This window comes from Schistocerca gregaria, chromosome 9, assembly GCF_023897955.1.
Source record: "Schistocerca gregaria isolate iqSchGreg1 chromosome 9, iqSchGreg1.2, whole genome shotgun sequence".
NCBI classification, from domain to species: domain Eukaryota; kingdom Metazoa; phylum Arthropoda; class Insecta; order Orthoptera; family Acrididae; genus Schistocerca; species Schistocerca gregaria.
This window is the reverse complement of record NC_064928.1, coordinates 256,590,911-257,146,065: the sequence shown is the minus strand read 5'-3', so window position 1 is coordinate 257,146,065 and position 555,155 is coordinate 256,590,911. Positions and strand designations below refer to the sequence as shown.

At 41.7% G+C, this 555,155-nt stretch overlaps 2 protein-coding genes across 4 annotated transcripts in view; one reads left to right on the top strand and one right to left on the bottom strand.

The window, feature by feature from the left end:
* The window catches only part of LOC126291821 (uncharacterized), a 146,333-nt gene extending 139,117 nt beyond the window's left edge, over nucleotides 1–7,216 (bottom strand). The window contains exon 1 of the mRNA XM_049985522.1: nucleotides 6,714–7,216. Coding sequence (XP_049841479.1) covers nucleotides 6,714–7,139 — 426 coding nt within the window. The 5' untranslated portion in view covers nucleotides 7,140–7,216. The remainder of the gene's footprint in view (nucleotides 1–6,713) is intronic.
* Nucleotides 7,217–78,119: 70,903 nt separating this feature from the next.
* LOC126291651 (endoribonuclease Dicer-like) lies at nucleotides 78,120–364,619 on the top strand. 3 transcript variants are annotated; one of them, XM_049985216.1, is made up of 27 exons: nucleotides 78,153–78,188; nucleotides 111,905–111,961; nucleotides 119,964–120,164; nucleotides 122,274–122,445; nucleotides 157,169–157,294; nucleotides 180,994–181,163; nucleotides 192,820–193,191; nucleotides 207,465–207,690; nucleotides 210,495–210,619; nucleotides 212,201–212,441; nucleotides 228,193–228,338; nucleotides 239,897–240,029; nucleotides 247,830–248,054; nucleotides 262,371–262,550; nucleotides 275,646–275,865; nucleotides 285,413–285,576; nucleotides 289,330–289,508; nucleotides 304,047–304,285; nucleotides 313,837–313,994; nucleotides 318,804–319,010; nucleotides 329,589–329,801; nucleotides 334,709–335,014; nucleotides 341,410–341,704; nucleotides 351,102–351,322; nucleotides 356,804–356,969; nucleotides 357,726–357,801; nucleotides 363,049–364,619. In XM_049985216.1, exons 2-27 carry the CDS (start codon nucleotides 111,924–111,926, stop codon nucleotides 363,215–363,217), a joined length of 4,968 nt encoding a protein of 1,655 aa, XP_049841173.1. In that variant the 5' UTR covers nucleotides 78,153–78,188; nucleotides 111,905–111,923; the 3' UTR covers nucleotides 363,218–364,619. The 3 variants fall into 3 exon arrangements, with proteins under 3 accessions (XP_049841175.1, XP_049841173.1, XP_049841174.1); XM_049985218.1 differs by lacking the exon at nucleotides 111,905–111,961 and having other exon boundaries at nucleotides 78,120–78,188; XM_049985217.1 differs by lacking the exons at nucleotides 78,153–78,188; nucleotides 111,905–111,961 and adding an exon at nucleotides 98,661–98,849.
* The last annotated feature ends 190,536 nt before the right edge of the window (nucleotides 364,620–555,155 follow it).

The window sequence follows — 555,155 nt, the reverse complement described above, 5'->3', positions numbered from 1 at the left end:
GAAAGCATTTGTGAAGAAGAGAAATGTGTTAACATCGAATATAGATTTAAGTGTCAGTATGTCGTTTCTGAAAGTATTTGTATGGAATGTAGCCATGTATGGAACTGAAACATGGACGATAACTTGTTTGGACAAGAAGGGAATAGAAGTTTTCGAAATGTGGTGCTACAGAAGAATGCTGAAGATTATATGGGTACATCATGTAAGTAATGAGGAGGTATTGAATAGAATTGGGGAGGAGTTTGTGGCACAACTTGACTAGAAGAAGGGACCGGTTGGTAGGACATGTTCTGAGGCATCAAGGGATCACCAATTTAGCATTGGAGGGCAGCGTGGACAGTAAAAATCGTAGAGTGAGACCAAGAGATGAATACACTAAGCAGATTCAGAAGGATGGAGGTTGCAGTAGGTACTGGGATATGAAGAAGCTTGCACAGGATAGAGTAGCATGGAGAGCTGCATCAAACCTGTCTCAGGACTGAAGACCACAACAAAAGCAACACGCCACATTTTAACGTCCTGTCCGAATTTTAATACACTGCGCGTAGATCTTGGCCTGCCGTGTACTCTGGCAGTCATTTTAGCGGATGACCCAGGTGCAGATGCTCGCGTTATTCGCTTTATCCACTTGACAGGCCTGTCTAAGGACATTTGATTATGCCGTTTTCTTTTAATCCCTTGCCTGTTAATGTGCCTTTTATAGTGTTGTCCTTTTTTGTTGCTGTTTTAACCTTGTGTCTCGCAGTGCATTCATAACTTAGACTGGGAGCTAATGACCACTCTAGCTGTGCCCCCTAAAACCACAAAAAAAAGATGGGTCAAATAGCTCCATACTTAGCAATCATATACCACTGCTCGCTCACCGATAGATCCGTATCAACAGATTGGGAAATTGCGCAGGTCGCACCAGTGTTTAAGAAGGTTAGTAGGAGTAATCCATCGAACTACAGACCCATATCACTGACGTCGCTTTACAGTAGGGTTTTGGAGCATATACTGTATTCAAACATTATGAACCACCTCGAAGGGAACGATCCATTGACACGTAATCAGCATGGTTTCAGAAAACATCGTTCTTGTGCAACACAGCTAGCTCTTTATTCGCACGAAGTAATGGCCGCTATCGACAGGGGATCTCAAGTTGATTCCGTATTTCTAAATTTCCAGATAGCTTTTGACACCGTTCCTCACAAGCGACTTCTAATCAAGCTGCGGAGCTATGGTGTATCGTCTCAGTTGTGCGACTGGATTCGTGATTTCCTGTCAGGAAGGTCGCAGTTCGTAGTAATAGACGGCAAATCATCGAGTAAAACTGAAGTGATAACAAGTGTTCCCCAGGGAAGCGTCCTGGGACCTCTGCTGTTCCTGATCTATATAAATGACCTGGGTAACAATCTGAGCAGTTCTCTTAGGTTGTTCGCAGATGATGCTGTAATTTACCGTCTAGTAAGGTCATCCGAAGACCAGTATCAGTTGCAAAGCGATTTAGAAAAGATTGCTGTATGGTGTGTCAGGTGGCAGTTGACGCTAAATAACGAAAAGTGTGAGGTGATCCACACGAGTTCCAAAAGAAATCCGTTGGAATTCGATTACTCGATAAATAGTACAATTCTCAAGGCTGTCAATTCAACTAAGTACCTGGGTGTTAAAATTACGAACAACTTCAGTTGGAAAGACCACTTTGAAAATGTTGTGGGGAAGACGAGCCAAAGGTTGCATTTCATTGGCAGGACACTTGGAAGATGCAACAAGTCCACTAAAGAGACAGCTTACACCACACTCGTTCGTCCTCTGTTAGAACATTGGTGCGCGGTGTGGGATCCTTAGCAGGTGGGACTTTGAATTTCGCCGCGCTACACTCGTTGCCTTAGATATAAATTATACCGTCGCAGCGGTATGAGCGCTCGACGGCAGAGAAAATTCTAAAATTGTAACTCTTTTTTTTCTATCCGTTTTTTTGTCTCTCGAGAGCGGAAGCTTAATGCACACGTAAAAAACTTATTAGCTAGTCTTGATCTGATTAAGACGACAAACCTTTTAATGTGTAGACATATTGTGGGAGTTGTTATAAAATTCGGAGGATGAAAGTAGCAACGTAAAATAAATTGCAATCAGTATCAAGATGATTTTGATTTGTATAAATTAGTGATTCCTGGACGGCTGCAAGATTTCGGAGCCGACTTTTCACGCAGAAATGAAGTAGGAGATTTTTGAAGACCTGGACGCCGCACGAAAGAAGACATGTTAACATGGTAAAGAATGAGCTCTTATCTACGCCATTTCCCCCTGTAAGTTACATTTTGTTATCCTCTGTTCTTTTTCAAATAATTGTTGTAGTGGAAATTGGTTTGACCTTTGCTCAGAAACGCCACAAGGACCATCCCAATAATAGCTTTTCGGAATCACGAAGTCCGATAACTTTCTGTAATGCGAAGTCCGATTTGCATTTCATTCTTTCCCTTTTTCACGGTCATTAACGATTCTTTAAAAAAAAAACCTTTTATTCACCATTTCTTCCGACATTTTCAACCTTTTCTTTTCTTCTCTTTTTCTTTTTTTTATTAACCACTATAGATCCTTACCAGGTGGGATTGACGGAGGAGATCGAAAGGGTGCAAAAAAGGGCAGCTAGTTTTGTATTATGACGTAATAGGGGAGAGAGTGTAGCAGATATGATACGGGAGTTGGGACGCAAGTCATTAGAGCAAAGACGTTTTTCGTCACGGCGAGATCTATTTACGAAATTTCAGTCACCAACTTTCTCTTTCGAATGTGAAAATATTTTGTTGAGCCCAACCTACACAGGTAGGAATGATCGTCAAAATAAAATAAATCAGAACTCGAACAGAAAGGTTTAGGTGTTCGTTTTTCCCGCGCGCTGTTCGGGAGTGGAATGGTAGGGAGATAGTATGATTGTGGGTTCGATGAACCGTCTGCCAAGCACTTGAATGTGAATTGCAGAGTAATCGTGTAGATGTAGATGATTGTGGCGGCGGCGTTGCAAGGCAACGGGGGTGGAAACAAGAAACATGTGGGAACCCAACTGCCAGACGATGGTTGTAGTGTTGGCAGAAGAGCCAACACCGTGTTACTAATGGAGGCCAAAATGCACGCGTTTTAGCTCACGCAGGCTGGCGTGAGGAGGGAAGAATTATACTGACGTGAGGTCTGGAACATGACAAGGAATGAGAATTCAGAAAGCGGACGTAATTAGTTTCATACTTTAATCCATTAATGATGAACGTCGCTCTCGATGGTACATGAGTCACAACATTATCTGTTCAGAAGACACAGTAACTGAATATGGCGCCTTGCTAGGTCGTAGCAAATGACGTAGCTGAAGGAAATGATAACTGTCGTTTCTGCAAATGAGAACGTTTGTATACAGTGAACCATCGCTAGCAAAGTCGGCTGTACAACTGGGGCGAGTGCTAGGGAGTCTCTCTAGACTAGACCTGCCGTGTGGCGGCGCTCGGTCTGCATTCACTGATAGTGGCGACACGCGGGTCCGAGTAATCATGTAGATGTAGAAGCAGACGGGTGGAATCGGACGGTTCCGCTGAGTCACAAATTCAGACATGACATCAAGATTAATCTTGATCAGTTGAATTGGATACTAAGAGTTTTAGCCGGGCAGGCTACAATTGTAGCTCTGGATGCCAATGCTAAGTCCCCACTCTGGCACCGTGATGTACGGGACGGTATGGGTGCGGAGCTTGTTGATTTGATGATGGAAATGCACATGCATGTGCTAAACTTGCCTGGGTACCCCCGCAACTTACTCAGGGAGGGTGGGAGCAACGTCAAATATTGATGTCACACTTGCAAGCGAGAGGGCAGCACCCCACGTCCATAACTGGCAAGTAAGAGAACACTTGACTGTCAGTGATCATAACTGCATAACATTTGAAATAGTGCCAACCATCGCGGATGTGCCAGGCGAGTGGGTGGAACGGTTTGGTTGTGCTCGGACAGACTGGGACGGACTCCTGCAGGTGTTCAGTCCTCCAGAGTTTGGAGAGGACATAGGAAACATTGATGAAGCTGTGGAGGAGCTAGTGAGCTCCGTGCAAACAGCTATCACACTGGCTGTACCTCGAATAACGAGATACACCCCGTGGACCCCTGAATTGACTGTGCTTAAATGGTCGGTCAGAAGGGCGCGAAGCAACTACCAAAGAATCTTTGCCCATGACGAACGGCAATACCACCTGCGTATTTATCGTCGTCTCAAGCAGAGGTACAAGGATCAGTTGGACGGTGTAAGGCGCCTGTCCTGGGAAAATTGTGAACGATCAGTTGGGAACAGACCGTTGGGGAGTTCCTTACAAAATCGTTCGAGAAAAAATTAGATCGCCCATGATGTTGTCTACACTACGTGCTGGGGACGGTGGCACGACCAAGAACTGGGAAGAAGCAGCAAGGCTGCTGTTGGACGCGCTACTGCCAGGTGACATCGAGGACCAGGATTCGCCAGAGCAGCGAGAAACACGTCAGGCGCTCCCGAATCCGTACGTTAACGATACAAACGTTAACCCCTTCTTTGCAGAAGAGGTAGAAGCGGCCATCTACACCTTTGCAAGGAAGAAGGCACCCAGTCCTGATGGGATCCCTGTGGAGGTCTTACAGGGACTCGCACACTTGGTCGCCCCAGCACTAAGTCGTATTTGCAACACCTGTTCACAAAAAAGCAATTACCCACTAAAGTGCAAAACTGCAGAAGTCGTAATTATCAGGAAAGGCCCTGATAAGGATCCAACGATGCCTAAATCCTATCGGCCTATCTGTCTGCTGGATGTAATGGGCAAGGCATTTGAGAAGTTGCTGGCTGACCGACTCTTGAGTCACAGAACTCTACACGGTATGAGTGATAGGCAGTTCGGATTCCGAAAGGGTCGCTCCACTCAGGATGCGATCAGTGAGGTTTGCCGGATTGTTCACTCTGCGACATCGAAGTACGTTCTTGGCATAATGATAGACATCTGAGGGGCCTTCGACAATCTGTGGTGGCCGGCACTCTTCTCTCGCCTAAGAGAGATTGGGTGGCCGCAGCTGCTGTATGGCTGTCTGGAGGCCTACTGTGATGGAAGAACTGTTAATATAACGGCTCCTGGAGCCGTCGTATCTAAAAGAGTATCCCGTGGTCGTCCCCAGGGATCGGTGTGTGGTCCCATTTTCTGGGATATCAACATGGAACCATTGTTGAACGTCCTGCAGGGAGAGGCTGCAGATCTGGGCGTCGTTGCTTATGCGGATGGTCTCGTAATTCTAGTGGAAGGTGACACTCGCAATGTGATCGAAGACCGATCACGACTGACTATTGTACTGTTAACCAACTGCTGTGAGAAGACTCAAATGTCTATTGCACCACAAAAATCGCTATATATGCTCTTAAAAGGCAAGTTAAATAGTGACCCAACAGTCAGAATTAATGGCCAGGCAGTGTCACGACAGACATATGCCCGTTACCTAGGGGTATATCTAGATGAGAATTGGAGTTTCATTCCGCGTATTGAACAAATAACGACAAAGTCCTTAGCTCTGTTCAATAAGGTAATATCAATTGGACAAAGAAGATTTCATCTGCCGTCAAAAGCAATAAAGATCTATCACAACAGTATATTGGCACCAATAGTAGGGCACACATCCAATGTGTGGGCCCACAGGTTAGCTCTGGTGCGGCCTGCTGCTGCTGTCAGGCGAATACAGAGGAACGTTCTGTTGAGATGCATTGGAGCATTGAACACAAGTCCAACAGATGCACGGTTGGTAATTATGGGTCTATGTCCACTAGACCTGATAATAAGCCCGCACGCAACCTTCTACTGGCTGCGCAAACAGAACATCGACATGGTGCAAAATATAATGGGCACTCCTCTGGTAAGCGTCAAATCGATCCGAGAAAAAATGCTCGACGTTTGGCAGGACGAATGGGATGGGTCCCGTACACGTCGTACAGTCCATAGGTTTCTACCCACAGTAAGAGACTAAAGAACAAGATAATGAAGCCCTCACAGGGCTTCGTTCACTTCCTTACAGGCCACGGTCCCTATCCCACGTACCTGCATAAAATAGGGAAAAGGCCAACACCGGAGTGTGACTGGGGTGCCCACGCAGGATCGCCAGAACACACAGTGTTTGAGTGTCCAATATATGAACGGGCTGTCTCAGTTGAGAGACAGCTTGTGCGGACAAGGGATATAAATGATATATTAACAAATGGCGAATTGTTTAGCAATTTCGCAAAATTAGTGAAAAAGTGAACCTACCTTGGGAGAGGGTAAATGCGCTTCAGATCTAATGCGCAATTGTAAATATGTAAATACTAAAGTTGTTTAAGTCTTTGAATTGTAGTAGCTAGTAGTTGTAGTTAGATCAGTATGGTGGGGGGGGATTAAAGAGTAGTATAAATGGAGTGGTTTCTTCTAGAAGTAGCGGCCCACCTCCACGTGGCTAGGGATGGGCAACTCTCTGGCAAGATTCCAGAGAGGCTAAGAGGCTGATCATTCGTATATAGCACAATGTTGCGTAATAAATAGACAGTGTGCATGCATTAATAAACCACTTTATGAAGTATTAGTAGCAGAGATAGTTAGTCTTAATACACCCACTCAAAAGTGTCAGAAAGTGCGTTAGGAATGTTTCACAAAATTGGTAAAAAAAATTGTGTCCCGTCGACGTTCGGTCTCTGAGCACTTCCGGTGGGAACTGACCTCCTTGGAGGCCGCGCTGGCCGCGGCGCCGCCCTCGTAGGCCGCCCAGAGGCAGTGCGGCGCGACGCTGGCGGCGGCCTGGAACAGCAGCACGTAGCACACCCAGCGGTAGTAGGCGTGGTGGCGCATCGGCTCGCCGGGCGCCTCGGGCCCCACCCCCGGGTGAGCCCGCTCCTCGTCCGGGTGTAGGCCGCGCGCCGACGTGAACGTCGACTGCACCCAGCAGTAGGCGTCCAGCGTCCGGTGCTCGCCGGCGCCGCGGAACAGGCAGTCGATGGGGTCGCCGGCGTACTGGCGCGCCGACACCACCACCGAGCACAGCAGCAGCGCCGCGAACGTCAGCCCGTGGTGCAGCCAGCACGCCCAGTTGTCGATGCGCGGGCCCGCCTCCAGCAGGCCCTTCAGCGACGACACCGAGCTCAGCATGACCGAAGAGGCGATACGCCGAGTCGCGACCGGCTGCGCGCTGCGGAGTGTTCGAACGCAACTGCTGCCCGCGACCGACTGCGCACGGAGCACGGCTGACAGCGCCCCTAGCGGCTACGAACGGCAGCGGGGCAGCCCAGCGTCACAGATATTATACCACACAGCTCCGTGTTCGCTAGCGATACCTAGACAAGAGATCGAAGTGTGGCTGCAATTATTTTTATTTTGCGCTCGATTATTTCAAATTTATCTGAACAAAACGTAAATCCATATTACCATACGCCAAACTTAGGAGATAACTGAAGAACCATTCACAGAGACAAAGTGAAAATTCATTTCTATGCACCACAGATGTTATACGACACAGCTCCGTGTTCGTTAGCGATCTCTAGGCGAGAGATCAAAGTGTGGCTGCAATTATTTTTATTTTGCGCTCGATTATTTCAAATTTATCTGAACAAAACGTAAATCCATATTACCATACGCCAAACTACGGAGATAACTGAAGAACCATTCACAGAGACAAAGTGAAAATTCATTTCTATGCACCACAGATGTTATACGACACAGCTCCGTGTTCGTTAGCGATCTCTAGGCGAGAGATCAAAGTGTGGCTGCAATTATTTTTATTTTGCGCTCGATTATTTCAAATTTATCTGAACAAAACGTAAATCCATATTAACATATGCCAAACTCCGGAGATAACTGAAAAACCATTCACAGAGACAAAGTGTAAAATTCATTTCTGTGCGTCACAGATGTTACACCACACAGCTCTGTGTTCGCTAGCGACCTCTAGGAGAGAGATGGAAGAGTCGCTGCAATTCTTTTTATTTTGCGCTTGATTGCAGAATTTTGGAACATGTATTATGTTTGAGTATAATAACTTTTCTGGAAACTAGAAATCTACTCTGTAGAAATCTGCGTAGGTTTCGAAAAAGACGATCGTGTGAAACCGAGCTCGCGCTGTTCGTCCACCAGATTCAGAGGGCCGTAGACACGGGTTCCCAGGTAGATGACGTGTTTCTTGACTTCCGCAAGGCGTTCGATTCAGTTCCCCACAGTCGTTTAATTAACAAAGTATGAGCATATGGACTATCAGACAAATTGTCTGATTGTATTGAAGAGTTCCTAGATAACAGAATGCAGCATGTCATTCTGAATGAAGTCTTCCGAAGTAAGAGTGATTTCTGGTGTGCCGCAGGGGAGTGTCGTAGGACCGTTGCTGTTCACAATATACATAAATGACCTTGTGGATGACATCGGAAGTTCACTGAGGCTTTTCGCAGATGATGCTGTCGTACATCGAGAGGCTGTAACAATGGAAAATTGTAGTGAAATGCAGGAAGATCTGCAGCGAAGGGAATGGCAATTGAATCTGAATGTAGGCAAGTGTAATGTGCTGCGAATACATAGAAAGAAAGATCCCTTATCATTTAGCTACAATATAGCAGGTCAGCAACTGGAAGCCGTTAATTCCATAAATTATATGGGAGTACGCATTAGGTGTGATTTAGAATGGAATGATCATATAAAGTTGATCGTCGGTAAAACAGATGCCAGACTGAGATTCATTGGAAGAATCCTAAGGAAATGCAATCGAAAAACAAAGGAAGTAGGTTACAGTATACTTGTTCGCCCACTGCTTGAATACTGCTCAGCAGTGTGGGATCTGTACCTGATAGAGTTGATACAAGAGATAGAGAAGATCCAACGGAAATCAGCGCGTTCGTTACAGGATCATTTAGTAATCACCTAAGCGTTACAGAGATGATGGATAAACTCCAGTGAAAGACTCTGCAGGAGAGACGCTCAGTAGCTCGGTACAGGCTTTTTTTGAAGTTTCGAGAACATACTTTCACCGAGGACTCAAGCAGTATATTGCTCCCTCCTATGTATATCTCGCAGCCGGACACGCTGGTCTAGCGGTTCTCGGGGCTCAATCCGGAGCCGCGCGACTGCTACGGTCGCAGGTTCGAATCCAGCCTCGGGCATGGATGTGTGTGATGTCCTTAGGTTAGTTAGGTTTAAGTAGTTCTAAGTTCTAGGGGACTGATGACCATAGATGTTAACTCCCATAGTGCTCAGTGCCATTTGAATCATTTTTTGTATATCTCGCGAAGAGACCATGAGGATGAAATCAGAGAGTTAAGAGCCCACACAGACGCATACCGGCAGTCCTTTCCGCGAACAATACGAGACTGGAATAGAAGGGAGAACCGATAGAGGTATTCAAGGTACCGTCAGACACACACCGTCAGGTGGCTTGCGGAGTATGAATGTAGATGTAGAAGTAGATTATTTCAAATTTATCTGAACAAAACGTAAATCCATATAACCGTTCGCCAAACTCCGGAGATAACTGAAGAACCATTCACAGAGACAAAGTGCAAAATTAATTTCTATCGAGCAATTTCAGAACCATTTGAAATAATAACTGGTGTGAGGCTAATTTTCGAAAGATGTAACCGTCATTTCGCCTTTTAGGTTAAGCCATCTTCTGTGTGTTTCATCTGGAAGAATACGGTTTTGTTTTTATACACGTTACTTATAGATAAGAAAACAGTTCACGTCATAATTTTTACATTAATAAATTACACCTTACAGTTATTCGTTTTTCAGACCCATATGTGGTCGTAATTTACACTTCGCGCTCTCAGTTCATTTATAAAACATGGACTCATTTTAACATCACGATCTCTTTGTTTTATAGTTTCCATATTTCATAAATTAACAGCTGTTGAAAACTACTGCTGGTCTGACAGTCATTGCTTCTATTTTTTATAAGTGAAGAGACAGTACTACATTTAACTTACGTCCAAGATGCAGGACAGACGGATTTCATACGGAAATACGTGTACCTGCGTAATTACTAATTATGTGTAAGTACTAATTATCGCGAGAACAGTTTTTTATCTATAAGTATCGTAAGTAAGAAGAAAACTGTCTTATTTCAGATTAAATCCACCGAAGAAGCCTTAATATAAAGGCGAAACGATCCTGGAACTTAAATAAATATGGATTGCAGCAAGAAAAGGAGTTTCAGTTTATAAAACTAATACTCATTTTCTTCGTTGAAGTTACAGCACGTTTTCCTCCATAACACTATTCGCACACACAAATAAACGCTTGAGGGCCTCAGCTGTCAGCTGTCAAACGAACGAAAACAGAATGTCATTATGTCGGCACCATGCAAGCAGCATCTTTAACCGATATTTGTGAGGCGATTATATTGGTAAAATGGATATGTTGTGCAGATATAATCGGATGTTATTATTTTTATCATCATGAAATGTAAATGTCGTGTGACTAGGGCCTCCCGTCGGGTAGACCGTTCGCCGGGTGCAAGTCTTTCGATTTGACACCACTTCGGCGACTTGCGGGTCGATGGGGATGGAAAATCTCCGACCCAGCCGCGAATCGAACCCTTAGGATTTACATTCCGTCGTGCTGACACTCAGCGACCAGGGGCGGACATTTTTATCATCATGCAACTTATAAAAGAGAAAACTCAACTCTGTTTGTTTTTATTGTTATTAATTTACATCGTAAGATAGGTACCTGCAGTTTTTCACTTTGAACCTCCTAGAGAAATTTTAGTTGTTGTCCAGTGCCCGTTTTCGTGACCACTAACTCGAACGTAATGTTGCTTGAAATGTTTGAAGTGTAATTCACGTCAACAATTTAAGGTTTTTAAGTTCTTTAAAAAATTAGTTATGGAACTCACAACATTTTTCATTTATATTATCTGTGTTTTGGGTGATTTTGGTTATACATTCTTTCCGTCTATTTCTTTAAATATTTTAGTATAGAGTTTTTAAATTTTTTCCACGATTTCTGTAGTTATATGTAAAAAACCGTATAATCACATTTGGTTTTTGTTAATTTTTATGAGTTCTTAAAACTCACTCTCACAGTTTTAAATAGCAATTACAATCATAAGTTATTAGCTACATTTTATAACCATATATTTGACACCGACGCATCTACGTATCGATATTTTTCATTTCATTACTTGCTGAAGACAATATATCGTAAGAGGACTTCGATTATGTCGAATATCGATATTCATCTTTCGATGTCGCGTTTCTGAAATGAGATAGGAGCTACCTGAATCTCTTGTATGGTGCTATGGGAAGGTTTATGAAGCCAGTAAGGGCCACACGTTCAATATTTATGGACGATAATAGTATGACTTTCAGCATAAGACGTCACCCCTCATTCTGCCAACGGCCTTGTCAAAGAGGGCGCAGGAGCAGACAGAGGTTCAGGGCACTCTCTTGTTCTAGAGAGGGGAAACTGCTACTAAAGGCGGAAGAATCAGCAATGATCAACGACATGAGGATGCAGAAGGCAATGGAAACCACTGCATTGAAGACACGTAACGTGTATCCACAGGACATGTGGCCTGTAGTTGAAGAAGTGTCATGATGATCTCTCCATTGGCAAAAGATTCCGGAATAGTCCCCCATTCGGATCTCCGGGAGGGGGCTGCCATGGGGGTGGTTACCATGAGAAAAAGATTTAATAATCAACGAAAGGATAACGTCGTACGAGTTGGGGTGTGGAATGTCAGAAGCTTCAACGTGACAGGCAAACTAGAAAATCTGGAAAGGGAAATACAAAGGCTCAATCTAGATGTGGTACAGGTCAGTGAAATGAAGTGGAAAGAAGACAAGGATTTCTGGTCAGATGAGTATAGGGTAGTGTCACCAGCAGCAGAAAGTGGTATAACGGGAGTAGGATTCGTTATGAATAGGAAGGTAGGGCATAGAATGTGTTACTGTGAACAGCCCAGTGACCGGGTTTGTTGTTATCAGAATCCAACCGACACCGACAAGGATAATTCAGGTATACATTCCGACGTCGCAAGCTGAAGATGAAGAGATAGATAAAGTGTATGGGGATTTTGAAAGTGTAGTACAGTTTGTAAAGGGATATGAAAGTAATAGTCATGGGAGACTGGAATGCAGTTGTAGAGGAAGGAGCAGAAGAAAAGGTTACAGGAGAATGTGGGCTTGGGACAAGGAATGAGAGAGAAGAAAGAAAAATTGAGTTCCGTAACAAGTGTCAGCTAGTAATAGCGAATACTCTGTTCAGGAATCACAAGAGGGGGTGGTATACGTGGAAAAGGCCGGGTGATACGGGAAGATTTCCGTTAGATTACATCATCCACACAATTCCGAAGTCGGCAAGAGCTGACAAGTGCGACAATTATCGCACAATCAGCTTAATAGATCATGCATCCAAGTTTCTTAGAAGAATGGAAAAGAAAATTGAGGATGCGCTAGATAGTTTGGAATTAGGAAAAGTAAAGGCACGAGAGAGGCAATTCAAACATTGCCGTTAATAATGGAAGCAAGACTAAAGAACAATCAAGACACGTTCATAGTATTTGTCGATACTGTTTGACAGTGTAAAATGGCGCAAGATGTTCAAAATTCCGTTAAAAGAACGGGTAAGCGGTAGGGAGAGACGGGTCTTATACAATATGTACAACTGCCAAGAGAGAATAATAAGAGTGGAGGACCAAGAACGAAATGTTCAATCTGTACATCGAGGAAGCACTGATGGATATAAATGAAAGGTTCAGGAGTGGAATTAAAGTATATCAATGATACGATTCGCTGTTGACATTACTATCGGGCCGGCCCCTTGTGACCGTGCGGTTCTAGGCGCTTCAATCTGGAATCGCGCGACTGCTACGATCGCAGGTTCGAATCCTGCCTCGGGCATGGATGTGTGTGATGTCCTTAGGTTAGTTAGATTTAAGTAATCCTAAGTTCTAGGGGACTGATGACCTCAGATTTTAAGTCCCATAGTGCTCCGAGCCATTTGAACCATTTGAGAGTAAATCGAAGAAAGACGAAGGTAATGAGAAGTAGTAGAAATGAGAAGTAGATGAAGCTAAGGAATTCAGTTACTTAGGCAGTAAAATAACAAACGACGGACGGAGCAAGGACATCAAAAGCAGACTACCAATGGCAAAAAGGGTATTCCTGGCCAAGAGGAGTCTACTAATATCAAATATCGGCCTTAACTTGAGGAAGAAATTTCTTAGAATGTACGTCTGGAATACAGCATTGTATGGTAGTGAAACACCTGCTGTGGGAAAACCGGAACAGAAGAGAATCGAAGCATTTGAGATGTTGTGCTACAGACGAATGTTGAAAATCAAGTGGACTGATAAGGTAAGGAATGAGGAGGTTCTGCGCAGGATCGGAGAGGAAAGTAATATGTGGAAAACTCTGATAAGGAGAAGGGACAGGATGATAGGACATCTGTTAATACATGAGGGAATGACTTCCATGGTACTAGAGGGAGCTGTACAGGGCAAAAACTGTAGGGGAAGACATAGGGAGGTAAACATCCAGCAAATAACTGAGGCGGTAGGTTGAAAGTGCTACTCTGAGATGAAGAGGTTGGCACAGGAGAGGAATTCGTGGTGGGCCACATCAAACCTGTCAGAAGACTGCTGACAAAAAAAAAAAAAGAAGAAAAATAGTGTTAAACCTTCGATATATTGATGTTTCCCACATTATTGGCAGATTAAGATGTTGAATACCCACAAGTAAGGGTGTACTGCTGTTATGTTGGCAGTAACAGTAATGGACGTCTGACGACGGTTTTTGAGTATATGTGCGCGCGGGAGCGTGTGTGTGTGTGTGTGTGTGTGTGTTGTTCCCTCCTCCTTCCCCAAATATTTTTTGATAAGTAATTTCAATTTTTTGAGTCTTAGCAGAACTGACGCCGTAGAACGAAAACGCCTGAGCTTAACTAGTTACGCGCAGCAAACGATATTCTTCAGTAAGGATTAACGGTCTGCAGGATTTCCTAATATCCCACTACATCGAATCCACTTATCTTATTCACTAAAAAGAGAATATTTCAAGTTTTAATGAATTGTGTTGGTACGGCTACTAATGATCTAGGAGAGGGGGGCGGGGGGGGGGGGGGGGGCGGTCGAATAAGCACCAAACTGTGTTGCGTAAACTCAAGTCATTGCATGTGTCAAGAGAAATTTCTATGAAGGGAGTTCGAGACAACTCATCAATATTGTCTTTTTTTTTTAAACAGGCAAAGGAGTGATGGTAGGTAAATATTTATTACTAAATGTATTCCAATTTACTCAATTTTAACACTGCAGTTTGGCAGATACGTAAATTATAGGTATTTACCAACTGTTTTCTAAACTGATCTAAATACCGCATATGACCTATTATATTCTACCAATTGACGTTTCTTTGATACTTCCCTACAAAAAGGTTTATAATAAATAAGCAATTAATCCGTCGCAACACCGTTAAAGAAAACTACCCAATGCGAAGTTTTGGCGTCCGGCCGTCCTGATTTAGGTTTTTCCGTGATTTTCCTAAATCGGTTCAGGCAAATTCCGGGATGGTTCCTTTGACAGAGCACAGCCGACTTCCTTCCCCATCCCTCTCTCCTACGATGAGACCGAAGACTTCGCAGTTTGGTGTCTTCCCCCCCCCCCCCCCCCCCCCCAAATCAATCCAATCCAAATCCAATAAAGTAAACAGAGTCATAGATATTCCGTTCAACATTCTGAAATGGTACGTACAATGATAACCCTTGGACAGGCGTATTACAACTGTTTTGTGTTAAAAAGAGACCCCGAAAAATTGCATCTGAGGTATGGTAACGCACAAAGACGAATTGAAAACATAAGCAGTGCACACAAACGCCGTGTGGCAAGTTCACGAAGCCCTGTCAAGGCGAATGTTCTCAAACCAACAATACTTTAATCCTGACCTTCAGTACGCATTTACAGTACTAAGATATTTTGAGAGCCGCTAATACTGTTCCTCAATACACTATTAGCCATTAAAATTGCTCCACCACGAAGATGATGTGCTACAGACGCGAAATTTGACCGACAGGAAGAAGATCCTGTGATATGCAAATGATTAGGTTTTCAGAGCATTCACACAAGGTTGGCGGCGGTGGCGACACCTACAACGTGCTGACATCAAGAAAGTTTCCAACCGATTTCTCATACACAAACAGCAGTTGGCCGGCGTTGCCTGGTGAAACGTTGTTGCGATGCCTCGTGTAAAGAGGAGAAATGCGTACCGTCACGTTTCCGACTTTATAAAGGTCGCGATTGCGGTTTATCGTATACCGACATTGCTGCCACCGTTGGTCGAGATCCAATGACTGTTGGCAGAATATGGAATCGGTGGGTTCAGGAGGGTAATACGGAACGCCGTGCTGGATCCCAACGGGCTCGTGTCACTAGCAGTCGAGATGACTGCATGACTGTAACGGATCGTGCAGCCACGTCTCGATCCCTGAGTCAACAGATGGGGATGTTTGCAAGACAACAACCATCTGCACGAACAGTTCAACGACGTTTGCAGCAGCATGGACTATCAGCTCGGAGACCATGGCTGCGGTTACCCCTGACGCTGCATCACAGACAGGAGCGCCTGCGATGGTGTACTCAAAGACGAACGAGGGTGCAAAACGTCATTTTTTCGGATGAATCCTGGTTCTGTTTACAGCATAATGAAGGTCGCATCCATGTTTGGCGACATCGCGTTGAACGCATATTGGAAGCGTGTATTCGTCAAAGCCATACTGGCGTATCACCTGGCGTGATGGTATGGGGTATGCGGTTACACGTCTCTGTCACCTCTTGTTCGCATTGACGGCACTTTGAACAATGGACGTTACATTTCAAATGTGTTGCGACCCGTGGCTCTACCCTTCATTCGATCCCGGCGAAACCCTACATTTCAGCAGGATAATTCACGACCGCATGTTGCAGGTCCTGTACGGGCCTTTCTGGATACAGGAAATGTTCGAATGCTGCCTTGGCCAGCATATTCTACAGATCCCTCACCAATTGAAAACGTCTGGTCAATGGAATGGTGGCCGAGTAACTGGCTCGTCACAATACGTCAGTCACTACTCTTGATGAACTGTGGTATCGTGTTGAAGTTGCATGGGCAGCTGTACCTGTACACGCCATCCAATCTCTGACTCAATGCCCAGGCGTATCAAGGCCGTGATTACGGCCAGAGGTGGTTGTTGTGGGTACTGATTTCTCAGGATCTATGCACCCAAATTGCGTGAAAATGTAATCACATGTCAGTTCAAATTGTCAAATGGCTCTGAGCACTATGGGACTTAACATCTATGGTCATCAGTCCCCTATAACGTAGAACTACTTAAACCTAACTAACCTAAGGACATCACACAACACCCAGCCATCACGAGGCAGAGAAAATCCCTGACCCCGCCGGGAATCGAACCCGGGAGTCAGTTCTAGTATAATATATTTGTCCAATGAATACCCGTTTGTCATCTGCATTTCTTCTTGGTGTAGCAAGTTTAATGTCCAGTAGTGTACTTCTCGTACTGCAAATACGTCAACATACGCGCTCAGGCGGTCAATATCTCGACGGTTTGACAATATTATTAAAGGTTGGAGGGGCTATTTCGTTAAAAGAACTACAACTTTTCTGATACTGACACTTCGACTTACATTATAAGACAAAAAAAAAAAAAAAATACGACGCACTATGAAGGAATTATACGAATGATGAGACGGAAAGCGGTAGATGTGATATACATGTACAGACAGAGAAATGATTAGAATTTCTGAAAATTGTATGATTTATTTAATGGAACGAGCTTGACAAACTGAGGACGTCAATAACGCATTGGTCCATCTCTGTCCCTTATGCAATCAATTGTTCTGATTGGCATTGATTGACAGCGTTGTTGGATGGCCTCTTGAGGGATATCGTGCCAAATTCTGTCCGACTGGCGCGTCAGAGCGTCATAATCCCGAGCTGGTTGGAGAGTCCTGTCCATAGCGCTGCAAAGGTTCTCAATTGAGGAGAGATCCGACTACCCTGCTGGCCAAGGCAAGGTTTGGCAAGCATGAAGGCAATCAGTAGGAGCTCCCTACGTGTGCAGGCGGCCATTATCTTGCTGAAATGTAAGTCCAGGATGGCTTGGCGCGAGGGGCAACGAAACACAGGGTAGAATATCGTCGACACTCTGTGCTGTAAATGTTCCACGGATTGCAACCAAAGCGGTCCTGCTACGGAATGAAATGGCACTCCACACCATCGCACCTGCTGGATGGGTCGCATGGCGAGTGGCAGTGAGGTTGGTGTCTCAGTGCTGTCCAGGGCGTCTCCAGACATGCGTGCCCTGGTCACCGGGGTCACTTCGGAGCGGCATTCTTCACTGAAGACCACTCTACTCGAGTCGATGAGATTCCGGCTGGGGAACGCCAACTTTGTAATCGTTTGTTTCTCTGCAGATTCACATCACTGAGCCAGGTCGCTGGTGGATCATCAGCGGTCGGCTTGTTATCTTTGGCGCGTCCTCGGGCACGGGCATCTTTGCGTTTTCGTCTGGGGCGCGCGGGACGGCCAGAGGCAGTCGGGTTGGGGGCGGCCGGTGAGACTGGTGGAGCTGTGGCTCGGGTGTTAGCGCACGTGTGATGTCTGTTACGCTGGGGCTGTTCGCTAATCGTGGAACTCCTGCGGCGGTTACCGGTTACCTGGGGGGCATTTCGTATAAACTGTGCCAAGCCTGGCAGTGAGAGGGGAGTCCGGAGCTGGTGTTGGCCTGGATGTTTGTACAAACTGAGGCGCCTGTGTGAGAAGCACGGCGTGCGCCTGTCGGTTGCTTCGTCCTTCTGGCAGCCACCGCAAGTGGATGTTCGGCCGGAATGTCTGCAGTTTGTGGTGAGCATAGTGTTCACAAGTCCCCATAGGATGTGCTCCCAGCCTGACTCTTAGCCTGCGTTATTTGTGGGTGCCGACCCCTCGTCTGTTACTGTTTCCGGGTGTCCTGTAAGATTTCACAGTAGAACTGTGTTTTTGTGGCATTCTGTGTTCTTGGCTCAGCCTCCGCCTGGAAAAGGGAAAGATTTCTAATTCTTTAATGCTGTAATTTAAACATATAAAAAATTGTTGTTTTTTTTATTCCTGTTTAATGTCTAACAGATTCAAATGTAACTCCATTTATGGTATTTGAAATAAATGTGTTGGATTGGCCTTAATGAATTATGTGCAATCGAAGTAAAGGACCCAGTGCTTCATTGGTGCTTAACAGTGGCGTGTGGGTCGGGTATCAGAACTGGTCAGAACACGGGGCTCACAATCCATACAGTAAAGCTACATGCCCTCGGGGAAAATGTAGTTAGCCTTAGCTTTCAGCCGTTCGCAGTACCAGCACAGCAAGTCCGTTTTGGTTGATGTTCCAAGGACAGGACAGTCAATCGTCCAAACTGTTGCTTGTGCAGTGTTGAAAAGAGAGCTGCCCCTCTTCAGGAACCGCACGTTTGTCTAGGCTCTCAACAGATACCCCTCTGTTGTGGTTGCACCTACGGTACGGCTATCTGTATCGCTGAGCCTTGCAAGCCTTCACACCAACGGCAAGGTCCATGGTTCATAGGGGTGGGGGATGGGGTCAAGCATCGCAGCATCTAGTACCTAGACCATATGAGTGTATTACATCCCGTAGCCGGCCGCGGTGCCCGAGTGGTTCTAGGCGCTACAGTCCGGAACCGCGCGACTGCTACGGTCGCAGGTTCCAATCCTGCCTCGCGCATGGAAGTGTGTGATGTCCTTAGGTTAGTTAGGTTTAAGTAGTTCTAAGTTCTAGGGGACTGGTGATCTCAGATGTTAAGTCCCATAGTGCTCAGAGCCATTTGAACCATTTATTTCCCGTAAATACTTAAATTAGTTCACTCTGTTGATTCTAGCATATCTGATACTTAGGAATTTTGGAGCATTTTTTATGTTCGTTGTGAATTTTTTCTTCTCAAAATAAATTTGTAATCCTGGTTTTCCCGCCATCTCATTCAGCAGGTTGATCTGCTCTGTTGTTTTATCAGTGATTTCGGAAAATATTGCTAAATCATCTGCAGATACTAGACACTTGGCTTTGACATTCGAGTTTTTATGTCCCAAACTGATTTGGCAGAGAGAAAAAAATGTCATGCAGTAGTTATTGAACGCCTCCGTTTTTTTAGGTTAGAGAATTCCCTCCCTAGGCCCGACAAGACGCCTCCTGAAACGCGGCGAGGTAGGGGTAGGCAAAATGCAACAGGGAATAACAATATTAATGTGCTAATAGTAAACTGCAGGAGTGTCTATAGAAAGATCCCAGAACTGCTGTCATTAATAAACGGTCACAATGCCCACATAGTACTAGGGACAGAAAGTTGGCTGAAATCAGATGTAAACAGCAACGAAATTCTAAACTCAGATTGGAATGTATACCGAAGAGACAGGCAGGACAGTGAAGGGGGATGTATGTTTATAGCGATAAGAAGTGCAATAGTATCGAAGGAAATTGACGGAGATCCGAAATGTGAAATAATTTGGGGTGAAGGTCACGGTTAAAGCAGGCTCAGAGCATCTGAAGGTTAATTTGGAAAATATTTCAAGTAGATTTCCCCACCATGTTATAGTTCTGGGTGGAGATTTTAATTTGCCGGATATAGACTGGGAGACTCAAAGGCTCATAACGGGTGGCAGGGACAAAGCATCCGGTGCAATTTTTTAAAGTGCTTTATCTCAAAAAATACCTTGAACAGTTAATCACAAAACTGACTCGTGGCGATAACATATTAGACCTTCTGGTGACAAACAGACCCGAACTATTTGAAACAGTTAACATAGAACAGGGAATCAGCGATCACAAAGCGGTTACTGCATCGATGATTTCAGCCTTAAATAGAAATATTAAAAAAGGTAGGAAGATTTTCTGTTTAGCAAAAGTGACAAAAAGCAGATTTCAGAGTATCTGACGGCTCAACAAAAAAGTTTTGGCTCGAGTACAGATAGCGTTGAGGATCAGTGGACAAAGTTCAAAACCATGGTACAATATGCGTTAGATGAGTATGTGCCAAGCAAGATCGTAAAAGATGGAAAAGAGCCACCGTGGTACAACAACCAAGTCAGAAAACTGCTGCGGAAGCAAAGGGAACTTCACAGCAAACATAAACATAGCCAAAGCCTTGCGGACAAACAAAAATTACGCGAAGCGAAATGTAGTGTGAGGAGGGCTATGCGAGAGGCGTTCAATGAATTCGAAAGTAAAGTTCTATGTACTGACTTGGCAGAAAATCCTAAGAAATTTTGGTTTTATGTCAACGCGGTGGGTGAATCAAAACAAAATGTCCAGACACTCTGTGACCAAAATGGTACTGAAACAGAGGATGATAGACTAAAGGCCGAAATACTAAATGTCTTTTCCCAAACCTGTTTCACAGAGGAAGACTGCACTGTAGTTCCTTCTCTAGATTGTCGCACAGATGACAAAATGGTAGATATCGAAATAGACGACAGAGGGATAGTGAAACAATTAAAATCGCTCAAAAGAGGAAAGGCCGCTGGACCTGATGGGATACCAGTTCGATTTTACACAGAGTACGCGAAGGAACATGCCCCCCTTATTGCAGCGGTGTACCGTAGGTCTCTAGAAGAGTGTAGCGTTCCAAAGGATTGGAAAAGGGCACAGGTCATCCCCGTTTTCAAGAAGGGACGTCGAAGAGATGTGCAGAACTATAGACCTATATCCCTAACGTTGATCAGTTGTAGAATTTTGGAACACGTATTATGTTCGAGTATAATGACTTTTCTGGACACTAGAAATCTACTCTGTAGGAATCAGCATGGGTTTCGAAAAAGACGATCGTGTGAAACCCAACTCGTGATGTTCGTCCACGAGACTCAGAGCGCCATAGACATGGGTTCCCAGGTAGATGCCCTGTTTCTTGGTTTCCGCAAGGCGTTCGATTCAGTTCCCCACAGTCGTTTAATGAACAAAGTAAGAGCATATGGACTATCAGACCAATTGTGTGATTGCATTGAGGAGTACATAGGTAACAGAACGCAGCATGTAATTCTCAATGGAGAGAAGTCTTCCGAAGTAAGAGTGATTTCAGGTGTGCCGCAGGGTAGTGTCATAGGACCGTTGCTATTCACAATATACATAAATGACCTTGTGGATGACATCGGAAGTTCACTGAGGCTTTTTGCAGATGGTGCTGTGGTATATCGAGAGGTTGTAACAATGGAAAATTGTACTGAAATGCAGGAGGATCAGCAGCGAATTGACGCATGGTGCAGGGAATGATAATTGAATCTCAATGTAGACAAGTGTAATGTGCTGCGAATACATAGAAAGATAGATGCCTTATCATTTAGCTACAATATAATAGGTCAGTAACTAGAAGGAGTTAATTCCACAAATTATCTGGGAGATTGGATTAGGAGTGATTCAAAATGGAATGATCATATAAAGTTGATCTTCGGTAAAGCAGATGCCAGACTGAGATTCATTGGAAGAATCCTAAGGAAATGCAATCCGACAACAAAGGAAGTAGGTTACAGTACGCTTGTTCGCCCACTGCTTGAATAGTGCTCACCGGTGTGGGATCCGTACCAGATAGGGTTGATAGAAGAGATAGAGAAGATCCAACTGAGAGCAGCGCGCTTCGTTACAGGATCATTTAGTAATCGCGAAAGCGTTACGGAGATGATAGATAAGCTCCAGTGGAAGACTCTGCAGGAGAGACGCTCAGTAGCTCGGTACAGGCTTTTTTTGTAGTTTCGTGAACATACCTTCACCGTGGAGTCAAGCAGTATATTGCTCCCTCCTACGTATATCTCGCGAAGAGGCCATGAGGATAAAATCAGAGAGATTAGAGCCCACACAGAGGCATACCGACAATCCTTCTTTCCACGAACAATACTAGACTGGAATAGAAGGGAGAAGCGATAGAGGTACTCAAGGTACCCTCCGTCACACACCGTGAGGTGGCTTGCGGAGTATGGATGTAGATGTAGAACTAAAACGAAGAGTTAATCTACGATTGGCTTTCTCGCCACTAGATGCGCCGGTGTGGATGCACCTGTCAGGTGGTAACAACTTTGCCAGCAGTGAGGGCCGCGACTGTATAGACCAGACTGTGGTCAAAGCCCGCTACTCTCCTGGCCGGCGCCCCTCGGCGAAAAGCCCCAGTGCTGTCGGGCGTGGGACAAAGCCGGCACGCGGCAGAGCGACCGTCTCCGCCGGACGCCTTCCGGGAAGTTGGTGTCTGTCTGCACCTCGCGGTGAACGGCAGAGCGCCCGCCGCCAGTCATCCGTGATGGCGAGGCGACGTCTCTGCCCCAGCAGCTGTCGCCACAAGCGGCGTGGGGCAGCTACACTGACGCGAAGCGGCGCAGGCGGCGCCGACCAGTGTGGAAGTTTCGCATTACGCAACACACACGCGCGCGCGCGTGAGACGGCCGTGCGAAGGAATAGCTGAGGAAGGGGGCGGGGGTGGCGTGGGAGGCGGGCTGCTGGAGGGAGGGCCACAAGAAGCACTTGCCCATTCTGCGATTTCAGATACAAATTCCTTGTAGAATTTCCAAGCTTGCTTAGACACGGTTTTCTACCACCGACCGCAGGTTCAGCAATCGTGGAGTTCCTGCTGCAAAACTGTAGGTGCCAACTGTGTGCCAACGTGCCTCAGCAATGCCTCTGCGACGTCTAGGCTACCGTCGTCACTGGCGGTGCAGTGTACCTGTGTATCGGAGCTTTAAAGCAATTGATATTGACTTGGCAGGACAGTTTAATAAAAATTGGAGGTCCCAATGTTTTTCGTGGACTGCATCTGAACTTCACATGTGATGTACAAGCTGTGTTTGGAGGCTCAACATGGCTTAGCTTAGCTGTTGTTTGGGGCAATCATGCAGACTATGGGGGCCTGGAAGCTTTTCCAGATGCCAATATTATTACTTGGAAGACTTGGAGTATTGCTGAGACTACAGGACTGTTGAAGAAGTTGAATGCTGATGAGTACCTGTTTATATGGGCCAAAGTCGGAAGTGGCAATTGTAAAATAAAGATCAATGGTGACTGTATGTTGTATTATAGACAATAAAGTTCCTTATCTCCGTTCCTTACCTCCCTTTTAAAAAAATATTTACAATTATCATACATGTAGTGTGGACTTGGGTTCGTGCTATGCAGTGTGTGACCTTGAACTGCACATAACATCTCTGACTTGAAGTATTTTATCTGTGGCGCTCAAGCTCTTTGGCCAGCATGGGATTTTAGGTACAAATTCCTTGTAGAATTTCCACGCTCGCTTAGTGTGGTGTCACCGCCAGACACCACACTTGCTAGGTGGTAGCCTTTAAATCGGCCGCGGTTCTGTAGTATACGTCGGACCCGCGTGTCGCCACTATCAGTGATTGCAGACCGAGCGCCGCCACACGGCATGTCTAGAGAGACTTCCTAGCACTCGCCCCAGTTGTACAGTCGACTTTGCTAGCGATGGTTCACTGACAAAATACACTCTCATTTGCCGAGACGATAGTTAGCATAGCCTTCAGCTACGTTAATTGCTACGACCTAGAAAGGCGCATTATCTGTTGCTATTGATGCTGTGAATCATGTACCATAAAGAGCGACGTTCTCCATTAATGGATTAAAGTTATTTTTCTCAATTATAATTCCCTTGTCATGTTCCAGACCTCACGCCAGCCTGCGTGAGCTAAAACGCGTGCATTTCGGCCCCCTTTAGCAATATGGTTGGCTCTCCTGCCAACCACAACATTGGCGACGAGAGTAAAAGTGTTCTTATCTAAATTTCCCTGATTTACTTGTGTAATGGCTTCGCCACAATCTCCAGATGTACTGTCCGAATTTTATCACTTACAGAATCAGCAGACGCAGGCCTTACTGGATGCCCTTGGACAGCTCGTCCAGGGTCAACGTGCGATGCAAAACGATGCGGCAGCAGCCGCTTCATCGCTAATGCAGCCACAACACGCTGTTGCACCCACTTTTCGACCTTTTGATGCTGCACTGGAAAGCTGGACGGAGTGGTCCCGCCAATTTGGATTCCATCTCGCCGCCTACAGAATTCAAGGTAACGGGCGGCAGCCTTATTTATTGTCTTCTGTCGGCGTGACCACGTACCGTGTGATAGTCAAATTATTTCCCCCGACGCGACGTAGCAACTCTGTCCTACGAAGAAATTTTGTCTGCATTATATGCATATTTCAAAGAATCAGTCAATGTAGTTGCAAAAAGGTATACCTTCTTTCGTACAAAACGTACGGCAGGTCAGACTTATCGTGAGTGGGTTGCAACCTTGCAAGGCCTTACTAGGGATTGTGCTTTTGAGTGTCAATGTGGACTCCCTTATTCAGATACTATGGTACGTGATGCAATTGCACAGACCGTTTCTGATGTTCGTATAAGGGAACAGATTTTGAAACTAGTCAATCCCTACCTTGAACAAGTAATGGACATATTGGATCGGCAGGACACACTTGACTTTGCTCAGGACTCATCTGAAACTTCGCCAGCAGTGTGTCAGGTTAACCGGCCCGCCGGGCGAGCTGCACGGAGCAGTAAACAGTCCTCGCGCCCGGCCGCGCCGCTGCCGCCAGGCTCTCAGCCACGTGTACCGCGACGGCAAGCTAACGCAGTGATCAAATCATTCCCGCGGTGTGCTACTAAACATTGGCGTGAGAATTGCCCGTCACGCCAAGCTATTTGCTTTTATTGTAATAAAAAAGGACATTTTCAGAGTGTTTGCCAGAAAAAGCTCAGATCGGAAGTTCAAAACCGTTCCAGTCCCTTTGCTTCGCGCCGGAATCGGAACCGAACCAGGGATACTCCGGCTCGCGAAACTTCTCCCATGGCAATTCATGTAGTTCATTCCACTCTGCGCAGTGCCACACTCACTAACAGTGACTGCGTACGTCCCAAAAATAGTGTGCGTCGACATCGCCGGAACTCCCGTAAAGTCGCAAGTGATTATGTACCAGTGTCAGTTCACGTTGCACGAGACAGTCGCTCTTGTTGTCAGCAGGACAATAAACTTTTTGTAGACTTGGACATTAACGGCAAAGTGATACCATTCCAGCTCGATACCGGAGCTGCAGTTTCACTGATCAATGAAGACACTTACAAACTGCTAGGCACACCTCCGTTGCGTGCCGCAAATGTTACGTTAAATAGCTACTCCGGTCAATTTATCCCTGTTAGAACAGTGCAGCCTTCTTGCAACATACAAAGGACATACAAAACTTGTGTCATTTTACGTCCTTCGTTCTTCTTCTGCAGTGAACTTGTTTGGTTTCGATTTATTTCAGTTGTTTATCTTATCTATAGTAAATAAGGTCATATCAGTGAACCAGACTGTGCCTTCAGACAGTGTTTCTCGTCTATGTGAAGAATTTGCAGACATTTTTGCACCGGGCCTCAGTTGCGCAAAGAACTATGAAGCACAATTGGAACTGAAAGTAAACGCGCAACCGAAATTTTTCAGAGCGCGCAATGTTCCCCACGCATTGCGTGATGAGGTCGCTAAAACATTACAAGATTTGGAATCACAAGGTGTAATTGAACGTGTGCAGGCTTCTCTCTGGGCATCACCCTTAGTAATTTTGCCAAAACCTTACGGAAAGTTGAGACTTTGTGTGGACTTTAAGGCAACAGTAAATCCGCAACTAGTGGTTGCAACTTTTCCTTTACCGCGCCCGGAAGATCTTTTTGACAAACAGTGCCCGGGTAAATATTTTTCGAAGTTGGACCTCGCAGATGCGTACTTGCAAATACCGGTGGACGAAGAATCCCAGCGCGTTTTGGAGGTTAACACGCATCTTGGTTTGTATCGATTCAAACGACTGCCATTCGGGTGTGCATCCGCCCCTGCATTGTTTCAGCAATATCTACAAACTGTTCGTGCGTCGGTCCCTACTGCAGCAAATTATCTGGACGATATTGTGATCTTCGGAATGACGGAAGAAGAACATTTACCAATCTCAGAACATTATTTCAGATCTTGCGACAAAATGGTCTTCGCTTGCGGACACTAACTACGTGTGTTTTTTGCTCGGGACTTGCCCAAGGCATACATCCCAGTCCCACGCACCTTCGTGCCATACACGACTTGCCTTCGCCGCAGAATTTGAAGCAGCTACAGAGTGTGTAAGTAGGCTGTTTAGGTTTTCTTATTGGTAACGCCGCTTAGCGCTCGGTATGAAAAATCACTGGCTGTGCTGTGCGCAGTCTGTGTTTAGTTTGCATTGTTGTCTGCCGTTGTAGTGTTGGGCGGCTGGATGCTAATAGCACGTAGCGTTGCGCAGTTGGAGGTGAGCCGACAGCAGTGGTAGACGTGGGGAGAGAGATGGCGGAGTTTTGAAATTTGTAAGAATGGGTGTCATGAACTGCTATATATATTGTGACTAGTGAGGTAAATACATTGTTTGTTCTCTATTAAAATCTTTCATTTGCTAACTATGCCTATCAGTAGTTAGTGCCTTCAGTAGTTTGAATCTTTTATTTAGCTGGCAGTAGTGGCGCTCGCTGTATTGCAGTAGCTTGAGTAACGAAGATTTTTGTGAGGTAAGTGATTTGTGAAACGTATAGGTTAATGTTAGTCAGGGCCATTCTTTCGTAGGGATTTTTGGAAGTCAGATTGCGTTGCGCCAAAAATATTGTGTTTCAGTTTAAGCACAGTCTTGTATAATTGTTCGAAGAGGACGTTTCATATGTCGACCCTTAGCCAAGGATACCTCACTGGAATCTTTTGATTTTTTCCTTGTAGTTTGTGTAATTAGTGTAGCTTTTGTTTATTGCTAGTGCGTAATCATAGAGAGAATTTCCTTTGTAGTTGCGGTCTTTCATTGTTGTACAGTAAAATAGTTGTGGCATGCATGTAGTTTTGCACGAAGTATTTCGCAGCTGCGCTTGCAATTAACTAGATATTAGTTTCAGTGCTACGTTAATGTGTTCTCTTATTTTGCTCTTCAAATTGTGCTTTTCTGTGTTGTCGTGTGAAATATTGTGACTGTAATGGCGTGTGAAAAACGTAATACTAGGCTCCAAAGTAAACTGAGAAATGACAGTGAAGACGAAAGCAGTGTGTTAGCGTCACCATGTAATTAATTCACTAACGTTCAAAGTAGTAATTTGGTAATAGCGCATAGGGAAATGGAGCGGGCTGCAAATAATGGTGTAGGCAGTGAAACAATTAGTGAACTGGGAAGCATTATCGATCGATCGGTCGGCAACAGCTCGCCTCAGGATTCCGAAATCACAGGACACAATCTTGCAAATACTGTAGATTCAGATTTTGCGTCCTCACCGTTTCCTCAAATAAATCAAAACACATTTTCTGCTTTTCAAAATGCGAATATTGCCGGTTCAAATGCACTGCCGAAAAGCACTGAGGAACATGTTTCAGACACCAGTGCACTGTTATTACAGTTAATGCAGCAAATGGGACAAAGGCTACAAAAGTTAGACACAACGCTTGAACAAAATCAGAAACAAATGGGACAAAATCTTCAAAAGTTAGACACAATGGAACAAAATCTTCGGAAGTTAGACAGCACACTTGAACAAACACATGACGATTTAACTACTGAGTTACATAACATTGAATCGAAATGCCAAAAAATCTGTAATGACGTAAAAACAAAAATTTGTGAGCATTTTCAACCTATTTTTTCTAGGCATGAAAATGCATTACAGAATCATGAAGCAGCCATAAAAGAACTGCAAACTATTGTTCGTGAAAGTCACGATACCTTGCAAGCTAAAATGGACTCAGTTGCATCCACCGATGCGGTTATGCAACTTGCAAGAACTCAGGAAAACTTAAATGTCACAGTCGATACGATTTCAACACAAATGGACACTCTGAAACTTGGTTCAGAAAAACACACTGAGGAAATGTGTTCACTATCGGAGAAAGTAGCCGAACTTTCAGATCAGTTCACTAACTTATCTACAAAAGTAGATGATGACCTGAATGATACAGAAGAGTGCGAACAAATTAGGAAATTCAAACAAAATCAGGAATCAAATTAATACACAACACCAAAGAGAAATCCGGGAAGTGCAAATCAGCTGACACAAGTAATACAAGAATTACATATTTCAGAGGACACTCGCGCTCCAACACGGGAAGAGGGACTTAGAAATACGGGAAATCCACAAAATAATAACACAGGGCATTTCGGAAATTGTGAAAGAAATTGGCAAGGTGCACCGAATTTTGAGATGGAACTGCCGACACGACGTAACAATGAACGATATGCTACCCGCCGACACGATGATTTTGACTATAAGCTGTTCATTACTGCACGTAAATTCAAAACATTTAAGAATTCTGGCAACGACATTCATCCACAAGCGTGGCTCCATCAATTCTCTCATTGTTTTCCTCCCAACTGGTCATTAGAGCACAGATTAGAATTTATGTGTGGCTACTTGGAAAATGAACCAGCTGTAAGAATGCGATCGGTCATTCACGATTGTCATAGTGAAGGAGAATTTTATCATGCCTTCCTCTCAGCATATTGGTCTCAAGCTACACAAGACCGAGTAAAACAAAGCATCATAATGATGAAAATTTCGAACAATCTGAATTTTCCAGTCTTGTCAAATATTTTGAAGACATGCTATGTAAGAATCAGTATCTTTCAAACCCATACAGCCCCTCAGAACTCATCCGCATTTGCTTAATCAAATTACCGGAACATTTACGGCATATTATTTTGGTAGGACGTTGCAAAGACGACACTGAAGCTTTTCAGCGACTCTTACAAGAACTGGAAATTGACACTGACAATTGCGGAACGCGAAAACAGAAGCACAACAATTACAGGTCATATCCGTCGCAATTCCACGATGAAAGACATAACTGGACATGACAAGGGTATTCTTACAACGTAAATCGTGACCAAAACAGACACCACCTGTATGACAACCGTTGGCAGAGTAGTAACAATTACAGGGAAAGGTCGTCTCTCCGCGGTAATGACTATCACAGAGACAATCAGAGACACAGACAATATGGGAACAAAATAATTATTATCAAGGGAGACAGAATAACTTTAGACGCAACGGTCCAGCGCGCAGTGACGATTCAGGGAGAAATTCACCACCACGTGACCGACAAGAAAGAAACTATGGAATCTACCGACATGATGACAGACGATATGATCGTAACGACAGACCTGAATTGCATCAGAACTGGCGGGATTCAAACAGGGCGGGGCCCTCTCGGCAAGGTGAATTTGTAGAAGTTAGGTCTCCTAATCCCAATAACGACGCGCGCCAACAAACAGACATTGACTCGCACCGCAGGCAGCCGCGTGCGCCGGCTGGCTCAGAGAAAAATAACATAAGTTAACCTTGAGCAGAATTCCAGTGTTCCTTACCGACTTAATCACATGATAATTGCTTTTCAGTTGACAGTCTGCGTACTAGGAAGAGTAAAGGTTTACACCACATTTCACATGTAAAACCGTTTATTGAAATATAATCTGCTTTTTAACTTTGTCTTTGCCATAAAGCTGTTCACATCACGTCACTAGTATACTTTGTCACACTAAGAATCTGTTAACATGCAACAATGTTTTGAAGTTAACTATCCAGTCTAGAACTTAGAGAACTTATTTAGACAGTATTTACAAGTGCATTGTTATAGTGAACAGACGTCACAGTGTTATTGTGTGTGTACATTCTTGCTTGTTAGTTGCACGATTACGTAACGACTATAAGGCTTACATACTTAGAACATTTACCAGTACTGCTAATGAGATTTTAATGCAACATTTTTGTTTACTTGAAAACACATTCTTTATTTGAAGTTCATTCGGTGAGATTAAAGATGAATTAGCATTTGGTTTCTCTAATAGCTACACGATTATATCACGACGCTACTAATATGTGACACAATTTACATTGTGCTTTTGCGTTGTATCTGTTTTATATCTGCACAGTTTTTTCTGAATTATTCTTGAAACTAAAACATATTTAACTTTTGTGGTATAGCTACAATGAGACAGCCTTTTCCATAGCACAACAATACGTTACAGGAAAGTACTTACTTCATCACAGCAATAAGCGTAGTAAATATGATATCTATACGCAAAGCATTTCACTTTTGTTTATCATGAGGTAAGTACATTGACGTCTGTAGAACTTAGCTTTCAGAGGACGATAACTACGACACTCCCACAGAGATTATCTTACAACAAGACGCACAGTTTAGCGCTACAGTACACGTATTTGAGTGATTAATTTTGTACTTAAAACATTTATTTTTAAAGATACGTGAAATACAATGATACAAAGGTTTTCCATGATACATTTCATTCCATTGCTGTAATCTGTAACACCTGAGGATATAATTACATTGATCCTCAGGGGGGTACACGCTTACTTTGTGTACCAAGTGTGTGGCAAGCACAAGGAGCCCTAGCTAATATGGTATTTGCTTATACAACTTTACACATCGGAACCATATTTCTGTAACACAGAATTACACAGCTGTCTGATCATTTAACTGAGAGAGACAAATAATTATTCTCCTACGTCAGTGACAGATGTTTACGTAATTACACGATTGGATAACTTCACACTTATGAAACTGTATTTTGTCTGTACTTGGTGAAATGTTCGTATTTTTTTTTATTTTTTTTTTTTTTTTTTTTGCGGAAGCATTGTGATACTATGAGAGCTTTGAATGATATATTTGGTATGAGATCATGATTTTTAAAGTACGTTTGAGGTAGATGACACTTTTGACATGAGCAGAGAATTTTTTTAGGTTTTGGAATTATTGGAAGAAGCTATGACGATTTTGAGATTTGGCTGAGGTTTTATGATGTTATGATGACGATGTGTATTATGCTGTTGAGGTATGTTTATGATCAATAAGATGATGCTACCGTATATGAGGTATTTGATTATGCTACTTATCCATTATGATGGAATATTGAAGAAGTGTCGGCGAATAAGGTAAGAAATAATGAGTAGAGGTCAGGGACTCTGGTTTGTGAAAAAGGTTGTTGGAAACCAAGAATCGTACTTTAAGAGTTATGAAATGTATGTAAATGCGTGAATGTATTACAATGCCGATGAAAATTTTTGGACACTGTTATATCAATAGGATTTTGTTTCTACTAATGTGTAACGCAAATTCTTGAACTGTGAATTTTTTATATGAGACTGCCACTGTAGCGGAAACTGGTGTCGTAAATATTTCGATAAGACAGTTAAGTAGCCACCTGCACGTAATGCGTCGTGGGCACCCAGCTGTGCGACAGTCGCCTGGGGAAAAAAGCCATTAGCATGTGCCTGTCAGAGGCACAGGTGGAGAAAAAAAAAGGGAAGCCATTATCCTCGCTATTGGCATTCCTTTGTAGAAAGCATCGCAAATACGACACCCTCAAACTTGAAAACATGATTACAGTGTAGAGTTATTAATTTATGATATTTACTGAAATGAAATGATGAGAAACGTTTCATGTCTATTGTCTTGCTAGTTGAAAGATTGTTTACTGCACTATGAAACGCCATACAGCTAGCGAATGACGTTTCACGCTTTGCTTTGCCTATTTTGTTTAATATCTAGTTTATAGCTGCACTGCAACATTGGTTACTATAAAATTTAATGGATGTACTAATATAAATATTTTATGCCTACAGATCCAGTAAATAATAACTTTATGATGCACTTAAAAAAAACGAAGAAGCTCAAAAAGACATTTCCCTTGATAGGAATTGCAAAAAATATTTTTTTTTACGATTTGGTAACTTATCTGCTAGCGTATGTTCTCGTGATGCATCACTCTAGTGTTAAGATGTGACATAGGTATTAAACATTTTTACTGTAATATTTTTTCTGCTTCAGCTTTGTCGTGTTTAGATATAAGATATTGCATTTGCTGCTGCTTGCTTTCACAATTTCCATTTTTGTCATTGTTGTTTGTGTTAATTGTTTTGTGCTGCTGCATTGCGTCGTCCCTTAGTTTAGCATCTGAGCTCAGTAGCTTTGAGTTAGCTTAAGAGGGGGTAGACTATATAAGAAACTAACTATGATGAATTGGAAGAAAAGCATTGAGAAGCTATAAGAAAATGGTTTGGCCAAAAAAGCAGTGTACAGTGGAGAAAACTATTTTTGAAAGAGGATGTGAACAGAATACAGAAAGCAGGTTTAGATAGGACTTTTTGGGAATAATGATGAACTAAGGGAGATCTCTATGCAAAATACTGCAGTAAAACAAACCCTGTCCTTTCCTTTCGTATTATCCCTCTATGTGTTTATGTACCCTTGTGTATTTGTCTTTTTCCTGTCTTTATGTGTTTAGCTAATAAGGTTTATGTTGTAGAATTTTTCAAATACTATGTTATTTTCTTTGTAAATATGTTCAGACATTATTTATTGTGTTTTGTTTTAATGCTCATGTGTGAAGTTGATGTTTCAAAAGTTATTCTGATCTTTTATGTATGTACTTATGTCGTAATTTTTGTAATACTGATGTATTTGCTATTTCGATTCTTTTGTAAAGCCTGTACTACTGCAAATGTTATCTGTATTGTTATGTTCTTTAAAGATGTATTTTGTACATTTGTTATTGCATTCTTATGTTATAAAATTGTAATTGACACCTGTTCATCAAATTAAGTAACTAGTAAATAACATTTCACTGCACACGTTTCTGTTGGTCATAGTATATGGACAATATGTGAGAAGTAGGGACTGATAGTGTTTGCACGTGTGTTAATAATTCAGTAAGGGACTGGATAACAGCATTGCTGGTTGTAAGGACATTTCAAAAACAATTTTTGTGAGTGCACAAGTGGTGGTTATGGACTTGCTATATTATCCGCAAGACTCTTCAATGGTGATTGTGCGCCTGCTCAGTCAAACAGATGGCTGCTGGCCATCTCTACAAGGACTACAGTGGGTCTACACCTTTGATGACACACCAATACCATTATTTCTACAAGGACTGCAGTGGGTCTGCACCTCTGGTGGCCCACCAATAGTAATCTCTACCAGGGCTAAAGTGGGTCTGCTCTGTGATGACCTACCTACCGATAGTCTTCAATGTCGACTGACTCTGCTGTGGCCCATTACCTGTCTGCATGTCAAGAGTCAGCACTGTCTATCCGTTAGAAGGACAACACTACTTCTTCAAGACTGCTTAGAAACCCACTACTTCCAAGTGCAATTTCTTTTATTGCTCAGACTTTGAGAAAAACACTGGAATTTTACTGTGATGAACGATCAGGACTGTCTTTATGGACTGTGAGAAAATTTTAGCTTTTGACCAACATTGTATCAATAAGTGTGTGCATTTGATATCTTTGTTATAGTAATTATGAAAAATTTTATCAAATCATTATTGGCCACTGCCCAAAACTATTTGTAAACATTTTTTGTGTGGAGCATGGGGGCTATGTAAGTAGGCTGTTTAGGTTTTCTTATTGGTAACGCAGCTTAGCACTCGGTATGAAAAATCACTGGTTGTGCTGTGCGCAGTCTGTGTTTAGTTTGCATTGTTGTCTGCCGTTGTAGTGTTGGGCGGCTGGATGCTAATAGCACGTAGCGTTGCGCAGTTGGAGGTGAGCCGACAGCAGTGGTAGACGTGGGGAGAGAGATGGCGGAGTTTTGAAATTTGTAAGAATGGGTGTCATGAACTGCTATATATATTGTGACTAGTGAGGTAAATACATTGTTTGTTCTCTATTAAAATCTTTCAATTGCTAACTATGCCTATCAGTAGTTAGTGCCTTCAGTAGTTTGAATCTTTTATTTAGCTGGCAGTAGTGGCGCTCGCTGTATTGCAGTAGCTTGAGTAACGAAGATTTTTGTGAGGTAAGTGATTTGTGAAACGTATAGGTTAATGTTAGTCAGGGCCATTCTTTCGTAGGGATTTTTGGAAGTCAGATTGCGTTGCGCCAAAAATATTGTGTTTCAGTTTAAGCACAGTCTTGTATAATTGTTCTAAGGGGACGTTTCAAGTGTGCTGGGAAAAATTAATTATTATCGACGTTATATACCACACGCCTCTTCCATTTCAGCTCCTCTTCATCGCCGTAAGTGTGTTCCGTTCGTCTGGACGACGGAATGCGAACGCGCCTTTCGCCAGTTGAAATCGGCGTTGCTTTCCAATACTTGCCTTACGCCATTCGATCCCCAGAAGCCCCTCTTGTTGATGGATGGATGCATCGGATTTTGGGATCGGTGCTGTACTTGCGCACAAAGATGGATCGCACGATCGCACTATTGCCTTTTCGTCCAAATTGCTCTCGTCTGAGCAAAGAAATTATTCACAGATCGAGAAATAAGCGTTGGCTCTCGTATTTGGTGTTACGAAGTTTCATGATTTCTTTTATAGTCGTCACTTTACCATAACCACAGACCACAAACCTTTGACATCGCTTTTTCATCCGACCAAGCCTGTACCTCCACGTACAGCGCAGAAATTCATTCACTGGTCTATTTTCCTCTCGCAGTACCGCTACGATATCTTGTATCGGTCCACTGCTAAGCACGGAAACGCCGATGCGTTGTCCAGCTTGCCTGTTGTTGAGGATAGGGCATACGATTCCTCCGAACTTACTTGCATGTTCATTGATGCGGAAACCGATGACGTGGTCGAATCGTTTCCGATTGATTTTCGTCGTGTAGCTACAGCCACAGCTGCCGACCCTGTCCTTGCTCCCGTTCTGCGTTTTGTTGCTACGCAATGGCCCTTGTCAAAGCCACATATCGGGGACCCGTTGGTTCGCCGATTTTTTGCTCACAAGGAGAGACTTTTTGTACGACGTGGTGTTTTGCTGTTGCGTTCTGATAATGATCAGTCCAGGGTCGTGGTGCCACGTTCGTTACAGTCCTCTGTCTTACAGCTTCTCCACAAAGGACATTGGGGTATAGTGACAACGAAACAACTTGCTCGTCAGCACTGTACTTGGTTCGGAATCGATGCCACGATTACGAAAATGTGCTCTTCTTGCATGGTGTGTGCCGAACAACAATCAGCACCATCGCGGAAATTCTTTGCATGGCCAAAACCCACTTCCCCTTGGCAACGCTTACACATCGATTTTACTGGTCCATTCTGGAATGCTCGATGGTTGGTTGTGGTAGATTCATTCAGTAATTTTCCTTTTGTTGTCCGGATCTCTTCCACGACGTCATCTGCCACCATCCAAGCGTTATCCGCTATCTTTTGCATTGAAGGTCTTTCACAGACTATTGTTTCCGACAATGGCCCACAATTCACGTCCGCAGAATTTCAGTCATTTTGCACGGCCAATGGTATTCAACATCTGACGTCCGCGCCGTTTTCGCCACAGTCAAACGGTGCCGCTGAACGGTTGGTCAGGACTTTCAAGTCACAGATGTTGAAGTTGAAAGAGTCCCATTCTCGGGAGGACGCGTTATTGCTCTTTTTGTCCTCGTATCGCTCTCAGCCCCGAGATGGTCGCTCGCCGGCTGAGTTGCTCCACGGTCGCCCTCATCGAACCTTGATGTCTTTGCTACATCCGCCGCATCAGGTTCCTGCGCAGCGGCAGACACCTGCTTTTGCTCCAGGCGACGTTGTCTACTATCGCCACTACCGAGGTTCACAGCGTTGGCTCGAAGGGCGCATTCTTTGCTGCCTCGGACGCGCTATGTATCGGGTTTTGGGGGTCTCTGGTGAGGTGCGGCGGCATCTCAATCAGCTGAACCTCTGTCGTCGCACAGGACCTGCCACTCCCCGTCTGCTTTCAGCGACGGTGCCGTCCGGTCATCGCCCTGGGGACCCATCTACTGGCTCGCCTCAGCCCCAGGTGTTACCGACGCTGCCTTCCATTTTGCCCCATGGCGACGCGCCGCCGCCACCGCCGCCGCCGCCTGTTCTCCCGCCGGCGACGCCCGCAGTGAACGCGCCGCTGCAGCCGTCGGGCGCCGCCCTGGGTCACGCGCCGTCGATCGCTTCCCGTCACCACTTGTCCTCCGACATGGAACTCTTGCCCGCTCCGGACCATGTGTCGTCTTCACCCGTCGGGTGCCCCGGCCCAATGGAGGTCGACCCTTCGGCCCCTCCTGTCTCTCTTCGGGCGCATACACCGCATGTTGGCGTGCATCCTGGAGCAGGTTTTCAGGCGTTTCCTCACTCCCCGCGGTCCGAATGGGAGGGTGCGGGTGGCACAGTCTCGCCTGTTGTTAGGCTCCCCACCTCGTCGCATTCGTCAACATGCGGTCCTCCCGACGGCGGGCGGAAGCCTTATGCCACAACCGTACGCCGATTTGCGGGGAAGGAATGTGGTGTCACCGCCAGACACCACACTTGATAGGTGGTAGCCTTTAAATCGGCCGCGGTCCGGTAGTATACGTCGGACCCGCGTGTCGCCACTATCAGTGATTGCAGACCGAGTGCCGCCACACAGCAGGTCTAGAGAGACTTCCTAGCACTCGCCCCAGTTGTACAGTCGACTTTGCTAGCGATGGTTCACTGACTTCTACGCTCTCATTTGCCGAGACGATAGTTAGCATAGCCTTCAGCTACGTTAATTGCTACGACCTAGCAAGGTGCCATTATCTATTGCTATTGATGCTGTGAATCATGTACCATAAAGATCGACGTTCTCCATTAATGGATTAAAGTTAAGTATTCCACCAGCTACGGCCGTTTTTCTCAATTCTAATTCCCTTGTCATGTTCCAGACCTCACGCCAGCCTGTGTGAGCTAAAACGCGTGCATTTCGGCCTCCTTTAAGGGACACGTTTGGCTCTCCTGTCAACCACAACACTTATACACGGTTTTCTACCACCCACCGCAGGTTCACCATTCGTGGAGTTTCTGCGGGAAAAATGTAGGTGCCAACTGGAAAGACCTGTCATTAGGAGTAATAAGTTTTTTCAGTGGGTCATCGGTATTCTGACTGGTTTGAAGCAGTCCGCAACAAATTCCTCTAAATATGCCAGCCTCTTCATGTCAGAGTAACACTTGCAACTGACGTCCTCAATTATTGGACGTATTCCAATCTCTGTGTTCTTCTACAATTTCTACTCTCTGCTGCTCCCTCTAGTAACATGGAAGCTATTCCCTAGTGCCTCAATCTACCATCCTGTCCCTTCTTCTTGTCTACATCTACATCTGCGTGATACTCTCCTATTCAAAGTAAAGTGCCTAGCGGAGGGTTCAGTGAACCACTTTAAAGCTGTCTGTCTACTGTTCCACTCTCGAACTGCACGTAGGAAAAACGAGCACTTAAATTTTTCTGTGTGAGCCCTGATTTCTCTTATTTTATCGTGATGATCATTTCTCCCTATGTAGGTGGATGCCAACAGAATGTTTTCGCAATCGGAGGAGAAAACTGGACCCGCCGCTGATGGCCGAGCGGTTCTAGGCGCTTTAGTCCGGAACCGCACTGCTGCTACGGTCGCAGGTTCGAACCCTGCCTCGGGCATGGATGTGTGTGATGTCCTTAGGTTAGATAGGTTTAAATAGTTCTAAGTCTAGGGGACTGATGACCTCACATGTGAAGTCCTATAGTCCTCAGAGCCATTTGAACCATTTTTGAGATAACTGGAGATTGAAATTTCACGAGAAGATCGCGTCGCAACGAAAAACGCCTTTGTTTTAATGATTGCCACTCCCAATTCACGTATCATGTCTGTGACACTATCTCCCCTATTTCGCGATAATACAAAACGAGCTGCCCTTCTTTGTACTTTTTCGATGTCATCCGTCAGTCCCACCTGATGCGGATCCCACACCGCACAGCAGTACTCCAGAATAGGTCAGACATGCGTAGTGTAAGCAATCTCTTTGGTAGACCTGTTGCATCTTCTAAGTCTCCTGCCAATGAATCGCTGTCTTTGGTTTGCTCTACCCACAATATTATCTATGTGATCGTTGCAATTTAGGTTATTCGTAATTGTAATCCCTAAGTATTTAGTTCAATTGACAGCCTTCAGATTTGTGTGACTTATTGCGTAATCGAAATTTAGCTGATTTCTTTTAGCACTCATGTGAATAACTTATTCAGGGTCAATTGGCACTTTTCGCACCATCTTATCTAAATCATTTTGCAAGTCGTTTTGATCATCTGATGACTTTAGAAGACGGTAAATGACAGCATCATCTGCAAACAATCTAAGACGGCTACTAAGATAGTCTCCTACGTCGTTAATATAGATGAGGAACAATAGAGGGCCTATAAAACTTCCTTGGGGAACGCCGGATATTACTTATGTTTTACTCGATGACTTTCCGTCTGTTACTACGAACTGTGACCTTTCTGACAGGAAATCACGAATTCAGTCGCACAACTGAGGCGATACTCTGTAGGCACGCAATCTGATTAGAAGATGCTTGCGAGACATGGTGTCGAAATCTAAAAATATGGAATCAATTTGACATCCCCTGTCGATAGCACTTATTACTTCATGAGTATAAAGAGCTAGTTGTGTTTCACAAGAACGATATTTTCTGAAACCGTGCTGACTATGAGTCAATAAATCGTTTTCTTCGAGGTACTTCATAATGTTCGAATACAGTACAAAACCTTACATCAAATCGACGTTAGTGCTATGGGCCTGTAATTCAGCGGATTACTCCTACTTCCCTTTTTGGGTATTGTTGTGACTTGAGAAATTTTCCAGTCTTTAGGTACGGATCTTTCTGTGAGCGAACGGTTGTATACAGTTGCTAAATATGGAGCTATTTTATCAGCATACTCTGAGAGGAACCTGACTGGTATACAATCTGGACCGGAGGCCCTGCCTTTATAAAGTGATTTAAGCTGCTTCGTTACTCCGGTGTTTTCCATAAATTTAATTCCTCAGCCATTCTGCTGGGCACCTCCTCATTGCTCGCCTTAGCAGTACACCTAATTTTGTACACCACTCTGTAGCACCACATCTCAAATGCTTCGATTCTCTTTTGTTCCGGTTTTCCCAGAGTCATGTTTCATTGACATACCATGGTGAGCTCCAAACATCAGAAACTTCTTCCTCAAATTAATACTAGTAGACTTATCTTGGCCAGGAACGCCCGTTTTGCCAGTGCTGGTCTGCTTTTTATCTCTTCCTTGCTCCGTTGTCACAGGTTATTTTGCTATCTAGGTAGCACGATGTCTTTAACTTCATCTACTTCGTGGTCAACAATGCTGATGTTAAGTGTACATGGTCAAGATAGTATCAGGAGCTCAGATGGGCATCCGGGGTGTTGTTGCTACTAGGAAATGCTGGTATTCGGAGAAAACTGGGTTTATTCCCAATAACTACCACTGATGGGTACAATACTCACGAAAACTGGCTACGGCCGCGGAGTGAACCGTACATGGTACGGAGAGAGCATTTCGCCCTCAGTTGGAAGTGCTGGTGGACGCGCTCAGAGGATAAAGACAGCTGGTATGCAAGAGAGCGACCCACTGCGGCGGCCGCTACCTAGCCGACCCTCTTGTGTACCTCACGTGATCGCACCCGGTCCTCTCATTGGTGGATTTGTGGCAAAAAGTTGGCATCTCTCACTCAGCAATACAGTGGTGGCGTCCCCAGAGCGTTGTAATATCGCGGTGAAGCAGCTCATAAGTACAGCGGACAACTTTCAAACAACTTCCTGGAATTCAGCCAGGTAACACTTTCAGCGACCGCCGGTATTTCGGCGGGAGAACACCCCGCCATTTTCAAGGCAAACTGCAACGGACAGGCGGCGTACAAGCAAATTTAAAACCTCGGTTCTCGGACTGAAGCAGCAAAGATAACACACACACTGAACACTAGTGCTACCAAAGATGACCAAAGTCAGAGCTAGAGATAATGAGACTATGAATTCGCAGGTGAGGTAGCATTGACTCTGTCCCTCTGTTTTTTGACAACGGAGAGAGCCCGATTCCAAACACAGTTTAAACAAAAATCTCCATCCCTGTTAACGGGGTTGCTCGCTAATTTAATCTCAACTGCCTCCCTAATAACACTGTCCCAATAGAATGACATGCATGCCAATATCCCGGTGTTATTATATAACATGGGGCGACCAGTATCCAAGCAATGTTCGGCAATAGCAAAGTTACTTGGCTGCTGTAATCGTGTGTCCCGTTTATGCTCAGTACATCGGTCCTCCACGGTCCCGATAGTTTGAACAATATATATGCCATGCCGCAGCTACAAGGAATACGCAGTCCAACATCATCCTTAACGGAACTAAAAAGTGCTCTAATTTTAGATGGAGGTCGGAAAACACATTTCACATCGTATTTCCGTAAAATACGAGCAATCTTGTTGGGCGTGTTTCCTACGTAAGGCAAAAAGGCAGTAGACTTAGGGGTTGATTCAGAATTATCATCAATCACCCGATGTACAGTTGGTCGATAGCGCAACGCACGTTCAATCTGTCTATCACTATAACCATTTTGACGAAACGTAACTTCAAGATGGGACAGCTCAGCTGGCAAAGTTTCAGCGTCAGAAAGGACATGTGCCCTGTGTACCAAGGTACGAATTACTTCTTCACGCTGAGCCGGATGGTGACAACTATTAGCCTGTAAGTACAAGTCAGCGTGAAGGGGTACTTCGTACCTTGGTTCACACGGCATATGTCGTTATTTGGAAGTTGTTTACGCCAGGAGAAACTCAGGTCTCACACTGCGAACAAGTTTACGTAACTGCTCACGCCATTGCTTGATGCTAAGTTAGATTGATGGAATCAGAGCACAATAAAATTCTTTACCATTATCACCCGTTAGCATCTACATAAGTTTCTCACCGTTCTCAATTCTGTTACTTCTCATCGCTATGAATAGAGGACCTTATCTTCACTGACTGAATTTTCTCATGCTCTTAAGGAGCGATCTGTTTCTACTCAGGTAATACATGGCACAAACTTTCAAAAGCCAAGACCGCATAAACATCTCATTATTTACAAACAACCTGTTGCAACAGACTTTGCTGTCATCGCCAGCTCGTCAAACATTTGTGTTATAAAATGTGTTCATTTTGAGTTGGACCTTGGCGTGAGGTCCAACTTAAAATAAACACACTTTATAACACAAATTTTTGAAGATCTGAAGATGACAGCAAAGTCTGTAGAAACCGGCTGTTTGCAAATAATGAAATTTTAATGCCATCTTGGCTTTAGAAAGTTTTTACCTTCACCAAGCCTGAAAAAGCTTTTGACACTGTGAATTGAGACCCGCTCTTCAAAAGTGCGAGAGAAATAGGACAGGACTAGAAGGAAAAAAACATGATTCATCAACTTCTACATCTACATCTATACTGGCAAATAACATTGAAGTGCCTTGCAGAGAGGGTTCATCGAACCACGTACACAATTCTCTATTATTCCAATCTCGTATAGCGTGCAAAAAGAATGAACACCTATATCCTTCCGTACGAGCTCTGATTTCCCTTATTTTATCGTGGTGATCGTTCCGCCAATGTAGGTCGGTGTCAACAAAATATTTTCGCATTCGGAGGAGAAAGTTGGTTATTCGAATTTCCTGAGAAGATTCCGTCGCAACGAAAAACGCCTTTCTTTTAATGATTTCCAGCCCAAATCCTGCATCATTTATGTAACACTCTCTCCCATATTTCACGATAATAGAAAACGTGCTGTCTTTCTTTGAACTTTTTCGATGTACTCCGTCAGTCCTATCTGGTAAGGATCCCACACTGCGCAACAGTATTCTAAAAGAGGACGGACAAGTGTAGTATAGGCAGTCTCCTTAATAGGTCTATTGCATTTTCTAAGCGTCCTGCCAATAAAACACAGTCTTTGGTTAGCCTTCCCCACAACATTTCCTACGTGTTCTTTCCAATTTAAGTTGTTCATAATTGTAACACCTAGATACTTAGTTGAATTCATGGCTTTTCGATTAGACTGATTTATCATGTAACCGAAGTTTAACAAGTTCCTTTTAGCACTCATGTGGATGTCACACTTTTGGTTATTTAGGGTCAACTGCCACTTTTCGCACCATTCCGATATTTCTTCTAAATCGTTTTGCACTTTGTTTTGATCTTCTGATTACTTTATTAGTCGATAAACGACATCGTCATCTGCAAACAACCGAAGACAGCAGCTCAGATTTCTTCTAAATCGTTTATATAAATAAGGAACAGCAAAGGGCCTATAACTCTACCTTGGTGAACGCCAGAAATGACTTCTGTTTTACTCGATGACTTTCCGTCAATTACTACGAACTGGTTCAAGATTCATAAAAGAAAGTTGAATACATGGAAGAAGCCTGGAGATACTGACAGGTTTAAGATAGATTATATAATGGTAAGACATAGATTTAGGAACAAGGTTTTAAATTGTAAGACATTTCCAGGGTTAGATGTGGACTCGCCCCACAATCTATTGATTATGAACTGTGGATTAAAACTGAAGAAACTGCAAAAAGGTCGGAATTTAAGGAGATGGGACCTGGATAAACTGGCTATATCAGAGGTTGTACAGAGTTTCAGGCAGAGCATAAGGGAACAACTGACAGGAATGGGGGAAAGAAATACAGTAGAAGAAGAATGGGTAGCTCTGATGGATGATGCAGTGAAGGCAGCAGAGAATCAAGTAGGTAAAAAGACGAGGGTTAGTAGAAATCCTTGTATGACAGAAGAAATATTGAATTTAATTGATGAAAGGAGAAAATATAAAAATGCAGTAAATGAAGCAGGCAAAAAGGAATACAAACGTCTCAAAAATGAGATCGACAGGAAGTGCAAAATGGCTAAGCAGGGATGGCTAGAGGACAAATGTAAGGATGTAGAGGCTTATCTCACTAGGGGTAAGATAGATACTGCCTATAGGAAAATTAAAGAGACCTTTGGAGAAAAGAGCCGCTTGTAGGAATATCAAGAGCTCAGGTGGAAACCCAGTTCTAAGCAAAGAAGGTGACGCAGAAAGGTGGATGGAGTATACAGACGGTCTATATAAGGGTGATGCACTTGAGGACAATATTATGGAAATGGAAGAGGATGTAGATGAAGATGAAATGGGAGATACGATACTGCGTGAATAGTTTGAAAGAGCTCTGAAAGACCAAAGTCGAAAAAAGGCCCCGGGAGTAGACAACATTGCATTAGATCTACTGACGGCCTTGGGAGAGCCAGTCCTGACAAAACTCTACCATCTGGTGAGTACGATGTATGACACAGGCGAAGAATATAAGATGTGGAATATATAAGAATTCAAGAAGAATATAATAATTTTAATCCCAAAGAAAGCAGGTGTTGACAGGTGTGAAAATTACCGAACTATCAGTTTAATAAGTCACAGCTGCAAAATACTAACGCGAATTCTTTACAGACGAATGGAAAAACTAGTAGAAGCCGACCTCAGGGAAGATCAGTTTGGATTCCGTAGAAATGTTGGAATATGTGAGGCAACACTGACCTTACGACTTATCTTAGAAGAAAGATTAAGGAAAGGCAAATCTACCTTTCTAGCATTTGTAGACTTAGAGATAGCTTTTGACAATGTTGACTGGAATATTCTCTTTCAAATTCTAAAGGTGGCAGGGATAAAATACAGGGAGCGAAAGGCTATTTACAATTTGCACAGAAACCAGATGGCAGTTATAAGAGTCAAGGGACATGAAAGGGAAGCAGTGGTTGGGAAGGGAGCGAGAAAGGGTTGTAGCCTCTCCCCGATGTTATTCAATCTGTTAATTGAACAAGCAGTAAAAGAAACAAAAGAAAAATTCGGAGTAGGTATTAAAATCCATGGAGAAGAAATAAAAACTTTGAGGTTCGCCGATGACATTGTAATTCTGTAAGAGACAGCAAAGGACTTGGAAGAGCAGTTGAACGGAATGGAAGGTGTCTTGAAAGGAGGATATAAGATGAACATCAACAAAAGCAAAACGAGGATAATGGAATGTAGTCGAATTAAGTCGGGTGAAGCTGAGGGAATTAGAGTAGGAAATGAGACACTTAAAGTAGTAAAGGAGTCTTGCTATTTGGGCAGCAAAAAAAATTAATGATGGTCGAAGTAGAGAAGATATAAAATGTAGACTGGCAATGGCAAGGAAAGCGTTTCTGAAGAAGAGAAATTTGTTAACATCGAGTATTGATTTAAGTGTCAGGAAGTCGTTTCTGAAAGTATTTGTATGGAGTGTAGCCATGTATGGAAGTGAAACATGGACGATAAATAGTTTGGACACGAATAGAATACAAGCCTTTGAAATGTGGTGCTACAGAAGAATGCTGAAGATTAGATGGTTATATCATAAAACTAATGAGGAAGTATTGAATAGAATTGGGGATAAGACGAGTTTGTTACACAACTTGACAAGAAGAAGGGACCGGTTGTCAGCACATGTTCTGAGGCATCAAGGGTTCACAAATTTAGTATTGGAGGGCAGCGTGGAGGGTAAAAGTCGCAGAGCGAGACTAAGAGATGAATACACCAAGTAGATTCAGAAGGATGTAGATTGCACTAAGTACTGGGAGATGAAGAAGCTTACACAGGATAGAGTAGCATGGAGAGCTGCATCAGACCAGTATCAGGACTGAAGACCACAACAACAACAACAACAACTATGAACTGTGACTTCTCTGACAGGAAATCACAAATCCAGTCACATAACCGAGACGATATTCCATGGTCACGCAATTTCCCTACGAGCCACATGTGCATCAGAACCAAAAGCGCAAAATCAAACATTAATAATGTAGAGGAAGAGGCCAGGATTGGAAGACAAGTTTGACAAGGATGTCCCCTACCCCCACATTTATTTAATGTGTTCAGTGAGGTACCGGACTGGAGAAGGTATGTGAAAATAAGACATGCATAAGTAGGGCACTGCCATTCACGGTACGTGATATTCAGACAATGATCCACATTGTGAGTGAGTGCCCTAACAGACGATTCCCCAGAGGTATCAAGGATCCACATCGACTATGCGACGATGAGGTTGCATGGGGGCTTAATTAAAAGAATAAGATGCAATAATTTTAGTAGCTGAGTGACCGGGTACGAAGTCTCGTTAAAGGAATCTGCAATACCTTTTTACCTTATTATATATTGACAAAAATTTTCCATTACATCAGCATCATAAATCAAAGCCCATCTCCTTTCTCAAATACACTGTGGTAATTACATCATCTTCCATCTATACATTACACCAACCGAACACCATCTACTCTCTCGCCCAACAGAACAACAACTGCACTCGACATCCTCTGAACTACTACTGCACCAGTGGAGGCGGCGGAGTAATAATCTTTGGCGCAATCTCTGGCACTGTGACTCAGTGTAGCCACCTTTCAAGGTGTACTGAATTGGCCCTTCTGACTTTTGTGTTTATAGTGGGCTGTTGACGAAAGTCATGGAATAGTGACATGCATGTATGCAGATGGCGGTAGTGTCGCGTACACAAGGTATAAAAGGGCGGTGCATTGTGGAAGCCGTCATTTGTACTCAGGTAATTCATGTGTAAAGGTGTCCCACGTGATTATGACTTCACGGCGGGAACAAACAGAGTTTCAATGCGGTATGGTAGTGGGAGCTAGACGGATAGGGTGTTACATTTCGGAAATCGTTAGAGAACTCAGTACTCCGAGATCCACAGTCGCGAGAGTATTCTGAGAATACCAAATTTCAGGCATTGCGTCTCACCACGGAACGTCCATGGCCTTCACTTGACGACCGAGAGCTGCGGCGTTTGCGTAGAGTTGTCAGTGCTAACAGACAAGCAACAATGCATGAAATAACCGCCGAAATCACTGTGCAACGTATCCGTTAGGACAGTATGGGAAAATCAGGCGTGAATGAGCTGTGGCAGCAGCCGACCGACGCAAGTGACTTTGTAAATTTTGTATCCCACCTGGAAGATGGCGCATGAGTGGGAGCAGGAAAAGGTGAAAATCTCTCGGTACTGCAGTGTGAATTAAAATCACCTTTACTTTAGCAACAAGACTAATACATAACTTTGCCCTGAGGTGCGAATCTGAAGCTAAGTGTTGCGGCTGTCTGCTCTTGATCAAATGGGCTGAGTCTACAGTGGTGCTCGTAGAGCTGAACAGCGCCTGTTAGAGGGCGCTGTCGTCGTTGTCTGTCGTAGTGCCAACTTAACTGGCAGCTACGCCATGGCATCCTATAGTTCAATTCTTTTATGTTGGCGGCTCGAGCATGCCCGCAGAGACGCGGGAGATTGCTGCGTTGGCAGTTGCACGTGCCAAGAGAAGCGGCGCCATAGCATAATATAGTATAGTTCGCAAACTTACGTTTAGGGGAGAGCGCGCAGTTTATGAAGCAAAGCCAGCACGGCCGCATTAACCCTTTTGCTGCTACAGAGACGTGCTCCCCGCATTCCGCGCTCTGCGCGATTTTGCCATCACTGCTCGCCTATGCAGGCACATGGTGTTCCGGCTGCTTTGACATGCTTATCATTCGATTTCACAAAAACTATTTGGCCCAAAAATTTGATTTTTACACATGTTCTTGACTGGTACCTTCCCCCCCATAAATGACTTAATTTTTGTTCCAATGTTGAACGCAGTTATTGTGCAAAAACTATTTGGCCCAAAAATTTGATTTTGTTCTTGACTGGTACCTTCCCCCCCATAAATGACTTAATTTTTGTTCCAATGTTGAACGCAGTTATTGTGCAGCATTAAATGTAGTAAACCATTGCACGAAATTTTGAAGAGTTTGCTGAGGTTAAAGTCCACAGCATATACTTTCCGTATGGTCGACTTTAGTTGCCACTAGAAATTTCAAAAAATTACATTCAAACGAATAAAATTCATGAAGTAAGACCCTTCGATATTGTTTTTAATTAAAGTAAATATTAAGCACCAAACAGGGTTTGAACTCAAAACCTTTTACTTCGCAGCCTAACATCTTAACCATCATTCTAATACAGCTCAGCATTTGATGGAGTTCCTGGAGGACTTTAAACAATCACGCAAAATACCGACAAACACTGTTTGTATGACTATAAATTACTCACGTTTCGTCGAAGTCCAATAGGACCTGAATTAGGAGGCTTATTGCTTGTTTGGTTTAATTAATCAATAGAATATGAAGCAATTGGTATAAAGAATGCTTTTTCCAAACTATCTTTTATAGAAAGTCTGCTATCAAGACATTGCTTTTGTTCAGTTACTTTATTTATGACTGAACGTTTCTAAAACTGAAGACGCTCGTCCATGCTCTGAACTGCAGTCAAGCTCTGACAATATCGTTCTCTGTTCATTGGCTGTCTGTGTTTTGTGACGTCAGATGCGCAGAACGAACCTAGACTCGGCCGTCGTCGTAAATGACGCGCACTTTAGCTATCGATACCACAGCTAACAGCGCGACATCGCCTGCGGCGCTTCTCCTGGGCTCGTGACCGAATCCGTTGGACTCTACACGACCGAAAAATCGTGGTCTCATCAGCTGAGTCCTGATTTCAGTTGGTAAGAGCTGACGGTAGGTTCAAGTGTGGTTCAGGCCCCAAGAAGCCCCTGACTCAAGTTGTCAACAAGGCACTGTGCAAAGCTGGTGGTGTGGGCTGTGTTTATATTGAATGGACTCGGTCCTCTGATTCAACAGAACCGATCATTGAATGGAAATTGTTATTTGCGGTTACTTGGAAACCCTCTGCAACCATTCATGTTCCCAACCGACTATGGAATTTTTGTGGATGGCAATGCGGCGTCTCACTCGGCCAGAATTGTTCGCGGTTGATTTGAAGGAACATTCTGGACAATTCAAGCGAATTATTTGGCCATACAGCGACATTTATGGGACACGATCGAGAGGTCAGTTCGTGCACAAAATCCTGCACCAACAACACTTCCGCAGTTATGGACGAATGTAGAGGCAGCATGACTCAGAACTTTTACAGGGGACTTGAGTCCATGCCATGTCGAGTTGTGGTGCTACGCTGGGCAAAAGGTCCAACACGATATTAGAAGGTATCCCATGGCTTCTGTCACTTCCGCCAATATAGTGTAAGTAATTGGACATATTTAGTTTTGTGGTTAAATATGTGGAACTGATGCATGCGATCGTAACAATAATCGGGTCATTTCCTTCTTTTCGTTATTTTTTGCCGTTTCATAACATCTACAGGCAACGTCAATGAGGCACACGATCTCCCAGATGGCGATATTGACAATATTGTTGATTGTGTGAGAGCCACTTCAGTGTATTGAAGTCTGACGAACTAACAATGTCATCAGATACTGAATATCTGCAGACAGGCCTCAGTAAATAACTAAATAGTGAGACTAGCACAACCAATAATAAATGTGCAGCGGAAACCACCGCACACTGAAGTTTCTCTTAGAGGCATAAGCAATATGGTATCATATACGTATCAACAAGTAGACACATCAAAAAAAGTTTTGCATCACCCCAGTTCACAGAACTCCTGAAGACAGACGTTGTTGTGGATACTGTATCACAGACACAGTCCCTTTGACTGTCCAGACACGTCACTAAACCCGCCAAAAGACGTAAGCAACCATGCATTAGCAGTGCCTATTAGACGGAGGGAGTCCGCCAGCCAGTCAGTTCCAGTCATTTCACCAGGAAGAAGGTACACGGCTCGTGTTGTCTGTAGTTCAACCATGCTTAGACTGTCAATACCGCTGCACGATCGCATCCGCATTGTTACTTTGTGCCAGGCGTCTCGGAGTGAACCAAAGCGATGTTGTTCGGACATGGAAGAGATACACAGAGACAGGAACTCTCGATGACATGCCTTCCTCAGGCCGCCCAAGGGCTACTGCTGCGGTGGATGACCACTACCTGCTGATTATGACCTGGAGGAACCCTGAGTGCAATGCCACCATGTTGAATAATGCTTTTAGTTAAGTCACAGGACGTCGTGTTACGACTCAAACTACGCGCAATAGGCCGCATGATGCGCAACTTCACTCCCGATGTCCGTGTCGAGGTCAGTCTATGCAACCACGACACCATGCAACGCGGTACAGACGGGCACAACACCATGCCGAATGGACCGTTCAGGATTGGCATCACCTTCACTTCACCGACGAGTGTCGCATATGCCTTCAACCAGACAATCGTCGGAGACGTGTTTAGAGGCAACCCGGTCAGGCTGAGCGCCTTGGGCACACTGTCAAGCGAGTGCGGCAAGGTGGAGGTTCCTTGCTGTTTTGGGGTGGCATTATGTGGGGCCGACGAACTTCACTGGTGGTCATGGAAGGCGCCGTAACGGCTGTTCGATACGTGAATGCCATCCTTCATCCGATAGTGCAACAATATCGTAAGCATATTGGCGAGGCATTCGTCTCCATGGACGACAATTCGCGCACCCATCGTGCACGTCTTGTGAGTGACTTCCTTCAGAATAACGACATCGCTCGACTACAGTGGCCAGCATGTTCTCCAGGCATGGACCCTATCGAACATGCCTGGGATAGATTGAAAAGGGCTGTTTATGGACGACGTGACCTACCAACCACTCTGATGGTTTCACGCCGAATCGCCTGTGAGAAGTGAGACAATCTGGACCAACAGTGCCTTGATGAAGTTGTGGATCGTATGCAACGACAAATACAGGCATGCATAAATGCAAGAGGACGTGCTACTGGGTGTTAGAGGTACTGGTGTGTACACCACCTCTGAAGGTCTCGCTGTATGGTGGTACAACATGCAATGTGTGCTTTTCAAGAGCAATAAAAAAGGATGGAAATGATGTTTATTTTGATCTCTGTTCCAATTTTCTGTACAGGTTCCGGAACTCTCAGAACCGAGGTGATGCAAAACTGTTCTTGATGTGTGTATTGATGTGTCTGCCTCTGTAGTTCACAATGGAACATACCGGGCAATCTGGTTTATAAATTTGGTTTAAGCAAGAAGTCTTGGAGCTGTGGTCTTCATAATAGTGCAGTCATGTATTCCAAACTTTGTGAGCAGAAAGCTACAAATGTTTTGTTTGTTGGATCAATTGTCTATTTCAGCAGTGTTGTTGTTGCTGAAAAACTGTAAAGTGTTGTCAATGTAGGTTTGTTCAGAAAGTACAATGATGAAATTGCCTTTATCTACTTTCACTGTGAGCGGCTTACTTTCTGATAGTTTAAGGTTTATTTCTTCGATGGTTTTAAGTTCATGGATGTTAAGTGGCTTCTTGTTAGCTAGATGACTGTGTGACATTATTAGCTGTAAGGCCTATTGAATTTCTTTCGTTTGAGCTCACTTTTACTACTTCACGTGCTGCTTTTGTGTATGCAGTTACGTTTTTTAGGTTCTCACTGTTTGGTTTAGGGGTAATGCGACATTTAAAACTTTTATTTGAGATCTATCATTCTTTATCACTAAAGGTGAAGCTAGTTGAATTGATGACTCTGCTGTACAATTTATACTGATACGCAACTGTTCTTTTAGAGCAATGATGGTACCGCTCCATTTTTAATGCTTTTTGCTTTGTGTTGCGTCTAAATGAAATACATTCCTGCTGTACGTCAACCAAGTCATCAAAATTTTTTGTGATGAGAGAAAAATGCAGCTCGGGATAAACTGTTTCCAAGACCAGAACTCAGGTAAGGTAGGTCTCTACGAGCAGCAAGGACACCTGATAATCCCTGCCGACACGCTTTGGTGTCTCAGCAAACCACATAACAAAGGTAAATGGAGTAATACAACAATAATTAAATCCAATTTTTAGAAGAGATAAATAGTAAGTTAGGACTGAGACTAGTGTGAATGAGACACGACAAACAGAATTTAAAACAACCTAAGAGTAAAAATTAGTAGCAAAGTGGGGGGATGCGCGCACCGGCATCCGCTGGTACTTCTTCGGAGGCGCTGACGTAGTAGACCGTGACGTAGAGCGAGGTGTGGTGGGCTTCGCGGGTAGCGGAGACGTGATGGTTTTCGGTACTCGTGTAGGCTCGGTGGTTTGGAGAGGGCACACTGATATGCGTCTTGATAGTTAGTAGTGGTGTTGCAACTAGTTTTTTCCACCAAAATGTAAGATACATTTATATTTCTGTTACAGCTGTTAGGCATTTATGGTGAGAATTAGTATGGGTCATGCAGAAGCAAAAGCAGAAATTTATTGGATGTGCTGACATATGCAACGATATGCTGACGTTTTTCTAAAGATGTCAGAGACGTACATGTAATTAAGTTTAAGGTATGTAAGCACAATTTTATTCGAGTGCTCACACTCCTGACGTCGCGACCACAATACGAATTTTAATGTAACTGTCATGTTCTTAGCCAACTTCCCTTCGTTGCGTATCGGCCTTTCAGTATCGGGGGCCAGCCTATACACGCTTAGATATAACAAGGGCTCCTCTCACCCAAGCCACACCTGTTTATAATACTCGTACTGGACAGTTAGGAACTTCCTTCTCTCTTTTTAAGGGTGAACAACACAGAGTGGTGTTGTGTCTCTGTGGTGTGCGTACTGTAAGACCTTCGGTAGACACACCATCAGATTATTTGACTTGTCGCTCTAACGAAGTAGGCGAGTGGCAGCAATATGTATCGTGGTCTTATCGTGGCTTGTTTATCTTCTGCCGTTAGGTCAGACGATAGAAATGCCACTTGCATACATAGAGTAGCAGATTGACGGTGACCAACTTTAAACTGAACTTGATTAATTTTCACACACATTTATTAAAATAATAAAAAACATAGATATTACCTAACTTCATTCTGGATGCTGTTTACAATTGACAATCTGAAGTTCCCTTGGTCTTGGTACGTTAATCTTATTCTCACATATCTCTGATACTTGACAAAGTGTCTATACATTTCTCTTCATGGCTATGTACTGGAATATGATAATCTTGACTATAGACTGGTACAGACAAATGCAGACTGATGCAGACTGACTAATCGGAGGTCTGTACAGTCGTTATAATACCTCAAGCGTTCAGGTATCACTTCGCGAGTGTGATCCGCGAGGAGAAAAGGTTCTACGTTAGCAGCAATCTCATTGGCTGCGAGACATATTAATACGCGGATCGGCGGAAGCAGAATTTGGTCCATCTCTAAGACAGCGCCATCTCGTAGTACGGAGACGGACGAGCGCTGTGCCTGCGCTGTTGTGCTTAGCGGAGCGCGCTCAAGTGGGAAAGTTGTGTACGCGCTGACTACGCGGAACTATGTACACGACAGTCTCACTGTTTAGAGGCACAAAACGCGTGGGTGTTTTCAGCTCGTTACTACATGTAAATAAGTAGGATGCCGAGTAGATAGGAGCTGAAGGAGTCCAGGTTGCAATAATATGCAGTATGGCACATTGTTAGAGAGAAGGATTATTATTCAAGAAACACATAGTGAATGAAAATTACTTATCTTCAGTAGTTTATAGGATTGCAGCTACGGCTATAACTAACACAACATATTCTGAGGGACTAAGTCTGATGGGCCCTCGTCAGAGAATCAATGCAAACAGAAGTGGCTGAGGGCCGATTATGAAAGTGCGTCTGCGTAGGTTGAAATCTAGCTAAGGAGTGAATGAGACCCACTCCAGTTCTGTCGAGCTGCACAGCCCGCAAGAGTGCGCTGTGCTCGGCAGACGACGGGCTGCCAACCTTGTGTGGGCGCGGCGTTGTAGTAGTATATGTGGCAATGATGCTACAAGTGACTAAGTAATTAAAAACGATGACCACAGGAATCGTCTGATCGAGCTTGTGGTGGATACCAATGGCCCCATTTCAGAAGCCGTCAGTTATAATGCGGAGTGTTACAATCTGCACAGGAAGGACTTCAGCCTGCATAAAATCGTGAGGTCTGGAAGTAGCTAGATTGTTACGTCATGTAACTTCGCAAATACACTCCTGGAAATGGAAAAAAGAACACATTGACACCGGTGTGTGAGACCCACCATACTTGCTCCGAACACTGCGAGAGGGCTGTACAAGCAATGATCACACGCACGGCACAGCGGACATACCAGGAACCGCGGTGTTGGCCGTCGAATGGCGCTAGCTGCGCAGCATTTGTGCACCGCCGCCGTCAGTGTCAGCCAGTTTGCCGTGGCATACGGAGCTCGATCGCAGTCTTTAACACTGGTAGCATGCCGCGACAGCGTGGACGTGAACCGTATGTGCAGTTGACGGACTTTGAGCGAGGGCGTATAGTGGGCATGCGGGAGGCCGGGTGGACGTACCGCCGAATTGCTCAACACGTGGGGCTTGAGGTCTCCACAGTACATCGATGTTGTCGCCAGTGGCCGGCGGAAGGTGCACGTGCCCGTCGACCTGGGACCGGACCGCAGCGACGTACGGATGCACGCCAAGACCGTAGGATCCTACGCAGTGCCGTAGGGGACCGTACCACCACTTCCCAGCAAATTAGGGACACTGTTGCTCCTGGGGTATCGGCGAGGACCATTCACAACCGTCTCCATGAAGCTGGGCTACGGTCCCGCACACCGTTAGGCCGTCTTCCGCTCACGCCCCAACATCGTGCAGCCCGCCTCCAGTGGTGTCGCGACAGGCGTGAATGGAGGGACGAATGGAGACGTGTCGTCTTCAGCGACGAGAGTCGCTTCTACTTTGGTGCCAATGATGGTCGTATGCGTGTTTGGCGCCGTGCAGGTGAGCGCCACAATCAGGACTGCATACGACCGAGGCACACAGGGCCAACACCCGGCATCATGGTGTGGGGAGCGATCTCCTACACTGGCCGTACACCTCTGGTGATCGTCGAGGGGACACTGAATAGTGCATGGTACATCCAAACCGTCATCGAACCCATCGTTCTACCATTCCTAGACCGGCAAGGGAACTTGCTGTTCCAACAGGACAATGCACGTCCGCATGTGTCCCGTGCCACCCAACGTGCTCTAGAAGGTGTAAGTCAACTACCCTGGCCAGCAAGATCTCCGGATCTGCCCCTCATTGAGCATGTTTGGGACTGGATGAAGCGTCGTCTCACGCGGTCTGCACGTCCAGCCCGAACGCTGGTCCAACTGAGGCGCCAGGTGGAAATGGCATGGCAAGCCGTTCCACAGGACTACATCCAGCATCTCTACGATCGTCTCCATGGGAGAATAGCAGCCTGCATTGCTGCGAAAGGTGGATATACACTGTACTAGTGCCGACATTGTGCATGCTCTGTTGCCTGTGTCTATGTGCCTGTGGTTCTGTCAGTGTGATCATGTGATGTATCTGACCCCAGGAATGTGTCAATAAAGTTTCCCCTTCCTGGGACAATGAATTCACGGTGTTCTTATTTCAATTTCCAGGAGTGTATGTACCTTGGTGGATTACTAGTTAAGTAACCGGAGCTATTGTGAATGCAAAGGTTGCTATGAACACCACAGTACTTTACTAGGTGTAGTGTTGGCAGAAGAGCCAACATCATGTTACTAGAGGATGCCGAAAGGCAGCGCGTTTTAGCTCACGCAGGCTGGTGTGAGGAGGGAAGGATTCTACTGACATGAGGACTGGAACATGACAAGAAATTAGAATTCAGAAAGGGGACGTAATTAGTTTGATACTTAACTTTAATCCATTAATGATGAACGTCGCTCTTGACGGTACATGAGCCACAATATTATCTGTTCAGAACACATAGTAACTGAATATGGCGCCTTGCTAGGTCGTAGCAAATGACGTAACTGAAGGCCATGCTAAACTGTCGTCTCTGCAAATGAGAGCGTATGTAGACAGTGAAACATCGCTAGCAAAGTCGACTGACTGTGCAACTGCGGCGAGTGCTAGGGAGTCTAGAGTAGACCTGCCGTGTGGCGGCGCTCGGTCTGCAATCACTGATAGTGGCGACACTCGGGTCCGACGTATACTAACGGACCACGGCCGATTTAAAGGCTACCACCTATCAAGTGTGATGTCGGGCGATGACACCACACTAGCCGTGACCTATTGGTGTTGGTACGTCCTCGAATTTCTCCAAACACTGGACTGAAGGGGAGTCTGCTGCCTAATCGCCTCTGTCCGTTACCCAAGAGGTTGCTGCGGGCTTACCGGTCCTTCTTTTCCTCCGCCTCGCCTGCTTGGCGTCCTCGCCTGCTTGGCGTCCTCGCCTGCTGCTCCTTCTTCCTCGTCTTCCGTTGCTTCATGCAAGCACTACTGCGGCCTGAGAAGGGCTGACAGCTTCGCCAGTTGGCGATATGCGGCCGACCGCAGCGAGCGCACGTCGGGTTCCTTCATCACTGCTGCCACAGTTGCGGCTAGGTGTTGTACTGTTTGCCATTGCCATAAATCCAATTATGGATTGTCTCCTTCCCGATGTCTCGGACTCCCTCTTTGTGGACGATTTTGCGATCTATAACAGCTCTCAACGGACCAGCGTTCTTGAACGACGTCTTCGAGGATGTCTCGATCGCCTCCACTCTTGGAGCATCGAAACAGGCTTCCGCTTTGGCGTCGTAAGGAGTTTCTTCCACCTTCCTTACATCTAGGCCCTGTCAACCTTCCGTTCGCCGACATCACTAAATTCTTGGTTCTTATGTTTGACAGAAAACTGTGCTGGTCCTCCCACGTTTCCTATCTTTCGACCCGCTGTCTACGCTCTCTCGACTGTTGTATCCACGGACCCAACCAACCAACTGGCGCACGCGCGCCCTGACCGTGACATCGCCGGCCACAGATCCTGCCGCGGCCGTCGGCTCCTCAGGGCGCTACCGCCGACGGAAGAGGTCGCGCCATGGCTCAGCTCGGGTCCGCAGCGCCCTCTGAATTTTGCGTATGAGGAAGAGCGCTGGCCCCGAGACGGACGGTCTGTTGTTGACTGTCTATTGCTAGCCTTTGGTGGAGTTTATAGCGGAGCCATTGCAGTGTGATATTTGCTATTGTATTCGAATAGGCTCAGTACACGGATTACTCTCGGATATTACCCGGACTTGTATTGCTGGGTCACGTTTCGTCATTCTAACTGGCGCAATTCTTGTCATTAATTATTTTTCGGCCAACAGACATAGCCACATCCTGGTCACTACCCACGCTTTATACAATTTGTGGTGGTTGCCCCAAAATTACCGCTGAGGAACTTGGGTTTGGGAGCCGTCACAAAATCAACACCCTCCGTGTCCTGAATGGTACCTCATGGGGAGCGGACCGAGTGGTCCTCTCCGCCTCTACCGCCCCTTACTGCGCTCGAAATTGGACTATGGAAGCATAGTTTACTCCTCTGCTCGGCCGTCTATTCTTCGGCGTCTCGACTCTGTCCACCACCGTGAATTATGTTTAGCGTCTGAAGCTTTTTACACCAGCCCTGTGGAAAGCCTTTATGCCGAGACTCCTGAACCTCCGCTGTCCAATCGGCGAGCTGTCGTGGGTCGTTATGCTAGCCATCTGTCTTCCGTGCCTGCTAATCCGGCCCATGACAGTTTTTTTCGACGCATCCTCGGATTTAGGGTATGCAGGCCGCCCTTCCTCTCTACTACCATCGAGAGTCCGCTTCCATCAACTGAAACGTTCTCTTTCCTTCCACTTTCCTAAAACTTTCTTGACAACTTGAGGTGCAGCACCGCCTTGGCTCCGACCCCGGAGCTGCCTGCTCTGTGACCTTTGTCAGTTTCCCAAGGATGGTACCCCTTCTCTCGTTTATCGTTGGGCATTTGCTGCTCTATGCAAAATGAAGGATGCCACATTTATTTACACTGATGGCCCAAAAACATCATTTGGTGTTGGGAGTGCCTATATTGTTGGCAACATTCTTAATCGATTTTGGCTTCCTGACCAGTGTTCGGTTTTTACTGCGGAGCTTTACGCTGTTCTTCAGGCTGTCCAATATATCCGTCGCCATCAGGGGAGACAGTATATTATCTGCCCAGATTCGCTAAGCTCTCTCCTCAGTCTCCAAGCTCTCTACCCTGTCCACCCTCTGGTCCACCGGGGCGGCCGAAGTGGCCGAGCGGTTCTAGGCGCTACAATCTGGAACCACGAGACCGCTACAGTCGCAGGTTCGAATCCTGCCTCGGGCATGGATGTGTGTGATGTCCTTAGGGTAGTTAGGTTTAAGTACTTCTAAGTTCTAGGGGACTGATGACCCTTGAAGTTAAGTCCCATAGTGCTCAGAGCCATTTTAACCATTTTGTTCCGCCGGATTCAGAACTGCCTTCACTTGGGGGGCGTCTCTGTGGAATTCCTCTGGATGATGATGATGACGATGCTTGGATTGTGGGGCGCTCAACTACGCGGTTATCAGCGCCCGTACAGATTCCCAACTTTTCTCAGTCCAGTTTTGCCACTTGCATGAATGATGATGAAATGGTGAGGACAACACAAACACCCAGTCACCTCGAGGCAGGTGAAAATCCCTGACCCCGTCGAGAATCGAACCCGGGACCCCGTGCTCGGGAAGCGAGACGACCGCTAGACCACGAGCTGCGGACCGTTCCTCTGGATCCCAGGATCTGTTGGTATATGTGGAAACGAGGCGGCCGATATAGCGGCCAAGGCTGCAGTCTCTCTTATTCAGCCTACTGTTCGCATGGTTCCCTTCGCCGATCTACAGAGTGTTTTATGTCGTCGTGTAGCTCTTTTATGGCACACACATTGGTCGACACTTCCCAATGACAAATTGCGGGATGTCAAAGCTATTCCCTGTCCTTGAACCTCTTCCTCCCGAACTCGTCGTCGGGAGGAGGTAATTTTAAATAGACTCCGGATAGGGCACTGTCTTTTTAACCATCGACATCTTTTAAGTGGCGATTTGTCCCCACTGCGCTCAACTGTGGACGGTGAGACACCTTTTACTTGAGTGCCCCTATTCCGTTACGCGCTCGTCTACAGCTGTCGCCTGATATATCATCCATTTTAGCAGATGACACGCGCTGAACCTATCGCGTTCTCGAGTTCATTGGTGTCAGTGAGATGACGTCAGTCATTTGTAGCTCTTTTTGGGAACAAACAACCCCCCCCCCTATAGTAGTTTTTTAAGCTTTCCTTCTCTTTATAGATTTCCCACTTTTTTGGTTTCACTCCCATTGCTGCTGGTTTCCAGTTTGGAATTTTTACCTTTTCCTGCATCACAGACCGGGCGCTAATGACCGTAGTAGTTTTGCGTCCTAAAACCATAACGCAAAAACAAAAGAAAAACAAGAAGCAGTGGCGGCTGCCGTGCTCGACTGAGCGCCTTGCGGCAACATTTTGCAACCCGGCCCTTTCCCTGTAGCACTGGGGCTTCGGCATCAGACATGACGCTCTCCGGCAACTCATATACCCTACCAGGCCTGGTAACAGGGCCGATCTAAAGCGCAAGCTACGCAAGCCGCCTCTCGGACCGTCAAGCTAAAAGGTGCGCTAGATTCGCCACAACTGTGATTTCTACGCAGGATTTATCACGATCAGCCGGAGATGCTTGGGGCGCCAAGCTGACAGGGGCGTCCCAGTACAAGATTTGTATCTACATCTACACTACTGACCATTAAAATTGCTTCACCAATAAGAAATGCAGATAATAAACGGGTATTCATTGCACATATATCATACTAGAACTGACACGTGATTACATTTCCACGCAATTTGGGTGCATAGATCCTGAGAAATCAGTACCCAGAAGAACCACCTCTGGCCGTAATAACGGTCTTGACACGCCTGGGCATTGACTCAAACAGAGCTTGGATGGCGTGTACAGGTACAGCTGCCCATGCAGCTTCAACGCGATACCACAGTTCATCAAGAGTAGTGACTGGCGTATTATTACGAACCAGTTGCTCCGCCACCATTGACCAGACGTTTTCAATTGCTGAGAGATCTGGAGAATGTGCTGGCCAGGGCAGCAGTCGAACATTTTCTGTATCCAGAAAAGCCCGTACGGGACCTGCAATATAAGGTCGTGCATTATCCTGCTGAAATGTAGGGTTTCCCAGGGATCGAGTGAAGGGTAGAGCCACGGGTCGTAAACATCTGAAATGTAACGTGCACTGTTCAAAGTGCCGTCAATGCGCACAAGAGGTGACCGAGACGTGTAACCAATGGCACCCTATACCATCACGGCGGGTGATACGCCAGCATGGCGATGACGAATACACGCTTCCAATGTGCGTTCACCGCGATGTCGCCAAACACGGATCAGACCATCATGATGCTGTAAACAGAACCTGGATTCATCCGAAAAAATGACGTTTTGCCATTCGTGCACCCAGGTTTGTCGTTGAGTACACCATCGCAGGCGCTCCTGTCTCTGATGCAGCGTCAAGGGTAACAGCAGCCGTGGTCACTGAGCTGATAGTCCATGCTGCTGCAAACGTCGTCAAACTGTTCGTGCAGATGGTTGTTGTCTTGCAAAAGTCCCCATCTGTTGACTCAGGGATCGAGACGTGGATGCACGATCCGTTTCAGCCATGCGGATAAGATGCCTGTCATCTCGACTGCTAGTGATACGTGGCCGTTGGGATCCAGCACGGCATTCCGTATTACCCTCCTGAACCCACCGATTCCATATTCTGCCAACAGTCATTGGGTCTCGACCAACGCGAGCAGCAACGTCGTGATACGATAAACCGCAATCGCGATAGGCTACAATCCGACCTTTATCAAAGTTGGAAACGTGATGGTACGCAATTCTCCTGTTTACACGAGGCATCGCAACAACGTTTCACCAGGCAACGCCGGCCAACTGCTGTTTGTGTATGAGAATTCGGTTGAAAACTTTCCTCATGTCAGCACGTTGTAGGTGTCGCCACAGCCGCCAACCTTGTGTGAACGCTCTGAAAAGCTTATCATTTGCATATCACAGCACCTTCTTCCTGTCGGTTAAATTTTGCGTCTGTAGCACGTCATCTTCGTGGTGTAGCAATTTTAATGGCCAGTAGTGTACATCTATACTCTGCAAACCATTGTGAAGTGCATGGTAGAGGTTGTGATCTATTGTGCGAGTTATTAGGGTTTCCTCGCTTTCCATTCACATGTGCTGAACGAGGAGAATGATTGTTTCAATGCCTCTCTGCTTGCTGTAATTATTCTAGTGTTCTTCTAATGATCCCTATGTGGCATATACCTAGAGTCATCAGTTCTTGAAACTCCGTAAGTCGGTTTTCTATGAATGGTTCACATTCGTCAGCATCACTGTAACACTTTCTCGTGCCTCAAACAAACCTGTGACAGTTCGTCTTGCCATTCTCTGTACACGTTCAATATCCCCTGTTGGCCCCATATGGCACAGGCGCATACATTTGGACGATGTTCTAGAATGAATCACACATGGGATTTGTAAGCCACCTGTTTTGTAGACTGATTGTACTTCTCCGATATTCTACAAATAAACCGAAGTCTACTACCAGCTTTACCCACGACTGAATCTATGTGACAATTCCATTTCATATCCATACAAAATGTTACATACAGATGTTTGTATGAGTTGGCTGATTCCAACGGTGACTCACTGATGTTAACGTCATAGGATGCCACTTTCTTTCGTTTCGTGAACTGCAAAATTTTACATTTCTGAACATTTAGAGCAAGTTTGAAATGTTATCAAGATCTGACTGAATATTTATGCAGCTTCTTTCAGATAGTACTTCATTATAGATAACCGTATCATCTGCAATAATACTGTTTTACTATTAATACTGTCTGCAAGGTCGTTAATATACAACATGGTCAGCAAGGGTTCCAAAACACTTCCCTGGGGCACATACAAAGTTACTTCTACATCTGGCAATGACTTTCCATCCGAAATGACTCTCTGTCCTCACTATCCAAAAATTCTCAATCCAATCACAAATGTCGTTTGATACACCTTATGATCATACACTAAGCGTAGATGTGGCACTGAGTCAAATACCATTCGGAAATCAGGATTTGTATACAGCGTGTATCACAGTTAGTAGCGAGAACTGACAAGGGTGCACATGTACAAGGGAAAAAGGGAAGGGGGGCAACAAATTATAAGTTTCTTGTTTAGAAGAACGTTCTCGAACTGCTAAGAACACCGAACATAAAAAAAACACTAGTGCATCTCGTGGGCGTCCTATCAACCGCATAAAATTGCTCCTCTAACCATTTACAAGCTCTCTGATGGCGTGTACATGTATGAAGTTCCACTGACATCTGAGGTGTGTATGAAAACACATTGAACACAGACAATGTGTATGAAGTCAATCTGTCATCCGATCACATGTATGAAGTTACACTCACATCTGACCATGTGTATGAAGACACATTGATATTAATTCATGTGTATGAAGTTACACTGACATCTGACCACATGTATGAAATCGCACTGACATCTGGCCATGTGTATGAAGTCAAACTGACATCTGACCATGTGTGTCAAGTCAAACTGACATCCAACCGTGTGTATGAAGTTACACTGACATCTGACTGTGTGTATGAGGTCACTCTGACATCCAACCATATGAATGAAGTTACACTTACATCCATCCATGTGTATGAAGTCTCACTGACATCCAATTGTATGTATGAAGTTATACTGACATCCATCCATGTGTATGCAGTTACACTGACGTCTGACCATTTGTATAAAACTATACTGACATCTGACAATGTGTATGCACTTAACTGACATCCAAAAATGTATATGAAGGTACACTGACATCTGACTATGTGTATGGGGTCGCACTGACATCCAACCACGTGTATGAAATCAGTCTGACATGCAAACATTTGTAGGAAGTTACACTGACATCCGACCACATGTATGAAGTCACACTGACATCTGACCATGTGTATGGTGTTACACTGACATCCAACTGTGTGTACCAAGTTACACTGACAGCTGACCATTTGTATGAAATTATATTGACATCTGACCATGTGTATGAAATCAAACTGACATCCAACCGTGTGTATGAAGTTACACTGACATCCAACTATGTGTATGAAGTCACACTGACACCCAACCATGTTTATGAAGTCAGTCTGACATGCAGCCATTTGTAGGAATTTACAATGACATCCGATCACGTGTATGAAGTTACACTGATATCTGGCCACATATACGATGTCAATCTGCCATATGTATGAAGTCACAATGAAATCTGAGCATGTGTATGAAGTTATACTGACATCCAATCATGTGTGTGAAGGTATACTTACATCTAACCATGTGTATGAAGTCATGCTAACATCCAACTGTGTGTATGAAGTTGCACTAACATCTGACCATGTATGTAAAGGTACAATGAAGTCTGAACATGTCTTCTGGGTGCTTCACTTTTTGTTTCAGGTAATCTGTTTACTTGATGACAATGTGCACTGCCGTGTAAGTGAGAAAAATTGATCTGTATTTCTAGACTTAGTAAATACTGTAGTTTTGTTTGACGTCTTTTTTAATCTTCTTTAATAGTAGGTAATGACTCAGTTACAAAATTTCACACTTCATTGTGCTGTGAGTGGCCATCTTCATTCTAATGCTCATGTTAAGTGTAGGATTGCTAATAGTTGTCAACATTATTTTTCAATTAGTTCTCAGACATTGTATCCCTGTTTTCGTGAATCAACCAGGAGTAACAAGGTAATCTGGAATTCGCACTGACTAACGCCTGTGTGCACTTGGTACAGACTATATCATGGGCGTGTCTCATTTACTTGCGTAAGTTTTGCTGTTGTTACCAGCATTCTTTTTAGGAAATACTTAAAACAAAGCTCTTTTGATGAAGCCTATGTAACATCAACGAGATAAATTTTAGCTACAGTGCGACGAGGGGAAATTATGCCTCTAACAGTTATAAACATTATCTATCCAACATATGAAAAAACATTGTTAATGATGATAAATATTTATTATTTATATAATAATTTATATAATATTTTATGATGTATTGTATCATACAAAGACAATGATAATTGTAAATTCCTTTTATGATCTGCGTTTTGTCTTCCTTTGTTTTTACATTTTGTTGGTTGGCTTTTGTACGTTGCAGACGCAAGACGTGTATCAAACTGAGGTTTGTTAAGAAATTGTAATTATTTTTTAATTATTACTTAAGAATAGAGCTCATTATTATTATAAATATGAGTGGATAATTATTTGTAACTTTAATTCCTCTTTTAGTAAGCATTATCTGTGTTAATTATTTCTTTCCGCTCCAAGGAGCGCAGCCATTGATGATAGCGATTTGTATTGCGTTTTTGTCTGAGTTTTCCTTAGAAAAAAAATCAAATGTTTGCTTGATGAAGTCTAAATAGTGCACAATACGAAAGTAAAGTGTAATAAGCATTTCAAATACTTATCCTATTTGCTCTAACAATAGAAAGTCTCTCTGAATTGTCTGCCGCCATTTTAACAATTATCTCAGCGGCAAATTCAAATTACGCAACTCTGCAGACATAAATGCCGTAGGTAATAAAATTGTGTAAAAATAAATATGCACCGGTGGTCCCAAACTCATTTTAATGAAAATAATGTGAATCAGATTGGTTCTTTAAAAACAGTGCTCATAGCACGATACATATAACAAATTTTTTCTTGCTGATGTATGGAGCCGGAACTAATTACGCACGAGTTGCGAAGAATATTGTTTCAGGTAACATACGTCAGTGTTGTGCGCGACTGATATTCGGTGGTTTCGATGATCATTTTGCTGAAGATAACTGTTTCCATAATAATCAATAGTTGTATAGAATCTTTTGTACGAACTGTGATTTAGTGACACTTACACAACTTACAGACAACACTTTAACACAACGTTAACTTGGAGTTTTTTTAGCAGCTTGACCAAATCTTTAGCTGGGAGAAAAATTATTTAGTGATTACTCAATGTAATAAAATAAGATTATCATTTTCATTTCCAAATTAGTTAAATACGAAACCACTGAATGACACAGCGAACGCCACACCTACCTGAAATATCTGGTCCCTGCTGTTTCCATTCCCTTCTACGCAGTCCGGTTACATCAATGTGACCAACTCCTCTGTTCGACGTCAATGAACAATAACCACTCACAGACAGCAGGTTCCAGCACTAGCACCAGACTGTATATAGAGCGAATGGGAGGGACTCATGAAACAGTGCAGTCGTTGTCGTAATGTGGAATCAGAGCAATTTATCTGACTTCCAAAAGGGCATAAACAAATGCTTTCAGCCCAAGAGTGGAAGCATTTCCGAAACGGCCAAGTTTATAAACTGTTGGCGGTCTGCTGTAGTTAAAGCATTATGTGCGTGGCAAAATGGCTGTATCGAATGCTAGTCCTGAGGCAACTGTGGTACACCGCAGGCCATAGACGACAGGGGTGAACGAAGCCTGTGGAGATGTGTACAGGAGGATGGACGACGAAGTGTTGAGCAAATGACCACCCAGATGAATCGAGGGGCTATCTCCAGTGTCTCCTCAACTGGAAAGCTGGAGTTTGCACGCCAATAGCGCGACTGGAGCTCAATTGAGTGGCGGCAGGTGACCTTCTCAGGTGAACCACGTTCTATGCTCCATCTGACAGACAGCTGTTAGATCGTCGGAAGGATACAGTCCAGAGGATGGAGCTTTATGGTCTGGAGGATGTTTTCGTGGCACTCCCTACGTGATCTCGTCATTCTAGAAGGCACAATGAAACAACACAAGTATGCATCTACAGGGTGTTACAAAAAGGTACGGCCAAACTTTCAGGAAACATTCCTCACACACGAAGAAAGAAAATACGTTATGTGGACATGTGTCCGGAAACGCTTACTTGACATGTTAGAGCTCATTTTATTACTTCCCTTCAAATCACATTAATCATGGAATGGAAACACACAGCAACAGAACGTACCAGCGTAACTTCAAACACTTTGTTACAGGAAATATTCAAAATGTCCTCCTTTAGCGAGGATACATGCATCCACCCTCCATCGCATGGAACCCCATATGCGCTGATGCAGCCCTGGAGAATGGAGTGTTGTATCACAGCCGTCCACTATACGAGCACGAAGAGTCTCTATATTTCGTACCGGGGTTGCGTAGACCAGAGCTTTCGAATGCCCCCGTGAATGAAAGTCAAGAGGGTTGAGGTCAGGAGAGCGTGGAGGCCACGGAATTGGTCAGCCTCTACCAATCCATCAGTCACCGAATCTGTTGTTGAGAAGCGTACGAACACTTCGACTGAAATGTGCAGAAGCTCCATCGTACATGAACCACATGTCGTGTCGTACTTGTAAAGGTACATGTTCCAGCAGCACAGGTAGAGTATCCCGTATGAAATCATGATAACGTGCTCCATTGAGCGTAAGTGGAAGAACATGCCTGCCCAAACGTTCACAGACAATCTGTGTTGATGACATGATTGCACAATTGCGTGAGGATTTTCGTCAGCCCACACATGTTGTTGTTCTTGTGGTCTTCAGTCCTGATACTGGTTTGATGCAGCTCTCCATGCTACTCTATCCTGTGCAAGCTTCTTCATCTCCCAGTACTTAGTGCAACCTACATCCTTCTGAATCTGCTTAGTGTATTCATCTCTTGGTCTTCCTCTGCAATTTTTACCCTCCACACTGCCCTCCAATGCTAAATTTGTGATTCCTTGATGCCTCTAAACGTGTCCTACCAACCGGTCCCTTCTTTTTGTCAAGTTGTACCACAAACTCCTCTTCTCCCCAATTCTATTCAATACCTCCTCATTAGTTATGTGATCTACCCATCTAATCTTCAGCATTCTTCTGTAGCACCACATTTCGAAAGCTTCTATTCTCTTCTTGTCCAAACTATTTATCGTCTACTTTTCACGTCCATACATGGCTACACTGCATACTGCACTGCATACAAATGCTTTCAGAAACGACTTCCTGACACTTAAATCTATTCTCGATGTTAACAAATTTCTCTTCTTCAGAAACGATTTCTTTGCCATTGCCTGTCTACATTTTATGTCCTCTCTACTTCGACCATCATCAGTTATTTTACTTCCTAAATAGCAAAACTCCTTTACTACTTTACCCACACTTGTTGATTGTGAAAATTTACAATTTGATCACATTGGTATGTAGCCTCATCCGTAAAGAGATCATTTGCACTGAAACGAGGATTGACACATTGTTGGATGAACCATTCGCAGAAGTGTACCTGTGGAGGCCAATCAGCTGCTCAGCTGCTGATAGTGCCTGCACACGCTGCATATGGTACAGAAACAACTGGTTCTCCCGTAGCACTCTCCATACAGTGACGTGGTCAACGTTACCTTGTACAGCAGCAACTTCTCTGACGCTGGCATTAGGGTTATCGTCAACTGCACGAAAAATTACCTCGTCCATTGCAGGTGTCCTCGTCGTTCTAGGTCTTCCCCAGTCGCGAGTCATAGGCTGGAATGTTCCGTGCTCCCTAAGACGCCGATCAATTGCTTCGAACGTCTTCCTGTAGGGACACCTTCGTTCTGGAAATCTGTGTCGATACAAACGTACCGCGTCACGGCTATTGTCCCGTGCTAATCCATACATCAAATGGGCATCTGCCAACTCCGCATTTGTAAACATTGCACTGACTGCAAAACCACGTTCTTGTAGAACACTAACCTGTTGATGCTACATACTGATGTGCTTGATGCTAGTACTTTAGAGCAATGAGTCGCATGTCATCACAAGCATCGAAGTCAACATTACCTTCCTTCAACTGGGCCAACTGGCGGTGAATCGAGGAAGTACAGTACATACTGACGAAACTAAAATGAGCTCTAACATGGAAATTAAGCGTTTCCAGACACATGTCCACATAACATCTTTTCTTTATTTGTATGTGAGGAATGTTTCCTGAATGTTTGGTTGTATCTTTTTGTAACACCCTGTATACTTGGAGACCAACTCCAACATGCACTTTACTTTCCCTCGACGTGATGGCATCTACCAGCAGGGCAATGCGAGTGTCACACTGTGGTTTCAAGAGTACTGGGATGAGTGTTCCCATGGTCGCCAAACATCCAATCGAGAAAACGTGGCACGAGCTAGATAGGTTGTTCAAGTCATGGACCCTCAACCGAGAAACCCAGCACAGCTGGGCACAGCACTGGAGTTGGTTTGGTTTCTCACCTCAGTCGGTGCCAACCAGAATATCACTCTGGTACCGTGTGCCTCGGAATTTGAATCCCCGCCAGGGGACGTCGAAGACCCCTAGAGGTCTCTGCACCATCGCGCCTTAAGCTGTGGCGACGCGCGCCTCCCGGCCCGCTATTAGTGGGAGGGCGCCACAGTGGAACACGTGGTCCCAGCGGCCAATAGCGGCGCCCCTGATAGAGTACTTAAGCGCCTGCCTCTCGCTCGGCCAGCCAGTCTAACATTGTGTACGTCTCTGGACACACCGCCTCGCCTTAGACAGGTTATTACTTTTTATTTATTTATTTATTTATTGTTCCCTGGGACCAAATTAAGGAGAAGTCTCCATGGTCATGGAGCGAGTCAATACATAAAATTATAACACGATAGTAGAAACAGATAAAATGAAATATAAGAAACGCATTCAGGCGACTATTCGTAAGTTTAAATAAAGAAAATCAACTATGTAACACTGGAATTTGCTTAATTTTTCAGCTCTTCCAGGAGCTCCTCGACAGAATAGAAGGAGTGAGCCATGAAAACTCTTCAGTATGGACTTAAAAGTGTTTGGGCTACTGCTAAGATTTTTGAGTTCTTGTAGCTAACACTTGGTTTAAGAATCACGAAAGAAGGTTGTATACGTGGAAGAACCCTGGAGATACTAAAAGGTATCAAATAGATTATATAATGGTAAGACAGAGATTTAGGAACCAGGTTTTAAGTTGTAAGACATTTCCAGGGGCAGATGTGGACTCGGACCACAATCTATTGGTTATGACCTGTAGATTAAAACTGAAGAAACTGCATAAATGTGGGAAATTAAGGAGATGGGACCTGGATAAACTGAAAGAACCAGAGGTTGTACAGAGTTTCAGGGAGAGCATAAGGGAACAATTGACAGGAATAGGGGAAAGAAATACAGTAGAAGAAGAATGGGTAGCTTTGAGGGATGAAGTAGTGAAGGCAGCAGAGGATAAAGTAGGTAAAAAGATGAGGGCTGCTAGAAATCCTTGGGTAACAGAAGAAATATTGAATTTAATTGATGAAAGGAGAAAATATAAAAATGCAGTAAATGAAGCAGGCAAAAAGGAATACAAACGTCTAAAAAATGAGATCAACAGGAAGTGCAAAATGGCTAAACAGGGATGGCTAGAGGACAAATGTAAGGATGTAGAAGCTTATCTCACTAGGGGTAAGATAGATACTGCCTACAGGAAAATTAAAGAGACCTTTGGAGAGAAGAGAACCACGTGTATGATTATCAAGAGCTCAGATGGCAACCCAGTTCTAAGCAAAGAAGGGAAGGCAGAAAGGTGGAAGGAGTATATAGAAGGTTTATACAAGGGTGATGTACTTGAGGACAATATTATGGAAATGGAAGAGGATGTAGATGAAGACGAAATGGGAGATACGATACTGCATGAAGAGTTTGACAGAGCACTGAAAGACCTGAGTCGAAAGAAGGCCCCCGGAGTAGACAACATTCCATTAGAACTACTGACGGCCTTGGGAGAACCAGTCATGACAAAACTCTACCAGCTGGTGAGCAAGATGTATGAGACAGGCGAAATACTCTCAGACTTCAAGAAGAATATAATAATTCCAATCCCAAAGAAGGCAGGTTCTGACAGATGTGAAAATTACCGAACTATCAGTTTAATAAGTCACAGCTGCAAAATACTAACGCGAATTCTTTACAGACGAATGGAAAAACTGGTAGATGCGGACCTCGGGGAGGATCAGTTTGGATTCCGTCGAAATCTTGGAACACGTGAGGCAATACTAACCTTACGACTTATCTTAGAAGAAAGATTAAGAAAAGGCAAACCTACGTTTCTAGCATTTGTAGACTTAGAGAAAGCTTTTGACAATGTTGACTGGAATACTCTTTTTCAAATTCTAAAGGTGGCAGGGGTAAAATACAGGGAGCGAAAGGCTATTTACAATTTGTACAGAAACCAGATGGCAGTCATAAGAGTCGAGGGGCATGAAAGGGAAGCAGTGGTTGGGAAAGGAGTGAGACAGGGTTGTAGCCTCTCCCCGATGTTATTCAATCTGTATATTGAGCAAGCAGTAAAGGAAACAAAAGAAAAATTTGGAGTAGGTATTAAAATTCATGGAGACGAAGTAAAAACTTTGTGGTTCGCCGATGACATTGTAATTCTGTCAGAGACGGCAAAGGACTTGGAAGAGCAGTTGAATGGAATGGACAGTGTCTTGAAAGGAGGATATAAGATGAACATCAACAGAAGCAAAACGAGGATAATGGAATGTAGTCAAATTAAATCGGGTGATGCTGAGGGAATTAGATTAGGAAATAAGACACTTAAAGTAGTAAAGGAGTTTTGCTATTTAGGAAGTAAAATAACTGATGATGGTCGAAGTAGAGAGGATATAAAATGCACACTGGCAATGGGAAGGAAAGCGTTTCTGAAGAAGAGAAATTTGTTAACATCGAATATAGATTTAAGTGTCAGGAAGTCATTTCTGAAAGTATTTGTTTGGAGTGTAGCCATGTATGGAAGTGAAACATGGACGATAACTAGTTTGGGCAAGAAGAGAATAGAAGCTTTCGAAATGTGGTGCTACAGAAGAATACTGAAGATAAGGTGGATAGATCACGTAACTAATGAGGAGGTATTGAATAGGATTGGGGAGAAGAGAAGTTTGTGGCACAACTTGTCTAGAAGAAGGGATCGGTTGGTAGGACATGTTTTAAGGCATCAAGGGATCACAAATTTAGCGTTGGAGGGCAGCGTGGAGGGTAAAAATCGTAGAGGGCGACCGAGAGATGGGTACACTAAGCAGATTCAGAAGGATGTAGGTTGCAGTAGGTACTGGGAGATGAAGCAGCTTGCAAAGGATAGAGTAGCATGGAGAGCTGCATCAAACCAGTCTCAGGACTGAAGACAACAACAACAACAACGTGGTAGCTTATTGAAAATGGATGAAGCAAAATAGTGCACTCCTTTCTGCACAAGAGTCAAGGAAGTACATTCCACATGCAGATTTCATTTCTCCCTAGTATTAACTGAATGAAAGCTGCTAACTCTTGGCAGTAAGCTAATATTGCCAACAACAAACGATGTTAAAGAAAATATATACTGTGAGGGCAATGTCAGAACTCCCAGACTATTGAATAGGGGTCGACAAGAGGTTGTCGTACTTACACCACACATAGCTCGAACAGCCCATTTTTGAGCCAAAAATACCCTTTTTGAATAAGAAGAATTGCCCCAAAAAATAATACCATATTACATAAGCGTATGAAAATATGCGAAGTAGACTACTTTTCGTGTTGAACTGTCACTTATTTCAGATACTGTTCTAATGGTAAATAAAGCAGCATTTAGTTTCTGAACAAGATCCTGAACATGAGCTTTCCACAACAGCTATCTATCCGAACGCCTAGGAACTTGAACTGTTCCGTCTCGTTTGTAATATGCCCATTGTGTCTGATCAAAATATCTGTTCTTGTTGACTTGTGAGTTAGAAACTGCAAAAACTGAGTCTTACTGTGATTTAGCATCAAATTATTTTCCACAAGTCACCAACTTATTTCATGAACTACATTATTTGATACTGTTTCAATATTACACACACGATCCTTCACTACCAAGCTGGTGTCATCAGCTAACAGAAATATTTTTAAATTACCTGTAATACTAATTTATAAAAATAAGAAACGGCAGTGGCTCCAGCACCGACCCTTGGGGAACACCCCACTTAACAGTGCCCCATTGGGACTGAACATCACTACCTCTCTCAATATTGCGGAGTATTACCTTCTTGTTCTGTGTATGAGTGGACTGGTAGTTAGGCTTCCTTGAGACTCTGTTGTTCTTGTTGTTCGTTCTGTCCTTTGTTGGTCACGTCCATCCTCTCCCGTTCTGTTGTCCCACCGTGCTTTCTGTCACTTCAACCCCACAACCGTTCCAGTCGCAGTTACAACAATCACTGACTCTGACTCAGTCTGACAAGTGTGACTGGACAGTGTATATTACTAAGTGAATAAGTTCTAGTTGATGGCTGCCTGTCTTACTGCTCCCAGGGGCAACAACAATCTCGTTTTCAGTATTTCATGCAAGTATTTATCGAACTCAAAAATTTAAAGCTCTATCTTGATCTGCTCATTAAGAGGTGTAATCTTAGGTAACAGGTTCAGTTCACAAAGGGAGGCCACAACGTTGGGGTTACAGGTTTACTTCAAAGTGCACCTTCAGTAGGCCATTAAAACGACGTAATGTGCAAGTAGGAAGGTGTACTGCTCTGGTAATTACGAGAAAATCGCAAGTGAATCTTACACTTCTATTATGTAATTGATGTACCTGTGGCCAGGTGCCAGACGTTATTACATGTTGGTGAAGTGCCTAGTGTTCGAGATTCGTAAAGCAAACCCGTATCAGATGATGGTTTGACTCCTACTCAAACTTAATTGTTAACCTACATTTTCTTCATCACTAGTCATACTTTTTAAAATTTATACCACATTTTAGAGGTAATATTATTAAAAAAAGTCTATTTGCACGAAGTTTTAGTGAATTTCATGTTATTTGACTACTTGCTATTTGTGGCTATCGACAAGTAAACGAAGAAACGCATAGAAGCCGGCCACTGTGACCGAGCCGCTACAGTCTGGAACCGAGCGACCGCTACGGCCGCAGGTTCGAATCCTGCCTTGGGCATGGATGTGTGTGATGTCCTTAGGTTAGTTAGGTTTAAGTAGTTCTAAGTCTAGGGGACTGATGACCTCAGATGTTAAGTCCCATAGTGCTCAGAGCCATTTGAAACACATAGAGTTTTCCTGACAATGTATGCCTGCCGTGATTTGCGAAATCCCTTATACATGCAATCTCGTAAGGTACCCAGAACTACTTTACACATCAACACTTGAACAGCAGACTCAAAGGAAGACCTGTATGGCAATGAGATGTTGCTGATATAGAAACACCTAATTGTGTAGGTGCAAATTTTTTTTAATATCACAAAGCTTACAGTTGTGCTATAGACATGAGGGTTTGAGCGGTAGTCGAACGGTTTGTCTTTCTAAGTTCTATCGCTAACCACTTCACCACCATGAACTCTAACATTGCAACCTATGCACAGATACATAACAGATGCATAAGATTTCTCTTGCTATTTTCTCGGAATTGCCACAGTAGTACACATTACTACTTGTACATTATGCTGTTCTAATGGTCTACTAAAGTTGTACAAAGTTTGAAGTAAATCCGTGATCCCAACGTCGTCGCCACTCCTTGTCAGTAAGACAAGCGTTACAGTTAGAAACCGTGCAGATACGAGGGCTATTCAGAAAGTAGGGAACGTTTCCTTCTGACGCCGCTAGGCGCGCCCCGATCGCGTGTATTTTGGTACGTGTGTGCTCGGCAACTCGGTCGGCATCCATCCGTGACGGCGCGAACGTCTCTGCGCGTCTGGCTTTTTTTGATATTCGAATGTGAAATGTGCGCTGCGATAGAAAATCCCGCCAGTTGTGAGGTGCGGTCTGTGATACGGTTTTTGTTGGCAAAAAACCTAAAACCTATAGAAATTTATCGTTAACTGTGCGCAGTGTACGGAAACAACGTAAAATGTGAATTTTCCGTCCGGAAAGGTGCATTCGGTTTAAAAATGGCCGAACCAACGTTCATGATGAAGAGAAGAGTGGACGCCCGAGCATGTGACTGATGATCTTGTCGCTGTAGTTGATGTAACGACTCGTGAAAACTGTCACATCACAATAACAGAGCTTTCACTTTCTTTTCCACAAGTTTCATGGACTTTGTTATTTGAAATTGTCACTCAAAAGTTTCGCTACCACAAATTTTGTGCACGATTGGTGCCCAAAATACTTACAGAGCACCATAAAGAACAGAGAATGTGGGCCCAAAAACATGTGATTCATTACTGCATCGAATCATAACCGATGACGAAACTTGGGTGAAACAAGTCAACTGCCAAACAAAACTACAGTCCATGCAGTGGGTGCACACATAGTCCACCACCCACCTTAAAAAACCAAGAAAATGTTTGCAAACCTTGTCAGCAAGGAAGCTGATGGCGACAGTGTTTTGGATTGGGCAAGGTGTGCCTCTTATTGATTTTCTCGAACGTGAAGCAACCATAAATTCTGTCCAGTATTGTCAAACTTTGCACAGCCTTAGAACAGCAGTTCAAAACTAACGTCGGGGAAAGCTGACGTCCAAAATTTTCTTTGTGCACGGCAGTGCCCTACTTCACATGGCAAACCACACTAAAGAAATCCTTAATTCATTCAGATGGGAAACTTTCCCTCATGCGCCCTACAGCCCCGATCCTTCACCAAGCGACTTCCACTTGTTTCCCGAAATTAAGAACTGGCTAGCAACGCGGCGCTTTGATGACCACTCGGAGCTCCAGGCTGGCGTGAGTCACTGGCTGAAGTCTCAGGCGGCAGAATTTTACGATGAAGGTCTTACAAAGATTCTCCACCACTATGATAATTGCCTCAATGTGTTTGGTGACTATGTGGAAAAATTAGTATGTCAGTCGCTCTTTCAGACGTATATAACAAAGTGTATTTCTTGTACTTAGTTTTTTTTTCCATGCCAAAACGTTCCCTACTTTTTGAACAGCCCTCGTATATATATAAACGCTTTGCATCACCCCTGTTCCCAGAACTTGTGAATATAGACATTGACTGTGGATATTGTATCACAGGCACAGTCCCTTTGACTCAGAGACGTCACTAAACCCGCCCAAAGATGTAAGCAACCATGCATGAACAGCGCCTATTATACGGAGGTAGTCCGACAGCCAATCAGTTCCAGTTACCAGAAAAGAGGTACATGGTTCGTGTTGTCTGTAGTTCAACCATGCCTAGACTGTCAATACCGCGATCCGATTGCGTCTGCATTGTTACTTTGTGCCAGGAAGGGCTTTCAGCAAGGAAAGTGTCCAGGCGTCTCGGAGTGAACCAAAGCGATGTTGTTCCGACATGGAGGAGATACAGAGAGACAGAACTCTCGATGACATGCCTCGCTCAGGCCGCCCAAGGGCTACTACTGCAGTGGATGACCGCTACCTACGGATTATGGCTCGGAGGAACACTGACAGCAACGCCACCGTGTTTAATAATGCTTTCGTACAACCACAGGACGTCGTGTTACAACTCAAAATGTGCGCAATAGGGTGCACGATACGCAACTTCACGTACGTGGTGAGATCCATATTTGCAACCACTACATCGTGCAGCGCGGCACAGATAGGCCCAACAACAAACCGAATGAACCGCTCAGGATTAGCCTCAGGTTCTCTTCTCCGATTAGTGTCACATGTGCCTTCAACCATACAATCGTCGGAGACGTGTTTGGAGGCAACCCGTTTAGGCTGAAAGCCTTGGACACACTGTCGAGCGAGTGCAGTAATGTGGAGGTTCCCTGCTGTTTTGGGGTGGCATTATGTGGGCCGACGTACGCCGCTGGTGGTCACGGAAGGCGACATAATGGCTGTGCGATACGTGAATGCCATTCTTCCGACCAATAGTGCAACCAAATCGGCAGCATATTGGCGAGCCATTCGTCTTCATGGACGAAAATTCGCGTCGCCACCGTGCATTTCTTGTGAATAACGACATCGCTCGACTAGACTGGCCAGAATATTCTCCAGACATGAACCCTATCGACATACCTGGGATGGATTGAAAATGGCTGTTTATGGACGACGTGACCACCAACCATTCTGAGGGATCTACGCCGAATCGCCGTTGAGGAGTGGGACGATCTGCACCAACAGTGCCTTGAAGAACTTGTGGATCGTATGCCACGACGAATACAGCCTGCATCAACGCAAGAGGACGTACTACTGGGTGTTAGAAATACCGGTGTGTACGGCAATCTGGATCACCACCTCTGAAGGTCTTGTTGTATGGTGATACAACATTCAATGTGTAGTTTTCTCAACCTGTAAAAAGGGTGGAAATGATGTTCATGTTGATCTCTATTCCACTTTTCTGTACAAGTTCCGGAACTCTCGCAACCGCAGTAATGCAAAACTTTTTTTGCTATATAAATCGAGGCATCGAATTCACTTCGTGCAAATACCCGACCTACATCCATCCAGTGATTGAAAATCAGACCTCTTATAGACTTACAGGAAACCTTATACACGTTTTCAAGCCTTATCTTAACTTTTACATGGTTAAAGTAAATACCTAACACGTTCACTCATTTGCAAAATAAACAGAATTTTTTTATACATGTGAGTTCAATTCTTTAAAGAATTATTTATTGATGACATTACATAACGCTAATTAAGAAGCTCAAATGCTTAACATTAGTTTCAAACGTTTCTTTACAAACGAAAGTCTAGGAGAATTGGCCCAATTTAATCCTTGTGCCGCTGGAAAGATGAATGAAATAAGTATTAGTGTCAGTGGTCTTGAGAAACAGCTGAAATCGTTACAATTGAAGAAAGCTGCTGGCCTTGATGGAATCCCTGTCAGCTTCTATACTGAATTTACTTAGCCCATCTTCTTACTATAATCTGTCACAAAGCCCTCAAACAAAAAACCATGCCCAGTTCTTGGAAAAAGGCACAGGTCACATGCGTCTACAAGAGGGGAAGTAGAAATTATTACCGTTCAATATCTGTGACATTGTTTTGTTGTAGAATCATAGAACATATTCTGAGGTCATACATAATCAGCCATCTTGAGCAGAATGAATTAGCATGTTATCTTGCATGGAAAGTCATCGTTAAATGTAGAAGTAGCTTCGGTGTGCCGCAAGGAAGCGTGTTGGGGCCTTGCTGTCTTGCTGTTCATATTGCATATTAATGATCTTGCAGACAATATTAATAGTAAAATAAAGCTTTTTGCAGATGATGCAGTTATCTGTAATGAGGTACTATCTGAAAGAAGCTGCATAAATATTCAGTTAGATCTTGATAAGATTACAATCTGGTGTAGAGATTGGGAACTTGATCTAAATGTTGAGAAATGTAAAATTTTGCACTTCACAAATCGAAAAACGTATATTCTATAACTATAATGTCGATGAGTTACTGTTGGAATCGGTCAACTCATCAAATACCAGGGTATAACACTTTGCAGGAATATGAAATGGAATGGTTATGTAGGTTCAGTCGTGGCTAAAGCAGATGGTAAACTTCAGTTTATTGGTAGAGTACTGGGGAAGTACAATCAGTCTACAAGGGAGACTGCTTACAAATCACTCGGATGATAAGTTCTAGAATATTGCTCAGGTGGTGAGACCTGTACCAAATAGGACTGGCAGGGAATATTGAATGAACACAGAGAAGGGCAGCACGAATGGTCACAGGTTTGTTTAATCTGTGGGAGCGTGTCACAGAGATACTGAAGGAACTGAACTGAACTCTTGAAGATAGGCGTAAACTGTCCTGAGAAAGTCTACCAACCAAGTTCCAAGAACTGACTTAAAATGATTAGTCTAAGTATATACTACAACCCCCTACACATCGCTCACTTAGGGATTGTGAGGATAAGATTGGAATAATTACTGCGTGCACAGAGGCAGTCAGTGAGTCATTCTTCCTGCACTCCACACGTAAATGGAGTACGAAGAAACTCAAATAACTGGTACAGTGGAAAGTACCCTCTGCCATGCTTCTCACGGTAGTTTGCAGAGTATAGATGTAGATTTAGAAGATGTATACTAGTCATCTGAAATCTAACAAGAAAAACAGTTGTCAGTTTGCAAAATCATTAACACATACTAATAACCGTTTTTTCGTCTCCAAGTCATTTTTACGGTCAGAGTAGGAATGGCAAAATCCGTCGAAAAACGATTGAACCCACAGCTGGTATACAAAACAATGTAAAGAAAAGCTGTCCTCATCTTGAAGGTTGGTTTGAGTCACACAGTGCATTACTAGGTATTGTCGATTAGAGGTGATACACCCTTGACTTAATTCAATTTTGGACTACAAGATATGTTTTGGAGGAGAGACGTAAATGTTAAAGTTAATTCCTAGTCCCTTCGCAACTCGCCATTTGCTGCATTAACAAACCACTCTAAGAGGGGATAAAAATCCAACGACCGACGCGATACCGACCTAAACCTTTGTATTCGTAGTCAGGCACTTCTCCACGACTTTTTTCTCTTTTTCTTCCTTTTCTGAAAACTCAGTTTCCTAAATTAGTATGTTTCCTGACTAGTAATTTTCTCCTCCAGCAACTAAAATTTTCTTCTAGAATAGATGCAGTTCTGTATTAAATATTCTGGATGAAGTTTATGTTAAATTACTAGAATTAGTATGTAACTCATTGTTAAAAATCTATATTCAGCAGTTAAAATTTTTGGGAACAAAGTAATAATTTAAGTAGAAAATTGTAACAATAAAAGGAAACTTTCATAGGCGTTAATTTTTTTAGCTTTAATACTTAACTTTCTTCTTTTCAAGTAAAGCATTTTTCTGTCTGTCTTGCTTCAGTCCTCCTGTGAGTGATCCTATTCCATTTCTTTCGTGTATTATTTCCTGGATGATACTGAATACTTTTTTAAGTTACCGACCATTTTGTTTTCCAGACACTTTCCCATGTATTTAATTCAGCTGGTAAATATAACGTCCTAGTTTATATTAACTGCCGATCTGTAACAGCATAATTACCCTGTAACCATATTACAGTGTTATTTTTGTGGTATGGTAAATGTGGTGTCTGGCCTAAGTAGACTATATGTCATGTAGTTGGTTTCGAAAATTTAAGCCATAGATGGTTTCAAACCCGGGACCCAAGACATTTGGGGGCCACGACTGCTATAGATATTAAAATATGGGCACATTTTTTTACACCTTGCGGTATCAGAAGCGACCATGAAATCCTGTGCAGAATTGGAAAAGAAGTTGCTTTCTTAATATAAGTCACATGCGGAGCAACGTGCGGTGGATTAATTTGTTGTTTGATAATACGGCGCAAAAATGACTGATCACTGCGCCGTCGGTTATCGCTTCCTTACTGAGAATGATATATGTCGATCAGAACTCGATAAGTGGAAGAAGGGGAATCACCAGCTGATTTGCCATACTGTTACGAAAGAGCACAAACCTGTACCAAGAAGTGCGAATTCATGACTCACCTATAAAATTAGCGCCTACAGGTGTAGTAATGCAGAAACAACATCCGCTACTACCTCTAAGATCGAAACAGAGTTTCGTGGCCATAATTCGCATTCTGTTCACAGTGTCTTTACGCTTGCTGTAGTTAATCATCAATCATATTTGGAATAAGCCCGATAAAATGTTTTTATTGACGTCCAGGTACAATGCAATCATTTGTCAGAGTGGCTAACTTGCTCGTTGGCACGGTGGTGTTTTCATAGGTTGCACACGTGTAGTCATATCTTTGGAGTCGCGGTATGGTGAAGATAGAACCCGGAGGTGGGTAGAAAATTGTTGATTGTAGATGATAAATGTTAACGGAACATGCACTGCTTCCCCCAAGAACGAGACTTTCCATGTTATGAAGAGTTTCATTTGGTTGTGTTTCGAAATTTGCGTATATCTGTTCCAATCCATAGATGCGTGTCCCGGTGGATTGTTTATGTTGTTCATTAAGTGATGGAAGAGTGTAACTTCGAGCGTAAAAATTATGACAATTCCAATTTAAATAATATATGTCGCTATTGAAATTGCGTTTTGATTTTGATGTGTTACGGCACCTGAGAATACGTTAACAACTTTGTTGTTGACATATACATGTCATCTCATTACCGGAACTGTCGACCGATTTGTATATGTGGGTGGGAAATCCCCGTCGTGTCGACATTTCCAGAATAGAAGTCATTTGGAGGTCTCCATAATTTTTAGCGAGTTTCAAAGAAGAAGAAGAAGAAAATGCCTTGCGGCCTCCTGTTTATCAGTAGCGCTAGTAACTCTGTTTAATAACATCCCGTTTCGTGTTGCATTTTGCAACATTACTAATTTCGATAGGAAATTGAACTGCAGATAATTGCAGCACGTGCTAGCGCTGATGTGTGTTTCACAAGTGTGGAAATTTGTAAATGCATACAACGAAGGCTTCTGTTCCTATATAACATATTGAGCCCATTTGTAGCAGATTGGATTCGGTAGTGCATTATTTAGATAGTTATCTAGAGAGAGATTTTTTTGGGGGCGGGGAGGAAGCAGACACGCACGATAAACACGTAATTCACTTGGCGAGCAGATAAATCTTACGTCATACTACCAGCAGAATAATTAACTGGGATCCGATAGCATGGAGATCTACTGTTTTAATAAATAGCATTGTAGATCTAAATGTAGACATAGCCATTTCATCATAAGTGACGTTATGAATGAACAGTATTTCTGTGATGCCACGAATTAGGTGTATTTTGTTGTTCTGTCATTATGACTAATTACTTTAATTCTTCGTATTCAGTTTTTTTTAACCATAATCTTGCTGTGGGTAGGTGCCAGCCAGTAAATTCATACGTCAAAAGTGCAGTCATCAATCAGTCTTAGGATTCTTTTCAGTCACATGTAATTCTGTCACCTCTGGCAGTGACTTGTATAGGACTATGTAACATATTCAGAATTGCACTTTGCCTCATAGTCCATGCTAAACTGCAGGGCCACATATTATTGAATTGGTAAATCTGGTCAAAGGTAGGAAGAAGGCAAAGGCATACCACATTGAATAGGATTGTGACCAGTCAGGCACTGCAGCATTCAGATCAGCCTACAGGTTGAGATCTGATTTACCTTAAACAGAAATTAGCGGACAGACCACTACTTTCATTACATTCCGTATTAATTAAAAAATGCAAAAAATGGGCAGTCAGTATACTTCATGATGACCTGTTTCAGTGCTGGTTGGCCTACTTTTTTTTTTGTTGATAGTTATGGAGGTAACTTGTTTAAAAAAAAATGTGGAGAGCCTTCTTTTATGTTCTGTCATTTGTCTGAACTGCTTTAGGCCTACTTTCAACCAACCATGTGAATTGTGTGAAACAAATATAATGTCTTAAAAGTGACCAGTTTGAAAATCTTTTATATGCAACAGTTTTAACTGCAACTTAATGGCTGGGAATGGTACTGTTCATGGAAAAACTAGTTTTCTTTCCACGAAGCTGTAGTTCTGATACAGCAAATTAGAGATGTCCATTACAACACATGATGTGTCTTTACCTTGTAGCAGTGGATGCTATTATGTTTGTTTGCATGAAAACAGCTTGCATAACAGACCAAGCGTGTGCTTTCAAGGGCATAGTGGATTTTACAATTACTGAAAGTGGAGGGTGCATATTGGTTTTAATTCCCCATAGTATTAGGTCCTGTCTTTAAACTGTATAGTAACATTAATTATAAATTATTTTCCAATTGTAATGTGGCTTTATTTATTTATAGATCCATTTTTCAGAAGCACAATGTTTTGATGTTTGTGTTGTATGATTATATATGTTACAAACATTGCAGTATTACTTAACAATAATTACTTTGATAGAACAATACACAGCCTCTGATACGTCAGAAAATAGTAATTTTGTCATAAAGAATGGTTCTGATATGCTTAGCTGGAACTCGGCACACAGATCGTACCTACCTTTCTTGACCAGCAGTAAATTTTGTGCCAACCTTAGGTTATTTTCCAAAAGTATTTATTCCTGTGTTTTCCCTCTGATCGTTTTGTGTTACATGCATAAAGTTGGGATGCAATATGAACCTTCTGTCATATGAGAGCCCTGTGCCCTACCTCCCTTGGCATTTTGTTGGTTTACAGAAGTCTTAGACGCCGTACAACTAGAGACAGGCATTACACCACCTCTGTAAAAGTACACTTGTGTTGGCGGTTGTTCTGTTATATCCCAAAATTGGAAGTAAGATATACAAGTACACTTGCATTGGCAAATGTGTATCTCGGGCTACACTACACTTTAATTTATGACGCCAATGTTATTTTAGTGTTGAGATTCATTGGCTTTGCTAGCTCTCAACCAAACTGTCACTTTCCAATGTAACCTAGTATTCAGACTTCGCTGCAGGTCAATAAATTTAGTTTTCTAAGCGAATACTGTCACCCAGTTGGCTATGAACAAAGGAAACAAATTGCCAGCAACTGCACTTGACCGAGGAGTGTGGTACACTGAAAATGCAATTTAGTTGAAGCAGTCACACATGCCATACTGTAACTAGATGACATACATTGTGTGCAAATTATATACATGATTACATTGAATTACACTCCCTCCAGCAACAGCAGGCTATTTCATTTGCATATGTTTCTTTTATCAGACTCACTTTGTCAAGTTACTAAATATAGTAGCCTACATGTTTATTTGGAACAGTGATAGTAGGAAAATGTCAGTGGAAATATTTTGTTAGCAACCAGTCAAGGTGAACAAAAGAAAGAAAATTGTGTTCTCCCATGCCCTCGGTGTGTAATGGCAGCACATTAAAAAAAAGTAACTTTCCAATGTGATTTATGTGTCTTTGAGTAGCTCTTTTTTTTACTAATGTTACATGAAAGGATGCTGCGAGGGTTAGTCATATAGTTGTGATAACTATGTTGAGAGAAAAGAAAAGATACATAATAATTAATGTGCAGTTTGTTTGCAGGTACACTCCTACATTCTGGTACACATTTAAATCCTCTGGCCACACTACTGCAGCATTATGCTAGGAGAGTTAGGACAAAGAAGTGCAGCCCATCTCCAGTTTTTTTCTTTTTATTTTATCAGGCTACTATAACAGCATGCTACGGTAGTGTGGCAAGTGAATTTCACTGTTTAACAGCACTGAAGACATGCTGGCAAACACACAAAAAATAATTTTTACTTTATTTTTTTGAGGTGACAGTTAACTATGCATTTGCACATTGTAGCCATGAAAGTTGGTGTTCTATTGATGATTTTCGAGATTAGCTCTAGAAATTAAAAACTTCAAATTTTCCAATGTGTGTAGGAAGGCTTCCTTGTCACTCTTGTACAGGAGCTCCTTGCAGTATTTGAGAACTTTCCCTATAATTTGGCGTCCATATGCAAATTATATGAGAAATCTTCATTCCTGTGGGCAATATACCTGTAACTGTTCATGTAGGGATTCTTCCCACGAGTTTTGGCTCAGACTGTCTCACAGAATCTGAGACAATAAGTAAAAATAGAAAAATGTGTGTCCTCACTTGCCGGGTCAGTTGTTGAGCATTTCACAGGTACATAAGCAAGATAGAAAATGTTAGTGTGAAAAACATGTGGAAGTTACTTCATTGTGGTTGCATGTACATCAAAAATGAAACAAATTTTGCTGATATGTGTTTTGGTGCATATTTGTACACACACACACACACACACACACACACACACACACACACACACACACACACACACACACACACCTAGACTGGTAGGACTATAGGTCATCCAGATTGTGGAAACTCCGGCAGAATAGCCATCCCGTTGTAGGTCGGTCTTCAAGTTCTTGCACAGTGGTTGGCCTCTGACTAAACAGGGATCACATTGTTAGTTCCACAACTGAAAGCTCCCCATGTATGCCAAGGAGTATTTGCCATTCATCACTGGGGTGCAGGGACTCGAGCAACAGACCACTGGCCAGGTATCCATTGCTGAGGCTGGGTGGTGCTCATGGAGAGAGCCCTTGTCCGGTGTGGGTGGCACCAAGGCAGATGAGGCCCAAATGAAGCAGATGAAGTTATTTCCCGCTAGTGGCCATACGCCCCCATCAGTGTCTGTGGAAGGAAAGTTCTATTTTAATGCAGAGAGATACAACCCTGCAATGTTCCTTTGTGGGGGCAATGCCATGGGAAGAACGTAGGGCTAAATGGCATGCAGAAGAATATTCTCCCCTTTACTTAGTTTGCACTTAGTTTTTTTAAATTAGGTGACTGTCCATCCAGTCCAGATAGAGATAGCTGTAGGAAACCGAGAAGTATCAGCGCAAGACTGAAAGAAATGCCTCCTGCAGGTGAGAGTATTAAATTCCTAATGGTAACTTTCTGAAGCATTCACAACAAATTGCCAGAGTTTGGAGTGCTCTTGGAAAGCAGTCAAGCTCACATAATACTAGGTACAGAAAGCTGATTGAAACCTCAAATTGAGAGCAATGAGATTTCTGGGGATAATTTAAGTTGATATCCAAAGATTATATTAGTTGCAGTAGACAAGAAACTCAAATCTACTGAGATAGAAACTGAAGCAGCATGTGAGACTTTGGGTAAGGCTCAGTATCAGGGGTGGCCATAAAATGATAATTGTATCCTTCTGTCACCCACCAGACTCATCTCCTGATGTAACTGAAAACATTAGAGAAAATCTCAGTTCACATGCATGTAAGTTTTCCAATCATACTGTAACTGTCAGTGGAGACTAAACATCCAACAATTAATTGGGAAAATTGCAGCTCTGTTATTCATAGTGGATGTGGTAAGACAACCCCTGAGATTGTACTATATGCTTTCTCTAAAAACTACCTAGAACAGATAGATAGAAACCCCACTAATTGTGGAAATATATTGGATCTAATGGCAACAAATAGACCTGACCTCTTTGAGGATGTCCACATTGAAAATGGTGTCACTGACCATGACGCGGTTGTGGCAACAATGATTACCAGAGTACAAAGGACAACTAAAGCAAGCAGAAGGATATATATGTTCATTACACTAGATAAAAAGTTAGTAGTGTCATATCTTAGTGAGGAATTTGAAACTATCAGCACAGGTCAGGAGCATGCAGAGAAACACTGGCTCAGGTTTAAAAGAATAGTTGACCACACACTCAATAGATATGCGCACAGTAGAACAGTTCATAATGGGAGGGAACGTCCATGGTATACAGTGTGTACGAAAACTTCTAAAGAAACAGATTACTGCATAATAGGTGTAAAACAAAGTCTGGGCTATAGATAGATGCCGAATGCAACTCATTTGGCTGTAAAGAGAGCAATGCATGATGCCTTCAGTGACTACCGTAGCAAAATATTGTGAAATGACATTTCACGAAGTCCAAAGAAATTGTCCCTGGCGAAAGAGGGAGGAACTGAAATTGAGGGTAGCCAAGCAAAAACTGAAATGCTTAAATCCGTTTCCAAATGTTCTTTTATAAAGGAAAATCCAGGAGAAATGCCCCAATTTAATCCTCATACCACTGAAAAGATGAATGAAATAAGTATTAGTGCCAGTGTGGTGTTGAGAAACAGCTGAAATTGTTAAAACTGAACAAAGCTCCAGGCCTATCAGATTCTATACTGAATTTGCCTGAGTTAGCCTATCTTCTGATTGTAATCTATCGCAGATCCCTTAAACAAAAAACCATGTCCAGTTCTTGAAAAAGGCACAAGTTACACCTCTCTACAAGAAGGGTTTGTGGCGTCATCCACAAAACTGTCCAATATCCTTGACATTTATTTGTTGTAGAATCTTATAACATATTTGGAGGTCAAACATAGTGAGGTATCATGAAGAGAATGACCTCCTCAGTGCCAACCAGCATGGATTTCGAAAACACCTATCATGTCAAACCCATCTTTTTCTCGTTACGTACTGAAAGCTTTGGATCAAGGCAACCGGGTAGATGCAGTGTGTTTCTTGATTTCTGAAAAGCATTTGACTCAGTACAGCACCTACACTTATTGTCAAAAGCATGATCATATGGGCTATCAAGTGAAATTTGTGTTGAGATTGAGGACTTTTTGGTAGAGAGAATACAGTATGTTATCTTTGGTGGAGAGTCATCATTAGATGTAAAAGCAACTTCGGGTGTGCCCCAGGCAAGTGTGTAGTAACCCTTACCATTCATGTTGTACGTTAATGGTCTTGCAGACAATATTAATGGTAAAATTAGGCTTTTTGCAGGTGGTGCAATTATCTATAAGGAAGTACTGTCAGAAAGAAGCAGCATAAATATTCAGTCAGATCTTGGTGAGATTTCAGCATGGTGCAGAGACTGGCAACATGCTCTAAATGCTCAGAAATGTAAAATTTTGCAATCACAAAGTGAAAAAAACATAGTATCCTATGACTATAATATCAGTGAGTCACTGTTGGAATCGGCCAACATCTACAAATGCCAGAGTGTAATACTTTGTAGGGGTATGAAATGGAATGATCTCACAGCTTCAGTCTTGGGTAAAGCAGATGGGAGACTTCGGTTTATTAGTAGAATACAGGGGAAGTGCAATCAGTCCACAGAAGAGATTGCTTACAGATCGCTCGTGTGATTTGTCCTAGAAAATTGCTCAAGTGTGTGAGTCCTGTACCAGATAGGTCTAACTGGGTATATTGAACGCATACAGAGAAGGGCAGCACAAATAGTCACAGGTTTGTTTAATCGACAGGAGAGTGTCACAGAGATACTGATGTCTGAACTTACATTTGGTAGCAGGCATAAACTATCCAGAGAAAGTCTGTTAGCAAAGTTTTAAGATTCGATTTTAATTTATTACTCTAGGGATATATTACAACTCCATATGTATTTCTCTCAAAGGGACTGCAGCAATAAGATTAGAATAATTACTGCATGCATAGAGGCATTCAAACAATTATTCTTGCTACACACATACATGAATGGAACAGGAAGAAACCCTAATAACTGCCACATTGTGATGTAGCCTCTGCCATGCATCCCCCAGTGTTTGCAGAATACTGATGTAGATAGAGATGCAGATGTAGAAAGACTGAACATGAAAAGTGGGTCAGTTTTGATCAAAACGTCATCCTTTGCCCAGTCACATGTGCTGCTTGCTTGTAACAAGCTGTGTGACACACTGGTAACTTATTACTCCCCATAATAGTTTAAATATGGTTCAGGGCATCGTTTTCCACTGAGACCTGCTCTTGCCATCTAATAATGTGCTACACACCAACTTGATGCTGCTGGGTGTATATTTCGTCGTGTACATAGGAGGCCAAAGGATAGTAGGTCTTGATGGTATACTGATGTGGCGTGATACCATATGTTACCCCCATCCCCACACAAGCAGTGCTTCCAGTGTTTGAAATTTGGGCACAAGTCTTCACATAACAAAGCTATCCCCATCTGTAGAGGCTGTGGAAGAGTGCTGCATGCAAATGTTCCTTGTGCCTCTCTCCCCAGCTGTGTCAACTGTGGAAAACACCAGCCTCCCTGCTCACCAAACTGCTTTGTTTTCCAGAGAGAGAAGAAAATACAAGAATCCAAGATTCTGGGAAAACTAACTTAACCAAGAGGCCAAGAAAATGTGCAAACAGTTGCATTCAGCATGTAAAACAATGTCATATGCCACAGCTATGACGAGATTGCCCCCTTTGGCGATGGCACTCCCGCCTGTTAAGACTGTGTACAGTGGGCCATGATGGCCACTTGACCATGCCTCCTCGTGATGCTTGGAGGCTCTCCTCCTACTGCTTCCCCCATGCCTATTTTGGGATCGTTGGCTTCCCACCCACTGGGGACATTGGTCTCCATCTCACAGATGGAGACAACCATCTTCCTCCGGCTTCTCTCGCCGTGGAGGAGGTCCCTTGTGATTCTTCCTTCCAAGGTTTCTGCTAGTCTACAACCAGATGCCAGCGAGTGGCTGAAGGAGCTGAAGGCTGATAGTCGTATGGCTTTTTAATCATCATCATTATTTGAAACTGACCCAGTGAAACCCTCACAATCATCCAAATCCTCTAAGGAAAGGAAGAGAAGAAGTAGTCCTCCAAGAATAAAGACCCTACAGTGCCCCCCACAACACCAGACCCCACCTGTTTCATTCCTGTGGCAGAGGCAGGGAGTCCAGCGGCCCATGCGACCCCAGGTCACACCATACAATGGAGCCCAGAACCTATGTGTATTAATGCCGTAACCCCTCTACCAGTGACAGCATGTGACCCTAGGGCATAACCTGCCTCCTTGGCTCCTTTGTGGTCTCACCGTACATTGACAACATTGTTCTCCAGTGCAATTTTAATGGTTTTTTCCACCATCTGGCTGAACTACAGCATCTTTTAAGCACTTCCCCTGCCTTCTGCATTGCCCTTCAGGCGACTTGGTTTCCAGCAACGTTACCCCAACCCTTTGTGGATACCTGGGATATTACAAGTATTGTGGTGTTGGGCAGAGTTTGCACATATGTTCTGGACACACTATATAGTGAACTTGAACCTCTTAATGCAGCTTGAGAGGCTGTGACTGTTTGGATAAGGGCATTTTGGTATATTACAATCCTCAATATTTACCTCCCTTCTGATGGCGAAATGTCTCAGAACATATTGTTTGCATTGGTTTCTCAGCTCCCCTCACAATTCATGGTCCTAGGTCTTCAATTTCCATAACCCTTTCTGGGGTGGAACCATGATGACTGGCTGCAGTAAAGACCTTGAAAACTTACTGGCACAACCTGACATCTGCCTCTTGAATATTGGTGCCCCCCCACACACTTCGGTGTGGGGCACTGAATTTTCTTGACCATTTACCTTTCCATTTGCAGCCCTTGTCTTCTCTCGCTCTTCCACTGGAGATTCCGCGATGACCTGTGTGGTTGTGACAACTTACCGACCTTCCTGTCCCTCACTTAGTGTGACTCCCATGGACAAGTGCCCAGATAGCTCTCAACTGTGTTGACTGGGGTGCTTTGGCCTCTCGTCGCCCTTTGCTCTCTGCTGCATAAAGGTATCAATGAGATAGTCCAGAATATAAATACAGCCATTCTTTCAGAAGCTGATTTGGCGATCCTCTGTTCCTTAGGTCTGCACCGACTGAAGACAGTGCCTCGGCAGTGTCATAAGTCGTAGAGACCATTAGAGATTGAAGGTAGGCTCTCCGATGCTATAAGTGACACCCGTCATTGGAGCACCTCATTTGCCTTTAAGCAGCTTCTTGGCAGAGTCTGACACCTAATAAAATGATGGAAGCGATAATGTTGGGAACAGTATGTTTCAACCTGTAAACCATGTATCTCCCCTTTGCAAGTTTGGGCAGAGGTCAGATGTCCCTATGGATACCACACACCTGCAGGTGTACCTGGTATTACTTTGAGTGGCACTGTCTACACTTCCCGAGACGCCATCGCTGATCATTTTGCTCTTCATTACGCTCGAGCCTCTACGTCTGAGACTTATCAACCTGTCTTTTGTGTCCTAAAACAGTGGGTGGAGTGAAAGCTACTATCTGTTACTATACATCACCTGGAGCCATATAATGCTGCCTTCAGCAAATGGGAATTCATCAGTGTCCTAGCCCACTGCCCTGATACAGCGCTAGGGTCCGACAGCATTCAAACCCCAATGTTCAAACACCTATCTGTGGATTGTCAATGTCATATCCTTGCCATTTTAACTGCATCTGAAGTGAGAGCAAGTTACCATTGCAAATGGCGATGACTCGTCATCATCACAGTACTGGGACTGGTTAAGCACCTTTTAGAACAGGACATTTATCGCCCAGTAAGTCTCAGCACTGTTCTCAGTAAGTTGCTTGTACACGTGGTAAGCCGGTGGCTCTGTTGGTTCCTTGAGTCTCGGGGTCAACTGGCTTCATCCCAGGGTGGTTTTCGTCAAGGCCATTCCACTACTGATAACGTGTTTTACCGGCCGCAGCTTGTGGTCGTGCGGTAGTGTTCTCGCTTCCAACGCCCGGGTTCGATTCCTGGCGGGGTCAGGGATTTTCTCTGTCTCGTGATGACTGGGTGTTGTGTGCTGTCCTTAGGTTAGTTAGGTTTAAATAGTTCTAAGCTCTAGGGGACTGATGACCATAGATGTTAAGTCCCATAGTGCTCAGAGCAATTTTTTAACGCATTTTACCAGAGGTCTGCCATCTGAACTGCTTTTACACAATGTCAACACCTTACAGCCATCTTCTTCAACCTGCAAAAGGCTTATGACACAACATGTTGATGCCACTTCCTTGCTACCTAACACGAGGGGCCGGGGGAGGGGGGGGGGGGGGGTGTTCAGGTGTCACTCCCAATATTCAATCAGAACTCCTGTCACACCATATGTTCCGTGTTTGAGTTGTGACCTTTTGTAGACCTTGGTGTCTTCTTCCCTTGGGTTCAGTATGGTCTAGTGTGTCGCTGATCTACAGACATGTGAACCTAACTGTTTGAGGAAAATGGGACTGATGACATAGTAGTTTGATTTTGGACAGCTGACGTACACCGAGTTGATCGTTCCAGAGTTTAACCAACCTTGATGGACTGTGAAGCTACAATCAAAATTATAAAGCTTCTTGTTTGTATTAGGTTTTTCCCTGCAATATCGGGCCTGAAATTGGAATGCCACTTTCCTTCTTTTCTGCTAAACCATGTAAATAGTTCATCATCTTTGCCTTTTCCTGTCCCTGATTCTCTAAACTACTCTTTGTCACTTTCGAAACAAAAGTTTTATTTCTGGTTATTCTTCCAATCTGACACTGTTAAAGTTGTAAGACCAAATTCAGTGGCAACATTTTTCATCAGTTCTCTTTTATCCACCATATGCAGTGCATCTGGTATTTTTTATACTCTCAGCATAAGAGGACAGTATAATTACTGTACTTCTGTATATGTGAATATTTCATCCGTAAGAGGCAGCATTATGAGGTCTGTGATTACTGTACAACTAAATGTGAACTTGTTAACTGACACCATGGTGTGATTTATGCAAGTGTCTATTACTTTCAGATTTCTGTATCAAAATATCAAAAACTGTACAGCTGCCTCTGGCCATCCAGATTTAGATTCCTTGTAATATCCCTAGAGTGCTTCCCCCAGGGGTCCCACAGTCCTTTTTGTGGGTACATGTGTGGCGCGCATGGGGCCCCGAGCAATTGCAGTCTCCTTCCTTTTTCCAGACGGGATTACCATCCCTGTTCCTCTCCTTCCCTGTCCGTGCTCCTTTCTCCCTGCCCACTCCTTTCCCTTTTGGTGGACTTCTTTGTATCAACCTGGCTACCCTCCCGGCTTTGTTTTCGCCTGTGCTATTGTTTAGTTTGCTGTTTCCATCTCCTTTTCGGCAATTTTGGTCCCCTTGGGGTTTGACCTCCATTTCCAACGTTTTCAGTACAGTGTGAGCCATTTGGGGATGAACTCCCAACCTAGTTTCCATGGTGCAGTCTCCTCTCCCCCTCCCCTCCTTTTCCCCTTGCACCCTGGCCCCCTTCTTGCTAGGTCACCAGCACAGTAGCCAGTCCGTGTGGTGGGGCTGTTAAGTACCCACTTGGCTGAGCTGCCTGACAATACAGGGATCACACAGCTAGTACCTGAGCTGTTAACGCCTCGTGTATGCCAAGGAGTTGATGCTCATCACGTTGGGGCATCAGAACTCCCAGCAGTGGCCGCCGTGCCAGACGGCCCTTGCTGTGGCTGAGTGGTGCCCACGGAGTGAGCCCCTGGTCAGAGTGGGTGGTACTAGGGCATGAAGTAACAAAAGCTTCAACATCCTGGCCATTCTGTGGTCATCTCTAAGAGTGATAGAAGACAATCATGTAGATTAATCAATACTACTGTGTGGTAGTACAGGAGGGATGGTAGCAGAGGAGAAATCACCCCAATCAGCCTTAGAGAAGGCCCAACTGGGAGGGTGACGGAGCGAGACATACTGAAGGAAGGTCAAAACAATCGGGTAATGATCGCTGTCACCGTGGACACGCCACTGAATGGAGGGAAGAAGGCCGGGACTCCAGATGGAGAGGTCAATGGCAGAGAAAGTGCCGTGTGCCACACTAAAGTGTGTGGGAGTGCCGGTCTTTAGAAGACAGAGGTCAAGCCCTGCCAGAAAACCTTCTGATCCTTCGGCCTTCTCCTCCCTGGCCACCCCCTGAGAAGAGGGTCAAGCTCACCGGCTTGGGTTGATACCTTTCCCTTGGTATCTGGTTTGTACCAGGACAGGTGGCGAAAGTTTTGCCACGACCAAGCCTTTGTTTTTCGTGGAGACAATTGAAGATAAGTATGGTGAAGTGGACTCCACGAGTAAAATGCGGGATGCTTCTTTGCTCATGAAGACACCTTCTACTGCCCAATCTGAACCCCTACATGCTTGTGACCATCTTGATGACATCCCTGTCTCTGTCGCACCCCACCAATCTTTGAGCTCGGTACAGGGCATCATTTTCCTACGGGATTTTCTTCTCCAAACTGACGAGGAGCTCAATGCGAAACTCGAGCTGTGGGGAGTCTGATTTATCCGACGTGTACAGCGAGTCCCTAAAAACAATCGCACCAATAGAGGCACCTTTATCCTGTCCTTTGAGGGGGATACCCTCCCAGAGAAGGTAAAGGTGATGGTGTATTGGTGTGATGTAAAACCTTACATTCCACCACCGATGAGATGCTTTAAATGCTTACGGTTTGGACACGTCTTCCCGCTGCACCAATGATCCCCTCTGCGGTGACTTTCATGAGGGGAGTGCCTGTGCTCCCCCGCCAGTGTGCGTAAATTGTAATGTGCAGCATCCTCCACATTCACCGGCATGCCTGGTGTATGTGAAAGAGTGACAGATTCAAGAGTGCAAGATGGAAATCCATGGATTGGGTAGAATGGCAGGATATTGTGATGCAGGCCAAGGCCCTTCAAGGGCTGTAGAGCCGAGTAATAGTAGTATTCAAAAGTACAAGATCTTAGATTGACTTACTACGTACACCGAGGCTTGTTGAAAGTATGATTGGCTCCATCCCATGCCTACTACTTTTGCTTCAGTTCTCCCCATTCCTCCTCTTACCCCCTTGTCTTCCCAGGCCCGCCCCATTCGCCCCACACCTTCCGCCTCTCTCTCCCATTCCCCTCCCCCCTCCTCATCAGTACCCATACCCACCCCATCGGGTGCTGCTCCCCCTCCCCCACCAGAGGAGCGCTCCCCTTTTTCGGCAGCTGTCAGTACTGGAGCTCCCTCCCAGGACTCCCCTTCCTGGCACCCGTCTGAAAGGTGATCTGCAGCTCCACAGCAGCCAAGCAATCTGTGGCCAGTGGGCGCCAAGATTGCCAGGTGTAATTCCGTGCGCGACCTTGCTGCAGTCTGCCTATCTCTTCCTTCACAAGAGAAAAAGCAGAAGTACAAGAACAAGGGCAAGGGCCCTTCGGTACCCCCTGAGGTGCCTTCTTCCCCTCCTCCAGCCAATGAACCAACAGTCTGACCCCACCTATATGGACATTACCCCATCCTTATCGGTGATGGATGGCGACTCGGCGGCATGACCAGCTCCAGTTCGTCTGCTTCCCTTTTGGACTCCAGCTTGAGAATCCTCCAGTGGAATTGTAATAGCTATTTACGTCACCTCCCGGAGTTGCAGCCCCTTCTTTCCTCCTACTCTGCTGCTTGCATTGCTTTCCAGCAGATCCTTTTTGTCAATTCTTACTCACCCACCCTTTGTGGGTTCCATGCTTTCTGTCAACTGAAATGGCTGCTTGCAGGCTTCTGGTGGTGTTTGCGTCTTGGTCTGCAAGGACATTGTTGGTAAATGGGTTCCCCTTCATACTACTCTACAAGCAATTGCTTTCAGGCTCCATCTGCCCACTCCAATCACAATCTGCAATCTCTACCTCCTGCCTGACAGGCCACCCACCTTCCTTGCCCTAACCATTCTTCAAAAACTCCCTTCTTCCTTCCTGCTCTCTTTGGGGTAGTCACATGACTACTGCCCTCGGCAGGACAGTTGAAGGTTTTCTGGCAGGGCTTGACCTCTGTCTTCTAAAGACCGGCACTCCCGCACACTTTAGTGTGGCACACGGCACTTTCTCTGCCATTGACCTCTCCATCTGCAGTCCTGGCCTTCTTCCCTCCATTCAGTGTCGTGTCCACGGTGACAGCGATCATTACCCGATTTTTTTGACCTTCCTTCAGTATGTCTCGCTCCGTCACCCTCCCAGTTGGGCCTTCTCTAAAGCTGATTGGGGTGATTTCTCCTCTGCTACCATCCCTCCTGTACTACCACACAGTAGTATTGATGAATCTACACAGACTTAGACTGCCGCGATTCTTTCAGCCATCCCTTCTTCCTCGGGTTCCCCCCGTTGGAAGATGGTCCCTTGGTGGACTCTGGAAATTGCTGTGGCCATAAAAGACCACCACCATGCTCTTCAATGCTTAAAGCGGCACCCTTCTACTGCTCTCCTGGTCTTTAAACGATTCCACACCCGGGCCTGTTACCTAATCAAATTTCAGAAACAGATTTATTGGGAACGATATGTGGCTGCCATAGGACCGCACACCCCCTCTTCGCAAGTCTGGGCAAAACTCGGGTGAATTTTTGGCCAACGTCTTCCCACCGGCATTGCAGGAATTTCTGTGCATGGTGTTGTCCTTACCCATCCGGACTTTGTTGCAGAGCTTTTCGCTCAACACTTTGCCTAAGCCTCTGCATTGATTCAGTATCTGTCCACATTCCTCCTCCTGAAAGAGCACTCGGAACGACTGCCTTTGTCTTTCATTTCTCGCTGCTTGGAGCATTACACTGCCCCATTTAGCGAATGGGAATTTGCCAGCGCCCTCACCCTTTGTCCCGACACGGCTCCCGGATCGGATACATAACCAAATGCCATCGTTGTATATTGACCCTTGTCAACCAGCTATGGAGTGAGAGGGTATTTCCTACCCAGTGGCAGGAAAGCATTGTTATTCCAGTGTTGAATCCTGGGAGTCCACCTCTTCAGTTGGATAGCTACCATCCAATTAGCCTTACAAATACCCTCTGCAAGTTCCTTGAACACCTGGTGAGTTAGAATGAAATTTTCACTCTGCAGCGGAGTGTGCGCTGATATGAAACTTCCTGGCAGATTAAAACTGTGTGCCGGACTGAGACTTGAACTCGGGACCTTTGCCTATCGCGGGCAAGTGCTCTACTGACTGAGCTACCCAGGCACGACTCACGCCCCGTCCTCACAGCTTTACTTCTGCCAGTACCTCGTCTCCTACCTTCCAAACTTCACAGAAGCTCTCCTGCAAGCATACATACTCACAAATTTCTTTCAAAAATTATGACCTTTGTTTGATGCTAGAAGAATGTTTCCTGTACCAGAGCGTTCCTGTACTCTACTTGGTTCACCTGTCTTGCTTTAATTTGGATCTAAGGCAGTAGAATTCCTGTACCACTACTTGGACTTGGTCCTCAGTTTTGATAAGTTTGTAGTTAATCTTATCTCTGCTGCTCCTCAAGGACTTTTGGATTGCTTTGGTTTGCCTTTAATCCATTTTCTCTGCTCAGTAGACTGTTCATTCCATTCAATGAACTGTTTCCAGAGGAACCCACAGCCATCAGTGAACCTAGTCACTGATGTTCTTTTACTCTGAATTTTAACCCAACTTATGCATGTTTCTTTTATTTCCAACAATATAAGGAAAAGGGTTGCAGTACCCCCCAATACCCTGTTCTTTAAGAAAAATCACTAAATTAAGACTTCCAAACTAATTGTCTAGAGTAAAAATTATGAAAGTGCTCTCATTCGTCCTTAGCATTACTTTTATGTAAATGCAGTGCATGTGCCTGTGATAGAACTAATTTTGCATAAATTCCAATAATTGCATGTCAGAAATACCAAATATTGAGGTTGTATGCTTGAATGAACACTAGCTTACAAAGGACAGTATCAGAGTCTTAAATAACCTTGACAATTTTTATGTTGCCAGCAGGTTTTGTAGGAGTAATTTGACGATATAAAGGATCCATATACATCTATGAGCTGATTATCTTATTACATAGTAGCCTTGATTGATTTATAACAAATCATTTTCAACATGAAAACAAGAAATCAAAATAATTTTATTGCTGTGCACCCACCATTTAAAACTTAATGCTCAAACTCCGCAATATATGGCTGTGAAAATTTATAACAAAGTGAAAATAAGAAAATTCAAAAAGAATGTAGGAAAAAAAGAGAAACTAGTGCAGCAATGTTACTATTCAGTAGAAGAATTCATGAATGACAACCTGAAAAATTGAGCCCGAGAGACAAGTATTTATGACTGTTAATTTTTAAATTTTGTTACTTTCTAATAAAAATTATTAATTAATTAATAATATCGTACAGTATATTATATTAATGATATTATAAGAAAAATTGTAAATCAGTTTTTGTGTTTTGACGAGTCTTGTGTACATTAAGTCAATGACTTGAAATTGTGTGTTATGAGACAATAAATTTCTACTCTTTTCTGTTCTGTTGTTGGTTGATTAAAGAACTATTTATAATTTTTGAACCTAAAAGATAAAACTTTTATTTCTTATAATTCCTTTAAATTCATGATGTGATGAAGTTTTGGGTGTAGTCACCAGGTGTCCCCAGGAGTGGACTGTTTCTCAGAACTACTAACACAAGGCTGAAGGAAATGATGTTCAAAAATCCTTAAACAATCACAAGAAGATTATAGTAGTTCACTGTTGGCACAAAAAAATAAAAAAAAACAGCAAAAATCCAATCCTGTCATTTGTAGCATTAGTGTAACACTGGGCACTAATAAGTTAAGACAAACAATTGCCACTTTCCGTGTCTTCTGGAAATCTTCCTGTCTACAAAATAGAGAAATATATAGAAACACCCAAGCTATCCTGGTATTTGATTAAATGTATACATTTAATACTAGATGAAAGTTGTCCTATTTGGACTTTCAAACAATGGAAAATCCAGTATAGAATAATGACAATATTATGAAAAGGATAGATTGCTACTGTGGTGTGCATATTGTAAGACCTTCAGTACACACACCATCAGATTATTCGATTTGTCACTAACGAAGTAGGTGAGTGTCAGCAATATGTCTCGTGGTCTTATCGTGGCATGTTTATCTTCTGCCGTTAGGTCAGATGATAGAAATGCCACTTGCACGCTTAGAGTAGCTGATTGACAGTGACCAACTTTAAACAGAAGTTGATTAATTTTCACACACATTTATTAACATAATCACAAGCATAAAAATTACTTAATTTGGTTCTGGATGCTGTTTACAGTTGACAATCTGAAGTTCCTTTGGTATTGGTACGTTAATCTTAATCTCACATATATCTCTGATACTTGACAAAAGTGTCTATACATTTATCTTCATGGCTATGTACAGGAATATGGTAATCTTATTAGGTGCAGACTGAAACTTGACTATAGACTGGTACAGACAAATGTAGAACTTGTGCAGACTGGTGCAGATGCATGCAGACTGACTAATCTGAGGTCTGTATACTCATTATAATACCTTGCGCATTCATGTACCACTGCCCGAGTGTGATCCACGAGGAGAAAAGGTTCTACGTTAGCAGCAATCTCATTGGCTGCGTTACATATTAATACGCGGATCGTCGGAAGCAGAATTTGGTTTGTCTCTACGGCAGCGCCATCTCGTAGTGCGGAAACAGACGAGCAATGCGCCTGCGCTGTTGTGCTTAGCGGGGTGCGCTCAAGTGGGAAAGTTGTGTATGCGCTGACTATGCAGAACTGTGTACACGACAGCTACTCACTATATAGCTGAGATGTTGAGTCGCACAGAGGCACAAGAAAAAAACTACTAAACACACAAACTTTTGCCCAGAAGGTCACCTCCTGAAGTAAACCCCCCCCCCCCCCCCCCCACACACACACACACACACACACACACACACACACACACACACACACCACTGTGTGAACGTCACACGTTGTCTTCGTTACACATATCTGAACAGTGGATGTTTTTCCTCAATGAGCTGTTGCCGTAGAATAACATAATGTAAAACATTGACGGAATAAGTGTGTAAACTGTTTAATTTTGTTAAAAAGTTTTGGTTGAATGTAAGTACTTTTGGATTCAAGGAGATGACTCACCGAAAAGCAGGAGCTTTGAGTTTTCTGTAGGCTCTCACAAAAAGAAATAAAACTTGCTGGCTTTCAGAGTAACTGTTTCTTTGAGCTACAGTACAATGCACACAGATAAACAGACGCACAGGGGACTGTGTTGTGTGGAGAGGGGAGAGGCATTAGGCAGGGAGGAGAAGGTGGTTTGCAGCTATGAGGGAGGCAGCTGGTTTGTTGGCTAGGATTGTGGAAGGGTGGGGTGGAGGTGTCCAGGATTGGCACGTGATGCACAATTGTCAGAACTGCTGGGGAGCGGCTCACACTGAGGGTGACGTGGGGACGTGAATTGGCAGGCGGTGACAGGACAGAGGAAGGAGAAACTGTTGGGTGGTGGATGTGGGGACAGTGGGTTACTGGAGTTTGAAGCCAGGACCGTTGTGGTAGTGAAGGATGTGTTACAAAGATAACTATCCTCCGTGTAGTTCAGAGAAGCTGCCTTTCCTCATTAATATCTGTGGAAATATGTTTGTCAGACAGTGGCTTTTAATTTGATAAAGCGTGGGGCACAATAATTACTTTAATATCTTCAGGGAGACAAAAATTTATGCCCAGTGACCTGTCTAGTGAAAATTAACAACTGTATTTTAACTCCGTGGATCAGGAATTCAACAGATGGTGAGCAAGTAATATTGCACACGCACATACATGTGCCCACCTCAGAAGGATCAGTGTTAGACAGAAGGCACTAAAAGTGAAAGAGTGCTTTCGTGCAACCAAAAATATATGTGCATGCACTACCGCAACATTTTTTTGGGCATAAAGTCAGCGATGTGCACCAGCAGTCTCCATTGTAAAATCCTGTTGAAGATGGCTGAAAGATTGTCAGTCTAAATATCATGTCATTTTGCCAGTGTCATCACGTTGCAAGTCCAGAATCTCGTGGAATAATATACAACCACATGACATGTACCTCACAAGCGATCACCTTGCTGTTGAAGACACATTCAGCATGCCTCTGGGAGATTGAGTGGTTGTATGTACAAAATAAACAACAGGTTATCCAAATTTGATTCCATAAGGAACCAATGTGCACGGCAGCTGTATATTAATTAAGGAAGGATAGGAACACAGCAGTCAGTCACAATCTGATATCATTCCTTCTGCCTGTCCAATGGTAAATTCATATGACGACATGTACTGCTGAGTCTGCTGGATGCTACCTCACTCACATGCTCTGAAGATGGCTATTTGCAGATGAAATCTGGAAATGCAAGAATAATAAAAAACCAGTGAGATTGCGGCTGGTTGGCGTGTTTCTATCCTTCCTTAACAGGTTACTCCTTTAACAGACAAATGTTTTTTTTTCCCCCAACATAACAAAGAAATAAGTGTCAGCATGTACCCTTTGGAAATAGTGATGAATAAAACTGCTATATCACACACACTAGTTTGCAGTGATTGTGGTTTGTTATATATGTTACACCATTTTTATCCAGTTTTTTGAATTGAGGTGAGAAGGTAGTCTTTGGCTTAGCTGCCAACTGGGCTTCTGTTTCAGGCAACACAGTGATGTAGCTGTGATAAGGTGTTAGTTTTATGTTTCATCTTACCTTGTGAAATTAGTTGCGAAAATATTTTTGCTTGTTCCGAAAGAGAGCATGTCCATCGATTGATTGTGAGTGATCTACACAGTTCAGACTGATAAGCTTAGTATTTTATTTACTCATTCTTCTCCTTTTAATGCAAGTATTATAGAACAATTAATGTTTTCTTTTATTTCCTCTGTCATAATGTCATGCCTGCATTACATATTATCCCATTGAGCTTTTGAAACAGTGAATAAAATAGTTAACAGGTAATAGACTGCGTATCATTTGTGCAAAAATTATTTCAATGGGTGTGAAAATCTTATGGTTTTTAAATCCCACTTTAAAATAAACCTGTTAAATGAGTTGTTCATGAGAAAAAGTGAATTATGACCTCGGGCATTTTCAGTCATAGGAAGTACGTTGCAGAAAATTCATTCTATTAGTGCAGCTGTGTTTTTGCAGAAGGTGATGGGTTCAGAATGAAAAACTTTGTTTACACTGATAAGTTTATGTAACATTTGATAACACTGCCAATGAAAGTAGGAAGTCCCCACAAGGCAAATATTAGTTTGGAGGTCTGTGGCTGATAACCTGTGTCTTGCAGTGTGCCGGCTGAAGTTCCTTGCCACAAGGTATTCATTTACAAAACCAGAGAACTGTCAGTGCTACATCTGCTGTGCAAATAATGTATTTTTTCGTGTGTAGCCAGCTAGTGTGGCTGACATAGGAAACAGTTTAAATATTTTTCTTGCATATCAAAGTACTTGTGATTCTGGTGCTCTGCATGTCACAAGCCTTGACAAGGTACATATTCTGTAGCACATTGTTGGGCAATTTTAATTTGTATGTGTTGGATGATGGTCATTTGCTGCAGTTAAATGGTTTCCAACATTAACTGAGTTTTCCATCAGTTCTTAGCATAACTTAAGAATATTAAAAAGAAAAAAAAATCCAAATGTTCTGCAAAATCATATTTATTTAGCTGCAAAGTGGCTTTCGGCTTGTTAGACCATAGTCATTTGACAACTGAATGTTGCAAACACAGATAAAGTGATGTGTGACTTACAAGATATAATTTATACAGAAGCTATATAAATGGTGACATTTGGGTGTTCATTTGGGAAAGTAAATTACTTTTTTGTCTCACGGAAATAGACACATTACTTAATAAAGGAAACAAAAATTTTTATGTGGAGACTTATTTAATATCTGAGGAAAAATAGTTGATTTTATGATTTTAATCATAATACTTGTAACTAAAACATAGGCCTAAGTTAACAAAGGAGAAAAAGGATTTGTAGTTATTTAATATTAAGCTGCCATTCTGATTCATATGTCCACTGAAATCCAATATGGCCATATTTCTGCTTTTCATAGCAAAATGTAAAACTTCACATTGTACATCATATGAGTGGTTCTCACATCCTCAGATAACCCAATTACCACAGCTCTGCCTAACGTATACTTTTACACAGTTATTGCATATGCATTTATACACCACACTCTGTGCCAAATGCTGCAGTTTGTCTTTGCTGTTGAATAAAACATGCAGTATGTTGTTGGTATTATAAAATGTAGGTGTGTTGTTGCGGGGCTTTTAACATTTTTGCAAGGTCATCTGAAATTTTGCTAATATATGGGATGATGCAACCTATTTTGTTGCTACTGACTGGGTCCTGTTCGTCATGTGTAAAGTATGGCATTACTAGAAGCGATATGGTTGACAGTGTGGTTCTGTTCAAAAGGCAGATCCAGATAATGGAACAGATATGAGGCAATGCGCCATCAATTGGATAGCTATACATTTGTGGTTGTGTGGCTGCCGGGAGCTTGCAGGGATTACCATCTCTGTAGCTATAATTTTTTTAAGTCCTGGATATCGTCTCTTTGTGCTAATGTCTATATTAAGGTCTAAGTAATTTGTATAAGATCTCCCAGCTTCATTGTGAAGTGAATTTTCTTATTTTTAGGTGTTTAAATGTTGCAACCTGGGTCATCTTCAGTGGCCTATGGGTCATTCCATGTCACTTCAACCAGGGGCTCCAGCTCATAGTCTCAGATTTGACTGAAATTCAGTACACTAATTCCACAATGTGTGGAACACTTGTGTACAAAGCATTAGTTTCCCCTGCCAATTAGTTCCAGAATTATGACTTGTGAAATAAGGTAGCGTGACCCGAAAATTGCAACCCGCATTTGGCAATCTATCTTCAGACCCAACTTCAGGTCTTAATAACCTTGGAACTATTCCACACAGTCCAGTGAAATTTCTACAACCCAGTAACGTCAATTTAGAGAACACACTCCATGAATCAAAATACCAACAACATATTTCTGAGGGAAAGTTAAAAATTTCAAAATGTGATTAAAAAAATGTAATACGTTAAAAGGTACATATTTTAGGTGCCCTCTATGCCAAATATAATTCACTCAAAAAGGGTATAAATTTTTTTGTGATAAGCTTAATGTGGCCTAAACACACACAGGACTCTTCACGCCCATATCAGTCACAAAAAGTGAGTTACATGCACATGAAAATACAAAAATTTGAAAAATTACTTGAAAAACATGGATTTTTGAAGTGTGGTTGCACAAAAGAGACAAGTGGTATTCAAGCCAAATTTCACACACTGCATAAGTAGACCATAATGATATATATCTCAAAATTTCAGCATGTTATTGCAAGACATTTGTTTACAATGGAAGTTGACGGATGTATTTGGTGTGTGGCCATTGTTCCACAACACAATTTTTAAAAACATATCATAAACTGTGCTGCCTCTTCTTATCCTCTTCCACAACTGTTTAATCACTAAGCAACAACATATAGACAGATTAACACAACGTATCATTAATGTTTACTGCACACTAAAAACCAGTCGATTGTGCTTCGAACAGAAGTTCTCCCACACTTTAGCTACTGTACTCTGTACGTTGAGTGGCAAATTGTACTGTCTTCCTGACACTGTGGTAGGAACTGGAACTGTCATAAGAATATGTTCAAAAGGAATCCTGTCTACCAAACGTGGCCAATGAAATGATCTTGCTGGTTCTGCTGGTGCCATGAAGTTCACAAACACATCACCTTCTGCTTCACAGCGCTTTGCAACACATCCTAAGTACCATTTGTCATCATAAACAGCAACAGCATAGCAACCTGGTTGTATGTTGCTGCTTTTGCTTCTGAATCCTGAGTCAGGCACAATATGAAGATACATGTTGTGCATGAACCTATAGTTATAACCAGACAGTTTGCTCATCTGCACATTGTCAGAGCCCACTGGAGAGAAGTGATGATGGCTCCTAGTGTCTGCAACAGTTTTAATGTGTTCTAGCCTGCTTTTTAGCAACTCTTCGAAACACAGGATGTTTGTATGTCACAGATATTTTTCTGTACTTAGGTAAATAATTGAAGAGGTGTTAGAATGTGACCTTCTATAGAGTGCTGCAGACTAGCTCGTGGTGTCATGCGCTTAATGGTACGACCAATACCATAACATACATTTTTACCATGACTTGTTGCGCAAAAATTCCATTCTGCGTGAATCTGAAAATCGTGGTAATGCATGCATAAATTTTTGAGATTTTTACAGTTTTTGTGCCGACTAGCTGCCCCATCACTGAAGTATTCTGCAAAATGTATGTGAGGCAGCTTGCTTTTCATATATGCCATGACAGTGTGAATGTGGGCATGAACTGCAATGGCATCATGAATTAAACAGTCACTAAAAATGCACAGGTTGATGACATACACATCACTGGATTCACCTCTATAGTAAAATGCATATGACTGGAGAGTTGCTTGACTGTTGTCCCAATGATATCCTTGGATGGCATCTTGAACTATGAATGCATAATTTTCAGAAAAAGTCTAGTATTACTATAATTTCATCTTGTTTCAAATTCTCCTTACAAAACTGGAGATAAGCCGATTGTGCTGTTGCTGTGAAGCTGTGTGTGGTCAGTTTGTCCATTTTTTGACAACACATTTCAACAAAATCTTCCACTGTACTTTGCTTTGTTTCAAGACTTGTGCGATCCATGTGTGTCCATTATTTATAAGAAACAAGATCACCGTCACCCATAAGGAGTTCACCATACAGTTTGTTATTCATATGTTCGGCAAGATTTGCCTTACCAGGACACTTTTCACACCTGTGTATCATGCACTGGTAGGAACTGATGTCACACACTAGCAGCTTCATTGCACCTTTGTGATCCAGACCAGAATCCTTTATAGCAGCAAACATAAGCTTAGCATTTTGATGGGTCTCACATAAACAAATGTTGTGTGTGCCCCTTGCACTTACTGGCACAACCCATTTTGGCCGAAGATTGAAAAAAGATGATAAATCTACTTTGGTATTGGGATACTTTTCCTTGAATTCTACATGTTGTTGTTGTCTTCAGTCCTGAGACTGGTTTGATGCAGCTCTCCATGCTACTCTATCCTGTGCAAGCCTCTTCATCTCCCAGTACCCACTGCAACCTACATTCTTCTGAATCTGCTTAGTGTATTCATCTCTTGGTCGCCCTCTACGAGTTTTACCCTCCACACTGTCCTCCAATACTAAATTGGTGATCCCTTGATGCCTCGGAACATGTCCTACCAACCAATCCCTTCTTCTGGTCAAGTTGTGCCACAAACTTCTCTTCTCCCCAATCCTATTCAAAACTTCCTCATTAGTTATGTGGTCTACCCATCTTATCTTCAGCATTCTTCTGTAGCACCAAATTTCGAAAGCTTCTATTCTCTTCTTGTCCAACCTAGTTATCGTCCATGTTTCACTTCCATCACTTCCATACATGGCTACACTCCATACAAATACTTTCAGAAATGACTTCCTGACACTTGAATCTATACTCGATGTTAACAAATTTCTCTTCTTCAGAAACTCTTTCCTTGCCATTGCCAGTCTACATTTTATATCCTCTCTACTTCGACCATCGTCAGTTATTTTGCTCCCCAAATAACAAAACTCCTTTACCACTTTAAGTGTCTCATTTCCTACTCTAATTCCCTCAGCATCACCCGACTTAATTTGACTACATTCCATTATCCTCGTTTTGCTTTTGTTGATGTTCATCTTATATCCTCCCTTCAAGACACTGTCAATTCCATTCAACTGCTCTTCCAAGTCCTTTGCTGTCTCTGACAGAATTACAATGTCATCGGCGAACCGCAATATTTTTATTTCTTCTCCATGGATTTTAATACCTACGCCAAATTTTTCTTTTGTTTCGTTTACTTCTTGCTCAATATACAGATTGAATAACATCGGGGAGAGGCTACAACCCTGTCTTACTCCCTTCCCAACCACTGTTTCCCTTTCGTGTCCCTCGACTCCTATAACTACCATCTGGTTTCTGTACAAATTGTAAATAGCCTTTCGCTCCCTGTATTTTACCCCTGCCACTTTCAGAATTTGAAAGAGTGTATTCCAATTAACATTGTCAAAAGCCTTCTCTAAGTCTACAAAAGCTAGAAGCGTAGGTTTCCCTTTCCTTAATCTATTTTCTAAGATAAGTCGTAAGGTCAGTATTGCCTTACGTGTTCCAACATTTCTACAGAATCAAAACTGATCTTCCCTGAGGTCGGCTTCTATCTGTTTTTCCATTCGTCTGTAAAGAACTCGCATTAGTATTTTGCAGCTGTGACTTATTAAACTGATAGTTCGGTAATTTTCACACCTGTCAACACCTGCTTTCTTTGGGATTGGAATTATTATATTCTTCTTGAAGTCTGAGGGTATTTCACCTGTCTCATACATCTTGCTCATCAGGTGGTAGAGTTTTGTCAGGACAGGCTCTCCCAAGGCCGTCAGTAGTTCCAATGGAATGTTGTCTACTCCGGGGGCCTTGTTTCAACTCGGGTCTTTCAGTGCTCTGTCAAACTCTTCACGCAGTATCGTATCTCCCATTTCATCTTCATCTACATCCTCTTCCATTTCTATAATATTGTCCTCTAGTACCTCACCCATGTATAGACCCTCTATATACTCCTTCCACCTTTCTGCTTTCCCTTCTTTGCTTAGAACTGGGTTTCCATCTGAGCTCTTGATATTCATGCAAGTGGCTCTCTTTTTTCCAAAGGTCTCTTTAATTTTCCTGTAGGCAGTATCTATCTTACCCCTAGTGAGATAAGCCTCTACATCCTTACATTTATCCTCTAGCCATCCCTGCTTAGCCATTTTGCACTTCCTGTCAATCTAATTTTTGAGATGTTTGTATTCCTTTTTGCCTGCTTCATTTACTGCATTTTTATATTTTCTCCTTTCATCAGTTAAATTCAATAATTCTTCTGTTACCCAAGGATTTCTACTAGCCCTTGTCTTTTTACCTACTTGATCCTCTGCTGCCTTAACTACTTCATCCATCAAAGCTACCCATTCTTCTTCTACAGTATTTCTTTCCCCCATTCCTGTCAATTGTTCCCTTATGCTCTGCCTGAAACTCTGTACAGCCTCTGGTATAGTCAGTTTATCCAGGACCCATCTCTTTAAATTCCCACCTTTTTGCAGTTTCTTCAGTTTTAATCTTCAGGTCATAACCAATAGATTGTGGTCAGAGTCCACATCCGCCCCTGGAAATGTCTTACAATTTAAAACCTGGTTCCTAAATCTCTGTCTTACCATTATATAGTCTATCTGATATCTTTTAGCATCTCCATGGTTCTTCCATGTATACAACCTTCTTTCATGATTCTTAAACCAATTGTTAGCTATGATTAAGTTATGCTCTGTGCAAAATTTTACCAGGCAGCTTCCTCTTTCATTTCTTAGCCCCAATCCATATTCACCTACTACGTTTCCTTCTCTCCCTTTTCCTACACTCGAATTCCAGTCACCCATGACTATTAAATTTTCATCTCCCTTCACCATCTGAATAATTTCTTTTATTTCATTATATATTTCTTCAATTTCTTCATCATCTGCAGAGCTAGTTGGCATATAAACGTGTACTACTGTAGTAGGTGTGGTCTTCGTATCTATCTTGGCCACAATAATGTGTTCACTATGCTGTTTGTAGTAGCTTACACGCACTCCTATTTTCCTATTCATTATTAAACCTACTCCTGCATTACCCCTATTTGATTTTGTGTTTATAACCCTGTAGTCACCTGACCAGAAGTCTTGTTCCTCCTGCCACCGAACTTCACTAATTCTCACTATATCTAACTTTAACCTATCCATTTCCTTTTTAAATTTTCTAACCTACCTGTCCGATTAAGGGATCTGACATTCCACGCTCCGATCTGTAGAACGCCAGTTTTGTTTCTCCTGATAACGGCATCCTCTTGAGTAGTCCCCGCCCAAAGATCCGAATGGGGGACTATTTTACCTCCGGAATATTTTACGCAAGAGGACGCCATCATCATTTAATCTTACAGTAAAGCTGCATGCCCTCGGGAAAAATTACAGCCGTAGTTTCCCCATGCTTTCAGCCGTTCGCAGTACCAGCACAGCAAGGCGGTTTTGGTTATTGTTACAAGGCCAGATCAGTCAATCATCCAGACTGTTGCCCGTGCAACTACTGAAAAGGCTGCTGCCCCTCTTCAGGAACCACACGTTTGTCTGGCCTCTCAACAGATACCCCTCTGTTGTGGTTGTACCTACGGTACGGCTAACAGTATCACGGAGGCACGCAAGCCTCCCCACCAACGGCAAGGTCCATGGTTCATGGGGGGGGGGGAGGGGAGGGGGGAATTATACATATAGTTCCAATATGCTGCATAGCTACAGTCTTTTTTGCATTTGTACACACACATTTCCAATTTTCACCGTTACATTCTCTTTTTTTTCCAGGCGTTATGTGGCTGTAGTCATTATTTTCATAAAACTCCGACACTAGCACCTTTATTTCTGACCTCAGTTGGTTCAAATGGCTCTGAGCACTATGTGACTTAACTTCTGAGGTCATCAGTCGCCTAGGACTTAGAACTAATTAAACCTAACTAACCTAAGGACATCACACACGTCAATGCCCAAAGCAGGATTCGAACCTGCAACCGTAGCAGTCGCTCGGTTCCAGACTGTAGCGCCTAGAACCACACGGCCACTCCGGCCGGCTCTGAACTCAGTTGCTTACCCTGAGCCTGCTGAAGTTGTGGAAGCATTCCTTGGGTTGCTTTTATTTTCCTAGCTTGCTTTACCATATATGTAGACACATTGAATTCCTTTGCAGTGTCGTCAATAGACCAGCTGGAAGGTGCAAGGGTAAGAATAACTACTTTTTTCTGGCATGTGGATATGGCACATTTTTCTTCCAAATCATGCACCATTTTGTCCAAATCAGAGCATTTCTGGCATGATTTCTGTTCCTTTGGAGCAGATAGTTCTTCCTCCTCCACCATTAGTGTGTCAGCTATTTTGTGTTTTAATTCCATTTGAGCTTCTTGTAGTTTTCTTCTACCATAACTGGGCCTGTCTCTTTTCCCAACTTTGTGTGTCTTCATGGGAGACAAACCAAGAGTAGTCACTGAAGTATTTAAATGCTCATCCACTGTGGTTGTAGGTGGCTGATACTCTTCGTCACTGTCATGTAAATTATGAGAATATTCTTCATTTTTTAGCAATTTAACACACCTGGAACATAACTTTTGTCCTGGTTTCATGTTAAGTCCCATGCACTGATTCACTTTCAATACTGATTTTATATCAGTTTCTCTGAGGCTACACTCCACTGTCTTCTTATGAATTGGAAATGCATCAAAACAACTTTTTTGTAGGAAAGAATACTTATCCAGAAACACTTTCATATGTGGATAACAAACACTAAAGTTTCCTGGAAATGTACTTCTTGTGCCCACAGGGTGTATTCCGGATCTCCATAGCAACAAATCTTGGTCCTATTCATCCAGATCATACAGTACAAAGCAAATGCCACATTTTGTTCCATCCATATGTTGTTTTATGACATTCAGATGCTTGTGCTCTACCAATACTGCAACTTGTTTGAACAAAAGCACCACTAGTTCACTCCTCTGCTTCCGTACTGACTTTCCACAACAGTACTGACAAGTCTGAACTAGAATCTTAATACATGAGTAACCTGTAATTATTGCGTGTTTCTTTTCTTTTTCCTGCCTAACAATGACTCATTCAGTCCCTGAAAACTACCATTGTTTAACTTTCTGTCACCTAATGGTTCCCAATTGCTGCAGCTTTATCTGAAACAAGCTGTCTGCATCATCACTATTACTTGCCAAAACAAATCATGTTAAAAGAAATGTAACCAAATACATCGCTGTCAACTTTTATTGTACACAAATGCCTTGCAGTAACAACTTGAAATTTTGCCACATATTGTATTATTGTCTACTTATGCAGTGTTTGAAATTTGGCTTGGATATCACTTGTCCCTTTTGTGCTACCACACTTAGAAAATCCATGTTTCTCAGGTAATTTTTCAAATTTTTATATTTTCGTGTGCATGTAACTCTGTTTGTATGACTGATATGGGCAAGATGAGCTCTGTGTGTTTAGGCCACATTAAGCTTACAAAAAATAAAATGTATACCCTTTTTGAGTGAATTATATTTGACATAGAGGCACCTATAATATGTACCATTTAACGTATTACATTTTTTAAAATCACACTTTGGAATTTTTTATTTTCCCACAGAAATATGTTGTTGGTGTTTTGATTCATGGAGTGTGTTCTCTACATGGATGTTACTGGGTTGTAAAAATTTCACTGTACTGTGTGGAATAGTTCCAAAACCTGAAGTTGGGTCTGAAGATAGATTGCCAGATGCGAGTTGCAATTTTCGGGTCACACCACCTTCTTTCGCAAGTCATAATTCTGGAACTAATTGGCCGGGGAAATTAATACTTTGTACATGAGTGTTCACACTTGGTAGCATTGGTGTCCTAAATTTAAGCCAAATCTGAGACTATCTGCTGGAACATTTTCTCAAATTGGTTCAACAGGCATGGAATGACCCATATGCATATTGTGATACTACAAATCGTTTATGTCACATCTAATGTTGCTGTGTGCCTTTTTGTATTACGAAGATGAGAAATAAGAATGTATTTATAAGAAAAGCATACTTTAAGTGCCATGTGATACGCAGAACGTAGTAGTGTGGTAGTGGGTTATGTTCATTCCGCTCTAGTATTTGACAAACTGCGTTGAACGCAATTATAAAACAGTAGATGTAAAATCGCAAATAGTACGGTGTGGTTTTGTTCAGTGATTGATTATGCAGTTTGTTTTACGAATGATAATTATTCAAACAGATAGTATGTGGGCAGTTTTGAATTATAGAAGTGAACATTGGAGTAGGTTTACTGCTGTTTTCCATTGAAGAAACCTCCCGAAAATGATTTAGAACACACAAGATTATTTTACATTAAGATAAAGCAGTTTGTTTTCAGAATTCATTCTACTGATGCCCTCTACTTTTCCTTTGTGCTACGAATTTTATTTTATCTACTCACAAGGACAAAAATCAAATAGAATAGAGTCCAGTGACTTTGGTTGCCAATAAATATGACCAATGTAATGAGTCCTTCACTCTGGGTATGTTTAATGTAGTTGTTACACCTGCCAGGTAGGCTGTCAGGCTGAACTGCTGTCGCAAGTCTTTTAGTAAAGTTAGCCAAGTAACAAGAACAACATATTTTGTTTCATTCAAAGTCTCCAAGACAATTTTGTAACAGGTCCAGGTAACCAATTGGGTATTACTCTGCACCATATATTCGCTGAGAAACTCTGTAGAATATGTGAATTCGTAGTGCTATGTGTGTTTTAGTCACAGCAGTTACTAATGCTGTCATGTCAGATTAGCTTCATCAACACAACAGAAGCAATTGATGGACAATTTGCAGTTATTCAGTGACAAAATTCCATTTTTCAAGTCTCATCATTTACATGAAGGTGTTAAGGTCTCTAGAGATGGAAGGAATAAGTTGTTCTGACATAGAAATAGCTATATTTTGTGGAATACCTATGGGCATTTACATTCATTTGATAAAGGCTATTTTATACTGGCAGAAAAATGACTTCCTTTACATTGAAATTATATTTTGATGCATATACAGATCAAGTGTGTACTGGAAACTGCTACTTTGTTTGCTGAATACATATCTTAACAGTTTTTGTGTCACATGATGCTCCTAGGGAACTGTCTGTGGACACCTCTATTTACTGGCCACAAAAGCATTTTGTTTCATCTACAAAGACTGCATATGTAAATATGGGCTGCATCATTTTAAATCCTATTGTTATCTCAGGCATTATGCTTGAAACTAGTCTCGAGTGATTCGTACTGCGCACACCCACTGACAACACACACACACACACACACACACACACACACACACACACACACACACACACACACACACACACACACACACACACACACACATTATTACTATAAAATTGTCCATATAACCCTCTCTTGAAATATCTGGCTTATCTCCGGAAATATCCCATATGCATTGTGCCTTTAATGGTTGAGCTGTGCAGCTATTTCAACCAATTCCAGTGTAACTGTATTCTAGTATGACTGTTATAGGTTAAGAAAATAGCAGGCTTTGCTTCATTGACAAACTGGAGTATGTATATGAAAGAAACCATTTGTGGAGCAATTGTAAACCCGTTCTGGAGTATTGCTCGTGTTCTTCATGAGCCATATTAAGATAGATTAACAGAGAACATACAGCATTTGTGCAGAAAGTCTAAGTGAAATACTTAACTACATCTACACACATACTCCACAAGTCGCCACATGCTGCACAGTGGAGGATACCTTGTACCACTGCAAATCATTTCCTTTACTGTTCCATTTGAAGGTAGAGCTGTGGAAAACAGTTGTCTACAGGTTGAGTCACTAACTATTGCCACCAAGACTAGCTCCAAAAGTATGATAGGAGCTGAAAAGTTTGTGGGACAAATATTGCGTGGGACAATGGGGGCCATAATATGAAGTTGGTTTTTTGTTGCTAGGTGGTGTCGCTTCAGAGATATGAAGGTAAACATTGTTTTCTTAAAATGCTATAGTTTGGTACTTATTTTCTGATAGCAGCTGTCAAGACCAATCCAATGATATGTAACAGTAAGGTGTTTGAAGGTCAACCGTGATCAAAAAGGTGGCATGTACGTCCATTTACAGAAGGTGTTTGGAATGATGACCATTGATATAAATGCAATAAGAGCATGTGCTTTGATAAGCACCAGAGTGATAAGGAATACCACTCAATCCATGATAAGAAGATTGCAGCACTGTATTGATACCATTGGTCATCACTTCGAACACCTTCTGTAAATCGATGTTCATGCCATCTTTCTGACCTTCAAAGATCTTGCTGTTACACATCATTGGATTGGTCTCAATAGCTGCTATCAGAAAATAAGTACCAAACTATAGCATCCCATTTACAAGAAAACAAAGTTGACCTTCATATCTCTGAAGCGACCCCACCTAGCAACAAAAAACCAACGTCATATTATGGCCCCCGTTGTCCCATGCAATATTTGTCCCACAAACTTTTGAGATCCTATCATATTTTTGGAGTTATTCTGGGTGGCAATAATTAGTGACTCTGTATGATCCCTAATTTGTCTTATCTTGCCTTTGTGGTCCTTACATGAAACGTACATTGGCAGCAATAGGATCGTTCTGCGCTCAGCTGCAAATGCCGGTTCTCTAAATTTTTTCTGTATTGTTTAGTGAAAAGAACATTATCTTCCTTGCAGGGAGTCCCATTTCAGTTCATGCAGCATCTCTGTAATAATTGCGTGTTGATTGAACCCACCAGTAACAAATGTAGTGGCTGACCTCTGAATTGCTTCTGTGTTTTCATTTAATTCAACGTGGTGGGGATCCCAAACACTTGAGGAGTACTCAAGAATGTATCATACTAGTGTTTGATGTCCAGCTTCCTTCATAAATGACCTACGCTTTCCTCAAATTCTCCCAAAAAACCAAAGTTGACCATTCACCTTCCCTACTACTGTCCTTACATGCTCAATCCATTTCAAATCACTTGTGCAGTGTTACAGTAGATATTTAATCGATATGACTGTCAAGCAGCACGCTAACAATGCTGTATTTGAACATTACAAAATTGTTTTTCCAACTCATCTGCATTAACATACAAGTTTCTCCATTTAGAACAAGCTGTCATTTGTCACATCAACTAGAAATTTAGTCTAAGCCCCTTGTATTCTCCTACAGTTACTCAGCGATGACTTTTCATACACCACAGCATTGTCAGCAAACAACTGCGGACTGCTGCTCACCCCATTCGTCAGATGCTTTTTGTATATAGATAATATAAGTGCTCCTGTCACATTTTCCTGGGGAACTCCTGGCGATACCCTTGTCTCCACTGAACATCTGTGAGCCATTCACAGACTTGGGAATCTGTTCCATATGCTCAGACATTCGTTAACAGCCTGCTATGGGGCACCTTGCCAAACACTTTTTGGAAACCTAGAAATATGGAATTGCTGGTTGGCCTTCAACAATGGTTTGCAGGATGTCATCTGAGGAAAGAGCAAGGTGTGTTTTGCATCAGCGATGCTTTCTAAATCTTTGCTGATTTGTGGACAGAAGCTTTTCTGACTCAAAGAAATTTATTGTATTTGAAGTCAGAATATGTTCAACAATTCTGCAGCAAAATAGATGTTCAGGATATATGTTTGTAATATTGTGGGTCTGTTCTTTTACCTTCCCTTCATATAGGAGACAGCTGCACTTCTTTTGGTCATGTGGGACTTTGCACTGAGTGAGAGATTCACAAAGAATGCAAGCAAAGTAAGGGACCAGTGTCATAGAGTACTCTGTATAACTGAATTGGGATTCCATCTGGATCTGGCGACTTACTTGTTTTCAACTCTTTCAGTTGCTTCTCTACGACAAGGATGTCTATTACGAGAGACCGTGCTGCCGTCAAACAATGGTATGTTTGTACAATCCTTCTGTGTGTATGATTCCTTAAATGCAAAATTTAAAACTTCAGCTTTCCTTCAGCCAATTTCTCTTGTCACAACAGACTGCTCAGTGTGTGACTGGATGTAAGTGTTCAACCCACTTAGTTATCTTATGTAGGGTCGGAATTTTCTAGATTTCTTGGAAATACCTTTTGCGAAGGGACAATGGGGGAGGTGGTACAGATATCTCAAAACCCGTGTATTAAATTTCAAAATCAGATTTCCAGGTAAAAACTACATTATTATTCTTATTTTATTTATCTTTGATGTTTGGTTTACATATCAAGTGCGCAGGATGCAGAAGCATTACATATGGTAATTTAAAGGAAAAATATCTAAGAACATATAGAGCACATAGAATCTGATGTTGCCTTAACAACACATTGTGCTAATTGGCAGTGAATGTGATTCTTTTCAGTTACTGAAGGAAAAAGGTAGTTGATAGTAATTTACTCTGAAGTGGTACCACAACAATCTGGATCTCCTGCTTACCAGGCAAATGACCACTGCACCATCCAGACACAGTGGCTACCACAACCATATTGACTACCCTAGCAAGCCTCCCTTCAGACCCAAATTCTCATCTTATACCACACACACTGCTGATGTCTACTGTAACCTGATAGTTTACAGTGCAGTACAGAAGCCACACAGAGTACGCGAAAGAACTTGCCCCCCTTCTAATAGCCGTGTACCGCAAGTCTGTAGAGGAACGGAAGGTTCCAAATGATTGGAAAAGAGCACAGGTAGTCCCAGTCTTCAAGAAGTGTCATTGAGCAGATGCGCAAAACTATAGACCTATATCTCTGACGTCGATCTGTTGTAGAATTTTAGAACATGTTTTTTGCTCGAGTATCATGTTGTTTTTGGAAACCCAGAATCTACTCTGTAGGAATCAACATGGATTCTGGAAACAGCGATCGTGTGAGACCCAACTCGCTTTATTTGTTCAGGAGACCCAGAAAATATTAGATACAGGCTCCCAGGTAGATGCCATTTTCCTTGACTTCCAGAAGGCGTTCGATACAGTTCTGCACTGTCGCCTGATAAACAAAGTAAGAGCCTATGGAATATCAGACCAGCTGTGTGGCTGGATTGAAGAGTTTTTAGCAAACAGAACACAGCATGTTGTTATGAATGGAGAGACGTCTACAGACGTTAAAGTAACCTCTGGCGTGCCACAGGGGAGTGTTATGGGGCCATTGCTTTTCACAATATATATAAATGACCTAATAGATAGTGTCGGAAGTTCCATGTGGCTTTTCGTGGATGGTGCTGTAGTATACAGAGAATTTGCAACATTAGAAAATTGTAGCGAAATGCAGGAAGATCTGCAGCGGATAGGCACTTGGTTCAGGGAGTGGCAACTGAGCCTTAACACAGACAAATGTAATGTATTGCGAATACATAGAAAGAAGGATCCTTTACTGTATGATTATGTGATAGCGGAACAAACACTCGTAGCAGTTACTTCTGTAAAATATCTGGGAGTATGCATGCGGAACAATTTGAAGTGGAATGATCATATACAATTAATTGTTGGTAAGGCGGGTTCCAAGTTGAGATTCGTTGGGAGAGACCAAAGAAAATGTAGTCCATCAACAAAGGAGGTGGCTTACAAAACGCTCATTCGACCTATACTCGAGTATTGCTCATCAGTGTGGGTTCCGTACCAGGTCGGGTTGACAGATGAGATAGAGAAGATCCACAGAAGGGCGGCGCGTTTCGTCACAGGGTTATTTGGTAAACGTGATAGCGTTACTGATATGGTTAGCAAACTGAAGTGGCATCGAAGTGTAACTTGTTGTCCAGGTTTCTAGAGGGTTTCTGGATGAGGTATAGAATATATTGCTTCCCGCTACTTATATCTCTCTCCCGAGGAGATCACGAATGTAAAATTGGAGAGATTTGAGCTTGCACGGAGGCTTTCCGGCAGTCGTTCTTCCTGCGAACCATACGCTACTGGAACAGAAAAGGGATGTATTGACAGTGGCACGTAAAGTGCCCTCCGCCACACACCGTTGGGTGGCTTGCGGAGTATAAATGTAGATGTAGAAGCTTCCCACAGATAAACTCTGTTGTTGTTGTTGTTGGTGGTGGTGGTGGTGGTGGTGTTGTTGTTGTTGTTGTTGGTGGTGGTGGTGGTGGTGCTGGTGGTGCTGCTGCTGATCAGCAGTCTGAAGTCTGAAGACAGGTTTGATGTAGCTTTGGCTGCTAGTCCACACTACGCGAGCCACTTCATCCCTGTCTTACTACTCCAAGCAGCCTCCATTTGATCCCATTTATACTATTCGAGCCGTGTTCCCACTCTTCAGTTCTTATCCGTCACACCTTCCTCCAGCACCTAAACTGACAATTCATTGATGCCTCAGAATGTATCTCATCATTCGATCCCTTTGTGGAGTCAAGTTGTACTATCCATTTTTTCTTGTTTCAGTACTTAGTAAGAATGTAACTAGGTGGCAGCTTTCGGCGAACAGTCGATAAATTACGTACAGTCTATAACAGCTGCACATGCAATTTATTTATCGCAGTTTTTTTGTTACGCTAGTGCTTTTTCAAACACTTTCGATATAAAAATGTACTTAAAGTCGAAATAATTGCGAGACTAACAATATTGAATTCATGATGTTCATCAATCGTATTGCTTGTGAAATAATACCCCTGCAGTGCTGTGCTGTGTATTTTTATGAATGTTGCAACAGTTATTCCAAGACAAGACTGTCAGAATTGTGATATTTGATATTAATAGGACAGAGATAATGACAAAAACGGTTATCACTCATTTTATATCACTGAACCAACACGATTGAAAATCACATCGGAAACCGAGGGAAAACCCCGTGTGGTATTCCTTTCAAAGAAGTCAGATGATCTGGGGTAGTGTTCAGATAAGTCAAATTCTTCAAACTTCATCCATCAAGTCCCAGTTACTACTTTTGACAACAAACAAAATTCTTTTAACATTTGGGCAACAATGGGAAAAATAAATCTCAACAATGGGTATTTAATTATTTGATAATAAGTTTATTTAAAACCATTATTCAGTGACACGAGTATCTGTTTGACTAAATTTGGTACTTCATCGAGATACATCTGAAACAGCAGGTACGTTGTGATGTGAAATCCATATTGTGTTCATTACAACCATAATTACATATTTTTGCCTTCCATTTCAATCAGATCACAAAAATCTTGTTTAGCTTCCTTGTAGGAAAAAAAATGTATTTTGCGGTTCTACATTTATATCCCGTAATGATTTATTAAAAATTTGACAATTACCGTTAAACCGAAATAGAGCCTATGTAGTGACGTGGCTGCAAAAATAAAATATAATTTTTATGTGTTACATCTGCTGTTAGACTTTGAGAGGTGTTCAGTTCTCTTAAATTTGTGCAAATGATTTCAGAGTTCTGATATCTTCTTTAGTGATATATTTATTGGCTTCAGTGAAGGAGCCTACCAGACCACACATACTTAAATGTATTTGCAGAAAATTGAATGTTTTACTATGCATTATATACACCTTGCATTAATAAAATAACGAAATAAGAAATCAGTGCACGTAAACCCAAGAACAATAGTAGTAAAGTCAAGGGATGGCAGTCCACTTTCCTGTGTTATGACTGGAGACCAAGTTTTTAATGCCTACATTTACTGCTTCATTTGAAGGAGGAGGGTAATGGTTCTGTCCCAGCCAATGGCCGATTTAGCCATATAGCCAAAGGAGGACTTATGTCCTTCTTCCACAAATGAAGCACTGTGTGGGTGCTACATTTATGATCTTCAGCTAAAATTGTGGATACTGGACACAGGTTCTCGTATCTCCTAGGTACAGATACTGGAGTAACATTATCCTGTGAATCCCCTATTTTATGTTCTTGTACAGTCCAGACTTTAAAAACACAAAATTGAAGAAAATGCAGAATTGAGGAACATCTTAAAAACCTCCAAAACACAAGCAAAAACACATGTAATTCACATATATGACTCAAAATCGCAGTCCTCTACAATACTTTGTATAAAATCTAAGTAAAGGAAATTAAATGTACAATACAATGTTTATACAGTAATTTGTGGTAATGTATACAGTAATTTGTGGTAATGAATTTCATCAGTTCTTAAAAATATCACAGATGTGTAACAGAAACTAAAACCTCATCAAAAAAATTGAAATTGGTGTCTGGGTACAAGGTAATTGTGCATGTTTTCCGACATGCTAAAACTACAAATTATACGTACAAGACATGTGTTTTTGAGTGATCACCCTTTGTGCTCACTCAGAAAAAATTAAAATTAATGAACATTTTGAATTCAGCCAAAAACATCACAGAAGCGAAGTGGTTCAACCATAATCGTAAATGTGGGCATCTGCTTAATGACATACTTTGTCCCCATTTTTGGTTTTGTTTATGCTTCCCTTATGAGCGCATTTCATTGGCTCACCACTGTTAAAGTGTTTATTTTAGGCCTGAAAGGAGCAGAGATGCAAAAAAAGGAGTGTACTTCCACAACTGATGGTACAAGTTTATTGGAGTCTGCTCAGTGAGTTTCTGTACACTGTGTAAAATGTAAATTTGAAAGAAAGAAGGCTCAGTTGTTATAGTTTTGATTCATGCCGTCTACCGCTGCTGCTAATCTTTACGAACTACAGTTTGTGGTGGAAAGCAGATAAATGTGTAGTAGTACGTAGTTGTTGCAGCTGTATCGTGTGTGTCGTGAAAGTCTTTTTGCGTGTGTGGTGCAAAGTATATACAAGAGTACTGTATGTATTATTTGCAATTGTATCACGTTAGATTTGAAGACAAAAGACTTTAAAATGTGCTATCGCAAAACCCTAGTTCCATTTTCGTGTGACATATATGTCGTAGGCATGTCGTCTGCACTAAAAGTATATTTTCAGCACTTCATAAAATGCATTCACCCCTGCCTGCACTCCCATCGCTGATCGGTCACTCCCCCTCTCTGCACGTCCAGTAGGTGAGATCATTTTACATGTGTCAGTGTGGTGTGGTGGCTGTGCTGGCTGTTGTCAACCAGTAAGAGTTCACTGGCCAGACACAGGTGACGTTTCCTCGATTATGACTGAGTGTAGTCTTTGAGCCTCTGTGTGTTTGAATTTAAAAGGGTCATGATTTATATTGTTGCTGAATACAGTACTTTGGAAATACGTGCAAAAATATGAGACTGAGTTATAAATGGCTCAAGAAAAGGTGGTGGCTGGGTCCCTTCATCAGGTATTGGCTCAGTCCAGAACACTTTGAATTTACTGTCTTGTTTTTCCATTACCCTGCAGCCTAGCAGTAGTTGTATCACAATTGTGTGGTGAAGCCAAATGTCACAAGTTGAGTTGGCAACACCAGCTGTAGATTATGTCAGATTTTCCTCTCTAACATCTCCCCTGTCCACAACGGCCTAAAATATTCTCCGAATTCTACCACCGTGGTGTGGAACATCAGTCTTTTGAGCCACTTAAAACTCCTTCGGTCACATCAAACATCAATAGGAAGAGAACAAGACGAAATCAAGCGAGAAGTCTAGTAAGAACTTACAATCAAGCTAAATGTTACTAGGAAGAAAGGTAAAACCGGAGGACGTTTTAGCATTTATCTTATGGGTTTTTCACATGGGCTATGAATTTATGATGTAAAAGTAAAGTTTCACTGTATTAGTGTAGCTGTTCCTTCATACTAATTATCACTAATTTACATTGTATCTGTGTTGAAATTTGAGATATTTTGAGTAAAAAGCAAACAAAATAATAGGATACTTAAAGATTGGCAAATGGTAGTGGAAGTTAGCTGTGAAAGTTCAATGTATAACTGAAGTGGGCAGTGGTGCAGGGTGTTTATGGGAGGTTGCAAAAATCAATTGAATTTTGGGGCTTGTTCTTCAGTGTAAGTGAAAATGAAATACTCTAAAGGGAGAAATCTGATATAGCAAAGTACAAAATTTTCATACTTGGGTCATGAGGGGCAAGAGCCATTGAAATCGAACAGTTAGATGGGGTGGACTAAATTCAAGTTCCCACATAGAGCAGGAAAACACACAAGGCAAAGGTTCTAAAGAATCATTTAACAGAGTAGATGAGCCCACACACACAAATTCTGTCAACTTTTATATTCTTTGGATTTTGGCTAAGTGATCAATGATTTTTGAGGCCGAATACATCACTCCTTTCTGTGCCATACTACCTTTTTGAGTGAGGGTGACTTTAAATCAGTTCTCATTCCAGTGTTATGTGTATGAATATTACTGTTGCTTTCAAACTGTGGTGGACAGCAACAAGCTGCATAAGGGAGTAAGTGTACAATGGAGCTGTTGTCAGTACGCTCAACTGTGTCATCCTTTTTACTCATTTGTGTGGTGGACATATTCTTTTTCAGTGCAAAATTGCCCCAAAATTTAATAAAATAAGACATTAGTGAATGTATGCGGCAAGAAGATTCAACTTTTTAATCCCCAGTATCTGCTATTTATTATCTTCAAGCAAAAGCTGCAGATCTTAGGTGCTGAAGACTGTCTAAAATTTGTGATTACCATATTAAGTTGTTATTAATATAAGTACCTCATGATTTACAGTATTCTACTTTATTTATTGAATTTACTCTCTTCTTTATCCCTAAAGGTGTAGTCTATCCCAAGTAGTACAAATATGTATGTATTGTATTTTCCCGATGTCTAATGTTAGCCAGTTTGCAGAGACCCAGTTCACAATTTTCAAGAAAACTTTATCAAAATTTTCAAAGTGTTCAAATGTGTGTGAAATCTTATGGGATTTAACTGCTAAAGTCATCAGTCCCTAAACTTACACACTATGTAACCTAAATTATCTTAAGGACAAACACACACACCCGTGCCCGAGGGAGGACTCGAACCTCCACGGGGACCGACCGCACAAAATTTTCAAGTTATTAAAGTTTCTTCTTTGGGCTTCATTACTATAATAGTCCCATCATCAAAGAAAGCTGTTTCACTGGCTTCTCAGATTTATGTGTAACAGGAACAAGAATGGATTCAGTGGTTTATCCATGTAGTATGAGTGTAGTGAAGATTTCTACATCTTGAATATCCATTCTCATTTCACACAATCATTGGAATTCTGAATGTGGTACACTGCATTCTGGTAGTCACATAGGATGAAGCCCAGTTACTTGCAAGACCTCTGATACCATAACATTTGGGGTTCACTATGAAGTGCACAATCAAATGCTGACAAATGTAGAAAATTTTTAGAGGCTGCTCATGCAATTTTAAATAAAGACAATAAGTCATCAGACTGAATTATTAGATGCTTGTAGCAGTGTACGTGACATGAGAAGAGGTTATTAAAAATGAGTAGAAATATTTTTGTTAATATTTGCCCAAACACAAGTCAGAAGCTGTGATGCGAAGACAACCAGATGTTTTTTGTTGATATTCACCAATTTTTGACAGGTGAGGGAATGCCTGTTCACCTACTTAGCACTTACCTAGTGGTCACTCGTCTTGTAGATCAGGCACTGTGTTCATTGGTGTTTATATGCTTTTGTTAGTTCCAGTGTAAACCAAACTTCAATGGTGCATAAATTATGGAAGAGACAGGTTTCATCTATCATCGGGTTTCCTATTCTGAAATGAGAAAGATTGTACACTTAGTAATTATTGATCAGTTTACTTCAGTGACTTCATTGCACTGGTCAGAAATGTAGAGCTTTTTAGAGAAGTAAATGAAACAAGCCACTAAAATGAAACACAGTAATCCATTAAATATGTAAGGAAGTACATTTGATGACTATAAAGTTAAGAAATAAATTAAAATCTCACCGATGAATTTCTCTAACAACCATAGATCAAAAATTCACCATTGTGAACCCTTTTTCGACTTCCTGTCCCAGAGCATTTTGTTATCTGTGCATATTATGATCTATTGTATTAATTTATATAACCAAATCCTATTACAATACCTAAAGTGCTGTGTTTTCTTTACAGTGCACAAGGAGAACAGGATTGGGAAGTTAACAAGCGAGCCAAGATGAGTGAAGAAGGTCAATGGTTCAATCCAAGGAAATATCAAGAGTCACTTCTCGAATTATGTATAAAGCAGAACACAATCCTGTACCTGCCAACCGGTGCAGGGAAAACTTTCATCGCAGTTATGCTTCTAAGGAAACTGATGGACCAATGTGCCAGGTAAGTGTGCTATATTTTGTTTTTTCTTCATACCATCAGTCACCCGAGTTGTTTGCTGCAGCCTCCCTCCCTCCCTCCCTCCCTCCCTCCCTCCCTCCCTCCCTTCGACGCTCTATCCATTTGAGCCACTGAGGACACAGATGAATAGCGCGACTGCAGGGACATATCCCTTGCACGCTTCCCGTGAGACTCACATTCCCAACTGTCCACAATTCTACATATGGATTGTACCTTATAGTCATCATTTATTCAAGTGTGTTATGTTCAGCTGCATGATATGCCACAATGTGGTCTGCTATGCTCTTGACCATAGTATGGCTGTGGCTGTTCATCATGATGGACAGCTGGTTGGTAGTCATACTGTATAAAAAAACCTGTGCAATGATTGCAGCAGAGCTGCTAAATGACACGGCTGCTTTCGCAGGTGGCCTGGACCTGATGGGGCACGATAAACCTGTGATGGGACTGGAATAGGAAGTGCTGGGTGGGTGGATTGGACAGGTTTTGCACTTGGGTCTGTCACAGAGAAATGATCCTTGTGGCAAGGGGTTGGGATCGGGAGTAGCATACGGATGGACTAAGATGTTGTGGAGGATGTGTGGGCAATGGAACACCACAAAGGAGGGGTGGGAAATGTCTCAGACAGGATGTTGCTCACTTTAGGGCATGATGATAGGTTATTGAAGACCTGGCAAAGGATATGGTTCAGTTGTTCCAGTTCAGAGTGGTACTGGGTGATGAAGGAGACATTCCTTGGTGGCTGGTTCTTGGGGGTGGTGGGGGTATAGGGAGTGTGAGGGGAAATGGCACAGGAGATCTGTTTGCGGACTAGGTCTGATGGAAATTACTCTTACAACAAGTTCTTCACTCTTGTAATTATCCCGACCTCAACCTACAGTAAAATACTGGGCAGTTTCCACCCCTTCTGACCTATCATCCCCTCCCCATTCTCATCTCTCTGCCAATGCATCTTCCCATCTTTCCCCACTCCTCTCCTTTTCTGCTCCTTTCTTTTCCCACCTCCCTGCCCCCCCCCCCCCCCCCCCAACCTCCTGACACTGTGCCTTTTGGCAGTCTGGTTACTGCACACTCTACGCTACTATTGCTTCCCCTTCTCCTTCCCCATCCTTTCCAGATCACTGCTTGCATCCCACGTGAAGTTTTATTCCAGCCCAAGATTTCAGAGTTGGCGATCGTTTGTGCATGAAGTGTGTGTGTGTGTGTGTGTGTGTGTGTGTGTGTGTGTGTGTGTGTGTGTGGTTGTTTTTACAGATGGAGGCTGTGGCCGAAGTGTATGTGAGTGTCTTTTTTGATTGTTGCTGTCTGCAACTGGACGTGTATTATTTACAGTAAGTAGGATTCTGTCTTTTCCTACATTGTTGTTACTCCTACCCGGAGTTTCCATTGTTTGATATATGCCAAATCACCATTTTTTCCCTTATATCGATATAGTAACTTCTTGAAGTCGAAAGACTTCTTTGTCACATGATTGTACTCAGAGTGCATTGTGATATCTATTTCTGCAAAAAATATGTATGAATTTTGGTTTCAATCCATTGTGCCTGTATAAATAAGTTGCTGCATGTGTTCACATTTGATATGTAAAAATGTGTTATTAATTTAGCAGGTCATCTGATGATTGGCCACACCTGAAATAGTTTTGAAAATAAAGAAGTTCCATTAACATTTATTTGGTGTCTACTACTTGTGACACTTCAACAATTTTAAAGGAAAAAGGGGGGAGGGGGGGGGGGGTGATTACAGCTCACAGAAAGGTGTACCGGTAATCCCTTTTCAGAACTTGTGGATCACAGAATTTGCCCTTTTTAACAACTGGTTTCAATCTGTTACATCATCATCAGATGCGTCTATCTTTCTAAACTTTCCTGACTTTGCTCAGTTTGTGAAGGTAATAGGAAAGTGAATGACTAGCGATGGTCTATGAACTGTACATTGGATTATGTAATATGAATGTTGATATAGATTTAAAAAACTGTTTAATGACAGCAGTGTAATTCTATAAAACAATGAAGATCACGAATAAATTTTTTTCCCCTACATCAGTTATTTGAAGATGTGGCTAACAGTGACTACTTTTTCTTTGTGCAGTGACCGAGACAGGAAAGTTGCTGTATTTGCTGCCAATACTGTGGCCTTGGTGGGACAACAGGCAGAGTATATACGACGTCACACGGATCTGTCTGTAGGAATCTACACTGGTCTTCAAAATGTCGATTTCTGGAAACTGGACAGGTGGCAGAAGGAATTTGCAACTCATGACGTATGCCCTCATATTGCATTTTAATATCTATTTCTGTAAAAATATGTATGAATTTTGGTTTCAAATGACTGATGTATGTACCATTTTTATGCTAAGCAATCACAACTGCATTTTTTAAACAAATTTTATTATTAAATGAAACTTTATACTTTAATCTGCTCTTCAATGTAGTGTCTAGATTTTCATAAAGCATTTGACCTAGTGCCAACTGTTAGCAAAGGTCTCAGCTTACAGAAAAGCTTTCCAGACATGTGAGTGACTCAAAACTCCTTAAATAACAGAACCCAACATGTTGCCCTCAACGGCGAGCGTTTGTCAGAGACGAGGATATCATCAGCAGTGTCTTAGGGAAGAGAGACAGGGCCGCAGCTATTTTCTGTATACATAAATGATCTGGCTGTTACAACCGCCTGAGCTCAGGGATTGAAATCTGTTAGAATGTCAGGGAGATACGGTTTGGGAGAGAGGGGTAACTGGTGCCGAAGCATGCAGAGAGACACCAGCGAGTGTGTCACCGACTTTATTGCATCAGGGGTACACGGCAGGCCTTCTGCTGATAACGGTGCCGGTGCTGCGTGGCTTGCGTGTGTGGTTCGGTGCCAGTGCCAGTGCTGGAATCGGCTGCTTCGGCATCCGACTGCCCAGCCTTCTACTCACGCCATGGCTAAGTGACTGCTGTGAAGTCTGGCTGCGTCAGTAGCCTGGGACGTGTCTGGCTGTTCCCTTGAGCTCAGCTCGTGGACCCCATGTAGAGCACTGAAGGGAAACAACCGAACACCGTCATTGTAGTGAGCCAAATGGAACAGGAAAGGAAACGGCACGTAGTGGTGCAATGTCGGTCCGCCACACACCGCACAGTGACTTGTGGAGTATGTGTGTAGACTTACCAGTATTAAGGCATTTATAATGATAACCAGCTTTGAATCCATTTCCCATAAAAATATGCTGTCTAATTAGCCAAGCACTGCCAGAGTACTGCTCTGAAATCGTCACCATCATCATGGTCGTTATGCTTGTGGGAGATATTTAGGCAATCAGCCAATGTGTAGTAGTCAAGGAGCTTTTAATTGTGACTGTGGAAGGTGGGAGCGGGGGTGGGGGGGGGGGGGGGAGGTTGTGGAAGGGCTAAATAATAATAATAACAATAATTATAATAATTATTTTTTTTAATTTTTTTTTATTCTTGCAACTTCTTCAAATCTACGTGCCACAATACTGTAGAAGCCGCATGAGGAGCCATAATAAATCAGTTGAATAATGCATTGAGAGGTGTGCTTGTGAGAATTTGTGTGCATTTTTCCTTTTCTGAAGAATGATTTGGCTGGAAACTTATATGTAACAGTCTTTTTGTCATGCCTGTCTCGAACTCAATTTGTCATCTTTACGGAGAATAGCAATCTCTCCTTTTCATAATATTGTTGATATTGCAATCTATGCTTTCCATTATTTAATATACAGTCTCTGAAACTCAAACACCATTTCTGAACTGTCAAAAAGTAATACATTTTCCAGTACAAAAGAAACTACAAAATTCATAATGATGCATTTTACCAGACAGAAAACTCCCTCCAAGATGCATTGTGGATGTCATTCCACCTAGATGTTAGTGTAATATAATGTAATGTTGTACAGAAAATATATAAACATAAGCATACTACAACAATGATAACATCTCAACAGGATCACTGGAAAATGACCATTGCTCTGAAACAAACTTGTTGTGAGTGAATGTAATCAACACAACTCAAATAAAACGATTTTTGCAGGTAACCTTATACCTTTTGAAAGAAAATGTCATTTTTGCTTTGTTTCGTGATACTGAGTGTCTCTGTTCCACATATTGTTTTTTTTTAGATTCTGGTATGACATGAGCAGCTAGTAACAATTTCCCCTAAAAATTCATCTTCTTTATTGCTGAACATCGTGTGAAACGTAGCACTCAACATCCCTGCAGTTTTGTAACTCAGTAAGATGTAATTATCAATGAGTGACTGCAACTGGATACAGCATATGCAAAGAAACTTGAGAACACTCTTCCTTGCCAAATTCGGGCCATTATCATGACTAGCCGTCTTTAAACATTCCATTCCATTTTCTTGTTGCAGTGCCCGTGTTGTTTTCTCCAAAAGATTAAGGATGGCATAATTGTATCTGATGGGAAGTGTGGCATATGCCGAAGGCATTTTGGAGATGCGAATTGGGAGGGGTGACAGGACAAAGCAAGGGGATACCATTGGGTATAGGACATGGGGACGATGGGTTACCTGGGATTGAGGCCAGGACGATTACAGAAATGGAAGGATAACTCCCATTTGCATAGTTCAGAGAATTTGGTGATGGAGGGGAGGATCCATACGGTTTGAGTTGTGAAGCAGCTATTGAAATTTAGTATTTTGTGCCGCTGGGAGGTCCACTACACTCTTGACAACAGTCTAGCAGTGTCCACTCATCCTGGTGGAGAGCTGGTTGGTAGTCGTACCAACATAAAAAACTAGTTTTTGCAGTAGAGTTGGTGTGTGACATGGCTGCTTTCACAGGTGGCCCAGCATCTAATGGGGTAGGAAATGACTGTGACAGGACTGGAGTAGGAGGTGTGGTCTGCCACAGGGATATGATGCCTGTGGCAAGGGGTTGGGAGTGGGAGTGGTGTAGTGTAGTGTAGTGATAGACTAGGATGTGGTGTAGATTGGGTAGGTGATGGAACACCATTCTATGAGTGATGGGAAGGATCATGTTAGGATGTAGTGGTGATGGGAGACATCAGGGTGTTTAAGGATATGGCATGGGATATTTCTTTCTGGACTATGTTTCGGGGGGGGGGGGGGGGTGCATTGTCTGTTTGTGATACCTCCAACATAGTGGGCAAGGGAGTTCTCATCACTATCATTGCAGACACATTATCTGTGAATGACTAGGCTGTATGAGAGAGATTTTTTGGGATGGCAGCTGTCAAAATATAGGTGATGTTGGTGGGTAGTGTGTTTAACGTGGACAAAGGTGCAGATGGACCCATCGGAGAGGTGTAGACCGACGTCCAGGAAGGTGATGCCTTGTGTAGAAGAGGATGAGGTGAAGTGGATGGGAGAAAGGTGTTGAAGTTGTGAGAGAATGAGGATGAGGTGTCAAAAGCCCTGAATCCATATCATGATGATATCACCAATGAGCCTGAACCAGATTGGGGGTTTGGGAGATGTTGAAGGTTGGGAAGGTTTCCTCTAGATAAGCCATAAACTGGTTGGCATAGGAGGATGGCTTGTGAGTGCCCATGCATATGCCGTGGTATTGTTTGTGAACCTTCTCCTCAAAGGAAAAGTAGTTGTGGGTCAGGAAATGATTGGTAAAATGATTAAGGAATGTGGTAGTGTCTTTGGAGTCTGAAGGGGATGATAGATGTTGCGGTGTAGGGAGGTAACTTCAACAGTGATGAATAGGAATCCGGGAGATAAAGGGGTGGAGATGGTGGGAAGTCGGTGAAGGAAGTGATTAGTTTCTTTGATGTTGAAAGCTAGGTTTTGAGCACTTGATGGGAGGTGTTGGTCGAGAATGGAAGTTCTTTCAGTGGAAGTACAACAGCCAGCTACACTGGGGCAACCAGGTGGGTTTTATGGATGTTGGGGAGCACATAGAAAGTAGGAGTGCTGCAGGATGTTGTTGGGATGAGGAGGAAGGCGGACCCAGGTGACAGATTCTGGGAAGGACTTATGGATTTCAGTAAGTATTAGAGGTTGTGTTGGACTTCCGGGATGGAATCACTCTGGCAGAGCTTGTAGGTGGAGGAATCAGACAGTTGGCAGAGGCGTTCCATCTGGTAGCCAATACAACCCATTATGATAATGGCAAAGCCTTTCTCCTCAGTGAGGATCATTGATTAGGTCTGGATCTGTTTTCAGATTGTGTATGGCTGTCTTTTGTGGGGAGTTTCAGAGGATGTGGTAAATTGAAGAACTCTAGTTAGGCAGGATCTGGGTACCATGAGGGGTTGACATGGGGGCACTGTAAGTTGGATGAATGTTGATGGATAGTGGTTCCCCAAGGTGGGGTAGGATGTCGGTACTTTGGGCAATTTATGAAAGTTGTAGTGGAAGGGTTCCTATTTCAGAGATGTGTATGCTTTGAGGATTATACAGTAACAGTGTCTTTTGGAGTGAATAGAGATGGTTCTGGAGTGCCTGTGCCATGGAGAGGTGTTTTTACAGTACCATATTCATGAGGGATAGGGACTGGTGGGATCTGAAAAGGTGAAGATCTTTGTGAAAGGAGGGGTGGAATCCAGAGAAGGGGATTTTTACGGTTAGGGTGTTGGGGAGGGATACCAGTTTTAGACAGCAATTAAGGAACAAGGTATAGACTCGCCAGGGTAGCCGAGAGCACTAATGCACTGTTTCCTGGACTCAGCTAGGCGCGCCGGCCCCAGTTCGAATGTGCCCTGCGGATTAGTGACGAGGGCCAGTATTCCGGCTAGCCTGGATGTGGCTTTTAGGCAGTTTTCCACATCTCGCTAGGTGAATACCGGGCTGGACCCCACGTTTGGCCTCAGTTACATGACTCTCTGACATTTGAAAACATTCACACTATTCCACGGCCTACACTAGACGCGGACAGCTGGGGTATACTACTTATGTTCTGGGGGGTTCGGGGTGGTGGCAGGAAGGACATCCCGCCACCCTCTGCAACTAACACTGCCAAATCCGTAATAACACGGCCAACCCCGCATGAGGTGGGGCAAGAAAGAATGAATTAAGGAATGAGGTATTTTTGCCACTAATCCCTCCAACCAAAGTCAACCAAGTCCCAGCATTGAACCTTGCCCCTCCCAGTTCATACCACTATCCTACCATGACCCTCACAAAGGAATTCACAGAAGGCGATACCCCAAACCTAGTCCAGAAACAGATTACCCATACTGTATCCTCACACACCTTCAATCCTGTCGCCACCCTAAGAATTAGGCACGAAGGGGTGCACCCATACCCTTTGCCAGAGCTTAGATTATCTCTTTCTGCTCTGAAATGCAGGATGTACTATCCAGCATCCTTCCGTAGTAAACTGGTGTTCTGTCGCCCACCCAACCTATGTACCATCCTTGTCGATTGCTATGCCGAGCCTACTCCTAGCCCCTTTTGACAGGGATCACATCAAGCCAATGTGCAAGATCTGTCCTATCCACCCACCCGGCGCCTCCTACATCATTCCTGTTACAGGATTTTTCTACCCCATCAGAGACCAGGCCACCTGTGAAAGCAGTCATGAAAACAGCCATTTCATGTACCAACTCTGCTGCAAACACTGCACAGCATTTTACGTTGGTATGTCCACCAGGACGAATGGCCACCATGAGACTGTTGTCAAGAACACAGTTCATCACCCAGTGTCACAACATCTGGTGGAGCACAACATGCTCAATTTCAATGGCTGCATCACAACCTGAGCCATCTGGATCTTCTTCTTCTTCTTCTTCTTCTTCTTCTTCTTCTTCTTCTGAAGTACTCTACACTACACTACAACACATGCCCCACTTCTGTATTTGTACCGGCCTCAGTCTCAGGTAGCCCAATGTCCCTGCACCCTCCACGTCAGTTTCCCCTTCCTCTGTCCTGTTACCCTCTCCCAATATATCACATGCTGACGTACTTGCATGTGCTACAGCTTGAGCTTCAAATGACATTGTTTATATCAGAGTTGGACTGCTTTGCGGTAGACTTGGACCACTTCGCAGTTCGATCAGTGTCCACTCAATGACCGAGTTTGAGTGTAGTGTTTGCAGCAATTTATTAAAAGTGGAACAATAATATAATGCAGGCCTTCAGAACTAGTATTTTTGTCCTTTGTGATTTTATTTTTATCAGCATTAGGTCATGTGTAATGCAGGCCTGTTCACCAATCTGATCATGTAAGCCAGCTCACACTCGTGCTGTGTCAGTGAGCAACTGAACATCTCTCTGCGGCTACTGCTGCAAAGTAATAATCGGAACACGGTAGCTGCACATGATAAACTGTTGTCAGCGAGTCTGTTCTGTGGCCACTAACATTAGTTCTACAGGAATGTATTGCTTCACAATGGCTGATTAATACTTTTCCTGGCAACTTTATTTTCTAAGACAGTTCCATCGATGAGAAATGACAATGCAGTAAAACTTGCATTTATTTTAGTTGGTGAAGCAAATCACGGTGGCTGTATAAATACAAAATGTGATTTTCCTTAAGATTGGTGCAGTCTTATGATGAATGTTATTTTCAGATCGAGTTTAAATTGGCATCAGCTGGTATTTCATTACTATTTTGTTCACACATTAACAACATTGGTTATCAATAAATACTACTTATTTTGCTTTTTGCTAAAGCATTAATGTCTGCTGTAACTTTCTGAGCACTACTGATTCGAAAATAAGCTTTTGAGCTGAAGTTTATTAGTGAGTTTCAGTGATCAGATTTTATGCTCTTTGTTGTGAAAAAAAGTTGCATGCAGAAGTATGTAGGTCTAAACGTGGACATAGCCGTAGCTGTAAACTTGAAAAGACTTGGAAATTTATCTTAAGCAATTTTTTTGTAAAAAGCTAAGAGGCATATTTTATTATGAAACTTACCGCACAACTGCCCGAAACATTGTAGGCCTATAAATTCTAAATGTAGCTAGGCATCTTTCATTGACGTGTTGTAAATGCATGTCGGTGTGTCCGATCTTTGAAGTTCCTAACCTGTCCTTCATGCCACTTTACATTGGTTTTAAATGAGCTGTTACCTTTAAGCTGTGTGCCATAACTATACAGGATGTTACAAAAAGGTACGGCCAAACTTTCAGAAAACACTCCTCACACACAAAGAAAGAAAATATGTTATGTGGACATGTGTCCGGAAACACTTACTTTCCATGTTAGAGCTCATTTTATTACTTCTCTTCAAATCACATTATCATGGAATGGAAACACAGAGCAACAGAACGTACCAGTGTGACTTCAAACACTTTGTTACAGAAAATGTTCAAAATGTCCTCCATTAGCGAGGATACATGCATCCACCCTCCGTCGCATGGAATCTCTGATGCGTTGACGCAGCCCTGGCGAATGGTGTATTGTATCACAGCCGTCCACAATACGAGCACGAAGAGTCTCTAAATTTGGTACCGGGGTTGCATAGACAAGAGCTTTCAAATTCCTCCATAAATGAAAGTCAAGAGGGTTGAGGTCAGGAGAGCGTGGAGGCCATGGAATTGGTCCACCTCTACCAATCCATCGGTCACTGAATCTGTTGTTGAGAAGCGTACAAACACTTCGACTGAAATGTGAAGGAGCTCCATCGTGCATGAACCACATGTTGTGTCGTACTTGTAAAGGCACATGTTCTAGCAGCACAGGTAGAGTATCCCGTATGAAATCATGATAACGTGCTCCATTGAGCGTAGGTGTAAGAGCATGGGACCCAATCAAGACAACACCATCAATGCCTGGTGAAATGACCACAGAAAATCTGTGCTGATGACGTGATTGCACAATGGCGTGCGGATTCTCGTCAGCCCACACATGTTGATTGTGAAAATTTACAATTTGATCACATTGGAATGAAGCCTGATCTGTAAAGACAACATTTGCACTGAAATGAGGATTGACACATTGTTGGATGAACCATTCGCAGAAGTGTACCCGTGGAGGCCAATCAGCTGCTGATAGTGCCTGCACACACTCTACATGGTATGGAAACAACTGGTTCTCCCGTAGCACTCTCCATACAATGACGTGGTCAGCATTACCTTGTACAGCAGCAACGTCTCTGACACTGATATTAGGGTTATCGTCAACTGCACGAAGAATTGCCTCATCCATTGCAGGTGTTCTTGTCATTCCAGGTCTTCCCCAGTCGCGAGTCATAGGCTGGAATGTTCTGTGCTGCCTAAGATGCCAATCAGTTGCTTCGAACCTCTTCCTGTCGGGACACCTTTGTTCTGGAAATCTGTCTCGATACAAACGTACTGCACCACGACTATTGCCCGCTTCTAATCCATACATCAAATGGGCATCTGCCACCTCCGCACTTGTAAACATTGCACTGACTGCAAAACCACGTTCGTGATGAACACTAACCTGTTGAAGCTACGTACTGATGTGCTTGATGCTAGTACTGTAGAGCAATGAGTCGCATGTCAACATAAGCACCGAAGTCAACATTACATTCCTTCAATTGGGCCAACTGGCGTTGAATCGAGGAAGTACAGTACATGCTGACGCAACTAAAATGAGCTCTAACATGGAAATTAAGCGTTTCCAGACACGTCCACATAACATCTTTTCTTTATTTGTGTGTGAGGAATGTTTGCTGAAAGTTTGGCCGTACCTTTTTGTAACACCCTGTATGTGCTTGCGTCCAAGGCTATTTAAGACCTAATCCTTGGTCATTTCCCTGAAGACAGTGCACATTGCTCATTCCCCGCATTACATGTTGACGTCTGAGTGCCATATTTTACCACAGGCACCCACTTCTCAAGCAGTGAGCAAGTGCGGGCGCTCATCGTCACCTGGTAAAAAGGCGCTACCTAAAATTTTATCTCCTGATACTGTAGACATCATCAGCTGCTGTGTTAGCAGGTACACTCCTGGAAATGGAAAAAAGAACACATTGACACCGGTGTGTCAGACCCACCATACTTGCTCCGGACACTGCGAGAGGGCTGTACAAGCAATGATCACACGCACGGCACAGCGGACACACCAGGAACCGCGGTGTTGGCCGTCGAATGGCGCTAGCTGCGCAGCATTTGTGCACCGCCGCCGTCAGTGTCAGCCAGTTTGCCGCGGCATACGGAGCTCCATCGCAGTCTTTAACACTGGTAGCATGCCGCGACAGCGTGGACGTGAACCATATGTGCAGTTGACGGACTTTGAGCGAGGGCGTATAGTGGGCATGCGGGAGGCCGGGTGGACGTACCGCCGATTTGCTCAACACTTTGGGGCGTGAGGTCTCCACAGTACATCGATATTGTCGCCAGCGGTCGGCGGAAGGTGCACGTGCCCGTCGACCTGGGACCAGACCGCAGCGACGCACGGATGCACGCCAAGACCGTAGGATCCAACGCAGTGCCGTAGGGGACCGTACCGCCACTTCCCAGCAAATTAGGGACACTGTTGCTCCTGGGGTATCGGCGAGGACCATTCGCAACCGTCTCCATGAAGCTGGGCTACGGTCCCGCACACCGTTAGGCCGTCTTTTGCTCACGCCCCAACATCGTGCAGCCCGCCTCCAGTGGTGTCGCGACAGGCGTGAATGGAGGGACGAATGGAGACGTGTCGTCTTCAGCGACGAGAGTCGCTTCTACCTTGGTGCCAGTGATGGTCGTATGCGTGTTTGGCGCCGTGCAGGTGAGCGCCACAATCAGGACTGCATACGACCGAGGCACACAGGGCCAACACCCGGCATCTTGGTGTGGGGAGCGATCTCCTACACTGGCCGTACACCTCTGGTGATCGTCGAGGGGACACTGAATAGTGCATGGTACATCCAAACCGTCATCGAACCCATCGTTCTACCATTCCTAGACCGGCAAGGGAACTTGCTGTTCCAACAGGACAATGCACGTCCGCATGTATCCCGTGCCACCCAACGTGCTCTAGAAGGTGTAAGTCAACTACCCTGGCCAGCAAGATCTCCGGATCTGTCCCCCATTGAGCATGTTTGGGACTGGATGAAGCGTCGTCTCACGCGGTCTGCACGTCCAGCCCGAACGCTGGTCCAACTGAGGCGCCAGGTGGAAATGGCATGGCAAGCCGTTCCACAGGACTACATCCAGCATCTCTACGGTCGTCTCCATGGGAGAATAGCAGCCTGCATTGCTGCGAAAGGTGTATATACACTGTACTAGTGCCGACATTGTGCATGCTCTGTTGCCTGTGGTTCTGTCGGTGTGATCATGTGAAGTATCTGACCCCAGGAATGTGTCAATAAAGTTTCCCCTTTCTGGGACAATGAATTCACGGTGTTCTTATTTCAATTTCCAGGAGTGTACATATAATATGGAAATTCTAAAGCACAAAAACAACTTTAGCACAACAAAGAGGACTGATTTGAGACACATTGCCAACTTTTTTGCAGTAACATATGTTGGAGCACGTCTGCGGTCTTAGGATGCAGTTTGACAATGTCGTGGTCCGACCTTTTACGGGCACGAAAATAGTTTGATACGAAACAATAATATTGCTTACATTTGGGATTAACTGTTGTGTAGGAGGTAAAACTGGTTAGTGTTTTGACTGTTAGTGTTTCACGTAGATAGTGATTATTACACAATAAAACGGGCAACCTAAAAGTACCTGACAGAATTCCATGGGGATAAGTACAACACCCTAAGACTTCAAGAAGACTGAGATAATCCCAGTACCAATAATAGCCACACACTGACTGGTGTTAGCGTTAACAGAAGTGCCAGTTTAATAAATCTGATATGAATTGTCAACAGAAAAATGGGATGGCTAGTACAAATCAATATGGGGGAGGGTCAGTTTGACTTCAGGAGTAGTGGAGGAATATGGGAGGTAATACTAACTCCATGAAAATAGACTGAAGAAAGTCATATTCAAATTTGTAGCATTTGTAGATTTGTGAAACACTTTTGATCTTATTGGTGGTATAAACTCTTCGAAACTGTTAAGTTATCAGGGAACAAATACAGTGAGTGAAAATTAATCACAGTTTGTGCAGAAACCAGACTGCAATTATATTATTTGAAGGACATGAAAGGGAACCAGCAAGTGAGAATGGAATCGCAGGGGTCTATTCTGCCCTCAATGCCATTCAGTCTGCATACAAGGCAATCAGTAGTGGAATCTACTAAGGAGAAATTTTGGAAACAGAATTTTAGTTGAAAAGATTTTTTTTTTTGGGGGGGGGGGGGGGGGGGTGGGGCACCGTATGTTTTTTTAGATTTTTGCCTGAGATTGGAAAGGACTTAAAAAGAAGCATCCACTGAAGTGGATATGCTATTGGGGATAGGTCTTACAGTGAATATCAAGAAAAGGAACAAAAAAAATAAGTGTTATCAGATCAGATAATAATGAAGAATTTAGATTAAGAAATAAGTCACTGGACCTGTTAGATGAGTCGTACTATGTTGGCAGCAAAATAAATGATGAAAGAATTAAAGAGAATATAAATGTAGATTCACGGTATCAGGGAAACATTACTGAAAAAGAGAAATATGGTACTGAATACAAGGTGTCCCAGGAGAAATGGACAGTGTTGAGGGATGTGACAGGAACAATCATTTGAAGCAAAACAATTTCACATAGACATTTCTGAGATTGAACACATGTAATGTACATTGTTATTTATTTTCTGTGTTATTCAGTACATTTGTTAGGTTTACATATACACATGTGCACAACAGTTACCAACTGCAAAATTCATTTTACAAAGTCCCAATTGAAAAATTCAATTATTGATAAAATTATTTTTGAAAAATTCAATTATTGATAAAATTATTTAATTGGGTAGATAAAAAATCTACTCACCAAGTGGCGACAGAACGCACACATGAAAGACTGTTGTGATTGGCAAGCTTTCGGAGCCAGTGGCTCCTCCTTCAGGCAGAAGGGTTGAAGGGGAAGGAAGAAGGGTGAAGGAAAAGGACTGGGGAGGTCTAGGAAAAGGGGTAGATTTAGGGAAACTCACACAGAACCGCGGGTCAGGGGAGATTTACTGTACAGAATGAGAAAGAAAGATATTCACCTTTCGTTTATACATCTCGTACTTCATGCAGCCCAGTAGACCAAAGTGAATGGGGTAAAGTGTGACGATCTTAGTGGCCAGTTAATTGTGCTATCACAACCAATCCAACAATTAGGGTAAGTGTAGTTGTGTTGTTCCCTCAAATGTCTGATAAAATGTGGAGGGGCTTCATTATACTGGAAGTAGATTGCAATCTGCATGGCCAAAGGAATGTCCTCAAGGTGTTCAGCAAACGCATTTCCCAAAAAATGCGAGTATCATGTCACACCATTCGCTCTTCTGAAATGACTGTACCTTTCAACATGTTACCAGTCGTGCTGAGCTAACACTGATTGAAAAACAAACTTGCAAATTGTTTTCCAGTATAGAATGTGGAGTTCCCTGCAGCTATCAATGTTTTTTAACGTGTTTTGTTGACTCCATTCCACGTTAATATGGCTACATCAGTCACTAGTATTAATGGAAGCAACTGGCATTTAACCAGTGACAGAATTCAAGTCATGTGGCATTGTCATCACTATGAAGTTTGGAACATGCTGTGTGTGAAATGGCTACGAGTTTTCTGTACATAATGTTCGCCATACACACATTCATGGGAAATTGATGTGGGCAGAAATTCGCCTTTGATGGTAATAGTACTATCTTGTGCCATTTCAATAGCGTGTTGCTGTTTCTGTACAGGTTGTTGAACTACATGTTCAGAAAAAAATAGGAACTTGGAAGAATATCTGTTTTATGCAGTGTGCCGACGGCACTGGTAAACACTCTGTGATCAGGAATTCGATATTTCAAAAAGTGCTGATGGTATACTTTGATACCAAGAAGAGCACTGCCATTACAAAAGCTGTAGACATACACCGTATCTGCATTTTCTTCATTAGTGTCGGTGTGTGGCATTTTAACCAGCGTGTGTACGAAGGCCTTTGATTGTGTAAATCATGGAATTCTTTTAGATAAGCTAAATCATTATGGTTTGAGGGGGGCAGTGCACAAATGGTTTAATTCATACTTAACTGGAAGAATGCAGAAAGTTGAAATAAGTGGTTCATGTAATGTTAAAACAACAGCTGATTCCTCAAACTGGGGGGCTATCAAATACGGGATCCCACAGGGTTCGGTCTTAGGTCCATTACTGTTCTTGATATACATTAATGACTTACCATTCCATATTGATGAAGATGCAAAGTTAGTTCTTTTTGCTGATGATACAAGTATAGTAATAACATCCAAAAACCAAGAACTAAGTGATGTAATTGTAAATGATGTTTTTCACAAAATTATTAAGTGGTTCTCAGCAAACAGACTCTCTTTAAATTTTGATAAAACACAGTATATACAGTTCCGTACAGTAAATGGCACAACTCCAGTAATAAATATATACTTTGAACAAAAGTAAAAGTCTGCAGCTAAGTTAGAATTTTCAAAATTTTTAGGTGTGTCCATTGATGAGAGGTTAAACTGGAAGCAACACATTGATGATCTGCTGAAATGTCTGAGTTCAGCTATGTATGCTATTAGGGTTATTGCAAATTTTGGTGATAATCTCAGTAAATTAGCTTACTATGCCTACTTTCATTCAATGCTTTCGTATGGCATCATATTCTGGGGTAATTCATCGTTGAGTAGAAAAGTATTCATTGCTCAAAAACATGTAATCAGAATAATTGCTGGAGCCCACCCACGGTCATCCTGCAGACATCTATTTAAGGATCTAGGGATCCTCACAGTAACCTCACAGTATATATATTCACTTATGAAATTTGTTGTTAATCATCCAACCCAGTTCAAAAGTAATAGCAGTGTGCATAGCTATAACACCAGGAGAAAGGATGATCTTCACTATGCAGGGTTAAATCTGACTTTGGCACAGAAAGGGGTAAATTATGCTGCCACAAAAGTCTTTGGTCACCTACCAAACAGCATCGAAAGCCTGACAGATAGTCAACCAACATTTAAAAATAAATTAAAAGAATTTCTAGATGACAACTCCTTCTACTCATTGGCTGCCTTTTTAGATATAAATTAACGGAGGGAAAAAAAAAAAACTAACTTAAACATTAGTGTCATGCAATATTTTGTGTAATGTAATATTGTGTACAGACATCTTTCATTAACCTGACACGTTCCACATCATTACGAAGTGTCGTATTCATGATCTAGGGAACAAGTATTAACCTAACCTAGTCTGACATACACATTTAACCGATGCTTGTCTTTGATACACTTTCAGGCACTCGGAATACTTCACTTGCAACACACTGTGGACATTTGCATGTTTCAGTGGGCTAACTTAATGGCAGAAAGGCACCCTGAATAAAGAGGCTGAAGTCAATGCAGTATGGTGGGTCAGAATAAAACTTCGAAGAGGTTGGGTGGGTAAGACACGTGTGCCACTAGGCCAAAAATAAAATCTATATAAAAGGTAATGTTCTGACTGACTGACACGTCACTACCCACTTGGAACCACTGGGGATAGAAACTTGAAATTTGAATAGGGTGTTGATATTATACTATGGGTATTGTTTAAGAAGGAATTTTTTGAAATTACGCCGCTAAGGGAGTGAAATAGAGGATGAAAGATTTTTGAAAATACATTGCTACTAACCCAAATGAGGCTGAATTATTTTTTTGTGTTGCATTTTAGTAAATTCTTTATTTAATCGCTTGATTATGTGTAATAAAACTTACATGTATGTACGTAATAGTTTTACAATTTTTATTTGCATGGATTTTGAAAAGCCGCCCATCATTCTGGAAGGACTTCAGCTGAATATACATCCACTGAACACAATGTCACTAAGCATTCAAACAATACCACCTTACTATTTTGTGTGGAACAGTATGATACATGAAGTAGTGCACTGCATTTGATTTGATTTGATTTTGACAGGGAAGCTAAAGCAGCTTAGGTCTAACCCGCCACTGCCCACACTGAAACTGAGTTGATTGTGCGGTATTGCTCCCTGTGTATCTAGTAAAGCCAACCAGTGCCCTTAAATAGTGCAAGGAGTCTCTTTACCAGTTTATTATAGACACAATTTCTTCAGGTCTAGTTGTCCCGAAGATTCTGTATCTTTTGCTCTCCAATGCCATGCATTCAAAGATTAGGTGTAATGCAGTTTCTTCACCCTCATCACAGATCCTACATTTAGGGTCTTCTTGAATTATACCCATTGTGTGTAGATTTTGAAATTCCCATGGCCCAAGATTACAGCACTTCTTTTAAAACATGGCGTGGGCGTCATTACCGTACCGTGGGTTTGTTCATGGACCTCGGTCCAATATTCTATGTGCTGTTTCCTGAGCTAGTTCCATAGTTCGGGTTTGATCATAACCTTGGTGATTGTCAGGACAGATTCCGGTCCAATAAATGGAGTCGTTGCCCCCATCCTGGCCAGTCTGTCGACTTGTTCATTGCTACGGATCCTCGAGTGGCCAGTGACCCACACTAGGTTTACCCTATTGTTTCTCATTAGCTCGACCAGAGCCCTGTGGCATTCTGCAACAATCTTAGATCTTGTTGCAGGACCTTCCAGTGATTTCAGGGCTGCCTGGCTGTCTGAATAGATGCAGATGTAGCAACTACGCATGTTCTCCTCCACACATGCCCTGAGTGCAGTAATTTCAGCTTGGAATACAGAGGCCACTTTTACTAGAGAGATGATGCCCTCCAGTCTTGGCTGAACTCTGTACACCCCTGCCCCAATGCCTTGGTCTGATTTTTGCCTTAGAGCAGATACTCTTAATGTGAGGGGTCCATGTTAGTTTCTCATCTGAGGTTACCCCTAGATATTTCACTATCCCCTTCACAGGTAGTTTCATCAAAGAGCTTTAGATTCCAACTTGACTGTTGGATATGCCTCTTCGTAAATGGCACAACAGTCTTCTTAGACTTAACCCTCAGATCCTGTTGAATGCACCAATTTTGCACAATCTCCTCCTTGTGCATATTTCTGACTGTGTCAGTAAATTTGCTAAGTATTATTATGACAAGGTCATCTGCGTATCCTTGGCAGAATCATTGTCTGGAATTTAGTTTCTCAATGAGTTTGTTCACCACAAGATTCGAAGATAACAGGGACAGAACTCCTCTTTGTGGGCACCCTCTAGTGGTGTTAATTACCATCTTTTCAGTCATCATGGAAGCCTCTACCTTCCTTCCACTAAGCATGGCCCTGGTCCACCTACATACAGTGGTTCCTAGGTCATACATCTCTGCTGCCATAATATTATCTTGGAACTCTTCCATTTGGTCCATGTTTGCACAGAAAAACAGTAATATCACAAATTGAGTCTTAAGCAACCCTTGATAATCCTGTAAGACTCATTTAGAGCCAAATCCTGGCATGACTGGACTTGAACCTTACCAAACATGCATATTCAGCAGTGGAATAGCATAGAGCAAGTGCACTTGAGCACACAGTGCATGAATTAGCACCCCATTATGTACATGTCAATTTTTGCAGTATGTTATTTCTGGCTGCCACTTTCTGTTTGGTGTTTAGGTAATGCTTTTTATATGTTAGTGCACTCTCCAGAGTTATTCCAAGATATTTGGGAGTAGGATTATGTTAGAGTACAATGCCTCCTCAGGATATATTTAAGGATCTATGTGCCTGTTTATTCTTCAAGTGGAAAGCACAGGTCTGAGTCTTGGCAGGATTAGGTTTCAAGTAATTCTCATGATAGTAAACAGTGAATTCTTCCAAAGATTTTGATAGTGTATCTTCTACAGTCTCAATACATTCAGCCTGAGTAGTGATAGTACACTCATCAGCATAAATGAAGCTTAGAGTTCCTTATCTGGTTGATATGCGTGTTGGTTTGAATGTAAAGGGGCCCTACTTAGCCTCCTCTCCCCATCGTATACATTTACCTATTTTTCCAATGTTTTAAAAATAGAGGAGGACAGACTGATTGGTCTCATATCCTTGGCCTTGGTATGATCAATTATCCCTGGCTTTGGAATGAAGACAATCTTCAGTGCCCTTCAAACATTGGGAATGATTCCTACTGCTAGGCTAACCCTGAATAACCTGCACAACACTCTTATGAGTTTCTCTCCTGGCTGTTGCAGGAGAGCTGGAAAATTCCATCTGGGCCAGGTGACTTGAACGGTTGGAATGTTTTCACCGCCCATTGGATTTTAATGAAGTCCACACACTTCTTGGCTGATTCCCAGTGCTCTCTTCAAGTGCCTGAGAACCATTGTCTCTCCGGAATCACATTCTGGTCTGTGTTGTCCGGTAGAGGAAAGTGAGTTTTGAAGAGCAGTTCCAGCATCTCATGTGCTGTCTTTGTTTATTCCCCATCCTCCTTCCTCAACGCACCTCCTGGATTGATTGGTACTCTAGTGAGGATTCTGTGAAGTCTGGCTTGAGCAGCCATGCTCTCCACTTCCTCTCAGAATGCCTTCCAAGATATCTTCTTTGCTTGTCTGATTGCATGGTTGTAGTTGACAAGGGCCTCGCGATACTTAGCCCATTGTCCTTTATGTCTTGCAATGTTAAACAATCTTTGTACCTGTTTTCTTTGAATTTCTAAATTATTATTCTACCAAGGCACACTCCTATTTGTGCGCTTCTTGGTGATTGCGCAGTTGTCCTGATGTGAGGTCGCTATGGCAGAGGTAACAGCCTCTGCTACTTCCTCAAGCTCTACTGGATTCCTTACCGAGGTTTTAATTTCCGATAAGCCTAAGTCAATGTCCCTCCCATATTTCTCCCAGTCTGTTTTCCAGGGATTCGTATAGGTCATGGTCTGTCTGATTCCCATTTCAACCTTGAATTTAATGTACATGTGGTCCGATGAGGATGGCTCTATCACCACATGCCATTGTTTGACATAGCTACCCATCCTCAGGGAACCAAATGTTATGTCAATTACTTCTTCCCTCCTGCTATTCTTGAATGTAGATTCATTGCCCTATTCAGGACCTCCAAGTTGTTAGCTAAAAGAAATTCAAGAAGGTACTCACCTCTACTGTTGGTGTCCTTGCTTCCCCGCACTAGGTTGTGGGCATTGGCTTCGCACCCCACCAGCAGTTGGTCATATTACTGATGGCAAGTCCCTAACAGTCTCCTCACCTCCAAGGGAGGAGGAGAGCTGTCTTCGTAAGGAAGGTATGCCATGGCCAGAATAATTGCCCTTGTGATACCTTCCTCACATTGCTGCATTTTAATGGTCACAAGGTCCGTGGAGCAGAAATCATTGATGTGAAAGAAATTCCATTTATTACACAGATGCATGTTCTGGAGTTTCTTAAGATTTCTAGGATAAATCATCTTACCTTCAGTGCCATCGAGGCCCGATACGCCTTCTTTATATAAGAGAGGTTCTTGTATCGGGGCCACATCCACTTCTTGCCTCCCCAAACAGCAGCTCATGGCAGCAGAGGCCCCTTTACTGTGCTGCAGATTAATCTACAGCACCTCCAGTCTCCATCTTCTGCCATCATTGCCTTTGAGAACCCTGACAGTGACCTGCGGGAACCTTAAAAACAATTTCGGGTCCTGCTCTCGCATCGCCTTCAGGGACTTCTCTCTGACCTCCACCACCAGGGTTCATCCTTCTGGTACAACCTTCAGGTTGATGTCTCTCCAGTCTTCTGTCGAGACTTTTGGGTTCTGCGCCCCTATTTTCTCGAACACAGTCTTAGGAGAGACATCCTTAAGGATGTTTGGTACCCGTATTGATACCTTTGCGGTCTTAAGAAGTTCCACTGCCGTCTTGACCATTAGCTTCTCATCTTCCCACGGGAATATCATGGGCACCTTGCCCTTAAGTCATTCCACTGTGTGCATCCCTTCACAGACAAAAATGAGGGCACAAAGATCTAGGTAGACCCTCTTGAAGTTGGGTCCTGAACCAGCATATCCCCCCCCCCCCCCCCCCAAGTCTTTTCAGAGGGCCATCTGTACAGATTCCTCCTGCTGTGAGGTGATGACCACCAGTGGATAGCCTTCCTGGATAACTGTCATCTTAAAAATCGAGACTGCAGTACTATAGGTCTGTTTCCCTATGCCTTGCCTCATTTTTTTCTGGGCTCACTTATCCAGGGAGGAGGGGGTCCTCGATTCCTCCCTTATCCTCTTTCTGCCTGTCTTCAATGTTGTGTGGGTCTGCATATCCACATGAACCCCTTTTTGGGGGGTCTTAGGTTCAAGTCCCTTTAATTCCCTCCACTTGTTTTTAGGAAGCCATTCTTTCCCTTCCTTTTTTCTCTGTTCCCTGAGTAGTTTCCTCCTCTGGGCTCCAGACAAGGCTTTAATTTTGATGTCCAACTTCTCGGTTACAGTTCCCACTTCTGGCTCAGGTCCAGACCCTGATTCAGTAGTGGGAATGCCTTCCATCAGTCCACACCACGAATTCCCCGCGTGGTGTAAGGCTACTTACTCAGGGAGGTCGCCCAGTACCTTTGAGGCTCCGTTTGCGACACATCTTCCCATGTGCCATGCACCCCTCAGCACGGATCGCATCACACCTTGGGTTGGGAATGGGAATTGGGTAGGACTAGGAGTGGATAGGGCAGGTGGGACATTGTGGGACACTCTTAATCTGATCCGTTGGCTGAGGCCTTTCCGGCAGTAGGTCTTCTACCTTCGGCATAGCCCTCAGCTTCACACGGATACGCAAGCCTCTCCAGCCACACGGACAGTGGTTCGTCAAGGTGGTGTCCCCTGGAGAGGACACTACATTTAATGCACTGCGATGTAGAATTTTTTACATTGGCAACTGTGAAGTTTCTTCTTTCCTGTAACAGGTTCTAGTGGCAAATCTGCATCATAATGTTCCAGCTTGTCATATCTAGAATCAATTTTTGCCATTTTAGATGGTCTTCCTCTTTTTGTAGCTACACAGCAGTTTGATTCCAGAATTGCAGTGATGATTCTTCGATGAAATGCCATGTGATGCAATTTACCACTATCCTCCCTGTTGTCAACAAAATGTGCAGTTATGGGGAAGTACCATTTCTTACCCTTGATAGATACTCTTCAGAGTGAAATATTTTGGTCAGCTCTGTCAGTTCAACCCATAAACGTATTGTAGTGATAAATGACTCTTGGTTGTTGAATTACTATCCCTCTTTTTTCCGGATGTGCACATTAGTGGATGAGTTGGATACATAGTGTCAAAGTTTGTTGCTATTGTCACCACACTGTTGTCATTCCATGAAGCCACTAACATATTAGCTGAACTGTCCGATCTGAAGTCCAATGTCCCTTTTGGTTTCCTTTCAAATCTTCTCCCTTCTGTAGATGACAGTCTTTACCAATTCTGTTGGTTCTTATAGTACCTGCAGCCGGGATGTTTCGTAGATGCAACTCGAGCAGAAGGTGAAATGAAGTAAATAAATTGTCAAAATACAGTCTATCTGGTATGTCTTCCAACTGGTCAACGTAAGTCATACTACTCCATAACCAAGATTATTGTGAACATACTTTGCTTGCAGTATGCCAGCTCCTTGGTATGGTTCAAGCCACGTCAGAAATCTATTACTTGGCCCTCCACACCAGAACTTAAACCCATATCTTATAGGTTTGCCTCGAATAAATTGTTTCGCTCCATGCCACCCAAAATAAGGCACCATGCTTCCGTCGACTGGATGATTTTGCATATGAGGCATATGTTCTGTGCATTTTTCATTTATCGCGTTTGTAAGGGCGTGAACCTTAGAAAATATGTCAGTACCATCAAGTTCATCGTTGCCGCAAATGTGAGTATTTGACATAATGATCTTGAAGGGGGCCCTTGATATTGTATGAGAAGCTAAAATGTTGTGTATATCTATCGACATCTGCCAATACATGTCTTTCCTTGGCAGAACAATGTAACCACTAAGAAACAAAAGAGCTGAAAAACATTTCATTTCCTCTTCAGAGCAATCTCCAAGTCGGTTCCTCTTCGCTGCACATTGGTTGGTGTATTTCACCATCATTCTTACATCATCGTTGTCAAAAAATAGTTCAAAATATTCTAATAGTGACCTCAGTGAATGTTTTGCAATACTCATTTGTGGCCAGACTATGGTTGTAGGTGAAAGTGTCTGTTTTACCCAGTTGTACCTACGAGATGGTTTAGTCGATTTTTTTGTTTTAGTGCAGTGTATTTTTTGGTGTTGCATAGGATACTGCAGAAGTGGATATGGAAGGCAGACAATCTCTACTTGTTGAAATATCAGTATCTGCATCATTGGTATAGATAGAGGGAATTTCTATGTTTTTAGACATAGCCATACTGCACAGACGTTCTCAGTTCTGATATAAAAACAACAGAAATTAAAAACAAACCTATGTGACGTTGAACATGTTTAAGAACAGAATGAGATTTTCACTCTGCAACGGAGTGTGCGCTGATATGAAACTTCCTGGCAGATTAAAACTGTGTGCCAGACTGAGACTCGAACTCGGGACCTTTGCCTTTCGTGGGCAAGCGCTCTACCAACTGAGCTACCCAAACACGACTCACGCCCCATCCTCACAGCTTTACTTTTGCCAGTACCTCGTCTCCTACCTTCCAAACTTTACAGAAGCTCTCCTGCTAACCTTGCAGGACTAGCACTCCTGAAAGTAAGGATACGTGGAGATATGGCAAAGGTCCTGAGTTCGAGTCTCGGTCCGGCACACAGTTTCAATCTGCCAGGAACTTTCATGTTCAAGAACATATTTTATAAATTTTAGTGATTAAAATGACAACCTTTGTCGCGAAAATTTTGTATAAGCACACGTAATTACGTCCCAGCGAAATGGGAATCTCAGCAAACATTGTGTCTCATTTTTGTATGTAATAAGCCAATTTACCTCTAGAAGGATGTGCTTAAATAAATGGTCATGGAAATAATATTCAGCAAGAAAACATCTATATTACCCTTTAGTATGCTAATACAACCTTCGGAGATAATATGTGAATAGTTTTGTTGTTGTCGTCTTCAGTCCTGAGACTGGTTTGATGCAGCTCTCCATACTATCTATCCTGTGCAAGCTCCTTCATCTCCCAGTACCTACTGCAACCTACATCCTTCTGAATCTGCTTAGTGTATTCATCTCTTGGTCTCCCTCTACGATTTTTACCCTCCACGCTACCCTCCAATGCTAAATTTGTGATCCCTTGATGCCTCAGGACATGTCCTACCAGCCGATCCCTTCTTCTAATCAAGTTGTGCCACAAACTTCTCCCCAATCCTATTCAATACATCCTCCATTAGTTATGTGATCTACCCATCTAATCTTAAACATTCTACTGTAGCACCACATTTCGAAAGCTTCTATTCTCTTCTTGTCCAAACTATTTATTGTCTATGTTTCACTTCCATACATGGCTACACTCCATACAAATACTTTCAGAAACGACTTCCTGACACTTAAATCTATACTCGATATTACCAAATTTCTCTTCTTCAGAAAAGCTTTCCTTGCCATTGCCAGTCTACATTTTATATCCTCTCTACTTTGACCATCATCAGTTATTTTGCTCCCCAAATAGCAAAACTCCTTTACTACTTCGAGTGTCTCATTCCCTAATCTAATACCCTCAGCATCACCCGACTTAATTCGACTACATTCCATTATCCTTGTTTTGCTTTTGTAGGTGTTCATCTTATATCCTCCTTTCAAGACACTGTCCATTCCATTCAACTGCTCTTCCAAGTCCTTTGCTGTCTCTGACAGAATTATAATGTCATCGGCGAACCTCAAAGTTTTTATTTCTTCTCCATGGATTTTAATACCTATTCCGAATTTTTCTTTTGTTTCCTTTACTGCTTGCTCAGTATACAGATTGAATAACATCGGGGAGAGGCTACAACCCTGTCTCACTCCCTTCCCAACCACTGCTTCCCTTTCATGCCCCTCGACTCTTATAACTGCCATCTGGTTTCTGTACAAATTGTAAATAGCCTTTCGCTCCCTGTATTTTACACCTGATGTGAATAGTTATATCTCTAATAAATATACGCACATAGAAGCTATACTTACCTGTCGACGAGAAGGTCAGGCAGATAATCCATTTTCAGTACACCAAGTTTTCACATAAGTGTGACTTAACAATGGAAGCTAAATCATGTCTGAAGCGATGGAAAGGGTCTATTAGATGAAGTATGCTGGGTGAACCGAAATTCGCGCACTCGGTCTTCACAGTGTGATTCCCACAGGCAAGCGACAAGAAAAATGTCTTTCACAAAATTTCGTCCTGCGAGTACATCCGACAGAAAAAGGACATTAAAGGGTAGCAGTTTGGCAACACTGTAACCACATGTATGGTAACTACCTCTGCTAGCTCATATTGATTGTGCTGTACAGTTGGTGCAGTGGATAGAGTTTTGGGTTAGCACGTGGGAGGTCGAGGGTTCGATCCTGGGTTGAGGTATGTGTTTTTTATTTGGTAAATGTAGTCCAGGTGTTACGGTATCTGGCGTCTAAATCATCAACAGCGTTTGCAGCACGTCCTCTAGAAAACATTTGCACTTACATACTACAATCATAGAAATGGAAGATTGTTCAGCTTTGAAAGAAGCCCTTTCCGCATCGTGGACGTGAATTTATTCGCACCACTTCATCTTCTAGATACAAAACATGTTTTCTTTGTACCCTTCTCCAGTGGTCCCATGCATTAGTACAAACTATTATTCTTGCCTCCTTGAGGTCCATTACATTTCGTTAGGGCCAGTAGCATTAGCAACATGCTTTGAAAATAATGTCCAAACTCTGTTACTATTTGTATGTGTTATCACCATGGTCCCATTAATCACGCCTTTCAACATTGAGTCTGGTAACTGCATGCTGTTCAGTACATACGTTAATGCATTATTATTATTATTATTGATGGGATTGTGGAAACATCATGTGTATTACTGTTACAGAAACAGTGTAATTCGAAACTGAACATTTAACAATTATTGGTGTCAGGATGAATCGTGCAGAACCATATCTGTCAGAGGGGTAATGCATGTTAGGTGCAACAGCATGCAGGACTGACGACATGTTTATACTGCATGCACTGTCCAGCAGATAGGGAGTAGTTGCGAGTGGAGTACCGCGCCTGTGACAGACTCCAATGTATGTGTGTACACATATCGAATTTTCTCATTGTAAACCTCTAAACCAGTGTGGCAGACATATGGCATGCACAAATGGTGAATATGTGGATATGTCTCTGTTCCTTGGTGCATCTGATAACCAGGCTGGTGTTCCAACTCTTGAATATGCCGCTAGACATCCTCGTCGACACCATCCAGATAAATGTGTGTTCTGTCATCTGGAGCTGCACCGTCGGGAGTCAGGTTCTCTTCTTCCCCAATCTTGTGACGGAGGCCTTCCACAGACTCGCCGTACTCCAGCTACTGAAGAAGTTGTTCTGGAGGTCATACACCAAGAACCTCAGTGAAGTACACGTAGTGTAGCAACGCAAGGTCATTAATGTGCTGCGCTACCATGGGTGTTATGCTTTGAAGGAACACTAGCATTCTGCAGATTGCCATCATTGGATGCCATTCTGTGAATGGTTCCAACAACAACGGGAAGCCAACGATGACTTCGTGAACACTGTAAAATGGTCGGATGAAGCAGTGAGGGTGTCTTTAATATGCACAATGTCTGCCGTTGGTGTAAGCTTAACCCGCACGTCACCCACTACTGTCGCTATCGAGTTTGCTTTGGTATCAATGCCTGGGCCGGAATATTGGGCAAACAGGTGTTTATGACCCTACATGTTGCATGACCGGTTGACTGCACGAAAGTATCATGCATTTCTCGCAAACTATTTGCTCGATGTGGGGGAAGATGTTCCACTATGTGTTCGGCTGAGGATATGGTTCCGACATGATGGTGCACCTCCACACTCTGGGATTAACGTGTGACAATATTTGGACACAACATTTCTAGAGAAATGGCTCGGATGTGGAGGTCCAATTGTAAGGCTACCTCTTTCACCTGACCTAAATCCCCTGGATTTTTTTCCTGTGGGGACACCCGAAGGAGCATGTGTACTCTACACCGCTGATGAATATGGGAGAATTGGTAGCACATGTTCATGCTGCCCTTGTTACTGTGGATGCAGATTTGCTGCGAAGGGACCAGAGCTGTGTGATCTGGCAGGTTGCACAATGTTTTGCCATAAAGGGAGGTCACTTTTAGCATCGGTTGTTCTGACGACAACGTATTCTGTTGTGTACTTCTACATCTACGTCCATACTCTGCAAGCCACCTGACGGTGTGTGACGGAGGGTACCTTGAGTACCTCTATCGGTTCTCCCTTCTATTGCACTCTCTTATTGTTCGTGCAAAGAAGGATTGTCGGTATGCTTCTGTGTGGGCTCTAATCTCTCTGATTTTATCCTCATGGTCTCTTCGCGAGATATACGTAGGAGGGAGCAATATACTGCTTGACTCTTGGGTGAAGGTATGTTCTCAAAACTTTAACAAAAGCCTGTACCGAGCTACTGAGCGTCTCTCCTGCAGAGTCTTCCACTGGAGTTTATCTATCATCTCCGTAATGCTTTCGCGATTACTAAATGATCCTGTAACAAAGCGCGCTGCTCTCCGTTGGATCTTCTCTATCTCTTCTATCAACCCTATCTGGTACGGATCCCACACTGCTGAGCAGTATTCAAGCAGTGGGCGAACAAGCGTACTGTAACATACTTCCTTTGTTTTCGGATTGCATTTCCTTAGGATTCTTCCAATGAATCTCAGTCTGGCATCTGCTTTACCGACGATCAACTTTATATGATCATTCCATTTTAAATCACTCCTAATGCATAGTCCCAGATAATTTATGGAATTAACTGCTTCCAGTTGCTGACCTGCTATATTGTAGCTAAATGATAAGGGATCTTTCTTTCTATGTATTTGCAGCACATTATACTTGTCTACATTGAGATTCAATTGCCACTCCCTGCACTATGTGTCAATTCGCTGCAGATCCTCCTGCATTTCAGTACAATTTTCCATTGTTACAACCTCTCGATACACCACAGCATCATCTGCAAAAAGCCTCAGTGAACTTCCGATGTCATCCACCAGGTCATTTATGTATATTGTGAATAGCAACGGTCCTATGACACTCCCTTGCGGCGCACCTGAAATCACTCTTACTTCGGAAGACTTCTCGCCATTGAGAATGACATGCTACGTTCTGTTATCTAGGAACTTTTCAATCCAATCACACAATTGGTCTGATAGTCCATCTGCTCTTACTTTGTTCATTAAACGACTGTGGGGAACTGTATCGAATGCCTTGCGGAAGTCAAGAAACACGGCATCTACCTGGGAACCCGTGTCAATGGCCCTCTGAGTCTCATGGACGAATTACGTGAGCTGGGTTTCACATGACTGTCTTTTTCGAAACCCATGCTGATTCTTACAGACTAGATTTCTAGCCTCCAGAAAAGACATATAAGCTGATTTACGAAAGTCTTTACTAGCAAGTTCTGCCATATGATAAGTACGATAAGCAATAATGTCTCTGTCAACAAAACTTTCAAGTCCACCAACACTAGGTACTCCTGTACCTCCACGTACAATAGCTACAGTAAACCATTCATTACCATATCCAAAAGAATCATTAATATCTAAACTAAAATTAAGACGACAACCACAAAACACAGACGGTCCATCCAGCAAAGCTTGAGCAGCAACAGACTTGACTGGTATACGATTCTTCTTGTCTCCAGATGTTGCAGAAAATTCGATGTTCTCGATGGTTTTGTAGACTGTCTGTTTAGAACGGCGACGATATCTCCTGTAAGGCATCTTGGCAGCGTTCAATGCAGTTGCCTGTGCAGCAGCAGTGTGACTGAGCCGCTGCGAGGCGCTCACTCGCTTATATACAGGTCCGTTTTAAACAGACAGTCTACAAAACCATCGAGAACATCGAATTTGCTACAATATCTGGAGACAAGAAGAATCGTATATCAGTCAAGTCTGTTGCTGCTCAAGCTTTGCTGGACGGACCGTCTGTGTTTTGTAGTAGTCGTCTTAATTTTAGTTTAGATATTAATGATTCTGTTGGACATGGTAACGGATGGTTTACTGTAGCTTAATTTTAGTTTAGATATTAATGATTCTTTTGGACATGGTAATGGATTGTTTACTGTAGCTATTGTACGTGGAGGTACAGGAGTACCTAGTGTTGGTGCACTTGAAAGTTTTGTTGACAGAGACATTATTGCTTATCGTACCTATCATATGGCAGTACTTGCTAGTAAAGACTTTCGTAACTCAGCTTATATGTAGGTCATGCAGTCATTAGTATGGACATTATTATTGTCTCTATTTGCTGAAATGCGACATCTAAGCACTCCTATTATGTGTAGTAGAAAATGGCAAGCAGTTGTGTTATTGCACTGTGCTATCATCTTTAGAATCTCGAAACTGATAATGTTTTTGTAGTTATTCTGTCCTATGACAGGTCATTTGTTTCAACTGTCTGTTTATTATCTGTCTAACCACATATTTCTAATGTTCAGCATCACAAAATGTTGTATATTTAGGATACATGTGAACTAAGAAACGGTGTTTATTACAGTACGAAACGTCAGAATGAAATTAGCAAATAAAAAAAAGTGTGTCCCAACCCAGGATCGAACCCTTGACCTCCTGCATGCTAACCCATAACTCTTATCTACTGCACCAACTGTACAGTAGAACTGGTATGATGTGACAGGGGCAGTTACTATACGTGTGGTTACAGTGTTGCCAGATTGCCACTCTTCAATGTCCTTTTTCTGCCGGTTGTATTCGTCAGACGAAATTTTGTTACATACATTTTTTTATCGCTAGCATGTGAGTGGTTGCGCTGCGAAGCCCGAGTGTGCGAATTTCGCCTCACCGTGTATACTAATGCCATCTGTTGGCAAGCAGAAAAACTAAATGCTATAAGCAGTTATAAGCGTCCCTAAAAAATCCTTCCAGAAGGACAACAGCTGTACCTGGGTTAAGGCAATTTCAAAGCTAGACCTATTTGTTTTTTCGTTAGAAGTAAAGAAGTACATGTTTCAGCAGTTTTGGAAATTTAACTTCTAAGAGCATGACATAGTGGCTGATTTTTTAACTAAATTATTTAAAAAAAAGAACAACTGAAATAGGGCCAGAATGATTCTCTGGTTCATCATTGCCAAGCCCAACCCTCTAAGAGTAGAAAATTGAATATGGAGAGGATGTGGATCTTACACTGTAGGCATTGTTTAAGAAGAGATTGTTTGAAATTCCACTCTTGAGGAGGTTAAATATGGGATGAAAGGTTTTTGAAAAATATATCGCTGTTAAGACCAATTTGGAAGTTAGAGAGATAAAAATCGGTATTTGGTTTTTCAGCCAGAATGTGTCAGCACTTTTGGAAATTCGACCCCTAAGATGTAAAATGATGGTCAAAAGTTTTTGAAAATAAATCATTATTAAAGAATTGTTAGAGCATTTTTAAAACTATATCCATGAAAACTGATGTTTGACTTCTTGGTTAGAAAAAAATAAAAAAAAAGTTTTTCATTGTTCTTGGAAATTCAGCCCCATAAGAGAGTGAAATAAGGGCTGAAACGCAATACAAAATTATTTCATTATGAAAGCATTTTCAAAACTAAATCTATGAGGACTTGTATTTGGCTTCTCTGTTAGAAATTAAAAAAAAAATGTGTTTCACCGTTTGGACATCAACACCCTAATGGGATGAAATGGGGAGAATTTTTTTTAAGGAAATATGTCATTATATTAAAAAAAATTTGAAGGTAAATCTGTAAAAATAGGTACTCTGCTTCTCAATTGAGTGTAAAGAAACGTGTGTTACGGGATGAATGTTTGTATTGAAATATCATCACAAGAATACAAAAGACATGACCAACAAAAACCTTGGACTCCAGCCACCGGAAACACTTTTTGGTCAGCAACATGTTCGGAAAAGAATATCCTTCTATGGCCTTCTAAGTGTGAAAAGTTTAGAAAGGGTTGCAAATTGTGAACTGCATAAAAATGTGATTAAAGAAAAAGAAATTTTATGCATATCAGACAGTCTACAAGGGTGAAGCAGCGGGCACTAATGTCGTGTACATTAGCACTGTTAGCTGCAACAGGCAGAGGACGTGTTTTGTTGGTGCTGCACATTTTAGTGATTTAACTGAGATAAACTCATGCTGCAGTGTTCTTCTTCAGCACAGCAGTGTAGATGTGTGCACAGAAACACCTAAGTGAAACACCCCTGCAGTATGCATTGTTATTTATATATAAAAACTGACTTTGGAATTCTTCTTTGTGTGAGAAAGTGTGCACGAGATTTGTCTGATGATTTGAAGTTCTAAATTCACATATTTTACTCTTTATGTTGAGTCTGCATAGTCTTTCATTGATTGTATCAATAAGATTCATGAGGCTGCAGTAAACGAGTACTGTTATCATCAATTGTAGGCTTAAACTAATTAGTGCTCTTTAAAAAAATTTTGAGAACAGTAGGCCTGTCTTCGTTCAAAACAGTTGTTGTCTAATTTCATTGTACCGTTGCATGAGAAATAGGCTATTTTTGAGAATTTTCTGACATTTACTAAACTATATTTTTGTGATTTACCAGTACAAGTGTTTTAGATCCGTAACTTACTTCTTGAAAATCAGTACTTGTGGTTCACAGTTCTGCCAAAGAATACATCACCCCTGAATTTCATTGTACATCAATGCAAATAAAACATGCACTTTTGAGAATTTTCAGGAGCTACCATTGTCCTTTGCATAATCTATGAGATATTTGTAGTGTTTAGTTACTAGCAGATATTCTATCTAACATATTGTGCTACATCTAGTTTTCCTTTAAAGAGGTGTAGCCCTATATATTATCTGCATTTATTGTCAGTTAACTCTGTTTTCGAGTTTGCAAACAACTGTAATTAACCCTAAAACATATTAGGAAATTAATAGTTTTTACCTCAGATTTTTGTGTTGCTTTATAGAAGTCTTGTTTTGTGTATTTGCTTCAATTCTTATAAGGAATTAGCAAGTTTTTAGCTCAGTGGATTAAAAGATAATCAAAAGTTTTTGAGAACATTTCTCATAGAGAACAGCAGTTTTCTTAGTACTTTAAAATGAACATAAACAGTCTAAACCACAAAAAACTTTTATTTTGTTGTTATCGGTTTTGGTCAGTTTTTGACCATGATAAGACCTCATATATGATGGTAGGTGGTGGCAGTGAATGGAACAAGTGTTGCGACTCCTCTAACGTCAACAGTTGACATTAGTAGAAGAGTTGTAACACTTGCTCCATTTTACCACCACAGCCTACCAACGTGGTAGGAGATCTGAAGAAGGAAAAAAATTGACAAAACTGGTAACCACAAAATAAAAGTTTTTGTGGTGTCAGTGTTCATTCTAAAAGATAATCAACAGGCTTAATTTAAATTGCTTGTTCACTGCCTTGTAACACATCGCACCTGTCAAAATGCAGCCCCACTGTGAATGTTGTTCTTGAGCACGGGATGAGTCGGCTGATATTTGTAAGCAGCCGGAAGTCACCCCGACTGCTGTCAAACGGTTGGCAGCTGCTGCAAATCAGTGTGTCTGAAGAGTTCCCGAGAGTCGTGTATGTGTGATACCTGCACCAGAGGTACCTCAAGTACTATCCTCTCCTGTAGATTCTGTCTCCTCTGCAGAAAATACAGGATCTGTCATTACCAGTTCAAGTGACTTCAAGTGGCACGTCAATGGTAGATCTGGGTGTTGTGTACAGGGTGCACAGGGGGCAGGGCCAGGGAGGACTTGGGTGTTGTACCAGTCCCTCAGACCAGCAGCTTTGAGGTGCTGTCTTTCACTGAAACTGGAACTGAGCCAATGGGACTCACTTCACATGTTTTGGGGAAACCTGTTTTGTCCAGTGTCAGGAGGAGGCAAAAGCAAAAGGGTAGAGGTCTTTTAATCGCCTCTAGTTCAAACTTATGACAAATGATGGTATGCCTTAGGGAAATGGCAGCAAGGCACAGGAAAAGACACCAGGTGCACTCACTGTGTATGCCTGGGGGCATCATTCAAACATGTTGAAGAGGATGTTCCAGCACCTATTGAGGGAATAGGGTGCAACCAACTGCAGATTGTGCTGCACGTTGGAACAGATTATGCCTGTTAACTGGGCTCTGAAGTCATTCTTGGGTCATTCCAGTGACTAGAAGAAAAGGTTGAGATCAGCCTTGGCGTGGAGTTTCAACAGAGCTCACAGTTTGCAGCATTGTCCCCAGAACTGATCATGGCCCTTTGGTTCTGAGTCAAGTGGAAGGACTGAACCAGAGACCTTGAAGGTTCTGTGACAATCTAGGCAGCGACTTCCTGATCTTGTGCCACAGGATTGAGAACCTTAGCATCCCCCTAAATGGGTCAGTCGTGCACTACACATCAGAGGCTGCCACTTGGGCAGCTGACTGTGTGTGTTTGCGCGCGCGCGTGCGTGCGTGCATACGAGGGCTTTTTAGATTGGGTGACTCTCCATCCAAACCAGATAACAATAGCTGTGGTTAATTCAGAAATATCAGTGTAAGATCGAATGAAATGCCTCCCACAGGTGAGAATATTAAAATCCTTGTGGTAAACTGCAAAAACATTCGCAACATGTTGCTGGAGTTTGAAGTGCTTGTGAAATTATTTGTCGCAGTTGACAAGTAAAACAAATCCACTGCTTGTAAGTGTTTGGTCAAGACTATGTATTGGGGGTGGGCTTAAAGTGATAATTGGACCCTTCTATTGCCCACCAGACTAATCCCCTGATGTATCTGAAAACTTTAGAGAAACCTCAGTTCATTTGTAAGTAAGTTCCTCAGTCATGCTGTAATCATTGGTGGAGATGTTAATCATTCAACAATTAATTCGGAAAATTACAGTTTTGTTAATGGTGTGCGCTATGAGATATCCTGTGCATTACAAAATGTGCCCTCTGAAAACTATCTAGAACAGATAACTAGGAACCCCATCCATGATGGAAATATATTGGATCTATGGCAACAAATAGACCTGACCTTTTTAAGGAGGTCTCCATCGAAAATGGTATCAGTGGCCATAATACAGTTGTGGCAACAATGATTATCAAAATACAATAGACAACTAAAACAAGCAGAAATATATGTTTTCAGTAAACTAGATAAAAAAAATCATTAGTGTCATATCTCACTGAGGAACTTGAAACTTTCACCACAGGTGCGGAGCAGCTAAAGGACCTATGGTTCAACGTAATAGTTGACCATGCATTGGATAGATATATATCCAGTAGAGGAGTCCATAATGAGATGGCACCTCCACTGCATACAGTCACTGTAATGAAAGTTCTAAAGAAAAGGAGATTACTGCATAATTGGTGTAAAACTAAGCACAGAGCTATAGATAGGGAGATGCTGAATGAAGCATGTTTGGCTATTGGGAGAGCAATGTGTGATGCCTTGATGACTACCGTAGCTTAATATTGTCAAATTACAGAACGTAAAGAAATTCAGAATGTATGTAAAGGCTGTTAGTGGCACCAAAGTTAGTGTCCAGCTCCTATATAATGAAATAAGGACTGAAATTGAGGGTAGCAGAGCAAAAGTTGAAGTGCTTAGCTCTGTTTTCAAATCTTCCTTTACAAAGGAAAATCCAGGAGAATTGCCCCAATTTAATCCTTGTACCAATGAAAAGATAAATAAAATAAGTATTGGTGTCAGTGGCATTGAGAAACAGTTGTAATTGAACAGAGCTGCAGGGCCTGATAGAATCCCTGTCAGATTTCAAACTGAATTTGCGGCTGACGTAGCCCCTCTGATAAGTATTATCTATCGCAGAACCCTTGACTGAAAAACCGTGCCCAGTTCTTGGAAAAAAGCACATCACATGCGTCTTCAAGAAGGGTGGTGGAAGTGATCCGCAAAACTACTATGCAGTATCCTTGACACTGATTTGTTGTAGAATCTTAGAACATATTCTAAGCCAAACTGAATGAAGTATCTTGACCAGAATGACCGCCTCAGTGCCAACCGGCATGGATTTCGAGAACATTGATCATGTGAAACCCAACTCTCACTTTTTCCACATGATGTTCTGAAAGGTTTGGATCGTGGCAGTAAGGTAGATGCAGTCTTTCTTAATTTGTGAAAAGAATTTGGTTTGGTACATCTATGATTATTGTCAAAAGTAAGATCACATGGGTCAGCAAGTGAAATTTGTGACTGGATTGAGCACTTTCTGGTAGGGAAGATGCAGCATGTTACGTCAAATGGAGAGTCATCGTCAGATGTAGAAGTGACTCAGGTGTGCCCCATGGAATGATCACGTAAGTTCAGTCATGGGTAAAGCAAGATGTCTACTTATGTTTATTGGTAGAAGACGGGGTAAGTCCAATCAGTCCACACTTGCTTACAAATCCCTCGTGTGGCCAGTTCTAGAATACTGTTGAAGTGTGTGGTACCGGTACCAAATAGACCTAATGGGGGATATTGAATGCATATGGAAAAGGGTAGCACAAATGGTCATAGGTTTGTTTGACTTGTGGGAGAGTCTCACAGAGATACTTAAGGAACTGAACATAAACTATCCTGAGAAAGTCTATTAACAGAGTTTCAAGAACTGGCTTTAAATCCTGACTCTAGGAATACGCTACAATCCCGTACTTATCTCTCACATAGGGATTGGGAGGAAAAGATTGGAATAACTAGTGCACACATAGAGGCATTCAAACAGTCATTCTTCCAGCGCTCCATATGTGAATGGAACGGGGAGAAACCCTAATAACTGGTGGAGTGGGTCATACACTCTTCCATGCACCTCATGATGGTTTGCAGAGTATAAATGTAGAGGTAGACTTACATTAAATCTGTTCTGCCTCAGAAACCATTTAGAATAGGGCATATGTCCATATGAAAGTTTTTCTCCAAATTAGTGTTAATATCATATCCCTGAATATGGTCCATTTTCCTGTGGCAGGCTGTATATGTCTTAAGTGTTTAGGAAGCCTCTTCCTATTTTTTATTCCTTGGGTATTAGTTAACATCGATTAGAGTGTGGCCACAGTTGTTACAGGCACTGTGTCCGCTCTGGGATAAGTAGTGATCTGAGCTGCGGTGGATACTGGGGGTGCAGAAGAGGAATGGGGCAGGTGGGGGGGGGGGGGGGGGGACGGTAGCAGGATAGTGTTGGGTGAAGATGCTGTAGTGCTACCTGTGGGAGCATGCCAGGATGTGGTGGTAGCAAGATGCTCGTTTGCTAGATACAACATCAATAGGCTTACGCCTGAGGGGCTGCTGCGCCCAGATTAAACTGTGTGTGTGTGTGTGTGTGTGTGTGAGAGAGAGAGAGAGAGAGAGAGAGAGAGAGAGAGAGAGAGAGAGAGAGAGAGATCACCATCAACATAATATCATCATCTGACAAGGGAGTTTGTCCGAACACTAACATTCAAAGGCCTACTTTTAAATGCGCTTGTTCACTGCTCAATGCGTCCCTTATGGAGTGAGAATTATGTTACTGCATCCTGATTTTTCTGTTGTGTGATTTAGTCTGGACTATAGCTTTATACAGGAGTGATATGGGGACAAAAGTTAATGCAGACAAGTTGGTAAGCTTATGTGGGACCAAGAATTCATACTAGAAGACAGGAGAATAGAAACTATTGAAATGCTGTGCTAGAATAAGACACTGAAGAAAAATGTATCACTAATGAAGGGGTGCTGAAATAAATGGTTGAAAAGAGAAATTTGCAACACATCTTGAGCAAAAGAAGGGGACAGTTGACAGGTGACATGTCTCCAGACTGAAGACTACAACAGCAGCACTATGTTACACCTGGATGCCTGCCATTCCCAGACAGTGTGCTAAGCTGTACACATATGCCTTTATGGATGGACCTGAAGCTTTAACTTGTCGGTTATTTGGTCAATCAGGCAGGTGGTTGGTCAATTATTTGATGTGGAAAATACACACACACACACACACACACACACACACACACACACACAAACTCCAAACCATTTATGCTTTGGAATATAGTATGTGATAATTGATGAAACATGTAAAATTACAGTGGTCTTTTGTTGCAGGTGCTGGTCATGTCATCGCAAGTGGTCCTCAACGTGTTGCAGCATGGCTACCTTGATGCCAAAAAGTTGCAAGTAATTGTTTTCGATGAGTGTCATCGTGCTGTGAATGATCATTCTATGAAGAAGGTAAATTTTTACATCGTGCAGTACACGTTTTCGTGGCTGGTGTTTACATCCTTCGTAACATTGGGTCTCTGGGTACTGAACTGTGGTCTAACTAGGAAACATCACCTACTTGACTTCATGCCCTGCACAAAAATTTGGGTTGTAATTGTGCCACACAGAGGCCAAACTGATTAACTCCATTTTTTAAATAATTTTTCTACCTTTTGGTTACAAAAACCTCACAAACGTATATTCCAGTGGCCAAAATGTTTAACTCCATTAATTAATTCTTACTCCAGTGGATGACAGTACTTTCCTTGGCAACTAAGTATTTCATTACAGCTTTCGTATGTAATGTAAGTATTCCATTTGCCTTTCTTAATAGGGATTTTACTTGATTGTCCCATTTCATATTGCTCTTATTTTTACCTCTAAATACTCACATGTAAGGCTAACAATGTCAAATGCATAATATGTACAAAACTTCACGATTTCTATAACATCGGGAAGTGTATGTATTTATGGCCAGAAACAGAAGATTCTCGGGGGTACGAGAAGAAGCTACATGCCTGAAAAAGCATATAACTAACAACACAAAAGACCACAAGCATATTCTGACGTACTCAGATTCATGAATGGGTCAGAATTGGAACATAAAAGGCGTGTACAATTATGAAGCTCTACAAATCTCTGCAGCCAAAGCATATATTACTGACTCAAAATGTGCTTTTTCTAATACAGCCAACTGGTTGCAACAAGACTTGACTTTAATCTGGTTTTGACACTAACTATGGGTGTCTTCATCGGAAAATACAAACAGTAACATGTAGTAAGAGACGAGCAGACTTACGAGTCTTATGATTTACAGTTAGTCTGATGCCACCTCCAGTGGCTTTTTTTCTCTTACAGGAGCAGTAATTTTACTGACAATTACCAATTTTATGGCAATTCCAATGTCTATAACTGTTTCATGGCTTAAATATTACCTTCTTGTGTAGCATTTTATATAAGAAAGGCATTTTGCTTGTAAATCTGTTTATCTATATCTAAACGTAATTGTTTGGATTTTCCCATGAACACACCCATTGTTGTTGTTGTTGTTGTCTTCAGTCCTGAGACTGGTTTGATGCAGCTCTCCATGCTACTCTATCCTGTGCAAGCTCCTTCATCTCCCAGTACTTACTGCAACCTACATCCTTCTGAATCTGCTTAGTGTATTTATCTCTTGGTCTTCCTCTATGATTTTTACCCTCCATGCTGCCCTCCAATGCTAAATTTGTGATCCCTTGATGCCTCAGGACATGTCCTACCAACCGGTCACTTCTTTTTGTCAAGTTGTGCCACAAACTTCTCTTCTCCCCAAATCCTATTCAATACCTCCTCATTAGTTATGTGATCTACCCATCTAATCTTCAGCATTCTTCTGTAGCACACATTTCGAAAGCTTCTATTCGCTTCTTGTCCAAACTATTTATCGTCCATTGTTTCACTTCCATACATGGCTACACTCCATACAATATACTTTCAGAAACAACTTCCTGACACTTAAATCTATACTCGATATTACCAAATTTCTCTTCTTCAGAAAAGCTTTCCTTGCCATTGCCAGTCTACATTTTATATCTTCTCTACTTTGACCATCATCAGTTACTTTGCTCCCCAAATAGCAAAACTCCTTTACTACTTCGAGTGTCTCATTCCCTAATCTAATTCCCTCAGCATCACCCGACTTAATTAGACTACATTCCATTATCCTCTTTTTGCTTTTGTTGATGTTCATCTTATACCCTCCTTTCAAGACACTGTCCATTCTGTTCAACTGCTCTTCCCAGTCCTTTGCTGTCTCTGACAGAATTACAATGTCATCGGCGAACCTCAAAGTTTTTATGTCTTCTCCATGGACTTTAATACCCACTGCGAATTTTTCTTTTGTTTCCTTTACTGCTTGCTCAACATACAGATTAAATAACATCGGGGACAGGCTACAACCCTGTCTCGCTCCCTTCCCAACTGCTGCTTCCCTTTCATGCCCCTCGACTCTTATAACTACCATCTGGTTTCTGTACAAATTGTAAATAGCCTTTCGCTCCCGGTATTTTACCCTGCCACCTTCAGAATTTGAAAGAGAGTATTCCAGTCAACATTGTCAAAATCTTCTCTAAGTCTACAAATGCTAGAAATGTAAGTTTGCCTTTCCTTAACCTATTTTCTAAGATAAGTCGTAGGGTCAGTATTGCCTCACGTGTTCCAACATTTCTACGGAATCCAAACTGATCATCGCCATTTTTTCCATTCGCCTGTAAAGAATTCGCATTAGTATTTTGCAGCTGTGACTTATTACACAGATAGTTTGGTAATTTTCACATCTGTCAACACCTGCTTTCTTTGGGATAGGGATTATTATATTCTTCTTGAAGTCTGAGGGTATTTCGCCTGTCTCATACATCTTGCTCATCAGATGGTAGAGTTTTGTCAGGACTGGCTCTCCCAAGGCCGTCAGTAGTTCCAGTGGAAAGTTGTCTACTCCGGGGGCCTTGTTTCAACTCATGTCTTTCACTCCTCTGTCAAACTCTTCACGCAGTATTGTTTATCCCATTTCATCTTCATGTACATCCTCATCCATTTCCATAATATTGTCCTCAAGTACATCACCCTTGTATAGACCCTCTATATACTCCTTCCACCTTTCTGCTTTCCCTTCTTTGCTTAGAACTGGGTTTTCATCTGAGCTCTTGATATTCATGCAAGTGGCTCTCTTTTTTCCAAAGGTCTCTTTAATTTTCCTGTAGGCAGTATCTATCTTACCCCTAGTGAGATAAGCCTCTACATCCTTACATTTGTCCTTTAGCCATCCCTGCTTAGCCATTTTGCGCTCCCTGTCGATCTCATTTTTGAGACATTTGTATTCCTTTTTGCCTGCTTCATTTACTGCATTTTTGTATTTTCTCCTTTCATCAATTAAATTCAATATTTCGCTGTTACCCAAGGATTTCTACTAGGCCTCGTCTTTTTACCTACTTGATCCTCTGCTGCCTTCACTACTTCATCCCTCAGAGCTACCCAATCTTCTTCTACTGTATTTCTTTCCCCCATTCCTGTCAATTGTTTCCTTGTGCTTTCCCTGAAACTCTGTACAACCTCTGGTTTAGTCAGTTTATCCAGGTCCCATCTCCTTAAATTCCCACCTTTTTGCAGTTTCTTTAGTTTTAATCTACAGTTCATAACCAATAGACTGTGGTCAGAGTCCACATCTGCCCCTGGAATTGTCTTACAATTTAAAACCTGGTCCCTAAATCTCTGTCTTACCATTATATAATCTATCTGATACCTTCTAGTATCTCCAGGATTCTTCCATGTATACAGCCTTCTTTTATGATTCTTGAACCAAGTGTTAGCTATGATTAAGTTATGCTCTGTGCAAAATTCTACCAGACGGCTTCCTCTTTCATTTCTCTCCCCCTATCCATATTCACCCACTATGTTTCCTTATCTCCCTTTTCCTACTCTCGAATTCCAGTCACCCATGACTATTAAATTTTCATCTCCCTTCACTACCTGAATAATTTCTTTTATCTCATCATACATTTCATTAATTTCTTCATCATCTGCAGTGCTATTTGGCATATAAACTTTTACTACTGTAGTAGGCATGGTCTTCGTGTCTATCTTGGCCACAATAATGCGTTCACTGTGCTGTTGGTAGTAGCTTACCCATACTCCTATTTTTTTTATTCATTATTAAACTTACTCCTGCACTACCCCTATCTGATTTTGTATGTATTACCCTGTATTTGCCTGACCAAAAGTCTTGTTCCTCCTGCCACCGAACTTCACTAATTTCTACTATATCTAACTTTAACCTATCCATTTCCCTTTTTAAATTTCTAACCTACCTGCCCGATTAAGGGATCCGACATTCCACACTCCGATCCGTAGAACACCAGTTTTCTTTCCCCTGATAACGACGTCCTCCTGAGTAGTCCTCGCCCGGAGATCCTAATGGGGGACTATTTTACCTCTGGAATATTTTACCCAAGAGGATGCCATCATCATTTAACCATAAAGTAAAGCTACATGCCCTCGGGAAAAATTACGGCTGTAGTTTCCCTTTGCTTTCAGCCGTTTGCAGTACCAGCACAGCAAGGCCGTTTTGCTTATTGTTGCAATGCCAGATCAGTCAATCATCCAGACTGTTGCCCCTGCAACTACTAAAAAGGCTGCTGCCCCTCTTCAGGAACCACACTTTTGTCTGGCCTCTCAACAGATAACCCTCTGTTGTGGTTGCACCTACGGTATGGCCATCTGTATCACTGAGGTACGCAAGCCTCCCCACCAATGGCAAGGTCCATGGTTCATGGGGGAGTCTGAGTCAAAACCAGGTTAAACTAAAATCTCTTTGCAAGTGATTGGCTGTATTACATAAATCATATTCTTGTATGGTTACCCTCTCACAGCTGCATTTAAAATTATAAGATTTAAAATATTTAATACATGGACACAGCTCTCTGCCATATGACTCCGTCTGCAGTGTAATTGAATGTAAAGCGAGGAGGACACAAAACATCATCTTACCAGAAAACTAGAGTACATTTAAATTCATTGCTCTTTAGTAGGTGAAATGAATCATAACGATTTTTGTGTGCAGAGACTATTAAGATGCCACAACAAACTCCAAGAAGATAGCCGATGGCGTAGCAGCAAATAGGTTTGATTTATGATCGGTTGGATTGGAGTGCTTACCGTCGTATGCTGTACTGTACAAGACCACTTTTTGTGAATATTTTGTATTCCTTATGGTGAATTTAAAGAAATGTGCAGCAAGTCACCAACCTGAATTTGTCAATGTAATCCAAGATACCCTATACTTAAGCATTTGTCCCATCGGCAATGTCGCAATTCACGAATGCCGTGTCGGTGATTGAGTCGCTAAAGAAGTAGCATAGTGATATTTAATTATTAACGTTGCTGTTGTTTGTTATTTCCTTTGCATTTTAAAGGTCACACTGTTGAACTGAGGTACATCTTGCAGGGGATGCGCTATTCTTCAACGTGATGGATGTGCTTAAATTGTAAATCGGAAATCATTAATTTCATCTCATAATAATTCTTTAGTTGCTTAGATTTATTCATTTTGAGGCTTATACAGGGTGGTCAGAAACAGTATGAAAAGCTTGTAAAGGTGATACGGGTAGGTAGTGTTTAGAAAAAAAATATGGATGTGTTGCACTGTTTCTGAGTTAATTAGGTTTGAAGTTAGCCAGTTAGTCCATTGTGCACACAAAACTGAGCGGCCTGCCAGAGACAGTGACACCGAATGTGTACTTCGTTCAGTTTCCAAAAACCTAACAAGAGAATGATACAAAAATTGGTTGTTGGATGGTGGTAAGGTTCAAATTGAGCTCTAGGTGGAGCAGTCTTGTATGCTGTCATCCACACTGTGAGAACAACTCGTACTAATTGTATCTGGCATGCCGCTTGATTTGCATATGCCGTGGCCTGATTGGCCAACTGCTATGCTAATTATCTCTGAAATGGCTCAATGTTGCAAAATTTTTTCCAAGTAATCATTCCTCTCTACAACCCATCCTACAGCACCTTTACAAGCATTTCATACTGTTTGTGACACCGTTTATATAGCTACAGAATATTAGTACAAGACTACTGTTAAAATAATATTGAATGTGTATGTGCAAGTGGTTGGTGTAGGACATACTCCGAGTAATATTTTTCATCTAGAATGTGTTCTCAAACAAGATTTCAAAACATGTGGCGTTGGTGGATATTTACACCTCCACCTGGTGGGTAGATATTCTCACCTCCGTCTCCATGCTTTTACCTCTTCGATATCCCACAACTAGTAAGCGTGTGGTTTTCACTCTGCTGTACCATACATCACACTCCAGAATGAGGCAGCTGCAGTGTGAGTGGTAAACAGTCAGTGTGCATGGAAGTTTAAAGAATATCATAACTGTGCACTGCGAGAATTGTGCCCAAATTTCCAGTTGAGGGAGCTGATACTTGCAAATGTGCTTTTTTTCCCCTCCTCCATAAAATATGAAGTAAAGATGGTGGAGATTCCTTGGCAGGTACATTTTTGTGCATAATGTTGCATATCTTACTGTGGGAGACTCAATCTTATGATATGGGGATCTGTTTAGTTGATGCCCCAATATAAACATGATCAGGTTGCTGAAATTGCTAAACAATTCAACAGTTTCTGCATCCCAAAACTTAAGTCACCAATTTTTTATACTGGTTTATTGAAGCCGACAAATACATACGTTGTTCCCACAAAGACCTGGGGCTAGGGGGCATAAAAATGACTGATATACAATTTTTGAAAAACTTTCATGAAGATAGAGCACTTAAAACTGCCAAAAATGTTTGGTATGTGTAAGAATAAAGTACTGTTCACCTTTAACCATCAATAAATAAAAATAAATGTTTATTTTTTCACACACATTGTGCCAAAATTTACACCAGCTAATCTCTTATCGACTTAAGTATGGCTGGCAGCAGTAGAGAGCTTGCCTCTCTTTGCATGTACTCAGTAAAACATCCACCGTGGGACATTACGTTTCTCTCTTTTTCACTTAATTTAAGTTATCAGAAACTGAAGCGGTGGCGGAGATAAAATTGCTCAAGTGTGCATCTAAATGGCAATAAAGGATACATTACAACAAAAATAAAGATGGAGGTGTTACATAAAATCATGGAAGTGAATGGAAAGAGTTACGTTGCAGTCAGGGGAGGTGTGATATATTACCCTATGAAATATAAAACTGCTAACACACACATTGACTATATTAATAAGGCTGGTATTATACTATCATATTTCTTTGTCAAAGCTGATATGTCAAATATTTATGTTAAAGAAATTTGATGATGTAATAGGGAACTTTGTCAAATCTCGCCTGTCGTCAAATAATAAGATCAAATCTAGGCCTCGCCGTAGATTTTATCACAGAAGTTGTTCGTCATTTGTTCACATCAATGTGAAATGTAACCATTTTGAGTGCTGGCATCGCTACAGCTATTTGAAATCTCTGTAGTGTGTTTGTAAACATGGCTTCAAAGTTGGTTTGTTACTTTGACATTTTTTTTAATAATCTGGCTTCTACTAGAGTGTGTGTGTATGTGTGTGTGTGTGTGGGGGGGGGGGGGGGGTGAGCAAGGGGCATAGTGCATGCTATTAATTGTGTGTTGATGGACAGGGGGAATATGCTGCAGGTGACTTCATATTCACAGTCACAGCTACAGCCATCCACCTCTACATCTGGAAACATCCATGCAGCTTTTCAGCAAGCCAGAATAGAGGATGTGGTCACACTCTACACTAAAAATTCTTTCATAACTTTCCAACCTACTTTGTGTATTTTTGAGATCTGGATGCCACAAGTTAAAAAAGACTTCATCTGTTTCATACTTTTTATTAATTTTGTAGTTGTTGAAACACTAATTCTATTAATTAAATTATTCAAAATTAAAAATAGTTCTTTTTGCCCATATAGTGTACTAAACACTTATTTATATCTAAAAATTCTTTGCCTTTACATATGTCTGCTTGTGTCTGTATATGTGCGGATGGATATGTGTGTGTGCGCGCGAGTGTATGTATACCTGTCCTTTTTTCCCCCTAAGGTAAGTCTTTTCACTCCCGGGATTGGAATTACTCCTTACCCTCTCCCTTAAAACCCACATCCTTTCGTCTTTCCCTCTCCTTCCCTCTTTCCTGATGAAGCAACCTTGGGTTGCGAAAGCATGAAATTTGTGTGTGTGTGTGTGTGTGTGTCTGTGTGTGTGTTTTTTCTGTTTGTTTGTGTGTCTATCAACATACCAACGCTTTCATTTCTTGTTTTTAGATATATTTTTCCCACGTGGAATTTTTCCCATGTGGAATGTTTCCCTCTATTATGTTTATCAACATTTATTTACCATAATATATTTCCTCTTCAGTGCTTTATAAATCACTTCACGTGTTTTTGGACTTATTTTGGTTAATGTGATATTCAAACAGTGTGTTATAAACTAAAGTAGACCTCTCGTGTATCAACAAATTGCTGTGTCACAGTTTGCCTGTCTTCTGCACATAAAGCAGTTCTCAACAGAGTATTCTTTTTTGTAATATGAGAAGCTACTTCACTGAGCAAATACTGAAATACACTCTCACCTCTCTAAGTTACGTATATATTAAGACTTGACTTCCTCCACTTGCAGCTCTTGTAACAAATTTTACCAAATGCTTTTATTACATCAACTTAATACCTTGGGCTTCATCAAAGTATATTTCCTTCTTTTTCCGCCGCCTTTCTTCCAAATACACGCAAAATGCAATTGTGGTACTAGCAACTGCAGCGTATAACAAGAAGTTGTCGTCCACCATCTTTAAATTTGACAAAACGTATGAAAACAGTGTAATGCACCTTTTTAGTGCCATATCAAAGATCTTCATCAAAGAAATTTGATGAATATTTGATCGTATTTCTTTTTCAAAGAAATGTGATGGTGTAATACCAGCCTAACCAAAAATATAGACACTGCGTAACAATACAAACACAGATTACGATACATTTAAAGAAATTAACCATATGATATAAAATAAGATAGAAATGTGTAAGTAGATAAATACATGACATTGTACAATGTAATGTATACATCCACGTATTTGCTCACTGAGTAGATACAGTGATACATTAAACATGTCTGTTGGAATTGTTTAAAGGACTTTGTCTTCTGAATAGCTTTTTCTTTCACATGGAGTTTATTAAAGCTCCAGCTTTTGTGTAATGGACTCTTCTTACAGGTTACGGTATTTCTTTTGGTTGTGTGAAATTTTTTGTTGAGTCTAGTGTTGTGGTCACTTACTTAATGGTTCTTCTGCAGAATTTTGTAGTTATATGTTACATTTCTTTCGAAAAATAGAATGGTTTTTCTTAAATAAATGTGTGGTAGTGGAAGCCAGCCATATGCATTAAGCAATTTTCACATTTTTCAATCCATTCCTGAAGAGAAAATGCCTTTAAATATGTGGTCAGCTGGGTATCTATGTGTGAATGGTGTTGTCACATTTATTACTTGGATAGGAGTAATTTGTATGTGTGTGACTAATTGGTCATGTGCTGGAAATGAGTGGCACAATAGGGTTTTCTGTTGTGAAAAATGCGCCTAGGCGCCTGCAGTGTGTAATTCAAGGCTGCTATAAATGATTCATTCATTTTCAAAGCTCTATATTTTAGAAAGTATTGCATGTGCAAATATGATCAACACGCCAGTTTTGCATTTTTCACTCTACAGATGTTCTATGATGCCCTTCTGGTCACTGTACAAATGTACAGGTGACAATCAAGTTTGTTCCGTATGTTATGCAGCAGGTTGTGGGGAAAGACCCACATCCCATTCATTACTGCACTCAGTCTAGTGCCGCAGAAGTTCATTGTTTAGGTAGGGATGAACATCAGTGCTCCAGTGAGGCGATACCCCATCGAAAGGTGAAATTCTCAAAATCGCAGTCATTGTGGAAACAACCACAGCTATAACATATCGAGGTAAGAGGTACCCGTCACAGTTTTCTCACAGAAGAGAAACCACCCGTACAGCTCTGCCTGCGACATTACACTGTAATCGTTAACCTTCGGCAAATCTCATTTGCACACCATAACTGCACGAGGCTTTTCAGTGCTCCACACACTCATATTGGGGCAAATGATCTCACTGAATGTCACCTTGGAGGTGAAACGTTCATGCTGGAATGCTTCCTGCATGGTGACGCAAAATTGAAGGTGCGAGCTGTACTCTTTTGGTTGTTACTGTTGCAAAAGCTGCAGACGATACAGTTTGAACTGTAACTACCGTCGCAAAATCTCCCACAGAGTTTGCTGCAATATTCCAAGTTTGCGGCTTGTGCAGACCATTGATGTTTTTTGGAGTGCATGTGAAACTTTCCGCCACCCACTACTAGGTTGTATCTGGCACACTTGGATGATTGATTTCTTTCCTCCCTGAATTGTTGGTACCAACATTTACATGAGTTTTTTCCCTTATTCCTTCTCACACTTTCTTCTCACACTTTGTTGCCATTATGTCAAAGCACTGCATTCATAAAGCCAGCTGATGCACATGATGCAAACTTGATGAGTCTGCAGTTTTATTCATACATCAATAATTTTTGTACGTGTAATACTTTGAAAAATGTAGAACTTTGAAAACAAGTGAAACACCATAGATCATGTAAAACATAAATGTGAATTTGAAACTATCATCCTGCACCCACATCTGCTATTACACATGACATTCAAATCCAACCTGATTAAATGTTTTCCACAGTATTTCAAAATTGATAACGTTGAATGCTGGATGGTTTCTTTGGAAAACACCATAGGCAACGTCCTTTATCATCATCCTGTGTGAATCTGTGTTCTGTCTCTAAAGGAATCGTATCAGTGAGATGTTCAACCATTCTCCCACAGCCCCTTCTCTTTTTATTTTTTCTAGAGTAAAAAAAAAGAAGAAGAAGAAGAAGAAGAGCACCTTCTGGAAGGGAGTACCACTCTTCATTATCATACACCAATTGAATCCTGAATATGTACCTGAATTCTTTGTATTGCAAATGCAGTGGCTCAGGAAGTATAGATTTTGTGTTGCTTCCCAGATTTAATACATAATCATCCTACGGCAAATAGAAGATGCAGTGTAGAAGGAGTGGTCATACAGTTTTGTCTCCTTGACAAAATCCAAACTGCAACTGTGCAAAGGAGCAATGAAAACAATAGTTCTTTACATATTCATCATTCCATGCGGCACGTGACAAATGACTTGATGGAGACCTTGGTTGTAGAAGTCTGCCTTTTGATTGTTAAAAAAAAAATTTTTTTGCCTTAAAAGTCACTTCATTCTATACATTCCTTCCACACCCATTTCTTTAGCAATGTTAAGATGAATGAGTCACAAACATAAAGCTTTCAGCTACAACCTTCACAATGTGTTTCTTCTGTTACCCAAGGTTTCTTCACAGTCATTTTTCTTTTGCCTATGTTTGTCTGTCCACTTTCTGTGTTTGCCCTTTTTAGAACTGGCTGCTATGATATTTAATCAACCTCTCCCTGCAGTCCATCTCTCTCCTCACCCCTACCACTCCCCGCACTCTTCCCTTCTACATTCTTCCTAAAGTCCATGAACCTAACCACCCAGGATGCCCCATTGTGACCAGTTACTGTGCTTCCACTGAGAGAATCTCTGCTCTCGTAGTAACCTATTACCCGGACTCCACCCTCCTGAATAAAAGATATCAATCATTTCCTCCAATAACTCTCCACAGTTCCTACTTCTTTACCACACGGTGCCCTGCTTGTCACTATTAATGCCACCTCCCTGTACACTAACATTACTAATGCCCATAGCCTTGCCACTATTGAACACTACCTTTCTCAATACCTGATTGATTCCAAACTAACCACCTCCTTCCTAGTCGCCATGGCCATCTATAACCTCATCCACAATTACTTCTTCTTTGAAGGTATTACCGATAAACAAATCCGGGATACAGCTATGGGCACTCGCTTGGCACCACACTATGCCAACCTATTCATGAGCAATCTACAGGAATCCTTCCTAAAAACCCAGAATCCTAAAGCTCTCATCTGGTTAAGATTCATTGATGACATCTTTGCTATCTGGTTCGAAGGTGAGGACATCTTATCCACATTCCTCCAGAACCTCAACAACTTCTCTCCCATATGCTTCACCTAGTCCTACTTGACCCAACAAGCCACTTTCCTAGATGTTGACCTCCACCTCAAAGATGGCTACCTCTGTCCATATCAACCACCAGCAATACCTCAACTTCGACAGCTGCCACATGTTCCATACTAAGAAGTCCTTTCCGTATAGCCTAGCCACTCGTGGTCGTCGCATCTGCAGTGACAAGCAGTCCCTCTTGAAATATAGTGAGGGTCTCACTGAAGCCTTCACTGACCATAATTATCCTCCCAAGCTTGTTCAAAAACAAATCTCCTATGCCTTATCTTTCCAGTCTTCCGCCACATTCCAAGTCCTAGCATTTGGACACAGAGGTGCATTTCCCTCGTAACTCAGTACCACATAGGACTGGAGCAACTGAATTACATTCTCTGCCAGGGTTTTGATTACCTCTCTCTGTGGCCTGAAATGAGATATGTTCTGCCCACTATCTGTCCCACACATCCCATAATGGTATTATGCTGTCCACCAAACCTACACAATATACTCATCCATCCTTGCACAACCCGTGCTCCCAATCCCTTACCTCATGACTCATACCCCTGTAATAGACCTAAATGCGAGACCTGTCCCATACATCCACCCACCACCACCACCACCACCACCACCACCACCACCACCTCCACCACCACCACCTACTACTCCCGTCCTGTCTACATCTACATCCATACTCCGCAAGCCACCTGACGGTGTGTGGCAGAGGGTACCCGAGTACCTCTATCGGTTCTCCCTTCTATTCCAGCCTCGTATTGTTCATGGAAAGAAGGATTGTTGGTATGCTTCTGTGTGGGCTCTAATCTCTCTGATTTTATCCTCATGGTCTCTTCGCAAGATATACGTAGGAGGTAGCAATATACTGCTTGACTCTTCGGTGAAGGTATGTTCTCAAAACTTTAACAAAAGCCCGTACCGAGCTACTGAGCGTCTCTCCTGCAGAGTCTTCCACTGGACTTTATCTATCATCACCTGTCCCACCAAAGGCAGGGCTACCTGTGAAACCAGTCATGTGATCTACAAACTAAGCTGCAACCATTGTACTGCATTCTGTGTAAGCATGACAACCAACAAGTTGCCTGCCCGCATAATGGCCACTGACAAACTTTGGCCAAGAAACAAGTGGACCACCCTGTTGCTGAACATGCTGCCACACATGATGTTCTTCATTTCAGTGACTGCTTCACAGCCTGTGCCTCTGGATCCTTCCCACCAACACCAGCTCTTCTGAATTGTGCAGGTGGGAACTCTCCCTGCAATACATCCTATGTTCCCATAACCCACCTGGCATCAATCTTTATTAGTCACTTCCTCACCCATCCAGCCCCTTCCCTGTTCCCATTTCAGCACTACACAGCCGTCATTCCACCACCCTGTCTTTTCATTTCTCTCCTTTTCTGCTACTTGCTCCCTTCGCCCTCCCCACGTCTCCACTGCCCTCTGTCTAACTTGCTGCACTTCACTGTCTGCTACCCCCACCATACTATCCCTATCCCTCCCCACCCCAGCCTCCTCCTTATCTCTACCCAGTCACCACTCCCATCATGCACTGGTGCTGCTGCTCACAGTGTGGTTTCAGTTGCCTGAGACTGCAGTCGTGTGTGAGTTGCATGAGCGTGTGTGTGTGTGTGTGTGTGTGTGTGTGTGTGTGGGCGCGCGGCGCATGCGCTCGCGCGTATGTGTGTCTATTGTGATGAAGGCCAGTGGCCGAAAGCTTTAATTGTGAGAGTGTTTTTGTTGTGCCTATCTGCGACTCAGCATCTCTGCTAAATGGTGAGCAGCAACTTTCCTTCTCATAATATTGTTACTCTGATATTTCTAATCACATCTCAAAAGCAGGCTGTTCCAACACTATCCCATATAGTGCGGGCACTACCGAGCACCCATCAGCTAGGTTGTGGGCAGGTGCAGCTGGTATAGCCCACCAGGAGGCCGTGTTATTTGCATCTTGTGCGTGCACGAACCACTTGTCGACCGTGCCGGCATGCACTTGGCCAGTGTAGAACTGTCACATAGGCTACTGCTCATGTGTTAGCTGTTTGCCCATCCCTATCTGCTGGCAGATGCGCAAGTTGAAACAGTCCAATCTGCTGCCTGAGAGAACTTAAGATGCATCTCATCATTCCTCAGTATGTGGGTATCTCACTTCTTTTTCTACTGTTTGTTCCACGTGATTTGGTCAAACTTCAGTCTACTCTTCAACACTACTAAATTTGTGAACCTTGCGTATATCTGTTCCTGCATATGCCTTATAATTAATTATCTGATTTCGTAAGCTATGTCGGACCGTGTGTAGTTTAGCTGGAATCTTCCCAAGTGTCTGGGCCTTCTCCAAGTATACCAGTGGCTCTTGTTATTTTTGAACATTGTAATCACAAGCAGAATCTGAAATGTTTTACAGAACTCATTCTTTCTCCATTCTCACTCCAATTTCTAAGCATATATTCTCCCATAACTATATTTTCTTCGCATTCCTCTAATACTGTGTTCCAGTCTACCATAATTATTACATTATAGTCCCCTTTTATGTCCTCACATACTTTCTCTCTGTTTCTTCATCTTCTGCTTGTTATGTCAGCATGTATACCTCAACTGTTGTTGTTCACATTGGCTTGCTGTCAATTCTGATGAGAAAAAACATATTACTGAACTCTTTGTAGTAATTCACCAGATGTACTGTGGGTTCACATCATCAACCTTTAATGTAGTGGTTTCCATTGCCTTGTGTGTCCTCACATAATCAGTAATTGCTTATTCTTGTGCCTTTTATGGGCAGTTTCCCACCTGGAGGTCAGTAAGTTATGGTAAAACTCATATGCTCCTCCACTCATTTAACAGGGTCGTTGGCAAAACAAGTGTGACATCTTACGATGTAAGTCTTTGGCCGCCATTACTGGTAATTTTTATTCAAAATTTAAGCAACGGATGGTATCGAATATGGGACCCAGGTTATTTTGATTACTAGGAAGAAATTCTACCATTAGATCACCTGCAAACAAACGGCAAATCAATTATATAGCTTTATTTTTTCAAAGTGATAATCAAATCTTTATAGCTACAAGATCCATTATAAGTACCAGAGTTTAACATACCTTTGAAAGACTTGCGATCAAATAAGGTTTAAGGCTTAGATGAAATTCCTTCGGACTTGGTAAAATCATTGGGGAAGTGACAACCAAATGACTATTCACATTGGCTTCATTATATCCATTGTGGATGGTGAATTGCAACTCTGATTTAAATTGCCGATTTATGTGAGTGTAGTATGCAGCCAGTTACTTTCTTTTATTTTGATGCTTTTTTATTTGCTGTACCACCAACCAGTTTTCAAGCCACTGTAGGCTAATCGTAAGGTGGTGTTACAGGAACATTGTTTCGTTGACCACTTGCCGAGTCATTGTGGTTGCAATGCTTCCTGGTATCGGTGAAAATTCATTCTGATAATGTACATTTTACTGGTTGTACCATGTACACAGTATTTAGCTGCACTTGGTTTCACACTCGTTCATAGTAAGTTGCATAAGTGTAAAATAAAGTGGAACTAAATACTTACTGTGTATATGTGTGCATAAGCTGCAAAATGTATATTATCAGAATGAATTTAGTATGAATGTGATGAGGTATTGCAATCATCACAACGATAGCTTCTAGCAGCTGAAGGTCCAGATAATGTTCCTATAACACCTTCACCTGATGAGCCTTCAATAGCTAGAAAACTAGTCACTACTACAGAAGATAAATCATATCAAAAGACCTGTTGGTTGCATATTACCAATGTGTGGCCAATTTTATTCACATTGGTTTGTAGAATCTACCAGATGTAGTTGAAAGTAGATTGAAGCAGAATATTATCTTAAAGAAAAAAGACAGGTCGGGACAGACCAGAATAAGAAAAGAAGAATTCTGCTTATATACAGCAGTCATGAGAGGGGTGTGGGCCAGCAGCTTCAGGAGAAATCAGGTGCAGGAACCAGGTCACAAGTTTTGTGAAACCAAGTGCTAGCCTTATCCAGGTGACAGAAAACTTAGGTCAGCTATGCAGGGACTTTGAGAAGGAAGATCAGGTAATTATAGTTGGGGAGCAGGAAATAGCCTGGCCATGCATCCAAGATACAGTACTAGGAGTGACCTGGATAAAATAGAAGCAGAAACTGAGCACACGAATGTGGGGTTTCTGGAGGTCTTACAGTGCCATGATCGGCTCTGGGTAGGGGATGGTCCGGACACCGGCGAAATTTCATAAGTGTTGTTCCAGTAAATGTTATTGGTAGGTGGGGATACACTACACATGGCCTGCACCTGAATAGGATGGGAAAAAATAAGTTAGAGCTTCTCTATTACCAGAAAATGTATGGCGGTCCACAGTCACACAAGGGGTGATCCATGTGGTTAATGGGTCCAGGCAGACGGATTTCTTAGGTTAAACCCAAGGTCCAGACAGATGACAATCAAGATAAATAGAATAAAAGAAACTTAATGTACTGTAAATAGGGGTAAAGCTAAGGGCAGTATCAACTTACTTCATCAAAGTATTAGGGGAATAAAAAATAAAGTAGATGAGCTATTACTGTGTTTAGATGATCTCAAAAATAAGAATGAGATTGATATACTCTGCCTGTCTGAACACCATGTAACCGTGTGTATGGATAGTGTCAGTATAAGTGGGTATAATTTAGCGTCTTACACTTGTAGATCTAGGATGGATAAAGGACGAGTTGCCATTTTCATAAAACAAGGGTATAAATGTAAAACTATAGAAGTAAGCAAATTTTGTGTTGATCAGCACTTTGAGGTTTGTGCATGTGAACTTCAACTAGATAATGTAGTATTGATATTAGCAACAGTGTACAGGTCCCCATTAGGAGACTGGGAGCTATTCATAAAAAAGTTTGACCCCCTACTATGCTGTCTGTCAGACAAAAAGAAGAAGTTATTAATCTGTGGTAATTTCAATGTAAACTTTCTAAATAATTCTGAGAGGAAAAGTGAACTAGAAGTGTTATTAACACCATATAACTTAGAATCAATGATCAGTTTCCCTACACGTATAGCTCAAGATAGTAGCACGCTAATAGATAATGTATTTGTACAGAAAGAGGATGTAAAACAAACACACGGATTCCCTGTGGTAAACGGATTGTCAGACCATGATTCACATCTGATTAACTTACAAAACCTGACAGGGTGCACAGTTCAGAAACCATTAAGTAAAAGTGTAAGGTCACTCAACCCAGTTTCTATAGAGCATTTCAAAGAAAGCTTAAGAAATGTTAATTAGGGAGATGTATATAATGAGCCAAATGCTAATGATAAATGCAACATATTCCTTGATAAATTTATATCCCTTTTTGAACGTAGTTTCCCAAAGAAAATTACTAAATGTAACACCAAACACTTTTCAAGGAAATCTTGGATTACTACAGGGATTAAAGTGTCTTCAGAAAGAAAAAGAAAACTTTATGAGACAGCAAAACTAGTAAAGATCCAGAAGTAGTTTGACACTATAAAAATTACTGTAACATACTGAGAAAAGTTGTAAGGAAATCAAGAAACATGTATGTTAGAGAAGAAATTTACAATTCCAGCAATAAAATAAAATCAGTATGGAATGTTGTTAGAAGGGAGGCAGGAAAAGTTACCACTGGGGTAGGTGGTATTACTATTAAGGGGAATGAGACCATCTTAACCAACAGTACACAGGTAGGTAATATATTTAACAACCATTTCTTAAGTGTAGAAGAAAAAATTGGTGAGAACAGTTTTTAAAAAATCCAGGCAGTACATGGAAGAGTCTGTTTTGAAAAAATTTAGTCAGATTAAGTGTCACCTAACAACCTCTTGTGAAATAAGTAAAATTATTTAATCTTTGAAAAATAATTTTCTGTTGGAGTAGATGACACTCTAATAAGGTATTAAAGCAATGTGGAGCAATTACAGCTGATGTTTTGAGTCACATATGTAATGCATCCCCCCCCCATGAACCATGGACCTTGCCGTTGGTGGGGAGGCTTGCGTGCCTCAGCGATACAGATGGCCGTACCGTAGGTGCAACCACAACGGAGGGGTATCTGTTGAGAGGCCAGACAAACGTGTGGTTCCTGAAGAGGGGCAGCAGCCTTTTTAGTAGTTGCAGGGGCAACAGTCTGGATGATTGACTGATCTGGCCTTGCAACATTAACCAAAACGGCCTTGCTGTGCTGGTACTGCGAACGGCTGAAAGCAAGGGGAAACTACAGCCGTAATTTCTCCCGAGGACATGCAGCTTTACTGTATGATTAAATGATGATGGCATCCTCTTGGGTAAAATATTCCGGAGGTAAAATAGTCCCCCATTCGGATCTCCGGGCGGGGACTACTCAGGAGGATGTCGTTATCAGGAGAAAGAAAACTGGCGTTCTACAGATCGGAGCGTGGAATGTCAGATCCCTTAATCGGGCAGGTAGGTTAGAAAATTTAAAAAGGGAAATGGATAGGTTAAAGTTAGATATAGTGGGAATTAGTGAAGTTCGGTGGCAGGAGGAACAAGACTTCTGGTCAGGTGACTACAGGGTTATAAACACAAAATCAAATAGGGGTAATGCAGGAGTAGGTTTAATAATGAATAGGAAAATAGGAATGCGGGTAAGCTACTACAAACAGCATAGTGAACGCATTATTGTGGCCAAGATAGATACGAAGCCCACACCTACTACAGTAGTACAAGTTTATATGCCAACTAGCTCTGCAGATGATGAAGAAATTGAAGAAATGTACAATGAAATAAAAGAAATTGTTCAGATAGTGAAGGGAGACGAAAATTTAATAGTAATGGGTGACTGGAATTCGGCAGTAGGAAAAGGGAGAGAAGGAAACATAGTAGGTGAATATGGATTGGGGCTAAGAAATGAAAGAGGAAGCCGCCTAGTAGAATTTTGCACAGAGCACAACTTAATCATAGCTAACACTTGGTTTAAGAATCATGAAAGAAGGTTGTATACGTGGAAGAACACTGGAGATACTAAAAGGTATCAAATAGATTATATAATGGTAAGACAGAGATTTAGGAACCAGGTTTTAAGTTGTAAGACATTTCCAGGGGCAGATGTGGACTCGGACCACAATCTATTGGTTATGACCTGTAGATTAAAACTGAAGAAACTGCAAAAAGGTGGGAATTTAAGGAGATGGGACCTGGATAAACTGAAAGAACCAGAGGTTGTACAGAGTTTCAGGGAGAGCATAAGGGGTCAATTGACAGGAATAGGGGAAAGAAATACCGTAGAAGAAGAATGGGTAGCTCTGAGGGATGAAGTAGTGAAGGCAGCAGAGGATAAAGTAGGTCAAAAGACGAGGGCTGTTAGTAATCCTTGGGTAACAGAAGAAATATTGAATTTAATTGATGAAAGGAGAAAATATAAAAATGCAGTAAATGAAGCAGGCAAAAAGGAATACAGACGTCTCAAAAATGAGATCAACAGGAAGTGCAAAATGGCTAAACAGGGATGGCTAGAGGACAAATGTAAGGATGTAGACGCTTATCTCACTAGGGGTAAGATAGATACTGCCTACAGGAAAATTAAAGAGACCTTTGGAGAGAAGAGAACCACGTGTATGAATATCAAGAGCTCAGATGGCAATCCATTTCTAAGCAAAGAAGGGAAGGCAGAAAGGTGGAAGGAGTATATAGAAGGTTTATACAAGGGTGATGTACTTGAGGACAATATTATGGAAATGGATGAGGATGTAGATGAAGATGAAATGGGAGGTAAGATACTGCGTGAAGAGTTTGACAGAGCACTGAAAGTCCTGAGTCGAAACAAGGCCCCCGGAGTAGACAACATTCCATTAGAACTACTGACGGCCTTGGGAGAGCCAGTCATGACAAAACTCTACCAGCTGGTGAGCAAGATGTATGAGACAGGCGAAATACCCTCAGACTTCAAGAAGAATATAATAATTCCAATCCCAAAGAAAGCAGGTGCTGACAGATGTGAAAATTACCGAACTATCAGTTTAATAAGTTGCAAAATACTAACACGTGTTCTTTACAGACTAATTGAAAAACTGGTAGAAGCCAACCTCAGGGAAGATCAGTTTGGATTCTGTAGAAATACTGGAACACGTGAGGCAATGCTGACCTTACGACTTATCTTAGAAGAAAGATTAAGGAAAGGCAAACCTACGTTTCTAGCATTTGTAGACTTAGAGAAAGCTTTTGACAATGTTGACTGGAATACTCTTTTTCAAATTCTAAAGGTGGCAGGGGTAAAATACAGGGAGCGAAAGGCTATTTACAATTTGTACAGAAACCAGATGGCAGTCATAAAAGTCGAGGGGCATGAAAGGGAAGCAGTGGTTGGGAAAGGAGTGAGACAGGGTTGTAGCCTCTCCCCGATGTTATTCAGTCTGTATATTGAGCAAGCAGTAAAGGAAACAAAAGAAAAATTTGGAGTAGGTATTAAAATTCATGGAGACGAAGTAAAAACTTTGAGGTTCGCCGATGACATTGTAATTCTGTCAGAGACGGCAAAGGACTTGGAAGAGCAGTTGAACGGAATGGACAGTGTCTTGAAAGGAGGATATAAGATGAACATCAACAAAAGCAAAACGAGGATAATGGAATGTAGTCAAATTAAATCGGGTGATGCTGAGGGAATTAGATTAGGAAATGAGACACTTAAAGTAGTAAAGGAGTTTTGCTATTTAGGAAGTAAAATAACTGATGATGGTCGAAGTAGAGAGGATATAAAATGTAGACTGGCAATGGCAAGGAAAGCGTTTCTGAAGAAGAGAAAGTTGTTAACATCGAATATAGATTTATGTATCAGGAAGTCGTTTCTGAAAGTATTTGTTTGGAGTGTAGCCATGTATGGAAGTGAAACATGGACAATAACTAGTTTGGACAAGAAGAGAATAGAAGCTTTCGAAATGTGGTGCTACAGAAGAATACTGAAGATAAGGTGGATAGATCACGTAACTAATGAGAAGGTATTGAATAGGATTGGGGAGAAGAGAAGTTTGTGGCACAACTTGACTAGAAGAAGAGATCGGTTGGTAGGACATGTTTTGAGGCATCAAGGGATCACAAATTTAGCGTTGGAGGGCAGCGTGGAGGGTAAAAATCGTAGAGGGAGACCGAGAGATAAGTACACTAAGCAGATTCAGAAGGATGTAGGTTGCAGTAGTTACTGGGAGATGAAGCAGCTTGCACAGGATAGAGTAGCATGGAGAGCTGTATCAAACCAGTCTCAGGACTGAAGACAACAACAACAATGTAATGCATCATTAACTCACGGTATTTTCCGAGACAGGTTAAAATATGCCCTTGTCAGGCCACCCTACAAAAAGGGGGCCACCACAGATGTCAATAATTATTGGCCAGTATCCTTGCTTACATCATTTTCAAAAATCTTCGAGAAAGTAATGTACTCAAGAGTCGTTAGCCATCTCAACAGTAATGGGATACTTAGTAAATCACAGTTCGGACTTCAAAATGCTGTTCCACTGAGACAGCAATATACAATTTCAGTTTCCACATAATGGAGTCTTTAAATAGTAAAATATCACCAATAGTTTTTTTTTTACTTATCCAAAGCATTTAATTGTGAGAACCATGACATTATGTTACAGAAATTACAGTTCTATGGTATAAATGGAATAGCATATGAGTGGTTTAAAGGTGTACCTACAGAACAGGAAGCAAAAATTTTCCTTATATGGGTCAAGTGATTTAAATAAGTTTGCCACCTCATCTAACTGGGGTGAAATTACATTAGGTGTTCCACAGGGTTCAATCATGAGTCCCCTTCTGTTCTTGATATATGTGAATGACCTCTCTTCCTATCTGAAACAGGAAGCTGAAATGACACTGTTTGCTGATGATACAAGCATCATTATTAATCCAGTAAAAGAAACTCCAGTTGAAAATGATACAAATAAGGTTGTTGTTTTGGGGGAAGAGACCAAACAGCGAGGTCATCGGTCTCATCGGATTAGGGAAGGATGGGGAAGGAAGTCGGCCATGCCCTTTGAAAGGAACCATCCCGGCATTTGCCTGGAGCGATTTAGGGAAATCACGGAAAACCTAAATCAGGATGGCCGTCATCCTACCGAATGCGAGTCCAGTGTCCTAACCACTGTGCCACCTAACTCGGTGATACAAATAAGGTCTTTGGAAAAGTCATTAATTGGTGTTCTGCAAATGTTCTTTCTCTAAACTTTGAAAAAAAAAAAAACACAGTACATCCAATTTTCTGCTGAAAAAAGTACAGTTCCTTCAATAAATTTAACGTATCAACAGAAATTAGAAGACAGGGTAGAGCATACTAAGCTTCTGGGTGTACACATAGATGAGAATCTTAAATGGAAAATTCATATTTTGGATCCTCTAAAGGGACTAGGTTCAGCAACTTTTACAATCAGAATAATTCTCAAATTTGAGGATATAGAAATTAGTAAGCTAACATACTTTGAATACTTTCACTCTCCGATGTAATATGGAATAATATTTTGGGGTAACTCAACATTTAGATAAAAAGTATTCCCTGCTCAAAAGAAAGTGTTAGAATAATGTGTGGGGTTCATACTCACATATATTGTAGGCATCTTTTTAAAAGATTGGGAATTCGTACAACAGCCTCACAGTACATTTACTCCCTAATGAAATTTGTTCTCAACAACGTGGACCAGTTTAAAAACAACAGTGACATTCATGATTATAATACCAGAAAAAAGAAAGACTTACACTATCCTTTACTCAACCTATCTTTGGCACAGAAAGGGGTAAAATATGCTGGTTAAAAATTTTCGACAAATTACCAGATGAATTAAAATGTCTGACAGACAGCAGTAATAGCTTCAAAAATAACTTGAAATCATATCTCCTTGATGACTCCTTCTACACCATAGATGAATTCTTCAATAGTAATAAATAAATCTATAAATATAGTATAATAAAATAGAAAGAAACTTCCACATGGGAAAAATATATTAAAAACAAAGATTCCAAGACTTACCAAGCGGGAAAGCGCCGGCAGACAGGCACAATGAACAAAACACACAAACACACACACACAGAATTACTAGCTTTCGCAACCGATGGTTGCTTCTTCAGGAAGGAGAGGGAAAGACGAAAGGATGTGGGTTTTAAGGGAGAGGGTAAGGAGTCATTCCAATCCCGGGAGCGGAAAGACTTCCCTTAGGGGGAAAAAAGGACAGGTGTACACTCGCACACACACATACGCACACATATCCATCCGCACATACACAGACACAAGCAGACATATATGTCTGCTTGTGTCTGTGTATATGTCTGCTTGTGTCTGTGTATATGTCTGCTTGTGTCTGTGTATATGCGGATGGATATGTGTGCGTGTGTGTGTGTGTGCGAGTGTACACCTGTCCTTTTTTTTCCCCCTAAGGGAAGTCTTTCCGCTCCCGGGATTGGAATGACTCCTTACCCTCTCCCTTAAAACCCACATCCTTTCACCTTTCCCTCTCCTTCCTGAAGAAGCAACCATCGGTTGCGAAAGATAGTAATTCTGTGTGTGTGTTTGTGTGTTTTGTTCATTGTGCCTGTCTGCCGGCGCTTTCCCGCTTGGTAAGTCTTGGAATCTTTGTTTTTAATATATAAATATAGTATATTCATTTTGTGCTATTTAAGGGATTGGGGTAGATAACAGAAATATTAATCCTTAACTCTGTATTGTAACATATATATGTTATTTCATATGTGCATTTCTTGTGCACTTGACACATTCCATATCATAACAGCTACTTTACTGTGTGATTGATCAGTGGAACACGCAACCAACTATCTGAGATTGGGGACATACTACCAAATTTTCAAAAAATATCACCCATACAAGGTTGAAAATGCTAGTTACATTTCATTCATTTTCTGCATTGTTATTTTATTTTTAATTTGCTTTATCTCAGAATTGTCCAGCATATTATTTAAAACAGTCTTGTTCATTTGTATGCTTTCTCATCAGGTGATGGATGCCCTCATCTGTAAAGAGGCCACACCTAGAGTACTCGGGCTGACGGGGACCCTGCTAAATTGCAACTGTAAGCCGTCGGAAGTACCTCGTTTGTTAAAGGAGCTGGAAACAACATTTAGAAGTAAAATTGCAACAATATTGAATTCGGAAGAAATTCGAAGGTAACTGCTCGTAAGTTCTGTGTGATTATTGACTTAATTCATTGGAGGAAGATTTCATTTGTGAAAACTAATAAATTATGGCACAGGAGGAGAAATGTTTAATACTGACAGTAGACATATATAAAAGTGTGACACCTTCATAGCTTTAGGACTATTCAATCATCCCTTCTCCACAGGATGAGAACAATTCCTCTCTAGTGAGAATGAGCGTAGACCAAGGCTAAGGGGATGGTGTCAGACAGTAGGTTACAGGTAAGTGCTGTATCATATTCAGTCCAGAGGTGATGACAGCAGAGTAGAAGCAAAGATAGATTGGGAGAAAGAGAAATCAAGGGTTTAATCAAGAATTAAGACAGAAACCATATGGAGAGCTTCTTGGACATCTATTCAGCTTTCTCAGATAGTACTGCATACTGCCTCACAAAGAAAGTGAAAACCCAAAAAGGGAAGAGGAAATGAAATGTAGGTAGATAGAGGAGATATGTGATGTTATCTCAGCGATTAAAAAAATCTTGTGAAATTTACAAAGAATTGGCAGTATGAGCCCTCTCATCACTATGAAATTGCGCCCACTCTGGTCTGAATGTGTTCATTGATTTGCTTTGGAAGGGTGTCGTGAAGCTGAGGCAAACTGGCCCACAGCTGTTGTAACTGGTCCTTGATATTCTGGATACTGGCACTGTCACAGATGTGATACCTTAGCTCTACCTGCACACGTTTTACTGGTGACAGACCTGGGGATCTCGCTGGCTGTGGAAGTACCTCAGCATCGTGAAGACAGTTCACAGAAACACATGCATTTCACGGATGACCGCTGTTCTGTTGAAAAATGGCACCACCATACCTGTCACACAAGAGGTAACACATGAAGAGAGTAGGCTGTGCCTGACGTATCGTTCTTCCATCGAGGTTCTATCAGTCGTTATGAGCCATGACCGATGGCTCTCCGAACTGTAGTGCCAGGAGTAACGCCACTTTGCTTCACCAAAATGTTGTAAGAATCGGACGTTTCTCTGGCTTGCCTCCACACTCACAGATGGTGGTCCTCCAGGGTAATGCAGAACTGCAATTCATCGCGAAACACAAAATGACACGACACAGTCGATTCCATTTGTGAGCAATCCATACTTAACGATTGTGATGCCACTCCAGATGGAGCCATTTCTGTTGTGGAGGTAACAGTAGCCTACACACAGGATGATAATTCCTCAGTCAGATTGCTGTGCAAGTCTGCAGCCATTGGAGCAGGATGATACAGATCGTTGAAGGGAATCAGTTACTTATTCTGGGATGGCAGACGTGGATTTGAAGGGATTACAATGTGCTCGGTACACAGTATGGCGATCAAATGTAATCGACGGGAGCCTCGACTGTGATGTGCCTGTCCTCACGTTCCTGTGCAGTACAACAATGGGTCACTATCACATCCAAATGCTCCACAAATCCGGATATTGCACAGTTTGACCATCCAGCCAAATGGAGACTCACAATTGAGACACTTATGACTGTGTCCTCCAGTTATTTATTTAATCATATGGCTAGGGCCCCCCCGCCGGACAAGCTGTTCGCTGGGTGCCGGTCTTTCAATTTGATGCCATGTCTGTGACCTGCAGTCGATGAGGATGATGATGATGATGATGATATCACAACACCCAGTCCCTGGGTGGAGATAATTTCCTGACCCAGCCGGGAATCGAACCCAGGTGCAGAGGATTGACAATCCGTCACGATGACCATTCAGCTACCGGGAGTGGACTGTCGTCCAGCAATCAATCGAGATGAAGTTGTTGGTGCCCGTTATATGTATACCCCTTACATATCAGGCCTGATTACAGCACTAAACTTCACCAATATCAATGCTTTTTGGTGGCTGTTCTGTCTTTAGCAGAGAATTGTAACTTCAGTCATACTTACCCACTTATGGTGTACCCATGTACAAAGCTACAGTGACATCTGACACTACCCTTTAGGTGTTTCACTTCTTTTGTCAGGTATTGTAGGTAACAGCGTCATGTGAAAAAAGTCGTCAGTTAATCTAGTTGAGCCGTGCAAACACTCTATCGTGATCAGTCACTGGTAGGTAACATAGTAATGGAAAAATAAATAAATGCAAGTATTTATTAATAAAAGATATTATATTTTGAGCATTACTACTAAATGTCTGTCTCATTGTAAAAAAACTGATACCATTATATACAATATAGTTAATTGTAAAACGTATAATTAGTAGACATTCACTTCAACAACTTAATTTTATTCTTTAAAACTTCTTTATTTTTGCAAAACTTTTTTTGAAAACAATATTTGCAGTTATAATGTGATCATCAGCTACTTTTTGGATTCTGCGTCTTTAGCACAAACATAATGTGGTAAATACAGTCCTGCCCTTTGAAGCGTCTGACCTTGAGCTTTATTAATTGTCGTAACAAAGGCTACCTTCTCTGCAGGGGGCTCACCACTCTTTGCTGGGTTCGTGCTTGGCTACCGTGGGGTCCCAGCCTTTGCAGCATTTTTCCCATCCCGTGCTGCAAGTCTATCTTCTTGCTATTCTTTTTCCCCTCACTTGCAGAACATGTCGGCAGTGTTATTGCGAATATTCTGCATTATCTGAACAATCTCACCTTTGTTTTTCACTCTCTTTTCCTTTCTTTGTGTCCCTTCTCCTCTCTTTCCTCTGCTTTGGTGTTTGTGTGCTCCCGAAGGCCGGCCCACACGTCTGACGCATAACAGGTATAACAGGTGACTGGGTACCACGTAATTCCCGTCCCCGTGTCAACAGGTGGGGTTCGTATGTACCCCCTGGTATAGGCCAGGCACTGGGAGGGGTGATTGCCTGACATGCAACCTTCCCAAATTGCCAATTGGTCCCTGTGAACAGTCACCAAGGGTGGTGCGCCCCCTTGTGAAGGGAGACCCCAGTTGGGAGGAGTGTGCTGTCGGAGAGGCTGGCAATCATGGGGGATTTTCTCGAAATGAGTCAATCATCTACACATTCAACGTGTACGAAACATAAACGTAATGAGGTTAATGATTCAAAAGACCCTTCCCGCTATGCACCACGGATCCTTGTGGTCTGATGTACTGAAGTCGGTCAGTCCTTTGCCGCGGTAAATCAGATTATTATTGAGAAAGGTGGTGATGCAATTGCTGGACCCGTGAAATCTTGCTCTCATTTACGGATTGGCACTTTGCTTTAGGAGACTTCTTCTGATTCTCAAGATCAACAGCTGCTTTCTGCCTCACTTCTCCATGGCTACCCTGAGGCCCATAGAACTTACAGCTACTTTTAGCATCACAGCATCCCTTTGTACTCTGCCTTCAGGACACAAAATTGCACCCTCACGACTGCTTTGAGCTTTCACATTTCTTACTGGTTCATTTTGACCTTGCCCCTGACGCCAGCATTCCATCTCATGAGGGCGTTCTGCTGCTCATACGGAATGACATTCATAGTCAACTCATATCCCTGGCTACCCATCTTAAAACTGTTGTAGTTCGCCTTTTCCTTCCCCACCTGACTTTCTCCCTCTTTACCGTTTATGTCCCTCCATCATTTGAGGTCACCAGGGCAGACTTCCTTCAGCTCATTGGGCAATTTCCTGCCCCATTTTTGCTACTCAGTGACTTTAGTGCGCATCATCTCCTTTGGGGTTCTCCCAGGACCTGTCAGAGAGGTGCCATCTTGGCTGACCTCCTTAACCTCTTTCGCCTTAACACTGGAGCATCCACTTTCCTTTCCGACTCCTCGCACACCTATTCTCGCTTGGACCTATCCTTCTGCACTGTTCAGTTTGCCCCTCATCTTGAATGGTCCGTTCTTTCTGACACCTACTCGAGCGACCATTTCCCGTGTGCTACCCATTTACTTACTCCTACCTCATCTGCGTGTATATCCAAATGGCAGCTTAGTAAGGCTGACTGGCAGCTTTACTCGTCCCTGGCGACCTTCGAAGACCAAAATTTCCCCAGTTGTGATGACCAGGTGCAATATCTCACCAACATTATCCTTACTGCTGCAGAAGTCTCCATTCCTTGCCTTTCCTCTTTACCATGTCGTGTCCCAGTCCCTTGGTGGACTGAAGCATGTCGCGACGCAATAAACATACGGAGATGTGCTCTCTGCATTTTTAAGCACCCTTAAAAGTTGGTCGACAATGCTTAGCGCATCTTTGGGAACCATTGAAATCTCACCTTGAATGACATCAGAGTCCCAGAGAAGTTGTGCATCCTCAGTGTGATACGAAACGATGAGACAGATGTGTTAAAGATGGGTACAGGTAGTTTCGAAATCAAATTTGATGTATGGTGAAGGAACATGAACTGTGGAGAGTTGGTGCAGGAAATTGTTGGTACCTTTTATATAGGAGGGGCAAGTTGTGGGTAATAGGTTGGTTCAGGGTTGAACCCTGCCTAACTCAGTTCACTCCTTCATCCAGTTGTAATCCACTCCTGCTGCTCCAAAATCACCCCCAGTTAACATTCCAGAAAATCTTGATCTCAAACCTTGCCCCACCATCATTCCCAAAATCCCTCAACATACAGGCTAAACTCATGTCCCCAGAAAGAACTGCAATCCACCATCTAAAAACTGATCCTGACATTATAATCCTACTTGCTGATAAAGACTCCACCACTGTTGTTTTGAACTGCAAGTATTACCTGGCAGAAAGACTCCACCAGCTGTCAGATTCATTCACCTACAAACAATGCCGCAGAGACCACATTCCAGAAATCCTGCAGGATCTCCAGTCTGTTCCAGATCCTTAGGTCCAGCCCAGAACCTCTCCTGGAGTCTCTCTCTCTCCTCACCACTACCAGTCCCCAACACTCCTACCTTCTACATACTTCCTAAAGTAGGAAGTGGCCAGTTACTGTGCCCTGTCAGAGGACCTAAGCTCTCGTATAACAACACTTTCAGCCTATTACCTGCAGCCTACTCTTCTATATAAAATATGCTAACCATTTTCTCCATCAACTCCCCATAGTTCATGTTCATTTACCACAGGGTGCCCTGCTTGTCACTATTGATGCCACCTCCTTTTACGCTAACATTCGTACTTCCCATGGCCATACCACTATTCAATACTACCTTTTCATTTGCTTGAAGTGTTCCAAACCTCCAATTTCTTTCCTAGTTGCCATGACCAGCTGTATCCTCACCCAAAGTTACTTCTCCTTTGAAGGCATTACCTACAAACAAATCTGGGGTTTGGCTATGGGAACCAATGTTGTACCATCCTGTGTCAACCTATTCGTGGGCTGTCTAGAGGAGTCCTTTCTACATCTACATCTACATGACTACTCTGCAATTCACATTTAAGTGCTTGGCAGAGGGTTCATCGAACCACAATCATACTATCTCTCTACTATTCCACTCCCAAACAGCGAGCGGGAAAAACGAACACCTAAACCTTTCTGTTGGAGCTCTGATTTCTCTTATTTTATTTTGATGATCATTCCTACCTATGTAGGTTGGGCTCAACAAAATATTTTCGCATTCGGAAGAGAAAGTTGGTGACTGAAATTTCGTAAAAAGGTCTCGCCGCGACGAAAAACGTCTATGCTGTAATGACTTCCATCCCAACTTGTGTATCATATCTGTCACACTCTCTCCCCTATAACGTGATAATACAAAACGAGCTGCCCTTTTTTGCACCCTTTCGAAGTCCTCTGTCAATCCCACCTGGTAAGGATCCCACACCGCGCAGCACTATTCTAACAGAGGACGAACGAATGTAGTGTAAGCTGTCTCTTTAGTGGACTTGTTGCATCTTCTAAGTGTCCTGCCAATGAAACGCAACCTTTGGCTCGCCTTCCCGACAATATTATCTGTGTGGTCCTTCCAACTGAAGTTGTTCGTAATTTTAACACCCAGGTACTTAGTTGAATTGACAGCCTTGAGAATTGTACTATTTATCGAGTAATCGAATTCCAACAGATTTCTTTTGGAACTCACGTGGATCATCTCACACTTTTCGTTATTTAGTGTCAACTGCCACCTGCCACACCATACAGCAATCTTTTCTAAATCGCATTGCAACTGATACTGGTCTTCGGATGACCTTACTAGACGGTAAATTACATCATCATCTGCGAACAATCTAAGAGAACTGCTCAGATTGTCACCCAGGTCATTTATATAGATCAGGAACAGCAGAGGTCCCAGGACGCTTCCCTGGGGAACACCTGATATCACTTCAGTTTTACTCGATAATTTGCTGTCTATTACTACGAACTGCGACCTTCCTGACAGGAAATCACGAATCCAGTCGCACAACTGAGACGATACCCCATAGCTCCGCAGCTTGATTAGAAGTCGCTTGTGAGGAACGGTGTCAAAAGCTTTCCGGAAATCTAGAAATACGGAATCAACTTGAGATCCCCTGTCGATAGCGGCCATTACTTCCTGCGAATAAAGAGCTAGCTGCGTTGCACAAGAGCGATGTTTTCTGAAGCCATGCTGATTACGTGTCAATAGATCGTTCCCTTCGAGGTGATTCATAATGTTTGAATACAGTATATGCTCCAAAACCCTACTGCAAACCGACGTCAATGATATGGGTCTGTAGTTAAATGGATTACTCCTACTACCCTTCTTGAACACTGGTGCGACCTGCGCAATTTTCCAATCTGTAGGTACAGATCTACCGGTGAGCGAGCAGTTGTATATGAGTGCTAAGTAGGGAGCTATAGTATCAGCGTAATCTGAAAGGAACCTAATCGGTATACAATCTGGACCTGAAGACTTGCCCGTCTCAAGCAATTTGAGTTGCTTCTCAACCCCTAAGGTATCTACTTCTAAGAAACTCATGCTAGTAGATGTTCGTGTTTCAAATTCTGGAATATTCCATTCGTCTTCCCTGGTGAAGGAATTTCGGAAAACTGCGTTCAATAACTCCTCTTTAGCGGCACAGTCGTCGATAACAGTACCATTGGCACTGCGCAGCGAAGGTATTGACTGCGTCTTGCCGCTTGTGTACTTTACATACGACCAGAATTTCTTCGGATTTTCTACCAAATTTCGAGACAATGTTTCGTTGTGGAACCTATTAAAGGCATCTCGCATCGAAGTACGTGCCAAATTTTGCGCGTCTGTAAATTTTAGCCCATCTTCGGGATTTCGCGTTCTTCTGAACTTCGCATGCTTTTTCCGTTGCCTCTGCAACAGCATTCGGATCTTTTTTGTGTACCACGGGGGATCCGTTCCATCTCTTACCAATTTATGAGGTATGAATATCTCCATTGCTGTTGCTACTATATCTTTGGATTTGAGCCACATCTCGTCTACATTCGCATAGTCAGTTCGGAAGGAATGGAAATTGTCTTTTAGGAAGGCTTCTAGTGACACTTTATCCGCTTTTTTAAATAAAATTATTTTGCGTTTGTTTCTGATGGATTTGGAAGAAATGGTATTGAGCCTAGCTACAACGACCTTGTGATCACTGATCCCTGTATCAGTCATGATGCTCTCTATCAGCTCTGGATTGTTTGTGGCTAAGAGATCAAGTGTGTTTTCGCAACCATTTACAATTCGCGTGGGTTCGTGGACTAACTGCTCGAAATAATTTTCGGAGAAAGCATTTAGGACAATCTCGGAAGACGTTTTCTGCCTACCACCGGTTTTGAACAAGTATTTTTGCCAACATACCAAGGGTAGGTTGAAGTCCCCACCAACTATAACCGTATGAGTGGGGTATTTATTTGTTATGAGACTCAAACTTTCTCTGAACTGTTCCGCAACTGTATCATCGGAGTCTGGGGGTCAGTAGAAGGAGCCAATTATTAACTTAATTCGGCTGTTAAGTATAACTCCACCCATACCAATTCGCACGGAGTATCTACTTCGACTTCACTACAAGATAAACCACTACTGACAGACACAAACACTCCACCACCAATTCTGCCTAATCTCTCTTTCCTGAACACCGTCTGAGACTTCGTAAAAAATTCTGCAGAACTTATTTCAGGCTTTAGCCAGCTTTCTGTACCTATAACGATATCAGCTTCTGTGCTTTCTATTAGCGCTTGAAGCTCAGGGACTTTTCCAGCGCAACTACAACAATTTACAACTATAATTCCGACTTTTCCTTGATCCAAGCACGTCCTGTAATTGCCAAGCACCCTTTGACATTGCAGCCCATACCGCACTTTCCCGAGGCCTTCTAACCTAAAAAACCGCCCAGTCCACGCCACACAGCCTCCGCTACCCGTGTAGCCGCCAGCTGAGTGTAGTGAACTCCTGACCTATTCAGCGGAACCCGAAACCCCACCACCCTATGGCGCAAGTCAAGGAATCTGCAGCCAATACGGTCGCAAAACTGTCTAAGTCTCTGATTCAGACCCTCCACCCGGCCCTGCACCAAAGGTCCGCAGTCGGTTCTGTCAGTGATGCTGCAGATGGTGAGCTCTGCCTTCATCTCGTAAGCAAGACCAGCAGCCTTCACCAAATCAGATAGCCGCTGGAATCCAGAGAGAATTTCCTCAGATCCAAAGCGACACACGTCATTAGTGCCGACATGTGCCACCACCTGCAGCTGGCTGCACCCTGTGCTCTTCATGGCATCCGGAAGGACCCTTTCCACATCAGGAATGACTCCTCCCGGAATGCACACGGAGTGCACACTGGATTTCTTCCCTTCCTTAGCCGCCATATCCCTAAGGGGCCCCATTATGCGCCTAACATTGGAGCTCCCAACTGCCAGTAAGCCCACCCTCTGCGATTGCCCGGACCTTGAAGGCTGAGAATGATCCTCTGAAACAGGGCAGGCAGCTGCATCTGGCTCAGCCAGAGACAGTGCCTGAAACCGGTTTGTCAGATGCACCGGGGAGGCTTTCTGATCAGCCTCCGGGGACGCCTTTCGCTACCTGCCACGCCTTGGAACGACCTCCCAATCAACCACAGGCGAGGGCTCAGCCCCACTGCGGGCAGCAACCGGGGCAACCACAGCGGCAAACCGATCTGGGGACAGACGGAACGAGGTTGACATCCCCGTGATACCCAAGTCCGGCTCCCCACAGTGGTGCCCATTGGCAACAGCCTCAAGCTGCGCGACCGAAGTCAGCGCTGATTGCAGCTGTGAGCGAAGGGATGCCAAGTCAGCCCTCATCCGAACACAGCAATCACAGTCCCTGTCCATTCTAATCTATGTTGAACAACAGTTACTGAAACACGAGTCCGTGCCTAGATAATGCAAGCGAAACACGCAAAGAATGTATCAACTAACCTGTACAAATGCCTAACGACTGCGCTACAATCTGCTGAATTTACGATTACAGTAACTAAAACTCGAAATTGCACCTCCTATACGAAACTTACACGCAATTTAAATAAGAATCTACCAAGTAAACACTAAAGCGCGATGCTACAACTGTCAAATACTATAATACGCCCGAAATATATGAATTAAACAATGCAAGTACCCAAAAACACGCAAAGAAATTAATTAAACTATCTAACAAATAAGTAAGCTAGGGTTATACGACTTGCTGCTGCAGCTGCTTATCCAACGGCGGCAGGGAGCACAATGGCTGTGACCAACCGACACTGGCTGTTCAAAAGAAAAACAGAAGACAGATGACTACGCGAATTTACACTATTCAGGTACTAAGGCGCGATGCTACAACCCTCAAATACTATAATACGCCCGAAATATATGAATTAAACAATGCAAGTACCCAAAAACACGTAAAGAAATTAATTAAACTATCTAACAAATAAGTAAGCTAGGATTATACGACTTGCTGCTGCAGCTGCTTATCCAACGGCGGCAGGGAGCACTATTGCTGACTAAAGGGACTCTCTCTGACTGTATTCAAAACAAACACGAAATCTATGGAACACTATTACTAGCACTCGACAATTAAAGCTTCCTAAAAGCAAAAACACACCGAAGAAGAAGTGACAAGTGAGAAAAATACAGTTAATACTTAAATTGAGGTAGCTCGCTGCACAGCAGACGTGAAGCAGATGGCGGTTAGGGCGACACTTTCTAACTGCCCAGAATCTCATGCCTCTCAGCTGGTTCAGATTCATTGATGACATCTTCTTGATGTGGATCGAGGATGAGGACACCCTATCTACATTCCTTCAGAACCTCAACACCTTCTCCCCATTCGCTTCACCTGGTCCTCCTCAACCCAACAAGCCATCTTCCTCGACCTCCACCTCAGAGACGGCTACATCAGTACTGCCGCCCACATAAAACCTACCAACCACCAGCAATAACTCCACTTCAACAGCTGCCACCCATTCCATACCAAGAAGTATCTTCCTTACAGCCTAGTCACAGGTCCCTCTTGCAGTATGACAACAAAGACCATAATTACCGTCCCAACCATGTACAAAAACAGACCTCCCATGCCTTATCTCTCCAGCCACAACTACCTCCCAAAGTACCACTGTCTGGCCACAGAGGACCATTCTCTTCATAGCTCAGTACCACCAAGTACGGGAGCAATTGAATCGCATTCACCACCGGGGTTTCGACTACCTCTCGTTGTGCCCTGAAATGAGGAATGTCCTACCCACTATCCTTTCCACCCCTTCCACAGTGGTATTTTGCCACCCACCGAACCTACGCAATGTCCTTGTCCACCCTTACACAACCCCTGCTCCCGAGCTGTTGCCACATGGCTCATATCCCTGTAATAGTCCTAGAAGCAAGACCTGTCTCTTACATCCTACCACCACCACCACCCAGTCCAGTCTGGTCACAAACATAATCTATCCCATCAAAGGCAGAGCTACCTGTGAAACCATTTATGTGACCTACAAGTTAAGCTGCAACCATTGTACTGCATTCTACATAGGTATGACAGACAACAAGCTGTCTGTCTGCTTGAAAGGCCATTGACAAAATGCATCAAGAAACAGCTGAATCACCCAGTTACTCAGCATACCACCCAACATGACATTCTTCATTTCAACTACTGCTTCTAAACCTGTGCCATCTGGATCCATCCCACCAACACCAGCTCTTCTGAATTGTGTCGGAGCAAACTCTCCCTGCAGTATATAGCATGTTTCCATAACCCTCCTGCCCTAAAACTTGTCATTGTCCTTAACCCTCCTATCCCCTTCCCTGTTTCCATTCCAACAGCACTCAGCTCTCTACTCTATCAATGCCTCCACAGTCTTTTACTTCTCTCCCTTTCTCCCCCCCCCCCCCCCCCCCCTCCCTCCCTCTCCCGCCCACTATCTAACATCCCGACTGCATGTAGCTGTCGTACCCTCTCACCACCTTGTCCCTGTATGTTCCCACAGACAGCGTTTTATTGTACTCCAGCCTTACACTGCTATCCCAACCCCTCCCCACCCGAGCCTTTTCGTTACCCCCCACTACCCAGATTACTTCGCAATCAAGCACCGCTACTCACACTTTAGCCTCTTGGTGTGTGTGTGTGTGTGTGTGTGTGTGTGTGTGTGTGTGTGTGTGTGTGTGTGTGTGTGTGTGTGTGTGTTTTGTCTAGTTCCGCTGAAGGCCTTTTTGGCCGAAAGCTTACTGCTTTAAAAGTCTTTTTGCTGTGCCTATCTACGACTCAGTGTCTTCACTGTAAGGTGGATAGTAACTATCCAAATCTTTAAGGTACTTCAGTATTTTTCATCATTAGTGGTGAACAAAATTTTGAAAGTGGCACGTTACCTTTTTTCTGCCAGTTTCTCAACCAACCCGGAAGAAATGTTAATGAATTTTGATAAATCGGAGGAAGTAGAAGCCCTGCAGAAAGCCAGACACATGCTGGAAGACTGTGAAGACTTCATCCTTTCAGTGGACTTCATGGAGGACTCAACTTTAGAGATCGACGGACCTGATCACTCGCACTTGATGATTGACAAAAAGAAAATCAACAAGAAGTTGAGGAATGTGTTGGGTGACGTCAGGTACCAGCTCGGTGAGGTTGGTGTGTATGGCGGTTACCTGGCCACACTGTTGCACAAGGTGGAGCTGATCCGATGGCAACAGCACGCAGAGAACAGTACTATCTCAGTGCTGCTGGAGACGATGGTAACGACTCTCCACTGTGTCGGGTGAGTGCTGACGACGTTGAATGGTTTAATCGTGTTTTATGGTTTATGTAGTAAATGCAGTTGCTGTAGTTCGTAGCACCCATAAGGGATGTTTCTTTAACTATATTTTAGATTTAAAAAAATTTTCTCACTTTCTTTAATATTCATTTCACTAAATAAGTTGGATGACACATTTTGGTAGCATTTTGCCAATTTCAGGTGGCCAAATGTTGCTATTTCATAAAAGAAATTCAGTCTTCCACCCAGGGTGCATTATTATCAGTCTTTTTATTTCACAGTATTAACTGATAGAGATGATGTAAATTTTTCAAGTTGTTTCTGTGAAGCCAGTGTATAACATGTATCACATACTTCATAGGACAGGTTGCTGCTCACTGCATAAAGGAGCCATTGAGTCGCAGACAGGCACAGTGAAAAATAATGCTGGTAATATTTCAGTTTCTGGATGAAGTCATACTTCAGAAGTAAAAAACTTGCATGTATTTGCGCAACTTGTACACACGTGGCGCAGAGACTGGCCATGTGTGTGGGAGGTGTTCTTTTGTGTGTGTGTGTGTGTGTGTGTTTTCAACTTCTGAAAAAGTCTTTGAAATCTGAAATATTTCTAGCATTATTTTTCATTGTGCGTGCCTGCAATTCAATGCCTGCTGTATGTGGTGAGTAGTAGTTTATCCTCTCCATATTGTTGTTACACATCGTATGATGTCACATGCTTACAAATTTGTATAACTGGTCCATACTACATACATGAATGTACCATGTGATTTGCATTGTGTGTTACCATATCCTCATATTTTACATAGTCACTGTGTGTATATGTACAGTGTGTGTTATGTAAAATGTACATTGTCTTGTTGATATGTAAATGTGTGTCGTATATAAATGCTGGCATTCTAATCTTGAATGAGAACAATGTTCCACACCTTCAAGCATTTGAATAACACTACTATCATAAAGACATTTGTAAATGAATTTAAAACTCGAGACACGTTTCACAGAGAACACTGTTCTCGGCAAAACAGTGTGACACTATCCAGCTTGCAATAAACGACAGTTAAGATTTACCACAAACAGTCATCACCTAGGAGGTCAGTCCTCTCAGAGTGTAGTGGGGATGTGTTGCCTAACTATTGCATATATTTAGTGGGCAAGTTTAACCTTATCATCATATCATTATATAATGAGATATAGTACTCTATTATGAAAAGAAAAGTTGCCACTCACCATGTAGTGGAGAAGCTGAGTCGCTGATAGGCACAACAAAAAGGCTCTCTCTCTCTCTCTCTCTCTCTCTCTCTCTCTCACTCACACACACACACACACACACACACACACACACACACAGACACACACACACACACACACACACACACACACACACACACACACACACACATGACTGCAGAATCAGGCAACTGTAACTGTGGCCACAGTTGCCTGCAGACGAAGGCTTTACGGGCTGAAAGCTTTAATTGGGACATTCTTTTTGTTGTGCCTATCTGCGACTCAGCATCTTCGCTATATGGTGAGTCGCAACTTTCCTTTTTCATAATATTGATATTGTGCTCTATTTTAAAATTTCATCAAAGTGTTGTTGTTGTTGTGGTCTTCAGTCCTGAGACTGGTTTGATGCAGCTCTCCATGCTACTCTGTCCTGTGCAAGCTTCTTCATCTCCCAGTACCTACTGCAACCTACATCCTTCTGAATCTGCTTAGTGTATTCATCTCTTGCTCTCCCTCTACGATTTTTACCCTCCACGCTGCCCTCCAATACTAAATTGGTGATCCCTTGATGCCTCAGAACATGTCCTACCAACCGATCCCTACTTCTGGTCAAGTTGTGCCACAAACTTCTCTTCTCCCCAATCCTATTCAATACTTCCTCATTAGTTATGCGATCTACCCATCTAATCCTCAGCATTCTTCTGTAGCACCACATTTCGAAAGCTTCTATTCTCTTCTTGTCCAAACTATTTATCGTCCATGTATCACTTCCATACAAATACTTTCAGAAATGACTTCCTGACACTTAAATCTATACTCGATGTTAACAAATTTCTCTTCTTCAGAAACGGTTTCCTTGCCATTGTCAGTCTACATTTGATATCCTCTCTACTTCGACCATCGTCAGTTATTTTGCTCCCCAAATAGCAAAACTCCTTTACTACTCTAAGTGTCTCACTTCCTAATCTAATTCCCTCAGCATCACCCGACTTAATTCGACTACATTCCATTATCCTCGTTTTGCTTTTGTTGATGTTCATCTTATATCCTCCTTTCAAGACACTATCCATTCCATTCAACTGCTCTTCCAAGTCCTTTGCTGTCTCTGACAGAATTACGATGTCATCGGCGAACCTCAAAGTTTTTATTTCTTCTCCATGGATGTTAATACCTACTCCAAATGTATCTTTTGTTTCCTTTACTGCTTGCTCAATATACAGATTGAATAACATCGGGGAGAGGCTACAACCCTGTCTACTCCCTTCCCAACCACTGCTTCCCTTTCATGTCCCTCGACTCTTATAACTGCCATCTGGTTTCTGAACAAACTGTAAATAGCCTTTCGCTCCCTATATTTTACCCTGCCACCTTCAGAATTTGAAAGAGAGTATTCAAGTCAACATTGTCAAAAGCTTTCTCTAAATTTACAAATGCTAGACATGTAGGTTTTCCCTTCCTTAATCTAGCTTCTAATATAAGTCGTAGGGTCAGTATTGCCTCACGTGTTCCAACATTTCTACGGAATCCAAACTGATCTTCCCCGAGGTCGGCTTCTACTAGTTTTTCCATTCGTCTGTAAAGAATTCGCGTTAGTATTTTGCTGCTGTGACTTATTAAACTGATAGTTCGGTAATTTTCACATCTGTCAACACCTACTTTCTTTTGGATTGGGATTATTATATTCTTCTTGAAGTCTGAGGGTATTTCACCTGTCTTACATCTTGCTCACCAGATAGTAGAGTTTTGTCAGGACTGGCTCTCCCAAGACCGTCAGTAGTTCCAATGGAATGTTGTCTACTCCGGGGGCCTTGTTTCGACTCATGTCTTTCAGTGCTCTGTCAAACTCTACACGCAGTATCGTATCTCCCATTTCATCTTCATCTACATCCTCTTCCAATTCCATAATATTGTCCTCAAGTACATCGCCCTTGTATAGACCCTCTATATACTCCTTCCACCTTCCTGCTTTCTCTTCTTTGCTTAGAACTGGGTTTCCATCTGAGCTCTTGATGTTCATACAAGTGGTTCTCTTATCTCCAAAGGTCTCTTTAATTTTCCTGTAGGCAGTATCTATCTTACCCCTAGTGAGATAAGCCTCTATATCCTTACATTTGTCCTCTAGCCATCCCTGCTTAGCCATTTTGCACATCCTGTCGGTCTCATTCTTGAGACGTCTGTATTCCTTTTTTCCTGCTTCATTTACTGCATTTTTATATTTTCTCCTTTCATCAATTAAATTCAATATTTCTTCTGTTACCCAAGGATTTCTACTAGCCCTTGTCTTTTTACCTACTTGATCCTCTGCTGCCTTCACTACTTCATCCCTCAAAGCTACCCATTCTTCTTCTGCTGTATTTCTTTCCCCCATTCCTATCAATTGCCCCCTTATGCTTTCCCTGAAACTGTGTACAACCTCTGGTTCTTTCAGTTTATCCACGTCCCATCTCCTTAAATTTCCACCTTTTTGCAGTTTCTTCAGTTTTAATCTACAGGTCATAACCAATAGATTGTGGTCAGAGTCCACATATGCCTCTGGAAATGTCTTACAATTTAAAACCTGGTTCCTAAATCTCTGTCTTACCATTATATAATCTATCTGTTACCTTTTAGTATCTCCAGGCTTCTTCCATGTATACAGCCTTCTTTTATGATTCTTGAACCATCAAAGGGTATGGAGTACGATATCTCACTCTTTTTTGGGACTGTACGTTAACCTAACACATTCCATTTGTATTAGGCGTATATATGTCGTACATCTTGCACACGCAAATACAGGGATTGGACAAAAATGTGGACGCACTGTGAGGAATGCCTGCTTGAACATAAAAACATGTTGCTTGCACTGTTTTATTTGACCATGAACATCACCTGTGTAATGTCCTTAGTAAGTTGTATGTCTCTTTCATGGTCAAATCAGTGCTCTGTGTAGTTGTGTGTTAATTATGTCGGAGGTAAGTGAATTTGAATGTAGGCAAAATGGTTGTGTTTCTGTGGTGGTTGCTTCCTTAAGAAAGGTAAAATGCTCATTGTTTTCAAGAGGAATCGTGTTGAAGATTACACGGCATGCAAGGGAAGTGAAGAGCATCGTTCACTGAGTCACAACGTAACCAAAAGTGTGTGTTGAAGGACTGTGACAGAGGGTCATTGAAGAGGACTTTAACAAAAAAAAAAAAGCAAAAAAATACCGTATTTACTCGAATGTAAGTCACACTTTTTTTCCGGTTTTTGTAATCCAAAAAACCGCCTGCGGCTTGGAATTGAGTGCAAAGCAAGTGGAAGTTCTGAAAAATGTTGGTAGGTGCCGCCACAACCAACTTCTGCCATAAAATATATGTAGCGCTACACAGGCATGCTTTGTAGGCGCAAAGATAAATACTGGCGCCAAACCCTCTGCGTCAGTAAATAAATTTTAAAAAAAGGTGGAAGACGAGCTGCTTTTCTCCACCCCGAGTTTCGACCACTACATTTTCATACATTATCCAACGAAATAAATACAAATTCCATGTTGTTCATCTTCGAATGTAGCAGGATTTCAAAATGTACTACGAAAATCCGACTGGCAATACTGTTTGGGATGTTTGTCAATATGGCCAACTCTACGTTCTGAATTTTTTCCCACCTGTGAGAAGAGATGGTTGCTAATAGGAACCTGATGAAATGTGAATCACATGCAGTATTCTCTTCACCATAAGAATAATACGAATATAAACATTTTGTCATATATTCTTTCGTGTTTGCTGCTATCTCATTTAAATCCTGTCTGCCTAATAAACTACGAAACCAGAGTGAGACAACAGCAAATGCAGAAGAATATACATATCGTGTCGTGTTTATATTCGAATTATTCTTATGCCTAATAATGGTACAGTCATAAATGAAGCACGACAACTGACTAGATTTTTAAATCTAAGGCGACTCTAATTTCTGCGCAGAATTTGGTGTACTAAAGAAGTGGCCGCAAAGATTTTCAAACGGAGAAAAATTTTCGCCTAACTCTCGTTTAGTGTTTTCACATCAGGAGCAGTTCATGGAAATAAAAGCTTGTAAGACTCTTGATATTATGTTGTGCCTATATGCGATTTCACAGGGTTGGCACCGGTTCTGGAAATCAGGGACTATCAGGGAATTCCAAACACACCAGGGAAACCACTGGAAAAATATCGTTTTTGTCTCGGTAGATGAAACAATTTTTTTACTGAGGTGTCGTGCATTGTCGCCGGCTGTGTGCAGCTGAGTACGTGTACCGCTTCCCCACTCTTGCATTACTACTGCTTCTCTGTTTCCTGTCATTCCCCTCAGATTGCAGTCAGTGCTGTCACCTCTTGTCGCTGCTGGCCTAGCAGCTGCCAACGCGAGGCGGGGAGGTGTGAGGAGTGATTTGTTCAGATCTGATTCTCAGAGACTGTAGACGCAGTGGCCGGTGCCATGGCGGTCGTGGGTGCTTGAGTCGTGACTAAGTGATTGTGTGAATGTGTGTGTGCTCTCATTTTCTGACAAGGGCTATGGCTGAAAATTTCATTGAGAAAGAGTGATTGCCTTCTCTACATGCCTGCCTGCGGCTCAGCGATCATCTTTATGGTGAGTTGCTTCTCTGAGTATTTGCGTAAGTTATCTGTTGCACGGGTCGATCACCACACTCTAATGTTATCAACACCGTGTTTGTGACATGTGAATACTTGGCTACACGAGTGGATTTCCGCGTTGGGCCAAAACTACAGGCGATTTCTGCAGGTAGCTCTAACGGATCAGGCCCTCCGATCTGAAGCCCATCATTTCCCACTAATGTGCATGCCCTGCCCGTCGAATGTAGTCTCACTGATCCACCGCAGGCCACGTCTGTGTGTGTGTGTGGCGTAATGCGGTGGATTTTCGTGGTTTACCCATCGACCCAGGACTGCGGTGCGCCTTGGCAGGCCAGAGGCCATGGGCAAAGGATTTCAGGAATTGCAACTATCTCACCGCTAGTACGTTGTACAGTATGGTGCTTTATACACATTTTATTTGTTCTAGTACATTTCAGAACTTCAAAAGTAGTGTATATATTAGAAGATATGGGCGATAAGAATAAGAAAATTGTCAAGTCACTGACGGTTTGTACACTGTGTAATCATATATTTCTTGAAAGAAGAACCGTGCTGTACCTGTAAAATAATAGAAATCACACAGTGGGTAACAAACGTCAATAACAAACACAATAGAACTGACATTTAGTTGGCAGTCACCTACAGTGTTCGTTTACACAATTCTTCCCTGCCTTATACACTTCTTTCACAAGGCCTACTTTTTTCTGAGGTTATTTCTGAAGTCAGTGAAGGTATTTTATAGCCGTTTCGCGACTCATAGGAAATTCATATTTTTGTTACCAAATGTGTTTCGTTTAATTGAAACAAAATAACATAAGTGGTGCTAATGGATCACACATACCATTTGCCTTGATTTCTTCCATCTAAAAACAGTTCGTTACAGAAGACGTTGGTGTTAGTACTTACGATTTTTGCTCACATCAGAAAACACCATATGCTTGCAAGTTTCTTTTAGATATTTCCTTGTCTGCAGTACTGTTTCTTGTACCATAACTGCAAACACAGATTGTCAACTTACATCTTAACTTACCCTAGAGACCTCAAAATTTGTCAGGGGAAAATGCTAAAACTTATCTGAAAATCAGGGAAATATCAGGGAATTTCATTTGGGGAATCTTGTGGCAACCCTGTTTCAAAATTTCTGAGGGTTCAACATCCTCAAAGCGAAAAAAACTGATTTAAATGAACAGCTGGCACAACCTTATGTGCAACAGTGCTTCAGTTTTGTTCCATTCATTATTTTTCCATCTGCTGTTGATTACATAGGGTTACCAACTGTAATAACCAAGTGAACATTCTTTTATTTGAAGGACTGTGCAGTTAAGATTCCTTTGTTGATGCCATTAATCGGTTTTCTACGTATGTCCACCTGCTTCAAAGTGAAAGGTCTGCCGAATACAAGAATGCATTTGACTGAAGGCCATTTTCTTGGTGCCTTAGTCCCTGTACTTAATGATGCCTGGAACTACAACAGAGCAACGCAATACAACCGTGTGTGGCATTGCATCAAGTAAGCATCACGCAGTAACAGTCCCTTGTTTGAAGTTGATTTGTGCAGGTGTTTGATTGGAAAACTCCCGGTCCACTCATATCTACAACTCTATCTGTGATAGGTGAAGTGAAAAAAATTATTATAAATTTTGTGTAGTGCTGCGAACAGAAGAAAATGAGGACAGGCGAGTACCTTAGTACGGTTAATAATTAGTTAATACTGATAACTGTATTAATGCCACAAAATGAGACATAATCATAAATGATTAAAGTGGCATTTATCTCCTCCTGTTTGAATAATTGTGTCGTAACTATCTCAGTTGAATTTTATTATTAAATATAAGCACCGCATGTAATGTGAATGTCGCTATATACCGCACTCGAATCTAAGCCGCACCTGAAAAATGAGACTCGAAATAAAGGAAAAAAAAAAAAAATTCCCGAATCTAAGTCGCACCTGAAATTTGAGACTCAAAATTCAAAGGGAGAGAAACGTTTTAGGCTGCACCTCCAAATCAAAACAAAGTTGGTTCCATTGTAATATGGGACACAATTTAGGTCGAACGAATGGCGATACAGCTACAGTAGTTTGGTTCGAGTCGTAAGCTTAGCCGTTGAGCTTTACCAGGTAGCCATTGCCATTCGTCAGGTGCTCCGTCCATATTTATACAGGTACCCTTCCTTTTCACGTGCTTCGCCTGGTTTGAATCGATTGCTTATCTTGCTTTGACCTGATAAGTGCTGTTTTCTTTGTTGTAGGTGTTTACGTCACTCTAAGCTGAAAATACATTACTGTACTGTGTCACGCATTGTTTGTCGCATTCTGATAGTGTGTGTTTACGGCCTGTCGCCGCTCGCGGCATGGCTTGCTTTTGTGCGCACTACTGCTGCTTACACACAGAGAGAGAGAGAGAGAGAAGAGGAATCGTCTCATTAGCGAAACAAAGGCAAGAGACTGCTATTTGTTGTTACTTACACTGCTACTTTCTATGATAATGATCAACAAGAATGAAATAATAGACTGCATAAGATAGAACATGTTCTGAACAAGAGTTAGGCGAAAATTTTTCTCCATTTGGAAATCTTTGCGGCCGCTTCTTTAGTACATCAAATTCTGCACAGAAATTAGAGTCGCCTTAGATTTAAAAATCTAGCCAGTTGCCGTACTTCATTTCTGACTGTATCACTATTCAGCATAAGAATAATACGAATATAAACATGACATGATATGTATATTCTTCCGCGTTTGCTGTTGTCTCACTCTAGTTTCGTAGTTTATTAGGCAGACATGATTTAAATGAGATAGCAGCAAACACGGAAGAATACATGGCAAAATGTTTATATTCATATTATTCTTATGGTGAAGAGAATACTGCATGTGATTCACATTTCATCAGGTTCCTATTAGCAACCATCTCTTCTCACAGGTAGGAAAAAATTCAGAATGTAGAGTTGACCATATTGACAAACATCCCAAACAGTATTGCCAGTCGGATTTTCGTAGTACATTGAAATTCTGCTACATTCGAAGATGAACAATACGGAATTTGTATTTACTTCATTGGATAATGTATGAAACTGCAGTGGTCGAAACTCAGGGCAGAGAAAAAAAGCTCGTCTTCCACCTTTGTTTTAATTTATTTACTGACGCAGAGGTTTTGGCAACAGTATTTATCTTTGCGCCTACAAAGCATGCCTGTGTAGCGCTACATATATTTGACGGCAGAAGTTAGTTGTGGCGGCACCTACCAACATTTTTCAGAACTTCCGCGTGCTTTGCACTCGATTCTAAACCTCAGGTGGTTTTTTGAATTACATAAACCGGAAGAAAAGTGTGGCTTAGATTCGAGCAAATACGGTACACGCATTCACAAAAGCTCGTTATTCCTGTGCATCATTTTTAGCGTAGCAGGTGACTGGTATGAAGCACACTGCTGCCAGTACTGCTTTCTCACACCTCTCCTCACCCCACAGCCACCAAAGTGTCCATTCCACCACTCCCGAGGCTGTTACCATTCCACTCGGCGAAATGGCTGAGCAGAAAGAATGAACACCTATATCTTTCCGTACGAGCTCTGATTTCCCTTATTTTATCACAGTGATCATTTCTCCCTATGTATGTCGGTGTCAGCAAGGTATTTTCACATTTGGAGGAAAAGTTGGTGATTGGAATTTCGTGAGAAGATTCCGCTGCAGCAAAAAAACCCTTTGTTTTAATCATGTCCACACCAAAACCTGTATCAGTTCAGTGACACACTCGCCCCTATTTCACGATAATACAAAATGAGCCGGGCTCTGTGGCTGTATGGTTCAAGGTGCTTCAGTCTGGAACTGCTACGGTCGCAGGTTCAAATCCTGCCTCGGGCATGGATGTGTGTGATGACCTTAGGGTTGAGTAGTTCTAAGTTTTAGGGGACTGATGACCTCCAATTTTAAGTTCCATAGTGCTCAGAGCCATTTGAACCATTTTGAATACAAAATGTGGTGCCCTTCTTTGAACTTTTTCGATATACTCCGTCAATCCTATCTGGTAAGGATCCCACGCGCCGCAGCAATATTCTAAAAGAGGACAGACAATTGTAGTGTAGACAGTTTTCTTAGTAGGTTTGTTAGATTTTCTAAGTGTTCTGGCAATAAAACACAGTCTTTGATTACCCTTCCCCACAACATTTTCTGTGTGTTCTCTCCAATTTAAGTTGTACATAATTGTAATTCCTAGGTATTTAGTTGAATTTACAGCCTTTGGATTTGACTGATTTATCGTGTAACTGAAGTTTAATGGGTTCCCTTCAGCACTAATGTGGATGACCTTGCACATTTCTTTATTTAGGGTCAGCTACCAATTTTTGCACCATACAGATATCTATTATAAATCATTTCGCAATTTGTTTTGATCTTCTGATGACATTATTAGTCGATAAATGACAGCGTCATCTGCAAACTACTTAAGACAGTTGCTCAGATTGTCTCCCAAATCATTTTTGTAGATAAGGAACAGCAAAGGGCCTGGATCCCTACCTCAGGGAATGCCAGAAAACACTTCTGTTTTACACAAATGACTTCCAATCACTGAGACAATATTGTGGAAGCACGCAATTTCACTACAAGCCACTTGTGTGGCACAGTGTCAAAAGCCTTCCAGAAATCCAGAATCAATCTGAAATCCCTTGTCAGTACCACTTAACACTTCATAGAAGTAAAGAGCTAGTTGTGTTTCACAAGAATGTTGTTTTCTAAACTCTTGTTGACTGTGTGTCAACAGCCCGTTCTCTTCAAGGTAATTCATAATGATCGAACACAATATATGTTCCTAAATCCTGCTGCATATCGACGTTAAGATGTGGGCCTGTAATTTAGTGAATTACTCCTACTGCCTTTCTCGAATATTGGTGTGACTTGTATGACTTTCCAGTCTTTGGGTACAGATCTTTTGTCGAACGAATGATTGTATATGATTGTTAGGTATGGAGCTATTACATCAGCATACTGTGAAAGGAACCTAATTGGTAAGTAGTCTGGGTCAGAAGATTTGCTTTTATTACGTGATTTAACATTAACTGATTTAATGTTATTTGGATTTCATTTTTCTGAATGATACAAAGAGCAAATTATTTGCTCAAAAATGTAAAAAAATCTTTGGGTTTGGAAAACAAAACTTTTGAATCTTATCTGTAGCTGGGCAAAACAAAAATTTAAAACTTCTGGACAACTTTAACAAGGAACCAAAAGAATCCTCCTTTGGTGGTCTATAACTGCTGGAAATTGATACCTGAAGTTTGCTCATATTACATGGTCCTTTCGAAACAGGCATATCTGAAACTAACTGGGAAACTGTCATTTTTGAGACTGTTTTATTATTTATTTCATGGCTCTTCTCCACGGAGGACACAGTAAACTGAAATACCCGCATCTTCATCCCATCCTATGTCACTTTGAGGAACAGGATGTACTAAAAATGCTAATGCAGCTGAAAAAGCTGTGCAAGTTCTCTAATATATTTGAACTTATGTTACTGAGATACCGAAATCGAAAGTCATTCCTGAGTCATCAAGTTTGAGAATTGTTTCTGAAGCTGTTAACAAAAAACTGATAGCTGAAAACTGACATTCCTCAGTTCAACAGCATATTAACATGCCTACTGAAACATATGACTGTAAAATAAGTAGAATGCCTGGTTAGATGTAAGAGAGGGCCTGATGGCCCTAATCTTGCCAGGTTAAATAAATAAATAAATAATTTGTTGGAAACATTTTTACTCATTTTTCAGAGCACTGTTGTGATGGCTCCATTTCTGTATGATGAACCGCATAATCATATGAATGTTTCAATGCAGTGAATTTTGAAACTAGACATCTTAAAAAGCAAAAATTCTTATTCAATGAAAATTGACTTGAAGGATACCATTTGGAAGCTAGTGTTGGTCCAGGAAGTGTGCATGGCTCAGTGAAGTTATTCCACTCATGATAACTGGGAAATAGGGGATTGAGTCCCGTTCTGGCACAGATTTTCACTTGTCAATGTTTTGTAGCTGATGAGAAGGAATTCACAGTCAGTAAATAAATTTCGAAGTGAAGAATTCAATTATGGCAAGACAGTTCAATTAGGATTTTGCTACAAGAAATGCACTAAAAACTTTTACGAATGTATCTGAAGAAGAAGTAACATTTCTAAAGAAAAATATTCAAAGATGCATTATGGCATACTAAGGACTGATGGGCTGAGATGTTAAGTCCCATAGTGCTTACTGTTTTCAGTTAAATGATACCAGTGGATTTTCCACAACCAGGTTTTAACACACTTTTTTTGTATACAATTATAAGTTGCAACAGGTTGCCCAACTGCTGTGCAAGAAAAGTAGTATATGTGGTGCCATTTATCATATACTGATTTAACTTTGCCACCAAACAGTATATGTTAAACACCCAAGTGAGGGCCAGTAGAGAGCTATAAAACTCTCGGTGTATGTGTGGTCGAAGTAACCACGGCAGTCGAAGTTCTAATGGTGTTGACAATTTCAACATCGACCAAAGTCTTGTACACTTTTTTCGCAATGCACATTCTTTGTGCAGGGTCCGTATGACAAATAAGGAGAAGAAAGGCGAAACAGAAAAGGAGAAACAATTATTGAACAAACGAAAGCAAGCTGAAATCAAAGACTTGGAAACAAAGAGAGCAAACACATCAAGTGACGCAAGATTTTGGTAGAGATTTAAATAAATGTGTCCCCTGAACTGTGGTTCTGGATGATTTTTCTCAACTCTACCCCCTTTCCTAAACGTCACTAGGCCTTTTCCTTCACACCTCTTCCTTCCCCCTTCTATGCTCTTTCCAGGAGAAGAGCCACTGGCACCAAAAGCTTGCAAACTGTATGACCTTCTATGTGTGTGTTCTGCTGCTGCATGGTGAGAGGATTTTTTGTGTGTCCAACTAGATAATATTTTCAAAAACTGATTGTTTTCAAAGATACAGTATTTAATATATTATAATTATTTTAATTTGTACCTATAATTTAGATCACTAAAGAAATATGTTACTATTTATTATGGATATTTTAATAATTATCAATATAATTTTTTTAAAAAAAGATGGTGTTTTAGTGTCAAATTTAATGAAAAAGTAAACTGGAAAAAAATTTCCTTGGAAAAACCTGGAAAATACCTTCAATTCGAAAATGACCAATTGCAGGACACTGTGACAGTATTCTGTGCTCCCTCCACAGATATTCCTGTTCTGTGTTGGTACTCAGTACTGTCATTTATTTACTGTATGTATTCCAGTTTCTGTCATCCTGGGCAATTTTTACCCACTACAACTCCCTGTTCTCCAGGGGTTGTCAGTCTCTTTCATCTTAACACTTAGCCTGTACACATGTGCATTTTCTTACTGATTCTTTGTAGAACCTCCCCACTTCATATCTCATCAGTCCACTTGATTTTCAGCATTCTGCCCGAAATACTTTGCCCCCCCCCCCCCCCCTCCACTGTTAATGATTCACTTCTGTTCAATGATTTGCTCAAGATGCGTGACCTCAGAAATTTGTCTCAAGTTAATGCCTGTGTTTGGTACTAGTGGACCTAATTTCTGGAATAATGCCCTCTTTGCATGCGACATGGGGTAGTCTGCTTTTCATGACCTCCTTGCTTTGTCTTTAATGTCATTTGGCTCCCAAGATAACAGAATTCCTTTCCTGCAAAGTCCCCAGTTTTGATGGTAAATATATCACTTACTTTATTTCTACTACTACTACTCATTACACTTATCGTTCTTCTGTTTCCTCACAATCCGTATTCTGTGCTCTTTAAACTGTTCTTTGCAGTCGACAGATCCTATAATTATCCATTGCCTTCACTGAGGAATGCTGTGTCACCAGGGAATCTTATCGATCGTATTGTTTCACTCTGAAGTATGATCCCACTCCTTACTCTTTCTTTTGTTTCCACCACTGTTTCTTCAATGTACAAATTAAACAGTAAGGGCTTAAACCCTTTACAATCTGAGTGTTTTGTTCGTAGTTTTCTGTTTCCTTTTGGTTGTTGTACTTATTTTGTATTACCTGTCTTTCCTTACAGTGTATACCTATTGTATTTGAATTTCAAACATCTTGCACCACTTTCAGTTGTCTAATGCTTTTTACAGGTCAACAGGTCTTGAGAAATGTCTCGAATTTTCTGAGTGTGGTTCATGTCACAACAGTCTCTTTGGCACCTTTACTTTTGCTAAAGCCAAACAATTTATCAAGTCAAAGACATATTGTTTTATGGAATTTTGAAATTTATCGAAGCAAAGGTTCGTCTCCAGCTAAGATAGTGCCGTGTTACAAACTATTTACGCTACTCAGTCGTGACTAACCGTAGAGTACATTGTGTGGCACGGACAGGAATACTAGTTTAGATCAGAGAATTGTGATAGCTTCTTCTCGTGCTTTCCCCATTAGTGTTGTTTTTGTGCAATATGATATTTTTTGTTTTGTTTTAGAAAGCTCTTATATGATGAAATGGAATGCACTCCAGAAAAGGAGCATGTGTTCCAATTTTCCAGCAAGAAGCTATTGGCGTTAGTGTCATTTATTCAGAAACTGTTTGCTGAGGAAATGAAAATAATGGAGGCTGAAAAAGACGATGGAAAAAGAAGACGGAAGTTTACAGTACTTGTCTTTGTAGAGAGAAGGTCTTCTGCCAAGTTATTGTATCAAATTTTTAAGGTAACTAAGACAGATTATGTACTTTTTTGGATAGATGGTATAGCAAGTTGCATAAAGATATTTAATTGTAATAAAACAGTGCCAAAAGGTTACCTTTGTGGTTGTGTTCGCTCTATTTGGTTTCATGTGTTGGATGAAATGTGCACTTACGCTCGTTCAAATTTCCTAGAGGGCATTTTCAGTAATTCTGGTTATTTTTCATAGCGCATAAGTGATTCTGAACATCTATATGTATAGGCTGAAAGCCACGTTATTTTGTGTTGTGAGCGATGTATAGTGTACCAGCTCAGCATATTTTCCCTTCCAACTGCTACCTTTCCTAATGGTACAGGGATAGAACATTCATCTGTCATTCTCTATACGAACTAAACATATTGTCCAATTCACCAGTTATTTCACAATATGCACATGGGAAGAGTGATACGAAGTGGGACCCAAAAACTGCAAGTTTCTTAAGAAAAGCATATCCTTTTTTAAAAATAAAACATTAATCTCCTTAAATGTACTCTTCATTAGTACTAATGCACTTATCAAAATGTTTGGTCCAGTCTAGGAAAAACATTTTAAATTCATACTCTTTCATGCCCGGTAGCACCTTCTTGACATTGTGTTTTATGTTCCTTTCGAGTCCCTTTTCATCGTAGGGAATGGGAAGAAATCAGAGGGAGATAGATCTGGTGAAAAGTGCACTTACATCAAGGTAATCATCTTTGTTGAGGCCAAAAAGTTTTGAACACACTCAGCTGTGTGCGCAGGGGCCTTGTCACGTTGCAAAACCAACTTGAGAGAATTCCACAAAACCAGATATATTCTTGCCAAATTTCTGCTCTGCCTTTTCACAACCTTGAAATAGAGCTGTTGATTTGCTGTTTGCTTTTGTGGGTTGAATTGTGATTGTATGATCTTTTTATGTCAGAAAAACTGAAGAGCATCATATTCACATTCAAATTCACTTGACAAGCTCTTTTTGGATGGGGTGAGCCAGATGACTTCTTTTGATTTGGCTGTTGTTTACTTTAAGGATTTTACCCGGAGCACTGCAACTCACCCCTATTGACAGCTTTGTTGAAAAAATCAGCGTCATCCTTGAATGCATTCTTCATTTCACGAAAGTCTGGAACGTGCCTATTTCTTTGATATTCGTTTATAAGTCTGGCCACAAACGTTGCAACCACTGTTTATGTTGCCAAATAGACATTCAAAATGCTCTTAATTATGCTGAGAACCACCCAAGTAAGTCTTGAAGCACATTGATTGTCCTATGTTGATTTGTACTGATGAGATTATGGATTTTGCTGATGTGTTCCTCGGCTTGAATGAAGCTGATCTTCAGTTGCCATTTCCCTCATTTTAAATTGAGAAAACTGTTTGTACACTTCTATGTTACTAAGAATGTGCTCCTTATACAATGTTCTCACCGCCACAGCCGTTTCAGCTACATTTGAGCGAAACAATAATCAAAACTTCACAGCTGGACATTGTTTATGAGAATCATCCATTTCTTTGTGCCACAAGTGTGCTACAGGCACGTGTGAAGAAGTGCCACACAAGAGGTACCGTCATTTTAGGATGGTGAGTGATGCCGCTTGGCAGCAGACTGACCCAAGAGAGATCTCCCTAGCAGCTCAACCTGGTACTAAAAGTACACGGTGCACAGAATTATATGATTCTGGCTTCTTTTGGATCTTCCTTCATACATTCATTGACTCTTCTTCGAATGTGCATCATTGAAATTTTAAGAGAGCTACTTCGTGATGTGCTCTGCTGCCTCTTGTAGTCTTTGCCACTGTATCTGAGTGTGCTCCTACATGACACTCACACACTGATAAAATGGGTCTGTATGAACATGTTATCCCTCAGATCCATTTTATCCAATGAGGGAAGGCCAGAAAGTTACACGGGACCAAATTTGGGGGAATAGGCTGATGGGGAAATTGTTTCTCAATTACTAGAGTGTTAGTGAACATAATTTCCTGGTGCAGGGGCATTTCCAAGCCTTTGAATTCTTCTTGTGAGGCATCTGTGTACTTCTGAAGATGTGGAATGTGTGCATTACACATCATGAGGTCTACATCATAAAATGATGTATCTGTAATATTTATGTATTATCTTATTTGCATAATAATAGATAATTGAGGTTTTCAAGTGAATTGCTGTTGTGTTATTACTATTGTTGTTGTTGTTACTGTTGTCCCTATTAATATTGCTCTTTTTATTATTTATTGCTGTTACAAACTACATTAAAGGCAGTTAAAATTATCATAATACTTTCAATTACACAGATCATTACGTGACTGGCAACAGTGTAAAGAGGTTGACATAAATCTTAACCTTTCAGAATCAGCATATGGAACCTGTGAAGTAAAGTCTGTAAAGGAGGAGGTATAGAGAGGTGGAAAATTTACCCCAAACAGGCCGTTAAGCTGTGCTTCAGAATGGAACTTGTGCAATACATACTGTTGAAAGTCCAGTTTATTAATGTTCGGAGGGTCAGAAATCAAATGTAAATGAATGCTGAACAGTAAAGAAGTAAGATGAGAGAAGTAGTTTTGTCTTTAATGTAGTTTGGAACTATAAGTGCACACTGATATGTTGCTACTAGTTTCGACTTAGAGATAAGTTTTATCATGTATTCTGTTCATATAACAATGAAATTTCTGATTTCTGTTATTATTTTACACTGATGTGACTTGGTAAGTGGCTAACATAATCATTTGGTAACACTGTGAAAAACAATGTTGATCTTAGATAAATAGATAAAAAGTTCTAAATCTTTGCAAAGGTATTTTTCAATTATTTTTCAGTTCTTGTCATTGAGTGATCCTAAATATGAAGGCTTGCATCCTGATTTTGTTGTGGGCTTTGCTGCACAGCAGTATACGAAGGAAAACGATCTTGAGAAAAAGAGAAATCAGGAGGCTTTAGATAAGTAAGTCCAAAAATTCTTGCAATTTTATTAACTCCATAAATAGCAAAGTAACATGATGTAGCAGAATCTCTCTCTCTCTCTCTCTCTCTCTCTCTCTCTCTCTCTCTCTCTCTCTCTCTCTGTCATAGACTTTATCATTACAGTTAATAGTTGCTCTGCCATTATTATGGACCTGAAAAGTTACCTAGCAAGTGGAACTTTGTATCAAATTGCATCCAAATGAACTATTTTATCAATTACAGTTTCAATAACTTTATTTTTAGTAAATGTTCTGTTTTTGGTGTTACAATATCCGGTGAAGCCCAATTTGGACAGGGAATGTGTATAAAGAGAATGTGTTTGCAAGATATAACGAGTGCCTGTGCTGTAATGCAGTAACAATTATGTGCTGGTTCGTTATAACCTGGTCCATGTTAGTTGTTGGGTGGATGAAGGGTCTCTACAAGATTCACCATAAGACATTGTATGACTCAGCAGAGGGACCTGCCATACTAGAGCAATGAAATGGGTGTACACAGCAGTCAACGAGGAGCTGATGGGTTGAATTCGTGTGAACTGAAATACGTTGTTGTTGGGCTTTCTGGTTTCTTCCTGTTACAGACAAGAGGTCCAATCTTAAAGAACAAAATTTTGAGATTTGTGCGCCCCTTGCTAGCAGTAAAATATATGTTTAAGAAAACCACTAGTGAAATACCCATTTTGATTCTTTCCTCAAAGGGCTTGATTAACACCAGTAGTTAATGAAGCAGTTGTCAGTTACGAGATGTAACGTACACTAGTAACAGGGAGAAGTAAGATGATATGTTTATACATCCAATCATTTCCAAACAAATAAGTCACCAAAAATAGATTTTGGCTGAGAATAAATACATTTTCACATCTCTAGTAATTAGATCACATGTTGTGCCTTTGTGGTAGTTAAGCAAATCACCCTGATAGATGCGTAAGGGGGGGGGGGGGGGGGTGTTTTTCTTGTTCCAGCATTGCTCTGGAACATCTGCTGCAATTATTGAGCATTGTTTCATAGACACTTTACTATCGGAAAGAATACAGATGGAGAAAAACAACCTGACTATAAGGTTGTAGTGGGGTAGGGTATGTCCGCGTCCAGCCCCCGCCTCCCCACCCGGCCCCCGACCCCCTCACCACCTAAATACCCCCACTTTCTCCCCTGAAAACCTTCCCATTCCAGCCCCCAACTCCTCTCTCTGCCTCTCTCATTTGCTTCCACCTTCCCATTCCCCCTTGCCACCTTACCTTCTATCCCCCACTCCACCTCCCCCCTTCTGTCTTCCCAAACTCCCCATCCGCCTCTGGTGTCCTCTCACCCACACAACCTCAACACTCCACATACCACCACACATTTGTAGATGGTGATCCTGTGCTCATTATTAAATTTGTAGAATTGCTTAACACATTTATGTAAGTATGTATACATATCACCCTCTTGCTTTAGAAATATGAGTTGTTATTTTTCATCAATTGTGTCCCCTCACATCCTTCAAGAGTTTTTATTGTGCTGCATACACAGAACTGATTCTGATATCCTTGAAAATGACAGATATGTGGTTATGGTTTCAGGTTCAAGGCCGGTGAAACAAATATACTTGTTTCTTCAGATGTTCTCGAAGAAGGTGTGGATATACCTATGTGTAACACTGTGATTAGATTCGATCCCCCAAAAACATTCCGTTCGTACGTTCAGTCAAAAGGCCGTGCACGACATAAAACAAGCACCTTCCATATACTGACAGAGAGAGGGGACTCAAAATTCTACAAGGCAATGCAACAATTTAAAGAAATTGAACTTGAGTTGTATAAGGTATGTCATTTCTATTCTGCCAAACATTAAATAATTTTTTGTGTATTTTTTGCATGTGTGTGACAACTTTTCTTCTCCTGTAATGTGAAAGTGAAATAATTTAGCTGTTAGAATTCTCAATAAGAATCCGCAATTTAAATGTAAGCCACTTTGTTTCGAATGATTGACAACAGCTTGCTATTACTGAATTTTCTTCTAGAGACATTGCAGTTAGTGAAAATAAATTTTCTGTCAAACAACACAGTCATTGTCAACAGTTGTATGGCAAAGGTTTTTTTAAACACACTTCACAAATTGCATACAACTTTTGTTCAGCAGAACATACCCAATTCATTGGCAGTCCAGTGAGCAATTGAATCCCATTGATTCCATTGCAGATGTTAAGACACAAAGCAACATTCTATAGTCTACTGAAATTATGCTTCAATAAATAAGTGCGTAGCCCAAAGTCCTTTAATCTTGATTTGCCATCAGTCACAAGAATGAGAGGTTTGAAATGAAGTCCGACAAAGGACCTTAATCTACACACTTACAAGGCTCAAAAGAAGGAACTACTACTGCCAGTTGACCATTTGTAACACCGTGAACTCACTAATGACATGTCATCTGTAGTGATAGGTGCATTTCCATTTGGACAGCTTCATCAGTAAGTTCAGCTGTAGAATTTGGGGCACTGAGAATCAACTTCAGTGTCATTGCATGCACATTGAGCCACTGTTTCATGTGGAATTTGGGCAGGTGGGTGATTGGATTTTAATTTTTCAATAGTGGTGTAGGTAATGCAGTGGATGGGAATGGCCTACATTATAGCAACTTTGTGTGTGAGTTTCTCTGGGCCCGATTGAAGGGGACAGATTTGAAATAAAAGTGGTTGCAGCAAGTTAGCACATACCGTGCATGGGTACTGTTGCAGTAAAAATTTTCCAAGTTGTATTGAATCACACCTTTTCTATAGAGATCTTGTGACAGTGTGTTGTGTGACTGTTTCCTGTTGGCTTGCATGAACTAATATATTAAATACATGAACAAACCTAAAACAATTTCTTAGTTGACAGATCAAATGGGGTGCATCATTGTGAAAATCACTACAGAAATATGCAATGATATCATTAAAAATGATATGACAGAAGTAAGAGTTTGTCAACAATGTCTGGCGAACATCTGCCAGAAATGGTTCTCCACATGTAACCACACTGTGTACTGATTAATTTAAACTAAACATATTACACATTGCTAAGTAACTAATGAGTTTTCTTCAAAAATTAAATTGTCCATTCTAATTCGGTCACCCTTTATGATTGTTATGACTTCTGTAAGAGAGAGGTTTGAAGATTTTACACCAACCTTGAGGTACATTTGCATATTGCCAACAATATATCCTGTTTGGCAACATTGCGGCCACGTGAATTGCAGCTACAGTGGTCTACCAACTGAGCTACCCAAGCACAACTCACGCTCTGTCCTCACAGTTTTACTTCTGCCAGTACCTCGTCTCCTACCTTCCAAACTTTACAGAAGCTCTCCTGCACCATTCTGGAAACATTCCCCAGGCTGTGGCTAAGCCATGTCTCCTCAATATCCTTTCTTTCAGGAGTGTTAGTTCTGCAAGGTGGTGCAGGAGAGCTTCTGTAAAGTTTGGAAGGTAGGAGACAAGGTACTGGCAGAAGTAAAGCTATGAGGACGGGGTATGAGTCGTGGTTTGGTAGCTCAGTCGGTAGAGCACTTGCCCGCAAAAGGCAAAGGTCCCGAGTTCGAGTCTCGGTCCGGCACACAGTTTTAATCTGCCAGGAAGTTTCATATCAGCGCCCACCCTGCTGCAGAGTGAAAATCTCATTCTGCCTCATTAAAAGAAGCTTGAAATAAGATAAAAACTTAATTTTAGTTTTGTTTGCCAACAAGTACCTCTGTTTATACTACCATTTCCTGCTTACTTACAGTGAGAACATACTTAATTCATTAGATAACAAATTAGAGGCTACTGGCATTTTCTGCAACCTGTTAAAAGCCTTTGACCGTTACCTGTTAAAAGCCTTTGACTGTGGATCACACCATTTTCCTAAGGAAAGTAGAGTTTTATGGTGGCACTGGCAATGTTGCAAAATGGCGTGATTCGTATCTAACTAACAGGAAACAGAGGGTGTTGTTGCAAAATACCTACGCAGTAAGCAGCCAGTCTTCATCTAATTGGGAATTAGTTTCATGTGGTGTTCCACAAGATTTCGCCTTGGGTCTGTTGCTTTTTGTGGGTACATTAATGATCTCTTCTATTACGTTGCTAGATGCTAAGTTTGTTCTGTTTGCAGAGGATACAAACATTGCAATAAGTACCAAGTCAAATACAGATTTAGAAATGGCTGCTAATCAAATTTTGACTGACATTAATAAATGATTTAAAGCTAATTCACTGTCATTAAACTTTGAGAAGACCCACTATTTGCAATTCAGAACCTGTAAGAGATTTCCATCCAGCATGTGTATAGCATATGAAGACATGCAGATCAAAGAGGTTGACAGTGTTAAATTTCTTGGATTACAACTCAATAATAAATTCAGTTGAGGAGGGGCATAACACAGAATTGCTGAAGCAAATAAGCAAACCTGTATTTGGAATGAGAATGATGTCAGATGTAGGAGATATAAACATAAATATAAAGAAACTTGCATACTTTCCTCTTATTCATTCTAATACATCATATGGGATCATATTCTGGGGTTACTCATCAAACCAAGCAAAAGTTTTTAGGGTGCAAAAGAGTGTAATAATGCTCGTTTATTTTGTAAATTCAAGAACATGTGTGGAAACTGGGTATTCTTCAAAATTGGGTATTTTGTGTACGATAAATTTATTAAAAGTGTATAACAATGTTTCATTCTGACAGTGTATTAAATCTGTTAATATTAGCAGTTCCAGTTTACTGTAGTGTATTCACCTATTTTGACAGTCTCCTGACAAATGGTCAGGGTAGTAAGTATTATATTCAGATATTTTATGTCTTTTATGCTATACTTTCTGACGTGTTCCACACCCATGAGAATCATCTCATCTTAAGGTCTATGGGACAAAAACTGAATGTGATCTAATCGTAAAGTGTCTCAGTGTAGTATGAAACTCATTGCGTAAAATGCAAACGATAGGAATGAAGGCATCAAATGCAAACAATAGGGATGAAGAACCAAGTGCACTTCCACCCTTCCCATACAACTTTTTCGCCTCATATTTCGCATAGATCAGAAGACTTCAGAAATTTTTGTATGCGTCAAGTACAATTCAAAGCTTATCAACAACAGGCAGTGAACTGTTTTCTCAGTTTCTGTTCCTCGTATACTTCACTGTCTATGTCCCATGACTGGTTGTAGATGAATCGCATTAATAAAATTACTAGGCCTCTTGTCTGTCCACTTTTCCATTGCTGTACACAACAAACAACAACGAAACATCTCACTATATTTATATGCACAAACTTTCAAACAGAAGTAAATGATATTGTTTTTAGTCAGACACACAACTGCAGTACTGTCAGTGAAAGAATTGGGAAACAAAGGTGAGAGCAAGAGGGAGGCATTTACAGTCAAGGACAGAGATAGATATTGCCCTGCAATATGAAATATTTTCCACCCTTGGTGAACAACACCGGCAACCCCTCTTCAATATGTTGGCAGCTACTTGCAACATTGCCAAGCCATACTGCAGAATTGCTGCCTATGGCAGCAGTGTTGGCGATAATCCTATTGCTGCCATATGTTGCCATAAAATATGGACCACCTGAACACCTTTACAGGCACTCGATGTAAGACCTGTGTGTAATATGACATTAATAGTATTCAGTGACTAATCTCTCCATCAATTGCTGTCTTATCTTACACTATCAAGAAAATGGATTACTCTGAGCTGCTTGCAAACACTATTGTCAGAGATGCTATTATTGCTTACATGTCACACATCAACCTTAAGGTCGATCAGATGCAGTTGTCCATTGCTTTCACTTGTCAACTATTCAACATAATTGCTACAGCTGATATCACTGGGAAACTGCCTTAAGATGCTTTCACACAGGCTGAAGAAATTATATTCTGCCAATAGTATATCCCGGCAGTATTGCTCGGCAACATGAATTGCAGTCACATGTCAGTAATATTCTCAGCTACTATTGGCCAGCAGTTTTTGCAGCAGTTCATTTCCAGAACAGATGTGTTTGCATTTACCACCGAATTGCCACTAGATATATGAAAATGAGGTGCTGGAAGTGAGTGCAGCTCTCCTGCTTTTTGCGTTCCATAAGGAAAAATCCTTGACAAGAAATTTTTTATTTTAGTATAGTATATAAGTTTATTTCTGCTTTACTGTCATCATCAACACATCTGCAAACAACCGCATTTATTTATAATTTGTAAAGGTTTTTTGCATTTGATGTTGATGTGTTGTACTCACATCCTTACATAGATGGATGTACACTGAAGAGCCAAATAAACTGGTACACCTGCCTAATATCGTGTAGGACCCCACAAGCATGCAGAAGTGCTGCAAAATGACATGGCATGGACTTGACTAATGACTGAAGTAATGCTGGAGGGAATTGACACTATGAATCCTGCAGAGCTGTCCATAAATCCACAAGAGTGTGAGGGGGTGGAAATTCTTCTGAACAGCACATTGCAAGGCATCCCAGATATGATCAGTAATGTATGTCTGGGGAGTTTGGTGGGCAGCAGAAGTGTGTTTCTGGAACCACTCTGTAGCAATTCTGGATGTGTGTGGTGTCGCATTGTCCTGCTGGAATTGCCCAAGTCCATCAGAATGCACAGTGGACCTGAATGGATGCAAGTGATCAACAGGATCACGTATATCTCGCGAAGAGACCATGAGGATAAAATCAGAGAGATTAGAGCCCACACAGAAGCATACCGACAATCCTTCTTTCCACGTGCAATACAAGACTGGAATAGAAGGGAGAACCGATAGAGGTACTCAGGGTACCCTCCGCCACACACTGTCAGGTGGCTTGCGGAGTATGGATGTAGATGTAGATGTAGATGTGTACCGGGGGGGGGGGGGGGGTTTGAGTAGTTGAATCACTCTTGTCATCAATGGTGCTTACATAGTTTTCATGTGTTGCAGAAGGGCGTTTGTCACCTGTCAGTCGTATCTAGATGTAACAGGGGTCCCATATCATTCCAGCTGTGCATGCCCCACACCATTACAGAGCCTGTACCAGCTTGGAACATTTCCCTGCTGACATGCAGGGTCCATGGATTCATGAGGTTATTTCCATCCCCGTACACATCCATCTGCTTAATACAATTTGAAATAAGACTTGTCCAACCAGACACGTTTCCAGTCACCAGCAGTCCAGTGTCGGTGTTGACAGGCCCAGGCAAGGCATAAAGCTTTGTGTCATACAGTCATCAAGGGTACACAAGTGGGTGTTCGGCTCCAGAAGCCAATATCAATGATGTTTCCTTGAATGGTACACACACTGACAGTTGTTGATGGCCCGGCGTTGGATTCTGCAGCATTTTGTGTAAGGCTTGCACTTCTGTGACACTGAACGATTCTCTTCAGTCATCATGGATCCTGTTCTTCAGGATCTTTTTCTGACCGTAGTAAAGTCGGAGATTTGATGTTTACGGGCTTCCTGATATTCACGGTACATTCGCGAAATGGTCGTACGGGAAAATCCCTACTTCATCGCTGCCTCTGAGATCCTGTATCCCATCGCTTGTGCACCGACTATAACATCACTATCAAACTTGCTTAAGTCTTAATAATCTGCCATTGTAGCAGCAGTAAGCTATGTAAGAACTGCGCCAGAAGCTTGTCTTACATAGGCATTGCCGACCTCAGTGTTGTATTCTGCCTGTTCAACATATCTCTGCATTTGAATACTCATGCCTATACCGGTTTCTTTGGTGCTTCAGTGTGTATCAGCTTTGAGTAAACCATTATTGTTCTGTGTAATTGTTGGTTGTAATATTTTGGTTATGATAAATTCAAGGTTGACAGCTAGTTGTGTACTCAAAAATATTTATGCTGTTTTGGTTCGTGTATCATGGCACTGTTACTGAAGTGTTTGTGTTCTCTGGAGTTTTGGTTATCGGCTATCCCTATTTAAAATCTCAATAAAATTTTTTGAAAGCTTTGTGTGCTAGAAATCGGTTTCTTCGTGTATTATACATAGGGATAAACTTGGTGTGTATGTATATTTATTTCAAATTCCTCCATACATATTCATGCTTGGATCTGTTGGGATTTTAAGCAGGATTTGCAGTGCATTTTCAGTGTTGTCAACTTTGGTTTTTCATTTTTTAGGTTTGTCTCTGTTGTGTTGTGTTTAGTAGGGCATTTAGTTTATTGGATAATTTTCGGATGTAGTTTGTTGGTATGTATATGGTCTTCCTTTTTATTGCAGTTTCTGTCATTGGTGTTATTTTATGATTTATTGGGGTCTTTTTCAGGGTGTTTTCGTGTAGCTGTACAACCACATTATAGTCATAATTGTTCTTGTATGTGATGTATTGTAGTGTAGTTATTTCTTTATGTATGGCCTCCTGTTGCAGTGGCAGATTTAGGATTCTGTTAATCATAGAATGAAAGAATGCTTATTTGTGAGATTTTGGATGTGAAGAGGTACAGTTAATTATTCAAACTGTAGTGGTTAATTTTCTGTATATCTCAAAAGTCTGTTTGTAGTTGTTGTTGGTTATTGTGAGGTCCAGAAAGTGAATTCATTTTATGATGCATAGTACTGAATTCCTGAAGTATTCTCTGTTTTTCATAATGATTCCCTTGTAAAGTAGCAGTGTGTCATTGACAAAGCGATAGTGGTATATTATGTATTTTTAGAAAGGATTCTTGTTAACTGCAGAATCTTGTTTCTATTTTATTAAGGAACACAACTGCTATCATTCCAGCAATATATTCCCCATAGCACATATGGGAAAAACTACACCATAAAAAATTCCAGAATACTTTCAAGTACAATATACAACATTCAAATTCTACACATTGCAGACTCGTTGCACTGGACATACAAAGCACTACACTAACATATCTGTACCAGAAACAATAGATATAACAGAACATTATCTCATAACTCATAAAGAAGGCATATGTGAAATTATACAATTTCACAAAACTGTTTCTAACATAACAAAAAAATTTACACACACCCAGATGGTGAGTGTATGGGCAGTAATATTGCTGGAACCATAGCAGATACAAGGGTTTGAATGAAAAGTAATTCCTCCACCTCAGTTAATTGGGTTTGGATGGGAATATTTCAATAAATCAAACACAGAGATAATCCACATAAATGCCAGCCAATTGGATATATTTCTGCCAACGATGAACAAGTTTTCTGAATTCGTCACGGAGGAAATCGACACACTGTCTTTGTAACCACAGTCTCACAGTTCTGTAAACATCTTCATCAGAAGCATGATGATGTACCTGCAGATCGTGTTTCATTATTGGGAAAGGCGTCACCTTTATTCTCGTAACATGAGAAGAGTCACTGTCAAATTTCAAGTCTGTGCGCTTTCATTTCAGGAGTCAGCATCCGGGGTACCCATCATGCACAGATTTTCTGATAGCCAAGCAAAGCGTTGTAAATGAGCATTTGGCGTCATTGGCCGGGAGGCCCCTTACAGGGCAGGTCCGGCTGCCTTGGTGCAGGTCTTATTACATTCGACGCCACATTGGGTGACCTGTGCACTGGATGGGGATGAAATGATGATGAAGACAACACAACACCCAGTCCCTGAGCGAAGAAAATGCCCGACCCATATGGGAATCGAACCTGGCCCCCTTAGGATGGTAGTCCGTCACGCTTGACCATTCAGGTATTGGGGTGGACAGCAAAGCAATAATGTGACTCACAGGTTCTTGTGAAATGTCGATTGTGCTTGCAATTTTTCTCTTAGTGATACGACAGTTGTTCTGAATCAATCTGTCAACATTTTGCTTGTGAAACTCGATGGTTGCTGTCACAGGACGTCCGACTCTTTGTTTGTCACACAGGTCAGATTTTCCCACCTTAACGTCTTTAAACTTACTCGTCCAACAATGCACAGTACTCACATCAACACAATCACCATAAACTGCTTTCATTCTCTGATGAATCTCTTTTGGAGTGACACCTTCTGCTGTCAAGAATTCAGTGACTGCACATTACTTAAATCGCAGTGACCGACTGTCTGCACAAGTTTCCATACTTTTCACTGTAACAACACAACTGTTCAGTGTTAAGGCATCCTGCCAACTGGAGCTGTAGTGAAGAGGCTACAGAACAAGCCAGTACCTGCCACATACCAGTGCTGCCAAAAGTTGAAGAGTTAGAGGTGGAGGCATTACTTTTTAGTCAACCCTTGTATATTCCTTAATGAACTTTAAACAAAATTCTTCAACTCCCAACAACCCTTTCTAAAAAACTAAGATACCAATGACACATTGTTGCTCATACAAGGAAATGATAACGACATACAAACATTACTACAGGGTACCCATCATTTTGATTTGCAGCTCCTTGTATTGGCCGTGTTTGCAGTTAAAATTGTATACTACAGGAATTCAGTAATTTGCATCCTGAAATAAAATTCACTTCAGAACATTCAATAAATTTTCTGGATCTCACAACAACTAGAGACACACTTTTGATATCTACAGAAAACCAGCCACTGCAGATGGAATAATTAACCATACATCTTCACATCCAAAATCTCACAAATGTGCATTCTTCCATTCCTTTATTAACAGAATCCAAAATCTGTCACTGCAACAGGAGACTGTATACTACAATACGAACAATTATGACCCTAGTGTGGTTCTGCTGCTGTACAACAACAAAAAACACCTTAAAAAGACCCTATAAAGCATAAAATAACACTAGTGACAGAAACTGTAATGAAAAAAGACCATCAACAAACTATATAGGAAAACTATTCAATAACATAAACACCCTTCTAAAAACTTCAAACATCACATTAGACATCAGAATGACAAATAATATTAGCATAAAACTATTTTAAGGAAAAGCCATACTCCCAACCAACTAAAACCCTTGGAATTACAATTACTGCATTTAATGCACAAAATTCATATAGGAAGAAACGAAGAAATTTTATCGTTAGATTTAGAGAAGACACAACAAACATATAACAACTAATCCACCTTTTTTACACACCTCAGAAATGAAAGATATGAAGTTAACAACATTGTAAACGCACTACAAATCGTGCACAAAATCCCACCAGGGGCAATCATAAAATATTTTGGAGGAGTTTCAAATATACCTACACACAAATGATTATCCCCACAATATACTGAATGAGCAAACTTATTTCACACACTTACACAGTTTTTAAAATGTTTTATTGAAATTTTGTATGTAGATAAAGGATAACCAAAACACCAGACGCACGAACACATCAATAACAGTTCCATATGTATATGACCCACAACATTAATATCTTTGAGTAAACAATTAGCAGTCAACCTTGAAATTCTCACAACTGTCAGGTAGTAAAAAGTGTATTATAATATACTTGCAACAACAAGTTATCAAACAACTTTAAAATGTTGCTGAAAATAATAGTACAGCCAGCAATTACAGGCAGCTTTGATGGTTTACTCGAAGTTGTCATATGTCCATCTACAATATCAGGATGTGAGTACATCATCAAATGTAAAACACTTTATAAATTATTTATTATGTAAATTACAAATAAATGTGATTGTTTGGAGATGTTCTGATGAAGGCAATAAAGCTGAAATAAGCTTATATATGAAAATACAATAAAATATCAAGCAGCATACTGTTCTCCAATGCTCCACATAATGCTGTACTGGGCATAATAAATGCTGCAGGTCCCGCAATTAAGAAAGAATTTGATTTACCTCTTCAAAACACATTTCTCATCAGTATGCATCATGATACTAGAGATATGCACCACTTTGGTGGAAGGACTCTCAAAAATTCATTAAAGTAGTTTGAAATAACAAACAAAGCTTATGTTAATATTTAATTTTGGTTCACCAGCACATAGACAGAAATCTGAATTTCATAAATATGATACATCTAAGACAGTATTTATGGGATGTGAAAAGTTGTGTATAACAAAGACTGTAATAAAAAAAAGACATTTGGCAAGTTGCTGTTCACAAAAACACACATACATGATGCTTCAAAAATGTTAAGAGCAGATCTATTATGATTCAATACTCCAAATTTTTGTGACGGTTGCAGCCAGGTCTCCCAACGCTGATTATACATATAAGGTGTGCCCAAATGAAAAGGAGATTACTGTTATATGTATAAAAATTTTAATAACATCTTTGTTCATGTGCAACTGTACTGCAATATATCATTGACAGTGAATGATCCAAGTGCATAGGAAAGGAGAGGATGGCTTCAGTGTAGAAACTCCTGGCCCGCTGACAGATTCAGTTTTTCATGGTGTCTTGCATTTCCTTGGCAGGATTGGGCCTCTCACCTTCAAAGAATGTTTTAAGGGCTCATAAGTCGCATGTGGAGGTATCGGAGCTGTAAGGAAAATGTTCCAGAACCTCCCGTCAAACTGTTTGAAGGAGCTGGAAGATCTCTGTCGTGAGTTTCACAGCACTGTCCTGGAAAAGCACTCTCTCTTTCGAGAGCTTGCCCTGTGCTTGTTATTAGTGCCATATTTGAGCCTGAGTGACATGTCACAATACTGCTCAGTGTTAACTGTTATGCCCCGTGGTAGCCAGTCGATGAGTAGAGGTCCGTTTTTGTCGAGAAAGAAATTGAGCATCGCTTTTCCGACATTCAGGGCTTTTAGGCCTTCAGGGCTTTTATCACGAGAGCTAGGATGCTGCCATTCCGTGCTCTTCCATTTGGACGCAGGGTCAAAGTGCTGACACCAAGTCTCAACACATGCCACAATCTCAGCAGTGAAATCAGTTCCTTGTTTCGCATATTCCCACAGTTGCCTCAGGGAAGCACTCATTCTCACTGTCTTTGTACTCTCTGAAAGATGCTCGGGCATGCGCTGCGCACAAGTTTTACCGTAACGAAGCTTCTCGTAGACTACATGATGCACCACTCTTTTGCTTATTGGCAGTTCGACAGCAGCGTTGTGTGGTGATACGACCAACAATTCCTTTGTTAGAGTTCTCCTCAGCCATAATCATAGCACTGGTGTTACAATGTGCATCCACCCGTGGCGTGACGTGTCGTCGGTGTTCACTCATCCTGCGTCATAAAACTCCATCGAAGAATTGTGCACTGTGTGACACACTGTTCTCTGTATACACTTTTCGCCCTGTAGTATATCTGTGCAGCATGCTCCTCTTCTGCACAAAGAAACTGGACGACCGCTCTTTGCACTGATTGGGAGGAATCCGTCATGCAACAAACTGCAGAAACTGCCCTCCAGAATCGAGGAAATTGCTGCGAAGCTGTTAACTCTGCTTCTGTAATTAGGAATACCATCACACCATCTCTCAGCAAACACATTCACCCACAGGGATCTTGTACAATGCAGCTATAGTTGAAGTTTCCTTTTCAGTTAGGCATATCTTATATTACTTTCTGTGTACCATTGCTCTGGCCTTAGACGTACCCATCACATTTGTGGAATTCGTGACTGTCTCATTTGCAGACTCCTGCATTCCTGTTGATAAAAAACAATTCTAGTACTTAAGCATAAACATTGTCTTTCAGGTTGAAGTGAAACATCATCACTCTCCAGTCAGATTATGTGACTTGGCACTGCAGCAATGTCATTGTGGGATTGAGAAATCTAGGCTGAAAGAGGGGGAGAAGCATTTACATGCGACTTGGCCATATGAAATACCCTGTCGGGGAACAAAATTAGTTCAGCTGTTTAGAGGTTCCCAGTTCACTCGAGATTTAGTGCATATGGAGTACATGAGATGATGACATTTATATATCAATAGCACAAGGTACCAAGTATCGGCACATGCTAAAACACTCATATTAGTACTTGGTGTAGCATCCATATGCAGCAATACAGGCACTTACTCGTTCTGTTTCTTTACGGAGAAGAGGAGCATGCTGCACAGATATACTACAGGACGAAAAGTGTACACAGAGAGCAGTGTGTCACATAGTGCACAGTTCTTCGATGGAGTGTTATGACGCAGGATGTGTGTTACAATTTCTAACTCACAATTCAACAAGAACCGATATTTTGATCAGACAGAATGGGCACATTATAAGCGAGACGGAACAGTTCAAGTTTCTAGGCGTTCGGATAGATAGTAAGCTGTTGTGGAAAGCCCATGTCCAGGATCTTTTTCAGAAACTAAATGCTGCTTTATTTACCATTAGAACAGTATCTGAAATAAGTGACAGTTCAACACGAAAAGTAGTCTACTTTGCATATTTTCATACGCTTATGTCATATGGTATTATTTTTTGGGGTAATTCTTCTGATTCAAGAAGGGTATTTTTGGCTCAAAAACAGGCTGTTCGAGCTATATGTGGTGTAAGTTTGAGAACCTCTTGTCAACCCCTATTCAATAGTCTGGGAATTCTGACATTGCCCTCACAGCATATATTTTCTTTAATGTCATTTGTTGTTAGCAATATTAGTCTGTTCCCAAGAGTTAGCAGCTTTCACTCAGTTAATACTGAGCAGCAATCAAATCTGTATGTGGAATGCACTTCCTTGACTCTTGTGCAGAAAGGAGTGCAGTATTCTGCTGCATCCATTTTCAATAAGCTACCTCAAGAACTCAAAAATCTTACCAGTGGCCCAAACGCTCTTAAGTCCAAACTGAAGAGTTTCTTCATGGCTCACTCCTTCTATTCTGTCGAGGAGCTCTTGGAAGAGCTGAAAAATTAAGCAAATTCCAGTGTTAGATTGTTGATTTTCTTTATTTAAACTTACGAATTGTCGCCTGAATACGTTTTTTATCTTTCATTTTATCTGTTTCTACCGTCGTGTTATAATTTCATGTATTGACTCGTTCCATGACCATGGAGATTTCTGCTTAATTTGGTCCCACGGAACAATAAATAAATAAATAAATAAAATAAATAATGCCACATTTGCCCAACCTGATCACATAGTTATATGAGTTGTTAGTTGAGATTGCACAAGTTGCTTCGCGTGCCATTGAATGCCACACTTCCTCAATTGGAGATAAGTCTGGGTATCGTGCTGGCCAAGGAAGTTGCTGCGCGTCTTGCAGAGCACATTGAGTTTCACAGTCAATATGTGGGTGAGCATTATCCAGTTGGAACAACACATCACCATCCATTTGCAAGAACTGCAAAAGCACAGGTCTAACAACATTCTGCATGTACTGAGTGCCGGTTAGCATCCCCTCCAGGAACACCAAAGATGAGAGAGATTTGCAGCTTATCATACCCCAGACTATAAGGCCTGTGATGGAACCAGAGTGTCTCGGATGAATGCATTCTGTGAGAGAGCGCACACCAGGTATATGTCATATGCAAAAACGACTATCACTTGTGTGCGGGCAGAATCTGCTTCCATCCCTGAAGACCACAGTGCGTCATTCCATCTTCCATGTCATGTGATGGCATCAGTCGAACCGTGTGCACAACGGCTGAGGTCTGAGTGAAAGCTGGGCTAGAGGTGTGCTTGCCCGTAGTCCTGCTGATAGTAACCAGTTCGCAGCAATTCGTGTTGACACGTCTGGGCTCACATCTGTGCTGTGGTGTCTGTGTACGATCTGCCACTGCTGCCCTTATGGTACAACAGTTCTGGCAGGCATCTTTGCTACGTGGATGTCCAGAACGTCGTCCACAGGTACGAGAATTTTCTCATAACTACTCAAACAAACATTGTTGCACAACTGATGCAGCACGTCTTACTTGTGTGGTAGGATACCGCCCCTCAGAAGACCACAATTTGATTTTTTTTTAAACTCGCACAGTTGGCTGTAGGAAGCACGATTGCATCTCCATCGTGTGGTTGCTCACTTGCTTCACACGTCTGCACTACGTGGAGCCAGACACCATCGAAGTAATTATGCCACTAAGCTGTCTGTTGGTGGGTGACATTGAAGCCGTTATCAGAAACTTACTGTCCCCTAGGTGGCATATGCTGTCGTCAAATCAAAATTGATGATGACGTTCGAGGTGTAGTAATATTTTTTTCCGGCAGTACATTCTCCACCGTCGGTGGACAGTGCCCTGTCAATGCATTGTAAACTACTTGAAATAACTTGCTCTGTCAGCAACGTTGCCCAGCTTTACTGGAATAGTACCTTGTATTGCAACAACATTGCAACAATTTTGATGACAATATTGTTGCACCCATATATTGCTAATAAATGTGGTCCATGTAAAGGCATCTTCAGTTGATCAGTCCACGCAATCTTCAACAGTCTCGGAACTGTGCCCATATAATATATTCCAGCTACAGTTTTCACTTCTGATTAAACAGAAATAAGCACTGTTAAAACATACTGGATCATCAGATTTTAAAATTCAAGCAGCTTAGCTGTGTTAACATTTTTTACTTACTTATTTACCTACATTGGACCACTTCCACCAATTTTATACAAAGGGGTTTTCAGTTTCCTGTTGGCCCAGTGGTTCTTCGTACTCTCTGATCTGAGCTTGCTTTCTTGTTATGAAATTACCCTTCCCATTATTTCTTGATTTATGCTTACAATCAGATTTGTTTATCTTGGAGTTCCATGGTTTTTGTGTGTTGTTTTTTAAGTCATCTTTTGGGGTTTGTTATTTCCATATATCTTTCCATCACTCCATCTGATGTTGTTGTTACTGTTTCCTACCTTCTCTGTTAGACTCCTGATGATTGTCTTTTCAGATGGCTTGATTAGATGTCCAAAAGAATGAAATATGTTTCATCCTGATTGAGATCTTTAACTGTTCCATTTCGTGTAGACTGTTTTATTATCACCTAGTCTTCAGCACCCATTTTCTTGTCTGTCTTTGCACGTTCTGATTATTCTTCATTCTATCATCAACATTCTGTCTGTTTCTGTAGTTCTAGTTGTTTTGAAATTGGTTTCATATGTGCATGTAATTTCTGGTTGTGTAACTGTTTGTAGGTTGTAGTTTTGTGACTTTTACATTAACAGATTATTAGATGGGTAATCAAATTTAACAGGAGGGGATGGTTGAAAAGGAAGGACAGTTCACTCATATCAGAGCGTAAGAGTGGAGAGGGACCCAGCTATATGAAGGACAAGACTATACAAAAATTTTCTCATTTGCAGACACATTTTCCTTGCTGTTACGCTTTACATTGTTTCTACTTTCACAGTCATCAGTTATTTTTCTGCTTTTGGTGCTTGGCTTTGTTCCAATTCCTTTGTTGATATCTTTTCAAGATGCTAATCATTTCTTATTTTGTCCAAAGTTTTTCTTTGGAGACTGAGTGCACCTGCCTTTACTGCACTCGTTAGCTGTTCTTCTTACGTCACTCTTCCTGTAAGTATTTGGTTTTATAACCAGACTGTCAAATAGAGAGTCAACTACTTGAAAATGGATCTGAATGCTCACTACCTCACGGTAATCCATACGTCACAGACTGATAACAAGGCTCTCTACAATCGACTATTGACCGTCTCAGTAAGACACGTCTGTAAAAAAAAAAAAAAAAAAAAAAAAAAAAAAAAAAAAAAAAAAAAAAAAAACTACTACTCGTCAGTTGGTTCCAAATATTTAGAAGTAGTTGTGTTATTCTTTTATCGACTAATGTTCATATTATAACTTGTCATCACAAAAAAATCCTCATTTATATTTCTCAGATTCTGAACTACATGGCATCAATTGTTAATGATCCATATGAAGAGGATGATGTGCCAATGGATGATGATGTTGAAGATGAAGTTTGGTACGTTCCTGGAGGTGAGGCATATGCTGCAGTTTCAACAGCTGTTGTCACGATTTCCATGTAAGTTGCTCGTCTGCGCTATGGTATTGACCTCAAAGGTTCGATTCTCATAGAAATAAACTATACATTTTCAGTTGATTATAATTTTTCTAGAGAGATTACACTTGTAGACGAAGCTTAATATTTACTTGTACTTCAAGGTGCATCAAAATTGTTTTTCCGGGTACAGAGCTGATGGCTAAAGTTGAACTATTGTGAGTATGATCTCTGTATGTGAGGTTAAGTTGTATTCGTGTTATTGCCTCACTCATTGTTTAAAAATGTGAAAAAAGTGTCCGTTTCAGAAATGAAGTTATGTCTTTTGTTTCCTAAATTGTAGTAGTGATAAACTATGATAACCTGCATTAGTAGTCTCCTCACCCATCCAGCCCCTTACCAGTTCCCATTCCAGCATCACAACCTGTCTTTTTACTTCCCTCCTTTTCTGCTAACCCCCGTCATCTCTCCCCTCCCTCCCTCCCCTGCTCACCGTCTAACTTCCCAAATGCACATAACTACCCTACCCTCTGTTCACCTCGTCCATGTGCTCTCCCCAGTACCTCCTCTACCCTACTACCCTTCCCCCCTCCCCACCCCACCCTCCTCCTTACCCTCACCAAGTCGTCACACCCATCGTGCACTGGTGCTACTGCTCACAGTGTGGCTTCAGTTGCCTGAGACTGCAGTTGTGTGTGTGAGCTGCATTTGCACGCGTGCGCACGCATTACTGGCCGGAAGCTTTGGGACAGTCTTTTTGTTGTTCCTATCTATTACTTTTAATATTCAATTTCAAACACTGAAAATTTATCAGTCTATCACAAATATTTCACTGTCATCATTACAAATGTCAGTTGGTAATGCATCAATGATACAAGCCGTCAAGGAATACTATGATAACCAAAACAGGAGACATGACGTTGTGCTAGGGTAATGGTTAATGTTGTGGTTTGTGGAGCCAAAGTTCACATCCTGCTGCATGCAAATTTTCATTTTTTCTTATTTATTCGTTTGTTTATTTTTTCAGAGTAGTGTCGTTAACACATTCTGGGACTTTATTACGAATGTAATACAAGTACAATTTCTGATATTCGATGCTAGTTAAATTTCCATCTGATTAGAGAATGAAGGACGAAATAAATATTTTGGCAATTTCCGAGTATGTAGTTAGGCAGGAATGTAAGAAGACAGCTTTAATTGCTGTGACTGAAATAAGCAGCAAAAAAATCATATTCTTCCTTTTCACAAATATTTTATTTATTTATTTCCAAATTGTGGAAATTCTCAAGTGTGTGATTAGGCAAGAACCTAAGAGAATAGCTGACATTGCTGTGAGCGAACCAAGGAACAATAACATTCATATTCTTCCTCTTCACAAAGTCGATAGCAGTTCCTGTAGGTGCCGATGTTGCATGTGACGTCGTGTCACATTTGCTGATAGTCCTGTGAAATGAGTGTTACCTGGGAGCGAGCCCTCAAAACGACAGACTTAGCAAAGAAGCTGCTGAAACAATTGGTCACCTACTGAGCTGTTACAGAGAGGTCATACGGACTGATTTCAAGAAGAGACACAGTGTCGTGGCACAAATAATACGCTGGAACTTATGTCTGAAGTTAATCTGCCAGAACCAAAGAAGTAGCGGAGTCAGAAGCCCTAAAAGGTAGCCAAAAATGAACAAACCAAATTATCGTATGAATTTTGTTTACAGTGTGTAGGTACTGCACACAGTACACTGTACATCATGATTGTGTAGAAAAAGAATGTGTGATTTATCGACAGTGTTAAACAGTAAAATTAACAAAAAAACTTTTGTGGAAAAGCTTACGAGATATGGAAACTTGAAAAAACTTCAGTAGCACTGGCATAAACTAGTAAAAGTGGTTCCACTGGTCTGTGGCACACAAGATGCAAATACAAAACAACGTTAAGCATGTCAGAACCATTGCAGTCAATAAAATATGCTTCTGTCAATTGCTAAAAGCTATTGTACTGGTATCTGCAGACATTATCCACAAATATATTGTGCAATCTTAGATACTTGAGAAGTGTATGAAAAGTCCCGTATAATAAAAACGACATTATCAATAAGAACAATAATAATGTGTGTGCTCATTGAACGATAAGTGAAAATGTAATGTACCGTATTTACTCGAATCTAAGCTGCACTTTTTTTGGTTTTTGTAATCCAAAAAACCGCCTGCGGCTTAGAATCGAGTGAAAAGTAAGCGGAAGTCTGAAAAATGTTGGTAGGTGCCACCACAACTAACTTCTGTCATCGAACAAATGTAGCGCTACACTGGCATGCTTTGCAGGCACACAGATAAATACTGGCACCAAAACCTCTGCGTCAGTAAATAAATTTAAGAAAAGGTGGAAGACAAGCTTCTTTCCCCGCCCCGAGTTTCGACCACTGCATTTTTATACATTATCCAACGAAGTAAATACAAATTTAGTATTGTTCATCTTCGAACGCAGCAGCATTTCAATGTACTACGAAAATCCAACTGGCAAGACTGTTTGGGTTGTTTGTCAATTTGGCCAACTCTGCATTCTGAATTTTTTCCTACCTGTGAGAAAAGATGGTTGCTAATAGGAACTTTTATGAATTGTGAATCACATGTAGTATTCTCTTCACCATAAGAATAATGCAAATGTAAACATTTTGCCATGTATTCTTTCATGTTTGCTGCTATCTCATTTAAATCCTGTCTGCCTAATAAAGTACGAAACTAGAGTGAGACAACAGCAAACGCGGAATAATGTACATATCATTTCGTGTTTATATTTCTATTATTCTTATGCCTAATAGTGATACAGTCAGAAATGAAGCACGGCAATTGACTAGATTTTTAAATCTAAGATGACTCTAATTTCTGTTCAGAATGTAATATACTAAAGAGACGTCCAAAGATTTTCAAACGGAGAAAATTTTTCGCTAAACTCTCGTTCAGAACATCTTCTATCATATGCAGTCTATTATTTGGTTCTTGTTGATCATTATCAAAGAAAGCAGCAGTGTAAGTAACAACAAATAGCAGTCTCTTGCCATTGTTTTGCTAATGAGACGATTCCCCCCCCCCCCCTTTTTTGTGTGTGTGTGTGTGTGTGTGTGTGTGTGTGTGTGTGTGTGTGTGTGTGTGTGTGGTACCGAGCACAAAAGCGAGCCGTGCCACGAGCGGCGACATGCCGTAAACACTCACTATCAGAATGCGACAAACAATGCGTGACACAGTACAGTAATGCATTTTCAGCTTAGAGTGACATAAACACCTATAACAAAGAGAATGGCACTTATCTGACCAAAGAAAAATAATAATAATTCAAACCAGACGAAGCATGTGAAAAAGGAAGGATGTCCGTATAAATACGGACGGAGTGCCTGACGCATAGCAATGGCTACCTGGTAAAGCTTAGGTGCTAAGCTTACGACTCGAACCAAACTACTGTAGCCGTATTGTCATTCATTCGACCTAAACTGTGTCTCATATTACAATGGACCAACTTTGTTTCGATTTGTAGGTGCAACCTAAAACATTTTTCTCCCGTCGAATTTCGAGTCTCAAATTTCAGGTGTGGCTTAGATTCGGGAAAATTATTATCTCGATTTTGAGTCCCATTTTTCAGGTGCGGCTTACAATCGAGTGCGGCTTAAATTCGAGTAAATACGGTATATTTGACCTCTGATAGTTGTGCCCCTTTTCTTCATATCCATAGTTACGCTGTAGCTGTGAAATGTTTTATCAATTTTTGCCTATAAAAATAATTCCCAAGCATCTGGGAACTTTGTAAGTTCATGGATAAAAGTAGGAAACAAAAAATTCTACATACATACTAAACTTTTATTGCATTTGAAAGTGAGCAAATAAGTGATAGATCTGGAATAGGTGATTAGTTTTACTACTACGCCTCTGAAGTAATACGGATGGCAGGAGTAATGCCATATAATGAAAATTCTTGCCCGTGTGTGGTGTGCGTGACTGACAGAAGGTCAGGATACATCTTAGTATTTCACTTTAGGCTGTACATTCTACATGACACTATAACATTTTATCAAGTGGTGTGGTATAGTGGTTAGCACACTGGACTCTCATTCAGGAGGATGACTGTTCAAACCCATGTCTGGTCATCCTAATTTAGGTTTTCTGTGATTTCCCTAAATCACTTCCGGAAAATACCAGGATGGTTTCTATGAAAGGGCACGGCTGATTTCCTTCCCCATCCTTGCCTAATCCGATAGGACTGGTGACCTCACTGTTTGGTCCCCTCCCCAAGACCAACAAACCAACATTATTTTATTTCTTGCATAGAGCCTGATGATCTTTCTGGAATTAGAGTAGTTCTACTACAAATATTTTTATATGAATACAGTAGAGCGTTGATTATCCAAAGTAATTGAGGGACATGGGTGTTCGGAAAACTGGTTTGTTCGGATAATCGAACTGTACATGTTTACATGCCAAAAAGAAGTACTGCACTGTAAACAGGTTTACGTTTAAGCATTTTGTATCCTCAAGTTCACTTCTTCAAGCAGCAGCACACAAGTGGTGGTAACAGAGAACAGAAGGTGACTGTTTGCACCGTGAGAAGCTCTTCTTGGGGATGCGCAATTCTTCAAACTGCGCGAAACGGCACGCCTCAACTCTAGGCTGGCGCAGCTGTTGCTGTGAACAGCTTTGATACTGCCGCTACTTCTACTGCCAGTGCCAATCCGACAGAAGTGTGCTGATTATTGAAACACAGCGACTGGCGACTTGCCCGGTCAGCAGCGCCTCATGAAGGCTCCATCAGAAGCAATGTTCCGCCATCGATGTCCCAGTGCGGCGACTACTGTGGGAAACTTGGTTTGGGAGTGAGGGAGATGATGAACAGTAGGGTGGGAGAGTAACAGGTGCGGGCAAGTACACAGTGTGGTTAAGCGGTCGTTCGGTTGACCGACATTCGGATAATCGACGCTCTACTGTATATGCTTCACTGGTCTGCTAACTGATCTCATTGCACAAAATCATCAACATTTCCTCAAGACAATAGCATATCCACAGGTGTTTACAGCATTGCTTTTAGGAAACATTGCGACATCTACAAAACGTGAGGCAATGGCAGAACTTGAACTGCACATTGCACAGGTCTGACAGGAAGGGCTGAGGAGTAGCATTTGAATTCTCTTTATGGGAAACCTCTTTCTCAGTACTGTTTTTGCCATAGTAAATCTGTGCTTACTGCTACCCGTGTTATGGAGGTAGAAGTAAACCTCCACTCTCAAAGTAGTTCAGTAAAAAACTGAGTGAGTCTCTGCTGATGGACTGACTGTTACTGTAGACAGTACACACAATTCTCTATTGCTCAGGGTGTGTCACATCATTAAATATAATTCATGAGGGTAAATCAATAAATCAAACAGAATATTCTGAATTCTTAGGTGTTCATGTTGATAAAACCTGCACTAGAGGTCACATGTGGTTCGTGCCACGCGCCTGGGCTAACTTTACGTTAATTTGTATGGTCGGAGTATTTCTCTTCCGCAATTAGTCCTTTTCATTGCTCCTTTTCACCTATCCTTTTTCATTGCTCTTTTTCGCCTATCCTTTTTCATTGCTCTTTTTCACTTATCCTTTTTCATTGCTCCTATTCACCTATCCTTTTTCATTGCTCTTTTTCACCTATCCTCTTTCCTTGCCGTTTTTCACCTATCCTTTTTTTAAATTTCTTATTTGTCGGTACCTCCCTCCTTCACTCGCCTGTCTGATATTTATAATTCATTTAGCTTTCCTGTCTTCTGATTCCTTCACAATGTTTTTTCATTAGTTTCTGTCTTGCTTATTACCCTATCTTCCACCTTTACATTCTTTGGTTTTCAAATCATGTTTGGTGCAAGTACCAACAGTGACAGCACATAAGTCTTCCCTGACCCAGGTTTCTAAGGGACTTTCTCTTCAACCCTTCTGCTGGGAGAAGGAGCCACTGGCTCTGGAAGCTCATATGTTCCACAACTTTTTACACATTTTCTCTTGCTGCCTCATGGTGACTGATTTTTAACCAGTAATATATTTTCAGGCACAAATTACTTTCGTTAATTTAGAAAAAGTCCCTGGATAGAGGGAGAGCACACACACTTATAGATACACAACATTTGTGCACATGTTGCCACTGTCTGACTTGGCCTCAGTGCCTGGAGACGACAGTGACTGTGTGTGTGTGTGTGTGTGTGTGTGTGTGTGTGTGTGTGTGTGTGGGTTTGGGTGTGGGTGTGGGTGGGTGCACGCGCGCACTAAGGAAGAACTTTTGCCCCTTAGTGCCTCCTCTATGCCGTTAAGAATAGCAGTCTGTGTTGCTAATACTGCTCTCATGGAACCTAGTACCATTGGTAAGTTGCCTATCTTACGACTTCTTGGGGCAACAAAAATTTGATGTTCAGTTACTGGGCAATTTAAAAAACTGAAAACACTTTCATAATGTACTCATTAATAGTATGAATAATTTTAACACAGTAAGATGAATATTACAGTTACAAACTGTGTATTGTTTGGAGGCCGTGTTAACTTATGGTGTGTGAATACTAAGACCACATTCATCCCATATTTGAGGACAAGAGCACTTAGTGACTTCTACAAAAAAAATTCTCGTGGGCATCTCCAGAAAACTATGGAAACAATAACGTTTGTTGCTTACTGCATCTTAGCTGTTCATACAGTCAGACTTTGGCATCAGGTATGATGTTCTAAGCTGTTGCTACTTTACTACTGACTCTATTTGCAGCACACTTTGCAGTCAATATCTATTAACATCACTAAATATACCTTCAGAATTTTCATCGTACAATACATGAGATGCATGAAAAATCTTTTGCTTAAAATGGAGCAAAAAATACCCTGGCTATTTTCACTCATTGTTTCTTAAGCTTTATGCGAGCATAATTTCAAACCTTTCCTAAATTTTTCATTGTTACAAGCTTCTAGTAGAACATTTAACACATTAATTCATTTGTAAAATAATTATACACTCGTAGCCGTTTTGTGGATTCTTTAAATTGGAGGTTTACTGCTCTACCATAGTTTGTATTGTGGTTACAAAAAGAAGCAAGATGTTTAGGCATAAAAATCTTTTGGCTTCCTACACAGTGATATAAAGATATATAACTATAGTATAAGTCATAATATGAATGGAGGAAAATTGAGGAAACCATATAAGCGGTCAGTGTTTTGGCATTTGTACACTATCCAATCACATTATTGTTACCACCTGTCAAAAGCCTGAATAACCACGTTTTGCAGTGCAAATCGTGTAGGAAGAGTGTCAGTGAGGTTTTGGAAGGTACCCACAGGTATGTGGAGCTGTGACATCTCTGCTGTCACGGTCATCTACACTGCTAGGTGTTTGCCGTGGTGCAAACAGCCCAATTGAGGTGGTCCCACAGATTCTTGTCCGAGTTTAAATCCGGGGAGTTAGGTGGCCAAGGAAGCACGATAAACTCATCCTGGTGCTCTTCAAACCACACTCATACACTGTGAGCTGTGAGATACATTGCAATTTCCTGTTAGTAGGTGCCATCGTGCCGAGGAAAAAGAAACTGTATTTCGGGGTGATCACGGTTCCAGAGCATAGATGCACACTTTTGTTGATCCATTGTGCTTTCCAGAATCACAGGATCATCTGTGGAATCCCACAAAAATGTCCCTCAGACCATAATACTTCTTGCCAGATGCAGGGTGTTTGCTTTCAGACGTGCCGCACTGTACACGCCAGTTATTTGTGTGATGGAACATAAAATGTGCTTTATCTGAAAAGGCCACCTCCCATTCGAGCCTCTGCTATTGATGAAGAGCAATCGGCACGTGTGATGAACTGGGCTTCCGCTGCAGAGGCCCGTGAGCAACAATGTTCGCTTGACGGTTGTTGAGGAGACAGTGTCGGTAGCCCCTTGGCTCATCTGGGTCAGTTGCTCAACAGTTGCGTGCCTATTCGCCTGTACATATCTCCGCAGCAATTGGCCACCTGTTGCCTATGACCTGTGGTGCAGTGGTTTTGGATAGTGACATTTTGTGATGTGCAGTATACTTTAATCATGACAGCATGTGAACAGTTTACAAACTTAGCCATTTCAGAAACACTTCCACCATTGCCTCGAATGCTAATGAACATGCCTATTTGGACGTCAGATAACCTGCTCTGTTTTGGATTGTGACACAGTGACTGTACTGTTTTCCGTGTGTGTGTGTGTGTGTGTGTGTGTGTGTGTGTGTGTGTGTGTGTTTTGTGACACCCCTCCCCCCCCCCCCCCCCCCCCTGCCCTCACCCCCCTCGCTTTATATATCTTCCACTTCTAGTGCTGCAGTTTGTAAATATTATTGCACATTGACATCAAGCATAGGCAGTGGTCACATTAATGGGACTTGACTATATAGTAAGGTGTGTGTGTGGGGGGGGGGGGGGGGGGGGGGGCGGTTATGAGGAAAAGGGGGGGGGGGGGGTAGGGGAGAGAGAGAGAGAATACAGTTACAGTTTAATGTAAGTCACTGTATGAATGAGTAGGGGTTAAGAAACCATGTAAACAGTCAGCACGTTGGCATATTTTTCGCTGATAATCTCTGCTGCGATTGTAAAACTAATTTGTTCCATATCGCAGTGAGATGTTAAGATTATGATGTGTGGAACGTCTCCACAAATGTCTGTGTAATTGTGAAAGGGACCATATGGTTCATGCATGCTGTTTGAGCTTACACTGTGCTCAAGGTGTCACTGTATGGCAAACAAAAAAATTGATACAAGGCTTTTCACAGTTAGTTGGCATACTATATTGTGACATTATTCATCCTAACATTGATCCCCTATGTGAGGCACAAAACAGCCAATTGACGACTGATACCCACATTTTGTGGCTTGTAGATACCACAAAGAGCATGCATTTGGATCACGTTCTCCAAAAACTTTAATAGATAACAAAGTAACAAAGTCAATAAACTTAGATCTTCACTTACTTTTCTAAATAGTCTCCATTGTTCTCACACATTTCTCCCATTGTCGTTCCATTTTCAAGATGCTCGTACACGGAAGTCCCTTTGGTCGGAGTGTAGCCATCTGCATTTGGTCGGAATGTAGCCATCTGCTGAATGCTGATTACACTTCCACATATTTTGCAAACTGTTGGTCAACCGGGCATTTCTTCAAGGGACCAAACAGATGAAAGTCCAACGGTGCGAGATCTGGACTGTGTGGTCGATATTGAAGCACCTGCCATCCAAATTTGACAGTTTTCTCACAAACAGGAGCAGCAACATGAGGAGAGGGATGTGGGGGAGCATTGTCATGAAGTTGGACACCATCAGCATTAATTAATGTTGTGTTTGTCATAAAGGGCGCAACACAACTTAACCAAAGTTTTAATGCAGGCTTCAGCAATCGTAGTGGTCGTGTGTTCAGCAAAGTCCACCATTAACATGCCGTGGCATGTCCCAGAACACTGTCATAAGCACTTTCCGAGCAGACTGAGTCACTTTGAATATTTTTCATAATGGAGAACCAGCACGTTTCCAATTGATAGAGGCCTACTAGGTTTCGGGCATATAATGGTATGCCTGTGACTCATCACCCGTGACGACTCATATCGGAAAGTCGTGCCTTTCTGTGGTGTAATGCATTAAAAGATCTGAGCTTGTCATCATTTGCTGGTCCATGTGGGTGCCTCTCATGCACCCAGTGAGCACCAATTTTATGAAAATTTAATGGGTAATCAACATTATTGTACATCAGGCCACAGGAAATGTCAAACTGCTGCGATAAGGTTCACATGCTGGTCCTTCAAAACTGCCGTCTCAATATCTCTGACATTCTGCAGTGTTGCAGCTATTACGAGCCGCCCGGAGCGTAGCGAATTGTTGATGTTCACACGGCCCCCTCGAAAGAATTCACATTGCCCAGAGACATTGTTATGGGCGGTACAGTCGTCCCCTACGTGGCATGTGTGTGTCTGTGAATTTCACTCAGTTTATGTCCTGTGGCCCACAAAAATCAAACTACACTTCATTGCTCTTTACAAGTTGAGACAGTAACACGCATGCTATGTGTGCTTCGCAGTTCAGTCTTCTCCCGCTAAAGGTGCATGTTAAAACAAAGTACCCTCTGTTGTGCAAACTCTAGCATCGTGAAATTTCAGCATTCCAGCTGTGGTAAAAGGGGAGAAAAAAATTATTGTTCATTACTTTCTAATCCTCCCTCGTAGTATGTAGCCCCACTCTCAGATTGTACTCTTTCAAAATTTCTACAGTAAACCTGTGGTTGATGTCTGGTGGGTGGGTTTTTTTTTTTTTTTTTTTTTTTGTTTTTTTTTTTTTTTTTTTTTTATAGTGCCTGTCACTCGACTTTGTTGAGCATTTATGAGGGTGACTCAGATATAAAATGGAGTTTTTGTTTTATGCACATTTTTGTGAACTGTGAGTAACGTGATCTTTGTTTCTTATCGCTTTCATGTCCAGTGAATGTTCTCCACAACAATAAGATTATTGTACCATTTCTGTACTCAGAATCACAGTGTCAGATCAAGAGGTACCATCATCTATTGCACGACACATTAGAATTAAGTTTCTGACAACAGACGGCACAAAACATTCCAAAATTTTGAAAAGAACTGTGGTACAGTTGAAGGTAGACACCCTGAGAAATAACTAGAATATATACACAACACAGACAGGTTTTAAAAGGATGAGAAAAGTCGAGATTCCTGCTCACTGACGTCCTACTATTTGTTTTACGTGGTGATTCCACTTTAGGTTGCTCCATTCACTCTTAGGTATTTTACAGTAGTTACTGTTTCCAGTGATTGATCACCAATAGTGTAATTGGACATTATTGGATCTCTTCGCTTATTTATGTGGAGTACGTTACATTATTTACATTTGGGATCAAGCGCACTAGTTTTCGATCACCTTCAGGTCTTCCTGCATTTCATTAGTCTTCTGGCATTGAAAATTTGCCTCATTGCTATCGAGGGTAATTTAAAGGCTTTTGTTCTGCCTTACACTCAACATCTCGGAATTGTGTTAGTCATTAGAGACAGTAATCCACAGCGCACTGCATCTGTCTCATTAACTGCTTCCACCAGTTTACATCAACGTGATTGAGTGGCCTTGTGACAGTTAATACTTGGATTGTATTATTGCGGAAACCTTCCTTAAACATTGGGTAACTTCAGGATGATCAGTGTCAGTGAACAGGACCGGCTCGAGCAACAACATTTCGATTACCTTTGGAGCAGGCACGACTAAGATTTAAACATTTTACCATGCACATGGTAGACTAACATCATATTGAATGTTACCCAGCAACGTATACCGGTTCCTTAGGCTGCCTTTATTTTGCATATCGTTTAGTTTTTATTTCACAGGGTTTTTTCCCCCTCCCCCCAATAAGACATATTCTTTCATTCCCTGATACCCCTGAATTAAAGCTCGCATAACTTGTTCACAGATGCAAAACTTTTTTTTGTAATGTGCTAACATATTTATTAATTGTTTGGCTTTTTAATTAGTGTATTTCTTGTATTCAAAACGTATTTCATAACATGTTAAGTGTGTGTAATTTTGTGTTTTAGTTATTGCAGCAGGTTGCCACAGGACAAGTTTACAGACCTTTCACCATTATGGTACATTCAAAACAACAGAGATGGGACTGTTACATGTTACTTGAAACTGCCCATGAATTCAAGACTAAGGGAACCCATAAAGGTAAAGTGTGTTGGCTACACTTTTATTTTTTAAGTAATGCCTTTCAGTGGTACAGCTTCTTGAGTCAAATAAATGGTATTATAAGTACATATGTATTTGTCAGTTATATAAGTATTATAATCAAGCTTAATAGAGTAACTTCAATACATGAAAATGTAGATAAAATTTACTTGAAAAATTATTCATTTCTTCTCTGTAGATGGACTAGCAGTGAACTTAAGGCCGCTGATAATGATGGAACTTATTGTTCAAATCCACCTTTTCATATTCACTGGCTCATCAAGTACATAATAATGTGAATCTAGGATGAAATAGCAACCATATGAATTAGGATAGATTGCTTCTCACCACACAGAAGACCCATGGCAGACAGGCACATTTACAAGTAAACTAAGCTACTGGGCAAAGCCCTCCTTTAGATTTGGAGCGACACACACACACACACACACACACACACACACACACACACACACACACACACCCACACCGGTCCCTGATGGACCGCAGCATGTAGAGACGCTATACGTGCTCGTCGACATGCTTTACGCACCTTTAAACGCCACCCCACAATGGCGAATTATATTAATTATAAACAATTACATGCGCAGTGTCGTCGTGTTACTAAAGAAAACAAGAAAGCCAGCTGAGCTGCTTTCACAAGCACCTTCAACAGTTTTACTCCTTCTGTTGTCTGGGGTAGCCTGCGCCGGCTACCTGGCACTAAGGTCCACTCACCAGTTTCTGGCTTGACGGTTGCGAATGACGTCCTTGTGGCCCCTGAGGATGTCTCCAATGCCTTCGGCCAATTTTTTGCAGTGGTTTCGAGCTCCGCTCATTACCACCCTGCCTTCCTCCCCCGAAAACGAGCAGCAGAGGCAAGGCCACCTAACCTCCGCTCCTCAAATCGTGAAAGTTATAATGCCCCATTCACCATGCGGGAACTCGAAAGTGCACTTGCCCGGTCACGGTCCTCCGCTCCAGGGCCTGATTCTATTCATATTCAAATGCTGAAGAACCTTTCTCCTGCGGGTAAAGGTTTCCTTCTTCCTACTTACAATCGCATCTGAATTGAGGGACATGTTCCCGCTTGCTGGCGCGAGTCTATTGTTGTACCAATTCCTAAGCCGGGGAATGACAAGCACTTGCCTTCCAGTTATCAACCCATATCGCTTACCAGCTGTGTCTGTAAGGAGCGAATGGTTAACTCTCGTTTGGTTTGGCTGCTCGAATCTCAACCCCTACTTACCAATGTACAGTGTGGATTTCGTAGGCGCCGCTCTGCTGTTGACCATCTGGTTACCTTGTCGATCTTCATTATGAATAACTTCATGCGGAAGCACCAGACAGTGGCTGTGTTCTTTGATTTGGAGAAGGCTTACGACACCTGTTGGAGGGTGGGCATTCTCCGCACGATACATACATGGGGTCTTTGCAATGGCCTCCCTCTTTTTATTTGTGCATTTTTAATGTATCAAAAGTTTAGGATACATGTGGGTTCTGTCCTGTCCAATGCCTTTAGCCAGGAGAACTGGGTGCCACAGGGTTCAGTTTCGAGGGTCGCTCTCTTCGCTATAGCGATCAATCCAATAATGGATTGCCTCGCAGCTGATGTATCAGGCTCCCTTGGCTCCCTTTTCGTGGCCGATTTTACCATCTAGTGTAATGCGCAGTGTACATGTTTCCTGGAGCACTGTCTTTAGCATTATCTTGACCGTCTTTACTCCTGGAGTGTCGCCAATGGCTTCAGTTTTTCTTCCGAGAAGACGGTCTGTATTAACTTCTGGTGCTACAAAGAGTTTCTCCCACCGTCCTTACATCTTGGTCCCGTTGCTCTCCCATTCGTGGAGACAACAAAATTTTTAGGTCTTAATGTTTGACAGGAAACTTAGCTGGTCTTCACATGCGTCATATTTGGCTGCCCTTTGTACCTGTTCCCTAAATGTCCTCCGTGTTCTCAGCGGTACATCTTGGGGAGCAAATCGAACCATCCTACTTCCCCTATATCAGTCGATCGTCCGCTCAAAACTGGATTATGGGAGCTTTGAATACTCCTTTGCACGGCCGTCCATCTTACACCACCTCAACTCTATACCACATCGGGGTTTACGTCTTGTGATCGGAGCGTTCTATACTAGTCCCGTTGAGAGTCTTCATGCTGAAGCCGGTGAATTGCCATTCACCAACCGGTACTATATACTGCTTTGTCGGTATGCCTGTCGGCTATTATCAATGACCGACCACCCGTCTTGTCCTTCCTTTTTTGACTACTCTCTCTACCGTCAATACAGGTTGTATGTATCTGCCCTGCTACCTTCTGGAGTTCGCTTTCGTTGCCTCCTTCAGCAACTTGATTTTCCGCTCCCTGCAACCTTTAGAGTGGGAGAGAGCCAAATGCCACCTTGGCTCCAGGCTCAGGTTCGCGTTCACCTTGACCGCAGCTCGCTTAGGAGGTTACCCCAGCTTCGGTATACCGCTTGTGGTTTTTTGAACTTCGTTCAAAGTTCATTAATACGATCTTCATTTATACAGATGGCTCTAAGACCAATTATGGTGTCGGGTGTTCTTTTATTGTCGGGGTACACAGTTTTAAAAACCGGCTCCATGGCCATTGTTCGGTCTTCACAGCTGAGCTATTTGTCCTCTACCAGGCTGTTCTTTACATCCGCCGCCACCGACATTCTGCTTATGTCATCTGCTCTGATTCCCTGAGTGCCATCCAGAGCCTCGGTGATCCGTATCCGGTTCACCCTTTCGTGCACTGGATCCGACGCTCTCTTCAGCAGCTGGCGGACGATGGTTCTCCAGTTAGCTTTATGTGGGTTCCTGGCCATGTCGGTATCCCTGGGAACGAAGCTGCTGATGCCGCGGCCAAGGATGCGGTTCTCCAGCCTCGGACAGCTTCTTGTTGTGTGCCTTCATCTGATTTTAGCATGGTCATTTGTCAGCACATTTTATTGCTGTGGCATGCCGATTGCTCTCCACTTACAGAAAACAAATTTTGGGCCTCGAAACCTCTCCCCACGGCTTGGACGACCTCTTCACGCCCTTCTCGGCGGGAGGAGGTTGTTTTGGCCTGGTTACAGATTTGACACTGATGGTTCAGCCAGCGCTATCTTCTGACAGCTGCGCTGGTGCCGTTCTGCCCGTGTGGACAATTGCTGATGGTATGTCACATTTTAACGTCCTGTCTGAATTTTAATACACTGCGCATTGATCTTGGCCTACCATGTACTCTGGATGACATTTTAGCAGATGACCCAGGAGCAGCTGCTCGCGTCCTTCGTTTTATCCACTTGACAAACCTGTCTAAGGACATTTGATTATGCTGTTTTCTTTTAATCCCTTGCCTGTTAATGTGACTTTATGGTGTTCTACTTCCTTTCATTCTCTTTTTGCCTCCTGACTAACTTCTCAACCACCCTGTAGCAACAGTCTCGTCCACACACAATGCACAGCAACGTGCCCACGCAGACCCTGGCTGCAGCAATGTGTGTCCCACATTCTCCCCTCTTATTAAATTATTCGTGGACATTCATCCAACCACCTTCCTTCACTCAAGTGTGGTTTTGGTAGTCCTGACTACACCACATTCACACACACATCATTTTGACATAACCCAATCTGTTCACACCTGCTGCTCCCTCTCTTTTCTTTCCTGCTAACCAGCACCACTCACAATTATCATCTTTTAATTTACTTTTATTTCTGTGCTGACTTCTATTTCATCCTGTTTTCACATGGTCTCATTTCATTTTCATCTTCTCTTTCTTTCCTTTTTTTACTTCATCTGGTGTGGACTTTTGTTACTGTATTTCATCTGGTTTTGCCTTTTATGAGTTTTAAGAAATTCTTGCATAATTTCATGTATATATTTTGTTTTTTATGCTCCACTGTGGATCCTTGCTCCTTTCAACTGCACCAATAAAGAAAAGTTTCCTGTCCCTAGCCAGAACCCAGTCCTGCATAGTATCCATGTGTAGTTACCTGGCTCGTGGAATCCCCCTAAATTACCCACCTCCAGCTGCAACCCATCCTTTCACAATGACCTCTGTCTGTTAATATTCTGTTGGTCCATAGCCCACACCAACCCATCAAAAATAAGATGTACCTCAGTGCATGGAGACATCAGAGGCTGTGTATGTGTGCTGTGTGCATGTGTGTGTTTTTCTGAAGCCGGGGGACTTTTTTGCCCGATAACTTAGTCTACTTTTAAATGAGCCTGTGTGCCACTCGTGCCACCTGATGTGCCGAGTTCCAATCTGTCCTAATTTGTGTTGTACATAATAATGTATTATACAATAAAAGAGTTGAGGGGCATGAAAGGGAAGCAGAGATTGAGAAGGGAGCGAGTCAAGGTTGTAGCCTGGCTCCAATGTTATTCAACAGTAAAGGAAACCAAAGAAAAATTTGGAGTAGGAATTAAAGTTCAGGGAGAAAGAAAGAAAGAAGCTTTGAGGCCTGCCAATGACATTGTAATTCTGTAAGGCAGCAAAGAACATGGAAGAGCAGATGAACGGAATGGACAATGTCTTGAAAGGAGGATGTAAGATGAATATCGACAAAAGCATAATAAAGACAGTGGAATGTAGTCAAATTAAATCAGCTGATGCTGAGGAGTCAGATTAGAGAATAAGACACTTAAAGTAGTAGGTGTTGGCAATGTCAAGAAAAGTTTTTCTAAAGATGATAAATTTTTTAACATCAAATATAGATTTAAGTATTGGGATGTCTACTGTGAAAATATTTGTTTGGAGTGTTGCCATGTATGTATATGAAATGTGGACAATAGACAAGAAGAGAACATAAGTCTTTGAAATGTGCTGCTGCAGAAGAGTGCTGAACATTAGATGGATAGATCACATAACTAATGAGGAGAAGGTAGTAGTAGAATTGGGGAGAAAAATTTGTGGCACAGCCTCACTAGAAGAAGGAATCGGTTGACAGGATACATTCAGACACATCAATGGAGCAAGAATTTAGTATTGGAGGGAAGTGTTGAGGGTGAAAATAGTAGAGGGAGGCGCAAGACATCAATACAATAAGTATATTCAGAACGTTTAAGTTGCAGTAGTTGTTTAAAAATATGAATAGGCTTGCACAGGATAGAGTAGCATGGAGAGCTGCATCAAACCAGTCTTCAGACTGAAAACCAAACAGTAGTGTAGCATAGGAAAACTCTTAACTTGTTAGCAGCCGGGGTCACCTTTAATACAGTACCTAATAATATAGCGGGCAAGCAGAGTGGAACGTTATCATTTATTGTAAGAACGGGAAGGTCTTAAGCTTTCTGACAGCTTTGATGTGGCCCCAAACTCTTCATGTCAGAGTAGATATTACACACAATGTCCTCATCTGCTTTTGGGCATATTGCAGCCTCTGTAATTCCCTATAGTTTTGCTCATTACAGCTCCTCCTAGTACCACGAAAATCATTCCAAGATGTCTTAACACATGTCCTGCCATCCTATCCTACTTTCAGTCAGTATTCTATGTTTCGTTTTCCTCACAAATTCTCTGGAGAACTTCCTTGTTTATCAATCCACCCTTGTTTTTTACCTTATCAATCCACCTAATTTTCAGCATTGCTCTGCAACACCGCATCCCAAATTCTTCAGATCTTGATATAGTATAATGGAATATTTGTAAGAGCTAATGCCGCTATCTATGATACTAAAGAAGTCTTTTAAATGATTAAATATCTTTGCTTATGGCCAGTTGTACTAATTACTACCTTAAAAAAATTACAGCCAGAGACTGAACAGTGTGTGGCAATTTGTTGAAGATTCTGATTACTGATTCCCTGCAAATCTGTTGCTATACCCACAGTAACAATTAACTTTGTGGATAAAAGCCCAGACCAATGAAGGTATCTATAGGGATGCCTGCATATACCCGCAATAATAATAACTTAAGGTTAAAAGTTAAAAGATAATGTCAGTATTCACATGCAATTAATAATAATAATTGTTATTGTTTTAAGTCACTATTATCACCCTTTCGTGATGGCTTGCCACCATGTTGCTCGGAGTGCATAGTGTCCGGGAGGGGTTAGGTTCATTGATGGTTGATATCTGCCCTTTTTCGTGCTTTTCCTTCTAATTACACTTACTTTCTATTTCTGTTTTCTGCCCGAGTCATTCCTGGCCAGACAAACAAAACAATTTAAACGTTAACTTTATGCTGTTATAAGTCAGAAAATTCTGAGGTAAAATTTATACCGACATCAGTTTTACAATATGTAAGTGCACAACCAAACTGATGATGTAATAATAGCCAAGAAAATGATGGAAAAAATAAAATAAAATATGGGAAATAGTAAATGTGTTATTGTACTGTGGTAGTAGGGAATGCCATGAACAACTTATTAAAAAATCCCGACAACTGGTGGGGGTAGGGCTAGGGCTGAATTTGAATACCTCTTCTGTGTGTTTTTCTTTAACTCGAAGACCCTGGCCTCTAGTGAAAATCTGTCACAGTAAAAAATTAAACTACATTAAATTTCCTACAAAAAAGGTTCTCAATAGTTTTCACGTACAAAAAAGAGAAGTATTTAAAATATTGCACATCGCACAAGCAATGTAACACTGTTGTAGTAAACAATTATCATTTACAGCATGATAAAATTGTTAGCGAATTAACCATTTCTCAAGATGCCATAAGCTGATACATGGAATGTGAACATTATAATTATTAGGCAGTCCTGACAAAATGAATAGTAATTAAATTAAGAGTGAAATTTTCACTCTGCAGCAATGTCTGACTGGTATGAAACCTAAGAGGACAGGCCGCGAGTCGTGCTCCAAATGCATCGCCACACTTTTAACGTGACAGTTTTTTAACCGATCAGTTTGAACTATGATTCCCTGCTTGTTGCCAGTAACAGTATTTTGTTTTGAGAAGTCATCCCTCCCCCTCGTATCAGGGCTTAAATATTTACCGATGTACGAACACCTGAAGATGTGATTTGAAATCGCAAAACCGATCGTGTTTCTGTAAAAGTTCATATACAGTTGAAAGCAGTTCATTTCAGAAACATTGATTACTTCAGCAGTGGTTGTCAGAAACAGAAAAGTATTTGTACTGAATAGAAATTTGTGTCGCAACCTGACTAGAAGAAGGGATCAGTTAACAGGACAAATTCTGAGATATTAAGGGATAATCGATTTAGTATTAGAGGGAATAGTGGGGGGATAAAAGGAGTAGAGGGAGACAAAGAGATGAATACAATAAGCAGATTCTGAAGGGTGTAAGTTGCAGTAGTTATTCGGAGATGAAGAGGCTTGCACGAGATCGAGTAGCATGGAGAGCTCATCAAACCAGTGTTCAAACTGAAGACAACAGCAGTATCTGTTGTTGCAGATGAAAGTTTTTGTCGATGCAGGTAAGAATCTTGTGGATGTGGGTAACAGTCCTCTTACTTGCACCAACCTCTGTACATAGATTTGGTTTATCTCTGAGTTACATTTGTAAGCCAACTGACATGCCCTGCATCATAATGAGATATAGCAATTCTGATTCACGGGAGATGTACTAATGAAGTATTGTGTTCCCCCGAAAACTTTTATTCAAAAAGAGCAGTTTGTCTTTATATTCGTGGCCACATAATATGTACCCACAACATTTGATAACATTTTTGTGACTAGGTTGTTGTAAATCCAGAGTAGCTCCTGTTAGCAACATTTGTAATTCCCTCCAATGTTACTCAGTTTCTAAATTTTTAAATATTTTTTATTTGTTGGGGTAAGTGATGCACCATAAGAAAATCTACCACAAACCGGTATTTATAGAGAACTTATTTCAGGGTAGACCACAGAGCAATCGGAAGATGGCAAAACGGTATGCAGCATTTGAGGCAGTTAAACAACTCTACCAATGTGGTGAGCTAGATGATCATCTGTGTGCTGTATCATATGAAAAAGATGTTATGTCATATCTAACATTTTTCCCATTCATAAAGAGGGAAGCAGTGCCAAAGGGGAAGCCTGAAGCAGGCACAAAGAAGCGCAAGCAGCTCTATACCCGGAAGGTACCCATTTAATTTTTATTCTCTTTTACATATTTTGTGTAAAAACTTCAAGTGGCTGCAAAGCTTCAGCAGTGGAGTCTCTCAATAAAAAGTTTTTTTTATTAACTTTAACACAGCAAGTTAACTGAGATTTTTTTTTCACAAAAACATTAAGTGTTCATTTCTAATCCATAGAGATAATTTAGAAGATTGATGTTGGTTTTCATGTGCCTATGCTCTTTTGATTGAACAGAATCCATTCATAGTTATTATCTCAAGTGTGGACTGAGTGAAATAAATTAAGTGTTAACCTCAGATTTTCAAATCTGTAAGCCTTGCTTGTGACATGTTCTTTTATTCAGTACAGGAGTTCCTCTTAGTAATTTAGAACTGTTTGCTATTGTAAGTTGTTTATTGTGTACAATATCAATAATCTTTCTGTTTGTGTATGTTAAGGATTTAGGTTCACTAGTTTTACAGGGAAAAAAGTAACATTTTACATGTATTATGTAATTGCTCGTACCTCAACTGGATGGTTATGGATCATGTGCTTGCTTGGATTGTGAAAAACATTAAATAAATAAATTAACAGATTTATTTTATCAAGCATACTAACCTACATTCTATGTCTACATACATAATCTACAAGCCACCATATGGTGCATGGCAGAGGGTACCACATACCACTACTAGTCGTTTCATGTACTGTTCCACTCGTAAATAGAGTGAGGAAAGAACGACTGTCAAAAAGCCTCCATATGACCCCTAATTTCTCTCATGTTTTCGTCGTGGTCCATATGCAAAATGTACATTAAGTGCAGTCGAATCAGTCAGCAACTGGCGTCAGGTGTGGGTTCTGTAAATTCCTGCAATAGTGCCTCATAAAAAGAGCATTGTACTACCTCCAGGTATTGCCATATGAGTTCATGAACCATCTCTCTGTTATTCCTGTGCTGATTACACCTACTGGCAACAAATCTTGCAGTATGCCTCTGAATTGCTTCAATGTCTTCCTTTAATCCGAGCTAGTGAGAATCTCAAGCACTAAAGGAGTACTCAAGAATCGGTTGCACCAGCATCCAGCCGGCCGGAGTGGCCGTGAGGTTCTAGGCGCTACAGTCTGGAACCGAGCGATTGCTACGGTCGCAGGTTCGAATCCTGCCTCGGCCATGGATGTGTGTGATGTCCTTAGGTTAGTTAGGTTTAATTAGTTCTAAGTTCTAGACGACTGATGACCACAGAAGTTAAGTCTCATAGTGCTCAGAGCCATTTTCAGAGCCACCAGCATCCTATATGCTGTTTCCTGTGTGGATGAAATACACTTTTCTAAAATTCTCCCAATAAACTGAAATCATTACCAGATGTTATGCCTCAATATTTAATCAGTGTGATTGTGTTCAGCAGCACCCTACAAATGCCCTATTCAAATGTTACAGGATTGTTTTTCCTACTCATTCGCATTAGCTTACACTTTTCTCCATGTAGAGCAATATGCCATTCATTGTCCCGACTAGAAATCTAGTCTGACCCTTCTTGTATTCTTCTACAGACATTCAATGACGACACCTTCCCATACACCACAGCGACATCAGGAAATAGCCGTAAACTACTGCTCACAATGTCCATCAGATCATTTATGTATACAGAAAGCAGCAATGATCTTATCACTCTTCCCTGGGGCACTCCTGACGATACCCATATGTCTGATGAACACTCACCATCGAGAAGAATATACTGGGTTCTATTACTTAAAAGGTCTTCAAACTACTGGCATTTCCGGGAGCCTTCATCAACAGTCTGCCCTGAGGCACCGGGTGAAATGCTTTCAAGAAAGTTAGGAATATGGAATCTGGCTGTTTTCCTCCCTCCATACTTTATAGGATATCGTGTGAGAAAGGAGAAGCCGAGTTTCACACAAATGATGCTTCCTAAATCTGTGCTGCTTTGTGGACTGAAACTTATCTGTATAAAGGAAATTTATCATATTCAAATTCAGAATGTGTACAAAATTCTGCTGCAAACAGACCTCAAGGATATTGGTATGTAATTATGTCAGTCCGTTCTTTTCCCTTTATATAATGTTCACCTGTGATTTTCTCCAGTCCCTTGGGACTTTGTGCTGGGTGAGAGATTCGTGATAAATGCAAGCTAATTAAGGGGCCAATACCACAATGTTCTCTCTGTAAAACTGAATTGGGATTCCATCTGGACCTGGTGAGTTATCTGTCTTCAGCTCTTTCAGTTGCTTCTTTATGCCATGGATGCCTAATTGTATGTCTTCCATGTGGGTCTCTGTATGACAGTTGAGCAGTGGTGTGTTTCTGCGATCCTCCTGCATGAATGATTTCTTAAACGTGAAATTTAAAAGTTCAGCGTTTCTTTTGCTGTCATCTATTGCAATCCCAGACTGACTGACAAGTGGCTGGTAGAAGTCTTCGACCTACTTAGCGATTTTATGTATGACCAGAGTTTTCTCACGTTGTCATCGACATCTTTTGCTAAAGTATGAAAGTGAAAGTTGTCACAAGCTGCGAAATTGTCGGGAATAAAACAGTGACCCATATATATAATAAATTTCATTTATTTCATGTCTACGGTCACAAACTTTTTGTTAAGAGATTACTGGTTCGGTCTATTATGACCATCTTCAGATCTGCAGCAAAATATGGGAAAACATAATTACATTAGCAGATTGTCTAGAGCTTAAAACAATAAATGGACCATGATGAAAAGTACTGCTGACACATATATGCAATTTGTGCACTTAAAGTATGAAGAGACATACCTGTTTTATAATAACAATGTCCTAATGTAATGCAACCATAGTGGTGTCATCAAATATTACATGTAAAATCAGCACCAGCATTGTCATATATATATAATGATGATGATGTAAATAAAATAGAAACTAACTTCCACATGGGAAAAATATATTAAAAACAAAGATTCCAAGACTTACCAAGCGGGAAAGCGCCGGCAGACAGGCACAATGAACAAAACACACAAACACACACACAGAATTACTAGCTTTCGCAACCGATGGTTGCTTCTTCAGGAAGGAGAGGGAAAGACGAAAGGATGTGGGTTTTAAGGGAGAGGGTAAGGAGTCATTCCAATCCCGGGAGCGGAAAGACTTACCTTAGTGGGAAAAAAGGACAGGTGTACACTCGCACACACACACACATATCCATCCGTACATACACATACACAGACACATGGCTTGTGGAGGCAAAGATGATGTTGAATGACAGGTGAGGTATGAGTGGTGACAACTTGAAATTAGCGAAGATTGAGGCCTGGTGGATAACGAGAAGAGAGGATATATTGAAGGGCGAGTTCCCATCTCCGGAGTTCGGATAGATTGGTGTTGGTGGGAAGTATCCAGATAACCCGGACGGTGTAACACTGTGCCAAGATGTGCTGGCCATGCACCAAGGCATGTTTAGCCACAGGGTGGTCCTCATTACCAACAAACACTGTCTGCCTGTGTCCATTCATGTGAATGGACAGTTTGTTGCTGGTCATTCCCACATAGAAAGCGTCATAGTGTAGGCAGGTCAGTTGGTAAATCATGTGGGTGCTTTCACATGTGGCTCTGCCTTTGATCGCGTACACCTTCCGGGTTATAGGACTGGAGTAGGTGGTGGTGGGAGGGTGCATAGGACAGGTTTTACACCGGGGGCAGTTACAAGTGTAGGAGCCAGAGGGTAGGGAAGGTGGTTTGGGGATTTCATAGGGATGAACCAAGAGGTTACGAAGGTTAGGTGGACGGCGAAAAGACACTCTTGGTGGAGTGGGGAGGATTTCATGAAGGATGGATCTCATTTCGGGGCAGGATTTTAGGAAGTCGTATCCCTGCTGGAGAGCCACATTCAGAGTCTAATCCAGTCCCGGGAAGTATCCTGTCACAAGTGGAGCACTTTTGCGGTTCTTCTGTGAGAGGTTCTGGGTTTGAGGGGATGAGCAAGTGGCTCTGGTTATTTGCTTCTGTACCAGGTCGGGAGGGTAGTTGCGGGATGCAAAAGCTGTTTTCAGGTTGTTGGTGTAATGGTCCAGGGATTCAGGACTGGAGCATATTCGTTTGCCACGAAGGCCTAGGCTGTAGGAAAGGGACCGTTTGATATAGAATGGGTGGCAGCTGTCATAATGGAGGTACTGTTGCTTGTTGGTGGGTTTGATGTGGCATGGGATTTGGAGTAGGACCAGGTGAATCTGATGGAACCAAAGGAGTTGAGGTTGGAGAGGAAATTCTGAAGTTGTTCTTCACTGTGAGTCCAGATCATGAAGATGTCATCAATAAATCTGTACCAAACTTTGGGTTGGCAGGCTTGCCTTAGAGGAAGCCTTGGTTACCACAAGATGTGTGTGTTGCAAGTTCACCAGATGTGGCTACTGTAGGCATATACAAATCTTCAATGATTAATTGAACAGTGTAAAATAAAGGGGGGCTACAATGAGGAAAGTCTGTAATGGGCTTATAAGATATAAGAAGCATTACAGTTATAAACAGCGATGAAATAGAACACGACAAAAGTTAGTTTGTTAAAAAGAGGAAGGGTTAAAAGACAATAATTGACACATGCTCAAGTACTAATATTCTAGATGATGACATAGGTGATAAAAAGCTCTCATAGTGCACAGAATAATATAAAAACTATAAAACCAATAATTAAAAAAAGCCACAATGAAAGAAAACATACTGCCGCACAGAATCAGCGCCCTTTGTTAGCGTTAATGGCAGAATTACGCATAGGTGGGAAGTGGTTAAAGGAACGTGACCACCAGAGGGCCCCACATACCCGCGGCACCCCATTGCAAGAAAAAAAAAATTAGTGCAATTCCATACGTACATCTACATCTACATTTATACTCGCAAGCCACCCAATGGTGTGTGGCGGAGGGCACTTTGCATGCCACTGTCATTACCTCCCTTTCCTGTTCCAGTCGCATATGGTTTGCAGGAAGAACGACTGTCTGAAAGCCTCCGTGCATGCCCGAATCCCTCTAATTTTACATTCATGATCTCCTCGGGAAGTATAAGTAGGGGGAAGCAATATATTCGATACCTCATCCAGAAACGCAAGCTACACCGCCATGCAGAGTGCCTCTCTTGCAGAGTCTGCCACTTGGGTTTGCTAAACATCTCCGTAACGCTATCACGGTTACCAAATAACCCTGTGACGAAACACGCCGCTCTTTTTTGGATCTTCTCTATCTCCTCCGTCAACCCGATTTGGTACGGATCCCACACTCATGGGCAATACTCAAGTATAGGTCGAATGAGTGTTTTGTAAGCCACCCCCTTTGTCAGTGGACTACATTTTCTCTCCCAATGACTCTCAAGCTGGTACCTGCCTTACCAACAATTAATTTTATATGATCATTCCACTTCAGATCGCTCCGCATACATACTACCAGATATTTTACAGAAGTAACTGCTACCAGTGTTTGTTCCAATGTGTGAACAACATTATCTAGTTAATGCAATATATTAAATGAACAGAGAAGGAACAAGAAAAAATACTAGAGTTATGCATACAACATAAAAAAAAGTAAATATCTAAGGCACTCGATTTTAGGTGAATTATCAACAAACTATATATAACAGAGGTGTTCAGTGATTAAAGTAAAACATTGTCAAACAAAGCAAAGTAGTCATTGGGCACGAAGTCGCTCTGCGAGTTAAGCAGTTTTGTTGGTTCTTTTGTTTTTGCCTTATAAGTTTCAAGCTCCATAACTAGAGCCACTTCCTCATCCCCTCAAACCCAGAACCTCTCACAGAAGAACCCCAAAAGTGCCCCATTTGTGACAGGATACTTCCCGGGACTGGATCAGACCTTGAATGTGGCTCTCCAGCAGGGATACGACTTCATAAAATCTTGCCCCGAAATGAGATCCATCCTTCATGAAATCCTCCCCACTCCACCAAGAGTGTCTTTCCGCCGTCCACCTAACCTTCGCAACCTCTTGGTTCATCCCTATGATATCCCCAAACCACCTTCCCTACCCTCTGGCTCCTACCCTTGCAACCGCCCCCGGTGTAAAACCTGTCCTATGCACCCTCCCACCACCACCTACTCCAGTCCTGTAACCCGGAAGGTGTACACGATCAAAGGGAGAGCCACATGTGAAAGCACCCACGTGATTTACCAACTGACCTGCCTGCACTGTTACGCTTTCTATGTGGGAATGGCCAGCAACAAACTGTCCATTCGCATGAATCAACACAGGCAGACAGTGTTTGTTGGTAATGAGGATCACCCTGTGGCTAAACATGCCTTGGTGCATGGACAGCACATCTTGGCACAGTGTTACACCGTCCGGGTTATCTGGATACTTCCCACCAACACCAACCTATCCGAACTCCGGAGATGGGAACTTGCCCTTGAGTATATCCTCTCTTCTCGATATCTGCCAGGTCTCAACCTCCGCTAATTTCAAGTTGCCGCCGCTCATACCTCACCTGTCTTTCAACAACTTCTTTGCCTCTGTACTTCTGCCTCGACTGACATCTCTGCCCTCACTCTTTGCCTTTAAATATGTCTGCTTGTGTCTGTGTATGTGCGGATGGATGTGTGTGTGTGTGTGTGTGTGTGTGTGTGCGCGCGAGTGTACACCTGTCCTTTTTTTCCTCTAAGGGAAGTCTTTCCGCTCCCGGGATTGGAATGACTCCTTACCCTCTCCCTTAAAACCCACATCCTTTCGTCTTTCCCTCTCCTTCCTGAAGAAGCAACCATCGGTTGCGAAAGCTAGTAATTCTGTGCGTGTGTTTGTGTGTTTTGTTCATGTGCCTGTCTGCCGGCGCTTTCCCGCTTGGTAAGTCTTGGAATCTTTGTTTTTAATATATATTTGACAATGCTGGTGCTGGTTTTACATTTAATATTTGATGACACCACTATGGCTGCAGTACATTAGGACATTGTTTTTATAAAATAGGTATGTCTCTTCATACTTTAAGCGCACAAATTGCATATAATGTCAGTAGTACTTTTCATTGTGTTTTATTTATTGTTTTAAGCTGTACACAATCTGCTAATGTAATTATGTTTTCCCATATTTTGCTGCAGATCCGAAGATAGTCATTATAGACCGAAACCTGTAATCTGATAACAAAAATTTTGTGATCGTAGACGTAAAGTAAATGAAATTTATTACTAAAAGATGTAGTATACTATGCCCATGGATCTTATGGATGCACAAATTTCTAATAAGTTTAGCCTGACACCGTTTGTGCATTATTTATTGAACCTCAATAGAAACAAGATCGAAGACCCCTAGAGGTCTCTGCACCATCACACTGTAAGCTGTGGCGGCGCATGCCTCCTGGCCTGCATTTAGTGTGAGGGCACCACAGTGGAACACATGGTTCCAGCAGCCAATAGCGGCGCCCCTAATAGAGTACTTAAGCGCCTGCCTCTCGCCCAGCCAGCCATTCTAACCTTGTGTACGTCTCTAGATACATCGCCTTGCCTTAGACAGCTTATTTACTTTCTTGTTCTGTGTACGAGTGGATGTGGTTGTTAGGTTTTCTTGTGAGATCCGTTGTTTCGATCTCGTTGTTGTTCGTTCTGTCCTTCGTTGGTCGTGTCTGTCCTCTCCTGTTGTGTTGCTGTTCGCGGGCCGCTCCGCGGGTCCCGCCAAGCTTTCCGTCACTTCAACTCCGCCACCATTCCGGACTCCGTTACAACAGCAACAATGAACACGTACCCTGCTGTGGCATCGAATCTATCTTTTTGACACACATTCCATGCATTGTTAAATATTTCAAAGCCTTATAGTTCAGGTTTCAGCCAGCTCTCAGTTCCAAGAATAATTCGAGTGTGACAACTTTCTGGAGGGCAGTAAGTTCAGAAAATATTTTACGTGTACTTCATCAATTTACTTTCAAAATTTTGACAGTCGAAGAGCGTACTTTGCATATGACCTGATTTCACTCTCTGCTTATCGACTGGTAAGGGTTCATCAGTGGACCGCAAACTATCGCCAGCCTTTCTGTACGTATTCTGCTACCCGAGTAGGTGCTTCCTTCATGTAGTGCATTCCTGACCTATCAAGGAGAAGGAAGGAATCCTATAACCCTGCGCCCCATAATGTGGGTCCATAAAATTGCAGCTGTGATAATGACAGAATTGGAGCCTCTTTTTTTGAGACCCTCCACTCGCACCCAAACCAAGAAACACGATTGACTCTGGTCTCGATACTGCAAATACAAGCTCTGCTTGGAACCTGTGAGCGAGACCAGGAGGTCTTCATCACTTTCAACAGCCACCCTTAGGAACTTAGTGTGTCCTCAGAACACAAGCATCAGGCATCACTGGTACCCACTTGGGCAATAGCTTGCAGCCTACAGCACCCTGCACCTCGAGAGCTGCAGGCAGACCCTCCCCGCAACTTGTATGAGCCCGCCTCGCCCTGTGTACCCCTCCTTCCCCCCCCACCCCCCCACCCCTCCACCTCCCCCCCCCACCATGCCCCCCACCCCCACCTCCACTCCTCGGTCCCGCTGGTAGATACATAGAGTGCACATTTGATTTCTTTCCGAACCTGGACTCTCTTTCTCTTAGGGCATCCATAAAATGCCTAACAGTGGGACACCTGAGAACGAAGTCTTTCGCGACGGCACTTTTGAATAAAATATTCTCGGACTTCTTGCCGCGTCAAATCTTGGTAAAACCTTGAGCTTTTGACGATATTCACCACCATCGTCATCGTCAGGAAACTGACTGGCTAAACAGCAGCTGTGGTGGACCTTATGTAATCCCGGGATGGCTTGTGATTGGACGGCTGCTGATTGGATGGCGAATATGTCACGGTGTTGCAGATGTTGTCGACGCCTGCACTGGTGGCGCCATCGCAACCGGAGTATCGAAGACCCGCGGCGAGTCTCTCTGACGCTTCTCCATATCGAGCGCTCGCTTCCATGCACCACTAAGATTGTAACCATTGTCATGATTAAAATTGTTATCGCACATTCTAATTTCTATCGCCTCTTTAATTACCGAGTTCCAGTATGTGGAGACCTGAGACAGAACTTTTGTTTCACCGAACAAAATTTTATGTTTCCTAGTGAGGCTATGCTCCGCAATTGCCGATTTTTCCAGCTCCCTATTGTTAATGTGACGTTGATGTTCTGTACAGAGATCACAAATGGTCCGGACTGACTGACCAATGTAACTACTTCCACATTCACAAGGAATTTTGTAAATACCATGAATCCTGAGACCGAGGCAGTCCTTCACAGGACGCAACATCCCCTTGATTTTCCTTGGAGGTCGAAAGATCGGTCTTAAACCTCGTCTACGCAGGATTCTGCCTATTTTACTGGAAATAGAACCGAAGAAAGGAAGAAACATGCTAGGTTGTTCATCATGCGAATAATCATTATTTTCACGTTTCTTTCTCTTGCAGAACGCTGACTTTATATCTCGTGAACCATAGCCGTTCCTACGAAACACGTATTTAAGGTGATTAATTTCAGAATGTAAATGGTCTTTGTCAGACACAGTTCTTGCTCTATATATCAATGTAGTTAGAACGGCTTTCTTCTGAGCTGGATGATGGAAACTCTTTGCATCGAGATATAGATCTGTGTGCGTTGGTTTGCGGTGCACAGAGTGGCCAAGCCGCCCATGTGCTTTTCTTTGCACCAGTACATCTAGAAACGGCAGTTTTCCCTCTCTCTCTATCTCGGCAGTGAACTGAATATTCCGGTGCACACTATTCATATGTTCCAGAAAATTCTTGAGGGCTCCTGCGCCATGCAGCCAAACCAAAAATGTATCATCCACATAACGATAAAAAATAGATGGACGGAGTGGAGCCGAATTTAATGCACGTTCCTCAAATTGTTCCATGAAATAGTTAGCCAATACAGGGGATAATGGAGAACCCATGGCTATTCCATCCCTCATTTCATAAAATTTCCTGCCATACAGAAAGTAGGTGGTCGTCATGACATGTCGAAACAACTGTACAGTTTCCGGAGGAAAGTGTTCTGTCACAAATTGCAATGTGTCCTCAATGGGAACCTTGGTAAAAAGTGAGACCACATCTAGGCTAACTAAAATATCATTTGGACCAACTCTAATCTGTTTGATTTTCTCAATAAACATTTGAGAGTTTTTGATGTGGTGTTCACAATGGCCAACTATGGGAGTCATTAAATTAGCGAAGAATTTCGCTAGCCTGTATGTAGAAGATCCAATGGCACTAATGATGGGTCTTAAAGGGACATTATCTTTATGGATCTTAGGTAATCTGTAAAGCCTTGGAGGCCTAGGGGCTCGAACTTTTAGATTTTTTATGACATCTTCTGGAAGACCAGAATTTTCAAGAGCTCTGTTGTTTTTCTGCTATATGACAGAGTTGGGTCCCGTTTCAAACATTTATAAGTGCTATCCTCCAATAAAGTTACTATTTTGCTATGATAATCTTTAGCATCAAGAACCACTGTGGTCTCACCCTTATCTGCTGGCAGAACAACAAGATCTTCATCCCTCTGTAATGCACGGAGACCCTCTCTTTCTTCTCTACAAATATTAGATTTGGGAGGCTTGGCTGAGGCTAAAATGCGACTGGTGGTAAGTCTTACCTCGTCGGCGTCGTCCTGTGAAAGATATTGAACAGCCTGTTCCACTCCACTAATGAAATCCACGATAGGAACAGTGCATGGTGTAGGAACAAAATTCAGTCCTTTATTAAGGGCCGAAATAGTTCCTTCGTCCAAATTCTTGCTTGACAAGTTGACGACAGTGCATGCTGGTTCATGAGATGAACCCAATCTTTCCATGCCTGCAAGCCGCTCAAATTTGTTATTTTGTTTAGCCGTTGTATTGCTATAATGAGCTCTTTGATGAGCTGCCGTCGACATATCGACCCACTCCCAATCTAAAGCTGAGAGGACTGCAGACAAATGGAGATGGCAGTTATACAAACAGCGAGCATTAGTATCTAGTAGTGGGACACCTGATAACTGGTAAACCTCTCCTCTGGTGTGCATACTCTGATAGTGGCGGAGGAGCAGCCACTTGTCCACTTGTCCACACAGTGAATGGAAAGGCCAGATGGCCAGCCTCCACATGACTCTCCACCACAAGCAGTGTGACCGTACGATGACCCGCCACTCACCCTGCAGTGGGCATGGATCGTTCTTGTCCATTATGCCGGAAGATGCCTCAACAGCAGTGGCCAAGGCTGAATCAAGTGTCACGTGAGGTGTCCCGTGCCACATTCCACTTTCCCTACTGCCACCACGCCCCGAGGCAGCAGCCTGCAGATGGTTGACTGAAACCATAAACATCTTTAGCTGTTCACAATCTGCAACCAGCTCGTGCATCCGTATACAGTATTCACACACCCTATCCTTGCAGTTACTTGTAACTTGTGAATTAAACTTCAAAAACAAACAGAAAAAAATGAGACTCGAAACCAAGGAAAAAAGAATTCCCAAATCTAAGCCACACCTGAAATTTGAGACTCGAAATTCAAGGGAAGATAAAAGTTTTAGGCCGCACTTCCAATTCGAAACAAAGTTGGTCCATTGTAATATGAGAGACAATTTAGGTCGAATGAATGACGATACAGCTACAGTAGTTTGGTTCGAGTCATAAGCTTAGCACTTAAGCTTAACCAGGTAGCCATTGCTATGCGTCAGGCGCTCCATCCGTATTTATACGGATATCCTTCCTTTTTCACATGCTTCGTCTGGTTTGAATTATTATTATTTTTCTTTGGTCAGATAAGTGCCGTTATTTTTGTTATAGGTGCTTATGTCATCCTAAGCTGAAAATGCATTACTGTACTGTGTCATGCATTGTTTGTTGCATTCTGATAATGAATGTTTACGGCCTATCACCGCTTGCGGCATGGTTGGCTTTGGTGCACGCTGCCGCTGCTTACAAATTAAAAAAAAAAAAAAAAAAAAAAAAAAAAAAAAAAAAAAAAAAAAGAGAGAGAGAGAGAGAGAGAGAGAGAGAGTGAGAGAGAGAGAGAGAGAGAGAGAGGAATCGGCTCATTAGCGAGACAGTGGCAAGCGACTGCTATTTGTTGTTAGTTACGCTGCTGCTTTCTTAGATAATGATCAACAAGAACCAAATAATAGACTGCGTATGATAGAAGATGTTCTGAACAAGAGTTTTGCGAAAATTTTTCTCCGTTTGAAAATCTTTGCAGGCGCCTCTTTAGTACTTTACATTCTGCACAGAAATTAGTCATCTTAGATTTAAAAATCTTGTCAATTGCCATGCTTCATTTCTGACTGTATCGTTATTAGCCATAAGAATAATACGAATATAAACATGACATAATATTATATTCTTCCGAGTGCGCTGTTGCCTCACTCTAGTTTCGTAGTTTATTAGACAGACAGGATTTAAATGAGATAGCAGCAAACCCGAAAGAATACGTGGCAAAATGTTTACATTTGTATTATTCTTATGGCGCAGAGAAAACTGCATGTGATTCACAATTCATAAAAGTTCCTATTAGCAACCATCTTTTGTCACAGGTAGGAAAAAATTCAGAATGTAGAGTTGGCCCTATTGACAAACATCCCAAACAGTCTTGCCAGTCGGATTTTCATAGTACATTGAAATGCTGCTACATTTGAAGATAAACAATACGGAATTTGTATTTACTTCTTTGGATAATGTATAAAATGTAGTGGTCGAAACTCGGGGCAGAGAAAAAAGCTCGTCTTCCACCTTATTTATTTATTTATTTACTGACGCAGAGGTTTTGGCGCCAGGATTTATCTTTGTGCTGCAAAGCATGCCTGTGTAGCGCTACATATATTCGACGGCGGAAGTAGAGAGTCTGTATCCCTATACAGGCCCTCTAGGCAGAAGTTAGTTGTGGCGGCACCTACCAACATTTTTCAGAACTTCCGCTTACTTTGCACTCGATTCTAAGCCGCAGGCAGTTTTTTGGATTACAAAAACAGGAAAAAGGTGTGGCTTAGATTCGAGTAAATACGGTACTTACAAATAACTTACACGTCCCGTCTTCCTGTGACCACCTAAGTGCCCGGCGATGAAACCTTAAAAGACTTTGAAACTGATTGAAAATTAAGTAAACAATAATTGGAGAGAGCTCACATGCTTCAAAACCAAACAGTTTACAGCTTTGTCCTCATTATCCAGCACCATGGAAGTAAAAACATTAGCCTAGTGCTGTACATTTCACATGGTAGGATTTTCCTGTTGTCATGAGAACAGTTTTTAGCTTTGTTCCCATTAGTTTATAGACTAACTCAGTTCATTCCATTTGTTTCCAATGTATTTATTGTACAGAAGTGTGCAATAAATATGTTATAACCGAATATCTTCCCAAAGTTTCTTCAGGGACTGTTATTATTAAGGCTAATTCACACTGACATTTACTTCACGTTAAAAAATTCCACAGTGCATTTCAAATTGCGGCACCCATTCAGGCCGTCAGCAGGACAGTATGTCACATGACGGTCCAACGTTTCTTGGGAAGAAACTTTTGACAGTGACATTGGTGGGGGGTAAACAATGTTGTAATCCATTAACTTAGGAATTTAACCAATTTTTGTTGTGGTCACTCGTATTATAAACTTTGTTTTATTTTTGTGGCAAGTTGCTGATGTTTCATGACAACTTTGATATTTTTTCCCCTTTCATAAACTTTTATCATTGTTAGTTCCTCAGTTCAAATACTATACTCTGACTTTTTGTATCACTGATGGTATCCCATAACCTAACTTCCACCATTTGATACTGGGCTAAGCGAATTGATGTTACGTGACAGTCCGTTAATGTCTAGCATGATTTGGCCTTTACACTTACATGCTAGTACATGCACTCTCTTAAAAGTATTTGTAGTTAATAACAAAAGTAAATTTAGGGTGAACTTGTGAAATTCGCAACCATGCGATTAGAGGAGTATTAATAACCTCTTTACAGACCGCATTGCATTTTTTGGTTCAATGATCTAGCACAAGTTGCTAGTAGACACCAGACAGAAACTGAAAATCACTGAATGTTTAAAATCAAAGAATTCCTTCACGTTTGCCTTTCCACCTTCATGTTATCGTGATATTGGAACCAGGACAGATGCAACTTCCTCATAATTCCAATGTTTGTTTTAAACAGATATTGACATTGTTGGTGTATACAAACAGATGCTACTGGTCTCTGTAAAGGTACATAAAAAGGGTTGTATGAAGTGTTTGATAATTAAAAAAAAAAAGTGGCCAGCAGTGGTTGCTTCTGTCTGTTAATGTTTAACTTGACATATTGCACATTATGATGTATTTGGATTGTGTCGTATTTTTATAATGCACTGAATTTAACAACATTGTGTATTCATTTTTAGTATCCAGAGCTACTGTGTAGCTGTCAGCCGCAACCAGATCGACCAGCATACATGCATCTCATACGAGTGACACCTGTGTATCCATCTCCGCCTCCTGATAAATCGAGAAAGATTGCTTTTTACAACATTTTCAAGGAACTCAATGGATATGCTATTCTTTCAGCAAAGAAAATTCCAACGGTAAGATTTGTGCGGGTATTTGATTTTGATTTGGATGGAGTGAAATGGGAGAAGCATGTATGTAAAGCAGTTTATTAAACCAGCTAGAATTAACTGTTATGTGATAAAAATTGTACAGTTAAGTATGACATGACTGACAGTATCCACCAAACCCAAATTCCACAGTAGAGTAATTTGCTGTACTTATAATTATGTATTACATTAAACACAAAGAGTTTATCATAAAAAATGATGTTGACATTGGTGATTATGGATGACAATTTTAGTGTTTGTGCTGGACCAAGGTAACAAACATTAACAGGCTGTATATTTCCAGTTACTCTACTACTACACTACTATGTGATCAGGCCCAGTGGATCTCATGCATCTACAAGTTTCTTCCTCCACTGTATTCTGTCCATTGCTGCTATCTGCCACTGTTGGCACTTGGTTTAAATCTTCATGGAGTCCATCCGTCCAACGCTTCTTGGGTCTCCCCAGCGGTCTCTTTCCTGTAGGTGTGAAATCCAGGAGCTTCTGAGGCCATCTGTGATCCCCCATCCGGACCACATGGCCGGCCCACTGCATTTGTTTGGCTTTGACAGTTCCTGCTATGTTGGGCTGCTGGTATAGTTCCTCAAGCTCTTGGTTGTATGTGATCCTCCGTTCCCCTGTATCTGCATTCAGAACTGGACCAAAGATCTTCTTAAGCACTTCTCTCTCAAAAACAAGGAGCTTATGGAAGCCCTGTTTCCGGATACTCCATATCTCACAGCCATATAGAACAACAAGCTGGATCAGGGTTTTGTACAGTCAAATCTTGAACTGTCTGGAGAGATATCTGGACCAAAGCAATTGTGCTAGGCTGTGGTAAGATCGGTTGCCTGCTTGTATTCTAGTGTTGATCTCTGCTTCACATGAAGAGTTCTCAGTGAAAAGTGCCCCTTAGGTATTTGAATTCTTCCACTCTCTTGTAGGACTGGTCCCCAACCTGCAGTGATTGTAGATGATCAGCAGTCTGACAATGACCATGCGTCATAACGAGATACTCTGTCTTGGCTTTGTTTATGTTTAGCCCAAATTTGCTGGCAGCCTCCTTTAGTGCTTTGGTCATTTGCTCCAACTCCTCTTCCGACCTAGAGAGTAAAGAGACGTCGTCTGCATAGGCTAAGTATGCCAGTCTCTTTCCTTCGATTTCAATCCCTTCGTTCTCTTGGAAGGACTCGCGTACGATCTTTTCGAGGGCAAAGTTGAACAGGATAGGGGACAATCCATCTCCTTGCCTGAATCCTGTCACAATTTTAAACTCCTCAGTTACGCAATTTCCCATCTTCACCTTTGCACATGTTTCGTTCAGACAGATCTTTATCAGATTGATTAGTTTCTCTGCTATGCTAAACTCCCTTAAACAGTTGAGCAGGCTCTTGCGATGTATGCAATAATAGTCCTTCTTAAAATCAACGAATAAAATATGCAAGTCTTTACCATATTCACCCAGTTTCTCAGTGAGCTGCCGGAGACTGAAGATGTGACCGTCCTGGCCGGAAACCTCTCTGGTACTCCCCAGTCACCGATTCTGCCGCTGGCTGAATTCTGTGTATGAGGCAATTGGACAGGATCTTATAGCAGATGTTAAGCAGGGCAATTCCTCGATAGTTGTCACATTTCAGTTTGTCACCATTCTTATGTATTGGACAAATCAGAGCTGTTTTCCATTCTCCTGGTAGTTCTTCTTTGGTCCATATTGCCTGTATCAGTCAGTGTATTTTTTCTGCACGTTTCTCTCCTCCTGCCACGATCATTTCAGCCCTGTATTCCATCTTCACCTGGACTCTTATTCTGTTTAAGGTGTCTAATTCTGGTTTTTATCTCATCCAGGGTAGGTGGGGGATGAACTGCATCAGCTGTAATTTGGTACTGGAAATCAAACTGCAGTTCGGATTCATCACAATTTAGCAGCTGTCGAAAGTACTCTTTCCATCTCTCAGCTATATCTCTATCATTCGTCAGGATCTTATCACGTGAATCTTTGACAAATTTCTGCTTGGCCTGCTGACTTTTGCAGAGGTACTTTACCTTCAGAAACATTTCCCTAGTCTTTTGTCCTCTAAAGTCTGTTTCTTCTTCAAAGATGACATCCCTTATGTATTTCCAGTTACTCTACCAATTCAAAATTTCAACTTGCCAAATAAGTCTTTTTTATTCTTCCGTACTAGCCATTTTAAACCACATGAATACTTAAAGGGAAAAGAATAGTGGAAAGCAGGGTGCTGTTTATTTGTTTATTTATTTAGTATATAGTGTGGCAAATCCATTATGGTCATATATGTACATTGCGATGTGCCCACAAGGTGGAGGGTAAAAGGGGGCACTCTGAATCCCCTTCCCCCCTACCATCTTTCTATTGGGACTACAGAGATTTCATTCAGATATTAAGTGAATAACCATCAGTTCTGGAGGATATAATAAGTTTCTTGTGTCACCTATGAAAAATAGGTCTTCAGACATGACATATCTGACCAACTCATTTATATAAAAAATGAAAATTTTAAGCTTCCCTCAAAACTGAATCCCAGAAGGGTAAAACAGATGTAAAAATCTGGACATTCTTGTTGACTTTAGCTTGGCTGATCAGTGTGTAGTGCTTGGCCATGGCAGATTTAGCAGGCTAGTATAGTGTCGATGTCCCGTCCTATTTGCTCTAACTGTACGTAAAGTAGGTCTGATACACGACAAACCACACAGGTAGGGAATCTTATACATGCCTGCTTTCTATGGAATCACATCATTTTTACACAGCCAATGAGTGTGGCTATCTTTGTTGTTGGCAGGAAAATAACGTTGACTTTATGTTTAGAGAGTTTACAGCCTATTTTAGAGAAAAGATTCCCTGCAGACGGTAGGAGAGGCAATAAACTCCAACCTTATCTCTTCAGCATCTTAAAGTGATACTCACCTTTAGTTTGAATTGGAAACCCTTGCACATCATCTGTGTGTATAGCCACAAAACTTTTTTTAGGATGTTGGGGTTCTTCCTGTAGATGGTTCTTACCCACAGTCCTATATGCCCTATATACAGGTCTGTTCAGGACACCATCAGTTTGCACTGGATGATGATACCTGCCCGTTCGCAGGTTCAGATTTGTATGTGTCCTGGGGTTTTAATCTGCTCCGAAGTTTTAATCTGCTCACTCACTTTGGTAATTGTTGGATACCACATTTTATTAATATTGTTAATGTTTAGATTCCGGGCATTTAACAACGGACAGGCTGTGCGTTAGTGTCTGTCATGTCTACACTTTTGGTCAGTTGGTGAATTAAGAGCAGACGATCACTTTCAGTTTTAGTACATTCTCTGATGAGAACGTGGTCCTGCGGTATTTGGAGAGAGAGAGAGTGTGTGTGTTTTGGAGGTGGGGGGAGGTACAAATCTTATGTTTTCTGATGTTATCCACATGATGCAATTTACTTCTCTGTTAGCTTTCATTGCTTGGGCAGTTTAGACATGATAGAGCACTATGTTCTGTAGCGCAGTATACCAGATTCAGCCAAAATTGCGAGAGGAGAGACCGAGGGTTTCCATGTTGCAGATGGCTATAATTAGTTCAGAGTTTTTCGGCCATCTTCATTGGATGTGAAATGAAACTTGAGATTAATAAATATAAAAAGGAAAGGCAACCATTCACTTGTAGGTGATTGAAGTATGGCTTGTAGAGACAGTAAGTGTGTAGCTGCCACTGGTTTTCTAGGCTTAATGAGAGGGCCCTATGATTTGCCCCTCTTTGATTTTCATACACAGGTCAGTGCCCTGACAATTTTCTACACCAGTATGACACCCTTCTCAAACTAGAAAAAAACAGTCTTGATAATTTGGAGAGCATTGTTAAGTACAAAACACTGTGTGTGGCATATGTTACCTGTAATCACAAAAACATTGTGAGCTAAGTGTGTAGCATATATAACCTATAATAAGTCAGTTCATTATCAACTGGAAGTGTTGTATCACAACTTTTTAATAAAAGAAACATTTTTTTTTTGTTTTCATTTACTAAGTGCATGAAAATGTGAATATTCACAATAACAATAGCCTAGCGACTTGGTGCAGAGGTTAGTACACGGGACTCTCATTAGGCATGACAATGGTTCAGATCCATATCCAGCCATCCTAATTTAGGATTTTTGTTATTTCCCAAAAAGTTTCAGGCAAAGGCTGGGATGATTCTTTAAAAAGACATGGCAGATTTATATCCCCAAGCTCCCGTGATCCGATCTCGTGCTCCATCTCTGATGGGCTCGATCTCGACAGAACTTTAAACTCTAATCTTCCTTTTCTTTTTATTCATAATAAATTAAAATTTGATTCAAAAATGTGAAACGCCAACAGTTAAAATAAATGTTATTTGTTTTAAAGTTTTGATTTAGTATTTGTTAATAAATAAAGAATTCAGATAAAAGTTTTTAAAACAGTAGATACTTACTGGAAAATTTGGAAGTACAAGACATATAAATTACACTCTCTGCTACTGGCATCCCTTTTAAAATACTGAGATGTTGTGTACTTAACAGCAGTTGGAAATATATATTGGGTTTCATAGGTTACTTTTGAGTTTCAAAAGCCCATCCATGGCAACTATCATTTTCAGAATTCATTGCATCTTTTTTGTAGGAGACCGTCCTCTATAAGGTGAAAAAGTCTTTATATAGTTTGTCAGTGGTAGCTGGGGCCTAAAATGGAAGTTTGTTTATTAAATTATTTCTGTTGCTCTATAATTGCCTTTAAATGAACCTGACAATGTTCATGGGGTTGAACTTCCTGTGGAGGTATTTTTATAGAGAAAGTGTCCCTCTTCGTTTTCTTTTTCATGGTGAATATTACGTTGACTCGTTGAAATCCAGAAACCTGTGGATCATTTCTTTTTAATTAGATAGCATGGCAAGAGCAGACGACCTTTCTTCATCAGTAGTACTTCTAACAAGGGAAACTTCCCATTGCACACCCCTCAGATTTAGTGGTCAGATGCCCCAGTGGATAGCCTGTCAAAAACTGAACAAAGATCAAGCATGAAAACAGGAAGAAGGTGTACTGAACTTGGAAAAAAAAAGGAAAACAGAAACAGTGAATGGTCCATATCTAATCTGTGCAGTATCAAGTAACGTTAACAACCGTCTTGTCGTGCTTATGTGGTCATGGTGTTAGACTGCGAAAGAGGAGATCCGGATTCAAATTGCATATGATCCATCCCCTCCTCCCCTCCACCCCACCCCACCCCGCCCCTCACACACACACAAAACTACGAACATCCTGTATAGTCAGTCACATGTCTGTTCACTGTATTCAAATTTGTGTATATGTCGTGGTGTAATGTCAGTTTGCAACAGCAATGTGTAACGAAGGGACCTCCAGACATACGTACCTGCGATTTTTTCTAAACGGATGCCACATGTTATGCCTCTTGGATTCCACTTTGGAAGTTTTGGTTCTTGAATTCCTTCATTGTAACGTAGTTCACGCCCATTTATTTGTTGTTTTCACTTCTGTGAGAAGTCCATGCGGCACATCGCCTGTTCTCAATATTCATTACAGAAGTAAGAATAGATTACATCACAAGTAACTGTGGTTAATAGTGATAGCAGGTGAGGTGTCACATAGACCTCTCACAGAAATGAAAACAACAAATAAATGGGTGTTAACTGTGTTACAATGAGGGAATTCAAGGGTCAAAACTTCCAAAACGGAACGCAAGAGGCATAACATGTGGTATCTGTATAGAACAAATAGGCGGTACACACTTATGGAGGTCCCTTCATTACACATTGGTATTACAAACTAACATTACGCCTAAACCGTATACAAATTTGAATAAAGCGAGCAGACATGTCAATGATCAGATGGAAATTTCGTAATTTTGTGTGTGTGTTTGTGTGTGTGTGTGTGTGTGTGTGTGTGTGTGTGTGTGTGTGTGTGTGTGTGTGATATTGGATCAAGTGCGAATTGATCCCATGTCTCTCCTTTCGCACTCTAACACCATGACCACACAACTACGATACAACGATCATTAACATTACTTGATATTGCACAGGTTAAATTTGAACCATTCATTGTTTGTGTTTTCTTTTTTTCACTGTTCAGTACACCTCCTTCTCGTTTTCATGCTGTATCTGTGTTCAGTTTTTGACGGGCTATCCAATAGGCCAGCTTACCACTAACTCCAAGTGTGGTGTGTTGTGGAGTTTCCCTTGTAAGGAACATTTTGATTCACAACAAAAAGGAGAAACATCTCGCTGCTTCACACGTTGTCACTGCGATGGTAGCAACTAATTTCAATAATTTCATAACATCACCAACTGGTTTTTGCAGGTTACCTTCAGGCAAAAACTTCAGAAGGACTGTTGCACTTTCCATTTTTTGAAAAGTGTTCTGAGAAAAAATGGCTTGTAGTTCTGCTTTTAACTTAACTGTGTTTAAAAATGGACAGGGTTGTACAACAGTAGAAAGATTTGTTTCAGTGAAAGAAAGAAGTGCTGGACATGTACGATAGAGGCCTGTAAGTGCTGGAGAATTCAAACCAGTTTTTGCTCTACTGAATTACAGTCTCACATACTTCCACTGCTGAAATATTCTTTGCTGTACACATGTTCTCACACCTTCTTCTTGTTACATTTGGTTCTTCCTCGATTATGATATCAACATCGTCTCTAATTTTCAGAATTTCGTTTTCAGATTACGCTGCTGCTTTCTTTATTGAGACAGGACCAGTGGTGCACTTTTGTAATTGGCTGTACAAGATATCCATATGGGGCATTATTTTATAAAATAAGTCTAACCAGAAGGAAAATTTTGGCTGTTGCAGTTTCAACCATAGACCATATGCTCGATTTTCAGTTGCCGTCTGTTTTGTTGGTAGCTTCTGTGTGTTGAAGACATTGTAGAATGGCCTCTTTATTTATGTAATCTATAAGGACTGTTCCTGATTTAAAGCTCCATCTTGTAACTGATCCATAAGGGACTCTTTGTTTCACAATTGAGTCTAGAACAGCCACTTTTTGAGGTGAATGAAAGAATAATATTGACACCTCTGCGGTAGTAATGGAAAACAATTTTACTTATTTTGATTTGTAGCTTGGACAAGAATTAAGTTCAGTTCATTGCATAACAATGCACATAATACACAAAATAACACACTTCTCCAACAGTCATTCAGATCGCTGCACGTTAACTGTGCACAACCCAAGTATCATCATAACTTTGAGATGTTACTTTTTCTTTCTATTTGTAGACACCATCAGTGAGGGCATTTTAAATTCAAACTGCTAAGGAGGAAGCATCACTATCAGATGAATATAAAAATGTCTAAAATCTTTTAACATTTTATCCAGTACATAATAGATAATGGAATACCACAACTAAGAGAAATTGAAATACCGCAACCAACAGAAATTTAGAAGATACATCAGAAGTTTCACATTTTATCACAGACGGAAAATCTGACTCCACTCCTTCTGCATTAATTTCTTCATGGTCCTTCTGCATTAATTTCCTCATGGCATAAATGTAACATACACTCCAGTAAATCATTTTGATACCCTGGGATGTGCTCTTAAAGACTGTAGCATTGTACATGTGCTCTTTTACAACTGTGTCTAAAGCTGAAGTGAAATTTATTAGCCCTCTGAATATTCCAGAATTGTTAGATTCTCCTGTCCACTTAAGGCAAGTTCACATTCACTGCAGAACGTAATACAGTCAGTTACTTTGGAGAGAACAAAGCGATTTTTCCTTAAGTTGTTATTATAGCTTTGTACATTTTGTCTAAAAGCTGAGCCAATCTGTTGCCTAATTTCTGCTTTCCCAAGGACTGTTAAATCTAAATAATCATTCTTATGTCAATAATGTAGGAAAAGAGAAATTGCTACTTACCATAGAGACGACACTCTAAACTGCAGACAGGCACAGTTAAAAGGCACGTACACAGAGCTTTCAGCCACAGCCTTCATCAGTAAAAGAGAAACACATTTCATTCACACACACAGGCGAGCACATCTCATGCACACATTACCGCTACCTCCAGCATCCCGGGCCAGAATGCAACTAGCACATGGGATGCGAGCAGCAATCATTCTTACGTGCAATAGATTCCCCACACTTCTTAACCTTCTCTGTTAGATGAGTCGGATATGACATGCCAGCTAACAAACAGCAAACACAGAAGACAAAATTGTTTATTTGTAGAAATGCAGGTGCAAATCCAACTATTTCTGTTATATGTATTTACACTAAAACACCTGCAAAATGTTTTACCTCAGCTTGTTTGTACTAGTTTCAATGTGAGCTGAGGCATCAGCCGACTGAGCTTCTTCATTTCCCTCTTCTCTTCCAAGCTTAAAGCTGAATCGAACTATAAAAAATCCAGGCTGGAATAACAATAATATTAGAAAAAGATGGATTGCTACTTACCATATAGCGGAGATGTCGAGTTGCAGACAGGCACCACAAAAATACTACTAAATGCATAAGCTTTCAGCCAGAAGGCATTCTTCTGAAATGGACAAAACACCCACCCACTCACCCACACCAACACACACACACACACACACACACACACACACACACACACACACACACACACACACTTTCATGAAAAAGCAGCCCACACGCATGTGACTACAGTCTCTGGCTGTTGAGGCTGGACTGTGAACAACTCTGCATGATAGGAAAGGGATAGGTGGGAGAAGGACAGTGACTGACTATCCCGTTACCTGTTCCCACTCCAGCACTACACAAATTTATATTCAATAAGTCCATACACAGTCTTTTTACTTGTCTCCTTTTCTGCCCTACTCTCCCCCTCTGCCCTCCGTCTGACTGCACCCAGCTGCCCTATCCTCTCTCTACCTTGTCTCGGTGTGCTACCACAAGCAGTACTTTGTCTTCTGCTCCTACCCTGCTATTTCTCCCCCTCCCAGCGTCCTCTTTACCTGCACTACCCACAATGGCTTACCCATCATGCGCTGCTGCTTGCAGTGTGGCCTTGGCAGCCAGAGACTGTAGTTGTGTGTGTGTGTGTGTGTGTGTGTGTTTTTTTATCTCTTTCAGAAGAAGGCCATCCAGTCAAAAGTTTAAATATTTAGTAGTCTTTCTGTTGTGCCTGTCTTCAATTCAATATTTCCTCTAAACAGTGAGTAGCAATGTATCCTTTTCTAATATTGTCAATGTTTGAGCTTAAAGCGGAGAAATGTATTTCTAAAAGATACTGAACACTCTCACTCTTTGTTGTGAAAACGAACTCCAAGAACAGAGGAATATGCACACAAATACTATGTTGTTGTTGTTGTTGTCTTCAGTCCTGAGACTGGTTTGATGCAGCTCTCCATGCTACTCTATCCTGTGCAAGCTGCTTCATCTCCCAGTACCTACTGCAACCTACATCCTTCTGAATCTGCTTAGTGTACTCATCTCTCGGTCTCCCTCTACGATTTTTACCCTCCACGCTGCCCCCCAATGCTAAATTTGTGATCCCTTGATGCCTCAAAACATGTCCTACCAACCGATCCCTTCTTCTAGTCAAGTTGTGCCACAAACTTCTCTTCTCCCCAATCCTATTAAATACCTCCTCATTAGTTACGTGATCTATCCACCTTATCTTCAGTATTCTTCTATAGCACCACATTTCGAAAGCTTCTATTCTCTTCTTGTCCAAACTAGTTATCGTCCATGTTTCACTTCCATACATGGCTACACTCCAAACAAATACTTTCAGAAACGACTTCCTGATACATAAATCTATATTCGATGTTAACAAATTTCTCTTCTTCAGAAACGCTTTCCTTGCCATTGCCAGTCTACATTTTATATCCTCTCTACTTCGACCATCATCAGTTATTTTACTTCCTAAATAGCAAAACTCCTTTACTACTTTAAGTGTCTCATTTCCTAATCTAATTCCCTCAGCATCACCCAATTTAATTTGACTACATTCCATTATCCTCGTTTTGCTTTTGTTAATGTTCATCTTATATCCTCCTTTCAAGACACTGTCCATTCCATTCAACTGCTCTTCCAAGTCCTTTGCCGTCTCTGACAGAATTACAATGTCATCGGCGAACCTCAAAGTTTTTACTTCGTCTCCATGAATTTTAATACATACTCCAAATTTTTCTTTTGTTTCCTTTACTGCTTGCTCAATATACAGATTGAATAACATCGGGGAGAGGCTACAACCCTGTCTCACTCCTTTCCCAACCACTGCTTCCCTTTCATGCCCCTCAACTCTTATTACTGCCATCTGGTTTCTGTACAAATTATAAATAGCCTTTCGCTCCCTGTATTTTACCCCTGCCACCTTTAGAATTTGAAAAAGAGTATTCCAGTCAACATTGTCAAAAGCTTTCTCTAAGTCTACAAATGCTAGAAACGTAGGTTTGCCTTTTCTTAATCTTTCTTCTAAGATAAGTCGTAAGGTCAGTATTGCCTCACGTGTTCCAACATTTCGACGGAATCCAAACTGATCCTCCCCGAGGTCTGCATCTACCAGTTTTTCCATTCGTCTGTAAAGAATTCGCGTTAGTATTTTGCAGCCGTGGCTTATTAAACTGATAGTTCGGTAATTTTCACATCTGTCAGCACCTGCTTTCTTTGGGATTGGAATTATTATATTCTTCTTGAAGTCTGAGGGTATTTCGCCTGTCTCATACATCTTGCTCACCAGCTGGTAGAGTTTTGTCATGACTGGCTCTCCCAAGGCCGTCAGTAGTTCTAATGGAATGTGGTCTACTCCGGGGGCCTTGTTTCGACTCAGGTCTTTCAGTGCTCTGTCAAACTCTTCACGCAGTATCGTATCTCCCATTTCGTCTTCATCTACATCCTCTTCTATTTCCATAATATTGTCCTCAAGTACATCGCCCTTGTATAAGCCTTCTATATACTCCTTCCACCTTTCTGCCTTCCCTTCTTTGCTTAGAACTGGGCTGCCATCTGAGCTCTTGATATTCATACACGTGGTTCTCTTCTCTCCAAAGGTCCCTTTAATTTTCCTGTAGGCAGTATCTATCTTACCCCTAGTGAGATAAGCTTCTACATCCTTACATTTGTCCTCTAGCCATCCCTGTTTAGCCATTTTGCACTTCCTGTCGATCTCATTTTTGAGACGTTTGTATTCTTTTTTGCTTGCTTCATTTACTGCATTTTTATATTTTCTCCTTTCATCAATTAAATTCAATATTTCTTCTGTTACCCAAGGATTTCTAGCAGCCCTTGTCTTTGTCCCTACTTTATCCTCTGCTGCCTTCACTACTACATCCCTCAGAGCTACCCATTCTTCTTCTACTGTATTTCTTTCCCCTATTCCTGTCAATTGTTCCCTTATGCTCTCTCTGAAACTCTGTACAACCTCTGGTTCTTTCAGTTTATCCAGGTCCCATCTCCTTAATTTCTCACATTTTTGCAGTTTCTTCAGTTTTAATCTACAGGTCATAACCAATAGATTGTGGTCAGAGTCCACATCTGCCCCTGGAAATGTCTTACGACTTAAAACCTGGTTCCTAAATCTCTGTCTTACCATTATATAATCTATCTGATACCTTTTAGTATCTCCAGGGTTCTTCCACGTATACAACCTTCTTTCATGATTCTTAAACCAAGTGTTAGCTATGATTAAGTTGTGCTCTGTGCAAAATTCTACTAGGCGGCTTCCTCTTTCATTTCTTAGCCCCAATCCATATTCACCTACTATGTTTCCTTCTCTCCCTTTTCTACACTCGAATTCCAGTCACCCATTACTATTAAATTTTCGTCTCCCTTCACTATCTGAATAATTTCTTTTATTTCATCGTACATTTCTTCAATTTCTTCATCATCTGCAGAGCTAGTTGGCATATAAACTTGTACTACTGTAGTAGGTGTGGGCTTCGTATCTATCTTGGCCACAATAATGCGTTCACTATGCTGTTTGTAGTAGCTTACCCGCATTCCTATTTTCCTATTCATTATTAAACCTACTCCTGCATTACCCCTATTTGATTTTGTGTTTATAACCCTGTAGTCACCTGACCAGAAGTCTTGTTCCTCCTGCCACCGAACCTCACTAATTCCCACTATATCTAACTTTAACCTATCCATTTCCCTTTTTAAATTTTCTAACCTACCTGCCCGATTAAGGGATCTGACATTCCACGCTCCGATCCGTAGAATGCCAGTTTTCTTTCTCCTGATAACGACATCCTCCTGAGTAGTCCCCGCCCGGAGATCCGAATGGGGGACTATTTTACCTCCGGAATATTTTACCCAAGAGGATGCCATCATCATTTAATCATACAGTAAAGCTGCATGTCCTCGGGAAAAATTACGGCTGTAGTTTCCCCTTGCTTTCAGCCGTTCGCAGTACCAGCACAGCAAGGCCGTTTTGGTTAATGTTGCAAAGCCAGATCAGTCAATCATCCAGACTGTTGCCCCTGCAACTACTGAAAAGGCTGCTGCCCCTCTTCAGGAACCACACGTTTGTCTGGCCTCTCAACAGATACCCCTCCGTTGTGGTTGCACCTACGGTACGGCCATCTGTATCGCTGAGGCACGCAAGCCTCCCCACCAACGGCAAGGTCCATCATACTATGTTATGATAAATAAATAACTAAATGCGTTGTTGAGCAACTGTAAGAAAATTATTCCATTACAGTGAAGACACACATGGTAACTGCTTTGGTTATCAGTTGCAACCATTCAGTCTGGGTCAACTTGTGTGTTTCCACAGAATCTGACTTGCATTTGAGTTGGTCCTTCAACCAGTTCAAATGAGCATATTACTAGGGACATCCGTTCTTGCCCTCACTGCCAAAGGAACATCTGTGGGCTTACAGAGGTTGAAAAGAGAAATTGAACCTCAGCAATGCCTGAGCTATGCTGTGGCACATATGTCTGTTACCTGAAAGACTTTAATGTTTTTCATGTAGTAATAATAGTTTGGAAATGCAGATAACATGACCTAATATGAGAAAGAAACACTTAGGAGCATGTGCCACCATTGACAGTAGTTATTTTCTTACATAATTTTATGCTTTTAGATTCATGTGTGTAATTACGCTATTTACAAGTGTAAAGTCTAACACACTTTTGTATTTCCACAGCTTTGTGATTTTCCTATATTTACAAATGAAGGACAAATGGACGTCACAATTAGTAGTAACTACAAGGAATATGTTCTCTCAGAGGAAAAGGTCAACCTCTGTATGGGTTTCCGAAAGTTGCTGTTTGGTTATGTTTTGGACCTGTTGAAGGTTTTCATGGCCTTTGATGACAGAAATGAAGGCAATTCTTACTTTGTGGTTCCAGTGACCTACAGGAATGGTAAGATTTGTATTGCCTTTCTACTGTACAGATATGCCTAAAAAGCTAATTGTTAAAATTGCTAAAAAGCTAATTGTTAAAATATATTTTGTGTAATGTAATATCTTGTACAGACGTCTTTTATTGACCTGACATGTTCCACATCATTACGAAGTGTCGTATTCATGATCTATGGAACAACTATTAATCTAATCTAATCTATGGATGGCTATGTTAAGAAAAAATTGAAATAATACATCATAGTAAGTTTGACCTGTTTGAGGACATTGGTGTATCATTACATTTAGTGTACACTTTCTCTAAAGCACACAAGTGGGCATGTATAGTTGCAAAAACCACCCAAAACAAAAGATTAAAAATGAAACAATGGAATATCCAGGATGGAATGTAACAGTATAATGAAAAAGAAAGTTGCTACTCACCATATAATGAAGATGCTGATTCACAGATAGGCACAACAATAAGACTGTCACAAATAAAGCTTTCAGCCATTAAGGCCTTTGTCAACAATAGATGTGATTATCTGTGACTCAGCATCTCTAGTATATGGTGAGTAGCAACTGTCCTTTTCATATTGTTGAAAAAGTAAAAATATCTTCGTATGCAAGACGTCTGATCATATTTTTCATAAAAATAAGGACACTACTTGACAAAAAATAATAATAATAATAAAGCACCTGGAAGTGGAGGAGGCAACGAAATAAACTTCACTGATTGTGAGAGGGTTTATGATGTTATCTCAGTGATTACAAAATCAAGTTACATTTACAAGGAACTTGGCAGTGTGATCCAACTTATCAGTATAATGTTGCACCCTCTCTGTGCTAGATGTGTGCACTGATTCTCTTGGGTTGGGTGTCATAAAGACATTGTTTTCTCTCCTGAGACAATTGGGCCCACAACTGTTGTAAGGGGTCTCAGTACCCTGGTGCCAGAGTGAAGTTGACATTTGAGATGGTCTCAAACCTTTTCCATAGGGGACAGGTCTCAGAATACCTCCTCAACATCACACAGCCAGCACGTGCATTGTCCTGTCACATTGTGGCACCACTATACTTTTGCACGAGATCTCTAAAACAGTGGGGATGCGGGATGCCCGTGACGTACCATTTTGCCGTCAGAGTTGCCTCGATAACCACCGACTGTCACCCAAACATATCGTCAGTGACTCCCTGCTCCGTTATGCCGAGAGTAACTCCTATGCACCTCTCGGAACATTGAAAGAATTGGACCTCTCCCCCCGGTCACCAACTTACTAGCTGACAACGGTTATCTGGTGGCGGTAATTCATTACCGAACACGGCACGACAGCATTTGTTGGCTGTCCTTAGTTCTCAGGCGAGGCACCTCTTGAAATGCAGCGCCTGGGCACAGGACAGTAATTTCGTAGTCTTTCTGCTGCTGGCCTCCAACCGATGGTGTGGGATGACACAGAATGTTACAGGAAGTCCATTACTTGTTCTCAGACGGCAGGTGTAGATGTAGAATTGTGGTGCGCTCGGTGCACAATACAGTGATCCTCACTTTAGGTGGTCGTACACGGTCAATTGGAACTTCGGTGACGAGTGTGGCTGCCTTCACATTCCTGTGACATTTCAGGTCACTGTTACATCCAAATGTCCACAAATCTGGGTGTCCCACGATTTGACCAGCTGGCCAAATGGTAACCCACAATTGAGGCCCCCTTCAAATTTTCAGGCACCAATAGTGCAGTCTCGCAAGAGTAAGAGTCATTTTCGTGTCCTTCACTGCGATCGCTCAACATCTGATACTCCTCACACATTACTAGGTCCAGCGACAACCCTAATGGGGTCTTGTGACCATTTTACCGATCACAGAGAACTGCAACTCAATCATTTACATTGTGCAATCACTTGTTTACCTGCTGACAACTAAATATGTCTTCCGGGTGCTTCACCCTTGTTACTCATGACCTTGACATGTACGGTAATTAAATGTTTAATGAATAAATTATTTTGGCCCCATAATACTTTGATCTTTGCATTTTCTTTCACTCTTGCTTACAAATGTGTAATATCAGAATATAGCTACACTTTTATTTGAAGAGCATGGCAAAATTTGTGCCTGCTCTAGTCACATACTATTCATTAAGCTTATTGTGACTGTTCAGTGGAAGCAATTAACATTCTTCAAGAAGTGACACGTGAGTAATGCTTCACATCACTCTCCTTGACACTGAATGACACACAGGACTTACAGTCATGCTTCCAGCAACTATCTAAAATTAAAAATGGTCTTAATAAACATTTGACAGTATTGTGAAAAGAAGGTTCACTGCTACTCACCACTTAACGGAGATGCTGAATCACTAACCCTCATGGCCTCAACCTCCATTAGTCATTGTTCTTCACCCACCTATCCCCTTTCCTGTTTCCATTCTAGCACTATGCAGCCCTCTATTCCACCAATGCACCCACAGTCTTTCCACTTTTTTTTCCATTGCCCCCACCCCCTCCACTCTTTGCCTAACCTCCCAGTTGCACCTAGCTGTCCTGCCCTGTCTCCACATCATCCCTGTATGCTCCTGCAAACTGCACTGTACCGTCTCCACCACTTTGCTGCCATCCCTTCCGCTCCCCACCTCCCTGATTGCTTCTCCCATCGTGTGTTGCTGCTCCACAGTCTGGCCTTGGTAGCCGGAGACTATGGTTGTGGTTTTTTCTTTTTTTTATTATTTATTTTTGTTGTGTTTGTGTGTGTGTGTGTGTGTGTGTGTGTGTGTGTGTGTGTGTGTGTTGTTGTTGTTGTTGTTGTTGAATTGTCGAATTCAGATGAAGGCTTTTTTCGCTGAAAGCTAACTTGTTACAGTCCTTTTGTTGTGCCTATCTGCAACTCAGCATCTCCACTGTAAGATGAGTAGTAATCTATCTTTAAATAATATTGTCGTTATTCCATCCTAGATTACTATTGCTTAATAAACATTTTTTCTGTTGTGTAGAGCTCCCTATCTCATTCTCTTACCACTTCAAAATAATAAAGCAAATATTTGAAAACTAGAGGGCAAAGATGAAAATATTTTGGGAACTATTCCCATAATGACTCAATGCTGAAACTAGGCAATTCCTTCAGCAAATAAGAAATATTTTTCTAAGTTTTTTCTGAAATCAGGAATCAAAGGAAAGCTTTCTTTTAATTAATCTGTTATCAAAATTTGTTTTACATTTCAAGTTGTGCTTTTACTTTTAAAGCAGGATCTGGTGATATTTACAAACCTTCATCCATAATTGAGCTTTTTAGCTTTATATGGGACAGAATAATGTGGACAAGATGATGATTGAAAGAAATGTACCAATTTTTACAATTTTAGTACGTGACTGTTGGAAACTGTAGCAAGTGGTTGTTAGAGTGCAGTAGGAAAGCTTAAGAAAAATCTTATTACATTGGCTTGGGAACCTTGCTCACGTTACTAATTCCAGATAATTAAACAACTAATAGCTTGAAATTACCCTAGCAGGTACTCCCCAGCTTATTCCTGGTCCATCTAGTAGAAATCACATCTCACCTGTTAAATTATGTAGAATCCACCTTCATCACCATAGCACTGCAGTAAACAACACTCCATTGTCAGCAAGCCCGATGAGCACAGCAGGAACTCAGACTTGCTGCACCATATGTCTTCCGCCAGCTCTTGTCGCATTGCACCTTGTGGCTGGGAGAATGTGACACCGTTGTGATGAGCTTATGAACGAGTCTGAAGACTGAGATGAGTGGGTCTACAGAGCAGTCCTTGGCTGTAAAATAAACTGGTTTCTACGAATTGAGCAAAAGCTAGAACAATAATATTAACTCAGAATTTGTTTGAGATTTGATTAAACTCCATTATATGGAATGTGATGAAAATCTAAAGAGGTGATTTCCATCGGGGATAATACTGGCCACAAGTGGGTGTTGAAGGAATGCGAGGGAGCTATTTTAGTGAAGGCAAACATAGTGGGCGCAATTAGTTGCAAACCCTCTGGGCAATACTCACACAAAGTTTGAGTTATCAGATACCAGATTCACAGACTAGTTTTAAATATAAAAATCAGGCTCCATCCATTTTGAAATTAGGTTGTGGTACAACATGTTTGTGGCTCCGTGGTTTAAAAAGTGACAAGGATAGCAGAAAGAAGCCAGGTAAGAAAGTAAAGAGCTGAATAATTTCTGGCAGTCACCTCACACGATGAAGAGATTTTGATTTAGTTCATCCATTTTGATGCAGTTGGTGTCCTTTGGGTAACAAGTATTCGTATCACAGGTGAACATGTTACACAAAAAGCATCACACAACTCAGGAGAAAGAAAAGTGGCTACATTTCATTTATGCCCAACAATAACATCTGTGTCCACATTACTGTTTCTGTTGTCCTTGTTTACAAGTACTGAAGTCTCCATAAAGGTTGAATATCACTTTTATATTTGTAACTGAAACATTTTCTGTGAGTATGGTCATACACATACTCTGACCAGCTAGACATTATGACCACCTACGTAATAGCCGATATGTCCACCTTTAACACGGATAACAGTGGCAACGCATTGTGTCTTTGAAGCAATGAGACCTCGGTAGGTCGCACACACAAGTCACTTAATTCCCATAAATCGTGGAGAGGGGAGCCACAAGCTCTGATGCCACATTGTCACATCCCAGATGTATTCTATAGGGTTCAGATCTGGTGAATTGGCTGGCCATCACATTAATTGGAACTCAGCATTGTGTTCCTCAAACCAGTCCACCACACTATTGGCCTTATGACACGGCACATCATCTTGTTGAAAACTGACACTGCCGTCGGGAAAGGTGATAGTCGCGAAGATGTGTACACTGTCTGCGACCAGTGTACGACTCTTGGCTGTCGTAATGCCTTGCACAAAATCCACTGGACCCGTGGAGGCCCACGTGACTGTTCCCCATAGCATAATGGAGCCACCACCAGCTTGTCTCCGCGTCCTGCAGTACAGTATTCAAGGACCAGTTCCCCTGGAAGACAACAGATCCACACCCTTCCATTGACATCATGAAGATCATATCAGGATTAATCAGACTGTGCAGTGCTCTGCCACTGTGCCAACATCCATTGTCGGTGGTGAAGTGCCCATTTCAGTCATAGTTGCATATGACCGATATGTGATTTGTGCTTGGCATATCCTTTCCTGTTTCTACTCGAGACTGCTTTGAATATATTAAATGTGTGTACATACTGTCATTTCCACAGCAAGACTATTTATCCATGGCCATGAGAGTGTGAGTTTATGTGTGTGTGTGTGTGTGTGTGTGTGTGTGTGTGTGTGAGAGAGAGAGAGAGAGAGAGAGAGAGAGAGAGAGAGAGTGAACTTTTACTACAAACAGAGCAAGGGCTAGTGTGAATATTGTTTTCTTTTGCTTGTTTCTATGCTCTACATGTCCGTCCACTGCAGGTGAGTGGTTGCCTTTCCCTTATTTTATATATTGTTCCGTCCAGGAATTTCCACTATTGTTCTTACATGTATGTACGTAGTACTTTCTATCATAATAATAATAATAATAATAATAATAATAATAATAATAGAATTGTAAAAATGTTCTGTCTGTCTGTTTAAACAGACTAATCTCCAAACCTACCAGACAAATTTTCATGGGGTTTTCACAAGTAACTTTAGCATAGCTTGGGCCAACGTGTAGGCTTCATTTTGTCAAAGTCATATCATGGAAAAAGTAATTTGAAGTTTCATCTAAAACCTTCTACTGAGCTTAATAGTTTGGGTGTTTAATCATGACTGTGTAATACACCAAAGAACCAGCAGATGGCACTGTTAATTGTTTTTAACTCAGTGACAGATGTATTTTTGGAAGTTTAAGTCACAGACAGAATTAAGCAGGATAGTATTTATTAAACCAAACTAACAGAGCATTTGGCTAGGAAATGTGGATTTACTGATTTTGCTTCATGTTAAAAACTTAATTATATTTTTATTTGCTCTTTCTACAGAAAAGTTTTATTTATATTCGTTCATAGGAAAAATAAGTTTATTAAGTTTGCTTCATGATTGTAGAGCCTACTCATTTCATTTTGTTTTGTATATGAATAAAAATGTCTATAAAACTGTTCAGTTTTCTGAATACACCAGAACATGAAGATGATGAGGTGAGACTTGCTGCGGCTCGAGAACAGTGGCTTTACTTTGCTCACGAAAAGTCCTTCTGAAAGAAAGGCACACTGTAACTCTGACCTCAAGCTTCATGCATTATCTAACATCACAGAACCCTTCACTCACAGAGGCTTACTGTTAGTTCTTTCGAACATAACAACGTGAAAGTGGAAATTTTGACAGCAAGAGGTTCAGACGAATGAGTTTTTATACCCCTAATCCCACTTATTCCTAACAGCTTACCATTTTGCTCTAAATGTGTACAATTCCTAGTTATCTTACTTTATGCCATGATCGTAAACAAAATCACAAAGCCAGCTGCTGCATGTTGTGGGCATGGACCTTAGTGTCAGTAGCTTTTCGCACGGCCACCTCTATATGATTAAGCTTTGTAAATAAATTTCACATGCAGGAAGCCTTTGACACAGCGGTAAATAAATACCTAGGGAGTGCCATTTCACAGCTATTCATTGACAAAGCCTGTTCATAGTGTTTCCATATCTCATCAGGTACGGATATTGTGATGAAGTAGTTAAACTTCACCATCACAATGCATGCTGATATTTGTGAAATTATCATCTGATACTTTGAATTCTTTTGTTTCCATGTAATTCTCTCAGACTTCGGCATCAGTGCCCAAAGCATGTGCTATTTCCTCTGACAGGAGCAGCACCAGTCACAGCAACAACAAAACTAACAGTAACAATAATGGTACAATATTCATGTACAAAAATAATCGTGACAAATGGTACACACACATGCATTAGACTACTGGCAGCCCTGTGGTGTCATTCAGTTGTCAGGTCTTATAACTGCACACGAACACGAAGCAAGCTTACTATTCATTAATTTCTGCACAAACATGGCCCAGGTGAGGCATTTTCATTGCACAGTGGAGAAGTTATTGAGGAATTGCAGTATGATTGTAAAGTCAGCAGGAAGTATATGGTGTAGTGTGCAATGAAGGGACTAGCGTGTAATTATTTTCCATTTTGATAAGTTTACTTGCTCCAGTGACATACAAATATAAAAGAACTTACATTATGTACAACCAACTGAGGTGATGCATTTGTAAAAACACAAAGCTGAATTTTATTATTTATTTATTTATACATCCATCCAGCAATCATCTCATAGTCATATAGGATTTATGTCTATCATGAAAAGGATGGATTGCTACTCATCACATTGTGGAGACGCTGAGTCGCAGATAGGCACAACAAAAAGACTGTCGAACAAGTAAGCTTTCAGCCGAAAAGGCCTTCATCCAAATTAGACAGCATACACAAATTAATTTATTCATGCAAACACAACCCGCACGCACATGACAATTGTCTCTGTCTGCCGAAACACACCTCAGCAGCTAGAGACAGTGGTTTTGTGTGTGTGTGTTTTGGGTAATTTGGATGAAGACGTTTTTGGCTGGAATCTCACTTGTGTGACTGTCTTTTTGTTGTGCCTGTCTGTGACTCAGTGCCTTCACTAGGTGTTGAGTAACAATCTATCCTTTTCATAGTATTAATACAAGTTTTGTCATAATAATAAAAATAATAATAATGTGAAAATAAATTGCTCAAAATATACATACACTATGTGATCAAAAGTATCCGAACACCTGGCTGAAAATGACTTAAAAGTTCGTGACGCCCTCCATTAGTAATGCTGGAATTCAGTATGGTGTTGGCCCACCCTTAGTCTTGATGACAGCTTCTACTCTTACACGCATACGTTCAGTCAAGTGCTGGAATGTATCTTGGGGAATGGCAGCCCATTCTTCATGGAGTGCTGCAAAGAGAAGAGGTATCGATGTCGATCGATGAGGCCTGGTGCGAAATCAGTGTTCCAAAACATGCCAAAGATGTTCTATACATTTCAGATCAGGACTCTGTGCAGGTCAGTCCATTACAGCGATGTTATTGTCACGTAACCACTCTGCCACAGGCCATGGATTATGATCTGATGCTTGACCATGTTGAAAGATGCTATCACCATCCCCAAACTGCTCTTCAACAGTGGGAAGCAAGAAGGTGCTTAAAACATCAATGTAGGCCTGTGCTGTGATAGCGCCATGCGAAACAACAAGGACTGCAAGCCCCCTCCATGAAAAACACAACCATACCATAAGACCACCGCCTCCGAATTTTACTGTTGGCACTACACACGCTGGCAGATGATGTTCACCGGGCATTCACCATACCCACACCCTGCCATTGGATCGCCACATTGTGTCTGTGATTCGTCACTCCACACAACATTTTTCCACTGTTCAATTGTCCAATGTTTATGCTCCTTACACCAAGTGAGGCATTGTTTGGCATTTATCAGCATGAAGTGTGGCTTATGAGCAGCCACTCGGCCATGAAATCAAAATTTCTTCACCCCCCTCCGCCTAACCGTCATAGTACATGCTGTGGAACCTCATGAAGTTTGGAATTACTGTGGGATGGTCTGGATAGATGTCTGCCTATTACACAATACGACCCTCTTCAGCTGTCGGCGGTCTCTGTCAGTCAACAGACGAGGTTGGCATTTACACTTTTGTGCTGTATGTGTCCCTTCACATTTCCACTTCACTATCACATTGGAAACAGTGGACCTAGGGATGTTTAGGAGTGTGGAAATCTCGCGTACAGACGTATGACACAAGTGACACCCATTCACCTGACCACGTTCGAAGTTTGTGAGTTCTGACTACTGAGGTCGCATGTCTAATGACTACTGAGGTCGCTGATATGGAAATTACCTGGCAGTAGGTAGCAGCACAATGCACCTAATATGAAAAACGTATGTTTTAGGGGGTGTTCGGATACTTTTGATCGCATAGTGTACGTACACACAGAATACGCAAGTATGGAATATATAAGTATGCTCTTATGAGGATAGGACAGGTGGTTGGCCATAGATTTGATGGAGCTAGCTTCCCAGCATTTGCTTGAAATTATTTAAGAAAACCTAAGTGAGGATGACCAGACAGAGGAAAGCCATCCTCCCGAATATGAGATCTTAACAACAGCTCTACCTTGTTCAGGTGGTCCCAGTTGTACAATGTTCTTTGATATACACACAGTTTGTTCCAGATTTGGGACAATGGAGGTTCATTCTCTGTCCAGACATCATGATTTAGGTTTTCTGTGGTTTTCTTAAACCACTTCATGCAGATTTCAAGATGGTTCCTACAACAATACTACGTCAACCGCCTGTCTTGTCCCCTCCTCATTAAACATGTGTACGTTCATACACCTGTATGTATGACTGAAATTTTCCTTGTATTAAGCTGATGTGTCATATATAATTGTAAAATGATCCTTTGAAAAATGAATTACTGATGTTTATGAATCATGCACTTCAGTAGCTTGCATTAAGGCTACTCTGTCTTAAAATTAAGGTGTAATCTTAAATTTATTTTTCTGCTTTCTCAGATCAAATAGCATATGATATAGACTGGAATGTGATGGAAACTTACAAGAAGATTGAGCCTATTGCTCGCAGATCTCTGGAGCAGCGATCTGTCCCTATTGAAGACTATAGTATCTATCACCATGCTGTTGTTGCACCGTGGTATCGTGGGCTGCCACCAACACCGGTAATACTTCCATGACAATCTGATACATAAAATTTACTTTCAATTGAGACTGCAGAATGACATATGATGATGGTACATGCTATTTCACAAGATTATCTCTAGTTAGTTATCTTGTTTTACACTAATATTCACACTTATTAATAAAGGAAATAAATGTCTGAAAGGAATCTGTATTTATTGTGGATATTGTGTACACGAAGTCATCTAGATTGCTTATTATATTTTTTTCTTTATAACAGAGTTTTGGCTATTGCCATCACTAGATCGTAACTTAGAACTTGTGAAACAATGTTGAGTGTCTCTATCAATAAAACCTATGCTTATTACTCGGGCCTAGATCTTTTGATATCTAGCTCTGAACACTGTTTCAGAAGCTACATGTTTTGACTTGCTGATGGCAGTAACTAAAGCACTATTATATGCCAGTAACCAAAACACCATTATAAATAAAAGAAATACATTAAGTGATCTAGATAGCTTTATTGACCAGGTATTCACACTTTTTGTGGCCTGCCGAAGAGCCAGTCAGCATTCATCATAAGTTTAGCAGCTCAGAACATCAGTGCTTATTTGCTGTTCTTTTATAGTTAACATTCAGCTGTGAATCCCCTGTTTATTGCACTGCATTGAAGATGGTGCAACCTTCACACAAACTGATGGTGTAGCTTTATAAACAACAAAAAAGGTATTGATTCTTTCTGTGAGAAGTTGATTGTTGGAATGATGAGTAGTTGTGAATGTCATATTACTGCACTGATTGGACTCTTAACAGCTAAGTGATTGACCGTTGTGAAGTGCATGACATTTATGCTAATCTGAAGACTTTGCTAGTATTGAATTTTACTGTTTTCATCTTTTTGAAATTTTAAAGGTCCCTAAACATACACAGGCTTAACAGCCGATAGACACCGGCCGCTGTGGCCGAGCGGTTCTAGGCACTTCAGACCAGAACTTCGCTGCTACTGCGGTTGCAGGTTCGAATCCAGCCTCGGGCATGGATGTGTGTGCTGTCCTTAGGTTAGATAGGTTCAAGTAGTTCTAAGTTCTAAGGGACCGATGAACTCAGACGTTAAGTTCAATAGTGCTCAGAGCCATTTGAAGGAACAGGGTGATGCTATGGTCAGTCAGCCAATAAATTTGTGTGAAAAGCTTCAAGTTGTAGTTTGCCATTTACAGTTATCAAAAATTGAGTTATTGGTGTGGGAACACGGTCCTCTAGTGATGCAAAAGAGGATAGCTATTCATGTATGTAGTTTCAGAACGACGCATATCTTTTGGAAGGAATTGGGACATAAATTTTATGCTCATAAGGAAGCAAACAAATAGTGACAAGAACTGAATGCAGCAGTAAAGTCCCTGGCAATAATTTTACATAAATCCTTGGCAGCGTTTGTGAATTTGGAACACACAATAGCAAATAGTTCAGTATAGGTGTATTGTCCTTGTCAACCCAGTTGAGTTGATGAAACCACAACGAAGTCAATATCTGTCATACTGTAAACAGCTTGCAGTGTCTACTAACTTACTATAATGCTATTTAATGTTAAATGTACGTAATTAGTAATACCTGTCAGTATCAAGAAATGGGAAAAGTTATCTTAGTATTTTCCAAATGAGAGAAGCAGCAGAAACAGAAAATTGCTTTAGGTAAAATTTATGTAAATAGCCTTTTGGAATTACCTTCTTGGAGGGGGAGGGAAGGGGATAATGGAAAAAAAGAAAGAAAGGATTGGCATGCAGTTACTTTTTGCATGTTACTTTACATTGGGATATGAATGTCCTCGAAAACTATTTAATCAATTTTACCTGAAGCAATTTTCTGTTTCTACCTGTTCTTTCACATCGGAGGATTGTGTGAACAACCAAAATTAGTTACCAAATTTTGTGTTGTACATTGTTTGCAATCTTGACAATTAAAAGATTTTGTATAGAAAATTTCTAAAAATTATTGAAAATGTATATGAGCTGTACACTGAGGTGACAAAAGTCATGGGATAGTGATACGTACATATACAGATGACGGTAGTATCGCATATGCAAGGTATAAAAGGGCATTGCATCAATGGCATTTTCATTTATACTTAGGTGATTCACGTGAAACAGTTTCCGAAGTGATTGTGTCCCCATGACAGGAATTAACATACTTTGAATGCGAAATGGTGGTTGAAGATAGATCCGTGGGACATTCCATTTCAGAAACTGTTAGGGAATTAAATATTCAGTATCAAGAGTGTGCTGAGAGTACCAAATTTCAGGCATTACCGCTCACCACAGGCAACGCAGTGGCTGATGGCCTTCACTTAGTGACCGAGAACTGTGTCATTTGTGTAGAGTTGTCAGAGCTAACAGGGAAGCAACACTGGATGGAATAACCAAAGTAATCAATCTGGGATGTACAAAGAACGTATCCGTCAGGACAGTGTGGTGAAATTTGGTGACAATGGGCTACGGCAGTAGACAACCGATGTGAGTGCCTTTGCTAACAGCACGACATCGCCTGCAGCTCCTCTCTGGGGTGACTGTATTGGTTGAATCCTAGATGACTGGAAAACCGTGGCCTGGTCAGATCAGACCCAACTTCAATTGATAAGAGCTGGTAGTAGGGTTAGTGTGTGGTGCAGACCCTATGGAGCCATGGACACAAGTTGTCAACAAGACACTGTGCAAGCTGGTGGTGGCTCCATAATGGTGTGGGCTGTGTTTACATGGAATGGTCTGGGTCCTCTCATTCAACTAAATTGTTCGTTGACTGGAAATGGTTATGTTCAGCTACTTAGAGACCATTTACAGTCATTTATGGACTTCATGATGAAATTTTTATGTATGACAGTGTGTCAAGTCATTGGGCCACAATCACTCGCAATCGGTTTGAAGAACATTCTGGCTAATTTGAGTGAATGATTTGGCCACCCAGCTTGTGCGACATGAATCCAGTCAAACGTTTTGGGACACAATTGATAGGTCAGTTTGTGGACAAAACTCTGCACCGGCAATATTCTTAATTATGGATGGCTATAGAGGCAACATGGCTCAGTATTTCTTCATGGGACTTCCAACGACTAGTTGAGTCGTTGCCATGTCAAGTTGCTGCACTGTGCCGGGCAGGAGGTGGTCTGATATGATATTAGGAGGTTTCCCATGACTTTTGTCACCTCAGTGTACAAATATTGCCTTAAACAGTTCTAGATGGAATTTTTACATGTAATACCTCATTTAAAATGTCTGCACTATGCTTCTTTGTATAGTCACTTCTCATGGATCTTTGAAGAATGCGGAACTACCATTGTTTCATCAATAATTCTTGAATGGGAGAAACTTGTCCATAGGTAGCTTCATTGTGCATGACTACCAGTGTAACTTATTTGCAGCTTGTTTATTTTTTTTTTTTCTTCTGCCACTTAATCGCAAGTTTATTGATGACTAATCTGGCACCAGATGGCAGCTGTAGTTGTACATACGTTTTCCTTGTCACAGTAAATATTTCTTGCCTCAATCAGTAACTGTGTGGACAGCATGGAGAACTGTCTACTTGATCTGCATTGGGAAATATTGTTTCGTAAATGAGATATGGTTACCAGTTGAGTTTGCAGTATTAGATTGTAGCAGTCACAGGGTATGATTTGTATGAGAAAGTATCTACACATTGATTCCCTTGTGCAGTCTTTTACGTATATATCAAAGCAGAGAAGCTGTTATGTTTAGATATTTTCATATAATGGTTTTATTTATGCACATTTTTTTTCTATTTTGCAGTTGTATATTGTAACAAAAGTGTGTGAGGACATGTCACCTCAAACACCATTTCCCTCTCCAGATGTCTCATCCTATGAAGATTATTTTGTTTCAAAATACAATTTGACCATTGTACAGAAAGAACAACCGCTCCTTGAAGTGAAGTCAATCCCGAAAACCTTAAACTGGCTGAGGCCGCGGTAAGTATAGCTGTTTCATATATTATAAAAAATGTGCATGGAGAGTGGATGCCTTCATATAAAAAAACTTGGGAACTTATATTTTATCTCCCTCCCTACTCCCCTCCCCCCCCCCCCCCTTTCTTTTACTTTCTGTTAACTCAAATATCATTTTAGAAATTGAATTCTTCATGCTTGCCTTAAGGCCCTTGCTTGTTATGACTCAAAGTAGTGGGATCGTATGGCCCGAGATGGCTCTTGCATGCACTTCAGTGAATATTGCAACCACACAATTTTTTTCTTTGCTGTTTTTCCCTTTGCGTGTTGTCCCTTGTTGTGGTTGGCAGGAAAGCCAACACAGGGTTACTAAAGGAGGCCGAAATGCACGCGTTTTAGCTCACGCAGGCTAGCGTGAGGTCTGGAACATGACAAGGGGTTTAGAATTGAGAAAAACGGACGTAGCTGGTGGAATACTTAACTTTAATCCATTAATGACGAACGTTGCTCTGGACGGTACGTCAGTCTACTAATTGGAAAGATGCGGCCCACCACGAATTCCTTTCCTGTGCCCACCTCTTCATCTCAGAGTAGCACTTGCAACCTATGTCCTCAATTATTTGCTTGGCGTATTCCAATCTCTGTCTTCCTCTACAGTTTTTGCCCTCTACAGCTCCCTCAAGAACCATGGAAGTCATTCCCTCATGTCTTAGCAGATGTCCTATCATCCTGTTCCTTCTCCTTATCAGTGTTTTCCACATATTCCTTTCCTCTCCGATTCTGCGTAGAACCTCCTCATTCCTTACCTTATCAGTCCACCTAATTTTCAACATTCGTCTATAGCACCACATCTCAAATGCTTTGATTCTCTTCTGTTCCGGTTTTCCCACAGTCCATGTTTCACTACCATACTTTGCTGTACTCCAGACGTACATCCTCAGAAATTTCTTCCTCAAATTAAGGCTGGTATTTTATATTAGTAGACTTCTCTTGGCCAGAAATGCCTTTTTTGCCATAGCGAGTCTGCTTTTGATGTCCTCCGTCCGTCATTGGTTATTTTACTGCTTAGGTAGCAGAATTCCTTAACTTCATTGTCTTCGTGACCATCAATCCTGATGTTAAGTTTCTCACTGTTCTCATTTGTACTACTTATCATTACCTTCGTCTTTCTCCAATTTACTCTCAAACCATACTGTGTACTCATTAGACTGTTAATTGCGTTCAGCAGATCATTTAATTCTTCTTCACTTTCACTCAGGATAGCAATGTCATCAGCGAATCGTATCATTGGTATCCTTTCACCTTGTATTTTAATTCCACTCCTGAACCTCTCTTTTATTTCCATCATTGCTTCTTTGATGTACAGATTGAAGAGTAGGGGCGAAAGGCTACAGCCTTGTCTTACTCCCGAGCACCTCGTTCTTGATCGTCCACTCTTATTATTCCCTCTTGGTTGTTGTACATATTGTATATGACCCATCTCTCCCTATAGCTTACCCCTACATTTTTCAGAATCTTGAACAGCTTGCACCATTTTATATTGTCGAACGCTTTTTCCAGGTCGACAAATCCTATGAACGTGTCTTGATTTTTCTTTAGCCTTGCTTCCATTATTAGCCGTAACGTCAGAATTGCCTCTCTCGTGCCTTTACTTTTCCTAAAGCCAAACTGATCGTCACCTAGCGTATTCTCAATTTTCTTTTCCATTCTTCTGTATATTATTCTAGTAAGCAGCTTCGATGCATGAGCTATTAAGCTGATTGTGCAATAATTCTCGCACTTGTCAGCTCTTGCCGTCTTCGGAATTGTGTGGATGATGCTTTTCCGAAAGTCAGATGGTATGTTGCCGACTCATGTATTCTACACACCAACGTGAATAGTCGTTTTGTTGCCACTTCCCCTAATGATTTTAGAAATTCTGATGGAATGTTATCTATCCCTTCTGCCTTATTTGACCGTAAGTCCTCCAAAGCTCTTTTAAATTCCAATTCTAATACTGGATCCCCTATCTCTTCTAAATCGACTCCTGTTTCTTCTTCTATCACATCAGACAAATCTTCACCCTCATAGAGGCTTTCAATGTATTCTTCCCACCTATCTGATCTCTCCTCTGCATTTAACAGTGGAATTCACGTTGCACTCTTAATGTTACCACCGTTGCTTTTAATGTCACCAAAGGTTGTTTTGACTTTCCTGTATGCTGAGTCTGTCCTTCCGACAATCATATCTTTTTCGATGTCTTCACATTTTTCCTGCAGCCATTTCATCTTAGCTTCCCTGCACTTCCTATTTATTTCATTCCTCAGCGACTTGTGTTTCTGTATTCCTGATTTTCCCGGAACATCTTTGTACTTCGTCCTTTCATCAATCAACTGAAGTATTTCTTCTGTTACCCATGGTTTCTTCGCAGCTTCCTTCTTTGTACCTATATTTTCCTTCCCAACTTCTGTGATGGCCCTTTTTAGAGACATCCATTCCTCTTCAACTGTGTTGCCTACTGCGCTCTTCCTTATTGCTGTACCTATAGTGTTACAGAACTTCAAACGTATCTCGTCATTTCTTAGAACTTCCGTATCCCACTTCTTAGCGTATTGCTTCTTCCTGACTAATGTCTTGAACCTCAGCCTACTCTTCATCACCACTATATTGTGATCTGAGTCTATATCTGCTCCTGGGTACGCCTTACAATCCAGTATCTGATTTTGGAATCTCTGTCTGACCATGATGTAATCTAATTGAAATCTTCCCGTATCTCCCGGCCTTTTCCAGGTATACCTCCTCCTCTTGTGATTCTTGAACAGGGTATTCGCTATTACTAGCTGAAACTTGTTACAGATCTCAATTAGTCTTTCTCCTCTTTCATTCCTTGCCCCAAGCCCATATTCTCCTGTAACCTTTTCTTCTACTCCTTCCCCTACAACTGCATTCCAGTCACCCATGACTATTAGATTTTCGTCCCCCTTTACATACTGCATACCCTTTCCATATCCTCATACAGTTTCTCTATCTGTTCATCTTCAGCTTGCGACGTCGGCATGTATACCTGAACTATCGTTGTCGGTGTTGGTTTGCTGTCGATTCTGATTAGAACAACCCGGTCACTGAACTGTTCACAGTAACACACCCTCTGCCCTACCTTCCTATTCATAACGAATCCTACACCTGTTATACCATTTTTTTGCTGCTATTGATATTACCTGATACTCATCTGACCAGAAATCCTTGTGTTCCTTCCACTTCACTTCACTGACCCCTACTATATCTAGATTGAGCCTTTGCATTTCCCTACCACGTTCAAGCTTCTGACATTCCACGCCCCAACTCGTAGAACATTATCCTTTTGTTGATTATTCAATAGTAGCTGAATATGGCGCCTTGCTAGGTCGTAGCAAATGACGTAGCTGAAGGCTATGCTAAACTATCTTCTCGGCAAATGAGAACGTAAGTAGGCAGTGAATCATCACTAGCAAAGTCGGCTGTACAACTGGTGCGAGTGCTAGGGAGTCTCTCTAGACTAGACCTGCCATGCGGCGGCGCTCGGTCTGCAAACACTGATAGTGGCGACACTCGGGTCCGACGTATACTAATGGACCGCGGCCGATTTTAAGGGTACCACCTAGCAAGTGTGGTGTCTGGCGGTGACACCACATCCCTCTTGTGTGATATGTGAGGGGTAGTTTTAAAGTTTTGAGACTGACCTCGAAAAATTAAACTATGATCACAAAACTTTAACACGGCACATTTTTCCCAACAATGGATCATTTCTTTTATTGAAAACCAGTTTATTTGCCAAGATTGCTGTGTTAACATGATTACTGGATTACTAGTTTTGGCAGTGTGTATTGCCATCCTCAGACCCATAAAATCAGGCTGTGGTAGTTACATCACACAATGCTACAAAGCAGCCAGATGTGGTATGTGTCTCTCATTCATGCCATGCATACTCAGAAGTTGCACACACTTTATGATAGAACGTCTGGTATGTAGTAGTAATGCTTCACCTTTTTTATACATATTGTATAGTCGTCATGTGGCAGAGTGGTGAGGTAATACCACTGCCCACTTGCATAGATCTGAGGATGGCAATACATTTCTTGTCAGAAAATTTCATTAATATGCTCTCGTGACAGTTTGTCGGTTACAAGCATAAACTGTTAGCACTACGTAGCGGCAGTCAGCAGTTCGTGGTCTTGCCATCTCTCGGTCTCAGTGGCTGAGATTCAATTCCTGGCTGGGTCAAGGATTTTCTTTGCTCTGGATCAAGGATTTTCTTTGCTTTGGACTGAGTGTGTTTGTTTTGGTGGGGGAGGGGAGTGAGTCCTCCCCATGATTGACACGCAAGTTACTGAAGTGGTGTCAAATAAAAACATTTGTACACGCCAGCCGGTCAGAACTGCCATACACACATTTCACTTTGCTACACCATGACAGACCAAAAACACAGTCTGCTTCACTTTGATAGATGGTGGTCAGGTCTTCGTCCTTCACCTTTTATGGTGCTGGTGAATCTTAGATATTGGATTGGTGCATAAGGTCTTAGAAGGTCTTAGTGTTTTTCCACCAATTTCATAAACACAACTATACATAACATAGACTTTAGTTGTCAGTGGTATATTCTCCTTCACTATTTAAACATTCCACCAACGTTGGAGTAACTTTTCGATTCCATGACTGTAGAAATCGTGTGGATTTTAAACGAAGAACTAGTCGAACCGTGTTCAGAGTGCATTTTCATCTGGAAGGGAAGTTCCATGAAGGTTCTTCATCAGAGAGTGGAAAAGGTGAAAACCTTGTCACTCCTGTACTGTTTTCTTTTTTTGCACCCCCCTTCCCCCAGTCTAGCAGCATGCAGGCGGACATTACCTTGAAGTAGCCTCACTTAATGTACACTACACCGTCACTGTTCCCCCAGGGACATAACATTACCTTCAGTGGATGCTTGCAGGTCTTTGCATGGGAAGTTGCTGCTTTGTTTGGACTCAACCATTCCTTTCTCCTCCTTACATTAGCATAAGGACACAATTTCTTGTGACAAGCATTGATACAGGGTAGGAATGGTCAGGGTTGTTCACGGGCCAATTAATGACAAGCAAGTAGAGTTGCATATATGCCCACCCACTGAATTTTGGCTTAGAGCATGTGACACTCATACACCCGATTTTTGAACCATCCCCATTGCATGCAGATGATGGTATAATGATCACAGTTCATTATGTTTGCAACTTCTCGAGTACACTGAAGTGGACCATTGAGGATTAATGCAGTAAAACGATCTTCATCAAACCCCGAAGGCCTTTCTGAAAGTAGAGAGTCACTAATGTAAAAACAGCCCTCCCTAAAACGGGAAAACAATTTTCTTACTGTTCTCTGGCACAGGTATTTCAACCTTACTTCACAGCTGTCACCCTTCTATCGAATTCAGACAGAAGAGTATGTCGAAAATGTTCCAACCTCTTCACCTGGCACTCCATTTACTAGTGTCTACAGCTCCACTCACTACCTCCAAATGACAGAATGACAATATGTAAACTCAAACAGTAGTTGGGAACTACAAATTACAATCTTTAAATAATTAAACCCACAGCAACTGCCATGCCAACATGCAAAACAAAAATGCTACAAACTTATGCACCAATCTAATATTTCCACCACTTGCTGCACTCCTTTATCTTGGAATCACAGTGGTGCACATACCACTCATCTATGGTACTTCAGTGGCTAAGGAACTCGTCTGGATTAGCCTGACATCTGCGACTTTCTGTTGCTGCCTCACATTGGTCGGCTTTTTGAACAGGGGAGAAAAGCAGAAGGAACCAGTGGGTGGTGACCCTTTTCGAGTGTGAAATGTCGTGCGTAACATTGAAAACTACTCATTGGCTGGTTTTCAGTTTTTCCTGTACTGCCTCGATTGTGGTTCACCTGTCTTTGGGCACCAGGGCCTTCACTTCTTTTGCGACTCCCAGTTCTTCACAGAGAGAAGGTCTGTCAGTTCATTCTTCGTCATTCACAATTCTTTGACCACACCAAAAGCTTCTGCACCATCTAACCACTGTGCCATATGCCAGTGCTTTGTTGATTAACAGTTCCAGCTACTCAGTACTGAAGTGTTGTACATCTTCAGCCAGTAATTGTTGCGAAGATAGGTGCAAAGCCCGCGCTCACCACAGTAGTACAAGTTTATATGCCAACTAACTTTGCAGGTGATGAAGAGATTCGAGAAATATATGATGAGATAAAAGAAATTATGCAAATGGTTAAGGGATATGAAAATTTAATAGTCACTGGAATTTAGTATTGGTGGGAAGTGTGGGGAAATAAAAATCGTAGAGAAAGACCAGGAGGTGAATAAATACAGCAAGCAGATTCGGAATAATGTAAGTTTCATACTTATTCAGAGGTGAAAAGGTTTGCACAGGAAAGAGTAGCGTGGAGAGCTGCATCAAACCAGTCTTCGGACTGAAGATCACAAAACAACAACAGGTTTTAAGGACTTTTGTTATTATGCTTCATTGTCTGTACAGTCAGCTGTGGTGTACCTTGATATACAGTACATGTATACTTCTTTTTATTGTCTAAATAAAATAACTTCCTGAAAGGAATGGTTGTTTGGCAATTTTCCTTGGTAAATATTTGAGTGGCTGCTGTCTCAAATCCACATTGGATCAACAGATGTTTCACTGTTGTGTTTACATGTTAAGGACTGAAGCAGTTTTGATACACTGGTCAAATATTGCATCTGGAAATCAGCAGTTCCAGTTTACGATGTAATCGGCACAATGGCTGATTTTCTTCAATTAATTTTAGTTGTAGACAGCTTTGCACTCAGTCTAACACTCTGCCTTTCTTTCAGTCTACAAAAAGTCACTCTGTCCTTAATAGCTGAAATTTTTTAGCAGCAAGATAAAGATGTAACATGACAACCCAAGCATGTTTCAAAATGGTTGTGCATTTATGTGCAAACGAACATTGGTTGTGAAAGTTGAAACCTGGCAGCGGTATCTGTTAGCGAATAATTTGTGTTGTGCAGTATTCATTATTTTCTTTTATTTTGAAATGAGTGGAAAAGAGAAATCCTGCCATCACATGGTATAACATTTGCAACCAACTTCTTCCATTATTTGCTGTACATATTCCAATATCTGTCTCCCTCTACAGTTTTTACCTCTATAGCTCCCTCTAGTTGCATGGAAGTTATTTCTCAACATTTTAATAGGTGTCCTATCTACTCATCCCTTCTTGTCAGTGTTTTTCAAGTATCCTTTGCTCACCAACCCTACGGAGAACCTCCTCTTTATTTACCCTACCAGTCCAACTAATTTTCAACATTCTTCTGTAGCACCACATCTCAAATTGTTTGATTGTCTTCTGTTCCAGTTTTTCCATAGTCCATGTTTCACTACAATGCAATGCTGTGCTCCAGTTGTACATTCTCTGAAATTTCTTCCAGAAATTAAGACTTCGTTTGATACTAGTAGACTTCTCATGGCCAGGACTTCCCTCTTTGCCAACTGGGAGGCAGGGCGGGAGGGGGGGGGGGGGGACTATCAATTTATTTTGACCACGCCGAAAGTCTTCCCGTGACCTGCAAATAAAGTTATTTTCAGCTCTACTTCTGCGCTGAGTACTTTGTTGATTCTATGTGTACTGGTGTCAAGCATGGGTAAGAAGGCTATGAATGGCCATGAAATGTCACATTGATATTCTGGAGGTTTTTAAATTATTAAATGGGATGGGAAAAATAGAATGTCAGGAAACGCCTTGAGGTAGAGACATACTGTGTTCACGCGTGTGAAAACAATTATTTGTTTGAAGCTTTAATAGAGCCAAAAGAAGAAAACAAAGAAGTGCCATTTCAGAAAAGAACTATTGAAGTTTTTTCAAAAGTAAATGTTCCAGTCAACAGGCTCCCTAATCACCACTTATTATTTTAAACAATCCATTTCAACTCACCAAGGCTTTGTCTTTCAGGCATGTAACATGAAAACCTTTAAAACTGTGTAACTAATCGTGTGAGGGTGGGGAGATAGATGGGAATTTCACCAGAACCGGATGCAATATTCTCAGGTCCATCTGTGGCAGACTTGCTGGCCAGTTGATGTGGGTCGTATTGTTGTAACTCTCCTAGCTTAGAGGGGGTTAGGAACTGTAAGAGAGCAAGGTACTGTGTCACTTTCATATTTCTATATGTCTGTCAGAAGTCCTATGCATTCCACAACATGAATGTAGTAGTGGCCCATATTTATGTCTTGAATTTGTTAATTGACGTTTTTTCTTTGACACGTAAAAATGTTGTAGACAAGATAGTATTGAGAAATTGTTGGGGGCTACTGTCACTGTTCATAACATTGATAATAAAGCAGTAGCCAAGTATAGTATAACAATTTTCATAACACTTTGAGGTCCAGCCACTTAGAAAAATATCTAGCCCAGAAAACCAGCAATTTATGCCATTATTTAAGATGTTACTCGCACATCTTTGAGATATTTTAAAGGACAATGTACACTAAAAAAGACCAAAAAATAACAGAAAGTGTGACTGCTTCAGAGGAAAATTGTGTTCTTAAGTAATTTCATGTGTAATTGTCTTTTCTGTGAAAAAGCCTGAAACACTCTGGCATGCAGAGAAATGTTGTAATTGTAGTAGTGCCAGCTTTTCTTGCTTGCTTTAACAGTAGATTGTTTCATCTTCTCCGAACAAATCTTGCAAACCGGTGTTTGATGCTGCTTCGTTTCAGTTGCTGGAATTCTGTCAGGGAAGTGTCACCGTGTGAGCCAATTGCTGATATTGCCCCTAGGCACAATTCCTTTTCGTGAGCCAGTGTTGCTGTGTGCTGCAAGAGCCCTTCAACAAATTATTCAGACTGTTCCTACTTCTATATTTCTCCCTCCAATCCAGAATCATTCAGTTCTTCCTTTAGAGTTTCCAACTAACTTGGGGCACGTCTTCAACTCCATCTCAACCCTGGTCATCCTCTTGCTCTTCTTCCTCCAGGTCCACTGCAGCAGGCTTTCCTTGCAGGATCTGTCTCATCGAGTTGTATTACATGTCCAGCCCTTCTCAACGTGCACAACTTTATGAACTTGTCCTCCTTATAACAGTCGTGAAGCTCATCATTCCTTTGCCTTCTCCATTTCTGATTTTCATGTACAGGTCCAAAGATTCTCCTCAGTATGTGTCTTTCATATGATCTCTGTCTGCTTGCTTTCACCCTGCTTTGCAATCATCTCATGTTTCTGAGCCATATGTAAGTACTGGATGTATCAGCATTTTATGGAATCTGCACTTAGTCTCTCTTGCATTTAAAATGTCACAGCATTCCAAAATAAAATTGTTTAGAAGCACTTATGTGGGCCATAATTTCAGTCGGATTGCTGCCATTTGCTTCTGTCTTTGACCCAGATAAATGAAACGTTCCACTCACGCTAAAGTCATTCTATCAAGTGCTACTGTTGGCTGTAAGGGTTCATTTGTACCATTATACATATAATTGCTCTTTCCTCCATTAATTTTCAATTACATCTCCTCTGCTCTCATATCTCCTCTGCACTCAGTTTTTGAGGTGAGAATGCACTTTGTAGATCTCTAAATGTTATACTCGTTAGGTCCAATACATCTGCATATGCCAACAGTTGTACGAGCTTATAGTACATAGTACCTCTTGTCTGGATGTGCAATTCACCCACAACAATTTTGAATGCCAAATTGAAGAGTAGGTAGGAAAGTCTATCCCCTTGCCTCAACCCAGTTTGTGCGGGAAGCTGGGGTGATAGCTTAGACTGCAGTCACACGGTACACTTGGGGTGCCTTGAGATTACCTCCAACTTTCGGTGCATCCAAAATTCCCACATTGTCTCATAAAGCTTTTCCAATTTACTGTGTCATATGCAGAGTTGAAATCGATGAAAAGGTTGTGCACACTAACATTAAATTTGTTGCTCTCTTCTACTATTTGCTGGAGAGTAAATATCAGGTTCAAACTTTCCTGATCTGAATCCCTATTGATAACTTCCAATAATGTTTTCTGCTACAAATGAGAATCTACTAAAGAGGATATTTGACAATACTTTGTATGCAATGTTTAGGCATGTTATTCCTCTATTGTTCCTGCATTTCAATATATCTCCTTTCTTGTGTATCAAACACACTTATCCCTACATTCCATTTGTGTGGGAACTCATCCTTTTCCCAGATGAGGCACAAAATCTTGTATACCCTGCAATTTAACTCAATTTTGCCGTTTTTAATTAGTTCAGTAGTTCTGTCGAGCAGTTGCTTTGTCTGCTTCTCCTTGGAGGGGAGGGACTATGGTCTCCTCATCTTTTTCTGGGTGGATTAGAATCTCTTCAACAGGGTTCTGTGGAGCATCCAACGGTTCACCAAAATACTTTACCAAATGTTCCAATATCTTTTGGTCATCAGTAATTCCTCATTTTTACTTTTATATATATTAATACATGGTATAAATGTTGTTCTTTCAATGTCAGTTTTGTGATAGGTTTTTCTGACATCATTTGTTTTTCTGGTTGTCTCCAATTTTTCAATCTGCTTTCCTTCCCATTCCCTTTTCTTCTTCCGAACCAGTTTCTTCCCTTTTTTCCTTTAATCTTGATAATTTCTTACCACTAAATATGTCCAAGCATTTTCCTATAAACCATGTTTTTTTTCACAACTTATTCTCTCACAGTTTTCATCAATCCAGGAATTCCTTGGTTGTTTTCCTTCTTTCCCTAGTGCTTCTTCTGCTGGCTTATTGACTGTGTCCCTGCAAGCCTCCATTGCTAATCCAAAGTACCACTTACACTAGGCGTGTACAATACAAGACTCTAAGTAACCTTCTCACAGTATGTTTTAACAGTCTCTTAATTTTTTAGCTATGATACCATATACTTTCTTTGAGATGTTCCTTCTCTTGTGTAAGATATTCAAGCTCTTAGTTTTGCAATTACAAGTTGGTGGTCTGAAATCACATTAACTCCTCTGTAGGTACGTACATCGAGTCACTTTGAGAAATGCCTGCTGTCAATAACTACATCATCATTTTGGTTGGAGACGGGCTGATCAGGGCTACACCATGTTGGTTTGTGGATCCTTTTGTGTGAGAGCATAGTGCTACCAATAGCAGCCGTGTTACGTCCTAATGCAAACTGGACATAATGCAAACTGGACAACTGTGTTCATTACTATATTTTTTTATTTTATTTTATTTTTTTTATTTTATTTTTTTTTATTTTTATTTTTATTTTTTTTCTTCATGGAGGCTGTGTTTTCCTGTTGCAGGATGGTAATGATCTTTAGCAGTCTGTGCATTGAGGTCTCTAATAATTATTTTAAGATCATGCACAGGAAATCCGTCAAGGCTCTTTCGAGGTTCTTATAAAAGGCACCTTTATCTTTGTCATCTGCTACTTCTGTGGGTGTGTGTGCATTGATCAACCAATAGTTTCTGAATTGGGCCTTCAATTTCATTTGTGGGATTCTAAATGTTTTTCTCCTTCTAAAGTCCCATTGTCAATTTTCAGTTGTTTTATGTAAACTTTAAATAACTGTTCAGAACATCACCAGAATAGGTTTTTAAGTCAGTCCTTTTGGTTGATGATGTTCGGTTGTTATAGAGCAAGCTTCATACTTGTACCGCAATAGCCAAGAAAGCTTCATAGACTTAAATGAATCTTAAAACTACATGTTTAACAAGTGGCAATAATACATTGTTCATGCACAATAGCTGTTCAACACAAGTGAATGAATAGTACAGTAACTCATTGCAGATTGGATTTATACTGCCGACAATAGTTAGTAAAATAAGTGTGATAGGTACCACACACAGATACGCTGAGAGTGCTGCCGTCATCACTGATCCTGTTGCCTCCCCACACAACATAGGAACTTGTAGTCTCATTGTGCATATGCTTAACTCAGTCACAGTTGTGTGTACAATCAAAATTTTTCATTTTAAATTGCATTGCTATTGTTAACTTGTTTATTAGTAAATAAGCAAATAAATTTGCCTTTATTTTAAAAAATTTCTCTGTATAAAACTTTAAGAAAAATTTAAAAGACTGGTTGTTTTTTTAAATTTGAAGTTCAGCTTGCTTAATTCTTTTGTGAACTATTTTCTAGACATAAGTGGATAAGCTTCGTCAGTCAGATGGTTCCTTAACAGCTGTAAAGCATGGAGCACATCACAAAAATCTGCATTATTCTATTGTGATCTGATGGATTTTCAAATCCTGAGCCATAAAATGTATGCATTAGATTTCCTTCAAGTTTTCTATTTGTAGGCCCTGCAATACACACAAATGCCCTCACTTCAGGTCCAAAATTTTCCATGACTTGAATCATTTTAGCCAACTGCCGTGTCAAAGTTAACAATGACTAGGGTGCATCCATTTTCATACTAACCTTCTGATAATCATAAGTTGAGCATTGTTGTCAGAACTTAATCTCTCCTGTATGGCCAAAACATAAATCACTGTTAACTTTCATCTCATCAAAGCTGAGTATCAAGTCTTTTTCACACTTCATTATTAGCTTTGCTTTGGTTTTCATGATATTAAGGCTTAAACTGATAAAAACTAGTGGAATGCTACTCACCCTGATTCTTCATTTAATAGTGGCTGCACTGAGGAGAGCATATTTCAGTGAATCCCTGACAAAACATAGCATTTTATAAAGTATACAGTGTAAAGTCCCAGCTCTTGCAATATCTTCAAATGACCAATTAGCATAGCATGAAACACACAAACAAATGTTGTTGGCAGGAAAAGACTCCTCATCAATGACTTTTTGAAAATGTTTTTGCTTTAAGTAACTCAGCATTACACCAAGAGAGAATCCTGTAAATCTGTATCCTTTTGCCAAAAATCTTTTATTCCTCCTTCCATAATTCCTGATTGTGGGCAAAAATGCACATCTGAAGCATTATAGTATTTACGTATATAGTCTGCTAGTAGTTTCTTCATTATCTGGAAATTTATTTACCTGTAAAATATCTCTTACTTATTTACATTAATTTTGGTTGTGTGCCTGGATTTTTCTTTCATTATTAGACTTATTACTATTCCCTAAGTCAACGGCGCAGAATGGAAGATACAGAGTTGGAGCAGCATCAGGGTTCAACATAGATTTCAGAGAAAGATTCAACACTTCACATTTCAAATTCCTTTCATAAACCAAATCACCAAAATGTATTAAGCTCATATGAACATTAGTATCAGAAAACTTACATGCACTTTTATAATAATTTATCCATTTTTGTTTAGACTAATTGTTATGAGGAAGTACAGAAAACTTCATTGCTAACTTTTTTTCATTGTCTGCTGTGTGTGGTACAACTCCTAATTGCACAGCAAACCATTACTTTTCACTGAAACCAATTCGAAACACATTCTCAGACTCTTTCAATCCACTGATAAGTGTAGCATAGCTCTGCATTTAATTGTCCATCAAATGTAAGAACTCACACTCATGTAAACATTTCAATGACGATGACTGGCTGCAAACCGGAAGTCTTTTTGAACTGTTGATCTGCCGGGAAAATTTCAAATTTGTGACATAACAGGTTCCATCTTTGACAGGCTACTGTACAGTGGGAGGGTCAACTGTACCGTAAACATCACAGCCAGCTGCTCCGTGCACACCCCGTGACCCCTGCCGTGTTTTCTAGTAATCATGCTATCAACTGTACATAGTGCTGACAGTAAATTTTACGTGACTTAAGTTCTGCTGTGACTGATTGTATAAGTATTACTCTGTTAAGACAACCTTGACTGACTGTCATGGAACTTTACAAGATGAATGCTGGGCACCAACTGGCTGTGGCCTAGTGCACAGTACCTGTTTAAAGATGCGCCTAATACTGTTTCTACAAAATGATAAAATACATAGTTATAACAGTTAAAATAAGATCATAAAATATGTGAAAAGTTGAGGACATGTATGCCCATTGGGCAGTGAAGTTATTTCAATTAACAGTTGGTTATGAATTCTTAAATTGGTAGAAATGAAAAGTTTTATTTCATGCGACATAAGTTTTTTTGTGCTCTGGTATTCCAGGATTTAGAAAACCCCTCTGAGAATTTCCTGGAAACTGAAAAGTTTGAATTGAAATGTTATTCTGGGAAAATAGTATTTTTTGTATAAAAAAATCAGGAATAAAATATGATGACACTGGATTTTTGAAAGAATTTCAGTCCAAGATTCAAACAAGCTGGAAAATAATGTTGAACAAAGATAGCAAAATGGGAAGGATAGATTACTTCTGACCACATAGCGGAGGCCACGTATCGCAGGCAGACACAGTGAAAAGGACGGCTAAAATATTTAGACTTCTGGGCAGAGTTCTTCTTATGACGTAGAAAGCGCACATGCGCCCAAACACACACACACACACACACACACACACACACACACACACACACACACACACCATCTCACACACCACTCAACCATACATAGCTATTGTCTCTGGCTCCGGTATTTTAGCAAGTGCAGCCATTCCATTTTGCTGCTTTCGAACTATTTCCCTCTTAACAATTACCTTATATGAGAACTGTTGTCTGCAGGTCTTCCCCAGAATCTCAGCAACATTTGAGTAAACGGAAGCGCCTCGAACAGCAGAAAGATTTTGAAGAGCACCTTGTGCCGGAGCTGTGTGGTTCTCATAGTTTTCCAGGAGGACTCTGGCTAAAGGCTATCTACTTACCCACAGTCCTGCATCGTGTGACGCAGATGCTGCACGCAGAGGAATTTAGGAGCACAGTCGCTAGAGAGACTGGGCTGGGCCCAGTCGATCACCCACAAGGCAAGTGAAATCTAGAGTGCTTTATTTTGTGTGTGTGTGTGTGTGTGTGTGTGTGTGTGTGTGTGTTTAATTATGCATATTCTGTATTTACGTACCTTCACTCCAATTCAGTAGATGTTCATTTACTGTATATTGGACAACAGAACACCGGACTATTACACTAACTGATAAATGACATGGAATTTCTATATTTTTAGTCGAGCTTTAAATTCGTTTATTATTGTATGTACATCTATATTATTCCCATGTTTATTTGCTTTATGTTTCACATTTTTTGCTACATATCAAGGAGGGAAACTTGTTTTAATTTCCATTCAAAATTGTTTTTTCTAGGACATTTTTTGCACCATACAATAGTTTTAACAAGTTGGGGAATTTGTGTGTGCTGCGAATTGCATAATGTCGTTTATGCATGCAATGTTTCGCATTTTCATTAATTCAATGATTGCTGCTGCATTTTCTTGAACTTTGATGGCCACCTAAGTGTCTTGTTCTTGACCCCCAAACCCTGCTTTGTTGAAGCACTTGGTGACAGTTTCAGGTTTTATTTCCTTTACTGCCAAGCCAATCCAATTTACTGCATCCAGGACAGAAACTGACAGTGCAAGAGCAAATGCACTTTTAGCATCTTCAATACTAAGAATAAGAGATTCCATCAATAACTGCGTATAATGACATTTGAATATGTGAATAACCCCCTGGTCCATGTGTAGTGTAAGGCTGGTTGAACATGGAGGAAACCAAGCCAATTTCACATTTGATAACATTACTATAGGGTGGCAGGGTGTCTAGCAAAAGGAGAGCTTGGCAATTTCCTTTTTTTCATTTTGGCAGTGAAAGAGCCCAGCCATTCTTCCATAAGACCACTCACAATCCATGCCTCTTCATTGCTTCGCCATGTGACTGGAATCTTACTGACGTCTAAGTTTTTAAAAAACAATACAGTTTTGCTGCCTTTACAATCACCAGTGGCTCTCCATATCAGCTAACGTTCTTCCACATAGCAATACAGTGAGTCTTTCCTTGGACATTTTTCCGTCGCTGCAGTTTTCACCTCGAATTGCTAGCGGTTTTGAAGGTGATAAAACAGTCCCATTTCATCGGCATTGAACACATCTTTCGGGTCATAATTCACAATTAAGTTGGGCAGTATTGCCTTTCATTCTTTTGTTATACTTTCCTGCACATCCTTAGCTTCCCCATACACTTCAGTCCATACAATGTTGTGCCTAGCTTTGAAATTGTCCAGTCACCCTGTGGATGCATTAAACTCGGTAATTCTTAGCTCTTCAGCGACTTTCAGAGCCTCACTCTGCAACATGGCTCCAGATAATGGTAAGTTTTTTGCCCACACACTTACGAAACATTCCCACACTATTTCGTTAATTTCTTCATTTCCAGTCTTCTTTGCCTTTCTTTTATTCTGCCCATTCCCTTTCATCCATTCATCCTGAATCTTATCCTTGTTTCCTAAAGTCTCGTAAATTTGTGTTTTACCACATTTGAAACACAACATAATTTCACGCAGAGAGAGTTTGTCTTTCTGACTCGACTCGATTACTGTACATTAATCTTTTCGTTAAGTGTTAATGACACATACCGCTTGTTCGACATCATATTAGTGTATCTCTTAAAGAGCTACTAGTCAACTGAAACTGGCAGAAAATAATGAATTTGCCGGGTAAAACTATTGTTTAACGGAACAATACCCACCTCTTCCACTGCGCACATTGGAGCATAGTGTTGGTAGATTTGCAACAATGTTCCTGCATGCACCAGTGTGCATCAGTAACGAGGAAAACGAGAAAGCCGAAAACAGTGTGCTAATGAACAAACTGTTTCCTTTGTTATACTGTACTGACACTGAGTGTATCTCATTTGTTGTTGCACAGAGCTGCCTGGTTTTAAGTCCACACCAAAAGCACCACACTGGACCTCTTGGTACTGCGCCGCTTAACAGAGGTGTTAAAAGTAACATACTTATAGAGTCATGAATAACTAATGATCTGTAATACAGTATATTATGTAATACAGTATATTTCCTGGACATTGGAAGATGGAGGATAATGATGGCATTTCCTGGAGTAAAATATTCCAGAGATAAACTATTCCCCCATTCTGATCTCCAGGTGGGGAGTATTTCAGGTGGTGTCATCAAAAGAGATGAACATTTTAATTTCAAGATTGGGACATGGAACATGAGAACACTTCAAAGGGCAGGAAAACTGGAAAATCTGAAGAGAGAAATGGACAAATGTGAAGTGAACATAATGGGTTTAAGTGAAGTGAGGTGGACAGATAGTGGTGAAATAGTACCAGGTAATTACACAATGTTTTATTTCGGTGGTAGCAATAGTGATGGGAAATGAATTAGTGCAAAGTGTTAATAAAGTTGTGTGTCATAGTGAACGTTTAATGTTTGTGAAAATAAATGCAAAACCAGTAGACATTCTAATAGTCCAAGTGTACATGCCAACATCAGATCACGATGACGAAGAAGCGGAGAAAATGTATGATGAAATAGAAGACATCATTCAGTCTGAAGGAACAGGAAAAGTAAATACTGTAATCGTGGGTGACTGGAATAGTGTGGTTGGACAAGGAAATGAAGCAAACATTGTTGGACAATATGGATTAGGGAAAAGAAACAACAGAGGAGGAATGCTAGTGGAATTCTGTCACCGAAATAATTTGGTGGTGATGAACGCTTGGTTTAAGAAAAGCAAGAGTGAACTGCACACATGGAAAAGCGCAGGAGATATGAACAGATATCAGATAGACTACATACTCATCAAACAGAGATTTAGGGGCAGTGTGAAGGACGCCGAGACTATGCCGGCTGCCGACATCGACTCGGATCACAACCTTTTGGTTGCAGATATCAGCACAAGGCTGAAGAAGATCCGACAGCATGGAAGGAGAAAACAGAGATGGGAATTGGAAAAGCTAAGAGAGAATAACATGGCAGTAAGAGAATCGTTAGAGAAAAAATTTAACGAAGTGAGACACAAAACTACAAGTGCAAGTGCAGAAGATCAGTGGCAAAATGTTAAAATGGTTTTGTTAAATACACAGAAGAGTGAAGTTGGGAGGGAAACAAAGAGAGCGAGAAAACCCTGGATCACCAATGAGATTATGGAGAAGATGGAGGAAAGGAGGAAGTGTAAAAATGTTAATGAAGAAGAGTACAGAAGACTTAACAACGCCCTCATGAGGTAAACAGACAAAGCAAAGGAAAAGTACTTTGAAGAAATGTGTGACAAAATAGAACAACTACAAAGAAGAGGATGGTATGACCTCATGTACCAGAAAACAAAGGAACTGTGAGAAGGAGAGAAAAAAATGTAAGGACATTCGGAATAGAAGATCCTAGAGGACAAGTGGATACTGAACAAGTGGAAGTGCTGAAAACATGGGAAGAATAAATAAGGAAACTACATGATACAGAACATCGCCCAGATGACATCGACATAGAGCCAGAGAAAGCTATCGACAAAGATGAAATAGGGCCCAGTATACTGACAAGGGGAGTAGAGAAGGCGATAAAGAATATGAAGAGTAGGAAAGCTACAGGGGATGACGACATACCAGTGGAATTGCTTAAAGAAATCAGAAATGAAAGTTTGAAAGTTCTGACACAACTCGTAAACAAAATCTATGAAACTGTAGAATGGCCTGAAGACTTTTTGGACATCACAGTGGTTACTCTTGAGAAGAAAAAGCAAGCCAGGAAGTGTAGTGATTATAGAACTATTAGTCTGATATCCCATGTGGCAAAGATCATTGCAAAAATACTAAATTGACGGTTGGAAAACAAAATTGAAGAAGTGATGGGAGAAGACCAGTTTGGCTTCAGGAAAAGGAAAAGCGACCTGAAACGCCATTGGCATGATGAGGATATTGTCAGAGTTTTGACCGTTAACGAGGAAGTTTGCGCTCATTTTATAGACCGGCAGAAGGCCTTCGGCAGAGTCAATTGGAATATAAGTCTCCGATCGGAGACTTATAAGGAACTTGTACCTGGGACAAAGGGTAAAGGTACGACCGAACTATGGAGAAATGAACAGTGTGGAAATAGGAAGGGGAGTGAGACGAGGATGTTGTCTATCACCAAGTCTCTTCAACCTGTACGGAGAAATGCGGTGAGAGAAGTGCTGAAAGGATGCGGAAACTTCAAAGTAGGAGGTCGTCTCATCAGCGCCATCAAGTATGCAGACGACCTGGTAGTGCTTACCAAAAATCAGAGACAGCCGCAACACATTGTGAACAGTTTGGTGGAAACGGGAAGAAAATACAGCATGGAAATCAAAATCGAAAAATCAAAAGTGATGTGCATATCAAAACGTGAGGAACACTTGAAGATAACTGTTGACACTCGGGAACTGGAAAATGTGAATCAGTTCAAGTACCTGGGAAGTTTTATCACAAAGGATGGCCACTGCACCGACGAAATCCGAGCAAGAATCGCCATGGCCAAAGGTGCTTTCGACAAGATGAGGACTCTGCTGGCCGGCAAGTTGAGTTTGGGATTGAGGAAAAAACTGATAAAATGCTACATTTGGAGCATTGCACTGTATGGAACAGAGACATGAGCCATGAGAAAGAAGGAGAAAAAATACTTAGAGAGCTTTGAAATGTGGTGCTGGAGGAGAATGGAAAATATCAAGTGGAGAAATCACATAAAAAATCATGTACTGCAAAGAGTAGGAGAGAAGAGAAGTATTCTGCTTACAATTCTTGAGAGAAAGGTCAACTGGATTGGACATGTACTTACACATGAGGGACTCATACATGACGTCATCGAAGGGAAACTCAGAGGACACGCAGGGCAAGGAAGAAGAAGAATTCAACATCTGGAGACATGAAAGATGGAAGGAGATACAACAGACTGAGGAAGAAGCCGAAGACAGGGAACAGTGGAATCAAAAATTCTCCGTACGAAGACATGGACCTGCCACCAGGCAGAATACGACATAATAATAATAATACAGTAGTACTGTATAGGCTCTTTTCCGCATTATACAATGAATTATTAAGTATGTTCTAAGATTTTCTTTCCATTTTCGCATTAGGCACGTTCTGTTTTATACGAAAAAAATCAGCGTATAAAAGTGCACTGAATGCGTCAGAACTCAAATACTTATACGGTTTGGGCAGATTTCCAAATTGTACATTTGCTGATTTGAGCAAGTTTTACTGCATAATATATTATGAGTTATCTGGTGCAAATAGTGTTAAATCATTTCAGACAGATGCTGTGATGGTTCTTTCAGCAATGCCATGGAAGACCCACCTGCCCTGTACGTGTAAAAACATACTTAAAATAGAAAGTTCCACATGATAAAAATATATTAAAAACAAAGATTCCAAGACTTACCAAGCGGGAAAGCGCCGGTAGACAGGCACAATAAAATAACACACAAACACACACACACAAAATTACGAGCTTTCGCAACCGGCGGTTGCTTCGTCAGGAAAGAGGGATGCAGAAGGAAAGATGAAAGGATGTGGATTTTAAGGGAGAGGGTAAGGAGTCATTCCAATCCCGGGAGCGGAAAGACTTACCTTAGGGGGAAAAAAGGGTAGGTATATACTCGCGCGCCCACACACACACACACACACACACACACACACACACACAAATCCGTCCATACATATACAGACACATAAAACATACATACATGTTCTATGTGTATTGTGTATTTGAGCTACCTATTTTTGTTGTACTATGACGACAGGTCCTGTATCATTATGATATGATCACTGGGTGAACAAATACATAAATAATTAAAATCTTGCACAGTACCTTATCAAGCATGTAAATCAACATGATGCCTGTACGGTTTACTTCTGTCTGCCAATCACAGCACACGATATGTGATGTCATGGAAACATGTTTCTGGGTAAGTAAAAAAGAACACAGACTGTTTATTTCAATATTGCCTTTTATCATTTAAAAGGTTCCAAGATGATTATTTGATTTGAATTGGTGAAGCCAGTGAGTGTAACTAAGTAAAAAGCTATTACATTAATCACCCAGCACAATTTAAATCCTTCATCGAACGTATGTGACTACAGTGATGTTTTCATTACGTGTTCTGTGCTGTGACAAAGCAAACCAAGCAGTTCTTTGCATTTTTATAAGGGAATGGTGAAAATGCCAAATTTAGCGATATTTCCAAAATTTGCCACTATCCCCCAGAAACTATGTAACAATGAAAGTTACTTCAGATGAATCACACCGTCCATCCAAAAACTGCTAGAGACGAACAAGCATTCGTTGACGGCAACAGTTCCTGTCAGGTTTGAAACCGATTTTCGTCGGCAAAATGTGACGCTCCCCGCCAGCCACAGTCAGTCAGGATCGTTCTACGACCACTGGTCTCTACCGTATGACGTGGCGCTCCTTGTGCAGTCCACATTAATATACTGAAAAATAGGGTGACTTAATTAGTGATGTGATCATAGTTACAGCTATATACAATGGATCCTCTCTGCATTTTGTCACATCTTCAATTGTCCTTACTGCACTGATTCCGTACATCTGTCTAGTGCATGTGCACCATCTCACTGCTATGGCTTACCGTATTTACTCGAATCTAAGCCGCACATGAAAAATTAGACTCGAAATCAAGGGGAAAAAAAATTTCCTGAATCTAAGCCGCACCTGAAATTTGAGACTCGAAAGTTTTAGGCCGCACCTCCAAATCGAAACAAAGTTGGTCCATTGTAATATGAGACACAGTTTAGGTTGAACGAATGGCGATACAGCTACAGTAGTTTGGTTCATCGTAAGCTTAGCAGTTAAGCTTTACCAGGTAGCCATTGCTATGTGTCAGGCACTCCGTCCGTATTTATACGGGTACCTTTCCTTATTCACGTGCTTCGTCTGGTTTGAATTGATTGCTCATTTTTCTTTGATCTGATAAGTGCCTTTCTTTTTGTTATAGGTGTTTATGTGACTCTAAGCTGAAAATGCATTATTGTACTGTGTCGTGTATTGTTTGTCACATTCTGTTAATGAATGCTTATGGCCTGTCGCCGCTCGCGGCACGGCTTGCTTTTGTGCACGCTAGTGCCGCTTACAATTAAAAAAAAAAAGAGAGAGGAATCGTCTCACTAGCGAAACAATGGCAAGAGAATGCTATTTGTTATTACTTACACTGCTGCTTTCTTTGATAATGATCAGCAAGAACTATATAATAGACTGTGTATGATAGAAGATGTTCTTAACAAGAGTTAGGCGAAATTTTTTCTCCGTTTGAAAATCTTTGCAGACACCTCTTTAGTACATTACATTCTGCACAGAAGTTAGGGTCATCTTAGATTAAAAAATCTAGTCAGTTGCCGTGCTCCGTGCTTCATTTCTGATTGTATCACTACTCAGCATAAGAATAATACGAATATAAACATGACACAATATGTATATTCTTCCGCGTTTGCTGTTGTCTCTCTCTAGTTTCGTAGTTTATTAGGCAGACAGGATTTAAATGAGATAGCAACAAACACGAAAGAATACATGGCAAAATGTTTATATTCGTATTATTCTTATGGTGAAGAGAATACTGCGTGTGATTCACAATTCAAAAGGTCCTATTAGCAACCATCTCTTCTGACAGGTAGGAAAAAATTGAGAAGGTAGAGTTGGCCATGTTGACAAACATCCCAAACAGTCTTGCCAGTCGGATTTTCATAGTACATTGAAATGCTGCTACATTCGAAGATGAACAACATGGAATTTGTATTTACTTCGTTGGATAACGTATGAAAAGGCAGTGGTCGAAACTTGGGGCGGAGAAAAAAGCTCGTCTTCCACCTTTTTTTTATTTATTTACTGTCTCAGAGGTTTTGGTGCCAGTATTTATCATTGTGCCTGCAAAACATGCCTGTGTAGGGCTACATATATTCGACGGCAGAAGTTAGTTGTGGTGGCACCTACCAACATTTTTCAGATCTTACGCTTGCTTTGCACTCGATTCTAAGCCGCAGGCTGCTTTTTGGATTACAAAAACCGAAAAAAAAGTGCGGCTTAGTTTCAAGTAAATACGGTAACTCAGCATTGGAAGGTCATAACTGCCTAATACCTGTTCTAGAGCACTTCAAAGTGACCAGTGTGCTATTTTAATGGGGTGACTAATATTTTTCCCAGTGAGCTTACAAAATAAGGAAACAGTGTCATTGTAGTTTATGATCATCATCATAATCATAATCATTATTATTATTATTATTATTATTGTTATTATATAGGATGATTCAGAAAGAAAGAGGAGATTTCAGTTGTTTATTACAGACAAACTATGAAAGCTGGAAGCAGATTGCGCATGTCACTGGATGGAGGAATTTTCATGGTTCCATGTTTGCAGAGAGGCTATAGCAGACACTCGACACGAGCATCGTGCGTTGTTCGGGAAACATAGAAATAGTAGTCCATTTCATTCCACAAACTAATCAACTGGTCCCTGTTTATTGAATCGGCAGCTTCAACAATTCAGTTTCTCAGCTCTTGAAGAGTAGCTGTCGTACATGGAACAAAAGACTATCTTTTATGTGCAGCCACAGAAGAAAGTTGCAAGGTGTGAGGTCAGGGGACATGGGAGGGCAAAAGCAAACAATGAGATCTTGTCCACTTCTTCCAATCCAACATTCTGGGACGGTGTTGTTAAGAAACTGCCACACCTAAAGGTGAAAGTGAAGCAGGGTGCCAACGTGCATGAAAATGCAATCGTGGGAATCTTCATGAAGTTGAGAAAACAACTAAGTTTTGCAGCATGTCCAATGACATTCCTGTCACAGTTTCCTCTGCAAAAAAAAGGTCCACAATCTTTGTGAAAATGAACAGTACAAAACACATTCTGCTTCAGTGAGTCTCTTTCGTGTTTGATAACAATGCCCAGTTGAATGACAAGGGCAGGGTTTGCGACTCCTCAAATTCTTACATGATGGCAGTTTACTTTACCCAATAGATGAAATGTCAGTTCGTGTGAAAAGATGAGTCGTGAGGAAAAAATGCCTTCTGCCATACCCTGGAGAACTGAAATGCAAGATTCGTATCTTCCGTTATAGTCGCTGGACTGTTGTTTCAGGAAGCTTAAATTCCTGACCTGCCCATCTTGTGGACTTAAGAGAGCTCCATGTGAACGCACCTCGGATATGCTCGACATTTTCCTCAGATATGTGTGGCTGACCAGTGCTTCTCCTTTTGCATATGCAACCAACTTTCAAGAATTTTGTATGCCGGTCACAAATCTGCTTCTGTAAAGGTGGCTTCTTGTTGAACCAATGGCGGAATGCACATTGCACTTGAATTGTTAGATTTTGCACAAATTCCACAAACAAGATGATTTGTCTTTTGATGTAGTCACCATGTTGCTAGGAACAAAGAACAGTGCAGCTGTGTCAAAACTTCAAACCTTCCTCTGTCTAGTGAGATGTGCAGTGTGTTTCCATCTTTTATAGTTTGTCTTACAGACAGTTGAAATCTGTTCTTTGTTTTTGAGTCACCCGGTATTATTGTTGTGCAGCGATTCAATAACATATTCTGTTGTTCTTAGATTTCAGGTGGAGACCACTTAAAGATGAATCATTCCCTGAGGAAATAATTGAACCAGATTTCATACCAGTACAGTCAGGAATGGACAATGCTGTGGTTTCTGAAGATTATCCAATAGATCTTGACCGTGCCTTAGTTAGTGACATAGCAGGAATTGATGTGAGTTTCAATGTTGTATGTGTTCTTTGACATGCATGTGTGAAAAATCTGCTTTTCACACTTTTGGATCCACTATCGGACTACATCTGACATTACAGTTTTCTGGTACAGTTCCAAAGTCAGACAGTGTCTGACACGTTTCCATCACTGCAAAATAAATGAGAATTGGAAAGAATGCAATGAATAGAAAAATTGAATTGGAAAGGTTTAATGATGTGGATGCCTGTGAAGTACCTGTGGCATCAGTTGATTCTTATGGACAACTGCCTGTATTGCACTTCGTCTTAGTTATGTACGTAGAAAATTTTCGAGATGTATTTATAATTTTAATTCTTCTTGGATGTTCTGAAAAGAGAGTCATTTATTTTTTAAAAAGAAATTAGTAACAAGAGGACACCAGCATAAATGTGACTATAAACACGAATATATTAAAATAGAAAGAAACTTCCACATGGGAAAAATATATTAAATGAAAATGGGAAAGATACATTAAAATGAATATATTAAAATGTCTGTATCATTCAGCAAATGAAAAGTACTCCCAACAACCTGTGCACAAACAATGGAATGAATAATGGTTACAAGACAGTGGCATACTCATTGCATGCAGCAAATGTGGGGAAACAAGATTATCAGAATCTTGAGGTGTAAAATCAAATGGTGTTCAGTGGTCACCACCCAAAACTTGGACTTTGTTAGGACCTGTGAAAGAGAGTCTATACCTCTTCTAGTCAGTACCCTCTACCATTATGGCAAAATATACATATGTTGATGAGATGGTACGCATCATTGAGAAAGCTTCTGTCCTGAAACTGTGCCAGTGTTTTTTAATAATTATTCAGTTAATATGGGACATCATCTAAACTTGTGACTGAATTGAGGGTTTCTTGGTACGAGGACCTAGTATGTTATTTATACGGAACATTGTTTACAATAGTAGAAGTAACTTCAGGTGTGCCACAGGAAGCTGTGTTGAAATCCTTGCTGTTCATGTTGGATGTTAGTGACATGGCTAACAATGCTAATGGTAACCTCAGACTTTTCACAGAGGGTGCAGTTAGCTGTAATGAAATATTAGCTGATGAAGTCTGTAAAAACTTCCATTTAGATTTTGATGTGATTTAAAACTGGTCCAAAGATGGAAATGTTTTTGATATGTTCAGAAATGTAAAATTGTGCACTTGACAAGAGGAAAAACATAGTATCCTATGACTATAACGTCAGTGAGTCATAGTTGGAATCAGTCATTTAATATTAATACCTGAGTGTAACACTTTGTAGTGATATGAAATGGAATGTTCACATAGGCTCTGGTGTAGGTAAAGCAGGTGGAAGACTTCAATTCATTGGCAAAATACTGAGAAAATACAATCAGTCTACAAAACAGACTGATACAAATCTCTTGTTTGTCCCACCTTAGAATAATGTTCATATGTGGGACCCATACCAAATAATACCAAAATGGGATACTAACAGTATTATGAAAAGGATAGCTGCTACTCACTATACAGGGTGAGTCACATAACGTTACCGCTGGATATATTTCATAAACCATGTAAAATACTGACGAATCGATTCCAAAGACCGAACATGAGGAGAGGGGCTAGTGTAATTGGTTAATACAAGCCATAAAAAAATGCACGGAAGTATGTTTAACACAAATCTACGTTGTTTCCCCCCCCCCCCCCCCCCTTTAGTTTTGTTAGCACATCTGAACATATAAACAAATATGTAATCAGTGCCGTTTGTTGCTTTGTAAAATGTTAATTACATCCAGAGATATTGTAACCTAAAGTTGACGCTTGAAACCTCCGACGTTCAGTTGCGTCTTGTAACAAACACGGGCCACGGTCGGCAAGCAGCATCTGCAGGGACATGTTTACGATGACGACCATGTTTACGAGTGTGGCCGTAGTGCACTGTTGTGGTTTGGTCTAGCTGTCGCAGTGTTCGCATGTAGCGCTTGCTGCTATTGTTATTCTGCATTCGTCTCCGCACGCAGACCATCTGTAGTACACCGTGTTACCAGACGTCTGTGATACTGTAGTGTTGTAGGAACTGTGACCATGGTGTATCCGAACTCAGAAAAGGCAGAGATGATACTCATCTATGGCGAGTATCGACGAAATGCAGCTGAAGCCTGCAGGGTGTATGCAGAACAGTACCCGGACAGAGAGCATCCAACGGGCCACACATTGCAAAACATCTACCGCCAACTGTATGCAACAAGTGTGGTCATAGCACGCTAACGGGTCCGTAACAGGCCTGTCACAGGAGAAGTGGGTGCAGTTGGTGTGTTAACTGCTGTTGCCATGAACCCTCACATGAGTACATGGGACATTGCGAGAGCCGGTGAACTGAGTCAAAGTAGTGTCATGCGCATACTGCATCGTCACCTCTTTCACCCGTTTCATGTGTCGCTACAACAGCAATTACATGGTGATGACTTTAATCATCGAGTGCAATTCTGTCAATGGGCATTAACAGAGAATGCGTTGCAGTTCTACCTGTTTACCGATGAAGCGCGTTTCACAAACCACGGGGCAGTGAATCTACGGAACATGCATTACTGGCCCATGGACAATCCTCGCTGGCTCAGACAGGTAGAGCGACAGCGACCGTGGACTGTAAATGTATGGTGCGGAATCATTGGCGACCACCTCATTGGTCCTCTTGCTTTATTGCAGGGGCCCAAACAGCTGCAACAAACATCGCGTTTCTACAGAATGATCTGCCAACGTCGCTTGAAAATGTCCCACTGGAAATGCATCGACATATGTGGTATCAGCATGATGGTGCACCTGCACATTCCGCAATTAACACTAGGCTGACCCTTGACAGGATGTTCGACGGGCATTTCATAGGACGTGGAGCACGCATGTATTGGCCAGCCCGCTCTCCTGATCTTACACCTCTGGACTTCTTTCTGGGGGTTACGTTAAAGGAGAATGTGTACTGTGATGTGTCTACAACGCCAGAGGATATGAAACAACGTATTGTGGCAGTCTGCGGCGACATTACACCAGATGCACTGCGGCGTGTACGACATTCATTACGCCAGAGATTGCAATTGTGTGCAGCAAGTGATGGCCACTACATTGAACGTCTATTGGCCTGACATGTCGAGACACACTCTATTCCACTCCATAATTGAAAACAGAAACCATGTGTGTACGTGTACCTCACCCCTCATGGTAATGTACGTGTGCATCAGTGAAAAAGACCAATAAAAAGGTGTTAGCATGTGGACGTAATGTGCTGTTCCAATCTCTTCTGTACCTAAGGTCCATCATCATTCCCTTTGGATCCCTACGTAATTCGGTGCTCCCCGATACACACGATCGAACAGCGGAGGAGTGGTACTCAAGCGTCAACTTTAGGTTACAATATCTCCGGATGTAATTAACATTTTACAATGCAACAAACGGAACTGATTACGTATTTGTTTATATGTTCAGATGTGCTAACAAAACTAATGGGGTTCCATTTTTAAAAAAACGTAGGTTTGTGTTAAAAAACATACTTCTGTGCATTTTTTTTTGGTTTGTATTAACCAATTACACTAGCGCCTCTCCTCACGTTCGATCTGTGGAATCAATTCGTCAGTATTTGATGTGGTTTACGAAATATATCCAGCGGTAATGTTAGGTGACTCTCACTGTATAGTAGAGATGCTGAGTCGCAGATAGACAAAAAAACTGTCGAAACATGGCCAACAAGGCCTTTATCGAAAATAGACAGCATACACACTCACACGAACACAACTCGCACACACATTACCACAGTCTGTGGCAGCTGAAGCCATACTACGAGCAACAACGAATGATGGGAGTGGCAGTCGGGTGGAGGTGGAGGGTAAAGAGGTGGCTGGGGCAGGAATAGCAGGGTAGGGATGGGGGACGGTAAAGTGCTGCTTGGGGGAGCATGCAGGGACGAGGAGGAGAGATGGTAGGGCAGCTGGGTGCTGTCAGGAGATTGGACAGTGGTCAGAGGAGGGGGGAAGGGCATCCATTAGTGGAATAGGGGGCTGTGTAGTGCTGGAATGGGAACAGGGAAGGAGCGAGATGGATGACAACAATGACTAAAGTAGGTTGAGGCCATGAGGGTTACAGGAACATAGGATATATTGCAGGGAAAATTTCAACCTACACAATTCAGAAAAGCTGGTGTTGGTGAGAAGAATCCGTATGGGGATGCTAATAAACACAGAGAGAGGAAGTTGGAAATGCTTTTTAGTTGACTACAGATGTGTAACATAAGAAATCTGTCTTTTCTCACGCAAAGTTACAGCTCTGTGTTACATTAATAAAACCAAAATGTTTATTTACAACTGAATGCCTACATTTCACTAATACATGAGAAATGGAAAACTGAGCAAAAAATGAAGTAACAATCTTAAGAAATATATTCAGACTAATAAAACACAATGGTGAATACGGGAATGGGAGTAATGGAGATACGTGCCAAAAGCTGAACAACAAAATATAACAATGAGAAAGCATATAATGATATTTCACAGCCATCTAATTCAGATTAATGAAACAGGATATGCAAGATAATGATACATTTCAAAAGAAGATTTTAGATTGTCATCTCCAGAGAAAACTGGAACAAAGTAGTCAGAAGTTAGGGAACATAAGCACTCTGATTAAATGAAAAATGGGAAGTTGTATCAGTAGTGGTTATTTATGTAGTCCATAGGAGGTCCAAATTGGGTATAATAATAACAATAATAATAAAACACATGAAACTCAAAACAAAATGCTTTGTTATACTTTTCTGTCTGTTAACAAACTTTGCTTGTTTCAGATTCTTCTTTATGATAAATATTGTAATGGAGGTATTGATACAGAAGATCAGGAGAGGAAAAATACTTATGATGGGGACACACTAATGGAAAATGGCTTAGGAGATGGAAATGAGGAGTCATTTACTGTAGATATCGCAGTTCCCAGTATAAAGCTATTGGACGTCCATGGCGGAGTCGTGGGACCTCAACTGGCAGAAGTTCTCAAGGTCCATATGGAGAGATCAGGCATCTGGTCCTCTGGCCGTGCTGTTGTAGTTGTTTAAGTCTGTTGATGTAATTGAGAACCCAGTGCACTGTTCCTAGCATAAAATTTATTTTATTGTAGAGTTCATTACGAAGGCTTAACTGTTGCTCCCGCATGGATGACAGTTGGTCAGATGAGTCAGAACAGTATGTACGAGGGCTATTCATAAATTAAGTTCTGAAGTCTGCATTTTTTGTTTTAAAAAAAAGTAGATAAAAATTTTTTGTATGCAATCTTGTACTTACAGTCTGATTTTACTTCTCCACAGCCATCACACAAATTAAAACATTTGTTGTACCATGACACAAGCCTCTTTATCCCTTCATCAAAGAGTGGTACTACAGTGTGCTTTAGCCTGTTGTTAACAGAATCCTTGAGTTCATCATTGGTCATAAAGCGCTGGGTAACCAGTGAGGCCTTCATCTTGGGGAAGAAATGAAAATCTCTTGCTACCAAGTCCAGACTATAGGGAGAATTTAGAAAAATCTCTTTGAGTTTTTCCTTCGTTCCATCCACACTATGGGGTAACACATTGCCGTGGAGTAGAATGATTTCTTAGGTAATCATCCTGTGCCATTTGGTTTGCACAGACCTTCAGAGTTATAAGTTACATTATAAACCTATGATGCCACTGTATTCTCGCTCGTTACTTGCATGAATCTCTTGTCAAAATTCCTTTGCAATCACAAAAAACTATAACCGTAGTGTTATTGTTTGACATTGCTTCAGTTTTTAGCCTTACCGAGAAAATGAGTGTGCATCCACTTTTGCCTTGTTCCTTAGTTTGAGTTCATATACTGCACCCATGTCTTATCCTCCAGCATGATAATGTTCACAAATCCCTTCCTGCTTCATGGTAGCACTGAAGAAATGTCATGGCTAAGCCATTATTTCAGTTTTGGTTATACATTTTGGTACCTTCCATGCACAAAACTTAATCTCTCTATAAGAGTCTTAAAAAAGATTGAACTGATATCATCTCATGAGCCAATTCTATCAACATTTTCCATAAGTTTATGAGGTACATCTGAATGTCCCATCAACATGTTTTGTTGTGCACATCTATGAGGCCTTCCCGGAATTTTTTTCACCAATACTTCACACACCATCACACTTAACCGCTGTTGTTGCTAAATCCTGATGGAATTGACTCCTGCTTGCAGGAAGTGACAGAATTTGGGTCCTATGGTCAGTTTTAAGGGAAAGATAAGATAATGCTCATTAAACCATGTTGATTCAGTGTTTAATGCATTGTTCAAGTCCTTTCGATGGCAACATTGTCCCGACTCATGTACCTGCAACTGTTAAAAATAATTTTGATGAATATAAGAATGAAATAGTACATTGTTTGTGGCCTTCAGAATAGTCAGATTTGAAGTTTATTGGACTGTCACAGCCTCTGCTAGTAAGACAGTGAATGACCCATTACCTTTTCCCAGTAACTGTCAAGGAATCTGAGGAGTTTCTTTGCAAAGTATGGCACAAAAATCTCAAAAGACCTGCATTCAGGATTTACATATTTTGAATGCCTGTAATGTCCCTCATTTACATTAGACAAGTTTTCATATTATTTTGTCCACATTACACCTTTAATATTGAAATGAATATTGCAGGCATCATTACAAGCAGGGTGTTAGGTAAGAATGTCATTCAGTTGATGTGTGCCTTCTTGTAGATAAGTACTGCTCTTCATAATAAATGGTAGTCTGGGTACTTTTCAAAAACCTAGGCATCTGTTGTTTCAGCTGTTTTTTAGATTCCTTGACTGTTTGCAGAACCCTCCCCCCCTCCAGCCACAGACTGTGATCTGTGATCATGGCACAGCCACTTGTCTGCTTTAGCTGGTAATCAAGCGCACACAATCTGCCGCATCCTTGGCAGACTCTGCAAATTAAAACTTGAAAAGTGTAAATATGTTACAGTGGCAACTCAAGAAACCTGATGCAACAACCAGTCTAACTCATTTATAAAGTTGATATTTAACTATTATTACTGTCACAGCTCCACGAAATTGATCTGCACTTATGGAACACACTCTTTTTTGTCAGACACTCTGCTCCTTTCATCACTTTTGATCCCCCAGGGGCCTACAGTTCCTTTGTGGGTACGTATGTGGTGCACACAGGTCCCTGAGCTATTGCTGTCTTTGTTCTTTTCCTTGCTCCTTTATCTTCCCCTTCCTTCTCCCAACCGATCCTTATTCCTTTCTCTTTGCCCCTTCCTTTCACTCTTTCGGTGTTCTCATTTATGTCGGCTCTTGTATCCATTTTACTTAGTGTCATCTTGTGGTTCTGGTCTGTTTGCTTTTCCTCCCCTTTTTGGCTTTTCTTTTTTGGTCCCCCTTAGGGGTTTGACCTCCATCTCTAAATTTGAAATCTGTAATGTGCCAGATGGGGACGAACTCCCTCCATAGCATCTTATGTGTGGATTCCTCTCCCCTTCCTCGTCCTCTCCCTCTACGACATAGCCTTTTCACTACCTTGCTAGGTCACCAGTTCGATTGCCAGTCTGTGTGGTGGGGCTGTTATGTACTGGCTGAGCCACCTGACATCACAGGGACCACACTGCTGGTACCTGCACTGTGAACACCTTGTGAAAACCTAGGAGTGGTTGCCTGTCATTGTCGGGCATTGGAACTCGTACTGTGCCAGGCAGCCATTGCTGTGATGGGTGACGTCCACGAGGTGGGCCCCTGATTGGATTGGGCGGTACCGTGCCAGGCATTTGACACACAAAACGCGTTAAACTCTCTGACCACTCCTCTACGGCCATGACTCTTCCTAGAAATTGTTCTGTCTCAGTTCTCGGTGAAGTTGAGATCTGGCTTATGCCTGCCAGTCAGCCACCCTCCGTGCCTGCAACCACGTAGGTGACATCCCGGTGATTATCACTCCTCACAAGTCTCAGTATGGCACAGGGTGTAATTTTCCATAGGGACCTTCTCCTCCAGTCCAATGATGAACTTAGGGCTAATCTGGAACAACATGGCATTCATTTCATCTGGTGTGTCACTTAGACATTGGCACTTTCATCCTGGCCCTGAGAAGGTCAGGGTGATAATATACAGATACGATGTCAAACCATTCATTCCACGTCCCACGTGTTGCTTCCATTACCTCAAGTTCGGCCACATATCCTTCAGATGTGATGCCATTCCCATCTGTGGTGACTGTGGCCGCCCTCATCATGTTGGTGGCCCTCGCATCCCACTGCCTAATTGTGTACACTGCTCTGGTGTACATTTTCCTGGCTCACTAGAGTCTCCAGTGTATAAAAGGGAAAAAGAATCCAGGAAATAAATATCCTTGATTGTCTCGGCTACTTTGAGACCCAGAAGAAGGTTGACAAACTTCAGCCTGTGAATCTCCCATCTACCTTGGCCTCAGTTACATTTTCCCTCCTCCTCCTCCTCCTCCTCCTCCTCCTCCTCCTCCTCACCCCCATCCTGCCCCCTTTCCTCACCCCCCACCCCCATCCTGCCGCCTTTCCTCACCCCCCACCCCCATCCTGCCCCCTTTTCTCTCCGTCCCCCCCTCTCCCGCCCTAGTCTCTCCCGTCCCTGCCCCTCAAGGAATCGCTCCTCCTCCTTGGCCAAAGAGGAAATCCTCTTCTCTGGCTCCTGCTAGGGGTGGGGCTCCCTCTCGGAACACTCCAACCCAGTGTTCTCTAGATAGGAAGCCTACAGCCTCGGGTCGGACGACGGACCCATACTCAAAGGTGCTCGCTCTCTGTCAGATCCGCACATCGCTGCCACCTATCCCCTTACTGATAACACCTCCTCTCTCCCTCCAAGGAGGAGGAGGAGAAGAAGAAGAAGAAGAAGAAGAAGAAGCAATGCAAGTCCAAGGATGAGTCTTCCCTGGCATCCCAACGACTCCCAATCCTCATTGGTGATGACCACGACATGACCTATGTCAAATCTGGACCCTCACCACACGATAGTCAAGTGAAACTGCAACGGATGTTACTGTCATCTACCAGAAATACAAAAACTTGTTTCCTCCTGTTCTGTATTCTGTTTGGCTCTTCAAGAAATGCACTTCTGTGATGACCACTTTCAAACATTTCACGTTTTTCAGGCATTCTGTCAGAACCGTGCCCACCTCGAGATAGCGTGTGGAGGGGTCTGCACTTCGATTCGTACTGATGTCACTAGTGACTGGATTCTCTTCCGTACAAAGCTGGAAGCACTGAAGCGATAGTGGCACAATTGTGAACTACCCCAACCGTCACCATTTGCAGTGTCTACCTCCATCCAATTAAGCCACTTCCTTATGTTGGACTGCCTACTTTAATACAGCAGCTCCCTCCCCCATATCTCCTCCTCGAAGACTTCAGTGCACACCACTGCCTGTAGGGGAGTGTCGCTTAGACCAGTAGGGGTCTTCTAATTGGCTAACTTATTACAGACTTTGATTTATGTCTCCTCAGTCACAGTTCCCCTACCCTCTTCCGTGCTGCTCGTGGCACTTTTTCTGCTATCGAACTCAGGATCCCTTCCCCTTCTCTCATGATTTCCTTACACTTGTCATCCCACGATAATATTAGTAACCACTTTCTGTCGATTTGTCGTTCCCCTGCTTCCACCAGACAGACGGCACTCCATATTGGGCATTCTACAGAGCCCATTGGTCTTTATATGTCTGCTTCTCACTTCGACACCTCTCTTTCAGATTGCATTGATGCAGTCATGCAAGACATCTTCGACACTATTCTTCATGCCGCTGGCACTATCCCCCTATCCACAGATTCCCCTCATCTTCGACTGCTACCGTGGTGGACCAAGGACGTAGCGGTCGCTATCCAGGACTGCCACTCGGAACTGCAACAATTTAAACACCACCCCTTAAATACCAGCCTTATTGCTTTGAAGTGTCCCTGTGCTAAGGCTTGCTACTTTATTAACCAGAGTGAAAAGGAATTATGTATTTTTTCCCTGGGGACATATGCCCCATCATCTCAGGTTTGGCCCAAACTCCGTAGCCTTGTGAGCCACCAGTGACAAACAACTGCCCAGGTTCTTATCCTGCAGGATGCTCAGTGTATTGATCCATCAGTCCTTGCAGAACACCTCACAACACACTTTATGATAGCATCAGTGTCCTCTTCCTATCCTGCTACCTTTCTCCGACAGAAATGATGAGTTGAAGAAGCCCCCCCTCTGTTTCAAACTGCACCTAGCTGAAGCCTATAATGAAGCCTTCACTGAATGTGAATTTTTGCTGGCTCTTACCTCTTCACATGAAACTGCCCCAGGCCCGGATTCCATCTACAACCAGAAGATCAAACATTTGAACATTACCGAGAGACAGTGTCTTCAGCTGCATTTGGCTCATGGGTGTCTTCCCCTCGCATTGGTGAGACAGCATAGTTATCCCCATACTTTAAGCCCGGGAAGAACCCGATGTCTCTCGACAGCTACTGACCCATTAGCCTGACCAGCGTCCTTCAGAAACTTCTCGAGATGATGGTTAGCTTCAGATTATTTTGGGTACTCAAATCTCATGGCCTTTTGTCCGTGTATCAGTGTGGCTCCCGGGAAGGATTAAACAACTAACAATTTACTCAGTTTGGAAACAGCAGTCTGACAAGCTTCTACTAAGCGCCGACACCTTGCCACAGTCTTCTTTGACCTACGTAAGGCATGCAACACCACTTGGCACCGTCACGTTTTAGATACCGTCCGTGACTTGGGCCTTCACGGTCGCCTTGCGATTGTTATCCACACGCTTTTATCCCACTGGCTGTTCCAGGTTAGAGTAGGTGCTTCACTGAGCACCCCTCGGATCAGGAGAACAGTGTTCCATAGGGTTCTGTGTTAAGTGTCACACTCTTCCTCATCACCATCAGTGGGCTTGTAACCTCTGTTGGGCCTCTGGTTGCCCTGCCATTCTATTTTGACGATTTTTGCATCTGATGTAGCTCCCACTCAGTAGCATCTGCTGAACACCAGCTGTTGCTAGGTGACATCTGATAGGCCTCTGCATGGTCCTTCTACCACGTCTTCCAGTTTTCTCCCTCCAAAATGTGGGTTATGCAGTTTTGACGTTGAGCCACAGTACGTGCAACCCCAGAACTTTACTTGAGCAACCTAGACGCTGTAGCATAGTCCTGTTTCGTGGCCTCCTTTCTCATAAAGAGCTAATGTTGCCGATGTCACTGCCCCATATTTGCCACCAGAAGATTACCTGCATGCGGAAGCATAATGCTCTCCGCCTACTGGCTTGCACTTCTTGGGCTGCAGACCGTGTTAATCTTCTCCATACTTTCCGTGCTCTGGTTTTGTCCACACTAGATTATGGTTGGCAGGTTTATGGCTCTGTGACTCCTTCCAATCTGAAACTATTTGACCCTGTTCATCATTATAGGGTGCGTCTGACTGTCTGTGCCTGTCACACTAGTCCCGTTGACAGTCTCCTTGCAGAAGTGGGGATTTCCCCTTTACAAATATGATGGAGCCAACTCAGGGTTTCTTATGCAATTGCCATTTGACGATTCCCTGACCGTCCCGTGTACCCCGTCGTCTTTGTAGGTGAGGGATGTCTGCTTAAAAAATTTTTCTTTCTTTCGTGCATGCCTAGTGAAAAATCAGTGCTTCTGCTTTTTGGTGTGTGGTCTCCAATTGTCCAAAAGTACATTCTGCAGGAAATTTCCTACAAATTTAAACAATAGTTAATGAAAATATCTGAATTTTTGTTATCGTATTTTACGCACTATAAGGTGAACCTTAATTTGCAAGCAATTTAAAAAAAATATGTAAGTTTTACCGTTTTTATTATTAGATTGCAGAGCAAGACAAAAAAATCTCAGTTTATAAAACCAAACTGACCTTTAAAATCCCTGAAAATAGTCATCTGTACTTTCTTCTTCTTTCTCTTTGTCATAAGTCATTGTCCTCTTCCTGTATAATATGGTCTTCACCCCCATCAAGTGCCACACTTCTTGAAAGTTTTAACAATAATGTCCTCTCTCACACTAGACCACGACTGTTTATGAAACGACACACTTGTTTGATTGTAAGTTGTGTTAAAGCTCCATTCAGAGTGAATTCATGTTGGGTTTTGTCCATTTGATCCATTCCTCTCTCGTGCACACTTTACATGTTTTATTTATCAGTAGATCAAGTGTTTGTAGTTGTGAAGTCAGTCCTCCTGAAATAAGAGCAAACTCTGAATTTCGTATCAGTCCTCTGCTGCTGCCAGTTAAATCCGGTGTTGCAAGTTAGAGATAGATTTCTCATGACATTGAATATATGGCCATTTTTAAGACTAGCAGTAGTTTTAAATCAAACACTGGACATTTTTATATTAATTTCGAGTATAACCTGAATTTCGGAGGCAGTTTTCTGAAGAAGAAATGCATCTTATATTCTGTAAAATACGCTATATTGTATTACTGACAGTAACCAGTTGTGCTTCTTTATATTATCACTAAAAAAATATCATAGTAATGTGATTCTTTGTAATTTTTTCAAAATATTCCATTTTAAACTTCACGTATAGTACACATTGGAGAGAAAATTTTTGAATAATTGTAAAACTTAAAATACAAGATATTGATCATGTGTGGTATTGAAAAATTATGATTATTAGTTTATTAGCAGGATCTGAAAAATTTGTGTTTGCGATAAATGTGAACATAGATGTGAATTCTGCCTCAAAATGCAAAAATGGTCAATTGCCTAATAAATATAAGAAAAAGTTTGAAATAGCTTTGTTTTATGAATTTAGATACTGAAATTGTAACCAGTTTTCAGTTATTGGTATTGTACATCATTTGGCAAAGTCCAGTGTGCAAAATAATGCAATAATTTCTTAGTGTGCTCAGTGCTCCGTACTATACCAGTTGTGGATGTGTGAATAGTGTGTATAAGATACGTGCTGTGTCGTGCAGCATTAGACTCAACTGTGGGACCTAGCATCTTTGAACAAGGAATCGTGTACTTTTAACTAGCAGACAAGTGAGGAAGTTCATGTAAATGTGGACACTTTAATGTGGCAGCTTTAAGTGGCAAGTGTTTTGAACTGTGGTTGCATCAAGTACTGGTAGAGGCGTGAACTGTCTCGTTTATGACGCTGCGAACTTACTGTACAGTAGCCATTACCAAATGCTCTGTTGTGCCTTGCTTGTTGTTTCCTTTTTGTGTATTGAAATGAGTGAGGAGATCTTCACCGTCATGAAATTGGAATATGATCGTACAACACCAGAAAGAATTGCCTATGACCCATGTGTCACTTGTGCTTTTGCAGAAATCCAGAACACTGGTGTAAGGTGCTGCCCTGCAAGAGGGAGGCGAGGCCTGTTTCCCCTCCGCCGGTAGTAATTCTACTTTGTTTCTGCCCACGGACAGGTGCCGCCTCATATTCTATGCACTCTGCACTGTAGTGACCTGAAAACAACCAATCAACATATTTTGATCACACTGAAAGTCTTGCACTAATGTGCTATCTGTAGTGTTGTCAACTATGGGTCACACAGCTATGAAGACCTACGAAAGGTTGAAATCAGTATTTCGCAGATTTTTCAAATATTGAATTGGTTGGGAAAAGAAAAATAATATCGAAAGAAACCTTAAATTAGAGAAGCACTCTCTTCACCAACAGGAAAATGTTGCTGGTTCTAAACAAAGACAATCATTTGTAGAAACCTTGAAATGACCTCAAAAGAGAAAACGAACAGAAAGAAAGCAAACATTCTAGTCAAAAAGCCGCTCCACCACCACTATTTTTAACAGTTAGTTTCAAAGCATGTCATCAGGCACATCGTGTGGAAACCTCTTAAATTTATATGTCTAATTATTAGCAGAAACTAAATTTACCTTGGAATTTCACCAAAAGTATGTGCTACAATGTCAGGTCCTTACTTCTCAGAGTGTAAGTGCCATCCAGTTATTTATTTTTCTAGTTAGTACATATGAAAATACTGTGAAAAACATGTTATGGATTCGCATCTTGCAAATACTTTTTGTTGTCACTGTTGGTGACATGAAAATTTGTGTCGGCCCATGACTCGAAACCTGATTTTCCATTTATCGCTAGAGGTCACCTTAAGCCCTTGGGCTATCAGTGCATGACTCCCAGACCAACCCAAACCTATATATGCTACGTTGTCTGTGTTCCTTATGCTTGCTTTTTGTGATTGCTCTAGAGGTAGAGACAAATATTTTTATTGTCATTTTAGCCCACTGAAGAATATAAAAAATTGATTATTACAATATTCGGAACAAATTTTCATGTTCAACAAACAGCTGATGTGAAAACGTGTTCGCAAGATGTGAATGTATTTCGTAATATTTACAACAGCTGTAGTCGTCAAAACAGTGTGTGTTCCTTCAGACAAGCATGCATTTCTGAAGGACATTGTAGTGTAAGATACAGACACTGTAAAAACACAGATATTATATATGCATTGTAATAAAGCTGGTAACAGTTTTTGTGAGTTAATAGTATACAAAATACAGGTTAAGTCAAAAAGGACTTTACAACTTTGGGGTGATATAGAAATTTATTGAGATACTCATAGAATTGGTAGATATATCATTTTGTAGCAAATGACCTCAAGTTTGATTCACTTATTGTGTCAGTACCCCATACCACCACCAGGAATTCCAGCAAGCGTTCAGTTAGAATGCTTAATTTCACTGTGTGGAGCTCACTCGCTGTGTGTTTTGGTTTTGTGAAATGAACCGTGTAACAACTGTTCGGTATAAGTTTCACACTGAATACACTAAAGAAACTCCGAGCAGGGCTACCAATTTACTCTCAGCACAAAAAGTCAAGGAAGTTTGACTTTTCCTGGACAATTATTTCCCAGGCTGGTGGATTGGCCGTGAAGGGCTAATAGTGTGGCCACCTCACTTGCCAGACTCGACACCATTAGATTTCTTTCTTTATTGCTTCATTAATGACCGAGTGTTTGTTCCTCCCTTTAAAAATCGAATCTACACAGCCATTGCACGGACTACACCTGATTTACTGTCATGAGAGTTGGAAGAAGTTGATTGTCGACAGAGTGTTTGCCACGTCACAAAGTGAATTCACATTTAATGAAAATGACACTTCACACTTTTATGTGATAGTCGATGTTTTTTGCTACAAATTGATACACTTGCTTATACTGTAAGTTATCCCAATAAATTTCGACACCATTCCAAAATTGTAAAGTCCTTTCTGACTGTATCCTGTATAAGTAGGTAGTGTGAAAGTACTCAGGAAACGAAATACAGCAACATATTAAAAGTAACCTGCTGTTACTTGTATGAAAAATCTCTCTTGAGATGAGCCTTCCCAGTTTCATTACACTGACTTTCTGTTAATTCCAATGAAGAACTTCCTATAAGTTCCAAATGTGCTAATTGTCATCTGTGCTTCAGATGTTTCTCTTTCAGAAATGAGTATGTTTATGTCGTGCCTCACTCTTTTTCTGGCCTATCAAAGAATTGAATACTTAACATTTTGGTGTACTTGTATCTTTCTTGTTTTTGTGCCTTATTCAGTTTTTTTTAATTTTTTTGTGCCTTATTTTTCTCTAATTCCTACAGGCACTAACAGCAGCCTCAAGTCATGACGTATTCAACTCTGAACGCTTGGAGACTTTGGGAGACTCATTTCTGAAGTTCTCTGTCAGCCTCTTCCTGTTCATCCATTTTCATCACCTTAGTGAGGGCGCCCTCACGGTATTCAAGAACTATATAGTCGGGAACTCACATTTTTATAACATAGCGAAACATAAACAGCTCGGAGGCATTCTTCAGGTAAGAAATAAGACAGCGAGCAGCAGATTTCATTTTTTTTATTGTGTCTCGAAGATATTCACTTCATATAGCAATGCGCAATGAATGTCACAATTTTTTGTTAGACTACATAATTTGAATAACAGTCATCAGGTAGTGATACCATTTGTTTACTGTTTTTACGGCCTCGGGACACACAAGTGGTGTCATAACCAGTTTCAACTTAGCACGAAGACATAATCGGATTATCTGTTTTAAAAGAAAGAAACGTGGAAATGTTAAATTCTGGTAAACTAAATTACAAATCAAATTAACTCCTACACACAACATACCTCAATATATTACATGGCAGCTCATCAGGCCAGGAGAGATGCTCACAATATATTTGTACACTCATGGAAGAAAAAAAAAAAAAAATACCGGCACTAAGAAGCAGTCGTGCAGAATAAACAAAAGTAGGTAGGCGTGTTTTTATATCTGAAAGATGACCACTGTTCGAACTTCGTGCCAGTCGCGAGAGGCTGGTGCTAGTAGCCTCACTGTGAGCATGTTAATCAGGTTTGCTTTAAATACCCCCTGTAACAGCCACGAGCATAAGTTACCTTCGAGACGGGGCGTAGTGAGTCGATGTCGGCAAAGAATGCTTTTAACACCACGACGATGCCATTGTCGACAGCTCACCGAGCCTGAACGAGGTTGTGTAATACCGCAACGAGAAGCTGGATGCCCCTTCTACAGTATTGCAGAAAGACTCGGCAGGAATGTGGCTGCTGTACACGTTTGCCGGCAGGCATGCTCGCGGGAAGGTACGGGCACGAGAAGACCACACTGAGGGCAGCCACGCGGGACTACTGACAGGGGACACCTTCCTGTTTGCTGTAAGGTACTGCGTCCGCAGCAGCAATTTGAGCAGCTGTTGACACCACAGTGACACAAGAAACTTAAAGGACAGCACAAGCTAGACGCTCTGAAATGTGTATTCCACTGACCTCAGACTGCCGCCTTTTGTGACTTTGATAGTATCGAGTGAGAGCTCAGTGGAGGATGGAGTTTTCTGATGAAAGCCGGTTCTGCCTCAGTGCCAGTGACGGCCGTATGTTGGTTTATATGCCAGTGGAGAGCCCGCAGCCACCCTATCTGCAGTCCTACCTGGAGGTATGGTACACAGTGTGATTTTGTATGACGGCGTTTTGTGGTTATCTCACATAAACTGATTATAAATTTGTACGTCAGGCTGTGGATCTGACCAGGTAAGCTGCCATTAATGATAACATTCCAGGTGGTGTTTTCGAAAAGGATAACACTCGCCCACGTACCACTGTTGTAACACAAAATGCTCTACTGAGTGTCAACGTGCTGTCTCGGTCTGCTCGATCACCTGATCTGTCTCCAATCGAGTACATACGGGACACAATCAGATGAGAAATCCAGTGTCATCCACAACCAGCATTAACCGTCCCTGTATTGACAGATCAAATGCAACAGTCACGAAACTCCAGCCCGCAAACAGACATCTGGCACCTGTGTGACAGTGCGTGCACATTTTCGTGCTGCCGTTCAACATTGTGGCGGTTACATTGCTTATTAATGTACCGGCATTTCACATTCGTTAAGGCTTTCCTCACTCTCACATTAACCTGTGATTTAGCAACATTAATCAGTTAAATATGTTACCTAGACACGTGTATTTCCAAACTTTCATTACCCCACACAGATTTTCTTTCCCGTCAGCGTAAATAACTGCAAACCCTTAATTTTTATGAAAGTCCATCTCAAAATAATGTGCCACATTACATGCGTGTAACCGTTAGCAACATGTGCAATGGGTCTTATGTTCCAATTGCTCACAACCCCTGGAATAGTTGCTCACAACCCCCAGTATGTGCAGTGATGGAGTTTGCAATAAATGTGAAATGAACATTCTAAACGAAAGCCAGAGCCTCGAAGGACGTGAACTGTGTTTAAATACATTTGCCAAAACATGTGTATCCCAACAGTAAATGTTAGGACAATACGTAGAGTGCACCACTCGCCAGAAATACTTCCAGATCTAGACAGAAAACATTTAATATATCTGACGTGCATTGCGAGGTCATGCGAGAGGGTGCGTCCGTGGAAGGTGGTGTGCGTGTCATACGAAAGTGAATTTTCTCACGGAGGGTGTTAGTGGTGCATAGCAAGTCAGGGCACAGGCCTGTTCGACCGTTCAGTACTGGTGTTTCGAAAACAACATTTGGTTGTGAGATTATCGACGAAATGCCATGTAATCCCCATGCTGTGGTACAAATACTGGTGACGGAGGTGACATACAGGTATCCACCAGACAACACAGCTCCAACCTACATTGACAGGTGTATTCTGTGGAACTTGTCGAACTGATTGAAGCAATGTGTTGTAGGAGGTGCTGTCATTTTAGAAGGACAGACATTATGGTGTGATAGTGATTATCGTACAACTAATGGGATGACAAGGGCATCATGCGATAGTGGTACCTCTCAGTCACCAAAGCAAAATTTGGCAACCAGTTCCACTTCTTATGAATTGTCCCCCCCCCCCCCCCCCCCTCCCCTGTCCCCCAGTGCACAACATACAAACAGTTCACACCCAGAACTATGCAGAGGATTATGACAAAAAACACAAATCTGTAGCAGCAACTGCATACAAACGCAAGACAAAACTGGAGAAGGTGTGGCAAATTGTTGCAGCCCTTGAATCTGGTGATACCGTGTAACATAAGGCGGCAAGAATTCGCCAGCAGATGAATACCAAATTCCTGGAGGCATGTCACATGGTACTCACTATTGACATTTAAAGGTGTGGGCGAAGCAAGCAGATATCACTGAAGCCATCCCTAATTTCATGGCCAACACGTATTTTCTTCATCACTTCACACACTGCTAGAAATAGCATCACGTAAGATCACATGGTTTGTTACAAGATGGGATATTACTATGGACACTGCTGTGAGAATGAGAACATTGAAGTTTGTGCAGTAGGTGATAGGCTATATTAATGTCAGTGACATTCACACCAAATTGGTGTTTAATACTGACCAGAGACAATTTGAGTACAAACTCACAGCTAACTGGACACTATCAGTGACTAGAGAGAAGACAACTGAAGCCATTGGACAATCTGTTGCACGTACTCCATGCTTTTATACAATTTAAGAGCTTTTGTACATGTCCGGACACCTTGCAAAGAAATTTTATCTCTGCTTTCAGGAACTGAGAGGGAAGTTTGACAAAGGAGTGCCCCAAATGCTATAATGCGTTCAACCACTGAACATAGAATATGACCGCAATGCTAATGAGAAGGTGTGTACAACGCTTGTTTTATCTTGGATGTGAAAGGTATTGGAACTGGAAATAATGGGTCCTGCCATTTTATTGTTAGATTCGTGGTCATGTTAAATCGACACGAGTTTGCCAACCAAAGCCTTCAGCAGCAGGGACTTAAAAGTTGAAGACTGTGATCATACCACCAAAAGTTGCAAAGTACTGCCAGCCTCTGAACATACAATTCTTTCACCAATATAAGGCTCCTCCCATGGAGGAGTACATACTTTGTGATCAGAATCGTGCCATCAGTCTGCATCACAGACTTTTCATTTTCAGGTTGCATTGCTTCACATATTATCAGTTCTGTGGACCACAATATCAACCTGAGCTTCACTGTGTGTGAGAAGTGTCTGGATACCTGGCACAGAATATGCCTCTGCCATTCTGTAATGTATTGGACATAAACTTTGCCGCAGTTGACACGTGCAATGTTTCTGACTGTCAGTAGAGTGCCTTTGTGACCTGCTCCTGGTATACACAGCCACTTTGCATGGTCTGTTATACCCAAAAACACATCCAGGGATCCTTTGTTTCAGTGCCGAGGCATGTAGCAAAGGTTGTAGCTAGCAATGGCGGCAGCGCTCAACACTTAGTCATATTCCTCACTATAGTTCAATTCTTTTATCTTGGCGGTTCGCGCATGCCTGCCCAGACGCGGGAGATTGCTGCGTTGCCAGTTGTACACGCCAAGAGAAGCAGCAAATTAGTATAGTTCGCAAACTTAGGTTTGGAGGGAGCGCGCAGTTTATGAAGTAAAGCCACCACGGCCGCATTAACCCTTTCGCTGCTACAGAGACGTGCTCCCCACATTCCGCGATGTACGCAATTTTGTCATCATTGCACTGTTCGCCTGTGCAGACACGTGATGTTTCGACTGCTTTGACACACTTTATCATTCAATTTCACAAAAACTATTTCTTGACTGATACCTTCCATAAATGACTTAATTTTGTTTTGATGTTCAACACAGTTATTTTGCAGCGTTAGATGTAGTAAACCATTGCATGAAATTTTGAAGAGTTTGCAGAGGTAAAAGTCCATAGCATATACTTTCTGTATGGTCGATTATAGTTGCCACTACAAATTTCAAAAAATTACATTCAAACAAATAAAATTCATGAAGTAAGACCCTTTGATATTGTTTTTAAAATAAAGAAAATATTGAGTACCAATCAAGGTTTGAACCCATAATCTTTCGCTTTGCAGCCACACACTTTTACTGTTATGCTAACGCAGCTCGTCATTCAATAAGGATCTCCTTGATGACTTTAAATATCACGCAAAATACCAACAAACACTGTTGGTATGATAATGAATTACTCACGTTTTGTCGAAGTACAATAGGAAATAAACAATTGCTTCCTCTAGCAGTGTGCCACGCTAGGATTTCATTTTGTACCATTACTACTTACATGTACTCGTATCTATAAAAAAAAAAAAAATAAATAAATAAAATAAAATAAAAAGACATTAATTATGGAATGTTATTTTTTGAGGTGATAATTTGCACTTTATGAGTAACAGTTTTGTAGTGTGCATCCAGCATTGAGATTTCAGATCTGTTTGTCTTTGGCCTCCAAATTTCAGGTACACGACTTTACTCCTAAGGACGGTTGGCTCCCACCGGGCATCACTGTGCCTAAAAAGGTGCGCAATTTAATGTTGGAGCAGAATGTGTCACCAAACTTCTTGTATCGCCTAGAGTTGTCAGAGGAGGAGCAGCAGACAGGTGTGGTGGCCGACGAGACGATCGCCGACGTGAAGGAGCAGCTGGGGGAGTGGGATCAGGACCCCAGCGTGCACTCCTCCATGGAGGACTACCTCGGGGTGCAGACGGTCAACGACAAGGCGATGGCAGACTCTGTGGAAGCCCTCATAGGCGTCTACCTCAATGTAATTATTTACAGAGTAACGCCTTATATTTTAACTATGTATATTACAGGTCCACAGCCTCTATAAATTCTTTAAATAATTTCAGTTTTCTCTTCTGGCTGTAACTGTTTTTGTTGCACTATTACAGTTTCATCTTAGGTATCATTGTTGAGCATAAAATTTGGTATCGTATTACTGCATAGAAATGATTATGTTCTTGTAGGGGTGTGTCGCACTTGATGGTAAAAATCTGTGGCCGTTGCAAGTGACACGAGTAACGTGATACAGAGATTTTTGTTATTTACTGGTTGGGACTGACAACAACCTGCATGTAAATAACGCAAATATACTTATCATGGTACTTGTGTTATTCATAACAGACAATGATACTCTGTCAAGTGTGAAACAGTCCTACAACAGCATTGTTACTTTCGATGTATTTCTCTGCCATAGTTTGACATCAAATCTTGCACTTTGCAATGACACACAACACAGTAGTACACTAAAAACAATTGCAGCTAAATATGGAAAATTATGTAATTTAAATTCTTTATATTTTTATTTTTAAAATTGATACACAGAAAGGTCACAAATACTCAGGTTAATTCACACTCTCTAATTTCTCTCTTATACACGGGTTGTTTGAGTGTTACAGGTGCAATCGAAAGGGATGGACAGAGGATAGTGAAGCAGACAAATAACCTGATAAATGTAGGTTTGGGAATCAGTGGTTTACCCACAATGATGTACGCACAAGTACAGTTGCACCAATGTCACAACAGTGTTAATGTGTAAGAGTGCGTTTGGATACTTTTGTGGGGGGATGTTCAAAAGCTTTGGTGTATTCCTTCCTTGTTGATAGTGCTGAAGAACTCGGAGAAAGCATTGTGGATGGTTGTCAGTGTGTTTAGTACATGCCTCTCGTTTTTGGACAAGTACAGAAATTGATGAGGAGCCGTGCAGTAAACTGCCTTTACATGGAGGGTGGCTGTCAGGGACACTTACTGTAATGTGTTTGCCCTCAGGTACATATCTGATGCTACATTTCAGTTATGACGTGTTCATGTACTCAGTTGTAATATATCGTATCAGAGAAATTGTTTGCTTCTAGACCTAAGTTTTAGGATTATTTGATTGTTCCAGTGTGCTATACTCACCCCTTTTGTTTGTACCTACAATAGTCAAACACCCTGTATTATTACACTCAAAAAATCTTGATTTGAAATAACAAGAAAATTTAAATTATCTTTCTTTGGAAACTGAAGTTACAATAAATAAATACTACTTCTAGTTATCTTGTGTTGATTGTCCGTAAGTGATCGTATTGTTCTTGGTGCAGTACGTAATTTGATGATTCCAATAAGCAAAAAGGATTACAGGGTTCCAATCAGTGTCATGTTATTGTGGTCTTCAGTCCTGAGACTGGTTTGATGCAGCTGTCCATGCTACTCTATCCTGTCCAAGCTTCTTCATCTCCCAGTACCTACTGCAACCTACATCCTTCTGAATCTGCTTGGTGTAGTCATCTCTTGGTCTCCTTCTATGATTTTTACCCTCCACGCTGTCCTCCAATACTAAATTGGTGATCCCTCGATGCCTCAGAACATGTCCTACCAACTGATCCCTTCTTCTGGTCAAGTTGTGCCACAAACTTCTCTTCTCCCCAATCCGATTCAATACTTCCTCATTAGTTATGTGATCTACCCATCTAATCTTCAGCATTCTTCTGTAGCACCACATTTCAAAAGCTTCTATTCTCTTCTTGTCCAAACTATTTATCGTCCATATTTCACTGCCATACATGGCTACACTCCATACAAATACTTTCAGAAACGACTTCCTGACACTTAAATCTATACTCAATTTTAACAAAATTTTCTTCTTCAGAAACGCTTTCCTTGCCATTGCCAGTCTACATTTGATACCTTCTCTACTTCGACCATCATCAGTTATTTTGCTCCCCAAATAGCAAAACTCCTTCACTACTTTAAGTATCTCATTTCCTAATCTAATTCCCTCGGCATCACCTGACTTAATTCTACTACATTCCATTATCCTCGTTTTGCTTTTGTTGATGTTCATCTTATATCCTCCTCTCAAGACACTGTCCATTCCATTCAGCTGCTCTTCCAAGTCCATTGCTGTCTCTGACAGAATTACAATGTCATCGGCGAACCTCAAAGTTTTTATTTCTTCTCCATGAATTTTAATACCTACTCCGAATTTTTCTTTTGTTTCCTTTACTGCTTGCTCAGTATACAGATTGAATAACATCGGTGAGAGGCTACAACCCTGTCTCACTCTCTTCCCAACCACTGCTTCCCTTTCATGTCCCTCGACTCTTATAACTGCCATTTGGTTTCTGTACAAATTGTAAATAGCCTTTTGCTCCCTGTATTTTACCCATGCCACCTTTAGAATTTGAAAGAGAGTATTCCAATCAACATGGTCAAAAGCTTTCTCTAAGTCTACAAATGCTAGAAATGTAGGTTTGCCTTTCCTTAATCTAGCTTCTAAGATAAGTCGTAAGGTCAGTATTGCCTCACGTGTTCCAGTATTTCTACGGAATCCAAACTGATCCTCCCCGAGGTCGGCTTCTACTAGTTTTTCCATTTGTCTGTAAAGAATTTGTGTCAGTATTTTGCAGCTGTGGCTTATTAAACTGATTTCTTTGGGATTGGAATTATTATATTCTTCTTGAAGTCTGAGGGTATTTCGCCTGTTTCATACATCTTGCTCACCAGATGGTAGAGTTTTGTCTGGCTCTCCCAAGGCCGTCAGTAGTTCCAATGGAATGTTGTCTACTCCGGGGGCCTTGTTTCGACTCAGGACTTTCAGTGCTCTGTCAAATTCTTCACGCAGTATCAGGTTCTCTTATCTCCAAAACCTGTAGGCAGTATCTATCTTACCCCTAGTGAGATAAGCCTCTACATCCTTACATTTGTCCTCTAGCAATCCGTGCTTAGCCATTTTGCACTTCCTGTTGATCTCATTTTTGATACTTTTGTATTCCTTTTTGCCTGCTTCATTTACTGCATTTTTATACTTTCTCCTTTCATCAATTAAATTCAATATTTCTTCTGTTACCCAAGGATTTCTACTAGCCCTCGTCTTTTTACCTACTTGATCCTCTACTGCCTTCACTACTTCATTCCTCAATGCTATCCATTCTTCTTCTACTGTATTTCTTTCCCCCATTCCTGTCAATTGTTCCCTTATGCTCTCCCTGAAACTCTGTACAACCTAGGGTTCTTTCAGTTTATCCAGATCCCATTTCCTTAAATTCCCACCTTTTTGCAGTTTCTTCAGTTTTAATCTACAGGTCATAACCAATAGATTGTGGTCAGAGTCCACATCTTCCCCTGGAAATGTCTTACAATTTAAAACCTGGTTCCTAAATCTCTGTCTTACTATTATATAATCTATCTGATACCTTTTAGTATCTCCAGGGTTCTTCCATGTATACTACCTTCTTTCATGATTCTTAAACCAAGTATTAGCTATGATTAAGTTGTGCTCTGTGCAAAATTCTACCAGGTGGCTTCCTCTTTCAATTCTTAGCCCCAGTCCATATTCACCTACTACGTTTCCTTCTCTCCCTTTTCCTACACTCGAATTCCAGTCACCCATGACTATTAAATTTTCGTCTCCCTTCACTATCTGAATAATTTCTTTTATGTCATCATATATTTCTTCAATTTCTTTGTTATCTGCAGAGCTATTTGGCATATAAATGTGTACTACTGTAGTAGGTGTGGGCTTCGTATCTATCTTGGCCACAATAATGCGTTCACTGTGCTGTTTGTAGTAGCTTACCCGCATTCCTATTTTCCTATTCATTATTAAACCTACTCCTGCATTACCCCTATTTGATTTTATGTTTATAACCCTGTAGTCACCTGACCAAAAGTCTTGTTCCTCCTGCCACCGAACTTCACTAATTCCCACTATATCTAACTTTAACCTATCCATTTCCCTTTTTAAATTTTCTAACCTACCTGTCCGATTAAGGGATCTGACATTCCACGCTCCGATCCGTAGAATGCCAGTTTTCTTTCTCCTGATAACGACATCCTCTTGAGTAGTCTCCACCCGGAGATCCGAATTGGGGACTATTTTACCGAAGAGGACGCCATCATCATTTAATCATAAAGTAAAGCTGCGTGCCCTCAGGAAAAATTACGGCCGTAGTTTCCTTTTGCTTTCAGCCATTTGCTGTACCAGCCAGCAAGGCTGTTTTGGTTATTGTTACAAGGCCAGATCAGTCAATCATCCAGACTGTGTTGCCCTTGCAACTACTGAAAAGGCTGCTGCCCCTCTTCAGAAACCACACGTTTGTCTGGCCTCTCAACAGTTACTCCTCCGTTGTGGTTGTATCTACGGTACGGCTATATGTATTGCTAAGGCATGCAAGCCTCCCCACCAATGACAAGACCCATGGTTCATTTGGGGGGGGGGGCATCTGTCATTGTGAACAATATATAAGAATTGTCATTTAGAAATGCTGAGAATTCATTCTCTCCAAGAAGCTGTATAACAAAATTGTAATAAACGCAACAAATGGATTTCTTCTTATCCTTGTTGTTGTTTTTGTTGTTGTTGTTGATGATGATGAAGATAAAAAAGGCATTCAACCAATCTGGCCTGCAGAAAGTATTACATGTACATTTTTGTGTTATCTTGTGTCAACATACAAAATAGGAAGTTAAGGAATAGAACTGCTCATTTATTTGTCCTTGAACACACAGCCCAACACACACAAATTGAATTTGCTGACATATGTTGATTTTATAATTGTCAGTCTTTAACATTCAACAAAGTTGATTGAATTCTGTATTTTCCAGATGTTCCGTAGGCGCTGTTAGAACAGGTTATAAGTAGAGATCAGCATGGTTAAGAGAGTTGTTCTGTATCTATGGTTGTTACTGTTTTGTAAACCGCTTCTTAAACAATTCTGTACAGTGGAGTTCTGGTTAGAATTTTCATCTGAAATTGGGCTGCGTAATTTACATTCTGTAGATTAACTCTAGAACACCAGAGGTGATGGAGGGAATGTTACATTGCTACTAAACCATCAGAAATTGCACTGCTCCAAATTTGTTCAAAGGAATCCATAATTTATAAGTTATGTATTAGTTAATTACAATTATTAGATCTCCAGTGGTATGTTACATATCAAATTAGGTACAAAACATCATGTTTTATACCCTACTGCAATTGTAAATTTTATGAGAGTTTAGTAGTATAGGGTTAATAAAGTACAGGGCAACCATAATCACATTTTAATAAAGCAACCCTGTCACATTGGTGATACATTCCATTAATCATAACTTTTCTGTAATAATTACTGAAACATATTTCATGAAGATTTCTTGGAACGTTTCTGCAGCACTGAGAAGTCAAATCAAATTGTGGTAAAAGGGAGTGTTGCATTTTGTGTTCTGTTAAATGTTAATCATCTAGTTCATTTACAACATGTACATTAATCCACAATGTGACAATTTAGGTATGTAAAAGTTACCAAGAATTCTGCTCCTGGCAAGTTTCTTGTGCTGGGCATTTTTTCAGGAGCTGTGTATGAATTACAGTAGTTCAAAAGAAGAATGCCTTTTGCGTACTGTACATTACTTTATATATTTTTTATTTTATTGATCTTGTGCACTCATACGTGTTTTGCCTTAGTTACAAGGCATTTTCAGTGGGTGTCAGATCAGTGTCTCATTATTTTTAAGGCAAACAGCTCTCTCTCAGGTGGCAAACCGGTTAAAAGTTTGCATATACTATACATTACATGTTGATATGTTACATGTTGATATGCTGCATGTTGAAAATAGTGATCAAAAGGAAAACTGCAAACTTTCAACCAGTTTGCCACATGAAGAGAAAGCTGTTTGGATTAAAAATAATGAATCAGATGCAGGTTTGACACGCACTGATGATGTCTTGCAACTAAGGTGAAACATGTCTGGGTGCACAAGATAAATAAAAAAAATTTAATGTGTAGCATGCAAAAGACATTTTTCTTTTGAATTACTGAAATGTGTTTAGATTCACCTTCAAATCTTCATCTGTATGTACATGTGTTTATCAATGTAAGAGTATTTAAGTATTGTTTTTTTTCTGTAAGGGAACCTAGTTCACATGTAGGTATGTCTTAATTATGTATTTGATTAGTATTATATACATAAATTCCCATAAAATGTATTGCAAAAACCACAGCAAGCTTGTAAAACTCACTTGTGTCGTATCCTGCGATCAGGTTTTCATCTTGGATCAGTGGAACACAAAGTAAATAAACAAATGAAATAAAAGCATAAATAGCAGTGAAGATCTGATGGTGGAATTGTTTAATAAGTTTAGAATGTGAGGTCCTGGATCATATAAGACATTCTGACATACAGCTTTATGCATTACAGGAGTTTGGCGTGGAAGGAGCACTCAGGTTTGTAAACTGGCTGAAAATCCTGCCCGCAGAACATGCCTCACCACAGAACATCCTCAAAAGTCCATCACTATCACCGATTCTAGGCACAGGATCTGCCAGAGAATTGGACTTTCACCTCGAAAATGCTGCAAGGCTGGAAAAAATTTTAGGATACAAATTCCAGAATAGAGGATATTTGCTCCAAGCTCTCAGCCACGCATCTTATATACAGAACAGGATCACAGATTGTTACCAGCGCCTGGAATTTTTGGGAGATGCTGTTCTTGGTATGTTCTTCTCTAATTTAACACAGTGAAAAAAATGTCTCTATGTTTTGTTCATCTTATTTATCTATTTTTGTCACTGCCTCTGAGCTGTAACAGAAAATGTAGAAGCATAATTTTTGTATATAATGGTCGACTAACACATTTCATTAAGAAAATGCAATATCATTTGTGCAACAAACAAGTAAACAAGGAAAATTGGGAAATGGTCTTTTCAGCTTTCCCTCCATCGTGCTGTAGTGTCACATAAAGCCTAAACCTTGTCCGATGCCAGAATCACCACCTGCCTTGCAATTTGCGAGATGTAAAATAAATTGTGAACCTCAGTGCACTACTGATCATCCAGGACAAGCTTATTAGCAGATGCAAATCACTAACACTGTGCAGTTATGAAAGTGTAGATTGCATGAAACTGGCTCATTGATATCAGTTATATTGTGCTGGTAACAAATAACAAAAAAATTCAAACTTTCCTATGATCGGTTAGCAAAAGCTCTCATCCGTTAAGGAGACTAGAAGAAATTTATTGCCAGCAGACATGAAATCGTTGAAACGAGATTACAGTAGTACTATTATTCACCAGTTCAGTACTTTACCTGAGTTAATATTGTAGGTGTAGTGGCAGCTATTGTAATTTATCCTTATGCTTTTTTTGGAAAGAGAGTTTTGCATAACACTTTTTTTTTTAAGTCTGTGGACCATGGGGAAATTTTTAGCTTTTAGGGCTATGGAAACTGTACATACCATCAAATAATGTTTTAAAAGCTGTTGAGAATTGTGCTTACCAGCAGAGTATTTCCTCCACAAAATTGAAAAGTCTTTTGTGGACTTTGTGAAGCATACTTTCTGCCATCTCAGCTGTGTATTAACTTTTGGGAATGTGTGTTATTGCCTATGGATGTGCCTAAACTGCACATGTATAAAAACTACTACAACAATCAATTTGTGTCCTTTGTGGCATCACTATTGTTGTCGCTTCTGAAGTGGGAACACTTTGTTTTGTTTCTGCAGCTTATGTTATTGTGACTTGATCAAGCTCATTTCTTTGCTGTATGATAAATTAAGTTTCTAGGATTGTTTTCACACTGTGGTAAGTAAAATAAAAACACAAAATGCTGTTTCTCTTATATTTTTTCATGTATAATGGCAACACATAACAGCTCATAAAAGAGAAGTGGGAAATAAACATTCCACCATAGTTTTTGCTCCTATATCACACAAATAAAATTATCAGAAAATAAATATAGTTAATTGACAAAAATTCTAATACAAAACCAAAAAATTAACTTTCTTGAGTTGCTACAAAAAAATGCACAATAAAGATTTAAATGTAGTAGTAATGCGCGACTTATAAACAGCAAGAGGAAAGAATTCCCACAGTTCAGTGAATCAGAAGTTAAAGACGGTATCCTTGTTGGCATCTGAAGACAAACAGTTTGATCTATTGTTGCATGGTGATGAGAAGGCTGTCTGGGAAAATGCTTGTTTCATTTCTTATGATATAATAGGGGATAAAATTAATAGATTATTCACCACTGAACATTTTCATGTAACTGGTGCAAATATTTACATGTAAAGCCAAGAGACATGAGGTACATAAAACTTCATTATATTCGCATCTGTGACACATTGTTACATGTTGTTGTTGTTGTTTGTTGTTGTGGTCTTCAGTCCTGAGACTGGTTTGATGCAGATCTCCATGCTACCATTGTTACATATAATGTAAAAATTATTATCCAGGAACCTTTCAACCAATGATGTGTTGCAACTTAGTCTTGTCAATAATTACTCAGAACTTTTGTCACTTAAATCATGATTTCTCATACTCATTTATGGAGAAGTATGCTTTCTTAAATCACTCTGCCAAAACAATTTTAAATATTTTATAATCTTCATTCAGAGACTAAAATTGAAAATAATGTACTCAGTTGTGTTATTATTAATTTGTAAATACCCCTCAGGGCACCCACAGCTCTTTCACGAGTTCGTGCACGGTGAACACACGAGCCCTGAGCTGTTGTGACCCTTTCTTCCTTCCGGGCTGTATTTCCTTCCCTGTACCCTCCCTACCTGTCCTCACTTCTTCTCCTCTGCCCCCTCCTTCCACTCTCTTGGTGTTGCTACTTAAAGTAGACATGGCTGTCCACCAGGTTTCCAGTTTTTGTTCCTCATGCCTTTTCACCTTTCTTTTATTTACTTATTTATGCATTTATTTTACCTGGCAAGATTAGGGCCTTCAGGCCCTCTCTTACACCTAACCAGGCATACTCAGATTGAACGAGTTACAGTTCTACATAACATTAAGGACATATAACGTATTATGCAGTATTGATGTTAAAGAAAAAAATAGAGATTATAACATTAGTACAGTGATAATTATAACAATAAAAATAATTATAACAATCATGAATAATAATGATAATAATAATAATAATTATTATTATTATTATTATTATTATTATTATGACTATGTATATGAAAGTAAACATACTTTTCCTTTGTGAATGTCAGTCCCATTGTTAGTTGGGAATTTTCTCGTTATGTTCTTGCAGCTTGTGAGTTATTCTCATCGAGCAGAGACATAAGACGATAGAATGGGGTGAAATAGATATATAAGAGGTAGATAGGTTAGAGGAAGAGAAATAGAACGGTAAAATTCGAAGCTGTGATGGAGAGGAGAAAGAAAGAGATGGGAGGGGCACAACAAGGGTGGCTATACCGTCCCTAATATGTAAGTTTTGAGTTCCCTCTTGAATGTTGAGTGGTTCTGGATAAGACGCAGATCACAGGGGAGCGCGTTCCATAGTCGTATGGCTGAGATGGAGAATGACACTGAGAAAGATTTTGTGTTATGTGAAGGTACAGCCAAGTTGCTAGACATATCCGATCTGGTATTGCGATTGTGGAATGATAATAGGTGTTTAATGTGAGAAGATAAGTATTGGGGGCACCAGTGGCTAAGAAATCAATGAAGTAAGCACATCATGAGGAGATCGCGTGCCTTATGTGGGTGTATCCAACCTAGCTGAGAGTATGAAGGACTGATATGATCATACAACCGAATATTGCACACATATCTAACGCAAGCATTCATCACTAGCTCGAGGCATCTAGAATTTTCACTATTTGTGCCGTGTTGAACTACATCGCAGTAGTAAAGATTAGGCAAGACTAGTGTTTGGACTAATTTTTGTTTAACATGGGTTGGAAATATTTTTCTAAATATTTGAATTGCATGTAGGTAGGAGAGCGATTTCCGGCAAGCTGTGACTGTTTGTTCTTCCCAGTTTAGGTGTTCATCCAAGATTATTCCAAGGTCTTTTACTGTTTTTTTGGTATGGTAGTTGGGTACCATTGAGGAGTATTTTAGGGACTGTTTCGCGAATGTACCGGCTGATTAACTTTGAATGAGATATAAGTATGACCTGGGATTTCTTGGGGTTTAGTTTCAGACCTAGGTTCTGTGCCCATCGAGAAACAGAGCAAAGATCTGCGTTCATACTCGCTACTGCGCCATCAATGTTTTTGGGGCTTCCACTTATGTACAGTTGGATGTCGTCGGCATATAGATGGTAGTTGCAGGAGTGAATCACTGAAGAAATATCATTAATGTACAGTGAGAAGAGTAGTGGACCAAGAACGGAGCCTTGGGGAACTCTAGAACGCACGCTTTTCCATGATGACTTTTCTGACCCACAAATGACTTGTTGACTTCTGTTTTTGAGGTAGCTGTCAAACCAGTGTATTGCGCTGTTTGAGAAATTCAGCTGTTTCATTTTAATTAGTAATATATCGAAGTCAACTGTGTCAAAAGCCTTGCCAAAGTCAAGCAGTGTTAGGATAGTAGCTTCACATCTGTCCATAGCATGTTTAATGTCATGAGTTACTTTGATTAATGCAGTTGCTGTACTATGGTGCTTTCGAAAGCCTGACTGATATTCGTCATGGATGTTATGAGGTTTGAGGTAATCCATCAGCTGTTCATGGACGATGCATTCTAGGGCTTTAGATATTGCAGGTAGTATGCTGATCGGCCTGTAGTCACCTGGCGACTTAGGGTTGTCAGTCTTGGGTATAGGATGAATTAAACTTTGCTTCCACTCAGTAGGATATGGACTACTGACAAGAGACAGTTTGAAGATGTCTGTGATAACTGGAATAATAGTGGTCCCCCTTGTGGGTTTGACCTCCACTTCTAAATTTTCTCTCTGTAGTGTGAGCCATTTGGGGAAGAATTGCTACTGTAGCATCTACGGGGTGGATTCGCCTCCCCCTCCTGCCCCTCCTCCTTCCCCACAGTAGCCCCTCCATCTCGCCAGGTCACCAGCACGTGCTGCAGGTCTATGTGGTGGGCCTGTTATGTACCCATCTGGCAGAGCTCACAGATAGCACAGGGGTCGTACCTCTGATAACTGAACCGTTGCCTCTCTCGTGTAAGTATAGGAGTGGTTGCTTATCATTCTGGAGCATCAGAACTCCAGGTGGCAGCTGCCATGCCAGACAGCCCTTGCTGTGGCTGGGTGGTGGCCACGAGGAAAACCCCCGATTGTAATGGGCAGTATCAGAGATGATTCTTCGTACACAAATATATTAAGCCCCAAAAAACTGGCTGTTCGTCTACTGCTGTCTCTTCGGTTGGTAATGGATCATTTAATGCTGCTTCTTATGATGCTGTGGCCTTGCCTTTCCTGGCTACACCCTGGCAGGACTGTTAGACTCACTGGCTTGGGGTGAAGCTCTTTCCTCACCACTTGGTCTCCACATTTCTGACATCTTCGAAAATGCCGTTTTTGACTTAGTTACGATGGTCTGATAATGGGTCTCAGCCCCGAAACTAGTCGTCGAATGAATAAAAAGTAAAAGATTTGCAACTTGGACTGGTTTTTCATTCTATTGATTAACAGAAGTTGCTATCCCGAGCTGCTCTAGGATGCTGGAAGTTTGTCATCACTGATGTTTTTCAGAATCCACATGCAATAACCTACATGTTTCTGACTGTCATTCTCCCATAATTGCTGCACAACCCTCATACAGTATGGCTTCAGATAGACTTTTCAATATCCACTGGCAACTCCCCCTACTTGTGTGAGCCTGTTGGGCCAATTTATGTGTAGACTTGTTTGGGCTCTGAATAATTCTTCGCCAAATGACCACAGTAGCTTCTGGTGTGCGAACTGAAGGAATTCTTTGTTGCTTTACTTTTTGCACAGATCCGTAGGTGTGCCAGTTTTTATACAGACTCTGTATTGCTCTCTTTGCTGGTAGTTGTCTATTCAGATACTTGACGACAAAAACTTCACGAGTTTCCTTAATCGAACCTATTTTCACATGTGCTTCTACAATTTCGATTCTTTTGTTATTGAGAAAGTCATTTTGCAGACAGCAAAGAGAAATGTCCAACTGAATGCTGCATAAAAGTAGAACAGCAGCCATTTTTTTGTTGCTGTTTACTCTATTTCATAAGTCAAAATATTTCATTCGCATTCAAAGGAGAGCCGGACTGTATTTATGTGGATTATTGCAAATTTGAACTATGGAGGAGGGAAAATAATGAAAGGAATGACTGAAATGAGACTCGAATTAGCAATCTAGCAATTACGAGTCTCGAGTGCTGCTGACATCCCCCCTCTCCTCCTCTTTCCACCCTCTCGCCCCCTGTGCCCCCCTCTCCCCCATGAAAATGCCTATAGAACAATAAACGTACACTTTGTTTGAATGTCTGCATCAGCTGGGAACCTAATCTGTACCACCCATGTGGCTGGCAGTCACTGTTCCATACTTAGAAACTTTTAAAGGCGATAATTTCTTTGCAGCTACATTGACATGCTTATCGGGATTAAAATTTGAGTACTGAACTTCATTTACCATTCATATAAAGAATTTAAAAAACCCAATTGCCAGGTGGTCGCCTTGTCAGTACCAAAACTAGTTTTGTAAGGGGTAGCTTCTAGCTTCTGTGAACTAATCTGACATAGTCCGATATTATTTTTTTATACTCTGTAAGAATTGTACTGAAGCAATTAATTCATCATAGATGAACTACGGGGTCAAAATATCTCGATAAAAATGACTTATTTGATGTAAATACAGTCTTTTAATTACTATAAATAATCGAAACACTGATACGAGTGTCTCAATAACTGTGGAGTAACTTGCTCTGACAATACAAATTCCAGATTTCTAGCTGAATAATCAGATGCAGAGAATACAGCCGGAGGCAAAAATTTGATATTCCAGCGTGTTTGACTGTGTGCTGTGCAGAATGAGCTGAACTATTGTTGTGGGGCAGAACCACACTTTTTGCAATAGTTCATTTTGACAGCCTCCTGTAATCTCATCAAGAGATTTCTGTAGTATGATCCTGTGATGGACTCCCCCTTACGAGCATAATATGTTAGCATCACACTGTGGCAGTACCAAAAACACTTACTACTATCTTGCCTGATAGTTGGGTCTTGGTCTTTTCCAGCAATCTTGAATCCATGTGTTTACATTGCTCACTTTGTTCATTTGGTTGGGATTCGTAAAGGTGTACCCAGCACTTGTACAAGTGATTTGACGGCTAAGAAGTCACCTCAACTGGCCCATCACAGCTGCAATATTTCCACCACTATCACCTCAGATGTGATATGCTGTCCTCAAACACTGGGCCCTCCACTTCTCTGGCCATTCTCAATTCTTCACAGAGAGCTGGCCTGCCACTTGGTTCTTCATCAGCCAGAATTTGCTGACCACACTGGAAGTGTATGAGGCACCTAACCACTGTGTCATGATGGTACAAAGTTGCCCTATTCTTCCACCAACTCTGTATATAGTGTTGCAACGTTGTTCCCTTAAAATCCAGAAAATGAATTATTACATTTTACTCCATTTTCCCAGTGGACTTGGGCCACTTTGTTTTGGCTCACGTACCAGTGTCCAGGTATATTGTGGTGCACGAGGTTGCAGTGTGTACTTGTATCAAAAACATTTACCTGCAAGCAAACAAAACATTAAGTAACTTAAGGTTGGGGATGGAGGAAGGGGCTGGGTAGTGCTGACTGTTGGCTGCACTCAGCAAGGCTATGGATAAACCTGCAACACAAAGAGCATGTGAAATAATTGAGATTATTTCACTGCTAGTCTCTACCATCTGACCCTCTGAAACATCAGTCACAAAGTTATATTGGATCTAATGGCAACAAATGACCAGACCTCTTTGAGGATGTCTGCACTGAAATATATTACTGACCAAAACACGGTTGTGGCAACAGTGATTACCAGAGTACAAAGGACAACTAAACCAAGTAGAATATATGTTCAGTAAACTAGGCAAAAGCCAGTAGTGTCATATCTCAATGAGGAACTTCAAACTTTCAGCACAGGCAGGAGCATGTGGTGGAAATATGGTTCAAGTTTAAAAGAATAGTGGACCATGTACTGGATAGGTATATATCCAGTAGAACAGTTCATAATTGGAAGTAACCTCCATGGTATACAGCCAGTGTAAAGAAACCTCTGAAGAAAGAGAGATTGCTGTATAATAGGTGTAAAATAAAACGTAGGGCTACATGTAGAGAGCTGCTGAATGAAACGTGTTTGTCTGTGTAGACAGCAATATGTCATGCTCCCAGTGACTACTATATCAGAATACTGTGAAATGAAAAATTTCACAGAACATGCAGAAACTCTGGTCATATGTAAAGGCTGTTAGTGGCATCAAAGTTGATGTCCAGTCCCTAGTGAATGAGACAGGAACTGAAACTGATGGTAGCAAAGCAAGAGCTGAAATGTTTAACTCCATTTTCAAATGTTCCTTTAAAAAGGAAAAGTCAGGAGAATTGCCCAATTTAATCACCATGCCACTTAAAAGATCAATGAGATAAGTATTAGTGTCACTGGAGTTGAGAAACATCTGAAATAGTTAAAATTGAGAAAACTTCCAGGCCTGGTGGAATCCCTGTCAGATTATACACTGAATTAGTAGCTGAGTGAACCCCTCTTCTAACTACAATCTATCGTAGATTCCTCAAACAAAAAACCGCAGCCTGTTCTTGGAAAAAAGCACAGGACACGCCAGTCTACAAGAAGTGTAGCAGAGGTGATCCATAAAACTACCTTCCAGTATCCTTGACACTGATTTGTTGTGGAATATTATGACGTATTCTGAACTCAAACATAATGAGGTATCTTGAAGCAGAATGAGCTCCTCAGTGCTAACCAGCATGGATACTGAAAACATCGATCAAGTGAAACCAAACTCACACTTTTCTCGTGTGGCTTACAGAAAGCTTTGGATCGAGGCAGTCAGGTAGATGCTATATTCCTCGATTTCCGTAAAGCATTTTGTTCAGTACCACACCTATACTTATTGTCAAAAGTATGATCAAATAGGGTATCAAGTGAAATTTGTGATAGGATTGAGGACTTGTTGGTAGGGAGGACACAGCATCTTATTTTGGATGGAAAGCCATTGTCAGAAGTAGAAGTAACTCAGTTTTGTCCCAGGGTAGTGTGTTAGGATCCTTGCTCCTCTTGTTGTATATTAATGAACTTGCAGATAATATTAGTGGGAATCTGAGACTTTATGCAGATGATGCAACTATCTATACTGAAGTAATATCTGAAAGAAGCTGCATAAATATTCAGTCAGATCTTGATAACATTTCAAAGTGGTGCAAAGACTGGCAACTGCTTTAAATGTTCAGCAATGTAAAATTGTGCATTTGGGAGGGGGGAGGGGGAGGAAAGTGGTATCCTATGACTATAATACCGTACCGATGAATAACTGTTGGAATTGGCCAACTTGTGCAAATAAATTCCTGGGTATAATACTGGTATAATACTTTATAGGATACGAAATGGAATGGTCACATAGACTCAGTCATGGTTAAGGCTGGTAGTAGACTTCAGTTTATTGGTAGACCACGTGCATGGGAAGCACGCTAGCAAATCACGTGTGCAACCCATACCAAGTAGGACTAACAGGGGATATGAAAGATATACAGAATGATCACTGGTTTGTTTGATCTGTGGGTGAGTGTCACAGAGATACCGAAGGAACTGAACAAGAAGGCTCTTGAAGATGATACAAACTATCCGTAGAAAATCTATTAACAAAATTTCGAGAACCAGTTTTAAATGATAACTCCAGGAATATACTACAACCCCCTATGTATTGCTCACATAGGGATCGTCAGGATAAGGTCAGAATAATTACAGCATACACAGAGCCATTCAGACAGTCATTCTTCCCATGCTCCATATGTGAAGGGTACTGGAAGAAACCCTAATAACTGGTACAATGGGACATACCCTCTGCCATGCATTTCACAGTGGTTTGCAGAGTATAAATGTAGATGTAGAAAGTTTTTTGAATTGCAGTATAACCTTTAACATATTCTTCACACCCTGATTTCAGATTTCCTGATAACAAGCTATTTGTTTGAAACGTACAGTGATTTGACACCTGGGCAGCTCACCGACCTGCGATCGGCCCTCGTTAACAACAATACGTTTGCAGCCTACACTGTAAAGTACAGCATTCACAAGTACTGCAGGTATTCATCTCTGGAGCTGTTCCATAAAGTGGACGCCTTTGTAAGGTACCAGGAGGCACACGACCATAAAGTCACTGATGAGGTACAGTTAATTTTATTCACCTTATTCAAAAATTACAGAACAACATAAGCTGTAAATGTTCTCAAGTACTTATTTACACTTTTACTGATCTCTGTCTTGTCCCTAGAAAAAAAGTCCAATAAATTGTAGAAACCTCGTGTGCTTGGGTACACTCGGTCAATTGTAGTGATTGTAATGACAGACCGCCTATGACAGTTCTGCATTTGGTATTCTGAATTTTTTTGTCAAATGGTCGATTAATAATTTTGTCATTCAGCTCTTCCTTATCCCCCTTTGTTTATTTAAAAATGCATAACATACTACAGCACCAAAAAACATTGTAAAAATGAAGTACACGTGTTTGACATGTGCAGAAAAGGAGGAGGCTATTCAAAGTGTGGAATGTGGAGTAGAAAAAAGAAAAACATAGGATGCAGAAAAAACTCCAAGATTCCACTATCCATGCTGCCGACAATCCTGCAACAGAAAAATTAAGTTGCTGGAAGTGTATTATACAGAGGGAGGAGGTGGCTCCAGTAAAATGACTTCTGTGTTTCAAAGAATGAATATTGAGTCATTCGCTGTTAGTCTCTGGATTAAGGATTTCGCCTCTGACATCATTTGTAAGAAGGAATGTGGACAAGGTGTGAATGCTTGTCACACAGCTTGTTTGTTACGGATAAATTACCTAGGAAGCCCACTGGCAATTTATGATCCATGTCCGACATAAAGGGAGAAGTAACAGTTGATTCCACCTGCGACTCCAAAAGAGGCAAACTTGTCACTGGGAGAGCGGCAAGTGGACACTGTTATAATGGAAGTAGACAGTAATGTATTTTCTGCTTTGGTCACAACAGAAATAGGAAACACACTTCACCAAGCACTCAGAAGCTCAGTGAGCAGGAAAAGGTCATGCATTTCTTTACAACATGAAAGTTTCCATAATAAGTTTCCATAATAATGAATTAAATTAAATTCTCAAAAATTAATTTCTGATAGCTACTTTCTGCTTCCCTTTATAAAGCAAGACAAATAATATTGCAACTGCAGTTATATTTTTTAACTTTGTTTCTTTAGGGCACACCCGTATGTCGATAATTTCTTATTTCACTATGATCTGTCAGACTTTCATTAAATCAACCTCTCCCTCAAATTTTTTCTGAGGTCCTTATCAGCTTTACATTATCAAGAATCAAGTCTAATTAATTTTTGTCTTGTGAGATTGTTATCATAAAATAACTATTGTTGTAAGAGATGGTAGTTTGCTAGTGGACAAGAAAACATTTCTGGCCAAAAGTTACATAGTAAAAGTCATCTTCAGTAGTGCAACAGAGACATAACAAATGTGTAAAAACTAATCAGTGAATAAACGCAAACAGTGTGTGGGACAGGAAGGGTGAGGGTTCAGGTCATCCAACTTACGTTTGTGCCTAGTGGTGTCCCATATAGTGTATGCTTAGGCTAGTTAATTCAGATTGTATTTTATTAACTGCATCAAACGTCATAAGAGTTCGAGAAAATTCCACAAATTTGAATATATTTCTTTTTTGTAGTAGGGATGTAAAAAAATTTATTGTATTGCCCTTCTTTTCATTTTTGAACTTTTTTGTCAGTAATAGTAGGTTTTTTCAACAATTCGAGGAAGGAAACATCCTACTGCTTCAATATTTATTTATTCTCTTTATGAAAACATTTTTAATTAATAAAATAGAAAGAAACTTCCACATGGGAAAAATATATTAAAAACAAAGATTCCAAGACTTACCAAGTGGGAAAGTGCCGGTAGACAGGCACAATAAATAAAACACACAAACGCACATACAGAATTCCTAGCTTTCGCAACCGACGGTTGCTTCTTCAGGAAAGAGGGAAGGAGAGGGAAAGACGGAAGGATGTGGGTTTTAAGGGAGAGGGTAAGGAGTCATTCCAATCCCGGGAGCGGAAAGACTTACCTTAGGGGGAAAAAAGGACAATTGTACACTCGCACACACACACATATCCATCCGCACATACACAGACACAAGCAGACATTTGTAAAGGCAAAGAGTTCGGGCAGAGATGTCAGTCGAGGCGGAAGTACAGAGGCAAAGAAGTTGTGGGAAGACAGGTGAGGTATGAGCGGCGGCAACTTGAAATTAGCGGAGGTTGAGACCTGGCAGATATCGAGAAGAGAGGATATACTGAAGGGCAAGTTCCCATCTCCGGAGTTCGGATAGGTTGGTGTTGGTGGGAAGTATCCAGATAACCCGGACGGTGTAACACTGTGCCAAGATGTGCTGTCCGTGCACCAAGGCATGTTTAGCCACAGGGTGATCCTCATTACCAACAAACACTGTCTGCCTGTGTCGATTCATGCGAATGGACAGTTTGTTGCTGGTCATTCCCACATTAAAGCATCACAGTGTAGGCAGGTCAGTTGGTAAATCACGTGGGTGCTTTCACACGTGGCTCTGCCTTTGATCGTGTACACCTTCCGGGTTACAGGACTGGAGTAGGTGGCGGTGGGAGGGTGCATAGGACAGGTTTTACACCGGGGGCGGTTACAAGGGTAGGAGCCAGAGGGTAGGGAGGGTGGTTTGAGTATTTCATAGGGATGAACCAAGAGGTTTTAGGTAGGGTTGGAGGTGATCGGCAGGTGATCCTTGTCACCTTAGCCAGCTTCATCCTGACCCACAACTTCTTCACTTTTGAAGGCCAGACATACCAACAATTAAAGGGAACAGCCATGGTCACCAGGATGGCCCCCTTGTATGCCAACCTATTTATGGGTCGCTTAGAGGAAGCCTTCTTGGTTACCCAAGCCTGCCAACCCAAAGTTTGGTACAGATTTATTGACGACATCTTCATGATCTGGACTCACAGTGAAGAACAACTCCTGAATTTCCTCTCCAACCTTAACTCCTTTGGTTCCATCAGATTCACCTTGTCCTACTGCAAATTCCATGCCACTTTCCTTAACATTGACCTCCATCTGCCCAATGGCCAGCTTCACACATCCGTCCACATCAAACCCACCAACAAGCAACAGTACCTCCATTATGACAGCTGCCATCCATTCCATATCAAACGGTCCCTTCCCTACAGCCTAGGCCTTCGTGGCAAACGAATCTGCTCCAGTCCTGAATCCCTAAACCACTACCCCAACAACCTGAAAACAGCTTTCGCATCCCACAACTACCCTCCCGACCTGGTACAGAAGCAAATAACCAGAGCCACTTCCTCATCCCCTCAAACCCAGAACCTCTCACAGAAGAACCCTAAAAGTGCCCCAGTTGTGACAGGATACTTCCCGGGACTGGATCAGACTCTGAATGTGGCTCTCCAGCAGGGATACGACTTCCTAAAATCCTGCCCCGAAATGAGATCCATCCTTCATGAAATCCTCCCCACTCCACCAAGAGTGTCTTTCCGCCATCCACCTAACCTTCGTAACCTCTTGGTTCATCCCTATGAAATCCCCAAACCACCTTCCCTACCCTCTGGCTCCTACCCTTGTAACCGACCCCGGTGTAAAACCTGTCCCATGCACCCTCCCACCGCCACCTACTCCAGTCCTGTAACCCGGAAGGTGTACACGATCAAAGGGAGAGCCACATGTGAAAGCACCCACGTGATTTACCAACTGACCTGCCTGCACTGTTACGCTTTCTATGTGGGAATGGCCAGCAACAAACTGTCCATTCGCATGAATCAACACAGGCAGACAGTGTTTGTTGGTAATGAGGATCACCCTGTGGCTAAACATGCCTTGGTGCATGGACAGCACATCTTGGCACAGTGTTACACCGTCCGGGTTATCTGGATACTTCCCACCAACACGAACCTATCCGAACTCCGGAGATGGGAACTTGCCCTTCAGTATATCCTCTCTTCTCGATATCCGCCAGGCCTCAACCTCTGCTAATTTCAAGTTGCCGCCGCTCATACCTCACCTGTCTTTCAACAACTTCTTTGCCTCTGTACTTCCGCCACGACTGACATCTCTGCCCGAACTCTTTGCCTTTACAAATGTCTGCTTGTGTCTGTGTATGTGCGGATGGATATGTGTGTGTGTGCGAGTGTACAATTGTCCTTTTTTCCCCCTAAGGTAAGTCTTTCCGCTCCCGGGACTGGAATGACTCCTTACCCTCTTCCTTAAAACCCACATCCTTTCGTCTTCCCCTCTTCTTCCCCCTTTCCTGAAGAAGCAACCCTCGGTTGCGAAAGCTAGAAATTCTGTGTGTGCGTTTGTGTGTTTTATTTATTGTGCCTGTCTACCGGCGCTTTCCGGCTTGGTAAGTCTTGGAATCTTTGTTTTTAATTAATAAGTCACAGATAACTGTCATTCAGTGCTTATGAGTTAGAACTTCTTTTACTTTGATTTTTTGAATAATTTTATGCCCGAGAAGCAACTTAATAATGATTTCGTTTTAAGTGCAATAAAAAAATCACTGAATTCTATATTAGCTTTTCAATAAATCTCCTTGTATCATAGTTTATTTTATACGTGATACATCTCTTGACTACTCTACGTACAATACATACAAGATCTTCTTTAAACAATGTGAACAAACTATGTTTGTCACAATTATAAAAAATGCTTACTGCTCATTTACACTAGTTTAATTACAGAGCTCAATTACATCATTTCTTTTATGTCTTTTATTTAATTACTACTATAAAAAGCCAACAGTGCTCTTGACAGTACAGATCCCATCTTATTGCTGTCATTGCCTATCACCCAAAGCACCATGGTGACCCTGAGTGCAAAAAACCATGTGTTGGTGCAAGGGTTCCCTGTGTCTCATTGTCACTTTATTGTAGACTCCACTTGAAACAGAAAGGAAACAAAATTATGTGTTTATATTGAAGTAAAATTCATGTAAATTCAGTGAAATATAAATTAATAAATGCTCATGTTGTGTTGCTCAGGTGGGAAACACGAGAGTGTTACTGTCAGCAATTGTAACACTACAGTCCCTGGAGATAAAAAGAATACAGCCCTTTATCATATAGCAAAATTCGTGCCCCTTGATGCACTACAAATTGTTGGGAACCTGGATATGGTATCATAAGTAGTTCCAGGTTCAAAGTTACCAGCCTGCATAACTTGTCTCATATTGAGGCACATTATGGAAAATGTTCTATAATAGCCATAAAATTTCAGTTAGGGGACACCTCTAAAATGATAAGTAATGGCTTTGGTTTATTGAAACTCATTCTCAACTCCCAAGATTAAAATAATAAATAGATAAAATATTGCTTCACATAGTTTAGTAGTAGACTGATATTGAATGCTTCATTAATCATTAACACATCAGTTACATTCTAGTCTACAACTACTTTAAGTTAACGTAGGTGGAGTGTGCACCATAAATGACTGCTACTTACAGGCAATTGTGGTAATTTTAATTGGCAATGTTTGTGACTCTAATAAAATTTGATCCTGTGATTGGTTACTGACACAGATGGCGTTTTGCAACCGGCAGTCTCTGCAGTAACTTTTGCCAATGCGTGTTACAGGTTCTCCTGCTCTTGGAGGAAGATGACACTCTGGCAGAAGCTGTCGATGTCCCTAAAGTACTCGGTGACCTGTTTGAATCTCTGGCTGGTGCAATATTTCTGGACAGTGGCAAATGTCTGAAGACATTGTGGAATGTTTATTACAAGCTCATGGAGAATGAAATAAGTAAGTACACTTCAGAGGAATGTCTTTGATGTTTGTATTTTTTTGACGGAGTGTAGCAATGATCTGACCTGGTGCCTGGTGGACTTGGGAATGAGGGTGGAGGTGTGGGGGTGGTTTTCATATTAGTGGGAAGAGTCTGAGAAAACAAAGCACAGTGTCTTTCAAAACTATTGAAATGCTAAAAATACTAATGCCATCACTTTTTTAACAGCTACCTACAGTGCCCTTATTTGAGATTGTATAGTTTGTATGTGATTTGTCCATTTTTTGACTGTGCTAATAACACAAGGAAAAATGCAGCAAATGCTACGGCAGCTTTTAGATCGCAAAGCCATCTGACATTTTCTGTTGAAAAGAGAAAAGTTCCAAATGTCGAAAAAACTGCTCATTGCTGTTGGTGTATATGCTCCATTAATAAGACACAGGTGTCCACCCTGAGTCTCAGTAGAATCGTGTACAATTGTGATGTAATAGAATGTAATTTGGATGCAAAATAGTGACTGCTCCACTTATGTGTTACTTACTTGATATAATTTAGTAGAAATGACACAAGAATTTAAGAAGTTTTTGATGTAATTTACCATTCTGTGTTACTTTTGGATGGAAGCATTAATTGAATTATTCATTGTAATAAAAATTGTTAAAAGATAACTGAAAGATAGAGAAAAGAAAGAATAAATAATATGATTATTTAGTTATTGGTATTTGTTTAATCTGTATCATAACTCATCACTGTCGCCATAACTTTTTTTACAGAAACTTTTGCAGAAACCATTCCAAAATCAGCTGTTCGTCAACTGTATGAAAAATGTAAAGTACACCCAGAATTCAGGTATGTGTACTTGAAACTTGCATGTTAGTTTCATCTCATCCTCCAGTTAATTTGAAGAACAGTATTTAGTTTAAAGTAAATAATGTTTTAGTTGGTGAGATCTATTATAAAGGGAACTGTGGCAGTCACTGTTGGACACTAATGAAGAAAACAAACCATCTCACAGTGTCACAAGACGCTCAAAAAGTTGAAAGAAACAGACCTAATAACTTTCGTTTCTTTCTCCTAAAAAATACAATGCTTGCTGTTTACTGCACACGCCTATAGAAAAAAATTCTATTTTGATCTTAGCTGTGTTGCCCGAGAACATTTATGTTGTAGAACAGTATCGAGTGAGAGCATGCAATCAGATCTATCTGGAGGTCAAGAGGTTTCTAAGTGCAGGCAGACAGAACTGATCTTAATTGCGAGGCTATGTTTTAAAAATCATACGAAGCATAATAGTTGTATAATTGTAAAATCATTGGCTCGAATCTCAATATTGTGGTGCGCACATAAGAAGATGGGTAGTGATGTGATGCACATTGGCAAGGGGCAGTGTGCTGTGTGATACTCCAGCTAATAGTGTCTTTCTGTTACTTCTGCCTTCAGGATGCTCGTAGAATATTTACTACTGGTTTTCATGGTGGTTTGGTCTTGATGAGGTTACTTAAGTACTATAATGTTTGTTATGGATGGCATTTAAACACACCAAGAATGGACAGAGAGAGTGTTTCTAGCTTATAAATTCTACTAGGAAGTGTCAGAAGCACAAACGTCAGCCCAGTGTGGTGCTCACCCTAGTGTGGCCAATTGCGAGGAGAGTGAGGCGAAAGACAGACAGAGAGCACACTGGTGATGATGCAAAGTGTCCTCCACCTCGTACGCCATCCATCCCTTACTGCAACGGGTCCAGGAAAGCTGTCACTTGCTCACTCTTTATGCAACGACTGTGCTGTTTATGGGGGTTTCTGGTCATGTCGGCCTGACAGGAAATGAGGCTGCTGACACTGTTGCCGAGGCTGCAACCCTCTTACGTCAGGCCACTAATTCTTATATTCCCTCTGTGACGATCTCTGTGTTGCTGTCTGTCAGGAGGTGGTGTCACTTTGGCATCGCCATGAGTTCTCCCTTCACGGGAATAAGCTCCAGGTTATTAAGTCTCTCCCAGCAGCTTGGATGATCTCCTCTTGGCCAGCCCACCAGGAGGAGATAATTTTAACAGGATTGCATATTGGGCACTGCCTTTTTTGCCATCGTCATTTGTTAAGTCGTGCTCCCCCACCACTTTGTAATGTTGAACCCAAATTTTAACTGTCTGCCATTTCCCAACGGAATGTCGTGTTAACTGTTTACATTCCTACTTGGGTTTACTGTCTGAGTTATCGGCCATTGTAGCTAATGATGCATGGGCTGTAGATCGCGTTTTGGCAAAGGCCATTTAAATTTTAGTTCTGGACCTCAGTTTCTTTGTAGACCTTTCTCCACATCCCTGTTTTTAGCTGTGTTCTCTTATGTCGATTGGGATTGACGTGTAGTCATTTTTTAACTCCTTTCTGTCTTCGTGTTTATGGTTTTTACTTGGGCACATATGAGCCCAGCTGTTTTTGTGCCCTAAAAGAAAGCAAACAAACATATCCTCCACCTCTTCTTCATTATGCAACTGCTTTCTGATGTGAGCACAACTATGATAGCAATTATTTAAATTACATATTTGTTGACAAATATAAATGTTACTTAATTATCAAATAATTAATGACTTTTTTCCATATAAATAACTTATTTTTTTACTACTGGCCATATGGAAATAAATTCAAATTTGATGCATGCGCGCAGTCCGGAACCGTGCGACTGCTACGGTCGCAGGTTCGAATCCTGCCTCAGGCGTGGATATGTGTGATGTCCTTAGGTTAGTTAAGTTTAAGTAGTTCTACGTTCTAGGGGATTGATGACCTCAGAAGTTAAGTCCCATAGTGCTCAGAGCCTTTTTTTTTTTTTTTTTTTTTTTTTTTTTTTTTTTTTTTTTTTTTTTTTTTTTTTTTTTGCATGCGGAATGCCATTTTGTTAAATTTAAAAATATATACTTCACTAATACTGTTCAGTTTGTAGAAACAGAAAAAGTATTTTATGTGCTATTTGATGTTTCTAATTTTTGTACCAAATTTTAATTTGTAGCAATACTTACATTTTTGTGCAAATGGTAATTAAGAAATGATGTTTTTTTTATTACAAATTATGATTCAGTATTTGTTAAATGATATTTCCATTTATTAATTCAGCCTCACATGCCCATCAAAGAAGCAGATCTTGTTGAATGAAAAAGAACTCATGAAAAAATCCCCAACCTACAGCAAAAAGTGAGAAATCACAAGAGCTCCGTGTTTCTGTTTTTTATTCCTTGACTGTGTATGTGACTTGCCAGGCAAAAGGTATGACGACAGCTGCTTGCAGAGTTTTAGCACTGATCAGAACTCCCATGTAATAATTACTTCACAGCTGTGAAGCAAGTGCTGGTATATGCAAATTCCTCAGAGTATCAAAAGATGTCAGACAGAAATGTATCCTATCCATTAATTTTAAAACATCCGTGCCAAACGTCATTAGGAAAACTGTTGACAGTTGGACAAGAGCATCTCAGTTTGTGGAAGGACCATTAACAACTTCCAATTTGCTGATGACACTGTGCTTTTAGCCAGCATCAAAGATGTACTTGCTAAGCTGCTAACAAAAGTAAAAGACATTAGTGAGTCATATTGATTGGACATCAATCTCAAGTCCAAACTCTTGATAATTGAGCAAGGAGCACAGATCTAAATCACAGGTTGATTAAAGGAACAGGAAGTTGTGCATTTTTTTCATCTGCCTCAACCGTCTGCAATCTGAGAAGTTGTGAAGATGAGTAGACAGATCACAGTAGGGCGAATGAGTATAAAAAAAGCTCACCAAGTTCTGCCAGAACAGAATGATAATGAACAACACAAAGGTCCAGCTTCTCAAAACACTCGCATTTCTGTCCCCTTTTATGGTTGAGAAATGTGGACCCTAAAGGCCAGAGACAAACAGCAATGGTTTTGCTTAGTTATTGCCACATGATACAGTTGATAAGAGCATAAATGTGTATTAGGAGAAGATCAGGTCTTCTTTGTCCTTTGTAATTCCCTGGAAACGATTGATATTAGATTTAAGTTGAATTTTCTGCAGAAGTTGACGAGCATTTCTCGATTCTTATTGGTGCACTTGTGTGTAGGAAAATTTCCTGCTATTGCCTTGTATTTCTTTTCTGTGCCAATCTGTGCTTTGGTATTTTTGACTTTGCATTTTCTAGTGTCTCCCAAAATCGCATGACCTGAAGTAATAAGAAATATAATTTTTCTGACTAGTGACATCTTTCCATTGATCTGTGGTTCAGCCACAAAGTCCTGTGCCTATTGCTATCATAATTGGGTCAACATGGTAACATGTAGGTGGTATTGAATCTCTTGTTGGACAGTGGTTATAATGTTTTGGTTCATCAGTCTACATCTACATCTACATTCATACTCCGCAAGCCACCCAACGGTGTGTGGCGGAGGGCACTTTACGTGCCACTGTCATTACCTCCCTTTTCTGTTCCAGTCGCGTATGGTTTGCGGGAAGAACGACTGTCTGAAAGCCTCCGTGCACGCTCAAATCTCTCTAATTTTACATTTGTGATCTCCACGGGAGGTATAAGTAGGGGGAACCAGTATATTCGATACCTCATCCAGAAACGCACCCTCTCGAAACATGGCGAGCAAGCTACACCGCGATGCAGAGAACCTCTCTTGCAGAGTCTGCCACTTGAGTTTGCTAAACATCTCCGTAACGCTACCACGGTTACCAAATAACCCTGTGACCAAACGTGCCGCTCTTCTTTGGATCTTCTCTATCTTCTCCGTCAACCCGATCTGGTACGGATCCCACACTGATGAGCAATACTCAAGTATAGGTCGAACGAGTGTTTTGTAAGCCACCTCCTTTGTTGATGGACTACATTTTCTAAGGACTCTCCCAATGAATCTCAACCTGGCACTCACCTTACCAACAATTAATTTGATATGATCATTCCACTTCAAATCGTTCCACACGCATACTCCCAGATATTTAACAGAAGCAACTGCTACCAGTGTTTGTTCCGCTGTCATATAATCATACAATAAAGGATCCTTCTTTCTATGTATTCGCAATACATTACATTTGTCTATGTTAAGGGTCAGTTGCCACTCCCTGCACCAAGTGTCAATCCGCTGCAGATCTTCCTGCATTTCGTTACAATTTTCTTTTGCTGCAACTTCTCTGTGTAGTACAGCATCATCTGCGAAAAGCCGCATGGAACTTCCGACACTATCTACTAGGTCATTTATATATATTGTGAAAAGCAATGGTCTCATAACACTCCCCTGCAGCACGCCAGAGGTTACTTTAACGTCTGTAGACGTCTCTCCATTGATAACAACATGCTGTGTTCTGTTTGCTAAAAACTCTTCAATCCAGCCACACAGCTGGTCTGATATTCCGTAGGCTCTTACTTTGTTTATCAGGCGACAGTGCGGAACTGTATCGAACGCCTTCCGGAAGTCTAGGAAAATAGCATCTACCTGGGAACCTGTATCTAATAATTTCTGGGTCTCATGAACAAATAAAGTGAGTTGGGTCTCACACAATCGCTGTTTCCGGAATCCATGTTGATTCCTACAGAGTAGATTCTGGGTTTCCAAAAACGACATGATACTCGAGCAAAAAACATGTTCTAAAATTCTACAACAGATCGACGTCAGAGATGTAGGTCTATAGTTTTGCGCATCTGCTCGACGACCCTTTTTGAAGACTGGGACTACCTGTGCTCTTTTCCAATCATTTGGAACCTTCCGTTCCTCTAGAGACTTGCGGTACATGGCTGTTAGAAGGGGGGCAAGTTCTTTCGCGTACTCTGTGTAGAATCGAATTGGTATACTGTCAGGTCCAGTGGACTTTCCTCTGTTGAGTGATTTCAGTTGTTTTTCTATTGTGTGTCAAACAATAAGGCAGCCTTCATCTTGTGGTCATTTTCTTGGCACAGCCAACCACTTTCTAGTTATTATATGTAGCTCTCAGAATCTTTTGGCTTCAGGCTATATTTTGATACCTACAGCTAGGACAACTAGGTTTTCACTTATTAAGGAATTTCTGACAACCTTTTCTTATAACCCACTGCTTCTGTGTTTTGATATGTGTTAACGTTTTAACCTGCTTCTTGTTTTTCCTTTCCAGTGAAGCAACAAAAACAAGTGAGCCTAACATCTTGGCAGTAACTGTCGAAGTAATATTACAAGATGAGAGGAAAGTGTACTATGGATTTGGAACAACAAAAAAGGCAGCAAAAACGGCTGCTGCAAAAGCTGCATTGAAAGATATTCACAAAAATGACAGGAAACTGTAAATAGAGCCACAGGGCGAGCACAGACTGATGCAGATACATCTGTACTCGGAGTGCCCTCTGGGCAGCTCCAAGTGAATCTCCATTCGCCCATACACTACGTACACACCTTTTCTCCTAACTGTTTAAAACCTCACAGTTCTGTCATTTTTTTGAAACAGTAAACCTAGAAAAGAGTTAAGAAAATGTGTATATAGTGTAGGGGCAACTGGAACATGTCCTTGTATCATGATGGAGTCATATAGTGTTGAGAGTAACACTAGACTCCACTTCAGAGTCATGTATTGAAGATTAATAATTTTTATTTACATATTGTGTTTGTGTATTTTTTGTTGATGTTATCATCGGAAATATGGGAATACTATAATACTTTTGGGGATAAAGTCCCCCATATGAATACAAGGTTTAAAGAATAATTTTCATTGACTAACTCTCTACAGATGACTCACTCATTGAGACAGCATACGCCTACACAAATTTCTTAGAAGTGAAGAAGTTTCTATTTGATTATAGAAAGGACATATGTGAGTGTGTGTGCTTTTGTTGTAGTTTCATCACAGTGACAAAACTGCAGTTTCAAACTGGCATGTTACTGACCCTTTTTTGTTTTCCTCTCCAAAGCTGAAGCAGGAGTGAATAGAACAGTGGAATATTCTCTTAGCTTATACACTGTTAATTTTCAGTTCTGGCTTACATATTGTGAGTGTATATTTTGTTGTTGTTGTTACAATACACAAGAATACTGGCAGGCCAGCATTCTTTAGTGTTGTGTTGCCTGGTTCCTGATTAGAGTGATGTGTTACCATTTTGTGGAGTTTCTGTGTATCCCTTCTCCTTTTGTTCCTACTTCTTATGAAGAGCTGTCCAAAACCAGTGCAAGTGCTGTACAAAAAATGGTTATCAGCATACTTCACTGGTTGAAAAAAAAAAAAGCACAAAATATTATTCGTTATGAGGTATATGTAAGATGATAATGCAACATTTGTAAACAGTCTCACATGTATTCTATTGAAGTTAAGTAATGTACAAATTTAACACAATTAATGGAATCATAATATATAGTCTTTAAGTCCACACTGCAGAATGTTTTTGTAAAGCAGAAATTTAAAGTGGGATGTTTTGCTGGGGAAAAAGCATATATACTGTCTTATAGATAATGGTAATTGCTTTTTGTAATATTCTGTGTATTGAGAGCAAGCATTACAATAATACTGCAATACATCCATTGTAAATTAAGACTGACATGTTTAATGTCTGTGTGTGTGTGTGTGTGTGTGTGTGTGTGTGTGTGTGTGTGTGTGTGTGTGTGTGTGTGTGTGTTTTGATTGAAGAATCTGTGCTATATATGTATTTTTCATATTATTGCCAATGATTCAGTCTAATAAAATATGATATTTATTGTTTATGTCTTGACAAAATAATTATTATTCTGCATGTTATCTGGTTTGTCCTGTTCCTAAGAACATAACCAAGGATGATTGTATGAGATGTGTTGCGGATACTGAAAGTTTCATGTGATTTCACAGTGAATGAAGATAAAAGCTTTGGGCGAATTTTAATTTATGAATAGGACTACAAAACTAATTTTCATAAGCACCATTTGATTTTACAAGGCTTTGTCTTCTACAGTCATTTACCTTTCCCAAATGTTCATTGTGCCCTCAACCGAATGCATGGCAAGCAACCAGACAGTAGTCAAATTATTTCCACACTCATGTGAGTATGTCTGCATTAATTGCTGCTGTTGCCAGCCAGAAAATGGAGAAAACAAAAAAAGTGTTTGAAACCAGATGACCATGGAGTTCAATAGTGTAGTGCAAGATGCTCACTTCTCTTGCTCTGTAACATGTGGAGTGGTGTACTGTTGAGAGAAATCATACTGCATGTGGTACCTGAATAGCACCTGTTAACCATTTCCGTTTAAGTGGTTTCTTAGAGAAACCATAATAATATTTTCTCTTTGTTACTACTAAAAAGGTAATTTCTCACTGGATATTCAGTGACATCATTGATACATGCAGCAATCTTGTGACAAATGAGGTACTACGTACTCTAGGCAAATACAGGGTAACTTGGAACAAATAGAAGGTAAGAAGAGTTTATCAATTAAAAGCACTGTGCTGCAAATGATTTTCGATCTTGAGGTTACGTATGTGTGAATCTTTTAAAATAGGACACATTACTGAATAACTAAATAAATCAGTGACCTTATTGTGAAATACTCGTAGTTGTATTTTCTACAGTGGTCAGTATAAACTATCTACTTATAACCGTGATACTACTTTTTTCTGCTAGACATGGAGATCAGATAGAGATAGTGTTTCAGCCCTTGAGGCTATGAGAGAAGGGCAACTTCACAGTGTGTGTGAATCTGCAGATTCTGTGACTCCTGCTCAGCAGGAAGTTGACTGAATCTACAATTGGACAATCATTGATGTTGCTGCTCTGGTCGATCAGTTTTCTCAACCATCAGGCCCAACAAAAATAGTATGTGATACAGACGTGCGTTTGCAGTTTTTCTTTTACTTTCATTCCCAATGTATCTGGTTGATAAGCTGGTATTTCAAACTAATTTTTATGCAACTTGTGCATTTGGTTGCAGGGATGTGTGCTGACATCAGATGAAATGACGACCTTTTTGCCCATTTATGTACTAATGGGAATGATACAGTTACCATGCCCTGAATTGCGTAAAATTCATGTGTCGTGACAGTAAACAGATATGGTTGGTAACTTTTTAATATTCACTTGTCAGATAACAGTTTTATGCCCAATAGAAATGATCAGTATTCTGATAAACTGTATAAAATTCGACCTTTGCATACAAACTTCGAGACACATTTTCATTGCTCAGAATGCCAAAGCAACTAGAAATGCACAATCAGATTCAAAAGCAGATCGCTCCCGAAGTAGTTCATGCCTAACAAATCAACTAAAAGAGTCAGCCTGAATGCAAGCTAGTTAATCAAGTTATGTTTCCCAGTTTTGGTTGTACACAGGAAAAATTGGTAGTACTTGGGAAAAGAATCTAGTCGAGCGCGTTGTTAAGAGCTTATCTGGGACGCTGGTGGTAAAGAACTTCAAAGTATACTTTGACAATTATTTTACTTCTGTTGATCTTATGACAGACTTGGAAGACTGTATATGTGCTTGTGGTGCTGTGAGGGCAAGCAGACGTAACCTTCCAGTTTTACCAAGAGACTGGAGTCTCTAAAGAGGTGAAAGTGAAGAATTTGCAAGTAATAATGGTGTTGCATGCCTCAGTTGAAAGAACAAACATTGTATCACATTACCGGCACATATTAAGTCACGTCAGGTAATAAGACACTGTGAACAAAGAAGAAAAAGATGGGAGCATAACTACTCCCGACTGCCTAAAAATTGTCATAGATTATATAAAAATATGGAATTTGTTGACAAACCAGACATGTTGAAGGCAACATATGCCACTGACCACAAAAGGTAACATACACCACTGACCACAAAAGCTCCCTCTGATATCCGTTCCCATTCTTCAATGAGAGGTCTTAGAGTGTAGTGGAACAGGATGCCGTCGATATTTTGGCAACTAATTGATGTCAGTATTGTGAAGAGTTACATTTTATATATACTTTCCAAGAAGTTGTGCCAGATGACATTGAACTATTTCAGTTATGAGGCTGCTACAGGACTTATTGGGACAAACATTTCATCACCTCTGGGGGGGGGGGGGGGGGGGGGGGTGGAAGGCATTCAGATAGTCCACGAAATCTTTTCAAGCCCTGCGTCTCGATAGCAGTGTGTACTGATAAAGTGGCAAAAATACCTGTGTCTATTGCTGCAGCAAGCAAAATTCCAAATCAGAAGCTGGAGGTGTTCCGTGTGCTGATTTGGATTATGTATGACAGAGTGTGCTTTCAGCTGAATCATAAATAGTGCTTCCAGTTGTGAGGACTAAAGGTGAAGAACTGAAAGGACTTTTTATATGTTTGAAATGATGAAGTATGATCATGAAATTATACACCACTCAAAAGAATTAGGGGAATGTGAATTTTGGACATCTGCCATATTCCACTGCCCAGTAATTGAAGACTGGCTAGGTTACCAAATTATACCTTAATTTTTCTCAAATTAAGTACACAGCAAAACATACTTACATCCTTATTCATTTACATAAGAAGAACTGAAAGGTTAGACAGGTGTTGAAAACAAAGTAGAAGCCATCATCCTGGGTGCTTTCTGTTGTACTTAGTGCATCAACAATGTGTATGCCCTCTGTAAGTGTGTATCACCACCTGACACCTACGTGACTTGCTCTATATAAGTCTGTAGAGGTCACTTTGTGGTATCCATTCCCATTCTTCAAGAAGAGCCCTTGAGAATTCTCAGACAGTCTCACATCAATGTCCAGGCATGACAAGATGTCCCTGATGACACGTGCCACACGGACTGTGGCATTATCGTGCATGAAAAGGAACACTGGGCCAACGCCATAGGCATCAGCCACCACGTGGTACAGCTGGATCTGTTTGATGTATTGCTTGGCAGTAAGGTGACCAAGGATAATGACAAGATCCGTACGGCTGTCAACACTGATGTGTCTGCGCGCCCTGATAGTACCTGAGGCGAATCTGTCAGTTCCGTGAACAATATTTGGTAGGTACTACTCAGCGAAGGAGTTCGATACGTGAACATTGCCGTCACCTAGTGTCAAAGCAAATATGGACTCATCTGGGAATAAAGGATTTCGCTGGTGACAAAGTTGCCAGTTGACGTGGGAATGGCAGAACTGAAGGTGAGCTGTGAGATGATGATGTACTGTGTAGTTTCACAGGATGTATGGGTCCTAAGGTCCTTTCTTGTAACCTGTTCATTACAGTCTGATCAGCTGCAGTGGCTCCAGTGGCCATTCTGAGATAGTCTTGGTGTACTTTGGTGGTGACCATATGGGGTAATGTGTAACCGACCTTGTACAACTCGACTTGTGTACTGACCTATCTCCTGTAGCATAACTACAATCTAGAGATGACAGGTGGAGAGACATTGGCATCTGCAGCATCTCGATGGAAAGTCCGTCCTTTTCGGATCAAACAGATTTCCATTTCAACTTGCAATGCATTAGGACGTGGCATTGCAGGTGATCAGTCGAAAGGAATGTGTAAAAATGACAACTGATGTCTGTGTATCTCATTAGACAATACTGGGACACAGGAACTGTCTTTCTTCTGCGGGGTTGCCTGGTGCTACAGTGCGCAACGAATAGGTGGTGAATAACTTAAGTTGTTGCATACATTGAAAACGAAGATATCATGCTGTGCAGTAAGACCATACGTCCACCCGTGCCAAAATAAATTTAACGTATCGGACGTTGATACATGCGTTCCAGTATGTATTATATATTCTGCTTTTGTGATTGTATCCTCAGTTCTGTTTATTTTCCTATAATATTTATGTTTAAGACATTGTAATATAATAGTCAAAATAAAATGATGGCAGTTTTTATGTACAGGTTTACTGAAGTTAGTATCACTGCAGTAGTTTCACACTGTAACCACCAGTTTATGCCCTAATGACACACACAATTGAAAACAAATGTTATATTCCAGTTTACCTGATGTATAAGGAAAATTTAATTTCTTCATCTCATTTATAAACAGTAATATAATTCGCAGCTGAAGGGGTTAAAGCAGAGAATGAAGTATGCCTTTTCTTGCTGAGTTATTACCATCTCCAGAATGAGATTTTCACTCTGCAGTGGAGTGTGCGCTGATATGAATCTTCCTGGCAGATTAAAGCTATGTGCCGGACCGAGACTCGAGCTCGGGACCTTTGCCTTTTGCGGGCAAGTGCTCTACCAAATGAGCTACCCAAGCACGACTCACGCCCCGTCCTCACAGCTTTACTTCTGCCAGTACCTCGTCTCCTACCTTCCAAACTTTACAGAAGCTCTTCTGCAGAACTAGCACTCCTGAAAGAAAGGATATTGCAGAGACATAGCTTAGCCACAGCCTGGGGTATGTTTTGAGAATGAGATTTTTACTCTGCAGCAGAGTGTGCGCTGATATGAAACTTCCTGGCAGATTAAAACTGTGGGCAAAGGTCCCGAGTTTGAGTCTCGGACCGGCACACAGTTTTAATCTGCCAGGAAGTTTCATATCTGCACACACTCCGCTGCAGAGTGAAAATCTCATTCTGGAAACATCCCCCAGGCTGTGGCTAAGCCATGTCTCCGCTATATCCTGTCTTTCAGGAGTGCTAGTTCTGCAAGGTTCACGGGAGAGCTTCTGTAAAGTTTGGAAGGTAGGAGACAAGGTACAGGCAGAAGTAAAGCTGTGAGGACGGGGCGTGAGTCGTGCTTGGGTGCCTAAGTTGGTAGAGCACTTCCCCGCGAAAGGCAAAGGTCCCGAGTTCGAGTCTCTGCCCGGCACACAGTTTTAATCTGCAAGGAAGTTTCTTATTACCATCTCGATGTGATACACATCAGGTAATGATTTGGTGAACAAGCTAGTTGTACAAAGGAGACCCCAAATTATAAATGATGCCAAGGTAAACTTTTTATGCGTTAATACAAATTCACCCCAGTTTTCTCTCTTGAGCAGAAGATATATTCTGGTAAAATTAATTACTCTTTATGAAATACTTTGTACTGCGAAACTCTGGTATAGAAACCTTTTTTCTGAAGTTGTTGATACTTTTCTCATTAATTCCTACTGTCTTACAATATCTGAAAGTCTTTTACGCAATCAGTTCAGGTGAAGGGGCGCAGGAAGCATAGTTTGCCTGAAAACTGAAAAAAGAGTTGTACTTGTGGTACAGGACATAGTCTTTCCTGGAAGAGTGCTACAACTGCCGTTCAGGATGACTAAGAATCAGTTTTTTTTTGTAGCTGAGCAATGTAGTGTATCACAATTTATCTGAATTCTGTTCATGTGTGTTTCTTGCATTAACTGTATCAGTTATTAATGTCTGTATACTGTCTTGTGTTGACACATTTATTGGAAATGAACATTCCCCAGTAGTGTCTTCGCGTTGGGTCTCCACTGATTTAAAAGGTACACTGTGAAAAATCTGGTATAACTTTATAAAACAATATGCAAGTGCTCATTGTGATGTAGCAGTGTGGACGATGTGTAGACCTGCATGTTCGCTCTTCGGTTTGCTGACACACAATTAGTCCCCATAACTATTCGGTGAGGCAGCAGCCTGAAAACAGAAGTCAGGTCACCAACATCACTGGTGTCAGGACTACATTATTGAATTCTATAAAATGAGGAAAACATTATTTAACATTACTACACATGCTAACATACATGTAATGGAAATCTGTCTATATTGCCACGTAGTTTTAAATATCTTAAAATTAATATGCCATAGGTACGGCAACAGTCTGGATGATTGACTGATCTGGCCTTGTAACAATAACCAAAACAGCCTTGCTGTGCTGGTACTGCGAACGGCTGAAAGCAAGGGGAAACTACGGCCGTAATTTTTCCCGAGGGCATGCAGCTTTACTGTATGATTAAATGATGATGGCGTCCTCTTGGGTAAAATATTCCGGAGGTAAAATAGTCCCCCATTCGGATCTCCGGGCGGGGACTACTCAGGAGGATGTCGTTATCAGGAGAAAGAAAACTGGCGTTCTACGGAGCGGAGCGTGGAATGTCAGATCCCTTAATAGGGCAGGTAGGTTAGAAAATTTAAAAAGGGAAATGGATAGGTTAAAGTTAGATCTAGTGGGAATTAGTGAAGTTCGGTGGCAGGAGGAACAAGACTTCTGCTCAGGTGACTACAGGGTTATAAACACAAAATCAAATAGGGGTAATGCAGGAGTAGGTTTAATAATGAATAGGAAAATAGGAATGCGGGTAAGCAACTACAAACAACATAGTGAACGCATTATTGTGGCCAAGATAGATACGAAGCCCACACCTACCACAGTAGTACAAGTTTATATGCCAACTAGCTCTGCAGATGACGAAGAAATTAAAGAAATGTATGATCAAATAAAAGAAATTATTCAGATAGTGAAGGGTGACGAAAATTTAATAGTCATGGGTGACTGGAATTCGGTAGTAGGAAAAGGGTGAGAAGGAAACGTAGCAGGTGAATATGGACTGGGGCAAAGAAATGAAAGAGGAAGCCGCCTGGTAGAATTTTGCACAGAGCACAACTTAATCATAGGTAACACTTGGTTCAAGAATCATAAAAGAAGGCTGTATACATGGAAGAAGCCTGGAGATACTGACAGGTTTCAGATAGATTATATAATGGTACGACAGAGATTTAGGAACCAGGTTTTAAATTGTAAGACATTTCCAGGGGCAGATGTGGACTCTGACCACAATCTGTTGGTTATGACCTGTAGATTAAAACTGAAGAAACTGCAAAAAGGCGGGAATTTAAGGAGATGGGACCAGGATAAACTAAAAGAACCAGAGGTTGTACAGAGTTTCAAGGAGAGCATAAGGGAGCAATTGACAGGAATGGGGGAAAGTAATACAATAGAAGAAGAATGGGTAGCTTTGAGGGATGAAGTAGTGAAGGCAGCAGAGGATCAAGTAGGTAAAAAGACGAGGGCTAGTAGAAATCCTTGGGTAACAGCGAAATATTGAATTTGATTGATGAAAGGAGAAAATATAAAAATGCAGTAAATGAAGCAGGCAAAAAGGAATACAAACGTCAAAAATGAGATCGACAGGAAGTGCAAAATGGCTAAGCAGGGATGGCTAGAGGACAAATGTAAGGATGTAGAGGCTTATCTCACTAGGGGTTAGATAGATACTACCTACAGGAAAATTAAAGAGACCTTTGGAGAAAAGAGGACCACTTGTATGAATATTAAGAGCTCAGATGGAAACCCAGTTCTAACCAAAGGAGGGAAAGCAGAAAGGTGGAAGGAGTATATAGAGGGTCTATACAAGGGCGATGTACTTGAGGACAATATTATGGAAATGGAAGAGCATGTAGATGAAGATGAAATGGGAGATACGATACTGCATGAAGAGTTTGACAGAGCACTGAAAGACCTGAGTCGAAACAAGGCCCCTGGAGTCGACAACATTCCATTGGAACTACTGACGGCCTTGGGAGAACCAGTCCTGACAAAACTCTACCATCTGGTGAGCAAGATGTATGAGACAGGCGAAATACCCTCAGACTTCAAGAAGAATATAATAATTCCAATCCCAAAGAAAGCAGGTGTTGACAGATGTGAAAATTACCGAACTATCAGTTTAATAAGTCACAGCTGCAAAATACTGACGCGAGTTTTTTACAGACGAATGGAAAAACTAGTAGAAGCCGACCTCGGGGAAGATCAGTTTCGATTCTGTAGAAATGTTGGAACACGTGAGGCACTACTGACCCTACGACTTATCTTAGAAACTAGATTAAGGAAGAGCAAACCTACATTTCTAGCATTTGTAGACTTAGAGAAAGCTTTTGACAATGTTGACTGGAATACTCTCTTTCAAATTCTGAAGGTGGCAGGGGTAAAATACAGGGAGCGAAAGGCTATTTACAATTTGTACAGAAACCAGATGGCAGTTATGAGTCGAGGGACATGAAAGGGAAGCAGTGGTGGGGAAGGGAGTGAGACTGGGCTGTAGTCTATCCCCGATGTTATTCAATCTGTATATTGAGCAAGCAGTGAAGGAAACAAAAGAAAAATTCGGAGTAGGTATTAAAGTCCATGGAGAAGAAATAAAAACTTTGAGGTTCGCCGATGACATCGTAATTCTGTCAGAGACAGCAAAGGACTTGGAAGAGCAGTTGAACGGAATGGATAGTGTCTTGAAAGGGGGATATAAGATGACCATCAACAAAAGCAAAACGAGGATAATGGAATGTAGTCGAATGAAGTCGGGTTATGCTGAGGGAATTAGATTAGGAAGTGAGACACTTAAAGTAGTAAAGGAGTTTTGCTATCTGGGGAGCAAAATAACTGATGATGGTCGAAGTAGAGAGGATATCAAATGTAGACTGGCAATGGCAAGAAAAGCGTTTCTGAAGAAGTGAAGTTTGTTAACATCGAGTATAGATTTAAATGTCAGGAAGTCATTTCTGAAAGTATTTGTATGGAGTGTAGCCATGTATGGAAGTGAATCATGGACGATAAATAGTTTGGTCAAGAAGAGAATAGAAGCTTTCGAAATGTGGTGCTACAGAAGAATGCTGAAGATTAGATGGGTAGATCACATAACTAATGATGAAGTATTGAATCGGATTGGGGAGAAGAGAAGTTTGTGGCACAACTTGACCAGAAGTAGGGATCGGTTGGTAGGACATGTTCTGAGGCATCAAGGGATCACCAATTTAGTATTGGAGGGCAGCGTGGAGGGTAAAAATTGTAGAGGGAGACCAAGAGATGACTACACTAAGCAGATTCAGAAAGATGTAGGTTGCAGTAGGTACTGGAGATGAAGAAGCTTGCACAGGATAGAGTAGCATGGAAAGCTGCATCAAACCAGTTTCAGCACTGAAGACCACAACAACAACAGGTACGGTTAAAAATAAGTTAACAGCAAACATGCATTGTCAGCGCTGTAAGACTCTTCCTCACATTTTGTGGTTGTGTGTAACACTCTCATGGTGGTTTGTTTACTAACAAAAGTAAGCTGCCAATCACCTGCCAAAGTTTGTGCTATCTTGTTTTGTATATAACAAAGCCACTGGTGACACCACTATCACCAGTGAAGTCTTGAAATGTTTGTGTGTCATGTTGTATCAAATCCTAAAAACAATCTTACACATGTGTTCCATCAGTTACATCAATTGAGCATTGAGAGAAATTTCTATTCACTGATGCATAACCCTTTGACAACTAATCAAAACTTGTGACTAATGTGTGATCCACATTCCAAAATGTGTCCACTACTTTACAAAGAGGAAACAAAGGGACCCCACACTGCTGACTCTAGTAGCATTCCAGAGTGGAAGTAGAGATCGACAGCATGTACCCAGGGCTTTAGTGAGAACATTGTAACCTCCGATACTCACATAATCCTTCAAAATCATCCAGAGAGGCTTGAAGGAATGTTGCTGTGCCATCATTATTCTTGTATGACGGGAAACTTCCTCTGCTGATTGCCTTCCACTTGCCAGCCATGACTTCATACTGTATATGGCAATGGGTTGAATACAAAAAGAGGAAGTCCTGTTAAATTGATGAATGTGAAATCAGACACACAATCCACCAAAAGACCATTTCTTAATGGGGCTGCAATCTCATTCATGTTGATACAGCAGTAGTGTCTGAAGCACAAAGCAGTGGTTGTAGATCGTGAGGCTTCCTTTCAATATTTCTATGTTACTTGTACTCTCTGAAAGTTCTTACAATTTTCCTGTCATCTGAGATTCTGAACTGTTGGCAGAGATGAACTATACTTTTTTCTCCATGCATTATATCTATCTTCTTGGGCCATTCATATGGACTGAACACTGTTAGATGACAGAATAAATAGTTTCAGCCACTACTGTTTTGCACATCTTGATTCATTCCACAGTAAGAATACTGAGTAGTTAACAACCTTGATTCTAAATTGGCAGCAAGACTGCTGCATGAATGATTTGTATTTTGTTGGATCTTTACAGAGGCACATATTTGAATTTATTTGATGTAGTCATACTAATAGCTACTTTGACATAATGACCAGGATTTTGCTGCAATGGCTGAAATACTCTAATAATTTTTTTTATAATGAAAAGAATAGTAGCTACTCAGCATATAGCGGAGATGGTGAGCTGATTAATTCTTTTTATCAGCTTATCTGTTGTTGGCAGTGTCATTCCCCTGTTCTGAAGATCACGTGAAAGGTCAGGTAATTTTATAAATGCATCCAACATTATTCCCAAATTATCTACAAACTCTGCACTTCTTAAATATTTCTGTAAAGAATGTTTGGCTCCTTCTTTATCTGTTGTAACATCATTCTCAGCCATATGACACTAGATGCAGAGTTAAAATGGTTTAATCATGTGAATGACATTTGCAAAAAGCTATGTCCTAAGAAAATGGCGCCTTTTTGTAACATCACCACTCGGAGGCAAATATATTTTGCACTATTTGAATCCCAAGTTATGGGATATAAGTATGGGTATCCAGCAGTAAAGGTAATATGAAAAGTGTACTTACCTTACAAAAGGAGGCACTTAGACTTATGGGAAATAAATGTGCCCGGGAGCCCTGCAGAAATTTGTTTAAAGAATTTAAAATACTAACTGTTCATAACCTGTATGTCCTGAAGATAATCATTGTGGTAGTAAACAGTAACTAAACACTTAATAAAGAAATACACAATCACAACACTAGAGGTAGAGAGAGATCCCACATCATCTCTCATAGAACAACACTTTATGAGAAAAGCCCTCACTATGCAGGCATAAAACTACTGAACTGCTTCCATCCTAGCATCTCCAAATTGCCCATTACAAAACTAAAAATGAAATTAAAATTATGGATCCTAAACAATCCTGTATATTCAATAGATGAGTTTCTAGATTTAGTACACTCGTCTGATGGAAGACCATCTATCTAAAAATATATGTAATCTCAGATCTTAGACTGTGTCACAAACTGTAAATATTTGAATGTCAGATATGAATACTGTGTTACAAACTGTAGATTCCTTAATCTAAATATGGCAATAACATTTTTTTTATGTATAGTCCATATATGTAACTCTGTTCTCTCTACTAAATTTAGAAAAAGTTGTGTAGATAAAAGTGCCAGCCAAATAATATGTAACCCTAGTTAGTAAGGCTCTGACTTATCCAGAAGACTGGAACAAAAAAAAAAACTTTTTTTGTAATCAGTTGACGTTGGATCAAAATAAAACAAAATAAAAATTGTCAGTAACGTCAAAATGGGAATACAAATACTCAAAATTTTCCAGTTTGTAGAGTTCTTTTAGGTGATGGAACCTACAGAATTGGGAAAATTTTACGAGTAAGCAACGTTTGTTGCTCCAAAGCTCTTGTCCAGGTGTTGAGTTTCCTCTGGTTCTTAGGAGATTGATTGTATAGAGCATACAGTTGTTCTACAAATATGTGAAAGTAATTTATTCCATGGACTCCTCTGCTGGAACCACTACCAGCTAGCTCTAACCTATGGTTGCTGCAACACCATATCATGATAGAGGGAAATAAATTTTTTAGTTGTGCTGCTAGCGTACCTCGCTGTTTCTGCGTATCGTTGTTGAACCACCATCACATGAAAAATATTTAAGTCAGTCTTCTAAAAAATCTTACCTGTCTTACATCCTAAGCTACCTTTATTAATAATGACACGTGGCTTCTCAGCACTAAAATAATTCCACCACCGAGGCCCAACAAGGAGGTTAAAGAGTGCTGTCATTTAACAAACATATAAAAGAATTCATTGCAGAGCTTTCAGAGATACTTTTGACTGTAGCTGGTCTTCGTACTGCATTTTCGGCACTATCACTGTCCTATATTTTTGCAATATTACTTTCACCTTCGTTGGTGTCACCTGATTTATTTTGTTTTAACCACTGTACTCAAATCAGTTTGCATCTTATATCATTACCACATACACAAAATGTGTATGTGTCGTAGTCAAGATTCTGTTTTAGATGTAACCTAAATTTAGATACAGTGAGTCTCGTTAACATAAAACATAGCTTAAATATTTGTTTCAATGCTAATCAGAAACATATTGTATTGACTATTACCAATTAACGTTTTAACTTGATTTCGTGCAAGCGGACGGCAATGGTTAACGCTAAATGAGATAACTCTTTGTTGAACTACATTTTTCTTTGTAGCTCTTTGTAATGTGCAGCAGAAAGAAATGTCTTTCTTCTGATTTATCTTCTCACCAATTATTAAGTGTATCGTATGAGATTATTTTCTATTACTTGATTGATTCAGTAAATTTATAGAATTTTTGAACAACTTTATGATTGGTATTTTAAGATCTGGTGCATACCGCCATAGATTTTCAGGTTTTAGAACTTCCGGAACTCCATTCAGGCCATTCTGTAACTAGCAGTATTGAGTGTCTTTTAGTACCAGCCCAACTACAGCCCTGAATATAGCACCATCCCTATGCGCGGCAAGTGGCTGATCATCCAGCCTCGTCCTCACCACCAGTGGCTCCCTCTTATACTGGGATCTATGTGTCGTCCTCTTCCTCTGGACACCTATATAAAAACTAAACTGAACTCTGCCTGAACAGGCCCTGAAGGCCCAACAGTACCCACCGGCCACTGTGTCAGCCTCAGCCCTTAGACATCACTGGATGCAGACACAGAACCGGGGCATGCAGTCAGCACACCACTCTCCGAACTGTATGTCAGTTGTGAGATTGGAGCTCCTCAGTTTGCCTCACGAGAGCCGAGTGGACCCCACTAGCCGACAGTGCTCGACAGACCGAACCCTCACCCGTCTGAATCTGAGTCCAGCCCGACAGTGCTCAACTACGGTGATCTGTCGGGAACCTGTGTTACCATTGCGACGAGGCCATGTGCACAGACCCTTGTCAGTGGACGTTAGTACGAGGTTTGTCCACCGTAGGACTTTGATGGTTTGAACTCTGCTGGGGACACTTTCAGCAAGCTGTCTAACTCATCCTGAAGGTGTTCCATTAGATTCAGGTCAGTACTATGGGTAGCCTAGCCCATTTCGTGAAGGTTTCCATTGTGTCTCTGATGCCGCTTTTTTTCCAGTGTGATGTGTGATTCCGCCCGTTCGTATCTGTTTCGTTCCATTTCCTTCAGTTTTTCTGTGGATTACATTTTACGCTTTGTTTTTGGCATTCTTGAAGGAAACGGCGCAGGATAGTCATATTGTCTGAATGGTCCAAATGTGGCAACAGCACAAATTTAAACCATAAATAATTGCCCAAATTTAGATCATTGCTACTATGTAATTGTTACGTTAGTTACAGAACAACGAAAACTAATAGGTATTAAAACTAAATATATTGTAAAAGCTAAGATTACCCTTAACATGGCGTACTAGATATAAAATTATTTGTAAACACAAAAAGTATGTGAAAAAATAATGAATGCATACTTGCAAAAGTTTTAAGCTGGTCAAAATCGACTACAATTGCATCCAACAAAGAACTAACATGCCAGTTTCACAGAAAAACTGTCCTTGTCTGTAGCACTACTCTGAATCGTTCCATCTCTCTGCCGATCGGTTCGGAAAGTGAGTGCACCGAGCGGTGGGGTTACCGCAACCGAGCCTCCGTGCAATTCAATAAACCGTTCGGTAGGAAGCCAGTACGGCTCCCGGGGTGGTCCCGTGCTATGTAGGCGTTTCTCGTCCCTCTAGCAAAATGTATCTCCACGTGCAAAGGGATGGCCATAGCTTTTCGATGGGCTCTCATGTACGGCCGCAGTTCCTCAACCAAATTACGGGCCACCTGCCCGCTCAACCTGCACCTTGTCACAAAGTTGCTCTCGGTATTTCAGATGCGATCGTTTTGTCCTCGTCCTAGCCAAAGACAAGTGACCACAGCTGCGGGCATTCTCACCTGATATCTGAGGTCTCGACACGGCGCATCTCAGCCCACATAGTGCCACACAATAGAAGTGGCCAGTTGACACAACTACCAGACACACTGTTCCCATTAATTTTCTAAAAGTGTGTGTACAGTGAATAGTGTTGGTTATCTAAGACATAAGTTGATGATTGTACAACACATATAATACCTTTGCATAATAAGGAACCTACCTTCTCAGGAAAAGGGACACGAGCCCTCAAAATTACAGGCACACTTAGGGTGACCATATGTCCCCATTAATTGGGTTTGTCCAGTTTTTTGAGGCTCAAAAATTTGTCCCGACTTTTTTTTAAAACAAGCAATTTGTCCCAATTTTCAAGGGTTATTTTCAGACATTTACAAAATGGTTAAAATAGTTTCTGAGTGTCGGTTTTATAAACTATCAATTGAAACTGACATTCCGTGCGTTGGTACCTCCTGATAATGTACAGGTTAAGCATTACAACTGTTGCGTACTCTTATTTGCTTCGCTTTTGCTTGCCATTGTTGTCAGCACTCAGTATCAGTTTCGTGAAGTGCTAGCACGTCGTGGCGATCCTGAAACGAAAATCAAAGTTTTCGGAAGAGCTTCAGAGGATATTTCCATGCTTCACTGCTACAGACAGTGACTGTTCAGCAAAATGTAACGTATGTAACTGTGCTGTATGCGTGTCTCATGGTGGTGCTGCAGATCTCAAGCATCATATGGAATCAGAGAAACACAGGAAGAATCTTCGATCGGCAGGTTCCTTGCAAAAAATGACGAGATATTTTGTAACTTCAAATACACAGGAACAGAAAAACGTAGCTGGAGCAAAAGGAACCCTGTCATTCCATGTTGTTAAAAACTGCCAAAGCTATCGTTTTAATGACTGCAGTATTCAACTAAGCAAAAAAATTTCCTGGTTCTAAGATTGCAGAAAATGTTTCGTGTGCAAGAACAAAACGTGAAGCAATTATCAACAATGTTATAGCTCTGCATTCCCAGAAACAGGTAATAGCTGCTGTAAACAGTGCAAAATACTTTTAAATATCTACTGATGCTAGCAACCATGGGCATCAGAAAAGTTTTCCTGCGATAGTTCAGTATTTTTCTGTAAGTGAGGGTGGACTGCAGACGAAATTACTTGATCTTGATGAATTGCAGAACGAAAAGTCCGAAACAATTTCCAATTATCTTTCAATGTTATACAGTCATTCAGTGTCATCTCAAAGTGTGTTGCATTTGGTGCAGACAATACTAACTGTAATTTTGGGGGGTTAATGAAGAAAGAAGGTGATAATGATTTCACACATCTGAAAGAAAAATTAAAAAACTCTGACATTGTTGGCATAGGTTGTCCAGCACATGTTGTGCATAACACACATCAAAGTGCTCGTGATGTTTTGCCTGTTGACATTGACTGCATTGTCATGAAGTTGTACAACCATTTTCATATTTTTTCTATTAGTGTTGCAGAACTCACTGAGTTCTGTGAATTTTTTGGTGTCACTTACAAAAATTTACTTTACTTTTCCAAAACAAGGTGGCATTCATTGTTGTCAGCCACAGAAATGATCTTGAAAAAGCATGAACCTTTGAAATCTTACTTTTTGTCACAGTCTAACTCAAAGTGCCCTGCAATCTTAAAGAGTTTTTTCAGTGATCCTATAAATGAATGTTATTTACTTTTCGTACATTCACAAATGAGTGTTTTACAACAATCCATTCTGAGCATTGAAAACAGAATAATTCCATATGTGAAGTATTAGCAGTCTTAAACAGAGCTTTGACAAATCTAAATTCGAGGAAACATGAAAATTTTGTACCACTAAGTGTAAAAAAAACTGGTGAATGATTGTGATGACCAGTCTGTTAAAAAAATTGACATAGCAGTATCAACGTTTTGAATGCTTCAGTAGACTATTTATCCTCATGGTTACAGGGAATAGCTGAGTTTTCTGTATTCTCATGAATGATGCTCACAGAACCACCATAATGGTCAGTAGTTGAAAATACTTTAATGTGGCTAAATGAAAAGGGCATTCTAGTAAATGACAGCATCTTATTTGATGAAATCAGTTGATGGCACATGAAAAATGGTGTAGGTTTTTCAGATTTTGCCAGTGTAATGAACAGTTCAGAGAATCGCTTGATATAGCACAGTACTTCTTTTCACTCCCTGCCCACAATGAAAATGTTGAAAGAGTTTTCATCTTACTATCATCACAGAGCATAAGTTCATCATAGCTAATACTTGGTTCAAGAATCATAAAAGAAGGTTGTCTACATGGAAGAATCCTAGAGATACTAGAAGGTATCAGATAGATTATATAATGGTAAGACAGAGATTCAAGAACCTGGTTTTTAATTGTAAGACATTTCCAGGGACAGATGTGGTCTCTGACCACAACCTATTGTTTATGAACTGTAGATTAAAACAAAACTGCAAAAAGGTGGGGATTTAAGGAGATGAGACCTGGATAATCTGAAAGAACCAGAGGTTGTACAGAGTTTCAGGGAGAGCATAAGGGAACAATTGACAGGAATGGGGGAAAGAAGTACAGTAGAAGAAGAATGGGTAGCTCTGAGGGATGAAATAGTGAAGGCAGCTGAGGGTCAAGTAGTTAAAAAGACGATGGCTAGTAGAATTCCTTGGGTAACAGAAGAAATATTGAACTTAATTGATGAAAGGAGAAAATATAAAAATGCAGTAAATGAATTAGGCAAAAAGGAATACAGACGTCTCAAAAATGAGATCGACTGGAAGTGTAAAATGGCTTACCAGGGATGGCTAGAGGACAAATGTAAGAATGTACAGGCTCATCTCACTAGGGGTAAGATAAATACGGCCTACAGGAAAATTAAGGAGACCTTTGGAGAAAAGAGAACCACTTGTACGAATATCAAGAGTTCAGATGGAAACCCAGTTCCAAGCAAAGAAGGGAAAGCAGAAAGGTGGAAGGAGTATATAGACGGTCTAAACAAGGGCGATGTACTTGAGGACAATATTATGGAAATGGAAGAGGATGTAGATGAAGATGAAATGGGAGATACGATACTGCGTGAAGAGATTGACAGAGCACTGAAAGACTTGAGTAGAAATTTGGCCCCAGGAGTAGACAACATTCCATTATAACTACTGACGGCCTTGGGAGAGCCAGTCCTGACAAAACTCTACCATCTGGTGAGTAAGATGTATGAGACAGGCGAAATACTCTCACAATTCAAGAAGAATATAATAATTCCGATCCCAAAGAAATCAGGTTTGACAGATGTGAAAAATACCGAACTATCAGTTTAATAAGTCACAACTGCAAAATAATAACACGAATTCTTTACAGACGAATGGAAAAAGTGGTAGAAGCCGACCACAGGGAAGATCAGTTTGGATTCCGTAGAAATGTTGGAACACATAGACTTAGAGAAAGGTTTAGACAATGTTGACTGGAATACTCTCTTTCAAATTCTAAAGGTGGCAGGGGTAAAATACAGGGAGCGTAAGGCTATTTACAATTTGTACAGAAACCAGATGGCAGTTATATGAGTCGAGGGGCACGAAAGGGAGGCAGTGGTTGGGAAGGGAGTGAGAGAGGGTTGTAGCCTATCCCCAATGTTATTCAATCTGTATATTGAGCACGCAGTAAAGGAAACAAAAGAAAAATTCGGAGTAGGTATTAAAATCCATGGAGAAGAAATAAAAACTTTAAGGTTCGCCGATGACATTGTAATTCTATCAGAGACAGCAAACGACTTCTAAAAGCAGTTGAACGGAATGGACAGTGTCTTGAAAGGAGGATATAAGATGAACATCACACCAAATGCAAAACAAGGATAATGGAATGTGGTCGAATTAGGTCGGGTGATGCTGAGGGAATTAGATTAGGAAATGAGATACTTAAAGTAGTGAAGGAGTTTTGCTATTTGGGGAGCAAAATAACTGATGATGGTCGAAGTAGAGAAGGTATCAAATGTAGACTGGCAATGGCAAGGAAAGCGTTTCTGAAGAAGAAAATTTTGTTAAAATTGAGTATAGATTTAAGTGTCAGGAAGTCGTTTCTGAAAGTATTTGTATGGAGTGTAGCCATGTATGGCAGTGAAATATGGACGATAAATAGTTTGGACAAGAAGAGAATAGAAGCTTTCGAAATGTGGTGCTACAGAAGAATGCTGAAGATTAGATGGGTAGATCACATAACTAATGATGAAGTATTGAATAGAATTGGGCAGAAGAGGAGTATGTGGCACAACTTGACAAAAAGAAGGGACCGGTTATTAGGACATGTTCTGAGGCATCAAGGGATCACAAATTTAGCATTGGAGGGCAGCCTGGAGGGTAAAAATCGTAGAGGGAGACCAAGAGATGAATACACTAAGCAGATTCAGAAGGATGTGGGTTCCAGTAAGTATTGGGAGATGAAGAAGCTTGCACAGGATAGAGTAGCATGGAGAGCTGCATCAAACCAGTCTCAGGACTGACGACTACAACAACAACAACAGGTCCTGAGAAATCAGTACCCCCAACAACCACCTCTGACCGTAATAACGGCCTTGATACGCCTGGGCATTGAGTCACACAGAGCTTGGACGGCGTGTACAGGTACAGCTGCCCATGCAGCTTCAACACGATACCACAGTTCATTAAGAGAAGTGACTGGCGTATTGTGACGAGCCAGTTGCTAGGGCACCATTCACCAGGCCTTTTCAATTGGTGAGAGATCTGGAGAATGTACTGGCCAGGGCAGCAATCGAACATTTTCTGTATCCAGAAAGGCCCGTACAGGACCTGCAACATGCGGTCGTGCATTATCCTGCTGAAATGTAAGGTTTCACAGGGATCGAATGAAGGGTAAAGTCACGGGTCGTAACACATCTGAAATATAATATCCACTGTTCAAAGAGCCGTCAATGCGAACAAGAGGTGACCGAGACGTGTAACTAATGGCACCCCCTACCAACACAACGGGTGATATGCCAGTATGGCGATGGCGAATGAAGCTTCCAATGTGCGTTCACCGCGATGTCGCCGAACACGGATGCGACCATCATGATGCTGTAAGGAGAACCTGGATTCATCCGAAAAAATGACGTTTTGCCATTCGTGCACCCAGGTTTGTCGTTGAGTACACCATCGCAAGCGCTCCTGTCTGTGATGCAGCGTCAAGGGTAACCGCAGCCACCGTCTCCGACCTGATAGTCCTTGCTGCTGCAAACTCCGCCGAACTGTTCGTGCAGATGGTTGTTGTCTTGCAAGCGTCCCCGTCTGTTGACTCAGGGTTCGAGACGTGGCTGCAGGATCGGTTACAGCCGTGCGGATAAGATGCCTGTCGTCTCGACTGCTAGTGATACGAGGCCGTTGGGATCCAGCACGGCGTTCGTATTACCCTCCTGAACCCACCGATGCCATATTCTGCTAACAGTCATTGGATCTCGACCAACGCGAGCAGCAATGTAGCGATACGATAAACCGCAATCGTGATAGGCTACAATCCGACCTTCATCAAAGTCGGAAACGTGATGGTGCGCATTTCTCCTCCTTACGCGAGGCATCACAACAACGTTCCACCAGGCAACGCCGGTCAACTGCTGTTTGTGTATGGGAAATCGGTTAGAAACTTTCCTCATGTGAGCACGATGTAGGTGTCGCCACCGGCCAACCTTGTGTGAATGCTCTGAAAAGCTAATCATTTGCATATCACAGCGTCTTCTTCCTGTCGGTTAAGTTTCGCGTCTGGTGTAGTGGTGTAGCAATTTTAATGGCCACTGGTGAAGGACATAGGCTCTCTACGCCGCCGCACTCCTGCCTGCAGTCGAGACGACGTAAGATGCTGACAGCTTTGAGCGTTGTTGGCGGCTTTCAAGAGCGAAGTGCTAACGGCTGCGGGCGAAGACAGCAGCCGTCTACAGAGCTGTGACAACACTGAGGTGTTGCCATAGAGACGTTTTCAGAATCGCTTTACGTTATTGGTTAGGGAGGCGCCGAGCTACCACACCCAGGCTGCTGCAATTGTCGGCGATCAACTGAACGACGACTCAACTTTAGCGCTCTGACCGAAGCGGCGAGGAGGGACAGGGTGTCGAAGGTTGCAGCCAGACGACGCTGCAGCAAAGCAGTCCCCTTCTCAGACGTCAGTCAGTTTGCTTTCAGCACTACTTGCGGTCAATTAGGTTTATATTCTATTGTAGGAATACTCTAGAGTCTTTGAACTTGTGCTGAAAATATAGAATGGGAACTGCTTTATGTATCATATCATTTGAAGGCCATTAAGAGTGCTTATACGTCACCGCACTATTATGAGCTGAAGAATTCACACTCGCTGGAACATCACCACAGTTCAACCACAGTCTAACGTAACAGTCACGACATTTCGCCCCAAGCGGCCAGTAAGGTTAAACTGTGAGTTCGGCGCAATCGTGAAAGAGAACAGTGTATATTTTGATTTATACAATGGTTTTTACCATCGGGAGCGTTTGTAGCGCAATAAATTGCAGCAAAAACAGGAAGAAGATACCACTGCCGTCTTTTTTTAGGTTTCCTAAGGATCCTGTGTGGTCTTACCGTCTAGTAAGGTCATCCGAAGACCAGTATCAGTTGCAAAGCGATTTAGAAAAGATTGCTGTATGGTGTGGCAGGTGGCAGTTGACGGTAAATAACGAAAAGAGTGAGGTGATCCACATGAGTTCCAAAAGAAATCCGTTGGAATTCGATTACTCGATAAATAGTACAATTCTCAAGGCTGTCAATTCAACTAAGTACCTGGGTGTTAAAATTACGAACAATTTCAGTTGGAGAGACCACATAGATAATATTGTGGGGAAGGCGAGATAAAGGTTGCGTTTCATTGGCAGGACACTTAGAAGATGCAAAAAGTCCACTAAAGAGACAGCTTATACTACACTCGTTCGTCCTCTGTTAGAATATTGCTGCGTGGTGTGGGATCGTTACCAGGTGGGATTGACGGAGGGCATCGAAAGGGTGCAAAAAAAGGACAGCTCGTTTTGTATTATCACATAATAAGGGAGAGAGTGCGGCAGATATGATTCGCGAGTTGGGATGGAAGTCATTAAAGCAAAGACGTTTTTCGTCGCGGCGAGATCTATTTACGAAATTTCAGTCGCCAACTTTCTCTTCCGAATGCGAAAATATTTTGTTGAGCCCAACCTACATAGGTAGGAATGATCATCAAAACAAAATAAGAGAAATCAGAGCTCGAACAGAAAGGTTTAGGTGTTCGTTTTTCCCGCGCGCTGTTCGGGAGTGGAATGGTAGGGAGATAGTTTGATTGTGGTTCGATGAACCCTCTGACAAGCACTTAAATGTTAATTGCAGAGTAATCATGTAGATGTAGATGTAGATACCATCGTGTTACTAAACTGTATCGTCAGGATTCACTTGCAAACCAGTTCATGAACGCAGGCAATAACAAACTCGTGTGGAATGCAGTACCCACACTCAGAATGAGATTTTCACTCTGCAGCGGAGTGTGCGCTGATATGAAACTTCCTGGCAGATTAAAACTGTGTGCCCGACCGAGACTCGAACTCGGGACCTTTGCCTTTCGCGGGCAAGTGTTCTACCATCTGAGCTACCGAAGCATGACTCACGCCCGGTACTCACAGCTTTACTTCTGCCAGTATCCGTCTCCTACCTTCCAAACTTTACAGAAGCTCTCCTGCGAAACTTGCAGAAATGGTAGAGCACTTGCCCGCGAAAGGCAAAGGTCCCGAGTTCGAGTCTCGGTCGGGCACACAGTTTTAATCTGCCAGGAAGTTTCATATCAGCGCACACTCCGCTACAGAGTGAAAATCTCATTCTGGAAACATCCCCCAGGCTGTGGCTAAGCCATGTCTCCGCAATATCCTTTCTTTCAGGAGTGCTAGTTCTGCAAAATTAGTCCCATGGAAAGATCAGTCTCAAGTTCATGACATAGAACACTTCCTAGAACAGAAGCCAGTCATTTGTGGACCAAACATGACTGACTACTCATCAGTAAGTGAGCCGGCCAGTGTGGCCGAGCGGTTCTAGGCGCTTCAGTCTGGAACCGCATGACCGCTACGATCGCAAGTTGGAATCCTGCCTCGGGCATGGATGTGTGTGATGTCCTTAGGTTAGTTAGGTTTAAGTAGTTCTAAGTTCTAGGGGACTGATGACCACAGATGTTAAGTCCCATAGTGCTCAGGGCCATTTGAACCATTTTTTTCATCAGCAAGTGAAACATTTCATTACGAATATTCAAAGATATTCACTGACTTCGTCCACTGAAGACTTGTTTAGATTTATTTGTCAGACCGTTCTCGCTTTCGGTTGCTGATGTGCCTCAGTTATCCAACATCAGTGGATAGACATACCTTACAGCACGCGATCCAATGACCTGTTTCTCCAATTGAAGAATTTGCAAGACTTTTATACTTAAAATATTACCCCACAGCAATATTCTCGACTGCGTAGACAAGCGTCTAAACTTAATACAATGTTTGTTTCAATAAATGTATGCAAACACTTTTGTATTATGAAATTCGCAAAATGCCTCCAATGTTTGAGTTTAACATATTTTAATCTGTGTAGCTCCACGTGTTTCACTGTATGGTTCCAGATGTATTATATTTTATAAACTTGTATAAATTTATAACAAACCTATGGTCCTAACACTTTGAGTCCCACAATACAAAAAAAAAATTAATTTTAATTTTTTTTCGCAAATTTGACTTTTATCACCAAAGTAATCAACGAATACAAGAAGAAATTGGAAAAAAGTAAACATCCAGTTATTTTAAGGAAGTCGTTTCACTTTGGAATACAATTTTTAATTTTTTCGCAAAATTATCCTTTATTGTAGTAGTAAGCAACAGATACAAGAAGAAATTGGCAAAAAGTAAATGACTAGTTCTTTTAAAGTTGTGGTTTTACTTTCGAATCACTGGGACATACAGCTGTCAACAACCCATCATTTCATGAGACACACTCATGTTCAGAAAAAACGGAACACCTTGAATGACTAGAGACAGGACTTTCATAATCACAGGACATTTGCATTAATATGTTCCGCACAAATGATCAGCATTTAAGTCACCTCGGTTCAGCATGTGTCCTGTTTCCCAGCAGGCGCGGGGTCCACCATGGGCCTTTGTTCCATGCGTGATGGCATCAACGCATATGAGGGTTTTCTGTGGGAGGAGACCAGACAGCGATGTCATCGGTCTCATCGGATTAGGGAAGGAAGTCGGCCGTGCCCTTTCAAAGGTGCCATCCCGGAATTTGGCTGGAGCGATCTAGGGAAATCACGGAAAACCTAAATCTGGATGGCCGGACACGGGATTGAACTGTCGTCCTCCCGAATGCGAGTCCAGTGTGCTAGCCACTGCGCCACATCGCTCGGTCAACGCATATGAGGCATGAATGGCGTCCTGTGGTATAGCCAACCGCGCTGTGTTCACCGCGTTCCAAAGTTCATCTGTGGTGGTTGGCATTGGGTCACAGCACTGCGTCCATCGTTTCACCATATCCCACACATATTCTATTGGCGACAAGTCTGATGATCTGTCGGACCACGGCAAAATTCTGACATTCTGTGATACCAAGAAGGCAACATCATCCATTGTCCTGCTAAAAATGGCGTGTGGGGTGCAGGGACGGTATGGCTATGGGTCGCAGGATGTCATTCACGTAGGTCGCAGTGGTCACCTAGGTTTGAATATGATTCAGGCCCAATCCAAAGCGCTCATAAAACAATTATTTGGACACATCTGTAAAGCTGAATTATTGTTTGTAAATAAAAAACTATAAAATTGTCCTTATTTGTGCCCACTCTAAAATAAATTTAATGGTGAAACAATCAAATAACAATAATACGGACATTGGGTCTTAAATCACACTTTTTGTGTGAAAGTGTGTTTTCTGTCCTTTCAGACATGTTTGAAACAACAGACACCACACATTCATACAATCAATTCACCTCAGTGGGCAATGAACCCATAACTTTCAGTGTGGATGCACATTCATGTTCGGCCTCCAGCAAGAATCTAAATTTAGCAAGCATGAAGGACATGGACAAGAGTGGGAATATCAGTCAGCTGGGGAGCATGCCGATGTAGCCTGCACATATGTGATAAACACTGTGTCCAGATGGCACTGTGGTTAATGCAACACCATAGTAAGCTGGAGCTCCTGGATTAGAGTTCCAGTCCACCACACATTTTCACTCTTCGACGCAGATTCTGCGCAAACTCCCAATGCAGCTGATACCATTAGTTCGATGTCTTTCCTTTCCTTTCTCCTCCTTCCCTTTCAGTTTACATAATCATTGTTTATTGTGAGAAATAATACTCTTGTTTCATAAGAAAGATTACATAAATATAGAATGATTTTATTTACATAACAGCAACTGATCAACTATACAATGTTTATAGCAGCAGAGATACTTTATACTAAGAGGGAAGGAATGTATTTTTTTGCAATATTTACAGTGTTCAGGGACTAAAAGCAGTAGGTGAAGAACCATACACATACACACAAATACACTCTATATACACTCATGCCCATAAATTAAGGATAATGCTGATACATGGTGAAACAACGGTCTGGTGGGCAGTTTGCGGGCTTAAATCACCTCGGGGTGTGACCATGCGGTGCATCTGACCTGCAGTCATCGGAGGGTGGCGCTGGCAGCAGTCCACATACGCAGAGGTGTGTTGGTGCGTGTCAGGAAAGTACGGGGTGGGCTGCAACGTCAAAGGGTGCATGGCAATTACAGGACGTGCTTGGATCAAGGAACAGTCGGAATTATAGTTGTAAATTGTTGTAGTTGCGCTGGAAAAGTCCCTGAGCTTCAAGCGCTAATAGAAAGTACAGAAGCTGATATCGTTATAGGTACAGAAAGCTGGCTAAAGCCTGAAATAAGTTCTGCAGAAATTTTTACGAAGTCTCAGACGGTGTTCAGGAAAGATAGATTAGGCAGAATTGGTGGTGGAGTGTTTGTCAGTAGTGGTTTACCTTGTAGTGAAGTCGAAGTAGATACTCCGTGCGAATTGGTATGGGTGGAGGTTATACTTAACAGCCGAATTAAATTAATAATTGGCTCCTTCTACCGACCCTCAGACTCCGATGATACAGTTGCGGAACAGTTCAGAGAAAGTTTGAGTCTCGTAACAAATAAATACCCCACTCATACGGTTACAGTTGGTGGGGACTTCAACCTACCCTCGGTATGTTGGCAAAAATACTTGTTCAAAACCGGTGGTAGGCAGAAAACGTCTTCCGAGATTGTCCTAAATGCTTTCTCCGAAAATTATTTCGAGCAGTTAGTCCACGAACCCACGCGAATTGTAAATGGTTGCGAAAACACACTTGACCTCTTAGGCACAAACAATCCAGAGCTGATAGAGAGCATCATGACTGATACAGGGATTAGTGATCACAAGGTCGTTGTAGCTAGGTTCAATACAGTTTCTTCCAAATCCATCAGAAATAAACGCAAAATAATTTTATTTAAAAAAACGGATAAAGTGTCACTAGAAGCCTTCCTAAAAGACAATTTCCACTCCTTCCGAACTGACTATCCGAATGTAGACGAGATGTGGCTCAAATTAAAAGATATAGTAGCAACAGCAATTGAGAGATTCATACCTCATAAATTGGTAAGAGATGGAACGGATCCCCCGTGGTACACAAAAAAGGTCCGAACGCTGTTGCAGAGGCAACGGAAAAAGCATGCGAAGTTCAGAAGAACGCGAAATCCCGAAGATGGGCTAAAATTTACAGACGCGCGAAATTTGGCACGTACTTCGATGCGAGATGCCTTTAATAGGTTCCACAACGAAACATTGTCTCGAAATTTGGTAGAAAATCCGAAGAAATTCTGGTCGTATGTAAAGTACACAAGCGGCAAGACGCAGTCAATACCTTCGCTGCGCAGTGCCGATGGTACTGTTACCGACGACTGTGCCGCTAAAGCGGAGTTATTGAACGCAGTTTTCCGAAATTCCTTCACCAGGGAAGACGAATGGAATATTCCAGAATTTGAAACACGAACAGCTGCTAGCATGAGTTTCTTAGAAGTAGATACCTTAGGGGTTGCGAAGCAACTCAAATCGCTTGATCCGGGCAAGTCTTCAGGTCCAGATTGTATACCGATTAGGTTCCTTTCAGATTACGCTGATAGTATAGCTCCCTACTTAGCACATATATACAACCGCTCGCTCACAGATAGATCTGTACATACTGATTGGAAAATTGCGCAGGTCGCACCAGTGTTCACAAAGGGTAGTAGGAGTAGTCCGTTTAACTACAGACCTATATCATTGACGTCGGTTTGCAGTAGGGTTTTGGAGCATATGCTGTATTCAAACATTATGAATCACCTCGAAGGGAACGATCTATTGACACGTAATCAGCATGGCTTCAGAAAACATCGCTCTTGTGCAACGCAGCTAGCTCTTTATTCGCACGAAGTAATGGCCGCTATCGACAGGGGATCTCAAGTTGATTCCGTATTTCTAGATTTCCGGAAAGCTTTTGACACCGTTCCTCACAAGCGACCTCTAATCAAGCTGCTGACCTATGGGGTGTCGTCTCAGTTGTGCGACTGGATTCGTGATTTCCTGCCAGGAAGGTCGCAGTTCGTAGTAATAGACGGCAAATCATCGAGTAAAACTGAAGTGATATCAGGTGTTCCCCAGGGAAACGTCCTGGGACTTCTGCTGTTCCTGATCTATATAAATGACCTGGGTGACAATCTGAGCAGTTCTCTTAGATTGTTCGCAGATGATGATGTAATTTACCGTCTAGTAAGGTCATCCGAAGACCAGTATCAGTTGCAAAGCGATTTAGAAAAGATTGCTGTATGGTGTGTCAGGTGGCAGTTGACGCTAAATAACGAAAAGTGTGAGATGATCCACATGAGTTCCAAAAGAAATCCGTTGGAATTCGATTACTCGATAAATAGTACAATTCCCAAGGCTGTCAATTCAACTAAGTACCTGGGTGTTAAAATTACGAACAACTTCAGTTGTAAGGACCACATAGATAATACTGTCGGGAAGGCGAGCCAAAGGTTGCGTATCATTGGCAGGACACTTAGAAGATGCAACAAGTCCACTAAAGAGACAGCTTACACTACACTCGTTGGTCCTCTGTTAGAATATTGCTGCGCGGTGTGGGATCCTTACCAGGTGGGATTGACGGAAGACATGTCTTTGACAGAAGAACTGTAACAGGTCAGGTGTATCAGGACGCCATTTTTCACCAGTATGTCCGTCTTTTCAGGGGTGCAGTGGGTCCCACCTTCCTCCTGATGGATGATAACGCACGGCCCCACCGAGCTGCCATCGTGGAGGTGTACATTGATAAAGAAGATATCAGACGAATGGAGTGGCCTGCTTGTTCTCCAGACCCAAGCCCCATCGAGTACATTTGGGATGCTCTTGGTCGAGGTATTGCTGCACGTCCTCAAACCCCTAGGACACTTCCGGAGCTCCAATAGGCACTGGTGCAAGAATGGGAGGCTATACCCCAGCAGCTGTTCGACCACCTGAGCCAGAGTGTGCCAATCTGTGTGTAGGTGTGCACAGTGCTCATATCACACATTGATGTCAGGGTACATGCGCAGGAAACAGTGGCGTTTTGTAGCACATGTGTTTCGGGATGGCTTTCTCAACTTATCACCAATACTGTAGACTTACAGATCTGCGTTGTGTGTGTTCCCTATGTGCCTATGCTATTAGTGCCAGTTTTTTGTAGTGCCACGTTGTGTGACATCACATTCTGCAATTATCCTTAATTTATTAGCATGAATATATACTGTGCAGTCATGTACATGGTACATATAATAATATACAATTTACATCTATATGTAGAATTATGACAATCACTGCATCTATCTATTTCACACACACACACACACACACACACACACACACACACACACACACACCATTCATGGGAGGGTCCCGATCTCATCCATCAGATGAAGCACTTGTCATTATTTTGCAACTGACATTTCCATTGCAGTGCAGTATACACCCGATATCTCCATGATTGAGAGATTGTGAGAAGATTGATCAGCAAATAGACACTACTTATGGTCTACGATAATGAGCGCCTATGGGGTCGCATGATGCTCTCCTTAGCCATCTCTGGGTAGCACCTACATCCACAAGGGCAGTGTGCATACATCTTTGATCTGAGTGCTACAAACTACACAGACTGTGTAATGTGTTTATGTTCAAATGGCTCTGAGCTCTATGGGACTTAACATCTGAGGTCATCAGTCCCCTAGAACTTAGAACTACTTAAACCTAACTAACCTAAAGACATCACACACATCCCTGCCCGAGGCAGGATTCTAACCTGCGACAGTAGCGGTCGCGCAGTTCCAGACTGAAGCGCCTAGAACTGCTCGGCCACAGTGGCTGGGGTGTTTTTTCTGTGAATGATATATATGAATGTAGCGATTTGCACAAGATGCTTCCTGTTTTTAAATATTTCAGTTATGTCAGACCTTTTATAATCTGCTGTTTTTATCTACATAAACCACAGTGGCCACAGTGGCTGGGGTGTTTTTTCTGTGAATGATATATATGAATGTAGCGATTTGCACAAGATGCTTCCTGTTTTTAAATATTTCAGTTATGTCAGACCTTTTATAATCTGCTGTTTTTATCTACATAACTACTTGGCATAAGGTCCAACTTAAAATGAAAATGTTTCATAACAAAAAGATTGTTCAAGACCTGAAGATGACAGCAAAGTCTGTGGAAACTGGTTGTTTTAAATAAGTAAATATTTGTGTTGCCTCGGCTTTTGATTGCTTTTAGCAATCTGTGAGCTATTTGCTTCCTCTTTCATAAGCCTGATAACATTCTTGTCTTCAGGTGTTATGCCATAAGGATTATCGGCAGCATATCCAGATGTGTCGCATTTCTTTAGTTTGGACCTAATTACTTCATATGGGTTGCGGCCTTTCACTCACTTGATGAAGCTATCTGTATCCATACAAAGTAACTTGAAATCAGATTTGAATTGGACTTGGTATGTATGGAGTTTGGAGAGGTCTATAACACACACACCAATATAAAAAGGCATCGTGAACTCCACTGAAACCTTAGCCATCTCCACACTGACTAGACCCTCATCGAAGACTGTGACCCGTTTAAAATTTGACCTGATTGAAACCTTAGCCGTTTCCACACTGACTAGACCCGCATTGAAGACTGTGGCCTGTTTAAAATTTGACCTGATTGTATAACCTCTTGCATCATAGTACCCATCCCATTGGTAAACTAAACGAATTTCGCGGCAGTTTCTAAAATTCTCCATGGTTTTCCCAGAAACTGAAATATTCACTAATTTATAAAAATGTTTTTCAAAATCACACATCCTGAGAGTCCTGTGTTCGGTGTTCAAATCAATGTACTCCTCCAACCAGGAAAGCTGGTCGAAGCATTCAACCAGTGAGGCTGGTCGAAGGAGGTACTGTGGGTGATCCCCAGCCTGAGACACTGCTGGAGGTTTCTATTGTGTCTGTGTTAATGCCCAGCGTTGCCACTGGGTTGGGGATGCAACTATTTAACAGGACTAGGTGCTCCAGACACAATGGCAAGCCACTGTAGTTGTCATCCAAATCGATGGCATATTCAAGGTCTGTCTCCAGGACGTAGCCTTTACCAGCATCAGCAGCCATGTCGTGGACCTTATCCTTCAAACCGGCGATTTCAGCTTTGGAGAGCTTCCAGAACCCTCCAAACTGCAGAATTTGTTGCATTGCTTGTCTGTAGAGACTGTTTACATCCAAGTAAGGGATGTGACTCAGATGTTCAGATGCTCTGTACTCCTCCTCACTCAAGCAGAGAGACCTTACTCTTTACATCATTTAAGTAGTGACTGGTGTAGGGTACACCATTTTGTCACTTATAAATTATAATAACAGAATCAATCAATCATAATTTATTTTTGCTTCATTGTAGTGACACTATAAATCAATACATATATAAACCATATAATCTGACAGAAAATATTTTTAATTTTTGACACTACCCATGTATTCAGAGGAATACATAATACCTCGTTAAACGAATGTGATGAGGGACAAATACTTATATTTACTGGTTTTTAAGATTTATTTTAAGTTTTAACTACTACTTCTAAAGTTTTAAAAATCCTTTAACATTCAGAAGAGCGTAAATTAATAAAATTTCACCATCATTCTCAAAGACAGTCCTGAATCCCTCAAATATTCGATTCAAAATGTGGTGATCAGATTAGGCAAATGGTATAAGCAGGGACAATAACTCATATCTGCTTTGTCTGTAAAGAGGCGCTTTTAAGCAACAATCTGAATTAATACTTCAGATTGTTGTTGAAGAATATCAGTTGTTTCACTCAGAACTCTGAAAGCTCAGATTGTTGTTGAAGAATATCAGTTGTTTAACTTATGAATCTATATGTTCGTTTTAAAACGAACGCATCTACAAGCAGCTTTTGGAAATAACAGTACTCACTTTTTCTAGAACGTGCAAATATGAATAAAGAGAAAGAAATCACTTCAATAATACCTCAAATTTTCTAGGATATTTTCACAAATACACTGCCTGACAAAAGTAGTGAAACACCCAGAGATGGACGAGAAACGAAATAAAACTTCACGAGCTGAGACAGTATATGTTGATATTTCAGTGATTAAATATCGATGCAAATTTACAAAAAAAAAAGGCAGTATGAGTCCACTTAAGAGTATGACGCTCGACCCCCCATCCCCTAACCCTGTCTTGCATGCACTCTTTCGGTTGGGAAGGGTGTCGTAAGGTCGTTGCATCGTTTCCTAAGGCAAGCTGGCGAACAGCTGCTCAAACTGGTCCTTGATATCCTGGATAGCACTGGGATGGGATAGAATTCCGAGCTGGGCCCACACGTGTTCTGCAGAGGACAGTCTCAGGGAAATTGCTGGCCATTCTACCTCTACCTGCATACAGCTCGCAGATACCTCTGGCATGTGTCGACGAGCACTTTCCTGTTGAAGAACGACACCATCATACTGTAGCATGAACTGTACCAACTGTTGACGCAATATGTTCATGACATAGTGTTTTGCGGTTAGATTCCCGCTCAGTCACTACCAGCTGTGACCTAACGTCATATTCGGTGGTTTCGCGCGCCATAGTGCCATACTCGCCGACAGTGGGTACCCGGTACAATGCCAAACCGCGATTCATCGATGACACAGTGCAACGCTATTCATTAGCAGTCTATGCTTCCCAATCATGGCTCCAGTCCACATGCAGCCGCTTGCGGTGAGATGTTAATGGCAGCGTATGCACAGGATAGTAATTTAGTAGTCCGGCTGCTGTTAATCTCTTAGGAATGTTGCGGGGGGCACAGAATGTTGCTGGGAAATCATTATTTCTTCTCAGATGCAGGCATTGATGTGCAGCGTTTACAATGTGTTTTGTGCACAATATGGCGATCCCCCCTTGTGATAGTCAAACATGGTCAACCAGAACCTTGTTGACAACAATACCTGGCTTCACATTCCCTTGTAGCCCAACACTGAACCACTGGCACATCTGACTGTCCCACAAGTATGTATTCGACCAGCCCCACAATGAGGCTCCTTTCACAACCTGTCAGGTCCTGATAACGCCATCTCACATGGCTGTGAGGCACCTGTGTGTCGTTCATAGTTCTAGCTGTCTACGCCCTCTTATACATCCTACCAGGCCTAGTAACAACATTAAACATTAACGACACTTATGAGTGCCTAAATGGCACAGATAGCCGTACCGTAGGTGCAACCACAATGGAGGGGTATCTGTTGAGAGGCCAGACAAACGTATGGTTCCTGAAGAGGAGCAGCAGCCATTGCAGTAGTTGCAGGGGCAACAGTCTGGATGATTGACTGATCTGGCACTGTAACACTAACCAAAACGGCCTTGCTGTTATGGTACTGCGAACGGCTGAAAGCAAGGGGAAACTACAGCCATAATTTTTCCCGAGGGCATGCAGCTTTACTGTATGAAGTCGAAACAAGGCCCTGGGAGTAGACAACATTCCATTAGAACTACTGACAGCCTTGGGAAAGCCAGGCCTGACAAAACTCTACCATCTGGTGGGCAAGATGTATGAGACAGGCGAAATTCCCTCAGACTTCAAGAAGAATATAATAATTCTAATCCCAAAGAAAGCAGGTGTTGACAGATGTGAAAATTACCGAACTATCAGTTCAATAAGTCACAGCTGCAAAATACTAACGCGAATTCTTTTCAGACGAATGGAAAAACTGATGGAAGCCGACCTCGGGGAAGATAAGTTTGGATTCTGTAGAAATATTGGAACACGTGAGGCAATACTGACCTTATGACTTATCTTAGAAGCTAGATTAAGGAAAGGCAAACCAACGTTTCTAGCATTTATAGACTTAGAGAAAGCTTTTGACAATGTTGACTGGAATACTCTCTTTGAAGTTCTAAAGATGGCAGGGGTAAAATACTAGGAGTGAAAGGCTATTTACAACTTGTACAGAAACCAGATTGCAGTTATAAGAGTCGAGGGACATGAAAGGGAAGCAGTGGTTGGGAAGGGAGTGAGACAGGGTTGTAGCCTCTTCCCGATGTTATATTGAGCAAGCAGTAGAGGAAACAAAAGAAAAGTTCGGAGTAGGTATTAAAATCCATGGAGAAGAAATAAAAACTCTGAGGTTCGCCGATGACATTGTAATTCTGTCAGAGACAGCAAAAGGCCTGGATGGTTCAAATGGTTCAAATGGCTCTGAGCACTATGGGACTTAACTTCTGACGTCATCAGTCCCCTAGAACTTAGACCTACTTAAACCTAACTAACCTAAGGACATCACACACATTCATACCCGAGGCAGGATTCGAACCTGCGACCGCAGCCACCGAGCGGTTCCAGACTGTAGCGCCTAGAACTGCTCGTCCACCACAGCCTGCCAAAGGACTTGGAAGAGCAGTTGAACGGAACGGACAGTGTTTTGAAAGGAGGGTATAAGATGAACATCAACAAAAGAAAAACGAAGATAATGGAATGTAGTCAAATTAAGTCAGGTGATGCTGAGGGAATAAGATTAGGAAATGAGACACTTTAAGTAGTGAAGGAGTTTTGCTATTTGGGGAGCAAAATAACTGATGATGGTCGAAGTAGAGAGGATATAAAATGTAGACTGGCAACGGCAAGGAAAGCGTTTCTGAAGAAGAGAAATTTGTTAGTATTGAGTATTGATTTAAGTCCCAGGAAGTCGTTTCTCAAAGTATTTGTGTGGAATGTAGCCATGTATGGAAGTGAAACGTGGACGATAAATAGTTTGGACAAGAAGAGAATAGAAGCTTTCGAAATGTGGTGCTACAGAAGAATGCTGAAGATTAGATGGGTAGATCACATAACTAATGAGGAGGTATTGAATAGAATTGGGGAGAAGAGGGGTTTGTGGCACAACTTGACCAGAAGATGGTATCGGTTAGTAGGACATGTTCTGAGGCATCAAGGGATCACCAATTTAGTACTGGAGGGCAGCGTGGAGGGTAAAAATCGTAGAGGGAGACCAAAAGATGAACACACTAAGCAGATCCAGAAGGATGTAGGTTGCAGTAGGTACTGGGAGAAGAAGAAGCTTGCACAGGATAGTGTAGCAAGGAGACCTGCGTGAAACCAGTCTCAAGACTGAAATACCATAACAACAACATGTGTAAGTAGGCTGTTTAGGTTTTCTTATTGGTAACGCCACATAGCATTCTGTATGAAAAATCACTGGCTGTGCTGTGCGCAGCCTCTGGCTAGTTTGCATTGTTGTCTGCCATTGTAGTGTCGGGCAGCGGCAGCTGGATGCTAACAGATCGTAGCGTTGCACAGTTGGAGGTGAGCCACCAGTGGTGGTGGATGTGGAGAGAGAGATGGCGGAGTTTTGAAATTTGTAAGAATTGGTATAATGAACTGATATATATATTATGACTATAAAGGTAAATACATTGTTTGTTCTCTATTAAAATCTTTCATTTGCTAACTGTGCCTATCAATAGTTAGTGACTTCCGTAATTTGAATCTTTTGGTTAGCTGGCAGTAGTGGCGCTCGCTGTATTGCAGTAGTTCTAGTAACGAAGATTTTTATGAGGTAAGTGATTTGTGAAACATATAGGTTAATGTTAGTCAGGGCCATTCTCTTGTAGGGATTATTGAAAGTCAGAGTGTGTTGCGCTAAAAACAATTGTGTGTCAGTTTAAGCACAGTCGTGTATAATTTTTCTAAGGGGAAGTTTCATATGGCGACCCTGCCAGGATACTTCACTGGAATCTTCTGATTTTTTTCTTGTAGTTTGTGTAATAAGTGTAGATTTTGTTTATTGCTAGTGCGTAATTGTAGAGAGAATCTCCTTTGTAGTTGTAGTCTTTCATTTTTGTACAGTAAAACAGTTGTGGCATGCATGTAGATTTGCACTAAGTATTTCGCAGTTGCGATTGCAATTAACTAGATATTATTTTCAGTGCTATGTTAATGTGTTCTCTTATTTTTGCTCTTCAAATTGTGTTTTTCTGTGTTGTCGTGTGAAATATTGTGACAAAAATGGCGTGTGAAAAACGTAATACTAGGCTCCAAAGTAAACTGAGAAATGACAGTGATGACGAAAGTAGTATGTTAGCGCCACCATGTAATGAATTAACTAATGTTCAAAGTAGTAATTTGGTAATAGTGCATAGGGAAATGGAGCGGGCTGCAAATAATGGTGTAGACAGTGAAACAATTAGTGAACAGGGAAGCATTATTGGTTGATCGTTCGGCAACAGCTCGTGTCAAGAATCCGAAACGACAGGACACAATCTAGGAAATACTGTACATTCAGGTTTTGCGTCCTCACCGTTTTCTGAAATAAGTCAAGACACAATTTCTGCTTGTCAAAATGTGAATGTTGCCGGTGCAAATGCACTGCCGAAAAGCATAGAGGAACAGATTCCAGACACTAATACATTATTATTGCAATTAATGCAGCAAATGAAACAAAATCAGAGACAAACACAGCAAAAGCTTCAAACGTTAGACACAATGGAACTAAATCTTCAAAAGTTAGACACAATGGAACAAAAGCTTCAAAAGTTAGATACCACACTTGAACAAACACGTGAAGATTTAACTAATGAGTTACATAACATCGAATCGAAATGTCAAAAAGTCTGTAATGACGTAAAAACACAAATTTGTGAGCATTTCCAACCTATTTTTTCGCGGCATGAAAATGCATTTCAGAATCACGAAGCAGCCATAAAAGAACTGCAAACTATTATTCATGAAAATCATGAGACCTTGCAAGCTAAAATTGACTCAGTTGCATCTACCGATTCAGTTACGCAACTTGCAAAAACTCAAGCGAACTTAAAGGACACAGTAGATACTCTGAAAATTGGTTCAGAAAGTCACACAGAGGAAATAATTTCACTATCGGATAAAGTAGCCGAACTTTCAGATCAGTTCACTAACTTATCTACAAAGGCAGATGATGATCTGAATGACACAAAACCTGTAGCCTTCACTGACACTGAAGAGTATGAACAAATTAGAAAATTCAAACAGAAGCAAAATCAAATCAACACACAGTACAAAAGAGAAATGCAGGAGTAGAAGATCAGTTGGCTCAAGTAATACAAGAATTAAATATTTCAGAGGACACTCGCGCACCAGTACGGGAAGAGGGACATAGCAATACAGAACCACAAAATAATAACACAGGGCGTTTCGGAAATCATGAAAGAAATTGGCAAAGTACACTGAATTTTGAGATGGAACCGCCGAAACGATGTAACAATGACCGACATGCGACTCGCCAACATGATGATTTTGACTATAAGCTGTTCATTACTACACGTAAATTCAAAACATTTAAGAATTCTGGCAACGACATTCATCCACAAGCGTGGCTTCATCAATTCTCTCATTGTTTTCCTCCCAACTGGTCATTAGAACACAGATTAGAATTTATGTGTGGCTACTTGGAGGATGAACCAGCTGTAAGAATGCGATCGGTCATTCACGATTGCCACAGTGAAGAAGAATTTTATCATGCCTTCCTCTCAGCATATTGGTCTCAAGCTACACAAGACCGAGTAAAACATGGCATCATAATGATGAAACATTTCGAACAATCTGAATTTTCCAGCCTTTGAAATATTTTGAAAACATGTTGCACAAGAATCAGTACCTGTCAGACCCATACAGCCCCTCAGTACTCATCCGCATTTGCTTAATCAAATTACCGGAACATTTACGGCATATTATTTTGGCAGGACGTTGCAAAGACGACATTGAAGCTTTTCACGGGCTCTTACAAGAATTAGAAATTGACACTGACAATCGCGGAACGCGAAAACAGGAACACAACAAGTACAGGTCACATCCGTCGCAATTTCGCGATGAAAGAAATAATAACTGGACACAACAAGGCTATTCTCACAATACAAATCGTGACCAAAACAGACACCACCCGTATGACAACCGTTGGCAGAGTAGTAATAATTACAGGGAAAGATCACCTCTCCGCGGTAGTGACTATCACAGAGACAATCAGAGAAACAAACAATATGGGAACCAAAATAATTACTATCAAGGGAGACAGAATAACTTTAGACGCAACGGTCCAGCGCGCAGTTACGATTCAAAGAGAAATTCTCCACACGTGACCGACAAGAAAGAAACTATGGAATCTACCGACATGACGACAGACGATATGATCGTAACGACAGACCTGAATTGCAGCAGAACTGGCGGGATTCAAACAGAGCAGGGCCCTCTCGACAAGGTGAATTTGTAGAGGTTAGGTCTCCAAATCCCAATAACGACGCGCGCCAACAAAGACACAGTAGGAAATTACTCATACCGCTGGCAGCCACGAAACGTACTTCTGAAACTGACGACGCAGCTGCCGTAGCTAGTAATTACGTAAAAATGGAAGACATTAGGGACATCTTACTCCGGAACACGACGTAAAACATAAAAACATTGCATATCCTGTGATTCACATTACAGTGAATGACGTAAAATTTACGGCAGTACTTGACTCTGGCAGTCCCATTTCAGTCATTAGTGAAACAGCCTTTAGCAAATGCAACAAATCGAACGATTGCCCCACACTTCCGTTACGTAAGATTAAATTACAAGGTGCAATCTTTGGGAAAAGTGTAGATGTACGCCAGCAAACCAACTTAGAATTCTCTTGTCAAAGCCACAGGCTCTCAATGAACTTTCGTATTGTTCCATTGTTGTCGACGGAAATTATATTGGGAGTAGACTTTTTCAATGAATACAAAGCAATCTTAAACTTTCACGTTGCTGAAATAAGTTTAGAGAAAGAAGGTAAGTCAATAGCTTTGAAATTTGAAGATTGGCTCTCAAACCATGACGAGGAAATTAATCGGCTTTACCTTCTGTTAGACAACAGTTCGGAATTTTCTACGGAACTAGACACTAACAGTCACTCTGCAAGTACTGACAGGGATGATATCGACGGCACAATTGAAACTAATGAGTTAATTCAAAATAAAATTCAAACAATTGAGAATTGTAATGACACTGATAGGCAGGACCTTTTTAGAGTTTTTACAAGCATATTCCACAGTTTTTACTCACAAAACAGGAACAATCAAGGGATTTCAATACCAATTTCGTGTTCGTGAGCATACTAAATTTTGTGTTAGACCATGCGTAATTCCAGCACATTATAGGGACCGTGTTAGAACAGAAATACAATCTATGCTTGACGAGGGCATTATTGAGCCTGCAGTAAGCTCATACAACAATCATTGCATGTTGTTGAGAAGAAAATGGATCGATCATGCTTGTCTTAGATTCGAGACAAATCAATACTATCATTATTCCTGAAACAGACAGGCCGCAAACGTCGGAAGAACTTCTTCAAAATTTTAATGGTGTTAAAGTGTTGTCTTCCATTGATCTTAGATCCAGCTTTTATCAGATCGAACTTCATCCAGAATGTAGAAAATACACAGCTTTCCTTTGTTTCGGCGTTTGTTATCAGTTTCGGAAACTTCCTTTTGGTTTGAACATTTCCTCGGCAGCATTCATTCGCGGGCTAAATTCCATATTACCTGAGCTCTTAAAACGTCACATCACCTTATATGTGGACGATATTCTGATAGCAGAAGTCCCATGGGAACAACATAATCGCATCCTCAACAGAGTGTTACATATTTTTGCAGAATCGGGAATTACAGTTAACTTGGAAAAGTCTGAATTCGGTAGGACAAAGGTGAAGTTTTTGGGACATTATTTCTTCTGAAGGCATTCAGCCGGATCCTGAAAAGTTAGAAGCAGTCAGAGCCATTCCAGTTCCATCCACAAAAAAACAAGTCCGCAGTTGTCTAGGTCTCGTAAATTTTTATCGTCGTTTTCTGAATATGCAAATTCTAGTTACACCAAAACTTTGTTCTCTCACTGGAAAAAATACTATTTGGAACTGGGACGAACAAGCACAGTTGGAATTCAATTCTTTGAAAGAATCGCTACTTAACGCGCCAATACTAGCTCATCCAGATCTCTCACAAGATTTTTGCCTTATCACAGATTCTTCTAAAGTCGGTCTTGGTGCCCATTTATTTCAAGAAGCCATAGAACATGACACTACCGTTCAGAAAACCATTTCTTTTGCTAGCCGAGTGCTAACAAAATCTGAAAAAAATTATTCCGTTACTGAATTAGAAGCTTTAGCTATCGTTTGGGCATTTAACAAATTCCGTTTCTTTCTTTATGGTAAGTACGTAAAAGTATACAGTGATCATCGTGCATTACAATTTCTTATGTCTTCAAAATTAAATCATGACAGGTTAAAATGTTGGGCATTGTTTCTGCAAGAATTCCACTTCACAATAGTCTACATTCCCGGCAAGGAGAACATTGTTGCGGACGCACTGTCACGCGCACCGGTTAGGCTTGAGAAAAGTAACACAGAAAGCAACCTCGAGAAAAATGTCAGTATTCTTTATATTCAGAAAGTCGCCTTTGAAAACTTCTTCACCACATCTTTAAAGGACATTGCTCATGAACAAGATAAAGATCCGATTTGGAAAGACATCAAAAGTAAATGGCATGAAAAGAGACACACACAGATTCGGCATTATTATCTGGTTAGAAACAATATACTGTTCAAACGATGCTCTGTTGATGACAAGCTATGGGTACTTTGCATTCCAGACGATTTTGTTAATAAGCTCATTTGGTACATTCATTTCAGCTATGCACATTTTGGTCCACGAAAATGTTATCATATTCTTCGAACGACTTGTTATCTTAACAATATGGAAAAGAGAATTCGAAGAGTCTTGTCTATTTGTAAACTTTGTCAAAAGGCGAAACCATCTACTGTCTCGCATCGTGCTCCATTGTTTCCTATCATTCCTACTAAATTAAAAGAATTTGCTGGTGTTGATCTCTTGGGACCGCTTGTTAGAACATCTAATGGATTTTCGTACGTTCTAGTCGCTGTTGAACTTACTTCAAAATTTGTTTCTTTCACTCCGTTACGTAAAGCCACTGGACGGTCTGTATCCAACGCCTTTGTTAAAAATTTCTTACGTGAAGTTGGACACGTTAGTAAAGTCATTGCAGATAACGGACCGCAATTCAGATCTGCTGTTTGGTCACGCATTCTTCGTAACCATAAAATCAGATCTGTTTTTATTTCATTGTACTCACAACATTGTACCCCTTTTAACGGATTATGAAAGAAATCAATAAGCTTTGCAGACTTTATTGTCACAGAAAGCATCAGCATTGGGACAGATATTTACACTTATTTCAAAACATGCTGAATGAAATGCCTTATGACTCCACTGCTTTACCACCTGTTCTTGTACTGAAGAATAAAGAACCACAGAACAGAATCAGAGAGCTTGTACCTTTCCCGAATACACGTAAACTTCGACACAAAGACATAATTGATTTGGCTATTAAAAATATAAACTCTGCTGTAGTCAAAAGGAGAAAATTATACGGTAAAGCAAATGCAAAGAAATTATATATTGGTCAGAAAGTTCTCATTAAAGCTCATTCATTGTCACATAAGAAGAAACACTTGAGTCACAAATTCTTTCTAGTTTACAATGGACCTTACAGAATCCGACGTATACCACATGATAATTGCGTTGAAGTTGAAACTCTGCGTACTAGGAAGAGTAAAGGTTTACACCACATTTCACATGTAAAACCGTTTATTGAAATATAATCTGCTTTTTAACTTTGTCTTTGCCATAAAACATTTCACTTCACATTTCTAGTGTGCTTTGTCACACTGAGAAACTGTTAACATGCAACAATGTTTTGAAGTTAACTATCCAGTCTAGAACCTAGGGAACATTTTTAAACAGAAATAACGAATTCATTGTTATAGTGAACAGACGACACAGTGTTGTTATTTGTACATTCTTGCTTGTTGGTTGCACGATTACGTAACGACTATAAGGCTTACATACTTAGAACATATACTGTTAATGAGGTTTTAATGCAACATTTTGGTTCAGTTGAAAAGACATTCTTTATTTGAAGTACTTTCTGTGAGATTAAAGATGACTTAGCGTTTGGTTTCTTTGATAGCTACACGACTATATCACGACGCTACTAATATGTGACACAATTTACATTGTGCTTTTGCGGTGTATCTGTTTTATATCTGCACAGTTTTTCTGAATTCTTCTGGAAAGGAAAACATGCTTTAGTAGTAACTTTGTGGTATAGCTACAATGAGACCGCCTTTTCTGTAGCACAACAATACGTTATAGTACAATACTTACTTCATCACAGCAATAAGCGTAGTAACTACGATATCTATACGCAAAGCATTTCACTTTTGTTTATCATGAGATAAGTACATTGACTTCTGCAGAACTTAGCTTTCGGAGGACGATAACTACGACACTTGCAAAGAGATTATCTTACAACAAGACGCACAGTTTAGCGCTACAGTACACGTATTTGAGTGATTAATTTTGTACTTAAAACATTTATTTTTAAAGATATTTGAAGTACAATGATACAAGGGTTCCTGTGATACATTTCATTCCGTTGCTGTAATCTGTAATTCCTGAGGATATAATTACATTAATCCTCAGGGGGGTACACGCTTACTTTGTGTACCATGTGTATGGCAAGCACAAGAAGCCCTAGCTAATATGGTATTTGCTTATACAACTTTAAACATCGGTACCATATTTCTCTAACACATTAATTAAACAGTTATCTGATCATTTAACTGGGAGAGACAAACATTTATTTTACTACATCAGTGACAGATGTTTACGTAATTACTCAGTTGGATAACTTCACACTTACGAAATTGTATTTTGTCTGTCTTTGTGAACTGTTCATATTTTTTCAGAACCATTGTGATACTATGAGAGCTTTGAATGGTGTATTTGGTATGGAATCACGATTTTAAAAGTATGTTTGAGGTAGATGACACTTTTGACATGAGCACAGAATTTTTTTTAGGTTTTGAAATTATTGAAGGAAGCCACGACGATTTTGATATTTGGATGAGGTTTTATGATGTTATGATGTTGATGTGTATTATGCTGTTGCGGTATGTTTATGATCAATAAGCTGATGCTGTATGACGAATTTGATTATGCTACGTATTTATTATGATGAAACATTGAAGAAGTGTCTACGAATATGTATATGTGTAATAAGATAAGGAATAATGAGTAGTGGTTAGGGACTCTGATTTGTCGAAAAGGTTGTTGGAAACCAAGAATAGTACTTTAAGAGCTATGAAATGTATGTAATTGCTTGAATGTATTACAATGCCGACGAAAACTTTTTTGACACTGTTATATCAATAGAATTTTGTGTCTACAGATGTTAACGCAAATTCTCAACCTGTGAAAATATTTTTATATGAGACTGCCACTGTAGCGGAAACTGGTGTCGTAAATATTTCGGTAAGAAAGTTAAGTGACCACCTGCACGTAATGCGTCGTGGGCACCCAGCTGGGCGACAGCCACCTGGAAACAAGCCATTAGTGTGTGCTTTCAGAGGCACAGGTGAAGAAAAAAATAAAGAGGCCATTATCCTCGTTATTGACATTCCTTTGTAGAAAGCATCGCAAAAACGACACGCTCATTACTTGGAAAGATATTTTCCTACATCTGCATACCTGACAATGACAAGCGTCTTTCTACGAGAGTTGAGAGAATTTGTACTAACTTACGAAATGTCAAATGACTATTGAATGATATTTCTATGCTTTGCCTTTCATAGTTGCTTGTTTCATTTGATATCTGTTTTCCAGCTGTGTTACAGCATTGGTTTTATAAAATAAAATTAAATGCATTTGCTAATGTGAAAACTTTCTGTCAACAGATATGTTAAATAATAATTTTATGATCCACATTCTTCAAAAAAAGGAGCACTTGGAAAGGAAAGAACAATAAGGAGGGACTAGTAACAGTAATTGCATATATAATTTTCTTTTCCAGTACTTGGTAACTTTTTTTAGAATTAGTTTTTGTTGTGTGCCACTTTAATTTCATAGGCATTAAGATGTGAATATACATTTCTCTTATCTGCATTGTTGTCTTTAGTGTACTATTTTTTTCTGCTTGTTGGTTTGTCATGTTTAGATATAAGTTATTGCATTTACTGCTGCTTGCTTTGCTAATTTCCATTATTTGTCTTGTTGTTGCTGTTTGTATTAATTGTTTTGTGCTGCTGCATTGCGTCGCCCCTTAGTTTAGCATCTGAGCTCAGTAGGTTTAAGTTAGCTTAAGAGGGGGTAGACTGTATAAGAAACTAACTATGATGAATTGAAAGAAAATGGTTTGGTCAAAAAAAAGTAGTTTACAGTGGATTAAAAACTATTTTTGAAATTGGATGTGAACAAAATACAGAAAGCATGCTTGGATAGGATATTTTTGGTGGAAACAAATGTTGAGATATGACGAAAGATCTACAGAATGAAGTTTTGTGTTGGACTGCAGTACCAAATGTTACACTGAAAACAAACCCTGCCCTTTCCTCTTGTGTTATCCCACTATGGGTTTGTGTACCCTTGTGTATTTGTTTTCTTCCTGTCTCTGTGTACTGTTCATAGAATTTTTTCTCTTCTAATATTAAGCTACATTCACTATGATGAGGAATACTGTTATCCTCAAATATAATTTGCATTAATAACATGTTATTTACTTAGTAAAGATGTTTACACATTATTTATTCTGTTTTGTTCTAATGCTCATGTGTGAAGTTGATGTTTCAAAAGTTATTCTGATCTTTTATGTATGTACTTATGTCGTAATTTTTGTAACACTGATGTATTTCCTATTTCGATTCTTTTGTAAAGCCTGTACTACTGCAAATGTTATCTGTATTGTTATGTTCTTTAAAGATGTATTTTGTACCTTTGTTATTGTATTATTATGTTATAAAATTGTCATTGACACCAGTTCATCAAATTAAGTAACTTGTAAATTACATTTCACTGCACACGTTTCTGTTGGTCATAGTATATGGACAATATGTGAGAAGTAGGGACTGATAGTGTTTGCATGTGTGTTAATAATTCAGCAAGGGACTGGATAACAGCATTGCTGCTTGTAAGGACATTTCAAAAACAATTATTGTGAGTGCACAAGTGGTGGTTATGGACTTGCTATATTATCCGCAAGACTCTTCAAGGGTGATTGTGCGCCTGCACAGTCAAACAGATGGCTGCTGGCCATCTCTACAAGGACTACAGTGGGTCTACACCTTTGATGACCCACCAATACCATTATTTCTACAAGGACTGCAGTGGGTCTGCACCTCTGGTGGCCCACCAATAGTAATCTCTACCAGGACTACAGTGGGTCTGCTCTGTGATGACCTACCTACCGATAGTCTTCAATGTCAACTGACTCTGCTGTGGTCCATTACCTGTCTGCATGTCAAGAGCCAGCACTGTCTTTCGTTGGAAGGACAACACTACTTCTTCAAGACTGCTTAGATATCCACTACTTCCAAGTGCAATTTCTTTTATTGCTCAGACTTTGAAAAAAAAACCACTGCAATTTTACTGTGATGAACGATCAGGATTGTCTTTATGGACTGTGAGAAAATTTTAGCTTCTGACCAATATTGTATCAATAAGTGTGTGCATTTGATATCTTTGTTATAGTAATTATGAAAAATTTATCAAATCATTATTGGCCACTGCCAAAAACAATTTGTAAAAATTTTTTGTGGGGAGCATGGGGGCTATGTAAGTAGGCTGTTTAGGTTTTCTTATTGGTAACACCACATAGCGCTCTGTATAAAAAATCACTGGCTGTGCTGTGCGCAGTCTCTGGCTAGTTTGCATTGTCGTCTGCCATTGTAGTGTCGGGCAGCGGCAGCTGGATGCTAACAGATCGTAGCGTTGCACAGTTGGAGGTGAGCCACCAGTGGTGGTGGATGTGGAGAGAGAGATGGCGGAGTTTTGAAATTTGTAAGAATTGGTGTAATGAACTGATATATATATATATATATATATATATATATATATATATATATATATATATATATATATATATATATATATATTATGACTATAAAGGTAAATACATTGTTTGTTCTCTATTAAAATCTTTCATTTGCTAACTGTGCCTATCAGTAGTTAGTGACTTCCGTAGTTTGAATCTTTTAGTTAGCTAGCAGTAGTGGCGCTCGCTTTATTGCAGTAGTTCGAGTAACGAAGATTTTTGTGAGGTAAGTGATTTGTGAAACATATAGGTTAATGTTAGTCAGGGCCATTCTCTTGTAGGGATTATTGAAAGTCAGAGTGCGTTGCGCTAAAAACTATTGTGTGTCAGTTTAATCACAGTCGTGCATAGTTTTTCTAAGGGGACATTTCACATGAGCTCTACTGACCATTCCATCTCTGACTGGGAACTGCGATTCCAATCATTACCATATCTGCTGATGTTGTTAACGTGTACAAAGTTATGTTGACAGTCTCTGGGTGCTTCTCTTTTTCTTGTCATGCAGTATAATTACTCTAGTAAGAAGCAACCCCCTTGGAAGCAAAAGGAAATGCTACTTCCTTAAATTCTCAAAATGAATTCGGATTTCTTTGTAGTGATGCCTCTTTTCCTTACTGGTTCTTGCACCTGAATGCTCTTTTCTCTGCTCCAAGTGGTATAAAAGATGTATTTTTGATGCTGGATGGAACAAGGCAGCACATTTCATAAAAGTACGAAAACGGAGCAAGTAGCCGCCTTGTGTTTAAAGTAATGTCGTTGGAGAGTGTTTACAGTCTTTTTACGTTCTTTGGAAACCATACCGTGAGTTGCTAGCGCCTTGCTGCCGACGACTGTACTTAGGCCGTGACCCACGAGAAATATGCGCCCTGCACTGAACTTGTGACGTAACACGAGTCCGCTCGTCCGCCACATTTCGCGAACGCTCGCCGTCTGCGCCCCACGCCGAAAAGCCTGCCAGCTTTATCGATCGATTTTACTCCTCATGGGATCTGAAGAAATGAATTAAAATTTGTTCCACCGTCAGTACTTGAACCAAGGTCCGACTATTTAGTGGGTAGGGATGCTAACCATTGCACCACCACAGCACTAAGCAAGTTATTGTTGTACAGATTACTCAAGTCGAATGCTCTCCCCACCACAAACATCAATTCGTATCTTCAGTTTATTTTCCCCTTCTTAGGTCGGGTTCGGGAGGGCATTCGACTTGTGTAATTTGTGCTGCACTGTCATCCCCAGCGATGCAGTGGTGTAATGGTTAGCATTCCTACCTAGTATTCCAGAGATCTGGATTCAAGTTCCGGCAGTAACATAAAATTTAATTCATTTCTTCGTATGCCAACATTATTGTAGATAAACATGAAACTCAAATGTCTCGAGGAAAACTTAATTATAGGATTTTACTCTTTTCATAACATGTCCGAGTCTCACTCTTGCAAAGAACACAAGCATGTAGCACTTCCAGTTCATTAAGAAACTCAATGAAGTCCTTGAATAAATGGTAATGTGTTTAAAGAATAGTTTTTTGTGGAATTTGTTCCCACTGTTAAAAGATACTTGAGATAAAAAAATCTACCACTCCACACAGTTGTATTGTTAGACAACGCCTCAAACCACCGCTGTGAGCCTGAACTTCAAGGCTATTTTTTTGCCCCCTACCCCATCCCAAATGTCTTCCAGTAATCCAACCAACGAACCAGCGAGTTACTGACTTGCTAAAATGACATTACAGAAGAAAATGCGTCAGCACTTTGTTAGAGAAAAGCAATGAAACAATGAAAAGCCACAACATAAAAGATGCAATTTACACTTTTTACTCAAGCTTGGGAAGAACTTTAAGAAAACTCTACAAAAGTCACGGAAAGTCTGTCTAACCTAAGCCAAGAACGTGAGTGAACTTCCAGAAACTAATGAGTCCGACAGCATAGATTTAGTGACTGATTTCAAACAGTCCTGAATGATATACAGTCTCTGGGTTTGAGTGATTTTTTCATTGAGCGATTTTTTCACCCTTTTCCGTCCGTCCGTGTTGGGGCGAGCGTAGGCCTCGTTCTACAGCCGTCTCGACCAGGGGTACAGCCGTTTCGAGGAGGTGGCGCGTTACCGAAGCGACTGTAGCGCTGTGGCACCTGCGCGAACTACCGGTTTTGGCGACCGCGCCACCTCCTCGCCACGGCTGTATCCCTGGCCCCGAAGGCAGCAGGACGCTTACGTGGCGTAGCGAAAAAGCGCACGACGTGAATGAAAGAAATAAAACAGCCTAGCTAGATAGATTAATTGAAGTGGATTTTATTTTAAAAATGGACATTATCACACCTTTTTACGGTATGCAAAACAGTTGCAAAATTTTAGCAATGTTCATTTCTTCTTCGTGTACCTCTAACACAATATTAATGCTTGCTGTAGTACTTTTTGTATTGTTGTGTACTCCCAACGAGAAACTTATTTACGTCGGGCTGGTATGGTGCGTTAATAATACGTTTGTAGCGTCTTTCCGTAAGTTTAATAAACACAACAAAAATGGAACTAAGAAAACGAAACTTTTGGAAGCCAATCGAACTAGGAAGAGGTCAAGAAAACATGAGCGCTCCATACTTTTTAGCATTTGACTTGGCGATTCTAACAGACGATGAACAAACAGAGCATTAAAACAAATCGAGACCCTCAAAGAATGTGCAGGGAGCCTGCAAATTTCCTTTGAGAAGACTGAATTCGTATGTTCCATGTTAGATATTCTGAAACTTATAACAAACTATGGTGAAATCTACAGAGTCAATTATTGAACCAAAAGGAATTAAAAAATAGCACAAAAAGTAGATTGCACAATATCAAGAAAACATCCGGCCTTGTTTCAAATTTGTACAACGAAAAATGCTTGTCAAAAGGCGCTAAAATCGGACACTAGAACAGTCACATATGCAAGTAAAACACTCTCATTGAACCGGAAACTAGATTTATAAGAAATTAAGAAAGTAGAGAGAAAGATTATTTAAAAAATTCTGGGACCACGATACACACAAGATGGATACGTCTACTGGACTATGTGACATCCCTTTAAGCATCAGTACCTTGGGTAAGTTAAGTTAAGAAGGATTTGAAAAAAGCAAAAATTGACCTATCAGACACATCAGACAGGGATACTTTCAGAAGCAAAATTTGTAAGTGGAAGTTTATTCCAGAGAAGGAACCAAAACTGTACCGGCCAAAGTGGTCTGAAGAAAGAAAGAAGGGCTTCAGCGAGAAAATGAAGACATTGGGAAAATAAGATAAACTCTAATAAAGACTGAAAATCATCTGCTCATCGTTCTCCAATGGGTACATTCGCTAATAATAACAATAATGATAAACACAACAGATACACGTATCAGAGACTTGAGTCATCAACAATAGAATCTGTCCGACAAGTAGTGACGAATATTAAAGCGCTACAGAACATACAAGTATCATTGAAAATGTAATGGCTTTTTTTACAAACACACTAAGTAACTTCTCCCATTTTTCCATGAAAAGTGATATCTTTCATGTGGTCATCCAAGGCCGCTCGTCAGTGAAAAATGCGTTCATTGAAGTTCTTGATGACATGTTCTTCTCTTGGTGTAATGTTTGTGGTCTGTACGTGTACACTTTTGATTTCACAAATCCCCACAAAAAAAGTCGCAAGGTGTAAGATGGCATGACATGGCAGGCCATCCCCGGCTGCCACGCAAAGAGATAAATTTTTGAGGAAACTTTTCATTCAGTAAAGCAGTCGTTTTATGGGCTATGTGACATATCGCACCATCTAGTTGAAACCAAAAATCTTCATTCTCATCAGAGGGGAAAAACCAATCAAATAAATGGTTCAAATGGCTCTCAGCACTATGGGACTTAACTTCTGAGGTCATCAGTCCCCTAGAACTTAGAACTACTTAAACTTAGCTGACCTAAGGACATCGCACACATCCATGCCTGAGGCAGGATTCGAACCTGCGAACATAGCGGTCGAGCGGTTCCAGACTGTAGCGCCTAGAACCGCTCGGCCACTCCGGCCGGCAAAACCAATCAGAAAGCATGTTTCGGTAACAGTCGTCGTTCACAGAGACGGCAGCTCCCTCATCAGTAGGGGCCGATCTCTCCTGCCCAGAACCCCACTAAACAGTCGCGCGCTGTGGATGCATCTCATCTTCCACAGCCATTCGCCGATTTTCGTTACCCAAATTCTACAGTTCTACTTATCGACGTACCCACTGAGATGGAAATGTGCCTCCTCTGAGAACATTATTCTTTTTGTGAAGTTCTCTGACTGTCGACCCAAGACCCACCAAGCAAATCGGTGCCCCTTTCCATGATTTGTAACCTTCAACTATTGTGTTAAGTTGAATCTTGTACGCATGCATTTTCAGATTTTTTGAAAGAATTTAGTGAAGTGAACTCGTTGATAAGTTCAATTGTTGAGCTAGGCGGCGAAGCGATTTTCTGAGGCTTACGGTCACGTTGTCACGCGCAACAGCAATGTTTTCCTGTGTTCGAACAGAAAGCGGTCGTCCTGTTTACGCGAATCTTTGGAACAGAACCCGTGGTCTCAATCTTCCGGATCAGCTTCGGTTGGAACAGCATTATGTACGAGTCTCCTCGCAGTTCACAGCTTTTGTGCTAACTTTTGTCATCTGTTCCATGACGAAACAACAGGCTCACCACACAAAAGGTATCAGGCTACTGATTGGAAGGATTGCAGATACAGACATGAAAAAAACCACGGGTGCCCAACCTTCATACGACAAAACGTCGCAAAATTCGAATTCGTCCTTACTCTCCGGGCACCCGTTCTATTCTTCTTCACCATATACAACAGTCTGCAATGCTGGGTTGATGTTGTTGTTGTTGTTGTTGTGGTCTTCAATGCTGAGACTGATTTGATGCAGCACTCCATGCTACTCTATCATGTGCAAGGTTCTTCATCTCCCAGTGCCTACTGCAACCTACTTCCTTCTGAATCTGCTTAGTGCAGTCATCTCTTGGTCTTCCTCTACGATTTTTACCTTCCACGCTGCCCTCCATTACTAAACTGGTGATCCCTTGATGCCTCAGAACATTCCCTACCAACCGATCCCTTCTTATAGTCAAATTGTGCCACAAACACCTCCACAATTCTATTCAATACCTCCTCATTAGTTATGTGAGCTACCCATCTAATCTTCAGCATTCTTCTGTAGCACCACATTTCCAAAGCTTCTATTCTCTTCTGGTCCAAACTATTTATCGTCCATGTTTCACTTCCAAACATGGCTACACTCCATACAAATACTTACAGAAACGACTTCCTGACACTTAAATCTATACTCGATGTTAACAAATTTCTCTTCTTCAGAAACGCTTTCCTTGCCATTGGCAGTCTACATTTTATATCCTCTCCACTTCGACCATCATCAGTTATTTTTCTCCCCAAATAGCAAAACTCCTTTACCACTTTAAGTGTCTCATTTCCTAATCTAATTCCCTCAGGATCAACCGACTTAATTCGATTACATTCCATTATCCTCATTTTGCTTTCATTCATGTTCATCTTATACCCTCCTTTCAAGACACCGTCCATTCCGTTCAACTGCTCTTTCATGTCCTTTGCTGTCTCTGACAGAAGTACAATGTTATCTGCGAACCTCGAGGTTTTTTTCCATGGATTTTAATTCCTACTCCGAATTTTTCTTTTGTTTCCTTTACTGCTCGTTCTATATACAGTTGAATAACATCGGGGAGAGGCTACAACCCGATCTCACTCGTTTCCCAACCACTGCTTCCCTTTCATGCCCCTCGACTCTTATAACTGCCATCTGGTTTCTGTACAAATTGTAAATAGAAATAGCCTTTCGTTCTCTGCATTTTACCCCCGACACCTTCAGAATTTGAAAGAGAGTATTCCAGTCAACGTTGTCAAAAACTTTTTCTAAGTCTACAAATGCTAGAAACGTAAGTTTGCATTTCCTTAATCTATTTTCTAAGATAAGTCGTAGGGTCAGTATTGCCTCACGTGTTCCAACATTTCTACGAAATTGAAACTGATCTTCCCTGAGGTCGGCTTCTACCAGTTTTTTCATTCGTCTGTAAAGAATTTGTGTTAGTATTTTGCAGCCGTGGCTTATTAAACTTATATTTTGGTAATTTTCACATCTGTGAACACCTGCTTTCTTTGGGATTGGAATTATTATATTCTTCTTGAAGTCTTAATGTATTTCGCCTGTCTCATACATCTTGCTCACCAGATGACGGGGTAACTTTTCGATTTTACGACTGTAAAAATCACGTGATTTTCAGGCGAAGAACTCGTTAAGCCATGTTCGAAGGGCGTTTTAATCCGGAAAGGAAGTTCCTCGAGGGTTGTTCGATAGAGAACAGGAAAGGTGAAAATCTGAGGGTGCAATATAAGGGAATGATTTGGTTGGGTGCGCAATGACTTCCCAACCCAAACCTCTGGACTTTGTTTTTTTCAGTTTAGCAGAACGCGGGCGGATGTTATCGTGGTGTAAATTACTTCATGCAGTCTTCCTGGTCGTTGTTCTTGAATTGCGTCTCCATGACGTTTTAGTTGTTGTCAATAAATTTCAGCAGTGATGGTTACACCTTGGGGAAGCAATTCGTAGTACACCACACCGCCACTGTTCCATCAGATGCAAAACATTATTTTCTCTGGGCAATCGATAATTAAAGCCGTAGCAGCTGGAATATCAAAAGAAAAACTGTTCGAACTTATGCAACAAGCTAATAGTTATTACGTGTTAATTGTACCTGGAACAATTTAGTGCACAGCGACCTGTTTATCACTTTTAAGTGGTGAAAAGAAGAGCTAGTCTTTCAGTTCATAATCAAATGAATAACTATATTTCTTATTTTAATTCTGACGTACTCATTGGGATGTCTTCGCGTAGATCTCGGGGTGGGGCTACCTACCTTCTGGGGATGTTGTGAGTTTTAGGCTCTGTTTAAATTTGTTGTTGTGGTGTGTACGTGTTATTGTAGAACGTATAAAATTTAGCAGCAAGAATAACAGCACTATTTGAAAGAAAGAAATAATCTCTGATAATTCTTATTTATGTGCTGCTGAGCCCGACTATAATGAATTATTTTGTTATACCTTATCACTGCAAATAAATATTAAAATGCTGTTTCACTAATTCCGTAAAAGACATTAAAATCTTTGCACCAAATAATTAATATATCACACCACAACCTCTTTCCATAACAACACTGGTGTCGTAAATATTTTTTTTAAAAGTCACTGATAAACTACTCTGAGAAAAATTAATCTTGCTCACCCACCACAAAATTATTACGTTTACGTAAAGTCTGTGATTGTTTTGCTGAATGTTATTTTCAGTGTTGGAATAGAAAAATGATAAATTCCTATGAGTTTTTGTCCTCGGAGTTCAAATATTGTAATATCGATCGAAAGAATTAATGTCTGATTACTTCTGCAGTTTAAAATTGCCGCTCCATATGCTCACGTAATGGCGGCAGACATAGTCTGGACTGCTGTGGACACAAAACTTAAAACATTCATAGTTGGTTATCTAGTTACAAATAAAAGGCCGTGTACTAGAATTCCATTTAGTAAATTGTACTTTATATTGTTCTTCTGATCACTTATGATTACCTTTTACAATACTTAAAAGAACAGACCTCAGTTTATCTTCGATCTCATCCGCTTCTTACTTCAGAAGAAGAAAAGGAAGTTTCCCAGACAATACACTGCCAATACAATCTTTTAGTGATATTATCTATTGTTATATGATTATTCTTTGTAGAAAACTGATTATTACAATAATAAAACATATTGTTGTTGGACATTTCACAATATAATAATAAATCAGAATATAATAATTTCTTTTCTCAGTTATCGCATATAGGCTTCAAAGTCATTTCTGGAAAAAGATTCATCACTTCATAAATCTCGAGCACTGTCGCATGCACTGGTGACACAAAATATTGCCATTAACATTACAATATGTGCACCCCAATTTGTATTGTATACCATTGCTTTACTTCACTTGATGAAAGTACTACAGACTGACTTCACTCAGAAGAATCAATGGATAACTCAATCAACTAAATCACCAAACAGTGAATGTACGAATGAATACATGTTTCAACCTACCGAAAACGTTTCACTTGAAAAGAAAGAATGAATTTAGTTAGTACGAAAACACCACCGGATTGTGACGGATGTTGTCATGCTATTGCTCTCAGAGACTAGTTTTACGTGAAAGAAGTGAATGAACTGATATGTAAAATTACAACCCACTGAATCATTTGTTTTTATTCCGTTGTTCCCATTACTGTTAAAAGCTTTTGAATTCCAAGCTGCTGACAAGAATAATATAAAGAAGTATGAGAAAGAAATTTTAAGTTTGGCTTTAGGGATGATAAAAGCATCAGACGTGCAGTTTTGATGTGCTAAAAATCAAAATGTCTTCATGGGCTTCGCAGATCGAAAAAGGGTTTGACAACGTAAAGTGGTGCAAGATATTCGAAAATCCCAGAAAAATAGGTGATTAAGAACCAAGATGGAAAAATAAAATGGTAAGACCAAAACGAAGTACTCGGGTTAAAAATTGTGGAAGACAGGGATGCTATCTACCTCCACTGCTGTTCAATCTATACTTCGAAGAAGCAATTGGGGCAGTGCAAGACGAGTGGAATTAAAATTCAAGGTTGAGGTAGCGCACCCTGCTAAATGCAGTATGAAGACGTTAAGAAGCTGTCTTCTTCGTAATGCACTCCTCTGGATACAATCTTGACCGTCTGCGTCTGGGAGGGGCGAAGCCTCACTCGAAGTTTTTATCCTTGCTTGGGGATATATTTAATTGGTAATTTTACTACCGGATTGAGTTGATTAAACTTCGCAGGATCATTTCTCTGATCCAAAGAGAAGGAAATATTCAAACTGTGACTTAGATTGCGTCGCCGTAAATCTCAAGCTGTATAATGTTAGGTGAAACAATGCAGGTTCTAGATAACAAAATTCTGACTTTCAACGATATTGTTGAACTGCGCTGCAGCGTAACGATTAACGCCAATGTTCAAACATCGTTTATCGTAAATAGTCACCGTAACTTGATAAAACAGCGGCTTGTGCCTTTAATTAGTTTTGAAAGTCCCTCATGATTAGCTGTAATGGCTAAAATCTTGCGAAACGAACGATAAAGTTGTTGTTCGTGGTGTATAGGAGATCGATAATTAGTCGCTACATAGATCAAAACTGATCTCAAGCACTTTTTGATAATTAAGCCCTTCAATTATTTTTCACAAAGCGCTTTTAAAAATTCTGACTTACCACTTGTTACCATTCAGAAAACACAGATTAGCTAGAGAAATGTTTTCAGCAATTTCAGTAGGCCTTTGTTTCACGATGCATCTCAACATTGCTTTTCAACCTGACGTTGTTAAAGACACTGCAGCAAATTCAATGTTCAGGAAAATAATTATTCACTACCTTAGTGAAATGAAGACCTCGACGATAGCAGACTTTCAACGAGTGTTTTATTTTTCATAATACAACATATACTCGTAAATGTTAACATCTGCACAATTCGGAAGTTCAAGTAGAAGTCATTACATTAACATTTTTTGTGATACAGTTCTTTAGCAACAAATTCATAGAATTTGAACATTGGTGTAGTGATGTTCTTGCCGGTAACAATCGTGGATTCCTTCAGATGATTCGGGGAGGAAGACAGCTGGATCGCCCTGTCGGAAACTTCCTCGAATACATGTAACAAACAAAGAAAGTAGCACCTTTTAGTATATCTTTTAAACCAAAACTGATTACAAAGTTTATTCACGTAAACAGGGCTTACCTGAGTTCACTTAACTACAGACGCGCATCCAAATTGGCGCACTACATCTCCTCACCCCATAGCTAAGAGATCTCAGGTAACCGACATTTTAACAGGTTTGTTAGAGTAACAATCTTAATGCATTTAAATACAGCTCACGTACTTCCTTTACAACTATGCCGCAACAAAGTTTATCAATTTACAGGGAGTCTCACAGCTTCTTTTCCTTTTATAGTTGCACTAACTGTACTATTCATAACATTATGTCCTATACTACAATCTAACACCGTAACTTCTATCAAGTTAATCCATCGTTACTAATGTAGGTACACGAATGTTTAGTCACTGTGGCATTAATGGACTTTTGGCTATAATAAAATCGTTACAATTTTAGTAATCTTCTTGTTAACAAATGAAATATCATTATATTTATCAACTGCTCTCTTTTATTAATACATAGATTAATATTATTACATCCAAGATCAGGTGATTTTTATCTTAATCTTACGAGTTGGATCAGCTGCCTCTTTAATTTTATTTTCCAGTAGTCTCTACATTATGCTTAGAAGTATTTTTAAGGGTAACGCTCGTTTCACGACAATTCCGCGAACGTGACGTCATTTTGACGTCACGCGCTGTATCGATGGCCTTATGATCAGTTATCGACTTTGTGACAAGGAAGAAAATTAATGTTATTGGACCTCGATTCACTAGCAGCAATTTAAGCTGTCCTCTTAGGTTTCTACCTAACCACAGACTCCGAAGTCGAAAATATTCGGAAATAAAAGATAAATAACTGTGAGAAGAAAAAAAAAATACGAATGTTATGGCTGCTCGATTTAGTCGCAGCATTGAAAGCTGTACTCTTAGGTTCCAGCTTAACCACATACTCGGAAATCGCCTCATATTCGGAAATATTAGTGAAAGGGCAAAATACGAATTTTGTTCTGCTCGTTTCAGTCGCAGCAATTAAAGCTTTAGTCTTATCTTCCTGCCTAACCACACCCTTGGAAAGAACCACACGTACGTAAATAAACAGCGAAGTATTTGTGACAAGGAAGAATGTAAATGTTACTGCTTCTTGTTTCCCTGGCAGCAATATAAACTGTCGTCTTAGGTTTCTGCCTAACCACACACTCGGAAGGCGGAACATATTCGGAAAAAAGGGCCAATATTTTCAAGAAGGAAGAACATGAATTGTATTGTTGCTCTCTTCAGTCGCAGCAGTTTAAGCTGTCCTCTTAGGTTCCTGCCTAGACATATATTCGGAAATCGCTAAATATTTATTTCATCCTTTATTCTCAGATTACACTGAATACAAATAACATCAACTGCTGTAGAACATACTTGTATAAATGAGAAAGTTAACAACGCTAAAATGACAAAAAATTGTATGTAACGGGATGCGAACTAACAAATTCCGACTCCAGAAATCACGACGTTATTTATTACGCTAGCACATAACTGTGAAATATTTATCTCTGGCATCGGTTATCATATTCTATCTTGAAGGCTTGTATGGTTGATGAATTATTGAGTGACATTTAATGACAATGGTGACATGTTTGTGAAACAATTTCAGTGCTCCATCACACTGAGACGGCATACTTCTAATTATGAAACAAGTGTGTTTCATTCTTAATTTTTAATTATTGACGATAATAAATCACTCCTAAGAGACCACTCATATATAAAGACCTTAACAGTTTATAAATCAGTACGTGACATTTTACCGTAGCAATGTTCGAAATAAATCATTCCATGGAATGAGGCGTTTTTGTAAAACTCCGACACGTCCGCATGAAATCTTGTGTCATGCCCGTATCGAATGAGGACGAAAGTCGATAGCCGATCGTGCGGTCGTCGATATTGCGCGTAGCGTCAAAATGACGTCACGCTTGCGGGAATTGTGAAATGAGCGTTTCCCTATTACGATGGGTGTGTGTGTGTCGTCCGTAGCTTAAGTTAGTTTAAGTTAGAGTAAATAGTGTTTAAGCTTAGGGACCGATGACCTCAGCAGTTTGGTCCCATTTTCAAACTAAGTTCTCGGCGTGTAACAAATTAATAACTATTTCTGTGATAACGGGCATATCTTTCCCATTGTTATGCACTCGTCTAGCGTATCGATCTGAACTTAGCATTATCATTTCGCTAATCACGCAAAGAGACATATTAAGTTTTTACCTTACCTAATACTTTGAATATTTATGTGTAACCTCTAAACAAAAATTTCTTTCCGTTATAGGTTCTATTTACTACAGGGTTTTTACCAACTAGAAATAAAGGCTTCACTCACCTTTCCTCAGTATATAGCTTCATAATACTGCCGTACCTCTTATACATCGTAAATACCTTTTATAGTCTGACTGACGGGATCTACAACAGTAGAACTTCTGCACGAGGAACGCTTACTGTTTCCCACGGGACCGTGGAACAATTAAAAAAGTATCCCACTTCTTTATGAAGCTTAGAGCTTCTAGCATGTGTATAAAACATTAATTTTCTCCCCTACCTTAAATCTAGGAATTAAAGCTGTTTCATTTGCCTCTTGAGCCTTAATTCTGCACTGGCGTTTAGATTAACCCCTACCTTCTCCTAATTGATTTAGATGATATTTTCATTAACTCTGGGCCATTTTAATAAAGTTAACAATAGTTGACCTTCTACTTCTTTGCCCATGACATCTAGAGGTACCATTCCTGAACTAATTTGTGGTAGTTCATTTAATATAACATCGAATTCAGGAAACATATCTTTCATTCGGCCCCTGGTGGCCGAGCGGTTCTAGGCGCTTCAGTCTGGAACTGCGCTGCTGTTGTGGTCGCAGGTTCCAATACTGCCTCGGGCATGGATGTGTGTAATGTCCTTGGGTTAGTTAGGTTTAAGTAGTTCTAAGTCTAGGGGACTGATGACCTCAGATGTTAAGTCCCATAGTGCTTAGAGCCATTTGTTTCTTCCCATTCACTATGCTTTTCTGAGCAGTAAGTACGACAAAACTGACGTAATTCTTTCATTAATTTTCCTGCTGGATTAATCTGAGGATCATATTTTGATATAAGTACATGTTGAATATTGTGGTTGCTAAGTACATTGTTAAGAGACCTACTCATAAATTGACTACCGTTGTCAGATAAAATTCTCTTGCGGATATTTGTGTTAGTAAAGTTATCTTTCTCCAGACATTTGGCTCTTGCATTTGCACATTTTTACAGGTATAACTTAACGTATTTAGACCAACATTATAGCACCACAAACATATATTGCTCTCCACCTTTACCTTTCGACAACTGACCGCAGAAATCGATAGCACATAGGGCCCATAATTTCTCAGGTATTATGTGATACGTCCTGTATTTAACTACAGGTCATGTATACTTTATTTTCTGACACAGCTGGCACAAATGGATAACACTTATAACTGTCCTACTCGTATTGTGCGTTTAGTAATGCTTGTTTATATGTTCTAGTCGTTTCCTTATGCCATAGTGGCCATATCCTTGACGTATATACTGCATTTGTTGGATCTTTACGTGTCTACTTACACAAATGCGCCAGCGATTAGTCTTTACAGAACTGTTCCAGTATAATTAGCATCATATATTAACAAATTTCCTTTGTGAGTAGAATAAAATTTCCAATGGTAATCTTAACTGCTTTTCGACGTTATTTTACCAATTAACTAAAAAGAGGAAAGCCTTGAACCCCTTCCACTAAATTTAGTTAGTATTAAGATTCTTTTACAGGGAGTGCAGTGGAGCTGACGCTGAAATCATTAAGTATTTGATTATATCATCGCTAGTCTCACTGAACTCTTCTGAACTCTACATGTCATGTGTGGTCTGGCGTCTCCTTACCAGCAACAGGTCCGAGGTTCAAACTAGTCATTTCCCTAAAAAACACGCTCAGAGCGTCGTTGCGCGGAAGTGGTAGGGAGACAGGACTTAGAACAAACAGACACCAAGCAGAATCTTAGAACGCCTACGATTTAAACTCCAATTACAAGTAGCGATGGATGCGTCCAACATCTTCTGTGAAACAGTTCCTTAATAATAAATTCTTAGAGTTTTAACAATAGTGGAGCAATGTTCTCGCTGATAACAACCGTCGGCTCTATCAGATGAAGCTCCCCACACCGCCAGACGCTGGCAACACCGCTGGAGCAGCTTGTCGGAAATTTCATCCAACACATGTAACAAACAAAAAAGTAAACACCTTTTAGTATATATTTTTAACATAGATTGATTGCAAAAATCATTCACATAAACAAGGCTTACCTGAATTCCCTTAAGGGGGGTAGGACATCAAACGGGCCGACTTGGAGCAGGAGAGGCACCACGGGACATTTTATTTTCCACTGTCTATACTTTTACAAATAAATTCATAAAACTTTGTCAGCATGACCAGAAAGAATTCAGGATTCACACTCATAGCAGTGGAAGTGCAAAAACATAACAAAATAATTTTTTTAGTTATGAAATTTCATCTTTTTTCACTTACTGTTCGCTGCAATTGTTGCTATAGCTACATTTTTCTTCAGAAGTAAGAGAGATTCTTTGATGAATTTTGCACAGCGTACAAACCATACTTACAGGTGTCTGAAACTCTAGAATTTTCCAAATCTATTAAAAACTGTGGTAAAAATTGAGATAATTAACTACAATATTAGATTTTTTTTCTAAACATAAAGTTTAAAACGTAACAGCTCATTCATTTTTTAATAAATTAGATAGATTCTAGAGTTTTAGAACCTGTAAGTAAGGTTTGTATGATGTGCAAAATTCATCGAACAGTCTCTCTTACTTACGAAGAAAAGTGTACCTATAGCAGCAAATACAGCCAATAGTAAGCGAAAAAATGATGAAATTTCACATGTAAAAAAAATTATGTTGTTATGTTTTTGAACTTCCGCTGCTACGAGTGTGACTCCTGAATCCTTCCTGGTCATGCTGAGAAAGTTTTATGAATAACTTGTAAAAGTATAGACAGTGGAAATTAAAATGTCCTGTGGTGCCTCACTTGCTCCAAATCGGCCCGTTTGACGTCCTACCCCCCTTAACCACACAAGTGAGGACAGCGTGCATCCAAATTGGCGCAGTACACAGTGAAAGAAGAGCAATGATGAGAAACTTCCTGGCAGATTAAAACTGTGTGCCGGACCAAGACTCGAACTCGGGACCTTTGCCTTTCGCGGGCAAGTGCTCTACCATCTGAGCCACCCAAGCACAACTCACGCCCCGTCCACACAGCTTTAATTCTGCCAGTACCTCACCTCCTACCTTCCAAACTTTACATAAGCTCTCCTGTGAACCTTGCAGAACTAGCACTCCTGAAAGAAAGGATATGGGGAGACATGGCTTAGCCACAGCCCGAGGGATGTTTCCAGAATGAGATTTTCACTCTGCAGCGGAGTGTGCGCTGATATGAAACTTCCTGGCAAATTAAAACTGTGTGCCGGACCGAGACTCGAACTCGGGAGTTTTAATCTCCAGTTTCATATCAGCGCACACTCCGCTGCAGAATGAAAATCTCATTCTGGATCAATGATAAGATTCGCTGATGACTTTCCCATCCTCAGTGCAAGTGGGGAAGAAAAGTGAGGAAGAATTATGGGACATACTGGGTGGACTGACCGGCCTCCTGAGCACAGAATATCGACTGGGACTAAATCGAAGGGAGGGGGAACTAACGAGGAGTAGCGTGGCAAGTTTAACATCGAAGTAGATGAAGTGAGGGGATCCTGCTGCCGGGGCAGCAAAATAAGGAATGACGGACTAAGCGAGGGGGCCGTCAAAAACAGACTCGCACGGCAAACATGGCATTCCTGGCCAAGAGAAGTGTGCTGGAATCAAACAGAGCTTAATCTGAGAAAGATTTTTCTGAGAATGTACGTTTGGAGTACAGGATTGTATTGCAGTGAAACATGGACTGTGGTAAAACCGGGGATTACTGAAGAATGGGATACAGCCAGTCGGCTTTGACGTCAGAAGTTATCAGAGATAATGTATTGCACAGATTTAATAGGAAAGAGGGATGTTGACAAACAAAGGAATGCAAGACAGAGAAAACAGATGGTAGGCATATTACACATACATTTATAGTTCGAACATTATGTTAAGTGTATCGCTTCTTTGAATCCTAGTATCCTATTCTTCAATTGACATACAAAGCTCAAATGAAGAATGGGGGCGGCCGGAGTGTCCGAGCGGTTCCAGGCGCTACAGTCTGGAACCCCGAGACCGCTGCGATCGCAGGTTCTAATCCTGCCTCGGGCATGGATGTGTGTGATGTCCTTAGGTTAGTTAGGTTTAAGTAGTTCTCAGTTCTAGGGGACTGGTCACCTGAGATGTTAAGTCCCATAGTGCTCAGAGCCATTTGAACCATTTTCTGACCATATAATTTTTTTTTTAAGGATTGGGATACTAGTGCTAAAAAGAAAGAAAGGAAAGTGACAGAATTTATGTTAGCACAGAATATCTCAGTTGACATATGTGAGTTGTATCCTGAACTTCAATTGATCTGTATAGTTTAACTGCAGTGTTGTTGTTGTTGTTGTTGTCTTCAGTCCTGAGACTGGTTTGATGCAGCTCTCCATGCTAATATATCCTGTGCAAGCTCCTTCATCTCCCAGTACCTACTGCAACCTACATCCTTCTGAATCTGCTTAGTGTATTCATCTCTTAGACTCCATCTACGATTTTTACCTTCCACACTGCCCTCCAGTGCTAAATTTGTGATCCCTTAATGCCTCAGGACATGTCCTACCAACTGATCCCTTCTTCTAGTCAAGTTGTGCCACAAACTTCTCTTCTCCCCAATCCTATTCAATGCCTCCTCATTAGTTACGTGATCTACCCATCGAATCTTCAATATTCATCTGTAGCACCACATTTCGAAAACTTCTATTCTCTTCTTGTCCAAACTATTTATTGTCCATGTTTCACTTCCATACATGGCTACACTCCATACAAATACTTTCAGGAACGACTTCCTAACATTTAAATCTATACTCGATGTTAACAAATTTCTCTTCTTCAGAAACGCTTTAAATCTATACTCGATGCTAACAAATTTCTCTTCTTCAGAAACGCTTACCTTGCCGTTGACAGTCTACATTTTATATCCTCTCTACTTCGACCATCATCTGTTATTTTGCTCCCCAAATAACAAAACTCCTTTACTACTTCAAGTATCTCATTTCCTAATCTAATTCCCTCAGCATCACCCGACTTCATTCGCCTACAATCCATTATCCTCGTTTTGCTTTTGTTGATGTTCATCTTATACCCTGCTTTCAAGACACTGTTCGTTTCGTGCAGCTGCCTTACTTCCCTTTTAATCCGACCACTTCGTTCTTGGTCGTTGACTCTTATTATTCCTTCTTGGCTCTTCAACATACTCTATATTATCCGCCTCTCCCTCTAGCTTACCCGAGATTTTTCTCAGAATTTCAGGCACCTTGCAGCATTTTACATTGTCGAACGCTTTTACCAAGTCGACAAATCCTATGAACGTGTCTAAATTTTTTTTAGTCTCGCTTCCATTATCAAGCGCAAGATCAGAATTGCCTCTCTAATTGCTTTACCTTTCATAAAGCGAAACTGATCGTCAGCTAACACATTCTCAGTCCTTTGCTGTCTCTGACAGAATTACAATGTCATCGGCGAACCTCAAAGTTTCTATTTCTTCTCCCTGGATTTTAATACCTACTTCAAATTTTTCTTTTGTTTCCTTTACTGCTTGCTCAATATACAGATTGAATAACATCGGGGAGAGGCTACAACCCTGTCTCACTCCCCTCCCAAGCACTGCTTCCCTTTCATGTCCCTCGACTCTTACACCTGCCATCTGGTTTCTGTACGAAATACAGATTGAATAACATTGGGGAGAGGCTACAACCCTGTCTCACTCCCTTCCCAACCACTGCTTCCCTTTCATGTCCCTCGACTCTTATAACAGCCATCTGGTTTCTGTACAAATTGTAAATAGCCTTTCGCTCCCTGTATTTTACCCGTGCCACCTTTAGAATTTGAAAGAGAGTATTCCAGTCAACATTGTCAAAAGCTTTCTCTAAGTCTACAAATGCTAGAAATGTAGGTTTGCCATTCCTTAATCCTTCTTCTAAGATAAGTCGTAAGGTCAGTATTGCCTCACGTGTTCCAACATTTCTACGGAATCCAAACTGATCCTCCCCGAGGTCTGCATCTACCAGTTTTTCCATTCGTCTGTAAAGAATTCGCGTTAGTATTTTGCAGACATGGCTTATTAAACTGATAGTTCGGTAATTTCCACATCTGTCAGCACCTGCTTTCTTTGGGATTGGAATTATTATATTCTTCTTGAAGTCTGAGGGAATTTGGCCTGTCTCATACATCTTGCTCACCAGCTGGTAGAGTTTTGTCATGACTGGCTCTCCCAAGGCCGTCAGTAGTTCTAATGGAATGTTGTCTACTGCCAGGGCCTTGTTTCGACTCAGGTCTTTCAGTGCTCTGTCAAACTCTCTTCACGCAGTATCGTATCTCCCATTTAATCTTCATCTACATCATCTTCCATTCCATAATATTGTCCTCAAGTACATCGCACTTGTATAGACCCTCTATATACTCCTTCCACCTTTCTGCTTTCCACTCTTTGCTTAGAAATGAGTTTACATCTGAGCTCTTGATAGTGATACAAGTGGCTCTCTTTTCTCCAAAGGTCTCTTTAATTTTCCTGTAGGGTGTATCTATCTTACCCCTAGAGAGATAAGCCTCTACATCCTTACATTTGTTCTCCAGGCATCCATGCTTAGCAGTTTTGCACTTCCTGTCGATCTCATTTTTGAGACGTTTGTATTCCTTTTTGCCTGCTTCATTTACTGCATTTTCTATTTTCTCCTTCCATCAATTAAATTCAATATTTCTTCTGTTACCCAAGGAATTCTACTAGCCCTCGTCTTTTTACCTACTTGATCCTCTGCTGCCTTCACTACTTCATCCCTCAGAGCTACCCATTCTTCTTCTACTGTATTTCTTTCCCCCCATTCCTGTCAATTGTTCCCTCATGCTGTCCCTGAAACTCTGTACAACCTCTGGTTTAGTCAGTTTATCCAGGTCCCATCTCATTAAATTCCGACCTTTTTGCAGTTTCTTTAGTTTCAATCTACAGTTCATAACCAATAGATTGTGATCAGAGTCCACATCTGCCCCTGGAAATGTCTTACAATTTAAAACCTGGTTCCTAAATCTCTGTCTTACCATTATATAATCTATCTGATACCTTTTAGTATCTCCAGGATTCTTCCATGTATACAACCTTTTTTTTACGACTCTTGAACCAAGTGTTAGCTATGATTAAGTTATGCTCTGTGCAAAATTCTAACCGACGGCTTCCTCTTTGATTTCTTAGCCCCAGTCCATATTCACCTACTATGTTTCCTTCTCTCCCTTTTACTACTGTCGAATTCCAGTCACCCATGAATATTAAATTTTCGTCTCTCTTCACTACCTGAATAATTTTTTTTATCTCATCATACATTTCTTCAATTTGTTCGTCATCTGCAGAGCTAGTTGGCATATAAACTTGAACTACTGCAGTAGCCATGGGCTTCGTGTCTATCTTGGCCACTGCAGTACGGGATACAAATTTAACGTATGTCGACCTTTATGCCTTCGCCAGCTCTAGTATCCTATTCTTCAGTTGGCCTATGCAGGTGAACGATACAAATTTTAGATGTGTTGCTCCTTTCGCCTCCGCTACTACTAACATTCTATTCTTCAGTTGATACTAGTTCTAGCGGATGCGAAAAGATCGACATGAGTAAAATTTGTATCGAATACGTCAGCTCACCTGTGTACGTAAACTGGAGGGTAGGATACTAATGCTAGCGAAGACGAAAAAAAAGGACGTGCATAGCATTGGCATCAAGTACTTCAACTGAACTACTCAAAGGCGAAAAAAGCGCCAAACACAGAATATGTATCCCTTACTTCGGTTGACCTTTGTAGGCCAAAATATAGCGATATAATTGTTTCTTCCTCTTCGATACTAATACTAACATTGAAAATTGTCGTAGTAGTACCAGCAACGGGGGAAAAACCTACAACAGTAAAATTTGTATCCTGTACTTCAGTCGACATATATAGGTCAACTGTAGAACAGGCTACTATCTCCGTAGTTCAGCAGAGGTACGGGAAGCCGATGTTGCGTATGTCGCTTTTTTTCGTCTTTGCTAGCCCTGGCATCCATTCTTCGGCTGACCTATGTAGGTCAATTGAAATACGGAATGCAAATTTTTCGTGTGTCGGTCTTTTTGGTTTAGATAGTACTAGTATCGACTGAAAAATATTTTAGTAATACTAGTGGTAAGGAAGGCGAAAAAAAGTGACAATTGTAAAATTTGTATTCTGGACTGCAGATGAATCTAGCTTCAAGTTTTATATATTCATAAGAATAGTTAAATACATATCTACAAACGAAAATCAAAAGGTAAAAATTGTCCAGAATGAAAAACAAATCTTCCAGAATACCTCAAACTCACTATGAATGAAAATAAGCACGTAATGAATTGCAACAAACAAATGATTTAAGTTAACACAAGCGAGAAATATCTAGCACTGTCCTTTCAAAAGACACTCATTTATTTCAGTTTACATTGATGACACCTCGCCACAGAAGATAACCGATTTATTAACTATAGCTTGTAAATAAAGACATAATATCTATGGGTAAGCTGCAACGTCATTGGTCAAAACCGGCTGGTTGCGTCCATGGAGGTAAAAAAAAAAAAAAGAGGAGATGGCATTACGTCACAAACTTGAAGCTGATGTCCGCCATTTTAGTACCCCAAAACATTAGGTTCACCGGATTCTCACCACTATAGTTCACCGCGGTGGCACTCCCCCGTGACGTTACTCTGACTGTGCCTCATTACTAGAGCGAATAAGTATGCAAGAACAGAAAAGCGTTCGATATTGCCTTCCTGCTACTATGTTATTCATGTAAGCTCTATAATGTTGACTAGTTGTAGCAGTTATTGAGTGCACACGACGGAAGTAATGAACAAGAAGCAATCGTAAACAGTAGTCTGTTAATGTTTTGGGCTACATAAAATGGCGCTCACTCTGGCTGCAAAATAACGTAAAGTGTAAGTCTGTAGTGGCACGTTTCTTCTCTCTCTCTCTTTTTTTTTACCTCCAAGGTTGTAACTCATTCTTCAGTTGACCCGAAAACCGGAACAGAAGAGAATCGAAGTGTTTTGAGATGTAGTGCTACAGAAGAATGTTGAAAATTAGGTGGACTGATGAGATTGGGTTTTCTGGAGAATCGGCGAGGAAAGAAGCATGTAACAACCTGAGGAGAATGAGAAGGGACAGATTGAGGGGGCGTAGGTTAAGAGATCGGTGAATAATTTCTGTGGTGCTGGAGAGAGCTGAAGACAGATACGAGGGTCGTTCAATAAGTAATGCCCCACACTTTTTTAAAAAGTCATTAACATAGATAAACAAACGTCCTTGTTGGAGCTTCACATTTGATGTTTGTTCTGTGCGCCGGTGAAGTTTCGAACCGTTCTGGCAGATGGCAGAGCCGTAGTACAGCGTCAAAATGGCGTCTACATGCGACTCAGGCTACAAGCAGCGTGCTCATATTGAATTCTTGCGTGCAGAAAAAGAAACTGTGGTGAACACCCGTTAACGTTTTTGCGCAGTGTATGGTGACGCTGCAGTTGATAGGAGTACAATTGGACGATGGATGAAGATAGTTACAGCCTCAGGAAATGTAGAAACAGAGCTCTGTGGTCAGCCACGCCCGGGACGTCCAGTCACAGCCGCTGCTCCAGACATGCTGATTCGTGCGGATGCCATTATTCGTGCTGGGTGCACCACTTTGAGCCGGAAACAGAAAGGCAGTCCATGGAGTGGCATCATCCACAAAAGAAAAAATTGAAGACAAACCCCCTCTGCCGGGAAAGACATCGTCACAGTCTTCTGAGATTGAACAAGAATCCAGTAGAAACTTGCTCAAACTCGATAATGCATGCCCACACACATGTCTGAGAACCAGGGAACACATGGACAAATTGGGTCGGATTTCATTGTCTCATCCACCCTACAGTCCAGACATGGCACTGTGACGTCTCCTGCCAAGACATTTACAATATCGGTAGAATATAAAAATAATAAAAATAAACATTTATCTGTATTATTATTATTTAATTACTGTATGAATGGTTGTAGATTATGTATAAAAGGTTATTATTATAATAATAATTATTATTATTATTTAATTACTGTATAAATGGTTGTAGATTATGTATAAAAGGAAATAATTTTTCATTTTTTTTCCTTGTGCAATATTTATCTATATTTCACAAATAACATCTGTGGTCGGAGAATGAATATATCAAAGCAGATAATGAAAAATAATTACAAAGATGCTTATTAAATTGCCTATAAATAGTGGAGGTTAAAACATTACTCTCATTGTCTTCTTGTAGCCGTTGTTGACGCTCGTTGGAATGCGTAGGTAGCCTTCGTTTTTCCTTTGATCGAGAAAGACGACATTAGAGGTTGATATTTGTAAAAGGTGTGTACTTACAATTTATGTTGATTTTTTGAAAATAGAAATTATTAAAATTATTACCTGTAATAATTTATTGGTAGTTTGCCCAAGATTTCATTCCATATTCTCAGCAGTTTTCATCATATTAGGAATCTTTCATGACGCAGAGCCGTACAGCGATCGCGGTAGCCGCTGCAGCGGCAAATTCAAATTAAACTGAATGAAAGCAGTTTTCCCCCAATATAGCGGGCAGGTAACGGTACATTAAAATTATCTCTTTCTGCTTTCTGGAGACTTCAGAGGGAAATTGTGGATTTTATTATGTAATTTTCAGGTGGACATGGGCAGCTGCTATTATGTTATCAGTTTCGTAAATAACTCATGAGTGATAAAGATTTACTTGCGTGTGATCAAAGACTGCTGTGCAAAACCTATTCTGGCTAGTAACATAATAACTAAATTTCATTTTTTTGTTTCATGCTCTCATGTTAGTCATGACAGTTAATAGCCTTCATATATTAAAAAAAATCCATTGCAGCGTTTACGTTTAGTGAACATAACATAATGTAACTTACGTACACGCAATAAAAGTAATTTTCTGTGCATTCAAGATGTGAAAGTAGCGAAGGGCATATTTTTTTCATAAATAGTTACAGTAATGATACCATTTTCCATATCTAATAATCCAGATCAGTGTTGTATAAAAATAGTTTGCAAATTAAAGATCATACATCCACAGCAGGAAATCAGTGTTGTGCGTATCCCCTACGGCCATAGAACGTGATGGAGCCTACGCTGAAAAATAGGACACGAACAAAACATGTTGATGTATAATGTCAGCACATTCTGACTCTTAACAATAAATGTGTTCTGGAAAAAAAAATGTAAGGCATTATTTATTGAACGATCCTCGTATGAGGTTGTTGTTGTTGTGGTCTTCAGTCCAGAGACTGGTTTGATGCAGCTCTCCATGCTACTCTATCCTGTGTAAGCTTCTTCATCTCCCAGTACCTACTGCAACCTACATTCTTCTGAATCTGATTAGTAAATTCATCTCTTGGTCTCCCTCTACGATTTTTACCCTCCACGCTGCCCTCCAATACTAAATTGGTGATCCCTTGATGGCTCAGAATATACCCTAGCAATCGATTCCTTTTTCTAGTCAAGTTGTGCCACAAACTTCTCTTCTCTCCAATTCTATTCAATACCTCTTCACTAGTTATGTGATCTACCCATCTACTCTTCAGCGTTCTTCTGTAGCACCACATTTCGAAAGCTTCCATTCTCTTCTTGTCCAAACTATTTATCGTCCATGTTTTACTTCCATACATAGCTACACTCCATACAAATAGTTTCAGAAACGACTTCGTGACACTTAAATCTATAGTCGGTCTTAACTAATTTCTTTTCTTCAGAAACGCTTTCCTTGCCATTGCCAGGCTAGATTTTATATCCTCTCTACTTCCACTATCATCAGTTATTTTGCTCTCCAAATAGCAAAACTCATTTACTACTTTAAGCGTCTCATTTCCTAATCTAATTCCCGCAGCATCACCCGAGTTAGTTCGACTACATTCCATTATCCTCGTTTTCCTTCTGTTGCTGTTCATCTTATATCCTTCCTTTCAATACACTGTCCATTCCGTTCAGCTGCTCTTCCAGGTCCTTTGCTGTCTCTGACAGGATTACAATGTCATCTGCGAACCTCAAAGATTTTTTTCCCTGGATTTTAATACCTACTCCGAATTTTTCTTTTGTTTCCTTCACTGCTTGCTCAATATACAGTTGAATAGCATCAGGGAGAGGCTACAACCCTGTCTTACTCGCTTCCCAACCACTGCTTCCCTTTCATGCCCCTCAACTCTTATAACTGCCATGTGGTTTCTGTACAAATTGTAAATAGCCTTTCGTTCCCTGTATTTCACCCCTGCCACCTTCAGAATTTGAAAGAGAGTATTCCAGTCAACGTAAGTCTACAAATGATAGAAATGAAGGTTTGCCTTTCCTTACTCTATTTTCTAAGATAAGTCGTAGGGTCAGTATTGCCTCAAGTGTTCCAACATTTCTACGGAATTGAAACTGATCATCCCCGAGGTCGGCTGCTACCAGTTTTTCCATTCGTCTGGAAAGAATTTGTGTTAGTATTTTGCAGCCGTGGCTTATTAAACTTATATATGGTAATTTTCACATCTGTGAACACCTTCTTTCTTTGGGATTGGAATTATTATATTCTTCTTGAAGTCTTAGGGTATTTAGCCTGTCTCATACATCTTGCTCACCAAATAGTAGAGATTTGTCAGGACTGGCTTTCCCAAGGCTGTCAGTATTTATAATGGAATGTTTTCTATTCCCGGTGCCTTGTTCGACTTAGGTCTTTCAGTGCTCTGTCAAACTCTTCACGCAGTAGCGTATGTCCTATTTCATCTTCATCCACATTCTCTTCCATTCCTATAATATTGTGGTCAAGAACATCGCCTTTGTATAGACCGTCTATATACTCCTTCCACCTTTCTGCTTTCCCTTCTTTGCTTAGAACTAGGTTTCCATCTGAGCTCTTGACATTCATACAAGTGATTCTCTTTTCTCCGAAGGTCTCTTTAATTTTCCTGTAGGCAATATCTATCTTACCCCTAATAATACATACCTCTACATCCTTACATTTGTCCTCTAGCTATCCCTGCTTAGCCATTTTGCACTTCCTGTCCATCTCATTTTTGAGACGTTTGTATTCCTTTTTGCCTGCTTCATTTACTGCATTTTTTTATTTTCTCCTTTCATCAATTAAATTCAGTATCTCTTCCGTTACCCAAGGATTTCTTTCAGCCCTCGTCTTTTTACCAACTTGATCCTCTGCTACTTTCAATATTTTATCTCTAAAGTCTACCCATTCTTCTTCTACTGTATTTCTTTCCCACATTTCTGTTAATCGTTCCCTAATACTTTCCCTGAAGCTCTCTACAACCTTTGGTTCTTTCAGTTGATCCAAGTCCCATCTCCTCAAATTCCCACCTTTTTGCAGTATGAGGTGTATCCAACAGATAGTTACGGATGCTGAGAGTAAGAACTACTCTGAGGTGAAGAAGTTGACACATCAAGCCACTCGGAGGACTTTCCTCATTACGGTTCCGAAGTTCTCTACGACGTCCGCCGCCAGCCCCCAAATTCCTTTCGCCTGGCAGCTGGTTAGCCGGCCGTGGGGCGGCGCCCATTGCCAGACTCTGGGAAGCCGCTCTCCAGAGAAAGGCTCTCCAGCGCTCCAGTGTCACGGCCAGCGGACAGTTGTCCGGCCGCGTTTTGCCGCTGTGGTCAGACGGCGCCGGAGCCGCTGGCCTTCCGCTTTCACTGCAGGCGCGTGGCTCCGCTGGGTACCAGGAAAAACGCCGCCAACTGGACCGTACGACCGACTGCCGGCGACTGTCACAGTCTTCCCTTCTGCAGAAATCCCCAGAAAAGACTAATACCACGTGCATATCTGAGAACGTGTTGGGGCTGGCATTCAAGGTGCTAGGTATGAAACAGCAAGTCTTGTGAAACTGAAAAAATAACTTTAAAATAAAAACAAAATTACAGGCCCTCCATAAAGACAATTTAAAAAAGACCGTAACCTGGAAACTACAATGTTGTTGTTGTTGTGGTCTTCAGTCCTGAGACTGGTTTGATGCAGCTCTCCATGCTACTCTATCCTGTGCAAGCTTCTTCATCTCCCAGTACCTACTGCAACCTACATCCTTCTGAATCTGCTTAGTGTACTCATCTCTCGGTCTCCCTCTACGATTTTTACCCTCCACGCTGCCCTCCAATGCTAAATTTGTGATCCCTTGATGCCTCAAAACATGTCCTACCAACCGATCCCTTCTTCTAGTCAAGTTGTGCCACAAACTTCTCTTCTCCCCAATCCTATTCAATACCTCCTCATTAGTTACGTGATCTATCCACCTTATCTTCAGTATTCTTCTGTAGCACCACATTTCGAAAGCTTCTATTCTCTTCTTGTCCAAACTAGTTATCGTCCATGTTTCACTTCCATACATGGCTACACTCCAAACAAATATTTTCAGAAATGACTTCCTGACACTTAAATCTATATTCGATGTTAACAAATTTCTCTTCTTCAGAAACGCTTTCCTTGCCATTGCCAGTCTACATTTTATATCCTCTCTACTTCGACCATCATCAGTTATTTTACTTCCTAAATAGCAAAACTCCTTTACTACTTTAAGTGTCTCATTTCCTAATCTAATTCCCTCAGCATCACCCGATTTAATTGGACTACATTCCATTATCCTCGTTTTGCTTTTGTTGATGTTCATCTTATATCCTCCTTTCAAGACACTGTCCATTCCGTTCAACTGCTCTTCCAAGTCCTTTGCCGTCTCTGACAGAATTACAATGTCATCGGCGAACCTCAAAGTTTTTACTTCGTCTCCATGAATTTTAATACCTACTCCAAATTTTTCTTTTGTTTCCTTTACTGCTTGCTCAATATACAGATTGAATAACATCGGGGAGAGGCTACAACCCTGTCTCACTCCTTTCCCAACCACTGCTTCCCTTTCATGCCCCTCGACTCTTATGACTGCCATCTGGTTTCTGTACAAATTGTAAATAGCCTTTCTCTCCCTGTATTTTACCCCTGCCACCTTTAGAATTTGAAAAAGAGTATTCCAGTCAACATTGTCAAAAGTTTTCTCTAAGTCTACAAATGCTAGAAACGTAGGTTTGCCTTTTCTTAATCTTTCTTCTAAGATAAGTCGTAAGGTCAGTATTGCCTCACGTGTTCCAACATTTCGACGGAATCCAAACTGATCCTTCCCGAGGTCCGCATCTATCACTTTTTCCATTCGTCTGTAAAGAATTCGCGTTAGTATTTTGCAGCTGTGACTTATTAAACTGATAGTTCGGTAATTTTCACATCTGTCAGCACCTGCTTTCTTTGGGATTGGAATTATTATATTCTTCTTGAAGTCTGAGGGTATTTGGCCTGTCTCATACATCTTGCTCACCAGCTGGTAGAGTTTTGTCATGACTGGCTCTCCCAAGGCCGTCAGTAGTTCTAATGGAATGTTGTCTACTCCGGGGGCCTTGTTCCGACTCAGGTCTTTCAGTGCTCTGTCAAACTCTCTTCACGCAGTATCGTATCTCCCATTTAATCTTCATCTACATCATCTTCCATTCCATAATATTGTCCTCAAGTACATCGCACTTGTATAGACCCTCTATATACTCCTTCCACCTTTCTGCTTTCCACTCTTTGCTTAGAAATGAGTTTACATCTGAGCTCTTGATAGTGATACAAGTGGCTCTCTTTTCTCCAAAGGTCTCTTTAATTTTCCTGTAGGGTGTATCTATCTTACCCCTAGAGAGATAAGCCTCTACATCCTTACATTTGTTCTCCAGGCATCCATGCTTAGCAGTTTTGCACTTCCTGTCGATCTCATTTTTGAGACGTTTGTATTCCTTTTTGCCTGCTTCATTTACTGCATTTTCTATTTTCTCCTTCCATCAATTAAATTCAATATTTCTTCTGTTACCCAAGGAATTCTACTAGCCCTCGTCTTTTTACCTACTTGATCCTCTGCTGCCTTCACTACTTCATCCCTCAGAGCTACCCATTCTTCTTCTACTGTATTTCTTTCCCCCCATTCCTGTCAATTGTTCCCTCATGCTGTCCCTGAAACTCTGTACAACCTCTGGTTTAGTCAGTTTATCCAGGTCCCATCTCATTAAATTCCGACCTTTTTGCAGTTTCTTTAGTTTCAATCTACAGTTCATAACCAATAGATTGTGATCAGAGTCCACATCTGCCCCTGGAAATGTCTTACAACTTAAAACCTGGTTCCTAAATCTCTGTCTTACCATTATATAATCTATCTGATACCTTTTAGTATCTCCAGGGTTCTTCCACGTATACAACCTTCTTTCATGATTCTTAAACCAAGTGTTACCTATGACTAAGTTGTGCTCTGTACAAAATTCTACTAGGCGGCTTCCTCTTTCATTTCTTAGCCCCAATCCATATTCACCTACTATGTTTCCTTCTCTCCCTTTTCCTACACTCGAATTCCAGTCACCCATTACTATTAAATTTTCGTCTCCCTTCACTATCTGAATAATTTCTTTTATTTCATCGTACATTTCTTCAATTTCTTCGTCATCTGCAGAGCTAGTTGGCATATAAACTTGTACTACTGTAGTAGGTGTGGGCTTCGTATCTATCTTGGCCACAATAATGCGTTCACTATGCTGTTTGTAGTAGCTTACCCGCATTCCTATTTTCCTATTCATTATTAAACCTACTCCTGCATTACCCCTATTTGATTTTGTGTTTATAACCCTGTAATCACCTGACCAGAAGTCTTGTTCCTCCTGCCACCGAACTTCACTAATTCCCACTATATCTAACTTTAACCTATCCATTTCCCTTTTTAAATTTTCTAACCTACCTGCCCGATTAAGGGATCTGACATTCCACGCTCCGATCCGTAGAACGCCAGTTTTCTTTCTCCTGATAACGACATCCTCCTGAGTAGTCCCCGCCCGGAGATCCGAATGGGGGACTATTTTACCTCCGGAATATTTTACCCAAGAGGATGCCATCATCATTTAATCATACAGTAAAGCTGCTTGTCCTCGGGAAAAATTACGGCTGTAGTTTCCCCTTGCTTTTAGCCGTTCGCAGTACCAGCACAGCAACGCCGTTTTGGTTAATGTTGCAAGGCCAGATCAGTCAATCATCCAGACTGTTGCCCCTGCAACTACTGAAAAGGCTGCTGCCCCTCTTCAGGAACCACACGTTTGTCTGGCCTCTCAACAGATACCCCTCCGTTGTGGTTGCACCTACGGTACGGCCATCTGTATCGCTGAGGCACGCAAGCCTCCCCACCAACGGCAAGGTCCATGGTTCATGGGGGGAAACTACAATGAGACAATAAAATCACAACAAAAAAAAGCTACTGTATAGCAATAAAATTTCGGAAGTGCATTGTCTAGGTGACATACACTACTGGCCATTAAAATTGCTATACCACGAAGATGACGTGCTACAGAGGCGAAATTTAACCGACAGCAAGAAGATGCTGTGATGTGCAAATGATTAGCTTTTCAGAGCATTCACACAAGGTTGGCGCCGGTGGTGACACCTACAACGTGCTGACATGAGGAAAGTTTGAAACCGATTTCTCATACACAAACAGCAGTTGACCGGCGTTGCCTGATGAAACATGATGCCTCGTGTAAACGGGAGAAATGCGTACCATCACGTTTCCGACTTTGATGAAGGTCGGATTGTAGCCTATCGCGATTGCGGTTTATTGTGCCCTGAGTCAACAGATGGGTACGTTTGCGAGACAACAACCATCTGCACGAACAGTTCGACGACGTTTGCAGCAGCTCGGAGACCAGGGCTGCGGTTACTCTCGACGCTGCATCACAGACAGGAGCGCCTGCGATGGTGTACTCAACGACGAACCTGGGTGCACAAATGGCAAAACGTCATTTTTTCGGATGAATCCAGGTTCTGTTTACAGCATAATGAGTGTCGCATTCGTGTTTTGCGACATCACGGCGAACGCACATTGGAAGCGTGTATTCGTCATCCCGTACTGGGGTATCACCCGGCGTGAAGGTATGGGGGTGCCATTGGTTACACGTCTCGGCCACCTCTTGTTCGCACTGACGGCACTTTGGACAATGGACGTTACATTTCAGATGTGTTACGACGCGTGGCTCTACCCTTCATTCGATCCCTGCGGAACCCTTCATTTCAGCGGGATAATGCAAGACCGCGTGTTGCAGGTCCTGTACGGGCCTTTCTGGATACAGAAAATGTTCGGCTGCTGCCCTGGCCAGCACATTCTCCAGATCTATGACCAACTGAAAACGTCTGGTCAATGGTCCGAGTAACTGGCTCGTCACAATACGCCAGTCACTACTCTTGATGAGCTGTGGTATCGTGTAGAAGCTGCATGGGCAGCTGTAACTGTACACGCCATCCAAGCTCTGTGTGGCCCAATGCCCAGGCGTATCAAGGCCTTTCTTACGGCCAGAGGTGGTCGTTGTGGGTTACTGATTTCTCAGGATCTATGCACCCAATTTGCGTGAAAATGTAATCACATGTCAGTTCTAGTACAATATATTTGTCCAATGAATACTCGTTCATCATCTGCATTCCTTCTTGGTGTAACAATTTTAATGGCCAGTAGTGTATGTTAATGTCGGTTTGTTGGTTGATTCCCACGGATTAGGGAAGGACGTCGTCCGTGCCCTTCCAAAGGAATCATCGCGGCATTGGCCTGAAGCGACTTAGGGAAATCACGGAATACCTAAATTAGGATGGCCGGACTCGGGTTTGTACCGTCGTTCTCCCGAATGAGAGTCCAGTGTGCTAACCACTGTGGCACTCCTGTACCTTATTTATATAAATGATATGCCCTCTAGTATTATGCGTAACTCTAAAATATTTCTGTTTACTGATGACACTAGCTTGGTAGTAAAGGATGTTCTGTGCAACATTGGCTCGGTTTCAAATAGTACAGTACATGATCTCAGTTCATGGCTTGAAGAAAATAAACTAACGCTAAATCACTGTAAGACCTAGTTTTTACAGTATCTAACACACAATTCAGCAAAACCTGACGTTTTGATTGCACACAATGGGCATATGATTAGTGAAACAGAACAGTTAAAATTTCTAGGTGTTTAGATAGACAGTAAGCTGTCGTGGAAAGCCCGCGTTCAGGATCTTGTTCAAAGACTTAATACTGACATTTTTACTATTCGAACGGTATCAGAAGTGAGTGATCGTTCGACAGGGAAATTAGTCTACTCTACTTATTTTCATTCGCTATTGTCGTATGGTATTATGTTTTGGGGTAACTCTTCCCATTCTAGAAGGATATTTTTGGCTCAGAAACGGGTGGTTCGGGCAATAAGTGGTGTTAGTTCACGAACCTCTTGTCGACCTCTGTTCACGAGTCTGGGTATTTTGACATTGGCCTCTCAAAACGTATATTCCTTATTGTCGTTTCTTGTTACCAATATTAGTTTATTCCCAAGAATAAGCAGCTTTCACTCGGTTAATGTTCAAATGCGTGTGAAATCTTATGGCACTTAACTGCTAAGGGCTTCAGCCCCTAAGCTTGCACACTGCTTAAGGTAAATTATCCTAACGACAAACAAACACACCCATGCCCGAGGGATGACTCGAACCTCCACCGGGACCATCCGCACATCAGTCAGTTAATACTGTGCAGAAATCAAACCTGCATGTGGATCGGACTTCTTTAACACTTGTGGAAAAAGATGTGCAGTAGACTGCTGCATCCATTTTCAATACGCTGCCACTCCAACTCAAAAATCTTAGCAGTAATCCACGCGCTTTCAAATCAAAACTGAAAAGTTTCCTCATGGGTCACCCCTTCTATTCTGCAGAGGAGTTCCTTGAAAAATTAATCTGATTTTTATTGTATTGCTGATAGCGTTTACTTAAACTTATGGACTGACTTTTTTAACGTTCATGAAGACTTATTTTTATCTGTTATTAGGTTTATGTTGTAATTTCATGTACTGACACGTTCCATGACCTTAGAGATTTGCTCCTCAATTTAGTCCTACGGAACTTGATGAGTAAATAAATAAATAAATAAGTAGATCTCGCTCGGTGAGGTTAATGTAAGCGCGAGATAAGTCATTACAGATGAGGAAAACCCGGTACATTAATAACAGGTGTAACCGCCAGAATGTTGAATGCAAGCATGCACACTTGCGTGTACTGTGTTGTACAGTTTGTGGGGTGCAGTTCTGTGCCTGTTGCACACGGTTGGTCAATACAGGGACGCTTAATGTTGATTGTGGATGATGCTGGAGTTATCGTCCGATGATGTCCCATACGTTCACGGTATAACGGTATGTTTACGTAATGTGTATACACAAACATAAAGTTATAAATGTCCCCGTTCGTAGCCGCTAATTATAACAATATGTTTACTTTTGTACTGTAACCTATAGCTATAATCAGCGTTGGAAGTATATTTGCGAACGCCGACCGTGTGCGGCTGTTTCTTGTTGGATCGTCTGATCAGTCGGAAGTTGCATTGCAGGGGAGAGTAAATGCCTATTCAAAATATAATTATTTTTGATAGCTCAACATCAATTTCCTAAGGGACCGTAGTTTATCATGCATTTACCAGTAGAATATGGCGCGGAGAAAATATTTCTCCGCATACAAATTCCGTCCGATTTCGACGAAAGAATTCATGACTCTGAACTCACTATTTAGCAGAAACATAAAGAAAATTAAATAACTTTATGAAGGAGTGAGACATAGATTCTATATTAAATAAATGGTCCATACACCAGTTTCATTTAACTCTGAATTTATGGCAATTAATAGATGAACTTACACTGCAATGAAGGATTTAACATGGATGCCGTTTTGACTGGCACTTCTCTTCTAGTAATGAAAATACACTCCTGGAAATTGAAATAAGAACACCGTGAATTCATTGTCCCAGGAAGGGGAAACTTTATTGACATATTCTTGTGGTCAGATACATCACATGATCACACTGGCAGAACCACAGGCACATAGGCACAGGCAACAGAGCATGCACAATGTCGGCACTAGTACAGTGTATATCCACCTTTCGCAGCAATGCAGGCTGCTATTCTCCCATGGAGACGATCGTAGAGATGCTGGATGTAGTCCTGTGGAACGGCTTGCCATGCCATTTCCACCTGGCGCCTCAGTTGGACCAGCGTTCGTGCTGGACGTGCAGACCGCGTGAGACGACGCTTCATCCAGTCCCAAACATGCTAAATGGGGGACAGATCCAGAGATCTTGCTGGCCAGGGTAGTTGACTTACACCTTCTAGAGCACGTTGGGTGGCACAGGATACATGCGGACGTGCATTGTCCTGTTGGAACAGCAAGTTCCCTTGCCGGTCTAGGAATGGTAGAACTATGGGTTCGATGACGGTTTGGATGTACCGTGCACTATTCAGTGTCCCCTCGACGATCACCAGAGGTGTACGGCCAGTGTAGGAGATCGCTCCCCACACCATGATGCCGGGTGTTGGCCCTGTGTGCCTCGGTCGTATGCAGTCCTGATTGTGGTGCTCACCTGCACGGCGCCAAACATGCACACGACCATCATTGGCACCAAGGCAGAAGCGACTCTCATCGCTGAAGACGACACGTCTCCATTTGTCCCTCCAATCACGCCTGTCGCGACACCACAGGAAGCGTGCTGCACGATGTTGGGGCGTGAGTGGAAGACGGCCTAACGGTGTGCGGGACCGTAGCCCAGCTTCATGGAGACGGTTGCGAATGGTCCTCGCCGATACGCCAGGAGCAACAGTGTCCCTAATTTGCTGGGAAGTGGCGGTGCAGTCCCCTACGGCACTGCGTAGGATCCGACGGTCTTGGCGTGCATCCATACGTCGCTGCGGTCTGGTCCCAGGTCGACGGGCACGTGCACCTTCCGCCGACCACTGGCGACAACATCGATGTACTGTGGAGACCTCACGCCCCACGTGTTGAGCAATTCGGCGGTACGTCCACCCGGCCTCCCGCATGCCCACTATACGCCCTCGCTCAAAGTCCGTCAACTGCACATACGGTTCACGTGCACGCTGTCGCAGCATGCTACCAGTGTTAAAGACTGCGATGGAGCTCCGTATGCCACGGCAAACTGGCTGACACTGACGGCGGCGGTGCACAAATGCTGCGAAGCTAGCGCCATTCGACGGCCAACACCGCGGTTCCTGGTGTGTCCGCTGTGCCGTGCGTGTGATCATTGCTTGTACAGCCCTCTCGCAGTGTCCGGAGCAAGTATGGTGGGTCAGACACATCGGTGTCAATGTGTTCTTTTTTCCATTTCCAGGAGTGTAATTCCTTTGACGTTTTCACATACACGTCGCACAATAAATTTACTGCTATGCAGTATTACACTTTTAGTATTGCTCTTATACTTTGCAGTAAAATAATATTATTTTTAACGATAATAATACGGCGGCAAGAAATGCGCGTCCGACACAAGTTACAAGAGACAAGAGAAGATAGAGTAACTGTTCATCGAGAATATCTCGTACATAAAAAAAAGTAAAAGTGTTCTTCTTCTGTTCGTTTTTCGAACCGTGGGTTTCAAAGTCAAAAACTCACTGCACCTCTGACGGCGCTTCTACAATAAACAAGTTACGTCACAGGTCGTTCAACTTTTAAATTTTCGCAACATTATTTGCTAACTGTAGCTGTTGCCGAGCGACTGCTCGATTAATGAATGATTTAAAATGATAAGGCAGTCACATAATGTTACAACGGCTGGCGACAGATCTGGTGATAGAGCAGGCCGATGCTCGGCGACGCTCTGTAGAACATGTTGCATTACAACAGCGGTACGTGGGCGAGCGTTATCCTGTCGGAAAACATACCCGCGAATGTTGTTTACGAATGGCACCACAACTTGAATCACCAGACTGAATTGCAAATTTGCATCCAGGGCGCGTTGGAAAACCACGAAGGTGCTCCTGCTACCATACAACACAGCACCTTCGACCGAAACTCCAGGTGTGGGTCCAGTGTGTATAGCACGGAGACAGGTTGGTTGGAGGCTTTCAACTGGTCTGCTCGTAATCAACACACGGCCATCACTGGTACTGAGGCAGAACCAGCATTCCTCAGGAAACGCAACAGACCCCCAACCTGTCCTCCAATCTGCATCTACATCTACATCCATACTCCGCAAGCCACATGACGGTGTGTGGCGGAGGGTACTTTGAGTGAGTACCTCTATCGGTTCTCCATTCTATTCCAGTCTCGTATTGTTCGTGGAAAGAAAGATTGTTGGTATGCCTCTGTGTGGGCTCTAATCTCTCTGATTTTATCCTCATGGTCTCTTCTCGAGATATACGTAGGAGGGAGCAATATACTGCTTGACTCTTCGGTGAACGTATGTTTCTAAACATTCATGGTGGTGTCTGATTGTTCTATATTGTGTCTCCCTACCACTTTCGCGCAACGACGCCCTGAGCGTGTTTTTTAGGGAATTAACTAGTTTGAACCTGGGACCTGCTGTTGGTAAGGAGACGCCAGACATGTAGAATTCAGAGGAGTTCAGTGAGACTAGCGATGATATAACCAAATACTAAATGATCTCAGCGTCAGCTCCACTGCACTCCCTGTAAAAGAATCTTAATACTAACTAAATTTAGTGGAAAGGGTTGAAGGCTTTCCTATTTTTAGTTAGCTGGTAAAATAACGTCGAAAAAGCTGTTTACCATCGGAAATTTTATTCTACTCACAAAACATCGTTTATAAATTGCACTATTGATAAAAGGAAATGTTTTAATACAGGATGGTAAAAACCAACTGCGTTCAACAAAAATGCGAACGAATATTCCCTAAATGGGTTTCCAAGTTCTACAATCGAACGAACGATGACCTATGCCATATCACATCTATAATCTCGGTTTAATTTAAGTTTCACAAAAGAGAAAACTATCAAAATGGTCTACAACTATAAAAATGGTCTACAGTGACCCTCAATTATCTTTAATTACTTATTTAACTTGTCGTAAATTACAGTGGCTGATGTGGCTTCTCAATAACTATAAAATAGAAAAATTATCGCGTTTCAGATTTTTATTTCAAGTGGCAAATGTGAACACCATGAGTTTTAATTAACGATCGACACTAGTATTATGCAAAAAGGGGATGTAACAGATGAGACTTCTGCAGTTCTGAGTGAAGCCTTATGCGCTCAAAAATGCGGCATCGCGTGCGTTCATTACCTTGTCGGTGTTTAGGCAGCGTCAGGGCGACAGCGGGCGGCGCACCAGCCATCCAGCTCGCCGTCTCGGAACTAACTCTCTCCTAACTTCTCCTTACTACAATTTACCGAAGTTGGTTTAAAAAAACTATCTGGCTGTGTTTTCATCTGACCAATCAGGGTCTCAATGTTAACCTTATGCTCCGCCTACAAAAATTCTGTCTATCCAATGAGAAACGTTATACTTTTCGTGGTGGGGCAATGTTTTTAAAGTTTGCAACGTAACAGAGACGCTAAGAAGTCTCACGCTAAAACGTGCGGGTGGTGTGGTCCTTTTAGCGTTATCGTAAGATCTATACTGTTCTTCTGGAGGGCTCTATCTTTTAACATGCGCTGGGGGGTGGTCCTTGACGTACCTGAGACACGAAAAAGTCTCACGCTAAAACTTGCGGGTGGTAGTGGCCCTTTTTGTGTTATCGTAAGATCTATACTGTTTTTCTGGAGGGCTCTAGCTTTTAGGCTTTTAACATGGGCTGGGGGGTCGTCCTTTACGTTACAGAGACGCGAAAAAGCCTCATGCTAAAACGTGCGGGTTGTGTAGTTGTACAGGTAGGCTGGCGGCGTGGGTGTCCAGACCCTCCCTTATTGTAGGGCCTTCTAGCTTAACACGGTTCTGCTCTCGGCTTCTGTTCTCGTTTCTCCCCTCGGAACTGCGTCTGCCTCACGGTGGGAAGGTACGACATGCATTTAGGCATTCTTGTGTTAGTCTGTGGTATTCCATTTGCTCACTCGTTACTCGTATTACTTTGGTTAATTTAATGTCACGATTTATTCGGAGCTATGTGACATACTACTGGATTTGCTTATCATGTCAGGGGTTTTCATGGAAGGTGTTGGATTTGCCTGACACCTTACATATCACCACCCTTCGAACTTAATTTTTGCACTGAATTTAGGCAATGATTGAATCGTTGTCTAAGTCAGTCAAAAATTATTCCGGTGTCTAAATTTTGTTGCCTACTGTTCAGCCACATTATTCTGTTCTATGCTAGTTTGTATTACTAATTTATATTTTTATATTCTTCCACATTATAATTAAAAATGACAAGAGAAGAATATTTTTATACTATTATTAATTTTTAATTATTTTCTTTCTTTATTTAAGTGTGTAGTTTGTTTTTTAAGAAGTTTGTTATCGAAAGTGAGGAGTCTTTCACATCGATTTTCTTAGAAATATTGTTTATATAAATATATTAATTAAGTAAAATCTATTCCCTACACATTTTCTAAATATCATGTACAAGTAAAAATGTTTTTGTTTCTAGACACTCATTTCAACATTGTTACACTAACAAATAAGAATTATTTCCAAGAATTGTTTTGACAAAGAAATGTACATACACAAGTATTGAGATATTATCCTAACAAATTTTACAAATGCTAAAAAAAATTGCTTTGACAAAGAAATATACATACACACGTATCGAGGTATTATCCTAATTAATGGTACAAATGTTAAAGAAAGGGAAAACATCCAACAAGATAATTTTTTATTCTTTGTTTTTATAAGGAGAAAATAAGTAAAATATAGTTATTCTTTCATTTTTATGAGGAGAAAATAAGTGGCATATTGTTTCTTTATATAATGTTCATTTCAGAACTAATGACTTATTTTTATCGATTGTCTATTTTTTACTTAAGTCCATAGTCAATGACTGTTATTTTGTAGTTTATTAGCTGTCTGGTGTGTTTAACTTATTTACTTTTTCACACGTTTCTTTTGCACAATTCCTACATCACATAATTTGATTTCACACGTTCACACAATCCTATGAATGTTTAAGCATGTGGTTGGCGAATGTTTTTGCACGAAGTTGATGGACTTGAGCGAGATGAATGTGGACAAGTATTTGATGTACAGCTTCGTTCGTCGTTCCTTGTTGGCTTTGCAAGTGTGTGTTGCTGTTGTGGAGTTCCCATAATGGAATGGAGCTGTGAGTGCAGAATCTCGTGGTTTACTGGCTTTGTACGCGTGAAAGTCATCGTTATGTGTCGCTGAATGCGGTCGTTTTTCGTTGTAATACTTCGCAGACGACTAGTTTATAATAGGATAGGGATTTGGGAAGGTATGTCGTCTATTCTTCACACATTGTCTTTCTTGGTCTCAATCTTGCGAATCTTCAACTTCTGTTCTTCCCGCTTTTTCTCTGTTTCTTACTTGCTTCTTGGTTCTTCTCTGGGCAGGATATAGAAATATTTATTGATAACTAGTCGCTTTGAAGTTCTCCTCCTAGTAACAGTTTGATAAATTGTTTGGGCGCGTCATTTTTAATTTGTGGAAGTTCTTATTCAGTTTCGTGCATCAGCGTGCTCTTTAATAGCAGTAGTGTGACTTTTACGCATATTTTTTGCCAGTGGTGACTTGCCCAAGCGGTCTTCTCGTCCGGCCGTTTCTTGCTCGCTCAGTTCATCCGGGGCTCGGAGACCCTTGCGGCGTTCGCCGTCCCAACGCCGTCCCGCCGCGTCTCAGCAGGGGTCTGTCACTGTGCGGCTCGGTGTTCCCTCCCAGCAGGATTCCTCCTAGTGGGCAAATTTATTGCCCACTTTCGCTACAAGGGCATTCTGTTACTTTCGCTGTCCTTTTCCTTCTCTCGACGCTCCTGCTATGCAGGAATCGTGTCTTGCTAATTACGTCCTTTCCTTTCTTGATACATCTCGCGTTGCAACTTGTGCGTCGTTGCATCTCTTCCTTGCTGGAGTTTTTAGAATGGTTCTTACAAAAAGTTTTACTTATAATCATCTAACATATATCTAGTACCTACTTGTTATACGCCTTCTTAAAAAGCTTTACAAATTTCGGCGCCCTTTCCATGTTACAATCTAAGATATTTGGAGTCTTAAAGTCTACTCAAGAATCCTCAAATTCGTTTTTTTATTTTTGTGTAGTGTCGTGGTGTATAGCATATTAGTATTTCATGCTGTTAAACTATCTACGCTTTATCCCTTCACCTTAATCTCTGGTACTATTGGTGTTATTATTGAAACTACTTTCTTTTCCCACCTTCCTCTCTCTTCATTCTTCTTTCTCCTGACGATCTTATCTGCAACATAATCTTGCAATATTGTGCTGATTATTTACCAGTAATAAAATTAATCTTCAAACTTGTACTGAAAGCGTTTAATACTGCCAGTCTTAGGTAAAAATACCTCTACTTTATCTCGTAAAATACCCTCTAATTCTCTTTTACTGTGTTCCGAAATACCTTGAACTTCTTGCAATTTTTCGTCGATTTCTTTATGAACTTCTAACATGCGTTGAGGCGAATCCCCCTTTTGTGCATACCATTCTAATTCTTCATCTTCTTTATCTCGCGTCATTCTTAATTGTTTGTTTATAACTGGTATTTATTCTAATTTTAGCTTTTGCTCAAAGAGAAGTGTGACATTCCCGAATGTTACGCTACCTTTCCCCATATCTATTATCGTTCGTCTCTCATTTAAAAAATTTGCACCTATAATCAAATCTACAGTTACTTTAGGTATAATCACGAAGTTGGCTTCGATCTTTTGACCTTGGCACGAAAGAGTTAACCTTGTTTGTCTCGTAACTTCCGGAGCATTGTTTCTAATAGGACCTCTTACTTTAATATTACGTGTTTTCAGAACTGGCAATTCCTCATTGGTGTTACACTGCATGAATAAATTTTCTGAGATCGCAGTCAGTTCACTTCCGCTATCAATTACAATATTGACTGGGATATGCTTTACCATGGCCTTCACAATTGGTTGGATTTGAAAGGGTTGGTTCTGTTCTTCTTCTTCTTGCATCAACGAATCCTCCACTGAATCATACATGAGTCTCTTTAGGAATTTCCCTTGTGAATTCGAACTTTCTGTAGGATAAGCTTCGACTGCTACTTCTCTCTCTTTTATTTCCTCTTCTCTATTTCTTCCTTCGTTTACGCTTTCTTCTACCTCCTCTACTTTTTCCTCATCCTCGTCTATCTTCACCTTCTTCGTCGCTACTTCCACATAATCGCATCTAAATGCACTAATTATCGCTTCATAACTTCCTTCATTACATACGTTGGGTTGTGTGCCCACTTGTAACATATTTTCAAATTCTGTCGACTGCGCATTATCCTCATTGAATTCGCTTTCCCTGGTTTCCATCTCAAATAGCTCTGCAATACTCATTACTTCGCCCTTTCTTCCTACATTCGTTGTGCACGCCTCTGGTAATTCATCTTCCTCGTCAGTATTCTCCCAATTAATTTCGTCCCAACACGATATTGTTGTTTTCTTGTCTTCGTTTTCATCTGGTCCCTGCGGATTTGTTTCTTCCTTCTTCTCTTCTCTTCTCGTGATAAGATTTTGATTTCTCTGTTCAAGGTGCTGCAATTGTCCTGGGTCGGTGCGTCATTCTCTTTGGCATGGGCGCCTAGTTGTCAATTCGAACGGTTATCGGGTTTTGATGGTCTTACCTCCACCTCTTCTATATGTTTTCGCTTTTCTTGTTCAGCTTGTTGATAGTGGTTTCTTTGTTGATAATTTGTCGGTCTATTGGTTCTCCAGTACCCGTTCCAGTTGTCGTTATTCCCTCCGTAATAGTTGTTGCCGTTCCTGGGTGAATTATAGGTATTGCCATATTCTCTTCTAAATCCATAACCGGTTCTTTGTTGAAATCTATTGTCGTTTCTTGGCGCGAAGTTATCACGTGGTTCGTAATTATTGTTTCTTCGTACTGTGTCTTGTGGATTCCACTGCTTTTTGCTTTCGTTTTCACGTGCGCTTCGTCTTATTCTTGTGTCACCTTCCGAAAATATGAACTCTAGTTCCCTTAGAATACCTTTAAATGCTTCGACGTTATTACCTCCGCGACCTACTAATGATTGCTGGTATTTCAATGGTAGCTTCATCGCGCATAATTTAATCAACTCTCCGTCACTGTATGGTACATCTAAGCATTGATTTTTGTTTGCCATTACTTCGAAAAATTTCACGGGACTCTTCTCTCCTGAATTTTCAAAATATGGGTTATGTAATAATTCGTACTTCACTCTGTTCTGTGCTTCGCTGGACCAATATCGTGAGAGAAATTTCTCTCTGAAATCTTCGTACGATCGGCATATCGCTGCAACATTCTGCATGGTTTCTGCGACTGTTCCTGACATGTGTGCACATATAAAGTCTAATTTGTGTGCTAGCGTCCAGTGTTCTGGTAATCCTACTCGGAATTGATCAATAAAAGTTCGTGGATGTAATGAGTTTCCTTCTCGAAAGTGTTGAAATTTTCTGACTGTGAGGAAATGATCGTTGTCGTACTTCGTCATAGTTCCATATGAAATTCGCGATTCTTCGCCACTTTTGTTTCTGATCATTTCTCCCGTCGTTCTTTCCTGTTGTGGTAAATCCATTGGATACTGTCCACTGTAACTTTTGCGTACCCGCGGTGCAGGCTGTCTGATTTCACGTATGTTACTTTTCGCCTGTGATTGGAATTGCAAGTGCGTAATATTTTCGTTAATTGTTTGTTTTTCCGGTGCTGTTACAGATACGGATGTGGTTGCAGACTCTGTGCTTGTTCGATCCTGTTCACTACGCTCTTCAATGGTTTGCAACAACTCTGTTCGCAATTTCTGAAATTGTCGCTTCGTTTGCGCTTCTATTTTGACTATGCGGTTATCATATATTTTCAGCGCTGCTTTTGTGATACGTTTGTGTAACACACTGTTTTCAACAATTTCACGCGCTGTACCTGCTGCTTGTCTAGTAATTACGTTTGTCTGTTTCTTTAGTTTCTTGACTTCTGCTGGGTGTTGTTACGTAATGTTTTGATCTCGTCCTGAATGTCATTACGCAATGTTTGTACGTCCGCTTGTACCTTGTCAATGTCTGTTCTCAATTGATTGTGACCTGTTATTAAGTTTCCTATCACTTCTCGAGATTCTTTTGCCTCGTCTTCAATACGACTTAGGTGTAACTGATTTTTTTTGTTTTGTTCTTTAATCTCACGCATTTGTCTCGTGGTTTCTGCATTCTGAATTTGAATTTGATTCGCTATGTCTTTATTTTGTCTTGTCACCGTTTCCGTAATTTGTTGTAATAATTCTGCCAGATTCGTGGGTCCTATTGCCTTTTCTTCCGACGTCCTACGCTCTGTGTTTTCGCCCAAGTGTTGGTTCGCAACCGATTGCATTGAACTGTGCTATGACACGTTTCTGCTCGCATTCCTTGTACTCTGTGGTGAGGGAGCTCTGATTTCTTGTACTATGGGTTCTACGTATTCAAAACGCAAGTTAGAATCCTCATCGCCTGTCTCACTACTTTCCTGCTCCTCTGTCGTATGTGAACCTAGGTTTTCTGTGTCTTGGCGTACATTATCCTCGTTATGGTGCGTTATATGTCCTATTTCTCGCGATACTGCATCGTCTGTTGTACTGTCCTCTATTCTCCGTCCATTTTCATGCTGGATCTCTACCTCAATTCGGTCAAGGTCTCGATTTGCTATTGCTAATCCTTCCGAATCCCTTATTTTCTGTTTTAAAAGCAATTCACGCGCCCTACTTAGCGTCAACATGCGCTCATACGATCTCACGCATTTTATAAACTATGTGACATACTACTGGATTTGCTTATCATGTCAGGGTTTTCATGGAAGGTGTTGGATTTGCCTGACACCTTACATGTTCTTGTAACCTCAACAAAAGCCCGTACCGAGCTACTGAGCGTCTCTCCTGCAGAGTCTTCCACTGGAGTTTATCTATCATCTCCGTAACGCTTTCGCGATTACTAAATGATCCTGTAACGAAGCGCGCTGCTCTACGTTGGATCTTCTCTCTCTCTTCTATCAACCCTGTCTGGTACGGATCATACACTGCTGAGCAGTATTCAAGCAGTGGGCGAACAAGTGTACTGTAACCTTATTCCTCTGTTTTAGGATTACATTTCCTTAGGATTCTTCCAATGAATCTCAGTGTGACATCTGCTTTACCGACGATCAACTTTATATGATCATTCCATTTCAAATCACTCCTAATGCGTACTCCAAGATAATTTATGGAATTAATTGCTTCCAGTTGCTGACCTGCTATTTTGTAGCTAAATGATTAGGGATCTATCTTTCTATGCATTCGCAGAACATTACACTTGTCTACATTGAGATTCAATTGCCATTCCCTGCACCACGCGTCGATTCGTTGCAGATCCTCCTGCATTTCAGTACAATTTTCCATTGTTACAACCTCTCAATATACCAAGGCATTACCCGCAAAAAGCCTCAGTGAACTTCCGATGTCATCCACCAGGTCATTTATGTATATTGTGAATAGCAACGGTCCTACGACACTCCCCTGCGGCACACCTGAAAATACTCTTACTTCGGAAGACTTCTCTCCATTGTGTCGGAAGTGCGTGTTAACAGAATGCAAACTGCTTTTCAACGCAGCCGCCATAATCCAATTACCTGTGCATCACTGTAATAGCAGGACCCAAGATCAACTGTCTATAAAGCGCTACCTTAGTGCTTACGCCTTTTAGTTTACAAAGTGGAAAATGGTCCTAGCGTTTGCACGTCCTATGCTGACTACGTGGACAAGTGCCAGCTTTCACATAAAACAACGTGCCACATTTCAGGACATGTGAATCTCCTCAACATTAAGATTTGGAGCTCCCAAAACCCATAGGACACGCGAACGCATCCGTCATACGCGGAACCTTAAGGATTGGTTGGCCTGATGCACGTTAGGATGATAAGTCCACTTTTCTTCGCAGACAAAACCGTAATGGGAGACTTTCACCTGTGATCCTAGAACAGTTCTTGCTACCATAGATGGAAGAGCTGCAGCAGCAGTCCATCATCTTCCAGCAAGGTGATGCGCTCACACGTGGCGTTAGTACGTACGCGCTGTGCTGAGCAGCACTTTTCTGAGTTGTGGGGGGTCACGCCATTAGAATTGTTGTTGTGGAATGACGTCAAAGATAGCTGCTGATTCTGCAATCCTGGGCCGTACACGGCCAGAACTCGAACCTCACCTCGATGTTGTACAGGCGACGAGTGGCTCATACATTTAAATTCTGGCATAGTAGAGCTGCTAAACGTTTTATACGAACTGCGATGCTTACGATTTTTTAAAATGATTATGGGAGTTTAAGAACATCATGTTTAGTCAAAATGAAGGAAGTTTTGGACAAAAACTGGCTATTTGCTTCTGTCTCGGGTTCTTCGGTCGACGTTTCACGAGCACGAGTGGCTGGCATTGTCAAAGCTTCACCCTCCATTGCCGGTGGTGAACTGGAGCCGATCTCGCGGCCGCAGACTATATGTACCTGGCGCGCCAACGTCCGAGGGCTTCTCCGCGGTCATTTCCGGTGCGGTTCTCCTCTTGCTACCTGCGACGGCCGTTCGTTGCAGTACGGGAAGCCAGGATCCGTTCACCTTAAAAGACTCCCTCTTTCTTGTTGATGCTGTTCCAGTGTTTTTGTATTTCTACAGCTTCTCTGAACAAGCGGGTTTGTAGTGATTCTCTGCAGTCAGAACTTCCGTATCGGCGAATTTTATTACGCGGTCGGTCTCACTCAGAGCGTCCTCTGCCACACCCGATTTCTCTACCTGCCCAGCTTGCAATGTCGCTTATGTTCTTTGATCCTGGTGTTGATTCGTCGCCCAGTCATTCCGACATACACTTTTCCGCATGTGCATCGTTCAAATGGTTCAAATGGCTCTGAGCACTATGGGACTTAACTTCTGAGGCCATCAGTCCCCTAGAACGTAGAGCTACTTAAACTAACCTAAGCACATGACACACATCCATGCTCGAGGCAGGATTCGAACCTGCAACGTAGTGGTGGCGCGGTTCCAGACTGTAGCGCCTAGAACCGCTCGGCCACTCCGGCCGGAGCTGCGCAAGGTATACGGTATATTCCCGACATTGCAAGTGGGTCCCTTTTCTCCTTTGCCGATCTAAGACACTCTTTGATCCCCCTTGTCGGTTTGAAAATCGTGTTCACGCCGTGTTTGCACAACATACGGCCGATTCCGTCCGTCACTCTGGGAATGTGTAGCAGAAAGGCCGTACCCGACATTTCTTTTTCTGATTCCTTACTTCGCTGATGTTTGCCTCTGTTGTACTTGTAATTTAATTTGTGGAGCACCCGAAGATCCTCAGAACACTTTCCAGGTGTTGCATTTAGCGTCTGACGTGTTGCGACTCACGTATTGGTCCTGCTCGCGTTACGAGCGTATTAATCATCTCTTTTCTGGCTCAGGTGGTGGTTTGATAGTTTGTTCAGGTATCAGTCCGTGTGTGTCGGTTTTCGATCACGCGGTGTCCAGGTTTTCGCCATCTCTTGTGACCAACACATCTAGAAATGGCATTGTCCTTTTCTACTTCCATGTTAAATTTTATGTTGGCATGGAGACTGTTCAAGTGTCTTAGGAAGTCACCGAGCTGTTCTTCACCATGGCTCCAGACAACAAAAGCCGGCCGGAGAGGCCGAGGGCTTCTAGGCGCTACAGCAGTCTGGACCGCGCGGCCGCTACGGCTGCAGGTTGGAATCCTGTCTCGGGTATGGATGTGTGTGACGTCCTTAGGTTAGTTAGGTTTAAGTAGTTCTAAGTTCTAGGGGACTTATGAGAGTCCCATAGTGCTCAGAGCCATTTGAACCATTTTTGAACCACACAACAGAAGTATCATCGACGTATCTGTACCACACCTTAGGTTTGCAAGTCGACAAGTCCAGTGCCTATGCTTCGAAATGTTCCACGAAGAAGTTGACCACCACTGGGCTAAGAGGACTATCCATGGCGACATCTACCTACATCTACACCTACATGACTACTCTGCAATTCACATTTAAGTGCTTGGCAGAGGGTTCATCGAACCACGATCATACTATCTCTCTACTATTCCACTCCCGAACAGCGAGCGGGAAAAACGAACACCTAAACCTTTCTGTTCGAGCTCTGATTTCCCTTATTTTATTTTGATGATCATTCCTACCTATGTAGGTTGGGCGCAACAAAATATTTTCGCATTCGGAAGAGAAAGTTGGTGACTGAAATTTCGTAAAAAGGTCTCGCCGCGACGAAAAACGTCTATGCTGTAATGACTTCCATCCCAACTCGTGTCTCATATCTGCCACACTCTCTCCACTATAACGCGATAATACAAAACGAGCTGCCCTTTTTTGCACCCTTTCTATGTCCTCCGTCAATCCCACCTGGTAAGGATCCCACACCGCGCAGCAATATTCTAACAGAGGACGAACGACTGTAGTGTAAGCTGTCTCTTTAGTGGACTTGTTGCATCTTCTAAGTGCCCTGCCAATGAAACGCAACCTTTGGCTCGCCTTCCCGACAATATTATCTATGTGGTCCTTCCAACTGAAGTTGTTCGTAATTTTAACACCCAGGTACTTAGTTGAATTGACAGCCTTGAGAATTGTACTATTTATCGAGTAATCGAATTCCAACGGATTTCTTTTGGAACTCATGTGGATCATCTCACACTTTTCGTTATTTAGCGTCAACTGCCACCTGACACACCATACAGCAATCTTTTCTAAATCGCTTTGAAGCTGATACTGGTCTTCGGATGACCTTACTAGACGGTAAATTACAGCATCATCTGCGAACAGTCTAAGAGAACTGCTCAGATTGTCACCCAGGTCATTTATATAGATCAGGAACAGTAGAGGTCCCAGGACGCTTCCCTGGGGAACACCTGATATCACTTCAGTTTTACTCGATGATTTGCCGTCTATTTCTATGAACTGCGACCTTCCTGACAGGAAATCACGAATCCAGTCGCACAACTGAGACGATACCCCATAGCTCCGCACCTTGATTAGAAGTCGCTTGTGAGGAACGGTGACAAAAGCTTTCCGGAAATCTAGAAATACGGAATCAACTTGAGATCCCCTGTCGATAGCGGCCATTACTTCGTGCGAATAAAGAGCTAGCTGCGTTGCACAAGAGCGATGTTTTCTGAAGCCATGCTGATTACGTGTCAATAGATCGTTCCCTTCGAGGTGATTCATAATGTTTGAATACAGTATATGCTCCAAAACCCTACTGCAAACCGCCCGTCAATGATATAGGTCTGTAGTTAAATGGGTTACTCCTACTACCCTTCTTGAACACTGGTGCGACCTGCGCAATTTTCCAATCAGTATGTACAGATCTATCTGTGAGCGAGCGGTTGTATATATGTGCTAAGTAGGGAGCTATAGTATCAGCGTAATCTGAAAGGAACCTAATCGGTATACAATGTGGACCTGAAGACTTGCCCGTATCAAGCGATTTGAGTTGCTTCGCAACACCTAAGGTATCTACTTCTAAGAAACTCATGCTAGCAGATGTTCGTGTTTCAAATTCTGGAATATTCCATTCGTCTTCCCTGGTGAAAGAATTTCGGAAAACTGCGTTCAATAACTCCGCTTTAGCGGCACAGTCGTCGATAACAGTACCATCGGCACTGCGCAGCGAAGGTATTGACTGCGTCTTGCCGCTTGTGTACTTTACATACGACCAGAATTTCTTCGGATTTTCTACCAAATTTCGAGACAATGTTTCGTTGTGGAACCTATTAAAGGCATCTCGCATCGAAATACGTGCCAAATTTCGCGCGTCTGGCGACCCCTTCCAGCTGTTTGGAGACCATTCGACGTGAAACAGCTCGTGTTGAGACATGCATGGAAGAGCTTTGTGATGTCTTGCGGGAAAATGGAACCGATGTGCTCCAGAGCGTCACTGAGTGGCACTTTCGTAAACAAAGAAACAACATCAAAGCTGATCAGGATGTCGTTTGGTGCAAGTTTCAGTTTCTTCAGCTTTTCAGTGAAATGCCCTGAGTCCTTTATACATGTGTCGGTCTTCCCCACGTGCTGCTGGGGCGGAGAGGGCAAGTGTTTCGGTAGTTTATACGTCGGTGATCCAGGAGCGCTAACAATCGGTCATACTGGAATGTTGATATTATGGATCTTGGGTAATCCATACAGCCAAGGTGGTAGGGCTCCTGTGTTGCGCAGGTTTCTCTGTATGTCCGTCAGTAGAGAAGACGCCGGCCAGCCTGCGGATGGTTATTAGGTGGTTTTCCATCTACCTCGGCGAATGCCGGCTGGTTCCCCTTATTCCGCCTCAGTTACACTGTGCCGGCGATTGCTACGTATGCTTACACCATAATTACTCTACCACGCAAACATTTGGGGTTGCACTCGTCTGGTCTGAGACGTTCACGGTGAGTCCACTGGGGGCCGAACCGCACAATTACCCCTCGGTTCGGTGTGGGGCGGGTAGACTGCTGTGGCCTGTTGTGGGGTACTGAACCACTGACGGCTACGGCGGGAAGAAGACTCTCCGTCGTTTCTAGGTCCCCTGTTTAATACATACATACATACACACAATGTCAGGTTTACACCAAAAATTAAAAATCCGTAAGAGGAAAAAAGTGTCGTCCTGACTGAGAAAATTCTGCTGGATTACAATAAAAACAGTCAGGAAACTTATTATCCCTGGTACTGGAGAAAAAGAATTAAACTGTGAGAAACAAAGTATTTCCCACCGCGCCCGGCAATGCCAAATCTGCGATATAGCAGAGTCAGAAAATAATAACAGAGTAGGAGAATATAGTTCCGGAAAATGGGTGCAAATTTTGCAGTAGGTACAAAAGTCTACACCCTCAGATGCTGTTCCCCTCCCCTCCGTCCTGCCCCCTCTTGTGGGCAGCTATGTCTGTGACCTTTCTTTGTCAAGTGCATATTTCAATGTATTCATAAGTGCATAACTGGTGACTTCATTGAAGCTGCTATCACACTGACTAATTTGCAAACCTTACCTAATCACAAAGTCGCAATGGTTCGAAGTGTGAGCCATAATCTTCTTCTGATCATCTAATATGCAGTACTCTTATGTTTATTCATTGAAATCTGCTCGGCCACAGCGATTTTTCAAAATTTCTGCACTTAATTTGACAGTGAGGTTCAGCACGTCTCAGAGCCGAGGTGATCCTTGTCCGAAGCAGTCCCAGCTCAGTGTACTGGGGTGTTCAGCACTTAATTGGTAGGGAGCTTGGACCCTGCAGTGGTGAGGTGTTGGTCATAGAAGACTTCAACATTGCGAACTTACTGTTGTTATTATTTTTTTATTTCCATATTTAAACAAATGTGATGTCTCAGACATTTAAGAACTTGGCCCAAAGGCACTCAGTACCGAGATTCAAAAAATTATTTGACACCCATGTCAACCGAATTCGGAAACATTTAAGGAAATATAAATTTTAGAGATAACAGTGAAAATCAGAAGCATCGGCTTACATTTTTTAAAAGACTGTTATGAGGAACATTTAATATAGACACAAAATATCGATCATTGAAATTAAAAATCTTTTAACTGACAATAATAAATCCACTAAATATATACTAATGCTGCTATCGGTAGGAAATACGATATTTAGTGGGAGATCGATTTCGGCTATAAAATAGACATCATCGGTGCTAGAGATAACAAAAACAAATAAGAAACTAGCATATACAAGAAACTGTAAAGTGGAGAAATACAAATGAGAAAAATATGTGCCATACATGTCCCTATGTGTTCGCATCAAACTTGTGCTTAAACACATATACGTTGAAAATGTGAATACATATTCACACGTATACACATATTGATAAAAACATGTATATCTGACGAATACAAACATATCTCGACCAATAGCACCTTCTATGTGGGCAAATAGTCACTCTACAGTTTATTTTTGTAAAAACACCAAGATAGGTGCATGTCAAACTTCCTGGCAGATTAAACTGTGTGCCGGACCGAGACACGAACTCGGGACATTTGCCTTTGGCGGGAAAGTGCTCTACCAACTGAACTACCCAAGCACGACTCAAGCCCCGTCCTCACAGCTTTACTTCTGCCAGTACCTCGTCTCCTACCTTCCAAACTTTACAGAAGCTCTCTTGGTAGAGCACTCGCCCGCGAAAGGCAAAGGTTCCGAGTTCGAGTCACGGCCCGGCACACAGGTTTAACCTGCCAAGAAGTTTCATATCAGCGCACACTCCGCTGCAGAGTGAAAATCTCATTCTAGATGCACGTCATTACATCGAAATTTATATATATAAGGCACAATCTTGTACAAATATAACATCATACGGCCGCGGCGACCCCCCGTCGGAGGTTCGAGTCCTCCCTCTGGCATGGGTGTGTGTGTCGTCCTTAGCGTCAGTTAGTTTAAGTTAGATTAAGTAGTGTGTAACCTAGGGACCGATGACATAAGCACCTTCGTCCCATAAGATCGTATCACAAATTTTTAAGATCACACAAAATTTTAATAAAACAACCGTCTTATTTGAAATATAAGACAGTGACACAGAAAAGGGCAAGGATGTGGAAAACATGTCCATTTACAGAGAGGCTCAAGCAAACGACTATATGCTAACAGGAATCTATTCACGAAAACTAAGAGATGGTGCTGATAAAGAAGCCTCCATAAAAAGTGACAAACTCTAAATAAGGTCTTTACAATAGGTTAACAAGGAGCAGTTAAAATTTTGCTACCCACCTTGACATAAATCTGACAAGAACAACATGGCAATCTATAGCATAAAGTAAAGGCACTCGAAGTAACATACAGAGTTAGGAAACTACTGCGAAAGCAAAGAGAGTTTCACTGCAAATTTAAAACCAGCCAAAACTTCTCAGACAAACAGAAGCAAAACGATGTCAAAGTTAGCGTAAGGAGGGCTATGCGTGAAGCGTTCAGTGAATTCGAAAGTAAAATTCTATGTACCGACTTGACAGAAAATCCTAGGAAGTTCTGGTCTTACGTTAAATCGGTAAGTGGCTCGAAACAGCATATCCAGACACTCCGGGATGATGATGGCATTGAAACAGAGGATGACACGCGTAAAGCTGAAATACTAAACACCTTTTTCCAAAGCTGTTCCACAGAGGAAGACCGCACTGCAGTTCCTTCTCTAAATTCTCGCACAAACGAAAAAATGTCTGACATCGAAATACGTGTCCAAGGAATAGGAAAGCAACTGAAATCACTCAACAGAGGAAAGTCCACTGGACCTGACGGGATACCAATTCAATTCCACAAAGAGTACGCGAAAGAACTTGCCCCCCTTCTAACAGCCGTGTACCACAAATCTCTAGAGGAACGGAATGTTCCAAATGATTGGAAAAGAGCACAGGTAGCCCCAGTCTTCAAGAAGGGTCGTCGAGCAGATGCGCAAAACTATAGACCTATATCTCTGACGTCGATCTGTTGTAGAATTTTAGAACATGTTTTTTGCTCGCTTATCATGTCATTTCTGGAAACCCAGAGTCTACTCTGTATGAATCAACATGGATTCCGGAAAAAGCGATCGTGTGAGACCCAACTCGCTTTATTTGTTCATGACACCCACAAAATATTAGATACAGGCTCCCAGCTAGATGCTATTTTCCTTGACTGCCGGAAGACGTTCGATACAGTTCCGGACTGTCGCCTGATAAACAAAGTAAGAGACTACGGAATATCAGACCAGCTGTGTGGCTGGATTGAAGAGTTTTCAGCAAACAGAACAAAGCATGTTGTTCTCAATGGAGAGACGTCTACAGACTTTAAAGCAACCTCTGGCGTGCCACAGGGGAGTGTTATGGGACCATTGCTTTTCACAATATATCTAAATGACCTAGTAGATGGTGCGGAAGTTCCATGCGGCTTTTCGCGGATGATGCTGTAGTATTCAGAGAAGTTGTAGCATTAGAAAATTGCAGCGAAATGCAGGAAGAACTGCAGCAAATAGGCACTTGGTGCAGGGAGTGGCAACTGACCCTTAGGATAGACAAATGTAATGCATTTCGAATATATAGAAACAAGAATACTTTATTGTATGATTATATGATAGCGGAACAAACACTTACAGCAGTTACTTCTGTAAATATCTGGGAGTATGCGTATGGAACGATCTGAAATGGAATTATCATATAAAATTAATTGTTGGTAAGGGCGGTACCAGGTTGAGATTCATTGGGAGAGTTCTTAGAAAATGTAGTCCGCCAACAAAGGAGGTGGCTTACAAAACATTCATTCGACCTATACTTCAGTATTGCTCATCAGTGTGGGGTCCGTACCAGGAGATAGAGAAGATCCACAGAAGAGCGGCGCGTTTCGTCACAGGGTTATTTGGTAAGCGTGATAGCGTTACGGAGATGTTTAGCAAACTCAAGTGGCAGACTCTGCAAGAGAGGCGCTCTGCATCGCGTTGTAGCTTGCTCGCCATGTTTCGAGAGGGTGCGTTTCTGGATGAGGTATCGAATATATAGCTTCCGCCTCCTTATACCTCCCGAGGAGATAACGAATGTAAAATTAGAGAGATTCGAGGCGCACGGAGGCTTTCAGACAGTCGTTCTTCCCTGGAACCATACGCAACTGGAACAGGAAAAGGAGGTAATGACAGTGGCACGTAAAGTGCCCTCCGCCACACACCGTTGGGTGGCTTGCGGTGTATAAATTGTGGCGTATATATATATATATATATATATATATATATATATATATATATATATATATATAAATTTTCGGCGCCTACAGTGTGACGTCTTTCAGTGTCACACAAATTTTTATTTTTAAAGGGGAACACTTAAGACTATTTCCATGGGTTCGCCCTTCAAATTTCTCCCTCATATCACAAAATTGTCGTCTGATGTAGTAAAAACTGAAAAAATAAATTCCTTTTAAAGCACAGTTTCGTATATAATTTGTATTCAAAACTTTACCCCTGTGTGACAGAACAAATCCTACATCGAGAGTACTTTACACAAGTTTAAGGGAAGAAATGCTTCCGTTAATTATTACAGTATTTAAAGAACATCAAAATAAGAACAGGCTGAAATGAACTAACGGTACATGAGACTACGTTAATCAATTTAACTGTGAAAAGCTAAGGAGCATATTATTAGCAAAATTTGCACTTCGCAGTTGGGAGTAAATGAAAACAATCAGAATGGCTGAAAGAGAGCACAATAACATGAGCCATAAACGAATAAGAACTAAGCAACTAAGCAATTAAGGGAATAGGCAAAGATGAGATGGCAACAGAATGTGAGCTGGCCGAACTCCACCGCCACTTACGTACGGCGGCGCTCGTGGCGGCGTCTAGCGGCCCGTACGCAAGTTGTGCGATTGCTGTCGCAGGTCGACCCTTAATCTATGACGTTACAAAATGTAGATGTAGATAGGCATCACAAAATAGGGAAGAACTTGCTCAAATATTATAGGACGAACTCTCTCACTTTCCGCCTAAATGACTTTCTACCTTACTATAAACGAAAAACAGCCCCCATATTTTTTTCTCAATTTTTCTATATTTTTAAGAATGTTCTTGGCTGAAGAGCGGAGTATTGTACCTCTGATACCCCAGTCTCCCGCCCATATGGGGTGAGGGGCACGAAATAGAAACAGAAAGTTAAGTAACTTACACACTACGAAGTGCTACACCCATCCTCATCTAGCAGACGTTCCTCAAACAACTCCAAAAAATAGGTACGTTTAACTATCACCTCGTCATTGAGCACGTGAAGACAGATGATCTGAGGTGGCGGAAAACCTCCGTCTAGCGGAAAACCTCCGTCTCCTAAAAGAGATCCAGAAACCTACTCTTCTCAACACGCTGCATGACGAGTAGTGCGACGTGGGAGTCAACAACTGGAACACAATGTGCGAAGTCAGTCAGGTGTACAGCAAAGTTGCACTTTCCCTTCACGTTTTGTCTATCGATGGCAACACGTTCACCAAAGCGGACCTCCACTTCACGCCCTGTCTGTCCAATGTTATTGCGAACGTGCTATATTGCACAGACAGCGGGGAAAGTAGAGTTCCGTTTTGGCGAACGTGTTGTCACAGATAAAAAGCATGCAGTGCAGAAGTCCAAGTTCGCCACTCAGCTGATCGAGGGCGGACGTTCTGCTCTAGCTACTGACATGCAATTGACACTATTGCACCGTACTGAGAAGGATAGGTTCATGGATCTCTTTGAGAAGATGGAAATTTGCCGCCACCACAAATAATCTGGTGATAGTTAAAAATACCCGTCTTTGAGCGACGTTTGAGGACCACCTGTTAGATGGGGAGGGGTGGGGGAGGGGGGCACGCATCACACCCCATATTGTGTATGACGTTTGACATTTTTTTATAGTACAGAAACTAGATGGCAGTTATAAGAGTCGAGGGGTATGAAAGGGAAGCAGTGGTTGGGAAGGGAGTGAGACAGACTTGTAGCCTGTCGCTGATGTTATTCAATCTGTATATTGAGCAAGCAGTAAAGGAAACAAAAGAAAAATTTGGAATAGGAATTAAAATCCACGGAGAAGAAATGAAAACTTTGAGGTCCGCCGATGACATTGTAATTATGTCAGAGACAACAAAGGACCTGGAAGAGCAGTTGAACGGATTTGGCAGTGTCTTGAAAGGACGATGTAAGATGAACATCAACAAAAGCAAAATGAGGATAATGAAATGTAGTCGAATTAAATCCGGTGATGCTGAGGGAATTAGATTAGGAAATGAGACACTTAAAGTAGTAAAGGAGTTTTGCTGTTTGGGGAGCAAAATTACTGATGATGGTGGAAGTAGAAAGGATATAAATTGTAGACTGGCAATGGCTAGCAAAGCGTTTTAGAAGAAGAGAAAATTGTTGACATTGAGTATATATTTAAGTGTCAGGAAATTGTTTCTGAAAGTATTTGTATGGAGTGTAGCCATGTATGGAAGTGAAACGTGGACAATAAATAGTTTAGACAAGAAGAGAATAGAAGCTTTGGAAATGTGGTGCTACAGAAGAAAGCTGAAGATTAGATGGGTAGATCACATAACTGATGAGGAGGTACAGAATAGAATTGGAGAGAAGAGAAATTTGCGGCACAACTTGACTAGAAGAAGGTATCGGATGGTAGAGCATATTCTGAAGCATCAAGAGATCACCAATTTAGTACTGGAGGGCAGCACAGAGGGTAAAAATCGTAGAGGGAGACCAGGAGATGAATACACTAATCAGATTCACAAGGATGTATGTTGCAGTAGGTACTGGGAGATGACGAAGCTTGCACAGGATAGAGTTGTATGGGGAGCTGCATGAAACCAGTCTCTCCGGACTGAAGACGACAGCAACATTGTTATTTAATTCTCCCGTGCCCCATATGGGTGAGTGGACACCGTCAACTATCCAGTCAACCTGCTCTTCAGACAAATGACAACAAAAACTAAATCACTAGAAAACAGTAAATTGAAAGGCGATATATTTACAATGAAAAACAATCAGCTACGATCGCAGGCTCGAATCCTGCCTCGGGTATGGATGTGTTTGATGTCCTTAAGTTAGTTAGGTTTAAGTAATTCTAAGTTCTAGGGGACTGATGACCTCAGATGTTAAGTCCCATAGTGCTCAGAGCCAACCAAACACAGTCAGAGCACATTTAAAAACATTTACATCTTGATGCCGAAACACTGATATTTAAAAGAAGCACTTCCGTTGCATTAAAACTAGAAAGGACATGTCCTGTTGTTGAAGTGAGAAAAGTTGGCTGGTAATGACTGTAAGAATGTGGTGGTATAAGGGTGGAAGCTGGTTCAGAAGAGGGAGTGGAGTAGAGGTTTTTTTTGGTGAGGCTGAGAGTTAAGGCGGAAAGGTGGGGTAGGGAAGAAAGGCAGACAGGTAAAAGGCAGGGTAAGGAAATATGCACAGGGAAGGCAGAGGTAGCTCTGATGAGGTGGAATGGGTGGACTCATGGTTGGCAAGTAAATGTCGCAGAGGAGTTGATGATCTGGTAGAGGGAGATGGTGGAAGTTTCTTTGGGAGAGTATGTGGAGGCTTTGACGGCGCAGGGGTGATGGGATGTGTTGATAAGGGCGCAACAGCATGCGAGAATTGGAAAGTAGGGGGTGCAACGAAACAGCCCATTTTTCATATGATTTAGAAGCTAATTTGGATCGCTTGATTAACTGTTACGTCATTAGGTAGGATCCATCTATGTAGTATTTCGCCTTTTGAGCTCAGCTGTGAGATTTTCAACAACTTCATGTCAAAGTGCTCTCTAATGGAACGTCTATACATTGAGCAGAGCAGAGTGGGTGAGGTTACATTTGTGGAAAGGGGCTCAAATAAGTTGCTGTCAGTTACGCTCAACATATAAATTTTATTAGTTGAAACACACAATAACATAAGCAAGAATTAAAAACTTTCAAGGTTTTAACGAAAGAGCTCCTTTGATTTGATTTAAATTGGCTGAAAGCCACATACGAATATCCAGGGTCCAAGGCCTAAGCAAGGAACTGAGATCCTGGAGTCCTTCTGGAAGCTTCATTTTTTTTCAAAAAAAAAAAAAATTACTTCAATAAAAATAGGCTGAAGTTCACACATTGCTACAAACCTGTATATACGTTTGTCATATTGTCAACACGTTATATTACGGTTTAACACAAAGACATCTAATTACTTCGAAATTACTGGAGTTCACAATACGATACTAAATTGAGATTCTAAACAAAGTGTTTATTTAGGCTACTGTATCATATTTTGAAATTACGTTTACACTAAAAAAATAATGTACTTCTTTCTGAAGCTGGAATCATGGTAGGGAATTCTAGGGATACAAAAATGCAAGGTACTGATTTTTCATGGAAACGACGGATATGTATTTGACCCTGTATTCTATCCCATGTATTTCAGTTGTAACCACCGAAAGCTAACATTTTCTGTAATTTTGAACAATTTCTGTGATTGTAAGTAACGAAATTACTATATGCAACCAAGTTCCAATTGTCAGCGAATGTATATAAGATCCGCGATAAATCACGCTAGGTCAGCATAGTACGACATTTTGAGTTGTGGTGTGTGACATAACATCATCTCAAGAAGTAAACAACATTCAGAGTTCTTAATCTGAGTACACGTGAGTTACTTTCTGACTTTTCAGATTACTGGAGAACCATGGCGTTCTCAGGTCCTTGATCACTCAAGAAAATTGTAGCAAGAATCAACTGCAGTGGAGTAACGAAAAGGAGGTAAGTTCATGCCAACTTTTTTTTTTAACAGTCTGAGGTACACCGGTCCAAATTCAAGAACTTTTATTCCAGCTACCTTCTCCAATATTAATTTAGGTAAAGACTTTTACTTTGATTTTGTCGACAATAATTATCGTCAGCAAGGCGGTTACACTGCAGGGTAATCTATAGGATTATTGGAATCGAGTTTGAGGATGGTGAAGATTGTTAGGAGATATTGAGTGTGAGTGGGGAGAGGCGGGAATTAGATGAGATGGTGGAGGATCCGTGTTGGGGAAGGTAAACGGTTGCGGTAAGCGAGGCACAGTACTGGGCGTTTCGTGGTCTGGAGGGGCTTGTAGTACTTGGGTGGGGTGGAGATCCATGCTACAAAGCACGAGTAGTTTTAGTCCATTGTGGCCTTTCTGTTGGATGATTACTAGGTGTGCTAGTTAGCTGGACGGATGGTCGTAAATGGTGAGGTTGAAGTCATGGGGATGGAAGGTGTAGGTGTTGCATCCTATAATTTTTTGCCTAGCTTTTGGAAGGGTTGGTCTTGAGAAGCCATTGGTTACATCAGGAGATAAAGATAAGTATGTGTCGAAAAAGTGGGTTACGGACGGAAAAGACCCACCGTGGTTTAACAGCGCAATTCGGAGAATGCTCAGGAAGCAAAGGCAGTTGCACTCGCGGTACAAGAAAGATCGGGAGAATGAGGACAGGCAAAAGTTAGTAGAGATTCGTGCTGCTGTAAAAAGAGCGATGCGCGAAGAATCCGACCACTACCACGGTCATACCTTAATAAAAGATCTTGCTCAAACCCAAGGAAATTCTGGTCCTACGTAAAATCGGTAAGCGGGTCGAAGGCTTCCATCCAGTCACTCACTGATCAGTCTGGCCTGGCAACGGAAGACAGTAAAACGAAAGCTGAAATTTTAAATTTAGCATTTGAGAAATCTTTCACGCAGGAGAATCGTACAAACATACCGCCGTTTGAGTCTCGTACAGATTCCCGTATGGAGGACATAGTGATAGACATCCCTGGGGTTGTGAGCAGCTGAATGGGTTGAAAATAAATAAATCGCCAGGTCCTGATGGGGAACCAATTCGGTTTTACAGAGAGTATTCTACTGCATTGGCTCCTTACTTAGCTTGCACTTATCGCGAATCTCTTGCCCAACTAAAGACCCGAGCGAATGGAAAAATCGCAGGTGACGCCTGTATATAAGAAGAGTAGAAGAACGGATCCTCAAAATTACAGACCAATATCCTTAACATCGGTTTGTTGCAGGATTCTCGAACATATTCTCAGTTCGAATATAATGAATTTCCTTGAGACAGAGATGTTGCTGTCCATGCTTCAGCACGGCTTTAGAAAGCATCGCTCCCGCGAAACGCAACTCGCCCTTTTTTCAGATGATATCTTGCGAACCATGGATGAAGGGTATCAGACGGATGCCACATTCCTTGACTTCTGGAAAGCGTTTGACTCGGTGCCCCACAGCGGACTCCTAACTAAGATACGAGCATATGGGATTGGTTCCCAAGTATGTGAGTGGCTCGAAGACTTCTTAAGTAATAGAACCCAGTACGTTGTCCTCGATGGTGAGTGTTCATCGGAGGTGAGGGTATCATCTGGAGTGCCTCAGGGAAGTGTGGTAGGTCCGCTGAAGTTTTCTATCTACATAGGGTGGATAGCAATGTGCGGCTGTTTGCTGATGATGCTGCGGTGTACGGGAAGGTGTCGTCGTTGAGTGACTGTAGGAGATACAAGGTGACTTGGACAGGATATTTTATTGGTGTAAAGAATGGCAGCTAACTCTGAATATAGATAAATGTAAATTAATGGAGAGAAATAGGAAAATGAATCCGGTAATGTTTGAATACTCCATTAGTAATGTAGCGCTTTACACAGTCACGTCGATTAAATATTTGGGCGTAACACTGCAGAGCGATACGAAGTGGGACAAGCATGTAATGGCAGTTGTGGGGAAGGCAGATAGTCGTCTTCGGTTCATTGGTAGAATTTTGAGAAGATGTGGTTCATCTGTAAAGGAGACCGCTTATAGAACGCTGGTGCTCGAGCGTTTGGGATCCCTATCAGGTCGGATTGAGGGAGGACATAGAAGCATTTCACAGGCGGGCTGCTAGATTTGTTACTGGTAGGTTTGATCATCACGCGAGTGTTACGGAAATGCTTCAGGAACTGGGGTGGGCGTCTCTAGAGGAAAGGAGGCGTTCTTTCCCTGAATCGCTACTGAGGAAATTTAGAGAACCAGCATTTGCGGCTGACTGCAGTACAGTTTTAGCCGCCGCCAACTTAAGACCAGGACTCATACAGAGACATATAGGCAGCCATTTTTCTCTCGTTCTCTTTGGGAGTGGAAGAGGGAGAGAAGATGCTAATTGTGGTACGAGGTACCCTCCGCCACGCACCGTATGGTGGATTGCGGGGTATGTATGTAGATGTATAAATTGACTAAGGTGGATTTGGAGGACTCGTTGTTATTTCTGGAGTATAGGACAGAGAGCAAGGAGAGCGGTGTCATCGACACACTGAAAGAGGTGACCTGCTGGAGATGGCTTGGGTATATTGACCTTTGTATAGAAGACAGAGGAGAAGAGACAGGACGAAACCTTATGGCATGCCTGGAAGGTGCAGGAATTGCTAACTGTGACAAAGGATGGGCGGTTAGAGAGGAAGGATGCAATAAGGTGGACGTAATTAACTGGAAGTGCTTAAGTCTGGAGCTTGAAAACGAGACGGGAACGCCATATGTGTTCTAGGCTTTCTCTTGGTTGAGGGAGATGTTTGAGCAGGTTCTCCCCTACTTTATAGTACACGCATTGTCCGTATGCTTTAGACTGCCACAATTTTGTTGTTAGATTTGTGTCAAGATACGGTAGCAAACGTTTTTGTTTGTTTACTGCTCCTTGTAAAGTTTTTTTAATTAATTTTGTGAAAATCTTATCTAGTGCTTGTCACTTTTTGTGACAGCTTATCAATCAGCGCCATCTGTTAGTTTTCGAGAACAGATTCGTATACACATGTAGTCGTTTTCCTGAGCCATCTGTAGGTGGCCATCTTTCCACATACTTGTCCTTTCTTGTGTCTCTATTTTATATTTTAAATAAAATTGTTGTTTTATTAAAACTTCACAGGACCTTCTATTTGTAGAAGATTGTGTATACGGTTTTTTAAAATTTATTCTCTAATGTGCAAATGCATCCTCTTGCGATTCATAGATGACACTCCCATTTTGCAACTGACTTTTCGGTGTCTTGATATAGTTATGTCTTTATTTGTATCAATACTATTAAATTACTTTTTATAAATTATTTGATAGCTTCTAATGTTAATATTATGTGTTATGTACATATGTACTAGTTTTGATGAAATGACATGCACCTATCTTGATGTTTTTACAAAAATAAACTATAGCTTCACTGAAACTTCCTGGCAGATTAAAACTGTGTGCCAGACCGAGACTCGAACTCGGGACCTTTTCCTTTCGCGGGCAAGCGCTCTACTAACTGAGCTACCCAAGGACGACTCACGGCCCGTCGTCACAGCTTTACTTCTGCCAGTACCTCGTCTCTTACCTTCCAAACTTTACAGAAGCTCTCCTGCGAAACTTGCAAAACTGGCACTACTGCTTGGATAGTGTCAGGAAGTCTTTTCTGAAAGAATTCGTATGTAGTGTAGCCTTGTATGGAAGTGAAACAAGGACGATAAATAGTTTGGACAAGAAGAGAATAGAAGCTTTCGAAATGTGGTGCTACAGAAGAATGCTGATGATCAGATGGGTAGATCACATAACTAATGAGGAGGTATTGAATAGAATTGGGGAGAAGTGAAGTTTGTGGCACAACTTGATTAGAAGAAGGGATCGGTTGGTAGGGCATGTTCTGAGGCATCAAGGGATCACAAATTTAGTACTGGAGGGCAGCATGGAGGGTAAAAATCGTAGAGGGGACCAAGAGATGACTACACTAAGCAGATTCAGAAGGACGTAGATTGCAGTAGGTACTGGGAGATGAAGAAGCTTGCACAGGATAGAGTAGCGTGGAGAGCTGCATCAAGCCAGTCTCAGGACCGAAAACCACAACAGCAACATGTGTAGCCTGTCTGTATGCTAGAGGCTAAGTCTGCAGCTCCGTTTCGGTGAGTGGCTCTGAGCACTATGAGACTTAACTTCAGATGTCATCAGTCCCCTAGAACTTAGAACTACTTAAATTTATGTAACCTAAGGACGTCACACACATCCATGCCCGAGGCAGGATTCGAACCTGCGACCGTAGCGGTCGCGCTGTTCCAGACTGTAGCGTCTAGAACCATTCGGCCACTCTGGCCCGCTCCGTTTCTGTGACGCGCTGGAAATCCACGGCGTACAGACTGCAACAAGCTGGCGAAACAGGCTCGAACTAACTAAACTGGCCCTAAGGTGCGCGGCGGCAATCCTAAATACTGGCATCCGAGAGGGTGTGGGCTGTGCGTTACCAGCGAGTCTCCCCGTTGGCCGAGTCTTCTTGTTGGCCTCTATCGACAGTCTCGTAACGTCTATGCCGCCACCGCCCTCGCCCCAGGACTGCCGCACCGTTGTCGCGTAATGAGGCTCCGAACGACAGTGGGGAGGGAGGCAGGACTCTGGATGTCGTGATGGCCCGGGAGCCGAGACTGTGGAAACGGCGCATCCCCACCGCACCCCGCGATCTGGTTTGCAAGGCAACAGAAACGCCCTCCAGAAAACTGTTGCCACGGCACACATGCACGCCGGGGGTCGTCTGCTGGGGCGAGGACGGCCCTGGGGTGCCGTGGTGGCATGAGCGGACGGCTGCGGGGTCGTGAATATGGGGGAAGAAAAGCGGCAGCACCACGGAGCAAGTGACACACACGAATTTGGATCTGGTGGCGGCGCTGCAAGCCATCGGGGCCTGCAGTTAAGTACACTACTGGCCATTAAAACTGCTACACCAAGAAGAAATGCAGATCATAAACGGGTATTCATTGGACAAATTTATTATACTGGAACTGACATGTGATTACATTTTCACGCAATTTGGGTGGATAGGTTCTGAGAACCCCACCAAGAACCATGGACCTTGCCGTTGGTGGGGAGGTTTGCCTGCCTCAGCGATACAGATAGCCGGACCGTAGGTGCAACCACAACGGAGGGGTATCTGTTGAGAGGCCAGACAAACGTGTGGTTCCTGAAGAGGGGCAGCAGCCTTTTCAGTAGTTGCACGGGCAACAGTCTGGATGATTGACTGATTGGCCTTGTAACACTAACCAAAACGGCCTTCCTGGGCTGGTACTGCGAACGGCTGAAAGCAAGGCGAAACTACGGCCGTAATTTTGCCCGAGGGCATGCAGCTTTACTGTATGATTAAATGATGATGACGTCCTCTTGGGTAAAATATTCCGGAGGTAAAATAGTCCCCCATTCGGGTCTCCGGGCGGGGACTACTGAAGAGGATGTCGTTATCAGGAGAAAGAAAACTGGCGTTCTAAGGATCGGAGCGTGGAATGTCAGATCCCTTAATCGGGCAAGTAGGTTAGAAAATTTAAAAATGGAAATGGATAGGTTAAAGTTAGATATAGTGGGAATTAGTGAACTTCGGTGGCAGGAGTAACAAGACATCTGGTCAGGTGAATACAAGGTTATAAATACAAAATCAAATAGGAGTCGGTTTAATAATGAATAAAAAATAGGAGTGCGGGTAAGCTACTACAAACAGCATAGCGAACGCATTATTGTGGCCAAGATAGACACGAAGCCCACACCTACTACAGTAGTACAAGTTTATATGCCGACTAGCTCTGCAGATGATGAAGAAATTGAAGAAATATATGATAAAATAAAAGAAATTATTCAGATAGTGAAGGGAGACGAAAATTTAATAGTCATGGGTGACTGGAATTCAGTAGTAGGAAAAGGGAGAGAAGGAAACATAGTAGGTGAATATAGATTGGGGCTAAGAAATGAAAGAAGAAGCCGAATGATAGAATTTTGCACAGAGCACAACTTAATCATAGCTAACACTTGGTTCAAGAATCATAAACGAAGGCTGTATACATGGAAGAAGCCTGGAGATACTGACAGGTTTCAGATAGATTACATAATGGTAAGACACAGATTTAGGAACCACGTTTTAAATTGTAAGTCATTTCCAGCGCAGATGTGGACTCTGATCACAATCTATTGGTTATGAACTGTAGATTAAAATTGAAGAAACTGCAAAAAGGTGGGAATTTAAGGAGATGGGACCTGGATAGACTGAAAGAACCACAGGTTATACAGAGTTTCAGGGAGCGCATAAGGGAACAATTGACAGGAATGGGGCAAAGAAATACAGTAGAAGAAGAATGGGTAGCTTTGAGAGATGAAGTAGTGAAGGCAGCAGAGGACCTAGTAGGTAAAAGGATGGGGGCTAGAAGAAATCCTTGGGTAACAGAAGAAATACTGGATTTAATTGACGAAAGGAGAAAATATAAAAATGCAGTAAATGAAGCAGGCAAAAATGAATACAAACGTCTCTAAAATGAGATCGACAGGAAGTGCAAAATGGCTAAGCAGGGATGGCTAGAGGACAAATGTAAGAATATAGAGGCTTATCTCACTAGGGGTAAGATAGATACTGCCTACAGGAAAATGAAAGAGATCTGTGGAGAACAGAGAACCACTTGTATGAATATCAAGAGTTCAGATGGAAACCCAGTTCTAAGCAAAGAAGGGAAAGTCGAAAGGTGGAGGGAGTATATAGAGGGTCTATACAAGGGAAATGTACTTGAGGACAATATTACGGAAATGGAAGAGGATGTAGATGAAGATGAAATGGTAGATACGATACTGCGTGAAGAGTTTGACAAAACACTGAAAGACCTGAGTCGAAACAAGGCCCTGGGAGTACACAACATTCCATTAGAACTACTGACGGCCTTGGGAGAGCCAGTCCTGACAAAACTCTAACATCTGGTGAGCAAGATGTATGAGACAGGCAAAATACCCTCAGACTTCAAGAAGAATATAATAATTCAACTCCCAAAGAAAGCAGGTGCTGACTGATGTGAAAATTACCGAACAGTCAATTTAACAAGTCACTGAAGCAAAATACTAACGCGTATTCTCTACAGTCGAATTGAAAAACTGATAGCAGCTGACCTCGGGAAAAATCAGTTTGGATTCCGTAGAAATATTGGAACACGTTAGGCAATACTGACCCTACGACTTATCTTAGAAGCTAGATTAAGGAAAGGTAAACCTACGTTTCTAGCATTTGTAGACTTAGAGAAAGCTTTTGACAATGTTGACTGGAATGCTCTTTTTCTCATTCTGAAGGTGGCAGGGGTAAAATACAGGGAGCGAAAGGCTATTTACAATTTGTACAGAAACCAGATGGCAGTTATAAGAGTCGAGGGGCATGAAAGGGAAGCAGTGGTTGGGAAGGGAGTGAGACAGGGTTGTAGCCTCAATCCGATGTTATTCTATCTGTATATTGATCAAGCAGTGAAGGAAACAAAAGAAAAATTCGGAGTAGGTATTAAAATCCAGGGAGAAGAAACAGAAACGTTGAGGTTCGCCGATGACATTGTAATTCTGTCAGAGACAGCAAAGGACTTGGAAGAGCAGCTGCACGCAATGGCAGTGTCTTGAAACTAGGGTATAAGATGAACATCAATAAAAGCAAAACAACGATAATGGAATGTAGTCTAATTAAGTCGGGTGATGATGAGGGAATTAGATTAGGAAATGAGACACTTAAAGTAGTAAAGGAATTTTCCTATTTGGGGAGCAAAATAACTGAGGATGGTCGAAGTAGAGAGGATATAAAATGTAGACTGGCAATGGCAGGAAGAGAAATTTGTTAACATGTAGTATTGATTTAAGTGTCAGGAAGTCGTTTCTGAAAGTATTTGTTTGGAGTATAGCCATGTATGGAAGTGAGACATGGACAATAAATAGTTTGGACGAGAAGAGAATAGAAGCTTTCGAAATGTGGTGCTACAGAAGAATGTTGCAGATTAGATGGGTAGAACTAATGAGGAGGTATTGAATAGAATTGGGGAGAAGAGGAGTTTGTTGCACAACTTGACTAGAAGAAGGAATCGTTTGGTAGGACATGTTCTGAGGCATCAAGAGATCACCAATTTAGCATTGGAGGGCAGGGTGGAGGGTAAAAATCGTAGAGGGAGACCAAGAGATGAATACATTATGCAGATTCAGAAGGATGTAGGCTGGAGTAAGTACTGCGAGATGAAGAGGCTTGCACAGGATAGAGTAGCATGGACAGCTGCATCAAACCAGTCTCAGGACTGAAGACCACAACAACAACAAGCCACAAAACACATTGCCAGAATACGGAATGAAAAAATATTTAAAAAAATTAAGAACTTATTTCCATATGAAGCAGAAGCTGCTCAATTAAAGTTGTTTAATCAAACAAGAGGGCAAACATTCTGCTAAAATCAGTATAAAATCTACTGAAAATTTTATAGAGTACAAAACAGCAAATTAGATTATGGTTGTCCACACGTGAGGCAAGTACACTCATGTTCAGAAAAAAACAGAACACCTTGAACAACTAGGGACAGAACGTTCATATTCAGAGGATATGTACTTTAGTTGGTTCTGCAGAAATTATTAGCATTTCAGTCAGCTAGGGTTGGCATGTGTCCTGTTGCCTAGCAGCTACAGAGTCTGCTATGGGCCCTGATGACTTTTTCCATGAGTTACGGCATCGAAGCGTATAAGCCGCGTATGGCGTCCTGTGGTATAGCCAAACATGCTGCATTCACCTGGTTACAAAGTTCATCTGTGGTGCTTGACACTGGGTCATAACACTGCACGTATAGCTTCGCCGTGTCCCACACATTTTCGTTTGGCGGCAAGTCTGGAGATCTGGCGGGCTAGGGCAAAAGGCTGACATCCTGTGACATCGAGAAGGCACGTATTTTGCAGCAACACGTGGTCGTGCAGTGTCTTGCTGGAAAATGGCACCTGGGGTGTTGTGTAGAAAGGGTACGGCTACAGGTCACAGGATGTCACGCTGGTCACAGTGCCCTGGACAGGCACCTACTGTCATTTGTGGCTGTGCCCGATAGCACTCCACACCGTAAGTCCTTGAGTTGGCCGTGTATGCCACGTGCGAATGCTGCCACTGTGATGCCGCTCCCCCCCCCGTCTGCGGGGAACCAAAATGCGGCCATCATTTTCAAACAAACAGAACACGGATTCGTCCGAAGACGCTATCCAGTGTCATTCCTGTCCCCCAGTGACGTCGTTCAACACACCATTGCCGTGTACCATGTTTCTTCACATTCGTCAAAGGTAGAAGACGCGCACGTAACCCTTGCCGTAATAAATGGCGACGGACTGTCACCCCTGATAGTGTACAATGTGCTACACCGTTCCACTGTTGCGCCAGAGCCGAGCAGGATGCAGATCTGTCCTGCAATGCCACTCGCATGAGGTGTCGATCTTCTCAGGGGTTGGTCTGGGCGGTGCGACCTGACCCATTTCGTCGTGTTATACGGCCTTCCGTGAATCATTCTGCACACACCCGTTGCACTGCCGATACATTTGGTCGCACATGAGGTGCAATTGCCCAGACGGATGGATCGCATTCTCTCATGCCATTAATGCGCTGTGTTTCGAACACACTGATTTGCAGTAGAGTTCGCGCATAGATATGCGGTGCATGCTGCACATCTCCTCGAGCCACACTGATCCATTATTTGCTATTTATAGCGACGACGAGAGCTGCAGATACACATCTTACCAGTGAGTCGTGTTCCGCCGCGATATCGGTGTTGACCTTGGACCCGCGTGCCAACATCGTTCAAACGCTAATCACGTCTGCAGAACATACTAACGTACATATCCTGTGCAAATGAACGTCCTGTCTCTAATCATTCAAGATGTTCTGTATCTTATGAACATGAGTGTACAACGCAAATTTAGACTCAGAGTAGTAAGTACGGTTAAAGGATATGGAAACATTCGGAACACATAATAAAGACAGTACCATGTGAAACTTCCTGGCAGATTAAAACTGTGTGCCTGACCGAGACTCGAACTCGGGACCTTTGCCTTTCGCGGGCAAGTGCTCGATCAACTGAGCTACCCAGGCACGACTCACGCCCCGTCCTCACAGCTTTACTTCTGCCAGTACCTCGTCTCCTACCTTCCACTACTTTACACAAGCTCTCCTGGTAGAGCACTTGCCCGCGAAAGGCAAAGGTCCCGAGTGCGAGTCTCGGTCGGGTACACAGTTTTAATCTGCCAGGAAGTTTCATATCAGCGCACACTCCGCTGCAGAGTGAAAATGTCATTCTGGAATCAGTACCATGTGTTTAAGCAAGTTTAGAAAGAGCTTAGCTAACCGAAATTCATAACATGATCAGTACAATCATATTCCAAACGAGATGCAAAACTTAAAGTAAAACTTTAAATAAAGTTCCATGGATCAGAACATTAAGTAACATAACCACTCTAAACATTCATGGTGGTGTCTGATTGTACTATATCGTGTCTCCCTACCACTTTCGCGCAACGACGCTCTGAGCGTGTTTTTTAGGGAACTAGTTTGAACCTGGGACCTGCTGCTGGTAAGGAGACGCCAGACCACACATGACATGTAGAATTCAGAAGAGTTCAGTGAGACTAGCGATGATATAACCAAATACTAAATGATCTCAGTGTCAGCTCCACTGCACTCCATGTAAAAGAATCTTAATACTAACTAAATTTAGTGGAAAGGGTTCAAGGCTTTCCTATTTTTAGTTAGCTGGTAAAATAACGTCGAAAAAGCAGTTAAGTTTACAATCGGAAATTTTATTCTACTCACAAAACATCGTTTATAAATTGCACTATTAATAAAAGGAAATGTTTTAATACAGGATGGTAAAAACCAACTGCGTTCAACAAAAATGTGAACGAATATTCCCTGAATGGGTTTCGAAGTTCTACAATCGACCGAAGGATGACCTATGCCATATCACATCTATAATCTAGGTTTAAATTTAAGTTTCACAAAAGAGAAAACTATAAAAATGGTCTACAGTGACCCTCAATTATCTTTAATTACTTATTTAACTTGTCGTAAATTACAGTGGCTGATGTGGCTTCTCAATAACTATAGAAAAGAAAAATCATCGCGTTTCAGATCTGTTCTTCAAGTGGCAAATGTGAACACCATAAGTTTGAATTAACGATCACCATTAGTACTACGCAAAAAAGGGGTGTAACAGATGACACCTCTGCAGTTCTGAGTGAAGCTTTATGCGCTCAAAAATGCGGCATCGCGTGCGTTCATTACCTTGTCGGTGTTTAAGCAGCGTCAGGGCGGCAGCGGCCGGCGCAGCAGCCATACAGCTCGCCGTCTCGGAACCAACTCTTCCCTTCTCCTTACTACAATTTACCGAAGTTAGTTTAAAAAAACTATCTGGCTATGTTTTCATCTGACCAATCAGGGTCTCAATGTTAACCTTAAGCTCCGCCTACAAAAATTCTGTCTATCCAATGGGAAACGTTATACTTTTCGTGGTGGGGCAATGTTCTTAAAGTTTGCAACGTAACAGAGACGCTAAAAAGTCTCACGCTAAAACCTGCAGCTAGTGTGGTCCTTTTAGCGTTATCGTGAGATCTATACTGCTCTTCTGGAGGGCTCTATCTTTTAACATGGGCTGGGGAGTGATCCTAATGTAACAGACACGCGAAAAAGTCTCACGCTAAAACTTGCGGGTGGTAGTGGCCCTCTTTGTGTTATCGTAAGATCTATACTGCTTTTCTGGAGGGCTCTAGCTTTTAACATGGGCTGGGGGTTGTCCTTGACATACCTGAGACGCGAAAAAGCCTGACGCTAAAACGTGCGGGTTGTATAGTTGTACAGGTAGGCTCGCGGCGTGGGTGCCCAGCCCCTCCCCACGGTTCTGCTCTCGGCTTCTGTCCTCGTTTCTCCCCTCGGAACTGCGTCTGCCTCACGGTGGGAAGGTACGACATGCATTTAGGCATTCTTGTGTTAGTCTGTGGTATTCCATTTGCTCACTCGTTACTCGTATTACTTTGGTTAATTTAATGTCACGATTTATTCGGAGCTATGTGACATGCTACTGGATTTGCTTATCATGTCAGGGTTTTCATGTAAGGTGTTGGATTTGCCTGACACCTTACACCACTTCTTTCTTTCTTTATCCCACATTGTGCGTAGAGTCGGCAGGCTTAAGGACGGATTTGGCATGGTTAATTTTAAGAGGTGCCTGGATGCAATTCCTGCAGTCACCCCATACCCCCCGTGACGGAATTAGAGTACTCCAGCTGTCCGTATCTAGAGTAAATCGTGAAATAGTGTGAATGTGTTTCAAATGTCTGCGAGTCGTGTAACTGAGGCGGGATGTGGGGACCAGAACGGTATTCACCTAGTAGGACGTGGAAAACCGCCTAAAAACCACATCCAGGCTGGCCGGCACATCGGCCTCCGTCGTTAAGCCGCCGGGTGGATTCGATCCGGGGTCGGCGCGCATTAAGTAACGTAGCCACTACTTAAGTTTAAATTTACTAGCCGGCAGCGCGAACCAGCGTACTAAGGCAATCGAGAAGGCGGCTCAAGTAACAAAGCCTCGCGACCACCAGCCGTTGAAAAACAACGGCCGCAAAGACTGAGTAGGGCTCTTAACAAACACCACGTGGGTGAAACATAGGCCAAACAAACAAACAGAGCAAAAGTGGTCGAAACGTCGGACAATTTTATCTACTGACAGTGCGGTCAACAGTCCAGAAGAATGTTATTGACAGTGACGGAAGCCTTCGCTTACATGTTAAGCAAATACTAACGGCCACCTTCTCAAGAAATGGTCAGCATAAGGCCTTTCAATATGCCACCAAATTTCGTAAATTTATTTTTAACCAAATTTACAAAATATCAAGAATGCGTAGTAGTGGCGAAGATAATGTCTCTTAAGCCATTTAGCTGCTGGCTAGTGTGACGAGCGGTTCTAGGCGCTACAGTCTGGAACCGCGCGACCTCTACGGTCACAGGTTCGAATCCTGCCTCGGGCATGGATGTGTATGATGTCCGTAGGTTAGTTAAGTTCTACGGGACTGATGACCTCAGCAGTTAAGTCCCACAGTGCTCAGAACCATTTGAACCATTTTTTGAAAACCATTTAGCTGAATAAAATTGATACAGAAAAAATGCCCAGAGAATAAGATCTGACAGTAATTTAGCCGAACTACACGGCAAGGAATCTTGAGTAAACCAAACAGTTACGTAAGGAAAGTGACGAGCTTACCTCTAGACGTGTTGTTGTTGTCTTCAGTCCTGAGACTGGTTTGATGCAGCTCTCCATGCTACTCTATCCTGTGCAAGCTGCTTCATCTCCCAGTACCTACTGCAACCTACATCCTTCTGAATCTGCTTAGTGTACTCATCTCTCGGTCTCCCTCTACGATTTTTACCCTCCACGCTGCCCTCCAATGCTAAATTTGTGATCCCTTGATGCCTCAGAACATGTCCTACCAACCGATCCCTTCTTCTAGTCAAGTTGTGCCACAAACTTCTCTTCTCTCCAATCCTATTCAATACCTCCTCATTAGTTATGTGATCTACCCATCTAATCTTCAGCATTCTACTGTAGCACCACATTTCAAAAGCTTCTATTCTCTTCTTGTCCAAACTAGTTATCGTCCATGTTTCACTTCCATACATGGCTACACTCCAAACAAATACTTTCAGAAACGACTTCCTGATACACAAATCTATATTCGATGTTAACAAATTTCTCTTCTTCAGAAACGCTTTCCTTGCCATTGCCAGTCTACATTTTATATCCTCTCTACCTCGACCATCATCAGTTATTTTACTTCCTAAATAGCAAAACTCCTTCACTACTTTAAGTGTCTCATTTCCTAATCTAATTCCCTCAGCATCACCCGATTTAATTTGACTACATTCCATTATCCTAGTTTTGCTTTTGTTGATGTTCATCTTATATCCTCTTTTCAAGACACTGTCCATTCCGTTCAACTGCTCTTCCAAATCCTTTGCAGTCTCTGACGGAATTACAATGTCATCTGCGAACCTCAAAGTTTTTACTTCTTCTCCATGAATTTTAATACCTCCTCCAAATTTTTCTTTTGTTTCCTTTACTGCTTGCTCAATATACAGATTGAATAACATCGGGGAGAGGCTACAACCCTGTCTCACTCCTTTCCCAACCACTGCTTCCCTTTCATGCCCCTCGACTTTAATAACTGCCATCTGGTTTCTGTACAAATTGTAAATAGCCTTTCGCTCCCTGTATTTTAGCCCTGCCACCTTTAGAATTTGAAAAAGAGTATTCCAGTCAACATTGTCAAAAGCTTTCTCTAAGTCTACAAATGCTAGAAACGTAGGTTTGCCTTTTCTTAATCTTTCTTCTAAGATAAGGCGTAAGGTCAGTATTGCCTCACGTGTTCCAAAATTTCGACGGAATCCAAACTGATCCTCCCCGAGGTCTCCATCTACCAGTTTTTCCATTCGTCTGTAAAGAATTCGCGTTAGTATTTTGCAGCCGTGGCTTATTATACTGATAGTTCGGTAATTTTCACATCTGTCAGCAACTGCTTTCTTTGGGATTGGAATTATTACATTCTTTTTGAAGTCTGAGGGTATTTCGCCTGTCTCATACATCTTGCTCACCAGCTGGTAGAGTTTTGTCAGGACTGGTTCTCCCAAGGCCGTCAGTAGTTCTAATGGAATGTTGTGTACTCCCAGGGCCTTGTTTCGACTCAGGTCTTTCAGTGCTCTGTCAAACTCTTCACGCAGTATCGTATCTTCCATTTCGTCTTCATCTACATCTTCTTCCATTTCCATAATATTGTCCTCAAGCACATCGCCCTTGTATAAACCTTCTATATACTCCTTCCACCTTTCTGCCTTCCCTTCTTTGCTTAGAACTGGGCTGCCATCTGAGCTCTTGATATTCATACACATGGTTCTCTTCTCTCCAAAGGTCTCTTTAATTTTCCTGTAGGCAGTATCTATCTTACCCCTAGTGAGATAAGCTTCTACATCCTTACATTTGTCCTCTAGCCATCCCTGTTTAGCCATTTTGCACTTCCTGTCGATCTCATTTTTGAGACGTTTGTATTCCTTTTTGCTTGCTTCATTTACTGCATTTTTATATTTTCTCCTTTCATCAATTAAATTCAATATTTCTTCTGTTACCCAAGGATTTCTAGCAGCCCTCGTCTTTGTACCAACTTTATCCTCTGCTGCCTTCACTACTTCATCCCTCAGAGCTACCCATTCTTCTTCTACTGTATTTCTTTCCCCTATTCCTGTCAATTGTTCCCTTATGCTCTCTCTGAAACTCTGTGCAACCTCTGGTTCTTTCAGTTTATCCAGGTCCCATCTCCTTAATTTCCCACATTTTTGCAGTTTCTTCAGTTTTAATCTACAGGTCATAACCAATAGATTGTGGTCAGAGTCCACATCTGCCCCTGGAAATGTCTTACAACTTAAAACCTGGTTCCTAAATCTCTGTCTTACCATTATATAATCTATCTGATACCTTTTAGTATCTCCAGGGCTCTAGACGTGATAGTTAATAATTAATTCTTCCAAGCAATGCTTCCTTCCTTGGTATTTAATGGAAATCTATACAACACAATTTTAACACATAGCTATATTAAATACAGGAAATTTCTGTTGAAGTAAACAAAATATAAAATAAAACATTAAATGCAAAATCCTTAAAAACATTTAAGATCAGAATTTAACATGCAAAATTTTTGCCGCAACATATTGCAGAAAACCTCTCCCAGAGTACTACAGTGCAAGAAAGCCGACGGCCATATCAATGGTAAAATCTGACATTAAGGTTAACCACTGAATGTAGTCTTTCGCACTGCATATAGCCAACACAAATACACTACAGTGGAGCTCTCAGAAATCCCGAACACAGTTACAATTGTATAGCAGGTAGTTATAACTAAACTTTCTATGGAAACAGAAACGAGAGTACGACATTATGGGCCGGGAGTCGCCCATTGGGGGCAGTTCGGCCGCCGAGGGAAATACACTACTGGCCATTAAAATGGCTACACCACGAAGATGACGTGCTACAGACGTGAAATTTGCTGTGATATGCAAATGATTAGCTTTTCGGAGCATTCACACAAGGTTGGCGCCGGTGGCGACACCTACAACGTGCTGACATGAGGAACGTTTCCAATCGATTTCTCATACTCAAACAGCAGTTGACGGCGTTGCCTGGTGAAACGTTGTTGTGATGAATCGAGTAAGGAAGAGAAATGCGTCCCATCACGTTTTCTACTTCGATAAAGGTCGGATTGTAGCCCATCGCGATTGCGGTTTATCGTATCGCGACATTGCTCCTCGCGTTGATCGATATCCAACGACTGTTAGCAGAATGTGGAATCGCCGTTCTGGATCCCAACGGCCTCGTATCACTAGCACTCGAGATGACAGGCATCTTATCCACATGACTGTAACGGGTCGTGCAGCCACGTCTCGATCCCTGAGTCAACAGATGGGGACGTCCAAGTTAACAACGATCTGCACGAAGAGTTCGACGACGTTTTCAGCAGCACGGACTATCAGCTCGGAGACCGTGGCTGCGGTTACCCTTGACGCTGCATCACAGACAGGAGCGCCTGCGATGGTGTACTCAACGACGAACCTGGGTGCACGAATGGCAAAAAGTGATGTTTTCGGATGAATCCAGGTTCTCCTTACAGCATCAAGATGGTCGCTTCCGTGTTTGGCGACATCGCGGTGAACGCACATTGGAAACATTTATTCGTCATCGCCATACTGGCGTATCACCCGGCGTGATGGTATGGGATGCCATTGGTTTCACGTCTCGGTCACCTCTTGGTCGCATTGACGGCACTTTGAACAGTGGACGTTACATTTCAGATGTGTTACAACCCGTGGCTCTACCCTTCACTCGATCCCTGCGAAACCCTACATTTCAGCGGGATAATGCACGACCGCATGTTGCAGGTCCTGTACGGGCCTTTCTGGATACAGAAAATATTCGACTGCTCGCCTGTCCAGCACATTCTCCAGATCTCTCACCAACTGAAAACGTCTGGTGAATGGCGCCCTAGCAACTGGCTCGTCACAATACGCCAGTCACTACTCTTAATGAACTGTGGTATCGTGTTGGAGCTGCATGGGCAGCTGTACCTGTACACGCCATCCAAGCTCTGTGTGACTCAATGCCCAGGCGTATCAAGGCCGTTAATACGGTCAGAGGTGGTCGTTGGGGGTACTGATTTCTCAGGACCTGTTGTTGTTGTTGTGGTCTTCAGTCCTGAGACTGGTTTGATGCAGCTGATTTCTCAGGATCTATGCGCCCAAATTGCGTAATCACATGTCAGTTTGAGTATATTTGTCCAATGAATACCCGTTTATCATCTGCATTTCTTATTGGTCTAGCAATTTTAATGGCCAGTAGTGTATTTTGAAGAACGTTCTGGACAATTCGAGAGAATCATTTTGCCATGCAGATCGCCAGAAATGAGTCCCATCGAACATATAAGGGACGTATTCGAGTTTGTGCACCAGCACCACTTCCCCATTTGTGGACGTCTGCAGAGGCAGCAAGGCTCGATATTTTTGCGGGGAACTTCAAACGACTTGTTGAGGGCACTTCAGGTTGCTACACTATGCAGGGAAAAACGATGCCCGACACGACATTAGGTGGTATTCCAAGACTTTCGTCACCTTAGTGTAATTATCGCTTTACGTGTTACAATTTGTGTCGCTCCCACACAACGATTTCTACGATATTGCAGTGCCTGTGTTATGGGGTAGCGGGAGATGCACCATAGAACATTTCGATTTTCACTGTCGCTACTTCTACAAATAAATTCAAAAAACTTTGTCACCATCACCAGGAAGGATTGAGGATTCACGTTCGTAGCAGTGGAAGTTGAAAAACATGACATAAATAAAGTTTTTTATGTATGACATTTCATCATTTTTTTTCACTTACTATTGGCAGCATTTGTTGCTGTAGGTAAACTTTCCTTCGTAAGTAAGAGAGATTCTTCCATGAATTTTGCCCAGCATACAAAACATATTTACAGGTGTATGAAACTCTACAATTTATTTAATTTATGAAAAAAATGACCTAACTGTAACATTTTAAATTTCATGTTCAGAAAAACTTAAATTTTATAGTTTATTATCTCAATTTTTAGCACAGTTTTAATAGATTTCGTAAAATTCTAGAGTGTCATATACCTATAAGTATAGATTATATGCTGTGCAAAGTTCATCGGAGAATCTCTCTTACTTATGAAGGAAAGTGTACCTATAGCAACAAATGCAGCCAATAGTAAGTGAAAAAATTATGAAATTACAGATGAAAAAAAAAATTATTTCGTTATATTTTTGAGGTTCCACTGCTACGAGTGTGAATCCTGAATCCTTCCTGGCCATGCCGACAAAGTTTTATGAATTTATTTGTAGAAGTATAGACAGTGGAAATAAAGATGTCCCGTTGTGCCTCTCCTGCTCCAAGTTGGCCCGTTTGACGTCCAACCCCCCCCCCCCTCCCTCCGCTCCCCCCCCCCCCCCCCCCCCCCCCCGCCCTCCATACGAGTTCCGATGCGATGTTCCTCTGTTCCTCTGGACAAGCAAGCATATGCGGCAACTCTGAGTACGAGTCTCCCGGTTCGACAGAAATTTTCATTATCGCCATTCCGTTATAGACTGGCTGTTGTTCAACTTCGAAATTTCGAAAACATTTCATGTAACTTATTTATCTTTCGTACAGCACGCAATTCTGTATTTTTCTTTTCCGTTGCGCATATAAAAATTTTGATTAGATTTGCCATCTTTGAACCACTTTCATTGCATATTTTCGGAAGAAAATGGATGTCAAGGAATGGCAATTTAACAATGCTGTCATGTACCACACGTATCTTAATTCAATACTGTGTAAGTGTGCTGCAGCTTTAGTGGAGTGGGTAGAATACTGTGTTAGAGTACTCTCAGGACTACAGGGTGATCAAAACGTCAGTATAAATTTGAAAACTTAATAAACCAAGTAGTAATGTAAATAGAGAGGTAAAAATTGACACACATCCTTGGAATCACATGGGGTATTATTAGAACAAAAAAAAAAAAAAAAAAAAAAAAAACAAAGTTCACAAAACGTTCGAGAAATGGCGGTGGACAGCAAAACTGCTACCGTGACGGGTGAGAGGTACGCCGATATGTTACAGAATCGCATCATCCCCGGCCTGGCTGATAAACACCTGCTGGAACGTACGATGTTTATGCAGGATGGCGCTCCACCGCATCATATTGCTAGACGCGTGAAAGATCTCTTGCGCGATTCGTTTGGTGATGATCGTGTGCTAAGCCGCTACTTTCGTCATACTTGGCCTCCCAGGTCCCCAAACCTCAGTCCGTGGGATTATTGGCTTTGGGGTTACCTGATGTCGCAAGTGTACCGTGATCGACCGACATATCTAGGGATGCTGAACGACAACATCCGACGCCAATGCCTCACCATAGCTCCGAACATGCTTTACAGTGCTGTTCACAACATTATTCCTCGACTACAGCTATTGTTTTGGAATGATGGTGGGCGTATTGAGCATTTCCTGTAAAGAACATCATCTTTGCTTTGTCTTACTTTGTTATGCTAATTATTGCTATTCTGATCAGATGAAGCGCCATTTGTCGAACATTTTTTGAACTTTGGTATTTTTTTTTGTTCTAATAAAATGCCATGTCATTCCAAGCATGTATGTCAATTTTTACCTCTCTATTTACATTATTCCGTGACTTATTTAATTTTCAAATTTATACTGACTTTTTGATCACCCCGTACATATCCTGTTTTAGGTCCATATTTTCCTCCGACGATGGTATATAAGCATCGACGTGTAGGCAAGGAATTACTGCGGTATTCATGTCTCTTTGACGTGCATGCTGCAAATGTGGAAACGTGAACCATGACGTCGTTATTACCAAATGCGTCGAAACAAGACGGACATAATATTATTACTTTCTTGGCTGCTGAAGGACAGACACTGGTAGACTTACAACGGAGAATAAAGAGTGCGTATTGGGCAGCACGTCTATCAAAAACCAGCATTGTGGAATTGTGCGCCAAGTTCCGTGCTGTCTGCGACTGAACGCAATACATTGGTCGACCTGGGAGGCCACCCTCATCCATTACGGATGATGTCAACTGACGTGGGAGGCAGTCGAGCACGATGCGTGGAGCCATGATCTCTTCCCGTATGATCATTACGCCTTTGGTCCTTAGAAAAGGCCTCGAAGGCTCCACGATTCGAGTCGGACGAGGATGTGCAACAGGCAGTTAAGGACTTCTTCACACAGCAGGGCATGGTGGTTTACCAAACCGGCTATGTTCAACGTGCTGCGTCAGTGGGATGATGGCTTCAACGCTCACGGCGGTTTGCCTGATTGGCATACCAATTCTGGACCGTACAGTCTACGAACGAAAACGTTTTGATGCCCATTATATGTTTAACATTACAATTATAGGTCAACCATGTCCGAAACACGCACAATGAGTTGGAAATGAATTGCCTGCCATAGCCCAAAAATAACTACAGAAGCTGTCAGTGCAGTGATGTTAAACGTACGTACCGTCAGTGCGACTTGAGATTGCTAAGAGTGTAACGGATACATAAAATTACTAATAACGATATTCTTCGCAAAATGAAGAAAGAAATATAAAGTTCTAAACACACTGAAATGTGGAAAAGTAGAATATCTCGGCCGTATAATGAAGAATGGAAATAGATGGAAACTGCTGCAACATTCTTCAAGGAAAGATACCTGCTAGAAGAGGGTGAGGAAGAAGAACATCTCGGCTCGGAAACTTAACGACATGGACTTCACACACAAGTGTGGAACTATTCATTAATAGCAAAGGTGATGTAGCGATGATGGCCTAGCCGGCCGAGCGGTTCTAGGCGCTACATACAGTCTGGAACCGCGCGAAGGCTACAATCGCAGGTTCGAATCCTGCCTCGGGCATGGATGTGTGTGATGTCTTTAGGTTAGATAGTTTTAAGTAGCTCTAAGTTCTAGGAGACTGATGACCTTAGAAATTAAGTCTCATAGTGCTAAGAGCCATTTGAACCATTTTTTGATGGTGGCCGACAACATTCGGAACGGATAGGCACTGCAAGATGATCAGTAAGAGCGACCAGTCTTTTTTAATTTTTGGGGTATGGGTGTGATGTGTAGGAAGGAGTATAACTGAGGAATAGGAAAGGAGTGCTGACAATGAATCGGCAGTCATGGATGAGTGTAGTGTATGGTAGGGATCAGTGGAAACAATTAGAGGCAAATTTCATCTTTCAAAATAAAATATGAAAACGACTATACTCTCATTGCTGTGTTAGTATTAAATAATTGGTTGTGTTTTCTGTGTGACCTGTTGTAATTTTTGTATAAAGATTAAGAAGCCACATACCATACGTCACAAAATAAAATTAGAAAAAAATATTACACCTAGATCCAGAATCGAGCTCCAATATTTTAACAGAAAACCGTATGCATGGCAATAACTGGGCGACACTGCTACACAGTGTTGGACGAATATGCTCGTCGTACGCTTGATTACAGTGTTGCGAGGTTGCCTTCCACTGACATCCATTTCTATCTAAAAGTCGCGCAGAACGGAATTTTTATACATTTCTATACTGAATCCTAAAGCTGTCCGATGTCACACTCACACAATCGTCATAAGAGAGCCGTTTGAGACGCGATGGTGAGAATATGCTTTTCTTATTTTACACGTCTAGTTTCGTAGGACCAAATTGAGGAGCAAATCTCCAAGGTCATGGAATGTGTCAGCACATGAAATTACGACATAAAAGTAATAACAGATAAAAATAAATGTTTATGAAACCAAAAGAAGACACGCCGGAAGTTAAGTAAGCGCAAACAACAATATGACATAGGTACTCCTCGACAGAATAGAAGGAGTGACTCATGGGGAAATCTTCAGTTTCGACTTGAAAGCGAGTGGGTTACTGCTAAGATTTTTAAATTACTATGCTGGCTTATTAAAAATGGATGCAGCAGTGTACTGCACATCTTTCTGCACAAGAGTCAAGGAAGTGCGACCCAAATGCAGATTGGATTTCTGCCTAGTATTAACTGAGTGAAATCTGTTAATTCTTTGGAATAATCTGACATTGTTGACAAGAAACGACGGGAAAGAACATATATACTGAGAGTCAAATGTCAGGATATCCAGACGAATGAATAGGGGCCGGGAGGCCGAAATGCACGCTTTTAAGCTCACGCAGGCTGGCGTGAGGAGGGAAGGACTGTACTGGCGTGAGGTCTGGAACATGACAAGGAATTAGAATTCAGAAAGCGGACGAAATTAGTTTGATACTTAACTTTAATCCATTAATGATGACCGCTCTTGACTCTACATGATTCACAATATTATCTGTTCAAATTGTAGTAACTGAATATGGCGCCTTGCTAGGTCGTAGCAAATGACGTAGCTGGAGGCTATGGTAAACTGTCGTCTCTGCAAATGAGAGCGCCTGTAGTTAGTGAACCATCGCTAGCAAAGTCGGCTGTACAACTGGGGCAAATGCTAGGAAGTCTCTCTAGACCTGCCGTGTGGCGGCGCTCGGTCTGCAATCACTGATGGTGGCGACACGCGGGTCCGACGTATACTAACGGACCGCAGCCGATTTAAAGGCTACCACCTAGCAAGTGTGGTGTCTGGCGGCGACAGCACAAGAATGGCGTTATCCAAAATGTCACTAAGTCTTCAGACGTGCTCAGGATGAGAGCTCTTCATTTTCTGCGGTGATACGTAGCCGTGACTAATGGTGACGCAATGGTGGATCGGTGCCGGTGGGCGGCCAGCAGATTTCCACGCTGGGCGCTTCTGATCCACAGCGCGTAGTTTTGGAGCCACACGGTCGCTGCCTTCGCCGACCAAACAGTAGAGCAGAGAAGCGAACCTCAACCGCCGCCTTCGGCGTCGAGGAAATTCTCTGCAGGAGCCGCCAGCGGACTAACCACCAACAGCTGCTGCCCGTCCGTAGTGACGGGGAAATCATTTTGCGCCAACAGCGGCGCTATCAAGTCGCAGCTTTCCAACGCTCTCTCCAGCGGGGAGGGCAATTTCAGCCGGTCCGGTACTGACAACTGCTGCCCCTCGCGGTGGAGTCTATATCAACAGCAACACCTCTGTCCAGAGAGGTCAGTCGTCTGGTGCTAACCGACCGTGCGCTCTGTGTGTGGCGCGCCCTCAAATGTGTGTGAATTCCTAAGGCAACAAACTGCTGAGGTCATCGGTTCCTAGACTTACACATTACTTAAACTAAGTTATGCTAAGAACAACACACACACCCGAGCCCGGAGGAGGCCTCGAACCCCGGCGGGAGGGCCGCGTAATTCGTGACGTGGCGTCGGCGGCAACGAGAAAAAAATCAAGCTGTGGCCATGAAGCTTCGTGATACTTTGGTCCCTCTCCACATCTTAACCAGGAGACCTCAAGTCTGGATCTGGATGTTTCTGAACGGCAGTGTGGCGAAATAAATAAAAAACATTAAATTTATTGATTTTTGGAAAAGAGGAAAAATTATGGCTATGGAACTGTAGAAGTTTTGGAAGGGTTTTTTACGGACTGTATTGACCGGCTTGAATGTGGACAAATTCAGTGCTGCGTGAAATTAGTCTAAAATATAATTTACAATTCCGATTATTACATTTTTGAATTCTACGTCATTGTTGATTTAATCAGAGTTCTCACCTTAGTCTTAGAATTAGCCTCCTGCCACAATATTAATTCATTAGTCGCCATCGATGTTCTTCTCTCTGTTGACTGTGAGTATCTTCCTAAGTCGGCATCGGTTTACTTCACGAAGACGGTGGAAGCCAAGGAATACAATGCTACGTCGCTTTAAATAATTCTCGTGAAAGTTAGATACTTTTCACTATTTTTTATTCACAAGACAATAAGACTTGCTTTGCTCGTCCTACAAACCATAAATACTAACAAGATGGCTGCCTTTCTGCACACACCAAAAATTACGTCCGTCCCCTACAAGGTATCTTAACTCGTACTTGGAATATGAAACAAAAGAGAATTCAATATGAACATTACAGAGATTATATTCTACGTCCCTCTCAATTTAATTTTTGGCGCAGCATTTAAGGTATTGTATGTCTCTGCGTCGGAATGTGTCATTACAGCAGGCAACCGCATCCAAATGTCCAGATTTTTATAAGACGATAAAGAACACCACTCTGGGCCTAGAAATTTTTTTTATTAAAACCACGAGCGGTTTCACGAACAGTTTAGCTGCCACCTCATGTGACCTAAACAGGGATTGGAAAGGAAGTATTTTACAATTTTTTTTCTTTTTACACCGGCTTAGTAAATACAATTATGTGTCGTAGAATAGTCCTGTACATCAGGTTCTTATATACATTTTGCCTACTACATTATTTTATGCTGTCCTCAAGGCTTTCCCCGTCCTTCACATCACTGATAAATTAAAAATCGTTAGAAGCACTTGTCAAATTCTTAAAAGATAGGGGGGGGGGAGGGGGTTCCCGTAAAACAAAATAAAACGAGCATTTAGTGCAGAGAAAATAAAATAAGCCCGTAAAGCGTGCGAAAATATATACAAGCAGCAATAAAAACATACCATATTACCAGTAGCAGGTGATGCGGGCACGGCCATAAGAAACACTGAGCCAGCTGGTGCCCTATGCAAGCAGCCACGAGGAGAACTGCATTGGCCGTGGTGTGCGAAGACCCGGCGAGATGGCGCTAGAGAAAGTGGGGCTAGCGCACCGAACAGCGAAGCGTGAAAGAGAGGGAGATGCTGTACATAATAATAAATTACAATTGAAATCAGTAAGTAATATAAAATACGGACGATGCGTCGATAGAAAAGTAATATCGTAAATCCGGTATGATGCAGACTACTCAATATTTATAATGGACATTATTCCACACGCTTTGAGAACCAATAGAGAATTTGAAAGTTTTAACAGCAGCAAAATATGTTGTCGAAAAATAAGAACAGTAGGCTATCTGGTTAGGCAGCGAAAATTTCCTAAAATCTTTCAATGCATCAGTTCTGTCTAGGTAGTAAGGTCAGCTTAAGAGTAAGAGATTTTTGTAAGGCTCTGTAAATCACTATATCTTTTATGATATTAAGGTTGTTACCTTTTTTCTCCAAATACGTGATTTGCATGCATGTTTGTATTTCCCTGATCTGCTTCCTGTGTCGCGCAAATGCGCGCTCCTCATCCTGAATTCGCCCAATTGTTAAGCTCTTTAAACTGAGTTGAAAATCTTCTGCCAGTTTCGCTTATATGTTTGGCGTCATATTGCTGCAAGAGACGCAGTAGTTACCCGATAACATAAACGTACCGCGAAGAAAACTTTTCTTGTATCTAAATTTTTGGCCATTTTTCTTAGAAATATAACAAGCTGATGTTATGCTTTTCCAAACCATGCGTTTGCCTATTCCATCAGAAATATCTGCAAAGAAAGGAATCCTGTGGCACTTTTTTTTTCTAGACGAAGCTGTGCTGTCTCTTGTGATAAAGGAGTTGACGGTATTTGGTTGGGATGAAAAGTGTGTCACATTGCGATTTATATTCAATCTTCAAACTATACCCCTGTTACCGTTATGTACAAAAACGTTGTCGCAACCGTTCGAGGCTGTGTAAAGAAACTGGTTCTCTACTTCTGAAAAAAAAACGCTTTTAAATAATAAAACATGACCTATACATGGAATCTCACTACACCTGTTAGTCATGGACGAAAAAAAAGGCATAGTCGTAGTCAGAACGTGCAGAATCTTATGTGGGGCCAATAAGACGTCAATTTTAATCTAAATATGTTATGCCAATGTTTACGTAATAAAAAAATAAATTAGGTAATTCAGTACAATTATTATATAGCTTCGATAAATCAGTTTGACGGGGGCCGAATGAACAATTTAAGTGAATATAACTCCAGTAAACCTACAAAAGCAAAAAAAAAAAAAAAAAAAAAATGTATGGGACTACATATACATCGCTCATCTGCTAGATGCCCACGAAATACGTAATTTTGTTTTGAAGCTGACAGCCAATGAGAAAATTGGTACAAAAATACTGTTGGTCAGTTTTCAAGCAGTAATGGCGGACCGCATCAGCTGGTAATATACGTAATTTTATGGTAGCTAATTTTACTGCACAAAAAATAAAATATGTACTCCCTCCAAAAGAAGTTACACACAAACATTAAAATAAAATTATGATGAGCAGCAAAATGTCTGAGAAGAACTTTGAAAGAAAATTATTAATTGAACTTTAATTTGGCGGGTTTTCAACACTGTCAGCAAGATGAAATAATGGAAAGAATATTTATTGGAACTAAACAAAATTGAACCTCGATATTGTGACAGTATTTTTAAAATAGATAATTTAACTGCAATGGTCTTTAATTTTGAAATGAGAGAGAGCGTTAATAATTTTCTTTTAATGTCCTAATCGTTGCTGCACGCAGTGCGATGACGTCAGCGGTGGTCCTCGCGGACGATGTGTGAAGTTAATCCTGGCTCGTGGCGTGAAGATAATGATGGATCCTACTGTTTCATTAATATTTCAGTTAGGCGGTGGTCCACGTCTCCGTTGTGGTCGAATCAGCTGGCAGCACTGGCGCGATAGTAGTTCCTGTGTGTGCGTTGTCGTTACGCGCGCCACGTTTTTTAATTAAAAGTTTATTAATCACGCGGTGCGGGTAGGTCGGAATTATGCAATGTCTTTACTATTTGCGATATATAGCTGGTTAATGCCAATACTTCGCACAGTTCTTTCACCGTGTTGCCACAGGAAAACAGTAACATGTGTTCCATCACTATAACAGCCTTTAAACATCAGTTCAATGTAAGTCGTCGTCTTTAACACAGTTTGGACGATATAATAAATGTTTCTTGATCAAATCACATCACTGTTTTTTTACTTAACATTTTGGTTTGTTCCACTTTTACGCAATTCTAACAGTTAGTGTCTCCACACGACAATGGTGTCTGGTTCACGGCTAATTGTCACAAGTTCACGCAGTATGTAAAATCGTCACCGCAAGCACTCGATGTACTTTTCAGGTTTTACTGTTCACTTAATAATGCACGTACTCCTATTAACACAGCGGACGCACTGTAATTAATTGTTCCTCCGCGTATCACCGTCTTTCACGCGGAACTTTGCAACGTTTCTCCACGCGCGAACCGGCCACGATACAACAACAACTCGCACGCTTTCTGTCGATAGTCGTTCGCTCTCTCTCTGACACAGTACTTCTCCTAGCCTAACCAAAGATTTACAAAGCGTATAAAACCAGAACATTCATATTCGTACAATATAAAATATAAAACAGTAGCAAAATGAATGAAGAAACAATGTGACCTATTGACAAATAAAGAATAGTTGAAATAAATGATACATACGTAGTATGAAAAGGTAATGCACAAAAGAAAAAAAAGAATATTATCGACTTTCTGGGAAAGCAATGTCTTTACAGCTGCTATAAATTGCAATGTACGAAACTCACGTTCGAAAGCCTCGGTAGATAACGGGACATTATGCAGCCTGCGCAGAACTGCTCGAAATGCTGCCCTCTTTTAGTATATTGAATCAGGTGAATAGATGTGCCATGTACAACCATATCAGAACTGGTTGGTATTCTATAAAACTCACGTCGCCATTCTGGAAATGATTGCCACGCAATGGTTTCTTCATCCGCCGAAAGTGATGTCACCATAGAGGACATGGGGGTGCGGTTGGGGAGAGGTGCAGTCTGACAGACCACGGGATACGCGACAGGGTCCTCAGATAAAAAAGTTCCGCATTACCTTACTCGAAGGATCTTCCCACACGACATCCGGAAAGCCATGGATCAGGGCAAGTCAGTCTCATGCAGTATTGTTCGACTTTCGAAAATCATTTGGTTCAGTACCATACAGCAGCGCTTTATTGACGAAAGTACAACCGTACGGCATCGAACAAAATTTGTGACTGGGCTGAGGATTTCTTGGTAGGGAGCCTGCGACGTTTCACACTGAAACGCCAAAGGAACTGGTACAGGCTTGCGTGTCCAAATACAGAGATATGGAAACATGCGCTGCTGTCAGGAACGCCTGTACAAGGCAAGAAGCGTCTGACGCAGTTGTTAGGTCGGTTACTGCTTCTACGATGGCAGCTTATCAAGATTTAAGTGAGTCTGAACGTGTTTTTATAGTGTGCGCAAAAGCGATGGGACACAGCATCTCCGAGGTAGCGATGAAGTGGGGGATTTTCTCTTACATTTCTCGAGTGTACCGTGAATATCAGGAACCACGCAAAACATCAAATCTCCGACAACGTTGCGGCAGGCAAAAAATCCTGCAAAAACAACAACTGAAGAGAATCGTTCAACGTGACGGAAGTGCAACCCTTCCGCAGATTGCTGCAGATTTCAATACTGGGCCATCAAAAATGGTTCAAATTGCTCTGAGCACTATGGGACTTTGCATCTAAGGTCATCAGTCCCCTAGACTTAGAACTACTTAAACCTTACTAACCTCAGGACGTCACACACATCCATGCCCGAGGCAGGATTCGAACCTGCGACGGTAGCAGCAGCGCGGTTCCGGACTGAAGCGCCTAGAACCGCTCGGCCACAGCGGCCGGCACTGGGCCATCAACAAGTGTCAGCGTGCGTGTCATTCAACGAAACATCATCGATATGGGCTTTCGGAGCGGAAGGTCCACTCGTTAGCCCTTAATAACTGCTCGACACAAAGCTTTACGCCTCGCCTGGGCCCGTCAACACCGACATTCGACTGTCGATGACTGGAAACATGTTGCCTGGTCGGACGAGTCTCGTTTCAGATTGTATCGAGTGGATGGACGGGCACGGATATGGAGACAACCTCATCAATCCATGGACCCTGCGTGTCAGTAGGGGACTGTTCAAGCTGTTGGACGCTCAGTAATAGTGTTGCAGAAAGTTGAAATAAGCAGGTCTCATAATATGCAAAGATCAGCACATTCCTCAAACTGGGGAACTATCAAGAATGGGGTTCCACAAGGGTCGGTCTTGGGTCCTTTGTTGTTCTTAATATATATCAATGACTTGCCATTCTACACTCCTGGAAATGGAAAAAATAACACATTGACACCGGTGTGTCAGATCCACCATACTTGCTCCGGACACTGCGAGAGGGCTGTACAAGCAATGATCACACGCACGGCACAGCGGACACACCAGGAACCGCGGTGTTGGCCGTCGAATGGCGCTAGCTGCGCAGCATTTGTGCACCGCCGCCGTCAGTGTCAGCCAGTTTTCCGTGGCATACGGAGCTCCATCGCAGTCTTTAACGCTGGTAGCATGCCGCGACAGCGTGGATGTGAACCGTATGTGCAGTTGACGGACTTTGAGCGAGGGCGTATAGTGGGCATGCGGGAGGCCGGGTGGACGTACCGCCGAATTGCTCAACACGTGGGGCGTGAGGTCTCCACAGTACATCGATGTTGTCGCCAGTGGTTGGCGGAAGGTCCACGTGCCCGTCGACCTGGGACCGGACCGTAGCGACGCACGGATGCACGCCAAGACCGTAGGATCCTCCGCAGTGCCGTAGGGGACCGCACCGCCACTTCCCAGCAAATTAGGGAAACTGTTGCTCCTGGGGTATCGGCGAGGACCATTCGCAACCGTCTCCATGAAGCTGGGCTACGGTCCCGCACACCGTTAGGCCGTCTTCCGCTCACGCCCCAACATCGTGCAGCCCGCCTCCAGTGGTGTCGCGACAGGCGTGAATGGAGGGACGAATGGAGACGTGTCGTCTTCAGCGATGAGAGTCGCTTCTGCCTTGGTGCCAATGATGGTCGTATGCGTGTTTGGCGCCGTGCAGGTGAGCGCCACAATCAGGGCTGCATACGACCGAGGCACACAGGGCCAACACCCTGCATCATGGTGTGGGGAGCGATCTCCTACACTGGCCGTACACCTCTGGTGATCGTCGAGGGGACACTGAATAGTGCACGGTACATCCAAACCGTCATCGAACCCATCGTTCTACCATTCCTAGACCGGCAAGGGAACTTGCTGTTCCAACAGGACAATGCACGTCCGCATGTATCCCGTGCCACCCAACGTGCTCTAGAAGGTGTAAGTCAACTACCTTGGCCAGCAAGATCTCCGGATCTGTCCCCCATTGAGCATGTTTGGGACTGGATGTAGCGTTGTCTCACGCGGTCTGCACGTCCAGCACGAACGCTGGTCCAACTGAGGCGCCAGGTGGAAATGGCATGGCAAGCCGTTCCAGAGGACTACATCCAGCATCTCTACGATCGTCTCCATGGGAGAATAGCAGCCTGCATTGCTGCGAAAGGGGGATATACACTGTACTAGTGGCGACATTGTGCATGCTCTGTTGCCTGTTTCTATGTGCCTGTGGTTCTGTCAGTGTGATCATGTGATGTATCTGACCCCAGGAATGTGTCAATAAAGTTTCCCCTTCCTGGGACAATGAATTCACGGTGTTCTTATTTCAATTTCCAGGAGTGTATATTCATGAAGAGACAAAGTTAGTTCTCTTTGCTGATGATACAAGTATAGTAATCACACCCAACAAACAAGAATTAACTGATGAAATTGTTAATAATGTCTTTCAGAAAATTACCAAGTGGGTCCTAGTAAACGGACTCTCACGGAATTTTGATAAGACACAGTATATACAGTTCTGTACAGTAAATGGTATGACGCCACTAATAAATATAGACCTTAATCAGAAGCTTATAACTAGGTTAGAATATTCAAAATTTTTAGGTGTGTCAATTGATGAGAGATTAAATTGGAAGAAACACATTGATGATCTGCTGAAACGTTTGAGTTCAGCTACTTATGCAATAAGGATCATTGCAAATTTTGGTGATAAACATCTTAGTAAATTAGCTTACTACGCCTATTTTCACTCATTGCTTGCATATGGCATCATATTTTGGGGTAATTCGTCAATGAGGAATAAAGTATTTATTGCACAAAAGCGTGTAATCAGAATAATAGCTGGAGTCCACCCAAGATCATCCTGCAGACATTTATTTAAGGATATAGGGATATTCACAGTAGCTTCTCAGTATATATACTGTCTTATAAAATTTGTTATTAACAACCAAACCCAATTCAAAAGTAATAGCAGTGTGCGTAACTACAATACTAGGAGAAAGGATGATCTTCACTGTTCAAGATTAAATCTAACTTTGGCACGGAAAGGGGAGAATTATACTGTCATTAAAGTCTTTAGTCACTTACCAAATAGTATCAAAAGTCTGACAGATAACCAACAAGTATTTAAGCAGAAATTAAAAGAATTTCTGAATGACAGCTCCTTCTACTCCACAGAGGAATTTTTAGATATAAATTAAGGGAAAAAAAGTTGTTATATTAACTTAATTATGTTGTTAAATTAACATAATTATGTCATGTATTGGAAAATTTGACTCGTTGCACATCATTTCGAAATATCGTATTCATGATCCATGGAACTAGTATTAATCTAATCTAATCTAATCTAATCTAATCTGTCTGATCACCTGCATCCATTCGTGTCAATTGTGCCTTCCGATGCACTTGGGCAATTCCAGCAGGACAATGCGACACTCCACACGTCCAGAATGCTACAGAGTGACTGTAAGAACACTCTTCTGAGTTTAAGGACTTCCGCTGGCCACCAAACTCGCCATACCCGAACATTATTGAGCATATCTCGAATGCCTCGGAACGTGCTCTTCATAAGAGATCTCCACCCCTTTGTACTCTTACGGCTTTATGGACAGCCCTACAGGATTCATGGTGTCAGTTGCCTCCAGTACTACTAAACACATAAGTCAGAACCATGCCCCTTTGTGTTGTGACACTTCTGCGTGTTCGTGGATGCCTTACACGATATTAGGCACGTCTATCTGTTTCTTTGGCTCTTCAGTGTATCTTGTCCACCCCCGGTAGCTGAGTGGTGCCGGAACGGTCGCAGCGCTTATTTACCGTCTCTAATAAAAGAACTGAGTGAGCGGATCAACGAACAGCCTACGGGTATCATCGGACGTCCGCCACGAACAAATTCAAGGAACAATATAGAACAAAAAGAGATTTTTAAAAAAGTGGTCACCGCGACAGAATGTCAATACTAAGGGCCCGGGTTCGATTCCCGGCTGGGTCAGAGTTTTTCCCCGCTCAGGGACTGGGTGTTGTGCTATCCCAAACACCAACATTTCATTGCTATCGACGCGTAAGTCGCCGAAGTGGCGGCAAATTGGAAGACTTGCACCCGGCGAACAGTCTACCCGACGGGAGACTCTAGTCACACGACAGTTTTTTATTTACTGTATCTGAAGAAGAGAAATTTGTTAACATCGAGTGTTGATTTAAGTATCAGGACGTCGTTCCTGAAGGTATTTGTATGGAGTGTAGCCATGTATGGAAGTGAAACGTGGACGATAAATAGTTTAGACAAGAAGAGAATAGAAGCTTTCGAAATGTGGTGCTACAGAAGAATGCTGAAGATTAGATGGGTAGATCACATAACTAATGAGGAGGTATTGAATAGAATTGGAGAGAAGATGAGTTTGTGGCACAACTTGAGTCGAAGAAGGGATCGGTTGGTAGGACATATTCCGAGGCATCAAGGGATCACCAATTTAGTATTGGAGGGCAGCGTGGAGGGTAAAAATCGTAGAGGGAGACCAAGAGATGAATACACTAAACAGATTGAGAAGGATGTAGGTTGCAGTAGCCACTGGGAGATGAAGAAGCTTGCACAGGGTAGAGTAGCATGGAGAGCTGCATGAAACCAGTCTCTGGACTGAAGACGACAACAACAACAACATCTTGAATGGGGACTCTTTGAAGAAGGGGAAGTAACTTTAGGCGTTCTCCAGAAGTGTGAGTTGGGAACCTTGCTGATCATCTTAAACATTTAGTATCTACATCTACATGGACACTCTGGAAATTACATTTATGTGCGTCATAGAGAAATCCGTTGTAGCATGGGTATTTATTTACAGCTATAACTGAAACTTAGTACGCGTGGTTTTGTTTTTGACTTATAAAGCATCATTTTGCACAATGTGTGAAGAAGTATGGTCGGGGACATGCAGGCCAGAGCCACGTAGAGCTGGCCTTGTGGGAAGTAACTGACACTAAGGTCCATGGTGGCAACACGTAGCTCCTGGCCTTGTGCTGTGTTTATGGTCATGGCATAACATGAGCTCAGCGGGAATTGTGCACGTTTAAATAAAAATGGTAAATTGTTAGAAATAAGTGGAATTCAGGACATAAAAACTCGCTCGCCTGCGCCGCTTCCCGTGGAAATTCCCGTTTCTGTGAAGTTTCGATGCACAGATCTACCTCCGATACGGGGCGGTTCCAGCTGAGAAGTCAGTATTCCATTTACAACGGTTGTGGGCCAGATTTCCTAAGGAGACAAAGTGACAGCATTACAAAACCTTTCCAAACAGAGTCACTGAGTGTATCCAGGCGGTATGGGGTGGATCGGTATACCGATAATTGGCCCAGATATTGCCAAGTTATTTGCAGACTGCACTCGATATTGTGGTCACCGAAATTTCACGTACGCACCCAGCGTGTGAAGTTTCACTTCGTTTCGTCCCCTCCTCCTGGTTGGCTCGCAATTTTTGTCAGGCAAAGCACGTCTAGTTGTGTATGCCTTCGTTTCGATCGGGAAGCGCATGCATGTTTGGTAATGTACATCAATAACGGGGAGACAAATAAACATTTCAGTGCCACATAGATTGCCTTAGTTGGAAGACGTCAGGAAATTTTTGTAGCTTACTCAAAATAGGTGTGGCTACATGTGGGTGGATTCTTTCTACTTCGCTGCAGAAGTTTCGTTGGGAAGCCCTTACGCATACTTCATACGATCCCGATGTCTCCCCGTGCGATTTCCATGCTTTTGGAGCCCCGAAGAAAGAGACTGGTGGCCGCCACATAAAAGGCGGTATGTCCACCTTTGGCATGGGTAACAGCAGCGATGCATCATGGAAAGAAAAAAAAAAGGTTTAAATGGTCCTGAGCACTATGGGACTTAACTTCTCAGGTCATCAGTCCCCTAGAACTTAGAACGACTTAAACCTAAGTAACCTAAGGCCATCACACACATCCATGCCCGAGGCAGGATTGGAACCTGCGACAGCAGCAGGTCGCGTGGTTCCAGACTGCAGCACCTAGAACCGCTCGGCCACACTGGCCGACATGGAAAGAGACCAATGAGGCCTTGGTAGGTCAAGGAGGGAGGGGGGGGGGCATAAGCTATGACGCCACGTCCAATCACATTCCATAAGTGCCCGATCGGATTTGTATCTGGCGAGTCGGGGGAGGGGGGTGGGGGCAGAGCCGGCTAGTGTGGCCAAGCGGTTCTAGGGATTTCAGTCTGGAACTGCGCGACCGCTACGGTCGCAGGTTCGAATCCTGCCTCGGATGTCATGGGGCTGCTCCACTGGAAAGACGACGCATTCAAGCCCTCCTATTGGTCTGACGAAGGAGGAATCAGGATTCATCAGAACACACAACGCTCTACCACTGTGCCAACGTACAGCGCCGATGGTCAGGTGGTCATCTCAGTCGTAGTTTGTTAGGTAACGGGCGAATTGTGGCGCCCTGGAAATATTCTAAGTTCGGAGTTGGCGTGGCGACACGGGCCCTCGGCAGGCCGCCCGCGTGGTGCTGGACGTTCGCCGAAACAAGAAGGGTCGAGTCCGAGCGCGTGCCTGGCGATTCGATGGAGACGCTGTGTCGAAGGAGGAGACTTGAATGCCGGGAGTGCCAAAGATGGTGGGCTTCGTGAAACCTTCATGGCAGCTCGTATGGGAATAAATAGTAGCCAGAGGAATCGTGATACATCAAAAAGAAACATGTACATTACAGTAAAGGAAACAGAAGAAAAATTTGGAGTGTGTATTCAAATCCAGGGAGAGGAAATAAAAAACTTTGAGGTTCGCCGATGACATTGTAATTCTGTCAGAGACAGCACAGGACTTGGAAGAGCAGTTGAACGGAATTGACAGTGTCTTGAAAGGAGAGTATAATATGAACATCAACAAAAGCAAAACGAAAGTATTCGTATGGAGCGTAGCCATGCATGGAAGTGAAACATGGACAATAAATAGTTTGGAGAAGAAGAGAACAGAAGCTTTCAAAATGTGGTGCTACAGAAGAATTTTGAAGTTTAGGTGGGTAGATCACGTAACTAATGAGGAGGTATTGAATAGGATTGGGAAGAAGAGAAGTTTGTGGCACAACTTGACTAGAAGAAGGGATCGGTTGGTAGGACATGTCCTGAGCCATCAAGGGATCACAAATTTAGCATTGGAGGGCAGCATGGAGGGTAAAAATCGTAGAGGGAGACAAAGAGATGAGTACACTAAGCATATTCAGTAGGCTGTAGGTTACAGTAGGTACTGGGATATGAAGGAGCTTGCAGAGGATTGATTAGCATGGAGAGCTGCATCAAACCAGTCTCAGGACTGAAAACCACAACAACATCGATACAGATCTGAAGATGGTCCTAGAGGGACCGAAAACGGTCATTTGAATGAACATTTTTCGCAATCAAGTCGGATTGTAAATAGCATTGGAAAAACTAGCGACTGCGATTATTCCATCAAGCATTATGCAGAGTTACGAAATAACGCGCAGTTCACAAAAGCGTGGCTAGGAGGCTAGTGTTTACAACAATGGACGATTAACGAGACAGCAACGATCGGCTTTTTCGCGAAACGGTAAGTCCTGTTGCGACGCAAGAGGCGGTTTCGACGACAGCTTAGCAAACGGTGAGCTGTCGGCAAGAGAACCATTCACAGGCTCCATGGTCAGTTTGTATCGGAAGGAACAATACTGAAAGTTAAGCGAGCTCTGCCGAAGCATGTTTGTTCGCCGAAGAAAATTGAGGCATTACGAGCTGCTCTACTTGGAAGCTCCGTTATACCCTCTATAACCACCGGCACACCCAGACGTTGCGTTCAACGGATCTTAAAGTGACCTCCGGATGTACACGTACAAGATGACCTCTCCTCAAAAGCTCACTGCAGAACACAAGCGGCAGAGACTAATGCTTCCCTGCTAGGAGGAGCATCGGAAACAAACTCTCAATAACGTTTGGTTTGCACACGAGGCAAATTTTCATGTGGGTGGCGTGATTAACAAACAAAATATACGCTTTGTGGCTACTGAGAATCCGCAAGTGCTTCATGAACGACAACATTTAGCCCCGAGAATTACGGCGTGGGTAGCACAGTCTCCACCCACGGATTTATTGGATCTTTTTTCTTCGAACAAACTGTGAACACAGGGCGTTACTTGCGCATGCTCCTTAATCGCTTCGGTCCGCAGTTTCTTGTTACTGCGTTGCGATTCAACACGCAGAAGTTCGTGCGAGATGGAGCAAGGCCACATACTGTAAACACTAGGCTGGATTTCTCAGACGAGCCTATCGACATGCGTGTCTTTTCACTCAGATTTCCAGGTCGTTTCAATGACGGACACTTTTGACTCCCCAATAGTCCAGACATCAACCCAAGTGACTTCTTTCTTTGTGGGTACCTAAAGGAAACAATTTTCCCGAAAAATCAACACTATGAAAAGGAGTTCAGACTCCTTATTCTTCAAGCGTGCAGTGAAATCACGGAAGAAATGTGCTGTAGAACTAAAGCGGTAGAGCACTTGCCCGCGAAAGTCAAAGGTTCCGAGTTCGAGTCTCGGTCCGGCACACAGTTTTAATCTGCCAGGAAGTTTCATATCAGCGCACACTCTGCTGCAAAGAGAAAATCTCATTCTCGAAACATCCCCCAGGCTGTGGCTAAGCCATGTCTCCGCAGTATCCTTTTTCCAGGAGTCATATTATTCCTTCCTATCCGTGGTTATTAATTATTACTATTAAATGAAACACAAGAAAGGGATATATATATATATTGATTTGTAGGTGGCCAACGATAAATATTAAATTATGTTTCAAATGAACGCCAGGCTCCCTAGGAATTACTTCAAATGCTTCCGGCGAAATGTAATGCAGGCTAAGTTCACTGACCTAGTATAAACTGTATCTTTGTAAGCATGCATTTTTTGACGAAATAACATTAGTGAAGCTTTGCACTTGAGTTAATTGAATAACTTGACATGATTCTTTGTGCTCCGGCTGTGGTGATACGTCACACAACAAAATAAATACGCCACGTAATGGCGGCCAATTGTTGCCAGTCAAAGATCACCGCTGATCGCTACGAAGAGACTGAAAAAATGCTAAATAACTTCTTGTTATTATTAATTCAGGAAGAATTGTTTGCGTGGGTTCTCTAAGTAACACAATGCACTCACTTTTTGTAAATATATTTCCACTAAGCACAGAATACACACTTGAATTATTCGCTACGTACGAGAACAAATAGATGAAAAGCTGCCTCTTTGCAATAGCAAGCGTACCTTAAACACAACAGGAGAAATGATCTGGCTGGAAGTGATTTTAAATATCTTTTTGCTCTCATATATGTAATGACAAAGATAATAATGTTAGTTTGGAGAACGTTACGCACTACGATCTCATCTAATATAAATAACGTCTTTTTATTACATTGCAATCGATATAGTCTTTCTATGAAGCTAATTTAATACATTTTCTCAATTAATTTGTCGTCTATGTCCATATAATATTATTCACAGTCCTTTTATTATTTACTTCAAATATATCGGCTTGAATATTTCAAAAGGGACACTATAGAGTGCTAGTTCTGCAAGGTTCGCAGAAGAGTTTCTGTGAAGTTTGGAAGTTAGGAGACCAGGTCCTGGAAGAATTGAAGCTGCTTGGTGACACATTTCGTGCGCTGCTGTGTAGTTAAGAGAATTCGAAAGTGCAGTGAAGCTGCAAGTGGATTTTATGAAAATCAACTTTGAACTTAATCATATGCCTCTGCTTTACACTTTCTGTATTTGTTTGGTTTGCAGTCTAACAACTGTAGGTCGGTAACGAGTTAAATTGTTAGGTATATTAAACTGAATCTTTCATGAGAAGTTGTCTTTATCACCTTCTCCTAAAATACACTGAAGCGCCAAAGAAACTGGTATAGGCCTTCGTATTCAAATACGGAGATATGTAGACAGGCAGAATACGACGCTGCGATCCGCAACGCCTCTATAAGACAAGTGTGTGGTGCAGTTCTTAGATCGGTTACTGCTGCTACAGTGGCAGGTAGTCAAGATTTAAGTCAGTGGCGTTACAGTCGGCGCAAGAGCGATGGGACACAGTATCTCCGAGGTTGCGATGAAGTGGACATTTTCCCGTGCGACAGTTTCACGAGTGTGCCGTGAATATCAGGAATCCGGTAAAACATCAAATCTCCGACATCGCTGAGGCCGGAAAAAGATCCTGCAAGAACGGGACCAACGATGACTGAAGAGAATTGCTCAACGTGACAGAAGTACAACCCTTCCGCAAATTGCTGATGATTTCGATGCTTGGCCAAAAACAAGTGTTAGCGTGCGAACCATTCAACGAAACATCATCGATATGGGCTTTACAAGCCGAAGGCTCACTCGTGTACTCTTAATGACTGCACGACACAAAGCTTTACGTCTCGCCGTGGCCCGTCAACAACGACACTGGACTGTTTGTTGGTGACTGGAAATATGTTACCCGGTCGGACGAGTCTCGTTTCAAATTGTGTCGAGAGGATGGACGTGTGCGGGTATGGAGACAACATCGTGAATCCGTGGACCCTGCATGTCAGCAGGGGACTGTTCAAGTTGGTGGAGGCTCTGTAATGGTACGGGGTGTGTGCAGTTGGAGTGATATCGGACGCCTGATACCTCTACATACGAAACGCCCGATCACCTGCATCCATTCACGTCCGTTGTGCGGACTTGGGCAATTCCAGTAGGACAATGCGACACCCCACGCGTACAGAATTGCTACAGAGTGACTCCAGGAACACTCTTCTGCGTTTAAACACCTTCCGCTCGCCACCAGACTCCCGAGAAATGAACATTATTGAGCATATCTGGAATGCCTTTCAACGTGCTATTCAGAAGTGATATTCACCCCCTCGTACTCTTACGGATTTATCGAAAACGCTACAGGATTCATGGTGTCAGTTCCATCCAGCACTACTTCAGACATTAGTCGAGTCCATGCCACGTCGTATTTCGGCACTTTTGCGTTCTCACGGGGGCCCTGTACGATATCAGTCATGTGTGTTAGTTTCTTTGGCTCTTCAGTGTATTTACTATACGTCCTGAAGCACCGTGTCTAGGTTTTATATAAAACTATGCTGCGCTGTCAGAAGATACACATTCGTCCGATGTTAGTAACTTCCGTGGATTGCTCGGAAATCCGTTGCCGGTGAGAGCAGCTAGCGGAAGTTGCCATTGAGATGACTTCCGCGAGCGGAACGGAGCTATCTCGCGGTGGCGGCGGCCCTACCTTCACTTCATTACTCTAGTATGCAGGGCGGCGGCTGTTTCTTGAGAGCAAAACACGTTTCCGCTCTGCTGGCCATTGTCTGCCGCTGAGCGGAAAGCCTCCCCTCTCTCTGCTCTGCAGCAGAGAAATTGTCCTCCGCCGGAGACCGCAACAGTAACCTTATTTACGTGTCGCAGTGACAAACGTTTTAAAGCTGATTTTGAAAGGTATGTGGCATAAGAGACGAGAGGCATGGAAGGGAAGCAGTGGTCGAGAAGGGACGAGACAGGGCGGTACCATTTCCACGATGTTATTCAATCTGTACAGTGAGCAAACAGTGAAAGAAACCAAAGAAAAATTTGGTGTAGGAATTAAAGTTGAGAGAGAAGAAATGAAAATGTTGAGGTTTGTCGATGAATTTGTAATTCTGTCAGGTATAGCAAAGGACTTGGTAGAGCAGTTGAAAGAAATGGATAGTGTCTATGAAAGAAGAACGTAAGATGAACCCCAACAGAAACAAAACAAGGATAATGGAGTGTAGTGAAATTAAATCAGTTGATGCTGAGGGAATTAGAGTCAGCAACCAGAGAGTTAAACTACTAGGTTTTGCTATTTGGGCATCACAAGAACTGATGATTGTCGAAGTAGAGAGGATATAAAATGTAGACTCGCAATGGCAAGAACAGCGTTTCTGAGGAAGAGAAATTTGCTAACATCGAGTACAGATTTAAGTGCTGAAATGTCTTTTCTAAAAGTATTTGTCTGGAGTGTAGCCATGTATGGAAATGAAACATCGACGAGAAACAGTTTAGACAAGAAGAGAATAGAAGCTGTTGAAATGTGATGCTGCAGAAGAATGCTGAATATCTGCTGGCTTCATCACGTAATTAATCAGGTAACGAATAGAATTGTTTATCTGCCCAAATAGCAAAATTCACCTGGTAGTTTAACTCTCTGGTTGCCCACTCTAATTCCCTCAGCATCAACTGATTTAATTTCACTACACTCCATTCGTTTTGTTTTGTTTCTGTTGTGGTTCATCTTACATTCTTCTTTCGTAGACACTATCCATTTCCTTCAACTGCTCTACCATGTCCTTTGCTATACCTGATAGAATTACAAATTCATCGACAAACCTCAACATTTTTATTTTTTCTCTCTCAACTTTAATTCCTACACCTAATTTTTCTTGGTACGATACATTCGGAGATGAAAAGGCTTATTCATGATAGAAGAGCGTGAAGAGATGCAGTAAACCAGTCTTCAGGCTGGAGACTACTACAACATGACAAGAGACGCAAGTGCAATAATGCTAAAGTGCACGCTGGCCTTTGAGACCGCAACAGCATGATTATGGCACGCAACAAACATCAAAATGGCTTTTTTTTTCTTTAAAGAAGCCATCACCATTATCGATACACACTCTAAGTTAAAAAAATCAATAGATGTGGTGTACACGTACAGACAAACAAATGATTACAATTTCAGAAAAATTGGATGATTTATTTAAGAGAAGGAGCTCCTCAAATTGAGCCAGTCACTACAGCATACCTTTGGCCCTTATGCAACAGTTATTGGGCTTGGCATCGAGTGAAGGATTTCTTGGCTGTCCACCTGAGGGATATCATGAGATATTCTGTCCAATTTGCGCGTTAGATCACCAAAATATGGAGCTGCTTGGAGGGCTCTGCACATAATGTTGCAGTCATTCCCATTGGCAGAGAGATACGGTGACCCTGCTGGCCAAGGTATTTGATTTGGCGAGCGTGAAGACAAGCAGTAGAAACTGTTGCCGTGTGCGGGTGGGTATTATCTTGCTGAAATGTAAGTCCATGGTGGCTTTCCATAAAGGGAACAAAACAGGGTGTAGAATATCGTCGACGTACTCTGTAAGGTGGCGTGGTCTCCTGACCTTCATTTCTTAGTTATTCCGTCCTCACAATCGTATTCTGCACATCAAGACGCTTCATTCAAACCCAAACGTGATAAGGTATAGTCAATTTTGTATGAATTCATGTAAGCGATATGCAAATCTAATAAGTAAATCGCAAGTGCACACCAGGGTTGAAAAAGTCGAGATGACGTACACAACACGCACAACATGGCCGCTACAGAAATTTTCGTTCTAAAGAGGCAACCAGCCCACTGGGAGGCCCGTCCCTTCAGAGGGGTGAGTCAACACACACCTACTTCGACGAGAGCGACCGCTCAGCGAGAGGACAGCTTTTGTCAGAGCGAAGAGATAACGACCCCCCTGTTCGACTTAAAAGCAAATCTGCTACATTGTGTGGGAGCGCCCAGAGACACATTTTTTGATGGACTGACTGTGTAGTTACGGAGTTCTCACAGGAGGACAGTATACGCCTAACAGAGATGCTACATATTTACACATTGGTCGACTTAAATGAAATGTCGTTCTCCCGTTTAAAAGAGCAACACTGATTGGCGGAATATTTCTGACGCAAAGAGCCAGAGGAGTGAGGGAAGACAGCGAATGATATACCCTTGCAATTTTTCCAGAAAAAGGAGCCGTTGCGTTGTCGCTCTTGGAGCGGGAACACGTAACGAGATTGAGTGTGCTCGTATGTGTACACAAAGAGTGAGGAACAAAGTATCTCCTCAGTACTTCCCTGGGAGAGCACCTCTGTCATTAGCAAATCAGAGTGATACTCTGTATTGAGTCGTTCACGATTAAGCGTTGTTGGCTGCCATACTTATTATGTGGTGTGAACACAGACAGAGTACTAGGTAAACGCCTGTGAGCGAATATTGAGTGGCATCGCGGTGGACTGGTTATCTGACCGGTGTACCACGCCAATAGTTAGACTAGGGGCGGATGGGAGTCCTTGACTTCATCAAGGGGTAGGGAGAGTTTGATTGGCGAAGGTCAATCCAGATAGAACGAGAGTTATCTTATTTGTCAGCAGCGAGCGACGCAGGCAGCAATCGTCGCAGCTCATGGTATTGTGCACTACAGCATATGCGAGCCCCATCTGTCCTCCATAACAGTACACTCCATTACATTTCTCACGCGACAGCCTTCACCGTACCTAGAAAAGTTATTCAGTTTGTGTAGGCGCACCTCTCAGCCATTCTGCCAACTAAATGACATTCTTAAGGAAAAGGGGGAAAAGAAGCTCTCCATACTTTTTAAAATAACAGCATTTCTACCCGTAAGACGCAATCTACTGTTCTGAAAAGAACGCGGAAATTTATTAATTTATAAGAAAAAGTTTCACTTGATTTCTCTGAATTTTTTGCAATAAATAATATTTTTCGTTCGTTTAATGTTTTTCTTACACTAACCAGCAATACTGCAGTACCCAAGTGTTCCACTAGTTATGTAAGAATATAGAATATTTTTGTGTCTTTTCCTTACAGCGGAGGACTCCAGAAGATATTTGTTGCTGAATGTTTTTCGAGCAGTTCTTGTTGGTACATTAGGACCGTCTGTCTGGCTTCTGTAGAAGTGTGGAGTGGAAATTTTTTCTTGCAAGAGCCAAAGGGTACTTGTTGGATCAATCCAGTGCACAACTTGACAAAATAAAACCCACACACTCACAACCGCAGTTGTAACGGTGCAGCGAATGACAACCGAAGGGGTCCTGTTATGAAATAGCAGCTCAGACCATGACTCCTGGCGGTCGCAGTCCAGTTGGTATCCCGCTGCTGTTCAGGACGTTTCCAGACGTTTCTTCATCCTGGAATCTCGTTGAATGGAGAACAGTTGTCGTCAGTGACGAGTCTCACTTTGAACTGAGTCACGATGAACAACGAAAATCATTCTGGAGACACAAGAGCTGTAAAATTTCAATGCAACTGTCACCCGCCATATGGCACGACAACCATGAGTGCTGATCTGGAGTGCCGTTTCTCCTCGCACCAGGACCCCATTGGTTGTCGTCCGTGGCACCTTTACAGCAGAGCGGTACGTCGATGGTACTCTATGCCCCGTTTTGTTGCTGACCATGGAAAGGTTCAAAAATGGTTCAAATGGCTCTGAGTACTCTGAGACTTAACATCTGAGGTCATCAGCCGGCCGAAGTGGCCGAGCGGTTCTAGGCGCTACAGTCTGGAACCGCGCCACCGCTACGGTCACAGGTTCGAATCCTGCCTCGGGCATGGATGTGTGTGATGTCCTTAGGTTAGTTAGGTTTAAATAGTTTTAAGTTCTAGGGGACTGATGACCTCAGAAGTTAAGTCCTATAGTGCTCAGAGCCATTTGCACCAAGCCATCTGAGGTAATGAGTCCCCATGACTTACAGCTACTTAAACCTTACTAACCTAATGACATCACACACATCCATGCCCGATGGAGGATTCGAACCTCCGACTGTAGCATCCGCGTGGTTCCGGACTGAAGCGCCTAGAACCGCTCGGTCACAGCGGTCGGTTCATGGCAAGGCATATGGGAGTTACATTTGTAAGTAGGCTGTTTAGGTTTTTTTATTGGTAACGCCACGTAGCGCTCTGTATGAAGATCACTGGCTGTGCTGTGTGCAGTCTGTGGCTGGTTGGCATTGTTGTAATACTCGCCATTGTAGCGTTGGGCAGATGGATGTGAACAGCGTGTAGCGTTGCGCAGTTGGAGGTGAGCCGCCAGCAGTGGTGGATGTGGGGAGAGAGATGGCGGAGTTTTGAAATTTGTAAGACTGGATGTCATGAACTGCTATATATATGACTATTAAGGTAAATACATTGTTTGTTCTCTATTAAAATCTTTCATTTGCTAACTAGCCCTATCCGTAGTTAGTGACTTCCGTAGATTGAATCTTTTATTTAGCTGGCAGTAGTGGTGCTCGCTGTATTGCAGTAGTTCGAGTAACGAAGATTTTTGGTGAGGTAAGTGATTTGTGAAAGGTATAGGTAAATGTTAGTCAGGGCCATTCTTTTGTACGGATTTTTGAAAGTCAGATTGCGTTGCGCTAAAAATAATGTGTGTCAGTTTAAGCACAGTCATGTATAATTTTTCTAAGGGGACGTTTCACATTTCGGTAAGATGACGCCCACCCGCACAGGGCGGGAGTTTGCGGCATGTCTTCGAGCTGGCCAAACCCTATCTTTGCCAGAAAGGTCGCCGGGTCTTCCCAATTGAGAACGTTTGGAACATTACGGGCAGGGCCCTCCAAACAGCTAGGTATTTTGACCATCTAATGCGCCAATTGGACAGAACTTGGCACGATATACACTCAGGACTACATCCGACAACTCTATTAATAACGTAGAGCCGTATGACTCCTTGCATAAGGGCGTTACTGCGTTGCCCAGTTTGTGAAGATTATTCAGAAACATTGGATGCAATGTTTCTGAAACTATCATTTCCTTGTGTACAGACAAGAGCCACAGCCGCAGATTTCTTCATGTTAAAGCAGAAAATTAAAACTTCTTGCAAATGGCGAGAAATGGGTACGTAAGTTGACGAACTTAATCGAGAATAACCGTATGAAGCAATCACAAATCGACTAATACTTTTATTGCATTATCTTTAAGATGCCTATGCTTATTGTATTACACCTATGACCAACCACCCGAACCGCACTTGCCACTACTGCATATATATATATATATATATATATATATATATATATATATATATATATATATATATATATATTGCTTATCTCATTATTTCCCTTAATTTTTCCCTATTTACCCAGTCGAATGAATTATCATAATCCATTAAAGCTGTATGAGTTTCAAATGGCTACAATCCTTTCTGTTTTCTGTTATCTGCTTAAGTTTGAAAGTCGAATCTCTACAAGAAGCCCCCCCCCCCCTCCCCCTAAAGCCAATTCGTTCCGCTAGTAATAAAACGTCTGCTAAGAAGCCCCCCCCCTCCCCCTAAAGCCAATTCGTTCCGCTAGTAATAAAACGTCTGCTGTTGCTCCTACTCTTATAATTAACATTCTTGCATATGTTTTACATCCTGTATTCAAAACACTTATTCCCCTATAATTTTCACACCTTCTCTAAATATGGTCATCATTTAGGAATGCAATCAGATTCTTGGAATGTGATACCGTTGCAAGATTTATTAAGTAGGTTTAGAAATCTCTGATATAGTACTGAACCAGCATATCTCCACAATTCTGTATTTATTCCATCTTGTCCTGTACCCTTCCTATTCTTCATTTCTTTTAATGTTATTTATGTCATCTAACGTAATGGGATCTACATTTCCATAAATAGGCACATCTTTTCTTCTTTTTCCAGGGAGCTATTACGTCACAGATCCCTATAACGTTGTATCCAGTGTCATTCTTCGATTAAATTTGTGTTTGCTACATCTATTTCTTCACTACTCGATGCTTTAACACTTTGTAGGCCATCTTTTGTCTCCCATGAATATCGTCTTCAACGGTGAATACATACTCTGCTAACACTTTTGGTGAGATTTGCTAACAGGTACAGCAGGCGTGAGAAAAACCGAAAAATCGTGTCGTATGGCTAGATGTGTAATCTAGATACGGTTATTGAAATATTCCTCCATTCGGCGTTTTGCAACTCCTGGAAAGGTCAATTGGAAAGGTCAATGTTCGATACCAGTTGTGATACAAGTTCTGTTATCCGCTGAATTTCGCTTCAAACTGTAGGACTTTATACACGAGAGGCGTTCAATAAGTAATGCACTATGTTTTTTCGGTTGAAACAATGCGGAATTTGCTGAGCGAGACGGCGGAACAGTCCCGTTTCAGTCCTTACAGTTTGATGACGTAATAATAGGTGTTGGTGCTATACGTAGCCTTCAAAGTGGCTCCTGTAAGCGGAGAGCAGTCATAGAGCTTCTTTTGGAGGAATACTAGAGCATCACAGATATTCATAGGCGCTTGCATAGTGTCTGTGGAGACCTGGCAGTGAACAAAAGCGCGGCGAGTCGTTGGGCGGGGTGTCTGTCATCATCGCAACTGGATCGTGCAAATCTGGATTAACGAGACCTGCAAGCAATTACACACCTCCATGATTTTTATTGCCTAACTCTATTTTGTTGTTGTATTAAGCACTTGGATGGGTGACCATCCGGTTTGCCAAGGGCTATTGGCAAGTGGGGTGCATCAACCCTTGTAAGTCAAACTGAGGAGCTACTTGATTGAGAAGTAGCGGCTCCGGTCTCGTAAACTGACTTGGGGCCGGGAGAGCGGTGTGCTGCCCACCTGCTCCTCCATATCCGTACCCAGTGACGCCTATAGTCTGAGGATGACATGGCGGCCGGTCGGTCCCGTTGGACCTTCCAAGGCCTGTTCGGACGGTGTTTAGTTTAGTATGAAGCTGTCATGTCTAACACCGCTGTCAATCATACGTGGAGGAATAAATACAAATCAACCAACTGATTAACTTATCTAATTTTATGTTGACTGGGATACATTCTTTCAATTCTGAAGTTACCACAGATAATACGCAGGGAGTGAAATATTACCTGCAGATTTATAGAAGTTAGACTGCAGTTATAAGTGTCGACGGACATGAAATTAAAATCGCATGAAACGTAGTTCTGACATCACATTAATTTTTCTTCTGAATTTCTGTTCAGTAACATGCACATAAAATACATTTACTCGTGTGGATATTTTTGAGGGTATGTATATTAATGAAGTATATATACTAGTCCATTTCTCCATGGTGTGTGTGCACCATATTATATACACATTTGTTGGAAGAAAAAAAGAAATGAGGTTCATATTCAAATGGTAGGTATTATAGGACACTGCTTCATTAAGCTAATATGTCACAACTTATATGTGGTGATTGGAATAGCTCGTATCGCTTCATTTTGAATACATCGCACATCAGAGTCACACAAATTCGGTACAGCCAATCAAGAGCGAGTAAAAAGCTATAATTTAATTAAATCTGTGTTAATTAATGTAGGTGTATTAAAATATTAATTATTTCACTAACGTACATTACAGGAAGATTGTAAAGCCAGAAGCAATTTTCAAGTCGCAAAATGCAACTTAATGAGATACACCAGTGCATTATTTTGACTACATTAAATTTCAGGGAAACAGTAAGCATTTTAAATGCCATTCTTCGCACTGAGGAACTGTGGAAGTATATAAAACGAAACAGAATCTTAAGAATGGCGAATAATCGCTACTTGTCTACCGTAGGGTGAACATTTGGACCATCCTTGTTCTTGTCGTATGTAAATGATCTTCCATTATATACCCAAGAAGCTGAAACACTTATCTTTGCTAATAATGCAAGCCTTATAATCAAAACATAGTGGAATATCTTCAACACTACAGAATGGAAATAATATTTTCTTGAAAACTAGTTGCTGATTCTCTGCAAACGTACTGCAAGTGAATTTACATAAACCACTTTACAAGCTGTTAAGAACTGTTGCACAATACCTAACCATTAGAAATAATTTATGAGGGGATGACAACAAAAGAAAAGAATATTCAAAAACTCTTAGGTGGTTGCATTGACGAGAACCTGAACAGCAAGTTACATTTTTCACATCTCCTTCAGAATCTAAGCTCTGGAATCTCTGCATTACGATTAAGATTTCTCTTATGGCAAAACAGTCTGTGGTACTCGTCAACAATGACATTCATAAATACAATACTAGAAAGAGAAATAACTTTCAGTTTACATGTTCAGCCTTATTGCAACACAGAAAGGAGTGGGGTATTCAGCTATAAAAAATCTTCGACCACCTATCCAACGATGCAAACAATATAATAGAAAATAAAGTTTACTTCAAGCAAGGACCGAAATCATATCTACTGTCAACTTTTACCCCGAAGAAGAATTTTTGTATATGTAGTAATGTAGTGGGTGTGCGTATATGTATTTAAGACAGGGAGACATCGGGATAGATCTGAATAAATGATCCACTTAAAAAAAAAATTCTTAAGAAATCATATGTTGCCTTGAGAAGAAATATTGTAAATGTAAAACTAACTCATTCCATGTCGTAGGTCAAATTGCAATTATCATCGACGGAACATGCAAATAACATACTTAATTTTATCCATAGTTGTCAGGGTTTCTTCTGTGACTGCACTACAGTCGTAAAACAAAGAATAACCTCCCTCCATCACATTCGTGATTTTATTGCGATGCACGATGCATTTCCAGCCCTGCGAGCTCATCTACACGTGCTAATCATTTTTCTTTTCTCAGATTTAGTTTAATACTGGTGATGGCAAACAGGCAAAAGTATATTACAAAATGGCATATTGGGCATATTAGTTTACAAAACTAAGTCGAAAAAATTTACTGTTTTCATTAGTGGATACATAGTTTTGAAGTACGCTGTGAGTAAACATGTTAATGTACATATGTGCACTTTCCACTCTACAGCACATGTGTGAACACAAACCAAAACAGGTCAGAGAATTTCAAGTACGAAGGTACCACATTTCTACAAATGCACAGGCGTCATTATTTCAAAGAGCATACAAAGCTATTACGTTATTAATTATACAGAGATTTCATGTACAGAACAAATATTTGTGAATATGACAAACGTGATTGTATGTTATCAGGTCGTTGCACTAAGATATATTTGTTTCTTTAGGAGAAAATGAAATTTTAAAATTGCTGAAAATTGTGTTTGCTGAACTCTGTTCGTTCATTCAATATGTTCTCAAAAGATTTTTCTCTATGTAACATTGTGTCTGCTTGTCCTAGTAGATGAAGATATCATAAATTCGTAGAGATTTATCTGACTTGTATTTGTTTGTGTTTACAAACGTGCTGTAGAGTGAAAAGTGAATAATAATATTTCTCCGTTCAGCCTTGTTTGGACAGTTTTATTTCCTTCTAGTGCAGTTTTGTTTTTTGTACTGATATTCATTCTATTGCACCTTTCTTTTGGTTCGATGCCATCGACTGCTTCCTGCAATTCTTTTGCACCCGTTCCTAGATAAACCGAGCCGTCTGCAAACGTTAAACACCATATTCAAAAAAAATGGTTCAAATGGCTCTGAGCACTATGCGACTTAACAGCTGAGGTCATCAGTCCCCTAGAACTTAGAACTACTTAAACCTAACTAACCTAAGGACATCACACACATCCAAGCCCGAGGCAGGATTCGAACCGGCGACCGTAGCGATCGCGCGGTTCCAGACTGTAGCGCCTAGAACAGCTCGGCCACCCCGGCCGGCTTAAACACCATATTCTACTTTCTACAGTTTTTACCCCTGTCATCTGGTGGGCAGCGCTCAGTCATATTACCTAAGTACAGGCAGAAAAGTGTATGAGACAGACAGCAGCCTTGTCTTGCTCCTTTCGCCAATTCAGTGCAATTGCTACACCCTTCTCTCATTTTCCCTGATGCCTCTGGAATGAAATACAAGACAAGACGAACGAATTATCAGAATGGGATGGAAATCGTTACACGTTATGTATGTGTGAAGAAATGTGCGGCTGTGGCTCTTAAAATGCTGGGTAAGAACAATGGTGAGGGACCTATTTGTGGAAGAACGTGCAGAGAATGTTTTCAATGCCTTAAGAACGGTGATTTTGATGTCGAAGACCGACACGGCGGTGGAAGACAGAACGTTTTCGTAGCTACTGAAACAGATGAAGACAGTCACAGGATGTCATTATCGATGCGTTCGAGCCCAGCACTGAAACACAAACGGCCACAATACAGCGATTGACAAGTAAAGGTGATTTTGCAGCAGGTCGGTGCTCGACTCCATGTCGCAAAACCTGGCGATACGTACATGGAAACGTTGAAATGAGAAGTCCTACCCCTCCGGCCGTATTCTCCATACGTTGCTCTCCCTGAGTACCATTTTGTTTCGATCAGTGGCACACCGTCTGGCTGAGCAGCACTTCCGATCATATGAACAAGTGCAAAATGAATCCATTCATGGATCCCCACAGAAGACGGGATTCATATGCGATCCGAAAGATGGGAGTATGTAGTGGACAGCGATGGGCAATTCTAAAATCCTCGGTACATTTAGATATGACATACTTGAGTATTTCTCTCCTGCATTAATTTAGTTTATTAATTTATTGTTGAGGACTGTGATGAGTATGCACAGTACCACTACCAGACCTCAAGCTACCTGCTTGAGACACGACTTTATAAACTGACTGTGTTTCATAACTAACACCTGCCTGCCACATAAACGCTGATGGCGCTGCTTAAAAAAAAGAAAAAGAAAAATAGAAATCATGTGCAATATGTCCACATTGGGATTGAACACTGTATGACGCTAGTTGAAGACGGATATGGGTCGCTACAGGCAATCGCAGATATGCATCTAACGTGTGGTGCAGGAAAATGTAGGATCCCGAAAGCCGAATGAATGTACAGTTTCGGAACAGGTGTCATCTTAGCTGAAAGTAGTTCACTGCAGTGGATGGAAACGTAGTAGAAACTGGGACTTCCAAGCCGAGTTTCCGGCGAAGAAGGAGTGAGTGAAAGGAAGTGCAAATGCACAAGAGCAAATTTTGATTTGTGGCATGTTATATATTTGGACAAACATAAAGAAAACAACATACACTACTGGCCATTAAAATTGCTACACCACGAAGATGGCGTCCTACAGACGCGAAATTTAACCGACAGGAAGAAGACGCTGTGTTATGCAAATGATTAGCTTTTCAGAGCATTCACACAAGGTTGGCGCCGGTGGCGACACCTACAACGTGCTGACTTGAGGAAAGTTTCCAACCGAATTCTCATACACAAAGAGCAGTTGCCCGGCGTTGCCTGGTGAAACGTTATGATACCTCGTGTAAGGAGGAGAAATGCGTACCATCACGTTTCCGACTTTGATAAAGGTCAGATTGTAGCCTATGACGTTTGGGGTTTATCGTATCGCGACATTGCTGCTCGCGTTGGTCGAAATCCAGTGACTGTTAGCAGAATGTGGAATCGGTGGGTTCAGGGGGGTAATACGGAACGCCGTGCTGGATCCCAACGGCCTCGTATCACTAGCAGTCGAGATGACAGGCATCTTATCCGCATGGCTGTAGCGGATCGTGCATCCACGTCTCGATCCCTGAGTCAACAGATGGGGACGTTTGCAAGACAACAACCATCTACAGGAACAGTTCGACGACATTTGCAGCAACATGGACTATCGGATCGGAGACCATGGCTGCGGTAACCCATGACGCTGCATCACAGACAGAAGCGTCTGCGACTCAACGACGAACCTGGGTGCACGAAAGGCAAAACGTCATTTTTTCAGATGAATCCAGGTTCTGTTTACAGCATCATGATGGTCGCATCCGTGTTTGGCGACATCGCGGTGAAGCGTGCATTCGTCATCGCCATACTGGCGTATCACCCGGCGTGATGGTATGGGGTGCCATCGTTTACACGTCTCTGTCCCCTCTTGTTCGCATTGACGGCACTTCGAACAGTGGACGTTACGTTTCAGATGTGTTACGATCCGTGGCTCTACCCTTCATTCGATCCTTGCGAAAGGATAATGCACGATCGCATATTGCAGGTCCTGTACAGGCCTTTCTTAATAGAGAAAATGTTCGACTGCTGCTCTGGCCAGCACGTTCTCCAGGTCTCTCACCAATTGGTAACGTCTGGTCAATGATGGCCGAGCTACTGGCTCGTCAGAATACGCCAGTCACTACTCTTGGTGAACTGTGCTATCGTGTTGAAGCTGCCTGGGTAGCTGTACCTGTACACGCCATCGAAGCTCCGATTCACTCAATGCCCAGGCATATCAAGGCCGCTATTACGGCCAGAGGTGGTTGTCCTGGGTACTGATTTCTCAGGATCTATTCACCGAAATTGCGTGAAAATGTAATCACATGTCAGTTCTAGTATAATATATTTGTCCAATGAATACCCGTTTATCATCTGCATTTCTTCTTGGTGTAGTAATTTTAATGGCGAATAGTGTAAATACAGTGAAACAAAAGGAATTATGTAGTAGATCATTCTTTCTGTCGGTAAACGTGTTATAATAATAATGTCTATTACCACTGTGTGATGCATTCGAATAGGGAACAGATAAGGTGATGGGGCTAATCGTTACTAAACTTACGGTTAGCACAATCTTTCTCTCAACTCTTCAATTGTTGGCACTCTAGACTTTGCATAAATACTGTTGCATCACGGGGTGACGATTAATCAACAGATACCTAATAAAGTGAAACCCCCACTTCGAAGAGTACCCTATGGAAGGTGCTAGCGTAGCAATAGTTAGACCCTTAACAAACAGTGTCTGAAAGTAAAGGGGAATTATCGTTTTTGAATCCAGAGTCAGTTCCGTCACATTATCATACATGCTCTAGGACAGGTAGTCATCAACTGGAACAGTTGCTATGAGCTGAAGTTATACATAATAACTTCCAAACATTAGTTCCTAATGTCAAAGTACACTATTCTTCATTCTATATTATAGGCTTAATTATCATTCTAAAGTTCTGAGACAGCATCCATACAGGACTATGACATTTCCGTCTCTAAGTAGTAGAGGTAGTAGTAGTAGTAGTAGTAGTAGCTTTATTCATCCGTAGATCTCTTTTTACAAAGATATAGGACATGTCAAAGTATTATATATTTACAGACTTCTAGTTAGAGACAATAATTGGATTTACGCCTGGTATGCAATAGTTCTTTTACAAAAAAACTTATTAAATAATGTGATGCCACAGTGTCCACTCATATCTCACTATGTCACTGCACACACTATTCACATATTGTTTCACAACATTTCACAGACACACACACACACACACACACATACATACATACATACACACACACTAGTGATCTCTGGGCCATTTTCTGTACCGCAACTTCCCATTTGCCATCCAGAAAAACTGAGTCAGCATCACTCCATAATGAGTGAGATGTTGAGCTCAGAAAGAGAAGAGGTGTTAGTATTGTGCTGTGCGTAGCTTGGAGGTAAGTATTTCTAGATAGGACAAAGGAAGGAAAAATATATAAAGTGAATGTATTATGCGGAATGTTGGTTATTTTATAATCATTATTATTATTTATTTGTATAATATTTTTTTATCAAATCCCTACTCTGTTATACCTAAGTAATCCTTCAATGTATAAAATGTATTGCATAACAGGTTGTTTTTAGATGCCGTTTTAATAAGTGAATTTTTGCAATTTCTTTAATCTGTTTTGGTAATTATTGTACAGTTTTATTCCTTGGTAGAAAATACTGTGTTGAGTTTTATGTTTATTTTTTCCTGGTAAATGTAAGTGGAGTCTATCTTCTGTTGTGTGGTCATGGACAGAGCTATTTGTGCAGTAATTAACAATGTTATTTTTGATGTGTAGAACTGACTGGTAAATGTATTCACATGGAGCAGTTAAAATTCCAAGTGTTATGAACAGATCTTTACAATGAGCTCGACCAGTATTTTTGGTTAGTATTCTTATGGCTCTTTACTGGTGTTTGAAGGCTGTGTTCATATTTTGTGCGTTTGTTCCCCAAAAAAGAGTGCCATAGCTAAGAATTGAGTGTACATATGAATGGCACGTAACCAAAAGACACTTCATGTTACACACTTATGATAGGATTCTAAGGGCATAACATGCTGATGACATTCTGTTTGCAAGTACCTTTGTGTGTTCACAACACTTTAATTGGCAATCAGTATTCATTCCTAGAAATTTTGAGTTTGTTACACAGGCTATAGAAGTGGCATCCACATTTAATTTAACACTGTCATTTTCCTCTTCAATCTGAAGGTTTTTTGTGCGCTTATCGGACAAAGCAACAGTTATCCCCTTCGAAAAAGCGCACTGGTAGCTCTAGAGTATCATAAAAGGTGAAGAACGCCGTGAACGGAATGATCAGGGCACAGAATGTGGACTGAGGGAAAACCGAAGGAGGAAAAAGCTATGAGCAACAGCAGAAATGACGTCAGCGAAAAACTTATCAAAATTGCAGACCGAGAAGTAGCCGAAGTGACGGCGAGGTTCTCATTCAAAATGTCGAAAGTTCGATTTTTTTCTTATTCCATTTTTTTAAAGGTATATGTTGGGACGAAGAGTTTTACAACGTGCGTTGCAAAAGTTTCTGCAGCCCATTGTTCGAAGCAGTGTCACGGCCTCCGTGGGAGGGTCCCGCCTCAGGTGGAAAACGTGTGGTGCCGTGACGCACGTTCACAAAATGACTTAGACTGCAAACGTATTCACCGGAAAAGGTGACGAACAACGTGTGCAGGCTGCCGAACGTAGCATGTACAGCTGAGCGAGGTCGGCTTTTCTTCCCAAGGAGAACAAGGCAACTGCTCTCCAGGAACAATTCGAGTTAGAGAGAGGGATGACATGTGGTCCTGGATTTGCATAGGTAAACGTAAGCAACGAAAACACTTTTTTTTGTACAAATTTTGGTTAAAATTGGTCAAAACACAACTTTTGGTCCACCGTAGTCTACATCTACATCTACAGCCATACTCCGGAAGCCACCCGACGGTGTGTGGCGGAGGGTACCCTGAGTACCTCTATCGGTTCTCCCTTCTATTCCAGTCTCGTATTGTTCGTGGAAAGAAAGATTGTCGGTATGCCTCTGTGCGGGCTCTAATCTCTCTGATTTTATCCTCATGGTCTCTTCGCGAGATATACGTAGGAGGGAGCAATATACTGCTTGACTCCTCGGTGAAGGTATGTTCTCGAAACTTCAACAAAAGCCCGTACCGAACTACTGAGCGACTCTCCTGTAGAGTCTTCCACTGGAGTTTATCATCTCCGAAACGCTTTCGCGATTACTAAATGATCCTGTAAAGAAGCGCGCTACTCTCCGTTGGATCTTCTCTATCTCTTCTATCAACCCTGTCTGGTACGGATCCCACACTGCTGAGCAGTATTCAAGCAGTGGGCAAACAGGCGTACTGCAACCTACTTCCTTTGTTGTCGGATTGCATTTCCTTAGGATTCTTCCAATGAATCTTAGTGTGGCATCTGCTTTACCTACGATCAACTTTATATGATCATTCCATTTTAAATAACTCCTAATGCGTACTCCCAGATAATTTATGGAATTAACTGCTTCCAGTTGCTGACCTGCTATATTGTAGCTAAATGATAAAGGATCCTTCTTTCTATGTATTCGCAGCACATTACACGTGTCTACATTGAGATTCAATTGCCATTCCCTGCACCATGCGTCAATTCGCTGCAGATCCTCCTGCATTTCAGTACAATTTTCCATTGTTACAACCTCTCGATATAGCACAGCATCATCCGCAAAAAGCCTCAGTGAACTTCCGATGTCATCCACAAGGTCATTTATGTATATTGTGAATAGCAACGGTCCTACGACACTCCCCTGCGGCACACCTGGAATCACTCTTACTTCGGAAGAGTCCTCTCCATTGAGAATGACGTGCTGCGTTCTGTTATCTAGGAACTCTTCAATCCAAGCACACGATTGGTATGATAGTCCATATGCTCTTACTTTGTTCATTAAACGACTATGGGGAACTGTATCGAACGCCTTGCGGAAAGTTTAGAAACACGGCATCTACTGGAAACCGGTGTCTATAGCCCTCTGAGTCTCGTGGACTAATAGCGCGAGCTGGGTTTCACGCCATGACTTAGCCATTTTTAATTTTGAAAATCTAACTTATGATATGTGTTCAGCGACGTTATAAATGTATAACAACATGTATCTTTTTACCCAAATTGAACTAATAATAAATATAAAAGTTTTCCCTAAACTTTAAACTGGTTTTTCAAGGGGACACCATTTTCCAAAATAAACACGGTTTAATCTGTTTGCTTCTACCTCTAACCCCTGAAAAGTAAATACTTTTCTTTGGGTCTTATACCTATAACATGTGAAATTTGTTAATATCAACTACTTTTTATAAACTTTCAGAAGTGAAAAAAACCCACAAAATCGATTTCAGAGTTCGAGTTAGCACCATATCGATAAATTTAAGGTTATTTCTTTGTGGTTAGGTATAAGCTCCCATTTTTTCAATGTAGTATCAACTGATCTTATCTATTTGCGATTTCAGATAACTGCTGGAGGGCTACACTGCACGTAGCTGCGTACTTCAGACTCGCAGGCCATCGATCAAACCATAATTAGGGGTGCCATTTTGTTTCTTTTTTGTATTGAAAATCGAAAATAAAGTTCAAAGTGTGATCAGTCGAAAGCCCCAAACAGCTCCTCTATATGTCTTTTCATTGTATCAAGAAAGATCTCCAAATTTTGCCTATTTTTTGCTCATTTGGAGGAGAACCTGGCCTTAAGGAATCCTGCTGCCTAGGAAGCAAAACAACAGATAACGGACCAGTCACGTGGGGCACAAAAGGCACACCAGCACAGCAAGACCGGCATTCCTGACCACGAGAAGTCTACTGGAATCGAACGCAGGCCTTAATTTGTGGAAGACATTTCTGGGAGTGTACGTTTGAAGCACAGCAGTGAAAGATGTGCTGTGGGAACATCGGAAAAGAAGAAAAACAGAGAATCTGAGATGCGGTGCTACGGAAGAATGTTTAAAACTTGAAAATTAGGTGGAGTGATTAGGTACGGAACGAGAAGATTCTCTATAACATACGAGAAGAAAGGAACGCGTGGGAAACACTCACAAGGAGAAGGAGCTGGATGACAGTATGTACGTTAAGATATCAGCAAATAACTTCCATGTCACGAAAGGCAGCTATGGAGAGTAAAAACTGTTGGGGATGACAGAGATTGGAAAACAACCAGCAAATAACTGAGGCGGTAGGTTGCAAGTGCTACTCTGAGATGAAGAGGATGGCACAGGAGAGGAATTCGTGGAGGGCCGCATCGAACCAGTCAGAAGACTGATGACTCAAAAATAAAAAAAATAAAAAAAAAATAAAATAAAAAATGGCAAGGTGCGAGTAGTACTCGCTCTCTGAGGGATCTGTACAAACTTAATTATGCATATAAATATCTCATCCATCCCGGGCCCGGGAATTGAGAATCTCGTCGATTTTTGCATAACCTATGGCCATGCTAGTAAGAAATCAGTCTCGGAAATTCGAAGACTATCATGTGCTATAATTGCAAATGAACATCTATTGTGGCCCCACTAAACGGTGTGCACCACTTGAAAAAACTCGTTATGCTTGTAACACCTTCACTGTAAAGCGTTTTTATACGCGAAAAACAAATCGGTAGGCATTATGCCTTAAGCGAGTAGGAAACAGAAAATAGCAGGTGCTTGGCACTTGGCGAGGTTTCTTACTGACAGCTTTCACCTGAGTGGACACAACAACGCGAGTTTACGTACTACCTTGTTCCTGTGATGCTAGCTATGTCTACATCTACATCTACATGATTACTCTGCAATTCACATTTAAGTGCTTCGCAGAGGGTTCTTCGAACGACAATCATACTATCTACACTCCTGGAAATTGAAATAAGAACACCGTGAATTCATTGTCCCAGGAAGGGGAAACTTTATTGACACATTCCTGGGGTCAGATACATCACATGATCACACTGACAGAACCACAGGCACATAGGCACAGGCAACAGAGCATGCACAATGTCGGCACTAGTACAGTGTATATCCACCTTTCGCAGCAATGCAGGCTGCTATTCTCCCATGGAGACGATCGTAGAGATGCTGGATGTAGTCCTGTGGAACGGCTTGCCATGCCATTTCCACCTGGCGCCTCAGTTGGACCAGCGTTCCTGCTGGACGTGCAGACCGCGTGAGACGACGCTTCATCCAGTCCCAAACATGCTCAATGGGGGACAGATCCGGAGATCTTGCTGGCCAGGGTAGTTGACTTACACCTTCTAGAGCACGTTGGGTGGCACGGGATACATGCGGACGTGCATTGTCCTGTTGGAACAGCAAGTTCCCTTGCCGGTCTAGGAATGGTAGAACGATGGGTTCGATGACGGTTTGGATGTACCGTGCACTATTCAGTGTCCCCTCGACGATCACCATAGGTGTACGGCCAGTGTAGGAGATCGCTCCCCACACCATGATGCCGGGTGTTGGCCCTGTGTGCCTCGGTCGTATGCAGCCCTGATTGTGGCGCTCACCTGCACGGCGCCAAACTCGCATACGACCATCATTGGCACCAAGGCAGAAGCGACTCTCATCGCTGAAGACGACACGTCTCCATTCGTCCCTCCATTCACGCCTGTCGCAACACCACAGGAAGCGTGCTGCACGATGTTGGGGCGTGAGCGGAAGACGGCCTGACGGTCGGCGGGACCATAGCCCAGCTTCATGGTTGCGAATGGTCCTCGCCGATACCCCAGGAGCAACAGTGTCCCTAATTTGCTGGGAAGTGGCGGTGCGGTCCCCTACGGCACTGCGTAGGATCCTACGGTCTTGGCGTGCATCCGGGCGTCGCAGGGGTCCGGTCCCAGGTCGACGAGCACGTGGACCTTCCGCCGACCACTGGCGACAACATCAATGTACTGTGGAGACCTCTCGCCCCACGTGTTGAGCAATTCGGTGGTACGTCCACCCGGCCTCCCGCATGCCCACTATATGCCCTCGCTCAAAGTCCGTCAACTGCACATACGGTTCACGTCCACGCAGTCGCGGCATGCTACCAGTGTTAAAGACCGCGATGGAGCTCCGTATGCCACGGCAAACCGGCTGACACTGACGGCGGCGGTGCACAAATGCTGCGCAGCTAGCGCCATTCGACGGCCAACACCGCGGTTCCTGGTGTGTCCGCTGTGCCGTGCGTGTGATCATTGCTTGTACAGCCCTCTCGCAGTGTCCGGAGCAAGTATGGTGGGTCTGACACACCGGTGTCAATGTGTTCTTTTTTCCTTTTCCAGGAGTGTATCTACCATTTCACTCCCGAACAGCGCGCGGGAAAAACGAACAACCTAAACCTTTCTGTTCGAGCTCTAATTTCTCTTATTTTATTTTTATGATCATTCCTACCTATGTAGGTTGGGCTCAACAAAATATTTTCGCATTCGGAAGAGAAAGTTGGTGACTGAAATTTCGTAAATAGATCTCGCCGCGATGAAAAAAGTCTTTACTTTAATGACTTCCATCCCAGATCACGTATCATATCTGCCACACTCTCTCCCCTATTACGTGATAATACAAAACGAGGTCCCTTTTTTGCACCCTTTCGATGTCCGTCGTCAATCCCACCAGCCATTGCTGTATGGCTATCTGTCAGACTTTTGATGCTATTAGGTAAGTGACCAAAGAGTTTTGTGGCAGCATAATTTACTCCCTTCTGAGGTAAAGTTATATTTAACCTTGAGTAGTGAAGATAATCCTTTGTCCTAGTGTTGTAGAAATGTACACTGCTATTACTTTTGAATTCGTTCGGACTGTTAATAACAAATTCCGTAAGTGAATATATATATTGTGAGGCTACAGTGAAGATCCCTAGCTCTTTAAATAAGTGTCTGCAGGACGATCTTTGATGAGCTCCAGCAATTATTCTGATTACACGCTTTTGTGCAATGAACACTCTTTTACTCAATGATGAGTTACCGCAGAATAAGATGCCATTCGAAAGCAGAGAATAAAAACAAGCGTGGTAAGCTAATTTACTCAGATGTATATCGCCAAAATTTGCAATGACCCTAATAGCATAAGTAGCTGCACTCAAACGTTTCAGTAGATCCTCAGTGTGTTTTTTTCCAGTACAACCCCTCATCAATGCATACACCTAGACATTTTGAATATTCTACCTTAGCTACCGATTTCTGATCGAAGTCTATATTTATTAATGGGGTAATTCCATTTACTGTGTGGAACTGTATATACTGTGATTTGTCAAAGTTTAATGAGAGCTCATTTGCAGAGAACCACTTAATGATTTTCTGAAAAACATCGTTTACGATTTCACCAGTTAATTCTTGTCTGTCGGGTGTGAGGGCTATAATTGCACCATCGGCAAAAAGTACCAGCTTTGCATCTTCGTGAATACAGAATGGCAAGTCATTAATATATATTAAGAACAGCACAGAACCCAAGACCGAACCTTGCGGCATCCCATTCTTGATTGTTCCCCAGTTTGAGAAATCACCAGTTTTTTGCATATTATGTGAACTGTTTATTTCAACTTTCTGCACTCTTCCAGTTAGGTATGATTTAAACCATTTGAGCACTGTCCCATTCATACCACTGTACTTGAGCTCATCTAGAAGCATTGCATGATTTACACAATCAAAAGCCTTTGATAGATCACAAAAAATCCCAACGGGTGACTTACGGTTACTCAGAGCATTTAACATTTCATTAGTGAAAGTATATGTAGCATTTTCCGTTGAAAAACCCTTCTGGAAACCAAACTGACATTTTGTTAAAACTTTATTTTTACAAAGGTGTGAAGCTACTCTAGAATACTTTCCTTTTTTAAGAATTTTGGATAAGGCAGTCAGACTAGAGATTGGGCGGTAGTTGTTGACATCAGACGTATCCCCTTTTTTATGCAGTGGTATAACAATGGCATACTTCAGTCTATCTGGGAAAATACCCTGTTTCTGAGAGCTATTACACATGTGGCTAAGAATCCCATTTATTTCTTGGGAACAAGCTGTTATTATCCAGCTGGAAATGCCATCAATCCCATGTGAGCTTTTATTCTTGAGAGAGTTTAGTATCTTAATAATTTCAGATGGGGAGGTGGGTGGAATTTCAATTGTATCAAACGGTGTGGGTTAAGAACTCTTCCATTAACTGCCTTGCTTCTTCTAATGAACATTTAGATCCTATTTTCTCGACAACATTTAAAAATGATTATTCAAAATGTTTTCGACTTCCGGCTTGTTGTTTATCAAGTTTCCATTCGCTTTGATGGCGATGCCGTCATCCAGTACGCTTGGTCGAATAGCCAATATATGTCCAGCAACGCAAAAATGAAGAAGACAAGGGAAACGTGATTGAAACCCCATGATTGCACCGTGATATCTCCTAGGGGTGACTATTTCTCTGGTGTGGCTCCCTTCAAGCTGTGACGTTTCCCACGCACCTAGGCTGCGTGGGAAACAGCCGCATGAGATACTACCCGCAGTACAGTGGAGTGCAGAGCAAGCGACGCAACCGCAGGGTTTGTGAAACGGCTGAGCGTCGCGTCGCGACTCCAGTGGAGCGGTAAGCCAGGACGGTTTGCACGAGCATAGCCGGGTGAGAGGTCCTCGCCCGTCGCAGAAGCGCGGGAAAGCGCCAGGGAAGTTCAGCGCAGTAGCCCGTACCCTGCGCGCTTTACGTCCGCCAGCGCAGAATGATTGCTCGCTGGAGAGGACCGGCTTCGACAGTGGTCGCCTGCTCTCCGCGACCAAGGTCAACCAACGACTGCAGTCTTTAGATTTTACGAAGTGACTTCTTCAATACCTGCTGTTCGAAAAGGTCTTCTGATTCGTCGTTCTCTACATCTACATCCACACCCATACTCCGCAAGCCACCTCACGGTGTGTGGCGGAGGGTACCCTGATCACCTCTATCGGTTCTCCATTCTATTCCAGTCTCGTAGTGTTCGTGGAAAGAAGGATTGTCGGTATGCCTCTGTGTGGCTTGTAATCTCTCTGATTTTATCCTCATGGTCTCTTCGCAAGATATACGTAGGAGGGAGCAACATACTGCTTGACTGCTCGGTGAAGGTATGTTCTCGAAACTTCAACAAAAGCCCGTACCGAGCTACTGAGCGTCTCTCCCGCAGGGTCCTCCACTGGAGTTTATCTATCATCTCCGTAGCGCTCTCGCGATTACTAAATGATCCTGTAACGAAGCGCACTGCCCTCCATTGGATCTTCTCTATCGCTTCTATCAACCCTGTCTGGTACGGATCCCACACTGCTGAGCAGTATTCAGGCAGTGGGCGAACAAGCGTACTGTAACCTACTTCATTTGTTTTCGGATTGTATTTCCTTAGGATTCTTCCAATGAATCTCAGTGTGGCATCTGCTTTACCGACGATCAATTTTATATGGTCAAGAAATGGTTCAAATGGGTCTGAGCACTATGGGACTTAACATCTCAGGTCACCAGTCACCTAGAACTTAGAACTTAGAACTACTTAAACCTAACACATCACACACATCCATGCCCGAGGCAGGATTCGGACCTGCAACCGTAGCAATCCCGCGGTACCAGACACCAGCGCCTAGAACGGCACGGCCACCGCCGCCGGCTTATATGGTCATTCCACTTTAGATCACTCCTAATGCGTACTTCCAGATAATTTACGGAATTAACTACTTCCAGTTGCTGACCTGCTATTTTGTAGCTAAATGATATTGAATCTTTCTTTCTGTGTATTCGCAGCCCATTACACTTGTCTACATTGTGATTCAATTGCCATTCCCTGCACCATGCGTCAATTCGCTGCAGATCCTCCTGCATTTCAGTACAATTTTCCATTGTTACAACCTCTCGATATACCACAGCATCATCCGCAAAAAGCCTCAGTGAACTTCCGATGTCATCCACAAGGTCATTTATGTATATTGTGAATAGCGACGGTCCTACTACACTCCCGTGCGGCACACCTGAAATCACTTTTACTTCGGAAGACTTCATTCAGAATGACATACTGCGTTCTGTTATCTAGGAACTCTTCAATCCAATCACACAATTGGTCTGATAGTCCATATGCTCTTACTTTGTTCATTAAACGACTGTGGGTAACTGTATCGAACGCCTTGCGGAAGTCAAGAAACACGGTATCTACCTGTGAACCCGTGTCTATGGCCCTCTGAGTCTCGTGGACGAATAGCGCGAGCTGGGTTTCACACGATCGTCTTTTTCGAAACCCATGCTGATTCCTACAGAGTAGATTTCTAGTTTCCAGAAAAGTCATTATACTCGAACATAATATGTGTTCCAAAATTCCACAAGTGATCGATGTTAGAGATGTAGGTCTATAGTTCTGCACATCTGTTCGACGTCCCTTCTTGAAAACGGGGATGACCTGTGGCCTTTTCCACTCATTTGGAACGGTACGCTCGTCTAGAGACCTACGGTACCGCTGCAAGAAGGGGGCAAGTTCCTTCGCGTACTCTGTGTAAAATCGAACTGGTATCCCATCAGGTCCAGCGGCCTTTCCTCTTTTGAGCGATTTTAATTGTTTCTCTATCCCTCTGCCGTTTATTTCGATATCTACCATTTTGTCATCTGTGTGACAGTCTAGAGAAGGAACTACAGTGCAGTCTTCCTCTGTGAAACAGCTTTGGAAAAAGACATTTAGTATTTCGACCTTTAGTTTGTCATCCTCTGTTTCAGCACCATTTTGGTCACAGAGTGTCTGGACGTTTTGTTTTGATCGACCTACCGCTGTGACATCAGACCAAAATTTCTTGCGATTTTCTGCCAAGTCAGTACATAGAACTAAACTTTCGAATTCATTAAACGCCTACCGCATGGCCCCCCTCATATTACATTTCGCTTCGCCTAATTTTTGTTTGTCTACAAGGCGTTGGGCCAAAATCGCCAAAATACACTCACGTCACTGAAAAGTATTATTCCGTAAAGCACCTGTCCGATATTGATAAAAAAGTATGGAGATCTTCATCATTTCGTCCTTGACCGATTGCTTTGAAATTCTGACACAACATTGCATTTTGATGCAGGCGCGTTTTTAGGTATTTTTAGTTACCTAATTCTTTAATACACTGAACCACCAAAGAAACTGGTACGGGCACGTGTTTTCAAGTACAGGGATATGTAAACAGGTAGAATACGGTTCTGCGGTCGGCAACTCCTATATAGGACAACAAGTGTCTGGCGCAGCTATTAAATCGGTTACTGCTGCAACAATGGCAGGTTATCCAGATTTGAGTTAGTACGTGGTGTTGTAGTCGGCGCACGAGCGATGGGACACAGGATCTGCGAGGTAGCGATGAAGTGGGGATTTTCCCGTATGACCATTTCACGAATGTACAGTTAATATCAGGAATCCGGTAAAACATCAAATCTCAGACATCGCTGCGGTCGGAAAAAGATCCTGCAAGAACGGGACCCACGACGACTGGAGAGGATCGTTGGACGTCACAGAACAGCAGCCCTTCCGCAAATTACTGCAGATTTCAGTGCTGGGCCATCAACAAGTGTCAGCGTGCGAACCATTCACCGATGTGGGCTTTAGGAACCGAAGGCCCGCTCGTGTGTCCTAGATGACTGCACGACACAAAGCTTTACGCCTCGATTGGGCCCGTCATCAATGACATCGGACTGTTTATGACTGGAAACATGTTCCCTGGCCGAACGAGTCTCGTTTCAAATTGTGTCGAGCGCATGGACGTGTACGGGTATCGAGACAACTGCATGAATGCATGGAGCCTACATGCCAACAGGGGAGTGTTCAAGGCGGTGGAGGCTTTGTAGTAGCGTGGGTCGTGTGGAGTTGGAGTGGTATGGGACCCCTGATACGCCTAGATACGACTCTGACAGGTGTCGAATGCTGTCTGATCACCTGCATCAATTCATGTCTATTGTGCATTGTACAATTCCAGCAGGACAACGCGACACCTCACATGTCCAGAATTGTTACAGAGTGGCTGCAGGAACACTCTTCTGAGTTGAAACACTTCCGCTGACCACCAAACTGCCCAGAAATGAAGGTTATTGAGCATATCTCCGATGACTTGCAATGTGCTGTACAGAAGAGATCTCCACCCGCTCGCACTCTTACGGATTTGTGGACCGCCCTGTAGGATTCATGGTGTCAGTTCCCTACAGCACTACTTCAGACATTAGTCGAGTCCATGCCACGTCGTGTTGCGGCGCTTCTGCGTGCAAGCGGGTACACTACACGATATTAGGCAGGTGTACCAGATTCCTTGACTCTTCAGTGTGTATGATGAGCGATGTATACAAATGTAACATTTCGAGATTTTTTGTAACAACGTTCGCCTATTATTAAATTTATATAAATTACTGTATTACATATATTTAAAAATTAGATAAGTAAGAGTACGTGCGGAAACACATGGAACGTTGTGGCAAAATGTCAAAGCAATCGGTCAAAACGTTTCACTGGTTTGCGATTAGAAACATCTACGAGTAGGTACGAACGTAGATGTTCATTTCTTCAAAATCTCAAATCTCTTATCCTCTTGGATTGTTTTCAAATTTTGCCACAACGTTTCCTTTGAATACTGGCGTGTTTTTATATACCTACTAGAACGCCATCTGGTATATGCGTAATAGATTTGTAACAAAAGGGGATACGCCAGGAAAATGAAAATGGTGGTCTGTTCAAATCTCTGATTGTTCTTGTCCGACTGATTTGAAATTTTGACACAAAGTTGACTTCTTATACGGGTGTGGTTTCGGGTACCTAATTATTTAACGTTCAGACACTTATACACACTCTCTCTCTCTCTCTCTCTCTCTCTCTCTCTCTCTCTCTCTCTCTCTCTCTCTCTATATATATATATATATATATATATATATATATATGCTACACCAAGACAAAATGCAGTTGATAAACGGGTAACCAATGGACAAATATATTATACTAGAACTGACATATGATTACTTTTTCACGCAATTTGGGTGCATAGATGCCGAGAAATCAGTATCCAGAACAACCACCTCTGGCCGTAATAACGGCCTTGATACGCCTGGCATTGAGTCAAACAGAGCTTGGATGGCGTGTACAGGTACAGTTTGCCATGCAGCTTCAACAATATACCACAGTTCATCAAGAGTAGTGACTGGCATGTTGTGACGAGACAGTTGCTCGGCCACCATTGACCAGACGCTTTCAGTTGGTAAGAGATCTGGAGAAACTGCTGGACAGGGCAGCAGTCGAACATTTTTTGTATCCAGGAAGGCCCGTACAGGACCTGCAACATGCGGTCGCGCATTATCTTGCTGAAATGAAGGGTTTCGCAGGGATCGAATGAAGGGTAGAGCCACGGGTCGTAACACATCTGAAATGCAGTGTCGACTGTTCGAAGTGCCGTCAGTGCGAACAAGAGGTGACCGAGACATGAAACCAATGGCACCCCATACCATCACGCCGGGTGCTACGCCAGTATGGCGATGACGAATACACGCTTCCAATGTGTGTTCACCGCAATGTCGCCAAACACGGATTCCTCCGACAAATGTTTTGCCATGCGTGCACCCAGGTTCGTCGTTGAGTACACCACCGCCGGCACTCCTGTCTGTGATGCAGGTCGAGGGTAACCGACGCCATGGTCTCCGAGCTGATAGCCCATGCTGCTGCAAACGTCGTCGAACTGTTCGTGCATATGGTTGTTGTCTTGCAAACGTCCCCGGGGATCGAGACAGCCATGCGGATAAGATGCGTTTCATCTCGACTGTTAGTGATACGAGGACGTTGAGATCCAGCACGGCGTTCCGCATTACCCTCCTGAACCCACCGATTCAATATTCTGCTAACACTCATTTGATGTCAATCAACGCGAGCAACAATATCGCGATACGATAAACCGCAATCGGGATAGGCTACAATCCGACCTTTATCAAAATCGGAAACATGATGGTACACATTTCTCGTCCTTACACGAGGCATCACAACAACGTTTCACCAGGCAACGCCGGTCAACTGCTGTTTGTGTATGAGAAATCGGTTGGAAACTTTCCTCATGTCAACACGTTGTAGGTGACGCCACCGGCGACAACCTTGTTTGAATGCTCTGAAAAGCTAATCATTTGCATATCACAGCATCTTCTTCCTGTCGGTTAAAGTTCGCTTCTGTAGCACGTCATCTTCGTGGTGTAGCAATTTTAATGTATGTTAAGTAATGAACAATGTTGTATTAATAATTGAAAATCATATCAGTCATTACTTAGCACAAAAAAATGGCTCAAATGGCTCTTAGCACTATGGGACTCAACTTCTGAGGTCATCAGTCCCCAAGAACTTAGAGCTGTTTAAACCTAACCAACCTAAGAATATGACACACATCGATGCCCGAGGCAAGATTCGAACCTGCGACCGTAGCGGACGCGCGTTTCCAGACTGTAGCGTCTAGAACCGCTCGGCCACTTAGCACACCAAAACGTGGCACTGCGCAGTTACTTCCTGAGCACCCGGTACTACAGATGTAATTACAGATTAACAATTTTCTGATTCTTTTCTTTTGCTAGTACTGCGAAACCTTTCTTCTTGCCAAATATATTGCTTCTGGTCAAGGGGAAATATCGTATGCTTTTAGCTGAATGAGTTTGCTGGCATCAAAATATGTAAGATACATGGCTGTATTTTTTGATTGCATTGATGTAGAGGCTTCACTTTCTTTAACATCGCCAAAGCATCGTCGATATTAATGTCAGTCACAAATTTCAATTTGAAACCTCTACCCGTCCTGAGAAAGAGGGTTCTGAACATATCTGCCAGGAAGTTTCATATCAGCGCAGAGTCCGCTGCAGAGTGAAAATCTCATTCAGGGTTCTGAACAGTTGGACAGGCAGACGGACCCAATGACAACAAAGTCATCCTATAATGGTACCGACTCTATCGATTGAGGTACTGAACCGTGAATATACGAGATTTCTTCAGACGAGCATAAATCCGTAGTATTCCGTGTATCATGCCTCCAAACATTATTTTTCGGGATAATTTCACTCTTGCGTAATAGAAAGCAAATTCTCAATGGCGCCACATCAAAAGTTAGAAAACAGGGATTCGCCAGTACCATGGAGTGAACTACAAAAAGTAAAAAAATAGAATCTGAATTGTTACACCTGTCGCAAACAAGCGAAATACGTTTCCGTTTATCGCTTAAATGCTTTAAGGTAAATTCGTTCCACGTTAAAAATGTGATTCCAGAAAGTGGAAATGACTTTCTTTCTTGTTTATTCTGTATTGTAGCGAACATTTGTACACAAAATGCGTAGTAAATATTATATGTCCCGTGGTCTCAGGCGCCTTGTCACGGTTCGCGAGGCTTCCCCTGGCCGAGGTTCGAGTTCTCCCTAGGGCATGTGTGTGTGTGTGTGTGTGTGTGTGTGTGTGTGTGTGTGTGTGTGTGTGTGTGTGTGTGTGTGTGTGTGTGCGTGTCTGTGTCGTCCTTAGCGTAATTAGTTTTAGTTACATTAAGTAGTGTGTAAGTCCAGGAATCGATGACCTCAGCGGTTTGGTCCAATGGGAACTTACCACAAATTTCGAAAAAAATGTTATCATCCATATCACGAGTGCTGAACGGAACTTTTGAAGCGAATCAGACTGCACTGCTGAGGTAATGACGCTCAGGAAGTACAGAGCATTTACCCGCAAACTTGCCGCACCACAGAAGTGACGTAACTGCTGGGGTTACGCAAGCCGGCGTCAAAAATCCTGTTCAATGCGTCTGAATGTTCGCTCCACAGGTATTTCTACTTTGTGATGGACCCTTGGTTGATGACACCTGCCCACACATTGATACCGAAAGTGTGCTTAAATCCACGACCAGACGAAATTACACACATCAAAAATAGTTTTTCATCATCCCGGTTCCCAGAACTCCTGAAGATAGACGTTGACTGTGGATATTGTATCACAGGCACAGTCTCTTTGACTGTTCAGATATGTCACTAAACCCACCCAAAGATGTAGACAACCAAACATGAGCAGCGCCTATTAGACGGAGGGATTCCGACAGCCGATCAATTCGCGTCATTCCACCAGGAAGCAGGTACACAGCTCGTGTTGTCTGTAGTGTCTACCTACGGATTATGGCTCGGAGGAACCCTGATGGCAACGCTACCATGTTTAATAAGGGTTTTCGTGCAGCCAACAGGACCTCGAGTTACGACTCAAACTGTGCTCTACAGGCTGCAGGATGTGCAGCTTCACTACCGACGTCCATGGCGACGTCCATCTTTGCAACCACGACACCGTGCAGCGCCATACAGATCGGCCCAACAGCATGCCGAATGAACCTACTCAGGATTGGCATCAAGCTCTCTTCACCGATGAGTGCCGCTTATACCTTCAACCAGAGAATCGCAGGGACGAGTTTGGAGGCAGCTCGGTCGGGTTGAACGCCTTAGACACACTGTCCAGCGAGTGCAGCAAGGCGGAGGTTCCCTGCTGTTTTGGGGTGGCGATATGTGGAGCTGACGTACGCCGCTGGTGGCCATGGAAGGCGCCGTAACGGCTGTATGACACGTGAATGCCATCCCCCGACCGACAGTGCAACCATATCGGCGGCATATTGGCGAGGTATTGGTCTTCATGGACGACAATTCGCGCCCCCATCGTGCACATCTTGTGAATGACTTCCTTCAGGGTAACGACATCGCTCGCCTGGAGTGGCCAGCATGTTCTCCAGACATGGACCCTATCGAATATGCCTGGGGTAGATTGAAAACGGCTGTTTATGGACGACGAGACCCACCAACCACTCTGAGGAATTTACGCCGAATCGCCGTTGAGGACTGGGGCAATCTGGACCAACAGTGCCTTGATGAACTTATGAATAGTATGCCACAACGAATACAGGCATGCATCAATGCAAGAGGACGTGCTACTAGGTATTAGATGTACCGGTGTGTACAGCAATCTGGACCACCATCTCTGAAGGTCTCGCTGTATGGTGGTACAACATGCAATGCGTGGTATTCAGGAGCAATAAAAAGGGCGGAAATGATGTTTATATTGATCTCTATTCCAATTTTCTATACAGGTTCCGGAACTCTCGGAACCGAGGTGATGCAGACCTTTTTTTGATGCCTGTACAATAAGAGTCGAGGGACATGAAAGGGAAGCAGTGGTTGGGAAGGGAGTGAGACAGGGTTGTAGCCTATTCCCGATGTTATTCAATCTGTATATTGAGCAAGCAGTAAAGGAAACAAAAGAAAAATTCGGAGTAGGTACTAAAATTCATGGAGAAGTAATAAAAACTTTGAGGTTCACCGATGACATTGTAATTCTGTCAGAGACAGCAAAGGACTTGGAAGAGCAGTTGAACGGAATAGATAGTGTTTTGAAAGGAGGATATAAGATGAACATCAACAGAAGCAAAACGAGGATAATGGAATGTAGTCGAATTAAGTCGGGTGATGCTGAAGGAATAAGATTAGGAAATGAGAGACTTAGAGTAGTAAAGGAGTTTTGCTATTTGGGGAGCAAAATAACTGACGATGGTCGAAGTAGAGAGGATATCAAAAGTAGACTGACAATGGCAAGGAAAGCGTTTCTGAAGAAGAGAAATTTGCTAACATCGAGTAGAGATTTAAGTGTCAGGAAGTCATTTCTGAAAGTATTTGTATGGAGTGTAGCCATGTATGGAAGTGAAACATGGACGATAAATAGTTTAGACAAGAAGAGAATAGAAGCTTTCGAAATGTGGTGCTACAGAAGAGTGTTGAAGATTAGATGGGTAGATCACATAACTAATGAGGAAGTATTGAATAGGTTTGGGGAGAAGAGAAGTTCGTGGCACAGCTTGACCAGAAGAAGGGATCGGCTGGTAGGACATGTCCTGAGGCATCAAGGGATCACAAATTTAGTATTGGAGGGCAGCGTGCAGGGTAAAAATCGTAGAGGGAGATCAAGAGATGAATACACTAAGCAGATTCAGAAGGATGTAGGTTGCAGTAGGTACTGGGAGATGAAGAAGCTTGCACAGGATAGAGTAGCATGGAGAGCTGCATCAAACGAGTCTCAGGACTGAAGACCACAACAACAACAACAACAATAATCGTCCAGCCATAACTGCGGATAGATTGATTGCTGTGGTAGATGATTCACCTGAATTATATCATCTAACAGTTCACTTTTTTACAAGAATGATAAAAAGATTTGCTTACATTCATCCAGTCCTTTACCACAGGATTGCTTGATACTTTACAACTTTTAAAGCTTAACGTGAAGCATTAATTAGCTAGCTATACTGTTGAAGTACACTGTTCAGCAGTGACAGAAGCACCTTTCGATCTGAGACCTGAATGACTCTTTAATCCTACTCGATGATGCTGACTGCTTCAGCCGAGGTCACAAACTGGGCCAGAGTGCTACCGTGCTGTGCTCAGTGTTGACCTTCGTGTGTCCTCTCCCATTCGCTGTTGCAGATTGCAGCGAGGCATTGCTAATGTTTGTGGTATCGATGTGCAGGGCAGACTTTGCTTCGGCGCCTCCATCCTCGGACGATACTACATGTCGCATAACAGTTTACTTCATCCCAAACCTGCTAGAAAAATCGACACCAATACAGGGGTGGACACATGTAAACAGGTCATTTTTTGCACATTTTACTATGGCAAGCATGTGACCTACCTCCTATTTATTATACTTTCGTAATTTTTTCGAGACCACATGTTCACTACTGGCCGTTAAATTGGCGACACAACGAAGACTGCGTTAGAAATACCCAACTGGTATGAAGTGCGCGACAATCTTGGATTTGCACCATTTTAGCGCAGCGGTACAAATTAGGTGAGAGTAACGCCTTCTGCACTCTATATATACGGTCTGTTAGGCGTGTGGGTATTCATAATGTGATAAGTGGTAACGTAATAAGTACCCATTTTAGTATGTTAGTTTTAATGTTAACAAAAATTCCACTGACAGCTGGTACAATTCTTCTTTTATTGATACGCAACCGTAAAACCACATCGTTAGGTGTGGCCTACTTGGTAAAGAGTAAAATACAATCTCTCAAAATAGTGGGTATCAATGAAAGTGATATCTAAAATATACTCACAGTGTTAAAATATCATCGGTGTACCGACTGATCCTAGTAAAGTTACATTATTCAGTGGATAATATCTACTTTATACTGGCGAACGAAAGGTAACCAAGACGTGATCCATTAAATTAGGAAAAAAATGCTGGTGGGGCAATCATGTAGTTAAACCCTTGTTTTAATATGTACGTGCATCTAAGAGAAGAAAATAATATTTTATGGTAATAGGATGCTAATTATTTAAAAAAAAAGCCTGATTGGCAATACAAAATAGCCACTACTGAAGTGATTACGTGGGGCAAAATGCAGATTACTGTGTGAAGTGGTATAAGGGGGCACTTTCTTACCCATGTGACTGCAGGGCAACCCAGTGTTGGGAAAGGTAGAAGCGGCGTGGACATGTGACTAAGATGGACTAAGAGACTAGCCAAACGGGGACTATTTTGTGGGTGATGTGACGTCATGCAGTCATCACTAGGAGCGCTGGGTCGCTCCCTTTAGAAGTCAGAATACTACTGATGTTTTTTGTATACTAATACTCAGTTGTATAAACAGTCAGAGTTAGCCAGAACACTACGTGAATTATGCATTTTTTATCTACAAATTTCTACTTTTCCTAATAAATCAAAATTTGTCTTTTTTTGTATTTCATAATTTTCTGAAGGGCTTATGAAACTGTTCTCCCGCTTCGCGTTCGTGTGTTGCCAATGCAGATAAGGGGTTATTTACGTTCAGGTAATCTTGAAAGGTTTTTTGAAATGACCTACTGACGACAATATGTGAATTATGAGACCGCATTGGTACAAAACACTTTGTTAGCTGTTTACTAATTTATTCTCCAAACTAGTTTCGGCCAAAAATATCGACATCATCAGTGGGTTCTTCACATATTGTTTATGGCATGTTATGGTATGTTTTTAAGAATTGTTTTCGGGCTTTTTCTGTTGCCGTTTTCTCTTAGCGTACAAAGCAGCAACAGAAAAACCACAAAAATATGCCGCAAACTGCCACAACAATTATAAGATCATGCCATGACATGCAATAAATAAGATATAAAGAACCCACAGATGATATTTGTCGTCGAATCTAGTTTGGGGAATAAATAAGTAAATAGATAATAAAATGTTTTGCATCAAGGGACGGACCAAACGGAAGAGTTTCAAGATAAAGTTAACAACCTACTGGTTTACCCTACAGTTTTCGTATGGCAAACATTTTATACAATGCAGAATATACTCGGTCCTTTTATTTATTTACCATAGCTTTTTCCTTACGTCTGAGTTTACTACCTAGTCTGAAGATGGAATGATGTTTTTTCACTAATGACCATTAAAATTGTTACACCACGAAGATGACGTGCTACAGACGCGAAATTTAACCGAGAGGAAGAAGTTGCTGTGATATTCAAATGATTAGTTTTTCAGAGCATTCACATTAGGTTGGCGACGGTTGCGACACCTACAACGTCCTGACATGATGAAAGTTCCCAACCGATTTCTCATACACAATCAGCAGTTGACTCGCGTTGCGTGGTGAAACGTTGTTGTGATGCCACGTGAAGGAAGGAGAAAAGCGTACCATCACGTTTCCCACTTTGATAAAGGTCGGATTGTAGCCTATCGAGATTACGGTTTATCATATCGCGACATTGCTGCTCGTGTTGGTCGAGATCCAATAACTGTCAGCAGAATATGGAATCGTTGGGTTCAGGAGGGTAATACGGAACGCCGTGCTGTATCCCAACTGCCTCGTATCACTAGCAGTCGAGATGACACGCATCTTATCCGCATGGCTGTAACGGATCGTGCAGCCACGTCTCGATCCCTGAGTCAACAAATGGGGATGTTTGCAATACAACAACCATCTGCACGAACAGTTCGACGACGTTTGCAGCAGCACGGAGTACCAGCTCAGAGACCGTGGCTGCGGTTACCCTTGACGCTGCATCACAGACAGGAGCGCCTGCGATGCCGTACTGAACGTACCTGGGTGTACGAGTGGATGAATCCAGGTTCTGTTTACAGCATCATGATGGTCGCATCCGTGTTTGGCGACATCGCGGTGAACGCACATTGGAAGCGCGTATTCGTCATCGCCGTAGTGACGTATCACCCAGCTTGATTGTATGGTGTGCCATTGGTTTCACGTCTCGGTCACCTCTTGTTCGCATTGACGGCACTTTGAACAGTGGACGTTAGATTTCAGATGTGTTACGACCCGTGGCTCTACCCTTAATTCGATATGTGCGAAACCCTACAGTTCAGCAGGATAATGAACGACCGCATGTTGCACGTCCTGTACGGGTCTTTCTGGATACAGAAAATGTTCGAGTGCATTCTTCATATATGTCACCAATTGAAAAGTCTGGTGAATGGTGGCCGAGCAACTGGATCATCACATTGCGCCAGTCACTACTCTTGATGAACTGTGGTATCGTGTTGAAGCTGCGTGGGCAGCTGTACCTCTACACGCTATCCAAGCTCTGTTTGACTCAATGCCCAGGCGTATCAAGGCCGTTATTACGCCAGAGGTGGTTGTTGTGGGTACTGATTTCTCAGAATCTATGCACCCAAATTGCGTGAAATGTAATCACATGTCAGTTCTAGTATAATATGTTTGTCCAATGAATTCCCGGTTATCATCAGCATTTCTTTTTGTTGTAGCAATTTTAATGGCCTGTAGTGTAGATCTCATACACCTGCCTATTTTTTCGGATAATCAAAAATTTGAGACACTGTGTATTACCCTTCACCACGCAGCTTGCACATAATAATGCGGCCTTAGGGCAGGATACCGGCTGTGTATCAATAAAACAAGATTGCTACCAACTGTCATTGGAGTTCTCAATATCAGCTGCGGATGCTCAGAATATAAAATACTTTTTATGTTGTTCGCTTTTTTCTTTTTGTCTAAAACTCTCCCCGGGAAATACATCACATAACTTACCCCCTCACGGTTTATGCATCGTCGTAACTCTTCCACAAAACGGACTACACCTGTCAGTATGCAGCATTCCGTTGTCCGCATCATTCCCGTAGAGCGATATTGTACGGCCCGCGCCTGAGTGGAAAGACTTTTTATTCTTGCCGCTCGTTTAGCTCTTAAGATGGGCAGTTAGGAGCGCTGCCTCCCCTTGTTCCTGAAGAACGCCGTAACAGAGACACGACCACAACCGCTCTGCCTGAAGCCGATTGTGACTACTTGGCTGTCTTTACTGCGTTGTTATCTCAGGTTCTCATTCTTACGAACACGTGCGCGACATGTCTGATTAAGCCAAAAAGAGAGAAATGGATACTGCGTGTCGTAACTTTAACACAATGTCGGCCATGAAACGTTTCGTTATAGAGAAAGACAAGAAACCAATGTGTGTTATCTGTGGCGGCCGGTGTGGCTGTGCGGTTCTAGTCGCTTCAGTCTGGAACCGCGTGACCGCTACGGTCCCAGGTTCGAATCCTGCCTCGGGCATGGATGTGTGTGATGTCCTTAGGTTAGTTAAGTTTAAGCAGTTCTAAGTTCTAGGGGACTGATGACCTTAGAAGTTAAGTCCCATAGTGCTCAGAGCCATTTGAACCATTTTTTTGGTGTTATCTGTAACGAAGCTATTACTATTCTTGACGAATGCAGTACTCTCCACCACTACGAAAGACGCATGGTGCACAGTTTTATAAATTCACGGACAAGATACATGAACATAAACCCGAGGCGAGGATATGTAGATAGAAAATCATTTCAGGAGAGTGAAGTCGTTACGAAAGTAAGTTTACAAATTGCCACTCAAATCGCCAAACTAGGCCAGTCATGCACTGAAGATGACTACACAAAGAGATACCTTTATTTAGAGCAGAACAACTACATTATGACGAAATCGAACAATGTGAAGCACTTTCTCTTCTAACAAATAGCAGTGCAGCGTCGATCTGAAGATACTTTTCCTTCGATAATGATAGAAGCTGAAGAAATGAATTTCTGCCATGGCCGGGGCTGGAACCTAGGTCTCCTGCTCACAAGGCAGATGTGCTAGCCGCTACAGTATGGCTGACGCAGCTGCGCAGACTACTGGTCCAATGCTCTCCTTAACACAAGCTTCAGTTCAGGCCTTCAACACATTTATATGCTGCGGACGTTGATATTCTTTTTAATGCGGAAAGTGACAAATTTTAAACTAGAGGTCATCTGTGGATATAATTCTGCAGGAAACGCAGGGATGGGAGGAGAATAGTTGACCACAACACGCACTAAAGAAGGGACTATTGTCCACCAAGTAGCAAAAATCCCAGATTGCAGGGGTACTGCGAACACAGACCACAAAACCTGCATTATGCGACTTCAGGAAGCAGTGAAAGACACAGCAGAGCTTAGTTTTGAATATAAAAGAGAGAGAGAGAGAGAGAGAGAGAGAGAGAGAGAGAGACAGAGACCGAGAGATTGTTTCCCTCTTTGGGATGCATCAAGAAAATTTAATTTTAGGAGGAGGTTTTAACTGTGTCTTACATGCTAAAGACCAAAAACCAACTTTAACATGTCACCAGAATTAGCCTATTGTCCGCAGCTCGTGATGATGCGGTAGCGGTTTCGCTTCCCGTGCCCGGGTTCCCGGGTTCGATTCCCGGCGGGGTCAGGGATTTTCTCTGCCTCGTGATGACTGGGTGTTGTGTGATGTCCTTAGGTTAGTTAGGTTTACGTAGTTCTAAGTTCTAGGGGACTGATGACCATAGATGTTAAGTCCCATACTGTTCAGAGGCAATAAGCCTATTCAACCAAGCAGACTAATTTAACTAATATGTGAGAACGCAGGAATGAAATTATGGCTGGTTTTACATTTATCACGAACTCGTTCGCAAATCGACTAGATTGAAATTATGTCTCTAAGAGCTTGAAGAAACGAACCTTACAAACTGAAGTGTGATCCAATAGTTTCACGGATCATGCAGCATATATTTGTACATTAAACACGAAAAAAAAAGACATATCGAGCAAAAGAAACGTGGAGACCGAAAAGCACTCATTTTACAAGATGGTGAATGCTGCGAACGATTCGGCCGAAAATGGGAAGACCACGAACGAAAATTCACATTGTACAAACAAAAAAAAGTTATTGAATTACTCACTTGAAAATATTGTGGCTCAAGAAAACGAGTGAATTTTACTTCCAATGGCTCCGAGATGTTTACAGACTAGATATCTCAGTTACCGGGAATTACGTGAAGATCGAGAAAATAAAGCGCAAACTTTTGGCCCACGATGAAGAAATATCGGTATATCAAGACAGAAAGACTGTGAAAGTTTTATAAAAAAAAGAGAGATTGTTTCCCTCTTTGGAATGCATCAAGAAAATTTAATTTTAGGAGGAGGTTTTAACTGTGTCTTACATGCTAAAGATCAAACCACCAACTCTAACATGTCACCAGAATTAGCCTATTCAACCAAGCAGACTAATTTAACTAATATGTGGGAACGCAGGGATGGAATTATGGTTGGTTTTACATTTATCACGAACTCGTCCGCAAGTCGACTAGATTGAAGAGCTTGAAGAAACGAACCTTACAAACTGAAGTGTGGTCCAATAGTTTCACGGATCATGCAGCATATATTTGTACATTAGACACGGAAAAACAAAACAAAAAATATATCGAGCAAAAGGAAGGCGGAGACCGAAAAGCACTCATTTTACAAGATGGTGAATGCTGCGAACGATTCGGCCGAAAATGGGAAGACCACGAACGAAAATTCACATTGTACAAACAAAAAAAAGTTATTGAATCACTCACTTGAAAATATTCTGGCTCAAGAAAACGAGTGAATTTTACTTCCAATGGCTCCGAGATCTTTACAGACTAGCCGTCTCAGTTACCGGGAATTATGTGAAGATCGAGAAAATAAAACGCAAACTTTTGGCCCACGATGAAGAAATATCAGTGCATCAAGACAAAAATACTGCGAAGGGAAAATATTGACAGAAATTAAAAGAAAAGATCGGATCACACAAAATATGGGGCATGAAATAAAAGACGGCATCTATAACCATTTCGCTGATTTCATGTCCAGTAAATCTATTGACAATAATGTACGGGAGATATTCTTAAAAAATCTTCTCAAAAAACCTCAACAGTGACGGCTGAGAAGATCTCATATCGGAGATTGATGGAGAAGATTTGGAAGCAGCAATAGAACATAGTCCTAAAAATTAATTGCCACACCCTGATGGAATACCTGTAGAGTTTTATCAGATTTTCAAAGAGCAAATTAAAACTCAATTGTTACTCGTATAGAATGAAGTAATGAACTGTGACGCAGAAATTCCAAGTGACTTCGTGGAAGGAATCGTGATTTTAGTTTTAAAAAATCCCGCACAGTTTACCCACAGAAAACCTTAGGTCCACACATTGCTGAATAGGGACTACAGGGTCATGGGAAGTATACTAGCTCAAAGGTTCAAGAATGTAATTCGTATAGTAACTGGCCCTTATCAAACCATCGTGAGCAAGGATAGGAACGATTCTACAGTCTGTGTGTGATTATAGAGGCATAATAGCCATAGCAGATATTCCCAAATTAAAGTATACTAGCTCAAAGGTTCAAGAATGTAATTCGTATAGTAACTGGCCCTTATTAAACCATCGTGAGCAAGGATAGGAACGATTCTACAGTCTGTGTGTGATTATAGAGGCATAATAGCCATAGCTGATATTCCCAAATTAAAATGTGCTGTAATGCCACTAGACTTTCACAAAGCGTTTGACAGTGTACTTATTCGAATCGACGAAGGTAGTGTGTTCTCCACAAGGATTTATCACATTAGTTCTCAGAATACTGAGTCAAGGTTGATCCACAATCCTAATTAACGGTCAGCTAACAGAACCTTTTACTGCAATAGTTCGGCAAGACAGAGATGTCCAGTATAGATGGTCCTGGTTCATCATTGCAGTAGAACCTCTGCTAGACACTCTGGAACAGCACCATAGAGGAATAAACATAAATACTCGAAATGTCAGATGTAGGGCTTACGATGACGAAGTAGGCCTCTTGGTTGTCAATGAAAATGATGCAGGGAATCCCCTACAAATCTTTGGTCAGTACGAACTGGCGTCAGGAGCAAAGCTGAATAAATGGAAATCAAATATCACGAATATAGGACTGGGAATATGTATGCAAAAATCAGGAGAGTTAAAGGTTGTCTCCTATCCGAAAATAGTGGGTACTGATTACATATCCAACGCAACGCACAATGTTGCTATTAATTGTAAGAAAATACTCATAAGTGTACAAGAAAATAGCATGAGGAAATTCGACGAATTTGATAGGGCATCCCTGGAATATATATATCGTTACGAAAATTAACTACGTGGCTTCAGAATTATGTCAGACTTAGTTCAACAGCAGTGTAAGATGGCAAGAACTATGCCCCTTACATGAAGTCATTACAGATCACCTAACTCACACTGAGCGAACAGTAGGGCTGAACAAAATGACTGACAAGTCACAATGCATCTTGTAGTGGGTATAGTATGGACATAGTGGAATAATTAATGTCGGGTGATGGTTTTAAAGTAATTCACACGACATGAAAAATTTGTGGAAATGAGTCGATTTACTGGACGCTATTTTATCCCAGGAAAGTATTTAGAGTTGACCGTAGCCGGCTGGGGGAGCAGCTAAGGGAAGCGACAATAGGCAGCTTAGGGCGGCTCAAGCTATGAGAAAGCTGTAACAGTGCACGGCCTCCAGCCACCTTAAGATGAGTGACAGTGAGTGGGTGGTTGACCCCATGCTGGTGTTCCGGGAAGCAGATGGAGAACTTGTACGCCTGTCAATAAATGTCCGTCGTCCCGTTTTCTGTGAAACATGCGACAAAGCTGCGCAAAGCTACGGTGGAGCGGTCAACAGAGGTCAAAATATGCGTGTTTGTGACTGCAGCAACTTCACACTGATTTCACGGTCCGCAGAGTCTGAAGTAAATCAGGTGAAGAGCGACGGAATGAAATACGCCGGCCTGCGATGGGAACGAGGAATTTGAAGTACTCTCCCGGGAGTCAGAATTCCGGAAAACTTGGTGTTTTTGCAGACGCTAACCTTGATTGGTGGCCGGGGGGGGGGGGGGGTGGGGAGCTAAATAGAAAGACTTGAGAGGAAGGGAAATTTTGTGGGAATTTGTTCACTTCCCAGAGCAGGCATTGGTCGGTGCAGGGAAGCGACGCATAATTAATGCGACTTGCGCTGCAATTGGAGTAAGTGATTTTGCTGGAGGGGAAACGGAGGCAAAGAGCAGACTGGCAGAAGTCTCAGTAGAGGTCTTCCGTTCCCAGCTTGTCTAGAGTGTGGACGTGGCGTTCTTTACTCAGCTTGCCTGAGAAAGAGTGAGCATCTCTGCAGCTTAGGACTTAGCAAATGGAACGATTGAGCTTGGAGATAAAAAGTTTTGGTTCAGCTATGTACTGAGCAAGATAGCTAGGAATGAGTAGATGAGCACAGCCTTGAAGCACCACGAGGAAGGCCGACGTCCGCACACGCTGTACTCGGTGATATTGCGCCCGCTCCGGCCACTGATTGATTTGTTGGATCACGCCGGCAAAGTTTCCATGTGGGTTTCATGGGCCGTGTACTGTAGAATTCTTCTCGCACTTCGCGTTACGCCTGGGTCAGTCGATAGGAATTACTTTTGAGTTATCGCACTTTACTCCATGCAAACGCAATTTATTACCACTGCCTGATAGGAGAGTCTTGAGGTCATGATTGAAGGTCGGGAGTTAAAATAAATTTGTGCTAATCAGCTAAATCTGTTTTCAATCAAGTAGTTGAAATCCCAAGTCACTTCCTTAATTAATTTTATGTTCAACACCTGCATCGGGGGTTCAATAGCTGAATATAACATCAATGTACACCCCCTTTTTAAAAAATTAAAAGTTATCAATTCTGAATAAATTAATGTCAACACTGCCAGAGCAGTTTAATCAGGAGTCACAGGGCCATATTACTTTTTTGCGTTATGCGATATTGCGGTAGTTTTGCACTCTCTGTTGATCTATTAGTCAATTAGTTGGGGTGAACACACGCCAGAACCAGCTAAGTGACAGCAGAAAGCAGTGGAATAAACCTCGTGGATATCAGCCTAAAATCTAAAGTTTTATTCGTATGTGTGAATTACAAATTATGGAAAAGATCAACAGCTTATCATCTCACCCGCTCAACGATATTACCCCATTCAGTGTCAACCCGCCTATAAACATGCAACGTGTCTGAACCGGATTTCATCATGTTCAACAATTATTAATCAAATTCAGTTACAGACAGAAATATATCTTAAACTCATAGAAAACAAAAGTACAAATGTGATAGAATTAAAATTTCAAGCCTATGATTGGAAAGCCATCTGGAAAAATATCAGTTATCGGAATTTACCATCAAACGTTAAAGCAACCTGGTATAAAGAAATTAAAGGAAAAGTATCAATCATCTTAAGGTTTTATGATGTCCTCCTTGTAGAATCACCATCGACTTGCCAGCGAAGAAACAGATTTCTGTGTAAAAAAAGTAACTGAAATTCAGCAGATTGTCAGGCAGAAGCTAGCGATCATAAAAAGAACAGCTCTCAAATATATTACACCAGTGGGTCTTCTAAACCCAGATAAGGTTCCGTACTCAGTCACAAAACGCAATGCTGTGGACTGGATCCAAGGACATACAATACACTACGTTTAGACAGAAGAAAATAAAAGCAAAGAACATTTTATGCTGCCTCTCACTACACAGCATCACAACCTAAGGAAAACAAAAATAAAATACGGATAAGTTCACAAATTTCTTAAAATTCAAGATTAGGTAACAAAAAAAAAGTAACTCAATGAAATCGAGTAGAAAAAAAAGAGAAAAACTAAATAAAAGTTAATTGGGCAAGTTTCAACGAACATCCACAGATCTGACAGTTCATCGCCAATGGATATACATTAAAAGTTCATAAAATTTTACACACATAGCCCCGAATGAAATAAAGAGAGAGGTGCATTCCCACAACTATCCACACTTACGATTCAAGGATAATACAATGCAAAGTGCACAATAAGCAATGAACTGATTATTTTGTTCATATGTTATTGTGTTGTTCATATGTTATTGTGTCGTACTTGTGTACCGATCTTTTGAAAAATAAAGTTTGAAAAAAAATGGTCTAACGGCTACCACATCTGCCTACTGAGCAGGAGACCTGGGATCAAATCCACAAATTTTAATTCACTTCTTCAGCAAATTATTTTGTTAGTGCTGTGAAAACCAAATTTCATTTGGAGAAAGCATAAAAAGAACAGCTGTAAAACAGGGGAAAAAACCACATCTAGACTAGCAATTCTGAAATTTGCCACTGAAGACGACTTGCAAATAATGAAGGCGAAACGTGTATGGCAAGAAACATTTGTTTCCTTCGGTAGAGGTTTTCATTGAATATGGTATTTGTGTTCAAAACATTAAATACGTTTATTCTTTAATTTCTGAGGAAATGTGTTAATGCCCTCTCTCCCCAATGAGAATCAAAACTTGATATGTGGCCCTCACGATCTATCAATTTGGAAACCTCTGGTATAGACCATCCGTTCTGCATCCACGAGGGCACACTTCACTACCCCACCTGCCACTCAGGAGAAAATAATCATTAAACGCTTGCTAGTGCCAAGAATAATGGAGTTGCTGATCAATCTGAAAACATTCTACTAGCAATAGCAATTATTAAACACTGAAGAACGAAAGACACTGGTACACCTGATACTAAAACGTAGACTTTCACGGCCAGAAATGTCATGTCCATTATGATTATCCGGGCTGTTGTGCCGTGGTCGGTAGATGAATTCTGTGTCAATTCCCAACGTTTCGTCCCCGTCTGCGGGAGACATCTTCAAGGGGTCTGTAGCTCGATGGAAGGTCCAACACACCCCGCTGTCAGTAGCGAGCCAGCGGGTGTGTTGGAACTTCCATCGAGCTACAGACCCCATTGAAGATGTCTCCCGCAGACGGGGAAGAAACGTTGGGAATTGACACAGAACTCATCAACCGACCCCGGCACAACAGCCTGGATAATTATAATGGACATGACTGGTACACCTAGCTAATATCGTGTGGGATCCCCCTGAGCACGCAGAAGTGCCGCAACACGACGTGGCATGGAGTCCATTAATGTCTGAAGTAGTGTTGGAAGGAACTGACACCATGGATCCTGCAAGGCTGTCCATAAATCCGTAAGCGTACGAGAGTGTGGAGACCTCTTCTGAAAAGCACGTTCCAAGGCACCCCAGATATACTCAATAATGTTCATGTCTGCGGACTTTGGTGGCCAACGGAAGTGCTTAAACTCAAAAGAGTATTCCACTCTGTAGCAATTCTGGACGTGTGGTGTGTCGCATCGTCCTGCTGGAATTGCCCAAGTCCGTCGGAATGCACAATGGACATGAATGGATACAAGTGATCGGACAGGACGCTTACGTACGTGTCACCTGTCAGAGTCGTAGCTAGACGTGTCAGGGGTCACATACCACCCCAACAAGACCGAAGGAAATTACTGGTTGGCATACATATGTGTACAAAAGGGAAAGCGTTTCCACAGAAAGTAATGAATTCAGCATAATTCCTACTTCATATGGAAGAGATGTTGTGCAGTCAAAACACACGTCCATGCAGATGCAGAAAATTAAGGGGTTTAGTGAACAGGATATTCACCCAAAGAAACACAAAGGCCCCACACAGCAAGTTCTAGCAAAATCTGTAAGTCAGGGACAAGATTGTCATTGGCCAGTGTGGACTAACGAGAGGATTAAACGAGAATTTCCTAAATCTACAGATTATGCAGAGACCATGAGTGAAAAGTGTGGTGTTCCTCTCTGTTTTAGCAAAATCAATAACACATTCAGGTTTCATATCGAGTAGCACACTTGCAATGCTATATTTCATAAGCAACAATTGTGCCCCGATATAAGAACGTTGCAGAAATGCAACCCACACCTCTTTTGATAAAAGTTCTATTGTTTTAAAGAAATGACTTACTAAATTATTTTTCCCTTATATCATATCTCGGCAACAGCCTTGCCGCAGTGGATACACCGCTTCCCGTGAGATCACCGAAGTTAAGCGCTGTTAGGAGAGGCTGGCACTTGGAAGGGTGACCATCCAGCCGCCATGCGCAGTTCCTATTTTTCGGGATGCGCTCAACCTCGTGGTGCCAATGGAGGAGCTACTCAATCGAATAGTAGCGGCTTCGGTCAAGAATACTATCATAACGACCAAGACAGCGGTTTGCTGACCCCACGCCCCTCCTAACCGCATCCTCCTTGGAGGATGACACGGCGGTCGGATGGTCCCGGTAGGCCACCCGTAGCCTGAAGACGGAGTGCTTTCATATCGTATCTGTTAATGAACATGCACAGAAATAAGAAAAATGGATAGTATAGTGACATGCTCTTATACAGTAAGCGGCAGTGTCGCTTGCACAAGGTATAAAAGTTCGGTGCATTGGCGGTGCCGTCGTTTGTACTCAGGTGATTCGTGTGAAAAGGATTCCGAAGTGATTATGAGCGCACGACGGAAATTAACTGACTTTGAACGTGGAATGGTAGTTGGAGCTAGACTTGTTGTTGTGGTCTTCAGTCCTGAGACTCGTTTGATGCAGCTCTCCATGCTACTCTATCCTGTGCAAGCTGCTTCATCTCCCAGTATCTGCTGCAGCCTACATCCTTCTGAATCTGCTTAGTGTATTCATCTCTTGGTCTCCCTCTACGATTTTTACCCTTCACGCTGCCCTCCAATACTAAATTGGTGATCCCTTGCTGCCTCAGAACATGTCCTACCAACCAAGCCCTTCTTCTGGTCAAGTTGTGCCACAAACTTCTCTTCTCCCCAATCCTATTCAATACTTCCTCATTAGTTATGTGATCTACCCATTTAATCTTCAGCATACTTCTGTAGCACCACATTTCGAAAGCTGCTATTCTCTTCTTGTACAAACTATTTATCGTCCATGTTTCACTTCCATACATGGCTACACTCCATACAAATACTTTCAGAAATAACTTCCTGACACTTAAATCTATACTCGATGTTAACAAATTTCTCTTCTTCAGAAACGCTTTCCTTCCCATTGCCAGTCTACATTTTATATCGTCTCTACTTTGACCATCATCAGTTATTTTGCTCCACAAATAGCAAAACTCCTTTACTACTTTGAGTGTCTCATTTCCTAATCTAATTCCCTCAGCATCATCCGACTTAATTCGACTACAAGTGTCTCATTTCCTAATCTAATTCCCTCAGCATCACCCGACTTAATTCGACTACAACCCATTATCCTCGTTTTGCTTTTGTTGGTTGTAATGTCTCTTGCAGCGGTCTCTCCGCGATATTTTCAGAAATATTGTAAATTATATAACTCACCACATCTCTCGAAATATCTCTTCTTATCTTACCGATTCCTAAACTTTAATATACGATGATTATCAATACAAAGTAGTTTCAAGCCCTGTTATTCCTTGGAGCGTGCATTTACTCCATGGAATAGCTTCTCTGCTATCTATGTTTTCTCTTAAGAAAAGAATGATTCAGATCTTGGCGATTAGTCGTGAAAGAAGGAGGATGTCTATGTATGTATTGTTGAGCTAGTCGCCAGTGTCTGCTTACGACACCGTGTTGCATGGTATCAATGGGGAACGTCTGGTTTACACTGGACGACCCTGCCGTTTTGTATGCTCGAGGTATCCAGTTACTTCAAATAAATAGGCTAACACGGTCTTACCAGCAGATCTCCGGTCTTCCCCACGTGATCACTCAAAGTTAATAATTATTACAAATGTTTTCAGGAGATCGACTGACAATTTTCGTCGCACCGAGACTTCGAAATTGCTTCACTCCCTTATGGAATTTAAGTTAAGCTCAATTTAATCAGGATAGAACAGCATTGAACTGTGTGAATGTGATAAGCCTGCTTTGTGAATGAAAATTCCCTTAACATACGCATGTTTTTACTATCCTGATCAGTGAAGCTAAATCAGGCCGGTGTGAGAGAGGTTTTTAAATTTTTTGAATACCACAAAAAAATATTAAATGGCGTTCATCTAATATCCTCCTTTCAAGACACTGTCCATTCCGTTCAACTGCTCTTCCAAATCCTTTGCTGCCTCTTACAGAATTACAATGTCATCGGTGAACCTCAAAGTTTTTATTTCTTTTCCATGGATTTTAATACCTACTCCGCATTGTTCTTTTGTTTCCTTCACTGCTTGCTCAATATACAGATTGAATAGCATCGGGGAGAGGCTACAACCCTGTCGAACTTCCCTCCCAACCACTGCTTCCCTTTCATGTCCCTCGACTCTTGTAACTGCTATATGCTTTATGTACAAATTGTACATAGCCTTTCGCTCCCTGTCTGCCACCTTCAGAATTTTAAAGACAGTATTCCAGTCAACATTGTCAAAAGCTTTCTCTAAGACTACGTAGGTTTGCCTTTCCTCAGTCTTTCTTCTAAGATAAGTCATAGGGTCTATATTGCCTTACGTGTTCCAACATTTCTACGGAATCCAAACTGATCTTCCCCGAGGTCGGCTTCTACCAGTTTTTCCATTCGTCTGTAAAGAATTCGCGTTAGTATTTTGCAGCTGTGACTTATTAAACCGACAGTTCGGTAATTTTCACATCTGTTAACACCTGCTTTCTTTGGGATTGGAATTATTATATTCTTCTTGAAGTCTGAGGGTATTTCGCCTGTCTCGTACATCTTGGTCACCAGATGGTAGAGTTTTTGTCAGGACTGGCTCTCCCAAGGGCGTCAGTAGTTCCAATGGAATGCTGTCTACTCTAGGGGCCTTGACGTACTGAGCATCAAGTTTGGAAATTGCTCAGGAATTCAATATTCCAAGATCCACAGTGTCAAGTGCATGCTGCGAACACCAAATTTCAGGCATTTCTTCTCACCACGGACAACGCAGTGGCCTACGGTCGTCACCTAAGAACCGAGAGCAGCGCCGTTTGACTAGAGCGGTCAGTGCTAACAGACAAGCAACATTGTGTGGAAGAATCGCTGATATCAATGTGGGACGTACGACGAACGTATCCGTTAGGACAGTGCAAAGAAATTCGGCATTAATAGGCTATGGCAGCGGTCGACCGACGCGAGTGCCTTTGCTGAGAGCCCGACATCGCCTGCAGCTCCTCTCCTGGGCTCGTGAACATATCGGTTCGACCCTAGTGGCCTGTTCAGATGATTCTGGATTTGCTTTGGTTGATGGTTCGGTTCGACTGTTGCTCTGACTCCATGATGCTATGGATCGAACTTGTCAACAATGCACTGTGCAAGCCGTTAGTGGCGCCATAATGATGTGGGGTGTTTGTACTTGGAATGGACTGGAAATGGTTTTGTTCAGCTACTTGCCGACCATTTGAAGAGTTTCATGCAACGTTGTGTTCCCAAACAATAACGAAATGTTTATGGATGACAATGAGCACACCCATGTCGCGCGATTTGAATCTCATCGAACATTTATGAGACACAAATGGCGGCTAAAAAAGCACAATGGCTCAGTATGTCTCCAGGGGACTTAATAACGAGTTGTAGACTCCATGCTACTTCGAGTTGCAGCAGTACTCCCATCAAAAGTACAGTACTGACCATTAAAATTGGTACACCAAGAAGAGATGCAGATGATAGTTCATTGGAGAACTACATTATACTAGAATTGACATGTGATTACAATTTCACGCAATTTGGGTGCATAGATCCCGGGAAATCAGTATCCAGAACGACCACCTATGGCCGTAATAACGGCCTTGATACGCCTGGGCATTGAGTCAGACAGAGCTTTAATGGCGTGTACAGGTACAGCTGCCCATGCAGCTTCAACACGAAACCACAGTTCATCGAGAGTAGTGACTGGCATATTGTGACGAGCCAGTTGTTCGGCCACCATTGACCAGACGTTTTCAACTAGTGAGGGATCTGCGGAATGTGCTGGCCTGGGCAGCAATCGAACACTTTCTGTATCCAGAAAGGCCCGTACAGGACCTGCAACCGTGCGGTCGTGCATTATCCTGCTGAAATGTAGGATTTCGCAGGGATCGAATGAAGAGTAGAGCCGCGGGTCGTAATACATCTGAAATGTAACGTCCACTGTTCAAAGTGCCGTAAATGCGAACAAGAGGTGACCGAGACGTGTAACCAATGGCACCCCATACCATCACGCCGGTTGATATGGCGAATACACGCTTCAATGTGCGTTCACCGCGATATCGCCAAATACGGATGCGACCATTATGATTCTGTAAACAGAACCTGGATTCATCCACAAAAATGACGTTTTGCTATTCGTGCACCCAAGTTTGTCGTTGAGTACACCATCGCAGGCGCTCCTGTCTGTGATGCAGCGTCGAGGGTAACCGCAGCCATGGTTTCCGAGCTGACAGTCCGTGCTGCTGCAAACGTCATCGAACTGTTCGTGCAGATGGTTGTTGTCTTGCAAGCGTCCCCATCTGTTGACTCAGGGTTCGAGAAGTGGCTCCAGGATCGGTTACAGCCGTGCGGATAAGATGCCTCTCATCTCGACTGATAGTGATACGAGGCCGTTGGGATCCAGCACGGCGTTCCGTATTACCCTCCTGAACCCACCGATTCCACATTCTGCTAAGTTATTGGATCTCGACCACCGCGAGCAGCAATGTTGCGATACGATAAACCGCAGTCGCGACAGCCTACAATCCGATCTTTACCTAAGTCGCAAACGTGATGGTACGCATTTCTCCTCCTTACACGAGGCATCACAACGTTTCAGCAGGCAACTCCGGTCGATTGATGTTCGTGTACGAGAAATCGGTTGGAAACTTTCCTCATGTCAGCACGTTGTAGGTGTCGCCACTGG

Coding starts and splice junctions, on each gene's coding strand:
- LOC126291651 (XM_049985216.1), top strand. CDS start 111,924: ATGTCTATTACGAGAGACCGTGCTGCCGTCAAACAATG. Junction 122,446..157,168: donor AGGAATTTGCAACTCATGAC/GTATGCCCTCAT, acceptor CTTTTGTTGCAG/GTGCTGGTCATGTCATCGCA. Junction 341,705..351,101: donor TTTGGGAGATGCTGTTCTTG/GTATGTTCTTCT, acceptor CCCTGATTTCAG/ATTTCCTGATAACAAGCTAT.